This window comes from Podarcis filfolensis, assembly GCF_964270895.1.
Source record: "Podarcis filfolensis genome assembly, chromosome: 3".
NCBI classification, from domain to species: Eukaryota; Metazoa; Chordata; class Lepidosauria; order Squamata; family Lacertidae; genus Podarcis; species Podarcis filfolensis.
In genome coordinates this window covers 25368229-25944944 of record NC_139606.1, presented here as the reverse complement: position 1 = coordinate 25944944, position 576716 = coordinate 25368229, and the positions used below count along the sequence as shown (strand labels likewise).

Genomic DNA, 576716 nt, shown 5'->3' with positions numbered 1-576716 from the left:
ATGTGCTGCTGCACACTTTGCAGTGCAAAGCCAGGCCGGGGAGCCATCTTAAGTTGAGCCTGCATAGGCCTTGTGGTGCATGTGATTCAGATTCTATTCAGTTGAACCTCTGGTTACAAAGTTGGTTGGACAGTGTTCTCGGAGCTACCAGCATGAGTTTGACCAGACTGCAGGAGGACAGGAAGACTGGAGTGCCTGGAACAGGTGAGGCTGCAGGTCCCTTATTTTGGCTGCTGGTCCCTTATTTTCAAGGCTGCTGGTCCCTTATTTTCAAATCTGTAAGTTGACAGCTATGCTGCTGATATTTCAGCCTTCAAAAATGTACTGTGGCTGTATGAAAATATTTATTTGGTCCTCTAACGGTATATTTTATAGGTTTAGTCAGAACCATTAAAAATGCATTAATAGTTGGCATTTAGGACCAGCCCCAAAGACACTTAACTACCTGAAGCAAAACGCAAGATGGTGCCCCTTCCCCATTCTGCATACAGGCTGGCAGACAGGGACACGACAGCATCTTCCACAACATCTGGATGCAGCAGATGTTGCAAGACAAGCCACACCACTTTGGATCCAGGCAAATGGGTCCAAAATTGGGGACCACTTTAACAACTGTTGCCTTTTTCTTTTCACAATAAAGCGTATACTCAACAAGTTTTATGATGAATTGCAGTGCAATCCTAGCCATATCTACTGAGAAGCAAGTCCCATTGAGTTTGATGGGGCTTGTTTCCAGGTATGTGGCATTAGGCGTCTCGGGTGGTGCAGAGCCTCTTGGGCTTGCTGATCTTGGCTTGGTCAGCAGTTTGAATCCGCGTGACACAGTGAGCACCCGTTGCTCTGTCCCAGCTTCTGCCAGCCTAGCAGTTTGAAAGCATACCAGTGCAAGTAGATAAATAGGTATTCCTGAGACGGGAAGACAAATGACGTTTCCGTGCACTCTGGCACTCGTCGCGGTGTCCCATTGCACCAGAAGTGGTTTAGTCATGCTGGCCGCATGACCCGGAAAGCTGTGGGCAAGCGCCTGCTCCCTTGGCCTGAAAGCGAGATGAGCCCTGGACACCATAGTTGCCTTTGACTGGACTTAACCATCCAGGGATCATTTACCTTACCTTACCTTTATGTGGCATTAGGATTGCAACCTTCAGATGAATTTAGCTGTTTAGATTTGAGTGTTTGGGGGGAGAAAACAAACACACCTAAGGCTGCTCAAACTGAAATAGTGAGTTTACTTTTGAACTTATAACTAACTGTTGTTAACTTGTTTTTCAGCAAGTCACCAATGGACTTACACTCTGCGATCTCCCTTTACATATGCTGAACAACATCTTGTATAGATTCTCAGACTGCTGGGACATTATCACTTTGGGCCAAGTGTCTCCCACATTGTATATGCTCAGTGAAGACAGGCAGTTATGGAAAAAGCTTTGCCTGTACCATTTCGCTGAAAAACAGGTTAGAGGAACTTTGTTATTTTAGGGTTGAGAGAGGCTGTGTATACCAACAGAAAACACATGGGAGTGTTCTCATGTGTTCATTATAAGCAAATGTATTTGGAAATCAATCCCATCGGTTTCAGTGGAACTGCTTCCAATTAAGAGTGCATATGAGTGTAAATGCATGGCACAGTCTGATGTTTACTGCTCAGTAAATCTTCCTGAATTTGGACCTGCTCTGTAATAAGCATGCATAGTCCTACAACTAGCTTTGATCACATCAAATATGTAGAGTATAACCATTTGTAAATAATAACCTAATATTTTTTTAGCACAGGGACTATACCCTCCAGCCCTCCAGAATGGGCAATGGTCAAAAATGATGGGAAATAGGGGTCGACATCTGCACAGTCTCTTAAAATATTTCACATCTGACTTTCCATTACTTTTCATAGCTAAATAGTTTTTTAAAAAAATCTGAGTCAGATGCTGGTTAAAGCAGCACAATAGCCTTCAAATGTTACCTTTCTGTTCAGTTCTATAGGCACCCTATTCTGTCAGAAAAAGGTCATATTGACTGGAAGCTGATGTTCTTTGCACTTCAGAAATGTTACCCTATAAAGGAACAATATGGAGATACCTTGCATTTCTGTCGCCATTGCAGTATTCTCTTCTGGAAGGTAAGAAATGAAATACCTAGAATATTAGGTTGGAAACTATTCAGTAACTGAGGAAACAATCAGAGGGAGGAGTAGTCTTATATATAGAGTTTCTGTTTCACAAACTAGAATAGTCTGCTGGTCTGAAATATGAATAGCTTTCAAAACAAATTCAGAATGTAAAAGTTCAGCTTTGTACTATGTTTAACAATTAAATATTTGGGGAATTTATTTTTAGAGCACATTGGGGGCTTGCCAAACACAACACTGAAAGCAACTTAAATATTTGCAAATGGAAGCTTCCACTTCCTGAGCCTGTGCGTAATAGCCAAGAGGGGGATTACAGTGGGGGAACTTGACTTATAGATAGGTCTGAAAAAGTTAGTCATTCCTTAGCTCTTGTTATGCTGCCTGCTCCTGTGTTTTCCTTTTTAATGATTTGTGGTCTAAAAAGACAAATGGGCATTTGCAAAAAGTTTCCTTTCCAAGTTGCCTGGTTGTGATTCTTTCTTGTCAGATATAGAGATGGGGGGAGAGATTTTAATTCAGTTTGAAGGGAAATCTATTTAATGTTATGAAACAATACGCAAACAAAAATGTAGCTATTTTCCAAATTCATACTTTTCTGAATTTTGCAATGCAGTTCTCCAGCCAAGTAATTTATACAAAAAGTGCATAGAAATGCATATATTAGTGAAAATAACAGACAAAAAATACAGTAGAACAGGGGAAATTTCTTTGCCAAAATAAAAGTATATTAGGAGAAAATAGCACTAAAATGCAGGTGGATTGTCAAGAGAAGTTTTTAAAGAGAAAAATCACAACCTGATATGAAGAACGTAAGACTGGAAAAACGAGAAACAAAAAATGACATTTGCCTATCCTTATTCAGAGGTATCAAATAGCAAAATAGCAATTTTACAAACTCTTAGTTGTACAAGCTTCAGGACCATGTAGATTTCTCCAGTGTGAGTTTCCCTTTAATCATTACATTAGAAACTCACAAAAGCTGTATGTTCAAGGTACTCCAGTATCCCACTTACTAGCACATCTAGCAGCAACTGAAGTTGCTCCAAAGAATGTATTTACATGTGGCATATAGCAGCTCTTGCTTGAATCATGTTTGCAGTAAGAGTATGTGCTAGAATCTTATGTCTATCTGCATGGGCACTTATTGGACTTTTAACACAAATAATACAATACAAGCTCAGAGGTAGTTGAAGAACCTCATGTGGAAATGTGGTAATAAAGAAACTGAAAAGGGTAAAGATATGAGAGGCGAAGTATTCAATATAATTCATTCGCAGTCGCTGATGTTTAACTCTCATAGTGTTCTAAGGTACTTGCAATGAGATCTCGTGTCTGCTTTCTTGGACTCAAGCTCTGTTGCTTTAGCAGAACATGCTTCCAGGTACTGCTTTGAGGATATGATGTCCGCCTACGGGCATCTTATGAGAAAATCTTTGGTGTTTGAGATAATGAAGGTGGCCGAATTCTTTAAATATCTGCTGGGGTCAGAGTGGCAAAGTAAATTTTCCCTTTTTGTTTCCTGATCAAGGACACAGACATAGTGCAAAAAAAAATCTTTCACATGATTGATGCCAATTCCTGACCTTTTATTTTTTTCATTTTTCATTTCTTATAAGCAGGATAACTTTTCTAACCAGTAAAATTGTCTAGATAGGAATGCCCTGCAGAAAGCTGTTGTATATCATCTACTGAACTCTGCTGCTTGTCATTCTATCCAATAAAATCTTCCTCTCTTTTGCGTCTCTGCCCCTCTACCTGTTTCTTCCTTCATGACTTCCTCAAAAGGACTACCACCTTGCTTTGTTACTCAAGGTACTTTATGTGCATTTCATCCTGCCTTTCTTCTGTATCCATGTTACATAGCTGAAGCAAATAAGATTCTTGTTAATGTAATGTCACAGCCCTGAACATGTTATTCTCTCACTTAATTGAGATTTCTAGAATTCTTTTCTTGGCTATAAAATGCTGCTTTTTAAACCTTACATAAAAAAGATTCAGTGTCTGATGTAATCAAATGAAGTTTCCAATGAACTCCTCTCTTAAACTTTGTCACAGGAATGTAGCTAATTCTCCTGAGAAGTTGTATTATGTTTAAAGGCTGTGTTTTTTAGGTTGCTAATGACTAGGAATGCTTTCATTTATTTAGGCTGCAATCCTATATATTTCACTTATCCAGGAGAAAGAAAGTCCCATTGAACTCATTCTGGCTTACATTGAAGTAGGCATGGGAAAATTTGCATGGTTTCATTTTTATTTACAAGGTTTATATCCATGCGCATTTACAATGGTACCTCCGGTTGCGCACGGGATCCGTTCCGGAGCTCTGGTCAGATCCCAAGGTGTGCGTATCCAGAGGTGCCACTTCTGCACATGTGTGCGGCGCATAGAGCACTTTTGCGCATGCACGCACAGCAAAACCTGGAAAAATACTTCCAGGTTTGCCGTGCCATGTATCCTGAAGGATACATAACCGGAGGTGAACGTAAGTAGAGGTACCACTGTACTATATAACAGAAAGGGAATGTGCAAACAATACATGAAGAAGAAATGTTTGGCATAAGTAGTAAAAGGACGTATAAGCATTACATTGTAACACCTTATCAAACTTTTACTGGAATCCCTTTCATTTGTTCTGCATCTGTCTTAAAACAGATTGCTGCACAAAAGGGCTAATCTTGATGACCACCATCGCCACCACAGGTCTCCTGCACCTCACCCTACACTGTCAAAGCCACTGTGTGTTTCAGATGAAGAACAGGGTGTATTGCATTCCAGCAAGCAAGCTTTAGAGCAAATACATTGCCTATACTTGCACCCTTTTCCTCATCATGATACGTCAGTAAGTAAGGATGCATGATTCTTTATACTGCCTACCTAAAGAAAAATGTGTACTGTATAATGCACAAGTGCACTTTAGGAAGACCATGCACAAGTACACTTTAGGATGACCACAGTTCAGTGGAAGAGCTCGTGCTTTGCATGTAAATGTCCCAAAGGTTCAGGACCCTGCAGATCTGCTGGTCAATGTAGTCAATACAAAACTAGACAGACCTAAAGGGTCTGACTCTGTAAGAGGCAGCTTACTATGTTCTTACAGTCACAAATGCACTTCCTTCATGAGCAACTATGGGATTGGTCACTGGGTACAACTGGAGCTCCCAAGAGGCTCCAGGCCTTGCCTCATACGTGATTTAAAGATAGAAGCAGGAGACCTTGAACAAGATACACATCTTTCTCTCAAAACGGCACTGCTGTTGCAATATTTTGATATCTATAAATAGCAGCTACTATGTATAAACTGTTGGCTTTGGATACTGCTTCACAACCAGTAACAGTCTGCCTGCCTATGCAAAGAGAGAATAACTGTGCCCTTCATTTTTTTAGGATACAGGACATCCCTGCACAGCCAATGATCCCAACAGCTGCTTCATGCCAGTTTCTCCTCAGCACTTCATAGACCTCTTCAAATTTTAAGTGCAATCCATTAATTCTTGGTGATTTCTTCATATATATTTTTGTACAGTCGTGCAGTATATGTATAATGCTTTTTGTGCAATATTTCCCAGAATGTGCTTTGTAGTTATAAAGGGATGTCATAGGGTCAAAAGGAGAGAATATTGACCAGAGCATCATGTAAGATGTTCAGTTTGTAGTAGGCAAACCGAAGGAATATTTCATTTTGCAAGGGAAGATGTATGGTGGAAGCCGGAGAAGGTGTCTACAAAAGGAATCATTGGAGTTTTAGTCAAATTTTGGAACTGTTAATACATCGATGATTTACAAACATTTTTGTTAGGGTTATAGTGATTTTTAGTTGATAACTGTAGGCAGTTTCCTTTTTGGTGACCAAAAACAACCTGCTTATTTGATCTTTGTCTTCATCCCCTTCACATCCTATTTCAATTGTGCACAATTGTGCACAATTTGCACATCCTATAAATGTTAGGAGATTCTCTGTAGGCTTCTTTGTACATACCATGTCAGCTATTGAGTTCTGCACATCAGTAAAAAACATAGTTTTGTGTACCTGTTGTGCATCCTCTTGTGAAAGAAGCCAACTCCATTTTGTAAATACATTATGCAGAATATTTATTTTTCTTAAAATATATTTTATTAATTATGTCAAACCTAATTGTGTCCTAAATAATGTGAGCTGCTGATTGCTGGCTCCTGCAGTGCGATGAAGTTTTCTGATGGTAGTCCCATCCTTTTATATGGTGGTGGTTTCTCGTAACAAGTACAGCAATGCTACATGGTACTGCTGTGGAAACTTGGCTAACTCCAGAGAAACTGAAAATAGCCTAATAATAGCTAGCACTCTCTTGGATGCTACTCCCCCACCCCACCTCGATATGTAATAGTGTAGTTCAGAAAGGGCAAATTTAAAAACAACTTGCAGCGTGTTCTGAAAATCTTGAAGCAATCATTCCAATTTAATGTGAGTACATGTGAGTACAGGCCTTACATTGCATACCACAGTGTGTTTTGAATCTAGTTTTGTACGCAAATAAATCATGTTTTTTGCCTATTAATTCTTGTCTGGAATTCTTTGTCTTGGCACCCAGTGCTTCTTGAGATTTGATTTGATTGAGATCAATGTGATTTTCTTCAAGCATGAATGCTTAAAAATGCTCATATCATCATATTGGCTTATTGTGGCTATTGGATCCACAGGAAAGTGGCTGAGTTGGCCATGTGATAACAATCCTCTGCATCTTGATAATTGCATGTCACATTCACTTGTGAGATGTCGCTATTATCCCCATATGAGGAGTGGAAGAAGAGGGGCTTCCCTAAGAGCTCAAACAAGTCTTTGGCTTTTTAATAGCCAAAAGAGAAGTGGTTTTAGAATGGAGAAGCAGCAGGCAGGGGAAGATTTAACCTATTTCTCCAATACCAAAACCCTGGCTGCTTCTCTAGTTAGATTCCCCATTTTTTCACAACAATCTTTTCTTAAAATATTTGGATGCTTGCTATATGCATTTGTGTAGTTAGACCCTATGAGTGCCCCCTCTTCTCACTAATACTAACGTACAACTAGGGCTGACATACGTCTTGATTTCCCAGGACATGTCCTGGAATTTGCCTCTGAAAATGGCGTCCTGGATTATTTTTCAGAAGTGGGGCAAATGTCCTGGAAAACTGGCAGGAGGGGTTAGATCATGCCAAAAATGTCTTTAAAAGCTCCAGAGCTCAAAAATATAGCAACCCTAATACAACAATTTTTCTTGATGAATGCTGACAATCTCTCAAAGGATGAAAGAAGGGGAGTGAGTGCCCATTAGCCCCCTCTGTCTGGCTCATTCCCGTTTCCCAGCAACTACAGTCATACTTGGCTATAGCAACGTGGAAGCAGGACTGTATGGTTGAGGGAAAAGATGGTGGAAACAAGTATATATTAACCCAGGCCTTTGGGCATCTAGCATTCTGTTGTGTGACCTACCAGTGTCTAAAGATGAGAGGGAACTACTTATACTGTGAACCTGTTGCTTATCTCCAACATAAATGCTGCTTGCCTGATTTATGAGTTATTTTATTATTCCTGCAAGATACCTGGATTCAGGCTTTGTTTGCCCTCAGAAGGGAAAACATACCAAAGTTGAGGTTCTGCTGAGAGTAAAAATAGCAACCTTCAGTTATGCCTGGAAGGTGGTGTTAGGGCTTATCTTCTGAAATGTTGTCATCTGTCCTCCGTGATAATGGTCTTCCTATCCCTGGAGGCCACAAAGGGTGCTGCTGACTTGGATTGTGTTTGAGTTCAATTAGATTGTATTTTGGAGCAATCAGTTTCTAATGTTCTGGCCACAGTTATATGTATGTCTCCATCTTGTGAACTGCAAACGAAAGCCTGTAGGGAATGCTGGGAAGTGCTTGAAGCAGAGACAATAAAGAAACGAAGCACAGCTTGAGTTTCCCGTGTGACAGAAAAATGATGACAGCAATTGCCTAAGCAATTTTACCATGTGTGGATTTAACTTTCCCTTATAAGAAGTGTCTTACGTTGCAGCCTGGTCGGAAATAAAAGATGTTTCCCCACAACCCACATTGCCCTTAGATCAGGGGTCAGCAACCTTTTTCAGCTGTGGGCCAGGCCACCATCTCTCAGACCATGTGAGGGGCCGGACTATGTTTGGGGGGGGGGGAATGAATGAATTCCTATGCCCCACAAATAACCCAGAGATGCATTTTAAATAAAATCACACATTCTACTCATGTAAAAACACCAGGCAGGTTCCACAAATAACCCAGATATGCATTATAAATAAAACGACACATTCTACTCATGTAAAAACATGCTGATTCCTGGGCCGTCTGCGGGCCAGATTGAGAAGGTGATTGGGCCGCATCCGGCCCATGGGCCTTAGATTGCCTACCCCTACCTTAGATCAACAAGGTGCTATACTTTAAAGTATAAAATGCAGGTCTTGTTTTCAGGCTTAAAATATGAATAATCCAAGGTGCAAACTGATTGCAAACTGGAGCAGTCAAGGGCAGTGGAAGGAGGTGGAAGTTAAATCAAAGGTAGTCTATGTGGTGCTGTCCAGATTTTGTTGAACTCCAACTCTCATCTGTCCTAGCCAGCATTGTTCATGGTGAGGGATGATGGGAGCTGGAACCCCAACAACATCCAGAAGCCAACAGGCTTGCTACTCCTGAGATAGAGCTAGGATAGGAAGCCTGTGCACACGACCCCCAGCATGGTTTGACAGCATCTCCATAATCAGTATCTATGGGTGGTGGGAATGGCTGTCCAACAAGATCTGGAGAATACTCAAGTGAAGAAGCAAGCTTTAGCATGGTCTTAACCATAGTCTTGTTTGTTTGTTTGTTTGTTTGTTTGTTTGTTTGTTTGTTTGTTTGTTTTGGCAAGGTCCTGAAAAATGGATTTTGATTAACTCCAAGTTAAGATGTGTCTAATAATGGCTCTGAGGACCAATAGTTTCTCATATGTCTAGGAGAAACTACTTTGGAAGCCTAGAGTGTAGGTACTCTTTACAAAATAAAAGGACATTGGGGCAAAGTTTTGGCATGGCTTGAGATGACTGGAGAGAAGGCAAGCCTGGACAACAAAGTGTTCACTTGACTTGTTTTTATTTATGGCACATTCCCTCTTTTATGTGGAATGTTGAAGGTATGGGAACAAAAGCCTACATCATTGCATCTGGGTTTCTGCTGTTGAGTTGGTGGCCACATTTACAAGTCACAATCAGAAGCCTGGTTTCCTGTTACGTCCAGACCTGGGATCATAGGTTTTCCTCTGAAATGAGCCACAAATGCTAGCCACCTTTTTAAACCACGGTTGGTTTACAGAGTATGGCTTATTGGGAAGCAAGAAACAATGATCCCTAGTTTGGTTGTAACTAGAAGCAAAGCTTAACTGCGCCTTCCTGGTTTGTTTCTCTTGATTGTTCCAGGGCAGGAGCATAGTAGGAGTGATCAGGTAGCATGTATCACTCAAAAAGTAATGTGCAAGCTAAGAACCATGGTTTATCATGATGTATGCATGTGGTCATGTTGTGTTTCTGAGTCTATATAAATCTAAATCTATTTGGTGCATCTGGTGCAGTATTGTTTCTTGAGACTGGCTGTGGTTTCTATATGGCAGACGGTTTTGAACCTTACAGTATACATAATATGCATGCAAACTCTGCTAGGTCTATCACAAAGCTGTGGGCCTTCCAATAGTAGGGACGATACTCATTTTTCTAGTAAATGAAGTCAGCTAGTCTGTACTATCTGTAGAAGCAGTGGTTGAAAGACTGGGGTGGAGAAGGGTGGAAACTGGAGCGATTTCCCCCCCACAGTAAAGATATTAATGCACCCTTCTTAGGTTTTTTTTTTAAAAAAAGGTCTTCAGAGGTGTGCCCTCTGGACCTGGTACAATGAAGGCATGAGTGAACAGAGTTGGATGACTCATGTGCACATGACTTCCAGCAATTGTGCCAAAGTTCCTGCAGCAGTAATGTCCATTTCCTACCATGTTTGGTAAGAAGAGAAAGAAGGAAAGAGATGCTCTTCCAGTGGCCTTGGAATAACCAGAGAACTGTGTGGGAGTAATTAACACTTAAAAGTTGGGCTTGAACTGCTCTGGTAGGATGTTGTAGTTGCTCAGATCAGAGTCAGTTAATGTTGGAGAATTTCCACTTCCAATGGGATTTCCCTACATTGAGAAGGGAAGATGCTGAAACCTCTCTTCCAGCCCGAGTTTTTCTTTTCTTTTAAAGCCCCTCTTATTCACATGGGGATTAATTCCAGTCTTGGGACCACCCACAGGAGACAATATTTATTACATCATTTTTTATTATTTATTACATTTATTATTTACTACATTTGTATACTACCTTTATAGTCCAAGGATCTCAAGATGGCATACATGGTGTACAAGGTGGCGTAAACTACTTTAAAATAGTTTGGGTAAGGAGGGGGATTTGAGCACCTTCCTATCGGCGCCTAACACTCGTTAAATGGCAGCCCAAGCCTACCCCATCTCCTTTATAGAGATTCTCTGGCAGACCAGATTCTGATGTATGAGCCAATGGCTCCAGATTAACCTAGCTGAAATGTGTTCCACTGATTTCAGTGGGTCCCAATATATCATATCTTTGAAATCAGTGGGAGCCACTCATGTCAATTGGACTTAAGTTCAGTTGACAGGGTTGACTTTTTAAGTCATTATGTGAGTGGAATGACTTCTCCTGAACATTCTGCCCCGCAAATTTGCTCTTGGGGGTGAAGGAAACCCTGGAGCATATTTGCTGTGTGTGTGCACGCGCATGTGCAGGCACATATGCGTGGTGGCGTAGGAGAGGAAGTTCCACTGCACAAACAGAAGTCGTTCCACTTGCACAATGACTTACTTGGAGCCAACCCACTGTCTCGTTTTGGTCCTTCGGAACTAGGCTTCAGAGTCTTTTTCTGAAAACCCCCGTGCTGCAGGAGTCAAACGACTGGGGTTAGTTAAACAGGATGGCCTTAGGGGGTGAAATTTCTTGGGGGCATCTGAATGAGGTGACTTCAGTCTGAAACAGAAGGCTGAGCTCAGTTGACTGCCGCCCCCCCCTCTAGCTTGGCATTTCTTCTCTCTCCTCTGCGAAGCCAATCAAAGATCTCAAGGACAAACTCATTAAAAAAAAACCCACCAGCAAATGGAAAGGAGGCTTTTATGCTCACCTAGAATTGACCCTGGCTCAAGTCCCAATACACAGCTGGGAACAGTAAGAATAAAATAGTAACAGGGTATGTTTGACAATGCCACAACCTCGTCCCGCGGATCTGAATAGTTTTTACATTTCTTAGGAGCGGCAGCTGATTTATTTTATATGAAATCTATTTACATTAGGAATGTTAATTACTCTGCTGTTGAGGTGGGGAAATGGAAAAAAATAAATCTTCCGTAGGGCTGTTTCGAGCTGAAGAGAATCAACCCATAGATCTTTATCAAACAATAGCTTGCTTCCTAATGGGAAGCGAAGGCTGATTTGTTTTCCTTCTTGTTTACAGCTGCCATATGCTGTACTGCCAAGTCATTATCATGAGTCTGTTGTTTACCTTAAACAGAGTGTACAGCAGGCGAAAGTGAGGAGGGTCGAGGTCCTTGAGCAGCAGGGGGCGGATAAAGAAAATCCGGAGATCAGTAGAAGGTCTTTGTTTAACTTTTCTTCTTGTTGTTCACAGAAAATGGGTCACAAGGTAATGTTTTCTCTCTGGGTTTATATGGTCATTTCCCTTCCCTCTGCAAACTGCCCCTGGGTACACAATCATGTAGTGAATTTCCCCACATCTCACCAAGCTATATTCTGCTGTGGTTTTTTGTGGGGGGAAATCAGACAGCTCTAAAAAGGGCTGGTCCAATTGTTTAAACATGTTTCAAAAGGGAGTTTGCATGCAAAGGAGGGGAAAATAGGGTTGGTTATAACATACACAGTACAAAATACCATTGTGAAATCTTTCTGGAGATCATTTAAAGAGGGCTTCTTTCTCAAGAAGCATTTTTAGGGCATTCTGGTATCTTCTGAGATACACCAAATAGCCGAGGGCTGCAGTTTAATCCATAACGGTTGGTCAAAGAGCAGTTCGGTTTAGCAACACCCCAAGCAGAAACAAGTGTAGCACCTTTGTGATTGGCATCTTCCTGCAGTGCCAAGGAAATCTTCCTGCAAAGAAACCCGATGGCAAAAGGCTGTGTGCATGATATACCTTTAAAGTATGCTAGAAGGACATTTCCCACCTCAAATAATTATCTGCGTATTGTAGGTTGTTAAGGGTTGCTTGGAATTGGAATTCTGAGGGGTTAATTACAGTGCCCAGAACTCTTTGAGGGGAAAAATGTGCTTTGTGTTTATGCAGCTCTGGTTTGTAGTTTTGTGCTCATGGGTGCAGTAGTCAACATTGCTTAGTTTAAGGGAAATAATTTAATTATTAGTAAGGTTCTCAGTGGCTGCCACACCAGCTCTCTGTCTTTGATTTTCTTGTTTTTTATAGAGTCCAGGCGATGAAGAAATTGTCAAATTGTCACAGTCCTGTGTTTTTATTTGTCATCCTAGGTTTTTTCCAGGCCTGTTCATGTTCTCTTTTGGCGGGCGGGACATTACACTTTTGCAAACAATTGTAGCACCAGCTTGTCTGTTGTGGAAAAATCTCTCTTTCTTGAAAAGGAAGCAGTAAAACAGGCAGGAACTGCAACATTAAGCTTTTAATTAAGTAGTGGAATGGGCAGGGAGTCAACATTTTGGGTGGATTTCAGTGCTGCCCATGTTTGAGTTCGAGGCAATGGGACTTTTCCTTTCTCTCCTTCATCTGCAATCCCACGTGCACCCCAAATATTTGCTCTGGAAGTTTGGGAGATGCTTGCCTTGACATAATGGATCTGTCAGCCTTTAAGGTGCCACAGATCTCTATTTGCAGACATAGTCATGAAGCAACCATCAGTCTCTGGTTTATTTTCGATATTTATGCAAACCCCCATAGTGGTGACTCCAGAGCAGGTTTCAGACAAGCTGCCCAGTAGCTATTGCATTGTACAAAAGAACGAAGTAGCCAGGGATAACATCGCAGCTCCCTGGTGGGGATTTTTGACTTCTAATGCTAAGGGAAGCAAAACCCTTCACAATATGGCTGGCTGAGATAAATGGCCACTTGCTGCTATGTGCAAAGGGGAGGCATAACCACACTGCGCCTTGACCAGTATTTACATAAAGATTCCCATCAAAGCCAAACAAGAAATAAATACCACCAGCAAGGTTTTCCGCCCTTCTTGAACAGAGACAGATACCAGAGAAAGTTATGCAGGCCATCTTTCAGAACTGATAAATGTTTTAAATCATATTTTTTAAAGCTGTGAGCTATGTGACTTTTTAAAGTACCCTGCGCCGTAAGCAGAGTACAGCTATGGACCCCAGTATCTGTTGGAATTCTTGACCTGAACCTCTTCCTGTTCACATCAAAAGAGGCTGTTCTCTTATTTGTGCCAGTGCGAATGGGGAGAGAGTATTTTTCAGGGTGGCACCTTCTGCAGTGCTTTTGCTAGGGAGACTTTGTTCAGTGCTTTTCTTGATGTGATTTCAACATCGGACAAATACCTTTCCCCCCAGTCTTTTTAATCTTGTAAGCGGAAGAGGGTAGTGTATTTTATTGTGCCTTTATCTACCATGTCTTACAGCTATTTTCAAATTAGTGTGGTTTATTGTGTTTGTTATGTGTATCATTTTTTTCATGTAAGTGAAAGGCTGAAGGCAAAGAATAAATGTAGAAAATAAGCAGCAAGTGATCTGTAGTTTTCTTCCAAAATGCTCTGTTAAACTAATCCGCATTTGCCAGAGGTCATTTAAAAGCCCATGGCTTACTCAAACACTTATGCATTGTTGCAGCTGAGTATTTGAGATTGGAGTACCTAAACCTATGGTAACCACAGGGGAAGTAATACCCTGGACCTTTGTTCTTTTTGCAGAAGTGGGAACTCTAGGACCATGAAACTGACTTCTATAGCTCTATTGTGAAATCAAACAAATTGACCAATGGCACTTTGAGAAGTATGGCAGTCAGAGGGGCAGGCAGGATCTCAGTGACTAATACAGACAGGTTTTCCTGTCTTAAGAGAAACAGATTTAATTGAAATAATTCAACAGCTTGGTTTCAACTATTTTTTTTAATTCATCTGTGAAAATACTATATTTGAAGTGAAACTAATAAAATACCAGAGAAACTGTGAGCATTGTGACTTGTTACAGCCACATAAAGCGTTTTCACCTTCATGGAGTTCAAGCCAAGATTTATGCTTATGTGCAGCAAAAAGGCAATATAAACATTTAAATCATTACATATGTGCAATCTTGGAATACAATCGTAATGGTGTCTTTAAAACCAGTGGACATAAAATCAAATGTTTACAAAGCAAAGAAGGATATATGCCTTTTTTAAAAAAGGGAAGGTCCACAAACATCTACATCGTGGATATTTTAAAAGAATTGAAAGAATAAAAATTTGCCCAACACATAAAATACCACAAAAGAGTAATCTCATTTCAAACAAATAATCCTACAAAAGCACAACCATAAATTACATTAAAATTTAACCACTGCCCTTAAAATTAAAGAATGATGCTTTAGGAAAATATGAGCATGATCCAGCCAAACTGAAGGACACTTGCATCTCACTGATTTCAATGAGAGAGAAACACATTAAATAGCATGGAAATCAATGAGGTATGAAAGTACAGAACTTTTGTTGGATTGTGTCCCATTTTTACAAAAATCTCCCCTAGCTTAAAAATCAGATGATACTTTATGTATCTCAGATTCCCGCTTGAGGCCTGATCCTGTGGGCCTGCCACCCACCTCCAGAGCACACAGACCAAGAAGGAAACATCTCCCCTCACATCAGTGCTTGGGGCAGGATCAAGCTCAGCAGCAGGCTGCTAGTGCTTCCTTCAGAGCTCCTGCTGTTCATGGCAGCATAGGTTGTGGTGGGAAGGTAGAAAAGCAGGGCTAGGCACACCTTGCGGTCTGCTGGCCTTGTAGAAGCTAAAGCAAAGGCTTGCCTGTCATGTGACTGAGAGGAGCAACGGGAACTGTTTTCTGAGAAGTGCATAAGCTCACACTGCGTCAGCACAAATGAGACTATTTAACAGCTTAAGCCAACACACAGGATCTAGAGTGATGGATGTTTCTTTGTCTTCATTGGTATCTAAATGCAGCACAAATGTGTGAACATTTCTTTCACGTGGAATCAAGCCGTAGCATCACGAACATGTCATCAAGGTAAAGTACAGGCACTTGACAGTATAATGTGCAAGGCATAACCCCTACCTATCACAGTATAAGGAAGCTTCCACAGGTGGTGAACACTGAGCTTCTAACCACCTTTGCTCCATTGTTCCTGGGTTTTTTTCCCCAAGAAAGAGCTCAGTGCCAACGTCCCGCAATTCAGCTCCTGCTGTATGAAGGCCCTCCAAAGGACTGTAAACTATAGAAATCTTTGCATAAAGAAAATGGCTATATTCTGCAATTATATCTAAGACATAAAATTCAGAACATGGTCTAGCCAAAGTTAAGCAGTGTTAAGTCTTACTTATTTCTATGTGTGAAAGTTAAACATGCATTTCACTTTTCCATTCAACCGAATGAGACTTACAAGCGTCAGCTTTGACTGGTTTGCATCCTCTGCTTTTAACTTGCCTAAACAAATCTGCATTTTTCAATACAGGTTCAGTTGTGTGACAGCTGAAAATCCCAACCCTACAAAGCACAATATTGTATTGCCATAGCAAGCGGGTACAGTTTGGTGTTGGAAAGGATACTAGCTTTTTGTGGCCTCCTGCCAAAATAGCACAAATGCTAATGGCTTCAAATACATTTGGGGGGGGGGGCGGGGAGAGCAAGAAGAGTTGGAGTAATAGTGCAATTCCAAGCTGCAGGCTACTTGAACAGAACAGGAGGACCGCTCTTGTTCCACAAGCACTCTCTAGCTGTGACAGACGAGTCCACAGAATCCTGCAACCTGCACAAGAGTACTGTAAAATCTTTGGGTTGTATCCACCAGTGACAGAAACTTTACCATCAGCTGTTGTCACTGGGTGACAACTTTTTATGTGGAATGGGCTATTAAATTATGAAAACATAAAATGGATAGTCTGCATAGTTATAAAACATTTCATTTTGTTTAAAAATTGCTGATATCACTGGAAGCAAGTCTTGAATTTTTTAAAGGTGTCCATATTGCTGAATAAGGTACAAGCTGTGGTACATAGGCTTAGCATCAGTATCAAGTAAAGATTCATAATTTGGGACAAATAGTTAAGTCTAGCATCTTGGATTGATATTCGTTTTACAGAGTATTAAACAAGTGTCCACAAGGAACAAGGAAGTAATTAAAAGGTTTGAGCATTTATGGTGCAGTATTATAGAACAAGGCACTTTTAACATGTTTTTTTCATATTCAGATCAGTAATAGTGGCAGCTAGACAAACAGATGGCTCTCTGGTGACTCCTGTCTACTATTTTTCCTCTTTTACTGACAATTTGCTACTTTCATCCAAGTAGTGTCAGGGTTAAGACTTCCTTTTGCAAGAACTGAAGAATTGGGCAAAATCATTCTGAGCCAGTTAGATCTCCAGCCATTGAAAAAAGTTGTACGCAGAGCCAAGTCATAAGAAATGAAAGTTGTGGTGCTCGGTTATTCTAACCATTAACAATTTGTCTTCTATGCAGCAGATTATCTTGTATCATATAGCTAAATGTTAGAATTTGGCTATCACAGATGCAAAAATGGCACACATGTAACACATATGTGTATATCTTATGTTATGATTGAAAGGAGACGTTAAATTGATGTATTGGACTTCTTCTGTCACAGTGGTGCGAGTACACTGAATTACAGTGCCTTTATGTCACTCCTATCTCATAAATTGGACAATTTTAAATAAAATGGATAGGTGAAAGTACTCGGGGGTGTGAGATACCCTAAACTTTACCTATAGTACATTTCCAACTTCCCATGTGCACTATAATGCATAGCTCTTTGTTATTAATAAAAAAGTAGCAGCAACCAGTAAGACTAAACCTCACAACAGCAAATACACATACTTAAATAACCCTTGTACATAGCAGAGACAGAGCATTAACTACTGTCATTCTGTAAATGCCAAGAGAACATTAAACATGTCCTGCAAAAGAGCAACATGGAATCATAGTTTGAGGGAATGGGGACAGAAGGAAAAAAGCAATGATAACCCTTCAAACAGATAGTTTTCTGACAATCGGGCCTGATTCCTACATTTCCTAAATGATATAGTAGATGCTGACAGCACTCATGGTCATAAGGGTAGGCTCCCTACTGCATTGGTAATGCACACAGAGACCCATTTCAGACTGTACTAGTATAGAAAGTACCTGTGTGACCTAGGTTATTGAGGCGATGGGCCCTTTTGTATGTTGTTACTGCAATGTGAAGCCCAAGCATATAAAAGCTACTTTTGTTGCCTGCTACAGCACTTAGGGAATACATAAATCAGATCTTAGTGGTCACCTCATTCATCTGTGGTTATGTGGTTTGGGATGATTGCAAACCTGTTTTAGCCGTATTATTGATTAATCAACATAATACAAGGAAGCCTGAAATTCATCAGCGAAGATTTTGTAGGAAGAAGAAACACGTATGTGTGGGGTTCTTACAAGTCATGTGCAATTCAGGACTTTAGGGGAAATGCAGGATCTTCGACGTTCCAGCCTGAGAATCATGTGTTCATGTTCAGGACAAAGAAAGCAATGTATCAAGCTGAAACAATGCAGTGTCAAACGGCAAATCAGCACTTTTACATAACAGGGTCAGCATTCAAAATATACATCTTTGACGTCTGAAAACTAGGAAAGAGAGAACTTCAAACTAGAGAAGTTCTTATGTAAGGCAGTCAAATATTCAACCAGTGTATACATTCATTAAATTGTGGGGGTTTTGTTTTGTTTTTTAAAAAAGCAAGCCAAGGTGCTATAGAATATGTGTGAAATATAGGCACAAAGTAGGTGCTCGACTTCATTCAATATGGAAAACGGAAGAACTAAGAAACATAGGATAAGGTGAGCAGATGGTTGGACAATTTGAATACTCTTCTGTAAAGGTGCAATATTAAGCAGTTTTGATTTTGGTTTGAAGATATACATAACCATGTCGCTTATCATCACTTATAGAACATTTCACATTTTGTATGTCATTCTAGTTCTTCCCAGTTATCAGTAAGGTTGCCTTTGCTTTGTCGCCTTATGCTAACCAACCTTCCAGCTGATCTGATGCTCCATCTTGACGTATTTCCTGAGCTTGCCAGGTTGGTGTATTTTGTGGAGCCTTTGGTTTCGTCTTCCCAACCTGACCAAGATGGATAGTCACTCAGAGTACTTCCAGCGTCGCTGAGGTTATCACTGGCAGGGATCTGTGGTGGCTCCCATCCTTCAATTTCGTCTGGCTTCCTGGACTGGATGTTCTGTTTTATCACCAAACTGTCCCAAAATCCAGCTTTCTTTTCGGATTTCACATCCTCTTTTAATTTTAAGCTTGTTCTAGGGAACAATAAAAATTTGTTCTTATTGGAACACATTTTAGGGGAAGAAAGTTTGACATATTTACTTTTAAGACAGAGGAAGACCAGAACAATTTTGTTGTTATCCTTGTATAACTGATCAAGTCTCACTAGAAATGTATTTTTATTTAAACGTTTTACATTTCTACTCTAGAAAAATGGCCAAACAGAGAATAAAATAATACAGAATTTATCAGAATGGAATACATTATTATGTATTAAACTTGTATCCTACCCTTTCTCCCAAATAAGAAAGAGAAGCTGTAGATTCCTATGTGCAACCAACATAAGTCTTACAAGGAATAGTGTTGATGATCTGTGTGTGAAAGGTAAGGTAGGCAATGCACATGTGTCTGTCATTTTGGGCTTATCTGCTCCTCTATTTGATACCATAATGAGCATATTGTTTCAATTGAAACTTACAGAATTTGCATCAGATGGTTGAAAGACAAAGACTGACTTGTGCTGATGGCCCTCAAAGAAGATTATGTACTTTGCTTCCACCCAACTGTCTTTAAAAAATCCCACTGCACTTCAGTAGATTGTCTACAATAACTGCTTTTTCTGCCCCAGGTGGATCCTTAACTTAAACAGAATCTTACAAGCTGAAAAATAATATAAATGTGACGTAAGAACTCTCTTGCCTTCTAAACTTTAAATTGTTTTTTTACCTGATTATCTTGATTCTAGCCTTAACACCTCTAGCAGCCTTGGTACTTCCATAATTTACTCCATATTTATATCACTTCCCACTCCCCATTATACATACCCTTTAGATTTTGGAGATTTACATCCTGTAAGTAACTGTTGTTCATCATCCTTATTAAATATGGATGTTACTTCCTTCCAACCTCGAAAACCTGCTCCTTGAACCTAAAAATGAGAGTTTTACAAATTAATTTAATGTATGCAAAATATAAGGTAGGTAAAGGTAAAATTTAATGTATGCAAACTATAAGGTAGGTAAAGGTAAAATTTAATGTATGCAAAATATAAGGTAGGTAAAGGACCCCTGGACAGTTAAGTCCAGTCAAAGGCAACTATGGGGTGCGATGCTCATCTCGCTTCAGGCTGATGGAGCCGGCGTTTGTCTGCAGACAGCTTTCTGGGTTATGTGGCCAACATGACTTAACCGCTTCTGGCACAATGGAACACCGTGACGGAAGCCAGAGCGCATGGAAATGCCATTTACAATATACAACACCGCTGTAGAAAATGGCACATTAAACCATAGTTTAAAAAAAAATTATGGTTTAATGCATACGTACAGTATACTAGTACATGCTGCTGAAAAGTTTTTGCTTCGTTCCTCCCACAATCCGGGCAGAACAATAATGTCAGCATGTTAGATCTCTAAAGTAACTTTGCATTAAAACTGAACAACTGCCAAACATGAACCCTCATTAGGATTCCTGCTCTCAAAGGGGATTTTTGTCTACTCTCTCTGCTCCACCAATTGTGACCCAGGGAGAATGCAAGAAAGCCTTGGCTACTAACTCAAATGATGGGACTTTGAAATGTTAAATATGCGTGTTTAACTCTCCAACACTAATCAGGAATTAGCTATGAATATTTTTGATTCATTTCTTTGCCTTAAAGAATTATGTCTTTATTTTGATCCATAATGTGGATATTTAAATGCATAGTTCCAAAATCCACATTAGGTTAATACACGTATCAGACCAACCAAGATGTCACAGAATAATGTAGAAGTTTTTGAGTTATTGATAACTCTTTATCGGGACAGCTGGCAAAATAAAGCAGGGAAGGGGAGGGAGAAAACCTCTGGCGTTGAAAGCATGGAGGCTGCATTTAGTTGCAGTCTTAAAATGGAAGGTGGGAGGTAGGAGACATTTAAATTAGGCTCTTCTAGTTGGTATGTAGGTTTCAGGTTGCACCTATGACTGCTGGAATGAAGAAATTACATCAGCTGCTCCTCCATTTTTTAAAGTAAAAAAAATAAAAACCCACCTGTTAACCAAATGTTTAAAAGTTTCTTACTGAGTTAAAGCCTATTGCCACTCATTTGCTAATCTGTTCACCGATATTATCAGGTTGAAAGTGTTGTTATAAAAGAAGGCTATAGAATGCTGCCTACTGTAATGAAACCAAGGAATTCTCAATTGTCTTTAGAGCTGATCACCTTTGCTGATAAGAGAACTCGCTTGAGGTAGTGGAAATTACCAGATTATTTTACAATAAGAAAGCTTTTACAGTGGGATAGGTTCCCTTTTTGTTTGGTCTAGAAGACAGTATGACAGAGGAGCCTGAGAGAATAGCCATTCCAGATTCCCAGCTTTCTTTTTTTAAAAAAAATAGGAAGTCTCTAGCCCTTGTAGAACCCAAGGTGCAAAGCAAAATGGGCCTAACCTGTTCGTGAGTTCTGAGAGAAATCAGCTGGCTCCCACATTTCAGTCTTTATAGCCAATGAATAGTCACAGCAATCACTGATATTTGGAGAAATATTGTGGCACATTTCAAAAATGCTACCACCCTGTATGGAGCAGAGACCTTTTTGCTTGCCCTGATTATGGCTAGAGTATGAAAGCATCTTTTCACCGTACTTGGCTTACCTTGCAACATAGCCTCCTGGAGTAGGCCAGCTAGGGCTCTTGATGCATGCCTTAAATTAACTACAGAATCCATTCTAGCTGTTCTGCAATCCATTCTATGCAGTGGCATGAATTTTCTGGAGGGGAACCACTTGGTTCTGTTCACCCCTACTTGGCTGATGACATAAAACATCAAATTTGTTGCCTTTACGGCTAAGGTTACTGAATGCACACTGAAATTCACCTCAAGCTTGGTTGCCTTCTACACTGAGGCAAATGGGGCATACCAAGAGGTTCCTCTGCTGTGAACTATTAACAGGAAGCAACCAATTGGATGTTCAACCAAACCGTGTGTGTGGTATGCTGCTGTGCAGGATTTAAGTAGCTCCATTCTACCAGCATTCTTTGTCCATTAAGTACACTCAGTCTTTATTGGTCTGCTTAGCTTGGGGGAGGGGCATGCTCTAAAGATATTTTTTACTTCCGCAAACCTCAAGGTTCCCCCATGCTTGTTGATACCTTACTCTAGCATATAGGTTGTGCTGTTTTAAACATGTTGCCATGTGGAGTGCTCCTTCTACTGTTCCAAGTCAGCTATCCATACTCCCATTCCATTCTACTGTCACCTGTCCTTGCCAAAGAGTCAACATCCATGGCCACTTTTAAGAACTGCTGAGCACTGCCCCATGAGATGAGCCACGTAACTGCAGCCTCTCAAGTAGGAACTTTCCAGTTCTGGTCTGGCTCTACCTGCTCAGGTTGGCCATTGTCTCCTGCAGGCTAGAAAGGTTTATAAAGAACTAGTCCCCCCCCCCAGCTGGGCTTTGCTTAGAGCAACAAGGCGTTCATGAACTCTATCTGGTCTTGCTCCTTCATCCTGGCTCTAAGCTTGTTCTCCAGCCCTTCCTCCTAGTTGCCTTAAGATCCTGATTGCCCTTTGGTTCTGGCTCCTAGTTCTCAGCTTCTGAGTCTCTTCAGACTGCTGCTCATGGCCCATTCAAACACTGTTCACCAACCTTTGGAGGGCTAGTGGACACATTTGAAATTTCCTGAGAGTGGTGCCAATGCCAGTTGCATAATTGCTGCCATGGGATTGTGGCATAACACATAATAGCTGCACATCTAAAAGAGCAGAGAAAGAGACAGGGCCACAAAAACGGTACTTGTATGCCCTACCACCATCAATGGGAGAAAGGAACAACTGCATTTGCTCACAGAGAGAAGCTATTTGCACCTCCCCTCTGTCCAGAATGGGGAAGGAAAGGTGCACATCCAATCCTGGAATTCAATAAAATGTGGCTATGTTTCAGGAATAGGGATGCAGTGTAGGAGATTACTAAACCAGTGTAAATGGGAACTGAGTAGGAAGAGCAAATAATATCCCATGCATTGTAGATTTCTAAGGGAATACTTAAATAATATGTGGGTGCTATTTAAGGAATTAACACGCACTCTCACGGGTGCTATTCTGGTGCCCCATAGAGTACACTATGGGAGCCTTTTAAAATCCAAATGTAAAACTTAATTTAAATTGACTTATTTCCCCTGAATGTTCAAATAATTCAATGCTACACTATATAATTTCAGCCTTATGAAGCAATATCATCATTACTATTACTAGTAGTAGCAGAAGTAGTAGAAGTAGTAGATGAGCAAGTATAATACGTTATATTGTTTTCATGACTGATCTTTCACAAGTGTGCTTGAACTGATTGTGTAGTGAAAGTCTAACTGAAGATTCTTGAGAGGCCATTTTGTCTTCTTATTTTTCAACTTCACACAGCTTCTTGGAGCAGGTTTCTACACTTTCAGTAGCCAACTTCCCAGCTCCCCAAAATAATCTTCTGCCATCAAGTAATTGTAATTTAATGAGCACAGCTTGTGAAACAAGAAATATGAACAGCTATATGTCACTGTTAAAGGAAAACAGATGAGGATGACAATTTTGATTCTACTTGTATCAGCAGTGAAATCAAGAGGCCCTGAATCATAAGGTACATCAGCTAAAAAAAATAAAAATCCAAATGCGCTGCTCAGGTTATAACATGTGCATGACAAACCTTCCCTGAAAGCATTTTGTTCGAGATAGGAGAGGGAAACAGAGGTGACTGTCATTTGGAAGGAAAAGATCCCACACAAACAATGCAGTGAATCAAATAGTAAGATTGGGGAATATTGTGAAATGAAGAATATCAAATATAGGTCATTAATATTCAGAATATTACAGAAGAACATTTCAGAATAGAACTCTGGTATCTCCAAAGAAATAGGGTTGCAATGCGATCAGGGACGTCTTAAGCATATCCGGCGCCATGGTGCAAAGATCCCTCCAGTGCCCCCCCCCCCGTTTGCCAGAGTTGTCAACCTTTTTTAAGGGGGGGGACCCCAAAGTTGTTGACTTTTTTTTAGGGAGCTGACACCAAGCTTGCACATTAACTCTAACAACAAGCCCTTAGAACAAAATAAAATGAAAAGGCAAAAGAAAATCTAATGAAGTCCTCAATTCCAAAGCAAGACTCATTCAAGACTCATAAGTTCTTCTAATTCATCCTCATGATTCAGATCACCACATATCAAAAAGTTAAAGCAATCACCAGTTTGTTCTTTAAATAAATTGATGAAGACACAGAGAATGAAGTTCCCGGCCAATTTGTGTTTAAGTACAAAGCTGACGTTTTCAAATATTGTGGGGGTGGGTGTAAAGAAGTGACATCCTGAACCTAAAAAGGACCCAAAACTTGGGTCACAAAGGCTGCAGCCCTAACTGCACTTACCTGCTGAATCTAATAGGACCTTAAAGCCCACTTTTTGTTGGTGTTTTGTTTGTTTTTAATCACTAACTGCATGGAGAACACGCTCTCAAGTCCATCCTTACCTCTGAACTGAGTCCTAATGGTAGTGTGCATCAGCTTTCCCCTCCCACCACCCCAAATCTGAATGTATCCCTCCTCCACCTTTTTCCTCGACGGAAGGGGGGGTTGACGTTCTCGGCACGCCCCCTCCCTGCCCCCTGCGATGGGCAGCTCAAGGCTCGCTTGCCATGCGGGCGTCCTCAGCAGTCCCGCTACTGCCGCGAGGGGGGGGGGCAGGAGGGAGAAGGGCACCACGTAGCTTTGCGCCACCGCTGCCTCCTCTCCCAGGCAGGAAGCGAGAGAGCGCGGCGGGCTGTAGGAAGAGCCGCCGCCCAGCATGCCCTCACAGCTGTTCCCGGTCAGTCTTGGACTCCCGCTGCTGGGCACCCCTGATGGGCAGGCACCGTAGTGCAGGGTGCCATTAACCCTAATGATTAAGACATCCCTGAATGCAATTTTTGTTGTGTTGATACAAGATCATTAGCTCAGAATAATTTATAGATGTTCTGAACACCAAATGCATAATGAAATCCTAGGAAGAACAGTCTGAATTCATGATGTGAAGCAACAATGAAAAATAAACAGATTTTCAACCTGCAAGCATCTAAAGGTGCTTCCTAGACTTAAGAAACTTCTTATTTAGTAATTAATTAAAAACTGGGGAAAGGAACTGAAGATCGTAATGGAACAAAAAACTGTACTCCCTCCATAACAGCCTATGAGTTTCAAACAGAGATACAGTGGTACATCAGGTTACAAACGCTTCGGGCATACAAACACTTCAGGCTACAAACTCTGCTAGCCCGGAAGTAGTACCCCGAGTTGCAAACTTTGCCCCAGGATGATTACGAAAATTGCACAGCGGTGGCGCGGCAGCAGTGGCAGGCTCCATTAGCGAACGTGCACCTCAGGTTAAGAACAGTTTCGGGTTAAGAACGGACCTCCTGAACGAATCAAGTTTGTAACCCAAGGTACCACTGTAATAGAATCCTAGTCTATTTTTCGTAAGGTTGCCATATGTGTTTCCAAAAATAGAAAGCTTTTTTAAGATATGTTTTCTTAAAAAATTACTGTAAATATAAATCAGTTCTGTTAAGAATCATTTATCTCCATTTACATCATGTGCTCAGAATTCTATCTTTAAATTATTTATGATGGTTTAGAGACTCAAAGCCTTTTTGAAAACAGATACTCATTTTAGCTGATTAGATACAATGGAATGGAAATTTGACTAAAAATTGCTCCTGATAAGAGATCCACATACCAAAACAGGTTTCTTTTGAATGAAACTGCATGTACAGAGCAACATAAATCTGCATTACAATGGACAGCTAGAGGAAGGGGCACCATCTCACCCTCAGGATTGTGGGTGCCCGCCGCTGTATCACAGACGTTCGATGTCACACACACTAGTGCATGTGATATCACACGCACGACACGCAACACTGCATTGCGTTTTTGGAGGGGGGGCTACGTGTAGGCATGTGCATGTGACGTCACACACCTGTGTTGCAGCTGCCGGTGGCATCTCTTCTTCCTTCTCTCCACAACCAGCGAGACACCCTTTTCTTTGGAGAGGGCTCAGACTCAGAGGCAGAGAGACTCTGCCCCCACATCTGAGCCTTCCCCCAGAAAAGGGTAACTCACTGGCTGGCTGTCGAGGGCAGCGCTGAACTGCTCTCTCGGAGGGAGTGCAGCAGAGGCTGGCTGGCTGCCTCTCTGATTGACCTTGGGGGTGCCCGGGCCCTACAATTATATTATTGTGGGTGTGCCCAAGCACTCACAGCCCACTGGAGTTGACTCCTATGGCTAGAGGCAAATCGTCCAATGAGATCTCCGTTGCATCATACACCACATGTATCTCTTGATAATGGCTAGTGTGCATAAGTTGCCAATTATCATCCAGGCCCAATTCAAAACACTAATGATATCCTAAAATCTTAAGCCACAAATAGCTGTATTCACACCTTTTCCCCTATAGTCCTCATCATATATTAAGATGTGCCACTCTGAGGTGCGTCATGCTTCAAGAGTATTCTCCTTCCAGCATCAGATGAAGATACATCTCTTTGCCCAGCCTTTATGAAAGGTGAAGTATGGTTATCCCTGTAAATATGTTGTTTCTAGTTCCCACTGCCAACTAACTCTCTTTCTCTCTCTCTCTGAAATTGTATAGTGATTTGTTTATTTTGATTTCAGCTGACATACTATTTGGCTATAAATATGTGTGTGTGTATGCTTCCCTGGGACCTTTGGGTGAAATATGGTTTATAAATACTATTAATAGGTCTGACTTTGTAAATATAGTAAAATCACAGACAACACAAAAGTAACAATTCTCAAGGATTTATTATCATATACTACCAAATCTTGACTACAGTTTTAAATGAGCTAGAAAGTCTCATGGAACTAGATTTTACAAAGCCCCACCTTAAAGGGGTGGTATTAGGTTTTTGCTCAGTCCTTGGGCTGAGCATAGCCTCTGGGGAGGGATGACAAAAATACTTGGTCCAGTTCACAATTACTAGTTTCCAGGGTTACAGCTTCCAGGAGAGGGTAGAAACAAACAAAGTAGGCAATAGGCTGAACCTGTTAGATGACTGCCTTCCCAGAATATTGCTTCACACTGACATTCTTTCAAAGGTTGTCTAGCAGGGGGCTCATAATCTCTTGCAGAGTTACTCTGAGCTTGGTGGCCACTGTTGAACTAGGCATTGAAGCAGCTTAAGGAAGAGCCACCTGCTCCTGTCCTACCCTCCTCAGTTTGCAAAAGGAGAGAAGTTTTAACTGTGTTGATTTGGAAATCCTGCTCCTCCCCCCACCCTTCTGCCCTTGACACAGCTAATACACGGTATTTGTTTGTGGCAGCCATACAATAAGACAGCCACGAAAGGCTAGCACAATTACCTTACTTCAAGGTGAACTAGTACAGAGCTGTTCCAAGCCTCGCCTTTCTTCAAGAATGGGAGATGTCACCTTGCGAAACACAGGGGCAACAATGCAGCCAGTGACGCTGCAATTATTATCTTATAAAGATGGACGGTATAGCTTAATGCACCAGCTAGCACTTTCAGATTCTGTATGTTAAGAATGAACATCTTTATAACCAGTATTTGGAAGTACTTACAGATGAATTTTGTACATCATGGGCCAAAATAGGCTCCAAAGTTGTTTAAAAACTGATTACACAAGCATTAAAATATAACTATTCATAATTAAAATGCACAATAAAAATCCAATTAAAAGAACCTAGTCATTAAAACAGAAGACTCAAGTTGGGAGATCAAGGGAAGGTCTGTCTAAACAGGTGGATCTTTAACAGTTGGCGGAATGTAAATACATTTGGGGCCTCCTATATTTCAGTGGGGACTGCATTCCATAACACTGGCACCACCAGCGAACAGGTTGCCTCCACATCACCACAAGTCAGTTATCCTCAGGCCATAGCAAGACAAAAGGGGTTCTGTTTGATTATCTTAATGCTCCTATAGCGCAATGGAGGGGAACTAGTTTTTCAGGTAACCTAGTCCAGAGTTGTTTAAGGATTTATATGTAAGCAGCAAGACCTTAAAATTAGCCTGTGAAGTTCCCTTCCTATGAGTATGATCTGTGCCCCAAAAGGGATACCACCCACCACTCAGGTTGTGGCATTCTGAACCAGCTGCAACCTCCAAACTAACTTTTACGGAAGCCCTACATAGAGCATGTTATAGTAGTCTAAACATGAGGTTAATAGTGCAGGTATCATAGTGGCTTAGTTATCCCTGTCTATGAAAGGGTGCAGTTTATGTACCAGCTGAAGCTGCTGATAGGCACTCTCTGCCATGAAGAGATAATATGGTAGTTATTCCAGATTAATGAATGTGAGTACAATGTTATGAAATTGTTGTTTATTATTACAAAAACTTCTATGGCATGATTCAACCGAAGTGTTTTAAGTTGCTCTGGTGCTAATGAGAAAATTAAAGCATGCTTATGTCGCTGCTATCTAAATCAATGGGCCTCACAATCCTTAACATTTTTGAGCCCCTGCTGAGCACAGTTTTTGTTCAAAACCTCGATCAATTCTCTCTCTATTTCTAAAAAATATTATCCTCTAAGCCCGAGCAATGTCCATTGGAGCTTCACTGAAGCCACATGAATAAAAAGACCACAAAAGCTAGTGTTATCCAGGAGTGCAAAAAGAGTAATTTCTCCCTCACTACAGCCATGTTGGAGTGCCTAATGTTTAATGTTTGGTTAGCTTAGCAGAACTCCAGTGGAAACAATGGACGGATCCTGAACTGCCTCAGCAACAGACATTTGGCATGTACCGGAGCGTGCCTCCATTCTTTTATGTAACTCGAGCATAAGTTTTCAGTATTGTTCCTGGGACTTGAAAAACAAATATTAAATAAATAATTATGGAAATACTAGTAAGAATCTTGTTCTATGGAGAAAAGAAAAACCACAACTGACAAGAGACTCCCATATTATTGAACTAGGCCTGTTTTATCAAGGCTTAGTTTGGCTATAACAATGCAGAGCTGGAACTAGAGGCATTTCTTTCCCTTGATACCAAACTAAGGTAACAAAGACTTGGTAACAGTAAAGTTAAAGACTGTCAACTCTACAAATGCAATATGGACAGGCTCTGAAGTGTTATAATTGCGATGTGCTTCTGCTGTTTTAGATGTTACTTGTATGACTCTGGAACACACAGATTTATCACTTAATAGAATGGGTGCCTTTTTTGCCTAGGGTTGTAGCTCTCCCAGATATATTCTAGTAGTGATATACTCAAACATAAAATGCTTTGGCATCAAATCCTTCTTTTCAACACAACCATGCACCTGGACCAGCCTAGCAATGGCTGACTGGAAAAAGCAACTTCTACTTTTCAACTGATTCCCATCCTCTTGGGTAGTGAAGTTGTCCTTCCTCCTTTCATCACTGGATAAATACAGAATTCGTTTTTTCTGTGCCACAAAAGGAAACAGATATTTCAACTATTTCACCTCAGATTAACAATGCAATCACACATAGAGAGAAGTAAGTCTCACTGAGTTCAATGGAGCTCACTCCCAGGTAAGTGAGTATAGAATTGTAGCCCACGGATCCTTCAAAACATACATTATTTTGGTAGAATTCCAGTAAGAAAAAGAGAAAGAGACAGACAGACAGACAGACAGACAGACAGACAGAGACTCATACTTAGTCTCCAACTGAAGTTCTATTCCTAAATAAATCAATTCTTACCAGCATACTTAGGATTCAGCATTCACCGACGCCTAAGTACTGCAATGCTGCTCATTTCTCTCCTGAATACAAAACTCTACTATTGTAGGTACTTTTACCTGTTACTAACAAACTCCTCCCCTCAATTACAACACTCTTTACCTTTGGTCTAGCATATCTTCTATAGCAATCCCTACTGTGACCCCCCCCCAAAAAAATCCCTCTTCTATTGAGCAGGTATGTGGATTATCTTGTTTCCTGGGAGCATGCCAGACTAAAATCTAGATCATGTCTGAGGAAATGTTTACAAGTCCTGGGCCACAACAAGGTGTCATGTTTTTTCAGTGTCATAAGTTACAAGCTGCAAAACAAGAAGAAAGCTAGGATAATTTGATGTTGAAATGCCAGCAAAAACATTCTGTAGAAAACAACAAGGAAAAAGAAGTAATACAAAACAAGGGGACGGGCAGACTTGCATACATGCTGCTGGTGAGAAAGTTTTGCCTTCCTGGCTGGGGAAAGGGCTGTTACTAGGATAAGCCCTTCAAGCTTTCCTGACCTGGGACCTACCTCTAACCTAAACATATATTTATAGACCCAAATTTGTGGCCCCAAATGTATTTGTGGACTTTTAATATGTAATGCTTTATTATGTTTTCATATATGTTTGAAGGCATCCAAAGTGGCTGGGGCAACCCAGTCAGATAGGAAGGGTAAAATAATTTATTATTATTATTATTATTATTATTATTATTATTATTATTATTATTATTATTATTTACTGTCTATTTGGATGGTGGCAGTACAGCTGTTGTGACCCACTAACTGAAAACCATTGCTAGCTTACCTTAATTCATCTGCATCAGACAGCCAATGGGTAACATGTGGCCATATATATCCTGTTCACTCACTCTCGCAGTCTGAATCTCAGACCTCAACCTGAACTCCACCTTACAGTGAGGTGTCCTTCAGGAGGAAACTCTAGATCACTGACTGCATCCTGAAGTCTAGCACCTATGTGTCAGACATCGAGATCAGACTGATTGGCCAAAGCTCTTCATTAATATTAAACCACTTGACAGGGTTTGAACATATTGTGACACTTGATTTACAGTGCTCATGTATAGCTTTGAAGTCTGCCTTGAGATTCTGAGAAAGTTTCTTCTTAAGAAATGTTCTAGTCAGATCCAAGTCACACAAGTGCAACTTCTTACAATGAATAGGCTTCTTCTACCTACAAAAGGCAAACAACATGTGCTAGAGAAGCAAACCACGTTTCACTGAGTAAGAATGAAACTCTGATATAGCAGCTGTGCCCCATATCCTCATACACAGAACGTGAACTTACATATTCTTTTTAAAGGTCCTTGGCCACTATTTGTGACACTGCAGTTTCCACACTAACTATCATGCTTCTCACAAAATCATGTCCATAGGTCTGGCACCTAAGAAAACTGCTTCAAGGAGAAGGCTTGACAATTCGCTAGGTTTAAGGTCTCTGAAAATGACAATATGTGTCCTCAAGACATTCCCGTGAATAATGAATTGGTAAAAATCTGAGTCTTGTTTTAATCTAAGGGGGAAATTGGCAGCATTTCAGAATAATAACAGAATACAAACACCTAGAGGCCTCATTCAAACTTCAGAACAAAAGGAAAAGCACTACTTGGAGAACACCTAAGAATAACACATTTCAAAGGAATGTGTATGGAAGACAGGAAGTAGGGAAGAATGGGAGACATTCCATATCCTTTTGTGGCTTTTATTGTGAATTACTAAATGACTTTTAAAAAAAAAGGTAAGCTTAAAAGTAAAGGTTTCAGAAGTGGGAGGTGTTGTGGAAAGATACACTCTCAGTCTGACTTTGTTGGGCATGCAAATGATCTGCAGCCTAAAGTGGGCATTCAGGTGTTCAGGTGATGTGCCACTAGAACAGAGCACTTTGAAGAATCAGAAATGGAAAGCAGCAGCCATGCTCCATATAACAGCACATTATGTAAAAGTTACATTATTATACGAACCTTGTTGTGTAATCCCAGTCTCGAGTGTTAATTAATTCAGTACTTTCAGGCAGTAAATGTTATAATTAAGACTGTAAAAAAGAGACCAGTTGGTGATTCATGAATCTCATGAGTGGAGAGGAAAGAAAGTATTGCAATTCTATCATTTCTAATTTTGAAAAGAAGAAAAATTATACTTAAAATAATACTAATAATAAATATACTGTAAGAGTAATCATCTGAAAGTCAGAAAATGTCAAATTTTTACTTGCACACATTTAATTTGACCTTTCATTGTGTATTATTTAATTATACTGACACATGGACTCGAAATATTTGTACCTGCAATCTTGCAGGTCGGCTTGTCATGCCAACAAAATATTTCTCTATTATTGCCATAATAGAATGTTTTGTAAAATCATAGCTACTGTTGTGTTTCTTCCTAAATGCGAATCTGCTGGAAGTTGAAATACGGAAGTTTAAGATCAGCCTGTTAACTACATATCCATATGTAATTTTATTCACAGCAATCTTAGCTCTTTCAGTACAAAGGTTAAACATCAAAGCATTAAAATTAAGATTCAAAGGGCAAAATAAATCAGTGCTGCAACTGTTTTAATGAACTCCTATTAGGATTCTTTATTTATTCATATTTTTTTCAAATGTTAAACCATGTGATTAACATATGAAAAACCAAAGACCAAAATGCTTGTGACTCTAATACCAAAACAATTAAGTCGAGTCACTGAAGACATAATAGAGGAATGTTGTTTGTCAGCCTACCCAGAAAAAGTTGGTGCACTGTAAAATATCCAGGAAAAGGAAATACTGTGTGAAACAAGTTTGAATTCATATCTCAATATTAAGCTTATACCTTTGTTGCAATTTGTGAAACAGAGGATGTAACTTCATTATGAAAACATGGATCTTTATTCTTAAAAGAAAAAGAAAAATTAGAAACTGTAATCAGTTTTCAGTTTCAGAGAGTTCATGAAACTTTTATAATGATTAAGCACTAATTAGAACCACAGATATTTCTATAAATGCATAGATTAAATGTCCATAGTTTACTTTCTTCCTTAGAAACTCCCGTTCTTCAATTTAAATCAAATATACACTTCACTGTGCTGGGCACCTTTTCTGCATACAGAGATTCTCCGAAGTAGCAGTAGAGCTGGATAATAATTTTAGGTGGTGTACTTTCTAAAGCATGGGTAGGCAAACTAAGGCCCAGGGGCCGGATCCGGCCCAATCCCCTTCTAAATCCAGCCCACGGATGGTCTGGGAATCAGCGTATTTTTACATGAGTAGAATGTGTCCTTTTATTTAAATTGCATCTCTGGGTTATTTGTGGGACCTGGCTGGTGTTTTTACATGAACAGAATGTGTGCTTTTATTTAAAATGCATCTCTGGGTTATTTGTGGGGCACAGGAATTCACTCTGGGTTGTTGTTGTTTTTTCAAAATACAGTCCGGCCCCCCACAAGGTCTGAGGGGCAGTGGACTGGCCCCCTGCTGAAAAAGTTTGCTGACCCCTGTTCTAAAGAATCATTACAAGCCAAATTGGGTAGTGCCATCTAATGGTTAGAGGCCATTAAATGCTCAAAAGCTAAATTCTATATTTCAGTAGTAGCTTTGGTCTTCTCTTTGGTGTTCTCCAATACACACAAAAACTGTACAACTAGTTGAGTGGAAGTAGATCCAACTAACTGCTGGTCTTTACACATACAGATAGTGGAACAGCCATTGTTGCTTCTTCATCAAAATTGTCCTTGGTGCAACCTGAAATCTGTTTTGCCCCTAGGTCTTATTATGTCTCTGTGGCATCTCCTGCACTTTGTCCTAAGACTGTTACAGACTGCAGACTTAGGATCATTTACATCATGTCCAGCTGTTCTCTCCCCCCCCCCACTATTGCTGTTCTGCTTAATATCCAATTTTAAAAGTGTTGTGGGGAACTCAAAAGCTTTCTCACTAGCATCTAGGGCACCAGCTACCAGCAAAAGTCTGTGTTCACCAGTGTCCCATAGTTAAGTGATGAAGGAGTATTCCCCTTCACTTAATATGCTAAAAAGATTCCCCAGCAGAAGTTCCTCTTAAGATTCAAGAATCCAGACAGCCAGGATGTATCGCTTTCAATGGGTGGGTGGGTAGGTCACTAAGGAATATGGGGAAGGGTCAGTGAAGTAATGGCCGGTAGCCATAAGTAGTGTTGGATGCTTATGCAGCAATTGTGCTAACCACATGATGCTTGGTCTTCAAAAATGATTTTATAGCCATCACAATTTCTAACATGTAACTACTCTTCTGCGGCTTGAAACCACAGCCAATTCAGAATATCCATTAGAAAACATTCCTTTCACCTTCAAACATGTGTAAGAGCAAATAAATATAGGGAAGAGTTGGGTGCTTATACAGTATCTCAGTTCTTTCATATCTCAACTCAGTCTTAAACTGAGCAACCTTTAACTTAGAAGGTTCTGAAATGGTATACAGAGTATCTCTCATTAAAAGAGCAGTTATCAGTAACAATTTTCCCCTTTCATTGACAACCTCTTAATAGTCGCACAGATGGAGGCTCAAACAGCAGCTTACTCTCCAGATGGTGACTGAGGAGTACAAGGCAAACGGCCACTGTAAAATTGTTCTTCCAAATTTGGCATGTGAACAGGAGCCAAAGAAAAATGTTTTCTAAATATGTGGATCTATGCCCAGGTAGCAGTTTTACAAAGGTCTACTGTCAGTACAGTTTGTATGCAAGCAATAGATGCTGCCATAGCTTTTCTGAAATGTGCTTAGAATCACCTAAGGGAGTCCTAATCTGCTAAATTAAAGCACCACTATATATTACACATTGGCATTCCAGTTCTAACCATTTCTGTTTTGAAGTGCATTATAATTGATGGAAGTTGCTTCCAAACATATATGCTTCAGATCACAGCCTCCTTTGGTAAGCATTTAAGTATACTATTTGTTCCTTGTTCGTTATCTCATCCATGTTTTAAATTTGTGTGTATGTAATAAATGGGCTGCATTCAGCTACCACCTTCTCCCTACATCTATAGACTAACGAACCAAGCTTTGGAAAAGTGAGTAGTATTCTGATTTAAACAAAATGCAGACACTCCCTTGTATATGAACTTTATGCTACCATATCCAGTATCAAAGAAGAAACAGCACACCTTTCTGGCTAAACCCATTATTATAATTAATGCAGGTACCAAAGTGTGTAATTCATAGAAAATGTAGCCAGAGGCTCAGAATTGTACTGCACTGTAAAACCAACTTTTCCATTCTTTTCCTGGCTTGGCACAACATGAAATGCACTTCAAGTCCTTTTAAAACTATCTTCATATCACTATAAAAATATACCTTGATATTTTCCTGATTAGCTAAATATGAGCAGCCAAATGAACCTTCAAAACAAGCTGGATAATCCTACAGCCTTTAGATATAGTGACAGTTATAGAATATAAAATAAAACGCTTTCCACTTCACTGTATTGGTTTTTCTGATAAATGTTTTGTAATGTTCTCCAATGATATTTTTATGAGCATTTGATAGATTTTTATAATATAGTTTCAGTGTAAGTATTTTCTCTATCTAGCTGGTAATTTTTCCTGATCTCATTTAGATAAGAGGTTATTTGTAAAAACTGAAAAGGGTAGATTTCTCTAACTTTTCTGCAGCTTGTTCAAATGTTTATATCCAGTTCAGATCTGATAACAATCCATTTTCTTTTGCAATTTGGAAATTTCCTAAATCAAACTTTTCCTCTTGTTGTTGTAGATGGTATCTCAGGTGCTAACCTTCACTCATGCTTACCTCATACTGCTAAACATATACTCACTACAGAGCTTAATAATATCTCTCTTTCCTACCTCATGCTCACAACAATCCTGGAAGGCAGGTTAGGCTGAGAGAAAATGACAGGCTGAAAGTCACTCAGAAAACTTTATGCTCTGAATAACATTGGAAGAACTGCTGTTTAACAAAAAAAAGGTCACTGTACACACCCAGTTGAACTACTGAACAGCAACATTATGCCTAAGAAAAAATAAACAAAGCAAATTGCTACCACTGATCCAGATAAACCCTCCCAACCTTGCAGAAACATCTCAGGGATACTTCTGATCTACAGTGCCTTTCTATAGTCTCACTTTGGGATACACACAGGTAAAAAACTAAATGCTGTACAGGAGACATGTCTTCTGGCAGCTTTTGTTATTAATGTAAAGCAGCTATAGAGACTTGCATGTTTTAATTGTGTAAAGGTAAAGGTGAAGGGATCCCTGACAGTTAAGTCCAGTCGCCAACGACTCTGGGGTTGGGGTACTCATCTCGCTTTACAGGCCGAGGGAGCCAGCATTTGTCCACTCCGCAGACAGTTTTTCCGGGTCATGTGGCCAGCATGACTAAGCCGCTTCTGGCGCAGCGGAACACTAACATCAGAGCAGGACACGGAAACGCCATTTACCTTCCCGCCGGAGCGGTACCTTTTAATCTATTTGCACTTTCAAACTGCTAGGTTGGCAGCCGCTGGGACCAAGCAGTGGGAGCTCACACCGTTGTGGGGATTCGAACCGCCAACCTTCTGATTGGCAAGCCCAAGGCTCAGTGGTTTAGACCACAGCACTTAGGAGAATATATTTAAGCATCCCTATGTTAACTGCCAACCTAGCAGTTCAAAAGCACATCAAGTGCAAACAGATAAATAGGTACTGCTCCGGCAGAAAGGTAAATGGCGTTTCCATGCGCTGCTCTGGTTCGCCAGAAGCAGCTTAGTCATGACCCGGAAGCTGTCTCTGGACAAACGTCAGCTCCCTCAGCCAGTAAAGCAAGTTGAGTGCCGCAACACCAGAGACGTCCGTGACTGGACTTAACTGTCAGGGGTCCTTTACCTTCACTTTTATATTAAGCTTCCTATACTGCTCTTTTATGGGAAGAAAGGCTGCCTAAACCTTTTCTCCCAAATACTATTTTTCTGCAAACAACAAAAAAACCCTCTCAAAGCTACTGGCTTTTTCATGGGGTCATGGGTATCTTTCCCCTGGATAGTAGAAAGAGGAGCTTGGGGATTTTGAGTGTAAAATTACCAGGTAAGGAAAAGGTGAAGGACCACACACACAGCACTCCTGCTCCTGAGAAGTAAAACATAGTAACAGATTTTCAAAAAATTACAATAGATGTAGTTATAAATTACCTCAGGGTGGGGGACGGGGAACTATTTTGAGCACCATATTTTGCAGATTGCCTTTTCACACTGATGGGTATATTTCCTCAAGCAAAATCCATGTAGCTCTCATAAATTTAGTTGCCTGGGTCAAGCCTGCTCAACAGGCTGTGCCTGCTTCTAAGACTAAATGCATATTTCCAATAAAAACAAAGCGCTGCAGGAAGTAGTAATAACAATTCAATATGTGGCATTCTTTATCTCTGTCTGAGGTAAGCCACAGAATATGACAACAATAAAATGGCAGGGGCATTATGTTTAGGGAACAGTCTTACCACCAATTAGCAATCCTGTCCACAGCATTCAAGCCAAGTTCTCATTCAGAGTTCTTCCCTATAAGCAGTAGTAATCTATATTACTTTCCTTGAAGGAAAACCAGGGTAATGATTCTGTAGCAAATGCAATGGCTATGAGGAAATTTCAAGCACAGCTAAATATGGAATGTTTCCTGCAGGAACGTTCTGCAAATTACATCAATTCAAGAGATTCATGCATTCTCAAATACACTTTTGGGCCTCTTGCTCGGAAGCCATTCTAATCATTCCAACATAAGAAGCAGATCAGTGTTTCCAAAGAAATGGTATATTCCTCCATTATAAATTATTGCAGGCAGGGAAGGCCCAAGTATGCAACTAAGCTCCCACACACCAATGGATGTGATGGGGAGCACTCAGGCTATGCAGCTATGTTTTCAATGGCCTATTTTAAGCTAGTGCCCTAATGTTAACACATATCTTGAAATTGCCTCTTACTTTTATTTTGAACAGTGTTTTTACTACTGAACATTTTAACATTCTTTTGTTAATGAACAGGTAACTAATGGCGGCTTTCTATGCAGTAAAGAAATCCTGATTTAACACCTTGGCAACAACCTTCCACTTCTGGCAATATAGTGCCAGTACATTCAGCGTGCTTCCAGAGGAATGTGCAAATGCTCTTTTCTTGAGTATTCTGAAAACCATAAGGTGCTCGAGGGATTAATTCAACAAGCACACAGATCTCTTTTGTATACAGATTACACTCTAGATCTAATTTTCCTCTGCTTCTTTTGTGGCTAAATAATAAACCAGTCTTGTTTGATCATTCACTTTAATAGTTGGGTCTGCACTGAAAAACAAATTGTGGACCCTCATACAACAAGGTCTGGATGTTAAAATTCAAAAGTACACCATTAATCAAGATATAACTGATTTAGAAAATTGGGGGGCATCCTAAATAAAGTTTATCCTTTCCAGTACCGTATTTTTCGTCCCATAGGACGCACCTATTTTTTTTGGGGGGGGGGAATAAAGGAAAAATTTTTTTCCTTTATTTCCCCCCCAAAACCAGGTCGGGGAAACCGAACCAGGCCGAGGAACAGCAGGATGGCAGCGCTGCGCCTCCCTGCTGTCCCCCGAGCTTGTGAGGCTGGCTGATGTCTGCCCGGCGTGCAGGGTGCTCTGCTTCAGGGTGCCCCTCGCGTCGGGCGGCAGGCTGCTATCCGCAGCGTGGGGAGCCCTGCGGGGAACTCCTGCAGGGCTCCCCACGCTGCGGATGTCTCCCCGGCGCGAGGGGCGCTCTGCTTCAGGGCGCCCCTCGCGCTGGGCGGCAGGCTGCTATCCGCAGCCTAGACAGCCCTGCGGGAACTCCCGCAGGGTTGCCTAGGCTGCAGATGTGTTCCCGAAGCGCCGGGCGCTCTGCTTTCAGCGCGCCCGGCGCTCCGGGAAGCAAGCTGCTATCCGCAGCCTAGACAGCCCTGCAGGACCTCCCGCAGGGCTGCCTAGGCTGTGGATGCGTTCCCAAAGCGCCAGGCGCTCTGCTTTCAGCGCGCCCGGCGCTCCGGGAAGCAGGCTGCTATCCGCAGCCTAGACAGCCCTGCGGGAACTCCCACAGGGCTGCCTAGGCTGCGGATGTCTTCCTGAAGCCTGGAGAGCGAGAGGGGTCGAGAAATGCAGGCAAATGAAGACTCAAATACTCCTTTCCCACCATTGATTCTTCCTTTTGGATACCCCAGCCCCAATACTAGCAAATGTATTTGCTGAAGTAACATGTACTGTCACTCTATGAATCTGTAAGAAAAAGAGTAAAGCAATTCCAGCCCTTATATTATGCCATGCAAACATATAAGGATAAAGTATATTTCCTGAAAGAATACAGCATCAGTCCCCACTTTTTGCTTATGACACTTTGGAGCTCCTGTCTCCAAGGAAAGCTTTGCCCAGCCTGGAAGTACTTAAAACAAAAGGCATCTTGGAGCAACCATCACTAACTTAAAAAGCGATCTGTGGTCACATTGGTCAGTAAATGTGACCACAGTATCTTTTATTGCCTATAAAAGGGACAAGCCTCTGCCTTAGACCACACACTTCTTACAAGCAGTTTTACCACTCACAAAAGGGTGGGTAAGATGAAGGGATAGTAATTAATCCATCTTAATAAAGCGTCTCCTACCCAGATGTAGGCTTCCCTAAGATCTTAGCAGTGGGCCATTACTAGAGCACAGTGCTCAGAAATATTTGATCTTGGGCGCAATATCTCATTCTTACAGCTACACAAAACAACAAGGTCAGCAAAAATGAGTCAAGCTTACAAAAAAGTGTAGGTCTGAGAGATGAAAACAACTCTCAGGTTACATGCCTGATTGACAGGAATTAAATGAAGCAAAAAGATCAGTACATAAGTCAAGAATTTTATTTGCATAGTTAATTCTGATAGAGAATTTGGGATATGTACTTAAGAGTTAGAATTTTGGACACTAAGAAGACATAGCCTCAGGATTATGATAAACATGACAGCCTTGAGATAGGGATAATCACCAAGCACTTGTAAGGTGATGGTGGTGGTGGGTGATTTCAAACAAAAAAAACAGGCCCCCTACCCAGGCAGGCACCCCACTTCTACACTTGTGCTTGCAGGCACTCCTTCAACTCCCTTTCCCTCACTTTACAAGTGTTAGAAGTACCTGCTGGCAGAATATCACTTCTAATAGTAAACACAAAGTCTTGTGCTAGCAGGTTTGCAGCAAAAAAAAATAGGAAGTGAGAAACAAGAGCAAGGAATTAACAACATTGTAGCATCAATGTTATTGTATTGATTTTTTAAAATGTATTTGTGTCACTCTTGTTTTAGTTGGAAGTTAGACAACATATAAATTTAATAAATAATACTGTTGGGGGGATTTTTGAAACCACCAAAAAGAGCTGAGTTACCATCACCCCAAATCAGTCCACGGGGGACTAAGCATGTTCAGTAGCCTTTAGGAAGGTTGACTGTCACTTTGAAAAGAAAAATAGAGAAATGTGGGGGATAGGGAGAGTGGATTGGCAATCTTTAGTGTCCTGGAGGAAGGTGTGGCTGATTGGCTGGAACAGGAGCTCTGAATTCTTACAGGGGGGTGAAAATACATTGCAAAGGTATTTTTGTTGCATATCACACGCTACTTCTGAAGGTAAAAAGACAAATTGTGCAATCTAGGGAATATTTGGCACATCTTATCAATGAATGTAGTTCACATTTGGAATTCTCCGATTTCAAGAGAATTTATTTACTGGTAATTTCATCTGGATTTTTCCCAAAATGTTACTTTCCCAATTCAAACAATTTCTTTGTTGCGTACTGTATAAAAATCTGACTTCATTACTCTCATTTGATGTATCTTTCTAAAGTACACTTGGAAGGTACTGATCTCCTATACCCTCAGGGACTCTCTTGAAGTTCCTTTAGTTAACATAAAAGCTAGTGTCAAAATTGTATAAAAAAGACTTTTAAAGTCATTAATTAATATACAGATAAAATTGCATGGCCAACTTATGAAACATTCACTGAGCAGTCATAAGCTGCAATTAATATGAAACATGTCTCTGCACTTCTGCTGCTTAAGTACAACATAATACAAGATCAAAGGAAAACAGGTCAAAGGGAAACATCAATAAATTTCAGCTCTTTTTCTATCTTTTTCACTTTCTTTAATTTCAGGGTAGAAGAATCAAGCTGGCAGCTCATTCTCAAAGTTCAAAATTAAAGTCTTCTTTCAATACTTATCTTATTACATTAACTAAATTAAAAAACACACCCTGTCAATACAAGTATTAGAGCTTGACACATCACTGACAACTTTCACAGGCTGCAGTACATTAGCAGGGACAATCATAGCCTCCCACTCTATAATATATAAGCAGCTTTAGAAGACAGCCCCTCCACACACACAAACTATCTATACAGGAACTCCATTAATATGATTGAATATGAAGGAGCTGGGATGTTTTATTTCGGACTGGGCATAATAGTGACTGAAATCCTGCTGGCTCTCTTATTGCTGTGTCTGTAACATTAACCTTTTTGATTAAGTGAATAGCTGAAAATATGAAGGGTGCAGTCCTGCGGCCCTGAATGCATAGAAGAGTGTGCTGAGCTTCCCCATAGAAGCCAGTAGCTGCCATAATACTGGGGCATGCAATATAGCATCCAGTCCCTACACTCCAGGACAAAGTCTCATGCACCTCCCTTGGGAATATCCAGTATCTTGTTCTTCATGACTCCAGATATGGCTCTGTTCCCATTTTTCCAGGAGTAGCCTGGACAGCAAAGAAGTTCAAAATGCCCCAGAAGAAGCGATAAAGACCTTCACTTGGGGATTACAATGTGGCTACAATGCTATATGAAACAGAAATGTTAAATCAACCTGGCAATAATCCAGGAAGGCTATTTAAAAGCTTCTATGGGGTGTCTCCATATGACCATTTGTGCATCCAGGGCCAGCAGTAGTATACCCTTCACTTTTTTCTTTTATTATACCAATCAAAACAGCTTATAATGAAACAGCTTATAATAAAATGATGCATTAGGAGATCTACTGCAAATCCAAAATACAATCCACACCAATTTATCAACTATGCCTTTTAACTACACTTTTCTCTCCGCAACACACACACTTAACCATATTTAAAGAGACAGGAACTTGACTAGTTTGGCCCTTAGTCCTCATGTGTCCATTTTGGCACGGTAAATAGTTGCTTTCATCCCATCAGAATGCTTTTCTACAACATTCATTGTTGATGTTATATTAAAATGATATGGCAAAATCCCCCAGTGATTATGATTCTATGTAACAGAAGATTTGGCAACGACTTCAGGTGAAAATTGTGGAGTAACATGCAGATGCTGACTACATAAAGGAGAAATTGTGCAACCATGATATAGAGGAGACCATTAAAAAGCTGCTTGCTATCCCAAGATCCCAGATATTAGATAGGTTTATGAAATGTGTTTCCTCAAATTATTTGGCAACATGTATGATTTCACATCAAGCACCTATGAGGGGAAGCAGAGTATAATATCAGTTGATTAAACAGAAGTTAGTAATACTGTGTAAAGTTTCATTTCCCCAGTTTTTTCAGAAATAGCTCATTAATGCACAACCAGCAAAGAGGATGACCTATGGAGCTACTATGCACAGTAGGTTTCACTACATTCCTTTGTCTCACACAGCCTTGAGGATGTGTCATGTGATGGAAGACGGCAAACATGTCATGGACTGGAGGAGTAAGATTGCTACACATCAAAAAATGAAAAAGCTGAGTCTCACTAGTTGCTAGTTTGCTATTAGGAACAAATCTCCTGATTGAGTAGAGGGGAAAGGTCCACATATTTTGGCTGGGATTAGTAGTCAACCATTTCTAGTAGCCAGTTAACCATTGATTCTAGAAGCAAATGAGTCTCAAGCCACATTTGTTTTGTACCTACTATCCAATGAGGAGATTAAGGATGGCAGGTTGAGTCCTTGTTACTGTTCACAGTAGTAGCTCTCTGTTGGTCTTTGGAAACCAAGCAGACAGCTCTCCGTGTTATTGGCATTATTATAGCACTTTATTACTGGCTTGGTTACTGAATGTTTTGAACATTAATCTGCTATTCAAAAATGTACTTATTATAGAACCTAGTAATGGAAAACTTTTTTAACAAAAATGCCAAAGCAGACCAAAGCAAACAATTTTGAAAGTACAACTGTAATAGAATCCAATCCCACCCAACTCTGCCCATCTCTGAATCCAAGGAGAAGGGGAGCGACATGCACTCTCCCATTTCTACCTCCTCCACACTGCAGGCAAGCTACTGTTTATCTACAGCCCAATTTAAGATAAACTTCTGATCAACCTAAATCCAAGCACTTTACTGTAACCAAATTGTGGATTAGTCAGCAAAACAGGCAAACTGCTTCATTATCTTTTATCAACAAATCCAAATCATATTCCCCATGAACAATTACATACAACATACGTTCAGGTAATTATTGTTGTGGTCAGAACTATCTAAGACGAGAAGCTTGGAATTACAAGGAGCGAGTACTAGCTATTAGTGAACTAACTCTGCATTAGGATGCCTCGCGTACTTGATTTCACAACTTCTGTGGCACCTCAGGCTTGTAGAGCCAGGACAGCAGTTCTCTTTGCAATGTATCTGCAGGTTGATCCTCTGCATGTTTATTCAGAAATAAGTCTCACTGAGTTCAGTGAGTCTAATTCCTAAGTAAATGTGCATAGGGCTGCAGTTCTAGTAAAAGGAATTTGCTCAGCAACAAATAAGCATTCTGACACACCTCTAGTCCTATGCAGAATGTGGGTGGAGTTGTAGATACTGTATGAGGAAAAGTAAAGCATTGTGGAAGCTTGGATAGAGAATGTCCAAATTTGGATGTGCATTTAGATTCACATCCTATCTGCACCCACAGTTCCTGATCTAACAAGTGATATGTAGTAGAAGCCTACACATGATGACTCTTCTTATCTGAATTGGGGTGAGAATGTGCAGGCCACCAATTCAGTCTCCAAATTGTTCACTTGTCTTTATCCTGTTTTTCAGTGCTGATATTTCCTGATTATGAGTATTTTACAAGGATTTTGTTTTTAAAGCAGGTCAAAATATGAAGTGCTGGAACTGAGACCTAAATGGTTGGATTCAGAGTCGGATAAATATTTCTTAATTCTAAATAATCTTCATATTTTCAAACATTAACCTAAATCCAACCTTTAAAAGTTTTAAATACAAGGGGTTGTCTCCAAAGCAGTGCCTTCAGTGCAGTGGCACCTCTATTTCCAATTCTTCCATCCCCTCCCCCCAACCCAACATTCTTTAAAGGGGTCCCCAACCCTCTGGATCTGATTTTAGGGGCACACAAAGGGCTGCGGTAGAGAGAAGAGGGTGGAAAAGTTCTGCTAGTACACATCCATTGTGCTAGAAGAACAGGAGCATTGGATACTGCCCAAGTTACCTTCAACATTTTGTACTGTTCAGAATTCTTTAAACTTTACATTTAAAAAAACCCCATACATCCCAATTAAATTAGTAGCGTCTTAATACATGAACTATTTATAATTAATGGATCCAAACTTATACTCCAGGTACGCCACTTATGTTTCACTAAGTTAAATAAGTTTTGAAATCAACGTTTTGGATCAGGACATAAGTCATACATCCATCCATTTATGATATAATTCATTTTCCTCCTCTTTCACACCCTTCTGTTTAAAAAGTAAACTGTGACAATAAATTGTAATGCTTTCAGTAGACTATAGTGCTGATATGGAACTTGCATTTGTACAAAAAGATAAAAGAAGAGACTTTAAACGTAAAGGAAACTTGAGACAAAACTACTTACATATTTCAAACATAATCAACTTATGTTAAAATGCAAGGAGATTCCATCTCAAATCTTAAGCCTCTTTGCTTTAATCATAATCATAAGGATTTTCAACAGAATCATAAAAATTTTCAACAGACCAGAACGCATAGCTGTCAACTTTTCCCTTTTCTTGCGAGGAATCCTATTCGGAATAAGGGAATTTCCCTTTTAAAAAGGGGAAACGTTGACAGCTATGCCAGAACGCACTACTGTTTTTGCTGTGTTTAACTGAGCTTGTGCCTTCGCTGACTATGCCTAAGGATGAAGACAGGGAAAAAAGAGAGTGGCCTGAAGTATGAAGTCACTGGACTACAGGAGTCCTAACACATCTGAGCATGAAGTTTTAGGGAGAGACCAACACCAGCTTCCCAGAGGGTATGTACAAAACAGCAGTGGTTCATACCAGTTCCTCCTTGCCACAAGACTCATTATTAAGGCATCCAAGGGGAATGGAAAGTGATTACTCATAATGCCAGATCAGAGATAAAAATGCCAAGATTCTGGCATGGGTAAAAAGGGATGGCGGAAGGAGGAGAGAAAGAGACTGTCCTACAAAACTGAAGGAAAGGTGACAGACGCCAGGGCTGCAAATGTACTAAAAATACAAAGATGCACAGAGTCAGCAGTCTGGTGCCTTTTACCTGTGCTGAGAAGGTAGCTGCTGGTGTCGCTGGAGGTGGGGACTGGCTCTCTTCTTCCTCCGGAGAATCATCCAGGAGAACTTTGCCGCTCTTGTTGAGTTTCCACATTATTAGAGGGTGGCAAGGAGGAGAAGAGAGGGAAGTGGGGAGGGGGAGGGGAGGGGAGGAGGAAGAGGTGTAGCGGACAGGCGACTCCGGTCTTATTTATTCCTGAGAGTAGAAGAAGAAAAAGAGGGTTAATTTAAAAAAAAAAAATAAGATGACTTTGCTCTTCAGCTCAACAAACCCTTCTTGAGAGAAAACGAGTTTTCACAGAGACACATGGCCCAGGAAAGGGGATCCCAATGCAAGATAGACATGGGACAGGCGCAAGGTGTGAGAAAGGGGGGGCACAACCCCTTCCCTGTGCAGGCAATGCACCCCACTAAAAAAAAAAAAAACCTCATCAGACCTCCCCCGCCTCACAGTTCACAGCCTCCACCTTGAAAATACTGGGAGGGCCAAGTTTGAGGGCTCAAGCAAGAAGTGCAGCAACCTCCCCAATGTGGCTGTGATGTGGGTAAAGGGGGGTTGGGGTGGGATGCACTCTGTACATACTCAGGGGGAGCCGAAACAAAACGCGTTTTACGTGGTGAGGTCCGGAAGGAGCCCCGATGCCGGAATGAGGGGTTTGGAGGAGGCACCAAGTGTGGGGCTGAGTCCTGACCCCCCCCCCCACGGCCACGCCTCCCCTTCCTCCTCTCCGGTGGGGAGGAGAGGCGGTAGGAGCTCCTCAGCCTGAGAGGGCGCCGCTGTTGGAGAGTTGAGAGGAGAGGATGGGAAGGAAGGAAAAAGAAAGGAGGAGAAGGCCTGGCCGGGGCTGCCTTGCCACCTCAATTCCCCGCCCCGCTCGCCTCACCTGTGACCTTCCTTCGCGGCCGTGGCCGTCCCAGCCGCCAGCAGCACCGCAGCTGCAGCAGCAGCAGCAGCAGCGCGGAGCCTCCGAGCGGCCGCTGCCATGTCTGCGGCTGACTGGGCGGCGCGAGGGGAGCGAGAGCCGTTGGGGTGGCGGGCGCACGAGGGGAAGGAGGGAGGGCGTTCGAGCGGGCTTGCCTCGTCGCCATGGCAACCGCTGGGCCTGGTGGAAGGAGGTGAAGCCTGCCTGATAACCGGAGCTGGTCCTCCTTCCTCTGTCAACAACACGAGGCGCCCGTGTGTTTAAATATATATTTAAAGTCGACGCATCATCTCCGCCCCCCCCCCCACACACGCACCCTGGCATAGGCGCCAACCCCTAGGGCCCGAGGCCCCTTTTGGCCTCCTCAAAGTTGATAGCCATTGCTTTTCAAATGGTGCGCGTAATTGTGATCCATTATGTAGGGTGGCGTTTACCTGCCCCCCCATATTTTACTCAAGTTGGCACCCCTCTCCCCACTTTCTACCTCATACACACACGGGGTGCCCACGAATGGAATATTGGGGGGGGGGCAGGTCAGCGCCGCCCTGCCTGGGCATGACAGGGCACACACGCAATGCAATGCCCATCAAAAAAAATTGGGGAGGGAAAGGAGGTGGGACCCAGCCCCCTCAAATATTTTATTAGCCCTCCTCAGACCCTAAGAGTTGCCTCCTATGCACACACACCCCAGTTTCTCCGCCACGAGCCCCTTCCCCTTCTGACTCACAACCAGGAACACAGCGCTCACATAGCTCATTCAGCAGCACCTCCCAATTACACTCCTTTCTTTCTCCACTCCCCCCCCCAACATTGTGCATATATAGATACACACTCCCACCTACAGGTTCACACAACGCCCCCCACTCCATCCAGCTCCTCCAGAGGAGCTCGATGCGTGTCTCGAACGTGTGAGCAGGGACACATCATGGTTCTCAACCTGTGGGTCCCCAGATGGTGTTGGACTACAACTCCCATCATCCCTGAGCCCTGGCCTTGCCAGGGGTGATGGGAGTTGTAGTTCAACAACATCTGGGGACCCACAGGTTGAGAAAGGCTGGTAGGCGAAGAGAAGAGTGTGTGTGCACACATAACACATTGCACACAAACAAAAAGTCCCGTGGCATGTGAAAAGGGTGTCACACGCTTGGTGTGGCAGGAGTCGGGCTGCAGTTTTGTAGACACTGCTCATGAACAGTGCCGGATTGATGTATAAGCTAAACAAGCTATAGCTTAGGACCCCACTTTCTTGGGGTGCCCCAAAAAATTTAAAGGGAAAAAAAAGCCTGGATGTACATTTCCAAAATATAAGATAAAAAACAAATAAAATAAAACCTACATACAGCAACAGTGGCAAATGGCTTTAGATACCTATTAGGTCCATAAATTACCATATAGCATATATTCAACACCAAAAACAGCGACAATTTGTTGTTGACAAGACAGCTGGACATATAAAGGGCCCCATTACTTTCAGCAGCTCAGGGCCTCATCAAACCTAAATCCGGCCCTGCACATTATAAATGGACAAGATGTCCCGTGGCATGTGGAAAGGGCATTGCACGCTTGGTGTGGCAGGAGCCTGGCTGCAATTTTTGTAGACTCTGCTCATGAATCAAAGAGCCAGCCTACAAGGTGTGTCCCAAGGCTGCTTGGGGTTATTTGTTCTGCAAGAAACTAAAACGCAGCTCCTCCCAAAATTGTTACTCCCCCCACCCCTCCATGGACCAAAGAGACATTGAAGGTGTTTTGTCTCGTCCTTCACTGTTTATCTATCCCATGAGTTCCCATGCAAGCTAGGACAGCTCCCACGGTGATCCATTTTCCATTTGCTAGTATTTTATATATATATAAACATAAAAAACCATATAGGGAATAAAAGTAGTTTGTATTTAAGCTCATTATCAGCACTGAATCCAATTAATTTCCAGCAAATACAGAATTATCTTCTTACCTACTTAGTAAGCATCACAACAAATTAAAAAGATAAGTAATATATTTGATGACTGTGGTTTCTCTCTTCAGTAATTAGTGTATGAAGACCACTTGGGGGTAGGTGTCCTGCTGTAACTGTGTGTAGCTTAGGTCCAGTGCCGGGGGCCTTCTGGTGGTTCCCTCACTGCGAGAAGCCAAGCTACAGGGAACCAAGCAGAGGGCCTTCTTGGTAGTGGCACCCACTCTGTGGAACACCCTCCCATCAGATGTCAGAGAAATAAACAACTACCTGACATTTAGAAGACATCTGAAGGCAGCCTTGTTTAGGGAAGTTTTTAATGTGTGACATTTTAATGTATTTTTAATCTTTGTGGAAGCCACCCAGAGTGGCTGGGGAAACCCAGCCAGATGGGCGGAGTACAAATAAATAAATAAAAAAATATATAAAAAAATATTACTATTATAAATTGTTCAGCTACTGCAACGTTATAAAATTTGTTGCTCCATTCGCCTAGTGATGGTGTTGTTTTTTATGATTTCCAGTACCTAACTTTACAAAGCTGTGCAACTGTTATAATACTGAAATTAATTCCTGTTTCTATGGTAGTATGCTTTAGGTTAATAAGAACATAATTGGGTCATACAGTAACCAACTTCTAATTATCTTTTCTACAGATTGTATAATTTCTCCATTTAAAAAATCCTGTGCACAATCACTGGTTCACTCCAAATGCAAAAAATAAAATAAAGGTTTCAACTGCTTTACTAATTTTTAAAAGGGTGATTTTATGAAACAAAAAAGTTATTTTTCAACCATTTCAGCCAGATTTAAGCCCTTGTAACTACTTTGATAACTCCAGCTCTTAACTCTCTGAACTAGAAATTGCTAAAATACAATTTATTAGTATGTTTGATCAACTTTACTTAGGTCTTAATTGAGATAATGTTTTTCTTTTCTTTTGTAGCAGGTGTTCAAACAGCATGACAAAGTTAGGAACATTGTATTATTACTTGTTACTGCTGTTACGAAAAGTCATTTCTTAAAAATCCGGTATACACTTAATCTTACATCGAATTGTCACAGACTGCACATCTTGCATTTCATAACTATTTGGCCATCTTTTTAACTTTGTCTCTCTCTCTCTCTGTGTGTGTGTAAAACACTTTATGCATATCATCAGGTAAGCTCTAGTCTAGTGCACAAAGGCTTATGCTGCAACAAAGTTATAAGACTTTGCTAAAACAGACTAATAAGGTTACTCCTCAGACAGTTTGTTTTATTAATTTATTGACTGTATTTTTCCGTGTGTAAAACTATATTTCCCCCCATTTTTTTCAAATTTAAAATGGGGGGGGGGGCTCGTCTTATACACGGATAGTGCATATGATTTCTTTATTTGAAGTCCCCCAAACAGGGGGCGTGTTATACATGGCAGCATGTTATACAGGGAAAAATATGGTAGTTAGTTAATTTTCTTTATTTCTACCTCCCTATTTGATTCTGCCACCCAAGGCGGCTGCTTCAGTGTGCCTCATGGGAGGGCCAGCCCTGGGGATTGCCCTGTAATAATATTTTGGGGTATGATCATAGGAAGCTTTCTTCTATTAAATCACTCCACTGGTCCATTTAGCTCAGCACTGTCTATGCTAACTTGGCAGCAGCTCCTCGGGGTTTCAGACAAGAGTCTTTGGAAGCCCTTCCATTGAACCTGCAATCTTCTACATCCAAAATGTATGCTCTGCCACCAGGCTAGAGACTTTCCGCAGTCATTAAATTACTATGAAAATATATTGCAGCATATTTCTTATCAGATTTTGAAGCAACGTCTCTTGTTCCTCATTCAGGCTCAATGCACAAATATTAAGGAAGCAAATAGACAACATATAACATTTCCCATGTGCAGTAAGTCAATCTTAAAAGTAAACTTTCATTCTTTCTTTCTTTTTACTTTCTTTTATTTTAGTTCTTCCATAAAGCCCATGCTTTGCCTTAAGTACCAAGCCTTGTGGGTTCATCTCTCATTTCTGTTTCTAATCTTCCTTCATCTTATGTTTAATATTAGGCCTGTAAACCCCAAACTCTTAAAACATTCCCTCCTGTGGATAAACTTGTTTAAGTAGGTGCTAAAATAATAGTCTTATATCTGGTTACAGTGACATGTAAACTTACAAATTCTTTTTCTTCTGTGTGCGTAAATATTTTGCCTTGGGGAAGACATTTTGTTCTTTTAGCCTTCACATACTTCTAAGGTGATGGAACAGTATGAATCGCCAGGAAGTTTTTTTTCTTCTCTCTGATTAATATCAGTGCTTCAAGCAAAGTAGCTTCATGAGATGAGAGCATTGTGTCATGCTTAGTGCAACTATATTATCCTTTTATAAAGGATAAATGCAATAGATAAATGCAGTGTTTTCATTCTCTGAAACAGGTATAGTTCAACCACATACTTTCTAAATTACTGAAGGAAATCAGTCTTGGCTACTAATGGAACTGGAGAGACCACTTGTGATCAGGTAGGACCTGAACCCAGATCTCCATGGTCCAAGTTATCATCATAACAATTATGAACTTAGTGGCTGTTCATGACACTGGACCTTCTTTGGTGTGGATCCCCATCTGTGGAGCATTCCCTCCCATCCCAATTCAGTCTCTCCTTCCTTCTTGAGAAGGTGTGAAGACATACCTTTTAAATCAGACATCCAGGTCAGAATGGCATTACTTGACTTTCTGAGATGCAGGATTTCTGCTGTAGTTTTGTTCAGTTGATTGGACTACAGTGGTACCTCGGGTTACAGATGCTTCAGGTTACAGACTCTGCTAACCCAGAAATAATACCTCGGGTTAAGAACTTTGCTTCAGGATGAGAACAGAAATTGTGCGGTGGCAGCAACGGGAGGCCCCATTAGCTAAAGTGGTACCTCAGGTTAAAAACAGTTTCAGGTTAAGAACGGACCTCCAGAAAAAATTAAGTTCTTATCCCAAGGTACCACTGTACTTGAAATGGAATGACATTTTGCTATTTTAATTTTATTATATAATTTGTGTTTTTAATTGTCCACATGTGGATATCACTCTAAGATCTTCTTTTTAAAAACTTTATTATGAAGTTAAAATAACAATTTGCTATATATGTGTGTGTGTGTGTTTGTGTGTGTGTGTGTAGAAAATAACAAAGAAAGAAAGAAAGAAAGACCACACACAAAAAACCCCTGGGTCCACAGCCTTTCCCACATAAAATAAAGTACATTCTCAAGAGACCACACAATAAATTAGATGTTACAACAAAAACCAATCTGATATAAAGAGAATACAAAACAAGTGCTATGAATAAAAACATATTCCATTGGGACATGTCATCTCTGTGATCGATTTGTCATATAAATCCATAGGTTTAGCTGCATCACAAGATAACCTTAATTTATGAGACAATTTTTCTGAAATAAGGATAAACTTTATTTTATTGAACCAAATGTTTAAGGAAAAGCCCAATGACTCATTCCAGCCCTGTGATATGGTTATACGAGTAGCTACTAATAGAAAAAATATATGTGGTTTACATAATAAGTCCATATTCAACTCCCAGAATTGATAGAAGACACAGTTGGGGGTCTAAAAGCACTGGTACCCCTATTATTTCAGAAATTTCTAGGGTCTCTTTTGAAGAAGAGCAGTTTAGAAATTATATTAATAAATACAAGAAATAAAAATAAAGTTTCTCAGCAGAACATGAAAGTCAACTTAATGGGGTTTCCCCCCATATGTGTTGGCTATTTAGAGAAGCAACCTCTCTCAGTTTAATCATATTTATTGAAAACATTATTTTAGGACAGGAGTGATTTTCAGACTGGAACTCTGGGAAGGAGCAGAAGGGATTGATCCCTATTACAGACATTTCCTCCTCTTGTGAATAAGGATCATTGATCACATGAGGGCCTGATATGGAAGGTGAAGGAAGGAAGATGCTCCACTGAGCTTGATAGAAATGCATAGAGATGGTCTTGGTGGTGAAACTGGTTCATGCTGTAAATTTGTAGCTTTATTACAGACCTAAAGAACTAAGCTGTGACCTTAAATATCTTTCAGCATCAGACCCTCACATATAAACTGCTTTTATATGTGAAGTTCCCCTCAAGTTTAAAAGCAGTTTGCCACATGGCAGGGGGGGCCTTGCTCTAGAGAGAAACTCTTGTCCAGACCACTTTTGGTGAATGAAAGTAGTTGTGCAGTTCTTTGTTTGGATATTGGCCAGGTTTGGGGAGGAAACACTGCACTTGAATATCTCCAGTTGGGGAACATGTTATGTACTAAAGTTCTCACCCTGGGCCAGCAGGGGGATACTGTAGATAGTTATGCAAATAAGGGATCGAAAGTGACGTTCAGTGATTGGATAGTTTTAGAAAATTGTTACAGTTACGTTGTACTGGAGCTCTATATAAGCAGGCTGGCTGAACCCTTCAGTTCAGTTCTGTTCTGGCCTGTGAATAAACAAGAGCTGTTTGAAGAATCGCTGTGTCGTCTGATATGTTCACCCACAACTTAACAGAACAGATAGCAAAATATTGTAAAAGGTTTCCTGTAACTTCTTTAAAGTACAGTTATCTAAAGTATTCCCAAGGTTAGAAGGGATAAATGGGTTCTATAGAAAAACTGTCAGTTTCCTGTTCTAAGGGGGGCGGGAAAACTCGTTTTGTCGCAATACAACAGTTTGTAGCAGTGAGATGCCTGTGTTCAAAGCCCATAACAATTTTATGTACTGCAAAATAGTTGCTGCCCAAGATTCAATCTCATTCTTCCTTGGCCTCAAATCAATATACTTTTTGGAAGATATATAGAAAATATGTAAGGCTTTGATAGCTTCACTGAAGCTGTTCAGAGATTTTGAATGCTAGAATAAATCTGAGATGACTAGACACAGGTGATACAGGATAAACTTTGAATACATTTATTGGATGAGATTGGGGCAGTTCACGGTTTTGGTGACCAGTGTCGTCTGCTTGAAAATTCCCTCTGAGCACCAGGTCTGTCAATGGAAGCAGATTAATACTGAAGTTTCCAGGGAGGATATGTTTTTTTGATATATTCAAATAAATGTGCACATTACCAAAAATTCAATGTGGTAGCCTTTTTGAGACTTTCTGAGACCCTGTTGGAACAAGAAGGTCTTCACCTTCACATCTCTAGGGAGGGAATTCCAAAGTCTGGGAGCAGCCACCGAGAAGACCCTCTCCAGTATCCCTACACAATGACACCATCATGCCAAAATGGTGAAGAGAATTTCATCTCCATTTGCCACTGCAATGATCAACTGTGGAAAGCAGGATTAGTTCAAAGGTAACAAAGCCTGGGGCATTTTTTGGGAGTGATCCAGGAGCAGAACCAGTCCAAGACATTTTGACACCCAGGTTGAAGGACCTTTCCATGTACAAAATCTGACCAGATTGGCAATTGATTCTTATTTCAACACTCTGAGACAGCAGCCTCCAGGGCACCACCTTCGGGACTGCAGGGCTTTATTACATCATACACATCATTCTGTTCACTCCCCATCCCTCATGCGGCTGATCCTGCCCAGGGAACCTGAGCCCTGGGTCTTTTGTAGTGAGCCACAAATATCTTGCCCCTCCCCTCTTTTTTAAATGGCTGGTGCACTGTAAACACAGTGCTGATAAGATCTTATTAAGCCACCATCTAAATTACCCAGCGTCATCTATAGACATTAGTTAGTATACACAAAGTTCGTTGGTTGATTATTGAGCCATTATTTAATTTCTATACCACTTAATATATTAAAAATAAGCAATGTGCAAAAAACTGAAGTAGCAACAGACAACTTAAACAAAATATTACAAAAACACACAGTTACAAACAAAGTTACTAATATGTAAAAATCACTCTCAATTCATTTTGCTTCTGACATACCTAACCACTCAGCTTCTGAGTTTGGACCCTCACCCAGGGTCCAAACAAACTCTCATCTCACTCATAAAAGTCTCACAACAAGAAGAGTTCCTAGAAACAGTGGACATCACCCTAGTCTCTCATTCTAGACTTGCTTTTTATGGGCAGGCCCAAGGTAGATGCTACCTAGATGGCTGTGTCCCATTCAGCTGCATTTTCCATGCACAGTTCCAGGAATAGCAGGTTTGTTCAGTTTTCCAGGAAGGCCAAAGGATGGGGAAAGGAGCTCCCCTCCACTCACAGCTTTTCTTCCCCCTCTGTCCTCTCCTCTTCCTTCAGCTCCTCCATTCGCCTGTGCCCAGAGACTTTCAAGAACCTAGCAATGACCCTAGAACAAACCTGGCACTAAGGTATATAGGTGTTATCAAATGCTGATGCGATTCATGTCGTATCATTGCTTCTCAGTAGAAGAGATTTAGCTTGCTTAGGTTACAGGGTTTATCCAGAATAATTGTGCAAGGATATCTGAAGTGCCAATGACCTTGCAAGTTTATTTGACATCATTCCACAACAAGCCAACACTGGTAATTAAAATCAGCATGCTCCTTGGTGTCACAGTGTTTTGACCCCTTGCTGAAAATCCCTACATCTTACAAATAGCTATCATAGCTTCCAGCTACAGATACAAACACAAACTTGTGGTCAAAATCAGGAAACGGAATAGGCTTCTTGGGTGACATTTTCATTTTTCATTTTAGGAAAGTTTATTTGTTAAAATGTATAATTCAAAGCAAGGAACACATTAATATGTCCCAACGGTGTTTTCTCCTAACAAGTGAAGCTGATGTCAGAGCATGTTTTCTATACAAACATAAATAGCAGCCCTCCTAGTAATTACTAAGCCTACAAAAAGAAAGAAAGAAATCTTCTCCTAGTATGTGGCATTAACCTAATGAATGCTTTACTTGGACAACTGCTATGAAACATTTGTTAATAAAGTATAGCATAATTTCTCTTGCATATTGCAAAGAACAAACTTCAAGTTCTTCTAAGGTACTATATATGCTACTTATAATTCCAATACATATCCCTACATATATTACTATTCATAATTCCATAGTTTAGATACTATGACCAATTCTAAATAAGACAGCTGAAAATACTCATTGTGTCATGTGAACATTTTCAGTAGTGCTGAGAATCTGTATTTTAGGCAGAATCCGAGACCAAGGGAAAGAGACGGTGGAAGAAGATTGGAGGAAATTTAAAGTTTATCTTAAGAACTGTTGTAAAATTAATGAGTGCTAAAATGTCATGGGTAATGTAAAATAGAATTGCAGTGATAAATAATTGGGTAAGAGGAAAAAGATTAGAAATTGAATTATAAGTATTGAAATTAGGGGTTGCTGGAAAAGTTTAAAACAGGGATGCAGAAAAGGGAGGTATGGGGAAGTCGTTGAAATAAGGTTCAAGAAAAAGAGGTTAAGAAATTATACGTGTGTATATGTTTATTTGTTTATGTGTTGTTAGTTGTTAGTTGTATTGTGTTTTAATATATGTTGGAAAATCAATAAAAAATTTATTTTTTAAAAAAAGAGAATCTGTATTTTAATTCTCAGTAGTGATCCTCAGTCACTTGTTTGGAGGTTAGCTCCGTTTAAACCAGTGGACACAAAACCATCAGGGTATAGCCACAACAATATGATGTTTGGAAAGTTATTGGTAGTACTCTGCATAGGTACAGGCTGATGACATTACTGACTCATGTAAAACACTCTTGGATGCTCAAGTACCACACTCTGGCATCTGCACTCTGCTAAAATATGTTCTCAAAAATATAAGCTTCGGCAGCCCCCATCCCTTGTAACTAGGTCATTATGTACTGAGTTCTGAAATTCTAAAAATGTTAGCATTTGGAAAGGAAAAGTTTGTTTTATGCTCATTTTGTTTGTGTTGTTAGCTACCAGAGAGCCAGTGTGGTGTAGTGGTTAAGAGCGGTAGACTCGTAATCTGGTGAACTGGGTTCGCTTCCCCACTCCTCCACATGCAGCTGGTGAGTGACCTTGGGCCAGTCACACTTCTTCGAAGTCTCTCAGCCTCACTCACCTCACAGAGTGTTTTTTGTGGGGGAGGAAGGGAAAGGAGAATGTTAGCTGCTTTGAGACTCCTTCAGGTAGTGATAAAAAAGGATATCAAATCCAAACTCCTCCTCTTCTTCTTCTTCCCTGGGCTCCTTCTAGAGGACGGGTAGGATACCATGTCAACAATCATCAACAGCTCATGTGCTTCTTTTCTTCTTTTGCTTACTGAAGGGCATGGCAATGCTTTGACATTTTTCACTTTCCCCTTCACTGCATCTCTAAGATATCTTCAGAAAGAGCACCCTACACAATGTCAAGCGTCTAGGGGCATAACTAACTCTGATTAGATCAGAGTACTGCATCTTCTGTATTTTTCTTATCTTTTCTCTTTTTCTCTCCCAGCACAGCTTCTAGGTCCACAAAAATCCATTCATCCGTTTATGTCTTTAAGATACTACAGAACCTTTTTTTATTGCACAATAACAGGTTGGCTAATGAACAAAGATATTTTAAAACATTTGCATCATACTGATAATGGAATAGTTTAAAGATGTGATAGCAGCATTGTAATCTCACAGCCTTACGTATGACTGTGTTTAAAGGGATAACTTAGTTTCTAAACTTTGTGCCAAACCATCTCACAGAACCTCAGATTACAGTGACAGAATTAAGATGGGTTATACAGGCTGAAATGGAGATGGGTATAGTAGGTGACTGAAGGTTTACTTTGCCCTGTTGTTTGTCACTGTCGTCATCCCCAGTTTCTGGCAGAATTTGTGATATTATGGGAGGCTATGGAACAGGGATGCTGAGATCTTGCTATTCTGACTTGGTGTTGTTAATATTCCAATGTACACACAGAGCTCTCAACTGTACAAGGGCTCCCTCCTTCAGTTCAGTGGGATTCCAGGTTGAGGGAAGAGTAATTGAATTCTAATCCTTCATTGTAGATTATTCAACTAACCTAAAGTACTTTCATGTATAATACTAGTTGTTGTTGTTGATGATGATGATGATTATGATGATGAAGCATCCATTCAATATAATTTACCCAGTAAGAAAACATAATGTATATCGTGAAACCTGCATATTTTCTCGTTATCGAATACAGAGCCTAGTCTTTAAAAGTGCCATGCTGACACAACTCTTCCTTCACACACACACACACACACACACACACACACACACACAAACACACACAACATCAGGCTTTTCACATGCAATGATGAGTTCTCACAAACATAATAATTTGCCCCACTTCCAGACTGGAAAAAGCATTCTCCCCGATAATACTTTGGCACATAGATGGGAAAGCACATCACATAAATTAGCTTCTTATAATACTTTCAGAAGAGTTTGAAGAAGGTTAACCTCTTAGCTGAGAAGAGGATTAAGATGCCACCATCACATGACTATGTGGAATTAGTGAGTCTAATTCTGTGCTGGCTTTAGCTAGCAGTCAGACACTTTCACTGCAAGTCAGATCATCTGGATTCCGCTTTGTTTACTTTAGCTTGCAATAAAGACTACTTCTCCAGATGCATCTGCCCCTCTCCAATATTCAAATGGCAGTTTGGGATTAAGATAGCATCATTAATCTTGAAATAATTAAAGGGCCTTGACCTAAACATCTTTACTGAAAGAGCATCTCTCCTCACCGATGAAAAATAACACTAGCAATAAATAATAGATGGAAATTAATAAATTACTAAAGTGCTTTGAGCTATAATTTACCAAACAAGTAGGAGCTGCCATGAAGGAAAGAATAACAAAAGTCAAACTGGGGGCAAAGTTCTCTAGGTTTTGGAATGTTACTCTTTGCTACTCTTTGATATTGTTAGTTAGTTACTTACATTGCAACAAAGGAGGCAACGCACTGTGTCTCAACAGTGTTATTTTATTTATTTATAGATTCATTTATATCCCAAATCTTTGACCCTCAGGCCCGCAAAGCAGTTAATAAAACATACGTTAAAATGTCAAACCACAAAACAGCAATCAAACAATAACATTTCAGCGACAAAGCCTTGATGCAATGGGTGACAGGTATACATTGTGTCTCAAATAAGGTGTGGAATGGGTGGGTTCACAGAGAATTTGGTCATTGCCTTCTGTCATTCTCTGCTTTCCATGTGAAGTCACTCTCAGTGAGTGTCATTGTGATTGATAGGTTGTAGGAGAGTTTCCAGGAGCAATCTGGGAGGGTACATAGGTCCCCATATGTTAGCTTTTGTTTCTCCTCCAGTAAATGTGCTTCCGATCAGTGTGTTCCCAATCTGTGTGCTGCAACCCACAAGTGGGTCACTGACTTTATAAAAATCAATGTGACAACAAACTTGTGAGTCATCATACCAAAATGGTTAGGAAGCAATGCTTTAGAATTTGTAGCTGGTGCTGCTTGAGACCACAAGAAAAGAGCCTATTCCTTGCGCCGGACAGAATGGCCAACTCTTGTTTCAGTACATTCTGGCTCTGCAAAACTGTGCTGAACGAAGACAACTGCACTGCCGTTTCTCTTAACTTAGATATTTTGACCTGGCAACCCTGGAGCTTGGAAATCTGTCAAGCTTCCTTCCAGCTGCGCCCTTCTCTAACTGCATTAAGAAAGATGACAGAATGTACTGCAACAGTATTTTGTTTTTAACCACATTTACTCTCATACGTATTATTGAGAACACACGGCACTGTGTACAAAACAGAACATTCCTGGAGTTGCTGGAAGGTCTCAGAACTGAATGGTCACACATTGTTTGTGCGATGAAACCTCTGTTCACCTCTGCAGATCTGAATGCAGGTGTCCTCTCCAAATTGCCTGATATTTTGATGGATAGCTAAGGATGCTGAACTTCAGGGGCAATGTCAGAGGGTAGCCCATGGTGCCTGAGCCCTGGGTCTTTTGTGCTGGGCCCTGCATCTATCACAGTGCTATTGACATCCAGACACTTACCATCTTAATCTGCTCAGAGGCAGATATAGCATATGCTGCAAGTGTCCTGGAAAAACTGGGACATCTTGTTTTTTATCACAAGAGAATGGCCATTTGGGTTGCTATGATCGCGTGCAATTTTGCACTTTAAAAAAAGTGTTTTGGGGGGCTGCGATCTCACGTAGTGCTGCAAAGTGTGCACTTTTGGGGTGCCTGAAAAAACACTTTGGGGGGGCTGCAGTGCAAAATCATGTGAGATCACACCAACCCAAATGGCCACTGTCCTCTCATAATAAAAAACAGGAAGGTGATGTCCTGGATTTTGTCTTCAAGGGGTTGGAGGGTGTGATATAGTACAGTGGTACCTCGGTTTACAAACTTAATCCATTCCGGAAGTCTGTTCTTAAACCGAATCCGTTCTTAAACTGAGGCGTGCTTTCCCTAATGAGGCCTCCCACCGCTGGTGCCCTTCCACCATTAGGTTTCCGTTTGTGGACCGAGGTAAAGTTCGCAGACCGGGACACTACTTCCGGTTTTGCAGAGTTCGTAAACCGAATTGTTCATAAACAGGACTGTTCTTAAACCGAGGTACCACTGTAGTTGAATAGGCTGGAGGATGAGGGATATGTGTGTGTGTCCTAGAGAGGCATAGGGGTTAAGGTAAATGGTACATAAGCAGCAGGTCTTGCCAATTTATTATAAGTGAAACAGAAGGCCCAGTGGGTCCAGAGAATAATGTTGGCATCACTCCATACCTCAAGCCCTAACAGAAAGAGCCAGAATTCATTTTGTCTCCTTTGAATGTCGGCCTGAAGATGCATTTATCTGCTATAAATTTTTGAAAGTTTCAGTTTGGACACCTCTTAAGATTCCTCATGATGGTTCCTGAGATTAAGGAGCTGGTTTTTGCCTATGTTTGGATACAACTGGATGCCATTTTGAATCAGCATGAGGCTGCAGTTCTAAACACATTTTCCTTGGGGGAAGGCCTATTGAACTCAATGGGGCATACTTCTATGTATAATTGCACTGTAAGCAGGCCCATCACAAGGTTTGAGGAGGCCATGGCAAGTTGCCCTCCAGGACTTCCCCCCAGCACCACCCTGGGACCACTCTGGGAAATGATGATTGCAATGGCTGCAGCTGCTTCTCTTGGTGTTTCTGTGATGAATGTTACTTCCCAACCTACAGCCTGCCCTTAATAAGCTAACCAGAACAGTGAGTGCATTCATTTTGGCCATTAGGGGTAGTGAGAAAAAGAACATAGGTTTCAGTCAAAGCTGAACTGTAGCAGAACGAAATCAGCACTTATTGCAATGAACACAGAATGAGATGGAACTCATATATCCCTACCTGTGAGAGAGCTCATTGATCTGCTAGACTCTATTAAATAAATATGGTGTTCCTACTTTTACTCCCATATAAGTATCTCAGTTGTTGTAGGTGATTTAAAAAATAAATAAATCTGTGATGATAAATCTCTCTATTTTAACAGAACTGCATATATAATTCACCTGCCATAGTGTGTGGGTTTTTTGCTTTGTTTTTTGAGTTGATATGAGGCTACTAGACTCTCATTTTCATAAAACTGCATCCTCCCTCTAAAATCTCTAGTATGATTTATGATAAATTGATGTGTAACATGCTGTTATTGAAGTAATAAAAGGATATGACAGAATATAAAATTTCAGTTTCCTTTAATGACATACTTCTGTGAATCACTGACTCTGACATTTTTGTTTCACTGTTTATCTCTTTCTTTGGCAAATGCATTAATTTCTCAGGCAATAACACAGAGATTAAATACCAGGCATAATTATTCTATGATGGCTCTTTTACAGAGAATGCATTATGCTATTTTCTAGGAACTGATAATATTTGGAGTCTAAAAGAAACAGCCAACACTATTCAGATTTTTCTAGAAGAGCAGTTCAAAACCATCAATAGCATTTATATCATAACCATCAATAACAACACTGTGGTCCTCGTTGGCCAGCAGCTGCTATGCATAACACCATTGTTATGCCAGAACTGAATAGTTGTGCAGCAAAGCAGAAAGCAAGCAAAATGGCCTCTCTTGATTCAGATGTTATGGAGAAATAGAGCTGAGTGTCATCAGCATATGGATATTGCCTTGCACCTGCAAGTTACCAACAATCAATGGATTCCTCATCACTTGGAATTATGCAATTAAATCTGAAAGTGTTTCTAAAATAGGCCTGCAACAGCTGATGGTAAAGACCCCTGTCTGAAACCCAGAATAGCCACTGCCTGTTAGAGTGGGCTAGAACGCCCTCCCATCAGATGTCAAGGAGATTGGTAACTATATAACCTTTAGAAGACATCTGAAGGCAGCCCTGCATAGGGAAGCTTTTTAATGTGTAATGTTTTATTATGTCTTTATATATGTTGGAAGATGCCAAGAGTGGTTGGGGCAACCACAATAATAATAAACCTCAATAATAATAAAAATAAGTAATTATTTGTACCCCACCCATCTAGCCACTCTGGGCGGCTTCCAATAAAGACCAAAAATACATTAAAATGTCACACATTAAAAACTTCCCTGAACAGGGCTGCCTTCAGATGTCTTCTAAATGTCAGGTAGTTGTTTATCTCTTTGATATCGGGTGGGAGGGTGTTCCACAGGGCAGGTGCCACTACCAAGAAAGACCTCTTCCTGGTTCCCTGTAACTTTGCTTCTCGCAGTGAGGGAACTGCCAGAAGGCCCTCGGCGCTGGACCTCACTGTCAAGGCAGAACAATGGGGGTGGAGACGCTCCTTCAGGTATACTGAGCCGAGGCCGTTTAGGGCTTTAAAAGTCAACGCCAACACTTTGAATTGTGCTCGGAAACATTATGGGAGCCAATGTAGGTCTTTCAAGACCGGTGTTATGTGGTCTTGGCAGCCGCCCCCAGTCACCATGAATACTCCTCTATCATCCTGTCTCATTTCAAACAATGAAACTGAGAGTGTGAGTCCTCCAAAGAAAGCACATAGATGACAAATAGTTCAAAGTGTGTCAAGGAAACAGACGAAGCCACGCAGTGCAAGGAGAGGCCAAACCTTAGGGTTGCTGCCATATTCCTGCCCCATCCCACTGGCTACAATGCAGTGCCCTCAAAATATCATTGGACTCCAACTCCTATCAGCCCCAGCTAGCAGGGCCAATGGTCAAGAATTATGAGAGTTGGAATCCAACAGTATTTGGAGAGTAGCACATTGGCTATACCCTGTCATATATGGTGATCATCTAAGCTATGAGCTATGAGCATGAGCATGAGCAAAACCCTGAGGACCATTTAACTGAGTGTATCACACTTTTTGAAATAAGAAATCAACCAGACTGCTAAATCCTACTCGCTGGTTTATTTTATGTGCATGGGTTGCTTACTCTTTCTCTCACTTGCTTCCTTTGTCATGTAAACACACATGGAAGGAATTCACTGAGTAAGAGCCCTGTCTTTCGTTTGCAACTGCAACTTCTGATAGTCACCACAAATGCAAAGTGTGATTCATAACAAAATCTGCCTGTTTACGGAACAGCAAGAATTTGAACAGGCGGACAAGTATGTGAACACATTTCTAATATTTCAGTGGAACTATTATTAAATTACAGATGAACATCCCCTCATATTCTGGAGTTTGATGAGGAGATTAATTAATAGTGTCAGATCCTTGCAGGAAGGTAATTATGTGTGATAAGGTCACGCTGGGAAATAATTTGGTCATTTTGCACACATTCTGTTCCTCACACCTATTTCCACAATCATGAGATCTTGGGGGGAAATCATTTTAGAGAGAGTTTTCTCTAAAATGTACTGACTCCTCCTTGACTGGGAAGTCAAGAAGGAGGAGGTAAAATCAGTAATGGTTAAATGGGCTCAGGATTTTGGTTACAACATCCCTATGGATGCCTGGGGAAAAGCTATGGAAGGTAGATATCAAGTTCACCGCATGTTATGCCTTGAAAGAAAATTTTATGAAGATGCAATTCCTCTGGTACCTGATGCCATTAAAATTATCTAAAATGTATAAAAACACTTCAAGTAAATGTTGGAGATGTGGGGAAGAGGAAGGTTCAATCCTACATATGTGGTGGACCTGTAAGAAAATAAAGAATTTTGGTATGTAATCTGTAACGAGCTCAAAAGAATGTTTAAGATCTCCTTTATTAAAAAAAAAACATGGAAGCCTTCCTCCTGGGGATACTAGGCATAGATATACCGAAAAAAGTGAGGGAAATATTCTTGTACGCCACGGTAGCTGCAAGAATATTAATTGCTACAAATTAAAGGGGAAAGGGGGAAAAATCCTGAGTAAACTGGAGTGGCAAAGCAAACTGTTAGAATACGCTAAGTTGGCAAAATGACAGGGATACTGAGAGGTCATAGTGAACAGACATTTATTAAAGAATGTGACGTGTACAGAAAATACCTTAAGGAACATTGTAATAATAGTAAGTCAATGGCAGGCCTTGAATGACTTCTGCGATATTGTGGATACTTATAGGAGAATAAGTCTTTAATGGAAATTAATAAAGGAAAATGGATAGTGCATTAGAAAAAAAGTGACGGGAAGTCATCATAGATGTAAGAAGAATTTATTGTGATTTGATGTAACATTTATTACTGTTTTCTTTCTAGATGAATTTCTGTTCATTGTTTTTCTTTAACTTCAATAAAGCATTTTAAAAAAGCATGTTAGTGAAAGCTGGAATTTTCAGGAAGCAAATTGCTAGATGCTAAAATCAGAAGAGATTCCTATAGCCATAGACTATGGAAATTCTGTATTTTATTTTTTTTTAGTTCTCCCTTATGCATGATAGAAAGCAGAAGACTATTTTGAGTGCTTTCTCCATACGCATGTTTGGAAGCCTAAACCTATTCAGTCATAGCATCAGAGTGCTAAATAACATTAGTGTTTATCTCCATAGCAAATTAGCTGAAAGAATGCCAGTATTAGATCGAAATCCTTTGTTAAGAAATGCTTAAGAGTGGGGCACCAATATTATCTCTGCCATGTACAGGAAGCTTAAAATGGCCTCAGTGTGACATCAGGATGCCAAACTGTGATAGGTCTTTGGACTAATCCCGCAGAGCTCTTCTTATGTTCTTACTTCTTAAATTCTATGAGTTGTGGTATTTGTGAGGATGTTCTGTGTAATATCAAAAAATGTATATAGGAAGTGCAGTGTAAGCGATGGAAGTCAATCAATGAAATTTTATTATTATTTTCATATTGAGATATTTGTAGAATAAATTTGGAATAAATTCTTCCAACTTTTCTTCTTTTCTCTTTATTTCTTCTTCTTTTTTCCTTTTCTTCTTTTTTTCTCTTTTGTTCTTTTTTCATGTATATGTGCTTATTTGAAGCATAGCTGTCAACTTACAGATTTGAAAATAAGGGACCAGCAGCCTTGAAAATAAGGGACCAGCAGCCAAAATAAGGGACCTGCAGCCTCACCTGTTCCAGGCACTCCAGTCTTCCTGTCCTCCTGCAGTCTGGTCAAACTCATGCTAGTAGCTTCGAGAACACTGTCCAACCAACTTTGTAACCAGAGGTTCAACTGAATAGAATCTGAAGCACATGCACCACAAGGCCTGTGCAACCTCAACTTAAGATGGCTCCCCGGCCTGGCTTTGCACTGCAAAGTTTGCAGCAGCACGTGCAACAAAATGGCGTCCAGCATTCAAAAAACCCCTCAGCTGGCATTAACTAGCCACACACAAGGCATGCAAGCTCCACCCCCAATCGTTCTTAGACTTCTTATTGGGTGAGCAGCACAGCCAAGCAACACTAGTTGGAGCCTCCCTCCTCCCTGGCCGGCAGGGAGGGAGGGAGAGGAACTGCTTCCTTTGAAATTTAAGGGACATCATTTAAGGGACATTTAAGGGACATCCATCAATAAGGGACAGCAGCAGGACATGGCACTGGAATAAGGGACTGTCCCTTCAAATACGGGACACTTGACAGCTATGATTTGAAGTGTATATGTATTTGCTGTGTTTTGCTTATATTTTGAAACAATTATGTTAAATAAAATTTATTTTTTAAAATGTAGTGATATGTGGGATCAGCAGAGAGGAAATATGTGTATTCTGAGGAAATATATGCGCAAGGGTGGTGTTCAGTTCCATTTGGGAACAGAAGCTACTCAAAGGTCTGAGCATCCATTCTTTGCTGGCATATAGCAACATTCAGGTTTGTTTCTGAATGTCTGGGAGAACTGGAATGCAGCAGTAAGCAGCATGAAATAATGGAATGTGAAATATACTCAGAGTCGCAAAGTGATTTCATGCTCTTTATTCAGCTCATAGTGGTGAGGAGGAATGAATCAAAGTCCCCTCAAAGTATCTGCTTTATATACATTATTTACACAATGGGCTGCACATGATTGGCTAATTCCGGAATTCTACTGTAAGCCAATCAGGTTGTGGATTCACTTCTATCTGGAGCATGATTGGGTGGTTCCTGCCAACCAATCATACTGCTGCATTGTTCTAGGACCAATCAGACTGCTGCATTCTGAATCCTATTGTTCTAGGACCAATCAGACTGCTGCCTTTTGGATCCTATTGTTCTAGGACCAATCAGACTGCTGCAGTTTGGATCCTATTCAACTCAGTATATAACAGAATGCTACCATGGCGATCAGTATCCCTTCCCGACATACCTCTCCCTCAATAGCATGCAAGTCCAGCTGTCTTTAGGTCCGTTGTGCTTACAGGTTGAACACCTGAACCATTCAATTAAAATGCTCACCAGAGCGATGCATTCTGCAATATTCTAACTGTTCAGTCAATGCCCTAGGGGCCTAGCTAATAAAAATAAAAAAGAAAATAAGATTTAAAGGACTTCAGCTTGCATTTATTTCACTTTCTTCATTCTATCTGGGTGACACCCCATCCACTCCGAGTAGCAAGAGCGAACCTTTTTCTCTCTCTCCTGGAAATCTAAATGTTCTGTTCTTTATGTTGATACCTCCTTTATGTATCCACTGCCAGAGCGAGAGTCAAAAAGAGATTATGTAACTCTGGAACCTTGCTTCCTTCCAGCAGTTGACACCCACTATTTTTAAAAAATATTAATTTAAATGGCCAGCTTATAACAACTTGACATTTCAATTGGAATTTACCTTGATGTTATGACCTTCCCTGTGTCTAGATATGGAGCAATAACCTTCAGTGGTAACAAGAACGTGGTGTCAATATTGGCACTATAGTTTTAAATTATAGTCTGGATGTGTCAGTCAATATTGAGGATGGTAGCATCCCTCACCCACCCACCCTGAGGTTTAAGGAAAATGGTTATTTTATTTGTTTAAAACTATTTGAATAACCCTTACTTTGAGCTAGCCAAAGTGAAACTGAAATGGATTCTCCTTTTGGGCCAGAAGTGAAGAAGAGGAGAACCCAGACATTAATCCCTACAGCCGTTAAGTTTATTCTGCATCCTGCTTCTTATTTCTCACATACCAGACATTAAGAACGTTCTTATGCCACTTGAACAGGCATGGGAGAATTCTGGGAACTGTGGTTTGCTAAGGGTGCTGGGAATGGCGGTACTGTGAGGTCAGCACCCTTAAACTACAGTTCCCAGAATTCTCCATGACTGTTAAAGAGGTATAAGGGTGCTATGAAGGTCTGGTGTGGATGTGACCTAAGAGCCTCAGGTCCTCTGAACCCAACAAATCCAGGGAGATGCAAAGCAGATACTCTACCGCTGAATTAAAGCACACCTCCCTTCAATGGAACGGGTAGTTGTACATTTGCATCTCTTTGTGACTTTGTGCACTTGTGTCCTCTAACAAAGAGAATAGAGAAATCCTTTCAGTCAAGGAAGTTCTGTGTGTGCATTGAAAAAATAGCAGCCAGGAGGAATTGACGAGTCAGGCTGCTAAACAAGCAAAGTGGATACCACTCTGCTGATCTGTTTTCAAAGGGTAAGCCAATATTTGGCGGTGGTTGCCGTTGTCATACGATTCCCAACTGTCTTTCTTCAACATCCCTAAGGAATAGTCTAGTGAGATCCTGCTTTGAGATGTGGAAAGAAGCCATTGTGTAAAAATAGAAAATAGAAATAATAAAAAAGCATTTTTCTAGAACAGATGCCAGATGTACTGGGCACTTGCATTGATTGTTTTTATTTTTAATTGCATCCTTTGCCAGCTAAAGGGAAGTAAAGTAAGCTGAAGCCATAATTTTGTTGGAAGCAATGTTATCAAAGTTCTGAACAGAGGCCTCAAGGCTGCATCCTTCATATATTTTCTTCCAGAAAAGGAGCTGCTGGCTGCAGACACTTGATCTTCCGCTGCTTGTTTTTTCTCAAGCAGTTTTACTCGGTGTTAATTCAGAAGATCTGGGAAGATTAAAATATTTGTTTGTGTGACTCTCTTAAAGATAAAGCATCAGGTGCATCAATTACATTCACACAGAAACCCCATGCCAGAAGGCATCCTCCAAATCTCTCCGTTTAGAATATCTCGTAACCGTAAAAACGAGCGCTACAGTCACTTAGCCAAGATGTATGAAATTCCATAGAACCAGATGGTCTCCCTGAATCATTCATGATCTTGACTTGGCAGTGCACGAGGACCTTGACAAAAGCTCCAGTTCATTTTCTGATAGGCAAACCACTGAATGACTCGGAACTATGAGTCTGTGCTGATAACAGGCTGATTAACAAGTGAGCACGCTTCCGTCAGCAGCAATACTTCAGTGAAACATGTTTCTCTAGGGCCAAAAGCGGCATTACGTCTAACTGTTTTGAAAATATAAATGAAGTTAGGCATTTCCTCCTGGATGCACAAGGTCTCTTCAGAATTTACAAAATGGTGTCACCACATGAGAGGAACAGTGATGATCACTCCCATCTTGTAAAACAGGGAGCACTGTCTACTTGTCTTCTATCATTCCTTCAAACATTCCTCAGACGAAAATGGGGACATTTCTCACTCCCCCACAACTGACCCTCTTTGACACCCCGTTTTTTGTCCTCCCCCTGAGCATTTCCTATCAGAAGAAGAGCAACTGCCACCACCATCTCACCAATGGAATGCAGCGTGCACACCCTCCGCCGTCCTGAGAAAACCGCTTAATCCTGATTTTGTTTTATTTTAGTCTTTGGTAGATTTACAATAAGTAAAACACACAGCGTGCGTCCGCCATGGCGTTTGGCAGCTTTCCCAGAACATGGGAAGTCTTTTTAAAATTTATAGTTTGGAATGTATAATTGGCTTTATTATTTGCATTATGCTGTGGTAAGATTCGGTATCGTATTAATTGGAGTATTATTAATAAAAGAATTAATTAAAATTATTTATAAAGAAGCTAATAAATAAATTTTAGAAAGGGGCAAGATTAGATGTGGGTGCACAAAGCATTTTTTCCCCCCAAAAATAAAAATAAATCAAGACTCCTTGTGCTCCACTCTGCTTCCCTCCCTCCCATCAGATGTGAAGGAAATAAGCAGCTATCTCATTTTTAAAAGACATCTGAAGGCAGCCCTGTTTAGGGAAGTTTTTAATATTTAATGCTGTATTGTTTTTAACACTCGATTGGGAGCTGCCCAGAGTGGCTAAGGAAACTCAGCCAGATAGGTGGGGTATTATTATTATTATTATTATTATTATTATTATTATTATTATCATTCCCCTTTCTGCTCCCCAGGGTGGCCCTGTCTCCTGCCTGTCTCTCAGAGCTGGCACATCACGGGGGTCTGGGCCTTGGCAGTGTCTGCTTCTCTTCCTCCTCACCTGCTCTACAGCTGCCACTATGAGCTTCCCAAGGGAAGAGACCACCAGCAGCAGAGAGGCCATGGGGAGGCAACAGGATGCCCTCTCACAGCTCCTGTCACTCAGGACATGTGCCAGCTCCTCCTCCCCAAGTTCAGCTGAGGCAGCACTGGTGGAGGAAAGAGGGAGAATCTGGGATCAAATCAGAGGTCAGAATGGCTTTCGTAATTCCAGGACTGTCCCTGGAACATCGGGACACTTGGAAGGTATTTCAATGTATTTTGCAACCCTGATTCTCCAGGGGCCATAAATGGGGGGGGGGGAGAGCCTCTATGAGTACAGGATGTTCCCTTTTTCAAAAGATTGCTTTCCATGAGTCGGATGGTGACGAGAATGGTGATGACGTTTGGGCACAGTGTGCTCGCACCTTCTGCTTGCTCTCATGTTGTAACTTAACTAAGGTTACCAGATGTCCCCGTTTCCTGGAGACAGTCCCCGGATTTACAAATCAGCCCCCGTACAAAATCCTATCATTCCTGCTGAAGTTGAAAAGTGTCCCCGGATTCATTGAAAAAAATCTGGTAACCTTAAACTTAACACTTATTGTAACAAGGGCTACGATAAAAAAAAAAAAGACTAGAAAACCTGAGGACTATTCTGTGATGTTTCATTCTCCAAGCTTCGCTAGGAGGCTGTTCTATCCCTTGGTATTCTTTTCATCTCCAGGGGTGCCATTTCAGAGGCAGTAGAGAAGAAGCAAACAAATTTCTGTGTTGGAGGGGGAAAGCCAATATTTATTTGTGTCCAAAAGTTCCCTCTATTGAAAATGGACAAAGTTGCAAAGGAAAAAATGTGGGAAGCCCCACTGTGTTTTAAGATTTTGAGCAAGTGTTTGTTACGCTCACTTATAGAGGCACTCTAATATGAAGGTGCTTTCTTAGTGGAAAGAACCCCTTAGCTAGCCAGAATTATACATGGTCCTAACAAATAATAGATCATCAAACACTGGGAAGAAGGTAGAGGGGGTGCTTGCCCCCTCCCTAAGTCGCAGCCCTGAACATCTGATCCATAAAAGGCACAGTGCTTTTTTGTAATGCCATACAGAACCGGAGGCATTGCTCCTACAAATGTACTGTACCTTGAGCTACACAGAGAAGCATAAGTCAAAAAGAAATTGGGGTGGGTGGGAATAATTTTTATAGAGAGCCTTTGAGGAACTGCATTTAAGAAGCAATCACTGTAGAGCAAGTGGCTTTTGAACACCCAGAATAGAGACACAGAAAAGATTATAGATGGCAAAGCCTTAAGGGGAAAAAAGGAGGAGTGTGCCTTTTGCACCGCCATATACCTTTTAATGGAAAGGCAATCAAATACAGAAAAGAGAGACAAAACACCTCCAAGGCAAACAGATTTAAACACAGGTACTGCCATTATATGTGCTTCTCCATTCTGATAGAAAGAAAGGAAGAGGTGTGTTGTTCCCAATTTGGGAGAACATCTTGTTGGCCACTGTTAAACTGAATAAAGTCTGACGTCTCTGCTGGTATGCCGTTTCAGATTTCAGCGAATAGGTGTTGCAAGGAGAAGGTAAGACTCAGAACAAGTCCAAAAGCCAGTTCTTAAGTCATTCAAGGTCGACTTGTGAAAGAGCAGGGTATTTTTTTAAAGGCATTCTTGGTGATCGTTTCCTATACAGTGGTACCTCAGGTTACAGACGCTTCAGGTTACAGACGCTTCAGGTTACAGACGCTTCAGGTTACAGATTCCACTAACCCAGAAATAGTACCTTGGGTTAAGAACTTTCTTTCAGGATGAGAACAGAAATCGCGCAGCAGCGGCGCAGCGGCAGTGGGAGGCCCCATTAGCTAAAGTGGTACCTCAGGTTAAGAACAGTTTCAGGTTAAGAACGGACCTCCAGAATGAATTAAGTTCTTAACCCGAGGTACCACTGTATAATCATAGCAATGCTGTCTGCCCAAGCAAAGACGGGAAAAGGAAGGATTTGTGACTTTTGGTGTGTGCATTAGTACATAGGACAATTTAATTGATTATAACAATAGCTCCCTGCTATGCAGATCCAAAAGGGACGCAGGTGGCACTGTGGGTTAAACCACAGAGCCTAGGACTTGCTGATCAGAAGGTCAGCGGTTTGAATCCCCATGACGGGGTGAGCTCCTGTTGCTCGGTCCCTGCTCCTGCCAACCTTGCAGTTCGAAAGCACGTCAAAGTGCAAGTAGATAAATAGGTACCGCTCTGACGGGAAGGTACACGGTGTTTCCGTGCACTGCTCTGGTTCGCCAGAAGCGGCTTAGTCATGCTGGCCACGTGACCTGGAAGCTGTACGTCGGCTCCCTCAGCCAATAAAGCGAGATGAGCGCCGCAACCCCAGAGTCGGTCACGACTGGACCTAATGGTCTGGGGTCCCTTTACCTTTACCTTATGCAGATCCAGTGAGCCGGCCAGATACATAGGCGGTCCTAAAGTTTCTTTATAAAACATTATACTTTGGCTGTTTGGTTTTTGGTATTTGCATGCCACCTTTCTTAAGGTGGCTCGAGCATCCAGCTGGGGAACAATGTAGGGGACAGTTTAGAAGCAAACTTATTTGAGCCTCATATGTGAAAAGGCTCTCAAGAGTAGCAGCATTTAGCAAGGGTGCTAGGAGAGTCTGGGGGTTTGGGACTGGGAGAGCAGGAGAGGTACACATGTATGGAAGGCTTTTATCAATTCCTTTAGACGATCATGCATCCTGACTTTCTGTTCAGTTTTGATATTCAAGAGGGCTCAGAGCAATGGCAGTCACATAAAACAAACTTCAAAAACCAGTGAAAGATGTGTGAGGTAGGAACCAGCTCTAAATAAAAACGCATTTCACGACCAACAACAGCCAGAAGTGAGCATCAGTAGTGGCACACATCATCACTGAAATGCCCTCGTAAATAACTATATTTCCCCAATATGGAGGAAAACAAGAAGATATTTTTATTTATTTGTAAAAAAAAAAATACTTCTATACTGCAATTTCATTTTTTAAAACCATGTATATACATATGTACAGATTAAAAATCAAAATTGCAGATGACTGGCTAACTGTAACAACAACGCCCCCCAATTTAATTCTCTGCCTGAGCCTGACAACATAAACAATGTGGTTTTTTTTTTAGTAAACAATTCAAAATCAATTCTGAAGATGCCTGCTAATCACTGCTGAAAGAGCATCTGCAAGCCTGGACCAATAACACTTGAAGGCTCAGTCTGATTGTGCCAAGAAGCTTTCCTGGGAGAGGATATTAGGTTTTCACTGAGCTAACCTCCAGTATAAGTCTCCCATTATATGTGAATAATTTGTATGATCCTCAGTCCAGTAGCATGGGGACTCATTTCCTTTATGTTCACCCCTTGGCATGACAGTGCTGCCGTGCTCTTAATTCTGGGAGCTGCATCTGAGAAGGAAAAAGAGTTAATAAAGGAAAGAGGTGGCGAGAAAGGGGCCTATATGGGCACGTGAGAATTAAGTTTGGCACTGACTTCCTACAGGCAGAATTGTGATTTTAAATATGGGGGGGGGGGTGTCAGATCTGGAAGGTGCTCCTTATCACTTATCCCATTCATTCACTCAGCACCCAACCCACTGAATATTATCAAATTAAGCATCAGATTCTCAGTAAGGGAAGAACGTGGAAAAATAATCCTCTAGGCAAACTCAAGGCCTGGAGCAATGTGTTTAATCAGCGAGCAAATTAAAAGACAAGCAGGGGAGGGGGATAGAAAAACGGAGTTGCTTGATGAGAGATCTCTTGCCAGAGCCAAGCAGCAGCCCAAACTGAGACCCAAGGGAGGCCTTTGTCTTCTTCTTAAGGATTGGAAGTGCCCTTGGGTTACAGTAGTGACATTCTCCTTCTCACCTCTTCATTAGCAGTCTGTTGTAATTTGATCTTGACCTTGAATAGATGCTAGATCTAGCTGGCTGTCCTTCTTTAGATGGATATATAAGGAAGCTTCCGATACAACAAAACCAATGGGAAGCCATTTTCCGTGGTCTCAGGCACAATGAATTCACTATGCACTGTCTCTTTAAGGGCAATCCGTCCACTTCTTCCCTCCCTCCCTCCCTCTCATCCCTTGAACAAAGGCAAACCCAGCTGTTGCAGGCCTGTGTTCAGAGCCCTCTTCCGGGCACCTTTAATAAATCACAACAAGCCTTGCTCCAGCCTGACCCATATTAGGATCCTCAGCTCTTCTGCTCTGTATTCTCCTTCCAAGATAAGTGCAGCGAGTTACTGCGTCGGATAGGGTCTTTTCTGCTGTGACACCTACTCTCTGGGATGCTTTCTCCAATGCGGCAATAGTGCACGGGGTATGAGTTGTCATGTGAAAGGGTCTCACACCCAGACGATGAATAACACCAGCACATAGCCCTGCAAAAAGATAAAGAACCCCTGGATGGTTAAGTCCAGTCAAAGGTGACTATAGGGTTGCTTATCTCGCTCTCAGGCCGAGAGAGCTGGCATTTGTCCATAGACAGCTTTCCGGGTCATGTGGCCAGCATGACTAAACAACTTTTGGTGAGACAGGACACCGTAATAGAAACCAGAGCACACAGAAACACTGTTTACCTTCCCGCCACAGTGGTACATATTTACCGTATTTTTTGCACCATAACACTCGCTTTTTTCCTCCTAGAAAGTAAGGGGAAATGTCTGTGCGTGTTATGGAGGGAATGCCTACGGGTGGCGGCGGGGGGGGGGGGGATCTGCTGCAGTCGTGAGCAGAGGATCCGTGGTTCCCCTTCCTTCCCTCCTCCGTGGCTCGCTTTGAAACAGCAAAGCGGGAGAAGAGCCGCTGAGTGGGGAGGAGAGAGGGACAGAGAGCCTGCTTCTTTAAAGGAGCAAAGCGGGAGAGGAGAGGAGCCGCTTACACGAGTGTAAGCAGCTCCTGTCCGGTTGGTTCCTTTAAAGCAAGCAGGCTCTCTGTCCCTCTCTCCTCCCCACTCAGCTCGCTACATAGCAGCAAAGTTTTTCAGCTCGCTAAGCCGGGGATGAGCGGGGAGGAGGAAGAAAAGCAGAGCCTGATTGCTTTAAAGGAGCAAAGTGGGAGAGGAGAGGAGCCTTCTCCCCTTATACCCCTCTTCTTCATTATTAGCAGCATCCTTCTCCACCCACCCCACACGTGCTCCTTGTCCCTTGAGTGCTTTTCCTTCCCTCCCCACTTAAAACGTGGTTACAAAGCACGAATCCACATGGATCCTCAGGGTTTTTGCACTGGGTCACCCCAAGTTCACCATCAGATCACATAGCATGTCCATGGCCACATCTTGCACCAAAAAAATCACGCACCCACTGTTGCCTGGGGTCGCAGTGGTGCAAAATGTGGTTACAAAGCATGGATCCACATGGATCCTCAGGATTTTTGCATTGGGCTACTCCAAACTCACTGTCAGATCACATGTCTGTGGCCACAGCATGAACCACAAAAATCATACATCCATTGTTTTGTTTAGAATATTTTTTTTCTTGTTTTCCTCCTCTAAAAACTATGTGCGTGTTATGGTCGGGTGCGTGCTATAGAGCGAAAAATACGGTATCTACTTGCACTGACGTGCTTTTGAACTGCTAGGTTGGCAGGAGCAGGGACAGAGCAATGGGAGCTCACTCTGTCGTGAGGATTCGAACTGCTGACCTTCTGATTGGCAAGCCCAAGAGGCTCAGTATTTTAGACCACAGTGCCACCAGTGACGTGTATAATACAGTGACTTTGAGTCAGTGAAGTATGCATTCAGCCCTGAGTAGTGACATATTGCAGCATCTGTATACCTGATAAGCCTATTGAGAAGGATTGTGGTGGAATCTACACATATATAAAATGCTTTTTTTAAAAAACCAACAACCTTAAAACACACTTAAAACGTTTTATTTGCAGCTGTATAGCTGAGTCCTGTGAGTGGTTGAGAGTTTGGAGTTAGCTGCCTTTGTTCTTCTCTGCAGGGTCAGCGCTTGGTAGTTCTGTTAAATCTGCCTTGCCGATGAGCAGATCAAGAATGCAAGCTGGATTCCGAATTCAGTAACAGGAACTGCACGTACAGCCCTGTAGGCTGGATGCAGAAGTCCAGTGGGTGCTGTATTTGCTATGCCCTCGATTGCTTACGATTCCCAATGGGGTATGTACAACCCCAGGCCTGTGTCTCTGTGTGCATACGGAATAAATATAAAACTAATATCTTCACTATGTTGTTAATCAGTGTCTTTAGTACGCCGAGTTATTAAGCCCACCGTGGTTCAATCAAAGCATCAGACCTGTTTTGTAATTAGGAACTTTCCCCCAAAGGATTAGAACTTAAAAATAACAAAATGAAACAAGCGCATATTATCACAAGCCAGCCCACCCCACTGTGGAATGTTTATTTGATTGCATTTGCGAGACTTGAAAGCAGATGAGATGCATGATGTGTCCCAGCTAAGGAAAAATCAAATCCATTATAAATAAGGAACTGAACATGGTGACACTCTGGCAGTTTAATCGCCACCTTTGCGCTAGAGAGAAATATTACATTTGGAAAATAAGTTCCCCACAACAATTTAACTTTTTAGAATTGTTTGCATTGATGTAAAAACACTGTTGTTTTTTAAAAAACCTGTCTGATAGGACAAGTTGTAATATTCACTATTGCTAAGTATTTCCAAATACTCCTAGATGGTATGTATTATCTTTGTCTGCTTGCTTAAGAGTAGAAATGGAAGAAGGAACATTTCGTCAAATAATTCTAAGGAGCAGAAACAAAACGTACAATGAATTAGACAATTTTCCAGAGAATTAACTCTGAAAACCTAATTTTCTAATTTATTTGAATCCAATAATACTCCAAATATAAAGAAAAAGCACTGCAGCGTTTAAGGATAAGCCTTTCTGTGATTTATAAAGCCGCATTAAACAACGTTGAAGTCTATATTTTTTAAGAAAAAAAAGACATGTGTGATGCCCCACAGTGGTTGAATATAAATACTGTTTACAAAAGGAAATAATTTGTATCATTAACAAAAGAAAAAAATATTGTTTCACTGAACACCAGTGTTATAAACACAGATGAAAGCAGTCTTTGTGCAAGATGCCTGCAAAATAATGATTGCTGTCTCTGTTCCATATTGTTGTGAATATGATGCATCGAAGAGGCAAACTCAATTCCCAGTTGAATCAAGATGTATCGTCAGATCTACAGGCTACAGGAGGGAAAGTGATCAAGCATGCTGTCCTCATCTTACTGAAGCAGTACTGAAGTGCAAAACCACAAGTCAAAGCATAAGTTCAGTTTTTAAAATTCCAGAATTTTTTGGGTATTTCTATGCTTTCAGTGCCTCTCAATGTATTTTGTGTGCATAGATCACTCTTCTGAGAGTGATTTCGTTCCTGCAAAACAATGGCACCTAAGGGAAATCTGGAAGTGGTCGTGGGAGGCGACATAGTGTTCCTGCGCTGCAAAGTCACTGCCCAAACAATGGCCAGAAGTTGCCTTACAGGCAATGTGCACCTTCAAAGTTAACTGTGCCAGCCAGTAAGCACAGATCTCTTGACATGTGCAGAGTGGTTTAAGTCCATTCATTTTCTTTGCATTTTCTTAGAATTTCAGGATGTTACTTTGCACAAAACTCCCAGGTTATCTGTATTGCTGGCCAACGCCATTTGAAGTCTCACTCTCTTACTGTACTGATCTATCCCAATGTTTACAATTTAAAAAAAAAATACAAGGAAAAAAGTGACTGCAGTTATTCTTCCTCCGTCTTGCCAAGATCGTCTTAAGCATTTCCTCCCTTTCCAAGCAAGACCTTCTGTTCAAAATGACTTTCTGAAGCTAAATAATGAGATTATCCTAACTGAACATAGCAACACACAGAGAGAGAGCTGATCAGCCTGTACTTGCTTGCCTATTCATTTTTCCTGTTTGGGTATAAAGGTCTTTCTATACATATTGTGTAGAGCAAAGGAAATCCATCACATTCTGGAGGCACTCTGTCTTGCGGTAAAATCTAACGTCTCTCTCAGTCAGCGGTCATTTATTTTTCTCCTGGGAAGATCTGCAGTTCTTCTTCCATCACTTTAAGTTTAGAAAGGAGAAAGATGAGCACAAGATTGAGGGCTCACGACCTCCATAATGATAGCGGAGGACAGGGCTTCCTTTTCGCTGCCATATTTGCCTCCTTGCACTGGCTTGACGCAGTTGGTGAGAATAAATGGGTCCTTTTCAGCCTCAGTTCCCAGGACGCGGGTCAAAAGGTCAGTGGGAATCGCTTCTTTTGCGCCAGCTGAAGTGAGCTGTAGGTGGACATACTGACTCCAAACATGCCCAGGAGCACAGCTGCACGTTGCATCACTGTGTCTGTCGTGTTGATGACGATTTTCCCAGCAGCTTGGGTCTGCAAGAGAGCATGGCACATGATAGGTTGGAATCATCTGAAGGTGATGCAAAGAGAAATATATATGCTTTTGGAACTTGGAATATGCAGTGGGACCCGAAACCAAATGTGGCAAGGAATTCTCCCTCAGAATAACTGTGATGTTCAGTGTCGAGGAAGCCATTCCTTCCAGTCAGAGCCTGGCATTCCACTCCCCCAGCCCCTGTTTTCTTTTCAAGTTTGCACTCAACGTTCTGCAGCTTCTGAGCATGCTCAGTTCTCATTGAGTTGGTTTGCTTAGGGCTTGCCCCCTCACTGTTTCCCTATGCATTTTGATACACCCCTCCTCTTGTTTCTCAGTGGCCATGTGTATGCTCCATCATGTTGGCTCTCACCATCTGAGTTCCCTAATACAGGGAAAGTTGATTTCCACCACCCCATCTCCTTTCACTGGCTTGTACTCCGACCTAACACCAGCCATCAAAAACATGAAAAGTTGTATGTCCAGTTTGCTGAATACACTTCCGTCTCCTCTTTACTCAAAGAAAATGAAAAAAGTATCTAGCCTCTGCTTATTTTCCTCACTCTTTGACTTTGGCTGTATACATAATACAGGTTTAAAACCCAGCTAGGTCATTCTTCTTCTCAATTTGGATTGAAATTGGTTTGGGATGAAACCAGAACTTTTTTTCTTAAAAAAATTTTTTATGGGTACTCTCACTTTCCTACTCGTATTGAAATACTGCCCCTCAATGAGGCCAAACTTAGATTCACAAAAAGTTTAGGGGTATGCGTGCCCCCAGAAAAAAGCACTGGGTGAAACATATCAAAACACAGTATTCCATAAGGAAAGACAGGCTAGGTATAGGATATCTATGGACTGTGTGTGTACACCATGAGTACAGTGGATGTAAACAGGAGTGTGTACATTATGGAATGTCAAGTTTGCCCCGGTTTCCTAAGCAGAAACTTTGTGTGAATCACCATCGTCGCACAAACACTGCCAGTGTGTTGCTGAACTCTGTTTTAAAGAAGCAGAGTGCCAGGGAGAGCTTTTTAGTTTTTTTCGCTGCCCCCGCCCCATAGGCCTGGTTCATCATCATTCTTCGCCAGTTTAAAGAACGGGAGTTTATGGCTTTAGCCTTGGTGAATGCCCCTGATGCTTTAATGCATTATAAACAAGGATTCATAAGGACATGCAGAGCACAGACTACAGAGTGAGAGTTCTAGTTAATAAGAGACAGAGACATACAAGGTGACGAGAAAGTCATTCTATATTAATTGTTATAGGAACCCTAACTGCTGGCATAATAAATTATTCTGCCAACATTTGTGGAACATCCTGATCAATGAATACTGGGTGCTTGTAAATGCCGTGAAATTGACTGAATGGTGGGAAATGCCTCAAAGTTCTCAATTCAGATATTTGATGCTGCTACTGTATACTCAACCGCTACATTTACCTAAGGGAATTCTTCTCTCTCTCTCTCTCTCTCTCTCTCTCTCTCTCTCTCTGTGTGTGTGTGTGTGTACACTACTAAATCATTTGGTTTCCCCTAGGCTGTGATTCATCTGTATTTGTTAAAGATCAGATCATCATCAGCTAAAGACTGAAACATTTCACCGCTTGTCTGTGTTAATGGGTTTGGAGTCTTGCCATACTAACGTTATTAACATTTTCTTCACATATTAAATGCCCATTTTCTTTGCAGTTTGCCTCCAGGAAAATACAGCCCTTGCTTAAATCCAGAGAAAGTGCCAACATACACGTTCTTGCGTTGTGTGACCTAGAATGATACCAATTACCATGCATTATAGCAAATGCACTTCCCGGAAAAGGTTTAATTGGACTTTCATGAATGGATGGGAAATTTAGTTTCACCAAGTCATTCTGCTGGGTGGAGCACATATTATAAGCTGTGTGAGCAACACAGAGGCATTTCAGAAGCATAAATAAAATAGATAGTCAGAAACAGACGGATAGGGAGAGGTAGATACAACTGTCTTACCTGCAATAATCTGATATAGCCTGGTGTGATCCTCCGCAGAAGTATAACCATTTTATCCAAGTCTTTGGCGGACTTCCAGTTTCTAAGATACCAGAATTATTTTTTAGGATTAGTTGGTAGATGAAATCAAGAATTCCACATAGGTATATAATGCAGGTATATATTATTATTCCCCTGAAAACACTTCACTCAGCATTATCAGAGAGATCTGTACAGGTTGGACAAACATGTATTTCCCTCCCCAGACCTGGAAACAGGTCTTCCTCTGCATCCCAGTGTCCTACTAGTATATAAAGCCCAAGCCAATTATATAAGCTGTCACATGTCATCCATCTGCAAAGCTTAAGTATTGGCAGAAGGCCTTGACACTCCTGCCTAGAGCAAGGTATGTTGACAATATCAGAAAGTTCTTTTGGTATGTACCAAGCTCATTAGGAAAGCAAACAAAGGGTTAATGAGCTTTAGGGGCAAAAGGGCTGAAGCCTTTGACTTCTGTATAGAGAGAAAGCTTATAGATTGTGCTGCAGAAGGTAAGGAAGGGGAGAGAAGAAAGAAGGTCATTGAAGAGATGTAACAATACAAATTGGATTGCGCTGACTTATGGGCTTCGCTGTTGTCTGTGTATTATTCATGGAGCTTTTAAGAGGATGAACTAAAATTAGTGTTTGATAAACTTGTACAGGTGTGGAAAGGTAAACTGTTTCCATTTTGCTCTGTCACATTTATAGCAAATGCCAGTTCTCATTTCCGGCTAGGTCTGAGTTATTAAGCCACTCTTTTGAGGCTGAGCACTGCCCTGCTGGGCCACTTACGCAGTTCTTCTTTTTTAAAAAGGAAGCAGCTGCAACATTGCAAATTGCGCTGTCTCTTACAGCAGTGCCATGTCATTTTTTTGGTCTGGACCAGGGATGCAGGATAAATTTGATTCAGTTTGCCTCTAAAGCTGTACCTACCCTATTTTTGCTTTTTGAAACAATAAATGAAATGAAAAAGAGCCATCTTCTCTGAATTTTGCAATGCATTTCTCCAGCCATGTAAAGTGCATAAAAACACACATACTGGGGCAAAATTTGCATAAAATATGCATATAGTCAAGAAAACGCTGTACAAAAATGCATTACATTAGGAAAACATTTTGCAAAAAATGTGTAAATTAGGCAAAATTGCATGCACACAAACACAAAAATTTTATTAAAGATTTTGTGACCTGAAAAAAGAGACCATGCACATAGTTTCGTATTACAAAAATGTATATTTCAGGAGCAATTTGCTGTTGAATTTTCATGATGTCTTGTGAAAAAGAAATGGGAAAATCATGGACATGTGGAGAACTGAAGATTGGGAAAATGGCAAACAGATAGCAAAATCAACATCCCTATTGGAGGTTATTTAGAACTTCTGTTAGTGAGTGAGCCTGGGACTGGTCAGGGTGGTGGTGAAACTTGGTGGACTCTTAATATGAGCAGAGCCAATGGCAACATTTATTCCAGTGGCAAATGATAGCTGAAACAGTAGCCTAAACCTGTGCTTTGTAGTGTGGGTTGAAGACGCTGCAGAAGAATGTGGGCACAAGAAAAATCCTGATAGCAGCCATTGCCATTAGAGGGAGGCCTGCAGCTCAGGAATAGAGTTCAAGGTTTGCATGGAGAACATCTCAGAAGTGCCAGCCCCTGTAGTGTCAAGGTCTACCAGTCGGTGTAGAGAACAATACTGAACAATCTGGATCAATGGTATGGTTTGGTATAAGGCACCTTCTTGTGTTGCTATGCTACACTTGCTTGGCAACCACCGTCCTTTGACTCACAGAAAGTGGCTACAAAAGAAGGTCGCAGGTGGGCTCTCAAACTGCAACATGTGAAATGATGAGCTGGAGTTGAGCTTTTGGGGGTGGGGGTGGGGGATGCATCTGTGAGCACGTTGCTAGGTGAGAATAATGCTGGTGGCTTTCATGAAACAAAATGAAACACTTCTGCTTCATTCTAAACATCCTGGCAGCTGGCCAAGAGATTGGCAGAAGTCCATAGCCACCCCTCTTCATTACCCCAGCCCTGTGTGATAGCAGTAACACCAGGTGTGTCCATCCATAGACAGTGTGATGAACATAGCCTAGATTTAACATGATGGCTAAAACTTGGCCAGCTTTTCCGTTTTGAAGGGCAAAACTTCTTTTGGGAAACCAAAAAAGACTAGTCACTTCTACTTCCACTCTTAAGAAGCCTGTAAGTAACACACGCATTGACTCTACTCCGAAAGGTAGAGTGCAATATATAATTCTACGTATTATATTCAGCTAGTTTTGTAGACCCAATTAAATTAATGGCCATGGCTAACTAAAGTCTATTAATTGCAATGGTACTGCTCTGATTAAAAGTTAGTTGAGTACAAGATCCCGGCTCAACAGCCTAAGAATTGATTTATTTTTATTAATTCCATTCTAAAACTGCCTCTGGATTTGAATCCTCTGTGCCAACCTATATATTTAAACACCCTGTTGTATAACTACAACCTATTGGCAAGCAGCTGTTTTGATTTTATAGAGCAGGGGTCAGCAAACTTTTTCAGCAGGGGGCCGGTCCACTGTCCCTCAGACCTTGTGGGGGCCGGACTATTTTTTTTGGGGGGGGGGAATGAACGAATTCCTATGCCCCACAAATAACCCAGAGATGCATTTTAAATAAAAGGACACATTCTACTCATGTAAAAACACACTGATTCCTGGACCGTCCGAGGACCAGATTTAGAAGGCAATTGGGCCAGATCCGGCCCCCAGGCCTTAGTTTGCCTACTCATGTTACAGAGTCTCCTGCCCACGCCCGCATCATAGTGAAGATTTGTCTAAATGAAAGCCAGGCATTATACAAAAGCATTTCCCCCATTTCCTCTATTCAAAAGGTTTAATTTACAATTAATGTATTTTCTGCCATGGACCATTCTTGCATTAGCCACAGAAAAGTAGAGTTCAACCAAAAGGCAACATAATGTACCTCTTCCTGCGGATTATCTCCAAGAATAAGGATCTGATCTAGTTGTCCCCAACTGAGCTGGCACAACAATGCTGTTCCCCAAATAAGCACTGTGGTTTTAATGGATTAGGACATTAATCCCTTAAACAAGAATATTATCACAAAAGGAAGTCAGCCAACTTCAAGTGCTTAGATGCTGCTGTCCAGTGTAAGAAATGGGCAGACAGCATGTCTTCAGCAAAGTCACCCTGATGCTGAGAAGCGTATTTATTTAGGAAGCAAGTCCCGTTGATTTTTAATGGAGCTGATTCCAAAAAATTATGCTAGGGACAGCAACCTTAGGGAGGTTTGTACCAATAGTAGGGTGATTGCCAAGCTTTCTATCTTCTAAGAATGAATGCAGTGTGATCTCCAGGTTGTCTGAAATATCCTTTTATGTCAGCTTTCATAGCTGTGTAAGTATGTCTCCAGCACATGCAGGCAGCAATAGACAAAAAAAACAAAACAAAGGAGAATAAAACATTCAGAGGCAGAGGGCCTTCTTGGAAGTGGTGTCCTCACTGTGGAATGCCCTCCGATCAGATGTCATGGAGATAAAGAATTAGACAACTTCTATAAAACATCTGAAATTTTTAATGTTTGACATTTTATTATTTTTTATATTTTGTTGGAAGTCACCCAGAGTGGCTGAAGAAACCCAGCCAGATGGGTGGGGTATAAATAATAATAATAATAATAATAATAATAATAATAATAATAATAATAGTAAAAAACATAACATAAGGAGAGTTTTGCTGGGTCAAAACTAAGATCAGTCGAATTGAGGGCTTCTGCCCTTCCCAAAGCAGTAGCTTGCCAGGCGCTTCTTGAAAACTTACAAGCAGGGTGCAATGACATCTTTGAGACATTCATATACAGAATAGATGTTTTATTATAAACACTGACCAAGTTATCCATCAAAGTCCAGGGTCATTCAACACAATCATATGAAATCAGTGGCCCTGAGATGTGCTAAAGATGAACAACGAGGATTCTGCCCCCCCCAATAGTCTTGCAATGGCATAAAATCCTAGGCTTGTGGTGATGTGGAAGCAGGCGTTTTCAATGCTGGTGCTGGTGTTATGCAATGCACTTTCTGCTGAAATATGAGAGGCCCCATCAGTATTGGCATTCCACCGGCTTTTGAATATGTCCTTGCTCATAAAGGCATTCTCTTGATACCCCACCTGAGTTTCATGTTTTAATAGCGGTTTTAATGGGATTGTTTTAACCCCTCTTTTTATTACGGATGTTTATATTTTAATGTTTGTGTCATTGATTTTTGTGCTTGTAAATCTCACAGGAGCCTATTTTGCCTTAAGCTGTATATAAATTAAATGACAGAATTGTAGAACTGTAGAGTTGGACCACAAGGATCATCTAGTCTAACCCCCTGCAATGTGTGAACCTTTTGCCCAATGTAGAGCTCAAACCCACAACCTTGAGATTAAGAGACTCATGCCCTACAGAATAACAACAGTAATTATTAAGGATCCCACCATTTTTTATCGATTTATTACTGAAGAGGATTTATTACTGAAGTGGAGAGAGGGCACTGTTGGCTTCAGATTTTGGAGAGTTCTTGAGCAAGGTGCCCTCGATTAGCATCCTTCCTCCTATCCACTTCTCTGCAGCAAGTCTGTGGGGCCAGTGGTTCCCAGCTGGGGATTGGGCCCTCAGTAGACGCCCCCCATGAGTGTTTCACTCTTTAATCTTCAGTTTGAACACCTGCGTTTCCAGGCTTGTTTCCTTTCCTTTCCTGCAAGATTTAAGGTGCACAAAATTCTTCTTTCCTTAAACGCCCTTTGATATATAATGGCAATCTGGCTGCAGCCCAGACAGCTGCATTTTTTGGTACTGGGTGTGTGGATTAATGTAGGTCATTTGTTAAGTGCCTTTTGGAGTCTGAAGTCCAAGGCACCATATGAATGGAAATTAGCATTGCCAGCAATTGCAGTGGGATGGTTGGAAATTAATGAGCTGATAGTTGCACCTCTGGCCGCCTTGCTACTGCTGCTGTGCAGAGGATGGGGGTAGATTGGGCACTGTGCCTAGAACAGTGACATTTGTTCTGTATTTTAAGGTGTTCTGACCTATCTTAGGCATGCTCCAGCCAAGGCTGAACACTTTGAAGTCCCATTGATTGGGAAGAGCTAAGCATGTGTTTAAATCTCTGCTGCCGAAATCGATGAGACTCGAAATGTGCTTACCTTTGGCTGGATAGATGCCCAGTGTGAGTGCTCACGCTATGGATTAACAAATTGGGGTGGAAGCCACCTCTTCCATTGGCTGCTGCACGAAGGCGGCCACTCAGGAGCTCTGTTTGTACAAGCATTACCAAGGAGTGATTAGACTCCCAAATGCACAATTACAGCATTCTTTGCACTCAGCTGTCAGTGCCAATGTTTCGTGCATTCTAAAATACTTCTTAAAATTTTAATCTAGCCAAGAATGCTTGGACTGCATCTACGAAGTATCTGCTCAGCTTTCCAGCCTCATGCTACTAATATGAATTATGATTTCTGGTTTGGAGGGGGGCCAAATGTGCTTAAATGGACTGAATAAGGAATCATTCTTTTAGGAATGGATTTTCTTCTCCAGTGTTCGCAGTGGGATTGCTATCAACAACGCTGATGACTTATTTCTCATTTCCAGATGAATAATATTTTCTTGTTGAATGGATAAATATCCTAATCTGTTAAAACAAGGATGCCTATTTGTGGAATAGCATTGCTGGGCCAGCCCAGTTGGGGACAACTGGATCAGGCTGGTATTCTTAGACATGATCTGCAGTAAGAGGGACATTATGCTGCCCTTTGGCTGAACTCTTCTTTTCCGTGGCTAATTCAAGAATTATTTGCAGCAGAAAATGCATTAATTGTAAAGCAGAAAATGCATTCCAACAATATTTTGTTTTGATTTAGACAGATTTTAATTATGATTGACCTTTCGGGATATGGGCAGGAGGAACCGATGATGAGAGAATATAAAAAGAATAGCACGGTGGTGGTGGAGGAGAAAGGAAATAATTAAAATCTACACTTCAGATTGTGCCTGAGGAAAATGAAGATGTAGGGGGTTTTGAGAAATGGTGGGCTGTTTAGCATTTTAGCAGAAAATCTGTCGGGGGGCGGGGAGGGAAGGAGCTGCTTTATGGGGTGTGGTGGAAAAGATTTACCACTGTCACATGATTTGGACATGACTAAGAACTGTGCCACACTTCGATGCCTCTTCTGATGTTATTTTCTTGCATCCTGATTTGACAAATCAGACAAGCACATATTTTTCTTCCCTAGCCGTCACAAATCCTCTTTCTCTTTGTGTCTCTTTCTGTCTGTATTTAGCTGGCCTCTAACCCTTCTTTAACCTTTTTTTATCTGGAAGATCATAGAAAAAGGAGAGTGCGATCTTGCTTTAATCTTTGTAGGAACAGAAGTCAGAAAACAGAGGTCATGAAGAAACAAAGATACTATTTAATATATGATGATATAAGTTTCGGGGAACTGAAGCCTCCTGAAACCCAATTAATTAACGAATGTCAGGATCTAGGGGTGTTAGGGGTGATAGGGGAGGGGTAGTACCTCCAATGGGGAACATGTCATGCTCCTTCTGGGGTAGTTTCTTCACTTTTGTTCCCCACCCTGCACTCAGCTCTTAGCTGTGGCTCTAATACAGTAGTACCTCGGGTTACATACGCTTCAGGTTACAGATGCTTCAGGTTACAGACTCCACTAACCCAGAAATAGTACCTCAGGTTAAGAACTTTGCTTCAGGATGAGAACAGAAATTGTGCTCCGGCGGCGCGGCAACAGTGGGAGGCCCCATTAACTAAAGTGGTGCTTCAGGTTAAGAACATTTTCAGGTTAAGAACGGACCTCCGGAACGAATTAAGTACTTAACCCAAGGTACCACTATATCTCTTTTCCAGAACTGTTGACAGCATCCTTACAGGTGTGGGATACTTCATTGTACTCAACCTTGGTTGTATGGCCTTCCTTGCATGTCCTTTATAAGTCTCAGCTCATCGGAGACCTCTCTGGACAGACTTTCTTAGATCTCACCCACTTTTCTTTAATATTGGGATAGTTTGAAACATGGATGTGGTTCCCAGGAAGTCTCCCATACCTGCTTAGCAAAGGAGTGACCTCACATCCTTCAGATCATACCCTGGGATTTGCCCCCTTACTTTAGTTCTGCTCCTCATTCTGGTGCCTTTTCAGGAGTGCACCTGAAGGCGGGCATTGAAGATACAGCTTAAGGTTCACCATACAGCTCTCAAAGCTTTTCAAGGCCATGCTGAACCCATACGAAAAGATGAGCACTGAGATTGGCAAGGAATCTGGGCTTGTAGTCATCTCTCATTACCCTGGAAGAGCCTGTTGTTTTTTAACAAATCGCTCTCACTCCTCTGCCCTTTCAGGATATTGTGTACATATCTATTTATTTCTAACAACGTTTGAGGTGCAAAAGCCTTTGCCGTACAGATTTAACTCAGTTTGCTGAGCTGAGGCAGAAGCAATTTACAGCCCGCTTATCTAAACATTTCAGAGTTTGCTTTGTCATGCTACAGTATGCAGCACAGTAGCCAGGCAAACTGTAATTCATCTGAAAGCGATGGCTTTGTGTGTTTGCTGTGACACCCGTGCCCGCATCCCGAAGAGCTAAACAAACATGCCTAGAATAAGTTCTTCCTATATTAAACAGTGACCAATTGTCTAAAAAAAAAGGGGGAGCCATTAAAAAGTAAACCACAGTAATGGATATGTTGTTTTGTGCTTTGCTATACCTGTTAGAGAAAGATAAGTCAAAGTATTTTGGAAAAAAACAACACCTAGTTTCAGAGCTGTAATGAACTAATATGAACTGTATTCTTCAGAGAAAGTCATCTATTTTTTTCACCACAAGATATTCCCTAGGTTAGAGTTATAACTGTTGTCACTATATTACTAGGAAAATTTCTGAGAGTGGTTCATCCATTCACTCCTCCTCCTCCCCCTCCTTCTCAACTGTGTATCAAAGCTGCAAATGTAGCTGTGATAATAAAAAAATGCAGGCAAGTAAAACTTTCTTGTATTACCACCCTTTGTACTTCCATTTGCAGGGGTGCAAAGAGGTGTATAGGATTATGCAAGGTATGTGAATAGAGAAAGGTTTTTCTCCTGTCATAACACTAGAACTCAGGGAAATGCAACAGTGCTGAACGTTGGAAGATTCAGGAGAGGTTAAAAAAAAAAAGTACTTCCTTACACAGTGCATAGTTAAATGATGGCACTTGCTCCTATGGGTGGTAGTGATGGCAAACAACTCAGATAAGATTAGACAAATTAATGGAGGATAAGGTTAACAGAAGGGACGTGGGTGGCGCTGTGGGTTAAACCACAGAGCCTAGGACTTGCCGATCAGAAGGTTGCGGTTCGAATCCCCTAAACGGGGTGAGGTCCCGTTGCTCGGTCCCTGCTCCTACCAACCTAGCAGTTCGAAAGCACGTCAAAGTGCAAGTAGATAAATAGGTACCGCTCTGGCGGGAAGGTAAACGGTGTTTCCGTGCGCTGCTCTGGTTCGCCAGAAGCGGCTTAGTCCTGCTAGCCACATGACCCGGAAGCTGTACGCCAGCTCCCTCGGCCAATAAAGTGAGATGAGCACCGCAACCCCAGAGTCGGTCACGACTGGACCTAATGGTCAGGGGTCCCTTTACCTTTACCTTAAGGTTATCAGTGGCTCCTGGCCTGTCAGGTATAGTTGTTTGATTGTACACTGAAATGGTAAATAACTCTGTGTGTGTATTGCTAGAGGTGTAACATTGGAAAAATTCCATTGAAGGAACAGCAGAGAGCCTAACAGGAGGCAGTTAACTTAGAATGTATCACTACTAGCTCTCATGAGGTATTTAACTTAGATCACATGGGCCATTCTGTTGCAAATATCCATTTTGCGTGAGGTGGTATTTGTTCTCTCTCTAAAGCAGACGAAGAAAAAGGTGTGCAAATGATTCTCTCCAGGAACACAGCCTCCGGCTGTAATGGAGGCTGTGGGAGAGACCAGAGCTTTGTTTTCAGCCCTGGGTGAAGTAATTTAATATTTTTTAGATGCTTAACCTATGCTTGGACACGCATATGATATTATGCAACTATTTGGATGTAACACTATAGTCTGAAGTGTCTGTTTTGGAACAAGTTCTGCAAGTAAAGCTTTTGAACCATATTTTTGGACTAGACCATTTTTATTTCAAGAAGAGTCCATTTTTATTCAACCTATCACTTCCAAATGTGCAATATTAATAACAGCAACATAGCCATTCTGGCTATGTTTTACCTACAATGCCAAAGAGAAAGTGTCCCTGGTTATCAATTGCTGAGAATTACAAGAAGGGAGAACACACTTGTTCTTTCGTCCCACAGTTAGAATCCTACAATCATAGAGTTGGAAGGGTCTGTTTACAAACTTCCTATAGAGACCACTTTGAGAACAGAATGTTGGACCAGACGGGCTCTTCTTACAGTATGTCCTTATATCTTACTGCTTGTTCTAATAGCCTGCTGTCTCTTTTATCTTTTCCTTTGTTGAGTGGGCTAGGATGACAAAGAATGGCCAGTACTGTACATTGTTGGACTATCTATTATTATTGTGATTTATATTTTTTTGATGAAAACCCATTAAACATCTTAGCAAGAAAAAAATAATAATTTCCTGGGGTTCATCATTAATTTCTCTTTAACACATCCTTAAATTTTTTTTTCTACCTAAGCATCCCATAACATATGGTTGGCAGTAATAATAGAATTGAATCATAACCTTTAAGGGAAGAAAACGAACATGATAATTCCTTTGATGATGGGGGTGAATGAAACCTTTTAGAATAAATAGTATGCAGTAACACAAACAATCTCCCAGCAGAGCTGTAAAGTTGATAATAAACAACTGACACTTTCAGGAAATGCTGTTCAATGTAAAACACCACACCGTTACTCTGCTTTCTCTCAGATTCATTGGTGCATTAACTTAGAAGCTGGTGGATCAGCCACTTGAATTCAAATAACCATTTTTGTGGCATGTGGTTGAAAAAGCACACCACAGGGTGACTTTCCTCTTCCTTCTGAGAAGAAGTAAGTAAGAAGGTGGGGGAAAGTGACCAAGGGAGCAGTCCGGAAGGCCGGTTAGAAAGATCTGGAGGATCCAGTTTGGACCCTGGACCTGAGATTTATCATCCCTGGCATAAAGAGATTAATGTGTGTAGATCCTGGTTCTTAAAACCCCTTGGAGAAAGTTTGTTTGTCTGTTTGTTTGCTTACAAATACAAATATTTCTGTGCCACCCTCTTGCAAAATATCAGCTTGATCTGGCCATGTGACTCAAAATGGAAATGTAAGATTTCCACTCATAGAAAATATATACCGGTATATATCAATAAGTTCCAAAGAGGAGGTTCCTGATTTTACAATGTTAGATTCATTTAGAAAATAAATGATTAAATGTGCTTTATGTTACTAATTTTGCATGCCATGGTAGCGAAGTATGAAAGGGTTAAGCAAACAAGCTAATGCAACTTTTTGCAGCGTACTTAGCTTAATGTAATTGGGGAAAAAATCAATGTACTTCAGTCTGTCAGTTAGCAATCTTGCATTTAATTGAATAATATGCCAAGTGTTTTTAATCTGTTTACCAATGTAAATGGAATAGCACAGTCTTGTAATTCTCACAAACAAGAATGCTTTTCCTGACTTTTAATAGGATTCAGATATGACCTTCATTTTAAGCTCCTTCTATATATAAAATGAAAACACAATCATTGTGTCTGTTAAGTGAGTCTAGTGTGGTCTTTCCTCAATTATGTTTCCTAATCCATTCATATATATATATATATTAAAAAAACTAATTATAATTCTTTATTTCCATTGATAGTTTTGTTAGTGTGATGATTTATTTTTTAAAAACTAGATCTAAGCAGCAGAAGCAATTTAAGAATGCAGCTGTAAACAAAGCAACAAGCCACACTGACACAAGGAGACTTCTGCATAAACATGCATAATATTTCAGTATAGATAACAATTTTGTGGTTGGTTGTGTGCAGAATCTGCTTGCCCATTGCAATACTCCAAGAAGACTAAAGCAGAAAACCTCTGATATGTTTCATAGTTGAGAACTGCCCATCTAATAAAGCAATTTTCACGTTTATGTATCATATCTACTGCTGCTTTTAATTTTTTTTAAAAGACATTTTTTAAATTAAATTTCAAGAAAAAAAGAACAACTTCCACATGTAATTCCAATGCATATTTTTGTTTTGTTTTGTCAATTGCCCATCCCATTTTCCATGGCGATTTTGTTTTCTCCCCCTTTGCTACACCCTGTCTTCTAAGTCTTATGCCATAACAATATTACAGCAAATCCTAATTATTTCTGTTGCTCGTACTTCAAATCCTGCTTGTGAATTCATCAAACTGTAACATTTCTTTAAATAGTCTGAAAAAGGCTTCCATTCTCCCACAAAACTGTCATCATTGGGTTCTATTGTTTTAGGTGTTAACTTTGCCATTTCTGCATAGTCCATCACCTTACTTAACCATTCTGTGGGAATTTCTTCTTCCTTCCATTTTTGAGCCTATAAAATCCTTGCTGCTGTAATGTACATAAACAATTTAATTTAGTCCCCTATTTTTGGGGAGTTCTCTCCCCATAATTCCTATAAGGAAAGCTTCAGGTGTTTGTTTGTTTGGTATAATCACTTTAAACAGAACGCCCTACTGCAGAGCTTCTATGATGCACTTGCTGTGAGCAGGTTAACTCCTTGAAAGATTCCATGAACAGTGTCTCTGAAAAAATTTACACATCACTTGGGAAGACAGGTGAACTAATATCAGAAGCAAAGATCACCAGTGTTGAAGCAATGATTCTTCAACATCAACCTCGTTGGACTGGTCATGTTGTGTGGATGATTGTCCTCCAAAGCGACTACTCTATTCTGAACTTAAAAATGGAAAGTGTAATGCTGGTGGTCAACAAAAGAGGTTTAAAGACTGTCTCAAGGCAAATCTAAAAAAAATGTAGTATAAACACTGACAACTGGGAAACGCTGGCCTGCGAGCACTCCAGTTGGAGAACAGACTTTACCAAAGATGTCATGGGCTTTGAAGACACTCAAACTCAGGATGCAAGGGAGAAATGTGCTAAGAGGAAGGCATGCTTGGCAAATCCACACCATGATAACTCCGGCCCGGAAACCAATAACCCCACTATGGAAGAATGGATGTGTGGATCCAGAATTGGCCTCCACAGTCACTTACGGACTTATTGTTAAAACCGTGTTTATGGAAGACAATCTTACTTGGCTACAAGTGATCGCCAAAGAAGAAGAAGCAGTATCTCTCTCTCCTTGCCCTTAAGACAAGGTGACCCCAAATCACAACAGATATAGGGTTTGCAATCATGCTTTCTAAACCAGCCAGAAGGCTGCTAATCCCCATATTCTGAATTTATAGCAGGGGTGGGGAACCTGTAGCATATCCAACTGTTGCTGGACTCCCAACTCCCTTCAGACCCAGCCAGCAGAGCCAGTGGTCAACTACGATGGGAGCTGGAGTCCAAGAAAACTGGGGGGACGACAGGTGCTATAAGTTCCCTTTCTCAGAACTGTAACTAGGACATAGTACCTTAGAAATGGTTTTCAAAATGTGGCATTTAAGAACAACATTGGGGAGAGCGAGAAGCAGGGCTTCTCCCCTCAAAAAAACCCACCGTTCCCGACCTCCACAAACGCCGCAGAGGTGCTGAAATGTACCTAAAGGGTGCCAGGACTCAGTTCCAGATTTTTCACCCAATGAATTATTATATGGTGGGGTGCTGGTGGTGCAGGGACACAGCTTTGTCAGTCTTGCTAGAAACCATCATGAAAAAACACAGAAATTTGGGTCAACTGAACAATCATTTGATAGCTGGAAGTCTCAAATGGAAACCCTGAATAAAGCACAGTGACACTGATCAACCCCCTATTATATTCTTAACTAGCATTTAATTTGAATCCCATGTCCTTATGTGCCCTTTCACGGACGGCGCCTTTTCTGCATTGCTCTGCTTCCATCCATCTTGCACTGCAGCTTGGCATTGCCGCCTGTCCTCTTCAATCTCTGCATTTCCCCCCTTTTATCCCCCCCCTCTCACCAAGGCCACTCCATTTACAAAACAGCAACAACCCCCAAACAGTTAGCAATTTTCATTCTGCGCCGTGTTTTCAATTTCTTCCAGTCTAGAGGCACCAACTTTGATTAGTGAACAAGTTTATTTCATGTTACAGGTAATTTATAAAGCTTTCAAGTAATATTGACCTCAATTGGCTTTCCCCTCTTTGTTTCTAAAGTTTGTTTTTGTTTGTTTAGGAGCCCGTGGCAAACACAATTCAAACGTTTTGGGATGCTGAGCCTGTCTACAGTGACATGTTTCCTGCTGCAGAATTTTTGTACCAACCAGCAAATAGAGAAGAAGCAGGACAAAGGGCTGATTGAATCTAGCATCCCATTTCCAAAAACCTCCAGCCAGGTGTGTTTGAAATATCCCTCCTCTGTTCCTAGGATTTGGTACTCTGACGTAGACTGCTTCTGGACATGAATGTTCCGTTTATCTACCATGGCTGGTTAAGTATTGATAGATGCATTCTTTGTGAATTTATTAGGTTTCTTCCAGCCATTGACATGGGAGCCTCTGCCAGTAACCTAACAGTGTGCAATCAAGTTACAGATATGGTTTCATCACCTGTTATCTGGAATGCATCACATTTTATGTCACATACTTCCAGCGCTAGGGGGTGACACAGCAGCTCATAGGACTGAGCAACAGAGTATCTAGCTACAGCCAGGGATGAGCGGATCTGTCAATTTCAGTTTCTCTCTGTTTCTCATTTTTCCAATCTTAAATTCAGGTCTCCAAATCAGTTCATGCTCTAAAAAAAATCTCATGAAAATTTTGCATTTTAGTGCAAATTTAAAAAATACACATTTTTCATATGCAATTTTTCCCAAAATACACATTTTACAAGCAAATACCCCTAATACGATGCATTCTTGCAAGGGTTTTATTTTTTTGGAAAATATTGGAACATACATTTTTGTACACATTGGTTGGAGAGCTGCATTGCAAAACTCATAGTGGTGTGAATTAGGATGGCTGTATTTTGCTTTGCATATTGTTATCAGGAAATGCAAACAATCTGGCTTTAAATGCAAACACAGCTGAATTTCTTGCTCATCTCTCGCTACACCGCCTTAGGGTGACACTGACCAATAGGAGATTTTTTAGTTGGATTAGATTTGGGTTTGACAAAGGATATTGACAAACTGGAAGTGTGCAGAGGAGGGTCTGGAAACCAAGCTTTATGAGGAATGGTTGAGGGAGCTGGTTATGTTTAGCCTGGAAAAGAGGAGACTAAGAGTAGATATGATCTCCCCATCTTCTCCACCTTACCTTCAGATCTCTACCCGATGTATTGGAGCTACACACGTCTATGCATATTATGATCATGGAATCGTTTGCAAATGCAACCGGCAAACTCTGACTCATTGGTGGGGTAGTGGAATATAGATTTAGCGCACGGGTGCCCCCTTTTCTACTCACTGCCCACCTGATTAATTTTAACACTTTTTCAAAGTTTGACGGGCGGAAATGAAATATTCTCTTTGTCTGAGTTTCTGTGAAGGTAACGATGCCTGCAAAAGACAACTGCAATGCACTGAGTGACAGTGCAGGAAATGGATTTTCTTTCACAGTTCCATGATGCAGTTAGGACACCCAAACAGTCATGCTTACACCACAAGCCAATTTCTTCTTCCAGTTGCAGTTCTGACTTGAGGCTATAAAGTTGTGTTTGGGCTAAACCACTTCAGTTTCCAACTTGGGGGCTCACAAGAGTTTTAATGCCTCTGTATACATGCCTTTCTGTTGCTGGAGGTGGTGGTGTCTAGAGTTTCCTCCCTAACATACAAACCTCAGAATAAGGCTTGTAAAGGTAAAGGGACCCCTGACCATTAGGTCCAGTCGTGGCCGACTCTGGGGTTCGGCGCTCATCTCGCTTTATTGGCCGAGGGAGCCGGCGTACAGCTTCCGGGTCATGTGGCCAGCATGACTAAGCCGCTTCTGGGGAACCAGAGCAGCACATGGAAACGCCGTTTACCTTCCCGCCGGAGTGGTACCTATTTATCTACTTGCACTTTGACGTGCTTCCGAACTGCTAGGTTGGCAGGAGCGGGGACTGAGCAATGGGAGCTCACCCTGTCGCAGGGATTCGAACCGCCGACCTTCTGATCGGCAAGCCCTAGGCTCAGTGGTTTAACGTACAGCGCCACCCGCGTCCCAATAAGGCTTGAGTCACCCTTAATTATAGTTATGCATGAAACTTTTCCCTCATAGAAGCTACTGTCTTATTCAACAACTGGTGCAATGTTAGCTGAATGTGAGGTACAGGAAACACAGATGCCACAGTTTTTGTTTTGTTTCAGCCTTTTCATATAGTACAAATGAGGCCCCACAACAAAATGTTACAGAGCATTCCTGAAGTGCACGATCTGAACCTGTGGCTGAAAAAAAACACCACTTCTTGATGTGCAATAATTGATTTTTGTTTGTTTGTTTGTTTCTGCAATCAGGGCTTTCATAAACTCCCTCAGCCACAGCCCCTTCCAACCTGCAATATTGGGACAATGAACATTGGTATCAGCTTTGGAAGTGGTATTACCAGGGCTATTTTTTTTTATATGCTCCACACTAAATAAGAACAAAGTTAGAAATAACAGGAATGCTCCTCTTTGTTGCTGTTTTACTGCCTTTTTCAAAAAAAGCAACTAATAAGTGCAATTAATAATAATAATAAATCATGAACTCACAGCACTATAACTTTGGAACAATGATTATGTTTACTCTGTTATGGCTTTTCTGTCTCCCCTACTCTGATACACCTAAGAAATACTACTTGTAACTTGTTTCACAAAAGATGGACATGCTTTAATACCTCGGCTCTTTCACAGAGCAATTGATCAACACAGCAGCTGACATTTGTTCAAGGAGCATGAGGGTAAGGGCAGAACACTGGACTTCTCTCTCCTTCCCATAGCTTGCAAAGGCTAAGTATCCTAGTCAGCATCTTGCTGGCCTACAATGTGATAGCTCCAAGTTTCCTGGTAGAAAGGGGAGTGAATAGCGTTGTGAAATGCACTGAAGCCTATATTGTCCTAATATATGAAAGTGATGGATCTGCTTGAGGAGCGACATGCAAGATACAAAACCTCTCTTTTTCCTCTTTATTTTATATATAAAAATATGGATTCTGACATTCTCTAAACAACAATATCATATAAAAACAATGATAGCACTGTACATTTTCACTTGGCTTTGGCCACCAAGTTATTCTGGTAGTTATGAAGCAGCTCGTGAAAGAGTCTTCCTTGCATGAATCAATTCAGTTGCAATAAAATCTCAAGAAGGACCTACAATAAGGGGGAAACTGGTGCTTATATATTCACAAACTAGAATATATAAAATAAAAGAAGTTTGCAGTATTGTATATTAACTTGGGGCTAGAGACAAAAGTTAAAAACCAAAAACAAAACCCAACATCTTTGTGAAGTTGCAATCTTCTTCAATGGCATTGCCATTTCTGAATATTCTCAGACACAGTTCAGAGTCTTATGTATTACATTTTAACCCTGTACAGATGGATGTGCACATTTAGCTTATTTCCTGTTCTTTCCAGGAAGGATATCTGTAATCCAGTAGAGAAACAGAGAAGAGATTGCCTTGGCATGATCTGCAAAGGAGAAAGCAAATTCTTCATGAAATGTCAATAAGATAGTGTTCAGTAAACAAATTCTGAATGATAAAAAAAACCCCAAGTAGACATCTGTTTCCATTTTGGAGAAATATGAAGGGAGAGGGGGAGACACCTATGCCTGGGAGCTACAAACATGCAAAAACTTCAAGATTTCAAACTCCTAAAATAAACAGTTGCAGCTGTGGCATCAGTTGCTTTGAGCAGGGATAAGTCCAGACTTGAATGGTTAAGCGTAATTACTTTATATAAGGCAAATAGGAACGTAATGAAATGAGCAGCTTTGGATAAGACTTTTATTACAATTTTAGGGTTGTATCCAACAAAATAGTTCCAATAGCACGAGGATCTCCATTTGTACAACATAACTTCCCTTCACTTTCATCTTCCTGTGTGCCTCCTACACCCTCCCCAGACCTGCTCTGGAGAGCTGGGGATTTCTCTTTCATGAGCTTCCCCATTCTGTATGCCCTGCTCAATCCAAGCTTGTGGCCAGGTCCTCAGCACTCCTTAAACTTACGCCTGGAAATCTCTGTCTCCTAACAACAGTCTCTCCTGTTCTCTTTTCACTAGCTCTGTGTACTTGGACTTCCAAAAACGTCTTAACAAAGTACCTGCCAAACCCAAGACACTTGAGTCAAGGAATAAGAAGAGAGGGCTTCCTTGTGGATCAGGAATTGATTAAGTTGTAGGAAGCAAAGAGCAGGAATTTATGGACAGTTCTCCCATTGGATGGATGTAGGAAGTCCTCTAAGGATTAGTACAGGGACCTGTGCTTTTTAACTTGTTCATAATCTAGAGTTCAGGACGCGGGTGGCGCTGTGGGTTAAACCACAGAGCCTAGGATTTGACGATCAGAAGGTCGGCGGTTCGAATCCCCGCAACGGGGTGAGCTCCTGTTGCTCGGTCCCTGCTCCTGCCAACCTAGCAGTTCGAAAGCACGTCAAAGTGCAAGTAGATAAATAGGTACCACTCTGGCGGGAAGGTAAACGGCGTTTCTGTGCGCTGCTCTGGTTCGCCAGAAGCGGCTTAGTCATGCTGGCCACATGACCCGGAAGCTGTATGCCGGCTCCCTCGGCCAGTAAAGCAAGATGAGGGCCGCAACCCCAGAGTCGGTCATGACTGGACCTAATGGTCAGGGGTCCCTTTACCTTTACAAGCCTTATTCTGAGGTTTGTATGTTAGGGAGGAAACTCTAGACACCATCACCTCTAGCAACACAAAGGCATGTATACAGAGGCATTAAAACTATTATGAGCCCCAAAGTTGGAAACTGAAGTGGTATAGCCCAAACACAACTTTATAGCCTCAAGTCAGAACTGCAGCTGGAAGAAGAAATTGGCTTGTGGTGTAAGCATGACTGTTTGGGTGTCCTAACTGCATCATGGAACTGTGAAAGAAAATCCATTTCCTGCACTGTCACTCAGTGTCTTTTGCAGGCATCGTTACCTTCACAGAAACTCAGACAAGCGGCTTAGTCATGCTGGCCACATGACCTGGAAGCTGTACGCCGGCTCCCTCGGCCAATAAAGCGAGATTAGCGCCGCAACCCCAGAGTCGGTCACGACTGGACCTAATGATCAGAGGTCCCTTTACCTTAATCTAGAGTTTGGGTTGAGGAGTGAGGTGCCAAGTTTGCTGATGGTGCTAAATTGTTCAGGGTCATCAAAGCAAAACAAAAGGTTTGCAAAGAGTTCCAAAAGGGCCCTCCAAACCGAGTGAATGGATTATAAAATGGCAAATGCAATTTAATGTAAACAAGTGTAAAGTGACGCATGGTGTGGCAAATGTTCTCAATTTCACATGTGGATGGAGAAAAATTTTTCTCCTTCTCCCCTAACATTAGAACTCATAGTCATCCAATGAAAATGAATGTTCAGGACAGGTAAAATAAAGTACTTATTCACACAGCACATAGCTAAACTATGGAACTCATTTCCATAGGTGACAGTGATGGCCACCAACCTGGATGGCTTTCAAAACTGGACAAATTCATGAAAGTAAAGCCTATCAGTGGCTACTAGCTATGCACTTGAGCACCAGTTGCTGCCTTCCGCAGGATGGGTGGGTGCTGTTGAGCTCAGGTCTTGCTTGAGGGCTTCTCATAGCCTTCTGGTTGCCACTGTGAGAAAAAGATGGTAAACTTATATGGACCACTGGCCTGATTCAGCAGGCTCTTCTTATATTCTTACGGTATTTGCCCATCTTGGACAAATATTTAACAAGAGTATAGCCACATTGTGTCTAGGAGTTTTCCACAGTGCTAATTACTGCAGTATAATTATTTTAAAGCTGCCTCCTCTTTGATTTCTTCATCTTTGCATACTGCTTTATTTTCTTGATTGCAGCGCATGCGAAGAATCTAGATTGCGCATCACAGGTGGAAGGTAGGAATACTGCATGCTGACCGAGAGAAAGAATAGGTACATGGAGGGGAAAGAATTAGAGGACAGTTCTGCAGTTGTTGCTCTTTAAAAAAAGATCTTGACAGAAGACATTTTTAGCTCTTTAGTGGGTAATTTCCTAGGCAACAAGAGAGAAAGCTATTTTTTACTTGATGTTTGCCAACAACAACAACACAAAAAAACCCCAAAACGTTAACAGGCAGACTTTAGCGAAGAGGGTACCCGAAGATGGTGGTGGCTGAAGGAGTCCATAGACTAGAAAAAGGAATGTCTTTGCAACAAAACAAAACAAAACCCTCTTTGCTCTTGAGACTATGGATATCTAGTGTTTGGAATGAACTACTTTAGTTTATCGAAGTTCAATGAATCGAATGAATCGAAGTTCAATTACTTAAAAAATCTCCAAACTTCATCTAAAAGTAGTTCCCATAATTGCTGGACAAACTGGTTGGGAATTCAGTTCATTTTGGAGTAGAACCTCGAACAATTTCTAGTTCATCTTCAAGTTCATTCGATTACATGGGTTGTTGCTGTTGTTTTTAAAATCTTTAGATTCTTTGGGCCTTTAAGCTTTGAGACCACAATTATTGGGAAAAATAAATAAAAGAATTCACATTCCACTGTGTGTACGTTTTAAAGTTGTCTTATTCTGAAGTATATTTTATACTTCAGCACAGCAGCTTGTGACATTCTGAATGCATAAAAAAATGGCTGAGGATCACTGGATGCACCTGCGCTGAGGAATGAACTGAGCAGGAACTAAAGGTATGAATTTTGTAAAGGTATGAATGTGGAATGGGATTACGTAGCTCCTTTTTGGACATGTTAAATTGAATTAGTTGCTTTTTTAAAATAAACTTTCAAAAGCTCTGTTGATATCCAGTTCCAAGAGTTCCTATTGCTCCTCAGTATATGTGATTCTACTGCTTTTCTGCTTTTGTTGTTGTTGTTTAGTCGTTTGGTCGTATCCGACTCTTTGTGACCCCATGGACCAGAGCACGCCAGGCACTTCTGTCTTCTACTGCCTCCCACAGTTTCGTCAAACTCATGCTGGTAGCTTTAAGAACACTGTCCATCCATCTTGTCCTCTATCGTCCCCCTTCTCCTTGTGCCCTCAATCTTTCCTAACATCAGGGTCTTTTCCAGGGAGTCTTCTCTTCTCATGAGGTGGCCAAAGTATTGGAGCCTCAGCTTCACGATCTGTCCTTCCAGTGAGCACTCAGGGCTGATTTCCTTCAGAATGGATAGGTTTGATCTTCTTGCAGTCCATGGGACTCTCAAGAGTCTCCTCCAGCACCCTAATTCAAAAGCATCAATCTTCGGTGATCAGCCTTCTTTATGGTCCAGCTTTCACTTCCATACATCACTACTGGGAAAACCATAGCTTTTAGTATACGGTCCTTTGTTGGCAAGCTTTTCTGCTTAGTTCCCCACAAAGCGCCATGGGATATTCTGTTCTCCACAGCAGCATTGCATCTCCCAGATGTTCTGAAATACATGAAGTAGCTGCCAGAAGGGACTCCTTTTCAGTTGGCCCATAACCCCTGAGTCCAGGCTAGTCTGCTTCGGTTTATTAGAATATGAATGGAAGCAGCTGTTTGAAATATTGTTTTAATCATCAACAAGAAGAAAACCCTTCGACAATGAAAGCAAGGAAAATCCGATTTCCTTTTTGAAAAGGGATCATTTCCCAATATGAATATATTTGTGATGGAAGGTTTCGCTTTATTCAGCTTTTGTATTAATGCAGTGCCACGGCTGCCCTCCCTGCTCCTAGGCCTTTAACGTGGTTTGAATTGAAGCGGTAGCTGTTACACTTTCGAGCCTTTATATTTATGACGATTCCAAAAAGCAACTCAAGTTCTCTTTGACATCAGCTCTAGTGAAATATTGAACCTTCGTAAGTATATAACATGTGGCTGACTTTCATACCTCTGGCCAGTACATTTGTTATTAGCCTATCATAGGGACATAGGAGTCAGACCACAGGTCCACTGAGTTCAGTATTATCTGCACCAGGGCGGTCCAACTTTTCATACCAAGTGGGCCACAAGAGTACTTCAAAAAGGAACCTGCAGGCCACACACTGCCTTGTTGCATGGGGGGGAGGGAGTGAGGCCAAAATTTGATGATGATGATGATGATGATAATAATAATAATAATAATAATAATTTTTATTTATACCCCGCCCTCCCCAGCCAAGGCCGGACTCAGAGCAGCTTACAAGCAATAATAAAAACAAGTTGAATGATTACAACTTAAAAACAAAATTAAAACACAACATTAAAATATAGAAACATTAAAATATTAAAATGTAGCCTCATCGCAGGAGGAGAAGGAAAAGAAAAAAGAAAGAGAGGGAGGGAATCAAATTGGCTCCAAGCCAAAGGCCAGGCGGAACAACTCTGTCTTACGGGCCCTGCGGAAAGAAATCAGATCCTGCAGGGCCCTGGTCTCATGAGACAGAGCGTTCCACTAGGCTGGAGCCAGTGTCGAAAAGGCCCTGGCTCTGGTTGAAGCTAATCTAACTTCCTTAGGGCCCGGGACCTCTAGGGTGTTGCTATTTATGGACCTTGAGGCTCTCCGTGGGGCATACCGGGAGAGGCGGCCCCGTAGGTACGAGGGTCCTAGGTCGTGAAGGGCTTTAAAGGTCAAAAGCAGGACCTTAAATCTGACCCTGTACTCTACTGGGAGCCAGTGCAGCTTGAAAAGCACTGGGTGAATATGCTCCCATGGCAGAGACCCCGTGAGGAGCCTCGCTGCAGCATTCTGCACCCGCTGGAGTTTCTGGGACAGCCAGCTTCAAGGGCAGCCCAGCGTAGAGCGAATTACAGTAGTCAAGCCTGGAGGTGACCATCGCATGGATCACTGTGGCCATTTATTGTTTATACCCCACCCATCTGGCTGAGTTTCCCCAGCCACTCTGGGCAGCTCCCAATCGAGTGTTAAAAACAATACAGCATTAAATACTAAAAACCTCCCTAAACAGGGCTGCCTTCAGATGTCTTTTAAAAACAGGATAGCTGCTTATCTCCTTGACATGTGATGGGAGGGCGTTCCACACGGCGGGCACCACTACTGAGAAGGCCCCCTGTAACCAGACAGCCCCTCCATGCCCCTCCAACTGCCTTCCCAAAGTCAGCTCAGCAAGGTGTGAGGCTGTGGCAGGGTCCTAGAGCCCTCCCACCCCCTTCCTAAAGCCGGGGAAGAGCTAACTAGGCTTTGGGAAGGAGAGAGGAGGACTCTAGGACCTTGTCAGAGCCCTCATGCTTCATTCCCAAAGCCCAGAGCCTTGCTTAGCCAGCTTTGAGAAGGCAGCGTGAGGGCATCAAATGTTGCCAAGGGCTGGCAAAAATGGCCTCAAGGGCTGCATGCAGCCTTTGGGCTATGTGCTGGACCACCCTGATCTACAGTGTCTCCAGAGTTTGAGGCAGGGGGTGTCTCTCAGATATACAGTGGTACCTCGGGTTACAGACACTTCAGGTTACAGACGCTTCAGGTTACAGACTCCACTAACCCAGAAATATTGCCTTGGGTTAAAAGAACTTTGCTTCAGGATGAGAACAGAAATCGTGCAGTGGCGGTGCAACGGCAGCAGGAGGCCCTATTAGCTAAAGTGGTGCTTCAGGTTAAGAACAGTTTCAGGTTAAGAACGAATTAAGTTCTTAACCCGAGGTACCACTGTACCTGAAGATGGAGGGGACTGAACCTGAGCCCTACTGAATGCAAGACAGATGCTTTACCATAGCTATTAAGCAATCATTTTATTTGTGGCTTGTCCCAGATTCCCCTTCTACAAGGGTAGGTGCCCCTTCAGCTAAGCAGGAGGAGAAATGGAAGGGGCTCCGTTTCTCCTGCCGCTTCGATGAAAGGGCGCTGCACAGAGAGGGGGAGATTTATTTTTTTCTTGTCCCCCCCCTCTAAAACAAGGTGCGTCTATGGTCGGGTGCGTCCTATAGAGCGAAAAATACGGTAGTTCTTACTTACGGTGGTTAAACAATGACTTCCTCTTCCAAGGAAACTCTGGAAGTGTAGTTTGATGAAGGAAATAGTGGGTCTCCTAAGAACTCTCAAAACCCTCAACAAACTATTGTCCCCAGGTGTCTTTCTGGGAAACCATGGTTGTTTAAAGCAGCATAATGATGCTTTAAATATATATTACAGGCAGGGCCACAGTCTAAAAACAGGTCTGCCATATTAATGCGGAAGGCTGTTAATTTGATGTGAACAAACCCAAGTCAGTTTCGGAGTGCAGGACACCATATGCAGTACTTTGGATCCTGACCAAAGTTTTTTCATGCTTCTCTTTTACTGGAGACTTCCTAAATAGTATTTAAAAATCTGGAATTCGGGGCTGAAGGAGTCTCATTTTCTCATTCTATCTGCTTCTCTCCCTCACACGTACTGCACACACACCAGTAAACCATTTTCAGAGTGAGGTAAAGTGAGGTGTGAAGAGAATTCTAAACGGATGCTTTAAACCACTGTAAGGAGTGAGGAGTGTTTATGCCACAGTCGGATTTATGGAGAACAGTGCCCCTTATGAGAACGAGAAAGAACGGGGGTTGTGAACCATGCCTTGCAGCTCTTCTCTTCTGTTTTCTTAATTGAAAATAAAACGCACAGATTGCTATCTCGTAAGTCCTAGTCTTCCCCTCCACCAAAAGGTAACTAACTTGCATGAAGTTAGAAGACAGCAAATGTACAACTAGAAAAGAAAATTATTTGGCAGAGTAAAATGTTTTGCTGCAAAACATCCAGATCACGAGTGAAAGGCTCAGGCTACAACCCTATACTACCTTGGAGCAAGTCCCACTAAACTCAACAGGCCTCACCTCTGAGTATGCTTACATTTGCACAGCCAGTGATATTTAGTTTTCTAATTGGAACTGTGTATTACTGTGTCATGGGCAGAGGAAAGGGTAACAGCCAAAACAGGGCCACCACTGAGCCCTCTATATTGGACACCCTTGAGACTACCTTTACACACAGACTGAGAAACAAAAAAGTAGACTGCCTTTGAAATATATATTTTCCCAGCGCATGGAAAAGTGCCTGGAGGCGGTTGGAGGATGGATGGCGGCTAACAGATTGAGGTTGAATCCTGACAAGACTGAAGTACTGTTTTTGGGGGACAGGGGGCAGGCAGGTGTGGGGGACTCCCTGGTCCTGAATGGGGTAACTGTGCCCCTGAAGGACCAGGTGCGCAGCCTGGGAGTCATTTTGGACTCACAGCTGTCCATGGAGGCGCAGGTTAATGCTGTGTCCAGGGTGGCTGTTTACCAGCTCCATCTGGTATGCAGGCTGAGACCCTACCTGCCTGTGGACTGTCTCGCCAGAGTGGTGCATGCTCAAGTTATCTCCCGCTTGGACTACTGCAATGCGCTCTACGTGGGGCTACCTTTGAAGGTGACCTGGAAACTGCAATTAATCCAGAATGCAGCAGCTAGACTGGTGACTGGGAATGGCTGCCGGGAACACGTAACATCGGTCCTGAGAGATTTGCATTGGCTCCCAGTACGTTTCCGAGCACAATTCCAAGTGTTGGTGCTGACCTTTAAAGCACTAAACGGCCTCGGTCCTGTATACCTGAAGGAGCGTCTCCACCCCCATCGTTCAGCCCGAACACCGAGGTCCAGCACCGAGGGCCTTCTGGCGGTTCCCTCATTGCGAGAAGTGAGGTTACAGGGAACCAGACAGAGGGCCTTCTCGGTAGTGGTGCCCACCCTGTGGAATGCCCTCCCTTCAGATGAGAAGGAAATAAGCAGCTATCTTCTTTTTAAAAGACATCTGAAGGCAGCCCTGTTTAGGGAAGTTTTTAATATTTAATGCTGTATTGTTTTTAACACTTGATTGGAAGCCGCCCAGAGTGGCTGGGGAAACTCAGCCAGATGGGCGGGGTATAAATAACAATAACAATAACAATAACAATAACAATAACAACAACAATAATAATAATTATTATTATTATTATTATTATTATTAAATTCTGCATCCTAGTTTTCAAGGGAAGGAACAATAACAGCACCTTTGTGTGCACTGAACTTACCGGGAGGCATCACTGACTTAGTGTGGAACTCTTCCACGGCCCCCTTGAGTTTCTCTACATCCTGCAGAAACACAGGAGATGTCATCTCACGCAAAAGAGTGATGTCTGACAAAGGCATGCTGCGAGATTCAAGACTCTGTAAAATCTCCTGAACGCTTTCTGAATTCACAGCTGACTCTGCACATTTAGATCGTTCTGGGGGGTGGGGGGTGGGGGGGTGGAAGAAAAAAAAGCAGAGCAAGAGAGAAAAGTTCATTTACAAAGTCTCCTCTTTGTTTATATAGTTATTGATTAACTACCCTTACTTTTCAACATCGCTTGATTATTTTGATTTGCAACTCTTAAAACAGATGCATTATAATGCATGTCACATCCACAGCAGGTACTTAAAAGCACACTTAACAAACATGGCTCCCCCCCGCCAAGAATCCTGGGAACTGTAGTTTGCAGCAGCTTTAACAAAGTTCTAAGGATTCTTTGGATAATAATAAGAATAATATAATAATAATTTTTTATTTATACCCTGCCCTCCCCAGCCAAGGCCGGGCTCAGAGCGGCTTACAAGCAATAATAAAAACAAGATGAATGATTACAACTTAAAAACAAAAATAAAAAACAACATTAAAATAATGGAACATTAAAATATTAAAATGTAGCCTCATCGCAGGAGGAGAAGGAAAAGAAAAAAGAAAGAGAGGGAGAGAGGGAATCAAATTGGCTCCAAGCCAAAGGCCAGGCGGAACAACTCTGTCTTACAGGCCCTGCGGAAAGAAATCAGATCCTGCAGGGCCCTGGTCTCATGAGGCAGACCGTTCCACCAGACCGGAGTCAGAGTTGAAAAGGCCCTGGCTCTGGTTGAAGCTAATCTAACTTCCTTAGGGCCTGGGACCACAAGGGTGTTGTTATTTATGGACCTTGAGGCTCTCCGTGGGGCATACCAGGAGAGGCGGTCCCGTAGGTACAAGGGTCCTAGGCCGTGAAGGGCTTTAAAGGTCAAAAGCAGCACCTTAAATCTGACCCTGTACTCTACTGGGAGCCAGTGCAGCTTGAAAAGCACTGGGTGAATATGCTCCCATGGCAGAGACCCTGTGAGGAGCCTCGCTGCAGCATTCTGTACCCGCTGGAGTTTCTGGGACAGCTTCAAGGGCAGCCCCGCGTAGAGCGAATTACAGTAGTCAAGCCTGGAGATGACCGTTGCATGGATCACTGTCGCCAGGTCGGGGCGGGAAAGGTAAGGGACCAACTGCTTGATGCGGCGAAGGTGGAAAAATGTCGCCTTGGCTGTTGCTGTAACTTGCGCCTCCATGGAAAGGGAGGCATCAAGGATTACACCCAAACTCTTAACGGAAGGCAATGGCACTAATTGGGCCCCCGCAAGAGAAGGGAGTTGGTCTCTCATCCCCATGCCATCCCGACCTAGCCATAGGACCTCTGTCTTAGAAGGATTTAGTTTCAATCGGCTCCCACAAAACCATCCAGCCACAGCTTACAAGCATCTGGTCAGTGTGTCCGGGGCCGAGTCGGTGTGGCCATCCATGAGCAGATAGAGCTGAGTGTCATCAGCATATTGGTGAGAGCCCAGCCCAAAGCTCCGGATAATCTGGGCAAGGGGGCGCATAAAGATGTTAAAAAGCATCGAGGAGAGAATTGCGCCCTGCGGCACTCCACACACTCTCCGACCAGAGATAAAAGAGCACAACCAGTTACGGGCTATGCCCTGTATCCCCACGTCTGCGAGGCGGTGGTCCAGAAGATCATGATCGACCATGTCAAAGGCTGCTGACAAATCTAAAAGGATCAGCAGTCCTGACCCGCCTCGATCCAGTTGTCTACAGAGATCATCTGTTAGGGCAACCAGAGCCGTCTCCGTCCCAAAACCAGGATGGAAACCGGACTGAAATGGATCTAATGCCGATGTTTCCTCCAGAAACCTACCAAGCTGTTCAGCTACCGCTCTCTCAATTACCTTACCCAGGTATGGAAGATTTGAAACTGGGCGGTAATTGGATAGGTCTAAGGGATCTGATGAAGTTTTCTTTAAGAGTGGACCCACCACTGCTTCCTTCAGTTCCCCTGGGAATGTCCCCGTGTCAAGGGACAAATTGATAATTTCAACCAGGGGGGTCCGCGCAACATCTGGACACTCCCTAATCAGCCAAGACGGGCATGGATCAAGGAGGCAGGTGGTGGGCCTACCAACTTGGAGGAATCTATCCGCATCAGTAGGGAGTATCCGATCGAAATGGTCCAACACTTGACCTGAAGTCAGTCGAGGGGCCTCCAGTTCAGTCACTGTATCTAAATTGGCAGGGAGGTCACGGCGGAGCAATAGGACTTTCTCCGCAAAAAAGCTCGCAAATGCCTCACAGCTGTGGGTCGAATTTGTGCTTAAATTTGGTTGTCCTCCTAAGGACGTTATTGACCTAATTATTCTAAAAAGTTGTGCCGGGCGAGAGCTAGCGGATGCACTGGAAGCTGCAAAGTAAGATTTCTTAGCAGCTTTCATAGCCATCTCATAGGCTTTCATAAGCGTCCTATAAGATGTTCTTGAGGCTCCGTCACGAGTCCGTCGCCATACTCGCTCTAGCCGTCTGAGATCCCGCTTCATTTTCCGGAGCTCCTCAGTAAACCAAGGTGCCCGGTTTCGACGGGGTCGCAGAGGGCACTTAGGCGCGATCTCATCAATGGCTGCCAAGAGCCGGTTATTCCAGTCCTCAACAAGATCTTCTAATGAGTCGCCAGGAGGAGCAGGGTTCCGCAAGGCTTGTCGGAATCTATCAGGATCCATCAGTTTTCGCGGACGGGCCCAAATAGGTTCGCCACCCGAGCCGGGGAGGAGCGGGAAGTCAATCTTGGCTTTCAGAGTGTAGTGATCAGACCATGGCACTTCCACAGCGGGGAGCATGATCACATCTATGCCAGCCCCAAAGATCAGATCCAGCGTGTGGCCTGCTTGATGAGTGGGGCCCAAAACAAACTGGGAGAGCCCTAGTGTTGCCATGGAAGTCACTAGGTCCAGAGCCTGTGAGGAGGGAGCGGCATCGGCATGGACGTTGAAGTCTCCCAAAACCAGTAGGTTTGGGAACTCCAAGGCCCAGCCCGCCACCACCTCCAGCAGGTCTGACAGGGTGGCTGCAGGTGTGCTGGGTGGTCGGTACACCAGCCAGACAGCCAAGCTCTCCTTGGTGCCCCACATGAGACCAACACATTCATTCGCCGGTGATGCCAGAGCTCTGAAAGAGCAATCCTCCTGGAATAACAACGCTACTCCTCCCCCCCGACCCACAGTCCGCGATTGATGGAGGACAGAGAAACCTGGGGGTGTTATCTCATGTAGGGAGACTACTTCGCCTTCCCGTACCCAGGTCTCCGTCACGCAAGCCAGGTCAATCCCCTGCGAGACGAAAAGTCACGCATGGTGGCGGTTTTGTTGCCTATGGACCTGGCATTGCACAGCACCAATGACGGAGGTGTGTAATCCTTGCTCTCCCTACCCTCATCCCTTGGGATGGGGCGTAGATTGGAAGGGGTTCGAGGATCACTGCATCTCGAAACCCTTCGCCGATAGAGATATCTAGCCCCACCGCCATTCCTCCCTAGCCCTTCAATTGTGGAAATCCCAGATCCCATACTAGCCTCCCCAATAGATGGGTAACATCCCCTCAATAGCAAGTCATCCTTGGGCCAGGACTCCTGGGTCAAAATGGTATGGGAAAGAGGTGGAGGTCTGATAGGGTAAGTATCCCTAGAAGATAAAACCCAACCAACCGCACCCCAAGTGGGGCGGACAGTCCCATGGTGTTTCATTAACTGTCAATCCCCCTCTCCCTCCTGGGTTAACTGGAGGATTGTTGGTTCTATCTGTGGCTGTGGAAGTATTAATGAGGTATGTGTTATAAAATGTGGATCACTGGCCAACAAAGAGCCAGATTCGAATTCGAAAGATCTGTCCATCCTGTCTCGCCAGGAGTACAGTAGAGAAGGCTGATCATTCTGATAAGTTTTGGAACATTAGGCAAAGGTCCAGATGTAGATTTGGTGCTGGATATCTCCAGATTGTCAGCAACATAGAATTCTTTAGGTGTTGTTGCCATAGAAATGTCAGAGGCGCCAAATTCCTCATCTAATTTGATGTCGTTTGAAAAGGGAACAGGGAGTTGCACTGATGTCTTTCTATGGGATAAAGAGCTGTTGGACGTCTTTAAATATTGTGCTCTAGGCTCTACTGTCCTTATATTTTGGGTAGAAATCTCAGTCTTTATACTCATTAGCCTCTTCTTCAGGTCTTGTAATTCTAGGCTTAGAATTGTCTTCTTAGGATGAAGACAAGTGCCTTAAATATTTGTTAAATGTGCAAGTGACCACTGTGACAAGCCATTTACCACTTGTTAAAACGAATGAGATAGTAGCTATGCTAATGTTGGCAATATGGCAAGCTAAAAATTTCTGGTGGCATTGTATGGTGGCATTTACCGAAGCAAAACCAGAGGGGAGACTGACCATGACTTAGGAACAAGATAACCTACTACACCTATTTGTAGCTTTAGAGTTATCTATTGTAGCAGGGATGAAAGGCGAATGTAAAAGCAAATTCCTTCCAGCATTACGTCCTGTCACTTTTTGCTCTCTTTCACCCCAGTCTTTCAATCATCTACCGTTACCACCCTTAGTCGTTCAAGCTGTGCCGTTTTAAACTTGTAGTTTGCAATGGTGCAGGAAAATATGTAGATCTGTCTGCAGAACCACTAAGTCATAAACAGTTTGCCATGAGGGGTGGCCTCTATGTAGTTTGGAGTTGAAGTGGTCACTGTATCACAGGTTCTGAGCACAGGGCCTTGGAAGTTTGTCAACATGTCTGTCTGAAATCATATTCTGTGACATTGCCCAGTTGCTTCAAGTTTCAAGTCAAACATTTCTTGCCACTGGGTTATACAGAAAAATGAGCAATGTCACTGTTTAATTCATGCCCGTAGAAATAAATTCCACTGACATCAATGAAACTTATTTTAAGTATGCTTAGCCAACACGATGGCCTTCAAATATTGTTAGGAGTTTAACTCCTATCATCTCTTGCCAGCATGGCCCAATGGTCAAGAAAGATGGACGTTTTAGTTCAGTAACAGCTGGATGGCACCACATTGGCTACCCAGACTTTGGATATAATTCTGGTTGTGTGATCCACTCGCAGTGCAATCCTAGCCATCTCTACTCAGAAATATGTTATACTGAATTCAATGGGGTTTACTCCCAGGGTAAGTGGGGTTAGGACTGCAGACTAAGATTGCAATCCTATGCATACTCACCTGGGAACAAGAACCACTGAAACCAGTGGGTTTACTTCAGAGTAAACATGCACTGGGTTGTAAAGACAGGGTTTTTTGTAGAGAAAATGCTTTGAAAATAGTTGCCCTTCCACCGAAACACTTTTTGCTCCAACAGAAGCAAAAGTGCTGTAGAGATCTTTTTCCATTTGCTATTATGAAGACATTATTACCAATAGTTATAAATAATAATAATAATAATAATAATAATAATAATAATTTATTATTTATACCCCGCCCATCTGGCTGGGTACCCCCAGCCACTCTGGGCAGCTTCCAGCAAAACACTAAAATACAATAACCTATTAAACAATTAAAAGCTTCCCTAAACAGGGCTGCCTTTAGATATCTTCTAAAAGTTTGGTAGTTATTTTTCTCTTTGACATCTAGTGGGAGGGCGTTCCACAGGGCGGGTGCCACTACCGAGAAGGCCCTCTGCCTGGTTCCCTGTTGGGCAGCATTATTGGCTATTATGATGAGGGTTCTGTATAACGGGCTGTCACCGTGCCCACATTTTTTTCATATTCCTGTTGCCTCAGGACAGCGAGTTGCCTCAGGACAGCAAGTTAAAAATTCATTCCACAGAAGAGATCTACACTTTGGGGTTTGGGGCACAAGACAGAGAAAGAGTCAACATACATTTATTTCTCCAACTCAAAGTTACTGGTGATATGGAGGAAATGTACCTACTGTCAGAGAAATAGATTTCTTGTGCTGCTTGCAAAAAATCCAAAATGTCATCTACATTGCTATCTGCCTCATCAAAGTCGGTTCTTTCCTCCCTCTCGGGCTTATATGTGAAATCTATACCAGTTGGCTTTGTCAGCAAACCAGCTGCTCTCATCTTTTCCTTTTGCCGCTTCTTTTTAATTTTCCTCTTTTTGTTTCGACTTAGATTTGCGCCGTCTGTGTGCCGCAGCTGTAAATTATCCTCAGTCAGATTTTCATGCTTCCCACAGTTTGTTTGGCTTCCGTGTAAATTATCCGGGTTTTGCAAAACATTCTTCCGTTTCCTCCTTCGGGTGTGCTTTCTCCGGGGCTGTCCTTGATCATTCTCTTCTGCAGGTTCAAAAGAAACATTACAAATAAAAGTGAGAGGCAGGAAGCGACTCTTGGCCGTGATTCATATGGATGCCCCCTTTCTCCTGTTTCTGCAATGTTTCCACATCTCTGATACGTTGCAGAGGATTTGGTTCGGCTACAATGGCTGTGATGATTCATTCAGCACATTCAAATATACATGGTGCTTTACAGGGCAATGTAAGAGAAAGAAAAAAAAAGGGCATGCACCAGTAACAAGGAGCTGAAAGCCTGTATTTCAACAGTAAAGGTAAAGGTAAAGGGACCCCTGACCATTAGGTCCAGTTGTGGACGACTCTGGGGTTGCGGTGCTCATCTCGCTTTATTGGCCAAGGGAGCCTGCATACAGCTCCTGGGTCATGTGGCCAGCATGACTAAGCCGCTTCTGGTGAACCAGAGCAGCGCACAGAAATGCCGTTTACCTTCTCGCCGGAGCGGTACCTATTTATCTACTTGCCCTTTGACGTGCTTCCGAACTGCTAGGTTGGCAGGAGCTGGGACCGAGCAACGGGAGCTCACCCCGTCGCAGGGATTCAAACCGCCAACCTTCTGATCGGCAAGTCCTAGGCTCTGTGGTTTAACCCACAGCGCCATCTGCGTCCCGTATTTCAACAGTAGGGAGACACAAACACAAAAAGAGGGGAGAAAGGACGGCAGAGGAAATGAGAGGTGTGAACCAGTGCCAGTTCACATACTTAGGATTTAGTTTAGTCAGGGATAAGTTATAGACTACAGCTACAAGACTTCACAGGAGAAGGATTTAAAGGGAGGAAGGTGGCATCATAGAGGACCAACATTGTTATGCGCACCTACATCTTAATAAACCAGCAGAGGGGACTCCCAGGTTCAGGGGAAGGACCGTCACGCAGCACATGATCCCCATGCAGAAGTCCCAGCACAACCTGTGCTACCTCCAGTTCAAAAGGTGATGGGAAAGACCCCTGCCAGAGACCCTTGATAGCCATTGCCAGGTGGACAATATGGAGCTAGATGGGCCAATGGTTTGATCTTGTATATGGCATCTTCCTATGTCCGTACACCTCAGTCATTTTTGGTGGCTTACTCTTGCACGCTATTATACACCAAATTTCAGAGCTGCACAGGATTCAACTCTACACGCTGCAAGACAAAAGCAGGGCGCCTTGTGTCTGCCTCATCACTAATGAAGAAAAGAAGTGAGAAGAAGTGAGTGGTGTTGAAATCGTCCTCACTGGCAAGTTTTCTAGTATAGGTGCCTCCTCCCAGCTCTTCTGAACCCAATTATTCTCCATTGTAGGTGCCATAGTCATTCACATACCCTAACCTTGGTATTTATCCATAAAACTAAACTGCTGCAGTAAGCCCCTAACTTACATGGGGGTTATGTTCCAGGGATCTTTTTTTTTTTTTTTGGATGCTCATTCATTCATTCATTCATTGTGCAGAAATAAATGTGTGTAAGTTGTGGGCTTCCTATACTTGCATTTTCTTTAAAAACAAACAAAATGGCATCTGGCTGCTCATTTCGACTCTCACTATCCTCCTCTCTCTATCATAGCTTTCTTATCTGCCTAATTATCCGGATAGATCCGAGACCACGTAGTGCAGCCCTGACTCAGGGTTCAGTCAGTTTGGCTCAGAACCACTCTTTGCTCCCAAAGCCTGAAGTAATCCCCGACCCTTAACTCTGCCTCAGATACACTGCCCCAGAGAGCACATCTGCCTGTCAAAGCCATTGAACTTCTGCCAGATGCCTTGAACTACCTTCTGTCCCAGCTAATAACAATCCTTTATGTGGCCTAACTAAAATACTACCTCTCATAAATCTCATGAAGTAGATTTTAAAAGTAGAGTAAAGAAAACACAACCCCACTACCATTTAGGAACTTTTCTTCTTAACCGCTTTAAATAGTAAACTGGCACCCAGCATTCTTGGCGAATGAAGGCAAGGACACTGGAATCATTGGCAGGCAGATGAAGCAATGCATTTCCCAGGGACATGGCCTGAAGTTGCAGGATTCAGCAAACCTTGCAGAAACTAAGCTGGTCTGGGTCAGTGTGGCGATCACACAGGGGTTTTTGTTTAAAGCCGATTTGCATTATTTGTCTTCACTTGCAAAGCTTGGAAGGGAGACCCACCAAGAATTAGAACAGCCTCTACCACCTATTTGACAAAACCACATGATACTAGACTAAAGACAGTATAGTGCTTACAGTGGAGAGATAGGACTAGTAGAGCCTGGGTTCAAATCCCCACTTAGTCATGAAACTCACTGGGTGGACCTTGGGCTAATTGTTATCTCCCACTCTACATGATAGGTTGTAAGGATAAAAAAGGAGAGAGAGAGCTAAAATGCCTTCCACCCTGAATTCATTGAAGAGCAGGAAATAAACTGTAATGAGAACAAACGCGCTTAGGACATCATTCTATAATCCTCTCTCCCTCTCCATATATGATCACATAATGGAACCTTATTTGTAGCCATGCCAATGGCTCTGATAAGGCTGTCCCAGGAACCTGCCAAGGCAACCCTGACGAAAGAGAGTAATGTATGAGAGTTGACTGCCTTTAAAATGCTTTATTTCCACTAGCATGGCCTTTAGCGTCCAATATTTGTCTGGCAGCTTCCCCGTAACTCATCTCCAGTCTTTGTAATAATAAATTTACTCTAAAGATGAGGAGCTGCGGTTTTATTTTTGCTGCCTCTCCTTTCTTGAGCTTTGTTATCTATGATACGCTTCCTGTCTTTCAATACCAGGCATCAGACCGTCAGTTTCTTCTGAGCTGACGAATGTGTGACTCACTACAGAGTAGTCTGTGGTACTTTCTACAAAGGAGGCAGCAGCTGGGAATAAAAATACATTTGCCATTCAACATCCTGGCAGAGCAAAGACCAAAATGATTTGCACTGGGTGCCTACATTTAAGAGTGCTTCACCTGCATGACATTTGAAATAGCCATCTTTTGCAGGCAGATGAGAAGTAGAACAAATTCCTGTAAAATATCAGCAATGTAAACGGCAACAAAATAAGTAGAAAATAAAATAAAATAAAAATAATACTGAAAATGATGGAAAGAAGAAAGAGTCCCCACCAGAGAAGGGTGGCAAATCAAGCTGTTGGACTATGCCAACATGGCAAAACTGACCAGAAAGCTCAGAAACCAAGAAGACAAAAACTTTAAGAATGGGGGGAAATTATAATTTACTTAGGAGACCACTGTAAGCAGATGAAAACATTAGCAGGATTCTAATATCACTTGTAATGTATCAAACACTATTGACAATATGGAAAGATACAAAATATAGATTATGAAATAATATGCAGTTGAAAATGTTGACAATAGGACCATTGGAGGGGATGGTGGGAAGTCTCGAGATTCAGAGAAATTTCTATATACGGATATGTACTTGGTATTGTTACAACGTTACACTTGTAATATCAAAAATTATTTTAAATAATTTTTCACTTCACAATTATAACACAATGGAGAACTAGCATGGAGCCTCTGACAGGCCGTTGGACATGTATCAGGAAGATATTGGATTAGAAATTTGGTAACTACGGTTACCTTGGACTAGTTACCTACATCACAGAGATGCTGATAAAATGGCCCAGCTCACCATGATATTCTTTGGACAGAGGATGATAAATGCAACCATTCACAAATACAGCTAACTGAAATTTGCACACCACAGCATTCACTATTATGCATGTACTCAGCGTAAGGAAGGCAGAGGAGGCAAAATATAACTTAGACTGTTTCTTGGGTGGGTGGGGAGGAAGTGTGCAACTCAATAGGCTCAGAGGTTCTTCAGTTTAGCACCTGCAACAACTAATTGCTATTAAGAAAACAGCTCCGTGGTTAGTAAGATTATCCTCTTTACCTTGCAACTCAAAGAACTGCCAGGTGGGTTTACTGAAACAGTTATATTCATAACCTGAGGATATTTTAAAAAAAAATCAAAAAACTTTTTGATGTACCATAACAGTAGCCTTCTCTTTTTCATTCAACTTTTGCAGGTTTCAGAATTGCACTTCGAAGTAGAAAAAAACTGTTTAATTCCAGAAGGCTTCAAAGAATTCGGGGTGGGAACATACAACTCCAGCTGCCGCAGAGACAAAAGCTCCGCAGACAATAAAATTGTGTTTATTAAACAATGTAAGAGTCATTAACATCTGCGGTTTCAGTGGACATAAATTTTGATGGACCAAAGGAATCTCGTTATTACAGATATTAGATGGAGAAGGAATCTTGGGTGTCTCTTAGTGCAGACCCAGGTCACTGAGCCTGAATTTCTTAATTGGTTTTTTTGGGGAACAGGATGGCTGGGATAGAAGCAGGCCTGCATGCCCAACAATCCAATTCCACTAATACCCAGCTCTCACAACCATAACTTACATAATTATGACCAGTGTGCAAAACATCGCTACTTATTTGCATCAACATGCTTCCCCACAAAGCACTGTGATTGGAGTGGCTTTGGAAAACCACCCACTGGGATTAAAAGCTAGAATTGTCCATCAAAATGAAAGAACTCCCACCAGCCTCTCTACCTCCCCTTCTCTCAAGTTGTGGGGGTTTCCCCAGAGAAATGGTTTCAATTCATGGGGGGGGGGGGAGATATGGGGAAGGTAGCACATTTAACTTTTTGGGGGGAAACAGAGGCAACAGACCTACTTGGATGTACATAACGGGCATCATGGTTAACAGCACAACCTGACTTGCAAATCTGAGAGTCTGCCTCAAATCACCTTGATTTGCTTCATTTGGGGTACAAACAGAATGAATGCATACGCCGAGTATTTTTTTCCTTCCATAAGAGGCAATTTGATGCATTCACCCCAGAACTGGAGCCTGCACACACACACACACACACACACACGGAGAAAACTGAACTAGCTTTCTAACATAATCTGATATTCAACATGTATATGAATGTATGAAAAGGACTGGTCTGCCAGAAAAGAAACTTAGTAGAACAAAGAGGAGTTATTGGAGGGAAAATATGTTATAAAATTACCACCCTGTATTGTAAAGCGTTACTCACAGTTCAAACTGTCAGCTACTGAAAACAATTAGTGTTTCGGCTCACTTCTGTGTGACAGCCAATTTACAGCCGAGAATTTCTACCCCAAGCCAATACCGCTATTGGCAATCTAAACCCCACGAGAAAAAGTAGTTTCCAGATGATGGGAACAAAATTCACTTTCTGAGCACATTTTTCCAATTCCTCCAGTGAGCTAATAGTGGATAGATTCCTATCTTTGCTGAATTCTGTCTGCCAATTATTTTCAATAAAACAAAACAATCTCCCTTGCCTGCCTTTCAGTAGAAAAAGACTGTTTTTCAACACCCATGATAGTGAAATCAGGATAGAAAAAAAGACACCAAAAGTTCTGTAAATCCAGTATTTTTCCCCTCAGTATTACCATCCGATTAACCTTCTCTAAAGGTAAAAGGTAAAGGGACTCCTGACCATTAGGTCCTGTCATGACCAACTCTGGGGTTGCGGCGCTCATCTCGCTTTATTGGCCGAGGGAGCCAGCATACAGCTTCCGGTCATGTGGCCAGCATGACTAAGCCGCTGCTGGCGAACCAGAGCAGCGCATGGAAACGCTGTTTACCGTATTTTTTCGCCCTATAGGGCACACTGGCCGATAGAAAGCACCTTGTTTTTTTTTGGGGGGGGGAAATGAATAAAAAAAATTTATTCCCCCCCAGCTGCGGGGCTGGGGCGGAGAAAGCCCGAGCTTCCCCCGACCCCAGCCCCCAGAACAGGATGCTGCCTGCAAGCCCTACGAGCCCAGCAGCAACTCTCGCCGGGCTTGCAAGGCTTGCGGATAGCTTCCAAGCTATCCTGCGCACCGACCCCTCTCGCTCTCCAGGCTTCAGTGAAAGCCTGCATTTGCCCCATAGGAAGCACACACATTTCCCCTTCATTTTTGGAGGGGAAAAAGTGCCTCCTATAGGGCGAAAAATACGGTACCTTCCCGCGAAGCAGTACCTATTTATCTACTTGCACTTTTGACGTGCTTTCGAACTGCTAGGTTGGCAGGAAACCTTCTCTAAAGGAAATGGCTAATTGAAAGCCACCCCAAAGCTTTAGCATGCAATGGACCGTAGGAACACGGGCAGGTTTTCCTAGTTATGTCTTCTGCTCTCTCTTTACTAAAGGCAAGGATTTCCCTCTAGATGGCAAACAGCCGTCCTTAAGAAAGCTGCAGCAAGCAACAGTGTTTTGATCTTTCCTTCTGTGCTGGTGGGGGCCTGGCATGACAGGCTGTAACTGCTGCCCACCCCAATATTGGGGAAGCAGCCATTCACTGTCACCACTTCTCTAGAATGTCAGGTTCAGTGGCAAAGCACACAGCTGTGCCCTGGAGAAGCGGCAACTCTTCTCACACAACCACCTGCCAAGTGATCTTTCCTGTTGCCAGGGCAGATGCAGAGCTAGCGACCTGTAATGTTGTAAGAACATTTTGGTCACCGGAGTTTTCATACGTGGACAGCCTGGAAATGATATGCTTTGGAAGCCAGGCTACGGCTTGGCAAAGGGCACCTTGAGCCAAATCAGATTTTGTCGTCCTGTGTGCCACTCACTTCCTGTGTGCACTTAGTGAAACTGACATTGGTTAAAGAAGAAGCAAGCAGGGGGAGCGTGATGGGAGAAGAGAGAACACCAATTCTGTTTTATTTTTAGGTCGGCTTTTTAAAAAACTCTTAAAAAGAAAAAGGAAGAAACGGTCAGCGATAGCTTCGAACATATATAATTGAATGATGATGATCTTGATCTGTTAAGACAGCAGGCTGGAGTGTTTCTTCAAGTAGTTACACCCATCAATCCTTTCGGATTACGGTGGTGGATTAGAGAGTCTCATTGGCCAGCAACAAGATTGCCAAAGTCCATTATTTTGAACAAATAAAGCTTTTGTTTCCAGTATCCAGTGGAAAACCTGTTTATACAGTACAAGGTCATACCGAAAAAGAAGGAAGCCAGAAAGCAAAATACGGACACACTTTCCCAGGGTATTAACTGTACAGCGGTACCTCGGGTTAAGTACTTAATTCGTTCAGGAGGTCTGTTCTTAACCTGAAACTGTTCTTAACCGGAGGCACCACTTTAGCTAATGGGGCCTCCTGCTGCTGCCGCACTGCCGTAGCACGATTTCTGTTCTCATCCTGAAGCAAAGTTCTTAACCCGGGGTACTATTTCTGGGTTAGCGGAGTCTGTAACCTGAAGCGTCTGTAACCTGAAGCGTATGTAACCCGAGGTACCACTGTACGTCTAGAACTAGGCAATCCATGCCTTCCACCAATATGCATTTAAAATTTCACCTAGACTTCTATATTATAGACTGTAGAAGTCTATCAAGTATATCATTCACTCAAGAGAGTATATATTAACAAAACAACATTGTACAACTTGGGACCCCCAACACCTAAATGACCACCTTTCTGATGATGATGATCCTCTTGCCTTTTCCTCAGAAAAGGGACTCAAGGTAGCTCACAAAAATTAAAACAAGCATGGATAAAACACATAAAGCTGGAAACATGTAAAAGATAGTAGTTAAAAAGTAATTAAGCTATAATAGAATTAACAAGATCTAAAACAACTTTATAAAATCTAATGTGTCTAGAAAAAACAGCAACAACATAACACAATGAAAAGACCTTTCCTTAAAAACAGTCAGATCTCAGAAGCCTGCTGGAATAAAACAGTCTTCATCTGCTAGCAGAAGGAGAACAAGAGGCAAAGTGGGCGAGACCACAGAGGCGGGTGCCCTGGGCGCAAGGTTCTTTGGGTTTGCAAAATTTCAAAAGAAAAAAAAAAGTAGTAGTAATAATAAAAGTAATAAATATAAAAGGATGCTACTAAACCAGAAGTGGTTTTTTGTGGGTTCTCCTACGGAAAAACAACAACAGTGCTGTAGATGGTATAGTACACATTCCACTTAAATCTTGCTACTTAAAGAGCTTTCATTTATTTCATTTATTTAAATCATTTATATTCCAGTATTTAACCATTTTGCCTATGGCACATCAACAGTCAGTTGCAATCCCACTTTCAAAGCTCACAAAAAAACAAGTATAAAAGCAGAGGAAGCCATATCGCTTCATCAATACTTTTATTAGCACCCACCAAAATGGGAGTGGGAAAATTCTCTCTCTCTTCATCTCCTCCACCCTTCACTTCCTCTGATGCAGGGTTCTGTGAACTCAACAACTTGCTCACTATTTTTTGGCATCTTGGTTGGTCCTATTAACGACACTGCCAGACGGCGAATAACAGGAACAACCGAAAAAATATTATACGCCATGGCGAGAGAACATGGTTAGGTTCGAGATTCCAGATCACCCGTCAAATAGGCACAATTGAGGAAGGAAGGCAGTACCTCACACACAGTCTGAGGTGGTTCAGTCGCTACAAGAGGAGATTTTTAATCTCAGGGTCGTGGGTTCCTGCATTGCAGGGGGTTGGAATAGATGACCCCTGGGGACCTTACAACATGGATGATTCATTCATATCGGTGGCGACAATTTTACATGGGGGTTCCGTTCCTGGCCCTCAACACGCCCACTCTGCCCTGTTACATCACCATTACAGCCTCTTCCAGGAAGTCCAAAAGAACCTGTGCATCAACTGGATTCTCACAAAATGGTCACCATGTGTGTCTGTATGTCTCCCCCCCTTCCCACAGTGAAGTGCTTTGCAAGCTACACACACACACACACACACACTCTCACTCTTAAAGGTTGATAGTCCAGCATTGGCACTTGAACACTGGAACTAAAATAAAATAAACGTATTCTTCAGACCTCAGCTCCCCTCCCCTCCAGGGAAGCAACATCACAAGGTGTGTATGTCAGGGCTTCATTACAGATGAGCAAGTCTCCTCTTAACTTAATTCTCAAGTGAAGTTGCACATGTTCCGACCGGTGCTGGGGTTACAAATCGCCTTATTGATGTACGGTGCTATCTGGGCTGGATTGCTGCCAGGCTATTAATCTAAAAGCCTCCAGAGCAGGGGCTCCCATACTTCTCTGCCCTGAGTCTCATCTGCACCCTTATCACTTTTCTGATGCGGGCGGCACCTGTTGCTGAGGCTCCCTTTTATCCGCATGGCGTTTCAAGATGCAAGTTCACTTTTGACATCTCACGCAGATGTTTGTTTGTTCTGAAAGCCAGGCAGCAAATAAGAAACTCCCTTTAAATACAATAGTCCAAACACACAATGCTAGTCTTGGCGTGCGGTCAGTGGGCTGGGGCGACGAGGCTAGTCCTCTAAATGTTCCCCTGGCACCTGCTTCCCAAAGCCCAGGAAGCTTCTGTTTGGCTTAGGGAGAGAGGAGCTCTGCTCTGATGGGTCCAAGAACCCTTCCGCAGCCTTCTTTGTTTCCTCATTTCCCCTCCCCTCTTGTGTTTCTCTCCATTTTATTTCTTTGTTAAATATATTTTTAAAAATCATTTTTAAAAAATCTAATTTGTTTTCCGGGTTCCACTTGTTGCACCTGAGTGGTGTTCTTGTAGGTACAGTGGTACCTCGGGTTACATACGCTTCAGGTTACATACGCTTCAGGTTACACACTCCGCTAACCTAGAAATAGTGCTTCAGGTTAAGAACTTTGCTTCAGGATAAGAACAGAAATCAGGCTCCGGCGGTGCGGCGGCAGCAGGAGGCCCCCATTAGCTAAAGTGGTGTTTCAGGTTAAGAACAGTTTCAGGTTAAGTACGGACCTCCGGAACGAATTATGTACTTAACCTGAGGTACCACTGTACTTGGAAGTATGATCTTCCACGAAGAGTAGCTTTAGCAAAATTCACTTGATTTTATAACAAGCTTTTAAAAACTGGCACCAGACGAATGGTGCATCCAGTTCCTCAGATTGCATTTGGAAAGCACCAGTGTGGAACCAGGATGAAAGCTTAAATGCGTTCTGCTTATTCACAGATTAATAGAAACTCAACTCAACAATCAAACAAAACTACAAATCGGAGGGAACGGGGACATCGTGTTGGAACTATGCAGTTTTTGAGGTCATTTGAAAAACACACCACAAATTCAGAGGGCGATACTTTAGATAGCTAAATCTGAAGTAAGGTAAGATCTACTGGTAATGTGAATAAAAGCATGAGCAGGTATTAAAATGTTCAGTTTTCTATCTCCCCCCATTTATTTCAAATTCTAGAACTGGCTGAGATTGACAGGCTTGAGTAGTGAAGGGGACACTTATCTCAAAATAGCAATGGGAAGCTTTTAGTAGCAATAACACACACAGAATCTGGAACGGCAACACAAATGCATTGCAAGGTGAAACAAACTGAAGGGGGTGTCAAATCAGTAAAAAGCTAATACAGACATTTATGGTGAACGTCCCTAAATGTCTTATTTTGTGAATGTTTCACGATCACCCTAAAAAGCGAATGAAATACAGTAGAAAATTACCTTTCCCCCTGGAATTAAACAAGGCAGGAGGAATATCCCCTTAAAAACCAACACTCTCAGAACTGCTTAAGGTTTTTCTTCTCGAAGAACAACTTCTTTTTGTAAATGTTATCTGCCGTAGGCTTCCAGCTAGCTTCTACCCCAGGGTTTTCACACTGCCACAAGATCACACACATCAGAGTCAGCCTGGCTTCTGCAGAACCTTCAGCCTAAATCAGTACATTCCACAGGCTGCCAATGTGATCCCTGTCTCTGAGGAGAAGATCACGCATTCGCAGCGTAGAACAGTTTAACACTGATGACAACAGTGAGATGGCTGTGGGCAGTGTGAGCCTGCACCTGCCAGCACTGCCCTCTGCAGGAACAAAATTGAAGATTACTGCCATCTTGTGGATAAGGGAAATAGGTGCACTTTAGTGTACCTTTAGTGTACATTATTCACTTCCCCAACTTACTATGGGGGGGGGGGGGCGGGATACAGATACCTTACAGGTAAACTACAAACTCTTTTGCCTCCTTTTGCCCACCAGGCACCACACATCCAGTACTGTGGGCTCCCAATCTAAACTTCTGGTGCCTTATAGAATCATAGATTTGGAAGTGACCCTGGGGGTCATTTAGTCCAACCCCCTACAATGCAGGGATCTTTTTGCCCAATGTGGGGCTCAAACCCACAGTCCTGAGGTTAGAGAGTCTCACGCTCTACCGACTGAGCTATACTATTGAAGACTTTCTTTCTTTTTTAAGCAGGCATTTTAGCTATGTTTTCTGATTACATGGCTTGCTTTAGCTGATTTTATTTTATGTTTTTAACCTTACCGAATACCATTTAGGGACTGAGTTGTGAGGCATGCACGTATTTGAAATAAATAAAATTATTTGATGGCTGCAAAAGTGCTTATGGGAACAACGGGAACAATTCAAACAGGAGGCTGCTTTGTGGTATACAAACTGAGGAAAACACACTGCTCTGTTTCCCTACAGTAACACTCAATGAACAAGACTATACTGTAGTAAAGCTTTGATTAAATAAACGTTATTTTCATATAGCTGCTGCACTAAAGCATAAATGCTTGAAGTCTAGCTGTGCAAATGTCCTGGAGGCAATAAACAAACAGCAGCATGATTTAAGGTGTCTCGTTCCCCAAAATGAAGAAAGAGGGGGAAAGGAAGGAACAAGACTGTCCTCTGCTGAATCATCTACTAGATTACAGGTTTTCCTCATTTCATAGCAGAGCAAACAGGAGAAAGAGTGAATGAGAATCCGAATATTATATGCCCCTCTCTGGGGAATGGTGTTTTAAAATAGTTCTCTGAGCAAACAAGATCCATGCAATATACATTTTTCAGACTCCCTCAGGCTGTAGGAAAGAGGGCTGCAGGGACAGTTCCAAGCCTGACCACAAAAGGTAGCTTTGCCTGGGCTGTTGTGGACATCCAAGCATCATCACCAATTGACAGCAGCAAGGTCGCTACAAGATCATCATCCATGGCTCCAGAAGCCTTGAATGTCCTGTGAGAGACTAAGGAGTCTCGGTGTACCTGTGTAGGTTGCCATGCTCCTCTGTTAAGGGAGAACCAAAACGGCCAGTGAAGAGGCCCCAAAGGGGATGACCTCTGCCTCCAACTGACAACCGCATATGAAAAAGGTATGAAATTGCATTTGTTTGTCCAAGTCTGGTTTCTTCCCTCTGGGAGTACACCGCACGTTCTTGAAGGGTAAAGTTTCTATTTTATGGGCCAATTTCAATTCAGATGGATCCTTGCAAGTGCATGGATGAGGGTGGACAGGGTGCCAGGAGTCCACACATGCACAAAGTGACCATGGAAACTGGCAAAATAAGGACAAAAAGCCCAGTCATGTTTGAGGTAAGGTGGGTGGCAACCAGGGATAGGGCCTTCTTAGCAGTAGCTCCTTCGTCATAGGTCTCTCTCACCTGGCCACTCCATCAGCATCTACTTTGTGATATTTAAAACACCAAGCAAAAACTTTGCTATTTTAGGGGACTTCAATGGGACTGACTGATTCTGTTGCTAATTTCAATTTATCTTAATTGTCTGATGGCTCTCTGCTTAGCTGTATTTTAGAATCGGTTGTTAAGTGTTTATGTTTCATTGTTTCATAATACATTGCAGCCACAAAATACGTACTGAATTTGTCTGAACAACAAAATGATCAATATTTAAAATAATTAAAAAGAGTAGCTGGATAACTTTTAATTTAATTTAATGAAAGATAATTTTCACAGACAGGTGTTAAGGAATACCTGTTATTTAATTTAATTTAATTTAATTTAATTTAATTTAATTTAATTTAATGAAAGATAATTTTCACAGACAGGTATTAAGGAAAAGCATAACTACAACTTTACTTCCGATAGCTTTAACAGTAAGCTTCCTAAAAATCTTTCCTTCCTGTTTGTTGAAAAGGCTTTCAAGATCTTCCCCCCAACATTCAATAAAATTCTTTTTCTTTTTCTTTTTTGGCAGATCCCACAGACAGGATCTTATAAAACATTTTATATACAGCATTAGCATTCTGTGCCACATAACTTTGCCAGTGCTCTACGAATGAGAGTAGTTTCTTCCAGTTTGCAGCGCAGCCACTCTTTCTGTGCAATCCAAACCCTGACCAGTAGGGGCTTAACTGAGCCACCACCCCATCCACAGCCCCATTGCTTACACCATGGTGGAATGCTGGGTGGAAGGCAGGCAAATCCTAGATCAGGCTTGGACTGAGCCAGTGTGGTGTAGTGGTTAAGAGCGGTAGTCTCGTAATCTGGGGAACTGGGTTCGCTTCCTGGCTCCTCCACATGCAGCTGCTGGGTGACCTTGGGCCAGTCCCACTTCTTTGAAGTCTCTCAGCCCCACTCACCTCACAGAGTGTTTGTTGTGGGGGAGGAAGGGAAAGGAGATTGTTAGCCGCTTTGAGACTCCTTAGGGTAGTGATAAAGTGGGATATCATATCCAAATTCCAAACTCCTCCTCTTTGTGGGCTTTCTATGGGATGCTGCTGGCGAGGTTCCTATTGACGTCAGTTCTGCCCACCCACATAGTCATGACGTGGAATGGAGAACTGGTAGAGCGAAGTTGGAAGAGGTTGGCAGGGTCAGGTAGAAAGAACCTCTCCCCAATCCAACCATCTATTCCCCCACCCCACCAGTCCAGTGCAAAGGGGATTTAAATCACACTGCCATATGCTAAAATTTTAAAGGCTCAGGAAGGAATGTGCAGTCCCAGGGCTTTGACAAATCTAAAGTTTCAAGGGGGTGGTTGAAAGCACACAGAAAAACAGAAGGGCCTTTTTGACAACAAAAGCAAAAAAATTAAACGCAAGATTGTTTTGGTTTGGCTCTAATTGGCTCCCCAGCGTCCCATTTTTAAAGAAACTCAGCATTAACAAAGTGAGCTAATAACCTAGTCTTCACTGTATCATATTAAACTGCAAGCCTTCAGAATAAGCAAGTATCTGCTACTTGCTCTTTTTAAGTCCCTGGGACAAGGTGGGCTAGAATCAGGTAAAGGGAAATAACTGCAGTTCTAAGCATATAGCTTACTTGAAAGCACACACAAAAATCAATCCGACTAGCTTCCAAATAAAAATGGATATGATTGGGCTGCAGGTCATTAACTCTCACCGCACTCCAAAATAATTTCGTAAGGTTTCCCATTTAAAAAGGTATTCTGAGCACATCGGGATGTTAAAGGGCCCAATATTTATTTATCATTCACTTGCCTTTCTGGAAGTCAGCCAAGGTGATGTACAATTTCTGGACTTGAAGGCAATAAGACATCCTATATCACTCACATTTATCTCAATGTGTTTTAAAACCATCAAAGGATAATTTGTAGGAAGAACCTGAAAGTCTTCAGAAAGGCAAGGCAGTTCCTGTTTCAAGTGCAGCTATGACATTGATACGAGCTAATAAAAGAAAATTACTGGTGCCTGGTGAATTTAATTCCTTTAAAACACACACAGCTCTTGTGGTAATAAATTAAAGTTTTAGAAATATTTCTGTGTGTTATATTGTATACATTAATATTCTACATCTTGACATACAGCAAGACTTCTGCCATAGTAGAAGTAGCATGCATATTTCATCCTTGGGGAGTTAGCAGTGTTGAATAAAATTAAGGGGGCAATGGAAGCATAAAGAAGAAAATTTTGAAACACCGTTCATACATGTTTCATCTGTTGTGTAACAAAGCTTACCAATGCAACAGAGTTAAAGTTGTAGTGATTAATTCCCCCCCCCCAAAAAAATTGATAGCAGTGCACCTCATTAGGGTTATTTTTTAAAAGTTATTCATATTTTTTATTTTCATATTATCCTTCGTCATCTTAATTTCCTGCCTGTAATGTGAATGTTACTATGGTTGATTTTAATAAATGATTTTATAATTTCCAAGCTTCAAGGTGTCTTATTGACAGCAGCATATTTCTTTCCTGTGTTGTTGGACATAGGTTAGAAACACAGATACATAAAAGAACACAAATTTGTCATTGCAGCTTTCTGTTTGCTTGTTTAAAGAATGTAGATTTTTTCCAGGGGCACCAAATAATTTTTTTTTATTTTTTGGAAAAGGGGTTGATAGGCCAAATAAGTTTGGGAACTTTTGCTCTATGGCTCTGCTGCAATGAAAGAAGCAGAAACGGGTGCAAAAACTCAGCATGAGGCCTTGGAAGCAGATCAACTGGTAGAGAAGAGCTAGTCAGTGTGGCTTCAAACTGGTTGCCTCTTCCCCAGAACTGCAGATCTAAGCTTACTAGCCAATGAGAGGGCTTACCAAACACTTTCGATGATTGCATTCCTCCAGTCCTCTTAACACATCCAAATTAATCTCGTCGACACCAATGCATTTGCAAATAGAAGTTAATAAATTGCTGTTAAGCAGTGTACAATTTCATTTGATAAAGATGAATAGTGTCATCCTATTCGATACCAGTGGGCGTGGGGCAGTTAATCAAGTTGTTTACCAGCTGGAGAATGGGAGAGAGAGACAGATGCAAAAGAAATACTTATTGCTCTTTGTAATATGCTTTGGGGAGCGCAATCGCATTATCTTGGCAAGAATGTGCAATTGGATAAAGACACACTGCTGAAGACAAGTCGGCCCAAGGGGTCAAATGTACAAATCTTTGCCGCATCCCGAAGATGAAAGTCAAGTCTAATACACACATCCACAAAATGTCCACAACAAACTAATGCTTTGTCTTTCTAATGTGACTAATGCAGCAAGATGAATTAAATGAGATGGCAGAAGCCTAAAGTGGCAAAATAGACAGCACCATTGTGCTTTCATCCCCACCAAAATATGAAAATAATAATAATCTGCAAGTGAAAAAAAGACCCGGAGAGAATGTGCTAGACTTCTGGTGGGGTTTTCTATTGCTCTTTTTGTGGAGTTTTTGACAGAACGTTCAAAAATTGTCCCACACGCATCCTCCTTTCCACAGCCCCAGGATTCTACCTACTCATTCTTCTGTGTATACATATCAAGGTAAAGTTTGTGGCTGCCTTCCAGTTAATTATAAATTCATGCTTTTTTTAAAAAAAAATTATATACAGGGATTTCACAATATAGGATTAGTCGGGTGTGGCAATTCGCTGCCTTGCAATCTTTCCATTCAGGCAGTACTTTGTAATTTTTGCCTCTGATGTGTGGAAATTGAGAACACCACAAAATTAAAACAGTTCATCTGCCTAGTAATTTTGCTAAGCTTGATAGGTTTGTAGCCTTCTTGTCAAAGTCTTTCAGGTTACCAGAATGCGATTTGAGATTATCTACATGTTGGTGATGTCTATGCATACTGCCTCCTACTGGGTTGGCAAAAACAAAATTTAAAAACATTCTAGAATAGCACACTTTTACATGTTTTTATACAGTTGTGTTATTGATTTGGCTAATCTTAACGAATATTGCTTTTATGGTGCAGACTGCTTGGATATTTTTTTTTTGAAATATTAAGTGGTTTGGAAATGCTTCCAAGTAAATAAATAAATGAAAAATATAGTTTGCTTCCAGCCAAGCTTTCCGACTTAAACAGTACGGGCAGAAAACAAAGGTAATTGTTCACCTCTTTCAACATTTTACTAGAGTACCATATTTTTCGCTCCATAGGGCGCACCGGACCATAGGGCGCACCTGGCTGTCTTGGCTTCCTCTTTAGCCACACGCAACCTCTCCAGTCGGGATTTCCCCTTCATTTTTGGAGGGGAAAAAGTGCGTCCTATAGAGCGAAAAATACGGTAAATAAGTATCCTTGCTTCAATTCTGTGGCATGGAAGGAATTGTCAAAACTACCGGTAATCTGATTTCTTGACTTCCATTCACTCCATTGCCTTAAGCATTTTACAACACAGGCTCAAGCAAGGCAGTTTTTGAATCATTCTATAATAAAAGTAGAATTTCTCGTGCACCTTTTTTTTTTTAAAGGTCTGAAGTCAACAACACCAATAAAAACGAAGCAAAATACAGAAATAGTATAAGCTTTCATAGGTAATCAACTACTGTGGGGCTCAGCAGGCACCTCCTTCCTGACCCAAGTCTACAGTATATGTAGGAGAAGGATCCAAGACCATATGGAACAGAGAGTCTGAGAAGAGAAGAAGAAGAAGAGTTTGGATTTGATATCCCGCTTTATCACTACCCGAAGGAGTCTCAAAGCGGCCACCATTCTCCTTTCCTTTCCTCCCCCACAACAAACACTCTGTGAGGTGAGTGGGGCTGAGAGACTTCAGAGAGAAGTGTGACTAGCCCAAGGTCACCCAGTAGTTGCATGTGGAGGAGCAGAGACGCGAACCCAGTTCACCAGATTATGAGACAACTGCTCTTAACCACTACACCACACTGGCTCTACATATAGTATATGTAGGAGAAGGATCCAAGACCATATGGAATAGAGAGAGTCTGAGAGGAGAAGGGAGATGCTCTGCTGAGGTGACAGTGGAAAGTCACTAACTTCTGTCAGCTGGTTCCCTTGAGAAAAGGCCTATCTTCAGCTCAAGTAATAACCTCTATCTCCATCAGTTATTGTCTAGGAAGAAGAGTAGCCGCCTTCTCTCACCAGATGAGCCCAAGGCTTGTCCAAAAACCTTGGATTCCACTGGATAATGTAAATGAAAGACCTTCAGGAGTGACATTCAAGCATCTAACAGCACAAGGCTGGATAAAAATCAACGATTTAAAAAATAAATAAAAATCAGTTTGTTTTTTTTTACTTAAATCGGATTTTTAAAATTTAAATTAGATTTTTAAAATAAAATGCTTTTGGAGGAAAAATCTTTCTAAGGATAGTTTTCCATTTAAGTTACATTATAGTCCAAAGGAAATAAGGAAATAAGGATTTGTTTTAAGTTTTTCATGTGTGCTAAAACTCAGTCTAAGGTTTTTTTTTAATTGTTTAACCACATCAGTTAACAAACATGGATACATACGCTATAATGTTATTGTTTTAGTTAAATAATTTGTTATTAAGGAAATGATTATTTTTCTCTTTCCAATAAAGTACAGCAGAAAAGTTGTCCAAATATAAACAGTTAACTTATTAAACCTCACAATAATTTCATAATTATCTGTCTATGTATTTATAATAGTATAACCAAATCAATAATTTTTGATATAACTGTAAAAACTACTCTGAAAATTTATTACAAGTATTCCAAAAATTAAACCTTTACCTGGTTGTAAATATTAAGATTATACCAGCAAGAATCAATCTTTCTATAAAGATAAAATAAAAAAATGTTTCAAATCAAGTCTTACTGACTTGTGATTTAAATTATGATTTAAATAAATTTGATTTAAATCAAATCCACCCTGAACAGCACTAGAGCCCGACTTGGGCATCAGCAAACAAATGTTCTTTTGTCTGATAAAGAATATGGGACAGAATGGAGGAAGATGGCGACTGAGTGGGAAATCACAGAAGGGCTGAAGAGGAAAGGGTGAGGAGGGGACAAGAAAGTCAAAAAACACACAACCACAACAAAATCCTTAAATTCCTGTACCTATAATCACATTAAATACTACTAAAGAATTCATCAACGGACAAACGTACTGGAGTTAATTTCAAAACATGGAACATAATCTGTTAGGAATTATAAAACAATTGTATGCAGAAAATGGTAAAAATAGGAATGTCTATTGATGATAAAAAGGCACACAGACAAAATATGCTTCCTACCATAGCGGGTGTAGCAGGTGGCCAAACCAGAAACCAAACGCACAACAATCAGGAATCTTGCACTAAGCTAAGAAACCCAGAGTGGAAGTAATTTGTGTTGAAACTTTCAGGCAGTAATATTGATTAGCTGTTAGGAATGAATTTATTGCACGGCTTCCAGTGGGCTTTTTTCTTTTATGTGAAGGACGAAAAAAAAAAATGCCTACTATTTTAGCAGAGCTATACAGAAGGAAGCAGCCAATGAATTTCCTCCCTAGATAAACCTTTAGGTTTATGGTACAGCTAGGAGAAATATACTGCGGATTCCACAGTGCTACTGCTCACTTGTTCCTAAGAGGAGTTTTTTTGGGGGGAGAGGGGTTGCATTCAGGTAACTTTTATTCAAGAAGAGACTCGGTGAAAGGAGTGGCTATGATTAACATAGTCCCATTAATTTTAATGGGTTTATTCTAGGTAAACGTTAGTTCAGGCTTCCTTAACCTCAGTCCTCCAGATGCTTTTGGCCGACAACTCCCATGATCCCTAGCTAGCAGGACCAGTGGTCAGGGATGATGGGAACTGTAGTCTCAAAACATCTGGAGGGCTGAGGTTGAGGAAGCCTGAGTTAGTTGAATACAACCCAACATTTTAACTGATTGAAACTTGATGAGGGGTGAGGACTGTTACTCATGTTGTTGTTGTTGTTTAGTCATTTAGTCGTGTCCGACTCTTCGTGACCCCCTGGACCAGAGCACGCCAGGCACTCCTGTCTTCCACTGCCTCCCGCAGTTTGGTCAAACTCATGCTGATAGCTTCGAGAACACTATCCAACCATCTCGTCCTCTGTCGTCCCCTTCTCCTTGTGCCCTCCATCTTTCCCAACATCAGGGTCTTTTCCAGGGAGTCCTCTCTTCTCATGAGGTGGCCAAAGTATTGGAGCCTCAGCTTCATGATCTGTCCTTCCAGTGAGCACTCAGGGCTGATTTCCTTCAGAATGGATAGGTTTGATCTTCTTGCAGTCCATGGGACTCTCAAGAGTCTCCTCCAGCACCATAATTCAAAAGCATCAATTACTCATAGATTCCTTTAAAAATAACATTCCCAATAAATATTGTGCATTTCCCTATCCTTCTGCATAGAACAGACCTGAGGTGGCATATGTCTTAATAATGGGAAATCAGGTTTTTTTATGGTAAAAAATGCCTTAAATAAACAAAATGTGTGTCACCTTGTTCATACACAACTCCCAGATATGCTAGCCTGCTGGCAACTTCATGAGGCAGGTATACTGGGCTTCTCTTAATTCTGTGAAGCTCTACAATGGATTCTGTTTCTTTGGCATCCATGCAGGATGGTTTTGGTTTTTTTTAATAATGGCACTGAGCCAGTCATGCCTCTCCCACACAGGACCAGATTTAGGTTTGATGAGGCCCTAAGCTCCTGAAGGTAATGGGGCCCTTTATATGTCCAGCTGTCCTTTGTCAACGACAAATTGCCGCTGTTTTTTGTGTTGAATATATGGTAATTTATGGACCTAATAGGTATCTAAAGCCATTTGCACATAACAAAATATGTATTTTATCAAAGTAATTGTTGAACTGAAATCCAATTAAGAAGAAAAATATTAATAATGAAAATTTGCGGGGGGGGGGGGAGAGTGGGGCCCTAAACTATAGCTTGTTTAGCTTATACGTAAATCTGGCGCTGCTCCCACAGTTCCTCTCTGCCTTTGTAGCCATCTTCACACACCCCATCCCAGGTACAAGGTCAATCTGTGTCTCAGGCAATGAGTATCAGGAGTGGTACTTTGCAACACTCATCACAAGAATAGTATTATTTGAAAAGACAAAGAATTTTTGTAAAGAGGAGACACAGGCAAGCATCTTAAACCATTGCAAAAGGTTGTTTAAAGCACAGGGGTGGGGAGAATCTCAGAAATATTCCCCTCCACTCCTCCCTCAAGATGAAGTAGCTGATGTTGGATTCTTCTTGGACACTTATAGGCTATTTCAGCACAGTAGCTCAAAAATGCCAGGCACACTTCTCGCGAAACAAAGAGCTAGGTGCGCAGGTGTTAGGGATGGAAGAGTATTTCTGGTCTCTTCTCATTTTTGCAGGTGTTCATTCATATGTCAGTTGTGTGCATTTGTATACATTATATGAAAAAAATATATTTAAAATATATATTGAATTGTATATTCTATCATATTTTTTATTTTATTTTTACATACTTTATCGGAATTTTTTGAAGAAGCACAAAAGATAATTACATTCTGATCCATGTATTGGTCTGGGAGTTGTGAATTAGGTCAGTTCTCTTACAAATGCAGCAAAAAACCCCTGAAACTCCTGTATCTCTGAGAGTTTTAAACCAGGGTCTATCAACAACACCAAGGTAAGGTCTGTATCAGTGGCATATTTGTTGCTGCCTCATCCTGCACAACACATAAATATGTTATGATGATCTAGCAACCAAATGGTCAAAGGCCTGGAAACGATGCCTTATGAGGAACGGCTAAGGGAGCTGGGCATGTTTAGCCTGGAGAAGAGGAGGTTAAGGGGTGATATGATAGCCATGTTCAAATATATAAAAGGATGTCACATAGAGGAGGGAGAAAGGTTGTTTTCTGCTGCTCCAGAGAAGCGGACACGGAGCAATGGATCCAAACTACAAGAAAGAAGATTCCACCTAAGCATTAGGAAGAACTTCCTGACAGTAAGAGCTGTTCGACAGTGGAATTTGCTGCCAAGGAGTGTGGTGGAGTCTCCTTCTTTGGAGGTCTTTAAGCAGAGGCTTGACAACCATATGTCAGGAGTGCTCTGATGGTGTTCTTGCTTGGCAGGGGGGTTGGACTCGATGGCCCTTGTGGTCTCTTCCAACTCTATGATTTTATGATTCTATCACCAGTCATGACCATCCTACTGGAAATACAGAGCAAAAACTTATTTCTGCAGGAATTGCTCTGAAGCACAGGAAGGATTTGATGGAAACTAACCGAGTTTTACTCTGAGAAGACCCACGCTGTAACTATTGGACCTAACTTAAATCATGTGCATTAACTTCAGTGTGTCTATTCTGAGCAAATCTGAAAACCAGTCTCAGTCATCTAAGGATGTTTAACAGTGGAAGTTTTCATGCCCAGCTAATAGGCAAAGGTATTGACAAGAGATGCTAGATATGTGGTTACCATGGTTACTCTGTGGTACATGAAAAGGTATTCCAAGTTCAGAAGCATTTTATTTTCCCTTACTTTGTATGATTCAGCTAAACCCTAGTGTGCTGGGGGGAAAAACACAACACACGCAACCAACCACCACACATGCAAGCTCTTCCATGTTTGGGTTGGAAGTGCTTGTATGCATTGCCCCAAAATGATCTTAGGTATGACAGTGTTATAAACTGCAAGTGAAAATAGAAGCAAATCTGCAGTGAAGTCCACCTTGTATGAGGCTAGAGGTGACATTCCAGAAATATGGAGGCTGCAGCAACAATACCACCCCCCTTGCCTGGGAGGGAGGGGAGAAAAACCCATAAATTGCGAAAAAAGAAAAATATATGCAATGACTTTATCATTGTCAAACCTAGATGTGGATTAAGAACATGAAATAGATTTAAGTACAGTGGTGCCTCGCAAGACGAAAAGAATCCGTTCCGTGAGTCTCTTCGTCTTGCGGTTTTTTCATCTTGTGAAGCAAGCCCGTTAGCGGCTTAGCGGATCAGCTGTTAAGCGGCTTAGCGGCTTAGCGGATCAGCTGATAAGCGGCTTAGCGGCTTGGGAAAAAGGGGGGGAAAAGGAAAAAAAACCCGCAGGAACTCGCAAGACATTTTCGTCCTGGGAAGCAAGCCCATAGGAAATTTGTTTTGCGAAGCACCTCCAAAACGGAAAACCCTTTCGTCTAGCGGGTTTTCCGTCTTGCGAGGCATTCATCTTGCGGGGCACCACTGTATCTTGGTGCATAAATATGCAGAGTTATGAAATATCAAGAAGTGAGCCAACATGGCCTTGCCCTCATATTGCAACATGCGGAAGTCACTCTTGCATCAAATACCTGAGGGTTTTCTGGTCTCTGCAAGAGAGATTCAAGTTTGTTGATTTTTTAAAAAAAACCTAGTTTAAGAATGTAAGCGTCACTTCAATACACAACCAATTATCACCATCACCTGTTGGGAGGTACCCAACGTATCCCTGTACAACTCCTGCAGCCAAGCTGGTGCCAAACATCGTTCTGCTTTCCTTTGGACCACATCAGCGAGGCCAAGTGGGTGTGTCTTGCCATCTGGGCAGTCCAGGACCTCCATACACATTGCCCAGGCTTGCAACCCAGGGAGGTCACTTTGGGGCTGCAATGCAGAGGTTTGACTTCACCTCCAGAGATGCACTCCTTTGTATTTCAAGACAGATGGATGCCAACTAACTCCAAGTATGACTTAGCTGGACTATCACCCATTGTCTTTGCATGTTATGGATTTAGGTTCAGAGGCCTTTGTCCTGCAGAATAAAGAATCTAGCAAATCAATGTGGCTACTGAAGGCATCAGTTAGACACAAGAACATAAGAGCCTGCTTGATCTGACCAGTGGCCCATCTAGTCCAGCATCATGTTCTCATAGTAGCCAATCAGATATCAACGGGGAACCTGCAAGCAAGACCCAAGAACAAGAACACTCTCCCCTCCTGTGGTTTTCAGCAACCGGTATTCAGAAATATTACTGTCTCTGACTGTGAAGGAGCAGCATTAAGAGATAGCACAAACACCAACGTTTTGCAATAGGGAAACAAGGTTAAAATCCAAGTAAGCCTTCCCCCCCCATCATACAGTAGTGATAATTATATATTAGTCTAACAATTAAGCACAAATGCAGCTTCAGATTACAACTTGCAGCATGAATTCTTAGTCTCAAAAGTGTTATTATTACTAATAAGAAGTGCTGTGTTGTGACATCACAACAAAGAACAAACATGATTAATGCTAGTTCCCTGTCAAAAGCTTTCACTCTTTGTTCCTTTATAAGCCAGATGGTGTGCCTTAAGGAGCTTATCCTACAGAAGTGTTCTTAAGTAAATAGATAACCACAAAAATACTTTGGGAACAGCCAGAGTTCAAGTTTAAACAGCTTGAAGCAACCACATTATTGATTTAGGTACCGGCATTTGATGGATGATAGCTTATCTGTGGCTCAAAATTAGCACTACATTAATGTCCTTGTCAAAACCATCAACTTACTTATTCAAAATGTTTGGGGTGGGGGATGGGGAAGGATGCTTTCAAAGCAAATAATTCATTGAAAAAGTTCTTACAAGGTTTCTTCCAACTTCATGCTTGTTGAATCCATGTCATTTAGAAACCTCTATTTTTTCAAAAAAAAAACCCCTAACATCATGGCCACTGGGCCCATCACATCCTGGCAAATAGAAGGGGAAGAAATGGAAGCAGTGAGAGATTTTACTTTCTTGGGCTCCATGATCACTGCAGATGGTGACAGCAGTCACGAAATTAAAACACGCCTGCTTCTTGGGAGAAAAGCGATGACAAACCTAGACAGCATCTTAAAAAGCAGAGACATCACCGTGCCAACAAAGGTCCTATAGTTAAAGCTATGGTTTTCCCAATAGTGATGTATGGAAGTGAGAGCTGGACCATAAAGAAGGCTGATCGCCGAAGAATTGATGCTATTGATGCTTTTGAATTAGGGTGCTGGAGGAGACTCTTGAGAGTCCCATGGACCGCAAGAAGATCAAACGTATCCATTCTTAAGGAAATCAGCCCTGAGTGCTCACTGGAAGCACACATCCTGAAGCTGAGGCTCCAATACTTTGGCCACCTCATGAGAAGAGAGGACTCCCTGGAAAAGACCCTGATGTTGGGAAAGATGGAGGGCACAAGGAGAAGGGGACGACAGAGGACGAGATGGTTGGACAGTGTTCTCAAAGCTACCAACATGAGTTTGACCAAACTGCGGAAGGCAGTGGAAGACAGGAGTGCCTGGCATGCTCTGGTCCATGGGGTCACGAAGAGTCGGACATGACTAAACAAAAATTTTTCCAAGTTCCTTAAATGGTAAGATCATTTCCCGCAGTCTAGCCGAGCACTTTTCAAGGTTTCTTTTTTAAGAAGCTATTGCCAAATTTTTCAGTTTAGTGTCTGAAAATTTAGCGAAAGGCAGCTTTCACAAATAAATATTCTAGCTTCATAGTAGCCCATTTTGCAAGTCACACTGAAGCCTAAAACATTGTTTTTAATGAACATTGGTTTCATGTGAGAGCAGCAGGAAGTTGCTCAAAAGTATGCCACACTCCTACCTTGGTGGACTAAGCAAGCAAGAGTTGTTGTGTCATCCAGACCTGGGCTTGGTTCTCCCACCCCACCCCCCACCCCGCCCCCAGGAGATAAGCCAAGAAAAAACCTTGGTTACTGCTTGTGGCTTGTTTGGAAGAAACAAATGAGCCCAGGTCTTGATGACATAGCAAGCCAGACTGTGGCTTCTTTTGTCTGCAAGCAAGGGAGGAACACTGCGGGAAACTTTGAAGAACGTGCAAGAGCACTCTGCTTGTTTGCATTAAACCACCATCTGCTTCAAACAATGGTTCAAAAGTGACCTGCCAATAAGGTCAACCTAACATCTTGTGCATGGTGCCCCTAATTATACTGATCAAATTGTGTAATCCTGCTGTAATAAATGACATTCTGCAAAATGTACGATGCAACGGAGGAGTGCCTTTGGACAAACTGATGATGGGAAACAGAGAAGAGGAACAGGAGATGAAGTGCAAACACCTCATGCTTCTGTCAACCATGCAAATTAGAACCCAGGTGCAACAACACTAGTCAGAAATATACCACCCAGTTAAGAGCAATAAACCTGATAAATGACAGCTGCATGTCACTGACAGGAAATTTCACCTGGATCATGGATACTAAGGTAAAGGTACCCCCTGACAGATAGGTCCAGTTGTGGACGACTCTGGGGTTGCACGCTCATCTCGCTCTATAGGCCGAGGGAGCCGGCGTTTGTCCACAGACAGCTTCCAGGTCATGTGGCCAGCATGACTAAGCCACTTCTGGCGAACCAGAGCAGCGCACGGAAACGCCGTTTACCTTCCTGCCGGAGCGGTACCTATTTATCTACTTGCACTTTGACATGCTTTTGAACTGCTAGGTGGGCAGGAGCAGGGACCAAACAATGGGAGCTCACCCCGTCGCGGGGATTCGAACCGCCGACCTTCTGATTGGCAAGTCCTAGGCACTGTGGTTTAACCCACAGCGCCACCTGTGGCCCATCATGGATACTATGCAGGGCCAAAAGGGGGCAGATCATGGATAGCTTGCAATGGCAAAAGTGGAACAGAGAAGAACAGTTTTGGGACGCTAGACTTCAGCTTGGCAGAAAAAGAAAGACCACAGAAAGAGGAGCAGCTATAGGTTATGAATTAAAAGCTGTACCAAACACAGGCTCCATGCCAAAACTGAAATAGAAATAAATAAAACCAAGGCTTTTTAGCTCTAAGTACCCTTAATTATAACCTTGTCCACTCACAAGGATGCATGGCTAATAAAGCTAGAGCCAAACGGAGTAGAGAAGTGCAATATTTATCCTAAAAAAAGCGGGGAAGCTTGAAAGCATATAGAAAAAATGCACAGACGAATGAAGATCTATACTGAAATACAGTCACCTAGCTATACTTTATTGGTCCTTTTCTTCTTCCGTCTCCGGCTAGACAAGCTTGCCATGAATCACTTTTCATTCTGCCTAGGCTATAAAACACCTGCCCAAGTAACAGGGGAAAGGAATAATGGGATACAGAAATGTTTGGCATCCTCAGCCTGATCCTGCCATATTTTGCTACTGATAAATTTGTCTGTATCTGTAATTCTTAAATACGCCAAAAAAAATTTGGACGCCACACTTTTGCCAACGCAGCTTAGATTTACGGACTGAAAATGCACTTGCCTCAAACGTGCGTCACTTATGATCTTCCCCATGTGGCAGTCCCAATGCCATGTTACATTTCCCCAGCTCCACTGTTGCTTGGTGTACTGAAGTATTGGCAGCCCCAGTTCATTTCAACTGACAGGCCTCGCCAATGCATGCAATCTCATGCTGTTTCCCTTCCTTTCAATAAACAAAGCTATTCTTATGGATAGAAGAACTCCATGCAAATTCACTTGCCGTCCACAAACAATTCCTGAATTGGAGGAAGTGGCTGCTATGCACATTTTAAAATATATATATAAAATATAAAATTCATTGGTTTCAATGGAAAATAAGTGGGTGTTCCGAGTGCATCCAGCTGTTCTTTGATGCAAGCTATTCGTTTTATGAATTTCTCATGCACCGAGAAATTCATAAAATGAACAACAATCTGACAAGGAGTGGGAAACAACCTATTGCATTCTCCTATTGCTGCTCTTTAAATCAGCCCACTTAATACAAATGCCCACAACTTAAACTGCTTAGTATTACTAGGAAATCCTTTCTATGTGACAGCAGCATAGTTCACATAAAGATATGACATATGTCACTCCAAAGTATCTGTGCTGCGTGTAGTAGGTCTAAGGTTCAATCCCCTTAATGTTCAAGCCCCCTGGCTCAGCAGAAGGCACCTATGGAGTTAAATCATATACCATATTCATGCTCTCTAGTACTTTGGAGCAGAGGAGGAGCCTAGGGGATTGCCGCATGTGACATAGAGAATTGAGCAGGATGGAAGGTAGGTAAAGGTAAAGGGACCCCTGACCATTAGGTCCAGTCATGGCCGACTCTGGGCTTGCGGCGCTCATCTCGCTTTATTGGCCAAGGGAGCCGGCATACAGCTTCTGGGTCATGTGGCCAGCATGACTAACACCGTTTACCTTCCTGCCGGAGTGGTACCTATTTATCTACTTGCACTTTGACGTGCTTTTGAACTGCTAGGTTGGCAGGAGCAGGGACCGAGCAACGGGAGCTCACCCCGTCGCGGGGATTCGAACCGCCGACCTTCTGATCAGCAAGTCCTAGGCTCTGTGGTTTAACCCACAGGGCCAAGGTGTGGGACGCCAAATTTTGGCCTTGTGCAGGGCACTGCTGAAATCTGAAATACCAAAGTGTGCCCCATTCATAGACCCTGAAACCCCGTTCCTCCATATATAAATATATATTTGAAGCCTGATCCACAGTTTAGTAACGTCAATGGTAGGTATGCTTCCCACCTTAGTTAACATCAGGGCATTTTTTCCCCAGCCGGAACTCAGTTCTGGTACCTTTCAGGTGGGCGCCATTGCCATTATAAGAGAACAAAAGAGGCGTTCGTGGTGAGTCATCCAGCACCTCTTTTTCTAGAAAAACAGCACCGATTAACATGAATAAAGATTCTAGGTATAACATTAATAATGGGATTTACTCAACTGAAGCATTAGGACTGGAGAAGAATTAAGGCAGCACCACCTTATTATGCCTAAGAGCAACAAAGAAATGCATAAAACAAGGTAAAGGGACTTTTGGGAATAAATTTACCATTCACCTGTAACTTTCAGCTTTAAACAATGACCTCGGGGGTGGGGAGGGGCGCACCGGTCAAGAAAAATGTCTCACCTGGAGTACTGGCATCACTGTCATCACTCTCAGAGCTGCCATTGCTGGGTTCGCTATTAGCAGCTGGTACATAATCTCCGGGGGGTGGATTCACTGTGTACATTTTCCTTGGAGGCAGACTCACACGCTTTTCACCTAGAAGATAACAACAAAACTGTTTATTCAAGTTGGCTGCACTGCTCTTGCAGAGACAAAAATAAGGGAAAATTGGTTTGGCTGCCCTCATCCGCAGGAAGAAGCTACACAGACTGAAGCAGGTGGACTGACAAATTGTTCCATGTGAATAAAAACAACAAATCTGCTTCACCAGTGGTGCCAGTGGGGCCCAGTTAAAAGAATCCTGGGGGCAGGGTGGGGGCGACTCACGGTATCAGTTTATCGTTTATCATCTTTAAGAAACGTTGAGGTACCTGACTAATGAAATGTACACCAACTGATTATGGCTGTGCTTTTTCATGTGAACAATTTCGCAGAACTGTCATGAACTTTCCCACTTACCTTGTCAGAACTACACAAACAGGGTTCGAAGACTGTGAAAAAGGTTGGCTTATGCTAAGTAGAAAAGTTGGATGTTATTATGAAGTAAGAATTTTACATCAGTTTTTTTAAGCTGATAGATGAATTTTTATCTTCCCTTTTTCTTCTTCTCTTCTTTACGTATTGTTTTTTAAAACATGTTTTAAAATGCTTGAATTTTTATGTTTATTTCTGTATATGCTTTTTCTCTGTTCTTTCAAGCTGGAATAAAAATTAAAAGAAAGGAAAAAGGAGGAGGGGACCTACATGAACACATGGATATGGTCACTAAGGCTGCATCAGTGCGGATACAGCCAAAAGCTACATCTTATCAACTGCAGCACCTGATCTGCAGCCCAGTGTGTCTCTGGTTTTCCATGAAATTTGATAAACGTTGCTGGGAATGCTACTGCAAAAAATAATTACGCTTAAATGCTGCTCTGATCTATGGTGCGCATTAATAAAGACAGCAATTCTCTCACAAATCACCTTGCAGAGTGGATGAAAGGAACATAAGGAACCCCACTCCAAAGAAGTTACAGTACACTTCTGAAAAGCATCTTAATGAGACAGCTTTAATAGAATTTGGCCACACTCACCAAAATTCAGTTGTGCCATTAAATCTATAGCTATTGAGAAACCGAACAGAGCTGAGGGAACAGCTGCTCCCACAACGATTGCTTTCATGAGGTCATGTCAGCTTTCTGTGAACATTGCAGACTTCACGGAGCAGGGCCTCCCATAGATCTTGACGAGACATCTTAATTTCTTTTGTTCAGCAGAAGAAATTAGGACATTTCACAGGGTTCAGGAGACTGAATTCCTTGTGCTCATCTCATCACCGCTGCCTATTTGTTTCTGACAGCATCAAAATACCAGCTCCGCCCTGCGCCTCGCATTGTCTAAACCCAACTCTTTTAGAGGTCGTGAATGGAAAACAGAAATAAATGCAGCCCAAGATATACAAACTGATTAATCATGCAGTCTGAAAAAGACAAGACATCAAGGCAAAATTAATTGAAACTATTCAAGTAAATTCATTTCCCTAAATTCATGCTAAATCCCTCAAACTGCCAAGCCTTGGATCCAATTTCTCCTATCACTGTTGATTAATAATGAGGTGTTAAATCAAGCGCTGGAATTAATGAGAAGCAAACGCGAAAGTTAAAGGGTGTTAGACTCCGCTGGAGGCGTTTTTTTAAGGCAGGCTCCTTTCCCTGCAGAAAGTTCGTTCAAAAACAGAACTGCAAAAGGTTTTGGGGAGATACAAGTTCTGCATTTGCAAGATTTCTAGTAGCCTAGGTATACCCTTACTGAAGCTCTTGTACAAGAAAATGTTGATGTATAAACATTCCCCGCTCTCAAAGGGTCCCGTTCTCCATGTTTCCGTAGGGTTCACTGTTCTGGACGGACCTTTCCAGAGGGAAGGCATTATCGCTGTGTCTCTTGCTAGGTGGGTTGTTAGAAGCTGGATCTTTGCCATGCCAACCTGTCTGTGAAGCCATCCCTGATAAGGCTGTGGCCTGCTACATTTCAATCCACTCTCTGCGTTGGTTCCTCCTCTCTTTGGCCTGAGGCTACAAGACAAAAGTCACCTGACCAGATGCCTGTTCTGGCCCTGTTAGAAACAGCCAGAGCAATGAAACATGCAGAGAAACAGTGGGCAGCCTCTAGAAGGATGAGAAGATACTCGCAGTAACTCCTTCTGAATAGAAAGACTTGCTTCCAAGTAAAACATGCAAAGGATTCCACTTTTTTAACTTGTTTCTCATGGGCACGCATTTAATAATTACTCTCCTAAACTATTAATGAAGGCTTAAGGTGGCTCTTGCTTCCCTCATGATATCCAAGGGGCTTCTGCTTTGAAATCAGAGAAAGCCATTTACTTATTTTCAGAAACAAGGTTTCTAGCACATATATTAGGGTTGCCATACGTCCGTAATTTCCCAGACATATCCGGAATACTGCATTCGGAAGCAGTCTCTGGACGGAAATCGCTAAAATGGTGATTTGGCTTAAAAGTAGCTCAAAAACTTCATTTTGTGTGTGTGTGAATTTGACAAAAAAAGGTCAGCAACTGTGGGCAGGATTCCTGCACTGCATGAGGTTGGACTAGATGACCCTCGGAGGTATCTTCCAACTCTAAACTTCTAATGATTATATGTTAAGCTTAAGTTGAACAGGCTGTCAAAGAAGTTATTGCAGGCAAGCCCTCTCTCCTCTCCACATTTTTGTGAAATGTGGTTTTATTCACCTGTCTACACTTACATTCACAGACTGTTAGTATCGCCTTATCCCAGTAAGTAAGGGCATGCTGACTTTATCTGAACTTCTTTGGATACGTCACAAGCCAAACACACCTTCATAGGAACAATTTGATATGGGTCTTCAGAATACAAAAACAAAACAAAACCCAGAACACTGTATTGTTGTTATCTAGTTTCAGAAGATTTGAGGGTGTGTGTGTGTGTGTGTGTGTTGGGCAACAATTTATTCCACTCCATTGTAGATGCCAAATGAAGAGAAAGCCCAACTGTAATGGTCATTTTGGGTTTCTAGAGAAAACCTTCTGAAGGCATTGGGGAAGAGATAAGATGTCGAAACAGAGACAAAATTAAAAAGAACAGTTTGTGGATCCAGATGAAAAAACATAATGGCCTCAGAACATTATGAATAATCAACAATCACATTGATAGTTATCATAAAATCAGTCACCAGTAAACAAATTCTTGATTGAAAGGTATTTAAAATGTCATAGTCTGCTCTGCAATGTAGTAATTACAGTCCGTTGCTCTTTCTTGCCACAGTAATTAACCGCTAAAACGAATTGTTTTAATCAGTCTGAAAAGTTGTTTATTCCATTATTGTGCTGCCAAAATTCCTTATGAATATGTATAGAGGAGGTTTGCCTTGTATGCCAATATATCACTGATACTCAAGTCTTTGGAATCAGGGAAACTTTGGACGCTTCTAGTAGAGGCGTGCTAAAATGCATGCAAACATTATCCAGGTCTAAGACAACAGTACTGCTGAAGTAGTAAAAAGAAAAAGGTATTTATGCACTTACATAATCAATTCATGTAAACGTAACTTAGGAAGATGCGCCTACATTGAATCAGAAAGGTCATGCTAAAATCAAGATTTATTGCGGCATTGGGTTATTGGTTCCAGCAATAAATATGCCACTCTTGCGAGACATATACCATTTCTTATTATTTGTGTAACAAGAGATTTCTGTTTCCTGGTAATTTTGAATGACAGGATATCCAATAATAAAAAATTACAGTTCTCCCTCCTAGAGATTTATCATGAAAAATACTCCCAAGTTGTATGGAAAAGGAGAGTACCGCCTTCACTACCAATGTGACATATACATTTATAAGTCTTTGTATATGTTTACAGTCTTGTGCTTTGAAATTGGAATTTGCGCGGCCACATGAATGAAGGAGCAGAGACCATTTGTGGGGGAGAATCAGTTGACATGGGGGGGGGGAATCAAAAGCTTCCCTAGTTTGCTGACTGGATTCTTCCCTACAATTGTCAAATGTACAGGTGAAACTCGAAAAATTAGAATATTGTGGAAAAGTTCATTTATTTCAGTAATTCAACTTAAAAGGTGAAACTAATATATGAGATAGACTCATGACATGCAAAGCAAGATATGTCAAGCCTTTATTTGTTATAATTGTGATGATCATGGCGTACAACTGATGAAAACCCCAAATTAACAATCTCAGAAAATTAGAATATTAAATGAAATCAGCAAAACAAGGATGCAAATAGAGAAATATTGGACCTTGTAGAAGTAGAAGCACGCATATGTACTCAGTACTTGGTTTGGGCCCATTTTGTATCAATTACTGCCTCAATGCAGCATGGCATGGATGCTATCAGCCTGTGGCATTGCTGAGGTGTTATGGAAAACCAGGAAGCTTCAAAAGCATCCTTCAGCTCTTCTGAATTGCTTGGTCTCATGTCTCTCATCTTTTTCTTAGCAATGACCCATAGATTCTCTATGGGGTTCAGGTCAGGCGAGTTTGCTGGCCAATCAATCAAAGTACCGTATTTTTCGCCCTATAGGACGCACCGTCCCATAAGGCGCACCTAGTTTTTTTGGAGGGAAATAAAGGGGGAAAATTTATTTCCCCCCCCCCCCCAGGCGCGGGGCTGGGGCAGGGGAAGCCCGAGCCTCCCCCGACCCCAGCCCCCAGAACAGGCAACTCTCCGCAAGCCGCGGGAGCCCGCCGCGGGCTCCCACGGCTTGCAGAGATCTGTGCAAAGCCTGGAGCGCGAGAGGGGTTGGTGCGCACCGACCCCTCTCGCTCTCCAGGCTTCAGCAAATGCCTGCATTCGCCCCATAGGACGCACACACATTTCCCTGCTGGAAAATGAAGTCAGCATCCCCATAAAGCACAGTGGACCAACAGCAGCTGATGACATGGCTACCCAAATCAACACAGACTGTGGAAACTTCACACTGGACTTCAAGCATCAGGCATTGTGTGCCTCCCCATTCTTCCTCCAGACTCTGGGTCCTTGGTTTCCAAATGGGATGCAAAAGCTGCTCTCATCAGAAAAGAGATTTGGGGAGCCATGTCATCAGCTGCTGTTGGTCCACTGTGCTTCATTAAGTCCAGGGTCAACGCAGCCGTCTACCAGGAGATTTTGGAGCACTTCATATTTCCTTCCACAGATGAGCTTTATGGAGATGCTGACTGGTTGGCTGGCAAACTCGCCTGACCTGAACCCCATAGAGAATCTATTTGCAGTCCTTGTTTTGCTGATTTCATTTAATATTCTAATTTTCTGAGATTGTTAATTTGGGGGTTTGCATGTCTTGCTTTGCATGGGTTTATTTATTTATTTATTTTTAAGTGCTTTAAAGTACCCTCTTTCCCAAGCTTCTAAGAGGATGTTGCTAGGACCTTTTCAGTCAAGACCAGCATCCTCCTATCCAAATGTGCATCTTCTGCCATGAGCTTTTGGAAATATGAACAGAATTCATGCTAAGCTACTGCAACATTAACATGGATCACGAGTCCACATTAAAGCTAAAAATTTAGCTGAAACTAAGTTAATCGGAAATTTAACTCTGCACTGGATGAGTCAAGGGGTTAAATGTGGTGCAACCCATTGAACTCAGGGGTGTCTGCGTTCAGCTTACTTGATGTACAACTCTAATAAAGTGTTAAGTAAAAAGCCACTAAACGGTATTCTGTTTCATAAAGAGTTCACCAAGAATGCAATTAGAGAGAATAGGAAGTATGTTCTCTCTTTATTAAAAACTACATTCTTAGATATTGGAGATGCTCAGGAAGCACATGAATTCTGTGGTTTCATCTCCTTGGGAAGGGTTAGTGAACAGAAAGTACGTATATATAAAATATCACTGTATTTAAAATACACATTTGAATGGCTTGTGTTAATGAGTTCAAATGGTTGTACCAATGACTACCACATTGGCTTAGCTCATATGTAATATTAAGCTATGTTGTGTTTAGCCAGAGTTTGGTTTGGAGTAATGCCTGACCTGAGCCTAGCAGGCCAACTATGGTTTATTTTCCAGCAGCAACCATGATGTGAACCCTTCATTTGCTGTTGGATTACTAGTAGTGGCTTTTTAAATTATGTTTTGGCATTATGTCTGAACCCAACAGCCGTGCTTAAACATGGTCTGTATGACCCCACCTCAGATAATAATAACAACAACAACAATAATAAATTTTATTTATACCCTGCCCTCCCCAGCCAAGACCGGGCTCAGGGCGGCTAACAACCAATCTGTGAGATTATTCCTGGAACACTGAACTATGGTTAACACCCAAGGGTTACAACCTGAAAACCTTGAAACATCAAACAAATTTGACACAATGCTTCCAGCAGTTCATGGGCCATACCATGGAGTGTAGCCTATACTCCAAGAAGCAGCTGTGCTCGGAGAATGGCCAACCTGGATGTGAAATCAACATTCATGTGCCAGTTTTTCTTAGCTGAATTCTAGAGAGAGCAATTCCTGAGTGGCTCTTTACCAGCACTTTGAGACTGTGACAAGTCATCAAAGGTGACATTTGTTTTGCAATTAGGCAGATTGTGGTTGAACTTTTAAGACTTAGGGAGGAATTCAATTTTATTTTTTTATATTACCTTTACATACCAGGGACGCGGGTGGCGCTGTGGGTTAAACCACAGAGCCTAGGACTTGCTGATTAGAAGGTCGGCAGTTCGAATCCCCGCAACAGGGTTAGCTCCCATTGCTCGGTCCCTGCTCCTGCCAACCTAGCAGTTCGAAAGCACCTCAAAGTGCAAGTAGATAAATAGGTACCGCTCCGGCTGGAAGGTAAACGGCGTTTCCGTGCGCTGCTCTGGTTTGCCAGAAGCGGCTTAAGCATGCTGGCCACATGACCTGGAAGCTGTACGCCGGCTCCCTCAGCCAATAAAGTGAGATGAGCGCCACAACCCCAGTTGGCCACGACTGGACCTAATGGTCAGGGGTCCCTTTACCTTTATATACCACCTTTTATCTTCCATCTCAAGGTGGTGTATGTGGTTCTCCTCCTACCCATTTCATCCCCAAAACAACCCTATAAGGTAGATTAGGCTAAGAGATGGTGACTGGTCCAAGGACACCCAGTGAGCTTCACGGCCAAGTGGGGATTCTAATCCTGCTCTCCCAAGTCCTAGTCTAACACTCCAACCATTATGCCACACTGGTTCTCTTCTGATCCTTCCCAACAGCACAAACATTTCAGCTGGCCAGATGAAAGGCTCTTCCCTCTCCTCTCTACCACAAACTGTTCTGGGGGGTTCTCCTGGCCCTCCGGAGCAGATTTGGGAAGGGGGTGGGTTGCAGTGGGAGGCGGGGGAAAACCCATTGTGCTAGCTTCCGCTAACATGCCAGGTTACTTTAACCCAGGGCAATACACTTCCATCTTTCTGAACAGTGTATGTACCTGTTAACGCTTTCCTTGTAACGCCTCTGGAAAGAAATGGCCTTTGTAGCGGCGTCTCTTTATTGCAAGAATGCAGAGGGCCTTCTCGGTAGTGGCGCCCGCCCTGTGGAACGCCCTCCCATCAGATGTCAAGGAAATAAGCAACTACCTGAGCTTTAGAAAACATCTGAAGGCAGCCCTGTTTAGGGAAGTTGTTAATGTTTGATGCTTTATAGTATTCTTAATATTTTGTTGGAAACTGCCCTGAGTGGCTGGGGAAACCCAACCAGTTGGGCAGGGTATAAATAAATAAATAAATAAATAAATAAATAAATAAATAAAATAATATGTTGTTGTTGTTGTTGTTGTTGTTGTTATGCAACTAAGTACAATACACATCACTGGATTTCACTTTGTGCAACACCTCCCTGTTGGACAGTTGTCCAACAGATTTCCCAATGTTAAGTTCACAGGTTCTCCCGATCTGCAAGCTATATTATACCTGGTACACTGGAGTGTCGCTGCAAAATTGTGGTACTCTCAGGACCTCCTTGCTCCGAAACTGGACTTCTGGGAGCAGTGCCGCTCTCTGCACTTGAAGAAACCACACCAGATGCAACAGGAGTAGGAAAAAGCCTCTCCAATACCTTCTTTCTGAACACTAAAAGAAATAAGAAATAAAGTTTATCCATTACAGTTGGTATTTCAGATAGAAGGCCTGAACTTCTTGCACTACAACCATGTCACAAACTTCAATAAAAATTAATAATGGGGGTGGGGAGATAGCATGGCAAAAATTGAGGTTACGCTTTGAGGTGAAATTGGAGCGCTGTTGCCCGATGCTCCAGCCAAAGCTATCACCGGAATCTGTTCCCAAACAATATGACATGATCGTAGTGCAGAACGCATATGGAGAAAATTAGACCCCTGCTTTTCCATTTCCACAAGAAGCAATTACATAAGTGCATTAAATTGCAGACTAAGTGAAGAATGAAGCCACATCTGTTTGCTTCTTTCCACTCTCTATTCAAGAAGCTCTGGCTAGGGAGAAAATTTAGGGATGACCTTTACAGTGCTCAATAAATAGTTCGTGCTCTGCTCATTTAAAGTGCTTCATTGATTTCGGCTGGACTTTACCTTATTTTATCTTATTAAAAAAACCAACCCTGAAGTATGGAAATAGAAAGCCACTGAGCAACTACCTCCAACCATGGTAGCACTTAGCTCATCCCATGATTGGAGTCTACATACATGTTGCTCACAAAGTTCCAGGTGTCCTTCAGGATATTTTTTTTTAAAGTCACTACATCTCAGTTTTTGTTTCAACCTAAATGCAGGTTATTGTATTTTAATATTTTGTTGGAAGCTGCCCAGAGTGGCTGGGGAAACCCAGCCAGATGGGCGGGGTATAAATAATAAATTTTATTATTATTATTATTATTATTATTATTATTATTATTATTATTAAAGTACAGCTGTTCCTGCAAAATTCCTGTGCACTTAGTACTAAATCATATTTGTGCTGGAAGCTGATACGCCTTTGTGGGTCATTTTGGTTTCATTAAATGTCAAGGTATGATCATTTGCGGCTTGAAGTTCATCCCAGCTGAAATCCAATGTCTAATAAAAAGGTAGGAGGCGACACAACAGAATCAGAGTCTAAATCTGTCCAGTGCATATTCACTAGAGTCTTGGTTCTCAACAACTATTAAAGCAAAACAATTTTACTCTTACAAGAAACAATGTAAAGAAGACCCAATTTATGTTGTTAGAAAGAGGAAACATTGAAAGAAATTAGTTTTGGTGGTTACAGGAAAAGCAGTGTTTACCCTCCAAACTCCTTTGTGATCTAATAGCAAGGTGGAAAAGTGGCACATCTACGTTTACATAAAATGTATACGAAATCATTGTTGACAACCAGGGTGGATTTGATTTAAATCAAAACAATTTAAATAACAATTTAAATCACTTGTCAGTAAGACTTGATTTAAATCTTTTTTTTTTTTTTTACAGAAAGACTCATTCTTGCTGGTATACTCTTAATATTTACAACCAGATGAAAGTTTTAATTTTGGAATAATAAATTTTCAGAGTAGGTTTTTTACAGTCATATAAAAATTACTGATTTGGCTATACTATTAGATATACATAGACCGATAATTATGAAATTATTGTGAGGATTAATAAGTTATATTTGGACAACTTTTCTGCTGTACTTTATTGGACAATTTAACAATTTAAACAATTTATTTAACTAAAACAATAACATTACAGCATATGTATCCATGTTTGTTAACTGGTGTGGTTAAACAATTTATTTTTTTTAAAAAAACTCAGACTGAGTTTTAGCACACATGAAAAACTTAAAACAAATCCTTATTTCCTGATGAATAGCCTTTGGACTCTAAAGTAACTTAAATAGAAAACCATATTTAGAATGATTTTTCGTCCAAAAGCATTTTATTTTAAAAAATCCAATTTAAATTTTAAAAATCCGATTTAAATTTTTAAAAATCACTTTTTTTATCATTGATTTTTATCCACCCTGTTGACAACTGATCTTCAGTTACTTCTCTTACATGCTATGAAGTTGACATACTATCTCATGTTTGGAGGCTGCAGCAGGGAACCACAAGGTGGAAATGAAAATTACTTCATTTGGAAATTCCCTATTAGAACAGTTTTTATGGGATCAGTTGTGCTTGTGTTTCATGGGCACTCTTGCAGAGTCAAGGAAACCCATTTTCACCAATGCATACACTTACGACTGCTTGTGCAGAGTTGTGACCCGAGTATCAAACCACTTGATAGCTTGCGAATGTTCATTGCATTAATCAAATCAGATGGCAAAGAAATCAATGGCCTTTTAATGACCATGGAAAAACTATCCCTGCTCGCACACCCATACCCAAAGGGCAGCTTCAGAATCAGATGTCAGCTTATAAGAAACAAGGAACCCCCCCAGTCTGCTTTTCAGCGGTGTATTATTCTTCAGCACACTGCCAGGAGGAGCTAGAAATGCATACACTCTGGGTGTGCATTTGCAAGCATGGAAAGGAACAAAATGCCAGCAATGAAAGCAGACTTGGCCATTCTGAACACATAGTTACACCTACCCTGGGACACGCAGGGTTGAAAGGAGAGAAGATTACATTTCAATTGGAAACTCAAGTCAGCTTGCATTCTCTGAACTGATATCCTGATGAATGCCACTGCAACCTTTCTCAAATTGGAATTTTGTAAAATAAAAATAAATGGGGCAGAGACTTCTCCATATTAAAAGCAAGATGGGCAAATGAGAGAGAACGTGCCCATTTTCTTTGGAAGGTCAGCAGAAGTATTGTACTATGGAAATTAAAAACTGCTGAGGAATTCTGGACTTTTTACATTGAACCACCTGAAGGCTACTCTTACAGCCTGCATCATGGCCAACATCAGTGTAATGTAGGCTGGATTAAGACAGCATTGATAACGTTTTCTGCTGTACTTTATTGGAAAGAGAAAAATAATCATTTCCTTAATAACAATTTAAACAATTTATTCATCTAAAACAATAACATTATAGCATACAAGGTAAAAAATCCACTTTTGGAAATCTTGTGGAATCTAATGGAAGTTTAGCACTCATTTGTGTGCTATATGCTTCCAGTAAAAATCCATTAACCCACAAATTCACAGGAGTTTTATGCTGTAATTTTCCCTTGGTTTTCATTGATCACCCCCCCCCCCACTTCCCAAGTCACTCCCATGATGAAATTTAGAGCAGTAAAGTTCTGTTTTCATGAGTGAATCATGACGGAAACGGAATTGTTCATTAGTAAAACAACAACAACAAGGATGACATGCCTGCTGTTGTGTCACACCACACCTAGGGCTGATGTGGATGCAATTTAACATGACATGGTGGGGTGCCGATGAAAAAGCTGCAGTTCCCTAATGCAGCTGGTAATGCAGTATATAAAAGGGACCTTAGAAACTGGGGAAACAGAGGAACTAGCATTATAAACAGCAAAACTAACGCAGCATTCCCCGCATCTGAATGTACATTTAGTTGCAATCCTATGGACTCTCAGCAGCAATCTGGAATGCAAAACAATAGCTGTGAAAACAAGTCACACCACAAGTTACTGCACCCCTGGCAACTACACCATCATTTCTATGTCTTATGCTAATAACCCATACAAACCACACACCAAATGTGCTAATCAGCACGCAGCTGACAGCAGGAACACTGCAATGACATCACCCTACCATTCACCCAAGCAACACGCAAGCAAGGTCCCAGTCGGATAAGGAGGCAGCCAAATTTATAAAGCCAGAAACTGCAGGGCTCCCCTCACACAGAGAAGTTTGAACCCCAAGCAGCAGCAGCAACCCACAGAAAGCCACTCTTATGCCAGGTCAAGACACAGAGGTAAGGCTTGCTGTTCTATTCACAGTCCGCCAACTACATAGGCAATGGAACGGAGGAAGCCTGCATATAGTGCCAACACCTCCCCTAGGCAAAGGTTCAAGGCCTTTCCCTGGGAACAATGCCTCGCCAACGCACAACGTACCCGATGTATGAGCAACAGTGGTGCCCTGGTGAGGGCAACAAGCATTTCGCAAGGGGAAAGAAAGGGAGCCATTTGGGCAAGGAAGAACGCACACGAAACAGGAGGCTCGCAGGAAACGAGGCCAAGTTTTCCAACAGCTTGGTGGAAGCTGTGCAACATGGGTTTTGTTTTTACAAGGATGGAAATGCAAGTTCTACAACACAAAGCCTACAGTGGGGTGTGGGGAGGCCCCTGGTAAGAAGCAGCAATATTGTAAGGAAGAAGGAAGGACACATCAACAGAGCAACAGGTTATGCAAGACTCTAGACCTCAAAAACTCTAGATCTCAAAAAAACCAAGTTGTGTCAACATCTAATCTCCAAAGTAAAGGTTTTCCTAGCATTAATAAAGTTGTCTTACATTCATTGAGCAAGATGTGCAACCACATAAATTATAGGAGCTGCAACGCAAGATAGGATAGCTTATTTACTATTATGCAGGACAAGGTTTTCCTCCCTCAAAGTGCTTTTACATGAGACATACAAATATTAGTACTGAACTTCCTGTAAGCATCACTCAAATATTTGTCCATTGCCTGTTCATATGCAAACAGAAAGCAACATCAACAATGCTCTACAAAATTAGGTAAAGGTAAAGGGACCCCTGACCATTAGGTCCAGTTGCAGACGACTCTGGGGTTGTGGCTCTCATCTCGCTTTATTGGCTGAGGGAGCCGGCGTACAGCTTCCAGGTCATGTGGCCAGCATGACTAAACCGCTTCTGGCGAACCAGAGCAGCGCACGGAAACGCCGTTTACCTTCCCGCTGGAGAAGTACCTATTTATCTACTTGCACTTTGTGCTTTCGAACTGCTAGGGTGGCAGGAGCTCACCCCATCACGGGGATTCGAACTGCCAACCTTCTGATCGGCAAGTCCTAGGCTCTATGGTTTAACCCACAGCGCCACCCGCATCCCTCTACAAAATTACATGGTGCTTAAAAGAAAAGCCGTGCGAGGAAAACAACATCAACCTATCAAGCTTTCTTCTCTTACAGACACAAAAGGCACTGGAATCTTTTTTCAGATAAAGGGACAGCAGGGGGAGAGAACAAGACAACAATTCTGACATTCTGACAATATGCAGCATCAAGGATGTAATTTAATTGAAAGCAATCAAGATATAGGAAGGTTCTGCAAAGAAAAGGATTTGGAAAAAAGTGATGATGATGATGATGAGGAGTGTTGTTGACTGCAAGACAAGTTTGAAGGCTGTGCAAAATATGGAAAGCAACATTGTAGGCAGAAAAGGAGCAATGGCAAAAGGAGACCAACAGCAGGCGCCAGTATTTATTCTCCTGCCAACCTAGCAGTTTTAAAGCACGTCAAAGTGCAAGTAGATAAATAGGTACCACTCCAGCGGGAAGGTAAACGGCGTTTCCGTGCACTGCTCTGGTTTGCCAGAAGCGGCTTAGTCATGCTGGCCACATGACCCGGAAGCTGTACGCTGGCTCCCTTGGCCAATAAAGCGAAATGAGTGCTGCAACCCCAGAGTCGTCCGCAACTGGACCTAATGGTCAGGGTTCCCTTTACCTTTTATACATAGAAAGGTGATGGACGGAAGATGAAGGGCCATGTCTGAGGGACAGGAGAGAGGGAATCTCCCAGGGTGGGAGGCTGGGGGAAGAAGGGGAAGCTGCCAGGTGATTGCTGGGAGGGTTCACTTTGTGTGTGTGTGTGTGTGTGTGTGTGTGTGTGTGTGTGGAATAAGGGTTAAGACATAATTGTGACAGAGGGCACTGTATTTACATTCTGTTCTTTTCTCTCTCTTTCCTCTTCTTTATTTTCTTCCTTTTCTTATTCTTGCTCCCCACCCCCCAACTAGGTTGGTTTGGCTTTTATTGTTTTTTACATTGAAAACTTTTAATAAAAAATGATTATTTTTATTTTTAAAGAGAGATACTTCAAACCAGGCCCGGAATTAGCCCCTGGCATAGGTGGGCAACTGTCAAGGTCCACACGCCAGGATTTTCTTTTTAAATATGTTGTTGTTGTTTAGTCGTTTAGTTGTGTTCGACTCTTCATGACCCCATGGACCAGAGCACGACAGGCACTCCTGTCTTCCACTGCCTCCCGCAGTTTGGTCAAACCCATGCTGGTAGCTTCGAGAACACTGTCCAACCATCTCGTCCTCTGTCATCCCCTTCTCCTTGTGCCCTCCATCTTTCCCAACATCAGGATCTTTTTCAGGGAGTCTTCTCTTCTCATGAGGAGTCCAAAGTATTGGAGCCTCAGCTTCAGGATCTGTCCTTCCAGTGAGCACTCAGGGCTGATTTCCTTAAGAATGGATAGGTTTGATCTTCTTGCAGTCCATGGGACTCTCAAGAGTCTCCTCCAGCACCATAATTCAAAAGCAGCAATTCTTCGGCGATCAGCCTTCTTTATGGTCCAGCTCTCACTTCCAGCTTCTCACTTCACTTTAAATATATACAAACTCAAATGTAAGACCAGTGCTAAAAAGAAAGCATCAGTCCAACAGGCTGTCATCTTTTTTCTTACCCAAGTACCTCTGAGCCTTACGCACAGTGCAGCTATACTATATTGGGGTCAGAAGCATTTGTGGCAGAGATGCTGGCAGCTGCTAAGGAGTCACAACAGCCCATCTCCTTTCAGTTCTAGATACTGAAAGCAGTCAGAGGATTTGGGCAAGCCTGGGTGGGGTTCATCTGGGGCCAGGTCTGCATTTTTATTTTACTGGTGCACCATTGAAAGGAGACCCTATAGTCAGGTCAGTCTTCCGCACCACCCAGCTCATTTGGGGTGGGATACTGGACTGCAGCATTGGTGGCCTAGGAAAGAATCTGACCGTCAGAAAGACACAATGAAGGTTAGGACTGCCCCAGGTGTGATGGGACGTGTTGATATGGAAGTACTTGGACACTGCAGGAAACCTAGCCTTGTAATCTACCAGAATTGGTTTATTTTCAATGCCTACAAAAGATAATAATTTCAGATATATGTAAATACATTACGAACAGCTTCTTTTGCACACAGCCATCACAAGCACACACTTCTGTGTAGCCAAAATGTATCTCCCCTCCCAGCCAAAAAGCTATGGGCAATAGCCACCTAAGTCCTACTCATGTCCAGTCTATTGATTTCAATGGGTCTACTCCAGCTATGATTAACCATTGAGTTTCATCCATTTGTAATGCCACCATGAGATCTGATTAACCATTGAGTTTCATCCATTTGTAATGCCACCATGAGATCTTTGATCTCACATCGTGCAGTGTTTTTCTTCTGAGTTTCATCTCCACACAATTGGGAGAAACTTCCCCAGCCTTGTTTTAAAATGCAGACCCTGATCCAAGCCACACATTATTCTAAATGCACAGCATGCAATTATGTGTGTGGGTTCTTCCCTCGCTTATTTAATTACAGGTATGGGAGGATGACTTTTGTTCTCTGGAACTGCAGTATGAGGGGAAGGGAATTTCAACCTTAGTGCCCTCAGCTGTGAGTTTAATGACACCCCCCCCAAAAAAACCCTATGATGCTCAACAACAACAACCAAAGCTCCTACTGGCACCAATGTTCCCATCTCCCCCAATGCCTTATAGATGTATGTGTTTAGAAGCTGGACTCTATTTGTGATGGAAGTGAGTTTGTTTTGTTTTTTGCTGTTGTTGTTGTTATTATTGTTGTTGTTGTAGCTGTGTTCTGCATAAAATTTAAAATAAATATATATCTTTTTCAAACAAACGTGTGTATTTGCACCAGGATTGTAGTGTGTGTGTGTGTGTGTGTGTGTGTGTGTGTGTTAGATCTCCCTTCCCCTCATACTATGATCCCAAAGAACAGTCTGCTACCTGTACAGTACCTGTAATTAAATAATAATAATAATAATAAATAATAATTAAAAATAATAATAAATTTTTATTTATACCCCGTCCTTCCTGGTTCAGAAAACTGGGCTCAGGGCGGCTAACAACAAATTTAAAACACTTAATTGTAATACAACATAGAAGCAGCATAAAATACAGTATAAAAGCATGAATAACAATAAAATTCAAAGTTCAAACGTCAATTTGGGGGAAATCCATCCAATAAACATTAGATAATCACCAGGGCTAGCTGGCTGAATTAGTCCTACTTGGCCCAGCAAGGAGGCCAGGGGAGAATTAGCTGTGGGGTCTCAGAGTGCGTAATCTTCATAAAAGGGGAGGGGGAGGGAAGAGAAGGGGGGGGAGATCAGGCTGAATTCAAATTAAAGGCCAGGCGGAATAGCTCTGTCTTACAGGCCCCGTGGAAGGAGGTTAAATCCTGAAGGGCCCTAGTCTCATGGGACAGAGCATTCCACCAGGTCGGAAGCATCATTGAAAAGGCCCTGGCCCTGGTGGAGGATAGTCTGATTTCCTTAGGGCCCGGGACCTCTAAACTATGGTTATTCATGGACCTTAAGGTCCTCTGCAGGGCAGAGCAGGAGTAAATAAAAGACATTGGGAGTTGCATGCTGCACATTTAACATAATACATAGTGTGGCCCTAAGTAGGCCATCCTTAGCAATCACAATGGTTCAGACAACCATAACACCATAATGGCCAAGCACTCACATATGCACACAGTTCTATGATGCTCTGCGTTTTGCTTCTCTCCCATACCTGCCTGGAAATAAATACCTCCACCAAGAAAAAATGGTTACACTTCATGCTGCAATGCCCTCATATTCATTACTGATGCTCCAATTTTGTCAAATTATAGGAATGCATTTCCCAAATATATAACTACTTCAATTTGTGCTCCTGAGTCCATTACATCTGGAGCGCTCCCAGTCTCCCCAGGCTGTCCACAGGTTGTCTTCCTGGACCACAACTCTTTATATACTTCCATATTATGAATCCAGAAGTTAGAACAACAGTACTCTGGGAACGGTCCTCTCAGTTTAGTAAACAGACTTTTATTAATGGAATCCTGGTTTGCTGCCATTTCCAGGAGATGCAGGCCAGTTCATCCCAAGGTGCTTCCCACCTGCGGCTGGAATGCCAGTTCCACCTTGACAGGTACTTTTACAGATCTCTGAAAACATTTGATGCATTATTTGGAAAATGAGGAAACAACAGACAGACTTCCCCATACGGGACCCTGGCTGCACATTCCTGCATTCCAGGGAGCTGGACTAGATGATCCTCAGGGTCCCATCCAACTTGATTCTATGTGACTTCCATCCAAGACCACCAACGCACAGCATTTTCTCAGCACTCAACGTCCACCTTTTGCTTAAAGGCTTCCCAGAACTCTTTCAGGTTCTTTCCCTCGAACAACTGCACAAACCATTTTCCTTTTTTTTTAAAAAAAATGTTTTTTTATTAAGTTTTCATTTCAAATACACCAACAAACAAATATTTCAAGTCTTTTTACATCTGTCTTTATGCTCCGTAGAGCCGTTGACTTCCCTCCTTCCCTTCCGCAGGTTTTCTTACTCCAATCCTTAATTCACAGTTCCTTAATAAAAAATTAAACCATGACATAAGATTTATTTCAGTCCTGCCTACATTGAAAGACCTACATTGGCTCCCAGTACGTTTCCGAGCACAATTCAAAGTGTTGGTGCTGACCTTTAAAGCCCTAAACGGCCTCGGTCCAGTATATCTGAAGGAGCGTCTCCTCCCCCGTCGTTCAGCCCGGACACTGAGGTCCAGCTCCGAGGGCCGTCTGGCGGTTCCCTCACTACGAGAGGCCAAGTTACAGGGAACCAGGCAGAGGGCCTTCTCGGTAGTGGCGCCCGCCCTGTGGAACGCCCTCCCATCAGATGTCAAAGCGAAACAACTACCTGACATTCAGAAGACATCTGAAGGCAGCCCTGTTCAGGGAAGTTTTTAACATGTGACATTTTAGTGTATTTTTCATCTTTGTTGGAAGCCGCCCAGAGTGGCTGGGGAAACCCAGCCAGATGGGCGGGGTACAAATAAATTATTATTATTATTATTATTATTATTATTATTACTGCCAACGTCTTCAAATTTCTACATTTCTCACATATATAGACCATAAATTTACTCCATTCTTTTTGGTACTTTGTTTCCTCCTGACTGCGAATCCTATGTGTCAGTTTTGCTAATTCCACGAACTCGACCAACTTTGTCTGCCGCTCCTTTACAGTTGGTATCTCCTGTGTTTTCCACTTTGAGGCTATCAAAACTCTGGCAGCCGTCGTAGCATACATATATAATCTTTGGTCCGTCTTCTTAATATCCTCTCCTATCAAACCTAGCAATAGTTCTTCAGGCTTTTTTTGGGAAAGTATATTTAAACATCTTTTTAAATTCATTATAGATCAATTCCCAAAACTCTTTCATTTTATCGCATGTCCACCACATATGGTAAAAACCACCATCCTTTTCTTTACATTTCCAACAGATTTTACCAGTGGCGTAGCGTGGGGGGTGCAGGGGGGGCCGGCCGCACCGGGCGCAACATCTGGGGGTTAGGGGGCGCAAATCCACGGGTTAGGGGGCGCAAATCCACGGGTTAGGGGTGCAAATTACTTGCCTTGCCCCGGGTTCTGACAACCCACGCTACGCCACTGGATTTTACTACTCGTCCTATACATTTTTGCTAGTTTGACAGGTGTTAGATACCAGCATCTAATATCTATCTGCACGAGCCATTTTCCAACTAATTCCTCAAGTCCAACATCGACAGAGACGGGTGGGTGGTGGGCCTCGGGACTGCCTGGGAATCCCAGCAGCTTCGCAAAAATTCACGGAAGTCCGGTTTTCACCTGTCAGCCCCCGGCCGGTTTCCTTTGCCAGCCGATCGCAGGTTGGGAGTCCCTGCAAGCCGCTTGAATTCTCTCTCACTCACTCGCGCGCACTATCGCTTCTTGGAGACTTCCTGGGACTCCCCCCCCCCCCCAAACGTCCTTAGTCCCTGGCAAGCTTTTAGAAGCCCATGCCTGCCGGCAGCTCTAACCACCATCACCCCCCACTCCTGGAATCGCACCCAAAGGTGGCCCCACTTAAAACTAGACACGGCGAGGGCTCCACCGCCCTCCTCGGAGCAATAACCCAGCCAGAGACCTCCCTTGCCTAGGAGCCGAGGCCACAACCTGTTCCCCATCTTGCATGCACATGCAGCCATTTCACCTCCCGTGCTCTGGCCCTCACCTTCCGTCCTCCTGCTGAGAGCCATCCTGCACGGACAGCGCGCGCGGAGAATCCCGTGCAAAACCCTCGCCTTGCAAGAAGAAGCAGCAGCAGCAGCAGCTGCTCAGCGCGCTCCGCTTCCTTGAACAACCCGTCCCCGCCCTCCGGCTTCCTCCTTCTTTGGCTGAGGGGCGTGGCCACTATCGGGGAGCCGGCTCCCTATTGGTCCGGGGCGCATGGAGCGGGGCGGTCTACACGCAGCCGGCGTTCGAATCGCGGAACAGGCCACCCCCCGCTCCGTCTGACCCGCCCGCGCCTGGGACGGAGCCATGCCGCGCCTTCTGGGAGGGGCGGGAGAGAGCGCGCGCGCGCCTGCGCGGAGCGTGAGAATTCCGCCTCGAGGGCGGCTTGGACAGCGGCGGCGGCGGCGAGCGAAGCTCAGCGCACCAGTCGCTTCAAGCAGCACCACCGCATGGACAGCGGGAGAGAGAGCGAGGGAGGGAAAGGAAAGGGAATGACAGTATTAAGCAAGCCGCTGCAGCAGCTACTTTAGCGCGCGCGGGTTTGTGTGCCTGAGGGTAACAAGCCCAGAGCCAACGCGGGAGATATAATGTCCTACCTCACGCCGCCGCCTCTCTCCCGCCAACATCTCCCGGCCACCTCGTCCCGCTGCTGCCCCGGCTTCTCCTCCGCCCGGCTCGCCGAGCCCAGCATGCACCCCGCGCTCTGCTAAGCGAATAGTGCCCTAGAATGTCAGCGCTGAAAAAGGTAAGGGCGTCGAGGGTCGGTCGGTGGGGCGCGCGGGCGCGGGGGCGGGGGAGAGACAGCAGGTGATGGTGGAGTCCCGGGAGAAAACGGGGTGGCGGGGGGGGGTATGGGAAAAGTGGAGGTGCGGGAAAGGGGGCAGCCCCCCGAGCGCCCAACCTGGGCTGAGGGTGCTCGGGGGGCCAACCTGGGCTGAGGGTGCGAGCGAGCCGGCAACCATCCCGGACGGCGCTGCAAAACTCCGTGGGAGCGGGAGGCGAGGGAAACAGCTGGTGGGGTTCCAGCTGCGGGGGGTGCGAGGATTGAGTCACGCGGGGGGGGGGGAGTGCGGAGCTGTGAGAGGAACCGGCGCTGTGCCGTCGCTGCCGCTGGGCTTTGGCTCGGCGTGCGTTCCCTCGGTGCTGTCCGCTTGGGGTGGTTTCAGTGAAACGGTGTATTGGTGCGGGGTGGGGGAGAGGGGAGAGAGGTTGCCCCGGCTTTGCCTCGCTTTTCTCCCCTCCACGCGGCAGCCTGCCGTGCGAGGGTTGCCGTGGGCTGGAGACGCAGCTGCTGCGGGGGCTGCTCCTCTCCCGGTTTGGGGTGGGGGGGGGAGAGGAGGAGGAGGCGGCGGCAGCGGGGACGGTCGCTTTAGCGGGGGCTGCGGTTATTTCGGGTCTGGGAGGGGGGGGAAGAGCAACTCCTGGGTTTTTTTGCTGGGGGTGGGAGTCGCCCCGGGAGTGCTGGGTTGTGTGAGCACAACTCCTGCAAGCGGCTTTTTTTGGGGGGGGAGGTGAGGGGTGCACATTTTAGGGATATTCTGGTGTAACCCATCTGTGGTTGTGGAAGGAGCAGCTTTCGTTTTTGTGGGGGGGGCTGTTGGGGGGTAACTACAAAAGAGGCAGCAGCAGTGGATGGAATAAGACAGTTCGAGGGTTTTGGGGGTGAAAGTAATAATGAATTGGGGGGGGAGAGAGGCCCCGAAATTAATGCCGAGGGACGGTTTTTTTGGGGGGGGGGCTGTTGAGGCAACTTGGGTGATGGGTCGGAAGCGAGGCCCCTCCAAGCACAACCAGACTTAACAGTGACTGAAAACGCTGGTGTAACATTTTGTGAGTTGGGGGTATCTCTCGTCACCCAAAACTGATTCGTTTCTTGGGGGGTGGATTCGTGTTGCAGTGACAGTCTGGGTACACGGGGTGTGTGTATGTGACCTCCAAGAAATAACGTGGTGGGCTTTTAAGCTGCTGCTAAGGTGTATGTGGAGTTTCTTAAACGAGGGAAAGATGGAGGATGCGGAGGTAACTTCTGGGGGGGGTTTGCAGAGGTACCTGGAAGGGTGGAAATGAGGTATCTCGCCCCCCAGGATCAATTGGGGGGAAATGAGGGCCTTGATGCAACATTGTGGGCCCCTGATCAGGGTGTGTGTCTCTATCCAAAATAATCGAGGGGGGGGGCTGGCTGAGGATGTGGAGATGCTTCTGGGGTGGTGGTTATAAACGAGGGAGGGGGAATTATTGGGACCGAGGTGCCTGTGCGTCTGTGGAGTGTTCTCTAAGTAGGGAGAAATAAATAAGAGGGGTGGGGGTGCTGGGGCGGAGAAGGTCGAGTTCATGTGTGAGGCTGCTGGCCCCCAAGCGCAAAACCGGGGATCGCACCAGGAAGGTGTCGGGCCGAGAGGGACGTGTGCGCGGGCGCGCGCGCTCTGTGTTCCTCCTGCTGCTGCGGTCCAATGCGCCCTTGCTGGAAGAAGCTGTGCGCCTCGTTGCTCCAGGCAGCGCCGAGCGCCGTCCTCTACTGCTGCTGGCGCGAGCTCTCTCCGCTTGCCTCGCTTTTCCTTGGGCGGGGGGCTCTGGTTGTGGAAGCGGAGGGGTCTGCCTGACCAGCTTCAATGCAGAAGAAAGAACTCGAGAAACTCCGTGCTTCGCAAGGCATGACAGGGTGCTTTTTTTTTTTTTTGCTTTTTTTTGGACGCGCTTAAGTACAAATTGAGAACGGTGCAGCTCGGTGCCACCAAGCTGAAGCTCAGCGAAAGGAGCGCTACCTCGTGAGAAACCCAGGGCAATGGGGACACACGTACATGCACGTGTGTGTCAGCGAGATTCGTGGTGCCTTGAGGCAGCAGGGGCGCCCGGACAAATTGCACCCTCACCTCCCGCAGGCAGAAGAGGCAACCAGCGACTCCTCTCTTTTTTAATTTTTTTTTTTTAAGGCTGATTTCGGAGGGCGTTGGAAGGGTTGCTTTGCCAGAAAAAAGCTGGCAAACTATTGTGGAGCGGGGGGGGGGGAGAGTGTGTGCTATTAACCGCCTCCTCCCTCCACCTTCACTGCTCTCTCTATCTCTCTACACACAAAATGCATCGTCTTCTGCTCCTGTTGTTCCCTTAGCAATGCAAGCAAGCATGAATCCTTCAGGAGGGCTTGACATGGGGTGAGGGATGTCAGAGCCTGGGCTTGAAGGGTTTCCAGATAGAGATCCCTTCATCTCGGCTTGCAGCCTTCAAACCCGGGCTCGGTCTCCAAGGCAAGGAGCCAATCCCACGCGCGTCCTTTCCCCGAGGCATTGCCCAAGAACCGCGCCGCTTGGTCCCCCCCACCCACCCTCACGCTTTGCGGTAGCCGAGCTGCGGGGAAGAGTTTCGCGGTGGCGAGGAGTTCCTTTGATTCCTGCGCGGGCGGCTGCGTCCTGTGTGCTCCGCGCCAAGGCAAGCGGGTTCACACGGCGCGCACGTCTGTGATTCAGGGCGAAGGTGAGGCCCCGGCGCCTCCATCCTTGGCAGAGCAAGGCTCGCAATCCCGCCGCGAACTTTGCGCGGCTCTTCCCCCAAAGCGAAAGAGCAGGACCAAAAACTCTCGCTTGTTGTCGGTGTCTTTACGGAGTTCGGAGACAGAAATAATCAAGCGCTTGTGATTCTACCCGCACGTGGGAATCAAATCACTTGCAGTAAAGTGGCGTGGCTAACTTGGTCTGCAAGTTATAAGACAATATTGTAATACATCTTTCTCTCCCAGCAGGGACAGCCCTCTTCCCCCTTTGCTCCATGGGGGAAAGTCAGAACAATGAGGAGCCTCTCTTTTCTCACACTACTTATTGGAGGAGTACTTTTTTCCATATAGGACTTCTTGGGATTGAGTGGGTCACATAGCACGTGTTTAGAAGAACCAAGAGTGCTGGCAGTTCAGGAAGAAGTTGTTAATGGGGTAGGGGGAGTTGCTGATGCAGCATTGAAATTGTCCTTTGGTGATTTCAGGTGACGCACAGTCCGGCATTGTTAGGAGTCAGAGTAGCATTCTACACCATGTAGCATTTTCAGTGTTAAGAGATACAAAACTGGCAAAATTGGCTTGATGAACAAAGCATTGGTTGCATCTCAAATTTCAAAATGCCCATAGAAAGAGAGAGTGCAGACATTTTTTGATCGTGAAACAGTGAGGTTTTAGCTTCACTATGATGGCTACTCATGGAAGACTGCATGGTTTTTCATAGCATCGTGACACTCCAAAGTTCAGAGTTTAAACTGGCTCTGAATGGAATGCTTTTAATATATTAAGGTCTAGACGCCAATTGTTAGACCAGCTTCCTGTTTCCTGCCTGAGAGTGGCAGGTTAATCATGGTCCTAGAGGGCCACCGTACGTAGCAGCTGGGTTGTGTTCACCTTGATAGGTCACAAGTTGTGAAATGCCTACTTCATACTAAGGGGGCGTTACAATTTTCATCAGATTTATATTTTTTTGCTGTTGATTTTTTTAAAAAAAACATTTTCATGCCTATGTTCCCTGGCTTTGTTATGACTTCCTCAACTAACCACAAACACCTCCATAAGTACAGTAGACTCCATAAGTCACATTCTGAGACAGATGGAGTTAATGTAACCTAGATAGAAGAAAGGGACGCGGGTGGCGCTGTGGGTAAAACCTCAGCGCCTAGGACTTGCCGATCGTCAGGTCGGCGGTTCGAATCCCCGCGGCGGGGTGCGCTCCCATTGCTCGGTCCCAGCGCCTGTCAACCTAGCAGTTCAAAAGCACCCCCGGGTGCAAGCAGATAAATAGGGACCGCTTACTAGCGGGAAGGTAAATGGCGTTTCCGTGTGCTGCGCTGGCTCGCCAGATGCAGCTTGTCACGCTGGCCACGTGACCTGGAAGTGTCTTTGGACAGCGCTGGCCCCCGGCCTCTTAAGCGAGTTGGGCGCGCAACCCCAGAGTCGGACACGACTGGCCCGTACGGGCAGGGGTACCTTTACCTTTACCTTAGATAGAAGAAATGGAACTAAATGTGTGTAACCCCATTTCTGACATTCTCCATTATCTACCTCTGATTCTCACATTATTCTCATTCCAGCTATAGAATTCTAAACTGTAAGAAATTCCTTAGTTCTTCATTGTTCAGGGCCCTAGTTACTTGATGCATGATAGATGTGCAGACAAATACTATGCATTTTCACTGAGAAGTCCCACAGAATTCACTTTTTTCACTCAGCAGTTGTCTGTTTCACTCCCCATGTGAGCTGTTACTTCCTGACTAAAGCAATTTCAACGGGAACAACCATCTTCTATTGGATTGCAAGTGAATGTATAGCTCTTGTGTTCAGGAAAGATCATAACTGGTGTGTTTTCAATAGTCCTGTAGCTGCTGCTATATGTAACAAATGTTATAATGACATTTGAATTGCACTAAATATTCATCTTGGGAAAGAAGTCTCCCACTCACATTCAGCAACATTTTAAGACTTCCAGATTTCTCTGTCTTTAAGGTTGGAGTTTGCAAGTATATCATGATTTATGACTCATTTATTCCAATGCATTGTTCAGCATTGAACTAGCTCGTATGTAGTGATTTGGAGACATATACAGTTATTTATCAAAGATCTAATTCTGGCACTAATTTACTTAGCACTACTTTTGCTTTCTAGAAGCTCAGCTCATAAAGGTATGCATACATATGATCAGTGCTTGCATTAGTTTTACAGTGCAATGCTAACCATTGCTGTGTACGCATTACCAGTTTAAAATGCAGCGAGGTCACTAACACGGAAATGGGTGAGCATTGATAAATGAGCAATCTGCTTTCCTTTATAGTCTACTCTATGGTACCTCGGTTGTTAAATGTAATCCGTTCCAGAAGACCGTTCAGCTTCCAAAACGTTGGACAACTGAGGCGCAAAGGGTGGTTGGCAAAGTCAATGGAGAAAAAAGAAACAAACGCAGCGGAAGTCTTTCAACTTACGAGGCACATTTGAAAATGGAAGCAATTACTTTGGGTTTTAGGTGTTCTGGTTCCAAAACGTTCAGCTTCCAAGATGCTCAAAAACTGAGGTACCATTGTACAGTGGTACCTCGGGTTACATACACTTCAGGTTACAGACTCCGCTAACCTAGAAATAGTACCTCGGGTTAAGAACTTTGTTTCAGGATGAGAACAGAAATTGTGCTCCGGAGGCCCCACTAGCTAAAGTGGTGCTTCAGGTTAAGAACAGTTTCAGGTTAAGAACGGACCTCCAAAATGAATTAAGTACTTAACCTGAGGTACCACTGTATTTGGAAGTAAGTCCCAATAAGTTCACTGTGGTTGTCTACGCACTACACATTTAAAGTACATTTGAAGCACATTCTTCCTCTCAGTGAATTTTGGGCACTGTAGTTTCTGCCTCACAGGGTTACAATTCCCAGAAACCCTTAACAAACAATAATGCCCAGAATTATTTGGGGTGGGGTGGGGAAATATGCTTTGGATGTGCCTTAAATGTATAGTTTGCATGCAGTCTGTGACTTAGTTCATGGTATGCGAGCTTAGGACTGACACCTGTGGAGCTCAACATGACTTTTTGTGAAGTGAGTTAGCATGGATTACTACAGTTTGAGAACCACCATCTGAGTTGATGTATTGTCTATGTAAGTAAGGAACCTCAGCCGCAGGAGCTGACTGTGATTCTCTAAGGCTTCTCTACCAGGACATACCCATCAAAAATCTCTTGAATACTTTTGGCTAGCTTAAGTGCGACCTTGGACTTTGCATTAATTTGCATTAATTGCTTGGACAACATTAGCCTCTTGCATGTGGCCCTCAAGTCTGCAAAAGTCTCCCCACTCCTGGTGTAAGTTGTGAGGGACACTAATTATGGTGGTGGAAGTGAAGGAATATGCCTTCAATTTCAAGACCCATATGCGATCATTCTTAAGGACCAGGACACCTGAAAGATCACCTCATCCCTTACATACCCAGTTGATCACTGTGCTCTGCAAGCAATACCATCTTATCAGGAGATATGTTCTGCACAATACAGGAATCGGGCATTTAGTACTGCGGCATACATTCCTTTTGAATTTCCTTCCTGCTAAATATTATGACATGCATAGTCTCCTCTGTCTTTTCAGCACCTGCTGAGGACCTGGTTTCAATAAGCCTTTTAAATTGAGTCTTCTCCCAACCTACAACCATGTTATACTTATTTCTAAATGTTTTTTAGAAGTTTAGAAGTTTTAAGATGTCAAATAAATAATATATGTTTGGGTATATATTTGGTTATAAGGCCTTTCTCTCTCTCTCTCTCTCTCTCTCTCTCTCTCTCTCTCTCTCTGTGTGTGTGTGTGTGTAGATGTTGTTCCCAAGTTCAAATCTCACCATAACTGTGACATCACTTGGTGACTTAGGCAAACCTCTGTATCTCCACCTGACTTTCAATAGTGAGATAAGAATACTGACCCACCATCCTGAACGGTTTTAAGAATTATTAGGGACACGGGTGGCACTGTGCGTTAAACCACAGAGCCTAGGGCTTGCCGATCAGAAGGTCGGTGGTTCGAATCCCCGCGGCGGGGTGAGCTCCTGTTGTTCGGTCCCAGCTCCTGCCAACCTAGCAGTTTGAAAGCACGTCAAAGTGCAAGTTGATAAATAGGTACCACTCCGGCGGGAAGGTAAACAGCATTTCCGTGCACTGCTCTGGTTCAGCAGAAGTGGCTTAGTCATGCTGGCCACATGACCCGGAAGCTGTACGCCGGCTCCCTCGGCCAGTAAAGCGAGATGAGCGCCACAACCCCAGAGTCGTCTGCGACTGGACCTAATGGTCTGGGATCCCTTTACCTTTAGCTTTACCTTTAAGTTTGTGGAAAATGCAAGGGATACTCTAAACCGCTAAATAAGTGCACATCACCATTGTAATCTGCTTTATTTAAATCTCGAAGAAACCCTTTTTCACCACGTAAAAGTTGTCCCAATACAATTAGTGAGCATATGAATTAGGCTGAAATCAGTGTGATTTACTTCCACGTAAAAGCTTTAGATTGGGGCAAATAATTTTGTAACTATTTGCAGTAATCAAAACAATTAAATCAGCTTTCACTCCTCCTGGTATGGAAATTTCTATTATTATTTCCCGTGGAGGGAATTGTGTATACATGTGACATATAAGGACCACTCACCTAGAAGGTATTCCTTCTGTTTTGCCGATGGTCCTCACCCACCTCCTTTTCCACTTTGAATATTTTCTTTTGGCAATTGATGTGTGTGTTATGTGTATAACGGAATGATAAACAAACTTTACATTTACAAAGCTTTAAATTTGGGTAACTTTATTGGACAATTACATAACTTGAAGAATCAATGCAATAATTTTGCAAATTTAAAGTGAGGGATAAAACTGATGGTACGCCTATTTTTAATAGCCAGGAACAATTAAAAATGCAGTTACATCAAGTAAAATCAATTTTCTTTTACAACTCTTATAATCCTCTAGACAGTGTTGGCAGTAGAATACTGAAATGGCTTTTTTGATCTTAGTATATGTCATTGGGGGCTTTTCCAACTACATGAGTCAAAGGAGAACAGCTGCTGCAATTCAATCTTATTAACAGGACAGACCTTGCTAGCTTGTCGGGTGATCAACAGTGAACTTATTTTATTTCAACAGGCATGTTGAAACAGAGGCCACTAGACCCTATTGCTAACTCCACCTTGTCAAATAGCATTGTCCTTGAAGTTATAATTTAAATTGGCTATCATGTAGTCAAGGCATGGCCAAACTTGGCCTTCCAGATGTTTTGGGACTACAATTCCCATCATCCCTTACCACTGGTCCTGTTAGCTATGGATGATGAGAGGTTGTAGTCCCAAAACATCTGGAGGGCCAAGTTTGGCCATGCCTGATATAGTCTATCAGCATTGGGTAGATCTGTTTGTACTCCTTTGTTTCCCCCTTAGTTTTTCAGGGCAGATTATATTAGAAGCTTCTTTCTTACAGAGAATGCATTTTTGCCCAGTATAATCAAATCTTTCTTGTCAGCATGAGTAATATAATCGATGTGTACTGTTTTAGGAATCTTTTGGGGTGGTGTTGGCAGGGAGAGACACTCTCCCTTGAATGTTTAGATTTTTGTTGCTTAAGATAATTTTCTCCCCTATGAAACAACTTTGTTGAAACCCTCTTGGCTTGTACCATCTATATGTGCATCATGGTTTTATGGATGATTCAATACATATTCACACTTTAGAACAACCCAGAATTTGGCAGACAGAATTCAATTTTAAAGCTAGTCATAGCAGACCCCTGGTTTTCATTCCACAATACTGTATGGATATTTGTTGAACCAGATAACTGTATAAGGAGCTGCCTTTATACTATTGGACCACCTGTTTACTCTGGCAGCAGTTCTTCCTAGGTCTCAGGCAGGTCGTTCTATAACCTGTTACTTCCAAACCTTCAAAAGGAGCCTGTGGCCTTATGGAAGCCACAAAGCCTGCAGAACATGGGTTCCACCATCACTTCATGAGATGCAGGTGAACAACAACACCAGACCACATCTGTGAAGCACATTCCATATTGATGCAACCCGTTGGTGGAAGCGCTAATATATTTTCCTTTTGCCGTTAGAAAAAAAATAATATATGTGCAACGCAGAACAGCTGGGACAGAATCTAAGTGGAATGAAACATAGGCATGTCCCAATCTCTTTTTATATCTAACCTAGCTTTTATTTCAGATCTGCATGGGATGAAGAGTTTTCATGCTATAAATGATACAGCAACAGAAGTGTGTTCTTGTTGTCGTCCCCCCTTCCCCCCCCAGGGAAGTAGATTGGTACTGCACACTCAAACATAATAGAGTTTAATTTCACTTACTATCCATTGGGTTTATTAATTTGATTGCATGCTGTTTCTATCGCTAGTACTGTAAGTCTATGATTCTAGGCATGCAGTCAGCATTCCTTCTGCTACAAAGCAGAATGGGACGCATCCTAATTATTTCTAACCAAAGCGAGAAAATAAAAACACTGTTTTTGCATCGCAGGGGAAAAAAATATTGGTAAAACTTAGCAAGCAATGTAATGATAGAATTCTCGTTTCCCTAAAACAAGATGCTCATTTCTCCTACAGATAACGGTCCCTGAGCCTACACTGGCTGAGGGACCATAAAATTTGTTGGAAGCACTGCAATTCCTGCAGAACTCAATTATGTGCTGCTGCCGTTAAAGACATCCCAGTAGAACTCTCCAGATCAGTTGTTAGAACATTCCACTGGTGCAGCCATTCTGTCAGTGTGTCTATGGCGGTGGAGAGTCTGGAATGAGGCAGAGTCAAGGTGAGGATATGGGTGGCACTTCAGTGCTCTTGCTATATTCCTGTTAGTGGCACAAATTGCCCCAGACGTAACACAAGAAATTAGTTTCCTATCGACTCCTTCTATGACCGCCACTGTCACAGTCTCTGTGTGGTGCTCCACAGGAATGCCATTTTTTGTTTTCCCCCCAGGTTGTATTTGTCATCCCCCCTTCCAAACTGAGCAGGTGTAGGATAACATTCCCTGTTCTACTAGCATAGTTGTGATCCATCTCCCATTTCGGTATGAGTATAGAATTGCTGCGCCCATCGCCTAATGATTGCAGCCCCTTCATGGAAATCAATGGGGAAATGACCAAAATCACACTCAACAAATTTATTTTGTATGCATTTTCTAATAGGCTACCCTGTTCTAAAAGGACTTCTTGGAAATGCTGACAAACGTAAAGGTTTGTTTATAAAGGGGACATGTTTTATAAATAAATAAAAACCCCATTTATGTGTTAAACAGTTCTGGAAATGTATCAGTCTTTCAGACCAGGTATTTGTAAAGGCTAATCTGACATGACTTTTTCTATTACAGATTTTTGAGATTTACTTCAAAGGTGTTGTCATGAAAGCCTGAACTCGTCTTCTCCTGCATTACAACGCTATATTGTATACTAGTTTGACCAGGATGACTAATATCTGTTCTTACCCACTTTTGGATGAGGAATTCTGCTGGAAAATGCTGTAACGTTATTTGAGATTCAGGGCAATTTTCTCTTCCGCCCACCCCTCTATATTTACAATATAAGTATTCAATTAAATAAATTGGTTTCCTTTGATGATCCATTCCACATTGCCAAATAATTCTGTTTTGTCCTCCTTTCTTTTGCAACAGAATTAATAGTATTTATGTCCATGTGATCCCACTGAATGAAGCAAGAGCCATAAAATAACTCCTTTGGGACTAACTACTGTGCAAATTTGAAGAGAGAATTTTCCCTCATTAATCTGGTAAAAAAGAAGGTTTCCCATAGAGGAAGCTGCTAAGACTGGAACAAGTACTCTGTCACCGCCCGCCCCCCCCCATTTCTTTTTTTGCAGCAATACCCTCTGGCAAAAGCTCTATCTGGGCATTCAGATGGGTTCTATCTGTTAGATATCTTGACGTTAGTCATTAAGTTAGGCAGTAAAACACAGTCTTGCAATCTGGATTTCTGTCAGCCTTTTGTTCTAATGCTATGGAACAGCACGATTTTGGAGAAGGTTCTGAAGTTTTGCGTCCTGTGCATTTATGCATTTTGTGTAACATATTGAAGGTACAGCCATGTAAAACATTTTAAACATCTCAGATCTCCGCTGGGTTAAGAAGATGTATTAATTCATGGTCCCCTTTAGTCAATGGATTGAAGACATGACGGCACTCACAGCTTGTGAACAGATTGCTTACACATGCACACTATGTTTGGATAAATATATTGATATTTGGAATGAGTTTATACAGAATATAGTAGGCTATTAATGATCATATATGTGTTAGCATATATAAGAATCTCTCTCTCTCTCTCTCTCTCTCTCTCTCTCTCTCTCTCTCTCACACACACACACACACATACACACACACACACACACACACCCCTTATGTTCCTAATTGGTGTACCCTTCTTCCAGCAGCTGCTTGTCAGTGGTAAACATCATGGGGAAATAAGCTGGTGCCCTGTAGGATCCCATAAACCAATTGCCAAGGAATAGTAATGCTGAGCACCATCTGCTGGGAATTGCTCCATGCTGGAACTAGCACTAAATAATGCCATCTCAACCTATCCTGATATTGTTGTTGATAGCACCAGAAGTTGTCAGGAGATCAAGCAAAGTCAAAAGGGATACAATCTTCAGTATAAACTGGCTTCTGGAGCAACCAAGGCTGCCTCGGTTACAAAATCAGATTTGAAGCCAGATTGAATAGCAATACCTAGAGCAGGACCACCATATGCTTGAGCATCTTGTCCCCAAAATGAACATTCAAAACAAGGTGTTAAGTGTCTAAAGAAGACATCTTCTACAGTCTTACCTCTGCTTTGCATAAATGGTTGGGATGCTTTGCTGTTGAAGCATTTATAATACCTTGCTCCCACTTGTCCAGAACATTTGACCTGCTTTTATCAGCAAGGATTGAGAAAGCTGCGAGTGCAAGTGGTCAGCCTCTTGCCTCCATTAATACCATTTACGTCCTCAGGCTGAACAAGCTGAAGTCTCAGACACTGTAATCAGAGTGGAGTCCAAGTTGGAACAGATGTACAGTATATATAAAACTATATATAAAAATACCTGTTTGGTGCAAAATTGTTGGGGGAAGGATTTAAACGCTCATGTTAGCACAGCAAAATTTATCTGGAACAATAATTCTGGGAAATATCCTTGCATTCCTCATTGTAAGCATGATGAATTATCTAAGTTTTTAATAAAACATTGCCTTCCACAATAGTCCTAACTATTGCCAGTTCTTTATGCAGTGACCAAATTTCTGTACTTAAGCCGGTCTGCGTTGTCAATGCCTGGTTGGGGTGACTGCCTGAGAACATACCCTCTAACACCTCATTGGCAAAATCTGGGACACCATCTTCCCAGATACCATTTTCCTGTTTTTGTGTGTGCAAGAGAACAGCGGCCATTTGGGACACTGTGATTTCACATGTTTTCATGCCGTACCTCCCCAATGCTTTTTGGAGCATGGTACCCTAAAGCACATGTTTTGGGGCACCACATGAGATCACAGCCCCCCCAACACCTTTTTAAAGGAGAAATTGTGGCACAAGATCACGGTGTCCAAAATGGCCGCCATTCTCTCGCAAGAAAAAATGGGATATCTCACACACTTGTGGGGTGTGTGAGAACCACATCTTATATACTCTTGAGTTCCATGATGGAGGAAAGACATGATATAAATGAAACCATGATTTCAGAGCAGCCTTCCCAAATCTGATCTGATCACCAGATGTTTTGGATGACAGCTCCCATCATCCTGACTCACTGGTCAGGCTGGCTTGAGCTGATGGAAATTATAGTCCAAAACATCTAGAGGTTGGAGAAAAACATCTTAGGCCATGGTGTTCCAAAGAAGGCACACTTGATGCCAGCACCAGGTTCTTACAGACACCAGGCAAAAACTATTTTTAGTTTGCTCAGGTTTTAGCCAGCTTAAAATTTTGCTGATGGTTCTCTTTCATCTGCCAGATGTTTGATTTATATTTTATTGTCCTGACATTGGCATTGGGACTAATTTTGGTAAATGGGGGTAGAAATATTTTAAACAAACAATAAAACAAAGCACAATTCCCAGCACAACCCTGCCTTGAAATTAATGGGGTTTCTGCAAGAGGGCATGCTTATATAGATCCCACACATCTCATTGTGGCCTGCTAAGTGTAATTCCTTGGTGGATTGTGCTATTAAAATCATGACTGACTTGATTTCAAAACGAACCCTTTCAGATTTCATCTGGAATGTGTTTTTGGATAAAACACTCAAAAACTGATCGCCACGGTAATATTAGCACAAAGAGGTGGATTCTATTCTGTTCATCCACCCACGGCATTCTTAACAAATATATATATATTTTCCTTTGGCCAGAGATATATGAGAATATTTAGCTCAAAAGGTGGCCTGGTTAGGAGAATTCTGAGAAGTGGTTGTCAAACAAGTGTTTCTGTGGTATTTAATGCTAGACAGTGTATGTTTATTGTTCAGTACTAGCATCATGGAAAAAAAGGATAAATGGCGATTTCCTGTTGGAGAATGGAAGAGGTTAAAGTGAAAATGTTCCTTTCTTATATCGTCTGAAAGGGGCATATCTATTAGTGCAGGAAACTCTAAATGCAGGTGTTTCATTTCAGCAAAGTCTTGGTATAGCAGACTCCCTTAACAGCTGATTCTAGCACCAAATTTACGGGGTGGTTGAACATAACTGCTGGGCATTGCTTAACAACAGGTGACTTTCTAAAACCGAAGGCTTTGGTAACATGAGAGGTCCTTTATGAATATTCACCCATTGGTTCAATTCTGCCTTGGTTGTCCCTCCCAAAAGCAGGGAAGTAATTCCTTTTTCAGGCCCAATTTAAAGTGTGGGTGGCTACTTTTAAAGTGCCAAACCAGGGCTTTCCAAATTTTCATGTTGGGGTGATAAGCTTTTCAGACATGCATCATTTCGTGACACAGTTATTTAGCTTTACTAGCAAACCAGAGGTTAAATGGACCCTTTTCCAGCCCCAGAAGGCGCGTGGGGACTGAAAGAGTTTGCGTGACACAGCTACACACTGCAGCCGACACAGTAATGTGTCGCGACACAGTTTGGAAAGCTCTGTGCTGAACAATGTGGGACCAAGCAATCTGAAGGATTGTCTGCTGTCCTTTTGTAGCACCCTGCTTGTGGTTAACACTTAGCTGGAATGAAATATTCAACGCAGCAATAGAGAAATTAAAATAATAATTTATTTGTCAGACAAATAAATGTGAGGCACAGTGGTATAAGGTTACCAAGCTCTGGCCTGGCCTCCTGCCATTATGGCCAGCACTTATATTCCCTCAGCTCAGCCCCCTTGCTCCTCCTTTGGCTGCCTCTGTCCAATCAGCCTGGTTAAAATTCCTATTGGCTGTTCGCTAGAACCAATCATAAAAGATACACCCATTTCCTATTGCCTTTTATGGGAGACAAAGAGCTATATTTCCTTCTATTTATAATTGGCAAACAGCCATTAACCTCTACAAGGCACCTTAATTACCAGATAACCTTTTGCCCTAGACTAGGCGCCTTAACTAACATTTCATCTTTCCACACATTATCAATGAAAGATCTCCTTCTTTGGAGGTCATTAAGCAGAGGCTTGACAACCATATGTCAGGAGTGCTCCGATGGCGTCTCTCTGTCTGGCAGGGGTCCGGACCCAATGGCCCTCGTGGTCTATTCCAACTCTTCTATGATTCTATAATTTCTTACTTTCTAAATCCTTTGCATAATTACATTTAAGCCAATATATTTACATACATAACATATATAGATTTTTAGAAGCAAAGATCTTGTCTTAAGTAAAAAAAAAGGAACTTAGTAAAAGCTAAGTTCTATAAGTTTTCTAAATTCTCTGAAGCTTCAAAGCAGCTTCAGAGAGAGAGAGGCCTCTTCCCTAGCCAGCTGCTGTTTGTATTAGCTCTTGCCTTTTTAACCTTAGGAAGATGTGGCTCAAGTTTAATGGGAGGCAGAATAATTATTACTATTTTTGCAACCTTGATTGATTGTATTCTATAATTTGTATGGTCAGTGTGACCTTTTGCTCCCAGCCTGTTTTATGACCGCAATAAACCAAAGGGGCCTCTGACAAAGACCTTGCCTGCGACAAAGACCTTGCCTGCTGGTTTCCCATCTCGAAAGAAACATGTGAATTTAAGCTCATTTTTAGAATACAAGAATCTGATCAAAATATAAGCCTTGATAAAAATGCAGGCTATGATCAGATGCCTCACTTTTTGCTCCTAAGACCAGTTTTTAAAAAATCCTTCTGACAAGCCTTCCACTATTAGGTTGTTAGGAAGGAGGCCTTTTCGAGGTTGGCCCCATGACTATGGAGCTACCTCCATAAATTGATACTTATTACCCATTTCATGAATAGCTGTAAACCGCTCCTTGAAGACTATTAAAGAAAATGTTGGTACTTTTTTTTTTGCTGATGGCCTTTTAATATGGTATTTTTGCTATCTGCTTTTACACTTATATTATTTTGGCCTGCTGATACTGTTTTTATCTGCTGCTATGACAATTTTTAGATGTGTTGCGCTTTTATTTTATGACTGTAATGCTATAGATAGTTAACGTGCTGGGAGGCGACCCTGAAAGGCAGAAAATAAAATTAATAACAGAGATGTTTCTGAACCTATTTCGCTTAGCCTCTGATATTTTGTACAGCTATATCCGACTCCACTTTCTCTATCATAGTCCTCCTGGGGGATAACGTGGACCAATTGCTTCTCAGTTGTTAAGTAGGGACTGGATTCTTCTTCTTCCTCTTAGACTGCAGAGCTTGCAGAAATAAAGCCCACCTCTTCATTAACAAGTAGTAGCCTGGTTTTGGTTCTTCAGATTGATAGCCGTTGGTTGTCGTATAGGCATATCTTTCTCATCAGGAAAACAATTTCAAAGTTTATGTCTCAATCGAAATGTCACACTGTGTGTGTGTGTGTGTGTGTGTGTGAGAGAGAGAGAGAGAGAGAGAGAGAGAGAGAGAGTTTGAATTCTGCAGCATGGAATGCAGGGAATTCAACACTGAGCTTGGAGTTATGTGTAAACTCTGCAGCAAGCTTAATGTACAACACTGCACAGACCTAGAAATTAAACAAGCACCTCATAATCTCAGGACTGCAATACCTCACATACTGCCTCCCCGCACATGAATCGACCCGTACCGTTCAATCATCATCCGAGGCCCTTTGTGTGCTTCTTCATAGGAGGTCTGGAAGGCAGCAACAAAGCAACGGGCCTTTGCTGTAGTGGCTCCCTCCTTGTGGGGGAATTCTCTACACAGGGAGGCTTGCATGGTGCCTTGGTTCCATATCTTTAGGCACCAGGCAAGAACATCCCTCTTCTCCAGTTCTTTGGTTAATTAAGCAGTCTATGACCTTTAAAATTATCTTTGTGTTTTTTTTGGGAAAGGAATTTTGTTTGCTTGTTACTACGTTATGTATCTGTGTATAGCCCCACAGAACTGAGTCAGGGGCGGAGGAAGGGGGGTGTAGTGGGGGTGGATGCCCCGGGTGTCTTTGCTGAGGGGGTGGTGACATTTGGCGGGTGGGCGGCATGCCGAATGTCCACCATTGGTGGCTCGCTCCACCCCCGGCTGTGGGGTGCGCACACTGCTCCACACATCCGAGCGGTTATCCCACATCTGGGAGGGCACCCTCTGACCCGCCCCCCTTGGGAGCGTGGCCGCCCTGAGCAGCGCGGGCATATGCTCCACCGCTGAACAGAGTGTGGCTTACTTCCAAGTAAACATGCATAGGATTGTGTTACACACATGAAGGAGAGAGTTTTACTGTGCTCAGAACTTATTCACATGAGTACTTGAAACGAAAACAAAAAACCATGCATATCCTAGACATGGTAGCTGAAAAATCACACAACCTCATACCTGACTGCATATACAGAAAGATTATTGTCGGTTGCCACTCTCCAGGTGTGCACCAAGTGGGACACAGAGGGTGGTGTTAAGGGATGGAGAGTTCTCTATGGTGGTGCCCTACCTATAGAAGGAAAGTTTACTTGGCTTTTACAATGTTATTTTTTTTAAGAGCTGGATGAATACTTTTATTTTTTCTAGGTGGTTTCTTTCTCTCTTTTAAACCCTTTAATCCTGAATTTGAATCGGCTTTGTGCTTCGTTATACACTGCTTTTGTTTCTGTGTAGTTTTAGCAGTATTTTATTTTACATTATATTATCTCAGTAGAATGTAATGATATTATCTCAGCATATGCAGTCTGGATTCTTCTTCTTTTTTAAACTGAAGAGCAGGATATAAATAAAAATGTACTGTGGGTGTGGTGAGAAGGTCATTCGAACTGCTTGTCAGGCACAATGATTTGGCAGGATGCTGCGATTCACAAACTACAGTATGTGCTTGTAACGAACCACTGTTTCCTATGTGCAGAATGCAGTGTGGGCTTTTAATTTATTTCTTATATGTAGCTAATTGTCAGCTGCATGCAGAGCGCTCCCAGGAACCAGCCTTTATGGGGTAAACGAGGGGCACGAAACAACAACGCCCTGTTCTTGCCACGATTGCCCTTTTGCTTTTTAAGATTCGGAGTGGGAAAAGTACCAATTAGAAAGAGTATCAAAGGCTCATTTCACATATGACATGTTGCGGTGAGATCATACAAAATGCAGCGTTCTTACTTTTAATTTGCTCATGTGCCAAAGCAATCCAAATTGGCAGCCATGCAGGGCAGGGAACTTTGGGTGATGCCCACACATGGAGTATGTTTTAAAGTGAGAACAAGCAAATCCCATCCCTACAAGTTTTCAGATGGCGCACCTGTACTCTGATTTTAAGTGGGCTGCGGAGGTGGTTATGTTGCTTATTCTGCTTATTTTTTTGTTTTTAAGACTCTGCTGGGTGGACTGTTTTTATGAACCAGCTCCTTTTAAGGATTTGGGATGTTTTAGATTGTGTGTGTGTGTGTGTGTGTTTGTTTTTACTGCTGTGTTTGCTGCTTTCAGAGGAAATTCTCCCGAGAAGCGGTGTAGAAATCGATTACACAAACAAACCCTTCCTTTAAAAAAAAAAAAGCTTTCTCACAATGTGATCCTAAAGGTAAAGGGACCCCTGACCCCTGACAGTGTGATCCTACTCAGAAGTCAATCCCAATATATTTCATAACCCCTTGCTGTCAGGTAACTGTGTGTAGGATCATAGCTTTGAGCCAGTGTAGCTGTGGTGAAAATGTCGGACTTATTTTGGTTCAGCTTTGACCTTGAGCCGGCCACTGCCTCTTAGCCTCAGCTACCTCACAGGGTTGTTGAGCTCCTTGGAGAAAAGTTGAGATATAAATGGAATAAGTAAGTAGGCAATGAGAACCTTGCTTCCAAGGGTTTTAGAGAGAATTCTTCGTCCTAGCTCTGCTTTACTGTGTAGAGGAATTCCGAGTAATGTTTATCATTATCATGGCTCCTGGCTGTATGTAAGTGGTCATGCATTTTCCTATTAAGTCCTGCAAAACTGTGCCTGTGGTGTTTTGCAGGAGACCCTACTTCCACATTTAAGTAAGGATGTTCAAGAACGAAAGGCCTTTGGTGCCCTCTGCTGTCTACTGTTGACTATTTTGAAGATAATGTTTACTGTTGTTGGCTACTACATTTCTTAAAAATTAATCTCCTGTCTTTCCATAAAGCTTTTCTTTGGTCTAGGAAAAACTACAAATAGCAGATTCTGCCGGTGTTGCTGACTATGGTGTTTTTCTGTTAGTGTCAAAACATCTACAAAAGGAAATGTGATTTCAACAGTAAATTTTGGGGACAGAAAGTTCTGTTTTTAATTCTGGATGGGAGTTCTGAAGATAAAAAAAAATCAATAAATCCAAATGCTTTCATGAGGCTTCTAAGATGTTGGTTATATATACTATTTAATAAATATTTGCACCAGGGGTAGCCCTCCAGATGTTGCGGAACTACAATTTCTATCATTCCTAACCATTGCTGGCTGCAGCTGATGGGAGATGGAGCCTAACAGCATCTGGAGGGCTATTTATACCCCACCATTACCTGCCATCCATATAGTTGTAAGTGCAAATATAGAATGCTGTTCCTTTTCCAACATCCCACAATACCTGTTATTATTTAGTTGCCTTTCAAAAAATGACTCTAAATGGCTTACAATGGCAAAAGAAATACTAAAACCAGTTACAATAAACAGAGTTAATAGCAACTTCAAAAACAGACAAACATATCTAGATAAATAAAGGTTCTTCTGCTCCACCAAAAGGGGCCACATATACATAGAAATCCTTCAAACTAGTAGCCAAAAGCCGGTATAAAAGGGAAACGTTTTTGCCTGGTGTCTAAAGCTAGACAAAGAGGGTGTCAGGAGAGCCTCCCTGGAGAGAGCATTCCACAGGTAGGGAGCCCCCACTAAAAAACTCTGTTTGCTTGTTGCTGCCCACCAGAAGTCCTGTGGAGGAGGCGCATTGAAAAGGACCGCAGATGACAAATGTAAGGTTTGGTTTGTTCATATCTGGAGAGGCAGTCCTTGCGGTATTGGGGCCCTGATGTGTCAAGCCTTTATGGCAGGCATAGGCAAACTCAGCCCTCCAGACGTTTTGGGACTACAACTCCCACCATCCCTGACCACTGGTCCTGTTAGCTAGGGGTGATGGGAGTTGTAGTCCCAAAACATCTGGAGGGCCGAGTTTGCCTATGCCTGCTTTATGGTTAAAACCAGCGCTTTGAATTGAGCCTGGAAACTAATTGGTAGCCAGGATTGGTGCTATATGCTCATACTGTCGTGCCTGCAGCGAGCAATCTAGCCACCAAATTCTTCACCGTCTGCAGTTTCTGAACCGTCTTCAAAGGCAGCCCAATGATACAGTTCATTGCAAGGAGTCTAGCCTAGGTGTTACCAGAGTGTAGACAACAGAAGTTTAGGCTACCCCTGCCCAGATAGGGGCATAGCTGGACCAACAGCTGAAGCGGATGGAAGGCACTTGGCATCACCAAGGCCACTTAAGCCTCAAGCAGCAATGATGAACCCAGAAGGTCCTCCTTGTGCTCATTTGGAGGGAATGTAGCCCCATTAAGAGCAGACAACCTCCCATCCCTCCGGTCTAGGAAACCATCCTCTAAAAATGGCTCAGTTTTGTCCGGATTAAGGCTTCGGTTTATCCAGTCCATTTCATCTGGCTTTCATCCAGTCCATTATTGAGACAAGACATTACTGAGACATTTTGCCCATCTTTTAATTTTTTTTTATGACTATCTATTTAATTCCATAGAACATAATAATCCCTTTCAAAGTATAAAATGTTGAAGACGGGTGTATTTTTTATAACTAGTAAGACCTGCAGAAGCGCTTTGTGTGGCACCTTCTGTATTATTATTATTATCATTATATATAATCATTACACAACTGTTTCTAAATTGTACAGCAACTTTGCTCACAAGGAGAGCTGCTAAAGCTGGACAGAATAGTTTGAATTATCCCTGTGTAATATCTGCAGTGGATGTCTGGCGTTTTAGCCAAAGTCAAGTCTACTGAGGAATTGTAGACTCATTCTGTCAAGGCTTATTCTTTTCCATCAAGGCTCTCCAATTCCCATCCCCTACCCACCCCGCTTCTCAATCTCCTCCTTTTCTTTTTTTTTTAAATGATATTTTATTAAAGTTTCAAAAAAAGATTACAAAGGTAATAAGAAAATAGAAAAAAGAAAGCGAGTAATACAAAATACAGAATATAAAAAAAGAAAAAAAACGGTTAAAAATAAGTCCATCTTTCAATGTCTTGCCTTTCATTTACTTGTTTCCCTGACCTCCTCACACCTCCTTTTTTTGTATTCCATTTCAAATGGTTAATTCAGCAAATCCTTTCCCTCTTTGTTTTTATCTTAGTTCTTTATCTTAACATATTATAACCTTATATTTTCATCTATTAACAAGTCATTTTTACATACTCCTTTTTAACATTGTTGCTAAAACCGCTTCATTTCATTCCGACATCATTTTAACATTCATTAATTTTGCAGTGTTTCTGTAAATAGTCCTTAAATTTCTTCCAATCTTCTTCCACTGACTCTTCTCCCTGGTCTCGGATTCTGCCAGTCATTTCCGCCAATTCCATATAGTCCATCACTTTCATCTGCCATTCTTCCAGAGTGGGTAAATCTTGTGTCTTCCAATACTTTGCAATAAGTATTCTTGCTGCTGTTGTGGCGTACATAAAAAAAGTTCTATCCTTCTTTAACACCAATTGGCCGACCGTGCCCAGGAGAAAGGCCTCTGGTTTCTTCAAGAAGGTATATTTAAATACCTTTTTCATTTCATTATATATCATCTCCCAGAAAGCCTTAATCCTTGGGCACGTCCACCAAAGGTGAAAGAATGTACCTTCATTATCTTTACATTTCCAATATTTATTATCGGGCAAATGGTAGATTTTTGCAAGCTTGACTGGTGTCATGTACCACCTGTATATCATTTTCATAATATTCTCTCTTAAGGCATTACATGCCGTGAATTTCATACCTGTGGTCCACAACTGTTCCCAGTCAGCAAACATAATGTTATGTCCAACATCTTGTGCCCATTTAATCATAGCAGATTTAACCGTTTCATCCTGAGTATTCCATTTCAACAGCAAGTTATACATTCTTGATAGTATCTTAGTTTTGGGGTCTAACAGTTCTGTCTCAATCTCCTCCTTTTCAGTGCTCACATCCTGCTGCTTTTGGAGTTTTTTTGCTCCCTTTCCCCTGGCGTTTCTTTGGTAGTCCAAATGTTTACAGTGGTACCTCAGGTTAAGTACTTAATTCGTTCTGGAGGTCCGTTCTTAACCTGAAACTGTTCTTAACATGAAGCACTACTTTAGCTAATGGGGCCTCCTGCTGCCACCGCGCCGCCGGAGCACAATTTCTGTTCTCATCCTGAAGCAAAGTTCTTAACCTGAGGTACTATTTCTGGGTTAGCGGAGTCTGTAACCTGAAGCCTATGTAACCTGAAGCGTATGTAACCCGAGGTACCACTGTATTTGTCAGAGGCAGCTGATGGGCAGAGCCATAGTCACACACCTGCTGCTTAACAGCAGGGGGAGGGCAGAGGCAGCAGGGATGTTGGAGCTGTGTGTTAGAGCTGGCAAAGCCAATCAAATTCTTGAACAATTGTGTCTTGCTCCTCCTCTACTTCCTGGCAATGCCACTTCTGGGAGAACAGGGACTCAGTTGTACAGCTGCAAATAAAATGTTTTAAGAGTGTTGTAAAGTGTGTTATACAAATGTGACACTAGATGGCGATGGTGAGCTATGGCAAATTCAAAATATTTTTTCGAAACTTTTTTTTTTTTAAAAAAAACAGTTTCACAGTGTGTGTGTGTTTTAAAAAAACATGTTTCTACATTCCACCAAGGTATGCAGTGCTAGTTGCTTCCACTCTCAGTAGACCCCAGTCTACTTTCTGCTCACCCCTAATATATGCTTTGCTGATCCTTTCCCTCTTCTGTCCATTCACACCATACCTGCCATTTTCCTGTCGAAACACCAAAGTGGCTTACAAAGACAGAAGCCCACTCAATGTCTTTCTTGGGACACTCCTCTGAACCCAGTGTCATTTTCCCCTGCCTGCCAGGGTGTGACACTACTGTGGTCACCAACCTCACCCTGCACCTTTGAAACTATGGGAGCTTGCATAAAGTCACCTGGCCAGTTCACAACTGCTGAGACAGTTAAACCCAGGGTCTATTATTGACAAACATTCTGATGGTTTAAGTATAAATGTCATAAATAAAGTCACGCAGAGACCTACTTTGCATGCTTGCAGCAACAGCATCTGCCCATAGAGAAATCCCCCCACCCACCCCCCATAAATACTGTTGCTACATTTTGGATAGCAGAGGCAGATGCATGGCATGAGAATTAGCTAGCGGAATATGCCCCCATAGAGATTGCTAAGCAACACTTGACAGCAGTATATATAGGAACTCCGGCATTGTCTGCCGAGGTAAATTGCATTCATTTTCACACTGAAGCCGTTCAGTAGATAAAGATGGATGACCTATAGCTCCAGGCTTTTATAATGTCAAAGGAGAAGAGAGCGGGGGGCTGGGGGCCAGGGGCCGGGATACAAAAGAACTAGTGAAACTTATCTCATTCAGTTTGGTACCATGAGAAGGTAATAAAAGGTCGCATGCACATGAGAGTCCACATGGTTGTCAAGGCTGGACCTTGAAGCACAACAGAATGAATTTGCAATCTGCCAAATGTGAATACTGCTTGGTGGAATTGCAGGTGGAGGCTGAGGGGTGAGCTGGGTTCCATGATTCTATTATTATTATTAATTAAATTTGTATACCACCCTTCACCTGAAGATCACAGGGGAGTGGGCAAACAACAACAACAACAACAACAACAACAACAACAACAACAACAACAACAAAAAATTATTTATACCCCACCCATCTGGCTGGGTTTCCCCAGCCACTCTGGGCGGCTTCCAACAAAGTATTAAAATACAGTAGTCTGTTAAACATTAAAAACGTCCCTAAAGAGGGCTACCTTCAGATGTCTTCTAAAAGTCTGGTAGCTGTTCTTCTCTTTGACATCTGGACACAAAATACATAAAAACAACACACCCAGAAACAAACCAATAACCTCTCCCACAAACACATATAGATACCGTACTTATGGACCCCCCCCACAAGGTATTGTAGAATTCAGTTTTACAAAAACTGGTAGTGTCAATCTCAACCTAAACAGGACTGAATTCCTAGAATTTTGTGTCAGTGATCTACTTGAACTATTCTGCTTCAGCTAGGAACATCTGTTGACTGTGGAGCCGACAGTGCATGACCCGCAAGCACTGTGTCAGAAGGATTAGATATATATGATTACATTTCTTCTTCTTCTTCTTTTTCTTCTTCTTCTTCTTTGGCGATCACTTGTAACCGAGTAAGATGGTCTTCCATGAACACGTTTTTAACAGTGAGTCCGTAAGTCACTGAGAAGGCCAATTCTGGATCGACACGTCCTTCCACAGTGGGGACATAGGTTTCCAAGTGGGAGTTGACACGGTGATGGTTTGCCTTCCTCTTAGCTCGCTTCTCCATTTCACCCTGAGTATAGCATAGAGTAGTTGCTTTGGCAGACGATAATCAGGCATACGTACAACATGACCAGTCCCAATGAAGTTGATGTTGAAAAATCTTTGCTTCTTCCAGTACACTGGCATTTGTTTACCTGTCTTCCCAAGTGATGTGTACAATTTTTTGATACACCATTGATGGAATCTTTCAAGGAGTTGGAGATGGCATTTATAAATGGCCCATGTTTTACATTTATATTCCTTCCTATAAGGATCTCAGCATGCATGGGCTACAGTCATACAGCAGTTTATTCTGTTTCCTTAACTCTTAATTTCTGCATTATATTTCAGCTTCCACATGATGTAAAAGTCACTTTGGAAATATAGCAGAGTATAGCATAGGTTTCCCGCTCATTTACATGACATTTGCTTCCAGAAAAGCACCTGTTTGAAAATAGCACAGAAATGAAGGCTATGTTTCTGGAAGTGGCTTTCTCATTGTGTGAAAGCCGAAATGAAATGCAGAAATTAACTGTTAGGGAAGCATCTGTGTAAAATGCTCCCTCACATTTTATTCTTACAAAAGTTTAGACTGAGAGACTGTGAGTGTCCCAAGGTGGCCACTGAGCTTTGTGCCTGAATGGGGTTGGAACTTAGGTATCCTCAGTCCAAATCTAAACATGTAAGCATCCCAAGTTATTATGCCCACAAGCAGGACTAGGGGCCTACTCATAAGAGGTTCTGTTCACTCCAGCCAACACAGGATTGGCGCTTTTATTTATCTACTTTTAAATTTTATTTTTACATTTCTACCCAACCTTTCATCTAAGGAGTGTAAGGTCACATGCACACTTTTCCTCTTCATAGCAACCCTGTGAGGTACGCCTGGCTGGGACACTGCAATTGGCCCAAGGTCACACTGTGAGCTACATGGCTCACTGGGGATTTGAACTCTGGTCTCCCAGATCCTAGTCACTACAGCACACTGCATGCTACTTATTAACCAGAGACAAACCAAAAGCGGCTCACAGATTCAACTCAATAAAAACACAATAGAAGGAACATACATTACAGCCATAGCAATAAAAGCAATAGATGTCCAAAATATGTTCCATGGAAGCAAAGGTTACTACAGATTGGCAGGTTAAAATATAAATACTGGGAATGTAAATAAAAACAGAAAATGCACATGAAATAGAGCCAGTACTTTAGGTATTGTTTGTTGAGAAAAACAGCTTCAGAAGAGGTGCCTAACTTTCCTGCTTCAACTTCCCTGATCCTGCCTTGTATTATCTCATACCCAATGCAGGATCATAAGTAAGTTACCTTGTACTGATTTGGGCCATTGTTCAAATTGCTCAGGATTGCCTACAGTGAGTGACAACACCCCTCTTCTTGTGTCCCTCTTCTTGTGGGTAACTATAAATAATATTTTTATAATATATTTTTAGAATAGATATTTAGAATATATTTTTAGAAGTAGATAGATAGTAGGGGAACATCATTCACTTAAATGGCATGAATGCATACAAGTGAAATGGATAAATGACGGTGATGCAAATAATAGATTGCTTGCAGTATCTCATTTTTATCCACTCTATTACGTAAAATCATGTATACCGTTGTAAGGAAGGCACCCAATGAGTCTAACACATATGCCAATATTGTAATTTGGGTGGCTGGTAGTAGGTTTAGAGAGGAAGTGGTGCATAGTTCTGGAGACTTGGAATGGTTTTTGTTTGTTTGCTTGTTTGTTTGTTTTGGCCAATAAAGAGCACTGAAAATTCTATGTGATACATTACTTGGAGGACTGGATGGACCATATTGTTTATTACTGGGGAACAGGTTGATGTGTCTTGCAGAGCAGTGTTAAGGCTCTACAGCAGGCTTTGCCAACCTGGTGCCTGCCAGATGTTTTGGGCTACAAGCTCCAACCACCACAGTTCTCTGAAGAATATCTGTACTCCATTCTATGGTCAAATTTGGAAAATGTCCCATATGTACCATCTAGGTGTCCCCCCCCCCCAAATTCCATCAAGTCTGTGCAATGAATTCTCCTGGGTGGTTTTCAAGCTTCCATAAACATCCAATATCTCCATGCAATATAGGCAGGTTGGTAACTGAAAATGAACTATTTTTTTGCTTTAAGCTCCCACAGTAATTTCACTGTTGGTCTCTAGCACTGAAAACAAGTTCTGCCAGGGAACAAATCCTGGCTTGAGTTCAGGCCTTTGTGGACTCAAGCAGAGGACGGTTTGTGATGACACATCCTTCGATATTCAATCATGTTCCCAAGTATGTTTAAATTGTTCAAAATGTCAGCATTTTGAAAGGTTCAGTATAGCCCAAGCCTCTGAAGCATCTTAAATCTACCCCTATTCATTCCATTCTACTGCACAAGAGAAGCTGCCAATTCCTCACCGGTTTAGAATAACTCTACTGGATGCTGAAGCAATGGCAGTAGGAAGTATTCACCCTTCGCCACAATCACTTTCATAGCATAGCACCTAAAATGAGCTTTGTCCTGTGTAGAGATGGGAAGGCCTGGGGAAAACCTGAAAAAATTGGAAAACCCCCCAGGTTTTCCCTCGTTTTATCCCCAAGCTGATTTTTTTTTTACTGAAAAATTGGGGGGGGGGCAATATTCAAACTATATCAAACTGGTTTTCTTCTTTTTTCAGAAAAAAACGGCTTTGGAGAAAAGGGGGGCGGGGAAAAACCTGCCCCCAATTTTTCTGGTTCCCCCCCAGACCTTCCCATCTCTCGTCCTGTGAGAGGTTGTACTTATTCTTCTTTCACTTGCATTCAAGCTGCTGTTCCACCTGCTAAGTTGCTTTTAATTCCCCATTATGCCAAGAAAGTGAATGAGCTTGGGAGCTATCATGATAGCCACCCGGGTCATTTCCAGATACCAAAGGTCCACCAGGGTGGGGGAATAAATCACATGAAGCAAGTGGAGTTAACTCTTTATTAGAAAAAACAGGATCTGCACAGGAGTGTCGGACCTAATGAGCACAGCAAATCTTCTTTGGTAGGTCATGCCCTTATGAAGAGGTTATGTAGGCTGAAGCTCCTCGCCTCCCCATACCTAAGCCCCTTCCTCCCCAGAGTTTTAACCCAAGCAATCTGAGACCGCGCCTGCATGCTTCTCTTTGCTCTTCCCTCTTCATGCCTCTCCTGGTTCTGGGAGACCAGGGGGGAGGGGAGCTTGTCAGAACAGGAGAAGGAGATACCTGGGCCAACTTGACTCATCTCTGACTCTTGGCCTCCTTCATCCCAGTCTCTTGCTTCACCTTCTAGCTCTGATTCTGGACTGCTCTCTGCCACAGGCTGCCCCCGCTCACTAAGCCCTGTTACCTCTTCAGCTTCTGACATCTCCTCTTCCCAGTCTTCTCCCTCTGACCACTCATCATCGTCCCACCAATCTCCTGACTCTGAGCCTTCTTCCCTTGGGGGATCCCTAGCTGGTTCCTCCCACCATTCCTCTGCATCTAACCAGTCCATGACAACTATTGTTTCCTAATTATATTTTCAAAACCATTATCATTATTTTACAACCTCTCCTCCTCCTACTCAGAACACATTCTATCTTGAGCTGGAAGATTAGGACTCATTCTTTTTGTCCACAGATTTGTGTTCCTATGTTGCTGTTTGGTATACATCCTGTATCAGTTTCTGTTCTTTCTCAGTGCTTCATCGTGAGGCCCAGAGGTTTATCTCTTTTCTCAGGAGCCTCCTAGAAATCGATTCCACAATTTGTAGCGCACATTACACTCCTAGCTCCCCAGTGTATTCTGGAATAAAACTTTATTTTGTGTCTTTATGAAATAAACCCCAGGGTCATCTGCCCTTTCTATGTCCCGTTTAGATTTACGGGTGTAATTACACTTTGATATATATTATGGAACATGGCACGTCTGTGTTAAAGAAGAACCCGCACTCCACATTTAAGGAGGAATCCTGAGAGATCTAAAATTTATGCACATGTTTGTGCATTTGAAAACATAAACAAAAACCCTGGCAGGTTTCTGATAAGTAATTAGCCACACACAATATTTTGTTGCACGAAAAGCAATTGTGCTTCTAGTTGGGAAAGAAGAGCAGTCTTTCCTGCCATTCTTTTGTTGCTCCAGGAAGTTGCTGGACTGGACTTGTGTAGGTGGTTTTTGCTTTGTGCTATATTTATTTATTAACCAATTTAATTTCTCTGCCCTCTGCATTTCAGCTAATGCTCACACAGTGGCCACAGCAATGTGCCGTGTTTTCCTGCAGTTAGCTCAGGTTGGTGTTCTCAAATGGCTACTCTCATTGACACCAGGCACTAACACTGGCTGTAGAATCTTGGGTTTTTTTAGGGACTTGCATGCAACTCTGTTTTCTGGTGAGACTTTGTTCCTGGGCACTAAAACTGAGTCCCTGCTCATTCTGGGTATCTACAAAGACCTTTATTGATGCACCTTCATTGACATAAAGCTCAAGTGTTAAGTTTGTACCTGAAAGGAACACAAGAGTTGCACTAAAGACGACTGGTTGGCCTGCCCTCCTCCACGCTTATGGTTCCACCATCGGCCATAACAGCTGATAACAGTGCAGGGACAAAAAGGACCAACTTTGCCATTATACGGGGCCTAGTGTCCTACTAAGATATATGCTCAGAGGATTGGGGAGTTGAGAGAGGGAGAGAAAGTTAGGCCTAAGCATACTTTCTTATATGAACAATGGTTTGCCCGTGATTTACATACTTTGGTGTAACTCCAGCATCCTCAATGAAAGATGAGATTGGGTTGTTCTGCTTCAGACCTTGGAGAGCTCCTTCTGCTCCTAGTATATTCCGCTGGAACACAGGAAACTGCCTTTTATAGAATTAGACCATTGGTCCATCTTTGCATTGTCATCTCTTGCTGATAGTGGCTCTCCAGGGATTCAGACAGGGAATCTTATTTAGCCCTACTTGGAAATGCTGGAGAATGAACTCGGCTGTTCCCCTAAATAAACCCATGATTTGACTTGGTATAAGGAAGGAAGGAAAGAAGGCAGCAAGCAAGGAAGGTGCTTTTATCCTGAACCTTTAGGGAACGCTGACATGTTGGTTGTGCATTCTGTAGCTAGTTTAGCTCACTGTACTTTGCATTGAATTTGCATTGGATGTTTACAAAATTATGGCAATTGCTAGGATGGCTATGTGCCCTGTTTTACAGAGGACAGCCATCTGATTGAATGGCTGCCCAGTCTAAATGTTGCTTAAAGATTAGAAAATCAGAGCAGGTGCCTTGAAATTGCCTATCAACTGTTAGTAGAACCTGCACATCAGGAGTAGCAGCTCCTGCACAGCATACGCGGCAAGCATACAGGTCACCTCTTCACAGTCTTCCTCACTATGGTGAGATTTAATGTGTTTCTTTTTAAATTATTGCATCTGTACACATAAATCCTTCTCTTCCTTCACATAAATAACATAAATAACAGTATCTGAAGAAGTGTGCATGCACACAAAAGCTCATACCAATAACAAACTTAGTTGGTCTCTAAGGTGCTACTAGAAGGATTTTTTTTTATAAATAACAGCAGCCACTGGATTGTTCAGTTCAGTTGTTTATCAGGCACGGAGTATGACACTGTGTTCTGTTTCCCCACTGAATACAATCTGGCACTTCCTTGTTGGAGCATCAATTTGGTGTGGTCTGAGGCCTTGCCCTGTAGCCAGCCGGCCCCTTGGACTCCCCCGCCCCCTAGCACCTTCTCCCTGCTAGGCCTGGACTTGGCTGGGACTCCAGTCAGGCCCTATTTACCCTTCCCCTCCTCCTCAGTTATAAGGACAGCCATGTCTCTCCCCAGCTGTTCCTCATCTGTTTTAGCGTGTTCTACTGCAGGGAGGAGAAATGATGTGTCTTATCCAGCTGCAGGGTTGCCTCCCAGACATCTTCTGCCAACATGCCCTGTTGACTGGGACCTTGCTGCTGCATCCATGTGGGAGGAAATCCTTGGGGCAGTTGGGTGGTCATTCACAAACGCATTTCCCCTGTTTTGATACCTAGGCTTCTTTGCACCATTGGCAGGGAACTGTATCTGTGCCCTCCCTTCCCTTGCACCCCTGATAAGGAGAGTGTGCAGACGGGCTCCTAGCCACTCTCGTCCCTCCCTGTGCTGTGCTCTTGGTGATAGGCAACCTTGACAACCCCTAGGTATGCCCTTGTTGGTGTGCATCCTAAGTGGCTACCCTAGAATCAAGCAAGGGGTACAGAAGTGTTGGGAGACAGTAATCAAGCTGTTTGCTTCCAAATTACTGAATCTATGAGGGAAACACTTTTAGATCATAGAGAAAAGCCACAACGTTGAAACAGAGAAGTTTATTCTGTTCATATCACTTACTTCAACAAGCTCTGGCTGTGCACAGATTTGGGGGGTATGGGTGGTTGGAGCTATCCAGCTTTGTCCTCATGATGGACCTATGAAGTGAATTAGGCTGAAAGATAATTAATTGCTTAAGGCAACCTGGCAGGCATCATGCCTGAGCAGGAACTGGAACCCAGACTAAACCCAGCACTCCATCCACTAAATCACACAGGCTCTACAAGAAATCCTGTTCTTATTTTAAAGACCGCTCAGAATGAGTAACGCATTATATGCTACCACACAGTCACTTAAGCATTTAATATCCTTCTGAGTATTTTCTTGCTCTCTTTTATGTGTGTGTGTATAGCCACACTCCGTCTTCATGTCAGATTATTTGGCAAAGCTGCGTTACCAGGACAAGGTCTTTATGAGTCATTCAATATGTGCTTTGGCTGAGCTGGTTAATTCATAAATATTTATAGTTCTAGCCCTGCAGTGTAGTTCATAAAGTTGGGTGAGAAGCATTTAAACTAAAATAATGCTACTAGTGATTACTTCAGTTAAAAATGAAATAAAAACCCTCTGCACTTGTATTTCTCTGTTTTAATCCTCTAAGTTGCAGCTTCACAAGAAATATAAGCCACTGGAAGTCCTTTAAGTTATCGTGCTGTTTTTGCTTAACTCGTTTGTTTCCTTTGGAGTTAGGTTTGCTGAATCATTAGGAATTGATTTTCAGATGCTTGGAATACTCTCCAAAATGCTCACTCTGTGTGCTGCACAAAATATTCCTGACTGGTATTTTATGGAATAAAAGCAGGAGTCAAGAATCTTTAAATAGCACACAAAGTCCCGTTCCCCACTCCCACCAAATCTAAACAAACAAAAACTATCCAGCCGAGTGGATATTGGAGGTTTATCATTTTAATTATAATATCAAACTTTAAGGCGAAATCCAATCTTACCTCAAATCTAACTTTTATCTAATTTAGTTAGACAAAGAGCGATTTTAAAGTTAAAATTCTACATTTCCAGCATCCTTGTTACATTGCTAAGTAGATGAGGCTGAAATAATTGCGCTGCTCTAGGGGATAATAATTGAACATGTATGTCTGTTAACACTTGCCTTTGGAAAACCAGCTGGCTCATTATTGGGTACAGTCAGCTTCCACGTCAGATATTCGCTCAGTGTGTGGAGGTTGGTGGGGCAGAGCTGGAAAGATGAGCGTTAGGCCAGGTTCAGGGAGCCCAGCCTCTTTAATCACCTGCATGGACTGATGCAACAATTAATGCATGGAGGAGACTTGTGAGTTCCAGTCCAAAGCTATTCATCCTGATCCAGAGGGAAAGGAGAGGCACTACCAGAAAATAGTGAGAAGTAAGGGAAGCTTCAAGCTGACACTAGAAAAGCAGCGCGCACACACACACACACACACACACACACACACACACACACAAGCTACAGAAAACATGCACCTAAAGAGAAGCAAACTGATACTGAATTGCTAAGGTATTTTTTATTTTGCAGAATAAAAATAGATTAACACCCCCACCCACACAATTATAAGATGTTTGACTAAACATGCTTCCTTAAAATGCTAACATACATAGGTATAAAATACCAAAGCTATAAAATAGACATTTTCCTTACCAAAGATATTCATAATGGCATTTATAATTATTTATTTTCAAAACTAACACCTTAAAATTGCCAGAGGGCAGGAGGAGTGGTGTCAGAAGAGTTAAAGCAAACAAACAAAAATCCTATCTTTATATTGCCAAAAAAAAAAAAAAAAAGGTTTAGAAATTCAGTTCCAGTTTGCTTGTGTGTGTGGTTTTTTTCCTGCAGTCAAGCATTCATCCTTTACCAGACAGTATATTTTCTTCACTGTGTAACAATCTTCTGAGTGCCTGCAAATAGGTGGTCTGTATGGGGAAACCTGATTTTTTGCATGCAGATTGCTATTGTTGTTATCACAGCAAAAGAAATAAGGAAAATAATGTTCCAGTGAGTCTTCAATCAGATACCGCCCGAGAGTTATGCGTAGGACCCAGCTGAAGCGCTGCCTTCTCGGCCTCCCATCATTCACAGCACACTTACTGCAAAAGCTGTGCTTTCATACAAACAGCAACAACCCATGCTTCGGTCTCATGTATATGCAATGTGCCTTTAAAATATTGCTTTCCCCCAGTTTAATAGGCTTCTGTGTCAATCTCATTAGCCTATGTGGAGCCATAGCAGTGCTGTTCTGTTGAGCGAAGCAAAAGGACAAATCCATCTCTCCATATGTTTAAAGGCTTGATAAAGGCAAGGTTATTTGCTTAATGGGTACCGATCCTTTGCTGATGTTCCCACAACCTGGTAGGCAAGTCTTTTTTTTTTTTAATGATATTTTATTCAAGTTTCAAAAAAAGAGTTTACAAAAATAATAAGATAATAAAGAAAGAAAACAAACAATAAAAATACAGAGTAGAAAAAAAGAAAATAGAAAAAAAACAGTAAAATAATGAGTCCATCTTTCAATGTCTTATTTTTCCTTCACTTGTTTCCCTGACCTCCTCTCACCTCCCTTTTTTGTATTCCATTTCGAATGGTTAATTCAGCAAATCCTTTCCCTCTTTGTTTTTATCTTAGTTCTTTATCTTAACATATTACAACCTTATAATTTCATCTATTTAATAAATCAATTTTTCATACTCCTTTTTAATATTATTACTAAAACCGCTTCATTTCATTCCAGCATCATTTTAACATTCATTAATTTTGCAGTGTTTCTGTAAATAGTCCTTAAATTTCTTCCAATCTTCTTCCACCGACTCCTCTCCCTGGTCTTGGATTCTGCCAGTCATTTCCGCCAATTCCATATAGTCCATCACTTTCATCTGCCATTCTTCCAGAGTGGGTAAATCTTGTGTCTTCCAATACCTTGCAATAAGTATTCTTGCTGCTGTTGTGGCGTACATAAAAAAAGTTCTATCCTTCTTTAACACCAATTGGCCGACCATGCCCAGGAGAAAGGCTTCTGGTTTCGTCAAGAAGGTATATTTAAATACCTTTTCATTTCATTATATATCATCTCCCAGAAAGCCTTAATCCTTGGGCACGTCCACCAAAGGTGAAAGAATGTACCTTCATTATCTTTACATTTCCAACATTTATTATCGGGCAAATGGTAGATTTTTGCCAGCTTGACTGGTGTCATGTGCCACCTATATATCATTTTCATAATATTCTCTCTTAAGGCATTACATGCCGTAAATTTCATACCTGTGGTCCATAACTGTTCCCAGTCAGCAAACATAATGTTATGTCCAACATCTTGTGCCCATTTAATCATAGCAGATTTAACTGTTTCATCCTGGGTGTTCCATTTCAGCAGCAAGTTATACATTCTCGAAAGTATCTTAGTTTTGGGGTCTAACAGTTCTGTTTCCAATTTTGATTTTTCCACCTGGAAGCCAATTTTTTTGTCCAAATTGCAGGCCTCCCTTAATTGATAATAATGAAGCCAATCTCGCACTTTATCTTTTAAATTCTCAAAACTCTGCAAGTTCAATTTATCTCCTTCTTGTTCCAAAATTTCCCAATATTTCGGCCATTTGGCCTCCATATTGAGCTTTTTCTGAGCCTTTGCTTCCATCGGTGACAACCACCTTGGGGTTTTATTTTCAAGTAGGTCCTTATATCTTATCCAGACATTAAACAATGCTTTCCTGACAATATGGTTTTTAAATGCTTTATGTGCTTTAACCTTGTCATACCACAAATATGCATGCCACCCAAAAACGTTATTAAAACCTTCTAAATCCAAAATGTCTGTGTTCTCAAGAAGCAGCCATTCTTTCAACCAGCAGAATGCTGCTGATTCGTAGTAAAGTTTAAGGTCTGGCAGGGCGAATCCACCTCTTTCCTTTACATCAGTTAATATTTTAAATTTTATTCTGGGCTTCTTGCCCTGCCAGACATATCTAGAAATATCTCTCTGCCACTTCTTGAAACAGTCCATTTTGTCCAAAATTTGCAATGATTGAAACAGAAATAACATTCTTGGCAATACATTCATCTTTATAACAGCAATTCGACCTAACAAGGACAGTTTCAAATTTGACCATATTTCTAGATCCTTTTTCACTTCTGACCAACATTTCTCATAATTATCTTTAAATAAATTTAAGTTCTTAGCGGTCATGTTAACCCCCAGATATTTCACTTTCTTAACCAATGTTAAACCTGTCTCCTTCTGAAACCTCTCTTTCTCAATCGGTGTTAAATTTTTCTCAAGAACCTTAGTTTTTAACTTGTTCAGCTTAAATCCTGCTACATGACCAAATTCTTGAATCAATTCCAATACTCTTTTAGTACTAGATTCTGGCTCCTGTAACGTCAGTACTAAATCATCTGCAAAAGCTTTCAATTTGTACTGTTTAGCTCTGACCTGTATACCTTTAATCAAACGGTCCCTTCTGATCATATTTAGCAAAACCTCCAGGACCGAAATAAAGAGCAATGGGGAAATTGAGCAGCCTTGTCGTGTCCCTTTCTCTATCTTAAATTCCTCTGTCACCACATTGTTAACAATTAGTTTAGCCTTTTGTTCTGAGTAAATTGCACCTATACCATTTTCAAAACCTTGACCAACCCCCATCCCCTGAAGATTTTTCTTCATAAAACTCCAAGAAATATTGTCAAAAGCTTTCTCCGCATCTACGAATATTAAGACCGCTTTAGTGTTAATATTCACTTGCAGTTTCTCCAAAATATTAATTATATTTCTCGTGTTGTCAGACAAGTGTCTACCCGGGAGAAAGCCAGCTTGGTCTTTATGTATCTCCTCCACTAATACTTTTTTTAGTCTTTTAGCCAAAATGTCTGCAAAAATTTTGTAATCCACGTTAAGCAGGGATATGGGGCGGTACTTCTTAAGTTGTGTCTTTTCAGACTCAGTTTTCGGTATAAGTGTAATATAAGCTTCCTTCCACGACTCTGGCGCTTTTTCCCCCTCCAAAATTTCATTACAAACCTCCTTTAGTGGTTGAATTATCGAATCTTTCAGGGATCTATAGTATTTTGAGGTTAAGCCGTCCGGCCCTGGGGATTTGCCCAACTGCATATTCTGGATGGCACCTTCCACCTCCTGTTCTGTGATTTTATAGTTCAACATTGACTTGTTTTCTTGAGAGATTTTTTGTAGTCCATTTGTTTTTAAGAATTGGTCTATATCGAATTCTTTCTGTGGCCCTTGTGTATATAACTGTTTAAAGTACCTCTGGAAACATTTTCTAATTTCCACTGGATTCTGAATGTTCTTTCCTTCCAAGTTGGTAATGGTGTTAAGTTTTTGTCTTTTTTTCATTTGCCAAGCTAACAGTTTTCCACATTTATTAGCGGATTCAAATGTCCTTTGCCTCATCTGTTTAATTTTCCATTCTATTTCCTGATTCATCATCTTCATATATTGAACTTGATATAACTTTATTTCTCTCAGAATCTCTTGTGACTTTGGTTTCACTCTCAGTTTCTTCTCACCCTCTTTTATTTTTTCCAAAATTTTGTCTTTTTTCTCATTTTGAGTTCTCTTCTTTATTGCATTCTGTTGAATTAGAAACCCCCTCATAACTGCTTTGCTTGCGTCCCAGACTACTCTTTTTTCAGTGGTAGTGTTCAAATTTATCTCAAAATAGTCTCTCAAGGTTTTTTGGGCCTTCTTAGTAACCTCTTCGTCTCTAAACAGGGTGTCATTCATCCTCCATCTGAAGGAACCAGTTGGTGTTAGTTTCATCTCCATTTTCACAGCATTATGGTCGGAGCAAGTTTTAGGGCAAATTTCCACTTTTCGAGTCTTAGGAGCCAGTCCTCTAGTTATCCAAATTTGGTCAATTCTTGTCCATGTCATTTTGGCTTCAGAGAAGAAAGTTCCCTCTCTACCCAAGGGATTATTTGTTCTCCAAATGTCAATTAAGTCCATATTGTCAGTCATCTCAAAAAAGGTTTTTGGTAGTCTGCCATCTTTAGTAACTACCTGTCTCTGTGCCTTGTCCATGTTTGTGGATACCACTCCATTCATGTCTCCCATCATAACGATGTTATAATCCATGTAGTCCAGCAATGTCTCATGCAACTTTTTAAAAAATTCCGATTTCCCCTCATTTGGTGCGTAAACTCCTACTATCAGAAATTTCTCTCCTTGTACTTGAATTTCAATTGCCACAAATCTTCCTTGTTCATCTTTAAATATAAATTTCGGTGATAGGCTCTCTTTTGCATAAATCACGACTCCCCTTTTTTTAACCTTATCCGATGAAATAAACTCTTGACCCAATCTTTTATTGATCAATACTTTCCTGTGCAGCCTTATCACATGTGTTTCCTGTAAACAAATCAAGTCCAATTGTTCCTTTTTCAATAAATGAAAGACTTTTTTCCTTGTCTCCGGGGAGTTAAAATCATTAATATTCCAGCTTAATAGTTGCAGAGCTATGGCGTGGTTACTTTGCTTTTCCTCCAACTGCACCCAGCAATTGTTCTTGATCTGTCGGTGGTATCACTTTCTCTAAGTTTTCCAATCCAAAGGATAGTGATGATATGTCTAATATTCCTGGTTTTAGTGCTCTTAGCTCTTCTTAGAATTCTTTCTGCAAATCTTCTCCGTGATCTTTCAAAAATCTTTCTTTATCTTCCACTGATCTTATTTTTAACTTTCTTCCTTTGAAAGTAAAAGATAGGCCCTGAGGGAATTCCCACCTGAAGACAATACTGTTACTTCTCAACAGGTTCACCAAGTCTCCGTAGTTAGACCTGAGATCCAGAAGGTATTTCGGAATGTCTTTGAATATCTCCACTCTTGACTGATGTATTTCCAAGGTCTTCTGAAAATGCAGACTCAATATTTTGTCTCTCTCCTCTTTTGTTCGGAGAGTAATCAAACAGTCTCTCACCCTGTTCTTTCTCCCCCCTCTTCTGAGCCTGAAGGCACTTACTATCTTAATATCTTGCTTCTCTAAATCTAAGTTCCAGAAGTCTGCAAATTCATGCATAAGAAAGTCACTTAGGTTATCTTTCTCAAGTTCAGGTACCGCCCTGATCCTTAAATTTGTCTGTCTTTCCTTCAGTTCAATCATAGATAACATTGACTTGTGATCCTCGAGTTGCCTACATATCGGTGGTATCTTTTCCTCAACGGCCAGTGCTTTTTCCTTTGCTTCTTCGGCTGTCTTTCGGGTCAAAGTTGATTCCTGCAACAATTTCTCAATAGATTCTGTGTTAGAATTCACCTTCTGTCCCAAATTATTGATGCTTGTAGTATTCTGATCAATTTTGGTTGATGCTTCAGCTACTTGTTTACTCAGTTTTTCCAAAGATTCACTAATTTTGCCTAATGCCACTGCTAAAACATCTTCAGATGCCATTCCTTTTGGATCAGTTTGAACAGGTGCTGCCCCTAATGGTGCAGAAGGGCCAGATGCTGATGCTCTTCGCTGCTGCCGAATTTTCCCAGATCTTGTTGTTTTTTCCTGCAGCAAGTTTGCCATAACACTTTATCTGAAGCTCAAGGTCAGTCCCACGGCCGGAGTTTATTTTACTGTGGAAAATTCCCCTGGCCAATTTGAAGTGGAAAATTCCCTGGCCTGTTGTAGCAATTACCAAGTTCCTCTAGGGGGACACAGTAACAGTCAATTCTTGTTGCATTAAAGTAGCTTTTCCAAATCCCCCATTTAACAAAGTAAACAACCGTTTCAATTTCAATTTCAGTTACTTTACAGTTCCTTAAAGACCTTAAAATCCGGAGAAGCCAGGCAAAATCAAAAGTATCTCTCTTGCAGAGTTAACTGTCAAAAAGTTACAATGTCTATAAACAGCGCGATTCATGGTACGGCAATCTTGTTAGCACTTGACAGCCCGTCCCAGGCATTGAGCGGTGGTCTTTGTTTCTTTTTCCTCTCTTTTTGCAGGCAAAAATACTTCTCACTCTTCCCTCCCCTCTCCTGCAATTCAGGGAGGGAGATCTTTTGTCTTGATGTTAGGATTTAAATCCTTTTGAAGTAATTTTCCAAGTCTTAGTTTAAATAGTCTTTGCTTTGATCTGTTTACAAGAAACGGAAGGTGGACTTCCTGTTTACACCTTCCCGTTTTCGGTGCCAAATTAATGCTCTTTCTTCCCTTATTTTCAAATCTTTAAATTCAACCTACTCACGGTAGTTGTTTTGATAGCCGAATTGTCACAGGAAAAAAGTCAGTGCTCTCCGACAACAGCTGTGCGGCTTCACTCCACGGAAGAAGCAATTGACTCACAGCACCGCGCCACTCGCCCCGTTTCGCTCCGGAGCCCGTAGCCGGGTTCCTCTGCGAATTGGGGGGGCGGCGCTGAAGGTGCCCGCCGAGCCCCATGGTCACAGGCTTCACCCACCTGTGGTTTTTTGGAGGGTCCCCGCCTCGCCATAGCGGCAAGACCTGATTTCCGTGAAGCTCACTCCCTCCGGGTTAGAGGGAATCCGCCATTGCCGATGGCGCCGACTCCGGAAGTCGCGCCGACTCCGGAAGTCTGTAGGCAAGTCATGGTATATACCTTCCTGCCAGGGTGGAAGCTAAACAGTGTGAAAAACGCTGTAAGCTGGATTGGGTGAGAGAGATGGGGGAAAGAGAGCTTGAGCTCTTGGAGCTGACTGACAAGGAGCAACTATGTGGAGCTGCAAGGATATTGCTTTGGGGCAGAGGGGGATGTTGATGCTGCATTAATGCTAGCATTGCCTCTTTGCTTGCCTGATCCCCTTTCCCCTTCCTCCTTTGACTTACCTGATGCATTGGCAGCAACGGCACAAAGTGGCTATAGCTGAAAGGGCAGCTGCTGAATAGCGGGCAGGAGAGTTTTCTTAACCTGGCCCCTCAGAACACGCCTGGTACTTATTTGCACACCAGAGTTTATTTTGGTGCTTCCGGGACATCTAAATAAATACATAAATAACATGGTTGGGTTTCATCTGGTTCTTTGTACTTAATGGATGGGGGACCTTTTCCTGGCAGAGGACTGCATTCACTTGCAGGCAACTTTCTGGGGCCTGCATGCAAGTGGTGCGTGGGGCCAGGGGCTGAAAAGTGGGTGGAGCAACTAACATTGAACTGTGGCTTGTTCCCCTGTTCCAGCCCCATAAAAGTCAGAGCCCTGTTCTCCACCCACAAGATGGAGCAAAAAGGCATTGCCATAGTTCAAGCCATGCAAAAGTACTTGAGGGAGAACACAGGTGGTCCAAGGAGAGTCTCAAGGGCTTGGAGAAGTTCATTTGTCCCTTGGGCCTAAAGTCTCCCTCCCTGCTGTGCATCCTTAGCCCTTTTCAGATGACGTGCAAACATGCGGCAGAAGGCCTCACCCTCACCTGTTTATGTTCATTTGAAAACCTTTTTGTGAGCCACATACGTAAAACTGTATTTAGGTTGGGGGTGGTCTCCCATGAGATCTGGAACTCTGCTTTTTCAGGCTGCCTTCGGGCTCGTCAGTGAACATAAGTAGGTTTGGAGTGTTGCTTCCCAACACAAATCTCCTCGCCTCCGCCTGAGATCATTTCATGGCATCTGAAAATATTCTTAATCTGATACTATCCAGTCCAAGCAAAATTTGGACCACCCCGTTCTACCAAATGGGGAGAAAAACAACAACAACCAAGCATGCTTTCCGTTTCTTTTGCATAAAAGCGGCCTTAAACAATAAATAATGTTTCCACACATTCAGAGTCAAATCCTATAAATCCTGTACAGGACATTTGTTTGACTTTTGGCTCTGCTTGCTTCTTTCATGCTCCATTGCTGCATTCGGCTGAAATAAGTGCTATGTGGGACCTTCATTTTTTTACTCTCTTGTTTTATGTGAACACCACATGCACTTACGCTTTTCTCTCTCTTTCTCCTTTTTTTGCATAGGGGTATGGGTGGGTGGCTGGGGCGTCTTGCCTTTTGCTATGAAATCGTTTTCCCCCATTTCTATTCATTCCTCATCTTAGGGTTTCTCATCCTCTGACGTGCGAATGTAACTGCCACAAGTTCACCCACTGCATCTTCTTGTGAATGCCTGCAACGCACACAAGGCTCAGACATTATGGGGACAACTCAGGTACTGTTAACCTCCCGGGACAAATGCTTCTTTTTGCACTGAAGTCGTGCAGTTGCCCAGAAAATATGCCGTAACAAGTACTTGGGGAATGGTCACTTGCACTGGTTTAACTTGGTTGCTCTTGGTTTATGTCGAGTAGCCTAAAAATGGATGGGCTGAGGCTGGTGAAAAGGTAGTTAAAATCGAATGTGTATACTGGTGAGACTACTGGTTCAGAACTATGCTAGCATGTCTCCAGTGACTGTGGGGTGGTAAGTCCATGTGCAAATAGCATGTGCAGTTGTTCTCAAGATTGCTCATGTAGCACAACTGCTGCTGCTGGGCAAATGTGCTCAACGCAGCTCAACACCTATAGAACAGTAAGCGAGACCTGTCCCCTGTTCATTAGAGCAGGGTTGGGCAACCTTGGGCTCTTCCTTATGATGCTGGACTCTCATCTGCCCCAGCTAGCATGGGATGATGGGAGTTCTGGTCCAGCAACATTTGGAGGGGCTATAGGTTCCCTACTGCTGCACTGGTGGGATGGTGAGAAAGGAAAGGGAGAAGTGCCATATGGGAGCTGCAGTGGGTGAGAGGAATAATAATAATAATAATAATAATAATAATAATAATAATAATAATAATAATAATAATAATATATTATATAGTCGTGTTTCAAACCCATCTGGCTGGGTTTCCCCAGACACTCTGGGCAGCTTCCAACCGAACACTAAAATACAATAACCTATTAAACATTAAAAGCTTCCCTAAACAGGGCTGCCTTCAGATGTCTTCGAAAAGTCTGGTAGTTGTTTTTCTCTTTGACATCTGGTGCGAGAGCGTTCCACAGGGCGGGTGCCGCTACCGAGAAGGCCCTCTGCCTGGCTCCCTGTAACTTGGCTTCTCGCAGCGAGGGAACTGCCAGAAGGCCCTTGGCACTGGACCTCAGTGTCTGGGCAGAACGATGGGGGTGGAGACGCTCCTTCAGGTATACTGGACCGAGGCCATCCAGTATCTCCTGGCAACTCAAGCACCTTTAGTTAGGGTTGCCATATCTTCGTAATTCCCTGGATATACATGGAATACTGCGGTCGGAAGCAGTGTCCAGGAAGAAATCAGGAATTGTCTGGGAAAATCCAGACGTATGCAAATCATGTTGGCAGTCTCATTTTTCTCCAATTTTCATGAAAAATAGCTCAAAAATATAAACAAAAGATATATAAAAAAGCATTTATACTTAATCTGGGACATATTATTACAGACCTCCCACCTCACCCAACGATCTCCCAAGTGGCATTGCAGCAGTACATACAGCAGTGTGAGGCAGGCTGGGTCAAGATTTGACTAAGGTTAACCAGTGAGCTTCAAAGCCAAGTGGGAATTTGAACCTGTATTCAATTTCCAGTACTGTCTAGCCACTGCTCTGCCATGACTCCCCAGAGCTAAATCCACCAGCAAGCCAAGAATCATGGCTTTTAAAGCAAAGCAAGGGGTGGGAGTGGGGAGAAGCGTCTTAAGGAACTCATGCAGGGTAACAAAGTCCGCCTGAAAAGGTCAGCCAGTAAAGGTCAAATAAGACTTATGTGATTCCTCCTCCCTTGGGCTAATAATACCTTATAAAGAGGGGAAATTTATATCAGTGAAAAGCCATAAGAGGAAAGGGTTATGTGCCCTCTTTCCTCCCTTCTCCGATCTTCAGAGCAACCCAACGTAGCTGCTAGTTATCAAACCAACAATTTTGGGTGTTCCTGGTACCTGATCTCCATTGTCATGTCTGGCTTGGTCCCGCATGTGGAGGATGGAGAAGTCATTATTCAGGTCCCCAACTTCGGCTGACGTAGTCCAGGGGAAAGTTATCTAATGATACAGAGAGATGTGTTCCAAGTGCAGTGGGTCTGTGTTAGACTAGACCTGGGAGACCAAGGTTCAAATACTTTGTCAGCCATGAAGCTCACTAGGTGACCTTGGGCCAGTACTACTCCTTAGCCCAAGCTATCTCACAGGGTTATTTGTTGTAAGGATAAAATGGGGTGAGCAGGGAAGAACCATGTATGCAACTTTGAGTTCCTTGGAGGATATAAATGTAGTAGTGAATAAACTAAACAAGTGCACCAGAATGCAGGGAGCTTATCCCCACACACTTGAGAGCAGCCAGTATCCCAGTATCGTGGGTGCAATTAGTGCCAGCACCGTCCGTTAAGAGTTTGGGTGTAATCTTTGACACCTCCCCTTCCATGGAGGCACAGATTGCAGCTATAACAAAGGCGGCATTTTTTCATCTCCGCCAAGCTAAGCAGTTGGCTCCTTACCTCTCTCGCCGTGACCTAGCCACTGTGATCCACGCAACGGTTACCTCCAGACTGGATTATTGTAACTCGCGCTACGTGGGGCTGCCCTTGAGACTGACCCAGAAACTCCAGCGGGTGCAGAATGCTGCGGCGAGACTCCTTACGGGGTCCTTGCTGCGAGATCACATTCACCCGGTGCTATACCAGCTGCACTGGCTCCTGGTGGAGTACAGGATCAGGTTTAAGGTGCTGGTTTTGACCTTCAAAGCCCTATATGGCCGAGGACCCTCGTACCTACGGGACCAGCTCTCCTGGTATGTCCCACAGAGGAACTTACCATCTTCAAACAAAAACATCTTGGCAGTCCCAGGCCACAGAGAGGTTAGGCTGGCCTCAACCAGAGCCAGGGCTTTTTCGGGTGTGGCTCCGATCTGGTGGAACGCTCTGTCACAAGAGACTAGGGCCCTGCGGGACTTGACATCTTTCCGCAGGGCCTGCAAGACAGAGCTGTTCCACCATGTCTTTGGCCAGGGCAAAGCCTGACTCCCTCCTTTGGCAATCCTCACAGAACTCTAGCCCAATGGTTGCCATTAATCTGATTTGAATTAATTTTATAATGAAATGATTTTAGAATGTTTTATCACTTTATATCACTTTACTGTTGTTAGCAGCTCTGAGCCCGGCTTCAGCTGGGGAGGCTGGGATATAAATAAAATATATTATTATTATTATTATTATTATTATTATTATTATTATTATTATCATTGAGCTTCAATTTTCAACCGCCCCATCCAACGTAGCCTATGGCCAGCGTTGATGAGAGCTATAGTCTACAACATTTGGAGGACATCAGGTTGGGAAAGGCTACCGTAAAATACCTGTCTGCATCTCCACTGGTCCAAACTTTGAGTTGCACCATAGAACCATAGAATTGTAGAATTGGAAGGGACCCTGAGGGGGATCATCTATTCTAGTCCTACCCCCTGCAATGCAGGAATATGCAGCTGTCCCATATGGGGATTGAACCTGCAACCTTGGTGTTATCAACACCACGCTCCAACCAACTGAGCTATCCCATGGCACCCCTTCTAAGCAGACTGCCAGGTCCCAGGACGTCCCAAAACAACATTTATCCTGACTGCCCTATCTCTCTTCCCAACACAGTTCAACATTTATGGGGAAAAGATTGTTCTCAAATTAGCTGGCTGATGGTGCGTTACTTTAATTTAGTTGGGCTGATTGTTTCTGATGTAGTAATGACTTAAGTAATTAATCTATCTCACGCTTTTATCATAATTCCCTCACCCTTAACATTTTTGGTGCTGCTGAAGACTTTAATGCATTGCAAATACTCAGAAACAAGTGCTCTGAAGCTCACGTTTTTAAAAAATCATATAAATAATACTACAGCAGCACCCCCTAGTGTGTGCTTAACAAAAATGATCATGATATTGTTAATAAATTCCTTTTTGCAAAGCATGTGTGTGTTCATAAGGCGCAACATCATTCATTCACGTGAGCAAATGAGCAGCCTAGCCTGATTACAGGGTTTGCTTTGTTTTAGGCTTTTAGCTTAAGAATGTTTTCAAAGCTGATTTCTTTTATGCTTGTGTTTTATCTACACAAAACTTCTTGCAAAACAAAAATCAGATTTGTAAAAAAAAAAAAAGCTCTTGGAGACAGCATATTATGTGTTTTTTTTTTAAGATATTTATTAAGGTTTTACAAAGAACAGAGATTTACAGAATAAAAAAAAGACAGAAAAAAAAATACAAAATACAAAAAATACAAAGATACATAAAAGAAAGAAAAAAAAGAAAATACAAAATACAAAAAGCGAATCCATTTTTGATATCTTTAAGCTCATTTGCTTATTTCTTTGACCTCCTCACACCTCCCCTTTTTGTATTTCCATTTACATAATCAATTCAGCAAGTCCTTACCCTCTTTCATTTATCTTAACTCTATGTCATAACATATTATAACTCTATATTTTCATCCATTTATCAGTTCGTTTTTGCATATTCTTATTAACTTTTGTTGCTAAATACCACTTTTTGCCAATCCTAACATAATTTTAACATTCATTAATTTTACAATTTTTCTGAAGATAGTCTTTAAATTTCTTCCAGTCTTCCTCCACCACCTCTTCTCCCAAGTCTCGGATTCTGCCAGTCATTTCCGCCAATTCCATATAGTCCATCATCTTCATATGCCACTCTTCCAGGGTGGGTAGATCTTGTGTCTTCCAATACTTTGCAATAAGTATTCTTGCTGCTGTTGTTGCATACATAAATAAAGTTCTATCCTTCTTTGGCACCAACTGGCCGACAATGCCCAGAAGGAAGGCCTCTGGTTTCTTCATGGAGACAGCATATTATGAGGGGTAATTGATTAGCAGGATTTTGATTCTTGTTACGGTGGTGGTTGAACTCATTGTATTTCTGTTACTAGCTTTCTTTCATTAGAATGATGTCAACGTAGTGTTGCACACCACCCGCAATCTCCCAGCGGTGCCAGATTCCAAGAGTTCTGGGTGCTTACCCTAGGTTCAGTTTCCTTGGAATGAGGGACAGTGGACACTGTGCTGTCTCTAGGATATATGGTTTATTGACACATGTATACAAGCTAAGTCTTAAGATGGAGGGGCTCATGGCATTAGCACCCTAGGAGGTCATGCTTCTCCCATAGCCACAGCCTTGGGTTCAAGAAGAATACTCTCAGGCTTCTGGCTTCTTCTAGCTCAGTTCTCTCTCAGCACCTGATGAAGGAGGGACCCCTCATTTGCCCTTTTGTCACAGAGCAACTTCCATTCTGGCCCTTGCTTGGCTCATTCAGCAAATGATTTCGGCCCTTGCGGATCCAGGAACCAGAAGGGACTCAGACATCATGCAACCTACCCGCCGCTCTCCAAACTCACAAAAACAATATAGCAGTTCACACAAAAATCTTTGCACTGTGCACACAAATGCAATGAAGTGTCTTACACATTTCAGAGGAACTGACCGTGAATGTAGCTTTATACTTTGAATATACAATGTCATCTTGAAAGACAGAGTCTGTATGCTAACGGATAACAATTCATCATAGGGCTGGATTCAAGTAATGTGTTCCGCTAGTGGAAGCCTGTGCAAGGACTTATGCAAATCTAACAGAGGTCCCACCCCCCCTTATCCTCCCATGTGCCCCAGTTTGGTTTTTTTGTTGGGAGAACCAGAGAAGAGCACACGGCGGGGGGGTCCCCTTCCATCTGCCTGGCTGAAATGCTTGCAGGGACAGAATGATTGCCACAGCGCTACGTTGAATTCCTCCCATCACCTGCAATTAAAGTTCATTGCTGCTAAGGATTCATTTACAGGAAGAGCCCCTAAATTTTATTAGCAGAATAAGTCTTGATTTTACTCCCCATTGCATGTTATGCTGTTGATTCAGGGTGGGGAAAAGTTCGCCCCCCCCCATGAACACGTACTGTTACTATATACAGTGGAACCTCGGTTTTCGAATGTAATCCATCCCGGAAGACCGTTTGACTTCCGAAACATTCAAAAACTGAGGTGCAAAGGGCAGCCTGCAAATTTACAGAGAAAATCGAGAAAAATACAGTAGTACCTCAGCGGAAGCCATTCGACTTCCGAGGCACGTTCGAAAACGGAAGCGTTTACTTCCGGGTTTTCGGCGTTCGAGTTCTGAAACGTTTGTCAACGGAGACGTTCGAAACTCGAGGTACCACTGCATTTTTTATTCCTGATCTTCTTCCAAGGAGCTCAGGTGTTACATGCCTCTTCCTCCTTCCTTTTATCCTCGCAACAACCCTGTGAGGTAGATTAGGCCTAGAAAGTGGCTAGCCTATGGTGACACAATGAGTTCCACCTCTGAGTGTGGTTTTGAATCCATGTCTCCCCCAGTTCCAGCCCAACATTCCAACCACTACTCTGTTCTGTTAGATATTGTGGTTTAGTTACCCGACTAATTTGCAATTTATTTATGCAACAATTATGTTACCATTTCCCACCAGCTGGAACTTTCAATGGAGTCCATCACATTTGACCAGATAGATTAGCTTCAGGGAGTTGCCACATGACCTGGTTTTGAAATTCCCTTTATAATAATAATCATAATAATAATTTATTATTTATACCCCGCCCATCTGGCTGGGCTTCCCCAGCCCCTCTGGGCAGCTTCCAACAAAATATTAAAATACAGTAATGCATCAAACATTAAAAGCTTCCCTGAACATGGCTGCCTTCAGATGTCTTCTAAAAGTCTGGTAGTTGTTGATCTCTTTGACATCTGGTGGGAGTGCGTTTCACAGGGCGGGTGCCACTAACGAGAAGGCCTTCTGCCTGGTTCCCTGTAGCTTTGCTTTTCGCAGTGAGGGATCCGCCAGAAGGCCCTCGGTGCTGGACCTCAGTGTCCGCGTAGATCGATGGGGGTGGAGACGCTCCTTCAGATTTGCCCAACACTCCCCTGCAACAGTTCTAAACAGGTGTAAACCAAAATATATATTTCAGCACTGTTTTAGACTGCCATTCCATGGGGTAGTATGTGTTGTCGTCCTGCTTATCGCTGAACTAAGCCCCCCCAAAATCCATTTGCACCATATTTCAGTTCTCAACACCAAACAAGTTCTAAACCATTTTGGTTTTCTTTGCTTTTCCTAACCAGTGATGGTTCTTTCCTCTAGTGAAGGTGTCAATGTGCCAGGCTAACATGCGGCAGTGTGCTCGCCCTGTCCCTGTCGTGTGGATCCTTCCCATCTGATTGTTACCTTCTAAGGAGAGGAGCCCAGGACCAGGCGAGAAAATCCTTGCAGCCATTTCTCCACCCATGCAGTTGTATGCTTCCCAATGTTACCATAGCGAAGGAATAGGGAGCGCTTTTTTTGCAGCCTGAGGGCCTCATTCCATTCCAGGCAACCTTCTAGGGGCCGCATTCTAGTGATGAGTGCTGGCAAAGGCAAAAGTAGGCAGAGCAACATGTGCGGGTTTTACCTTTGTGCAACAAAGGTTAGTTTATTCTCAGACCTGTCTATCCACCTTCGAGACAAATAAGGACAATTATCAAAGCAGAAACATGCAAGGAGGGTGGAAAGCAGGACTGGTGATGGGTGTGTCTTGGGGGAAATAACATGTGTGTGACCAGAGAGAGAGAGAGAGAGAGAGAGAGAGAGACACTTCCTGGAGGGCTTACCGCAAGGAGGAAGTTATTCCCATATCTGATTTAAACAAACACATTTCTATTCCCTCCCGCAGTTGTTTATCAGTTACCCATTTATAAAGCCTTTAATGCTACGTTACTATGTATTTTTCTCTGTCGGGAGACTGACCGTATTCTAAAGCTACCGCAGAGATTGTAATCAGCAGTAAACGAGTGTGTCAGTTTAATCTTCAGCATTAAATGCCCTTAGAAGATTATAGAAATATTCACGAAGACCGAACAACAAGAACCACAGGATCGCAATGGCTCCCGATCAAAATATACTTCCCTAGAAGAGCTGAGAAATACCTTCTTCCAAAGTTTTTGCTCCTCTCATGAATAGACCCCCCACAAAAGAACCCCACATTTCCCAGTCTAGTAATGATAATTGCTGCTGACTCCATTCCCATAGTTGATCAGGACTGCTTGTATGGACTAAAAAGAGAGTCCTGTGTTAAATAGCTCTAAAGATGGCTTTGGAGTTGATTAATATGTGTGAAAATGTAGGTATAATGGAATGTACTCCATTAAGTTATCTATCAGCTGGCAAAGAGTGTAAAACTGTTTCAACCTTTTTAAATAAGATAATAACTGGCACTAACCAATGGTTCTGAATTGCTCATTTCCACTTATGAATAAGAAGAGCCAAAGGCCTTTCTCATCCAACATCCTCTTTCCCACAGTGACCATTCAGATGCCTTTGGGAGGCCCAAAAGCAGGACACAAGCACAATAGCCCGCTTGCTGTTGCTGAGCAACTGGCTGAGGCCATACTTCCTCCCGCACTGGCGGTAACATATAGGCCTCTTGCCTAGTAGCCATGGGTAGCCTTTATTCTCCAGGAATTCATCTAATCCCCTTCTATAGCTGTCCATTACTATGCCTTGCAATAGCAGATTGCATATTTTGAATACGTGTTGTGTGAATACTTGCTCTTGCCTGTCCTGAACCTCCCTCTGTTTGGTTTCCTTTGGGAGGAAGAGCAGGATATAAGTGCAGCAAAGTAAAGAAAATCACCGGATGACCCCAGATTCTAGTATTAAGAGAGAGGAAGAAAAATTGGATGCATCTCTTATCATGTCCCCAACTTTGTAATCTTTCCTCCAGCCACTCCCCACTAATTGCCAATAATAATAATAATAATAATTTATACCCCGCCCATCTGGCTGGATTTCCCCAGCCACTCTGGGCAGCTTCCAACAGAAGATTAAAATGCAATAGTCTATTAAACATTAAAAGCTTCCCTAAACAGGGCTGCCTTCAGATGTCTTTGAAAAGTCTGGTAGTTGTTTTTCTCTTTGACATTTGGTGGGAGGGCGTTCCACAGGGCGGGTGCCACTACCAAGAAGGCCCTCTGCCTGGTTCCCTGTAGCTTTGCTTCTCGCAGCGAGGGAACCGCCAGAAGGCCCTCGGCACTGGACTTCAGTGTCTGGGCAGAATGATGGGGGTGGAGACGCTCTAACGTTTCTCTAACTTTTCCTTCTCTACAATGTCCTTTTTGAAGTGCAGTGAGCAGAATGGTGCACAATATTCCCAGTTGCATTGTGTGGTATTGTCAGTTTTGTGGAGGTTTTTGAATTATTCCCAACATGGAATTTGCCTTTTTCCCAGCCTCCACAGACCAGGTCAGCAGCTGCATTGAGTTGTCCACCACAATGTCAAGATCCTTCTACTAATTAGTCACTCAGTCATCTCAGACCCCATCAGCGCAAACTCCTGCTCTCCTAGAATGTGTAACTTTCAAAGGCCCCAAAACTGTTTCTTGACAGTCACCTGCATTACAGGAACATGCAACTACTGAGATTCCAAGCAGATCACAGCCTCTTGGCCATTTATTGTGGTGTGTCAGAGATTTGGCAAGCCCTTTGTCTTTGTGGCCTCAGGCAACCAGCAAACCTAGGAAGAATATTGAGCCTCTGGTGGGTTGTCATACATGCTGGTTGAGTTAAAAGTTGCCAAGGTCTTCTAAAATGTGTAGCCAATTAGATACTGGAAATAATAATTTTTGGGGGCAGGCAGTCCCAAGTGCTTTAGCATGCTTACTATTGTAACTGAAGTTGTGGCTGTCAAAACATGGAATTTTAGAACATTTCCCAAGTTGTTTTTGTGAGACTGGCGGTGGTTAAAGTCTGCCTTTCCTAATAATGGGCTGGAGGACTTTTGTTCAACCCTTTTTGTTTAACTCTGACAGGCTAGCAGAGACAAGCATATCTGACATTATCTATTGCCAAGTCCAATTGCTTTCTATACTAACGTCGCACAGGTCAAATTTTGCTGATTGTAAGCAACAGTGTGATCATAAACTATTTTGTATGCTAAGCAAACACCGAATCTACTCTTTGTTAAGTTTTATAAGATAGGATCAATAATAATTCTAATCTAAAGATTTTGATTTAGGCATGCTTGTATTTTGTCCAGTTATCTAAAACAATTCTTGAATTGCTTTGTGGAAGGGACTTGGCTCTTCTTCCTCTTCAAAACTGGGTGGTTGATGTAGTTATAGCAGTATACCCAGGGCTTTATAAACAGGGCATGTCTCTACCCCAATAGGCTTGCAATTTCTAATTCAGCCCGAGGGACCCAACAGTGGAAGGGAAGGAAAATGGAGCCAGGGTAAACATAAACAAAATACGTGGAGGCACACTCCATTGTCTTTTGACACAGATGGATGCCAGCAACATTAGTATACTTGGATTTACTTACAGCAGGCAAGTTTTATATCAAACAATTAAATATGTATGGCATAAAAGTCCACCAAGTTGCACTTGCATTTTATTTTAAAAAACAAAACCAAGCTGACCAGCAAAACATGCTGTGGGGAGGCGGTGGAATGGGGGAGAATATTTCACTTTTGATGCTCATGAGGAAAAGAAAGCAACCAATACTTCATTCTGATACAGCAGGGGTGGCCAACTCCCAAGAGACTGTGACCTACTTTCAGAATTAAAAACTGGCAGTGATCTACCCCCATTTTGGGGTGCTTCAGGTCAGAGTTGTTGAGCTTTTTTTAGGGAGAAGGAAGGCACCAATTTTTAAGGGTTTTTGGGGGAGAAGAGGAACAGCCACTGACCAACAAATAGCTGGGCAAACAAACTGTTCTGCAGAATCGCTAAGGAAAGGGACCCAGTGATCAACCGCAATCTACCTATGCCTCACCATAGATCTACCAGTAGATCGCGGTTGACCTGTTGGACATCCCTGTGATACAGGATTAAATGTTAAATGTAGCTTTTCTTTCTTTCTTTCTTCCTTTCTTCCTTCCTTCCTTCCTTCCTTCCTTCCTTCCTTCCTTCCTTCCTTCTCAAGTGGGCAACAATTCCTGGGGGCTTACAAGTAGTCTATGCATATCTTTGGGATACAGGTCAACCAGGATACAGGTTACCAGCCTGTTGTATATCATGAGCAGCATATTTTCAAGTGTCTGGAGGCTTTATGAGAATGTAAGAGCTTCTGAATATTCCAGGAACAAATTAAGAGTCTGTTAAAACACTGGTAAGGGTCATGTAGGAAAAGCAGAACATGAATCCAGGCCTATAAAGAAATAAAATAAAATAACATTCCAAAAAAGTACACATGATCCTAACTCCTGTGTAAAATGCTCAACATCTGTCCAAAATTGGCGTGTTGTATATACAGTAGGTCCATAATTATACCATGAACATTTCTTAGAGACAGAACATCTAACCTACCATTTAGCTGCAATGTATAGTAAAATGTTTGGCAAGGCAAGTAGGAACTAGCTTAGACAGATTTATTAGTGGGGAAAGCTCTCTTTCCCTTTGTGGGGTAGGAGAACAAAACTCTGTGATCTAGAACGTTGTCATTACGTAACAAGGATTTGTTTGATATTTTCCTATCAACACTCACCGTTATGTAGCTAAGATGGTAAGCTGACAATAACAGTAAATAACTTGAAGCTCTTGCCTTGTGGAGAGGGTGAGATGTCAAAAAGGGAGCCATCTTGTAGCCTGCACGGTCCATTAAAGAAATGATTTGACAGGGGCCACCAGGTGGCACATTGGAAGATGGCCAACAATAACATCTCTCCGACCCACACAAGGTAATTAAGAGGCTGCTATGGGAAGTATGCAGCCTTCTCGACCCCCCAAGGAGATGGGGGGACTGCCTTGCCAGCGGTGTCCACAATGCACCCCCGGATTCGAAAGAAGGGGGTGCCCGGTCACTTGGCACAAGCCCTCGGTGAAGTCGGCTCTTCCTGACGCTGTCTCCAATCAGTGCGTGCTGGTTTGCTTTAGCTTGAAAATATAATTGGAAATATATAATTGGAAAGAAGCTAAAGCACATACATCAAGCAAGGTTCGGGAGTTAAGACTGCTGATTAATGGATCTCTGTGACTGGAGCAGCGGGCGGGACAAATAAATCAAGTGATGAATCACCATTAAGAGACTGGTATGTTTGGAGTGAAACGGAAGGGGGGTGGAGGAGACAACTTTTCTTTTCTTTGCTTTATGTGAGTATTAATAACCCTCCACCCCAAAGAAAGAAGAATCGTTGCATTTTATTGATCACAAGCAGGAATTCAAGAACTGTGTGGAGTGAATTATTGATCGGAGAGAGGACTAGTAAACATTGGAGAACGGAGGAAAGTTTTATGACGCAGTTTTAAATGGCGTCTTGCTAAGACAGGCTTGTCTAAGAAAGACGGGGGGAGGAGGACCAGGATCATCGGAATGTGAATGAATGATTGGAATGTGATCTAAACCTGGCGGAGCCCTCTGTGATATACTTAACAAGCCTGGGAAAATTAAAGGACAGACCGAGGATAAATTTCTTTAAGGAGGTGTGGAATGGCGTCTGTCCCTATGTGATATGAACTTTGGAGAGTGTAAAACCCACACAGAGGATGTTTGTTTTCAACCCACTTGTGAAGATTATCAGAGATCACAAAGAAAGGAATATATGATAACAACAAGAAGATGAAGAAAGTAATAAAGAGACTATCTGGACAGAACTGGATAGAACTGTCTAATTAAAGCAGCAATAGAAGTGATGCTTGGACCCCCGTTCGGAACTTGAAGTAAGGGTACCTCCAACAAAATTTTAAAATCTGGCTGTATAATTTGGAACTAATGTGATTTGGAAATAATGTGATTTGTTTGGCCTGTTAATAAAAATTATGTTTTAAAAAAAGAAAGAAATGATTTGAGGCCAAATGCTCTCTTTTATTTCAGCTGGGAAAATGTAATTGGAAGCTAAGTAGCAAGTTGAAATATTACTAGCCACATCTACCAGAATATTTAGAGACGGGTCAAGTGGATAGACCAGAGCATGATCAAAAAGAGAAGGAGGCAAGCATGCTACTAGTTGTGTTTCGAAGCCATCCCTGAACAAAGAATAGCTTAGGTTTTACTCTACTGCGTACCTGGGAACATGTGATATATGTATATATTCCACTTACAAATCCCTCCTGTTAAGTTGTGGGTGAACATTTCAGACGCCACAGCAATTCTTCAAACAGCTCTTTTTTATTCACAGGCCGGAATAGAACTGGGCTGAAGGGTTCAGCCAACCTGCTTATATAGAGCTCAACTACAAAGCAACAGTAACAACTTTCTGTAACTATCCAATCACTGAACGTCACTTTCAATTCCTTATTTGCATATGTGGACCTGAGTGAAAACTATCTATAGTATCCCCCTGCTGGCCCAGGGTGAGAACTTCGGTACATAACACCTCCCCCAAAGGAAATTATTTTTAAGTTTGTATCTACACATATGAATTAGCATATCACACAACCTTTATACAAAACTGTGTCCTATTTTGTCCTCTCTTTTGTTGGTGAGCGAAAGAGAGGACAAAATAGGACACTGTTTTGTATAAGGTTGCATAAAGTGCTAATTCATATGTGTAGATACAAACTTAGAAATAATTACTATAATTTGAATAGAAATACAATATAGCTCACTATAGTGGGGGAAATGGTGACCAGGTGAGCTGTGAGCTTGCAAACTCAGCTGTTCAGATGCTCGCTGTTAATGGGAAACTGCAGAGCCCCTTTTCTCCCTTCTGGTGGCTCTTTATCTTTAACCTGGCTGCCTTTCAAATAGAGGGCTACCCTCTGAGAACATCTCAAATCGAGGTTTGCAAAATAGGACACATGGCCCCCCTACGTATTTATAACTGTACAGTCTGTCTGCAGTCTTAAACACATAAGGAAGGTAGCATCACTGGAAAAAGCAGGACAACTCCTGAGTAAAGATGCATGGAATTGCACCGTTAGTCTCCAATTTGTAATCTTTTGCAGGTGCAGCAGACCTTTGAACTCAGATGCATTTATTCTCCCCATGGAATGATCCTGAGAGGGTGCATGCACACCACGTATGTTTGAATCATGTGGCGTTCCCCCAAAGATTCCTAGGAACTGTTGCTGGAAATTGTAGCTCTGTGAGGGGTAAACTGCAGTCCACAGTATTCTCTGGAGGAAGTCATGGGTTTTAAATGTAGTCTAAATGTACACAGTGTGCATGGAAGCCATAGTGGGCTGGAATGAGTCGAGTGGCACTTCACAGACTTCTATAGTTTCTAAACTCTACCGCATTCTAAACTCAGAATAGAACAAATCTGTGGTAGGCAGGGATATTTGTCATGGCTCAACTTCGCTTACTCATTCTTTAAAATATATGAAAAGGGAAAAAGGAGCGACTGAGGACTGACCTGCCTCAGTAGCTTCTGTAAGTGACAGCAATACTGAGTCAAGCACACTTGGTTGTACTTTTAGATTTCTCAAGCATCGAAAGTTGCATTCTTCCCACATAAGCAAGGTTACCTATCTGTTTCCTGACCATAAAGCTAACTTTAGCCGCAAGCACATTAATAAAGATAGAACCAGATACTTTATTGACCTTGGGGAAACACCTGAGTAGTTTAAATATGCCAGACATCAAGGTATCTTAATTTAATTTTTCTGTTGAGGCTTATCTAAATTGTGTGTGAGTAAAACAAATGAGCTATAGCTGGGATTTCTCTCTCTTTGCAATTGTAGTAGCCTTGGTTTTTGTAACCCTATCCTTTCCCAAAGAGTGTTTTTAAAAATAATAAATAGGGAGGTATTTTTATATATACAACGGCTGCAGCTCGGACCTTTGTGGCAAAGGGGTGGCAGGAAGAAGAAGTCCTGACAATAAAGGATTGGCATAACAAGCTACAAGAATTTGCTGAAATGGTGCAGTTGACAAATAGCCTGAGAGACAATTCAAAACAAAAATTTATGGAAAAGTGGGATAGATATAAGATATATGTTCAAAAATACAGTAAAGGTTCGCTATCTATGCTAGCATTCGATTGACATTGGAGAGAGACTGAGTTGAGAAATAAGACCAAGGGTACATATTGATATAGGAATGTATTAGATAAAATGTAAAGAAATATACAATAATAAGAGTACATTCATTTGTAAAAAAAAGGAATATACAACGGGATTGACAGGAAGTCCAAAGTGTTGGTACATATATGATCTTGGAATAGTTTTTTGCCCTTGTTTTTTTTCCCTTTAGGTGTATAAACTTTGTATATAAACTTTGTATACATGCTGAAAATTATATTATAATAAGCCTTGTGATGTAATATGATAATGTTTACTGATGTAACATAAGAATGTTAATAAATGAATAAAACTCAAAAAAATAATAATAAATATTGATAGTAACAAAAATATGTGTGTTCTGTACATTGGACTGGGAAGTGCAGAAAACTGTAGCTCCCATACACTTCAGCAGGAAATGATGGGGATTGGCTGCTACCTTCCTTCCTTTCTGAAATTTTGCCGGAGTTTTAGCTATATTTCCCTCCCTCTTATGATTATGATTTCCAATCACTTATTCCCCTTCCCACATTCTAACCTTGGCAGGCCCCTGTTGTGTATATTACTTTAACTATCCCTTATATTCGCAGTTAATTAGCAGATAAGGTCAAAGGAAAAGAAAGCTGTCACTAGAGTGCTTTCTCTCTCGCCTCTCACCATCCTTATGCTGAGACATTTATTGGAAAGCAAACATCTAAGTGAAGAGGTTTGTTTCCAAGCCTGGGGCATTTATTTGTCTACAACATTCAGCAGCCAGTGACCTTATGCTTGCTATTTCAAATGTTTAATTATGCAGTTGTTGTGGGGCTGCAAACAGAGAAAGTGTTCCCCTTGCTACACCAGGGGTGAAAGGTTGCTTTGAGTGAATGGTTTATGGATTAATGCACACTTTATTGTAGTCCTCTCAATCATGGGCTGAACGTCTGGGTTGCTTTAGCTCATAATCAGCAATGATAGGCTTTAAACTCTCTCTCTCTCTCTCTGTGTGTCTATTTGTCTACCTACCTACCTACCTATGAAACCATTTTGTGTATCCATCATTTCTGCTACATCCTTTAAATTATTTGAATTCTAGCATGGGAGTTGCTTTTATGGTAGAATAAGACTTACCATGGCCAATCCCAGCACAGAGCATTCTTGTTGGGATGGAGATGAATGCTCAGAAACCCAGAGGAACACACACTTAAATCAATGGACTTAGGTCCTGGTCTGGAATGTGTCCCCTGAGGCCACCATTCTGCAGAACTGATGTACCAAAAATAATCTGTAGAGCACCTTTCCTGTTGCTAAGTTACTGCAAGGGGCACGCTCCAAAGTAACCAGTCAAACTGCATCTATACCAGACAGGGCTTCTTGCACTTCATCATAAGACTTACCTTGCTATTTTACCCAGCTCCTCCTGTGTTATTCCACTTCTCCTGAGAGATGTTTGCATGCTGAGGGCATGGGAAAAAATAGGCTGACTCCTCCTAGATGAAGCATGGGAAAGCTTCACCTCTCTTCCCATAGCTACATCACAGCACACATAATATACTATGCCTGATATAGCAGTGCACTGAGAAGGTTTAATTCCAGTTACTGAATCCTAGATTGTATTGCATGCCTGATTCTGTCTGGAAACCTTACATTGGAATACTGGAAGCCTCCTTCTGCTGAATCAGACCTTTGGTCCATCAAGCTAAGTGCTGTCGGCAGTGAATGATGCAACAATTTATAGGGGTTCAGGCAGGAATCCCTCCTAGCCCTACCTGCAGATGCCAGGGATTGAAGCTAGCACCTTCTGCATGCACCCTGTAGGTGGAGAAGAGGATAATCTCTTAAGGCTTCCACATGACATAAACTATAATCCATTAGGTAAAGGTAAAGGGACCCCTGACCATTAGGTCCAGTCGTGACCGACTCTGGGGTTGCGGCGCTCATCTCAATTTATTGGCCGAGGGAGCCGTCGTACAGCTTCCGGGACATGTGGCCAGCATGACTAAGCCGCTTCTGGCGAACCAGAGCAGCGCACAGAAACACCATTTACCTTCCCGCTGGAACGGTACCTATTTATCTACTTGCACTTTGACATGCTTTTGAACTGCTAGGTTGGCAGGAGCAGGGACCGAGCAATGGGAGCTCACCCCATCGCAGGGATTCGAACCGCTGACCTTCTGATCGGCAAGTCCTAGGCGCTGTGGTTTAACCCACAGCGCCACCCGCGTCCCTATAATCCATTACATAAACATAAAACATAGCTGAAATTTCTCTCTTTTTAAAAAGACAAAACATCTTAACAATGCCATCTCTTGACTCTTTTCTGCTGCCACCTCTGCACTCCCATCAATCCTGTGTTTCTATATCAACCACTTTTTGTCCCGTCCCCCCACATCTCTCCTCCAATCTGCCACCTGCGTGTCTTGCATAAGCTGCTTCTGCAGTTCATTCAGCAATGCTCTTGATAAATATTAGCAAAAGCCATAGTTGCTTCTATCCAGTAACTGAAATAGAAAGGAGGAAATAAAAAGGACATTAAATATCTGGTAGTACAAAATGAAACAAAAATGTGATAAATTGCCAGCTTTGTAGAGCAGAGTTTGGCAGATTTCCTATGAAAATTGTGGGGAGATGTTTGTGCTCAGGAACTGCAAGGTCTGACAGAAGCGAGGGTTAAAAAAAGAATCAAGATGTAGGATTTAATTGATTTCAGTGAAGCTTCTCTAAGCATGGCTAAATCTGGTTCTAACCCATAATATATGCATTATAGGATATATCTAGTATATATGCTGAGATTAAGGTGAGTTGACCATACTAAGTACCAGCAATTGTATATTCACATGAAGGCATGGAGAACATTATACCATAGCTGTCAACTTACAGATTTGAAAATAAGGAACCAGCAGCCTCGAAAATAAGGGATTTCTTCCCCCCCCCCATGTGCCCCCGCTCCAGACAGACCTTTTCCCCCTGCAAGGTGAGTGGGCGGTTGATGACGTATCCATCTGATTCCGAGCACAGGTATGTTCAACTTCTGAGCCCCTCCAAGCCAAAGGCAGAAAGCCCAGCCAGCAGCCAAATGAAGCTTCAAGCGGTGGTTCCCACAGCGCAGCAACCCGGCAAAGGAGGTGCAGCAAGGAAAACCACCGTCACCTCTCCGCTGGGAAGCGCTGAGCAAAGGCGAGTCCCCAGGCAATGCGGCCGATTTGATCGGCACAAGGCATGCAAGCTCCACCACACAGTCATTCTTAGACTCCTTATTGGGCGAGCAACGCAGCCAAGCAACACAGTTGGAGCCTCCCTTCTCCCTGGCCAGCAAGGAGGGAGGGAGAGAAGCTGCTTCCTTTGAAACCCGGGAAATTTACAGGATATCATCCCCCCCCAGGATGGCTTTGCCATTCAGTTGGGTGAAGTGACTTGATTTCCAAACTTTTCATGTTGGCGACATACTTTTTAGACGTGCATCATTTCACCACACAGCAATTCAATTTTTACTAGCACACCGGAAGTTAAACTAACCCCTTTCCAGCCCTGGGAGGAGCATTCGCGCAACACGCCTACACACTGCAGCTGACACACTAACGTGTCACGACACACAGTTTGGAAAGCTCTGTTTTAGGTGGTAGTATGGGAGAGGACGGTGGAATAGATGAAGGCAGATATTGTCTAGCTGCCCCATTTCAAGTGTTGGTATGAGCTATGTGTCTGTGCCTCTTTTTAAGCTCCATACAACAAAATGTCTTCAACCAGCACTTCCCATCTCATGCTCACTTTTCCTTAGCACTATGCTTGTGTAACAGGGCCTGTATGGGCACCCATTTAAAACATATTGGGATATCACTGCATATTAGGTTTGGGCAACCTGCGCCCCTAGAACCTCATGTGGCTTTCATCCTAATTTCAAAAGCCCTCTATAAGCTATCAGTTCAAGTCTCTGGCAAGAGGGAGTTGCTCTTTTCCTTGACAGTCCTCTCTCTCTCCTCCTTAATCAGCAAAGTAAATAAGGGGGATTGGTGAAAACTTGACGCCCTGACTTGCATAACCACTTTCCACTAGGACAAAGCCTCCACTGGATGCAGCCCTTTGTCTTTTAATTTATGTTTCTATTTCAGGTGTTTATCATTAACAGCACTGAGCATTTTTGAATTGGGTAGGAACACTGCAATTATGCAAGATGTTGGCAAGAATAGGAAGCCTATTGATAGCTAGTGCTATAATTAAGCACTAACCTCTGAGATCCCAACTTGTTTGCAAAATGACAGCTGCGGTTTCTATTTGTCGTTTCCATAGTCACCTTTTAAATGGAAAAATGGCAACCGTAAAGAGTCTTCTGTCACTGAAGTGCATCAATACGTTTCTAGAATAGGCAGACAAGAAATGGTGGTGGTGGTGGGGATATTGATGTGATTTAAAAATAAAGCATGTCGCCATTATGTAATGTAATGATTCATAGTGACAGATAACTTCTGTGCTAGTCTGATGGCAGCTGTCAACTTGACTCCACTGACTAGCTGAACCAAATTGGTGGCCCCCTTTTTAAACTTCAGGTCTGCTAAACACTTTAGTTTGCTAAACATTTTAAGTTATGGCATTGTACATTTTAGCAGCTGGCTTTCCCAGCAAGTAGAACAAGGCAGTTTAGTTCTGAACACGCACATTTATTACAGGACATCTGATGAAATGAATTCAAAACTTGTTCTCTGAACATGCGCCATCTACTAAAAATGGCTCATCAGTGCTAAAAATATTGCGATGAATAAAGAAGACTCTTAAAGTAATATGCCAAAAACTCAATGTTCCTTTCTTTTTCCTCACTGCACAATAGTAACTGGCTAGGCTGCAGTGATAGCATGGAATGCTTGTGATAATTGTAACTGATGCAGAGAGAAGCTCAGTGATAAGAGCATTGATAAACTTCTGTGAGAGAAATGAAAAGACAGTGTGGCTGTCACAAAATGCTTAGATACAAGGAAGGCTGTTTAATAAGAAGGCGGCAAGAAAGACAGGCAGGTACGTGAGGATATGGGAAGGCTGGAATGGGACTTGGGAAATGGCCATACTGATGGAGAAGCTCAAAGACAAGTGTCCAGGTGAAATAGTGGGCAAAGAGTTGTGTTGGATAATAAGTTTGGTTAGTAAATGGTCTGGTACATTCTGGAGTAGTTCTCTTTATACTGCCTGGAATGGGTAACTTGGACCAAAGGGATTCTTCACTGTGGCTAATTTCACAGAGTTTTGGAAACACTGGTTTTCCTTTTGAAAGCTGGCATCTTGGGCCTTATATAGCTGTATAGCTCTTTCAGAACTAGTATGACCACAAAGGCAAAAAAGGCAAGTGGAAGATTTTTATGCCACTCACAGCTTTGCTTAAAAGGCTACCCTGTGATCAATCTACTTTAGTGCAAGTTAAATGCCAACAATTATCTGGTAATCTATTCAGAGTTCCAACATATGAAATAATAATAATAATAGTAATAATAATAAAACATTAAATATTTAAAAACTTCCCTATACAGGGAAACAGAAGGAGGGGAATCAAACCCTGATGAACCCCACATAATAATAATAATAATAATAATAATAATAATAATAATAATAATAATTTATTTATACCCCGCCCATCTGGCGGGCTTTCCCCAGCCACTCTGGGCGGCTTCCAACAGAACACTAAAATACAATAACCTATTAAACATTAAAAGCTTCCCTAAACAGGGCTGCCTTCAGATGCCTTCTAAAAGTTTGGTAGTTATTTTTCTCTTTGACATCTGGTGGGAGGGCGTTCCACAGGGCGGGTGCCACTACCGAGAAGGCCCTCTGCCTGGTTCCCTGTAACATTGAATGTTCCATGGGGCTGAACAGCACTGCTTACGCATCACCCTCTGGAAATGACAATCTGAGTAGGACCAGAACCACCACAAAGCAGTGTCACTGACCCCTATCTCAGACAACCTCTCCAGAAGTATAACATGGTTGATTGTATCAAAAGCCACAGAGAAGTCAAGGAGAATTAACAGGGACACATTTCTCCTGTCTCCCAATGGAGGTCATCATACAGGGTGACCAAAGCGGTTTCTATGTCCAAACTGGGCCTAAACCTTGATTGAAATGGATCTAGAAAACCAGTTTCCTCCATGAATGCCTGGATCTGGTCTGTGACCACCCACTCAGGAACCTTGCAGGGACCACCCCATCTCGTAAGGAGGTTTTTATCACCTCCCTGGCCTAGCCAGCTGTCCCCACCCTGCTAATTTTAACAGCCAAGATGGACTAGTATCCAGAACACAAGTGGTCACTCTAACTGATCCGAAAACCTTGTCCACGTCTTTGAGCTCTACTAACTGAAACTCATCCAACATAACAGGACCAGACAGTGCTCTGGTCACCTCTCAAGATTCATCTGCTCTAACAGTGGAGTAAAAATCCTGGCAGATGCAAGCGGGAACTTGCAAATCCATGGGGTTCTGTAAAACATGCCAAAAGAATGGAGGTGGGTTTTTTTTGGCAATGACAAAAGTGAAAAATGAAGCTAAATAGACCATATTCATTGGTTCACCTCCTACTCAATATATTAGATTTGGGCACTATTTTTATCCAGCTAGATATTTAATCTCTTGTCAGAATTGCTAGAGATCTTGGCTGAGATGTCTTTATTGCACTGCTTTTCCTGCTCCCCTGCCCAGTCTCATTACACAGCAGTAGAAGGGGAATGCAGCTTTCGAAATTGCCTTGTACGTTGGCAGATGAGATGTCCTTCAATTGCTGTTTCATTCAGAACGTCTGCATGTCTGGAGACCTTGTCCTGGGGGAAAACCACATCCCTCCAGTTTTCAGGTGCTTTGAAATGTCCCATCTGGAAGAGCTGGAGCCTGGGAGAGGCAACCCAAGCACTATTTGTGGACCCAATCCTGTTTAGAGGCCCCATGTTGCTGATGTTCTTAAATGCAAAACAGATACATTTTACTACTCTCTTGGAAAAACCTATACTTTTTTTATTTAAAAATACTTGTTGATTCACTACTAAATAAAGGATACCTCATTTTCAGCAAGAAATCCCTTGGCCATTCAAAGCAGAGAGGCTTTGAGCTTATTGCATTTGCAGGTATTTAAAGTCCACCTGCATGTGACACATGTGAACTTCCTGATCAAGATATGTTGCAACAGGACAGGAATCATAGCTGGTATTTTCCCTTCCCACCACCCCTTAGTCCTCCCCTGCTTTGCGACAGCTGCGGAAGCTCTGATCCTTTAGAAACGGGTTCTGTATCTGTCATAACGGAACTAGTAGCGCTCATCATATTGAGGGCTGAAGCAACAGATTATTCGCTGAGTGACACATTACACGTTTCCTGTCTTGATTAATTGTGGGAATCATCCTGTGATAGGAGAACTGTGTCATAAAAATGCAACCGTAATTTGCAAAGGTGTGCGTCACGCCGTTACTCATGAACAGTGAACATATATTTTGGTATTTCTGAGTTTGATGTTATATCTTTGGTGTCTGATTGACTCTCAGAGTTTGTTGAATCATCAAGGAAAAATTTCCTGCTACATTTTTTTTTGTTTTGTTATCAGAGGAAATACTTTTAAATTCAGAAATCACTTAGCTGAGGAATTATGCCTGCTTGAAACTCCAATGAAATGAAATATTTCTGAAATGATGTTCGCTAAGTTGAATATAAATCAACTAAGTTGATTATAAATCAACACCATTTGTTTTCATTTTAAGTAAGTGATTCTCTACTCATGAGTAGAGGGATCAGGTACTTGAAGTGCTACTGGTCAGCCTTTGCCAATCTGGTGCTGATGTAAACGCTAGACCAAAACATTTAAAGAACACAAGGTAGATGAAGGCTACCCTAGTCTTGTGTCATTGCTTTACTTGGAAATACAGAAATATATGAAAAATTCAAACTGAAACATTATATCCAAGTGCCCTGTTTGTTAAACGTTTAAGTTTTGACACAAGATCACAGGGAATGTCGTCTCTGAAGAAAACAAACTCAAAAATGGATTTGGAAGTCCCTCGCCTATACTTCATTGTGACCATTGCATTAAAGCTAAACCTGAGATCCGGAGCCAGCCCTGCCATTGGGCAATGTCAGATGGCTGCTTCAAGTGGCAGATACTGGAGGGCAATGGCAGACCCCCAGCTCCCCTTGCCCTGCCCATTCCCATCCTCCCGAGCAGGTGGCCGTGCCAGCTGTTTGTGGCCTGGGCTGGTCACTCATTTGCCAGTTTACTTTCCCTCAGCACATCACAAAGAGTGGTTGGGGGAGAAACCCCATAACAAAATCAGGCAGGAAGTCAAGAACACCAGCAGGGATTGTGCAAATATTGCTCTGCTGAAGAAACACCTAGTGCTGCTGCTGCTGCTGAAACACTGCAGCATTTATTTGAACAGATAGAGAGCAAGCACTAAGCAGAGTGATGAGTGGATGATGGTTGTGTGGTGTTGGCCATGCCACACAGCCTGCTCTGTACCCTTTGTGTGAGGCTACTGCCCTCAAATGCCACAGCTGAAGTAAAATTTGATGGCCAGTCTGTTCAGTTTCTTGTACGTGGATTGAGATGTGTTTACCTCTCAACCTTTACCTCAGGAAGCGACAGTGTCATGGCCCAACTCTGCCTCTAACTCCATCGCCATTTCTTAATTTGGAGGACTGAATGGGTTATCATTGATTTGTCTAGGACTGATTGGAATGACTGCAAGGCTTAATATTGCTCCTCAAAAAAATCTCCCAATGTTTTTTCACAGTAGTTTTCTAAGTGGACTCTAAGCTCTTGCTGAGTTGATCATTATCTAATTGTTGTTTTCTGCTAGCTAACATGTGAGTGTTGTAACCTTAGATCAGGTGACAAAAGATATTTGGTTGCAAATCTCCATTTGGAAGGGAGTTGCCTTTGAGTTTTTGTCTCCGAAACTTCATGGAGGGAGTGAGGATATAAATGAAGCTCTCCTGAAGGGAGAGCAAACAGCCTAAGGCCAATGGAGGCTGGGAAGCAGGCTGTGGGGAGAGACAGACCTCTGATTCTAGATCTGTTTGGATTATTTCGTATTTTGTAAAATGCGGAGCCTGTGCTGCATAGCACAAGATACTGTGTGGAGATTTTTGGATGTGTCTTCAATGCTTATGTTCTGTTTTTGAAGAGTTCTGCAAGTAAAAGTTTAAACAATATTTTTATGGGTCTGGGCATTGATTTATTCCAAAAGGAGTCAGTTGTTATGTATCCAGTTGCTTCAAACTGCACAATATTAATATCTGCAATGTGTTTTGCCTGTTAACAAGTAAGGCTTCTACTAGGTTAGTTAGGGCAGCCAGTGACCTAACACCTATCAGCTCCAGCCAGCATAGGGATAATGAGTAGTCAGGGATAAGATAACAAGAAGTAATAATGATGTGACGTGCTTGCTATTATGCACAAAAAGGGGGTGCCAGCCATTTAATTTAATTACACTGTCCTTTTGCTCTCAAACACTAACGGAAATTATTTTTGTTTTGTTCTCCCTATAACAGGTTTTGCCTGGCATTCTGCAGAAGCATTGCTGTATTTTACCAGACAGGAACACAGGTAACCACTGAGATTTTCCTATTGTTTTCTGTTAATATATCCCTTTGTTTTGGGGGAAAGAAGTTATGAAAATTGTATAAAAGCCAGAGGATTCCCCTGGTGCTCCTCATGAGGGACTTCAAAATAAATGAAGTAGTGAGAAATGGGTTACTTAATATAAACTGATCCTTGAATTTAAATTACCTGTTCTCTGTGGAAAAGCATGCTTACAAAATATGCCATTCGGGGCCATTACATTTCTAGGAAATTGCTTTTAGCTTCTACTTGAAGTTGCACATATGCATTCCTGAACTATTTTTTGTTTTTTAATTTCATAAAATATATTCATAGTTATTAGTTTCAGAATATCTACAAAATTAGCATAGATAGGCAGTGTAGATCATGTGGCTTTATATTCTCATTAGCCTTAATCTCCATTTCTCGTTGAGGGAGGAGTTGAAGATGAAAAGGAGGTATTTCCTATTGGTGTATGGAAAGGAGTCACTTTAATTGGCAGGATTTTGAAAGTTTAGTTTTCAGAATATTAAATGGCTGAAGTTGCGCATTAATAATAATGTAGGTCCCCCCCCAAGTCTTTTATGTATTGATAGCCTATCAAGGCATGTGCCTGAATTTACTTTGAATCTTTACTTAATATGTAGATCTAAGTGGGTTATGTAATGTGTTTACCGCTGCTTGTTCACTGAAAAGAAGTGATCTTTCCACTCCTGCGTTTGAGGAAGGAATGTTAAACTTGGGGAAATTAGAGTTTGAAGGTGGAGTTCACTTATATCCAAGATATGAAAAAGGGGAAAACTCTGTAATAGAGGTCCCACTTTCAATGCCCGGCGTTTCCAGGTATAGGAAGAAATGCTCCATAACATACTGCTATGTTTAAGTCTAAGATCATAACCAGTACATTGAACTAAGCCCAGAAGCCAACAGATACCCATTGCACCTATATATCCTAGTTTCAACCAAGAATAAGTGAGCTGGTACTTGTCTGCATTGATTAGCTGACAGTTGCTTATGAGTACATGTTATACAATGACAGATAATTAACTCAGCATGTTATTTCTACTTGATAATTTATAAGCAGACTAATATTATTTGTCAGTATGTGTATTTACTGTTTTCTTGCACAATCAGGAAGCTGTGGAATGCAGCGAGTTCTTAAATTGCCCCAATGCCTACTGTGTTATCTGTTACATAACTTAAAGGTTAATTGACCTGTTTTTCCCCGTTTCCTTTTGTCTGCTCTTACCTATAAATTAAGCACCCAGCACCGCTTTTGTAAATAAAAATGTTATTGGCCATGTTCTGGGAGAGAAAATCCTTAGATATTTATTGCTTTTTAAAAAAAAAAAAACTGCTGACTAGGAAGCGTTGCTCATGTGTTCAATCTACTGTGTGGTGGGCGGCAAATAATGGTGATGGGGCTGCAGAGGGTTGTGGATGCAGCTCATCTTGTGGAAAAAGGATTGGATCTGAAAATTTTATGGGCTAAATTTGTACAGAGTTGAGATTAACCCAAGCATCACGTTTGTCAAGTCTTGGAAAAGTGCACCTGATCCCATAGACTTTGTTGTTGTTGTTGTTTAGTCATTTAGTCGTCTCTGACTCTTCATCACCCCATGGACCAGAGCACGCCAGGCACTCCTGTCTTCCACTGCCTCCTGCAGTTTGGTCAAACTCATGTTGGTAGCTTTGAGAACACTGTCCAACCATCTCGTCCTCTGTTGTCCCCTTCTCCTTGTGCCCTCAATCTTTCCTAACATCAATGTCTTTTCCAGGGAGTCTTCTCTTCTCATGAATAGGGATGTTCTATGCTACCAGTTACAGGAAAAACTTAAAGAGTGAACCTCAGCCTGAATGTGAAGTGGGCTTTTCACAAAGGTCCAACCTGGACTTGAATGTCATTAAATGTCACAAAAGATGCAGGTGGGGTCATTCCACCTCTACCCCACTGCATTTCATATTGCAGTTGCACATCTTTGTACATATCAACTCAGTGGGTATGTTTCTAGGCAGTTTGTTCACAGCAGAGAGTGGAGAGTGGGCATGGATGTCGTCATATGGCTTCCATTTTCAAATTGGATGGAAGCTGGTTAAGGAGAAAAGCATCAAATCACAGTATTTCTCAAGAAACCATAGGAGAAATGTGGACAAACCAGTGGTAGGAATACCCTGAGTGCAGAGTGATCAGGAGTGGGTACACAGCCTTAGTAGGTTGGTTTTTTTTACCTTGCAGAAAGGGACAAGCTTGCACCTGTTCAGAAAATGCAAAACTAATGCTTGGTCTACTCAAAGCAGGACATGCTTTTTGAGTGGCATCTAGTCACTCTCAAGGGACGATTAATGATTCAAGTCTATGTGTTGCTTGCATTAGATATGGCAGGTGTGGTCAGCTCCCAAGAGACTGCGATCTACTCACAGAGTTTAAAACTGGCAGTGATCTACCCCCTTTTGGGGGGTTCATGTCAAGGTTGTTGAGCATTTTGTAGGAAGGAAAGCCCTGTTTTTTGGGGTTCAGGTCACAGTTGCTGAGCTTTTTTTAGGGAGGAGGGAAGTCCCATTTTTGGGGGATGCAGGGCAATTACATTGAGCTTCTTTTAGGGGAGCCAAAGTTGTTCAGCTTCTTTGGGGAGAGCCATTGATCTACTAGTGATCTACCACGGACGTCCAGTGATCTACCGGTAGATCACGATCTACCTGTTATACGTGCCTGAGATATGGCAATAGGTGCTGGGGATCAATTGGGCAACTACAACCTCCTGCTTCCGATTTGCTTAGACCTACATGGCATTGCTCTATAGGCAGTGGCGTAGCATGGGTTGTCAGCACCCGGGGCAAGGCAAGTAATTTGCGCCCCCTAACCCGTGGATTTGCCCTAACCCCCAGATGTTGTGCCCGGTGCGGCTGGCCCCCCCTGCACCCCCCACGCTACGCCACTGTCTGTAGGGGCATTCCCTCTCTTACTACAATCACTCTCATTGCACAGAGCAAAGCCAAATTTCTGGGGCATGTACAAAGGTTCAGCTAAAGCAAGCTGCTTAAGTAACGATTATACACATCTCTGTCTGAAGCTGCCTGAAAAGGAAAAGGAAACACGTCTTAGAAAATGGTGGTGATTTTATTGTGCTTCTGGACTATTTCTATGTGCAGGGGGTGAGTTTTGTGCCCGAGCATCCAAATACATATCTTCTAGCATTATGAGATGGTAGTGTCTCAGGATGCCTTTTCTCCTATAACTAGCTCTTTGAAGGGATACGCTTTAGTTATAGGGGTGGGGATGGGAAGTGGGAATCCCAATCTAATAAATATAATTCCCTACTAATAAATAAGAAGTTTTAAGAAAAGTTTAGGGGCAGCACCAGTATTTATATTCCAGCCATTTATTTTAGCAATACAGCTCTCTTGCAATGCCGATTTTGTAGTCTTCAGCTGCTGCTTGCTCAGACCTTACAGAATGTTACCATGAAGATGCATAGCCATTCATGGCTTTCAGCCCTGTTTCTATGGAAATGGGACCAGGAGGTTTTTTTGCTGACAGAAGTGATGGCAAGTAGTATCTTAATCTCCATCTAATCCACAGTTGACTAATTTACCCGGTGTTATATTTCTTATCTAGTCTTCTCTCCTCCTGAAAATTATAACAACATTTTCATCTTCATCACCCATGGCCTTACAGACTCTCACAGGATCTTCCTCCCAGGGTAAAAGGAAGAGGCAGAGGTAGGGAGAGAGGAAGAATGTGGGTGAATGGTTTTACATGCAAAGGTTGGTTAAGAATGAGGATGCAAAAGGTAAGCTGGGGCAAAGGGCTTTGAAGGAGGTGTTTTGCAGAAGGAAAATTGTATCTTGAGTCACAGGACTGAAACAGCTCATAAAATGTACACCCTGCAAACAACTTCTGGCAGCAATGTTACATATATCCCATTGGCATATACTAAACGTGAACTCAAGTCTCTGAGCGAGGATCCTTATGTAGCCAAAACCAGTGCCGCCTACACACAAGGAGGAAGATATCAGCAGGCTTGGGAGAACCCTGAGATTTGCAGAAGTACAAAACATCTCAAGAGAAAGAGAAAGACCAAAACATCCCACCAAAAACTGAGCGCTCTCCATGGCCACAGAAGACCAACTGTTTACTTTCGTTTTTGTGTGTGAAGTGTATGGAACTGATTATCCTGCAAGAGGGCATGGCTGCCTGGCTGAAACTCTGAATTCCCCATTGCAGCATTTTGTTGCAGCTCCCATTTGCTCCTTCTGTTATTATTATTTATTATTATCTTTATATCTCGCCATTCATCTGAAGATCACAGGGCAGTTTGTGACATGCCTGACCTGATCCTATTTTAGGCCAAGGAAGTCTGAGTGACCTTGGGCCATTTACTGTACCATCTGTTACTCTTTGCTCAGAATAATTGGAGCCAACCATTGTTTAGATTGTACAGAAAGGTTTTAGATAACCTGTACATATTGCCCCCCAAATCCTACAATTCCTTGACCCAATACTGACTCTCATTAGTTTAACCACAGAGAAGGTTTAAGGTGAAGCAACTCATTAGTTCCTGGCTTTGTAAGGGGTAAATAAGAGACTTTTTGGACAGCTGGTTAAGAAAGACATATGCCACAATATCACTTTGCTATATGCTTTGCCTTGTTTCCGTTGTACAAAGTGTCCACTTTAGGGCATCTTATCTAGTATTCAAAGTCTTCCACGTTACTGACCCTGCTTGTCTTGGTCATCTTTTGGGACCATGACCTCCCAGAATATCCATGCTTCGTTGGAACTCTGAAAATGTTTGACATTGATTCGTTACCATATGGGGATGGCTTTTCAACATAGGCCTTGCAACCTCGAGCAACTGATGCCCAACTGTGGAATTTGCTCAAGCAAGAAGTACATGTGTCACATACATCGGTTAAGCGCCTTATCTTGGGATTTCAATGTAAGAAAAGAGTTTTTGGCACTGTTTCCCCGCAGTAATCTCTCATTGAATCACCAAGCCCTTTCAATCGTATTAGCCACTGTCAATCTTGCAGGAAGTTATGGTAGGATTTTTATTTTTGTATGTGCTTGTTTCACATTTCCCAGAAGGAAAGGATATTAAAAGAGATGTGATATTATGACTTACTTGGAGAAATCTGTTTAGATATAACTTTTGGCAGACCTCCAGGTAGTTGTAAGAGGAAGCACAAAATGCTCCTTAAAGTCTTCTCCATCTACTGTTTTGTGTGCATGTCTACCTGGATTAGGCACGAAAATGTCAGATGTGTGAATTGTATGTCTCTTTCATTTATTGGCTTCATTGCTAGTTTTTGAAGCCAACCCACTATTTTCTCAGGCTATTTATTGGGGCAGGGCTCTTAGATTATGATGAAAACTTTGAGCTATACGCCCTAATATAAAGAGGAACAGACCTGGTTGTTTACAAAAACACTTCCCAGTCCTTGGTGTTCTTTCAATTTCTTCAAAACAATCTATCAATGATATTAACCAAAATGTATAAAACAAATTTGCCATGCATCCCGAAGGCTGCTCTTCTTTGTTATTTGAAGCCTGAGGTGAGGCCAATAGACTTAGAATGGATTGCAACTCTCCTAGCAACTATGAGAATCTGCATTGCTAAATGCTGGAAGACTGTAGCAACTTCTCAACTAAAACACTGGTTGGAGAAGACATGACAAGTTCATTAAAATGACACATGTAGGACGAGAACTTAGATACCAACAAGAGGATCAGTCCATAGAATTCTGGATTTTCTTCATTAGTTATTGGAACAATATTTAACCCTACAATCAATTCACTTTTAAGCTTTCCTGCTCTCTCTCTCTCTTTTCTCGCTGTCCCATTTATCCGTGTCATCTGCTTATGTTACTACTGTATCTTATTAGATTGTCACTCTACCCCTCCAGAACCACCATGATGAGATGGAAGCCTTTTTTAAGCTTTAAGCTTTTTATTTTATTTTAAGAAAACAGGAGGAAGGATATGTAAGTCCCTGCCCCAGTGACATGCATTCAGGGTTAATTACAGCAGAGTTTAGGTAAAGGTAAAGGGACCCCTGACCATTAGGTCCAGTTGTGGCCGACTCTGGGGTTGTGGCGCTCATCTTGCTTTACTGGCCGAGGGAGCCGGCATACAGCTTCCGGGTCATGTGGCCAACATGACTAAGTGCTTCTGGTGAAGCAGAGCAGCGCACGGAAACGCTGTTTACCTTCCCGCCAGAGCGGTACCTATTTATCTACTTGCATTTTGACGTGCTTTCAAACTGCTAGATTGGCAGGAGCAGGGACCGAGCAACGGGAGCTCACCCCGTGGCGGGGATTCGAACCGCCGACCTTCTGATTGGCAAGTCCCAGGTTCTGTGGTTTAACACACAGCGCCACCCGCGGAGTTTAGGATGTTCTAAAAGCTCCGCCAAAAACCTGCATCCCCCTTGGCATGAGAACAGGAAGGGCAAATTCAGTGTTCTTCCATGCCACATCATTTTACTCCTATTTTGGCTTTTGATGCTAAATGCCCCCAAAATGGATCATTTTACTGTGCAGATTATGCTTTCCTCACAACCATCTCTGCTTGTAGCAGATGTAGATTTCCAGCTGTGGCAACTCATAATAAGGAGCAACATCTGTAGTGATGGCATATACCCAGGATAATTCCTGCGCTTGCTTATGATACAAGCAGAAGTCAGCATGGGCTAATTATAGTGACACCCTTTGCTGAAATGGTCATATTTGCCTGTTCTCAGAACTGGGATGATAGGAAGCTCTGTGTCATCTTATTTTCTTTTGAACCTCAAGGTTAATGAAGGCAATTTTGTCTTAACTTGCATTAGATCACTTTGGAAAGACCGAGAATGCCCTGAAACAGATTAATCTGTAGCTCTACGCCTCTGAAGTATTACTGGTGGGGTTTTTATGTGTGTGTGTGTGTTTTTAAAAGAAAACTAATATACACTGTCAGCAACACAAGTTGCATCAATTAAAGTTTTATAGCCTGTGTTGATGCTGATTAACTACGAAGCGAAATGAAGATGGGAAATGGCAGGAATGATTGATGTTTTATTTAAAAGGCACAGTTTGTTTATTTAGTGGTTCAATTTAATTCGCAAATAGGTGCTAAGGCAGTATATAAATCATACTGAAGCATCTACTTTGTATGGATGGGCTTTTTGACAGCCAGTTGTGAGGAACATAGCGTCGAAGTGCTTAGCTTAAAACACAATGTGCCAAGTTCAGTAATAATAGACTTTGGGTGTGTGAAAGTGAGAAAGTGCTAGCTGCAAAACCAGGCCCAGTATGACATCTCTGATGTCCTTGAGAGAGGGTTTACTTCTCCCCTTACCCTAACACCCCAGGAGATTACCGATAAACCTGACGCAATGTTCAAATTCACACTATAACACAGTATAAATAAGTAGGAATACTAGAACAAAAAAAGGGAAGGAAAACAAAAAAGAGAAAGAGAATAAGAAAGAGAAATAAAATACCAACATCAATCATAATGAGCCTAATAAAATTCAGAATTACATAGTTATATATATAGCCCTTTATCACCATTTTATCTCAATCTTCAATTCACATACAGAGAATTGAGTCCTTCCAGCTCCCACCTGGAATGGCTTTCCCTTCCTCAGCCTCACATGCTAAGGAAAACCACTCTAGCCTGCCTCTCACAAATGTCCCTCCCTCTTCTGTCCATCACCTTTCTGTACGTATCTTCATTTATCCCGAATATAAGTCTTCAGATATTAAAAATATACATATAGATGATATTTATAGAGAACTATCAAGAATTAGGTTCATGAAAAAGGCCATATGTGAATGTTTAGAGGGGTGTACATTGTTCATTTTCACAGCCTGGCAATACATTCAGTGGCAAATGCATCTTTTGAAAACCCTTTTCTTGGTAGAATAACTCCATAGTGGTAGATACTTAAATGGTGGAATACTTAAATGGCGGTAGAATACGAATCCTAAGTTGGTGGAAGAAGAAGAAAAGCTATACGGGAGAAAACATGGAAACCCTAATATCCTCCAGAAATACTCAATTAAAATAAATCAAAATCAGGTAGCCATGATAGACAATTACAGCAAAATTCACAGTAAAATAATACCAACAGATATATACACAATGCAGCTGATTAGCTTACCAATCACTCAGAATTATTCTTTAGGCTCGATTCCAAGCAAACTACATATGGTAGAAAGAGCTGCTAATAGCTAAAGCCTAGGAAACAAAAGAGTTGGAATAATGGTCACATCTGAATGGGATAGTGATAAATTACTCTCCTTGACATGTGGGCTGTTTAAAATGTATTATGGTGAAAATGAGATGGGGTTCCCTGCCTGTGCTTGAGAATTATTCAGGTTATTACAAAAAAGATAAAAGGAGCAGGGGCAGACTAGTTTGAAATTTAATATGACCAAAGTATACAGACTCGGACTAGGTATTTATATAAGTCAAGTTCAAAAACTCAAGGTGTTTTACATTATCTCAGTGATTTTTTTACAACAGCAGTTTAGGGCAGTATAATCTTTTTAATTTAGGATGTGGGGGTTTAAGACTGAATGATGGGACATTGCCTAAACTGTCATGCTACAGCAATGGTGGATACTAAAGTAAAACCCTATAGAGTTGCTGATATTTTATCTGGTAAGAAGTTCCAAACTAGGTTCCAGGTGAGAGAACTGGCAGAGACATTGTTGCTTCAGCAGGCAGGTAAGGAAGTTAGGAGAGGGGCTGGGGGAGGAATAGGGCAGACAGGTGGATTAGGGGAAGGGATAGGTTATCATTGGGGAATGGAGAAGGGATCTGGACGCTCTGTTGTGCTTGTGATGGTGCCAGGAAAATGTAGCCAAACCCAAGAAAGGCTCAGAAACAACTAGGCTGCTTTCAGACTTTTAAGGAAAATAACTTGGTTAACTAACTGCAGTTCCGAAGCAAGTCCTGAAACTGATTTTTTTGAAATCGGAAAGATATAGTTTGCAGTGGTATAAATGGTGAAAAAGAAAGTATACATGAGAGTATCGGTGCGTGACTCAGATGCATATTGATTGTAGCAATGGTACGAAAAGCAGAGGTTCATATATGCATCCACATAAATATGGAGCACTTTGATATACAGTATTAACAGTTGAGTCCATCTTGGCAGACATTTTTAAATCGTATATCCTACTTTAAAATATGCCTCCATTAGAACTTCATATGGAATTCTGCAATCTCCTGTGTCCAAGCAATTAGAACAGTTTGGAACACTCTATTGAATTGTATTTGGTGACTTCATCTTCGTTTATGTGCTTGGAATTTGTGACTCACTGGAATTAAGTTACAGTGCACAAGAAAATGTATTGAAGTTGCACTGTAGGTGACAAACATAAGAAGGATGCTTCTAACAAAGAGACAGATTTGGAAAATTGGCCATTGTGTCTTGATGCCAGTTTCTTATTCGTCTTATATAACTTTCTAGAAATGGCAGTGACATTTCTAACTGCTATAAAGAATTTCTCTCAAAACACAAGCTTCGAAAACAAATCAAGAATAATTCTGTGCTTGGAATAAAGTGTTAACTGTTGATGCCTTTTTATTTTTTATTTTTTTTATTTTACATATACACCTTGATTTTATTCCATCTTTTTCCAGCCCCAAAATGATGATGAGCAAATCACTTTTATTTCAGGAATAAATATATAGCACAATTTTAATGGTATGGTGACACACGATTGTGTGTGTGTGTGTGTGTGTGTGTGTGTGTGTGTCTGCTGAGTTTATAATAGGTCTTGGGGGAAGGGAAAATCTTTTCAATTTGTTTCCCAGTGGTAAAATTTTATAACATTCCAACTTGTTGCTATAGAAACTACAATAGCAAGAAGATACATTAATCGGATGCACTGTATTTTATGTGCCTCTATCTGCTGGGTTATGCATTTTATTAATCTCCAAAGTACGTTGATACTAAGTGTCATATGTAGCCATTTGAGCACCGTTTTGAAACTTCCCCTTCCCCCTCCCCCCCCCAAATTATGGACATTGAAATATTTTAATAGCTTATACTGTGCCATTGCAGGTATCACCCTTGCAAACCATTAGTAGATAACAGCCACAGCGATCTACTGGGGTATGTTATGCTAATGCTTCTCTGTTTCACAGGAGAGCACTAAAGATTTATATTTGTTCAGCTATTTCAAAAGATGAAAAGCATCCAAAAAGCATTAGAGGTTGTTATTAGCAATGTCCCACAAAAAATCCCTTTCTTTAATGTTTCCAGTGTGTTGCCATGACCATCCAGCCACTTAACCACTTTCTACACTCATTTATTGGTGAGTCAGGTAGGATAATGAAGCTGTATTAGCATGGATTAGTTGCTCACTCATTAAGCTTCTTTGACTATTCTTAATCAGTGTAGTTGGTGAGGTGGTGTCCTCATGGTTCTGGCAGTGTGTGCAGCATCTGGGGGTAAGAGGTGGTAGCCCTCACCGTAATTTCCTCCTACACTAGGAAATGCTTCTGAACAGTGTTCAGATTGTGATTACATAAGTAAAGGGCGGTTATTATTCCACATTCATCTGGAATAATTTTGCTTATTTTAATAAATTAACATTTTTACAAAGCTTTCTCAGAGATTGCGCAAACTGAGCTGCGGCACCTCTCAGGTTGGCAATCCAGGAGAACGAGGGAGGTGTTCATGGTGAGTTCCAGCACCTCTTTTTCTAGCGCTGCCTATATACTGTTTAGATTTCTGGATTCCCCCACCCTTTAAACTCCACATTTCTAAAAAGTTTTTGATTTGTTCTATCATTGAATAATTTTTCCTATGTATATGCTACTGTTTTCACTGATGGTTCCCTTATTAAACACCCAAAGTGTGGATGGCATACATCAGTATATGTGCATCTTTGAACACCTGTGCAGGTATATGTATTCACCTTACGCTTTGCTGTAAGGAAACATGTTTCCCCCATTTGCTGTAGTAGTGGATTTCCTACATTTGCAAGGGAAAGACTTTTGCTGTATTGTCAAACCTCTATGATACTAAGTATGGAAAAAGCCAGAGAGAGGAGCTCCTTTTAATCAGACGTGCACAATATGAGACCTAATAAGCCAGGTGCAGCCCAATAGCCATGTATTCTAGCTTGATGCAGTCCAGTTTCTACTGTTTCAGGAAGGCAGGTACCCGAGGAGTATGTTTTCACAAACCTTTTGATGCAGTTCTTGCATTAAAGCTTCCCATCACCTTTGATAACGGTTTCATAGTTGATGTTTTAACTGTGTTATATGAGATGTATTGATATTTTTAGACCTTGAAAACAGACCTAGTAAAGAGAGCACTGCTGTAACTTCCTATTGCTCAGGTCACTCAGGTGAAAAACGGTAGGGGATGACCAACCGAGCCAAAGGCAGCATCCCCAACCTGCCAAGTATCTACTGGGCAAGCATACATGGTTGGACTTGTTAGGCTATTATCTTATTACCTTGGGCATGGTCTGAGTCAAGTGCCTGGGTGGAAGATTGCTTGGGGAAACTTGGATATGTTCTGCCTGGGATTCCATCGTGTTAGCTAGGTGAAATATGGACCTTGAGGTTGTAGTGGATAGCTTGATGAAGACGTTGACTCAGTGTACAGTAGCTATGAAAAAGGCAAATCCCATTCTACCTACACAGTATGCTGCTAAACACCAGTTGCTTGAAGCCTCAGGGATGAAGAGTGTTGCTGAGCTCAGGTCCTGCTTGTATTCACCCTACAGACACCTGTTTGGTCACTGTGGGAACAGGATGCTGGACTTGGATGGACCATTGGCCTAACCCAGCCGGCTCTTCATATGTTCTTATGGAATAAGATGATTCAAAGTTAGCAGTAGGAATTCCTCAGCTACGGATCACATTGTACGTTTGCATGCTGGTGACTGTGTTTCATCTTATAGCAGAAGCTTGAGTCTTGTCTGAGCATTTATCATGATGCCTAACACTGCGCTTAAAGCGTGACTCATTCATTTTGCACATTAAAAATGAAACGGAACATGATATGCCCCCAAGCAACATCTTATTGAATCAAATGTGAAATTAAGAAATGTGTAAAAGCATGTCAATTTCTATCCTTTAAATACGTGAAATTGGTCTTTAGACAGTGCTTAAATCTGACTTGGTATGTATGCTCTTTCTCGTGAGGTCTTAAAAAAAACATTTCTATTAAAGTTGTGTTTAAATTTATCAGCTATAAAAAGCACTCTTCAGGGCTGTGTTGAAATTTCTCGGGAAAGAATTATCTGATAAAGTTTTGAGAATTTTCTTTTTCGAGCTCCTCCAAAGCTGTTTGAGAATTACAGTCCTCTTCTGAAGAATATTCGATGACATTCACTATCTGTGAATAGGAGGTGAATTATAAGTGCAATTGTGGATCCAATTCTAATATTATTTAATATTGTTTTAATGCTGTTGAAAGTTGCAATGGGCTTGACTTCCAGTTCTGATTTCTTTCTTTCTTGCCCCTGTCAATGACTGAAGAATATTTGGCAGCATAGCCTCCATCCAAATTTTGCATCCCACAATTTTGAGAGGTGATTTTGGGTTCATAGTTTCACCCTATAGTCTTCATGGTGATATGTTGCCATTCTGGCTCATTTGACTACAGCCATGTAGTTAGAAAGAAACAGCTGTCAGTTAGGCAGAAAACAAATTATAAAAACAGCTGCTGCAGCAGCAACAACAAAAAAGTAATAAATGAAAAGTCTGGTGCTATATTTCAGCCCCCCCCAACTATTTTCACACCAAAAAATTCAATAATATCTATTTATTTCATTTGGTTTATAAAAAAATATGCAGGTACCTCTCTTCATAAAAAGCAGGGTGGTTTACAACAGTCATACATAAAACCATATCAAAAATTTAAAATTAGAGATCAGCTAACTATTACAGAAGGATATTTTCTTAATTGCCAGCATCAGCTTGGCAGCATAGAAATCTTTTCAAATATCGAATGAAAATATTGATTGTCTTTGACTTTTTAAGCACTGTAGTAATTACATTCTAATTTGGATTTATGAAACCCATTGAAGTTGCTGATGCTGTAATGATCAATAGGAAAATCCATTTTGGGAAAAGTGAGTAAGCGTGTTCTGAAATGATTTTGGGGGTCCAGTGACATCCTACACAACATCAGGACTATTTGTAAATTTGAGTTAAACCGTTGAAGTCTGTAAATTTGAAGCAGTGGCAGCGGAGAGGCATAAAAACTGAGACTTGGGGAGCTCACATAATATAATTCTATGAAATATGCTCAGGCCCAAGAATGGGTGAGTACCTTGAGCAGGAAGAGAGCAGGCTGACTGGGTGAAAACCAAAGAATACAGCAGCTGAAGGCTACTAGTGTGGTGCAAAGGGAAGACCTGGTGGATTTATATGGGCCAATGGCTTCTTACTGGTCCTCATGTGTCACCTGACTTCCCAGGCCAGGAGAATAATGAATTGTGGTGCTAATGCACCTGCTGAAATTCCCTTGAGTGTCCTGATGAGGCAAGGAGCTCATGGAAACCAGCAGAAGATGAATGACACTGAGGAAATGCTTTTTGGTGCCTTTCTGATAAAATTACAAACTTCATAGTTTTATAAAGGCACAGCAGTGCATATTGCATGGAAGAGATGCTTTTTGCTTGAGGCAACAGACTAGTAAAGAACAACATTCATTGGGAAGCAAATGGGTGAGCTGTATATCGGTATTACACTAATGGTCACTCTGTATGAATGACTGCTATGAGTTTGACTGCTAGAGAGTTGTTGTTTTTAATTAAATAACAGAAACAAAGTAGAGGCAGGCAAGAATCAAGCAATGAATGTTAATGGCTGCCATCATCACCTCAATGGCATAGAAGTAAAAGGGGATGCACATTTCAGACTGTACTTTTCCTTCTGTTAGGCGCCCCCGTGTATAAGATCCCCCCTATTTTGGGGGACTAAATTTTAATAAAATGAGGGGAGATGGCCCAAAGTGGTTGAGCCTCTCCCCCCATGCAGCCGTGGGACGGAAACACTCCCTAGACCTTTTCCCGCGCACAGGTAGGGAGTGTTTCCCTTGCGCAGCAACATTGAGGGAAGTTGTGCTCCAGCCAGCCAGCTGATTGGCTGGAGGGCACCTTCCCCATGCCACTGCACATGGGAAACGGTCCAGGGAGTGCTTCCTGCGTGCAGTGGCATCCGGGGAAGTTGCATGCTGTCAGCCAGCACCCCCAGATCGCTCCCCACTCACTGCAGTGTCGAGAGAAGCTGTGCGCCACTAGCCAGCACCCCCAGATCGCTCCCTGCATGCAGCGGCACCCCCCATGCCACTATCCGTGTATTGGATGACCCCAGTTTTTTGACATGATTTTTGTGTCAAAAAAACCTCGTCCAATACTTTAGACAGTTGTCATTGGAAACCAGGACCAGCTCAACCATGAGGCAGAGTGAAGCAGCCGCTTTGGGCAGCATAAGCCTCAAAGGCGCCCTGCCTGTCCCGCCACCTCCACCACTGTTGGAAAAGCTGCACCAACATTGGTGCTGATTTACAGCACCGTCTCACCAAAATCTTACAAGATCTTACCTTCCATGCCTTGGTAAGGGATGCTTTGGAGGCTGTGCAGCAGCAACAGGGCAGGGCAGCACTTCTGTTTCATCTCAAGCAATGAAATGGGGAATGCCACCCCAGTTGCAAACATGCCTTTGTACTGATTTCAGTGGGGCATCCTGGATTGCACCCCTTTCTTTCCTCAAATGCTTTTAAGCAAAGTAGCAGTTTCATTTTTTATTTCTTGCCATCTAAGATAAATACTCAAGTCAGCTTTGACCATGGTTGTGATTGGTGACAAGTAAAATCCCTAATCCCCCCACCTTTCAGCTAACCAAAAGTTTGGAGGTGTGAGCAAGCCTTCTCATGATTTCATGAGAAGAAGTGCTTGAAGCATATTATTGAAGGCAGCTGTTCAGTAGGAGGAAGTGGAGGTGTCTTAAGTAGAAACACAGCAGTTTCACATGCACAAACTACTATTTTTGTTGCACATTAATATGCAGATTCTGAAAAGTTAGATTGAATCCCAAAGGGGGGAAAAGTGGAGTGGAATGATCTCTTGCCAAATAACAATAGTATTTTTGTAACCAAATGTTTTTGCATTGTTGGAAAAACTGGCACCAATATGTGCATCCCAGGCTAATCTCAGTATGATCAGGTTGTATTTTTATTCTGATACATTCACAAGCTTATTTATAGATATTCTCTTGGACACAGGACTGATTTCTCATTCTGTACCTTAGGATGTATCAAGTAGGTGGAAATTCCCACACGTTAACAGCCCTTTCTGTCAGCAGAATTATATGCGAAGAGCTCTTTTGTAGGCGAGAAACTGGTTTCAGGAAGTACTTTACACAATGAAGTCCAGCATTTTAGCAGTGATATATGTGGTGAATTGCCATTCATGTTTGCAAAAGATGGCTGTGAAGAATATGCCTTGCTTTTCCTGTGAACATTCAGAAGGTTAGGATCTGACACAAGGGGAAAGACAAATATATACCTGCTTTGTGTAGTAAGGGACAGAGCCACATCGCAGTAATGCCAGCCTTCTAGGAGAAATGGGCTGTCATGCCGTATCCAGAAACAGATCTGCTTAAGTTTAGTGATGCAGAATTGGAAGAGGACCTACCAAATTTAGAGTATTGTGTGGCAGAAGACCAAAGAACGAAATGGTCTTCCCTATTGACAGATACAAAAAGGTCACCCAATCCTATATAGCTCATGTTTTGTTGCTGCTTCTGCTGTTTTATTACCTGTCCTTCAATAGCAGGGCAATTTAAATTGTTTTAATATTAACAATTTAAAATTCTGTGTTAAAAACAGTTAAAACAAGTCACAGTCCTGAAAACACACACCTCGGATGCCAAAGTCAAGAGCAGAGAGAGGTGCTGTGTAAGTATGCGATAAGGGAGACATTTTTTAACTGGCTTTTCCTGGACAGATGTACACCTGTGGCTTTTCTTATGCTTTGTTTTGTTATTGGCATCCATCTTTTTCGGGAGACAATGAAGGAGTGCCCCTTTGGGTGTGAAGTCAAACAGTTGGAGAGTTACAGCGCCTGCTGTGGCAGGATAGACACGTTTTGTGTGGCAGCTGGGGCAGATGAAGGCATCTCTCTGCACTCCTCCCAGTGGTCATTCTTCCTCTACTCACTGTTATGGATACATGACCAGACTCTATGTCTCCAGGCACTGTGGTTGTCTGCAAGGGATTCCCATACAGCGGGGTTGATGTTGCTAGCCTTCATGTTTTGTTTGCAGACATCTTTGTAACACAACGTTACAAAGGGTGAGACTACAGCCCTGTTTCACACCGCTCTTTATAGGGAAGACATCTAAGGATAGACCATCATACTGGATGATGCCACGCATGTTCTCTTGGAAGGACATGGTCATCATGTGAACATTAGGTGGGCATCCTATCTTGTTGAGCAGTGTAAAGAGTCCTTGTTGGCTGACAAGGTCAAAGACCATTTTCAGGTCTATGAAGGCGACATACAATAAGTTCAGAGCTCATAACGTAGTAGAAGAAAAATGTGCTGATCAACTGTTTTGCTTTTCCAACAAACCATTTCTGGTTGAATTCCAAAAAACACGGAATCCCAATCTGATTTTGTTGCAGGGGACAGGCAGACAATAATCTATTTTGGCTAGTCATGGAGCACCACAATCTTTGTTGCAGCTACTAACAATAACTTGCTGAGATTTCTTTAAGCTTGCTGTTGACTTGAAGGTTATGTGCAAATTCCTATATGGCAGTCAGTATAATTCCTTCTGCAAATGTGCTCCATTTACCACTCAGGATATCGGCCTCAAAGGACATAGATGGACCGAGGAGCACACCCCGACTATATACCTGCTCTTTCAGGGGAGTTGCAATCCCAAGCAGAGCAGACTGCCTATACAATTCCAGGACTTGAAAACTACCCACCCATTGCACCTCTGTCTTGTTGGGATTCAACTTAAGTTTGTTTGCTCTCATCCAGCCCATTAAAATAAATAAACTGAGTTTAAATCTTGGTAAGATGGATGCACAGTGGGTGAGCACTTCCCATGTCTGGGAGATAGGCCAGTTGCAGTTATGCAGTATGGAGGCACTCTTGGATTCAGCCGTGTGACTTGAGGGTCAGGTTATCTCAGGGGCTAGGAGTACCATTTGCCATCTGCAACTGTTTCTGGATCAGAATGGCTTGTCTCCGATAGCTGAAGCAATGGTAGCATTGAGGATAGACTGCTGTATTATGCTCTATGTGAGACTACTCCCACGGTTGGTTCAGAAGCTGCAGCTGGTGCAGAATCCTGTGGTTCAGTTGTTTTCAGGCATTGCCTATGAACAACTTATAACACCTGCATTGAGAGAGTTCCTCTGGCTGCTGGTACATTACAGAACTTTCTTCAATATCTTACTAATATTATATAAAGCCCTAAACAACCTGGGGCTGATGTACTTAAGAAAATATCATCTTATTTCTAATACCATTGTCCAGTCTTTGCAATCTGACACATAGGTGTATCTGACAGTGCCTGAGAGTGTCACACTGCCCTCACAAGAAATTGTGCATTAGTGTGGTGTTACTAGGGTTATGGAAATCCTTGCCTAGCAAAAATCAAGTTGGCATCATTCACAATGAGTTTCAGATGTCAACTTAACACTTGGTTATTTCAGCAACCCTTCTCATGAAAATAAGTTATTAGTTTTTATAACTTTATAGTCAGATAACCATTATTATTATTATTTATTATTATTATTATTATTATTATTATTATTATTATTATTTTACTTCTGTTTCTTTAATGTGTTGGTGTTATATGTTATGTCCTCTTTTGGCTTTAATTGAGGTTCTGTATGCTGCATAGATATATTTATATATAAATCATGGCCAGCCACAGGCATTCTGGCACCTGAGGCAGATCCTAAAATGGTGCCCCCTCCCCAGGAATGAGAGGGCAAATAAAGGTCTGCATTGGGATTGGCTTCCCCTGTGGGTTCCACCACCTGAAGCAGTCACCTCACCTTGATGGGGGGCCAACCCTGATATAAATTTGTGGTAGAGAAATGGAAAACAAAAACAAAAAATTTCCAGAACAACTTAGAGCACCTCTCTCTGTATTATCTTGCTTATGATTTAATCTACTGGTTAGAATTTTCTTTTCATTCCATCATGGAGTGAAACCTGAGGTGATGGGACTCGAAATCAGACATTCTCAGTGATGACAATCTGTCTGTTGAGCATCCTTTTTTCTTAGGTGTGCCTGGCACTAACATTCATTAGTTTTTGGCACTGACGAATACTTTCTTCTTCCTCCAGGCCTTTGGGGATGGTTGGTAATGTAGATATAGGTAGCCATCTGGATTTGTCTAGCGAAGGAACAGATGAAGTAAACTGTATGTTGTCATACTGGTTCGGGGCTTTTTTGATTGATTTCGTGAGGCATTTTATGGTGTATATTTTTTATTGTTGTGACCTCCCATGTGATCACTTGTTGATGAAGGGCAAGATTTAAATTTTATTAACTGCATAAATAAAGAAATATCTCCTTGTTTATTTTCCATCTGACAAGTTGATTTGTGTGCTGCTAAGCTAGTATTGAACTAAATGTCAGGTTCTTTGCAAGCTTTGCAATTAAGTGTACACCACTGAGAATTTCATTTTTTAAATAAAAAAAATCCCTGCTGAAATGTTTGTTTATTTTTGTTGCAGCTCTCATAGCTCAATAGAACGGTTGGTGTTATGTCTTTAAACTGAAGTACTTTTATCAGGGTCTGAAAAGTTGTTGAGGGTACTTAACATCTTGTACCTCTCCATTTTTTCCTCATACGCATATAGGAAATGGCCTTATACCATCCTCTTGCACAAGCCCTAGGATTCAATTCAGTGTGCTTATAACATGTTTTTCACTAGGTTTTACAGTGCAGAGTTGAACAGAACTGTGGCTATCTTTGAAGGGCAAATCTGCCAAGAGGAGATTAAAATTGGTGTGTAGGTGGGGAAGGGAGAAGATTGGCAACCCCTCTACACAAGCAGTGGCTTCTAGTGTTTTAACTATATTTATTAATCAATATTTCAGATTATTGTTTTGTAAGCTGCTTGGACTGTTTTAAAATAGGAAAGTGGTGGTTGTGGTGATGCTGCTGTAGACTGGCGTTCCTGGTGAGACTTCCTTCCTCTCTGCCTCCCTGTGTGTATCACTTTGTACAACTTGCTATGGCAGTCTGAACCATCGCAGTGAGTTTCCCTGCCTTGACTGGCAAACACCATTAACATGGATTCCTACAGGTGGGTTGTGGATTCAGTTCAGAATATCCCCCGCTCACACTACACAAGACAGCAATATTTTGGATATTCATATCATACAGAGAGCTAACAACAGAACAGAAGAAAATAAACTGAAAGCTTGGCAAAAAAAGAGGGTAAAAAAAAAAGTTTCATAACCACTCTTAAATCACAGCTAAGCTGTAGAATTTTTGTTGTGTCTCCTCAGCTAGAAGGTTACAGAGTTTAGGAGCCACTGCCATAAAGGTCTTGATTTTAGCTGCTGTTGCCCTTATGTATTGCAAAGATGGAGCACCCAAATGATATCACCTGACAAGTTCTCAAATGGCACATGGGGTGATATGAGGAATAGACAGGAGGGTGAGATGAAGGACTCATCCTAACAGTTCTGATTTCATATATACAACTTCAAGACCAGCTCATAAAAGCAGAAGGCAGTAAAAACTTGAGTGTGGATTTGTGCATCCTACTTCTTTTTGTTGTTTTTACTGTTTCCAAAGTATCAGGTGTTTAGCTTTCATTTGATGGGAAGGAAATGAAGGGGATAATAGTATATACCAGCCAGTAGCTGATAAATAGTTGAGGATAATGTATTTAGAATGAACAGAACAGGTTCATTCTGCTTGAATATGTTTTATTTATATTTTTCATGAATCGCCTTCCACGTGAGTCTCAGGGTGATTTATGTAAAAACAACTAAAAACAGCATTAAAAACAGTTTGAAGGAAGATACATATGTTCAAAACTAATGCTAAGGCAGAAAGCTTTCTACCCAAGTGGAAAAGCTTGCCAAAACAAAAACAAAAAATATTCAGTTGTTTCCGGAAAGTACAAATATGCTGTTGAACAGGGGCAACCACATTGAAGGCCCTGTTTCAAATTGCCATGAAGCTGATATATGAGGAACTTGAAGGAGAAACTCTCTTGTGGAACGCAGTGACCTACTGAGTTTTTAGGGGACAGGCGTTTTCTCAAGTTAACTGGCCTCAAGCTGTATCGTGCTTTTGTATGTTAGTAGCAAAACCCTTTCTACCAAATGTTGACATTGCATGCTTGTATTTTATTGGTCAGTGCTGAGGGCTATGTTGATTTTATTTATGGGTCTAACTGCAGAGTTGCTGTAATTTGTCAAGTATGGCAAAAAATATTATAGTGAAGCCAGAATTTAATAGCTAGAAAACACAGTAACTACACCGTTCTTGATGGATAAAAACCAATGCTGGGTGGCAGGGGCAGGGAAGAGCCCATAATTGTTGCTTGTATTATCATGGCTTTACTTGAGGGTTCTAGAGGGGTCTGATAACTCGTCCCAATGCACACAGCCTTCTCATCTGATGGATCACCTTAAGAGATGGTGAAACTAGTCCAGGTATTTTTATGTTGAGATGGCCAAGCCAGTATCCCAAGTGCAGAACCACTGTTCTGTGCACTTCTCACATCTCTCTAGTCTTACTAACCCTTTACCTACTGGCTGGCAGGTATGGATTTTCTCTAGGATTCCTCTGAACTTTAGAGTATAATTGTTTGGTTTTACATTGCTGAAAGCTGATTCATCTACGTATGGGGTCTGAGAGGAGGCTGGCCTTTCAAGAGGGTGTAGCCTATTCACCAGTGAGGTCCTTTTCGAATTTGTGAGTGCTAATGCTCTATCCAGACTGGCAGTAAGGTTTGCCCTGCAAAGACAAACACTTCTCTCTAGCATGCAGAAAGGTTGGGACCAGGAAGGGTGAAGACTGAAACTCTCCTCATTGTTTGCAATGGGAGTAGATTTGCTAGTGGAGAAGGGCACCAGCTGCTATCTAAAGTGATAAACTTGAAAGGGAAAATGTTCCTTAAGACGTTTGGACAGACATTCTTGGAAATGACTAACTCTTTAACGATGAACTGGTAATGACACCTCTAATAACAGCCTTTAATGGTAGGGATAAATCGCTAGAATTTTCTTCCTATTTTACTTAATGGGCTGGCTAAAACTCATTACCATAATGGACTTGTGTGGATATTACTATCAAAATGAATAATATTAATAACTGATATGGCACTCTTCCACACACATATGCCCAGTGCAGATCACAATGAAAGAAATAAGAATGCAGCAGCAGCAGCTATAACAGTAACCAGTAACAGGTTGTTTTACAGCAATTTCAGGCTATAAACTAATAGCAGGTTATATTACAACAATTCTTAAAGACAAGAATGAATACATATCAAATTGCTTTAAGAACCATCTACTATCAATTCATTTAGTTGTATTGTATTGTATTAATTGTATTGTAATAACAGTTAAGCAGCATCAGTCACTAAATTAATACTAATCAAACTCCATAACATTGTTTCATATTTATCATGAAGTATACCATGCCAGTAGGGACGCGGGTGGTGCTGTGGGTTAAACCACAGAGCCTAGGACTTGCCGATCAGAAGGTCGGAGGTTCGAATCCCCGTGACGGGGTGAGATCCCATTGCTCGTTCCCTGCTCCTGCCAACCTAGCAGTTTGAAAGCACGTCAAAGTGCAAGTAGATAAATAGGTACTGCTTCGGCGGGAAGGTAACCGGCGTTTCCGTGCACTGCTCTGGTTCACCAGAAGCGGCTTAGTCATGCTGGCCACATGACCCGGAAGGTGTACGCCGGCTCCCTCAGCCAATAAAGCGAGATGAGTGCCGCAACCCCAGAATCGGTCACAACTGGACCTAATGGTCAGGGGTCCCTTTACCTTTACCTTTATACCATGCCAGTAACTAAAACTGACCCAATATATGTCAATATTTATGGCAATCTTTATCAACAGTACAGGTTACACATTTACTCCATGATTTCATCTTATACATGAGGGGTAGACAAAGTTGACAAATATGACAGTGAATGTTTGGGAGAACTATTATCATTATCATTATTATTTATTATAAAATTTATATCCCATCATTCCTGTCAAAGGAGTCCAGGTTTATGCATATGTTCAGTTGTACGTCTGTGAGAGAGCCTGGTGTGTTATTCCCATGGACTAAGAGGACTCAAGGTCTCTGAACACTTGTAGCTGGCACATAGCTTTTACTGTGCAAATGCACTCCCAGCCCACACGGGTTCAGCGCTGAATCCAGGAACACACCCAAATTCTGAACCTGCTTCTTTAGGGTGAATGTTGTCCCATCCAATACAGTCTGAATCCCATTTTTTCTTTCTTTTTTTCTACTTTTCAGCTGACCAGGAGCGCCTGTGTCTTGTCTGGGTTAAATTTCAATTTTCAGTACTGATCAGAGTTTAAAAGCTCTGCAGAACCATCTTGCTTTTCTGGTCCTCACCTGCAGGATTGCTGCTTATGGTCCTGAACCTCTTCCTCGTGCATTCAACAGAGCCACCTTGTACCTGTCCAGGGTCCTGAACTGGCTCAGGCAGCCCTGCATTGGTCTCCTACCTTCTCTATCTCATTGCCGAATGGGAAAATTATAAGACGGGGAGCCTGTTCTATGCACAGAGGCGGCTTGCATAACTATGAAACCCAATCAGACAGGGGTGGAAAGTGACAGAAGGGAAATGATGGAGGCCAGAAAGCACAGCCCTACTTTCCTGCTTCATGCAGTTGAGATGCATGCCTGAATATGACTAAGGGCAATACATAATTGCAACAGACTACCCTTGTTCAGGCATTTGATTGAAAAAATATGGGCTTAAATTAGGGAGAAAGGGAGGGGAAGACACTCAAGATTTTGTTTTTTTTTTAATGAATATTTATTAAGTTTTCCAATTTTATATAAACACAAAAAGAAAAAGAAAAAGAAAAATATTAAAAACAATTCAGTTTCAATAACAGTCTTTCAATCACATGTTTCTTTGACTTCCTCATACCTCCCCTTCTTGTTCTCTAGTTCAATTTGTTAATTCAGCAAATCCTAATCTCTTAACATTCCTTTTAGAATATCACCTTATTTTCCACTCAACTTTTTTAAATTTAATAACAAAAACAATTATAATCCCCATTATCTTTATCATAACAGCTAGAGACCACCAAAGTTCAAACCAACATCTTTTCAGAGTTCATTAATTTTATAGTATTTCTGTAGATATACTACTATTCTGAGAGAATATTATGAAAATGACCCCAGTCAAGCTCGCAAAAATATATCATTTGCCCGATAATAAATGCTGGAAATGTAAGGAGGTTGAAGGTACATTCTTTCACCTTTGGTGGATGTGCCCAAAGATTAAGGCCTTCTGGGAAATGATTTATAATGAAATGAAAAAGATATTTAAGTATACTTTTCTGAAAAAACCAGAGGCTTTTCTCTTGGGTATAGTCGGCCATTTGGTGCCAAAGAAGGACAGAACGTTTTTTATGTATGCTACAACGGCAGCAAGAGTACTCATAGCAAAGCACTGGAAGACTCAAGATCTACCCACTCTGGAAGAATGGCAGATGAAGTTGATTGACTGTATGGGGCTGGCAGAAATGACCGGCAGAATCCGCGACCAGGGAGAAAAGTCAGCAGAAGAAGATTGGAAGAAATTTAAGACACTCAAGATTTTGCTCCCATATCTCCAAACATGCAATCTCCTCTTTAGGAGAAAGTTTAGCATGAATGCCTGCAGCAGGTACGCATGTTTGATTGAACACGTTTAGAAGCATTCCTGTTACTGAAACACATGATTTAATCAGCATTTCTTACCTCAGGGAGGTTTCTAAGCACACTCAATGGCATATGCTTAGAAACTATCCACAGACCTTTGTGTTAAACACACAAAAGAACAAAATAGGAGCCCATACTCTTTTCATGCTCACCCCCTGTTCCCCATTCCTTGTTTAATACTACACCTGAATAGGACGTATTTTGATGTGTTTATGGCCATTTAAAAAAATTATACAGTGGAGCTGCTTTTTCATTTTCTATGAACTGTGCTATTTTTCCCCCTGGCTAAATCATGTTAGGAACCTTTCTGTATTATTCTTTGATCTATTCTCTGTGCACAAATGTCATAGAATACAGAAGAGGACGGAAATTAAAGTGTTAGACTGTAGCTCAGTGGCTTAGTACATGCACATAAAATATTGCTGATTCAGTCCCTGAACGTTTCTAAAGATGCCTGAGAAACACTTCTACTTGGAATGACTGTTTCCCTGTTTATATGCATTTATTCTTAAATTTGGTTAGAGGGAAATTTGCCCTCTAGGTGGAGCTATCCACTTGAGTTATAACAAAATCATGCTGAGAGATGCTTTGTTGAATGAAAAATGTAGTGGTCTTCAGGGAATTGCCACAAAATAGGACTCCAAGTCACTTCAATGCCCTATGTTGCCAAGACTCCAAAAGGCCCCTTTTCTCTTTTCCTCGATTTCTGATGGTTGTGCCAAAGCAAAACAATGAGGTGCTGTTTATCTTTTCAGTGCAATGTTAGTATTAAACTGTAAACTTAGGGTGTTCTATTTTTCCCCTCTGTATTGTTGCCAAGTCTGTGGCTGAAAGGTATAAAAGCTATTTATTTTATTCTTTCTTTTTCCATCAAAGTGTAGGGCATTAGAGCTTACAGTTTGCCCTTAATTTCTTTCCATCCTTATAGCCAGCCTGGAGGCCAGCCTAGCATTTTAGCTGCCACTGGAAACAGAAAGCTGAACTAGAAGAACCTTTGCTCTGATACAGCATGTCAGGTGTAATGTTCTTTGGGGTGGGGATGGGTTTAGCCATTGGGAAAGTACAGACTTGGCGACTGGCATAGAAAGGAAGCTCCTTTCTGGGCTCTGCAGGCAGAGTCAGTTGTGGGTATAAAAGGTAAAGGGACCCCTGACCATTAGGTCCAGTCGTGACCGACTCTGGGGTTGCGGCGCTCATCTCGCTTTATTGGCCGAGGGAGCCGGCACACAGCTTCCGGGTCATGTGGCCAGCATGACTAAGCCGCTTCTGGAGAACCAGAGCAGCGCACAGAAACGCCGTTTACCTTCCCACCGGAGCAGTATCTATTTATCTACTTGCACTTTGACGTGCTTTCAAACTGCTAGGTTGGCAGGAGCAGGGAACGAGCAACGGGATCTCACCCTGTCACGGGGATTCGAACCTCCGACCTTCTGATCGGCAAGTCCTAGGCTCTGTGGTTTAACCCACAGCACCACCCGCGTCCCTACTGGCATGGTATACTTCATGATAAATATGAAACAATGTTATGGAGCTTTGATTAACCCACAGCGCCTCCCACTAATACTTTCCTTTGAGTAAAAGGGAATTCTTGGCATGGATACCGCACTTGAGACAAGTGTAGTATTTTGTTTACACATCCTAAACTGAACTCTTCCTAAACTGAATTCCGAAAGACACCCATGTTTGCTTTAGGATTCAAACTCTGTGCAACATGTTGCATGGTCAGCAAATCCCTTAGAGAGACCATCGTTCTCCCTAGATCCATGCATTTCATTTATCCTTTCAAACGTGAAGCATGGCTGGAGTTTTCTAACCAATCACATACTGTCCTTTTGTTTTGGTTCTTCCCCCCTTCCCTTCCCTTCCCTTCCCTTCCCTTGCACTTTCCTTCTTGCTTACTTTGCTGTTCAATATATATTTTTTGGAAAGCATACTTTTCATTTTACAAATGCAGCTGATGGCACTGCAGTTTGAAGGGGAGCAGGCTATAGCATGTGGGAAGACTGATTCACCCTCTTCTTCACACTGTTTTCCTGCCAAATATCACCTCCTATCTGCTGAAGAAAATACAATGGTACCTTTATTCCCTGTCCCCTTCCTGTAGGTACAGTCTCTCCCCCCCATGGTCTTATGCCTTACAAACCCACCAGTTTCTTCATCAGATCTGCTGTTTCTTCAGATCTGCTGATGACTGAGTCAAGTGCTATGTTCATTACCAAACTCCCGCATCCTTAAAAAAACAAACAAAACATAGACAGCAGCTTCAGCCTTGTGTGGTATTGCACCTTCATGTAAATGGAGTACAATCTGATGTGTCTAACAAGCTCTAACATGTCACAAGATGCTTGATCAGATGTATCATCTTTGCTGTCTGTAACATCCTGGTTTAATAACTGCCATTTTCCCCTGCAAAGATGAAAGTCATGGGAACACATTGCCAAGAACATAGCAAACCACAATGAAGCCCCGGCTTCATTTTTTTCCCTCCATTTTACACAGGAACCTCTTAGAGAAGGCACACAATAATTCATTCAGTTTCATTTGAACAGAAAGACCACTCCAGGGTAAGGTTACCAGATTTTTTTCAATGCATCCGGGGACACTTTAAATAAATATAAATACTACACGTTCGGGACGTTGATGCTGCAGTGATGCCTCCCCATCACAACCCTACTTGCGTGCAAGTAGGAGGGGGCGGGGAATCTCTCAGCTGGTAAGGGAGGCTTCCCGTTGGCTAACTGAGAGATCCCTTCCCCCTTCTGCTTGCACGCAAGCTCTGATAGACAGCATGAAGCCTCCCTTCACAGCTGAGACATCCCTGCCCCACTCCTGCTTGCACACAAGTAGGAGTTGGGAGGCTGCTCCGATAGGCAGCATGAAGCCTCCCTTCATGGCTTAGTTGCTGGGGTCAGGGAAGGTGGAGGCAGCCCAGAAGCTGCATCTTAGAGCCCCTGCACAACCATCATATGGGGACTTCCAAACAGCTCCTGAAGCCAGCCAGAGCCAACTGCTCCGGGCTGCTGAGACTGCCACTGCTTCGTTTCCCGGGGACATTAGATGAAATCCGGGGACATTCCAGGGATGGAATTTGTCTGGGGACTTATTCACAAATCCGGGAACTGTCCCTGGGAAACAGGGACATCTGGTAACCCTACTCCAGGGTATTTTAGCCAGGTTCACTCGCATCTCCTTTTGTGGATCTAGTCCACAAAAGCTTATGGCACAATGAATCTGCTAATCTACAATGTGCCCCAAGATTCCTTTCTATGTGTTTATTTCTCATCTCTCTGTATGTTTCTAATGTGCATTATATTGAGCTCCTCGTACCAGAAGAAAAGCTGGGAACCACCATACACACCTCTGCCCTTTCGCATGAGTGGAAATGTGTGAGTGAATAAGTGGATAGGATAGTGCTTCTGTGCATGCATTTATTTTATTTTATTGTTTATTTATATACCACCCTTTGTCCAAAAGGTGTCCAAGATGGTGCACAGCAGCCAAACAGAAAATGAGATCAGAGGATGAACTAGGAGGCAGTGCCAGTAGAACAAGGCAGGAGTCAGGATGAAAGAGCAAGAGTAGAGAGAGCTCAAGCAAAGCACAGCTGAAACAGCAAGGCTCCTATGCTGCCCAGTGCCCAGCCTGGCATGTGGAGCCAGTGCACAGCCTGGAAGATTCTTCACTGAGAGGCTGCAGATATGCAAATGAGCAGCAGCCCACAATTTGTTGCATTTTGCTGAGAGTCTACAGTTAATGCGCTTAACTGCATGGTCAGCAGTTCTTGCCAGAGAATTAGGTCCAGTTCAGACTGGCCTGGACCTGACTGAAAATGCAGCAGAGTTTTTAAGCAGGATGAAGTTTGCTTTTCAAGCTTTCCACCCTTCAGTCAAAGTCATGTCCCGTCTCTGAAGGCCAAGTTGTTATAATAAATGGATTTTGGCGTAGGTTCCCTAGTTTTAGTAGCTGTCATGTGCACAATGCTCTTGAATTCTCACCTGACTCAAGTCTTCAATTTAAAATATTGATTGAATATTTAAAATACTGAGATGCAACCTACATTTTTTTTTAAGTGCTGGGTTGAAGTTTTTAACATTGTTCCCAGGGCATCTTGTCCCAGGAAAACAACCAGGCTGTTGAGAGCAGTCAAACTGCTGTTCAAAGTAGTGGCAAGGCATTGTTATTATTTAAAAGAAAGAAAGAAAGAATAAATATATTTTTACAATGCAGCCAACCCTGGAAGTCATCAAGTATTTTCTCCCTTCACAAGGGATGATTGAATGCAGGAGGGGACCTAGATGGTCCAGCTTTAATCCTCACTGAAAGAATTTTCCTGATAGGTGTGCAAAGCCAGCTGGTATGGTCTATTACAATATTTTTACCACCAAGAGGAGGTGACAGTCCAAGCAAGCTGGAGAAAGGAATACTTGGGATTCCAGAACCAATTTGGTTCTCTGACAAGGTCTAAACCCTGAGCAAGTTCAGAGGTGCCAGTTCAGGTTCAAGAGGCTGGAGCCCAGGACTGTGGGCAGCCATCTTGCAGCTGTGAGAAAGGGAAGAAGTTGCTGCATCATTGGCTGGGAGCAACTGCCAAAGCATCATAGTCTGTTTTATAGAGTGAAGACTAAAGCGACACCTTCTGAGTACTGAACGTGGCCAGTTAAAAGTCCAGTGTCCTTTTATGCAGCCACTGGCTTCTTCTAGGCAGTGAAGTTTTGAGATCTGGGCATGTGCGCAGGGAATGCCCCTCAGGACTTCTCTGATCCTCTGTGGAATCTGAGCATCCACTCGTCTATGTTCAGTGGCAGATATAACCCCTTGGGGTTCAGAGTACAGAATCTGGTGCTGGAGGATCTAGTTCAACAGGACCAGAGAATAAAACCACCTCTTTCTCAGAGCTGCTATTGCTTGAGGACTCTGCAGCCACAGATTACTGGTCCATGACAGCAGTTTTAATGTATTGGACAGTTGTATGGGAGTGACAGAAGAGCTGTTAACATAATCGCACAGCCTTTGCTAGATAACCCCGCATAGTTTCCTTTGCAGACTTTACCTTTCCTTCCATTTGCTACTCAGCTGCATTGTATGCATCTGAATTGCTGATCTGCTTCCTGTGACATCAGTAATGCTCTCAGTATGCCAGATATTCTCCTGTTGTCTCCTTCATCCACCTACTGCTCTTATTCCCCATCACCCCAGAGCATCCGAGTTAAACAGCGTGCTTACATTCCAACATATCCCCTTGCCAAATTGTTGCTAGGATTCCCCCTTCCCCCTTTTCCCATTTCATCACCACTTGTCCATATTAATACATTTCAGATGAAACTTTGGAGCCCGATTTCCCTTTGTCTCAGCACTTTCTGATGAGCCAGATATTGACTTGCCACTTCAACTGTAATATTAAATCTGGACTTGGAGGAAGCTTAGGGAAATATTGGCAGCAGGAGAATGAATTATGTGCTACTGACCTTATTTAAAACCTGGCAACTTAAAATATTAAGTGTTTTATTTGAGGAATGAGGGCAAACACACAGGAGATGATTGTGCTCTACCACGGTACTGGTGCAGCATCCATGGTACTGCAGGTTCTCACAGATGGCGCCTCTTCATTCATGATGTCTGACAGAAAGTTTCATAGGAGCCCCTATGTGCTCCTAAGGTGCTTATGAAGAGACATCTTTGGATGGCCAAATGAGATACATAAATAACCCTTACTCTTCCCCCAAGTTCTTACTGGAATTCCAACCCCACTGCTACTACAGTGGTACCTTGTGTTATGTACTGTCCCCCTTACGAATGCTACGGGTTCCGCTAACCTGGAAGTAGATGCCCTTTGTTGCGACCTTTGCCCCGGGATGCGAGCGGAAGTTGCACTCCGGTGGCACGGCAGGAGCAGGAGGCGCCATTAGAGAAAGTGTGCCTCATGTTTTGAGCGTTTTCTTGTTACGAACGGACCTCTGGAATGGATTAAGTACTGCACACGAGGTACCACTGTACTAATAGTAGCCTTAGGGTAGTTTGATAGCTGAATTTTGGATATTTCCACTTTTCACGTCCATTTGATGCTCTCCTACATCTTTGGTTCTATAGACCTGTTGTTTTACATTCTCTGCTCATGCAGAGCTCCCACTGCAATGGTATATCTGTATCCTACCTCGCTTGCTACTAGCTAAACTCACATCCTTTGAAGTCCTCAGGCAATAATAATCTTAATGTGCTTTGCTTCACTTTTTCACTGTTTAAAATTGAGCCAGTAATGTGCTGCTTCTTTTTATATAAACTACACAAACCTATGGCTCTTCATAGATGGACTACAACTCCCATCTTCCCTGCCTATTGGGGATGCTTGCTGGGGATAATGGGAGGCAGAGTTGAACAAGATTTGGAGGGCCATAGCTTCCACCATGCTTAAGATGCTTTGAAAACTGTGCGTGAAAGCCACAATAGCAGAGTGGGGAAAACAAACAGGAATATAAAAGATATGTATTTAAATCTGTTTTAAAATGCTTAATTTTAGTGATTCCATACTGAACCTACTCTTTTATAGAATTGTTAAAAAAATAACTATTTGGATAAGGAGGAGAGGATCAGGCACTGAGGAAGGGATGTGGATATTGTTGCTTGAGCTGGCTAGGATTAAGTGAGGATGCTGGTGGGCTGAAGAAAAAATAGCACAGCTGAGAAAATATTGGTAATGAGAGGAAGCGAAAGGAACAGGCATTTGACTGGATCTTTTATTGTGGCTTTTAAAAGTGGTTATTTAAAGCCTTGCTAATTGAACTGACACTGGGCACTCCTCTGGGTAGCCAAATTGACATATTTGATGGTTATGGAAAATATTGGGGAAAATACTTCCAAGCTTGATTATTATTGATTATTGAACTTTATTACGGCCATTGGCCCATCACACAACAGTTTCCCATACCAACATAATGTACTTAAAAACTCCAATTTTAAAACCGCCAAAACTTACAAAAAACAGACAAGAACCAAAGCAAAATAAAACAAAAGACCAACATCATACATTACACTAAATTTGTAACATAAACATCGCCCTCTACTCATAAATTAGTAGAAGACATCAATGGTGATATCACCTAATTACATCCTAAAACATAGATCATAGTTTAGAGGGATTATCCGAGCCGCACAGGAGTCCGTTTCTCTTCTTTATCCAAGCTTGCATTTTAACGTTTACAGGTGATGGTTGTTTTTTGCAATGACTATGATCTTTTGCTCCCATTGACATGTGTGAAAGCATTTCAGGACTGCTGCAAGCTTTTGGCATTCATACTCACAAACAGCGAATGTTTCCTGTTTGACGTTAAGTATGATTCCCCGCCCCTCCTGGATTCCAGATCCTACCTTTGACTGTAACTGGTAGCTGTTCATCCTTTGAGTGCTGAAATTTGCATCTAATGAGGTGTTTATACGGCAAGTTTTCTAATGCTAGTCTTTTGGCTTTAAATAGGCTTGTAGAATATATTTACAGATAGCTGGTCTCTCTCTTTCCCCTCCCTTTCTCTCTCTTTCGGCTTAATTCAAAAATAAGTGACTTAAATCAGAGGGCTTACCTCGCATTTAAAATTTAGTGCCTGTGTTTGAACATTTTGAGGCATTTGGTGAATTGCAATGCTTTTCAAACTGAAGTGTTTCATTTTAAGCTTAGTGAGTGTAGGCCGTAACCATAGTGATTTCTGCATATATAAGCTTTTCCGATGCACTTCAGTCCTTGTGTGCAACATACTGTACTTTCCTATAAGCAGGAGTTGGCTTCCACGATAAGAGCGTTTGGCAATCTTGACAAAATCTGTTGTGAGTTTGTCTGGAGGAATATCCTTTGCATAAGGCACTGGAATCATAGGCATGGGAATGAATCCCTCTTTGTGCGGAATGTTGGCCTATTCACTACCATTGCCCAGTCAAAGGTGTCAAAGGCTGGAACCAGCATGGCTGCAGCTGTGTACAGAGAGTTTCTCAATGGATGCAAGGGATTCTCATTAGCACACTGAGGCCACACTGAAAGGGATGCCATTTATAACATAATAGCCTTTGTGTGAATATGCTATGTGTTCTGTATCTGAAGAGTCTGGCTTCTATTATAGAACCTATACATAGGATTAAGCTAAGGTAAGACTATAACATGAACTTTCTCATGATGTTCTCTTTGTTGTGGTAGTTGTGCTCAGGCTGTCCTTACTATTCGCATTAGCCCCTGTATTGCAAAACTAATCCCCGTAGTCTTTGTGAGAAGAGAATAACCAGAAGCCATTTCATTTATAGAAATCAGATATAGAATGTAATTTAAAGAGGTTGCTAGGGGGGAAGTCTCCAAAGAGTAATAACATGCACACAGTATTCCCCTCCAGAGTGGTGCTTTTTCGCAGGTGTATTCTGCAATATGCCAATGATGCAATAATAGTTTATTAGTGGTGGATATATACAGTATTTATATCTGTTTTCTGTTTTGTTAGTTGTTCTGTTATGCTTTCCCAATGTTACCACATTGCCCAGAGAGTTGTTCTTGCACTAAAGCACAACAGATGTTGGCTACTTTCTCCCCCCCCAAAAAAACCCCCTCCCTGAACATTTCTGGTATAAAAAGTTTTAGGATTTCAGCAGGGGGCTACATGACAGGCACCAATTGCAATCAATGCAGTGTGTCCACTCTGAAACGTCTTACAGGTGCAAACAGTATTAAAAGCTGTAGTATGTATAACTATGCCCCAATATTGTTGTGAACATAAATAATCACAATAAAAAAAAATGCCTGGAGGAGCCTGGAATGCGTTACAACCTCTTTAAAAAGGGCATTTCATTGTCAGATGTTTTCATTAGCATGTTATGTATTTTTATTTCAAGACAACAACAATGGGACAAATTAATCACAACCTTCTCAGCTTTTGGGTTGGAAAAAGTTGGCGGTTGCTTCCAGAAAGCATGGAAATAACACACAGGGCATCTAAAAATAGTTCTGGTTGGTTCCTAGGACAACAAAAGGCAAGGCCGTGTGATGAATTAACTTGTCTCTTCAGATACTGTGCTATTATTGTTATTGTTACTGCCTTTACCAGCAGGTCCAATGGGGGGCAATTTAAAATTCAGTAGTAAAAACAGTTAAAACAAGTTATAGTTACAGGAATAGGGTGAGTCTCGAAAACACACATCTGAGGCCACGGCAACAAGATGCATCTTCAGCATTTGCCAAAAGTTGTATAGTAAAGGTTCCAGACACACCTGTGGGGAAGGAATGCCACAGCTTGGTGACAGTTGGTTCTCTTGTGACCTAACTCTGTTCAAGTGTTCACTTGAGTAAATTCAGCATTAGGTTTCCAAATAAGATGGCTGTTTAATAACATGAAATATGCTTTAAATACTTGGTTTCATAACATGCTATAATTATTATGCTGTACTGATGAACATAGCAAATATACACAGCAGTCCAGAAATTTTTTTGGCTTGCTTTATTCTGTGTACTTTCATGTAGCATTGGGTTTTGCCAGATTACGGAAGAAGTGAATTGTATAGTGTTTAACATAAGCCAAAATCTTCCCTACCATGGGCCAGGGAACTCCCACTGCTAAAGAAGCAGTCTTCATATAGTTTTCTCGTTTGGACAGAGCTTTGTGAAAGCAGCTCACAGATTGAATATCTGCCTGAAACCTCTGGAGCTACAAGATCTAGTCATGAGTTATTTCAGTTGCAACTGTAAAAAACAACAATAAAAAAACCAACCTGATAAATCGTTGTGCATTGTGTAGGACCGAAGTCCTATGATTGCACATTCATCATTCACATGACACATTTTGCAGTGCTGTGTGTTGTCCCTGAGGAAGACAGAAGATGGCATTAAGAATCTTCAGATAGCCATACGTCCTTTAGTCCAACTCATGTGAACAGTTCTGGTTACAAATAATGCATTGCTTCAGCCCTCTCTCTATATATTGTTCAGACCACTAATATAGGTCTTGGCCTTCACTGGGCAAAGCCCAATCAAATTTATCCGAGAGGCTATCACTTCATTGCTGTTATAGCCATTAGGAATTTATTAGGAGGCTGATATGTCCACTGCATTATTCTTTCTGTGAGCCTATTCGGTGGGGTTGTAAATAACAAAGCAAACAGTTATGAAGCAGTGTGAGGTTTTCACCAGACATTTAATAGGTTGATGCATCTTCATTTTGAATGGTGGGTTAATCCCATGCCCAGAGTTTAGATTTTGTGTGAGTGCGCCCAGATTTATGGCTTTATCCTTAGATGCCACACAAACGGACAGCAGACTAACTGGGAAAATTGCAAAAGAAAGTCTATTTCCCTTCTTGGATTTGTTTCTTCCCTTGCTGCAGGGTCCAGTTTGGGAGCAATTTGCATGATCTGCAGAAGTTAAAGAATGAAAGTGTTTTGTTTTATTGATCTGGCATAATTAGTTGCAGCTCCTTATAGGAAAGTGGAGAAGATATAGCAATGTCCTACATTTAGGTAACCTCCTTGTTTACAGAATATTGAATCGCTTGTTATATTTCCATCCAGGGTTTCAGTTAAATCACGAATAAATATTTGGTTGCTTAATTAATAGCTGTGTCTCAAACTACTCCTGCCTATGACATGTGCACTGCTAACAATTAATTGTGCAACATATAACCTTTGATTCTATAAGGCAATAAGTCTAGCATAGGCTGGGCAGGGCAATGATATATTTAGTTTCCTGTATGAAGGCTGTCCTTCTACCAGAATCCAAATGTTTGCCACCCTGACCGTGTTTCAGCATTTTCATCTCTCCGCAGACCTATAAGGTAAGAGTGCATAAACATAAAAGGTTATATGTTGCACAACCTCAGAACTGGGAACTGAATGTAGCCCTCTCTCTCTGACTCTCAGGGCTCACTGTCATGAATCACTGGTCTACCTAGCAGCAAGTCACTGCCCACTGTCAAATCCCCTGTCTGGGAACAATCCATGAGTTCAAAGTCCAGTCTGAAGCACAGTCCCACAGAGACTTAGCAGGGGGTTGGACTCGATGGCCCTTGTGGTCTCTTCCAACTCTATGATTCTATGATTCTATGATCCTGGAGCATCCAAGCTGAGGCCCATCAACATGGGTAGTTGAGTAGGCACAGCGCTTCAGCTCTGCTGTCCTTTTGTACTTTGCATGCTGATTGCAGCATCTGGGCTTGATGAGCCAAGTGACCCTCACCTGTCCTGAGCCTACTCCAGCTGAGGAATCACACCCTCCTCCCAGAGCTAGTGAGCCCCACCTGGCCAGCTAGTGGGCCCATGCTTTCCTCTGCTTCCTGGAGCACCCTGCCCACTGCTCCCTACAGCTTAGAGCCCGCCATGTTCATGGAGACAGGGGGCTTTCTGGCTCTGGGTCCAACTGCTCTGGTTCCTGTGCATTGACCCCCATCCCTTTGCCATCCCCTATCACTCCGTGAGAGCTTCCTATACCAACCTTTCCTTCCCCATCCCCAGCTTACCCCAGTGTGTCCCAGTCCCAGCTATACCCCTCGCTGGGATCCTCCTCTTCCTTTTCCTCCTCCTCGTTGTCCTGCCAGTTCATGATACTCATGCCTGGCTACACCTCTTTCCCCAGGCCAGACACTGCCCTTGATTTGTAACCTCATTGAATGTAATTGCCTGGCTGGGATGTGTCCTTGAACACTGACAATAGTCAATTACCCAATTCCGGGTGGGCAGAAGTCACAGTGCTCAGTCCCAGATGGCTGTTGAGATTCATCTGGTTGGAGGCATTGCAAGGTGGGATTGCCCACCAAACTCCCCATTTGAACAGGCCAATTACCCACCACTACCATGTGTCACCTAGAAGGTTACCCATAAGGGAATGTAGCTGTTGGATGTCAAGGCTCTGTCAAGGCTTCAGGAAAGCTATTCCTTCCCCGATTGCAGCAAGAGCAGAGAAAACAAGGTAGAGTCCTTTTTCATGAGTTTTATTCAATTCTAATAGCAAGAGGGACGCAGGTGGCGCTGTGGGTTAAACCACAGAGCCTAGGACTTGCCGATCAGAAGGTTGGCAGTTCGAATCCCCAAAACGGGGTGAGCTCCCATTGCTCGGTCCCTGCTCCTGCCAACCTAGCAGTTCAAAAGCATGTCAAAGTGCAAGTAGATAAATAGGTGCCACTCTGGCGGGAAGGTAAACGGCGTTTCCGTGCACTGCTTTGGTTCGCCAGAAGTGGCTTAGTCATGCTGGCCACATGACCCGGAAGCTGTACACCGGCTTCCTCAGCCAATAAAGCGAGATGAGCGCCGCAACCCCCGAGTTGGTCACGACTGCACCTAATGGTCAGGGGTCCCTTTACCTTTAGCTTTAATAGCAAGAGACAAAAAAACTCAACAAGCCTGAACAATGATGTTGCTCCAAACTGGGCTCCTCCTTCCTTCCTTCCTTCCTTCCTTCCTTCCTTCCTTCCTAGCAACATCATTTCCCTTTACAGTGGCTGCCTGAGGCCAAATGTCTCTGACTCCATTGTTCCTGCACCCTTAATGAATGCTGAGTTCTGGGAGAAGGAGATCAGAAATACTCTCCAGTGACAATGTGTCAGCTGGCTGCCCTGTGGCAATTCCCCCCTTCTTCTAACACTTCCCAACACTTTTGTTTGTCTGTCTCTGAGCTGTGACCTTCCTCAGCCCCCTCAACCCCCTGCTGTAAATCAATGCTGCATTATTCTTCTCCTGCAGCGTCAGGAGAAGGGGGGAGGATGATCTCCACCATTCCTCATCTGTCTCGCCCTCTTGAGTCCAATCCCTGACATTGGGCTAAAAAATAATACTAAAGGTTTCTCACCCCTGGTTTAGGGTGAATTAGGGGTGAATCTGGGCTTATGTCTGAGACACTGGAATGAAGCACAGTGAACCCAAATTTGCCTGTGTTTTGTAGAAACTTTCATTTATAATTACCTGACTGTGGGGATGCCCTCCCTGTCAAGGTGTGTCTGTCTCCAACGTTATCAACTTTGGGGAGCCGTTTGAAAAGATTCCTGTTTACCCAGGCATTTGGTGGCTGAAGGATACTGTTTCTGGCAAGGACTCTCCTCTTTCGAGAGGGGAGTGGTTGTGGGCGGGATTCGATCCCAACCCCAAGCAGGGGGCGTTAGCCCCCTGCCATCCACTCACCTGGCTGGCGCCCCACACCCACGGGCAGACAGCCAACCAAGCAGCTAGTAGGGGGCGTGGACAGCGACTCAACCAGTCGCTGCGCCAGCCTCGTGGCCTCACTTTTTCTTCATCCCGGCGCAAGTCACCCACCCTCCACTCCCTTAGAGCTCAGGGTCTCAGTTTTCTTTTGGCCTTGCTATGGACCTTAGGTTGGTCACCCTGGTTGTCTAGGGGGCCTGGTAGGAATTTTTCCATTTGGCATTAGGCTTTGTGGTTTTTTCGCCTACCTCGTAGCAATCATCACAACTTTTTGTGGTATTGGTGGGTAGGTTAGGCATTGGAATATGTTGCGGTGTGTGGAAGGGCTAGGTGTGGCCATCGCCTACGCCTTCAATTTTTGGGTATTCCATTAAAGGAATCCGGCAGTTGTGGATCCTGTCCGATGCCTGTGTGGCGGGTGGCCCATGGCACGACCCTCGGTGACATCAGGGGAGAGCTTATAGTTGGATTAGCATCAACGGGCTCCACCTACTGGTGAATAACCCCCCCCCCCTTTTACAGACTCACCCCTCTCCGAGTGGGTGGAGTCAAGTCACGTGATCCAATGCCTAAGCCAATACCTTTTCACTTGCTGTAATCAATAAAGTTGTGGCCTTTTCTTGCCCATTAACCTTACATCACTTGTCCATGTGTCTTCATTTCACTATGCGGGGATCGGGACCTCGAACCACAACCATGAAATTACTAGATGAGATGCTTTTAACTGTAGAATGCTTTAACTATTTTAGAATGCTTTCTTTTTAAAAAAAAAAATAATTAAAAATTGTGGGTGTGTTTGCTGTCCTGAGCCCCTTGTGGAGGAAGTATGGGACATAAATTCAATAATTATATTTAAATATTTATATTTAGTTATTCCATTCCTATAGGCAGTGTTGAGCCTTAGGTGTTAAGTAGTTTCTTGAGAATGAAGGGAATTTTCAGGTGACTGAATGATTTTTAAGAACGACACTAACTGGAAGATTTGGGCTACAATCCTGGCATGAGTAACACAGCAGTCAGCACCTTTAAAACACAGTGAGGCTTACTTCTGAGCAAACATGCATGGAATTGCACTGTCAGAGCTAAGACTGAAGTCCAAATAATTTCCATTATTTTCTGTGAAGTAAGTAAAAAAGTTTTAAAATGCTAATCGCTCCGCTGCAGAAGATACTTTCCTTGCAGAGGAATTTTAGTAGTCAAGCAAAAGTTGAAAAAAGAAGAAGTTTTGCCATCAAGTGTAGTCCCTTTCTTTTCTATGAACACTAATTCTTTCTTTATTTTTGCCCACTGGTACTTATGGAGCATGAAATTGAAATGAGCATTCCCATCCCCCCCCATCCTTTTGTGTTCAGTATTGCTGCTTATATGAGAATAGTAGCTTTCTTTTTTGTTTCAAGCTGTTCTGTGTTCTGTTGACTTCACAACTCAGCAAGTGTATTTATGTTCTGAATAAAACACCAGTTTTTGCGGTTTGCTGAAATTGGTGGTGGTGGGATTTGGCAGCGACGGGGAGAATGTATAAAAAGCAGAATGTAGGTTTCAGGCAGCTCTTGTGCATAATGGTAAACTCTATACGCAAAGGCCCTGACATGGGCATTTAAGAGTCAATGGAGCAATGCAGCAACAGAAATAGTGGAGCCCACATATATGAAAATAGTCATTGAAACCTGTTTATTTTGTGTAGGATATAGTACAGAATCCATCCTCAAGAACATCAGAGCTTTCATCATCATCATCATTTATTATTATTCAGAGCTTCTGCATCCACTAAAGTTGACAAGGGACCTTGACAGAACCTGGCTCCCTCAAGTTATATTTCTTTGCACAGTTAGAAAGCTCTCAGACATGTCTGCCAGAGGGATGTTGTTAGTAGTAACTGCACAAAACTCAGCATGGAAAGTATCAAAAGTATCAATCTGTCTGACTTTTAACAAAGCACGGGTTTCTGGTCCTGTTCCAACAAGAAAAACCCTGAGAGAAGTCAGTGGATCATAGAATCATGGACCTTGAACATCTTTTTGTCCGACCTCCTGTTAAAACCAGGATTGACAGGATGTGGCATCTGGGGACATTGTACAAAGTATATGCAGCACTGCATATATTATTCTTTCATAAACCCATTTGTCTGTGGCCATCCCCCCCATTCATTCAGTATATACCTAAAGTACATACTGATTAGTGTACCTAGATGTTTGCCTGGAAGATACACTTGGAGATCTAGTTTCATGATTTATAGATGCACCCTATATCCAGCTAAAACTAGATTAGATTAATCCAGCTGCCACATAAACAAAGACACTTGGGCTAGGTAATACTGCTTCCAAACAAAGAACATTTAAGTTGAAATGCATGTCAGCAATCCCAAATACTCTAAGTGAACTCAACAGAGCTTGGTAAACTTGCATAGGATTGCACTGCAAAACATTAACCATAATGTACATTCATAGACGTATTATTTACTCTTATCATTCCATGGGCTCAAAATAAAATAAAATGTTCTTCTTGACACTCTACCAGCCTGGAGTCCAGGAGCTCCCCAAGACTACAGAACTGAATAATTAGGGCAAGCTAATTCTGTATCATTGATGGAAATGTCGTTCTCCAAGATATGAGGCCAACCATCATAACTTTTGACCCCAGCTGGGTTTTATCCACACATTCCAGTTCCCAACCATGACTAGACACTTAGCACCATGTCTGCAAGTGATAAAGGGAAGGGAAGGAAGAGTCAGGTGTGACTGCCACATTGATGGGGAGATTAAATATTCCTGTGAATGCCTGCCAGGCTCTTACAGTCCTATGATCACACCTCTCAATCAGCTATAGCAAATGTATCAACATTGGCTCATAGATAATATGGCACAGTGTCCCTATATAGTTGTATTTCAAATGTCCACATGCAAACCCAGTACCGTACCCATTTTAATACAAGCTGGTGGCATTATCAAAAATATTCGTAGCGTGATCCAATTTAGCACTAGTTAATGGGCACCATGCAGCGGACTCACATAGTCTTAATAAAGATCCTCCCCCTTTTATTAAATAAAGCAAAGACAGCCGGGGGGGGTGCTATTGAGTGAATGGAGGCATTCTGTGGACTTCCCACATCATCTCCCAGCCTCTCATTAATATGTTAACCCAGCTGTGGAACACAAATCAATTTATTTTGAACCATTAGGAAGAGCTGGATGGGGATATGGGAAGCACCCAGGCATAGGTTGGAGGAAGTGAAAACAGGGTACTTTTGAACCTAGGTGCAGGTGGTATGTCTGCAGAGTACTGGATCATGCCAACGCTGTCCAGGATGCAACTGTGACCGCTCATTTGGAACCCTTCCCCAGATTAACATTTTTAAAACAAAGCTTCCAATACCTTGAGTCTCTATCAAGATGATTTTGAGGAAGGGCTGAATTAGAGCTGATGGAGCCGTTGATTCCACCAGCCAGTCAAAGCAAATAGCTTTGGACCACATGGAAAGCATCTATATATATGGCAGAAAACAAGACTGAACCTCCCACCGTTTAAACCCTGACTCAGACATGTAGTAATGAATTAGAACCCAAGGTAGGAATGATGAGCAAATGTTTCATAGGGAAGACAATACTTCATAGGCAAAGACAATCTGGATTTATGAATCCAGCCACTCCCTAGACCTTTTACTAGATGACCCCATGCAGATGAAGGAACTGAAGATTTTGTGAACATGCTCATATATTCATGTGCACTTATATTTTTGTTAGCTTTGTTATGTAAAGTTTGTTCTTTTAGTGGCTTTGTTTGGGATGATCATCTCGCTTTCCATTTAATGAAGCATTCGCTTCCCTTTGTCCAAGTGAGCTAAAAGCACTTAGATATTGAAATCAAAAATAAAAGCTAAACAATTAATTGGCTGCTTGTTCATTGCAGCCAGATTGACATTGCCCAAACACTGGAGAGATGTGTGCTATTGAACTACAGGTGTGATATTTAGCCTTCATGGAAATAGTGACTCAAAATGATATTTCTTCATGGTATTAAAAAAAAATCAAATAAATTTGCTTTGACTTAGCACTCACTTAATTTTTTTATATTAGCAATAAGGGCCACAGTAAAAATCCACCATCCTATCATGCTAGGATTTGGAATGCATGACACTGTATTTTTTAAAATTTACACACACACACACACACACACACACACACAACTTTATTGCAGTCCATGGACCCAAAATACACAATACATTTTTTAAAATTTACATTGTCACTGTTGTTTTAATTTCATTTTTGTATTTTTCCCTTGTATTCCCATGAATGCATATTTGTACTTCACACTGATTTGAAGCCACTTTGTGTCCCTTCCTGGGAGGCCGGAGGGACATTGCTGGAACAACTCTTGGGTTGGGGCAACTGGCTAAAAGGTTTTATAATGTTTTAAGCGGTTCTGATTTTGGTTCCTCTGCTTTGCTTATGTAGGCTTGACGCTGGTTAAATGCTTAGTTGGGGTTGGCAGTTATTTTAATTTGGGTATAACTGTAAACTGTTTATTATTGATATTATTGTTATTGTTGTTGTTGGTTTCTATTGATTCATTGGTTGGTTTGTTGCTCGTATAGGATATTTTGTTTTTTAATGTTTGATGCTTTGTTGTGTTTTTATGTATGTTGTAAGTTGCCCAGTGTGGCTGGGCAAACCCAGTAAAATGGGCAGAATATAAATTTATTATTATTATTATTATTATTATTATTATTACTGTGTAAAGTAATCAGTTCAAAAAAAATTATGAATGAAGATCATAGTATTATGGAATTATAGAGTTGGGAGAGGCCCTGAGGAACATCCAATCCACCCCTCTAGAATGCAGGAGTATGCAGTTGTCTTATACAGGGATCAAACTTGCAACCATGACGTTATACTCTAACCAACTGAGCTATCCAGGATGAAAATGAGAACATAAGAGCCTGCTAGATCAGGCCATCAACACATCTAGTTAGTCCTGTCAGCCAGCCCTCAAGTCTGCGGCTGCTGTTGCTGAATGCCAGGTTGGCTCTTGAGTAAGACCCCTCTCATCCATGATCCATGATTTTGGATGAGGAGGCCGATCTGGTCTGTATCACTGAGACTTGGGTGGGTGAGCAGGGTGGAGTTGGCCTTACCCAGTTGTGCCCGTCTGGGTATTCGGTGCAGCATCAGAGCAGGCTTGAGGATTGGGGAGGTGGAGTTCCTGCGGTCTATAGAGATTCCACCACTCTCTCCAGGCTCTCTTTCCAGGTGGGGGGAACTCCTACTTGGGGACTTCCCTGGCTTTTTTTTCTGGCCCACGTAGGACCAGTCTGGATAGTTTAGCCTTGGTGAAGACTTGATGTTTTCATCCCCCAAAAAGTTTTTGAGTTTCTGCTGAAACGAGGCTGCATTTTAATGTTGTATTTTAATCTTGTTTTTAAGTTGTACAGTGGTACCTCGGGTTAAGTACTTAATTCGTTCTGGAGGCCCGTACTTAACCTGAAACTGTTCTTAACCTGAAGCACCACTTTAGCTAATGGGGTCTCCTGCTGCCATCGCACTGCCAAAGCCCGGTTTCTGTTCTCATCCTGAAGCAAAGTTCTTAACCTGAAGCACTATTTCTGGGTTAGTGGAGTCTGTAATCTGAAGCGTATGTAACCCGAGGTACCACTGTATTTCAATCAACTTGTTTTATATTTGGTGTTAGCCGCCCTGAGCCCGGTATTGGCTGGGAAGGGCGGGGTATAAATAAAATTATTATTATTATTATTATTATTATTATTATTATTATTATTATTAAGAGTGTGTTTTCCTGGCATTGGACAATTGGGACAGATTAGGGATTCTGCTGATTTACCACCCACCATCTCCCTGCCTGAGCTGACAGAGCTGTTCTCAAAGGCAGTGTTGAGGACTCCCAGAATTCAAGATCCATGCCAAAGCAACTGGCTCTGGGGTGCTTTGTGGCTGTCATGATGACCGTGGAGCTGTCCCAACATGTAACTAACACTTTGTTTTCTGAACAGGGCAGGAAGAGGGTGATCTGATATCAGTTCCCTGTCCTGGTCAGATCACTTCCTGTTGAGATTTAGCCTTTCAGAACCTTTTCCCATCTACAGAGGTGGGGGACCTCCTCCTCCTGTTGCTGCTGCTGTTGTTTATATACCACCGCTCATCAAAAAGAACTCAGGATGGACTTTCCTTAAAGGCTGATGGAGGTTCTGGGGGATTTTCCAGCTGATATGACTGGCGCTCCTGTCAAAGTCCTGGCCAACTTCTGGAGCAGCCAAATGGCTCAGGCCTTTGACACTATTGCCCCTGAACACCTTCTTTCATTTCATGGAGCCCACTTGGCTCCCTGATAAACTCCAGAGCTTAGGGCAAGGAAACAAGCTAGGAAGCAACTCAAACATAGGTGGAGGAAAACTCCAAACAAATGCAATAAAACACTGGTGAGGGCTCATCATGGAGCCTGCCTCGTGGCACTGGAGGCAGCAAAGAAGGCTGACTTTGCTGCCTCTATTGCATCCTCATTGTGCTGTCCAACAGAGCTTTTCTGAGTAGTGCATTATGTAGTGTCCTTATGTGGGGCTCCTCAGGGTGCAATATTACCCCTTACACTGTTTAACATTTACCTGAAACTGCTGAGTGGGGTTATCTGGACTGAGGCCCTGCTCGTGAATGGTTCTTGAGACTTGGATAGATGGCATGTTGCCTGCTCTTGATGGAGTTACGCTCCCTCCAAAAGACTGTGTATGTAGCTTGGGAGGACACCTGGGTCCTTTGTTGTGGCACAAAGTGCCTTCCATCAGCTTCAGCAAGTGGCCTGCAAATCCTTTTGGGTGTGATGGTTGTCAGAGAGGTCCATCTTGGTATGCCTTAGATGTTTGACTAGCTGAAGGCCCAGGAGAGGGCATTCTCTGTGATATCTCCTAAAGTTGTAGCAAACAGAAGCTCATCAATGCAGTTGTTCCAGAATTGGTGTTATATTTGAGTTCCCTCAGGCACCTGCTAGTAGCGTGGGCACTGCATATTGCAGAAGCTGCAACTTCTGGACCATTTTCAAGGACAGCCCCATGTAAAATGCATTGCAGTAATCCAACCTGGAAGAGACCAGAGCGTGGATAACTGTAGCCAAGCTATCTCAGTCCAGGAATGGCCATGGCTGGCATAGCAGTGAAACCTGGCAGTCCTAGCCACTGAAGCTACCTGGACTTCAAGTCATAAACATAGCTTTCTAGCCTTTTGAATTTAACAGAAAGGCTGAAGCAAAGTTTATTGAAAACTCAGAAGTGCTTTGGGTACCAAAGCAGCAGCAAATGAGGGGGATAATGGCCAAGAACAGGCACAAAAGGAGACAAATATTCTCAACAGTAGAGGGGTTGGGAAGTGGGTGTTTTGCCCTCCCCAATCCTACTTCTGTTTCTAAAGCAGGCACTGAACACCCAGTGTGGCATGAATTTGAACCCAGTTCTTTTGTAGTGGACTAGATTCACTTTAAATATTGGAGGTGCTTACAGTTTCAAGCACATTTTTCAAGGCCAGAATGGAAAGGTGGCATTCATGCAGCATGGTACCTGTCACAATTAAGGGCAGCTAGTTTGCACAAGCAGAATACTTTGGAAATTGCATTTCTTTTGGCACTGGAGATGTGATAAAATCACCCAGCCAATATGGGACTTTCACCTGTATTTTTCAGCCAGCCTCACAACATTCTGGAATGTCCAGGCCAGCAAATTCTCACAATTACTCTATGCTGTTAGTGTGGCCCACTGTATACCTGAGCCTGGCTTTGGCTGGGGAAGGTGGGATATAAATAAATTATATTATTATTATTATTATTATTATTATTATTATTAGGACTGCACTGTGAAATATTGACCTAGCTGAAATAAGAATTTAAAGCCATTGGTAATTGCAATGTAAATGACTTTGATACCCCCTTTTTTAAAAACAACCACAACACCACATTTATTCAGTAGTTACAATACAGCTTTGTCCGCTGCCATAATATCACAGAATGATCACTCCCAAATGGCAGTGATGTGGGATTGAGGATTGGAGTGAATGGCTTTGATACCTTTGAGTATTTTTTTTTAAAAAAACTAATAAATGGCAACACAACGGCCGCATAATATTTCTGCAGGTGGCTGCATTGTGTGTCAACATGTTGCAGTGGCAAGGCACAAGAAACAGAGTCCTGCTCATTTGCTCATAAGAACACAGCCACTGTCCATAACATTTCCTGTGCGGCTTTCATTCAGCCTGCATGTTGCCCCCAGTGCTTCCTGAAATGCCCAATGACTGCAGAAAGGGCAGGTTTCTCTTGGGTGCCTTCTTACCAATCTCTAGGCAGGACAACTTTTGTTTCTGTCCTGTTCTTTTCAGTGGGAGCTGTCTCAGGCAGTTTTTCAGTGCTCGTTCTCCTTGCACTGCTCTTCTGATAACGATGTAGGATCCGTAGTGGTATCACAGTAACTAGAAGAAGCTGCAGCTGTAAGTGGATGGACCCCATCCACCACCTCTGCCCACTCAGATATTCTAAAGATTTTGTTTCGTCAGTGGCCGTGACGTTTAGTAGGAAGTTGCCCATTTATGGAGACTAGAGCAAATGATATCATCACAATAGGTGGCTCCTCTCTACATAGGGATCATTTGTGAAATGAGATTACAGGCATTTATCTGGGAAACAGGAGGCAGAGGCACCTGCTTTATGTAATTGATATCCTGGAGAATAATGCTGTACAATAATCAAGACAGATCTTCTATTCCCCCCACCTCCTGTGATTTGATTAGGTGGGGAGAAATAGCCCTTCTTTTCCTGCTTGAGCAATAAAGCCCCTTATCCACATGGAATAAGCTCCAGACCATGTTTTCTGTTATGCTTGAATATATGGGACATGCATTGCAATCCTATGCTTGCCACAATGCTGCAGTATAGTTGTTTTGCAGAGCTGTGTAGCAGGCTAGTCAAAGCTGTGACTAACGAGGTCCTTCCTTGGATACATAGTTCAGTCTCTGGCCTTCCTTTTTTAAAAACAATGCATTTGAATCATTCACCGATTGCATATTTTTCCTGATCTGTGTGAGGCTTCACGCTCTCTGCCTGGATGCTGCCTGCAGTACAGCAAGACCCTCGGATACGGTAAGTCAGAGATGACTCAATTCTCACTCTTTTGCTTTCTGTGTATACTTTCATTCTATACTATGCTGTGATGCACATAAGTATGATGTGTGTTTGTGTGTTAGGGGTGAGGAATACTGTCTTAATTAGTCTGTCAGCTCATTAATTTTCAGCAGAGGCTCGCTCTCTTTCTCTTTCTCATTCTCCCCCTCCCCCAGTACTTTGCACCATGTCCCCCCCCCTCCACCACCTGCCTCTTCCATGCAAGCAATGAAGCTGTACTGTCTTCAAGTAAAATGATCAGGCTTTCTTTTTTCCCCTTTTTCCTTTTATTTCAACCTTGCTGCATTGCACGGTATGTTTTAGCTGCAGGAACAGATTGGAAAAGAACATATATTAAGGGAAAGTGTTGAACTTAACAGGTGATGCCATGGGAAGGGGAGGATAAGTTCAGCCTCCAGTTTAACCTTTGCAATATGTAATTTCTAAGACAGGGCTCCTGTTAGGTTTCGTATTTCTCTTTGCAATAAGCATGTGCCATATGCCTTTCTGCTTTCCATATTCTTCCAGCAAAACTATGGACCTTCAGCTGCATTAGCCTCCATTTGAAGTGAAGGCAGTAATATTAAAAGCCCCACCATAAAAAAGCCAGTTCTTTGTAATGCAGGGTGCAGAAGATGATTCAGTAGTACCTCTTATCAACTGCATTAAATGTGATAAATCGAGGTGTGGGGGGGGGATAAAGGCTGTGGGTTGCTGTTGTACGAATATGATACCACTGCTTAAAATATATATTCTTTAATATACTAGCCCTATCATTAGAGAAGACTTGAAAAGAATTTCCAATAATGATGAGGTTGGTACTTTATGAATTATAGAGAGAGGGGATTTCATGCTGGGTAAGAATTGCTTGAGAAGGAGTAGAATGAAGGGGTCTGTTGTAACAGTAGGTTACTAGGTCCTCTTTACTAAGGTTCACCTATGATCGTCTTTACTGGAATGGGCAACTTTGCAACAACTCTCTGTTGGTGCCTGGAAGGCTTGAAATGCACATTGTATGTGGGGCCAGTTTAGATGCCTGCATTTTCCGTGCAATGTGATTTTCAAGGGTAAGTGAGTCTAGGCAATGACACACAAATAAATAAAGGTTTGTCAAACAGTTCTTGTAGACTCTCGGTGAACTACTATTATAGTTGTAAAACCATCCAATTCATTTTTTTTTTTTTTTACCTCTCTCATTTCTCCAGGATGGCACAATCACTGAATGGCTACCCCCTTGCACTTTGTTGTTAACATGCCTTTCAATAAATAAGTTTATGCTAAGTTTTAAGGGAAGGTCTAGGACCGGCATTTTGTAACCATACCTTTAATCCACAAAAACATCCTATTTTATCTTCATGTGATGCAGCCTGTATGTTCTTTGTTCAGCAACAAGTGATCAGATAAGATCATCTAGCATGCAGAAGAATACAGGCAAAATGGTTAATCTGTGAATAGCTGACTGTAAGTAGTTTGCAGTGCATCTACATATGTGCGCAGTTAACACCTGCAAGCACCTCATTTTGCAGTGTATTCTTTCTTGAAATACTGGAAGGCGAAGGAAATTACTTTTGCTCATCAGTACATTAAGCTGACATGTGCTGTGGGGCATTGCATCTTTTACTTTCCAAGCAAAACTGGTTTGAAATATTTATTTAAGGAACATACATGCAGCAAGTCTCCCTAATATACTTGGACAAGTTATTTCTGAACATAAAAGAAACTGGGAAGTTTGTTCCTGTGTATTGAAGCTTATTTCTAGAGATAATTCATCGGTACAAAGGGTACAATTTCAGCCAGCCATTTAGTTCCTTACATGTTACTCCGCACTAATTGTGACATGCAGCTTTTTATGTACTCTGGCTGATTGAATTTTAACTATAACCTGATTTGCATAATTTAGATTTCAGAGAAAAATTTCAGACATTCCCCCTGTCAGACAACTGCCAACAATTAAATGGTCTATTCCAATTAAAGTCAAACACTTTAGGAAGGCTGTTGATTTAACATTGCAGGGAGTACAAACTTAATATAGGAGACATCAGAATACAAGAATGCTAACTCTATAGACATTTTTATTTCACTTTTTTGAAACCATTATAAAACACTGATTATTTCATTCATGTGCCAATATAGGCTTATTTAATTGGAATAATCTACAAATAAAAGCTGGTAACATATCAATAAATTTTCAGGCTGTTTTAGAACAGGAAGGAACTTGAAGGAAAATACCTTTGAAGATTTAATACTTTTTCATATTAAATGTTTCACAATTTCACCAAATGCAATTTTCAGTGACAATTTCAGATTTAAAAATTAGTTTATGAATTGGGACTTGTGAAATTAGGTTTGACTCCAGTTTGATTAAGCTGGAGACAAATTGGGATAATAATTGGTTCTGGCCAGAATAATTACTCTTGGTGTCTTGAGAATGAAGAAGCCACTGGGAGAGTTAAGATTTCACCGAACAATCAAAACCATGTTCTTTGGTAGCCTGCTCTCATATAGGTTAGGTGTGCTTAAGACCACTGACTTCAGTGAGCTTAGGTGTGCTTGTGTCTGCATATTTTAAGGCTGTTGTTCTATTCTTCCCATCTATGCAACCTACTAATGGCAGCAACCATGTTAGTAGCATGGTGCTGGAAACGGAGTACTTTGCCTTCTGTTCAACAGTGGCGAAACAGATGCTGGTATTTAATATGCACTTTAAAAAGGGAAAGGGCCATAGCTCAGTAGCAGAGCATCAGTCTCAATTCATGGCCTCTCTAGGTAGGGCTAGGAAAGTCTGCAGCCCTGGAGAGTCACTGCAAGTCAGTGTAGACAGTACTAAGGCGAATAGACTCACATGATATATAAGGCAGCTTCCTATGCACCTCAAATAACATTTTATGCTTGATGCAGAGTGGAAATAATATAGCCTATTCAAATAATGCAAGTGACACAGAAGTTAATATAACACTGGGAAATTTATTGCAGGAAATAGAGGTTCAGACAGATAAATTGTGTTTTTAAAAGGAAGTATGATAGATTTTTTTTGAAATGTTATTATTTCTCAGTGGTTAATTTTGAAGGCATATAGATAATTGTATCTTCGCTGTTTAATAAAATTATAGCTTCGTGCACCCATGCATTCTCTTGGATATGGTTGGTGAAAGAGAGATAATAAAATGGCATGAGATACCCATGCACGGTGCAAATCTGTTTCGTAATTTACATTTTGTGCTTGAGAATGTACAAGTTGGTGCACAGAAACTGAGTTGTAGGAAGATTTGGGTCCTCGTATGAGGAGTGTAGCTATGCATCATGCAGCTGAAGCTTTTGCGTGCTCATCCAGAGGTCCCACTGATGCCCCAGTGAAGTCGCCTTGAGTTTATTAGGATTTATTATCAAGTAAGCATGCATGGAAATGCAGACTTCAGCGAACTGTATTTACTTCGCCAGTGTGAAATATTAAAGAGGTGCAGCTTGAGGCTCCTGCCCAGTGGTGTGGTAGGGCTTTGCACTGGTTCCTCCTGAAGGGAAAGGATCCAGAAAGGATTTTCCCCACCCCACCCCACTGGCAGTGTGGCAGGGCTTTGTACAGGCTTCTCCTGAAGAAAAGAGCCGATGCAAAGACACCCCTTACAGAGTTTGAGCCCCCATTGTGGGGGGCAGGTAGCATCAGAGCATAACATCTCAGGTGCCAAAATGCATTAGGCTACCCCTGAGAGCCAGCGTGGTGTACTGGTTAAGAGCAGTGGACTCGTAATCTGGAGAACCGGGTTCGCTTCCTCACTCCTCCCCATGCAGCTGCTGGGTGACCTTGGGCTAGTCAGACTTCTTTGAAGTCTCTCAGCCTCACTCACCTCACAGAGTGTTTGTTGTGGGGGAGGAAGGGAAAGGAGATTGTTAGCCACTTTGAGACTCCTTAAGGGGAGTGAAAGGCGGGATATCAAGTCCAAACTCTCCTCCTCCTTCTCAGTTACATATACTTTAGATTCTGTCCTAGATGTTACTATTTCCGCTAAACATGCAGGAAACATGAATGTAAGTTATGAAAGTTGCATGAATACATATCCAGGTTATGTGACTTGCATTAAATATCAAAGAGCAAAACAGATAGTGTAGTATTTGATGGAAACCAAACTGCAGTGGAACAGAAACAGCGCTGATGTGGCAAACAGTTGCCTTCTTACATGTGGGTATGTTGAAGGGTAGGTTAAAAGAAAAAATCTAATAAAATAAATAAATATGGGAGAATCACTGCAGCTCATCTCTGCCTCTATCTACAGACTGGAAAGGCCACTGTATTCCAGCATCCCTAACTGCAAGGTCCCAAAGGGTGGGCAGTGGAAAGTTGCAATGTGGTTGCTGTGTGGGCAGTAAGAGCAAAAAGGAGCATTCTGGAGCTTTGGTTTTTAAAGTGGTAAGGGAAAATGGGGAAGAAATGTAAAAAGCCACCAAGTGAGAGGCCAGCAGGGCTTACAAAGTGGCAGCTCTCTCTTCCTTGACCTCAGTATGATTGTGCTGCCTATATAACATTAGATTTATTGGGGGGTAAGCTAATGTTCAATGTTTTTTATTATTATTTTAAAAATCTTCTAATTGCATAATAGTTACAGAGCATTCTGGGAATGTCCATCAAAATACTAAAACATTCATATTCAAATTATTCCTAGTTGGCTTTTGTTAAGCAATTATTGCAGGGGAGGGAGAGGTGTCTGAAGTGGAGTTCCTCCAAGGATTGGTACTGGAACCTGTGTTTTTTAAACTTGCTCATAAATGATACAGAGCTAGGGGTGAGTAGTGAGGTCTCTAAATTTGCTAATGATACCCAATTGTTCAGGGTGATTAAAGCAAAAAAAAAAAAAAAAGGAATTATCCAAAGCTTCAAAATGGTTCCTCCAAACTTGGGTAAAAGCTGTAAAATGGCAAATGCAGTTTCAGTGTGAGCAAGTGCAAAGTGATGAGCACTGGAGCAAAAAATAAATAAATCCCAGTTTCACATCAACTTTAATAGGCTCTGAACTGGCAGTGACTGACTAGGAGCAAGACCTTAGGATCATGGTGGATAACTCAGTGAGGATGTCAACACACTGCGGTAGTTGTTGTTTTTAAGTGAATTCCTTGATAGGAATTATAGGCAAAGGGACTAAAAATAAAACTGCCAATATCATAATGCTGTTATGCAAATCTATGTTGTAGGCATGATTGCAATACTGTGTTTAGTTCTAGTCGCCTCAACCCCTCCCTGCCCAAGATGATCAAGGGCTTGAAATAAATCCCCTATGAGGTGAAATTACAACATTCAGGCCTTTTTGGCTTGGAAGAAAACTGAGTAAGAGGAAACCTGATAAGAGCTGTGTAAGATTATGCTTGGTATAGCGAAGGGTGCCAGAGAGTTCTCTCTCTCTCTCTCTCTCTCTCTCTCTCTCTCTCTCTCTCTCTCAAAATACTAGAACACAGGGCCATCCAGAGAAGCTGGAAGCTAGAAGATTTAGGACAGACAAAAGAAGGTACTTGTTTACACAGTGCATAGTTAAAACTATGAAATTCACTGCCACGAGAGGCATTGATGGCTGCCAACTTGGATGTCTTTAAAAATGAAAAGGCAAACTCATGGAGGATAAAGGTATCAGTGACCACAAGCCACTACGAGCCTTCACTGTCAGAGGCAAGACACCTCTTACTATCAGTTACTGGGATTCACAAATGGGGAGAATGCTGCTGCATTCACATCTGTCCATGGAGGCGCAGGTCAGTTCTGTGTCCAGGGCAGCTGTCTACCAGCTCCATCTGGTACTCAGGCTGAGACCCCACCTGCCCGCAGACTGTCTCATCAGAGTAGTACATGCTCTAGTTATCTCCCGCTTGGACTAATGCCGTGCGCTCTACGTGGGGCTACCTTTGGAGGTGACCTGCAAACTACAGCTAATCCAGAATGCGGCAGCTAGACTTGTGACTGGCAGTGGCTGCCAAGACCATACAAGACCTACATTGGCTCCCAGTATGTTTACAAACACAATTCAAAGTGTTAGTACTGACCTTTAAAGCCCTAAACAGCCTCAGCCCAGTATACCTGAAGGAGCGTCTCCACCCTCATTGTTCAGCCCAGACACTGAGTTCCAGCTCCAAGGGCCTTCTGGCAGTTCCCTCACTGCAAGAAGTGAGGCTTCAGGGAACAAGGCAGAGGGCCTTCTCGGTAGTGGCGCCCGCCCCATGGAACACCCTCCCATCAGATGTCAAGGAAATAAACAACTGTCTGACTTTTAGAAGACATCTGAAGGCAACCCTGTAGCAGGAAATTTTTAACGTCTAATGTTTTACAATTTTTTTATGTGTTGTAAGCCACACAGAGTTGCTGGGGAAACCCAGCCAGATGGGTGGGGTATAAATAAAATTATTATTATTATTATTATTATTATTATTATTATTATTATTATTCAGGTCTTGCTTGTTGGCTGTCTAGAGGATTCTGGTTGGCCACTGTGAGAACAGGATGCTGGACTAAATAGGCCTTGCGTCGGATCCAGCAAACCCTTCTTATGCTCTTATAAGCTGGAGACATGAAGTCTATGATATTCATATATAGAGTAAGCAAGGTGCACACATGTGCTTTATCAGGTGCATTCCAGGAATCCTGCCACTCACCTTGAAAGGGATTGAGCCTTTGGGAAGGTTCCAATATAAGGCTTCAAAAACTCAAGAACTTTGTGAGTGTTTGCATAGAAAGCCACAAAAGCTCAAAGGCACACACAAGTGGTTATCTCCACCTATTGCCACTCCCCTGCCCCAAGGCCCAGAAACTTACCTTAGGGACAGGGGGGAGATGGCAGAGGCATGAATTCCCAGCCCCCCAGCAGAGCATCTTTTCCTGCTGGGAAATGATTCTGAAACTATATGCCCCAGAATGTCCCATTGACAGCTGACATCACAAGGGCAAAGATGCCATGCTATGTGCCTGAGAGACGCACCACCTTTCTGTTACTGAAAAGGAAATTTCTGGGCTTTGAAAGAGAGGCAAAGGGAAACAATGGCAGTTCACCTAACTGAGAAAAGCCTTGATCCTGCTTGCAAGCATTTGAGCAAGGGTGCTTGCTTATGTGAGTGCCCAAATGCTCTCAATGTCCCTTGTAAATACCGCCTCTCCCAAGCTCTGCTGAGCCAACTTGATAGGGAGTGTTATAGCCATTGCTATTATGCCCAGCTCCCTGGATACCTCTTTCACTACACTTTACAAAACGAGCATGGACTCAAATCTACCCATGCTCACCAGTCCCAGGAACAAACAAAATGAGTTTTGCAAAATGTGTTCTGCTGTTTGCTAAGCTCTTTCTAACTGCTTCTTGACCTGACTCTGGTTCTGTGCCTCCTAGTCCCAGCTACCCATTTTTATTTTATTTTTATCTTTTTAAAGACAAAATCAAAATCTGGTAACCCTATCCCCTTCTGTAAATAACAGCAGATTGCGTTTACTTCATGTGAAAAGCCGGACATTAACTACTACAGGCCATAGGTTTGTACTCTGCTTTTTACTTTTCTAGTGCGCTGTCCTTATGAAGACACAACACACAGTGAACTTCAGATGCATTTGAACTAATGCAAATGGTCACCAGAAATGCATAGTTCTTGGGCTTTTTAAAGGAACCATGGTCATTTTCAATACCCCTCTCTACAAAACAGATACTGCAGGGCAATGTTTTATTAATTCTTCGTTTTTCCAGTGCATTTCAATAGCTTGCAGTCAGTAACATTCCAGAATAAATATTCTGTAGCATGAATAGTCAGAATGATGGGTTTTTATTTTTATTTTTTGAGGCAAAACAAATAACTAGAATGATAATATTCTTCCATTCTGGCAGACAGTGCAGGGAACAATATTCAGCAGATCTCCAGTGTCAAGAAATGCAGATTTTTAGGATCATTGCACACATTCAGCATTTCTGTGACTCAGTAAGTCTAGGTCTCTGGCCTATTGTGGGATAACTGATCAGAGAAAGAGTTGTCTTTTTGCATAGCCCCTTCGCCGAATCTGTGCATTTGGTTGCATAAACCAGATCAGGCACTAATGCTGCATGAAACAGCATTGCTTCCCACTGGGTAGCCTCTGTGGATTCTGCTGTACAGCTGGAGGAGAGCTCAAGCAAAATCTGTGGTTCTCAAAGGAGCCATACTGTGAGTAGGGGAATTGACACAGCAGTCCCTGGGAAGCTTCCTTTAACGGGGTGTACTCAGATACCTTTAGAAAGAGGAGAGTCATATCTCACTGGCACAGCACAGTATTGACATGCACAAGATCCCAAGATCTAATCCTGGCAGTTTCAGCTAAAGGATCTCAGGTGTCAAGGCTGGGAAAGGCATCTGAAGAGTACATGGACCAGTGACCTGGCTCAGTTTTCTACGTATGATGAGAGATTTATGCTTGTCCATTTATGCTGCTAGGCTTTCTGCTTTAGAACACAAGTTGGTTGAAAGTTTTTGAGAGCCAATCAATCTAACAAATTGTGGCAGACATGTTATTTCCATTTTCATGGGGTCCTTAGCAAGAGCAAAGAGGAGCATATATAGCAGGAAAGCATCAAAAGTGGCCATGTTTGGTTACTTGCAAAGCATAGGGTTGTACAGCAACATTCCTACAAGCATTTTGGGTATGTTAGGGTTAGGTTTTTTGGCCATGTTTATTTGTGGTTTATTTGTTGGTTCTGTGACATTAAGAACATTTATGTCTGATTTATGTTGCACACTGATGACAGAAATGGCATCTAAAATGAGAATGAGAATATTAAAGAATCTATTTTTCTCTACTTTTCCCCATCTATTTTTCTGCCTCTGACAGCAGTATATATCCTTTAAAGTCAATTTTGCCATTTCCTCTTGAATCCCTTCGCATTTGTTCAGAACATCCATACGGCAGCTGAAGTGAACATTTCATGACTAAATGCCATTAAAAATAGGAAGGAGGGGATCAGTTGGTTGCTAATTGGGTAGGCTAATTAGACAATAGCTCCCTTAATCATTTCAGCTGAAATATTTCACAAGTGACACTCATGTGGAAGGCCTTCCAGGAACCACAAATCTTGCTTCCGATTGAGAACTGTTAGAGATTTCAGTGTTTTGCGCTGCTATTGTTCCACTTCACATCTGAGAAAAGGATCATGTGGACCAGTTAAGAACTGCTGGATCAGGCTAATGGCCCATCTAATCCAGCATTGTGTTCTCACAGTGGCCAACCAGATGCCTGTGGGAAACCAGCAATCAGGATTGGAACACAAGAGCACTCTCTCCTCCAATCGCTTCCAGCAGCTGGTATGAGAGGTACAGTTTTAGAGGTACACTAGACACTTAACGAAGCGGGACGCGGGTAGCGCTGTGGGTTAAACCACAGAGCCTAGGGCTCAGAAGGTTGGTGGTTCAAATCCCCACGATGGGTGAGCTCCTATTGCTCGGTCCCTGCTCCTGCCATCCTAGCAGTTCGAAAGTACATCAAAGCGCAAGTAGATAAATAAGTACCGCTCCGGTGGGAAGGTAAACGGCGTTTCTGTGCGCTGCTCTGGTTCGCCAGAAGCGGCTTAGTCATGCTGGCCACATGACCCGGAAGCTGTACGCTGGCTCCCTCGGCCAATAAAGTGAGATGAGCGCCGCAACCCCAGAGTCGGTCATGACTGGACCTAATGGTCAGGGGTCCCTTTACCTTTACTTTAGACACTTGACGAAGGACTTGAGGAATACATACATGGGATGTATGACTCCCCCCCCCCCTCATTTTGAGCAGGAGACCACCATTTGAAACTGTTCTCCTTTTCAAAAGTGGTTCAAAAGATGTTTTTTGGACTACAGTTCCCATCATTCCTGACCACTGGTCCTGCTAGCTAGGGATGATGGGAGTTGTAGTCCCAAAACAGCAGGTGACCCAAGTTTGGGAAACTCTGCTGTACCGAATGGGGGGAAGGGCTGCTCTCTGAAAACCCAAAGCCTCCATAGGCTTGCAGAACTGTTTGTGGTGTTCCACGAGTCCTAACTGCTTCCAGGGGCTATGAAGCAGCTGTCTATTAAACATGGAGTTAAAATATATATATTAAAACTTCGGTTTAAATATTTACAGCTGTGTTTGCTGTCATGAGATTAGTTGTCTCATGAAGATGATGTACCCATTTTTAAAGAAAGGAGGGATGCATCATGGGGGCAGCCCACTACCCATATTATTCCTTAATCTGTGCAGAAGCAATTACATCTGAAGAGCAGATTTCTGAGCTTGGTGGCACAAGCATCTGGCTGTGCTGCTAGCATTTTAGCAGTGCATTTTACCAGGTACGTTCTTCAGGAATGCTCAGTTGGTAGCTTCCTGTAGTCTTCACTAGTCATTGCAACATATAAACACAAGCGTGGGAAATGTCCCAGGAAAGGACAGGTGAGCTTGGCCTCTGGCATGCCATTTTCTCCATGATGTAAATCATTGAGGAGTGGTGTGGCCTGAGGTACTTTGCAGGGCTTGGAAATGCTGAAACTGCACTTGTGGACCTGGCAGAAGCTCCCTTGAGATGGTTTTTGTATCATATGCAGAAAAATAGAAGGAGCAATTGGATACAGTATACTGTTTATCATTAAGTATAACAAGCAAATTGCTTAAGGTAGCAATAATGCGTATGTTAGAATTGTGCTCCAGCAAATGAATAAGGACGCGGGTGGTGCTGTGGTCTAAACCACTGAGCCTCTTGGGCTTGCCGATCAGAAGGTTGGCGGTTCGAATCCCCGCGACAGGGTGAGCTCCCGTTGCTCAGTTCCAGCTCCTGCCAACCTAGCTGTTCAAAAGCACACCAAAAAGTACAAATAGATAAATAGGTACCGCTGTGACAGGAAGGTAAACGGCGTTTCCATGCGCTTTTCTGGTTTTGGTGTTCCATTGCGCAAGAGGGAGCGGCTTAGTCATGCTGGCCACATGACCCGGAAAAAACTGTCTGCAGACAAACACCGGCTCCCTCGGCCTGTAAAGCGAGATGAGCGGTGCAACCCCAGAGTCATCTGCGACTTGGACTTAACTGTCAGGGGTCCTTTACCTTTAAATGAATAGGACATAGCAGAGTCTAGCCTAATTGTTTACATTTTGAAAGCAAAGTACTTTGCACATCTATTAAATAGAATATCTGTCTTTGGAAAGTGTATGCATAGATTCTTTAGCCTATTTCTGTCTATTATTTTCTTGTCCAAGTTTTCTATGAATCATGCACTCCTGGGAGAAGAGAGGATCATCTGAGAAATGTAAAGGTCCTCACAGCCTATCAAGGGCAAGTAGAACTCTCTTGAAGCCTGAAAGTTGTGATTTAGGAGATAAGCATGGTGATTGTTTGTCACCCTGAAAAAGTGCTGGAGCCAGCACTCAATCCTTCCTGCTTTGGACACCAAACATCTACTTTTTGACTGCTGCTGCTTTTCCCTGTAGCTGAGCAAAGGCAGTGGAAACCTTGGTTGGACTGGACAGCTACTACAGTACTTGCTAAGAGACCTTAGGCAATGATAGGAGACAGAAATCCAAAGGAGGAATACATGGTGGGAAGCAGGGGCTTTGAAAGGGGAGACAGTTTCAAGCCAGGAGTGTTCAGGAATAGCCCAATACATTTTGCTACCTGAGGTGAAGGACAAAATGTCCCCCTCTCCCCAGATTGCAAGTACAGAAGGTAACTGGACTGGCCATTAAATCATACTCAACATTGTTGGTTGGGCATCATGAGGGTATCAGGCCAGCTTAGTGAGTTCAGGGCTAGCCATGTGGAATGGAGAGGTATCCAACACAGGGTAATGCCTGGGGGTTGGGGTGTTCAGAACTGCTTGAGTGCTGCCATCACTACCACCACCAGATCCATGCCTGGGGTGATTGACACACTCTGCTTCATGCTATGACCAGCCCTGTGAGTGTCCCTGGCAATGAAGGGCAGCTAAGAAACACACCAGAATCAACATGTCTCCTAGAAGTCATTAAGGGGCTACATATACAGATTGCTAGTTCCTTGTTATCCACCACTGAAAGCTTCCTGTTATATTCTGTGGAAGCAATCTGGCCGTATTTCTCATAACAGTTTTATTTGATATAGGTATTTGGTCCAATTAAGGCAGTACAATTGCTCACCCTTTCCCTTCCTGGTTTTAGCTATGTGGTGGACAGTGGTCTTGGAAGGATAATAGAAAAGGCCAGTCTAGTTGTGAGATTACTTCCCCAAGAGGGACCCAGCTGTCCAACAGGTACTCCACAACGCCTTAAATGTTGGCCAGCGGTGCATCCAGATGGATAATGCACTTTCGGAAAACCACTCAAAAACATGATTAAAAAGGAGAAGGTCATCAGGTGCCATTCATTTTGCATTTAGTGCGTCAGTCTCAGATGTTTGTGCGTGCATTTAAGTTAAAAGTTTGTGATTGTTTTATATGACATCCTAATCTCACCGAAATGTTGTGATATGTGTTTGCATGAGCCACACTCCACGTGCTGTTTCTCTTCCGGTGTGTAAGTGCAGCAGAAGTTCTCTTGATGTACCTGGAAGTAGCAGGTAGCCTCAGAAAGACCCCAGTTAGATAGCTGGGCTCCCCTTAAGGTTAGTTCTGAAGTTGCAGCTAGGGGAAAATGCAGCAGTAGGCAACAGGTGTTGAGAGAATTGTGCTTGCTGCTTATGTTCTACTGAGTCGACTTTAAGGTATTACTTTTTCATTTATAAAGCCATAAACTACTCAAGACCAGGTAGAGACCACCTTGTCCCTTATATATCCCTAGCTGGACCCTGTGTTCAGCTGATGAGGCCTGGTTGGTGGTGCCACCCAATCTGGGCCTTCAGTATGGGTGAACCAGCATTATGGTGCCCTCTTGATGATTAGACAGGAATCTCCAATTCTGTGCTTTAGATGCCAGTTAAAAGCTCAGGCCATCCCCAGCTGAATTGCTGGCTTTAATTTGCAGCTGATACCAACGACAATGAATGATTTTTATTATGCTTTGTATTTTTGTTTTATCTTATGTCTGTGTGTATAGACTTCTGCCCACTGCCTAGATATTATATATTAAGAGGTTTATAGATTCTTTTTTAAAAAAATGAAAGAAAAACATTAAATCCTCCTGAGTCAATATTTTGCCAAATTCTCCAGACCAGCCAGCCCCAGAACCAAGCATCCTATAGCACATTTTAACCTGGGACACATACAAAAAGAGAAGTGCATTTCATTTATTAACATTAATTTCACATTTGCAGATGTGGATTTATTGTTTTTCTAGAATTTGCAAGAAGCAGTTTTATTGGTTTTTCGTTTTGTTTTAGTTTTGTAGAAATGATTGTGTTACTTTTACGAGTTGGGTTTTGTGCATTTTCCTGCTTTGATCTTGTAACCTGCTTTGATTGGCTTCTTGCTGTGAAGTGATCTATAAATCTGTTAAAAAAACAAATAAGATCCCTGACACTTTGATCACCAAAATTGGGAGAGGAGACTTGGACAGTGCTCCAACAAGCGTATTTACTTTCTCCCACGTCAGTGAAACACTGTCTTTAATTCCTTTGGGATAAGAAGTACTGGGATATTGTTTGAGGACAATGCTGTTTATAGTGTCTCTCCCATTTTCTTGGCCATATTGGCTAAGAATCATATGCTCCCTGGGAGAATATGATTTGAGAAAAAATATATATATATATATATATATATATATATATATATATATATATATACACACACACACTCCCTTATTTAAGCAGTGTAAAACAATATTTTAAAAACCTTCCTTTATTTAAACAATGTGAGTGGCCATTGAGGAGTCCGTATTTGGGAAAGGGAATGCTGTACAAGTCAAGGTCAGCGCTGCTAGCTTTGATCTCAGTGCACATCTGGGGAGGGGGAAGAGAAAGGGTTGCATCCAGATGTTTCTTCTTTCCCCAACAGGGGGCAGGCAGAGCTGACACTGCTGACCTTCTCAATCGACTGGTAGATGTATGCAGCCACACACAAAGCTGCACTGAGAGCCCTATGTGTAGTACCAATGAAGTGCTGTTGCTTTCACTAGTTTTCCACGAGAGTGGTGCAGAATGACAGCCTCAATCTTTGGTACCATCTGCGGTTTGAATTATGCCCCTGCTTCTTTGGATTTGGCTGTGCTTGTTGGTTTTATTGCTTGCTTTCAGGCCAATCCCATGTAGTTGAAAGTGGCTTTATTGTGACATGAATTTCATTCCAGCGCTGTTAGCGTTTCCATAATGAAAACAACTTTGAAGCAATAATACAAACAGTTAAATGGTTTCGATAGAAATACCTTTGCCGTGACAGATCCCGGATGTGAAAAGGGCATCTTTAGTGTAGGTGTTTTAAACCACAGCTAGTCCATGGCCCCAAATTGTTGATAACGTTAGTAAATAAGGAGAAAACCTCTTTAAAAATAAATAAGTAAAATCCTGTGGCATCTCACAGACAAACAGATTTACTGTGGCTTAAGGTTTTATGGAAGGAGGCCATCGGCTGAACGAAGCTATCTTCAACTGACAGCTGCATGCATACACACAAGAAATTGTAAACAGAGGGGACAAAAGGCAGTGAAATTCAAGGGGTACCGTCTCTGGAAACAATTCATTAAACATATAAATCTGAAGTTAGAGAATCCTATAAGGATTCATTTTATGTATCCATGGGAACAGACCGAGCTTAACATGAAAAATTACACCATGCTACAAATATAACACAGTGGCTTCCTACCACCACCACCTCATTGACTGAGTAAATAATATAAACAACGTTTTGAAATCTTAAACAGTGCCCCGATAAAAGCATGTGAGAATCTGAAGAACATGCCCTTTCACCGCAACTGTCTGCAGTACAGGTATACCATCCAGCTATAGCTGGTTTGTGTTCAAATGTGGAACAAAAAGCAGGGTATATTTGGGAAGGGAAGGCGTTCTTTCTTGAATTTTAAGAAATGTGAAAAGATTGTAGTCTTCTCCACGCATTGCTCATATGTAGAGGATAATCATGCTGATAGCAGCTGTGAGTTTAGCTCCTCCCCTGCCATTCTGATTGCCATAACTTTTGGCAGTGCTTTTTTTCTGGGAGGACGCAGAGGTACGCACACCCCAAAACATTTTGTGAATCTAACGGGAGAAGAAACTAAACATTTAACATTTTTTGGTTTCTTTTCTAGCACGGTGAATCGTTAGTTCTGTTGAATGGCACGGTGAATCATCAGTTCCGCTGCTACCCCCGATGGTGGCCTTTTGTCCATTTACTGTATTTATTTTTCCCCATTTGAACTATAAAATGGTGATTTTCTTGAGCCAAAATGAGAGTACCCCTAAACATTTTTTTTAGAAAAAAAGCACTGACTTTTGGGGTGGGGAACCAGCTCTTTTTCTGGAGTTCTACATTGCACAAGGAACCTCCGTACAGAGAGAAGACTCCTTGCTGATGAAATTATGAGAGGCAGGTCACCAACGTGGTGCCCTGGGGCACCCATGCGCCCACAGAGGCCTTCACAGCATCCACAGTGCTGAAAATATGTTTGAAAGAAGCATCCTATTGTACCCAGTAAGATAGCTTGTGGTGTGTGCTTGGCTGCAGGGTGTGGGGTGCCTGTGACAATGTATTCAGTTTGCAAATGTGTCAATGGGTGCAAAAAGACTGGTGTTTTCTGAGTTGTGGCAGGGGTTGGAGGAGCTGCATGACTTTGTGGAGGCGGGCAAATGATGTGCAACCCTACAGTCCCTTTCGCCATGCACAGCCTCTTCAGATGACAAATGTGTGAAGGTTTATTTGTTCGTTGGTTTGTAAAAATTCATTGTGTACTGACAGTTCTGATAGTATCACCTAATTTTCTTCAGGGACTGCTCTAGTGTTTCTTTAGTGCAGGAACTGTGTTTGGGAATGCAGAGCCTTTGCAAACAGACCTGAAGAATTCTCATCCCATCACTTCCTTGCTATCGCTCTGCTTAAGAAGCGAGGTGATCAACTGGAAAGACTTTCTTTCTTTCCTTTCCTTTTGCTGAAAAGTTAAAATGAAATGACAAGACATAAATGGAAATATACTGAATGGAGAAGAACCTAGATGAATGCAGTGAAGCAGATTATGGAAAACAAGACAATAGAAATTCAGTTGGTGTATAATGAATATGTAAAATCACAACTAAATTCACAGTCTAACCCCATTCTAGCATGTGGCTGGATCCTGGAAACAAAAGTTAATTAATCTGAGATTGCTAGCTAATTGCTGAGAGGGCTATAGAATGAGATAAGTTTCGGACATAGAGCAGGTATCTGTTGTTCAGTAGCGCTAAAAGTACACATTTGACAGCAGGCTTCAAGTTATATTAGGTAAGATTGCTTGCAAAAAATGTCTACATTAGTCAAAACTGTATGTGAAAAATGTTTATTAGGATAAATTCAAGCTGAAATGATAAATAATTTTTATGACATTAAAAAAATAAGTGAAATCGACCCACATGCACACCACAAATAGCTGCAGACATGTAGAGAACTCAATTTAAGACTAGGAAAAAGGGGAAACTGGGAAATCCGAAACAGATTCTTCCATCCCTAGAGACTAGTGATGTTGTTGACATGTGACATTAGTCTGCATGGAAGTCAAATCCTATCACGAGCAGCCAGTGCCCTGGGGCAGTGCCACATAGCAACCCGTCCGACACCTGATTCATTGCCACTTCCCTGGATGGTATGAGGCAGGGCCGGATGGGACCGTGCAGGCACACCAGCAGGGCCAAGCTGGCAGTCCCCACCAGTGCACCTTGCATCCCTATCCCCACTACTGTTCTGGACCATTGGAGCCTCAGTGACGCTGGTGTTGGGAAGGCAGTTCTGTAACACCAACCCACTGTGCTAGCCACTCCTGATTTCAGTAGGTTTGCAGTTCTGAAATGAGTTATGAGCCCTGAATTGGATACCAAGAGCTTTAATATTTTCATAATTCAAGCCGAGATTGATTACAAGTTAACTTACATTTCCTGTGCCTGCAGGGCCTGCACCAGTGGCATATTTTACTGAACTGCAAAAGTGGTTCTCTTGATCTGCGTAACCAAAGTGATTTATAATGTCCTGATTGCAGGCTTCCCCTGCGCATCTGGTTGGCCTTGGTGAGAAATGGATGCTAGGCTAGATGGGTCATTGGTCTGATCCAGCAGGCTAGTCTTATGTTCATAGGTCATAAAGCAAAAAACAAGTTCTACCGATGAGAAAGTGTGGAGGTGGCAAGCCCCAAATAACTGTGAGCCCATTCCTCTTTTGCTGATAATTGTCGATGGTGCTCCATATCTTGCTTGTGGTTGTTTGAGGGTGCGTTCTATGCTCCTCTGCCAATGGCATGAGAGCTTTAGCAATTGGCAGACATCTCAGAGATACAGCACTACTGGGGACCCAAGCCAGCATAACATCAGGGACATACCGGCATAAGCTGGCCACCGGCTTAATGTGAATGTAGCTTTGCCCAGTACCAGTTTTTATCTTGTATGCTTAATCGGGCAATAGGAAATAACATTGACCTCAATTTGATGACCACATAGGATGCAATTCTTTTGTGGGCAGCAGTTACTGGCTTTCTGAAGATTTTTCATGTGAGGCAACCAGCTCCTTATCTCGAAGGCCAATCTCAAAGGTGGGTTAATGGGAAGCATACAAACAATTAAATTTAAGAGGAGAACATATGCTTGCATTTTTTACTTGCCAAGATTTGACTAGCAAGCATTACCAGAACGTGGGCATAATGGTTGTACCAAGCTGTGTCAATCTGCTCGTTTTCACAGTCTGCCTGACTCTTTGATTCATATATCCTTATTCTTTTTTTAAAAAAAGTCCCTCCTCCCTTGCACTATCCATTGTGTTCTTTTAACTAGTGTAAAATGCTTTTCAGTAATCGATAGAACTAGCACTTGCCTTGAAGTTATTGTTTCTGCGGTAAACTTACCAACTTGATTTGCTTTATAACTCATTAAAAATTGGGATCAAGAAGCCTTAATCAATGTCAGAACGTTTGTTTCCAGAAAGGCTTTGTTACCACAAAAGTCTTGGAAGAACATTATAATAAGTATTTGAGCTCATCCAAATTGATTGTGTATTGATTCTTTCTGAAGAGAGTTGGCGGTGACTTTTCTGTTAATGCTATTCTTGGTAGTTTGATAACTGTACAGCTGTAATTGGGGAGGTTGGCTGCAGGGGTGGGAACGCATGCAGATTCCTTCATTAATTCCTGATTGCGGCTTCTGTCCATCCTCGACTTGAAGTCAACGGAGTAACTAAATTCACATACAGCCTCTGGTCTGGTTGAATTTCACTGTTATGAGGAAGGAAGGAAGGAAGGAAGGAAGGAAGGAAGGAAGGAAGGAAGGAAGGATATTCTTGAACCATGGCAAGGTGTTCATCGGGGAAAAGGTAGTTTTACACCACCATCATCTAGACCCCATCTAGGCAGCTCAGCTTTTGGAGAAGTAATAGGATATCAATGGAACAAGTCGCAAAAAGAATAAGGGAGTGGGCGGGAACAAAAACTTGCACAAAGAAGTCAAATCCTAAGAAAGTTTCAAGCCACTCAACATTTTGAATTTGCAAAAGCTCTGTGGGGGAGGGAGGTGACTCCATACTTGCTGGATGGCTGCAGGTGTATGATGGGCTGGTTCTCCCACTGAGTACAGTGCAGGTCTGTGAAGCACGATGCTGTTGCATAGATAACTAATCCAAAACTTCAAATGGATGCGTGCAAGTTCTGTGTGAATTTTCTCAATATGCAAAAGCAGGAGCAGAATGAGAATGTGATCAATAATAATAAGTAATAATAGTATGAATATGAATATATTTTTAAAAGAAAGACACACATCTCTCTCACTGGGTTGCTTTCATGTGTTTGTACGTATGAATGCATGCATAAGTGTATGATCCACCTATTTCTTCTTCTATCTGCAAACAGCAACTCTGGGAGGGCAACTTTGATTGAGAAGACGCTGCACTATAAGGGATAAATTCTCGTTCTGTGGAATCACTGCCCAGCTCAAACTGACACACACACACACTTGTTCTTCACGTTTGTGAACATTGTAATGGAACAGGAATAACCTGCCCCTTTTGTAGAGGAGTGCAACACCATCCACAACACGCCATCTTGTCAATTGCCAGATGCAGGAATCACCTACCAGCAACACATTGTGGTTCCTCCGTCTCAGTTTGATGGCCCTTATCTACCCCATTACTTGCACTGCTGGAGAACTTCTGTGCACTGCTGACATTGTGCACACCACGAGAGACAAGATCGCATCCTGAGGTCCCCCACAGCGCTAGTTCTGTGGGGCCATGCATAAGTGCTGCTTAGTAGGAGCAGTCTTGCAGATAGAAGCAGAAACACCAGGTTTCTTAACTTCAACTGCTCAAGAGTTGCTCCAGAAGGATACTACAGACTATTCCATCAAAAGCCACCGAAAGGTCTAGGAAAGCCAACAACCAGGCAGCCCTCCACCTACCAACCTTCCAGTAAATCAAGCTGCATAGCCATTGCTGTGCCAATATGTAGCCACTTGAAAATTACCAGTTCTTCTAAATCATTCCCTAGTTCTTAAGTACATTTCTGTTAAGCATACAACCCAATAAAGTGGGAATCTCATTGCTAGTTATGGCTAGCAGAACTCTCCAGATGCCCTTTTGCATTTGAAGACTCGCTCAGTTACCATGTGCCCATCCGTTGAAGTGCTAACCAAAGTTGATCGAAAGGTTGCCATTGGATTCCATTGACTTTCTGAGTCGGTGTTTTTCCATGTCAATGAACATTCTAATAGCTCAGCTTTCGTTTCATCTTCCAGCAGAAAACAATTTATTTGCATTCAGTATGTGTGCGTTTCCAAAGAAAATGTTTACTGCTGTTGTCTGCACCAGCAGGCGTATTTTGATTTTTGGAAATGTACTCTTATGTTCTCCCCCCACCTAACATCTATGGCATACAATACTGCGAGCCAGTATTTGAGAGTGGGGAGGAGATGCTGCTGGGCTGCTAACTGTCTTCTGCTTTTGTGCACAGATTGGTATTGGTGGCTTCTGGGGCACATTTACTGTGTGCTTTCAAATATAAATAATGAGACTCACCATTCATAGCATGCTTTACAGCAGTTTTCCCCCAACTCTTCCCACACACACATTAAAAATGGTTGAGGGTCTTGGTGTCTCACTTAATAATGTTTCTGCCTGTTGTAGCAGTTGTAATGTGCTGTACTAGATACTGCACAATGTTTAATTGTCTTGTAATTGCTTCTTTTTTTTTCTCACGTACATCATATTACAATTTGAGTTCTATAGGATTGAAGCAAAAGAGCCAATAAAGATAAAAGTCAACATGAATATTTACTATGATGGATGCGCTATATCCCATCTTCAACCATGAAGCCACAGGCTTCCTGAAGACCACCTGAATGAAGCTGCAGACCACAGTTTGGGAAACTTTGCTTTACGGCATTCAGATGCACCAAATATATTGTAGTTTTTATAACCACCCTATAAATTAGATCAGCATTATTATTTCCCAGACTGCTGATACAGGGCTGTTGCTGTACTGATTGCCACCAACGACCTCATGAGTTCATGGCATAGACAACATTTAAACTGGGGATGTCTTGATTTGTGGTTCAGTTTTTTGAGGGGCCAAACTACACATTATGTTGAAGATATGGTTTCCCCTTAGGTGTGGGAATCTTTCACAAACATTCTGCCCAGGGCCCCCAATTTGAATCAGGACCTCAGTTTAGGGAGCAGGGTGACTTTAACCCTTTGCTTCCTATTGTGATGGGACTGTCTCTGCTATTTGTGTGGGAGAGGGAAGCTTCTACTTAATCAAATGAGAGTTCTTCTCCCCAGCCCAGGAAAATATCAAGCATTTTGAATTTCCTCTGGACTGGGACTGGGAAGCAAAATAGATGCAGATTCTTAATTATCTTGGAATCATGTTTGCTGTTAAGGCATTATTTTGTCCTGTAGTTGAAGGACACTGCTTTTGTTTCCGAAAGCGTAACCATGTTAACCTCTTGCAGCAAAAACAACAAAGAGCTTTGTGGTACCTTAAAGGCAATTATTATGGCCCAAGTTTATGTGGACTATAGTCCACTTCATCTTATGCCTTACATGGTATCCTGAGTTGCAGATATCTGGTTGGGGAAGGGAGGGAATTCTAAACAAAGTGGTCAGAAGGTAAGGAAATGTATAAAAGTACAGATGGTGACAATTGCATTGTTAACAGCGGACATTCACAAGAACAGTTGTGTTGATAACACAGACAACCTGGTATCGATAAGCTGATATACACATGTAGCATGATTTTTAAAAAATCAATTGTGCCAAATCAATCCACAAGTGATAGCGTTGAACCTGTTAATGAATTGTGTTTGCCACAAAGACTCCTTAACAGAGAAAGCTAGTAGAAATTAGAGAAATGGGATAGCTAGCTAAGCATACTCTTCTCTGCTAACTGTTAAATCATCTCGACCATAGTTAACAACCATGGTTGACACTGTGAGAGGAGGGAGGGCAATAGTCTGAAAAACACAGGCCATTGCTTGAGAGCAGGGGTGGGGTGGGATGCGGCTGCCGATTCAAGACTGGCAAAAGTCTGCAAGCCAAGGAAAAATAAGTAGTTGCTTAGAGAAATAGGTAAAGAGAGCAAAATTATAAAAGTTATAAATAGGAGAATGTTACACAGCTAAGAAAAGAAGAACTGTAAGAAAATAAGACACTGTCAAATAAGCCACATGCAGGATTTGCAAATGTGCAGGCCAGCAATAGTTTTAAATTGTTTGGAAATTAAGGAAAAGTACAGAAAGACACAGATAAAACTCCTGCGAGAGAGAGAAAGCTGTTGAGAGCAGTGTCTAAAACGAAGAAAAGCAAGAGCTAACAACTTAGAAAATGAAAAAAGAAAGAAAGAGAAATATTCAATTTAAATTTACTTTTCTGGCACTAAAAATCATTCAATAAAGATTGACAGTGTTATCAGTATAAAAGAGAATTTGTGGGGGTGGAAATTTTGAGCATTTTTTTAAAAAGGCTTTGGAGATGTAAGGAAAGTATACGGACATCAACAGCAATAGGAATTTGGCTTGAAACAGAAATAAGTATTTTATAAATCACATTGAAATGAAAAAGAGGTGAGGGAAAAGCCTGTAACTGCAGTCAAGCAAAACATAAGCAAAGTTATTCTCATAAGCACAAAAAGGGGGTGGGATCACTGCTTTTCTTCCTCTAGGGGTACTCAAGGGTACACAGTACTGGCACCCCCACCCTAAAAAAGGTTAAAAGTTTGGCACTTGCTGTAACAACTTCATGGTGAGTACTGGCACCTTTTTTCTTAAAACAACAACATCAACAATGATAAAGAGGGAGGGGTGACTTCATGGCACTAGGTACTAATAACAGTCTTCAGCAAAATGTCATAAAGGCCGGGCTTTTTTTCAGCTGGAACTCACTGGAACTCAGTCCTGGCACCTGTCAGGTGGGCACCACTGCCTTTATAAGAGTATTTCATTCTCCACTGCTGGATCATATGATCCTGTGTTTACTTTTCTGTCCTGTTGTATGGGAATGGAAGTAAGTCTGTGAGAACTTCCGCTCTTTGTTCTCTCACTCTCTTCTGAGAGACTGTCTGTGTGAGAAGACGCAGCTTACAGCTCGCCGTGATGCTTTTGTTTATTTTGCTGTAAATAAAGACTCTGATGCTACGTTTACGACACAGCCGCGTGTTTCGCTGAACTCTGCTAAGCCTGCTCTCCTCTACGGATGTGGGACGCAGTGTTTGACAGGACTTTGGCTGAGGAATGTCCTGTGATCTGTTGTGGAGCCAAGAATGTGCTCTTAGCGTTTGTGGTGGGTTCTGACTCTATTTTTCTTTCTAGAAAAATAGCACTGCATAAAGGTGTGTGCGAAACTAAGTGGGATGTGTGGAGGATCATTTCTACAATGGACTGAAGAAAATGTTGAAACTGTGTTGCGTGGCGAGTTCCCCCCCCTCCCCAGGGGAAATAAAGACACGTGACACAATTATTTAAGGTTAATGGGCTAAATATGGCCACAACTTTATTGGTTACAGGTGATGAGCGGTATTGGCTTAGGCATTGGTCCTAACTGACTATCCGGCTTCAGCCCTTCTGCTTGAAGTCTGGGAAGGGTTAACCACCGGTAGGGGAAGTTCTGCTGGTGCACATCAACTAGGATCTCCCCCGGGGTCATCGCTTAGGGGCATGCCTTAGTCCCATACCTCCATAGGCTTCGGACAGGGCCATGCCCCCCAGAATCCTTTATCGGACTACCCTTCAATAGGCGGGGGAGGTGATGGCGCTTCCTCCCCCCTTCATCTACATAACAATACCAATACCAATGCCTAACTGCCACTTGAGCAAAAGCTTGCTGCCAATACCCTCAGACCTGCAGCCAATCCCTCACCCCAGAAGATATGTCAGCCAACCAAACATCATTTCCCACATCGGAAAGATGCACGCCGTCCTCTTGGTAGAGGGCCACCTTGCTGAACTGGATATTGGGGTGGTCAATGACCCGGCCCCCCAGTGCTGCCACTCTATGCGCCACTGAAAACTCTGTTGTCATACAGACAGTAATGATAGGTAACCGTATTGAAACGATACAATGGGCAGAGGGTAGCCAAGGGAGATAAGGAGCCTTACATCTAGCAAGTAGAACCTTCTCTTCTTTTTTAATGTCAGGGCAGGGGTTGTTTTGACAGTAGGCAGACTGAGCCCCCAAGGTGTCAGCTCTGTTGGCAACCCACTGCCTCCACGTGCGAAATGTGTGCAAGATCTCATGCAAGTTGGGCAAGATCTCACCCAGTGCGGGCAAGATCTTGCCTGGAATTGGCACCCATGCCAGTGGCGGAGGCAGCAGGGCGGGCAGAGAAGTGACTCTGATGGCAGCAGTGGCAGCGGAGGACAAGACAGCACTCCCCATTTTGCCTCAGGTGGCGAAACAGGATACGCCGCCCCTTTGGCAGGGAATTACTAAGAGTGAGAAGAGAAGCTATCCAAGGCATGCATATGTACATTAAGAGAGTAGGAAAGGGGGAGCAAATGCAGCACAATCTGATTTATTACAGTAAAAAGAACAATAACAAGAAGTGCTAACAGATGCACGTTCATCAAGCAGAAGTAAGAAACAAAAATGTAGAAAACATTAGTCACAAGAGTTTATTTAAAATGCTCCCGAAGCACGCAATATGTCTTTACGTGTTAAAATTCCAGCATCTTTCAGAGTGCCAATTTTGATATGGGCGATTTGATACATGCATTTTAGCACTGCTCAGCCGAACGTCTGAGGCTTGAGGAAATGGGGGGTGAGGGTGGGAATCGTTTTGCAACATGCTGTTACAAAGAAAAGGTCACTGTGGCTTTGCTACAGTGTCTAAGATTGTTGCAAAAATGCTTAACTGGCCAGCAGCCCCCTTCAACAGCATTTCCTACAACCTTTCTTTTTGCCAGCATCAACAGTATTTGTGGAATTCGGTTTTGAAAAGTCCATCTGGATATAGGGTGCATTGCTGTAACCTTAGCAACAGAAGGGGAGTTGACACAGTTAACACAACTCTCCAATCTAGTCTCAGAGAGTGCTTCACTGGCAGAAGGCTTTGTTGGAGCCAAGTCAGGTGGTTCTACCACAGCATTTGGGGCATCCCGTCAAACTAAGGTGCGACTCTCTCCTGACAACCGATTTACCTTCTGTCAAGGATCCATTTTGCACCTCCCAGAAGAAGAAGAAGAAGAAGAAGAAGAAGAAGAAGAAGAAGAAGAGGAGGAGGAGGAGTTTGGATTTGATATCCCGCTTTATCACTACCTTTAGGAGTCTCAAAGCAGCTAACATTCTCTTTTCCCTTCCTCCCCACAACAAACACTCTGTGAGGTGAGTGAGGCTGAGAGACTTCAGAGAAGTATGACTAGCCCAAGGTCCCCCAGCAGCTGCATGTGGAAGAGCAGGGACGCGAACCCAGTTCACCAGATTACGAGTCCACCGCTCTTAACCACTACACCACACTGGCTCTCAGTCTGCTTTGCCCCTCCCCAGGATCCAATTGTGCACTCTTGCCCCATTCCTCCCCACCCAGCCTCTGACCAGCCCTGTCAAAATGCCTCCATGGGGTGCATGCAATAAAAAAATTAAACTACACAAAAACTCCCACAGAGATTTACGTTGAGCACATTAAGACAGTTCGGGGTCTCGAAGCCACCAGTATTGTTAGGAGACTGCAGCTCAGAACACCTAAGCTTTTAAAGACAACTCTGTAAGGACCATGTGTAGGTCAGTTGTAAGGGAGCCATAGGGCCACTATCAAGAAGGCTCTGTTTCTCATGCCTGTCAGCCATAATTAGTCTTACCAGCGTGGGTGAATGAGCAGGGCCTCTGAAGAGACAAGAGCAGGTAACTTGGACTTCCAAAATCTGTGGAGGAGGGGAGAGAATTTGGTTCAAGGAGAATTTTGGAGGCATTTTTTTTGCAAAGGCATAAATTGTCCTTGTCATGCACTCATTGCAAAATATTGGGTAACCTGGACTTCTCCCCTCCCTCATCCCGCTGCCAACTGATCCAAACAAAGAACTTTCAAGTTCATTGAAGCTGATGCTTGAAGAACAGCATGGGTATATTCTATTGATCTAGCATCTCCCTCTCTGTCAGTCTTACCAAAGATTGTTATTGACTAGATTTGCTTGATAGGATTTTCTCTCCTATCAAGAAAGAGTAGTAGTAATTGGGGGGGGGGTTGGGGGGAGAGAGCACCATGGAGTGAAGAGGCAGCAAGAACCTCTCGTCACAAAACAACATTTGCTGATATCTTGCCTTTGAAGATTTCACAGCACAGACCTCTTCATATAGATAGTTTTTGGCGCCAGAAATGCTCTTTTGAAATATTTGGGCTCTAATAAGTGTGGATGTTGTAACTTTCAACAGTCAGCTGAAATGTGTTGGAGACACAAACCAATAGTGCAAGATTTGGAAGAAATAATTGGTTAAACAAAGGACATTGTACTATGCTTTTGTCTGCTTAGGGTTTTTTTAATGCTTGTTTCTATGAATGAAACACTAATGTATTCTAAACACTAAGGGTACACAACAACAACAAAATTCACTTTGTATCTTTTAGTAGCAGTCCTATCTCTTTCAGATCTGCTCTGTGTCATTAGAGTTTGATTCGTTATTCAGGTACAACTCCGATCTGTTAAATCGAAAGCCTGCAAATTACACACACACACACACACACACACACACACACACACACACACAATGGTTTACCCACAAGAATGAAGCCAACCATTTTGGAGAGAGTAAGGATAGAAGCTGCTCCCCTCCCCATTTTTTTGTGGGCTGTCAATTTAAAAACTGAAAAGGTTCCTTTATCTATGAAGCATGTGAAATTTCAGACAAATTAGTCCAGGGGTCATCATTATAAAAAGCTGAAAATGTTACAAAACTGAGTTTTTTCTTGCTCCCATCCCCATTCTGGGGATGGGTGGCTGTGGAGTGGGGGGGGGGGAGAGAGTGACAGGGTGAGCTAGGAAAAAGAATAATTGGGAAAGAAGCAGGCATCCCAGTAGTCTAAATTTTCTGCTTTCACTGCCAAAACTCGGAAGAAAATGACATCTCACATGTCTCCTTCACCATCTTTCCCCCAAATCACTGTGATTGGAATGCCCCAGGAAAATAATTCATTGTGAGTGAAAGCTAGACCTGTCTGTCAAAGCAAAGATCCACCCACTCCCTTCTCATCTATACCAGGCATAGGCAAACTCGGTTCTCCAGATGTTTTGGGACTACAACTCCCATCATTCCTAGCTAACAGACCAGCAGTCAGGGTTGATGGGAATTGTAGTCTCAAAACATCTGGAGGGCTGAGTTTGCCTATGCCTGATCTACACCCACTCCCCTTTTGAGCTCTGGGCATTTCCATAGTCAGACTTGTTTTATTTCTCAGAACAGCAAAGGGAAAGGTAGGTGAGAGAAGCTCTGTATCCTGAAAAAAGCAGTGATCTGACCACTCCTGAAAAAGCTCGCTTTGGCCCAATTGCTTTCTTATGACTACAGACCACTTGCAAATACCTCTGTTTTAGAGATTACAATTGAGAGGGTTGTGGTGCAACAATTGCAAGCCCTTTTGTGAGGCTTTTTGTCAGGGTGTGGTCACAGAACCTGTTTATCTTCGACGCAATTGGTCAGTTAGTTAAATATTTTTATTTATTTGCTTGATTGGGGGTGTATCTGCCCCGCTGAGCCCCCCTGGCTAGGCCCATGGAGTCACCCCAGTTCTCCTTGTTATTCAGAATACTGTACAACACAAGAGAGTCATTGCACACCCCTGTTAAATACTTTAAGCCTCTTTGAGCCCTGTTTGGGCAGTTCTTGCATCATATATGTTAAATAAGTAAATACAAATAAATTGAAAGAACCCTTTTTGCTCAAACTACACTTTGTTTGCCCCAGTAGGATGCACAGCATCTTGAGTAAATTATTGAAATTTTGATTTTCGGGGTTTAAGGCTCCGGTTCCAAAAGCTGGTTCATGATAGCACATTTTATTTTGCAGTCTTGAACACCAAATTGAAAGATTGTATGAAAAGCTGGTGATAAATGTCAGTTGCCAAGTAAACGATGATAGTGATGGGTTATAATATCAGCACTGAATAATCTCATCAGAAAAATTATCAAAAAAAGAACATGAAAAAGCTTGAATTAAGTTTGTGGGTGTTATGGTAAATTGCTTGATAGATGTATTGTTCCAGCCCAGTGGCTCTGTCAATTATGCTTCATGTATTATTTATTTTCATACTTATTACACACCAGGATCCCATTTGTTCTTAGATACGAATCGTATGCCAAAATCATAGGAATAAAATTAAATGCAAAGTTCAAACACTAGAAAATTTAACTTTTAAAACTCCAAAACAAAAACAAACAAACAAAACATACCCCAAGAGTTGACTGTGATGATGTGTTGAAGTGGATCTTTGCAGTTTGATGACAATGATACAAATTAGATTCTCACTCTATTTGTGTATCTGTCACCTGCAAATTTGATGAGCATCCCCTTCATCAAATTCCTTCATCAAAGTCATTTATAAAGACGTTGGACAACAACGGGCCCAGGACAGAACACTGTGGCACCCAACTCGTCACTTTTCTCCAAGCTGGGTTGCAGACGGAGTTACAGCATGGAAAATAGGATTTGAGTCAAAGGCTTTGTGGAAAGGGTGGGTTTTGATGAGGATTTCAGTGCGGTAAAAAAAGTAGAATTATACAGTTGTTTTGGAGTTAGTCCCAAGTGTATGGGGAAGCAAGAGAAAGGGGCAGAGTCTTTTGAGAGAGCAGGAGATCTTTGAGTACTACCTGCAGTGGATTAGAACAAGTATCTTAAACCTTTTCAGACCTAGGGCCCACTTTAAACCCAAATATATGTATTTGGAAACCCATTTCTTAACATTTTACCATATATTTGCACAGTGGTAGTGCTCCTCTTGTGACCCACCTTGGATCAAGCCATATCCCGTTGGTTGAAGACCAGTGGGTAGTGGTGTACCATGGAGGGGCACAGGTGGTTGCCCTGGGCACAAAATCTGAACACCCGGTACTGTGTGCTTCCATCACTGGGCTCTGTTGAAAATGGCTTCTCCATGTGAACCAGGAAGTGACCTCTCCAGGCAATGGAATGACTCTTCTTTTCTTATCTCTGTGGCTTCAATTTCTTGGATGAAGTGGATGCTGTTAGGCAGTTGAATTCACATCCATGCTGTGTCCATTTCCCTCCCTTCCCAATCACCACATTGCACGGCCCTGGGAATTGGCAACCCACACTGTGCCACTGCCAGTGGATTAGAGTATCTGTGTCTATCATTGTTGCCTAGGCATGTTGCCTCCCATAATGCATAGAGATGTATAAAGGTAAAGGGACCCCTGACCATTAGGTCCAGTCGTGGCAGACTCTGGGGTTGCGGCGCTCATCTCGCTTTATTGGCCGAGGGAGCCAGCGTACACCTTCCGGGTCATGTGGCCAGGATGACTAAGCCGCTTCTGGCGAACCAGAAGAGCGCATGGAACCGCCGTTTACCTTCCCACCAGAGCGGTACCTATTTACTTGCACTTTGACGTGCTTTCCAACTGCTAGGTTGGCAGGAGCAGGGACCGAGCAACGGGAGCTCACTCTGTCACGGGGATTCGAACCACTGACCTTCTGATTGGCAAGTCCTAGGCTCTAGACCCACAGCACCACCCGCGTCCCCATAGAGATCTATACAGAAGTGTTAATTTCCAATAATTTCCAGGGATATGCGTAGATATGCAGGAAGACTGCCAAAGAGTCTTGCGGCTGATTTTTACACGGGGTCTGTATGCATCTTACTGGAAATGATTTGGTACGCATAGATACATGATGTGGGATAAGATGTCCAGGAGAAGCTTGGGACATCAGCAGAAGAAATGAACATGAGTCTTTACTTTCAATTTCAGGAATTTCTTGGTAAATTATAGCTGAAAAAGACATTAAAACTGATATCACAGAGCTTAAGGCTAAGCATTGTAAGATATGTGCAGCTAGCCGAGTACAGTGGCTGCAGTTTAACATACCAGTTGGCCGTCAATGTCTTTCTTCTAGGCAGAGTGTGCTGCTCCTGTCTGCTTTTCAGCTTCATTGAAAGGTAAAATGCAGAAACCATATTTTCTGTTTGCCTAGCACCCCTCCCTTTCCCTCCCTCCTTCCCTCCCACCAGTCACAACCCGCTGTCTCTATCTGTTTGCCTTTCCTCTCTTCCTATTCGTGGAATAATTGAAAGACCACAATATAAAGCCACTTGGCCAGTTCCTAACTCAAACAAGCAATCTTGTTGTAAAAGGAATTTGAGGACTTTTGAAATGACACAGTAAACTGAGTGAGAGAGAGAGAGATAACTGAATCTCAGCTCTTCTTTACCATTGCTGAGGGCCAGTCCCAGCGTTGACATTTGTGCTCCAAGCCCAGCTCTTGCACAACTTGCCAAAGATGAAACTATTTATGGTGTCAGTTTTGCAGAGAAGGGAAGAAATCAGTGCTGAAAGGCTAATCTGTAGACCCATAGTATATTTCTGGCTCAAAATGTTTTGGTGGATTTCCCAGACATGTTCCAATCATAATAAGGAACCTCTGTTTTCTCATTGCAAAAAAAAGAGAGAGAGAGAGAGAGAGAGAGAGAGATTTTTCCGCCACCAACTTTCAATAGTTAAAAGTGTAAATATCTCCCTAGAAAGAAAGGGTAACAGAGCAGGCAAGGGAGAAAGTCATTTTATTCAGAAGAAGCGCGCACGCGCGCACGCACACACACACACACACACACACACACACACGAGGAAGTCACTATATAATAAGAGCACCCAAAGAGCATTTGGGTGGTTAGATGTGACATTTTCCATAAATGGCATCACAACTGAGTTTTCTAGATACATAGCAGTTTATGGCATAGGCAAAGCCAGACTTAATAATCTGCTGATTCTCCCTGATCTTTCCGTGACTTTTGATACCATCAACCACACTAGACTTTTGGATAAATTGTTTCATCAAGAATTTTGGGAGGACTATTGCACAGTCTCATGGCTGTTATGCAAGAGGGTCTCCACAGAGTCCCATCATGTCACCTCTGCTACTTAACATTTACATGAAACCACCAAGGGAGGTCTTCTGGGGAATCTGAAGTGAGATGAGATGAGCTCAGCGTGTTGATGAAAGTCCTCTCTACTTTCCTTTTAATCGGATTAGGATGAGGCTAAATCGGTACCTGGGATTTGATATTAGGACTGGATAAACTGGAGCTCAGTCTGGACATGGTGCAGGTTCTGTGGGTAGGGTAAATAATCTTTTGGGGAAGTGATTATTGTTGGTTTTGGATAGAACTAGCCACTACCACCATATCATAAAGACAGCACAGTCTCTGCTGGGCCTCATTCCGAAGGAAACATGAACCCTGGAACTCCTGGAATCTGGCACTGCTCTGAGATTGGGGTGGTGTGCAACAGTTTGTTTATTTATCGAGCTCTTTTACAACGTCAGTGGTTTTATTCTGCAGCTTGGAAATATCTGCTGTTTTATACTTAGCTGCTTTTATTAGGTATGCATGTGTTGTATTTGTTTTACTGAGCCATAACATTGGTACATTTTCCTAAAACTGAAACCAGCACTTTGCCTTTTGTTACATTTTTGTTGTTACTAAAGAAAATACCCATTATTCAACAGGCACAAGTGTCTCAAAAACAAGCAAACAAGCAAAAATCCTTACCCAGCACCACAAGGATTCAAAATCTGGCTTACTACAGCCATTTGGCCTACCTCAGGGTAGGAATAGAAAACTCCATCAATTTCTGTTTCTCTTTTTATGATTTTCAGTTCACATTCCCACATTAGTTTGCTACTTTTAAAAAAAGTCATCGTGAAAATTCATCACTCTTTTTGTTTTCATTCCTCCTAATATACACATTTCTGCAAACTTTCATCTAATATAATGCATGTTAATGGTTTTGTTAAAAAGCCTCTCCTCCTCCCGGAGGGGAGGGGTTGTGATCTGGAGCCATTCCCGCGCTTCGCAGGGGGCGTTTCGGCCCCTGCTTGCCGTCATTGCTGCTGCGCCACGCTCCCCAGTCAGTCTTCCGATCGGAGGGAAGCTCAGGGGCAGGGTTTAGTCACTCAAATGCGGCTGCGGCTGCGGCAGCTCTTTCCCCTCATTGCGCTGCTGGGTTTCAACGGGTTGTTGGTGTGTGGAAGGGCAGGGTGTGGCCATCGCCTACCCCTTCACTTTATGGGTATTCCGTTAAAGGAATCTGGCGGTCATGGATCCTGTCCGATGCCCTGCTGGTGGCTGGGGGCCATGGCACGACCCCCGGTGACATCAGAGAAGAGCTTACAGTTGTATTTGCATCAACAGGCTCCCCCTACTGGTGGTTAAGCCTTAGGGGGTGGAGTCAAGCTCTGCTGTTTATCCAATGCCTAAGCCAATACCTCTCACATGCTGTAATCAACAAAGTTGTGGCCTTTTCTAGCCCATTAACCTAATATACTGTGTCCTTGTGTCTTTCTTATCCCCAAGCGGGGGTGGGGGGGGTCCTTGAATCACAACTAATATATGCACATTTTTGCCCAATATACACATTTTTGTACACTTTTTTTTCCGGTTGGAGAACTACATTGTGAACTCTGGAGAAACGTGGATTTCAAATGATCATTGCATTTTGGTTTGGGTAGTGTTTCAAAAAGCGTGAAATTGGTAGGCTTGCATTAACATGCAGACTGAACCAAATTCCTCTCCCATCCCTACCTCAGGGACTGCACAGCTTCCTAGAACTTCCCAAAGAAAAAGGACCTGCTTGAGCAGTTCTTTGTGAGCAGAGCTTTCCATCTAAGACTTGGATGCAAACTAGAGAGTTTTCCTTTTGATATGATTTGCATACCTGTTTGATGAAATCGTCTCCCTTGTTGACTATGTAAATTTCAGCTAAAAAATTGAAACGTTTAAGAAATTGGCTCAGCCCTGTGTATTCCCCTCTCCCCTCAAGTCAAACCTTCTATCTCAATCGTGCTTCCCCACAGTAAATTCCCACTTGCGTTCGTTCTGCATTATCACAGTCTGGTAGAGTAGCTTCAGTATTACCAAGCTATATAATAAGCACTGAAGCAAGTCTCTCATTGTACACACAATCAATACCTTTTTAACGGATCAGCCCCCATCACCAGATTATAGTGTGCAGCAATCAGCAAACTGGAAGCAGGCAATGGCAGAATTACCTTTGGGACCCGTATGGCTAGGGCTCATATGATCCATGACTCAAAAATACCAATGCAATGCAATTCATATTTGCCTAAATTTTTTTAGGAGTGACATTATTTTCAAAACTCCGTTACCATATTCTCCATCACTGGGCTTTGTTTGACTGGGGGTGCAATCCTGTTCATCATTAGGTTGCTTAGATTCCAATGAAATAAAGTCTATCTGTGTGAAGGGCTGCAGCCAACTTCTTTCTTTCATGGTTTACTTTTTTCATGGAAGTATTCTGCAATGATTAGGATGAAAACAAAAGATATTTTAGGATACTGCAGTGTGATATATGCTGCAAGACTAACAATTGTTATTGGGAGAAGAGTAATGAACTGGGAGATGCCTCCTTGAGTTCTGGTTGGGCCATTATCATCAAAGTCCCCTCCCATTTGTAGCACAATTTCTGACCAGCAAAAGTGGAGGATGGAGGGCATTTTTGGCCACTTTTGTAGTGAGGGGGCAAACCCTACATATTTTTGAGTTCAATGGTCTTATCATTGTGATCTGTCTTTCCTTGAAGTGGCCACAGAACTGTAACCAGCAGCCCATCAGACATTCTGTTTCAGAGCCATAGCTTTAGTGTCATTAAATGGAACAGAGTTGCTGGCAGGTTGTTGAGTGTAGCCGTGACCCTATAATCACCGAAAAGGAGGTGGTTTTGTGCAGCCACAAGGAGGCCTTGGTGTGCACTACAGCCATGCTGACGGTGGGGTAGGGAACCTATTGCTGCAGCCAATAAAGGGTGAACTACTTGGGGCAGACCCCAGTTCATCCCTGTTGAGAAGAAGTCTTAATGTGGTAGCTGCATCCAACAAGTGTTAGCAAAATGTCTTTCTACTGGTCCAGTTTTGAACTCACAACAATTCCTAGATTTTTTCTAATCCTCTTGTATAGTAAGCTGAGCACCTTTGGGCTTCTGCTGATTGTTCTGTTGGTCAAAGGACTGCGAACCACAGGAATCAGGTTGGTGGTCTTCTGTAATATCTGAATCCTGTAATCCTTGGTTAGGACATTGCATGTGAGAGGTTTTACTTTCTTGGGCTCCATGATCACTGCAGATGGTGAAAGCCGCCACGAAATTGAAAGACGTCTGCTTCTTGGGAGAAAAGCAATGACAAACCTAGACAGGATCTTAAAAAGCAGAGACATCACCTTGCCAACAAAGGTCCGTATAGTTAAAGCTATGGTTTTCCCAATAGTGATGTATGGAAGTGAGAGCTGGACCATAAAGAAGGCTGATTGCCGAAGAATTGATGCTTTTGAATTATGGTGCTGGAGGAGACTCTTGAGAGTCCCATGGACTGCAAGAAGATCAAACCTCTCCATTCTTAAGGAAATCAGCCCTGAGTGCTCACTGGAAGGACAGGTCCTGAAGCTGAGACGCCAATACTTTGGCCACCTCATGAGAAGATAAGACTCCCTGGAAAAGATCCTGATGTTGGGAAAGATGGAGGGCACAAGGAGAAGGGGGCAACAGAGGACGAGATGGTTGGATTGTGTTCTCGAAGCTACCAGCATGAGTTTGACCAAACTGCGGGAGGAAGTGGAAGACAAGAGTGCCTGGCGTGCTCTGGTCCATGGGGTCACGAAGAGTCGGACACAACTAAACGACTAAACAACAGCAACGGGGGGGGGGTGAATGTTCCTTTAGGAGTTGTGTGTCAGAAGGAATTTGACACGTGCAGCTTGTGATGCAGGGTGAGTAAAGCTGCACCTCATGCAAGTCTTCTCTTTGACAAACCTATCAAAGGAGGAAGAGCCCTGTCCACCTTTTCAGTGTTCTCTTATTCCAAGCATACTTACTTGGAAGCAAGTGCCACTAAAGGTCCCCTTTGCTTGCAGCTGTATCAGCCATTTACCCATAGTGTGATCCCACATGGCTACAGGCTGTGGGTGAATGATATATTCACACAGGCCAGGCACTGATTGAGTGCCAATTAGCCACAAAATTGTGATTGCATCATTCTTAAGAAGCCCACGGCTGCATGCGGTCACACCATGGAAAAGTGACTCCTCTGCCACACTCTGTCTGTGTTTAAGGAACCCTTATTTTCCGGTCGGCGTGGTTCATACATATTTGCATGATAAATAGCCTTGTGGTCAAGGCTTTCATAGTAGGGTTGTTAATTGTTTTCCTTGCCCCTATGCCAATGGCTCTGAGAGCAACTGCAGAAATTAAGGAGACGTAATAAAATGGAAACTATATACTTGGATGTTAGGCTGCTATTAAATGGTTTTGAAAGCTGTCAAATCCAGGTAGAAGGTTGTGCTGGAATATGACAGGGTACTGTCTGGCTGAGGTGGGGCATGTTGGGTAGGCTTTATAGTAATATAAATGGATTCCCATTGTATAAAATTTGGTAACTGTTTTGATAGTTTCTGTAATGAGCAGGTGTTTGGATCCACTGCTATGGTTACCAGCTGTGGGAAGCTCCAGTTGGCTTTATGAAAAGATATAGAACCAATGTTTTTTTTCTGGGGGTACACAGGGGTACGCATACCCCTAAACATTTTGTGAATCTTTGTACTTTTGTCCATTTACTGTATTTATTTTTCCCGATTTGAACTATAAAATGGTGATATTTTTAAGTCAAAATGAGAATACCCCTAAACATTTTTTTTTGGGGGGGGACCACTGTATTTAATAAGTCTATTTAGTAAGTCTACCATTTTTAAAAACAAACAAACTCTGAAGATAAATTTTACTGGCTAAAACACACACACACAATTTGTGAGCTGTTAATGAATTTTCCTCTACGTGTTTTGTAAAATGGGTTGTGATAGAAAGTTGCTCATGCTTTGTGACATTAGAAGCATTTTCCCAGACCCCATACGAAAACCGTTTCTGAAAGTGATGCTAAGAGGCTGAGTCTTTCTACATTTATTTAATGGAAAATGGAAACAAAATAGATGTCACTCTCCATAAACATTTAAGTACATGTCTGTAGTTTCAGTGGAATTGTGTAAAATAACCTTGGTGCATTAATTGCGGCTGTCAGCATAAGTGTTCTATTGAGGAAAGCACAATCAATTTCAATAAAGCGTATAAAACAACTTGCTTAAGATGTATACAAAATAAATAATGCATCAAGAATTTCAAAAAATGCATGCAGCTTCCAGCAAAAGGTAAACAGAATATGCAGAAATATTTTTTGTTTCCCACTTTAATTCCTTGCAACCATTTCAAAATACGGTGGGCTGGTTCAGATGTAGTGAGAAATCATGGCAGAAGCTTTTATGCGTACACTGCAGTGACCTTGGGTTTGCATATCTCGCTCCCCTGTCCTCACCATAGAACACTGGAACAAGAGATTGAAAGCTTCTGAATCCAGCTGTAATGTCACCTCTGTTCTCTGTTACGTCTTCAGGGAACCATGGTTTGTTTAAATTCAAGATCAAGTTGTAAACCATGATTTGATTTGGCTTGGTTGAACTAAAGAGTATTATACCATGGGTAGGCAAACTAAGGCCTGGGGGCTGGATCCGGCCCAATCGCCTTCTAAATCCGGCCCACGGACAGTCCATGTTTTTACATGAGTAGAATGTGTCCTTTTATTTAAATAGCATCTCTGGGTTATTTGTGGGGCATAGGAATTCGCTCATTTTTTCTTCTTCAAAATATAGTCTGGCCTCCCACAAGTTTTAAGGGACAATGGACCGACCCCCTGCTATAGTGTATACAAACCATGGTTCCCCAAGTAATGTGTTGGGGAGCTATGGCTTGTTTAAAAGGGAAGCTTTCAATCTCCTCCTAGCTTGCAGCAGGGAGTGGGAGGACCACAAAAGACTTATACTCACATCATGGGTACCATTATATCTCAACTGGCTTAATTGTCTTGAACAAATCCAAATTCAGGTAGGTCTGTTCGGATTTTTCTGTTGAGAATCCTTTTTAAATAGGTTTAACCCACAGCGCCACCCGCGTCCCCATTCTAGTTGAGAGAGGACTAAAGATGACAACTGGAATGAGGAGAAATGGTTGATAGTGTTCTTCCACTGCCAACCCTCCCCTCCCCACCAAACTCCTACCTAGGTGATATAGAGCTGACTCCACAAAACTGAGAACTGCAAAACACTGTTAGATGAAAGTACGAGATTTTACAACATTGAAAGCTGCTGGAGTGAATAACGTTTTCATGAAATAAATACAAAAAAAGATAGAAGAAGTGAAAGCATGCAGTGAAGAAGCTGATTGAAGCGGCAATTCAACTTTTTCTTCTTCCTGAGAGTCAGGAAAAGGGAGGAAGATATTTTTCACTTATAATGGCAGGGTGAGCATGTGTCTTTATCTGTATAGAGGTGCAGGGAGAGAGGAACACAAATGGATAAGATCAGTCTTCCAAGCTTTTTGTGAACCTCTGAATGGGTTAGAGAAGAATGCTAAGTCCTTTGACTGAAAAAATTATGTAATGTAATGAATTTCTTGAAGTTAAATGTGAGGATATTATTATTTTTTTGCGATGGTTGTTTATTCCCTTTGTTTAAAGAGATTGAGGAAGGGAATATGATGAACCTACTACCTTTTATGTTAAAGGCACTCAATTCCTCCATCATGTAGAAATTGGAGGCATTTCAAGCCGCAGGCACAAAATATAGCAAGTTTGTTCAGTGCTAGTGCATGCAAATTGGAAAGAAAGCTTTTTAAAAAATACATGGGATGAATGGGAACAAATCACCAATATGTCTGTCTCTGTGTGTGTGTGAATAAATTTTAGGAGGAGAATTTCATGAGCAATTTCAGGATGCAAGCCAGCCTCCATAAGTTTTGATGCATTCTAGAAAATGATTTCTATTTTAAGGTTAGACTTGAACATCTGTCAGGTTACACTGAGTAAATAATAACCAATAACTTGACATATAGTTCCTTCACTTCACAAATATATCAGGTAACTTTTTTGTATGAATAATAAACCTTGGCACTAGAGAATATGTAAAAATATACATGGTGTTTCCTGAATATCAAGCCAAGTGGCAATTGTTTTCTGTTGTATTCTTGATTGGATAACAACTTTGATATCTGCTAATCTGGAACACAAGTTATTTAAATGGAAATTATTATTATTATTTCTGATGAAATGGAAAGTTTTAACATTGTTGTTACATATTAGGTAGATAATATGATAAGACTGTCATACTCATAATAGACCCATTAAGCTCACAAAAATCAATGGATTTCAGTTTTTAAATGATCCCATATTATTTCTGGTTTCATCCTAAGACTTGCATAAGAAATGGGACAAAGGTTGCTATTGCCTTGATGTAAAGATAAGTCGCCTTCCTTAATCTTTAATTATAGGTGATTTTGTAATTGTTGGAAATCAACGAGCATAACTTCGACATGGTCTGCTTTTAAAAGGATTTGGAATTGTGTGGACCCGATAGGATGTCGGTCTATGTCTGTTCTCGGATTGCCTGAGGAGATTGCATTTCTCAAGCAGACATTTCTCGAGTTGTCATGTAAGGTGTGGAGAGCACAGGAGACGAGAGCAATCCTAACCCCAGCAAGGCAGAACCAAGGCGTGAAAGAGCCAGGGTAGCTTATCTCTGCAGCTCCTGCCAGTCATAGTAGAAGGCAAGACAAGGAAAACCATGTCCGACAGTATGGCAGTTTGGAGGTAGCCATCAGGCCTGAATTATTATCATTAATACTTGAAAGAGCTCCTAACCACACAGCACAGGGGTAGCAAAGTGAACACAATTCAATTTGACTATGTAACAGAATCAGTGAAGGAACTTGAAGGACCTCCCATTGTCCTTACTTCACATGAGAGGTTGAGACCATATCTTCATCCCCGAGGCAATCAAAATGCTCCCCTCTCTATTGCTATGTTACACTGTTACACTTGCTTTTCCAGCACTGTACAACTAAATCTGGTCCAGCTCTAGTCAAGCATAATCATTCGTGGCTAGTTGAGAGTAGAATGGAGATATTCATCCAAATTCTGCACCAGTTAGTGAATTGCATGTGACTAGAACTGGATCAAGGAAGGACAGCCAAATTGGCAGAGCAGTTAGGGATTTATTTCCTCTTTCCTCCTAACACTGTCCACAGTTTCACATCGTTTGCAGAGACATGTCGAAAAATCGGTGCAGAGCAGAGCGAAAATATTCGCAAAACACATTTTTTCATTGTGGCTTGGCTCTTGTTTGGGCTAACACCAGGTTACTTTCCCCTCCTCTATTCAAGCAAATGTTATATTTTAAGTATTCCCTTTCTGCCAGTTGCTTTAGGTGGTTCACAGGCAAGGCAAATCACCTCAGATTTTTGTCAATTAATATTGATTAAAGCAGATCAAAACAGTCACCTCGTGTTGAGATTCATTATTTCTTCTCTGCCTGTGTAAAGGATGACAATTTAAATGAGGGACATTCTGAAAAAGGTCCTTGGTTTCAGAAGGGTTAGCAAACTGCTTGTTTTAAAATGAGAACCTTGCTGTAGCCAATCTTATTCTCAGATTCTGCCTCAGGCAAAAAAGAAAAAAAACCTTTACTATAAAACTCATCAGATTTTAATGGTACCATGGAAAAGTATTTAATTCCACGCTGAAGTCCAGTAACTCAGTGTGTTATGAGACCCAAAATTTTGTGGGGTTTTTTTGTCCATTTCATCCTTTATTATTTTATTCACATAATATACATTCTTTACAACAAACAACTTCAAAATAAACAGACAACTCCAGAATAAAATCATATGTAACAAAACGATAAGTCTCATGTTTTCATGAGACCCAAAATTTTATGCCGAGTTTAGAAGAGAATTGGCATATGGATTTGCACTTCAACTAAAGTGCAACTAAATTCTTTGCAAAGTACACAGTTCAGTAATAATTTAACCCTTGTAAAGAGTTGGGGTTTGAACTGACCCCAAAGGGGTACAACAAAGGTATAGAACTACGGATTTAACCCATAGTCCCCTGAAATATGTTGCAACCATGCTGATTAGATGTTTCCTCTCTGGGATCGGTGCAGGTGTGGAATCGAAACAATTCATCCTTTCTTTTCTCGCATACAGTGCACAGTTATGATTTCTGGGTCAGGCTAGGAATCACCCATGCAGCACTAGTCTTTACACACACTCACCTGCTGTCTCTCCTCCCCTGCTCCCCCCTTGAAATAAATGCTGGCATGGAATGTTCCACGATCTAGGTTAACCAGGGGGGATGTAGTGTTCAGAGACTACCTAAGAGCTACACAGTTCACATCGCAGGGTTCAAGGTGCCCAGTAAGCTACCACGTTAGCATTCCAGGCACCAGGAGGAAGGAGAAGAGATATGAGAGAGAGAGAGAGAGAGAGAGAGAGAGAGAGAGGCCTCTGCATCTCTCTGCTGCTTCTGCTGTTGCCATCACTACAGCAGCCATGTGAGTAGGTGGGAGTGAGAAGGAGCAGTTATTTCCCAGCTCAGATTAAAATCTGAATTAGAGCAGAACTCAGTGGCCATAATGCTTGCCTCAGTCATTACTGATAGTGGAGGTTCATATTACAAACTACACAACATTGCTAATTGTATTACTTCTGGGGAAAGTGTTAAGAAGGTCCCATAGATTCCAGAGGGTGTGGATATGTGTACAGTGGTACCTCGGGTTACATACGCTTCAGGTTACATACGCTTCAGGTTACAGACTCCACTAACCCAGAAATAGTGCTTCAGGTTAAGAACTTTGCTTCAGGATGAGAACAGAAATCGTGCTGCGGCGGCAGCGGGAGGCCCCATTAGCTAAAGTGGTGCTTCAGGCTAAGAACAGTTTCAGGTTAAGAACGGACCTCCGGAACAAATCAAGTACTTAACCCGAGGTACCACTGCATTTAACTTTAAATCTGGGACAGTCCAAGCTGTGTTCCCTCTTGAATCTCTGTCTCTCTGTGTGTCCCGCACTTTCTCTGTTTGATTCACTTGGCCCGCCGGCTGTTTTGAGACTTGGACAAAAGTTATAGTTGCCTAATACTGGTGAGGTGCTTTCCTTCCTCCTCCAGAGCTAGCTGGTTGATTGCACAGTGACTATAAGGGCAGGTAGCATCCCTTCACATGAGCTTTGGTTTTAAGTCTTAAGATTAGTGCCTATAAAAACAATTTTGGAGCCCAAGAAGGCATGGGATTGGCTTGAGTAGCCTGCAAAGTGTGACTGCAAGCTGGAGAGTCTTAGTTCAAATCTCACCACAGCCATGCATGCAGTCTCTCTTATTTCAGCTCCCTGCCCCCCCCACCTAGTGGTATGGGAATAATACTGCCCCACTGTCTTACATAATTGTTTGAAGGGTGAGTTATATAAAGTACTTGGGGAAAGTGCCTTATTCTATATTAGTACTTAATCTGTTTTTTTTTCCTGTGCGAACAATTACATTTTTCTCCTCAAAGTCAGCATGAATTTAAAAAAAGATGCTAAGAGAAACATTTGGCTGGAAAAGAAAAATAAACCATTTGGTTTATTTAGTCTCGTGTATTTTAACCTTTGGATTTTTGTACACTTTGCATTTGTGTACACCCCTTTTGATTTTTAAATGTCCATGAAAAGCAATATATATATATATATGTATTTTTTTTAAAAAATAAACACATGTGGTTTATTACTTGAAATAGAAATCAGTAGAAATTATGGAATCCGTTGTGTGATCTTCTATGGACGCTAATATCAGTTTTGAAATGTGAAACTCCAATCAATCTGTATGTGTGGGATTGTTCTTGTGTGTGTGTGAACTATGTGAGATATATAATATTTTTGATCTAAGGGAACAGATGTAGTGTAAACTTTGTAGTATTGAGGCACTGAAGGCAGATGCTGAGACAGGGCCCATTTGATAGTAGCATCCTCGGGAGAAAATGCATTAATAGATGTTCCAATAAGAAAAGAAAGCTGGTCAGCCATGAAGGAGGCCGTAAATAACAAAGTATTTCTTTTCTGTCTTCCACACAACCTTCTAGTAAATTACTTCAATATCTTCTGCACAAATCCAGAACATATTTTTTCCGTTGGTTGTTCATGATCAGCTAATGGAAGTTAACACTGTGGGAGAACATAAATATTCCAAGACCATCAAGATTCGTGGTGAAGGGGAAATGCTTTATGATTTCACGGAATGGGTGAGATTGCATTTTTGCAAGCATTGTCAATGCAAGAGAAACATTTATTTGCTTAATAGTTCTGCTGCTCTAGATTAAGCATTTCTTCTCCCCAGTCCCTCTTTAGCGGGTTTATATTTATATATATTGTATATATTGTACATGGGAACAAAATGAATGTTGAAAAGGGGTTTAGTTTGCTTGCTTTTTGTTTGTTTTTAAGCTGGCAAATGTCTCAAACTTCATATTCTGATGTGCCTGCTAGGCAAATGTCATTGTCTGGGCATTCTGCAAAAGCTTTGTTCTACTTATTAACAAGAGGGGGAAGGTTTTTTCTGGAGGTGTGTTGAGTAATATGACTCTTGGGATATGCCATTGCAATGAAGAAACAGCAGGACGTGCTCTGCATGCCTAGAACAGCACCCTCAACTATTGAAATACTTATCTATTAACATGCAGGTTCAACGTTTCTCCCGATGTTTCAGTGTAGAAAGTGTGTTTGTTTAGATCTGAATGAAAGTTATTTCAAAAGATGCTCTGGACCAGAGTACTTTAGCTGGGTGAGGAGGCAGGATATAAATTATTATATAAATGAAAATGGTAGCTTTGTTTAAAGTAAAGGTAAAGGGACCCCTGACCATTAGGTCCAGTCGTGGCCGACTCTGGGGTTGCGGCGCTCATCTCGCTTTATTGGCCAAGGGAGCCGGCATACAGCTTCCGGGTCATGTGGCCAGCATGACTAAGCTGCTTCTGGCGAACCAGAGCAGTGCACGGAAACGCCGTTTACCTTCCCGCCGGAGCGGTACCTATTTATCTACTTGCACTTTTGATATGCTTTCGAACTGCTAGGTTGGCAGGAGCAGGGACCGAGCAACGGGAACTCACCCCGTCGTGGAGATTCGAACCGCCGACCTTCTGATTGCCAAGTCCTAGGCTCTGTGGTTTAACCCACAGCGCCACCCGCGTCCCTTAGCTTGGTTTAAAGGGGACATCTAAATCCAGCAAATCTTCCTTTCCACAGGCGATGTGTATATAACTTCTTCTTTTTCTAAAACATTTTGTGTTATTCCGCACACATCGTGGCAGCCATTCCCTCAAAATTCTAAATGTGCTCACTGTCCCTAAAAGGTTAGTGACCCTGTTATATTTTCATCCTTCACTGTTCTGCAAATCTACTCAAAAGTCCAGTTTATGGGCGGTCGAAGTCAGCTGAGGACGTCAGGACCGGGGGCAAGATGGTGGGGTGGGGTGGGAGCAGGAACAGGAGTCCGGAAGCCAAGGGTCTGAGGGTCAGAGAGCCGGGAGTCAAGGAGCAAAGGGTCTAAGGAACCAGAAACAAGGAGTCAAGAAGCCAAGGGTCCAAGGAACTGGAAGCAAGGAATCAAGAAGCCAAACGCAGCAAGGCAGGAAGCGTGTTGCTGTGGCAAAGAGCCAAAGGGAAATGCTGACCTTATATCCCTTCCCGGCTCTTGCCACCAGGTGCTGTGAGTTACCAATTGGCCTCACCTGTGCGGCCGCACCTTGCCTCTTCAGAACAAACTTAGGAAAGCCCCAGTCCTGTAAAGCCCTACCGGTCACAGAGTCTGGCTCCTGTACGCACTCCTGACAAGTAAGTCCAGTTGAATTCAGTGGCATTTATTTCTAGGTAACTCTTTAGAATTGCACTTGTAATGTTAGAATGACCGCTGGAATGACGAAGGAAATTTCTTTTCTCTCTCACACATATTAAACGATATTCCTTGTTTGTGACAAGCTGGATAGTACAGGGTCACCTTTATCAGTCCACTGAGCCTAAGCCAACCAGGAAGTCTGCATAATCTCTTCTTCATCAGGTTCCGTTTAGAGCAGCCAAATTACTACTTTGAATTATATTGAGAGCATTTTGTCAGCAGAGGACTGGCAAGGTACAAAATACACTAGCCTTCCTTAGCTTCCATTTTTGTTACACTTGTATGATTTCAATTCCAGATGGTCACGAGGAGCCGGTAATGCATCTAATAATGTTAAGAAGCATTCATCCACTTAAAGCAGCATCAGAGTTATTCTTCTACACTTTCTCAACTTTAGTAGGCATTAATATCTGACCCATGCCCTTAATTACCTGCTTCCACCAGTGTGGTGTGGTGGTTAAGAGTGGCAGACTCGTAATCTGGTGAACTGGGTTCGCGTCTCCGCTCCTCTACATGCAGCTGCTGGGTGACCTTGGGCTTGGCACACTTCTCTGAAGTCTCTCAACCTCACTCACAGAGTGGTTGTTGTGGGGGAGGAAGGGAAAGAGGATTGTTAGCCGCTTTGAGACTCCTTTGGGTAGTGATAAAGCGGGATATCAAATCCAAACTCTTCTCCTTCTCCTTCTTCTCCTTCTTCTTCTTCTTCTTCCTTTTATGTTCACTCATTTTAACCAAAGCTGAGTAGTGTGGCCGACCTGGGCTCCTGGCAGTGACATCAATGTCATGTATAGCAGGATGGGGCAGGCTTGGGGGAAAGTTGGGGTGGCTTGGGCATACTCAGAAATGACCCCAATGGTGGGGGGCCAGGCTTCGTGGCACCGCATGTCCCCACTGGCTACCCCTGCAATTTGGGCAAAGTCTTACAAAAACAAATTTTGAACCATTTCACCAGTTCTGACAGTTTCCTAGGAAATCTTTCAAAATAAGCCACAGGTGCCCATGTGCCTGCTTAGATAGTAATCTGATTGAGGAAGCTTTAGGACAACTTTGTGGAAATTGATTCCCTCCAAATGTCATTGACTCCAGCTCTCACCTTCTCTGACCACTGGGCATAGTGTCTGGGGCTGATTGGACATGGAGTCCAACCTCACCTGGAGGGCCACAGGTCCCCCCCCCCATGCTTTTGGGTGTTTCCATGTTGTATTGACCATGTGATACATATTCCACCTCAAAAATCTCTGTATTGTAAATATGGGCTGGTTGTTCATGTAGAACAGAAAGCAGAAGGGGGACAATTGTAATTCAACTGGCTGTTCTGGTCAACATAAATTTTATATTTGCATTACAAAGAGACTCAAGCATAGAATAAGCTTTTATCCTAATGCATGGATAGGCAATCTAAGGACCAGTGGCTAGATGAGGCTCAATCGCCTTCTCAATCCGGCCCGCAGACGGTCCAGGAATCAGCATGTTTTTATATGAGTAGAATGTGTGCTTTTATTTAAAATGAATCTCTGGGTTATTTGTGGGGCATAAGAATTTGTTCATTCCCACCCCCAAATATGCTGACCCCTGTTCTAATGTGTGTGAATGCCCTTATTTGTTTCACTTTTCAATAGAAACCTAGGTTGGGAATAGCAGAATGTTTTTTAAAAATATATACATCAACCATAGACCTGATTTTCTCAGCGGTTTGACATGTCATGAAATTGCAGGTTTAAGTGCTGACTTGGCATTGGAGAGTTTCATGATATCCTAAGACAGAAATATCTTTTATAAGCTGAGGTGCTTGGCTTATGGGATTTACCCTCCTCTTCCTCCCAGGTACCTGCAAACTGATTTTATATGAATGCTTTTCTGATGCTAGCAGGATTTGGATCATTCCTAGGAAGCGATTGGGAGATAAGAGATGTTGGCCAAAATGTACTTGTAATAATTAAATTGCCAGCTGGCAGCATGTCAATAGTTGGATGTTCTTGCTGACAGAGCCAAGAGAACCTTTTAGCTTGCTGTAAGTTGATAGAGGTCTGAAAGACCTGTCAGTCACCAAGATGTGCTCTGCCTATAATAATAGCTCACATTCCAGGATATATGAAGTGTTATTCACTCGTAAGAGGAATGCATAAATCCACTAGTATTGCGGATCATATCTCAGAAAAGCTAGGTATATGAAGGAGGAGCCTTTTCCGCTGAGCAATTTAGATCAGGATGTTCTCTTATAGATTTGTAGAGGTGGAAGGGACTCTGAGGATCAACTAGTCCAAGCCCCAGCAATGCAGGAATCTGAGCTAGATTGTGCATGACAGATGGCCATCCAACCTCTGCTTAAAAGCCTTCAAGGAAGGAGAGTTCACTACCCCTCATGGGAGTCTGCTCCATTGTCAAACAGCCTTCTCTCATTTTAAGAGTTAAACCATTGGTTCCTAATTTTATATATATATATGTGCTTGTGTTAGTAGGCATGCAGAATAATGTCCCACATATCTACAACCTTGTCTCCTCTTAGGTTCTCCACCTGAACAAGATACTGTATGTGTAATGTTGTAACAGTCAGCAACATTATTGTTGTTGTTGTTTAGTCGTTTAGTTGTGTCCAACTCTTCGTGACCCCATGGACCAGAGCACGCCAGGCACTCCTGTCTTCCACTGCCTCCCGCAGTTTGGTCAAACTCATGCTGCTAGCTTCAAGAACACTATCCTACCATCTTGTCCTCTGTCGTCCCCTTCTCCTTGTGCCCTCCATCTTTCCCAACATCAGGGTCTTTTCCAGGGAGTCTTCTCTTCTCATGAGGTGGCCAAAGTAATGGAGCCTCAGCTTCAGGATCTGTCCTTCCAGTGAGCACTCATGGCTGATTTCGTTAAGAATGGATAGGTTTGATCTTCTTGCAGTCCATGGGACTCTCAAGAGTCTCCTCCAGCACCATAGCAACATTATTATTTCTGCAACATTATTATTTCTGCTTATTTAACTGACAAAGGTTGGTCACATTATGACACCTGGAGCCAAATCAGAAATGGTGACGATACTTGTTTGAAGCTAACTTCTTCGCCTTTGCGTCTTGCAGCCATTGAGGAAAAGTAGTAATAGCATAACTTCACAGCATCACTGAACACCTGTAGTCACATGATACCACAAAGCCAATTCAAAGTGAAGGCAGTAAACATTGCCTTCATTCTGAATGGGTATCTGTGAGAGACCTATACTATCAACATTCTGATCCTGTTTGTAGCCCTCTCCCTGTTCCCAAATGGGTTTGCTTTTTGCAGGAATGAAAATGTTTGTGAGAATTGACCCATGTATCAGGTCAGCTCAAGCATTTTGCAAGTAAGAGAAGCGAGGGGGGCGGAGAGAGAGAGGATAGTGGTGTATTAACAGAGCCAGGAAAGAAAACCTATCCTTCTGTTGTCATAGAAAATTATATTTCAATGTTTAATGTTTATCTTATGCTAAAAGCAGGAGGAAGGTTAAAGGGGCTTGTCTCAGTATGTTGTCAAGCTTAATTATTAAATGATTTTCAAAGTGCTATGAAGTTTTAGATTAAAGGATCCTCATATTGCAAGACTGAAGTGATCTCATTTATTATTCATTTATTATCAGATGCTGTAGGGTTGATGCAGAGCTGGTATTTTAATTAAAAAACAATAAATTGAAATGTTGGTGCCCAAATTAGCTTCGCTTTAATGCATATAGCTTAAAATGATAACTACTGGCTATAAAAGTTTGGTTCTGAAAAATTGCAATGAATAGTTTTCAATAGTGAGCAACAGTGAGCACATGTCTGCCTTAAGCGCCTGCAGTTTTAGAACCAGTGGGATATAGTGGTGAATATCTTTGCACGTGGAAGATTCAGCTTGCATGCCTATACAAACTTTGGACTTAATGATAGTTATTTCCAAGTTATTAAATGATACTTATTTCCAAGTTAGTATGCGTTGGGCCTAGGTGTGAATAACACCCTCTGTTTGAAGGGCTGCCTAGTCCTAATCCAGTTTAAAGCAAAATAACCATAAGAAGAGAGAACAAGAGGGGCCTTGAAGTTGCCTGTCTACAGTTAGCGTCTGGAGAGCAGACTGAGCAGGCACCAAGGTCGCCATAGGAAACCATTTTGTGAGTCAAAATGTTTTTAACACTATAATTGCTGCTTCTTGAGCTGATATGCTTAAGGGGTGTCCTCATTCCACTTTTAATATTATCAGTCTCCCCCTTTTTTGCATTCATGAAATAAGGTATATCATATCTACACCAGTGAGGTGTGGTGGCACCTTGCAGTGTTCAGTGGAGGTCTCTGATGGGTACAAGTTTCATGCTCATTTCTTGTGGAAAGAATAAACAGTATCCTATTTAGGGTACTCCCAGGTGGATATCGAAGCCCTGCTACAGTCCTATGACTCAGAGGGTGAGTCCCTTGCAATGTCTCTGTCTCCCAAGTCTTTAGAAGCCAAAGACTACAAAATAACCCGAGGCAGCTGTAATTGGCCAAGCAGCCTCTCCAAGGAGGTGGAGCCTACATAATACCTAAGTTGGCTTTGCCTTCCTGCAGACATCTTCTGTAGCTACCTTAGCAAGACCCAGTGCTTTTTTTCTTAAAAAAAAAGTTTAGGGGTACTCTCATTTTGACTCAAGATAATCACCATTTTATAGTTCAAATCGGGAAAAATAATTACAGTAAGTGGACAAAAGTACGAAGATTCACAAGATGTTTAGGGATATGTGTACCCTTGTGTACCCCCCCCCCCAAGAAAAAAAGTACTGGCAAGACCCACTGGAGGTATCCAAAGTTCTGCCTGCTCTTGATGGAACACTGTCACCTTGTGAGCCTCGGTTTCCCATGAAATTTGGACACTGAATTGTTCCCATGCAATTGGACATGTATTAGCTAGTATTATGGGCTTATACTAGGAGGACCTGAGTTTATATCTTCACCCAACCATCAAGTTCACTGGGTGACATTGGCCCCGCCATTGTCTCTTTGACTTACCCCCCATTCTTGTTGAAGACAAGATGACCCTGGAGGGACAACAACATACATCTGATAAATTAAATTAAATTCTTCTTTGCCCAGTTAGCACACAGTATTGTTGAAAGTTTGGTTGACAAATTAGTTTCTCTCATTGGTGAAACTCAAGAGACAACTGAGCAACACCATACAGAGTCCTTTTCTAATATTTAAGGTGGTATTTTATTTTATTAAAGAGGAAGGAACCCAAGTGATTCTATGGAAGCTTTATTTAGGGGCAGTTTAATATTAACTGTAGAATACTTAGACAAACTGTTGAGAACACTTCCCTCCTGGCTTCTATATACATATGCTATTGACACCGAACCCTTGTTGCAAAATTAGTTAGTTATTTCAGGCACAGGGTGCCATCAGCTCTGCAATGATTCATGACTGCTACATTTAAACCACGATGCCTAATTTTTATAAAATTCTCCATCTGGACTTTTTTATTCCACAGAATGGACTTCCTGTGCTATGTTCAGACACTGGTACATGCTAATAAGATTTTGTGGTGCAATAATCACAAATGCTCTGGTTCCCACCTCCTCCATATATTTTAAGGTATAGCAGACAAAGCTCACTTTCCTATTTGCAACATTTCACATTAGTTTAGTTCCAAAAAACAACCACATTTAAATAGGGGTTCTGATAGAAGCAGCATGACCTTAAAACGGCAATGTACTTGGAGACTATGTGGGAGAAAAAGAGACAGAAATAAGAATTCGTGCATTATGCTGATGGCAAGGTTGCCACCAAGAATGCAACCCCATGGGTGCTACTCCACATAACAGGCTATTTGTCAAACATTTGTCAGTCTTTTGTCTAAGTCCCAGATGGTTTGGACCAATGTTATCATACCCCACTCCAGTAAAGAAAGGTTTCGCTAGCATGGTTAACATACCTGACCAATATAAGGAGTGCTTCAAAACAAGAAACTTAACACAGATAGTGACACCTGTCTTTTCAGTGGCAAAGCATGATACTTTACTATACGGGATGGCAAATATGACCTATTAGACATTACTGAACCCTAGTGGGTTGAGACCCATAAATGGAATGTAGAAATTGAGGGGTATAATCCATTCAAAAGGAATAAACCAAACAGGAAGGGAGGAGGAGTAGCATTATATGTAAAGTATGTGTACATTTGTGAAGAGATCTATGGCCTGGAGCATGGAATGCAGAAGGGAGTCCAATATGGATGGGAGTTTCTTAAAGGTGAACTATTGGAGGCACAAATGCAGACAATTCCAACAAGAAAAAAAGTGAGAGGCATCTAAAGATTGTGGCTGCATAAGGAGCTTACAGATGACCTGAAATTTGAGGAGGGCATGTATAAGAAAGGGGAGAAAGGGGAAATTATGAAGGAAGAATACACATGAGTATTCAACAGTTGCAGGGAGAAAGTTAGGCAGCCCAAAGCTCAGAATGAGATTGTGAGAGAGGTTAAAATAATGAAATAAGGTATCTTTGGCTATGTTTGAAGCAAGAGGAAGAACAAACAAATAGTAGGTCCTCTGTGTGGAGAAGATGGAGAAATGCTATTGTGTGACAGAGAGAAGGCAGAACTGCCCAACACCTGCTTTGTCTCTGTCTTCACCCAAAAGGAAAGCAGTGTCCAACCTGGTGATAGGAGGATAAATGATGCAAGGAGGGAGCTGCAGCTTAAAGAGGTGGCAAGGGAACATGTAGCTACTTCAGTTGATGGGGGCCTGATGAGCTCTGCCCAAGGGTAATGAGAGTGTTCATCATTTGAGTTTCACTATGAAATATATTTCTTAATGATTTGTGGAGTTCTGTAAGAATTGGGGGTACTAGGCCAGTAGGCTGATAATGTCTGTCCCTGCATATTTGATCACTGTTCCGGGCAACATTTAGTCCCAAATACTGAAATGAGAACTATAAATGTCTAGAATGTGGAACAAGATAAAAGCAGCACTCACTCCTTCACTTTCAAATATTTTGCAGTCAAGACAACTGCATTAAATGCAGTTTTACCAGAACACATTCTTGGTGTTGCAGTGTCAAGAAATGTGGTCATCATTCTCTATGCATCAGTAGTGAGCCAAGGAGTCAACAGACTGCACAAATTTTACTTGATGTTGATTGGTATTGTATTGTGTTATTTGGCAGCAAATTCTTGTCAAATTGAAATGAAACTTATTGAAACTATGCAGTATTTAATTTTGGTTTTTGGAGTTTTCGCCGCCTTTCCTAAAAGCAAAATTTGAGAAAGGAAGTTAGGAGCCAGCTGCTGTGTGCTATGACCTGTTAAACATTTGTTTCTCAAGTCTCTTCAATGATTTCTCCCGTAAGTGACAAGAATGGTGTGACTTACTTCATGATAGCTCCTAGGAAAGAGCCGGGTCAATAGTTTCCCCACCAAGTTAAATACAGGTCTGCTTCAGACCAATAATCATGCCAGCAGAGGGGAATGTTCCTAAGACTAATCTATTAAGCCAGAGAGCTTGGTTCGAGTGATCTCTGTGAATATTCACTTGTTTACAATAGCAGGTAGCTTTGTGTTGTTGTTCTTTCTCTGAAAGGTCAGAAAGCAAGTTAAATGTATGAGAATTTCTTTGGAAAAGCTGAGGTCAAATAATGGGATGTTTATCTAGCTAGAAACCCCATGCCACCATAGCTTTATACAAAACGATGACAAAAGGGCAAACTATAATAATGTGGGGCTGCCCATGTTCTGTGGGACTGTCCCTAAGGATGCTTCAGAATCTGGAAGAATGTCACCACCTGATTTCATGTGGGTCAGCATTATTATATGACACCAATGCCTTCAAAGCTGCACAATATAATGCTCTCCAATGTGTTTCTGGGCCTAATTCAAGCTTTAGTCATTTATATTTTAGACTTCACAAGGCATGGAACAGAACAAAGCAAAAGTGATAATCAGTTTAAAACACCATTAAAACACTACATCAAACCATTGGAGCCATTAACTAATCCACTAATTATGCAAAAAAAGAAAAAGAAATAAAAGAAACCATTACCAGACATGCAGTCATTCCTCACATCCCTGGGTGAAAAGATGTGTTTTCAGTTGTCTCCTGGAAATCACGACACATATTTTGGGAATTACTTGACCTGGGAGAAAGATGTGCAGCTGCCAGCAAATCAGTTCAAATGGCTCATGGTCAGCAGAGGCAAGAAGCAGATTTTGCCCTCAAATTGCAACCTTAGCACATACAAGTCCATGCCTTCTATTTAGTTACTTGTTGGCCATGACACTGAGTTGTCTGGCCTTTGCTTGGTAGAGATTCTGAAGGGGCGTGCAGCCTCTGTGTGCAAAGGGCGAAGACGCACTCTGGATCCTTGCGGTATAGATGTGCCCCCACACCCACCCACCATGAGAGGCATCTACCATAACTAACAGATGAGAGGGGGGGAAAGGTAAAGGTGCGTTTGATTTCCTATACTGCTTCTTCCCACCCCCCTTTTCTTTGCTCTGCCAGCTTGACTTCTCTGTGTTGAAAGAAGGCATGCAGTTGCGAATTGAACTAAATTGCAACTAGAGGTGCAAATGTTCATCTGACATGTAGATAAACATAAACATTCATTTTCTGAAATGCTTCATCGTGAGACACTTTCTCATTTCTTTTCCTTATTTTTTTTTCTGGCAAAGATAAAGCTGCTCAAATCACCAATTTGTTTTTTGTATTTAAAGTGTTTTGCATTGCTGTGATTATTCTCAAGGAGTGTGAGGGCCTGAAGTGGTGAGGAGATGAGGGACATACTGCATGTTGCTTATGCATTGGGTATAGTCCTATATGGCTGACACAGCCTTCTCTCTGGTAAAAGATTCTCTGCTTTTCAGCAAGAGAAAGGGCCAGGATGAGAAAGTTCCCCTTGATAACCATTTCTTCTATGAAACTCCCTGCTCGCTGCAGAATTGCACAGCCATGCTTTTAAAATAAACATGGCTCTGTAGCAGTAGCACCAAGGGTAAAACAGACAAAGAGAAAAAATTAGGGTGGGCAGAGGAGCCAAGTGGCAAGTTGTGTTAGCTTTGTAAACCACTTCTTTTATTGAAGAATGCAATATTTTAATGCCATCATCATCGTGGAGGTGTCTGTGGAGGGGATATGTTGATTGAAAAAGTCTAGCCAACCAGATGATTAGTTGGGTTCCTACTGAAGGTATTTGGCAAGCCAACATGACATTGATGTGGGATTGAGGATTGGTGTGGTCGTTCTTTGGTTTTATGGCAGGGGACAAAGCTGAAGTGCAACTTTTGAATAAATGTGTTTTTAATAATAATAAAGCACTAAAAGAAAAAGGGAAAAGAAAGGATGTTAGCCTAAGAAGAAGAAGAAGAAGAGTTTGGATTTGATATCCCACCTTTCACTCCCTTTAAGGAGTCTCAAAGCGGCTAACATTCTCCTTTCCCTTCCTCCCCCACAACAAACACTCTGTGAGGTGAGTGGGGCTGAGAGACTTCAAAGAAGTGTGACTAGCCCAAGGTCACCCAGCAGCTGCGTGTGGAGGAGCAGGGAATCGAATTCACCAGATTACGAGACTACCGCTCCTAACCACTACACCACACTGGCACTAAGGGCTGCTTGGAAACCTTTTAAATAAATAAAAGTACCCCCTCCCCACAATGTACACCAAACACACACATTGGTACATACATCAATGCCAGTTCAATTTCTGTGGTGCTCTTTATCTCGCTGTCCACTTATTTAACATACAAATTTAACATACTTAATGATGTACCTCTTTCCACACTATACATTTCAAGGTAAATGAATGATCAAAACAACATTCTAAAAAGTATCTCTCTATCTCCACAAAGACACACACACACACACACACACACACAACACCATTCCAGAAATAAAAATGGGATGAGAATGCAAACAACTGCAATTTTCACTTCTGTTTCCACTGGAATTCTCTGACATCCCTAGCATAAGTTTGCAGCCTTATTCATCCTGACAGTGTCAGTCTCCTTGACTGCCTCTAGCACTGCTGTCTGTTCCTCTACTCCTTTTCTGCCAACCATCGCTTCCTTTGTCCTTGTGACCTGTGTGAGACGCCTTCTTCTTTCTCTTTCTTCTTTTTCCTCTTGCCTCAGTCTCTTCCACCTACACTTCCCTCAAGGTTTGTGTATCTCACTCCAACCCTTGTTGAACTGGAAACTTGTCAGGAAGACTTCCTTTGTAGTGAAGCTGAATTGAAGGTGATAGTTTTTGTTGTGATGAACTGAGCCTTGAGGAATCCCACTAAACAGCAGAATTTCTTTCCCCCAACAGATCTGCCACATTTATTTTTCAACACGAGGTCTAAGCAAGGAGAGTGCCAGGTTTAACAAAAATATAGGCACAAGGGAAGGGGAAATGCAGAGAGACATGAAAAGGAGGAATGGAAATTAAACATAATTCATAATGTAGTCAGGTTTTATGGCCATGACACATAGTTGTATTTAGATACAAATATTGAAGCAAAATCCTGAAAATGACTAATAGCCGTTGAGCTTTGCTTTAAATTATACCTTGGCTCCCAGCTGCACTCAATCTCATGATAATATATACATATTTTATTTCTCTTTAAATGGCAGAAAATGAACTGTAAATTCCATTTCCCTGACATCAGAGAAGCATTATGCAGACAAACAATGACAGAGAAATATTCTGTAGTAATCTTTCATTGACATAAACGAGTAGAAAATGTGCAACATTAAATGCAGTCTTTAGGATGAATTTTCAAAGCACATTCTATCTCCAGCTAGATTTGCCAGCTTCATTTTAGACTTATCATTGATCTCTAAAACTTATAGGACTTATCCCAGAGAAAGTGTGGTTTCATGGCCTAACCGCAGTGTACTGAATGTTTTCTGAGCCATAAGGCCGCTTGCTAAAGAGGGAAAAAACAACCCACCAAGCACATTCTGTGGTCTGAGTGGTAGGGAAAGGTGACTTCCTTTGGCAACAGACCATACAACCAATGGGTTGGATCCAGACTTAGGTCATCTTAAGAACAGACCATAATGCATGACTGAATCTGGGTCCGCAAGCTGTGGTTCATAAGCATATGTCTTCATGTGTATGTATGTATGTTGGTGTGTAATGTTTTATGCAATTGTGATTCTGGTTGGGAGGATGTGGGTCATTGTGGAGGGTGCTCACTCAGCATCAGATCAGCTTTTGAACAAGAGGGAGGGTGTTTAGGATAACAATGATCAGGAATTGCAGAAGCATAACATTTTGGATAGCCACCAACTTTCTAGGGCACAGCAAAGACTATTGTTTTCTTTGTTTCCAGAAATCTCACAAACAAGATCTATCTTGTCGCTGACTCCTGCATGGTGCCATCAATCAATGGTCTTAAACAAGTGGAAGAGAGGAAATCACAGCAATTCTCCACTCTCTCTTTTCCCATAAGTAGTCCAGACCAAGCCAAACCAAGTTCCCTTTGCATAAGGAGAGGGAAAAGAAGATTTTAGTTAAACAGAGATGTAACTTCTGGCGCTAGCGCTGAAAGGTGTTTGTCAGGTTAGGCAAAACATTAATTTAAAAGAGACATATTCATGGGCCCTAGAAGTTTGTAGAAAAAGAGAATACTAGGCATCGAGCAGATAGCAAGTTGAAGACTAAGCACACTTTTAGAACGAACAGCATTAATTAAAACTGTTAGTGCAACAGTTGTTGACACAGACTCTCCTATCTGGGTCAAAATGTATCTACTGTAAATGTACATTTAGTCTGTCATCTTTAACTCATGCAATTTATTTTCTGAGACAGGAAAGGAAAACAACTTAATTAATAGATTAACTGAGTTGACTTATTGAAAAAGTTCAGCTCCACTGTGTGGCTGGGTGACTTTGCTAATCAGCAGTAGCAGCATTGGAAATATAGAATGAAGGCTTACGATTAGAGATATGTTTTTATTTAGCCCTCAGGTGTGTAATATTTGTCTAGATATGTTGGATGCTGTGTAGCCACAACTGCTATGTTCTACCTCTACTGTGGGAGGTAATATGCCTCTGAGTACCAGTTGCTAGCATTCACATGTGGAGAGAGTACTGTTGTGCTCAAGTTCTGATAGCTAGCTTCTCATGGGCATCTGTTTAGCAACTGTGAGGACAGAGTGTTGTGCAGGATAGCCATCCACATATAACGAGCACCCCTAAGTCTAATTAATACATGAAGGGGTTAAGAACATAGAGCACGGTGTCCTGCCAGGCTCAGCTAGGACACTGTTCGACCGTGGAAAAGACTTCTTTGGAAGGTTGTTGGCTCTCTTTCATTGTAGGTTTTTAAGCAAAGGTTGTATGACCATCTGCTTAAAGTTGAGATTCCTGCATTGCAGGGAGTTGGGCTAGATGATCCTTGAGGTCCCTTCCAACTCTACAGTTCTATGATTCTATGAACTGAACTGCCTCACAGAAGCTTTCCCAAACTCCAGAAGCACAGACAAATGAGTGGCGAGATTTGTACCCATTTGTCTGCCAGCAGCTGCCTTATTTCCTGGCTTTTACAAAGGAGCGCAAATCTCTGCTGCTGATAGTCATTCCTTAGGAATGTAAGACATAGGGCAGGCATAGGCAAACTCCGGCCCTCCAGATGTTTTAAGACTACAATTCCCATCACCCCTGACCACTGGTCCTGTTAGCTAGGGATGATGGGAATTGTAGTCCCAAAACATCTGGAGGACTGGAGTTGGCCTATGCCTATAGGCGCATAGGAAGCTGCCTACACTGAGTGAGACACGTGGCTCATTCACATAAGCATTGACTTTGTGCAGACTGACAGTGGCTTCCCTGTGTTTGAAGCCCAGGTTATCTCTCCAAACCCTACCTGGGATTGAACCTGGGACATCTCTGTATGGAAAGTATGTGTTCTACCCACTGAGCTATTTTTTAAAAAAAAATTTAAAAAATGGCCCTTCTCTTGCACAAAGCGGACCAAGAGTTTGAAGTGCCGTTTGGGGGGAAAAACCCTTTGCAGAATGTAAGCTGTTGTAGCGCGGAGGGCTTATTTAAAAACTGCTGCTTACAGAAAAGAATTTCACAGTATCTTTTAATTACTGTGAATGATCAGTGCCTTTGTTTTACTTCTCAGCTGAAAGATGGCACTTCCCGACAGCAGGCAGGCTTCTGAAATCATGCTGAGACGATGCTGACTCAAAGGATACATCGCCATATTTCGAATTACCAACACAGAAACATTTTTTCCAAGAGATATTCTGTTCCTCGTGAGATTTATAACTCTATTCCCAAGTGCTGTGATTAAACAGTTATATCCTTCCCCTCACATGCTCTTCTGGTCGCTTTGCAGCGCTGTGCCCATTTTTCTTCACAAAACAACTTTTATCTCGCATCTCTGTTCTCAGCTGACGTGATAGTAAAGCAGACAAATTTACAGGCAAAATATGCAGACTTTGAATTGCCGTGTAAACGTTGCTTTAGATTGCATTTTAGCCCACCTTAGGTTGGTCTGAGCGGGCTGAAGCATTTTAAACAAATGACAAGAACGAGACGAGTTGCTTGTTACGGTATGTGCGCGCAAGTCAGACGCCCCTTTCTCTAATAACATTACTTGGAATAAAAGCCACATCTCCTCAAGACTTACACAGGAAAGAAATGAAATAAAAATGGTTCCCCGAGAATGCAAAATAAAGATGAGTTTCCCTGTAAACTTTAAATAACAACAACAACGCATGTTCAGTGGAACCATTAGCAGAAATAAAAATGGAAGCTTTTGGTGCAAAGTGGTTAGCACTTTCTGACATAATATTAGTTTGAAAGATTGTAGGCAATGCAAATGGGAAATGTTTTTGTTATGTACTGAGTTGAAAAGGATCCAAACTGCAGCAGTCTGATTGGTCCTAGAACAATAGGATCCAAAAGGCAGCAGTCTGATTGGTCCTAGAACAATAGGATTCAGAATGCAGCAGTCTGATTGGTCCTAGAACAATGCAGCAGTATGATTGGTTGGCAGGAACCACCCAATCATGCTCCAGATAAAAGTGAATCCACAACCTGATTGGCTTACAGTAGAATTCCGGAATTAGCCAATCATGTGCAGCCCATTGTGTAAATAATGTATATAAAGCAGATACTTTGAGGGGACATTCATTCATTCCTCCTCACCACTATGAGCTGAATAAAGAGCATGAAATCACTTTGCGACTCTGAGTATATTTCAGTTTTGAAAGGCCCATGCTTCCACCAATTATACTGAAGCATACAGTCCAAGTGTTGAAGCAGACCATACAATGATGGTCCATGGGAAGCCTTCTGCGGTGCTACCTCTTTTAACCAGGGCACCATGTGTGGCAGTCTTTCATCAGAGTGCTGCCTTTTCCTTCTTGGAGTACAACTTCAAGAGCTGCTTCTATAGAAAAGCCTTCCTGAACCACTCCAGCATCTGTTTCTGTAACCTAGTCTTGCCTCCTGACATTCCCTTATTCATTTCTCAGTACAGTGGTACCTCAGGTTAAGTACTTAATTCGTTCCGGAGGTCTGTTCTTAACCTGAAACTGTTCTTAACCTGAAGCACCACTTTAGCTAATGGGGCCTCCTGCTGCTGCCACGCTGCCGGAGCACAATTTCTGTTCTCATCCTGAAGCAAAGTTCTTAACCCGAGGTAATATTTCTGGGTTAGCAGAGTCTGTAACCTGAAGCGTATGTAACCTGAAGCGTATGTAACCTGAGGTACCACTGTACTTTTTTTATTAAAAAACACACACGCCTGATTCTACCTCATCTCCATTTCGCCCCTTGTTCTATCTCTCTAAAGTGGACCGTAAATTCCCCTGGCAAGGACTTGTTCTATATTCTGTAGCAGTGTCTAGCTTTCTGTATACACTAAAAAAATAGGATTGTTAGGAAATGTTATGCTTGGAGTGATTTTCCTGCAACCTGCCTTGAGAGCACATTGGGAACAGAAATGTGAAACAAACTTTTTAACATTACGTTTAACGGCTGTAGGGTTCCTGACTTACATCAGAGGCATCTTGTAGTCTGTTAAGAGACGGCCAGGTTTTTCACATTGTGCCTTAAATAGTTATATGGATGAAGGGATTTTGGCAGCTGCATGTAGGTTTCAGAACTCCATCCTCCTGCAGCACTGTGGAATGTGGGGGGGAAAGACCTTTTAAAATCCCAAATTTCTCAAGCTGTTAAAGACACAGAAGTCCTTTATGTTGAAAGGTTGGACCATTTATTATTTCCTGGTTCATCCTTGTGTGCAGACATCATTTTGGTTCGTTTTGTATGCATGTAGGTGGAGGAGTGGCATCTGCAAAAGCAGTCTCAGCTCACTGGGGCATCAAACCTAGCATGTTTGCTGAATGGTAGAGATGGGGAACTTGTGGCCTTCCAATGTGGTTGGGCATCAACTTGGATCAGCTGCAGCCAGTCATGGTCAATGGTCAAGGGTGTGATGGGAGTTATAATCTATCAACCTTTGGAACCCCTGATCTCAGGGACCATGTGTATAGATGTGGATCATGTAACCTGTGTTAAGGATAACGGTTTAATTTTCTGAAATGGGAATGGTTACTTATGTTAAATTACTGTTTATTTTTAACGTGGAGTTTTTCCTTTGGTGGTAGCTCTCATGTGATTGGCTGACTGTGAGTCACATGAGACAGGCATTCCGTTCTGTTGTGACTGTTATTCCAATAACTGTCGTTTTTAACTGTCTTTCTGCTTTCCCCCTCTCTCTCTGTGAGGGAGAATGGCGGCTGAGAGAGGCTTCTCAGGATACTGCTGAGGACATTGTGTGTCAGTGTGATGTATCTGAAGTGAAACAGACAGAGGATGATCCCTAAAGGTTATTAGGGAGAAACCCGTGCACAAAAGCTCTCTGTAAGGACCAGAAAAAATACTGCAGAGGTGAAAGTAAAAAAAATAAAAATAAAAATCCAAAAGAAACTGTAAGACCTGAGTGAGCTTTACAGTTCAAGTGAGAATGTGCCCATGTTTGAATAAGCATGAGATTGTAAATATATTTTTCTCAGTTGAATATAAAGAGTCTGAACATTGTATAGTCTTTACAAAGAAGCTATCAACAACCTAGAGGAGCTATTTAGCTTCCTAGCTGTAAGCTACTCAGTTACTTTGTGTATCATCAAAATTTATACACACAACAACAACAACCTGTATGCATCACCTGTGGGTGTTTGTATGCATGGGACCATGTATGCAAAAGCAATGTTTATATAGGCACCACTCTCACTCTCCTTAGTTCAGATTGGCTGGGGCAACCCAGTCAGATGGGCCGGTTCCAATTATTATTATTACTATTATTATTATCATTATCTACTATGAGTACTGGGTATTGGAGTTAGAGAAAGAGAGAAACATAAAGTGGGAAGAGATCTGCCCTTCGCTGCTGATTGTCCAAGATATAATGTATCAAACAAATACAGCATCAAGGATATAATGAGGCAATCCTAGTTTAAAAGTGATAATCTCTGTAAAGGCTACTGTATTGACTACTTTCTGTATTTCTTTCTTTCTTTTTCCTTGCAGAGTCACAGTGTACACTCTGTGGTGAACCTGAAGGTGAGTTGCGCATCAACATCCTTAATAATTTTCAAAGTCAATAGTGGTGATGCTTGACTTGCATGTTTTGTTTATTCTGTTAGTACTTTTTCTACTGTGGCAGTAGATGGAACATGTCATTAGATGTGATGCTAAGGGGGGGGAGCCGGGGAGGGGGGAGAGTGGAGAAGAGACGTACTGCTGTGTTAGATGCCAGAAAATGAATTGAATTAGTGCTGAGTAAAGCACAATACATCCTTTGGGCAGCAGGAGACCAATATTCTCTTGTAATAAAAATGGAAATACCTTTTACCCAGGTATTGTGCAATGGTCAGTATAACATAATAAGAAAAAAGAAAAGAAAGGGAGAGTGTGAGTATTCATTTTAGGGCATATAGAAACATATCACAGTTAGAATTTATCTCGAGCAATTGACATTCTGCTGTTGAATTAATAGCATTTTGCTATTATTTTGCAATGATTCTGTCAGTGCAAAGATTTCTCTTTGTGCCATGGAACATTCTCCTCCCTATGGGTGCCCCCTAAATATGTTCTGTATGTTCTGGGATTTTCCCCATTTGTCCAGAGCAGATTTGAGAGCAGAGCATGCCCAAGGGCCCTAATCCTTGAGCTAGCAGAAATGTTTCATTGAATACTGCCTTTATTCTCAAACTATAATCCACCCTTTCATACACTGTCCTACAATAAGTCTTCCACTAGGTTTTGCGCAAGAGCTCATCCTACCGGTGCCATTTCTTCTTATTTTTTGGTGGCAGAGGGAGAATTTGTTTCTTGCACGTAATGTTTAGGATGTTTAATTCAACTGGATTTTAAAATGATCTTCTGTCATGCTCTCCTGTTCTGTTATTATTTTATTACTATAATATCATTTCTGTATTTTGTAAATAACTTTCAAGTTCATATTGCTGAAAAGTAGGGTATAAATACCAACAGAAGATAAATAACCCACCCAACATTGTGCAAGCGCTTTTAATTTCCAGTTAGCTCAGTAGAAGCGAGTTCAGTTAACTTAGATGGATTTTGTTGTCTGTTTTTAATGTCTGTTTGCAATAATGTGGACAGAAAATTGAACTGGAAGTATTATTCAGAGAAGCCAATAAATTATTCAAATATAGGGAGTTCAGGATGTGCTTAATTCATCTCAGTGAAATCAGTGGACTTACAAATTCTTAACTTTACCTGGATTGTGCCCTTACGTTGTAAATTTGAAATATCATTTTCATCGCGTGTATGATTTACATTTTGATTGTATCAACCGTGAGCTGCACTTGATCTCAAGACACTGCAAACAGCCTTTGGGGATAAATAGTAGCTGCTGGTAGATTTTTAATTTAGCTGAAATGAGACAACTTCATTCTGTGGAATGTCTTAACATCTTAAAAATAAAACTGCAAGATGTTTGTGATAATTAAAGGCTATAGGTAGTATCCAGTAATAACCAGGGTAGACCCATTGAAATCAATAGTTAAGTAACATAAGGCCATTGATTTCTGTGGGTCCAGCCTGAGTATAATTTAGTTACTACTCTATAAAGTTATTCAGCATTGTTAGCAGTAGCATTGTTTTAAAATTAAACCAGTGATCCTGTGGTTGTAGATATGGCATTTGGAAGACATGTAATAAAGCATAGTTTTCTTAATATTTTGCTGGGCAACAGGAGAGATCAGAAGTCTAAAAAAATTATATTACATTGGGGCTCCTATTTTAGTCTTAAAATAATTGAGTAGGGAGAAACACTATAGTATTTCAGTTAACACCTCCTTTCTTGCCATCTGTGCCTAGTGTAACCTTTTCCCCCTTCTTCTTCTTCTTCTTCTTCTTCTTCTTCTTCTTCTTCTTCTTCTATTTAAGAACTAGATGATCTGGTTTTATTTTTTTCAGATTAGGAATCTGGGCATTGGTTCAAGAATAATATCTTAAACATGCAATAGATTGCTCTCGGTAGGGTTTAATTTCCACCTGAGTGACTCTGCAGTGTGCTGGTTCCGTGGTGTTACCTCCAAGTCTAAAAGAAACCAAGCAAAGACTTGTAAGTGGCCCCAGAGAACCTTTACAAACACTACTGAAGCATGGATTAATGCTTCATAATTCTTGGTGCCCTGCGATCTCTCAGCAATTTGTTCAGTAATTTGCTTGACTGCTTCAATGCAGTGCAATATTATAAGACTCCATACTTTTTTTTTTTTACACAAAAAAATGCTGTTTAATTTATTATTATTATTTTATCTAGTTTTCTGAAAGGACTTCAGTGTGCCATTATGATAACGAATTCTATTTTGGCTTGAGGCAGGGCCTGACAGGCTCCATAAAGGACTGCTGCTGCTGCTGCTGCTGCTGCTGGATAGAGAGGGCTCCGTTTTTGTTTTTTAAATTGCTTTTATTTTTTATCTATGTCATTTTAAATTGTGATTGATATTAATGCTGTATTCTTCGTTTTAGATTTTATGATTTATGTGGAAATTGTTTTCCATTTGGTTGTGTACTTTCTGATGTGTTTTATTTATTGCTTATGACTTTCGTTATGTTGGTAATTATGTAAATCTTGTCATGTTGTTTTAACTATGGAAAGGTGGCATACAAATAAAATGATGATGATGATGCTTTTTGTGTGAAACATGACCTCATTGTTTGTGCGTATTTGATGTTAAAATTAATTCTTTGTGATTTTGAGACACAGTCCAGAAATATAAAGACTGTGCCCTCCAGTGAGGGCCAAGTTCTTTTATTACATTAGGGTGCTCAAATACAAAATGTATTCCACTTCCACTTCTCCTGCCACTTTCCTCCGGGAAAACCCACTCTTTACTGCTGAATCGTAGCAAACCTCAATCAGGTTTCCTCCAGATGGATGCTTGCTCTGATTTAGCACTAAAGAGTGGCTTTTCCAGGGGAAAGTGGCAGTGCAAAGGCAAAACCACTTGGGCATGTGCCTAGAAAGCATGGGATAAGCAGAAAACTGTGTACCCCTTCATGTATTAAAAGTGTGGAAGAGCCCTAAGCCACTTGAGCCACTATTATTATTATATTAATAACATAATCACTGCCAGTTGCAAACAAATTCTACTGTTATCAAATTTTAGCTTATTTTCTTGGTTTCTTCTCTGGCATTAAACTAGAGTTTTACAGTTCAGATGTAATAGGGAACTCTAGGTGGATAAACCAGGTTCTTTGCTCCAAAGCCAGAAGAGAAGGGCAAGGGAAGAACACTAAACCAGGGGTGTGGAACCTACTGACTGCCGGTCAGCTGTGAACTGCAGCATCATTTCATCTAGACCTTGGCACTCTCCCCAAGCCATTCTGTTCACACTTAGACCACATTCCCTCTACCTGTCCCATGGGAGAGAAGCCAGGAGAGGGATGTACTGGGTGTGGGAGTGGGGACTGCACTTTAGCAGCTTATTCCATCCCTTTGGCTTCATTGACTGTCTCTTCTTTGGCTACAGCATGGAAAGAAACTAAAAGGCAGGCAGGCAGTTGCGTTAGATTGGAAGCATGAGTGCAGAGGCCATAGAGAGATGCTCTAGCCGACTTGCTCTGTGGCCAGGAATGCCAGTCAGCCTGCGTGTCTATGTCTTCTCCTCTTAGCTTTGCATCAGATAGGGAGAGTGAAGGGAGAGGAAGGATGTTATTGTTTCTGTGCATGGCCATGTGTGTTTATGGATCTGTGAATACGCCCTGCTCATGCCATGCCCACTTTGGGTTCTGGCATGGCACACTTTGCTGGAAAGTACCGTATTTTTTGCACCATAACACTCACTTTTTTCCTCCTAGAAAGTAAGGGGAAATGTCTGTGCGTGTTATGGAGCGAATGCCTATGGGTGGCGGGGGGGGGGGGATCTGCTGCAGTTGTGAGCAGAGGATCCATGGTTCCCCTTCCTTCCCTCCTCCGTGGCTTGCTTTGAAACAGCAAAGTGGGAGAAGAGCCGCTGAGTGGGGAGGAGAGAGGGACAGAGAGCCTGCTTGCTTTAAAGGAGCAAAGCGGGAGAGGAGAGGAGCCGCTTACACGAGTGTAAGCTGCTCCTGTCCGGTTGGCTCCTTTAAAGCAAGCAGGCTCTCTGTCCCTCTCTCCTCCCCACTCAGCTCGCTAAATAGCATTATTAGCAGCATCCTTCTCCACACACCCCATGCGTGCTCCTTGTCCCTTGAGTGCTTTTCCTTCCCTCCCCACTTAAAACATGGTTACAAAGCACGGATCCACATGGATCCTCAGGATTTTTGCACTGGGTCACCCCAAATTCACCATCAGATCACATAGCATGTCCATGGCTACATCTTGCACCAAAAAAATCACTCACCCACTGTTGCCTGGGGTCGCAGTGGTGCAAAAACGTGGTTACAAAGCATGGATCCACATGGATCCTCAGGATTTTTGCATTGGGCTACTCCAAACTCACTGTCAGATCACATGTCTGTGGCCACAGCATGAACCACAAAAATCATACATCCACTGTTTTGTTCAGAATATTTTTTTTTTTTTGTTTTCCTCCTCTAAAAACTACATGTGTGTCATGGTCTGGTGCGTGTTATAGAGCGAAAAATACGGTAGATACCTGACAGATTCCAGCCTAGGTAAAGCAACCTTGGTAGGATTTTTCTCCCTGCTCCCTTGCTAAATTATAATGAGGAGCACTAAACCATAGTTTATTAAGCCATGAATGAGCCAAGCCAATGAGTGCTAGTTTTTATTGACTGCTTTGTAAGTTATCTGAAGATTTCTCTTTCACTATCTCTGTCACATGTTGACAATAAGAATGTGCAAATTTAAACTTAATAGGTTGATTCATTAATTACCCATATATCAAAACAAAATGACCGCCTCGGTTTCTCTCTCTCTTTTGTGGTTGGCTGTCTTAACTTTATTTTGTTCTGAAATTGTTCTACGGGTCTTTGGACCGCAATAAAGATTATATATTTAATTACCCATTTAAAAGACACATGAGTGAAGCAGAGACCTAGTGTGTGAGAAGTCTCAGTTATGCCCTTCCAAGTCCCTGGTTCGGCATCAGTGTAGACTCCATGATTAGGAAAGTGACCTTGCAGTGCAAATGAAACTCCATTTCCCCCATCAGTTTTGATTGTAGGTATCCAGAATTGTAGGATAGAATTCACACTCTTTTATTGTCTGAGCTGGTCCAAGTTCTTTTGATCTGGAAAGTCCAATATCTTATGAGGAGAAGCTAAGGAGTTCATTGCTGCATTAGATTGAGTGATGGTCGAGCTTGTGACAGGCTTGTCACAAATTGGCTTGGACATAAGCTGTAATAATTCCCAAAATATTGTGAAGTAGCTTTGCTTATTTCTGAACCAACACCAACCCCTATTTGCCTCAAAAGCTGCCCATAAATCCTCTCAACTTCCACTTAACTGACTTACCTGTTCAGTGGCAACAGTAAACCATGAAAAACGAGAGAAGGGAAGAGTTGGGTATATTTTATCTTCCACTCTCCTTTACCAGTCTCTGCCCACTTTTCTCTTGTGGAAAAGTGTCTGCGCTCTCGCAGTGGCGGCAAACACAGAGAGGGAGAGAAGGAAGGAATGCATCTCCCATGTGCCTCTCCAGTGCCTGGCATGTTTCCATGCACTATTCCAGGTCACAGATCGCAAGTAGACCCTGGGAAATATAATCTCCTCAAGGGCTACTGTACCGCAGTGTCATGCTCCAGAGAGAGAATATGGGAGAGAACTTTTCTCACCCCATTTGTTCCAGAAGAATTATTCTGCAGCTTGGATTAAATTCCAAGTTGGAGAAGAAACTGGGGTTGTAAGGCTTGAGTAGTATTTGAGAAGACAGTGTGGGAGAAATGTTCAGTGAACTCAGTCCAATAATTTCTGCAGGGAAAAGTCTAAGAACCTCCAAGAGAAGATGAAAGGTAAGCATAATTTGTAATTGACAAAAAGAAAATACACTGCAAAAGAAAACCCTTTAAAAGCCATTATTTATTCCATCCATCGCCATGCCTCTGTGCTCTTCATTAAACATGCACTGCATCAGATTCCTCCTATGCAACAAGTTCACCTGGGCTTCAAAATCTCTGAGGTGCACAAAACAAAAACCCAGCCCATAAATTCCTGAGTGCAACAGAATTGAAATGATTTGGCCAGTCTATGCAGATGATATGTCTGTGTTACTATTAGACCACAGAAATCGCCCTGAAACTCAGACAAGTCTGATTGGACAAAGTTTTCAGCACTAAAAGGTAATATTTGTTTCACAGGAAGTGGATGCATGAGATTAGTTACGTATTCCTTTTCATGGTTTACTAAACTTATAGACAAGGCACAACAGGATTTTCTTACTCTGTCCAGACTGCCTTTTTATTTCTGCTATGTACAACATCTTTCTTTTTTAATTAAAAAAAATGCACTTGCTATTTTTTTATTTTATATTTTGCCTTCAGAATTTCGATTCATTTATTAGCAAGCTGGGCCCAACAGAAGACATGTCCCTCATTTTATTGCTTTACTGCTGGCATAAAAGATGCCCTGGAGAGATTACAGCATTCAGAGATTATTCATTCCCAGCAGCCCTTCCTTTGATCATGCTTCAAGGAAACAACTCAAATCTACAGTGACCAAGTCTATAGTTTTGAGGTGAAATATTAATTACGTTCTGAATTCAAGCCTGTGAGCTCCCTCGATTCATCCGTCAAGGAGACCCAGAGCACTATTCTCCCGCCCTTCAAAATCTTTGGCTCATCATAGTGTCACAAAGACACTAAGTAAAATGGTTGTGGCTGTTGCGTTATGAATTACTTGCCCCCCAAAAATCTTAGAGGGCTTCAGTTGCTAGTATACTGTGCCATTTTGTTCTTTCCTGTCTACGCAAAGCGGCTGTAAACCAGGCATAACTGCTTCGGTAAACCAGGTTAATGGCCGCTTTGCATCAGTGCAGAAGCACAGAGCAGCTGGAGGGTAATAGCCAGTAAAAGGCCAAAATGCTTTTCTTGTTATACTTATGCAGACAATATTTGACATTTGGAGAGTAGAAATAGGTCTTCCAGTTCAGTCCCTCTCCTTCTGTTTGTTTTGTTTTTATAGAGTTATTTTCCCAGCCACAGTTGCTTTCCACTGACAAATGTGGAAAGGAATATGACAATCAACAGATGCCTTTTGTGCATTTAGCTCAGCCTAGTATATCATTAGATCTCTAGCCAGGACATCTTCTGTAAAATGATAGTAATGCTCTAATCCTAGGGAGATGCTGTTTCTTAGGAAGCCTTATTTATTTGTTTGAAAATTTCCAGCCTAGGCCTTCCCAATCACATGGTCCCAGGGTGAGTTGCAATACAATAAAACAGTGGAAGAAAAATTAGTTCAGCACAGCTTCTTTATTTATTTTATTTAAAAAACTGATAAAAGTACTACATATTCTTTAAAACACTCAGGCAGCCAAACCCTGGGCTCCTCCCTTGCAGAAATTACAAATCCTCTCCTTTTGCTTTTTCTAGCAATAGATCGTTTACATGCACTATATAAGCATACTTTTGCAACCTTTTAAAATGCTTTAGGAGGTTGACCAAGCAGTTCTTTGTAGATTGCTGTACACAGAGTCCTTCACTGATCGCTTTGGCTGTGGCATCAGCCGTGCAAAACTGCCAGAATTGAAGAGGAACACGTGGGTTCATCTGGTAAAGGTTGTGAAGATAAGTCCACACTGGTCATGGATTTTTGCTACTAAAGCCACGTGCAATGGTCTTGATGTACATTCCTTCCTTGGAACAATTCCCCAAAACACTTTCCCAAAGGAAGATCTTGCTGGAAGAAAACTCTCAGATTACCTTAGTGTCCTGAAAAAAGTAACCAAGTGTTTTGATTACATCTGCATCAAGATAAAATATTCCATCAAGTCTTATAGAAGCGACTGTCATATGAAACTGGGACCTGCTGCCTGTTGGAGTAGCAGCAATGTGGTAATTGGGAAAGTGTTGGTTTTGGAGTGCTTCTTCGACATGACCAAAGTTATTCTCCTTCTCCATGACTAACTTAGCAAAATACTAAATGGACGACAGAGTGAAAGATGTTTCAGCCTGAAAACCAGTGTCAAAACATACAGTGTGACATCTCAGTAAATACAATTAACTTGTCTTCACTCACCAATTATGGAAGAAAACCATTAGGAGACACCATTTAATGAAACACACGCTGAGAAATCGTAAGATGTTTTCAGAATGTGTTTATTTACACCTGTCAAACATTATGGATCTTAACAGTTGCTTTTGGTCATATTTCCAAACCATGATGGATACAAAGTAAAAGGAACCAGTTATTTGCTAGAAAACTTTCAGAGGACAACAATCCCAGCCGACAACAGAAATCGACAAGAATTCTTAGTTTTATTGAATTAACCAGCACTCTAAAGACAATACAGACTTATTCAGGTGAATTCAGGTTCATTCTGCTATGAAATAAATTGTCTTTTCCCAGCCAAATAAGAATTCTTAAGGTAAATCCTTACTCCATTTATCCATATAACCATGTTTTTCTGTAATGCGCTCTTTTAAGAATATTAAAAGACCCTGCTGCATGTTGCCAGTGACCCATCCAGTCCAGCATCCTGTTCCTATAGTGGCCAGCCAGATGATGCTTTGACTTGAATGCAACAAGACTCTCACCATAAGCAATTTCAAGCAACCAGTATGGAAAGACTGCCTCCAATAGTGGAGGAAGAACATAACCTTCACTGTCAGTAGCCTTTCTAACGTATCGCAGACCTTCTCGGCATCCCTTTTTAAAAAACAACACAGTGCCTATGTTTTATTTATACAGTCAATAATATTAAGCATTCTTCTGTTATTTATTGTTAAGGTCCTTGCTTTAATACAGTCTGTTAGATCACCATTATCTGGGGATAATCTTATTTTGGTTTATTTGCCAATGTTTTAGTTAAAATCTTATACTCACAATTTAATAAAGTTCTAGATCGATATGCATTTATGTCTTCCTTATCTTTTCACTTCTTATGTACTGAAACTATTTTCTCTCAGTGTCCATTACTGTGGCATAATCCATCTTCAATGTATTTCATTCAGTCTATTTGTTAAAGGTTGTTCCAAAATTTCTTGAAAAGCCTTCAAATGGTTCACAACAAATCCATTGTGACCTAGTTTTTCCATGTTTTGAATTGTGTTGTGGCTGAATATATCTTATTACAGCTTATTTCTTCTAATCATTATCTTTTTTTCTCAGTCAAACACTGCAAATACATTTGCGGCAAATAATTTTTATATAAATTATTTTAGGAAGCTGTGATTGATCTCATGCAATTTTTAAAAAATCATAAACCTTCTAATTATGTCTTTGTCATCTATAGTTATGTGACATTTATATTTTCAATATTGGCTATTAATGTGTTTCCCCCTTTCCTCTTAATTCCGTTAGTGAATAATTTGCTTATCCTATCTCTAAAATACTTCTGTGGCTGTTATTTCTTAGTAAGCATGCACTGGATTATTTTTTTTTAATTTTTTTAAAAAGTAAATGTGACAAATGAAATAGATATATGTATGCTAAGTTATACATTATGCATTTTATTTTGTTAAAGCTGTAAAATGAATTTAGATCTAAAAAGAAAATAACTGTTACACATAATTCATTTCTCCCCACCCCCTACAAAAAGTCTGCTTTCCCTTAGATTTTCTTTTTAAACTGCCCAATTATTTTTCAGTGGCTTCATATATATTCAGATATTTTACATTACTAGCCATATGTGTTTCTCAAACACTTCTGGTAGCTCCAAGTATTTGTGTAAGGACATTACGATATTGAAAACTTTTTTCAGTCCCTTTCCTAATTATTCCTTTCTCACAGACACTGCATCAACATTTTCATCATGCTGGGCACTATGATCCCAAAGTCTCCTTCCTGGTCAGTCACCACCAGTTCAGACTTCATTAGCGTATAAGTAAAATTAGGGGGAGGAATGGTCTCAATATGCATCACACACACTTGCTTAACAGTGAATTTCATTCGCTATTTTACTGCCCATTCACCCAGGTTGGAGAGATCCTTCTGAATCACTTTTTGGTTTCACCACCTCTCAACCACTCGGTGCCATCAGCAAATCTGGCCACCTCACTGTTTAACCCTAACTCCAGGTCATTTATAGGGACGCGAGTGGCGCTGTGGGTTAAACCACAGAGCCTAGGACTTGCCATTCAGAAAGTCGGCAGTTTGAATCCCCGCGACGGGGTGAGCTCCCATTGCTCGGTCCCTGCTCCTGCCAACCTAGCAGTTCGAAAGCACGTCAAAGTGCAAGTAGATAAATAGGTACCGCTCCGGTGGGAAGGTAAATTTCCGTGTGCTGCTCTGGTTCGCCAGAAGCGGCTTCGTCATGCTGGCCGCATGACCTGGAAGCTGTATGCCGGTTCCCTCGCCCAATAAAGCGAGATGAGCGCCGCAACCCTAGAATCGGCCACGACTGGACCTAATGGTCAGGGGTCCCTTTACCTTTACCTTTACCAGGTCATTTATAAACAATTTCAAAAGTACAGGTAACAATGTTGATCCTCGGGGGACCCCGCTTCTTCTGTTCCTCAAATGTGAAAACTCTCAATTTATTCTTATCTTTGTTTTTTTTACTGAAATATTTATTATAATTTTTCACATTCAATACAAAAAAGTCAAAAAAGAAAAAAAGGGAAAAAAAATAAAAACACATGAAATTTACAATTCCATATTTTCAGTACCATATTTCCCTGACTTCCCCACACCTCCCCTTCTTGTATTCCAATTCAAATTGTTAGTTCAACAAGTTCCTACCCCCAATTTTTAACCTTTTTATATTTAATTCATTTTTTTTAAAAAAACCAATTTTAACTTATAGACATCAATATTTGTACCTCAATACACAAACCTTTTTCTAAAGTCGACCCAAATTCCCTTCCACGAATTTCCCAATTTTCATATTAATAACCAAACAAAAAATAAAACAGATCATAATTGTACACCCTTTGGATTCTCAAACCCCACCACCCCCTTTCCCGGTTTCAATCCCCAACAAATATCCATCAGTCTTAATCTTCTATCAGCCTGGAGATCTCACGTCCGAGGCTCTTAATTCTCTCTCAGTTCCTCTCTGCCGGTTTTTTTGATAATCCTTAGTGTTAAACACCAGATCTCGGAGCAGCTCTGTCCCGATAAGGTCCATGTTTCTTCCAGCCAGACTTCCATACTTAAAAGTAGGGTCCAAAAGTCCAATTATCACAAAAACTCCAGCTTCCACTTTAATCAGATTTGTAATCCATGGGTCTTCAGATCTCCAGATAAGGAGATCTCTCCATTCTTCAGTCGCCAATTCAAACCAGATTTTCATCATCCAATACTTATTTTCCCTTGTGATCATCCTGTCAGGCCTCTGGTTTGATTTCTTGTTTTCCTTTGTAAGTGTGATATCAGGCCTCTGGCTCTCCTTTGTCATTTGCAAAATTACAGCTCCTCCTTCCTTCTCCTCAGAAACAACATATGTCTCTTTCTCCACACTTTCAAGATTCTCAAAATTCTCTTTTTGTCCAGCTGCATGGGCTTCCTGAGTCAAATCCTTATCAAATTCCGTAATGTTATTTACTGTTAAGTTCAAAGTTGTTACATTTGTAGCCAAAACATCAATTTGGCCTTGTAACTTTCCCAAGAGAACAAAGACTCTGTCCAGCCCAGCCTGAATTTTCCCTCCTCCAGCCATTCTTGTAGTGTCCCAAATCCCCCTCTAGAGGGATTTTGGTAACTTAATATTCTTTCCAGTTAAAATCCAAAAGTCAAGTTAATTTGTATCAGTTCTTACTTATTTTCAACAAAATATAGCCAAGTTGCAACAAATATATCCAGCAGAGACAGCAGAAACAAAGTTCTCTTTTTCCTTTTTGACAGCTAATTTTGACAGCTGTCAAACTCTTCTATATCTCCTCAGCAGGCTCTCTCGCGAATCACTCCCGGGTCTGGGGGGGGGGGTGGCACTTCAACTCTCAAAATTAGCTCTTATCCTCCAGTAAAATTACTTATACTTGTATTGCCAAATCATGAAATTAATATATTTTGTCCAATAAAGAAGAAGAAATTCTCTCGACCTTAGTTAACTAGTCCTTGCTTTAGATTTTTTACAAGACGGGGAGGCGGACTTCCTGTTTGCGCCTTCCCCGATCGTGCCAAATTCAAAAGAAAATTTCCTTAAAAAGTCCAATTTCCGTACTACTCACGGGTTGTTACTTTTAGAGTCCGATTGTTCACAAGAAAAAGTCAGCGCTCTCCGACCATGGCTCGCGGCTTCACTCCACAGGAGGAGCAGTCGACTCTCGGCACCGCGCCGCTCACCTCACCCCCCGTTCCGAAGCCTTTAAAAAGGCTCCTTCGCAGGTCGGGGGGGCGCAAATGGTGCCCGCCGAGTCACCAAGTTCACAGGCTTCCGCGCCTGTGATTTCTAAGGGTCCCTGCGTCGCCGCAGCGGCAAGACCCAACTCCTGTAGAGCCGATTCCCTCCAGAGCTCGGAGGGAATCCGCCATTAGCCTTTCGCGCTAACCCGGAACTCCAATTTATTCTTATCTTTGTTTCCTGCTATTTAATCAGGATCTGACCCTCAAGAGGGCCTGTTCTCTTATTCCATGACTGTTCAGGGTTACTCAGGAGTCTTTGATGAGGGGTTTTATCAAATCTTTTTGAAAGTACACAGTATCTGTTGGATCCCCACTATCTACCCTGATCTTCAAGCAGACATCATTTGTACCTACATCGCTCCTCCCTCGGTCGGAAAAACTAAACAATCTAGTTCTGACTGTGCTCCAGTTTTTGAGAAAGGGGTTGTCAGGAAATTATTTCTCTTTCCACTCCCAAACCCCATCAAATTAATGGGGGCATCTGACTAATACAGCTGGATTTGGACTTTAAACGTTTGTTCCTTTTTTGGAGTTGCGGTCAGTTATGTTTCTATTTCTATCACATCTGCACTAGGCTACCTTTTTGATCCGAGGCCCTTTTATTTAACACACCAGTTAAACAAATAAGAGAGAAGATTGGAAGGACCAGTGTAATAGATGTTGTGTTGAGAAACTGGCACTGGCAACAGCAGAGCCGCTATGGAATAATCCAACCACCGTGTATTTTTCAAAGAGATGTCACTGCTATCCACTTTTAATTATGGATTGGAAGATCGGGGGAGAAATTAGGTGGTGACACTCTACACCCACATTGTAGAGCTATCTCATGCTTCAGCATAGTTAAATAGGCAGTACTGGTTTCCAGTTCAGTTGCTAACATAAATTCGCTGAAGTCTGAAAGTGGAAGACAACAGGCTGCTTACATTTTGCCAGTAGCTGCCTTCATATGTACCTAATGGCTCTGGGCTGGCTCCTAAGCCTGAGTACCAGTGCAGGTACAGCAGAATTGCTGGTGTGGTGTCTGCCTTTCTAGTGGCTGCCATCTTTGGCAGCTGTTCATAAATTCTGGGTTGCCTCTATTCCTGTGGAGACCTACGCATTTGTATCTATTTATACTTGTATCTAGCTATTGTTTATTGTTGTGTTAAAAATCTGAGTAAATTTGATACTAAAAACAAACCAGAAATAGGAGCCTTGTGTCTCCCGTCCCTTCCCCCCCTTGTTGTGTCTCCTTTTTCAGTAACATCTAATAAAGCAGGCATAGGCAAACTCGGGTCTCCAGATGCTTTGGGACTACAACTCCCATCATCCCTAGCTAACAGGACCAGTAGTCAGGGATGATGGGAACTGTAGTCTCAAAACACCTGGAGGGCCGAGTTTGCCTATGCCTGTAATAAAGCAAGACTTGTCATTTCATCCAGACTCCCAAGTTCCTCTGCCCAGCAAGTGGTTGCTGATGAAGTACAATGGAGATAGGAAACTTGGAGCATGATGATGTAATGGTAGGGCTGGCCAAAGGTGTCTTGTAGCCAAAGGTGAAGGACAAGATGACACCCTCTTCCAGTTCCACATAAAGAAGCCAGCTAAACTGGCAGCTGAAATGTACTTCAACATTGGCAACAGGGTGGCATCCTCTACCACACCTCAGCTCAGCAGGTTGGCTGAGGTGTTGCAAGGCACTACCACTGCCTCACCCCCCAACATCTGCTGCCTGAGGCAGCCACCTCATTGTGCCTAATGGTAAGGCTGTCTCTCTGTAATGTCACGGGATTTATAGAAATATAGAATATATAGGTAGAAGAGGCCCCAGGGATTATCTAGTCCAAAGTTTCTCAGACATGGGTCTCCAGCTGTTTTTGGACTACAGTTCCCATCATCCCTGACCACTGGTCCTGTTTGCAAAGGATGATGGGAGTTGTAGTCCAAATAAACAGCTAGAGACCCACCTTTGGGTCCAACCCGCTGCAGTGCAGGACGATGCAGCTGAATTACTAGATATTGAAGAGAAACGAGGATAAAGAGATTTGGGGCTGCTCTTTTTGGTAGCAGCCACATATCCTCCACAGCTTTAATATCAGCCAAAGTTACTTACTTTATAATGCAGATAGGCATCACCATGTGTTACTGGGACAATGACAATCTGCAGTGGATGGAAACAACTTACTTAAGAAGGATGTCTGGATTACAGAATCAAATTAAAATGTTCCCTCTGAATTCATGATCAAAACTTGTCCATCATTACTGTAACTTTTCTTTTGGTGCACAGCTTTTTGGACTTCTTTGTGCATCGATGCATCTTGCGACTGATTAGCACTTTGTTTTTAAATGAGCAAATAAAGGTTGTGGTTCGAGGACCTGACCCCCGCGATGTGAAATGAATACACAAGGACACGAGATATAAGGTTAATGGGCAAGAAAAGGCCACAACTTTATTGATTACAGCAGTGAAAAGGTATTGGCTTAGGCATTGGATGTCTAAAACAAGGGGGTTTATTCACCAGTAGGTGGAGCCTGTTGATGCTCATCCAACTATAGGCTCTCCCCTGATGTCACCGAGGGTCGTGCCATGGCCTCCCGCCAAGCAGGCATCGGACAGAATACACGACCGCCAGATTCCTTTAACGGAATACCCAAAATATTGAAGGCATAGGCGATGGCCACACCTAGCTCTTCGACACCACAACACATTTTTTCCAATGCCTAACCTACCCACCAATACCACGAAAGTTGTGACGATTGCTACGAGGTAGGCGAAAAAACCAAAAAGCCTAATGCCAAATGGAAAAATTCCTACCAGGTCCCCCGGACAACCAGGGCGACCAACCTAAGGTCCATAGCAAGGCCAAGGAGAGTTTAAGACCCTGAGCTCGAGGGAGTGGAGGGTGGGTGACTCGCGACGGGACGAAGATGAATGAGGCCGAGGAGGGGCTGGCGCCGCAGCATATAGGCTGCAGAAGAAACGCCCCCTCGGTGGCACCTGGTTGGGTGCCCACCGGCCGGGGGCGGGCGCCAGCCAGGTGAGAGAGGGAGGCGGGGCTCGGGCTCCCGCCCACAACCACTCACCTCCCTTCCAGGGAGGAGAGTCTATAACGAGTAGCGATTTAGAGCTGCTGTATATAGAGAGCGTAACTGACTTGGCAAACTGTTCTGTTTTGCCATGACAGGTTAACCTTGAGTCTTTTCTTTATAGTTGCCTATGAATAATGGCATTGATAGTATAAGCTGAAATGTACATTTAGCTATAAATCCCAGATTTATAGTGTTTTAGACATGCATGCCATAGCATTTGGGCAAAGCATGTATTAAAAGCCTAATGACTTAACGTTAGTGTTCGAAATATTTATAGAAAATATTGTTCTGGATGCCAAATTTCTGGGCAAATATTCCAGCATCCTCTTCAAATAGATAAAACCCTTTCAGTTAAAGTCCAGAAGTCACTGTGGTGTAAACAGTCATATTGTGTGTGTATTGTTACATATATACTCCTGTGCCCAAGCAGTGAGATTTTCAGGAGTGGCAGCACATAGTTCAAGTTTGTCCAGGGATTTTAACTTCTCACTTTCAGCAGACAGCTACTGGAAATTAATGGTTTAATCACTCTTTCATCCCAAGTGTGGTACTTTAATGTTGCTCTACTGCTATTTAAGATATGGATATTATAAATTGTGTGTTTGTTTGTTTGTGTGTGTGTGTTTTACAGTTTTAGCCACTTTGAGAATTTGGCATGGACGTAAAAGCAAGTTAAAAGAAATACCTGAAACAAAGAATGCAAATAAAAATTAGAGTTGTAACATTTCAGAGTTCCTCCTTTTCTTTGGAGAACATGCTCAAAACACAGTAACCTTCATCTACCTTCCAGCAAATCTACCTTGCATCCATGGCATTGTAGTCATGACGACGCCACAAGTCTCCTGTTCCTTCAAGTATGACAGTTGACAGTGTTGCCCTTGAGCTCTTAATGGCTTGGGCACTGTGGTGATGAATGAAACGTGCAGCACATGGCTCTCGGAGGAATCTAGCAGTTGTTTGATCAACTGTGTCATCCTTATTACAGAGTGGGTGCTGCCCTCCAGGGCTTGTTTGCCCTCAGAGCTCAGCTTTCTTGTTGGGCATGAGTGAGAAAGAGGAATCCGGCCTATTTGCATGTGGTGTTTTGAGCTGCAGCACTGATACAGACATCATAATTGCATGATGTATCCAATGCTGAAATCATTTTAGCCCGTTGCTCTTAATTTTAAAGTTAAGTTTAAACTCTCTCCTGTTGAACTCAATCAGGCACGAGAAAATGTTTCATTGCGAATTACTTTGACTGTCATGGGAGCCATGCATGGTGTAGTGGTTAAGAGCAGTGGACTCGTAATCTGGTGAACCGGGTTCGCTTTCCCACTCCTCCACATGCAGCTGCTGGGTGCCCTTGGGCTAGTTACACTTCCCTGAAGACTCTCAGACCACAGAGTGTTTGTTGTGGGGGAGGAAGGGAAAGGAGATTGTTAGCCGCTTCGAGACTCCTTAAGGGGAGTGAAAGGCAGGATATCAAATCCAAACTACTACTACTACTACTACTACTACTCTTCTTCTTCTTCTTCTTCTTCTTCTTCTTCTTCTTCTTCTTCTAAGGCTACCCCTCAGCTTCCAGGAGAGAGGAAGCCAAATGCTGGCTCATGGTGGCTGGCAGTTCGGGGATTCCCTCCTAAGAATTTTGAATTGCCCAATCAAGGGCAGCTTGGTGGCAGGGTTTGGGCAGCAGATCAGAGTGGAGAAGTCTTCATTACGGTCTGCCACCTGGATATATAGGCCAACTGTGCCCGAGTTTGGCAAAGAGCAACCTGCCCTTCCTCCCTTTCTGCCGTGGTTTATTGTGCATGCCAATCTCATTTGCTTCCTTTGAGCACCGTGTTATCTGACCTTGACATGGCTTAATATGGTTCCCATATTTGGAGCTGGGAAGGAATTTATAAGTTTATAGTTAAAAGTCTGCATGTGGAAGGCAAGATGCTGAAGAAACCTAGGGGACAAGCTGAGCCAGCTCCACTCCTTTCTCCCAGTGCCACTTCTTCACGTCTCACTGAACAACAGCAGTCTGTGTATGAGGCAGGCTTTCATTGCCCAACTCCTATTGCGGCTGAGTGGCAGATGTCAGGTCAGACTATTTCCCCCCTCCCCCAGCTTTCATGTCATTCAAAGCCTAGTGAGCCTCTGTATCTCCACTTGATCCGGTGTGCAGCAAATGCCCACATAGGTGGTATCTACTCCTGCTGGGGTCTTCATATATGCATCACCAACAAAGAGGACAGTGCATCAACATCATACTACCAAAGAAAGCAGGTGCAGATTTGCATACAATTTGCATGTGCTAATATTTCCCAGCAGATCCCGATTTAGAAATTACTATAGTTTAAATAGAAATACTGCATCTCTCCTCATACTGGGGAAGACAATAACCAGCTGCCTTGTGTTCCTCTCCAGGTGCTACTTGTTTATAGGCACCTTCAACACCCTTTCTCTCCCTTATGTGGCTATTATTTGTTTTTGAACAGCCTGGATCCTCTGACAATTCTTCAGATTGAGGATTGCCCAGTGTAGAGTACGATACATGGCCACCCTATGCATGTAGCAGCAGAGATATCTCATGCCTCAGTGGGTGGGGTGGAAGACAGCCTTTGGTTTTCATGTTGTGACTTTGTGCATGGCAAGGGTCTCCATAACCAGTCCTGCACACACATGCGCACGCACACACAAAGGGGGAGAGCAATTGTTATATCTCCATTGCCAAATTTCCAGAATCTCATTCTGGATAACAACCTGTCTAACCCTTCATGAGGTCTGTCTAACCCTGCATGAGTTGCTGTGTGTGGTTCAAAGAAACTTGGGGGGGAGCACAAAAGAAATATATTTGGAAAGAAGACATATTTGTTGTGAAAAGGGGGAGTGATCAAAACGTAGTTTTATAGGAAGTAATCAGCATCGCGGTTAGGAAAACATTGCTTCTTTTTTTGCCTTTTTTTTTTTTACATTGGGCAAGCCTGTGAGTTAATCAGAAGATCATTATCATAAAACACTTTTAACAGTACACTGCTGACTGACAGAGTCATGAGGAGAATGAAAGAGAAAATGAAAGAAATCTTTCAACAAGACCTCTGGAGACATTCTGAAGTACCTGGCTGTCAGCATTCCTGGATCAAAAGGAGTAGCTGCTCTACTGAAATGAAAGGACACATTGGCAAATTCATATCTATTATTTTCAAAAGATTGGCAGATTATTTTGCAACACAATTTAGCAACATTTAAGTCTAGTACTGAATAAATGGAGTTGCTTTTAAACCCGTCTGTATTGTGATACTTTACAAGCATTACAGCACCTGTTGGGATCACATGGAGTGGTTGTGTTCTTGTTTCTATTTTCAGCAGGACCACACACACACCCCAGGCTTCCCAAAAACCTTTGTTTTTCAGACTCTGTCAGCTAGCTTTGATTTCTGAGACATTTCCGCTTCTGAAAATAAATGTGATTCAGAGGCAGAGCAATTTCAAATCTCCCTTCTGCCAGGCTGGGAGTTGGGTTGGGTTGCATTGAGTGGAAATGTCCTTCTGTCCAGCTCTCCCACCTAAGCCAGCCTCCTGCTTGCTGCCTGCCAGAGTCATGCAAGCCTCATTCTGTAGGTGTGGTCCTCTCCCTTCCACCTGCCAAACATGCAGGCAGGTGGGAAGGCCACTAGCATTATGCCAGCAGCAAAGTCCCTGAAACAGGACATCCCAGAACCAGGAAGGCCTAAGCCAGCTTAAGATCCATCAGATCCTCAGCCGGTCTCATTGCCTTTATGCTATAGCACTGGATTTGATTGCTGTGCAATAATAATAATAATAATAATAATAATAATAATAATAATAATAATAATTTATTATTTATACCCTACGGCTTCCAAAAAAATATTAAAATACTGTAATACATCAAACATTAAAAGCTTCCCTAAACAGGGCTGCCTTCAGATGTTTTCTAAAAGTCTGGTAGTTGTTGTTCTCTTTGACATCTGGTGGGAGGGCGTTCCACAGGGCGGGTGCCACTACCGAGAAGGCCCTCTGCCTGGTTCCCTGTAACTTGGCTTCTCGCAGTGAGGGAATTGCCAGAAGGCCCTCGGTGCTGGACCTCAGTGTCCGGGTTGAACGATGGGGGTGGAGACGCTCCTTCAGATATACTGGGCCGAGGCCGTTTAGGGCTTTAAAGGTCAGCACCAACACTTTGAATTGTCTTTCAAGACCGGTGTTATGTGGTCTCAGCGGCCGCTCCCAGTCACCAGTCTAGCTGCCGCGTTCTGGATTAGTTGTAGTTTCTGGGTCACCTTCAAAGGTAGCCCCACGTAGAGCACATTGCAGTAGTCCAAGTGGGAGATAACCAGAGCATGCACCACTCTGGTGAGGCAGTCCGCAGGCTGATAGGGTCTCAGCCTGCGTACCAGATGGAGTAGGTGAACAGCTGCCCTGGACACAGATTTGACCTGCTCCTCCATGGACAGCTGTGAGTCCAAAATGACTCCCAGGCTGCGCACCTGGTCCTTCAGGGGCACAGTTACCTCATTCAGGACCAGGGAGTCTTCCACAAATGCCCGCCCCCTGTCCCCCAAAAACAGTACTTCTGTCTTGTCAGGATTCAACCTCAATCTGTTAGCTGCCATCCATCCTCCAACCGCCTCCAGACATTCATACAGGACCTTCACCGCCTTCACTGGTTCTGATTTGAAAGAGAGGTAGAGCTGGGTATCATCCGCATACTGATGAACACCCAGCCCAAACTGTGCAAGCCACAGCCCCTGCTGCGCCATAAAAGCTGGGTGGAAGTTTGGATTGCAACCTAAGATGTTGTAAGCAATTTTTGATTCTTGGGATGAAGACACCAGGAGGCTGGCATGACTGGTACTGCAGAACCCCATATTGCTTCATAAATATATTCTTGTTCAGCATATAGAACTGTGTTGGTGGTTTTGGAGTTTTACTACACCTACCTCAGCAAAGATCATGTCATTTTTCATGGTTGCTAAGCAACAATTCCATCATCATCTGTCCCTTCCTTAGCTGACTTACTGGTAACAGAATTAACACTTCCATTTCAAACTGAATGATGCCTGCTGCTGCTCTTACAACATACTTTAAAGTGGGTGGTCAGGTGGCTGGAAGGAGTCCTTGGAGAAAACATAGCAGCTTCAGAATAAAAGTAGAATTACTGTAAATATCTGCAGTAGTTATGGATACCCAATTATGAATAGTTATGTTGGTGATATTTTTGGTACAGCCCCCAAGCTGAACACCTGTAGGATTTGTGAAACATATACTACTTAGAGGGTACAGCCAAGACAAGTACATTTTAAAATATTAAGCCCCAAAGGGCTGGGTAATTTTGAAATCATTGGCGTCTTCATACAAAAAAAACCACAAAACAGTTCCTATGGGGAAATCACTAATCAGAATTTCTGTAATTCTATGCACACTCTTTCAGATAAGTTTTGGGCAGCACTGTTACTCCTGGATAGCATTCATATTGTCACTGAAAAACACTATCAAGCCCCATACCAAAAGTACTCCAGAGTACTTTTTCAAACCAAACCAATAAAAATAAAAATGCAGCTTTGTATTCTTAAAAAGTCACTTCGCTTTTTCACTATTCATTTATGTATTTATTGTATTTAGTTTTTCCATCTTTCTTCCAATGAGCCCAAAGCGGTGTACCTGGTTTTCTCCCTCTCCATATTATCCTGACAACAACCCTGGGAGGTATGTTATAACAAGCCAACAAGCTTCAAGGCTGAATGGGGATTTGAATTCTGGTCTCCTAGGCCCTAGTACAATCATCTAACCACTACATCGCATGGGCACTCTTATTGCTCATCAACTTGTAATCATATCTCTCCACTGGCTCCTTTCCTGTTTCTTTCTCTGTAAAATCAAGTACCTAATTATCACCTTCTATACTCTTATGCAGTGGCACATGCCAACACTATGGCTGTCTTCTCCCACGTTGTATTCAGAATTTGTTATTGTGAAGTAATTAAGCTGCCCACATAGGGATTTGGGCACATTCTTCTCTGCACATTTCTGACTAGTTTCTACCATATTTTCACTGCTTCCCTGCCATTTAACCTCATGCATCTTCAGATTAAACGTTACCTTGTTCTTAGCATCGCTCAGGCTCCGCTTGTTATTCATTATGTAATACTTAATGTGGGGAAAAGTTTGGAATGTGGTATGAAGCCAGCCTCTCTACACAAGTGGCTTGTTATATTGTTCCCTCCCACCACTATGATAGCTCTTAGCTCTGTCTGTCGTAATGGTGAAATGAAACAATTGATTAATTGTTGGAAATGTTTGCTTTTAAAAACATTCATAAAAACACAATCGTGTCTTAAGGAATTTTCAACACCTCCACAGTTAGTATAGGTTCTTTATTTCTTGTTCTCTTCTGATGAAAATATGGAAATTTGCAGTACTTGTAATAGGGAAGTTAGGGAAGTTTTTAATGACTGATGTTTTAATGTATGTTTAATCTTTTGCTAGAAGCCACCCAGAGTGGCTGGGGAAACCCAGCCAGATGGGCGGGGTATAAATAATAAATTATTATTAGTATTAGTATTAGTATTAAGCAAAGAAATTTTGCTAATGGATTGAAACGCTCTAACAAGAGAAAGAGTGAGCTAATGCTGATTTAGTTTTGTAGCCCTGCCTCTTGGGTATCTACTGTCCCCAGACAGGTAACTTTCTGGAATGAAGAAACTACCACAGTCACTGGCAGGCTGAGAAAACCATCTCTCTGCAGAAACCAGAGAATTAATGGTCATCTCTGGTATCTCAAGCCTTCCCACTGTCACTCCTATAGCAGCAATGCCAAGGGCAGCAAAAAGTTTGATGTGACGTAATCATATTGTTGGTCTCTCAATGATACAACATCACACATTTGTACTATATGTTCCGGGGGGGGGGGGTGAGGACCAGAAGATGCAGAGCTCATGATTTCTGTGGCAGCCACCTTTGTTGTGTAATGCTCAGTCCCAGCATGAACTGCTAATTGCTGATTTAAGAAATGTTTGATTGCTCATAGCGCTGCCTGTTATTGTCACCCTAACTCTCTATAGTACTTTGACAATCCTGGAATGGCATTCTCCATTCCAAATCTTTTTTATCATCTTACTTAGTCCTCTTGCCTGATATTACTCCACTCTTGGCAACCCTCTGGTACACAATGGGATAAGGGATGGTGCATGGAGCAATGGCAGTAGGTAGAAAATCCAGTTTGCCAACCTACAGGAGTCAAATGACTTGGTTGAGACAAAACCGACACTGGATACATACAGCCTCCTCTTTGCCTGATAGTGCTGCTAGCATTTTGTTTGTTAAAAATGTATCGAGACTGTGCACTTTGTACATTGTGCCAGAAGAAAGGGAGTTGCAAAGAACATGTGTTGTTTCTGAGGTCTGAAGTTGATATTTTAAAAAAATACAAGTAAACCGTCTTGAGTTTCTGCTTAGGAATTGTGGAGATACACTGTGCCAGCAGGGGTCTGAGCGACTGTTAGTCATCAGTGTTTGCAGTGAATCAAACCAGGGGCAGTTCTGTGAGTGAAGTGTCTGTGTGAAAGCATCAGAAGCCGGTAAATTCTAACTGGTCAGCTCCATCCTGATGCTTATGGGCCAGGGTTGGGGACCCTTTTTGACTCCACAAGCCAGATCTTTGTCAAGGTAGGCCTTGCGGACCACAATTGACAGTTGGTGGTCCTCTCAATCATGTGACCTCACTGTGGCATCATGTGATTGATGGGTGGGCACTGCCCACCTCTTGAAATCCCTTGCGGATTGAAGCAGAGAAAAAATTCTACACGTTGAACCACTTATTCCTTCAGCAACTCCTTACCATTTAGTTCTTTTCTATCTCCCCTTCTTCAGCCCTTCTGGGATGTGTTTTTAAAACAGCTGAAGCAAGGCTACCACTAGCACCACTTTCGTGTATAGTGTTCAGTGCATTTCTAAAGAAAAAAAATCCAGATTTTTCTTTCTTGTTAAACAGCCTTTTGAGGGTGCCTAGGTCACAGAGCTGCCATTTTCTGATGGTGAGTCTCACTTCCTTATCCCTTGTGGTGGGTATGAAACACTTCGTTTTCCCCCAACCCATTCTCTCTTTATGCTGCAAGGCAGCAACACCATCCATCCATGTTTTCTTTTCTTTTAGTTTTTCGTGGTTATTTTTGGTACTCGCGTAATAAATTTTGCCCAAGCAGTTCTAGACAAGGAATTGGCTGGCATACGTGTTCTATTTTCGAAGCAGGCAAATTCATATTGCTTTGCTGTCTCGCCACCGTGGAAATCCATGGGCTCAAATTATGCTGCAGAGTCGCAGTGTCCCTGGCATCTCCAGCTAAATAACAAAACAGCAGATGATCGGGGAGATTCTCTGCCCAAGACCCTAGGGGGCTGCCTACCAGACCAGGTGGAGAAGTAGTCTGACCTGGTACATGGCAAACAGAAGAAAGAATAAAAGTGAAGATTTGCTACATCTTCTGAATGGAAAAAAGAAGATCTCATGCAATGATTTATTGATAGTTGCTTGAATCTTTTCCAGAGAGGGAACTTGTGTTTAGTGTTTTGCAGCAGACAGAAGAGTCTTTAGAAGACTGAACAAATTTATTATGGCATAATATTTAGTGGGTTACGATCCACTCTGTCAGATGCATGACATGTTATTGTGAATTACAGGTCTATATACACATTACTGGGGTGGGGTGGGGATTGTAAACAGCGACTTCAGACAGAAATTAAATGTATAAAAGTACAGCCACTGATAATAATTAATGGTGGCAATTTGTAAATTCTTATGATTTCTAAGGGATTTCTACTCTGAGCCTGGAAGCCTAAATACCCACCGTCCATTACAAAGGGGTTGAAGACCTCATGGACCTAACTATATTTCATATAGTTGTCAGTTTTCTGTGGAAACCTTTCTATGGAAGTCTTATATTAACTAATATGTTTAAGACATTATGTACTTACGGTTATTGTATCTATTAGTATTATTTATATAATTTCTTCATTTTCTTTCATTGTATTTAATTCTTTTTCTTACCCTTTAATTTTCTTTGTTGATTTTTTCAAATAATATTTTTGTGGTAATTCACAATGCAGTTCTTGATAACACCTTTGTCTTAGTTCATTCCACAAGTGATAGGAGTTTCGGTAACTCCTCCCTTGAAGATTTATATTTATATTTTATTAAAAGTTTTCTGTGAAAAAAGAATGTGAAATAAAAGAAACATGAATATGAAAGGAAAGAAAGAGAAAAACTAACCAACACAATACAGTACACTAGAGTATTCAAGAGTATATTACATAAGTGATACAGTTAATAAATGTAAAAATTATTAACAAGACATTATACTTTTAATGAACAAGGATTCCGAATATTGCTGTATTTATCCATACACAATCTGCATCTGAAAGCAATCTATTCATATGTTGCTAGAGTTGTCATATCTTTTATCCAGTGATCAAAGATAATCCATGGTATTATATTTCCAATGAATTAATATCAGACATTTAGCAGAAGTAAGGGTGTGGAGAGTCCCTTTACGTTGACTTTGTCAAACCCCATATAGTTGCTATATAATTTAAAATAATACCATTATAAATACATAGTATTTATGTATCTTGATACTTTTCTCCCCCCAAAATTTGTAAGTGTCGGAAATTGCCTAAACATACGTTTCAGCGAAGCATTTTCTTTATTCGATCTCCAGCAGCATGTTATTGCAGATAGTCCCTTTCTAAGCAAGCGTAGCAGGGTCCAATAGAATCTCAATATTATTGCTTGTTGTATAAGACGTAAATATGATAACAGATTGTATCTCACCTGCAAACCACAGGTTAGGTTATTAAGTACCTTGAAATATTCTCAGTTGGGAGCAGTTAGTGGGCCTTTCGTCTGGCTTCAGCAAATTTAAAGGTGAAGGGACCCGTGACTGTTAGGTCCAGTTGTGCCCGACTCTGGGGTTGCAGCACTCATCTCTCCTTACTGGCCGAGGGAGCCACGTACAGCTTCCAGGTCATGTGGCCAGCATAACTAAGCCGCTTCTGACGAACCAGAGCAGTGCACCGAAACACCGTTTACCTTCCCGCCAGAGCGCTACCTATTTATCTACTTGCACTTTGTGCTTCCGAACTTCTAGGTTGTCAGGAGCAGTGACCAAACTACGGGAACTCACCCCATCGCGGGGATTCAAACCGCTGACCTTCTGATCCTTCTGATCAGCAAGCCCAAGAGGCTCAGTGCTTTAGACCACAGCACCACCCGCGTCCCTTTGACTTTTAGGAAAACACTAAAAACATTCCTGTTTACCCAATCATTTGATGACTGATAGTGGCCATGGCTACCATGAGATTAGAAACTGTGATGATATGCTATTGCTTTTAAACATTCTTAGGTGTTCCAGATGTTTTTAGATAGTTTAAAGTTGTTTTTAAATGTTTTTAAAAGGTTTTTTTATTTTAAATTGGACTTTTTTTTACAGTTCAAAGTTTGCCACCCTGGGCTTCTTTGGGAAGAAGGATGGGATACCTAGTGGTACAGTAATAAAACTGATAGCACCAGTTGCAGAGCTAAGCAGGGTCTGGTATGGCTTCAAATTGGATGGGAGACCATGTGTTGAGATTCTTGAATTTTGTGGCATTGGACTAGATAACCCTCAGGGTCCCTTTCTACTGTGCAATTCTAAGATTCTATGAAATTTAATAATCAAACAAATAACTACCCTAAGGAGCAGATAGGCTCGTATGGAAGCGTTGAGACTTTTTTCAAGCATTCTGCTGCATGGTTTGGAGCCTTACTGCTTATTTTCAGTTATGTGCTTTTAGGCACTGCCAGAGGAGAGGATTGGGAACTGGTTCATTTGCCATTCCCACTGTCTTTGAGAGGAAGAAGTGCCCCAGTCCCATATCCAGTCCTCTTTAGCAGCTTGTTTAAAGCAGCCGTTGCAAAATTTGTTCTGGAAGCTACTTATATGAACACACTGGGCAGTGGCTGCTACTGGAGCAGACTATTTCTTTAAAAAGCTAACTTGAACTAACAAAGTTGAGAGGTCAGTGTAGGGCAGTGGCTGCAGCCCTCCTTGGGAATTCAGGACTTGTGGAATCTTGCTGCATCAGGTGTTAATAATAATAATAATAATAATAATAATAATAATAATAATAATAATAATTTATTTATATCCCACCCTCCCCAGCCGAAGCCGGGCTCAGAGCGGCTAACAACAGTAAAATAATACAGCATTCTAAAATTATTTAATTATAAAATCAGTTCAAATCAACTTGATGGCAACCATTGTTACAAGGGATCTCTGAGAAATCTGTCCAAAATGGATCATCAGTATTATCTTCTCTCTGTCCATTCAACCCATACTGCAGTACAGGTTCTTGCTGTGAAAGTTCTCTACAGTGAATGCTTTTTATTTAAAAATGTACACATCATACGTAAATAGATATGTGAATTGCTTAGCAAAATACCGTACGTTATTCATTTATGTATATAGGTGCCTCTTTGATTTACTTGTTTCTCAAGTGTTGTTCGTTGCCAAAGGAAACTGATATTAACTAAGGATGCAGTTCTAACTATGTCTACTCAGAAATAAATCCCACTGAATTCAGTGAGGCTTTCTGCCAAATAAGAAGTGGGGTGGGCCTTAATCTGCTTCCTGTTGTGAGTTAAAAAAAATAAAAACTAGAACTGATAAGATTGCTTTTGAGGTAGGTTTCTGTTTTACAATCAAGTGGTATATAATTTTTTAATGAAATAAAATAAATAAATTATACTGAACTGTGAAATCAAGGTAGGGAGAGTGGCTGAAATTCTAACCTCGCAAGCCTGGGAGCAAGCCCTATTGAATTCAGTGGGACTTACTTCTGAGTAGACATGGTTAGGTTTACAGCCAAAGATGAACTTGTGATGGGCCATTAGTCAATTCTGGAACACTCCAGGAAGGCACTTGATTCACAAAAATCTGTTGATGGATGAGATGTGCATATCTGTGTAATACATTTTTTTTTTAAAAAAAATAAATCATTATACTTTGTATATTTCAACATCAGAAGACAACTAAATGGAGTACTTGTATAAAATAAACCAACTGCAGTCACACAGAAAATGCCATATGAAAGTGCAAAAAAATACTGGAATGGATTGAGGCATGTTTGTGCATCCACAGGTGTTACTACCAGATCTTAAACCTGTAGAGTAGGGATAGTCCTGGCATATATTCCCCATCTTAGAAAATAATTCATGGAATATTCCCTTTGAAGTTGATGAAAATATGCTGGGCTAAGCAGTCTATCACGTATTCCTAGGACATAAAGCCAATTTTACACTGATTTTACAGTATTTGTAATTATTTAATAGCTAAGCACTCACATACTCAGAGCAAATGAATTTTTGAATCATGAATGCTTAAACAGCAGTATAATAAATATTTCTACTAAGTGCAGCTAATTAGTAATAAGATTGTTTCTTACCTAATCCTCTGGAGAGAGAGAACATTACCATGTTTTTTCTTTCTTATTTCTCATAAAGTTTATTAGCACAAAAGCAATCAATTAACAATGAGATGCTAGCAGAGAAGGAAACAAAATGGATACAGAAACAGTACCTAACATAATGTGGAGTGGAAAAAAATGCAAGTATGCAAGCAGCAGATTAAAATTTATGTTGCTTTAAATAGATGAAAATGCTAAAATGTATGTTGCACGGATGTCCTGTAGCATGTGAATCTATGTAGGATTTGGGTTATTCCAGTCTGCTGTGATTAAATTCCAAATTCAAGTAGCAACGTTAAAGTATTCTTCTCTGAAATCTCCAGGCATTTTTGTAAATTAGTTTTCTATGCTAAATTATCTTCCCAGTCTGCAAACTGTTTAATGGTGCATGAGCTGAGCAGATTTTATTCTAGAACATGCTTTGTTTCCTAGCCTCCATGCATTAGATGAAGGTTTGGGAAGTACTGGTACCATTATGCTTGGCATTGCTGAAGCCATATTTGGAATGCTGCACGCAATTTTATCAGCTACGTGATACATTCATGGAGGATGAAATCAAGCCAGCTGGAGAACGAAGAGGGTTAAAAGCATGTGTTGGGATGACATTGTTTTCTTTAAAGCCTAAAACGCTTGTTCCATTGATTTCAGTGGGTCTAAGTACGACTAAGTCAGGGTCCAACCCAGTGTTTCCAATGTTCATGTTCAGTTGTGCAGATTTCTTCTCTAAACTGAGAAATTACCTCTGGAGGAATTCCTTATATTATATATTCTTAATATGCCTAATCTGCATAAGGGTTACATAGTTTGTTTGTATAAGGCCTCACCATTTTCTACCTTTTGCAAATACAAGTGTTGTCATTTTTACTCCCTAGCGGTGGTTGTTTCCTGTTGGCTTTTTATTACTAAGATGTTTCTATTGTTATCAGAAGTTTTATTATCATAGCTGTCAACTTACAGATTTGAAAATAAGGGACCAGCAGCCTTGAAAATAAGGGACCAGCAGCCAAAATAAGGGACCTGCAGCCTCACCTGTTCCAGGCACTCCAGTCTTCCTGTCCTCCTGCAGTCTGGTCAAACTCATGCTGGTAGCTCCGAGAACACTGTCTAACCAACTTTGTAACCAGAGGTTCAACTGAATAGAATCTGAATCACATGCACCACAAGACCTATGTAGGCTGAACTTAAGATGGCTCCCCGGCCTGGCTTTGCACTGCAAAGTTTGCAGCAGCACGTGCAACAAAATGGCGTCCAGCATTCAAAACCCCCCTCAGCTTCCATTAACTAGCCACACACAAGGCATGCAAGCTCCACCCCCCAGTCGTTCTTAGACTTCTTATTGGGTGAGCAACACAGCCAAGCAACATAGTTAGAGCCTCCCTCCTCCCTGGCCAGCAGGGAGGGAGGGAGAGGAGCTGCTTCCTTTGAAATTTAAGGGACATCATTTAAGGGACATTTAAGGGACATCCAGCGGGACATGGCGCTGGAATAAGGGACTGTCCCTTCAAATAAGGGACACTTGACAGCTATGTTTATTATACGTTGCACACCATCCTGTAAGAAGGATGATTTGGAAGGAAATAATCAGGGCTTTTTTTCGGATGGAACTCACCGGGACTCAGTTCCCGCACCTCTCAGGTGGGCGCCATTCTAAGAGAATGAGGGAGGTGTTCATGGTGAGTTCGGGCACCACTTTTCTGGAAAAATAGCACTGGATGATAAATATGATACAGTACTAGTGATTTGCTCACCACATTGTACACTTTTTCAGTTCAAGCTCACAAACGCTCTTGCATTATTAACGTTGCATTGAGAAAGACTTTTTGTTTCCTGTTTCAGATTGGATTTTGGGAGCTTGCTTAATGTGAAATGTCAAAGGTTCCCAAAACTCATGTCTATCACTCAGGGAAGTGGTAAACTCTGAGAAGTACCACTTAAGACTGCAGAGGGTTCGAATGAGTGAATGTGCCTCTATACAATGAAAAAAGAAAAGAAAAAAGAAAAAGAAAGCCTCTCTTCCCCACTTTGGTAAAATTGTTCAGCTGGAAAACACTTGTAGGCACCTGGAACATTAATACAATGAGATTTTGTTATTTTTATTGAAGTTTTGTATTGATTGGCTGTAATTTATACAGCCTTGAGCAAATTGGATGAAGTGGAATAAAAAAGGTATAAATTGGATGAGGTGGAATAAAAAAAAAGTATAAATAAAGCAACACCATCTAAATAAATGGGTGTTAAAAATCTGGGGCATCCAGTTCACCAACAGCAAGACTTGCCTTGTTTGCTAGTAGCCCTCTCTACAAATGAAGTTGCCTTCAGTGTAGGCATGGAGAAAGAAGAGGGGGTAGGCTCACTGGATTCCAGAGTGGCCTTTCAGGACTTTCTTTCACTATGGCCAGATACTGCAAAGCAGAGGTCACCATTTATTTTTTTTACTGGTCACGACATTTTGAATTTTGAGAGTTTGCCTGTCACAAAAGAGGGGGTACCCATCACAAAATGGCTGCCGTGGGCTGGGTGCGGCATGACACAAAATGGCTGGCATGGTGAGCATAGCATTACACAAAATTAGAGAGATAACCACCTCCGACAAACTTATGGAATCAGAAATGCCATGCTGATCCTGATTGTAGAGGTCTTATACATTAACCAATGCCGTTTCTGTCTAAAAAACAACAACAAGGTAGCCACACCACTTAAATCTGATAGAAATTATTTAGAAGGTACTTTCACCTTTCCCCCCATAACCGTTTCCCCCCTATAAGGCTAGAGATTTGCTTTTTAAAAAGAAATGAAAGCTCAGGTTTGTAATGAAATTTTGGAGGGGGGAAAAGCGCCTGAGTCGTGGAAGGAAGCTTATATTACGTTTATACAGAAAACTGAGTCTGAAAAGACACAACTTAAGAACTACCGCCCCATATCCCTGCTCAACGCGGATTATAAAATATTTGCTGATATTTTGGCTAAAAGATTTAAAAAAGTATTAGTGGAAGAGATACATACCGTATTTTTCGCACCATAGGACGCACTTTTTCCCCTCCAAAAATGAAGGGGAAATGTGTGTGCGTCCTATGGTGCGAATGCAGGCTTTCGCTGAAGCCTGGAGAGTGAGAGAGGTCGGTGCGCACCGACCCCTCACGCTCTCCAGGCTTGGCACACCTCTCTGCAAGCAGCGGGAGCCCAGCGCTGGGCTCCCGCTGCTTGCGGAGACTTGCCTGCATGCCGAAGCCTGCGCGCGCTGAACTCAGCGCGTCCAGGCTTCGCGGACCTCTCCGCAAACAGCGGGAGCGCTCCCGCTGCTTGCGGAGAGTTGCCAGCATACCGAAGCCTGCGCGTGCTGAAATCAGCGCGCCCAGGCTTCGCGAACCTCTCCGCAAACAGCGGGAGCGCTCCCGCTGCTTGCGGAGAGTTGCCAGCATGCCGAAGCCTGCGCGCGCTGAGATCAGCGCGCCCAGGCTTCGCGGACCTCTCCGCAAACAGCGGGAGCGCTCCCGCTGCTTGCGGAGAGTTGCCAGCATGCCGAAGCCTGCGCGCGCTGAGATCAGCGCGCCCAGGCTTCGCGGACCTCTCCGCAAACAGCGGGAGCGCTCCCGCTGCTTGCGGAGAGTTGCCAGCATGCCGAAGCCTGCCCGCGCTGAGATCAGCGCGCCCAGGCTTCGCGGACCTCTCCGCAAACAGCGGGAGCGGTCCCGCTGCTTTCGGAGAGTTGCCAGCATGCAGAAGCCTGCGCGCGCTGAGATCAGCGCGCCCAGGCTTCGCGGACCTCTCCGCAAACAGCGGGAGCGGTCCCGCTGCTTGCGGAGAGTTGCCAGCATGCCGAAGCCTGCGCGCGCTGAGATCAGCGCGCCCAGGCTTCGCGGACCTCTCAGCAAACAGCGGGAGCGGTCCCGCTGCTTGCGGAGAGTTGCCAGCATGCCGAAGCCTGCGCGCGCTGAGATCAGCGCGCCCAGGCTTCGCGGACCTCTCCGCAAACAGCGGGAGCGGTCCCGCTGCTTGCGGAGAGTTGCCAGCATGCCGAAGCCTGCGCGCGCTGAGATCAGCGCGCCCAGGCTTCGCGGACCTCTCCGCAAACAGCGGGAGCGGTCCCGCTGCTTTCGGAGAGTTGCCAGCATGCCGAAGCCTGCGCGCGCTGAGATCAGCGCGCCCAGGCTTCGCGGACCTCTCCGCAACCAGCGGGAGCGGTCCCGCTGCTTGCGGAGAGTTGCCAGCATGCCGAAGCCTGCGCGCGCTGAGATCAGCGCGCCCAGGCTTCGCGGACCTCTCCGCAAACAGCGGGAGCGCTCCCGCTGCTTGCGGAGAGTTGCCAGCATGCCGAAGCCTGCGCGCGCTGAGATCAGCGCGCCCAGGCTTCGCGGACCTCTCCGCAAACAGCGGGAGCGGTCCCGCTGCTTTCGGAGAGTTGCCAGCATGCAGAAGCCTGCGCGCGCTGAGATCAGCGCGCCCAGGCTTCGCGGACCTCTCCGCAAACAGCGGGAGCGGTCCCGCTGCTTGCGGAGAGTTGCCAGCATGCCGAAGCCTGCGCGCGCTGAGATCAGCGCGCCCAGGCTTCGCGGACCTCTCAGCAAACAGCGGGAGCGGTCCCGCTGCTTGCGGAGAGTTGCCAGCATGCCGAAGCCTGCGCGCGCTGAAATCAGCGCGCCCAGGCTTCGCGGACCTCTCAGCAAACAGCGGGAGCGGTCCCGCTGCTTGCAGAGAGTTGCCAGCATGCCGAAGCCTGCGCGCGCTGAGATCAGCGCGCCCAGGCTTCGCGGACCTCTCCGCAAGCAGTGGGAGCGCTCCCACGGCTTGCAGAGAGCTGCCTGTTTGGGGGCTGGGGTTGGGGGAAGCTCGAGCTTCCCCCGCCCCAGCCCCGCGCCTGGGGGGGAAATAATTTTTCCCCTTTATTTCCCCCCAAAAAAACTGGGTGCGCCCTATGGTCCGGTGCGCCCTATGGTGCGAAAAATACGGTAATGACCAAGCTGGCTTTCTCCCAGGTAGACACTTGTCTGACAACACGAGGAATATAATCAACATTTTGGAGAAGTTGCAAGTGAACATTAATACTAAAGCAGTTTTAATCTTTGTAGATGCGGAGAAAGCCTTTGATAACATTTCTTGGAGTTTCATGAAGAAAAATCTTCAGGGGATGGGGGTTGGTCAAGGGTTTGAAAATGGTATAAGTGCAATTTACTCAGAACAAAAGGCCAGATTAATAGTTAATAACGTGGTGACAGAGGAATTTAAGATAGAGAAAGGGACACGACAAGGCTGCCCAATTTCCCCATTGCTTTTTATTTCGGTCCTGGAGGTTTTGCTAAATATGATCAGAAGGGAACGTCTGATTAAAGGTATACAGGTCGGAGCCAAACAGTACAAATTGAAAGCTTTCGCAGATGATTTAGTACTGACGTTACAGGAGCCAGAATCTAGTACTAAAAGAGTATTAGAACTGATTCAAGAATTTGGTCATGTGGCAGGATTTAAGTTGAACAAGTTAAAAACTAAAGTTCTTGAGAAAAACTTAACACCGATAGAGAAAGAGAGGTTTCAGAAGGAGACAGGTTTAACATTGGTTAAGAAAGTAAAATACCTGGGGGTTAATATGACTGCTAAGAACTTAAACCTATTTAAAGACAATTATGAGAAATGTTGGTCAGAAGTGAAAAAGGATCTAGAAATATGGTCAAACTTGAAGCTTTCCTTGTTAGGTCGAATTGCTGTTATAAAGATGAATGTATTGCCAAGAATGTTATTTTTGTTTCAATCATTGCAAATTTTGGACAAAATGGACTGTTTCAAGAAGTGGCAGAGAGATATCTCTAGATTTGTCTGGCAGGGCAAGAAGCCCAGAATAAAATTTAAAATACTAACTGATATAAAGGAAAGAGGTGGATTTGCCCTGCCAGACCTTAAACTCTATTATGAATCAGCAGCATTCTGCTGGTTGAAAGAATGGCTGCTTCTTGAGAATACAGACATTTTGGATTTAGAAGGTTTTAATAATGTTTTTGGGTGGCATGCATATTTGTGGTATGACAAGGTTAAAGCACATAAAGCATTTAAAAACCATATTGTTAGAAAAGCATTGTTTAATGTCTGGATAAGATATAAAGACTTACTTGAAAATAAAACCCCAAGGTGGTTGTCACCGATGGAAGCAAAGGCTCAGAAAAAGCTCAATATGGAGGCCAAATGGCCGAAATATTGGGAAATTTTGGAACAAGAAGGAGACAAATTGAAATTGCAGAGTTTTGAGAAATTAAAAGATAAAGTGCGAGACTGGCTTCACTATTATCAAATAAGGGAGGTTTATAATTTGGACAAAAAAATTGGCTTCCAGGTGGAAAAATCAAAATTGGAAACAGAACTGTTAGATCCCAAAACAAAGATACTTTCAAGAATGTATAATTTGCTGTTAAAATGGAACACACAGGATGAAACGGTTAAGTCTGTTATGATTAAATGGGCACAAGATGTTGGACATAACATTATGTTTGCTGACTGGGAACAGTTGTGGACCACAGGTATGAAATTTACAGCATGTAATGCCCTAAGAGAGAATATTATGAAAATGATATACAGGTGGTACATGACACCAGTCAAGCTTGCAAAAATCTATCATCTGCCCGATAATAAATGTTGGAAATGTAAAGAAAATGAGGGTACATTCTTTCACCTTTGGTGGACGTGCCCAAAGATTAAGGCTTTCTGGGAGATGATCTATAATGAAATGAAAAAGGTATTTAAATATACCTTCCTGAAGAAACCAGAGGCCTTCCTCTTGGGCATAGTCGGCCAATTGGTGCCAAAGAAGGATAGAACTTTTTTTATGTATGCTACAACAGCAGCAAGAATACTTATTGCAAAGTATTGGAAGACACAAGATTTACCCACCCTGGAAGAGTGGCAGATGAAGGTGATGGACTATATGGAACTGGCGGAAATGACTGGCAGAATCCGAGACCAGGGAGAAGAGTTGGTGGAAGAAGACTGGAAGAAATTTAAAGACTATTTACAGAAACATTGTAAAATTAATGTTGAAAACAATTTGTGTCAAACTGCAGACCATTAAACAATGCAATTGTGTGCATGTTTTCTAAGGAATATGCCCCACTGTGTTAGAATCATAGAATTGTAGATTTGAAAGGGAACCTTCTCGTCCAGCCCTTTGTAATGCAGGAATCTCAACTAAAGCGTCTATAACAGATAGATTCAACCTCTGCTCCAGAGATGGAGAGTCCACAACCTCCCAAGGGAGTCCATTCCACTGTCAAACAGCTCTACTGTCAGAAAGTTTTTTTCTGATGTTTAGTCAGAATCTCCTTTCTTGTAATTTGAATGCACTGGATCAAGGCCTACCCTCCAGAGCAGGAGAAAACAAGCTTGCTCCATCTTGCATGCGACAGCCCTTTCTATATTTGAAGATGACTATCATACCTTCGCTCAGTCTCCTCATATCTCCTGTTGAATGGGGCTTACTTCCTGGCCCATTTTGTTTAGGGTTGCAGCCTTTTTTTTCTAATCTGATTGGGGCAGGGGCGCAAGGGGAATTTCTTTCGTCCAGTAATATTTTTGATCTTGCATTCTGCATGGTGTTTGTTAACTGTATTGCATGGTGAGCTTGAAGCATAATGTGACCAATTTCATATTTAATACCATTGGGTTTAGGTTCTGTCAGATGGCGATGGTGGTTGCTCATGAGTAACCAGTCAGGACTCCAACCTGTCTTTTACAGGTTCTGTTTTGGTGCAAAACTATTTACAGTGCAGAACCACAAGTTCATGTCTGCCTCAATCGCTAGCAGACTCCGGGAGTGGTCATTTCCGGGTCCTCCCACAAGATAAGAGTTTAATCACCCCCAGCCATTTTCTTCCTTCTTTACGTTTTACACCTCTGCGCAAGGTGAGCGATGGAAGAGGCATGCTTCCCTCCTGGCCAGCTTGGCAAGGAGCTCCCGGCAGCATCCTCTAGTCCTTTCCCCTCCTTTACCCAGGAGGTGTGGCATTCCCCACCCTCAGACTGATGCGGTGTGGCGCTGGGGCTCCCAGCAGCATCCTCTGGTCCCTTCCCTTCTTCCCCACTGGAGGTGTGGCTTTCCCCACTGCAAGAAGAGGAACTGCTTCTCAAGATTTTCGGAGGTTCCCTGTATCCCAACTGCCCCTCTGCCTCTCTTCCCTGTTCCGACGGCAGTCCCCTGACAGGTTCCTTTTATGCAGCCTGGATTCAACTTGACCAAACTGGCTGTATGCAAACAGAAGGCTTCAAAATGTATTGGCGGCTTTATTAAAAGCCTAAACTTTGTCCTTTATCCCATCTGCTTTCAGCTCTTGTGGTCACAAAAATGAATGAATATCGAAAGCATTTGTATCTTACCTTTCCGTTGCAGAACGATGCATGAAAAAGGGTGATTCAGCTGAGTTCAAAGCTCGTTGAAGCAAAAGGTTTTTAAAGCGGTGATGAAAAGCCATCAGAAAGGTGGCAAACCGGATCTCCCAGGAGATGGAGTTCAAAAGTTTGGGTGCCAGTATGGAAAGTCCCCCTTCCCCATGTCAAATGACAGCAGTAAAATACATGTAAGACCTTTCGTTGCTGACCTGAGTGGGCCAGAAGGCTTATGTGGGAGAAACCTGTTCAGCTGGTATTCTGGTCCCAAACTGTTTAGAGATTTCGTGGTAATGACTAGCACTTTGAATTGGGCTTGGAAATTGACTGGAAGCCAGTGCAAGCAAAAAGAAAGATAGATAGGTGATTCTTGCAAATGAATGCTCGATATATATATATATATATATATATATATATATGTTTAAAAAAAGAAATCATCATGGTGTATTTTTATGCATAAGAATTTCTGTCTTAAGGCATCTAAGGCAAGGTACATCAGTTAAAAACAAAACACAAAATAAAATCCATTAAAAAAAATCAAAAACTAGCATGCAACAATAAAATGCAGACACAGATAAAAGCCACAGTCTAGCCCAAGTTTTGTGGAATTTAAGTTAAGCAGAGGTTGGATGGTCATCTGTCATGGAAGCTTTCGTTCAGATTCCTGAATCGCAAGGGGTTCTACTAGAACCTCAGGTTCCCTTCCAATGCCACAATTCTACTATTCTACAATTCTGTCTCATTTAAACAGTCCAAATCTCCAAACTTTGGTGTTTATTTTGGTGTTTTTTATATAATAAAGCACCCTGTGATCTTTGGCTGAAGGGTGGTATAGAAACTTAAGTAATAATAGCTTCTGATATGTCCTCCACCCCAAATTAGTCAATGGTGGTTTAGATCAAGAGCTGCCTTTCTACAAGCAGATTACCTTTTCACGTGCCAAAGAGCTTTTTTTCTGATTTCGGATCAGAGCCTTTTGCAATAAAGGAAAACTGAATTCCAAGATGTGATTCCATCTTGTACAAGGTGATGCACGTCCTCCTTGCACAAGCTGCGCATCCAGCTGGGTGTTGCCCATTTTCATATCAATTTGTGTGCTTGCCATAGGTATTGCACAAACTATTTCACAAGGTCACCCAACGATTTCTGCTAGCTCTTGCACAGAAGTTCCCAAACAGCATCACTGCTAACATTTCTTCCACTAGCCCATCTCTGGATAAACGATGTTGCCCTGCGTTTTACACAAGGCCCTAAGTGTCACCTTAGCTGTAAAGCTTAGACAATGTTAACAGGTGCTTACTGACTTACGTTCCTTCATTGTCAGATGTTATGGTTTGCTGTGTTAGTGGCTGCCAAGGGGCTATTATTGATCTGTCGAGACATCTGTTCTACTTACATTCATTTGACTATTCCTTCCTGACGGATGGGCTTCTTATCCCATAGCACGGTCTTGCTAACCAGGCCTCGGCAGACCAGAAATAAATGCTATTAGAAAAGGCATTTCATAGGGGTTTTTTGTTTCCAGAAGCGAACAGCACTTGAACCAGTACTTGTGTATAAAAGTTTGGAAGGGGGAAAAGTAGCAAACCTGTTCCCCTCCCTATGTTATAGGACCTCAGCTCACATCAGCCTCAGCCAGCATGACCGGTGACCATAGATGATGTAAGTCCAACAGCATTGTGAAAGCCACAGGTCAGTAGTGGTGGGGATGTGCTGCAGAGTCACCCTCTTGGTGTTCAAAGGGTCCAGTTGTTTGGGGGAGCAAGCACCAGGCTGCTCACACATCTCCAATACAAGCTGCCCTGCTGGATCAGATGAGAGTGCCCATTTAGTATAGGCACCTGTTTACAATAACCATCCTCTAGATCTCACCAGGTGGACCTGAGGATGACGGTATTTCCATTACTTAATCTCAACAGCTGGTATTCAGAGATACTCTGCCTCTGAACATAGATTTTCCATTCCACTGCCATACATAATAGTCATTCATCAACAAAGTACATCAAATATGTGACTATGTCAGATATTATTTTAGTTTCAGCATCTATAATTGCCTTATAATATATATTCATTAAAGGTGTGCACTATTGGGCCTTATTTTGTTAAATGTCTGGAGGTTAACAGTTCCCACAAAACTGGTCCCAAAGCATTTTCTAACTGTAGCAGTGACATTTCCACATTAATTAGTAATAAATCCAGTTTGCCATAGCTGCTGTGGACTGAACAAATGTGATAAAAAATTGATGCAATAATAGCTTGCCATTTTTCACTCCTTCAAATCAAATGCTTGAAAGTAATGTACTGTGTAATATTCTCCGTTAACAAATTGCCTATTGATGGTAATAAACTACCCTTGTATAACAATGAAGCGTTTTCAAAGATTCTTTCTAATAATCTCCAAAATGGCTCTCACAGAAATCTGATTCTAAAGCAATTTTAATGTTCAATGTCAAGTTGAGGTAGAATTTACTGATGCTACTTGACTGGATCTGCTCTGGAATTTATTATTTGATCTTTTACTCATAACCCACTCAATCGAAGTATTTGCAAACATAAACACATTATAATTAGCACTGTGCTTTAAGGCTGGAATTTATAGAACTACTTGAGTTGTGTTCAAGTGCTTCAATCTTGCCCACAAAAAAAAGACTTTCAAAATGGCGGGTGCCTATTCCGTATCACATACTGTTCTGGAACTCCCACTTCAGAAGAAGTTTTGTCATAGAGAGAGGGGCTATTCTAAAAACAGAAGTCTGAAGTGCCCTTAGTCTATCAATTTTTTCCTGAGGTCCTTAGGGTGCAAGCCAAAATGCATAGATCTAAAAGCCTCACTCATGGCAAAAACTGCTTTGAAAGCTCCCCTTATTTGCTGCATGGCATGGAAAGCTGCTGTTGTTTTTGTCCATGGAGTTTTCTTAGCAGGCATAATGGAGTGGCTTGCCGGTTCCTGCTCCAGGTGGATCACCTTTAGTCAAAACTCTCCACTATGACCTGTCCGTCTTGGGTGGCCCTGTACGGCATAGCTCATACCTTCTCTGAGTTATTCAAGCCCCTTCACCACGACAAGGCAGTGATCCATGAAGGAACCTAGACAGCATCTTAAAAAGCAGAGACATCACCTTGCCGACAAAGGTCCGTATAGTGAAAGCTATGGTTTTCCCAGTAGTGATGTGTGGAAGTAAGAGATGGACCATAAAGAAGGCTGATTGCTGAAGAATTGATGCTTTTGAATTATGGTGCTGGAGGAGACTCTTGAGAGTCCCATGAACTGCAAGAAGAACAAACCTATCCATTCTTAAGGAAATCAACCCTGAGTGCTCACTAGAAGGACAGATCCTGAAGCTGAGGCTCCAATACTTTGGCCACTTCAAGAGAAGAGAAGACTCCCTGGGAAAGACCCTGATGTTGGGAAAGATTGAGGGCACAAGGAGAAGGGGACGACAGAGGATGAGATGGTTGGACAGTGTTCTTGAAGCTACTAACATGAGTTTGAAGAAACTGCGGGAGGCAGTGGAAGACAAGAGTGCCTGGCGTGCTCTGGTCCATGGGGTCACGAAGAGTCGGACATGACTAAACAGCAACAACAATGGAAAGCTGCTGTTTGAGAAATACAACCCCCAGTCAATGAGTGAAACAAGCCACATGTCTCCCCCCCAGGTCCTGTGCAAAATAGCATTCAGTATGACAAGGTAAAGAAGGCATAACACCAAACTGCTGATGAGAACCGAGGGCCTCACATTGTTTTGTACAAATTTACAGAAAGATTTACAAAACGAGAACATTTTACCTAGATCGGGATTTAATGGTGAACAAATAACATTGCAGCAGTTTATTTTTAGAAGAGAGTATGTTTCGGTTCTTAACTGCTGTTTTATGAAATGTCAAATATTTTTTAATGATTCGAAGTTTTGATGGGTAGGACATGAGATACTTAAAATAAACTGTCACAGTGGGAAACATTATGGTAGGCAGAATGGAGTTGCGCTTGGGGGAAAATGTGTTCTCACAGGCAAACCTGTTGGGTGGGTACCATTCTCAAATGTGGTAAAATTAATTTCAGGACAAGAAATCAGAAACTGGAGAATTTGGCTGACTTTCTGAAGGAATCTGGATTGTTTTGTTAAAGTACATTTTCATATAATAATTTGGATCCGTCCACCAAGCCAAATCAAACACATGGAGTTTGCTAAAAGGCTGTTGTTTCTGATCCTCCTTCTGATGTATATACACATACACATACACATCAGGGTGATAATAATGAAAATAACATCCCTCTGGCAACTTTTGCTCCTCCTTCCACATTCCAAAACGTTCACCATGCAATGCACCATCTTCATGCTACAAACTTCACACCAGTGACGTAGAACCAGAAGGGGGGGGGGGAGATAATGTTACTACATGTTTGGCATGTTCTTAAATGCTGAGGGAGTAAGGGGAATATTTAGGAGAAAAGAAAGCCTTTACTTGAAAATATTCCCATGAAATCATCTTGCATTCACTCTTCAAGAAGCAGCACTTGATAATCTAGGTGAGGAATATTAATTTGTAATGGGTTTGTGAGTGTACTTCATGCTTAATACATATGTATGTGGGAGGCTGTTCATATGTTAATATATGTGGTTTATTGTGTGGCCTTACTAGAAGATGTTCTGCTACATGCTGCTTGGGTCACTTGCAGCAATGTGGTTCTATTAAATGTTAAGAGACATTTTCGGGGAGGAAAAATATGTCTATTAAAATGGCTGAGCAAAACTATAACAACCCAAACCATAGCTACAATATTCAGGTTAAAATGCTTTTTTATGCATTGAATTTTAGTGATGAGAAAAGAAAAAGGGTAGCTCTATTAGTGTGCCATGTTTCAAACAATATTTTTTAATAACCTCATTGCATTGTAATTTGTATCACAACACCAATTTCTTTGGGGAAGATTGTGTGAGAAGTAATTATTGTCTCATTAAGCTTGCTCGTCATGCTCTTTCCTGCAACAAAGACACATTTTGAGAGAGAATGGAAATCAGAAATGAATTTCTGTGAATTTCTGAAAAGTAATTTCTCAATACAGATCACTAATGAAGAAAATGAGTAGTTGCCATAATAACAAATGTGCTGGGCTTTAATCTGATGCTTTAGCTTCCGTAATTCGTATCCTGGTCCCTGATAGAGGCTGATTATTATGACCTTCAAGTTGTACTTGTTAAGCAAGACTTGTTTATTTTGTGGGCTGTCTCCTTTGAATGCAAGACTCTCCCACTTACCCATTATTATGAGGCCAGGTGCTCCACTTACTAACCTTGTGGATATGTAGCATTTGCTGGGTATCTCCACCTGTTTCGTGTTTCTTCACATAGACCACACAATTCTAGCAAGACTTGGCAGTAAAGCACATGGTGTTTGCAACTAGCTGTAACAAGGGTCAATTAACATCCTATTCAGAAGGTTCTAAATGCTAGGGATTAAGTGCCAATTACACCTGAGCAGCTGTTCCCGGACGACAGATAAAACTGGGTGGTGGAGTTGGGCACTAGCCAAAAGCGTGAATATGATCTTCTCAGGTTTAATTTTATCTTTTATTTCCATCTCCTTTCATCTGTCTAGGTTCAGGGGTAGCCAATGATGTTTTGGACCACCAGTCTGATCAGTCCTGACCATTAGTGGTGCTGGCTGGGGCTGATGGAAGTTGCAGTCCAACTGGCAGGGCTCTGAGGAGGGGGTAGAAGAAGTAGCATGGCCAGGGGCAGTGATTTGTGGGGGTTTGTGCCTCCTGCAAGGTAGAAGCCAAAGCTGGAGGATGGGGAAGAGTTCTGAGCTGTTGAAGGGAGGATGTGCAGGATGTGGGGAAGGTGCTGGAGCTGGGGCAGGATGTGCCAGGAGTTGAAGGGAAGACAATGTCTGAAGAGAGGGGGCTGGTAGAATCCCCTCTGCCCTCTCCCTCCCCTCCCCCTCCCCTGCTATTCCCAGGACCAGGAGGGGCTTGAAGAGACAGGCATGGTGACAACTTCTATGTAAGAGAAGTCACACGTTGCTTGCACTTACACTGTCAGATGAGAAGACGTAAGTTTGGGTGTAGGCCACACCAGTCCAGCTTGAATCACAAACCCGGGGAAAGGCGCCAGCCACCAGAAGTGTGTGTGTGCATGTTTGAGTGCATCTCAGGAGCTACTGTAAATTCATGCTTTGTCAATAAAGAATTAAACTGCCAGCTGTTTGTCCTCCTTGGTTTGATGTGCTCAGGACAACAACTAGAGGACACCACGGAGGCTAGCACTGACCTAGGTTATTGCCCTTGTGCCCTACTTGTCGACTTTTGTTCTCATGAGAAGACCAGTGTCGCCACTTAAGGCTTCATGCCTGGATTCAGATTCTGAACAGGCCCTATAATTAAATAACCAATGCACAAGACTTTCTAGGTGCACTTGACCCATTGCCATAAATGGTGTTAATTATGGACTGATTCACAACACTTTTCCTTGGTTGCTCCCCACCTCAAACTACTCAAGGTGAACAATATGTGGACTGAATTGTTTCTCGGGAAGCATTTGAATTGCTCGCCAGCAGCAAAAGTTGTCATTTTGCCTGCCGCCATAAGCCTTCCAAATGTGATTTGTGTGGTGGTATCAAAAATGGTACCTTGTGCTGGTGACAGATGACCTATTTACTATGAGCAGAGGGAAACAATATGCTCATTGTGAGATAAGTAGTTGTGTGAATTGTTTTCCGTGCCACTAGAACAGAGGTTCCCAAACCTATTTGGCCTACTGCCCCCTTTTTAGAAAAAAACACCTCAGCACCCTCTGGAAACCTTCAATCCCTAGGAGCAAGACCAGGGCCACAGCCCGCCTGCCAGAGGTCAAACAGGCAGGCAAGCTGCGATCCACTTCCCAGGCCTGGGTGAAGCCAAAAAGGGTTTACCCAACAGATGAAGCATGTACAAAATATTTTTCAAATATTCACTTTATGCTTCTTCTTCCCCCTTATTTTTATTCAGCGGCCTCCCAATTGTACCCAAAGCTACTAATGCCCCCCTAGATTGTTCCAGCGCCCCCCCCCCAGGGGGGCGGTATCACCCACTTTCGGAAGCACTCTACTAAAAGATGCACAAAAGTAGATTTAAGTTATAATAGTAATCATACTACTACAGTACTAACATTTATAATTAATAACACTATCAATTAAAGTTTGGAAATTAAGTCCAAAATAAAAGTCAAATAGGGAGGAGGGACCTGCGCATTAATTCTTCTTCCTTTAATGCATGTATACTTTTTACACTCATGATTCTAAACAACTTCTGATAGCAGCCCCTAAGCCTGTCACTGATATTCTTCTGACAACTGCTTTATCACTTTGTGTTGTTGAAGGTGGCATTTAACCAAACTGTCATATATTGCTGATTCTCTGCGTACAGATGGATATGTTACCTTTGATCACTTTAAACCTTGCCTTGTTCTGCAGCTGACATTTATTTCAGAATAGCATTCAGTGCTGTCTGTGATATGGACACATGTTGGGACGTGTTTAGATTTATAGAAAGTGAACTGCTGTCTTGGGTTTAAGGGGGCTGGGTCTTGAGCCATTCTTAAACTCCTATCTTCCAGCTTTTGATTATAGTGACATGTCATGTATCCTCCTATTAAAGTGGATGTGTGGGTGTGTTAAAAACAGTTGTGGCACTGAATATGGCATTTTAATATGTAATCTGTACTCTGATAGTGTAATCTGATAGTGTACATGGGATTCTGATTTAGATATTATTATTTTGATTTAGATAGTATATTCAAAGTTCCAAACTTGCAAAGTTCTGGAGAGATGTTTGCCAATATACATATTATGCCTGCATGCACATAGCAGACCACTGTGTACCAAAGTATCATCTATGTCATCAATTCTCTGGAGGCTTTATAGTCACTATAGACACACAAGACAGAAAGACTCATTGGGCCAAACTCTTCACAAAACTACACAGGCTGGGAAAGGTTTACACATACAAACAACTCTGCCTGAACTCATTTTGTGGAGCTCCTCAAAGTTGGTTGGACAATCATAGGAACTGCATGAATCCCTTGCTTTTCAGTTTCAGGAGTTTCCTTGACTCATGTCAATACTGCAGGATACTACATATGGATCCTTAAAACCAGCCTTTGGGGACTTTGGAACAGCTCTGTCTGAATTGTGACTTCTGTCAGGTACTGAATGAAAAACAGATGACATTTTTAGATGCAGTTGAGAACTCACTAGTCGTGCGTTGCAGAATCTTATTTTATATTTTGAGCTGGAAAAGGACATCCTGTGGGAATGATGCTCAAGTCATAATTCAGCCGAACATTATCAGCTGGACAGTTCATATTCTGAACAAATTTTAGAAACATCACTAAGATTGAGGAGCCAGGTGTAAATGTCAGGACAGCCTTCTAGCCATGCAAACAGACAGGAATCTGTGTGACCCATATGCACTGTTTTGTACTGTACTGTGGGATCCATACTAGCTGCCTTCATCAGGGCGAGGCTGAATATTTATCCTGTAGTCTACTGATTGGCTTTTTGTGACCTTAGCATTAGTTCACATCATCAGATGCTGTGTTTTTGACACTTGCTCATTGTGATATGTTCTTGTGTGTGGGTGTTTCAGCTTTACAGCTGCATAACACATCTAGTAGGATCCCTTATGGCAGGCCTGGCCAAACTTGGCCCTCTGGCTGTTTTGGGACTACAATTCCCATCATCGCTGACCACTGGTCCTGTTAGCTAGGGATGATGGGAGTTGTAGTCCCAAAACATCTGAAGGGCCAAGTTTGACCATGCCTGCCTTATGGGGAGAACTAATGGGAGTGAAATTAAAGACAGTGGAGCCATTTTAAAAGCAGTTTGGGGGTTGAGCATGAGAGGAAATTGAAAAGAAATTTCTACCATTCCTTTCACGTGGTGGTATTTTTCTCATGACTTTTGAAGCATGTGGCATCCTGATCTAGAGAAAAGTTTTGTTAAGATCCACTGAAACCAATTCAAGAAATGTGTTGTAACTAGCATTGTTTGAGTTGGGCCAAAAGAAGTTTAAGAAGCAATTTAAGAATTATTGACTCTGAGATGAGCTACTGAGAGTGTATGTGTGGCTTCTATGCACATCCATTATATCACAGCCAAAGTTTCAATGAGATAAGTATTGCATTTGATCTGCACTCCTGTATTTATATCAGGTTTCTTATACTCAGCAGATAGCATGAAAAAATTGTTTCTGTAATTTCAGTGGTTATGAGCAGAAGCAGTGCATGCTTTAGAGCAATGACACAACAGCTGCATCCTCAAGGCATGATGTACCATGAACTAAAAGTCTCCACTGTTATGTAATAAAGTATCCAGGAGAGGAACACTGAAGCACCCCTTCACACATTACTCACACAGATAAGAGCATACACAGAAGTTGTGGGACCATACCTGTGACCCTCCCTCTCTCTAGACAAAAGACATCTCCTTCCAGTTCCACCCTTCTGTCCACATGTTTGCATGGATGTCTGAGGTGACATATTTTGCAAAATATGGTCTGAAGCTCAACATCAAAAAAACTAAGATCATGGCCACTGATCCCATCACATCCTGACAAATAGAAGGGGAAAGAAATGGAGGCCGTGAGAGATTTTACTTTCTTGGGCTCCATGATCACTGCAGATGGTGACAGCAGCCACGAAATTAAAAGACGCCTGCTTCTTGGGAGAAAAGCAATGACAAACCTAGACAGCATCTTAAAAAGTAGAGACATCACCTTGCCGACAAAGGTCCATATAGTGAAAGCTATGATTTTCCCAGTAGTGAGGTATGGAAGTGAGAGCTGGACCATAAAGAAGGCTGATCGCTGAAGAATTGATGCTTTTGAATTATGGTGCTGGAGGAAACTCTTGAGAGTCCCATGGACTGCAAGAAGATCAAACCTCTCCATTCTGAAGGAAATCAGCCCTGAGTGCTCAATGGAAGGACAGATCCTGAAGTTGAGGCTCCAATACTTTGGCCACCTCATGAGAAGAGAAGACTCCCTGGAAAAGACCCTGATGCTGGGAAAGATTGAGGGCACAAGGAGAAGGGGACGACAGAGGACAAGATGGTTGGACAATGTTCTCGAAGCTACCAACATAAGATTGACCAAACTGCGGGAGGCAGTGGAAGACAGGAGTGCCTTGCATGCTCTGGTCCATGGGGTCACGAAGAGTCAGACATGACTAAACAACAATTGAGGTGAAAGAGTCTGTTGGAATTCTGTGCAGTCAGGTTTCCAAACTGGGGGAATCCTCAGTGATGTGTGAAGGCGTCTCCAGTTCAGATATCCATGTGAATGGTAGGTCTAGGAGAGGCTTTTTGTGGCCATGGGCAACCTCTATGTGCAACCCCCACAGTTCTTTTTTACAAGCTTTTCCCTTTCATGCAAGTTAAACCTGAAGGGAACATGTATGTCTGATTACCAAACACTGAACATAAGAAAAAACATTTACAACTATTTATTTCACAAATGAAAATATATCAGCAGTAGTTTCCACTTTCCGTTAGGAATCACTTAAACCTAATGAACTTTTCTTTTAAATATGAGAGTATTATATTATTTACCAGCACAATTTAATAGATGTGTGTTGCACCAAAAACTTTTAAATAAATGAATGGTTATGTTTATGGTTTTAAAAAAGCAAAACATCCATCCCTCATGGAAACCTAAGTGAGCCTTTTTCTGCTGCAGAGAGTGATTCACATGCAGGCTGCTTTTTGTGGGGGTGGTTGGATCTGACAGTCTGCATACATAACATCTTGGAGCCATAAAACACATCTTTAAGACCCTACAAAAGGCAACTGCTCTGTCCTTTGAATCCGAATCTACCTATTACTGCATGGGGGAGGAATGCAGAAATGAATGAGTTTCTAAAATTGCATATAGATTTAAAAATATGGATTGGAATCTGAATCTCAATAGGTAACCATCTCAATAGCAGGTGAATTGGAAGTTGGAAAACTGAATCTACATAGATAAATTCTCACATATGCATTATTACAATTTAAGGGGATTCTTCTTTATATCCATACAGAATACTCTGGCAGGTCTCTGCTAAACTGACCACCATTGCTTATGAGCAAAGTGCCTGTATATTCTGACAGCAGAGCAAATAGCAGCTTGGTGTAACTGGTGATAAACGGCATGAGGTGTTGGAATGGTTAAACCCTCAGCATGATAACTCCCATCTGAATTTTCACTTTCCACAGTTATTAAGCCTTTAAAAACAGTAGTAGAGGTTGACATACATCAAGCTCTTGCTTCACATATACTGCGCCTGTTCATTGGGAGAGATAGGAAGCCCAGAGCACTTGTTCTTTAGATGTCCCTTTTCTGAAGAGGCACGTAGTAAGACCATTGATCCCCTACTGGTGAGGCTCACCGACCTCCCGGAAAAGCAAAAACTTGACCTTTTCCTGTTAGGCAAAGATCAGAAGATGACCTGGAAGGTTGCCAGATTCTGTGTATAGATCTATAGGCGCAGACCATCTCCCAACTCAAACGAGTTGGCTATAAAAATCCCCAAACTCGGTTCCTTGGGTGACTCTGGGTCAACTCCCTGCAGCAGTTTATTGTTGTACACTGTTTTAAATTTATTGTTGTACATTGTTTTAATTGTTTGTTTTTCTTCTGTGACTGTACCGCCCAAGTACGTTTTATAAGCTGGTCTCCGACCGTAATAAATTATCTATCTATCTATCTATACTGTAGTTTGATCCTAAGCTACCCTGTGTACTCAACTGGCAAACACCAGGCATCTATTGACACATATTACGGACATCTTTAAAAACTATGTAATGAAGCACTGTAGTTTCTTAAATTAGAAAATTGAGGAGCATCCCCTGTCCCCCAAAATTTCACTGTCCCAGATTATATGAAAACTCTGAGGTCTAGTCTCTATGAAGCTTGATTCATAATGCATTAGTTCAGGCTCAACTTAAGAAAGTATTTATAGCCCATTCAAAATTTATCAAAAGCCATTAAAATAATATCTAAAGCAGCTGCATCTGATTACATCAGAAAATAATGTTATATTCTTGCTATGCTGCAATTTTTTAAAAAACAAGAATCGGACCCATATGTTTGATCTTAGCTTAGACTCAAATGGTCCATATTTCACTCATTTCATTAAAATTCCATGATGTATCTCTAAATTATTTTGTCCTCAGATCATTCTTACCATAGTGTTAAAACATCTTGTTTAAGCATGCATGGAAAATAATTTCAGACTTTGTGATAGAGAATTTTGAGGCGAAGAGAAATAAGATGGTGATGTTCATTTCTATAAACAGATGAAAAAGTTGTCTTCACATTTTTGAAATACAAGCATTTGTCCCTTCTTCTCCTTCAACATGGGAACCTGCAATTTTGGCAACTGTTTGACAGTGTGACATATATACTACAAATTCTTTAAACTACAGTGGAACCTTGGGTTACGTACCGTCCTCCTTACGAACACTTCAGGTTACGAGCTCCGCTAACCTGGAAGTTAGGTGTTCCAGGTAGCGAACTTTGCCCCGGAAGTCGCGTGGCAGCAGTGGGAGGCCCCATTAGTGAAAGCGCGCCTCAGGTTAAGAATGGTTTTGGGTTAAGAAGGGACCTCCGGAAGAATTAAGTTCATAAACGGAGGTACCACTGTGCTATGTTTCATTGTCATAGTTAGCAAGATCTTGAAATATGTCAGGCAGAGTTGATATAAGGATAAATAAATGCATGCTTGCAATGTCTAAGTTGCCCTGTTAGCCATGGTAAGATGGTAAAAAAAGATGCATCAGTTTGGATTTAGCAGAAGAAAGAGCAGGGGTGAACACTCAGGTATGCAAATCACTGAAAACATCACTTTTCAGTTACAGAACTGTATTTATTCAGTATTGCTTTGTCATCTATATTTTAATAATAATTGAGGCCAAAGAGACCCTTGGCATGTTGAAAGGAGAGGCAAGCTGAAGAAGCTCTTGAGTTTGAGAGCTTACACAATTTTCAGTGTCTATTATTAAGCAATTTCATTTTGCTCACCCAAATCCATTACGGTTTAAGCAGCACACCTTCCACACATATTGACATTCACATGAATACAAGTTCAGTAAGATAAAAGAATAATGCCAATGAAAACTAATTAAAATGGTTCTCAATTTGTTTTTTGAAAACAAATCCAATTTTATTCTTAGTTCTTTGACCATGTTACGGTCAGCCTTGGAAACTTAATTCTTTTTCGTTTAAGTGATACTTGACCTAGCCATGTTTCCCAATAAAACATGGAAATGAAGATGTTGAAATGTTGTTTAAGTTTATTTATACAAAATAATCCTTAAAACATGACTGCTACCTTCAATTCCTCTCATGGTATCTTTGAAAAGATCCTGATCTGGCTACATTGCCACCATATCTGGGTGAAAGTACCAGAGTTGGGCAACCTGTGGCCTATTGGCTACCAAAGGAAAAAGCTTGCTGGTAGAGGCTTTTTTCCCTTCTAGCTTGGTGACTCCATGACCTTCATAAGGAACTAAAACTAAAACCAAAACCAAAACAAAACAAAATGTTTTAAATTTCCTCTTTTCTCAAAATATCTCATATTTATGGCAGGGTTGAGGCTACTTCATTCAAACATGTAACACTTGTAAGGCCAATACAAGAAGAAGAAGAAGAAGAAGAAGAAGAAGAAGAAGAAGAAGAAGAAGAAGAGTTTGGATTTGATATCCCGCCTTTCACTCCCTTTAAGGAGCCTCAAAGTGGCTAACATTCTCCTTTCCCTTCCTCCCCCACAACCAACACTCTGTGGGGTGAGTGGGGCTGAGAGACTTCAAAGAAGTGTGACTGGCCCAAGGTCACCCAGCAGCTGCATGTGGAGGAGCGGAGACGCGGACCCGGTTCCCCAGATTACGAGACTACCGCTCTTAACCACTACACCACACTGGCTACAATACACAACTGAAAGTTCTAATTACTTAGTCAAGTATTCACAAAATAGCAAAATCCTTATAGAAGGATGTAAAGATTCATGAAGCGTGCTTTGAGTGAAGCAAATTTTGCAGTCCTTCCGCTTGGAAATGCTCACTCTTATCCTTTATATTTGCACTTAGATGCATACATAAGTGCAGATGAGTGTTTGCATCTAAGCAATTGCTTTTATGTCACAGGTGTTAAATCATCTGAAGTACCAGTTGACAATTGCACCACGGGAATTGAAAATGGAAAGTATAGTACAACAATATGCATTCAAATACAATTAAGCACCGTGATCCCCAGGGCCAGCCCAGAACCTTTTGTCACCTAGGCAAAACTGTTGCCATCTGCAGAACACCGCTACATACACAACCACATACACACTGCCTGAGATGCCTCAGGGAGTAAAAGGAGGTGGCGGCAGCATGTGTGCAGTATTGGCTGGTGTGCAGATCTACTTCCTGAAGCAATTGCCTCACCCCATTCATGGGTCGGCCAGCTCTTAATACCCCTCATTCATTCATATGCTTGTTGAAACATATGCCAAGTATACTGTATAAAATCAAGCTGTACACATTCCTTTTTTAAGAAAACAGAAGCGTATCTTCAACTGGATATTGCACATAACAGAGTGTTTCCTGTGCTTCCAGTATTCAGAAGTTGCAGCCTTGTTCGCTGTTTGTTGTTGTTTTTTCAAAATATTTGGACAACTGCATAAAGATACCACATTCTCTTTTATATGCTGTGAATTGAATTTGCTGTTGGATGACCAGCAGCTGCCAAACATTTTCTAGCTGAGTAAGCTGATAAACCTATTTACTCTTTCTGGAGGCTCAAGCATAGGACCATTAGTTTCAGATGCCTTCAGCAATTTAGTTTGACATATAGAAGGTCATCCTTTCACTGTCTTGGTATATTTGCACTTTAATGATCACCAAAAAATAACAGCTGCATTAGCACATGTTGCAGTGTGGAGCTAATTAGTAATACAAGACCGCATTTGCAGCTGCTGTAACCACTGCCTTCCCGTTCCCTCACTTTTATTCTGATGAATTGGAATTTCCTGTTCCATTTATTTTGAAAATCTTTAAATTAAAGTGAAACCACCTGCAGTAATTTAAATTGCAAGATAAAATATTGCCGTAAAATATCCTACACATACCCCCCCTCAAAAAAAAATCATTCTTCAAGCCTCATTTTCTTTTTAGTGCTGGCTTGCAAGAACTCTTCCAGGTAATTCATTAGGCATGGAGCAACGGATGATTTATTATCCTATAGTCAGGATTGCCAACTTCCAATACTTTAAAGACAATATTCTAGCATCAAAAATCATAAGGGTGGCTTAGAAAAACACACCATGTGATCTTGTAGATAGAGTAAAAGGACTGCCAATCAAAAAAAAAAGATTTTAGTTGATTTAATTTTTGGCTTTTAAATCAATCAGCTGATTAAATTTGAATAAAAATCCATATTAATATACCGTAGGTGCCTTTTGAAGGAAATGATATAGTTTATCATTGTTATTATTTTTGCTTACAAATAAATTTTATAAGACTTTGGAAAAAGGAATGCAAAGGGTATTATCTATTTTCTTTTTTATTAAAACTAAAGCATTAATCTAAATAAAAACACAAACCAAAAAAGAAGAGAGAGAGAAAAATAGAAAAGGATAGAGAGATAGAGAAGGGATAAAGGAGAGGAGGAAGGAAGGAAGGAAGGAAGGAAGGAAGTAGGGAATTTATGAAAGAAAGAAAGAAAGAAAGAAAGAAAGAAAGAAAGAAAGAAAGAAAGAAAGAAAAAGAAAAGGAACTTCCGATTCTTGGTCTGTCTGCTATATATAAACATTATTCAACAGCTACTCCAGTATAATATCCAATAGAACCACTTTCTATAAACCAACATTATCTTCAATCTTCAAACCCAAATGTCATTAGTTCATCTTCTTTTTCACTCAAAAAGTCTATGATAGGTTTCCAATCTTTAATAAATGTTAGCAATGACTTTTCTCTGATTAAACATGTCAATTTCACCATCTCAGCTAAGCCCATTAATTTTAGCAACCATTCCTCCACAGTTGGTAATTATGAGTCTTTCCATCTTCGTGCATATAAAAGTCTCACTGCCGTAATCATATATTGAAACAAAGTTCCATAATCTTTTCTAAATTTTAATTAAAAAGATTCACTTTCATTTTTATAATAGAAGATCAGCTATGATCAAAGTCACTCTTGTCCTTTTGGAATACAGAATATTTCACACTGCAGTAACATATTGGAACCACAAGGGATTAAAGAATGAACAACTTCAGAATCCATCCAAATTGTGGGTGATTGTGATTTAAAAGATATGCATTGAACAATAAGCTGCTGATTAGACAACCTTTATTTTACTTACCTGAAAACGTATACCCCACATCATTTTTCAGAGAAACTCAAGAAGACTTAAAATCAAAATAAAAAAGAACAATCTGGTCAATGACTTTTTGCAGCCATGATTTTAACAGTTGCTTAAAACAATACAATGATAGGACCTGGCAAACTTCGTTGGGCAAGTTCTTCCACGTGGTGTGTTCCATAAAAGTCCTGGCTATTCCCAAGTTCGAGGGAACTGGATTAGGGCTTCAGTTGATGATTGGGACATATGGGGATTGACATATGGAAGTAAGCATTGTGTGAGTTCCTCAGCTATTCGGGGCTTTAAAGGTCAATACCAGCTCCCTGAATTAGTGTCAGGGACTGGACTAAAGGAGACGAGCTTGAGGAGGAATGGTGGATGTCGCCCCCCCTTCTCCTGAATCTTCCAGAGAAGAGGAAGGCAGTATTGAATTACAGCAGTAGTTTGAGGAAGGTCACAGCTCAGAGACAGGCGAACAGAAGAGTTGTGCCCGGACACAGAGGTCCAGCGCCGAGGGCCTTCTGGCGGTTCCCTCACTGCAAGAAGCAAAGCTACAGGGAACCAGGCAGAGGGCCTTCTCGGTAGTGGCACCCGCCCTGCGGAACGCCCTCCCATCAGATGTCAAAGAGATAAACAACTACCTGACATTTAGAAGACATCTGAAGGCAGCCCTGTTTTTAATGTGTGACATTTTAATGTATTTTTAATTTTTGCTGGAAGCTGCCCAGAGTAGCTGGGGAAACTCAGCTAGATGGGTGGGGTACAAATAATATATTATTATTATTATTATTATTATTATTATTATTATTATTATTAGAGAAGGGGGAAACAGAGACAGAGAGCCAGCTGACACATTATCACTGGAGAGTATTTCTGACCCCCCTTCTCCCAGAACATTGCGTTAATTGAGGGTGCAAAAGCAAATGACTCAAAGACAATCAGCCCTCGGCGGCCACCGTAAAGTAAAGTGCTGTTGCTATGGGGGGCGTGTAACAGGAAGCAGACTGCATTCCTTTGTCCCTTGCTGTGATGATTAGTAAGATCTCTTCCTTGTTTTGTTCTGCTCCTTGTTGCCACAGGTGGAGGGATAGAATTCCCCAAAGCCTGACAGTTAGACCCAGAAGCAAACCAATAACTAGTGTACATCATACAAAACTGGTGTAATAGAATCAAAATGCCTGCTAACCTGTCAGCAGCCTAATTGATACGTTTTAAATCATTATTATTATTACTAATAATTGTATTGTTATATACCCCTCCCATCTGGCTGGGTTGCCCCAGCCACTTGGGGTGGCTTCCAGCACATATTAAAAACATAATAAAATATCAAACATTAAATACTTCTAACTTAAAAACTACTAGTTGCAGTTTCCGAACACCTTTCAAGGTCCACCGCTGCTGCTGAAGCCTGCCATATCTGTGTTGTGTGGTGGCACACACAAAGTGCCAGAAGTGATACCGGCTTCCAGTGAGATCTTGCGAGATTTTGAGAGCTTGCCGGAAACCAGTTGCCCACAGGGGTTTCCGCTGCTTGAGACGGTCACCTCACCTTGCCTCATGGTCAGGTCTGCCCTGTCACCAGGGAACGAATGACTGTCATGGCCTAACTTCATTATAAATGTTGTAGTTGGCCAACCAGCTGAAGCTAGAAAAGGGCATCCCTCATAGACAACAACTGCCTGTGCCTCTAGTAGGCCTGTCGTGGCCAACAAAGTATGCTTATACTGTTAAGTTTATCAACCTTGTCCAGAACAGACTGCAAACCCAAGTCACATGGGTCCACCCACTACCTATATTTCTGTTTTGTTCGGATTAAAAGCTTCAACTTTCCCCACCCCATCTGTGGTTCAGCCTTTCAGCTTCAACTTTTCAACCATCTGAGATGACCCAGAAGGTATCGTAAGCTTCTGAGAGATCAGGAGAACCAACAGGGTTGTATGACCCATAAATCTCTTGGCAGAGATCGTCTGCTAGAATAACCAAGGCAGCTTCTATGCTGAAGCCAGGCCAAAGGATGATGAATTTCATCCAAAAAACACTTGTTCCAATCCAAATATTGCACAACTCAAGAAATATAGCATTGTGATAGCTACCAAAAGCTTCATCAACTCTCCTTTCCACATTATTTTACTTTGTATTGTGGCTTGTTGAAATGTCGAATGTACATTTGTGTTTTTCTTACATACATGTGTGCAAAATGTCCTAAAATAACTGATCCAAACAGGAAAATTTTCATTTTTTCATTTCTTGTTCCTTAGTTTGGCATAGTTGAGGTTATCTCTGTTGTTCATTGTTGTTCATTCTCATTCCCACTGCTTAATCCAGAGGGGGCACATTTTAATCTGTGATTAAAGCTTAGTTGATTAATGAACTGATTAAATCAATTAAAGGTTGTTGCACTTTGGAATACAAAATCACATAATCATATATCGTAGTTTCCCCTTGCTGCCACATAAAAGGAATTAATCATTATAAATACCTTATAGGTTTCAGAAGTGTCCTTTCCCCTGCCCTCAAAGTCCTGTTGTGAAATTCAGGATACAGTGATAACAATGGAACATGCTGTCCATTTTTAAGCAGAATGGGGCTTTTTTTAAAGACACATATTCATTTTGTTGATAGGTTTACTGCCGGGAGGAGAAGAGACTTGTACATCATATTTGCATTCAGAGGGTTCTGATGACACCTTTGTATAAAGGCACCTGTTTACCCATATAGTTCCCATAGGCACAGCAAAGCAGTAAACTATATTCAATTCTTTATTTTTATGACTGTGATAAACCCCTGATAGTTGGAGGAATGCTTCATGTCATGTGTAAAGAGAGTGCTTTAGATGCATAAACAGCCTCCTATTTAATCTTCTGCTCACCAAGAGCCAGGCTGTATCTGGTGCTTAGTTTTTCAGCAGCCCACTGCAAGTAACTCCCATTAAACCCAGCCAGCATGGCCAGTGCTCAGTGATGATGGGAGTTGTAGTGTAGCAACAACTGGAAGGCCCCCAGTTCCCCCATACAACATACAGGATACTATACAGCATGGAGTCCTTGCTGCTTACTGGGAGATAGGAAAAGGCAAGGCAGTGATGATGTCAGTGTTGTGCAGGTGCCCTAACAGGTGTATTAGATTTGTCCTTCCAATGTACCTGTACAGCATCAGTGTCCCCACCAGTAAGCTGCTGCTGCTTTCTATGAGAGCTCAAGCTTTCTGATTGTTGCTTCTATAGCACTATCAGTGTGCAGGGTGCTTTTCAGTGTACAGTCATACCTTGGGTTACAAATGCTGTGGGTTGTGCGTTTTTGGGTTGCGGACCGTGCAGAACCTGGAAGTACCGGAACGGGTTACTTCCGGGTTTCAGCGCTTGCACATGTGCAGAAGCACAAAATGGCATCACGCGTGTGCGCAGAAGCGCCGAATCGCATCACACGTGTGCGCAGGCACGGCGCTGCGGGTTGCAAATGTGCCTCCCGCATGGATCACGTTCGCAACCCGAGGTATGAGTGTACAAAAGGGCAGGGAACTTACAATTCCAGGCCTTCCAACATGCCGCAGAGACAAATCAGGATGCATGTCTTTCAGGGCTGAGCTCCTGCGTGAGTCACATGCTCCCCAAAACATGCATCTTTTGGGCGCTGTGTGGTATAGTGGTTAAGAGCGGTAGACTCGTAATCTGGTGAACCGGGTTCGCCTCTCCGCTCCTCCACATGCAGCTGCTGGGTGACCTTGGGCTAGTCATACTTCTTTGAAGTCTCTCAGCCTCACTCATCTCACAGAGTGTTTGTTGTGGGGGAGGAAGGGAAAGGAGAATGTTAGACGCTTTGAGACTCCTTTGGGTAGTGATAAAGTGGGATATCAAATCCAAACTCCTCCTCCTCCTCCTCCTCCTCCTCCTCCTCCTCCTCTTCTTCTTCTGGAAGTCAAGCGACTTGCATGACAGCACAGTCCCTCCAAATGGGTGTCTTTCGGGGCCACACTCTCACAGGAGCCAGGTAACTCCTTGAGAACACAGCCCCTGAAAACGGGTGTCTTCTGGAGCTGCGATTTTGTAGGAGCCCAAACAGGACATCCTGGGATCCAGTCAGAGGCAGGGATGGCTTCTGTAATACTGGTATGTTAAAGCAGGACAGTTGAAGGGTACACAGAGGAAGAAAAGCAAAGGCAGGTGGAAGCAAGGAAAAAGTATATGGTAGCTTCATACTGTGTGTTTGTGTCTAAGCAAACATGTTAATTAATTCCTGTCCACCTATATGCTACTCCTGCTTTTTTTTTTTATTGAGCAGCTTGCATCACAAGCATTAAGTTCTATTGAATTATGCCAACTCTATTAGGTTAAATTCTATTGAATTATACTAGCTGTATGAGCTTGCCTAGCAGGGTGTCCATTAAAGCAAACAGGACTTGGGGCCCATTTGCTGTGTACTTCCTTCCCATCATCAATCCACTCCTGATTCAGAAATCATTAGGGATGCAGAAGACAATGGATATAGTGTTGAGCTTCTGCTAATAAAGGTGAACATAGACAAAGAGCAAGGGCTTTCATCACCCCTTCAAGGCAAAAAGGCTCAGTTTGGCTGCCCCTTTCACACTCCTTAATCCTAAACAGTTTCAGATTTGTCTGTCTGTCTGTCTATCTATCTATCTATCTGCATGTTGTTGTTACACTATCAAAAACTACAAGCTGAACAAACAAGAGGACTACATATATGTCTAAAAGTAACAGAGGTTTTCATATTAAATATATTCAAACTCAAGTAAAATTATATAAAAAGAACCTATCTAATCCTCAATCTCTGTGGCAAGGCACAGCATTCTCCATAAAATAAAATAAATGTCTCTAATATGAACACAAGTTAAAATAAATGCAGTTTACCCAAACCTGAATAAAAACTAAGCAATGTTTTTATCATCTTTATTTAGGTGGCTGTTAATGTTGCTTTCCTTTATCCTGAAATATATATATATTTAAGAGTATTCCAGTTTTGTGAAAGTCATGGGAGTTTGTATTATTAGCATTAATCACTCAAAACCCTAATGGAGAGTTTTTGAGAGAAAGCCTTCAGAATTCATTAACAAGGAACTGTCACAATTATACCATCACAACTGACCTCAAACTCTTGTATTTGTATTTGTGTGAACATATTTATAGAACACATTTGTAGTGGTTTATATAAACTCTCAGTCCACAAGCAAAACTAAGACTTCCTCTTTAGAAACTCGGTTGCTAAGTAACTAGCGTGGCCACGATCACATAACACAGCTGACGAAACCTGCAAGGAAATTAGTACTCTTTAGTCACAAGTTATATTTTGCTCCCATATTTAAAGTTATTTTAGTCAAATGAAAATGGAACCACCTACATTAGAAAGTGCACAGATACATTTCCCCAAATTGTTGGGATTTCATATTGAAGTTCGCTTCAAGTACTAAATACATTTTCCTTTCAGGTTTAAGGAATAGTGTTCAAACCATGTCGAGTTAGACAGCTGAGATTTTTCCATACTGGTTTCTGGCCTCAGGATGATCTAGTCACATGACTACCACTCAGCATGGCTATATGACTGAACTCAGTGTGGATTTGGCTTGGGAAACTGGGTTTTGGCACCCAAGTAGCAACTGCTGGGGGGAGGGGGAGAAAACCAGCAATCTGTGCTTGAGTTAAAGACACAAGGCATCAAAAGTCACGCAGCCAGTTCAGCCCATGGCGTCACAGATGAAAGGCATCACAGCATGGCCCATCAAACAAGCCCACAGCTGCTACTGACCCAAAGGGGTTTTGAATGCCTTTATTTACTCCCTCTTTTCAGAGTAGCCTGTTGGTTGAAAAAGAACAATCACATAATCACAGGGCTGGAACAGATTGCAAGATCATATCATGCAGTTGTAATGCATGGCCTTCTGCATTAAAAAAGGAAAAGAAAAGAAAAGAAAAGAAAAGAAAAGAAAAGAAAGCCAGACCACAACAGCCAGGCTTTTCGCTTGTCACCACCAGAATGGACAAATTATGCTGACTTAGAGGTACTACTTGCAAGCATCAATAACTGGGTCAAGTAATTCAGCCAACCTTACACTAGGGCAAGCAATATATATATATATATATATATATAGAGAGAGAGAGAGAGAGAGAGAGAGAGAGAGAGAGAGAGAGAGAGAGACCTGCTGGCAAATCTGACTTGAGGGGAAATTTCCTTCCAAAACAGAAATATGCCTACAACTGTAAATCAGAGATTCTGCTACTAAGACCTAAAAGCCTTTTTTAAGGCAGGAAAATGCACTTTATCAGCTTTGTTTGTGCTAGTGGTGGGTGAGCCTTCCAAGGTTGTGAGGATCAGCAGTTTTCTAAGCATCCCCCCCATCCCACCCCGCCCAAAATGGAAAAACTGGAAGCAGAAACAATTTGGAAGGTTTCACCCCAACTCCTGCCTACCTCCCTGCGCTCCAGTTATCCCAATGCAATCCACCACTCTCCATGGGGGTGGGTGATGCTAACACAAAACACAGAAAGAGGAAATAGGCTAGTTTTTCACACACACAAATGAGAAGACTTGTGCCTCTACATTTTGCCTCCTAACTTGGGTTCTACAAGTGCTGGAAACTTACTTTTTGGGGGGAGGAAGGGGGGAGCAATCAAGCCAAGGATCTGGAGATTGTCCCCCCCTCAAATTCCCATGGCATCCTCCCTCTGTCCCCAAATATATTCCCTCACTTCCCTTTCTCCCTTGTTATATTTAAAAGAAGCAGAAGTGGTGAGGGCTTTATGCTTCCCCCCTCCCCATTCCCAAAAAATCATGGTCTATCATTAGACTAACTGAGTGTAGCGGATTTGGGGAGAATAGCTGGTTCCAAGGACTCTTGCTATCATGTCCTGTTCTGATCCACTAAAGTTCAAGTCTGAATTAGGCTCAGAGGAACACACATCACACCATCCCTGGCTTAAAGCCATGTAAGCCAAACTTTTATATGCCTATTGTTTTGTCCATGGAGTTTTCTTGGCAAGGATCCTGGAGTGGCTTGCCAATTCCTGCTGCAGGTGGATCACGTTTGGTCAAAACTCTCCACTATGACCTCTCCATCTTGGGTGGCCCTGTACAGCATAGCTCATAGCTTCTCTGAGTTATTCAAGCCCCTTCGCCACGGCAAGGCAGTGATCCATGAAGGGGTAGAGACATCACCTTGCCAACAAAGGTCCGTATAGTTAAAGCTATGGTTTTCCCAGTAGTGATGTATGGAAGTGAGAGCTGGACCATAAAGAAGGCTGATCGCTGAAGAATTGATGCTTTTGAATTATGGTGCTGGAGGAGACTCTTGAGAGTCCCATGGACTGCAAGAAGATCAAACCGATCCATTCTTAAGGAAATCAGTCCTGAGTGCTCACTGGAAGGACAGATCGTGAAGCTGAGGCTCCAATACTTTGGCCACCTCATGAGAAGAGAAGACTCCCTGGAAAAGACCCTGATACTGGGAAGGATGGAGGGCACAAGGAGAAGGGGATGACAGAGAACGAGATAGTTGGGCAGTGTTCTCGAAGCTACCAGCATGAGTTTGACCAAACTGCGGGAGGCAGTGGAAGACAGGAGTGCCTGGCATGCTCTGGTCCATGGGGTCACGAAGAGTCAGACACGACTAAACGACTAAACAACAACAAGCCAAACTTCTTAATACTCCATTTATTCATTGATTCCGGCAACTGCTGGATCCAAACTGGTGCCAAATGTATTGCCCTGCTTTCCTTTGGACGACATCGGTGAGGGGTCTTGTTGTCTGGGCAACCCATACACACTGACGAGGCTTGCGGTGCTGCAAATGCAGCAGTTTGACTTCACCTCTGGAGTTGCACTCCATTGTCTCTTGAGACAGAGAGATTCCAGTAACAACTTTGAACTGAACTGAAGCTAGATTTGCAGCAAGGACAGGAATAACAACAGCATGTATCACAGTAGCAAAAGCGAGTTGTTGTTGTTTTAAGGAATTGTGTCTGGCTAATCCCTGCAAGGTTCCACACTGAACCACTTTCATACTGACTGTTTGATGAGAATGAATTTAGATGTATTCAATATTTCAAAAAATGAAATGAAAATCATTTAATTTAATTTTAAAAAAACAAACTGCCATGCTTCCTCCAAAAATATGCCACAGCCAAATACTAAAAATGGATGGGTTTGTGGTTAGCCTAGATGTTTTTTTCTTCGACATCATTCACTGGCTAATGTTCACATTATGTGGCTTAATTCAATTAGGCAGATCAATGCATATTTTCTCTGACTTTCTATTTCAATCACGGAATTAATTAACCTGAGCCATTCTTTTCTTTTTTTAATAATTCAAAACTTTCCATGTGATCAAGTTCAAATTTGACAGCTCTGTAAGATCAAATGGGTTTTTTCCCCCTTCCCACACACAATCAGGAAGGTTGTCCCCAGTATTGAAAATATATCTTCACTGATGGTCAGCAGTCTAACAGAGAATGGGACTGCAGGAAAATTCTTGCAGCTAGATCTTAAAGAACAGGAAGGTGCTGTGTCAAGGATCCTACTTGTGGTGCCCTGCTTATTTTTTTATGGTATTCTGTTCTAAAGCTTGTCATTTTAATATGGATATCTGGCAATCTTACTCTACCGCTTCCTTCTTCTGGCTCCTGTTCCTCTGAGTTAGCAGTAGCCATTTTTCATTCATTCAGTGCGTAGTGGGTGATCTGAACATACATTTGGATAGGATGTGGCAAGATAAATGTTTAGATTTCATTTATCCATTGCTGTTTTCCTGGGCGGGGTAAATTACTGTGTAAACTAGCAGAGGGTGTTTTTGTACTTAACACCTTGCAAGTGACTGTATGCTCTCACCTCAGTAAAAAAGAACATTAGAAGATGCCTGCTGGAACAGCCCAAAGGCCCATCACATTCCAACATTCTTTTCCACTTTGGCCAGCCGAATGCCATTGAGAGGCCCTCAAGCAGGGACTTGAGTCAAACAGCACTCAGGTGGTAGTTTGTCTCCACAATGAACCTAGCCACTATGCCCTGCGCTCAGTACAGTCTCCTGACCAACCTCAAGGGTGGCTCCAAATGAAATAACATTTCCTTCCTTGCATTTCACACATGTACTTTGTGATACAGTATAGCACGAGCATTTTTTGTTAGCAAAAACATGATCTCCACAGACTTGACTGAGTGCTAGGCCTAATGAGCACAGCTGCTCATTCAGATGCCGAAACTGAAAGTTCCCACCCCCCTTACAGCTTTCCCCAAGCAATCAGAGACTGTGTCTGTCGGCAGCCAACCTCCCCTCCACCCATTTCAGCCCTCTTCTGGTTCTGGGAGACAAATGGGGAGGGGAGCTTGTTGAGGCAGGAGGGGGAGGCACCCAGGTCTCTTCACAAGCCTGAGCCATCTCTGCCTCTTAGCTTCCCTCCCCTCCTGCATCAGCTTCTGCCTCTGATTCTACACTGCCACAATCTTCCAGATCACTAAGCTTGATTACCCCTCCAGCTTCCAACACCTCGTCTTCCCAGTCTTCTTGCTCCAACCACTCACCGTTGTCCCACCACCACTCTCTCGGCTCTAAGCCTTCTTCCTTGAGGGTTTCCCAGCTGGTTCCTCCCACCATTCCTCTACATCCAACCAGTATATGATATACAGCAGTTCTTTGTCATATAGATGTTCTTTGTGATATAGACGGATGTGATATAGGATGGATGGCGGCTAACAGATTGAGGTTGAATCCTGACAAGACAGAAATACTGTTTTGGGGGGATAGGAGGCGGGCAGGTGTGGAGGACTCTGTGGTCCTAAATGGGGTAACTGTGCCCTGAAGGACCAGGTGCGCAGCCTGGGAGTCATTCTGGACTCACAGCTGTTCATGGAGGCGCAGGTCAATTCTGTGTCCAGGGCAGCTGTTTATCAGCTCCATCTGGTACGTAGGCTGAGACCCTATCTGCCTGCGGACTGTCTCGCCAGAGTGGTGCATGCTCTGGTTATCCCTCGCTTAGACTACTGCAATGCGCTCTGTGCGGGGCTGCCTTTGAAAGTGACCTGGAATCTACAACTAATCCAGAATGCGGCAGCTAGACTGGTGACTGGGAGCAGCCGCCGAGACCACATAACACCGGTCTTGAAAGACCTACACTCGCTCCTAGTACGTTTCTGAGCACAATTCAAAGTGTTGGTGCTGACCTTTAAAGCCCTAAATGGCCTCGGTCCAGTATACCTGAAGGAGCGTCTCCATCCCCATCGTTCTGCCCAGACACTGAGGTCCAGTGCCGAGGGCCTTCTGGTGGTTCCCTCACTGCAAGAAGCCAAGTTACAGGGAACCAGGCAGAGGGCCTTCTTGGTAGTGGCACCCGCCCTGTGGAACACCCTCCCACCAGATGTCAAAGAGAAAAACAACTACCAGACTTTTTGAAGACATCTGAAGGCAGCCCTTTTTAGGGAAGCTTTTAATGTTTAATAGACAATTGTATTTTAATATTCTGTTGGAAACTGCCCAGACTGGCTGAGGAAACCCAGCCAGATGGGTGGGGTATAAAGAAATTATTATTATTATTATTATTATTATTATTATTATTATTATTATTATTGACATTGCCATTGTTACAGGCAACTCACTTAAACGTGGTCTGCCCTGACCCCATTTCCCATTGATAATGTCTGTAAACAGGAATTGCTCAAGCTACTGTTACAATTATTTTCCACGTCAGGTACATGGAAAGTGTTATGTGATCTAGCCTGTGATTACAAACAAGATACTAGATTTTTAATAGGGAAAATCCAGTGCTAAGGTATGTGATTAATAGTGTACTATACAGCTTGGTTCTTTCTTCCTTATAACACTAAATACCTCAAATAATAATACTAATTAAGCATTTTATTCCAAACTTTATGCATCGTGTTCTTGGCTTGAACTGAATAAGGAAGGCTTTAGGTAATTTATAAGAAGGATGTTTCCAAGAATAGTTAGGCAATGGAGCAAATTATCGTAGGCTCCCCATCATTAAAAGCTTTAAAAATAGGTTAGAATGACTTAAATCAGGAACAGAACAGATTAATTGGCTGTGCTTAAATAAAAAGCAAAGTCCATTAGCTAACTGCTAATGATAACATTCCTAAGTTACTCAGTGTGCCATATCTTCAGTGTGGCAACTCTCCCTTGGATTTCAGTTCTATTGTATTTTGTTTACCAATACATTCTGCCATAAAGGTAAAGGTAAAGGTACCCCTGACTGTTAGGTCCATTCGCAGACGACTCTGGGGTTGCTCGCTCATCTTGCTCTATAGGCCAAGGGAGCTGGCGTTTCTCCGCAGACAGCTTCTGAGTCATGTGGCCAGCATGACTAAGCCGCTTCTGATGAACCAGAGCTGTGCACAGAAACGCCGTTTACCTTCCCGCCGGAGCGGTACCTACTTATCTACTTGCACTTGACATGCTTTTGAACTGTTAGGTGGGCAGGAGCTGGGACCGAACAACGGGAGCTCACCCCGTCGCGGATGTGGTTTAGACCACAACGCCACCCACGTCCCACATTCTGCCATATTTCCCCCCAAATTATTTCCTTTTAAGAGCCATACATCTCATCCTCTGAAGGATCCTGAAATATCTGTTACCTGTAAACCCACCTCACCTCTCATGTAGTTCTGTTGGGTCATTTGCATCATTACTTTGACAGCAGAGGTCTTGCTTTTACCAAAATTTGGGTTGACCCTTCCATTTAAGGAACTGGTAGGGTTAGTTGCTAAATTGCAATCCAGAAACCTATATGGCAGTGGCATTTTAAAATGTCTTTATGTAGAAGGAAATGTGGATGCCGTTACTTCTCTCGCCTCTGTTCCACCCCACCTCAGTCCTTTTGTGTACTAACTCCTACTTATGGCAGCAAGGAGGATCTCAGATCTTTACAATGTAGTGGGAAGTGCTTGGCAAATGACAAAATAAGAGCATACAGCACAAGGCATGGCATCTTATCTCTTACTGCAATGGAAAACCACTATCTAAATGCATAGTGCAAATCACTGGGCTGTAATCTGGCAAGCCTAGGTGACTGAGCAGTGTGTGTGTGTGTGTGTGTGTGTGTCTGCCTTGCTTGATTTCCCTTCCATAAGTGATGCCACGTAAATTTTCACAACCACAGACCATCACCAAGCATATCATGTACAATATCATTTACAATTCTAACTACGGAAATAACTTGTCTCATTGTAGTGGTTTCAAAATTAATATGTGAGGATTGACTATTAGGCATCTGTTTGACAAGTATATCTGGGTACTTCATAGATCTTTAATGATTCTCAATGACCAAAAAGAACAAAAAGTTCTTAGCAATTCTGCCATCCCTCTGCCTTTTATCATGTGTTAAAATAGCGCCAGAAATTTCCTAAAGCCCCATTTACTTTTCAAGGTGATGTGAACACAGGGAAACTTCAAAGGTTTTTTTAGCTTGATGTTTCCCCCATCCACCATCAGCCAAAAGGGGCATTGATAAAATAATTACTCTGGTTTGGAAAAAGCAGAGCTTTGATTAAGACGATGACAAAATGTAATATTCAATAACTGTGATGGCATTCATATTTTTCAGATTTGCAAACATTCTGCTCAGAAAGGTGCTGCTTGGAGATCAAATGTAGCCATTAGTATTAGTTACAGGATCATAGTACTAAAAGGGACCTTAAGAGTAATTTAATCCACCCTTCTGCAGGAGCATGTCTCGCTACAGTGGTACCTCGGGTTACATACGCTTCAGGTTACATACGCTTCAGGTTACAGACTCCGCTAACCCAGAAATATTACCTCAGGTTAAGAACTTTGCTTCAGGATGAGAACAGAAATCATGTAGCGGCGACGCAGCGGCAGCAGGAGGCCCCATTAGCTAAAGTGGTGCTTCAGGTTAAGAACAGTTTCAGGTGAAGTACGGACCTCTGGAACGAATTAAGTACTTAAGCTGAGGTACCACTGTATATTGAAGACATTCCTAGTAGGGGTAGAGGGATAAGTCTATTTCTAGTCTGTGTCAGTTTCAAATGTGCTCATCCATAAGTCCCTTCCTTTGCATTTCTACATCAATCTTTCTGCTTTTTTAATGTAAAACTTTGGCAATATTTTGAATTCACATCTTTAAATAGAAAATGCGCCTTTTAAAACACATTTTACCCAAAATACATATTCTAATGTGCATCTTGATACAGTACTGTACAAATTTGTTTGTTTGTTTGTTTTTAAAAGAGAAGTGCAAAAACTGAAGCATAACTCCATTTTAACTCATATTATTACAGGATGCGTGAATCAGTTTGGTTTGCTTAAAAATGTAGATGAAATTAAACAGAATAGTTTTGCCCGTCTCCAGCAAAAATGTGTGTAGAAATATAAATACAGGGTTAAGCATGTATAGGGATGTGGGTGGCGCTGTAGTTTAAACCACTGTGCTGCTTGGGCTTGCCAATCGGTAGGTCGGCGGTTCGAATTCCGGCAACGGGGTGATCTCCCGTTGCTCGGTCCCAGACCCTGCCAACCTAGCAGTTAAAATGCATTTAGTGCAAGTAGATAAATAGGTACCACTCCGGTGGGAAGGTAAGCGGCATTTCCATGAGCTGCTTTGGCTTCGCCAGAAGCTGTTTAGTCATTCTGGCCACATGACCCGGAAAAACTGTCTGCAGAAGCAGACAAACGCCGGCTCCCTCGGCCTGTAAAGCAAGATGAGCACCGCAATGCCAGAGTCTTTCGCGACTGGACTTAAATGGACATTTTTAAAAGTATGTATAAAATGCATATACTGTATAAATGAAAATAGTATACAAAAATGCAGTATATGTGTTATATTGTGGAAAATTGTTTTGCAAAATGTGCAAAAAAAATGCAAAAGGCAAAGGCAAAAAATGCAAAGGAAAATATACATTTTTTTGGAGAAATTTGCATTAAATTTTGCATTAAAATTTTCACAAGGACTTCAAAAAAAAGCTGATGTGGAACTGTAGAAAACTGAACTGATTGATAGAAACTGAGAAAAACCAAACCTGGGAGATTCAGCCTTCCCTACCTCAAAGTTAGCAGGACTGCAAAAACTTTAGGAAGGAAGAACTTAAGAAGAAAGCCTAAAAGATGGAGAGATCCAGATTTGGGATTTGGGAGCAAGCATGCCCACTCCATTCTGTCAGATGAAAAGAAATAAGAGGGAAACCAGAAGAGAATGAAATGGATTGTCTAAAAGTCATTTGCCTGGTGTGGCAGAGATTCAGTTGCTGGCAGCTGGGTCACTGCTGCTTACCTGAAGGGAAGAGGAGACAGTGACATGAAAATTGTGGGGTGTGGTTGTTGCATAAAGTGGGGTCACCGGATCAGCTCTGCCAGCAGTGATGCCACTGCCAGGAAACTAACACCACCAGCTACTTCTGCCAGGAATATTGCACAGAAGCACTCTACACCATTGCAGGGTCCTTACTTTTAGTGCTTCGTAATCTGCCCTCCACAAATTAGTCATTTTATACATAGCCTTTTATTTTATATAGCATTGGTTTTCATTACCGGTACTTTAAACAAAATTAATCCACATGAAGATTGTAAACCACCCTTTAAAAAGAAAAAGAGTTGCAAATGGCTGGGTCAGTGTGGTGAACATCCCCAAACTACTAAATGTGGCAGGAGCCTTTGGGGACCCAAGAGTAGAATTGTGATGAATAGGAGCAGCTATACTGCTGATTAGAACTTGGTTTGGGAATTGCCTTGACAGCAAGAAGTGCTCTTGCTTGCTGCTTCAGAAATGCTCCTTTAATGAATAATGCACAGGCGTTTCTGCAAGCCGTAGCAAAGCTTTCACGCTAGCTGTAGCATGCAAAAACTTCAGTATCCGTTTGGTTTTTTTCAGAAGTGGGGCTGCTATTGCTTCATGTTGGGTTCCAAAGACTTGCTATACTTTTCGGAAATTATAGCCAGGCATTGCAGAGCTGGTTTCATTCAAAATTATAATACTTTCCCACTTTTATGCGATACAGAAAGCCGCTATCTCTTTTCGCACATCTGTCCAGTCGTTTTTCTAGAGGCTGTCGTTAAGCTGCATCTTGGGAGCTACCAGCAGTTATCAATGCCACTCCACTTGCATAGAAAACTAGAGATGTTATTGCATAGAAACAACTAGTGGGCAAGGTGTTAGAATTATGTATCCTTACATGTTGGAAGGTAAACCCATAGGGAAGGGATACCACGCACAAAGCAAACCAGTGTTCCAGTTGTATGTAACTTGACTGGTGGTAGTAGTAGTAGTAGTAGTAGTAGTAGTAGTAATAATAATAATAATAATAATAATAATTTTTATTTAAACCCCGCCCTCCCTGGCCAGAGCTGGGCTCAGGGTGGCTAACACCAGTAAAATTACAGTAAAAACATAATGGGGGGGGAACCAATTTAAAATACAGGTTAAAATGCAATTTAAAATGCAGCCTCATTTTAAAAGTAGCCCATTTTAAAAGATGTCACTGGTTCACCCAGAGATCTTTGCTATCGAGAGGCACTGAATCTGAGACTCCAAACATGCTAAATATATGCTCTCGTGTTGAGCTAGACTTCAATATTGTCTAAAAATCCTTGCCCTAAAGTAGGATATCTTTTACTTAGAACATGCGCACAAGGTGCCTATATAGCCTTTCCTAGAAAATTTCCAAGGAAGGAGAGTCTTCAAGTTCGCTTTTCAAATTATTACATTGCTGAGAGCACCTCAAAATAGGAAGCTTTTCTTAATGTTTAAAATACGCATCGTCTGTATGGATTCCACACCCCCACCCACCGCTCTAGAGGACACTGTGAACAAACTTCCCTTCACTTTTCTTCAAGTGCCTTTTAAATATCTGAACATTATAGTGACATATACCCAACCCCATTGTCTTCTATATGCTAAATTTGTCGATACTTCTTTAGTCTTTTGTCATGCGATACACCTTCTTACGTCATCTTATCTATAGCTATCTTCCAAATCCTTTCTTCAAAGACAGCATGGCACAGTGGTTACAGCATTGGATTAGAATCCCTGGGAATTTCAGTGTTCAGATCCACAACAACCATGAAGCTGATAAAAAATTAAGTTAAACTGACATATCAATTATGAAAAGAAAGAAAGAAAGAAAAGGAATGAAGGCATGCCGTGTTTAAAGATTAGCACTTCTGGGCATATGAGATTTTTACACCACAGTAAGAGACTTCAGCAGATACAACTGATGCTTTCAAGCTACCACCCATGTACAATAAATATACTAATTATTACATTTTAATATATATAAATAATTATGACCTGGGCATTACAGGGGTGATTTATGTCAACTGCTGAAATAGTGGGTATTGTAACAGCTTGCACATGGCAAGTATAGTGGTACCTCGGGTTACATTCACTTCAGGTTACAGACGCTTCAGGTTACAGACTCCGCTAACCCAGAAATAGTACCTTGGGTTAAGAACTTTGCTTCAGGATGAGAACAGAAATCGTGCTCTGGTGGCGCGGCGGCGGCGGGAGGCCCCATTAGCTAAAGCGGTGCTTCAGGTTAAGAACAGTTTCAGGTTAAGAACGGACCTCTGGAACGAATTAAGTTCTTAACCCGAGGTACCACTGTATGTATCATCCTCATTATGCCGAAATTATGCCGAAATTGCATTGCCTTTTATGTTCCAGAAAGCAACGTAAGATGGTCTCTGTGAGGAAACTTTGCACAGCTATGTAAGGTGACTTTTAAAAACTACTGTGTAAAGTTTAGAAAGCCCTGCAGCAGTTTTTGCTGTTGGTTATGATGTTGTTGTAATATGAACTTCTTACAACTGGTGGCTAATTACATCCACGGCCATAACATCCATGCTGTGAAGGGATGGGTTGTTTGCTGAAACAGGAAGCCCTCTTACTGTTTGCAACTTTATTCTTCTCTCTTCCCTCTCCTCCCGCCCCCAACTATCAAATTTTGCATGCAAGGAACGTAGTGGCTGGTGTTTAACTACAGTCATGTATTAGCCAAAATGAAATGCGGGGGCATGTATTGCACCTGATGATGTTTGCTTAATTGAGCAGCAGCTAAACAAATTCAGAGATTTTGCTTAATAACAAGTAATATTGCTGGTTCTCCTGGTCCTTGGCTCTCAAGGGAAGCTGCTAGAATCCCCAAAGCAAACACTTAATATATAGTCACACAGCAGAGATTTCATTCCGTTGTTAACTGCGGTAATTGTATATACTGACGTCTAGCTGGGAACTGCAGCAAGCTGTATTTATCTTTATTTAAGGAAAAACTTTCCACTGCCCTCCTCACGCGGTGTCAAATGGCATCCTTTTGTGCTTGTGAAAGTAATAAGAGGAAGTAGCCTCATTTGTGGGCCCTATAGGCTCAGCTGCTTTGAACGAACTAAGGCCAATTAATTCTTTGCATCGGAGATTTGCAGTAAAAGTGACCACCAACCTATCCACACACACACACTCCAGCCCAACATTAGACTTGGCTACAAGGAGAAAGAGAAATGCAGGTGTTCACATTAACTATGCATGTAGTAAAACAAACTAGAGCTACTTTATCTTGACACTCACCTTATTAGTAGTCATAAAATCAAGTGCTTCGGCTACATTGCTCTTCAGAACCTGCACATACCAGTCTCTCTTTTTTTGCTCCCCCTCCCCACTGCATTTGTATTTATTTCGTCATTATAGCTGGTAGGCAGGTGCTGCAAGTCTTGTTTAAAATGTTCCAGCAGGTGTAAACACATAAACAAACAAACTTTACTCATGTGGGATTCTAGGCAGCCAGCATCAAATTTAAACCAGATCCCTGGTGCACGTACCATATGTAGAGTTTGCATGTTGGCACACTATACACAAAGGCAAATGGATCGTGGGATGCTAACACTACATGCTTGTGTGCTGACAACAACCCTTGCATTTTCCCTTCTGCATGACACCATGCACAATATTTCCTGCTCTCTTAGGTAGCTGCTGTCCAAATATTGGTCTTTCCTAGCCCTTCCGATGTAGGAACTTCAATTAGAGAGGTTAGGGATGGAGCCTGGGAGGTCATAAACACGGAGCTATGGGCCCTCATATTATTTAGCTACTAGTAGTGTGATTCCTTTTTGAATTATGGTGCTGATGGAGACTCTTGAGAGTCCCATGGACTGCAAGAAGATCAAACCTCTCCATTCTTAAGGAAATCAGCCCTGAGTACTCACTGGAAGGACAGATCCTGAAGCTGAGGCTCCAATACTTTGGCCACCTCATGAGAAGAGAAGACTCCCTGGAAAAGACCCTGATGTTGGGAAATATTGAGGGCACAAGGAGAAGGGGACGACAGAGGACGAGATGGTTGGACAGTGTTCTCGAAGCTACCAGCATGAGTTTGACCAAACGGCAGGAGGCAGTAGAAGACAGGAGTGCCTGGCATGCTCTGGTCCATGGGGTCACGAAGAATCGGACACGACTAAACAACTAAACAACAACAACAAGTGTGATTCCTCCTTGTTGGGATTTCATTCTCTCTGCTGCTGATGTGTGATTGTTTTCATCATATTTCTGTGTTGACATTCCATACTATTGGAGTCATGAGAACAGAAGTTCATTTACACTGTTCCATTATGTTGTACTTTTGCTTTTTCTGTTCTCTCCCGGAGAAGAAGGAGAGAGGAGCCATGTTTCCTTTGTTCTGTAACGCTTGATCTTGTACATAATAAATTAGCTTAGGTTCCACACCACTATGCCTAGTTTCTGCTTGGACTCTGCTACAGTATTGTGTGCACATATCTTCGGATAAATGTTGCAGAAGCTAATCGGGACAGAGAAGTGATGGATCATCCCGAGGGGCACTTGAGGGGGAAGAATGCAGCTGCCTGGCATTTTCCCAAGTTGGCTACAAAGCCCAGCATGGTACACCAACACTCCTCTGGTCGCTGCTCTGGATACACGACTTGACTGCCTGTCTCCAGGCACTGAGGTCGTCGGGTTTTCCACATGGCAGGGTTGATATTGCCAGCCTTCATGTCATGTTTGCAGACATATTTGTAACATAGAGTTGGTCTGCCAGTGGGCCTGGTGCTGGAAGCCAGCTCCCCATAGAGCACATCCTTGGGGACCCAACCATCTCCCCTTTTGTGGACATGACCAAGCCAGCGTAGATGTCGCTGAGACAGGAGTGTGGATATGCTGGGAATGTGGGCTTCTGATGACTTCTTATGAGGAAGTTGTGGAAGTCTGGTTAAAGTTACCTTATAGGGTGATATTACATACAGGCATTATGCAATTTGACAACCCAGCAGGAGTCCTCCATTCTTGCCAGGGTTGGACTTTACTTCGGCAAGCATGCCTTCATGGACATGACTGAGATAACAGACTGGTCTTCTATTCCTCTTGCCACGTGAAATAAGAAACATTCCAGTTTCCACCTAAATAGCCTTGCAGAACTGTGATATCTGAAGATAGGAAGGTTCAGGGTGCCTCCAGACTAACAGAATTTTTCAGAAGGGATTCAAGCACATACAAGGAAGTTTAGGTTTGCACAATGAAAATGCACTAAAAGCGTTGTCTCCCTAATGCAACAAATCCACTTTGAAAAAGAAATAGCTTTCTGCAATAAGGAAAGTGACATGGAAATGCACTGAAAAGCATTGAAGTGATCAAATGATCAACAAGAATGATGTATAAACACGCCACAGTCAAATCGGGGTGAATGAAGAGGAATGTTCATTGTCATAGAATCTCCCCACAGAATCACTGGATCTACTATCCACCTGGCTGATATGGTAACTCCTTCAATCAGGAGCACAACCCAACTGCTTTCTCTTACTCCATATGTGAGGCAGGAACTTGATCCCTATTCAACACTTAAGCTCCTTCCTCGCTGATGCCCAGCTGTTGTCATGGATTGAGGTGCCATGTGTGGTGTGCCTTGCCATCTGGCATTGTCCACAAGTTTGCCAGGCTCATCAGTTCCTCCCAGCACAAATAATATGGACACAATCTTTTCCCAGGCTTCTGCTGATTAAGAAATTCCTGTTTACTGGTTTTGTTTGTTTTAAGGTATTCATACCTTTCCCTTTAAAGTAAAAGCTTTCTTAAGGCACGATTTACAAGGGAAGTAAAAACAACCCCCAACCCAAATCTTTATTTGCAGTTCTATAACACAACTGGCAACTGCTGTTGAGGGTTTGTATTGAGACAGCTGGTAACTTTTTCCTGAATCTGATTATTGTACAAACCAGCAACAAATTAGTCTTTCAAGGCATCATTTAACATTTGACCAAATTGACATCTTCCTGAGTGCCACAAATAGTACAGTTGATTCTCCACTTCTCTGACACCGCTGATGGAACTAATAGCAGTCTGCAGTCACTGATGGGGTAGGAGGGAAATGATCTTGCATAACTCCTGTACTATCCAAATATGCAGCACTGCCCCTCAATATGTAATCACCTTTGGTTCATCTATTTTACATAATTTTGGCTGCAGTCATACCCACTTACCTGGGTATAAGCCCCATTCCACTCGGTAGAAGACATCAGAGTGGGTAGAGGAAACTCTACCCCTCTGCATAACTTTAAGGTGTGTGAGTAGTGAAGAGTAAGGAACATGTTGGGTCAAACTTCTGGGTCAAGACCTCTTTTGCTGGTAAGTCATGAGTGATTGGTTTGGCTAAGTTTCCTCTACCCGCTCTGAGGTCTCAGAATACACAGCACTGAACCTGCCAGTTTTGGCCTGTTTAATGTGGAAAAACATTATGTTCAGTATAACATAAGGTGGGCGAGGTAGGATATGAATATTTCAACAACAACAACTGAATCCATGCAACAGAGCAGAACAGAGTTGGGGGTTAATATGAATACCCTCACAATTTAGGAATGAAAAATATATATTTATGCCGGCAGGAAAAAAAACATTTGTATTCTATTTGGCATTTATTGGTTTTTAATCTTCGACTGATTGCTTTAACGCTGCTCTTCTTGTTTTTTAATGTTTTGTTTTGATCCTGTTATCCTTTTGTGGTGTTTTGTTTTCTGTATACTGGCTTGAGGGTCTTGTTACAGTTGACTGTAAATTTATTTTTACAAATGCAAACCAAATAACCTTCATCTACTACATGCAATGCTTTTCTAAAAGAAACTGTATGAACCACTGCCTGGCTGTTACATTGGACTTGCACCGGGAAGAATTGGGTTCAAATACAGCAACTGGACAGAGTTGAACAGTTTTACTTCTTCATCTGTAGTCCGAGAATAACTGTGACCTATCTCAAAAAGTTGGCCAGGATAATGACTGAGGAAACCATTGCAAGGCTTCTTTAAATACCTATTGTGAAAGTGATTCTATTGACTTCTTTAAAAATTCACTTTTTTTTTTTTTTTGCTGAATGTATAACTTACAGTGTATTGATCCAGATAACTGCAGTTCAGTTTCTTATCCATTTCACACGCTGATTATAATTTGCCATGACAGAAGTTCTTATTGGATTCAAACTAGTGCTAAAGGTTTTTTTTGTGTTCTTTTCCTTTTCCTTTGCTGCTTTAATTTTTAGGTTTGGATTCTCTAACAGGGAATGCATTTTCAGGTAAAGTTGCCATTAGAGTGGAATATATGTTGCACATGTGTGTTACACTGTGCTTGTGAGTTTGTGTGTGTATGTATACTTGTGTTAACATCCTGCATGTCTTATTACCTGCAACATGCCTGAGTTTTTCTAGAAAAAGAGGCGTTGGAACTCACCATGAATGCCTCCCTTGTTCTCTTAGAATGGCAATGACGTCCACCTGAGAGGTGCTGGAACTGAGTTCCTGTGAGTTATCCCTGTAAAAAAGGCCTGCCTGAGAGCAAGAAAATGACAACATTCTATATAGTGTCTATCAAAATACAGATGTAAAGCTTTATACTACACAAACCAAATTCCTTCTGGAATTAACTGCATGCAGGTTTCAATAATATTTGCCTGCTGCCTAGTAAAAGATATGTGGGTGGGTGAACGCACCCACAACCACCCACCCACCCCTGTATACACATACACACATATGGACACATACATGAATATTCAAGATAGTCGTTTTAATATTAATTCCACAAGAACCAAAATAAAATATTTAAAAGGGCCGGAACACCTAAACACATTATATTAATCGCCCTGTTGTTTGTGGCAATTCTATAAAAACCAAAACAATGGTTCCTATATAAGTGATCAGTGGGAAATGGCCTAACATGCAAAGAGGTCAAAACAGAATACCTCTTTCGTTACAACTGGCTGCCCTGCCTATTACTAACTGTAATTGTGCTGATTTCGGATTCAGCGCAGATTAGAGGCAAGTTTTGTATGTCTTAAGAATAGATTTGGGGGGGGGGAATGAGAATGGGGAAAGCCCCACAGAGCCCCAAACCTATTTTACTGAAAAGCATGGGGAACCCTCCTTATATCATTTAATAGAGTTCAGGTGCAAAGCTCATCACATGGAGGGGCACTCTAAAGCAGCTACAGCAGTACCTTGGTTTACGAACTTAATCCATTCTGGAAGTCCGTTCTTAAACTGAAAGCAAAAGCTTAAACCGAAAGTGTTCTTAAACCGAGGCGCGCTTTCCCCAATGAGGCCTCCCACCGCCAGTGCCCTTCCACCGTTCGGATTCCGTTCTTAGACCAAGGTAAAGTTCTCAAACCAAATTCACTATTTCCGGTTTTGCGGAGTTTGTAAACCAAATCGTTCTTAAACCAGACTGTTCTTAAACCGAGGTACCACAGTATTGATTTTGTTCTGAAATTGTTTGTTAAATTTGTATGCCCCCTTATAGCTGTAGATCTCAGGGTTGTTTACAACCCAAAATGTCAATATAAAAAAAACACAAAATACATAATAAAGACAAATTCAACCCAATAATCCCCGCTTCCACAACATTAAGGGAGACACTGCATTGTGCTCACAGATAACACTAAACTGTGGCTTAGTGTTACGAGAACAAGCCACAGTAACCCTTGAGCCGCAGCATACCCCACCCCCAACATCTGACTCTTTCCCTTCCATTTTTGACTAACCACAGCTCTGAAAAATAGCTGAACCCAGACAAACCAGTGTTAGTCTTAAATATAGTTAGTGGAAACAAGCCAACTTCAAACTGAGTTAGCAGCTACCTTGTTTCGCTCACCATAATTAAGGTTCTCCACAGTTAAGGCTTTGGGTGTGATGCTAAACTGTTGTTAATCTAAAATTGAAACAGAAGTTTCTGGTCTCTGTTGTTGCATGTGAACTGGGCCTGTGTGTGGTTACATCTGTGTAAGGAGATCTGATTCCTGTTATATGCACCTTTAAAATACCCTTTCAGCTCAGAAAACGACAACTGTTTATCAAATGCCACACATGCACTGGCAGGGAAACGTATAAACTCACATTAAGTGGAGAAGGAAAGGGGAGATGGGGAGGGAGAGAGTATTCCAGGGAAACCAGAGAACCAGCACAGGGAGAAAACGGGATGGCCTCATCAGAGTGAAAATTTTAACAGATGGCTTGAGGAGACAATCACAAGGTAAGGTTGTAGCAAGATTGTTGGGAGAGAGAATCACAGCACTAGTGATGATGATTTAGACATGAAGGATATGGCAGTTTGTGGATATGCTGAAGAGGCAGGGGCCTAGATACCTAGATATGTGGAGAGGAAGAATGTGAGAAACCAAAGGTGAGTAAGGCTCACCTGTAAGGCTCTGTGCAAATCCCTGAAAATGTCAGGCTGCAGAAAGAGAATTTGGGTGGAAAGCCTTAAGAATTTTGTCTTTGCCACTTCACTTAGGGGGAGATACTAAACTTGGAAGCTCTGAACGAGATCTGAGAGTAGTCAGTATGTATGTACATATAAACTGAAATCAATGATAGCAGATTAAAGTCCCAAGACAGCATATTAGGAAAGGCAGGCCAATGCGGAGAGTAGAGTCACAAAACATTTAGGAGAGAGCAATCAAGAAATCAGGGAAAGACCCATGAAGATAGTGATACCATGGAGGTGAGTGGAAACAAAAATTCTTAATGTTCACTTAAAAGAAAATCTGTTCAGGTTTTGTATGCTAATTACATGTCACATTTTATGGAATTGGGTTTTATAGCCAAGAGCAAATCCTTACAGAAGGTAATTTATACAAAAGCTTGTAGATGTAGCCAGCTACTTTCACAAAAGGCAGAATATTGTCATTAATCAGAGAACATCAGATTTAAAAAAAAAAAAATGCCCCTGACATCTTCATGAAAATTTAAGTACAATGGATGTATTTCCTGAGTAGTATTTCTGTTATGACCAATGTCCTTCACAGCATAGCTCTATGATTCTTTGCTTCTATAATATGTAAGGTCAACCAAGAGAACCTGACTTATATAATCAATGCACAGAAGCTCACTGTTCATGCAGCACTGAAAAATTCTTTTCCTTCCCACGAATGACCTGCTGAAGCTCTAGTATTTCAAAAGCGTGCTAAAAATAAAAATAAACAGTACTTGCAGTTACAGTTAAATTTATTGGTGGATCCATTTGGGAGGGTGCGAGAAACACGCCTGTTTATTTCAAAAGGTCTTGGGGTTTGTCACTTGTGTAATGCTATATATAATGGGAAACCATGGTTCTCCATTATGTGAATGAGCTATGAGAAATCTTGGGGCTGCACACTTCTTTTCCCTTCATCTACATGGAAGAAATCTGTGGTGTGATCAAAACAGCAGGTGGATGCTTCTAATCTCCTCTTCTGATGCTCAAAAGTGCTGGAAAGGAAAGAAGCAAAGCTAATGTTGGTTATAGCTCTCTTGTATCTGAACCAGGTCGTGGCTTAAAAACATTCCCTGCAATTAGTTCAGTAATTCTAATGTTACACTGAAGTCCATATTTGGGGCAAGTATCTTAGTATAACATAATCTATCAATTTATTTATTAAATTTATATCCCACTCTTCCTCCCAAAGGAGCCCAGAGAAGCATACTGGTGTAACAATGATTAGGTGAAATTATTTAAGACCCTGGTTCCATTCTGCGATCATTTTGTTCTATATTGTATATTGAAAACATTTGAAACCTTATTCCAGTGTTGGCACCCTTTCCAGTTAATATTTCTAACATGCAATATAAACTTTGTTCTTCATGACAATAACTCAGCAGTTCAGTAGAGCTACAGACATTTACATCAACTGAAGAACAACCCTACTTAGAAATGTGTTTGATGTACTAGTTTATTGACTATATTTTATGGCTACAACCGCCCCCAACCCCAGCACACAGAAGCAGAAGTTTTCCTCTGCTGATTATGGAGATTTCATGAAGTTGCACAGATCCATCTTCAGGACCGACAGTGGGAGCCCTGCAGATCTATATTACTCATTCATTTGCACACAGCATAATTTTCCCACCAGGGACCCTGGGACAAGTGCACGTGTGCTTTAGTGAAATGCCCAACAGAAATAATTTTGATGTAATCATACTTCGCAATCATGCCAAATCTGATTCCCACTTTTTTCCCCATGCATCAGCAGCGCAGAAGAGGGAAATGTCACAAATGAAAGAAGGCGCCAAAAATTATGAAAAGCTAGGCATGTGCAAGATTTGTAAAAAGTTTTTTAAAATGAGTTTTAAAAAGTTGGGGGTTCCTGATGCATTGAATCTACTTTGAAAATCAGACCAAATCATTTGGAATGCTTAAATTAGACCAGAAAAACAGACGAGAATTTCAGAAGCATCGCTGTCAATAAGTACATTTTCCCCTGCAATGTTGCACGATGGCTGGTTTCTGGCCACATCCTCAAACTATAAAATGTGGGAAATTGCTAACACAAAATTGCAAGAGATACTGATATTGCACTGCCTATAATTGTTAAACTGCTTGTTACAAAGATTTAAGACCATATGGCATCATTTCGCTTTTATTATAATAACCCATATTTAAACCACAAATGTGTTCCATTTGTTATATTGTCAGAGGATTAGCTTGACAGATAGGGAGGTCTGAATATAATTCTTGAATACTTGCCTCTGTCGTTTTTCTTTAGTTAGGACAGTAAAACGCAACAACTTGCTCATCTTCTGGTTGTCTCTAGTAGAGTCAGTGGTACTGATTGCAACCAATGTAAAAAAGGGCAAAAATACACTATGCCATTATTTAAAGCATCAATAAAGGACTTACAAATACTGCCCCAGCTAATCACGACATTTTTGTAATCCCATCAGCTCTTGTAAAAAGCCCTTTCCTAATCAGATACTGGGATCCAGTAGACCTCTGTTTAGGATGCAATGCTATAGTCTTACCTGGGAGGAAGTCACTGGTACTTACTTTGAATAGACATGCCTAGGATTTTCCTGTTAGAAGAAGAAGAAGAGTTTGGATTTGATATCCCGCTTTATCACTACCCTAGGGAGTCTCGAAGCGGCTAACATTCTCCTTTCCCTTCCTCCCCCACAACAAACACTCTGTGAGGTGAGTGGGGCTGAGAGACTTCAGAGAAGTGTGACTAGCCCAAGGTCACCCAGCAGCTGCATGGGGAGGAGCGGAGATGCGAACCCGGTTCCCCAGATTACGAGACTACCGCTCTTAACCACTACACCACACTGTTAGTTATAATTGTGCTGTTGGTCAGGGTTTTAAAGGTAATGGATAATATCTAAGTGTGTGCTCACCTTTTGGGGCAGAGTGATGCTTCTGCAGGGATGAGCAAAGGGAAAGTCCTACTCTGGTTGCACAATGTTGGGTGTTATTCAGTATCTTTTGACAATGACTCCAAAAGAATATTAAACATACAATATTTATAGTTCAGTTGTCCAAGTATACATGGATGGTATCCAGAGTCTGCAATGATTCCCAGTGTTAATTCCTATGAAATTTAATTAGACCCCCTGATACCTTACTCATGCATTTTGTTTTCCTTCAGTAAAAAGCTTATGAAGGTATGGGTTTTGGTGTGTGTGTGTTTAAATGAATAGCTAACATCTGGTTATCTTAACTGCAGCATCAACATAAAGTAGCTAATTGTTCTTTTAGGTAAGGTTTTTTTTGTCCTGTTGTGGACATTTACAACATGTGTTCATGTCGTTTAATTCCTTAGATGTGAAGCATTTTATATGGAGCTCTAACTGACCAAAAACAGAGAAATAAAGACGTACCGGCAGATGTTTACTAGAAAAAAATCACAGTCCCGACACATTTTGAGAAAAAGCTATTCTTTGTAGGAATGGCTAGAAAAACACCCCAAAACTGTGTATCAAACAGTCACATTAAAAATGTACAAAGAGTGAAAATGGATAAAACTCTCAGCACATAAATTAATGCTGCATTGCAGCATATAATGCATGCATTGTAGTCTGCTTGACGGCAAAACATTCATAAAGACTTTGCGGAAGCCTGTTATCGTGCCCCTTTTTGAAAAGAACAGTTATATCCCTTTAACCCATCCTCTTTCCACTGGATCTAGCATAGTAATTAGTTTGCAGCAAATAACACAAAACGACGCCCACTTTAATGCAAAGATTCAAACATACGTGGCTTTTAACATGCAAGGCTTTTCGTATGTCATGCATGTACTTGTACTCATATTTTTCTAGCAAAAAAACCCAAACCAGCTCTAGAAGAATCTAGGGGAACTGAAGCTGACTTAGTGCCCTATGAAGCATGGGAAACAGCCTTCAAAAGCAAATATCATAGCTGCATTATATTAAAAAATGAAGTCACTTCAGAGATTTTGATTAAAAGGGATTGGATTGGGATGCTAACTGACATCCCTCTGGATTTCCCCCTTCTTTCGGGAAATACTTATAGCAGGCATAGGCAAACTCGGCCCTTCATATGTTTTGGGACTACAATTCTCATCATCATCAAATAGGTCTTTGCAGCTGACTGATATAATTTGTATTATTTTTAAAGGTGTTTTATGTCCTATTGTTGTGCACCACCCTAATACATTATGATATGGCGTAACAGAAATGCTTTTGTTCATTTATTTGTAAATAAACTGCATCCTACCAGGATGCAGAGCAAACTTGTCTGAAGTGCTGCATGCTGTTTAAAAAACACAGTAGTCTCTCCTCCAATATAATGATTTCCCGCCTATTTTTGACAGATCATGCTCCATATATCTTTCTACAGTAAACCCCCACAATGCTGTTAAATTGATGATTTCTTTGCAGTGGCACTGGAGTCACTGAGAGATGAGCCAATGTAGTAGGATAACATTAATGAAACAAGCATTTCAAAGGCTTGGACTAGATGACTCTGAGGGTCCCTTCCAATTCTACATTTCCATGATTCTACAAATCACGCATAGGCAAACTCTGCCCTCCAGATGTTTTGGGACTACAACTCCCATCATCCCTAGCTAATAGGACCTATTGGCAAAAGAGATTTTCACGAGAAGCCTGAAATGCATTTGGAAATGTATATTTTAGGGTACAATGCACACAAATAGTGAACAAATACATACAAAAATAATTTGACTTTTTTGCAGAGGTTTTTTAAAATTGAAGATTGGTGTGGGAAATGAATGCAGAAAGGGGGAAAATGCAAAACTGATCTCAGAAATAGCCATCACTTAAATGTAGAAAAGTTAAATGGTAATATGGGTTCAGGCCATATTGATTCCATTGACCATAGGATCCTTCTGAGGTGACTGAGTGGGATAGTTACTGGAGGCAATGTTTTACAGCGGTTCCAGTCCTGTCTCCAAGATCTGTTTCAGAGAAAAGCAGTGAGTGATCGTCTTTCCGCCCCTTTGCAGTTGTGCTGTGGTGTGCTGCTGGTACCACCTTGTCCCCAATTATGTGAGACGCCAGTGAACTTTATAAAGCCCTGCCCATCAAATTCAGTGCCTTGAACTTAGTAGCTAATTGGCAGCCAGTGCAATTATTTCCAAAGTAGGGTAGCGTGTTGGGAATATCCCTTCCCTAATGAGCAGCTGAGCTGCCACTTTTTTGCACCAGCTGCATCTTCCAGTCCCACTTTGGGGGCTGCCCAACGGGGAACACATTGCAGTAAGCCAGAGCATGGACAACAGGTTACCAGCACATGGACGAGAAATGGTCATAGCTGTCTCAGCATTCGGAGCACGGACTCCTAACCGCCTGTGCCTCTAGAGACAAAAATGGATCTATGATTGCCTCCAGATTATGAACCTCCCTTTTTGGGAAGAGCTTGATCACACCTAAATCAGGCAATTGACCATTTCTGCCCTGATTCAGATGTTACAGAGAAGTAGAGCTAGGTATTACCAGCGTACTATACTGATGACACCTTAAATCTCTGAGTGGCCGCTTCCAGTGGCTTCAACTGACCAAGCTATCTCAGAGTCTCACCCCTTATATACCTGATTAACCACTGCACTGTGCAGGTGAGGGCCTCTTATCATTCTGCACAAAGTAGGAGGTCCAATTGCTCCTTTCCTTTGGAATGCTCTCTCCTTGAATATAATAATAATAATAAAATTGTATTTATATCCCGCCCTCCCCAGCTGAAGCTGGGCTCAGAGCGGCTAACAACAGTAAATTGATACAACATTCTAAAATCATTTCATTATAAAATCAATTCAAATCAGATTAATGGCAACCATTGGGCTAGAGTTCTGTGAGGATTGCCAAAGGAGGGAGTCAGGCTGTGCCCTGGCCAAAGGCCTGGTGGAACAGCTCTGTCTTGCAGGCCCTGCGGAAAGATGTCAAGTCCCGCAGGGCCCTAGTCTCTTGTGACAGAGCGTTCCACCAGATCGGAGCCACAGCCAAAAAAGCCCTGGCTCTGGTTGAGGCCAGTCCAACCTCTCTGTGGCCCGGGACCTCCAAGATGTTTTTGTTTGAAGACCATAAGGTTCTCCGTGGGACATACCAGGAGAGGTGGTCCCGTAGGTACGAGGGTCCTAGGCCGCATAGGGCTTTAAAGGTTAAAACCAGCACCTTAAACCTGATCCTGTACTCCACCGGGAGCCAGTGCAGCTGGTATAGCACCGGGTGAATGTGATCCTGCAGTGGGGACCCCATATTAGATGGGTATCCTCTCTGTTGCCTTTTGGGCACCTATTAGAAAATGGTCGTCATTCAACAAGCCTTTTACGTTGAGATGTTTCCCAGCCTACTTCTGTATGGGAATAGGATTTAAATTTTTAAAAGATACTTTTCATATGTTTTTATTTCTTTACCACTTTTTTGTAAAAAAAAAAGAAGAAAACTGCAGTCTTTGCAGTGTTCCTCAAATCTGAATGTGACTTCGCGCCCCCCCCCACAAAAAAAATAGATAATAGTTCTTTCCCAGGCAAGCATTATCTTCTCTGAAACTAACCTGCGAGAATAAAGAAGTCGGGAGAGGCAAATTACCAGCTCTCTGAAGCTGTTAGAAGAGGTGATGAGAAAACATTGAAGCCTAGTCTTCCCTTGCTGTAAAGGTGGGAAAGTGAAGGTATCAAAAGGGCAGTGCTGTGGGAAAAATATAAGGCGGCACATGCCGCGCAGATGAACAGCAGAGGAGGTGGCTGTGGATGTGCTGCGCATTGCTTACTGATACCAATTACATGCATTGTTATGCACACAATAGAGGTATACTGCAATGGACTACTGCAATGCGCTCTACGTGGGGCTACCTTTGAAGGTGACCCGGAAACTACAACTAATCCAGAATGCGGCAGCTAGACTGGTGACTGGGGGCAGCCGCCGAAACCATATAACACTGGTCTTAAAAGACCTACACTGGCTCCCGGTACATTTCCAAGCACAATTCAAAGTGTTGGTGTTGACCTTTAAAGCCCTAAACGGCCTCAGCCCAGTATACCCGAAGGAGCGTCTCCATCCCCATCGTTCTGCCTGGACACTGAGGTCCAGCACCGAGGGCCTTCTGGCGGTTCCCTCATGGTGAGAAGCAAAGCTACAGGGAACCAGGCAGAGGGCCTTCTCAGTAGTGGTGCCCACCCTCCCATCAGATGTCAAAGAGATAAACAACTACCTGACATTCAGAAGACATCTTAAGGCAGCCCTGTTCAGGGAAGTTTTCAATGTGTGACATTTTAGTGTATTTTTGGTCTTTGTTGGAAGCTGCCCAGAGTGGCTGGGGAAATCCAGCCAGATGGGCGGGGCACGAATAAATTGTTGTTGTTGTTGTCATACACCCCAGGTTTCCTAAAGGAACCAGCACATGGACAAATGCATGTAACCATATTTATAACTGCTGTCAGAGCTGCCCGAGGTCCCAGCTCACAAAGGACCAACGCCACTTCGTTGTTAAGTACGAAAGTCTTTATTGAAGTTCAGTTTCACTTCCAGAGCCGCAGCGTGCAGCTCTACGTCTCAACCTTTAGACCGCTGATGCTCCGTCTGAGTCTCCTCCCCCCAGACACCAGTTTAAGACTCTAGCCTTACTCCACCTCTTCCTCTGTTCTTTCCGCCTCTGGTTCCGCCTGTCCGTTGGGGTCTCGCCCTTTCTAGACTCTTCTGACGCTGAATCCCCTGAGCCTTCCCCCTCCCTCCGGCGGGCTTTAGGAGCTGGTTCCCAATCCGGGTCTCCTGCTGTCCCCCGCGCCTGTACATTTGAACTTGGCGCGCGCGCCCAGCCAGCAACTTTCCTCCTGACCGTTTCACTGCTGCTGTCACTGCTTCCCCCTTCGGGGAGGCTAGCTGCAACTGACCTCCCCTCCGTTCCCCCACTCTCCGATGGAGGCGTGGTCAGCCCTGACTCACCTTCTCTCCCCGCTGGGGGAGACGCTGGCCCTGACACATGTGACTCTTCCCCCCCACTACGCTCTGGTGGGGAAACTGGTCCCGATCCCCCGCTGCTCCTTTGGGGTTCCCCTCTGTCTCCTTGTTTCTGGTGCGTCCCCCCTGGGACCCCCCTTGCCCTGACCATCGGCGCCCCCTTCTGGGAATCTTCTGATTCGCTGGAGAAGCTCATGGAATCTCTCGGGTCACTGTCATACTCCCCTACGCTGCCCTCGGATTCTTCCCCTTCGCTCTCCATTTCCTCTCTCCCCTGTGCTCCTGCTCCTGAGCCCCTGACAACTGCATTAAAAAAAACACACCATATGTATTAATACTTAAATGTAGAGCTTTGTGGTGGTACTGTGTTTCATAGAATTGTCAAGTTGGAAGGGACCTTGCGGGTCATCTAGTCCAACCCCCTGCAATGTAGGTTCCTGCCACACACTGCATGTGTATAATGTACACATTTTTTGTGTATAATTCTGCGTATCATTTGGTTGGGCAAAGCCTGATCCGGGTTCAAAGCACCAAATTCCATGTTTGAAATGGATTCCTCCTCCATATTTTAGGATTGTTAGAATGGGTGTGGATTAAGATGATGTGCTAATGTTGCACAGCCAGATAAGCCGAAGCGGGAAAGAAAGAGAGCAATAATTTAAGCTAAGCAGTCAAAGCCACAGGTCCATGTGGGCAACAAACTCTGTTGAGGCCCAGCAAGGCATAAGGCATCATCAGACATTGTGGGCAAAGAAAGATGAGCAGCCAGGCTAGAGAATCTAGAGCTGGAGGTTGGGGGAATCAATATTTGCCTAAGATGTTGAATTTTCTATCAGCCTCACTTTTTAGGGCAGTCTTCCGTAGGTCAACGTCCGATTACTTTTACATTCCACAAAGTTTTCTTAGACTTTGGACCAAATGACACAGGATATTAAATGCATCTTTACATCTAATATGCAGGGTTTTTTGAAAATTCAGATTGCATCACCTCAGGCGGGACTTAGAATTAATGGAATCAGAACAAAAGGCAAGGGGCAATTTAACCCTTTTTTCACCTAGTAAAGTTTAGAGGAGAAATCCTGTTTGGTGTCAAAAAGCCTGCAGTCCCACTTCACTGGAAGTAAACCCCCACTGAGCTAAATCAGAGTTACTTCTGAGCAGGCATGCATTGCAGTTATTTTAGTGCAGGTACATGGGATAAATTCCCGTGGTAATTTATTGTGCTTTTTGTTGATGAACTGTGGCTGCACTTGCATTCAGGAATGAGTTCTGTCACACAAAATCCATGTGATGAACTACCTGGGATTTTTCTAGGCTTGCTCCTCAGATTTAATAAGTGAAGCAGAGCCAGGGAAACTTTTTTTTTTTTTTTAATGTGGATCACTGCCGATCCTGTTTAAGACTGACATGTGTTACTTAAAATGAAAGCAAGTTCCCCCCTGTATCTTGCTGACTTCCAGAATGTTTCATGAGACCTACTGTTGAATTAATTTTATAATGAATGATTTTAGAGTGTTGTGTTGTACTGTTGTACTGTTTTATTGTTGTTAGCCGCCCTGAGCCTGGCTTCGGCTGGGGAGGGCGGGATATAGATACAATTTATTATTATTATTATTATTTATTAATCACAACAGTGGTTTTTCTAAGGGACTTTTTGCTGCTAGCGGCTAAAACAATTAGACCACTGAAGGAATGGGTTTCTGTGCAGTCAGTCTGAAACGGGACCCAAAATGTGTAAGATTTTTCCTCCTCCAAGGGAGCATTTCTAAAATGCATTAACTTGAGCACTTGAGTCAGTGTATAAACAGAAACCCAGCTGTATAAACAAGTGCTCAAAGCCCTCTCCTTTATCAGTCCGTGATGGCAATGGATGGCCTTGCCAGTTCCGAGTGGAGCAGGGATGGCACATCTAGGTCTTATCTTACACACTGATGCACAGACCTTGTCAGGTCTGACAAGAGACCCGGGAACGGTGCCAGGAGTGCTCTTAGAGTTGGTGACCTTCCTGCCCCAAGATAAGTCTTTAGCTCAGTGGTTCCTAATCTTTATGTGTCTGGTTACCTCTTTTTAACCTCTGTTTGTTTGTTTTTTAGAAAATTGGTGTAATTTTAGGCACCGTTAATTGAGAAACTACACAGTGACCAAAAAATCCCCAACACACCCCCTATTATGACCTCAGTAATGCTTCTGAATGAATTCACTTTTTATTTGTCACAACAGCAAACACATACATTAACCAATGCAAATGCATGGGTAATAATGCTATCAATGGCATACTTTCCAACATTTCTCCATTGAAAACAAATAAGTCCTATTACAAAAAAATAACAATAATAATTTTATTATTTACACCCTGCACATCTGACTGGGTTACCACAGCCACTCTAGGTGCCTTCCAGTATATATGAAAATGTAATAAAACATTAAACATTAAAAAAACCAAACCTTCCCTATCCAGGGCTGCCTTCAGCAGCAAAGCCTCTCCTCTTAACAGAGGGGAGAGGTTGTGAGTGGAGGCCGGTTCCCGCATCTGTGTCAGCGTACCTGGCTGCCACGCCATGCCCATGGGCCAGCCAATAGGGCCGGCTTGGGGGCAGGGTTTAGCCACATTCAAGCAGCCACAGCAGCTCCCAGCCCTCATTGTGCACCCGGAAGACGACGGATCACCCACCCACCCTCCCTTACGTCATACCTATGCTTCTGACCTTGCTATGGACTTTGGTTGGTTGCCCTGGTTGCCCAGGGAGCTTGGTAGGAATTTTTACCCATTTGGCAAATTAGCACCAGCCTCATGGTTTTTCACCTACCTCATAGCAATTCGTCACAACTTTGGGGTATTGGCAGTTGGGCATTGGAATATGTGTCATGTGTTGGAGCGTAGGTCATGGCCATCATCTACCCCCCCCTTGTTTGGGTATTCCGTTAAAGGAATCCGGTGGTTGTGGATCCTGTCCGATGCCCTGCTGGTGGCTAGGGCCATGGCATGACCCCCGGTGACATCCGGGGAAGCTTCCAGTTGTATTTGCATCAACAAGCTCCTCCCACTGGTTATTAACCTTAGGATGACTCCCTGCTGCACAGGGTGGAGTCATGTATCGATTGTTTGATCCAATGCCTAAGCCAATACCACTCGCATGCTGTAACCAATAAAGTTGTGGCCTTCTTTAGCCCATTAACCTTAAATACATGTGTCCCTGTGTCTTATTTATCTCAAGCGGGTGGCGGGTCCTCGACATCTCCCTGAAAGGAATACAAGGAGGGTTGGAAAGAGGTGATGGGGAAGGTGGAGGGGAGTCTGTGCCACTTGATTGGCAGACCCCCAAAGGGAAAGAAAATCATTTCACTACAGCAAACTTTTCTGTGATGTTTCCTTCCCTTCCCTCTCCCCCACATCTGCATATTTAGCCAGCAGAGGAAGCCTTTTTAAGAGTGGTGGGAGCTGCTGCCAGCATCACCACTTCCACCATTGCCAAGCTGTGACACATGGTCTCTTTGTGTGTGAAGACCCCTTGAGATATGTCCATAGCACCTCTGGGTTCCCTACCTGTTACTGCTCTAGTTCAGTATCTGATCTGGGATACTTGCATTTTGGGACTGTAGTCCAAACTTCCAGGAGTACTGCTTTTTTCTTCTTCTTTCCCCATCCCTTTCCCTTTGGTTTATCTATGCAATGGCAAAAGTTTTAGTATTAAAACTAGTGTCAAGTGTTCCTGCTTCCGCTCCAAAATTAAAAAAAAATGAAGGCTGTGAAGATGGCATGTCACCGGTATAAAAGAATAGGAATTGTCTGCCACACAGTCTTATGTAACTGGAGTGGCAATCCTAAACATCCTTATTGGGATGAAGGTTTAGCTGAGATCTCCAGAACTTTACATCTCCACAAACAGGTTTAGGATCTTGCCTTGGAAAACAGTCAGTCACTGATATTTAACATTCTGTTTAGAACAATTCTCCCTGAAGCATTAAGAAATACTTTTTAATAATCTTGAAGACATGAGAGTGATTTTTTTTTTAAAAAAAAAACCCTTCACATTAGACTGTTCACTTTTATTTCAGTCTCCATAGAAACTGTTCAGATGTTAAGTTATTTTTGCCTTTGGAATCTTTATATATTTCAGAATTTGGACATGTGTTCAGAGAAAGAAAGTCTGTGAAATCCCAATTAAATGATGTTGCCATATGTACAGCTGTCAGGATATGAGGATGGTTTGGACGGACAAAACTTCTCAAAAGGAAGAAATGTTTCCTTCCTTCCTCTTCCTCTTCCTCTTCCTCTCCCCCCCCCCCCCGCACTCCACCCCATGCAGTGAAGCAAGGAAACTTATTTTTCCCAGTCTAACTTCTGGCTGGAGAATGATACAATGATCTGTGATGAACAACTTGTGTCGCAGTAGCAAAAACTCTACAACGGACACAATGATCAGTAATCTGGTTTGAAAATTCCCTTTCAGCTAGGTATGAGAGTATTACTTCTGGCCATCTGTCATGGATACTTTAGCTGAGATTCCTGCATTGTAGGAGGTTGGACAAGATCAGTGTTTCCCAAACTCCAGCTGTTTTTGGACTACAACTCCCATCATCCCCACCTGGCAGAACCAGTGGTCCAGGATGATGAGAATTGTAGTTCAAAAACTGCTAGATATCCATGTTTGGGAAACACTAGACTATAGATAACCCTTGGGGTTCCTTCCAACTCTACAATTATATGTTTCTATTGTCTCTCTGAGTTTCTCATTTCCCCCAATATTAAATTTAGTCCTTCTCTACATTTACACATCCATTTGTGATTTTTTTAAGTCCTTACGAAAATTTGGCAGCATTTGCGTGAACATTTCTCCCAAAACACACTTTTATTGGTATGCCGTTTTACCTAATATACACTTTTTGCAAAGCAATTTCCCTTAATGCAATACATTTTGGTTAGTTATTTCCACAAATACAGTACACCGTACCCTAATATATGCACACTACCCAGATGGAGAACTGCACTGGAAAATTCAGAGAAGTGAAAATGTTGGAAGATGACTGTGTTTCAGTTCAAGCACTGTTTGGGAAATTGAATCGAATGTTTCCTCAATCCCTACTTTCTCTCCCACCTGAGGCAAAAAATAAATAAATGCTCCATTCCCAACCAAAAAAACACTACATCTGATACCAAATTTGTTTCGTTTTTGTTTTTGGAGTTGAGAGATTAATTTATTCAAGAAAAATGCAAAGCATTGTATGTATGTCTACAGTTCTCCCAACTTTCACAACACTTTTCTACTAATAGAACCGCAAGAAGTGAAGCCGTCACTTTGTCCTTACAAGAAGAAAAAAAGAGCAAGTTCGCTGTTCTAGTATTATTTAACTGGAATGTGATTGAACAGTGCTCTTTTGTTGTATTTCTCTCTACTTGCCAACCTTCACAATAATGTCACTAATATAGATGAATGAGGCCCTTCTGGCTATGCAGCAACCTGAAGAAGCTTGCTTAGCAGGAATCAGACAGAGGGTCTTTTCAGGAATGGTGCCCTTTTTGAGGAACCATCTCCCCTCTGAACTAAGGAATCAATGCCGGTTTGCAGCTTGCCGAAAGCTTATTTCTAAAATGCTTCGCTGGCTGTTGTTTTTGTTAACTCTGCTGTTGACCTAACAGCAGCCGTTTTACTCTGAATTTTGTAATAGTGTGGTTCTTTTCTCCCTCCCCCCCTTTTGTGTACAGCACCTTGTAGTTGTGTGCAAAAGGCAAAAGACATAAATATTTCAGTTTCTCGTGAAATGCTCCAGCTGCTCTAGATGGATACTCATTTTGTAAAGGTCAAGATTACTCCAGAGCTACTGCCTCGAATGGAGACTAGCTAACCCAGGTCAACATCCATGCCCATGCTATGTAAGGCCGCATTTTCTAGCGGGCATCTTTCCAGCGGCCTCATGCCAGTGGTGGGTGAAGCAATGGATATGACACTTATCTTTGTAGAGTAAGCTACAGTCCAGCCACACAAAGGTTGGAGGTTTCTACACATACAGCTCTCCACCTAACCAAACAAGAACATAATTACGGTTCAAAGAGTCCTTCCAACCAGGCAAATGGACTGGAGGGGGATGTGTAGCAAGGTGTCAGGGAGCCAGTCAACAATAAGTCACACAAGGCCGGCAATGTAAGGATAAGAGGAGATATGGTACAAAAAGTGAATAAGGAGTGGGCTATCTATATCTATCTATCTATCATCTATCTATCTATCTATCTATCTATCTATCTATCATCTATCTATCTATCTATCTATCTATCTATCATCATCTATCTATCTATATCTATCACCTATATCTATCTATCTATAAGGAATACATCAAAATTTATGTGGAAAAAGTAGAATTTCTGACAGATACTGCGTGAATCCAGAAAATGATTAGAGTGAAAGGAGAGTAAAGTTAAGATAAAAGAAGAGATTAAAGAAATAATGAAATGCGTTTAAGCCAGTTGGAAAAATAAAGTAGCGTAACAAGAACGGCTGGAAGTCAAGTCACTTGGTGGGTGTCCGTGTGGGGTAGGTGTGTAGGTATGTTGATATGTATAGTATAGGTAGGTATTATATAGAGTAATGTAGGTATGTTTTATGTTATGAAAATTAGGTAGTGTGTTGTGTACGTGTATTGTGTAAATGTATATGCATGTGTTTTATATGTTAATAAAATAAAATAAATCACACAAGGCCTGCTTAGGGGTACCAGGCCTAATGAGCGCAGCAACTCTTCTCCATAGGTGTTGCCCCAGTGAAGCAATTGTGAAGGCTGAAGGTCCCTGCCTTCCCACAGCCACCTAACTCTCCTCCCCCACCCCTCCAGGTCCTTCTCAAGCAATCTGAGACTCTGCCAAGGCGCCTATTATTCTGCTCCGCCCTCTTCATCCCTCTTCTGGTCCTGGGAGACAAGTGGGGAGGGGAGCTTGTTGCAGCAGGAGGGGGAGACCCCCTGGCTTCTTCACCAGCCTGGCTCATCTCTGCCTCTTGAGCCCATTCCCCTTGAGCCTCTGACTCTGGACTGCTCTCTGTCACAGACTCTTCCTGCTCTCTAAACCCTGTTACCCCTTCAGCTTCTGACAACTCCTTGTCCCAGTCTTCTTCCTCTGACCAATCATCATTATCCCAGGCCCAGGCCCCAGGCTTTGAACCTTTGTCCCATGTTGGTTCTCCGGCTGGTGCCTCCCACCATTCTTCTATTTAGCATGTTCTCCTTCATAGAGAGCACGTGTTGTGGTGGGGTCTGACAGGCCACCCCTCTGTTGCTGGGCCATCTGCAGTGATTGGGCGGTTGGGTTACTGGGCAAATTTTGGTGTTGCCATTTAGGGGGACGGACCAAAGGTTATCAAATCAAATCACGCAGCACTGACTTTGCTGCGTGCATCGGATCACCCGCCCACCCTCCCTAATCTAGGGCTGTTGCGTTTGGCATTGCTGTGCCTGTCGTGGGGTCGTCTGCTTTTGGGGCAGGGGCCTGGTAGGAATTTTGTCCATTTGGCTGATTGGCTGGTGCCATTTGGTTTTTGCCTAATGCGTAGCAAATCGTCACAACTTGTAAGGTTGCGGTTAGGCATTGGTTAAAAAATTGGTTGGTGGAGGGGTAAGGACTGGCGGTGCCTGCCCCTCCAATGCTGCTGCGGAAAGGGAATTCCGTTAAAGGAATCCAGGGGCTTGCCATTCTTTCGTCCATAATCCTGAATGGAGCTTACGGCCGCGCAAGCCCCCGGGAGCATGCGGAGGGCGGATGAGGGTCTGGTGCCCGGCTCCATGCTCTCCCCAATATTGTTTTCCCTTACTGGCTTTCACTGGAATCCAGAAGTCAGTTCTGTCCCTGGGCGTGGGGACAGATGGTCATAACCAATGCCTAAGCAACCACTCACATTTATGTATTTTAATAAAGTTGTGGCCAAAATTATGCCAATAACCTTAAACAAAAATTATGTGTGAATTGTATATTATTTAGGGGTGGCTTGGGGGACCTTGACACGCAACCAGCCAGCCCACAACATTGGCCAGCAAAGAGCATGGCCAGGGTGGGGGGAGGTTTGGCCGCAACGGCCAGGTTCCTGGGCTTGGAGCTGCATTTAACCTCTGGACTTGAGATTCCCCCACCGCTGTCATAGGTGAAAACATACAGCATTTGCACTGGGCAGTTTTTGTAGTACACAAAACACTAAAATAATTGGAATAAATAAGGGGAGGAAACCTTGCTAGATTAAGCTGTTCTTTGAATCTGCCCCCCATTTTGGGGAACAAGAGGTGCATGACACTATCCCAGGCATAAAGATGACTCTGCTGAAGCAGAAAACAATCTCCTTTCTTGCTATTTCATATAGGTACTCTTGCAAGAGCAGAATCACGTATAACATCTTTATAGAAAGGGACAATGCTGCTTCCTGGCTACCACATAAAAGAGCATCTAATTTCTCTTTACACATCAGCTTGCTGCTAACTAAAAACCAGCAACGTGTTTAGTCTGTGGGTAGTAAAAATCCATAGGGTTCTTTAACAGTACCTCTTCGAGGAAAGCCAGTTAAATAATGTTTAGTCATGGAGAATGACAGCATAAGAAAATAGCTTGCTTTTTTTAAAAAAGGGAGAAGTGAATGCTTCAGCAGGGTGTGCCGTACAGCCCAAGATAATGGCTTTGATTTAACATTCTTCTCTCGCCAGGGATAAATCTGATAGGTAAAAGTCCATAGCTCTGCACTGGGAGCCAGGATGCTTAGGGTTATTTACAGTGTGGACCCTAAGTAGGTCTATGCAGAAGTAGGTCTTATTGACTCAATGGGATTTACTTCCAAAGAGATGGATCACAGCCCAAGAGTGGAATCCAATGTCGCTCTAAGTCTCTCATTCTGTCAGCGCAATAATTTTTCTTTGCACTTCCAGCACCCCACTAAATCTGTTCCCCCACCAATCAGGAGCAGATTCGGCGAGGGAGCAAGGCACTCGCAGAGAAGTAGGAGGGAAAGTCCCATTGCACAAGTGGTTCTGTATCGCCCCAAACCACCCTTTTTGATGCTATTTCCTACTTTCCAGAAAAGAAGTGCTTCTCATTTATTTATCAGGCACAAAACACAGTACACACTGTAAATACTTTTTTTTGGAGTGAAACTCATTAAGCGGTAGGCAATAGATTTTAGCAAATGATGTGTTAAGACAGAAAATGGATGGCTTGTGAGTAGGATGTGCTTGCATTCCTTTTAGTCTTTGATTTGTAAGATGCCACTTAGTTCTGCTGACCTAAGCCTTATAAGCAGGGCACTCTACCAAAGAAAACTGGTTACCAGTTAATTTATTAGTACTGTGAAGGTGCATGTGAGGCATGCAATGGAAATACAGTGCAATTGTTATTTACACAGAGAGAAGTCAGATCATTGATGTCTTTTTCTCAAGCTCCTGCTTTGTACCAGGGGTGCGAAACAGTTTCCTCCCTGCCAGAATCTTATTCAGGACCTCTGAATCAGTAACATCTGGCAGTGGGGTGAGCGGATGGAATTCCCTCCCCCTCCTGTATGATAGCAAGGTGGTACACATGGCCATGGCTTGGAGAAAACGAACTCGAGGGCCAAATTGAGACCTATGCCAGGCCTATGGGATAGACGTTCCCCACCCCTGCTGTAAGACTATGTCCAAACCAGCTACTTTTCCAGTACTTAACAAGATTGACAAGTGGAGCATACATTTACATGCATATTTATTCCAAAGCAAGCCCCACTGTGTTCAGTTGGACTTGCTCCCTTGCAAATGAGTATACAGTCATATGTAAGGTTACAGACGCTTCAAGTTGCATTTTTTCAGGTTACGGATCCCCAAAACCCAGAAGTACCAGAATGGGTTACTTCTGGGTTTTGGCAGTCACACATGCACAGAAGCGCTAAATCGCACTTTGCACATGCACAGAAGTGCTAAATGGCAACCTGCACATGCACAGACACGCCGTAGCCGGTTGAGAGCTCTGCCTGCATCCCACACATATCACATTCGCAACCCGAGCGTCCACCGTATAGGATTGTAGCAATCTCTGAAGTTTCCCCCACAAACCCTGTCCAAAACAGGTGTTTGTGGACTAAACTACAGCCTATTTTTTAAAAAAATGGGTGTGGGCAGGGCTTCTTTTCAGCCAGAACTCACCGAAACTGAGTTTCACTGTCTCTTTGGTGCGTTCTGGCACCTCTTTGTAGCATACCAGCAGCTGTAGAGCGGCACAGCACCCAGAGCTGTGTGTCAAGAGGCTTTGGGCTGCATGCTGCTCATTTCCTACCCCCCTCCCCGCCCAAAAAAAGAAATTGTCCATCAATTGTCCATTAGGGTTGTCCATCAAAAAGAAGAGGGAGTTCCTGGGTGAGGGAAACCGTAAATGTTATAGGTGATCCAGGTCGACACAAAGCTTGTATTTCCTAGTCAGCATACAAGAAGTATCAAATAACACTAGCTGAATGAAAACCTTTATGTAGACAAGGATTGTTGTTGTTGTTTTAGGTGGGCAGACGGGCAGGGTGGGGGTGGGGAGCTGCTGTCTCTTTAAGAAACAGTGGTGGCTCAGCTACGCCTGTAGCAAAGAGCTCCCTCACAGCTGTCGGTGATTAAATAGAGAATTCTAGCAGAGTAGAATTGCAGCGATATGGCTGAGCCAGCAGCTTGCTTGAGTGCTGACTGTTGGAGAAGGGAGACAGCATATAAATTGAAAAGGGAAGAGGGAAGGGTGAAGCCAACGTGTAGCTTTGGGAAGAAAAGAGGCTACTTTAGGATCTGTGACCCTGAGAGAATGTGCCTTTCCTGAAAAGAACCAGATGCACACTTTATACAGGGGGGAAAACCCAAAAAACACAATAGCCCATTCAGATTTACAAGCTGGAAAGTGTTGTTCTGTAGCCAGACACACGCACACACTGATATTGATTCATCTGTGAATTTCTTTTGGCTCACTTTCCCTAAGCACAATGTGGTCCACCTTCACCCCGTTTTCAGTTTTGTCCCATAGTTAGTAGGTGGATGTAAGGGGAAGTAAGCAATTTCTGTCCCAACCCATGTTCCTCACAGTCACGGTCAGATTTGCTTCCTTTCTAACACCGTTTGATTTCTGCTTCTACTGATGCTATACATCTCTCTGCTCGTGATGGCCTGAAAAGGTAAAGGGACCCCTGACCATTAGGTCCAGTGGCTTTATTGGCCAAGGGAGCCAGTGTACAGCTTCCGGGTCATGTGGCCAGCATGACTAAGCCACTTCTGGCGAACCAGAGCAGTGCACGGAAACACCGTTTACCTTCCTGCCATAGCGGTACCTATTTATCTACTTGCACTTTGACGTGCTTTCGAACTGCTAGGTTGGCAAGAGCAGGGACTGAGCAATGGGAGCTCACCCCGTCACAGGGATTCGAACCGCCGACCTTCCGATCGGCAAGCCCTAGACTCAGTGGTTTAGACCACAGCACCACCCGCGTCCGACTGATGGCCTGGAACTCACCCAATTAATTATATAATTAATTTCATCCCCTTTCCAAGGAAGGGAAACGTCAAAAACAGGGCAGAAAATCACTTTGTTATTTATGTAACGTTTCATGACGTTAAAAATAACTTAAAATGATCGCAAATATCACTCATATCCAGTTGTGTGATCTCTGTACCTGGCTTACGATGGATGCGTGAATTATGGCAACTACCTCTCCCCATTTCCATTTTCCAATGGGATTCTCTGACATGTCTGGTGGGTAGGGAAGCAACCAGAGGGAGGAAAGCTGAAGGTTATTGTGTTTCAAAGAGAAAGGCAGGATCTCAGAAATGTGATCATGCAGCCCTCTTGAAAACAAGCTTATGATAATAACTTAGCTAATAATAATGAACCTTGAAACAAGGGTAGATGTATGAGTGCAATTGCCAAGAACTGTAGAAAGCAAATGGAGGCAAGGAAACCCTCCCTGCTCTTTTGCCAGTGATTTCATAACTGGATATGCAGCAGGTGTACTTGGGAGCGTTTTATTTTGACCCTTTAATATGTTTTTTTTAAAGAAATAACTGGTACGTTTTATATATACTACAGTGCCACAATTTCCCCCTCTCCACTGCTATTCTGCATTGATAAATTCTTTTGTATTATTTATTTAATTTATTTTATACATACATACTGCCTTACACCTGACGATCACTTCACTGTATATATATAAAAGACAAAAATACATAATAATAAATTTTATTTATACCAATTTTTTTATTTATACCCCGCCCTTCCCGGTTAAAAAACCGGGCTCAGGGCGGCTAACAACAAATTTAAAACACTTAATTGTAAAAGTAGCATAAAATGCAGTATAAAAACAATGAATAACAATAAAATTCAAAGTTCAGAAATCAATTTAGGGGAAATCCATCTAATAAGCATTAGATCATCACCAGGGCTAGCTGGCTGAATTAGTCCTACTTGGGCCAGCGAGGAGGCCAGGGGAGAATTAGCTGTGGGGTCTCAGAGTGGGTAATCTTCATAAAAGGGGAGAGGGAGGGAAGAGAAGGGAAATAAAAGATCAGGCTAAGTTCAAATTGAAAGCCAGGCGGAATAGCTTTGTCTTACAGGCCCGGTGGAAGGAGGTTAAATCCTGAAGCATAATAACAAACAAAGCAGTAACAATGTTTTACATTATGACAACCTAAAATATGAAAAGGAGTGCCCGTAAAACAAATGGTCTGTGCTATCTAGTTCAATATTCTACTTTGTTGTTATTGTTTAGTCGTTTGGTCATGTCTGACTCTTCGTGACCTCATGGACCAGAGCACGCCAGGCACTCCTGTCTTCCACTGCCTCCCGCAGTTTGGTCAAACTCATGCTGGTAGCTTCGAGAACACTATCCAACCATCTCGTCCTCTGTCGTCCCCTTCTCCTTGTGCCCTCCATCTTTCCCAGTATCAGGGTCTTTTCCAGGGAGTCTTCTCTTCTCATGAGATGGCTGAAGTATTAGAGCCTCAGCTTCAGGATCTGTCCTTCCAGTGAGCACTCAGGGCTGATTTCCTTCAGAATGGATAGGTTTGATCTTCTTGCAGCCCATGGGACTCTCAAGAGTCTCTTCCAGCACCATAATTCAAAAGCATCAATTCTTCGGTGATCGGCCTTCTTTATGGTCCAGCTCTCACTGCCATTCATCACTACTGGGAAAACCATATACAGACCTTTGTTGGCAAGGTGATGTCTCTGCTTTTTAAGATGCTGTCTAGGTTTGTCATTGCTTTTCTCCCAAGAAGCAGGCATCTTTTAATTTCATGACTGCTGTCACCATCTGCAGTGATCATGGAGCCCAAGAAAGAAGAAGAAGAAAAAGAGTTTGGATTTGATATCCCGCCTTTCACTCCCTTTAAGGAGTCTCAAAGCGGCTAACATTCTCCTTTCCCTTCCTCCCCCACAACAAACACTCTGTGAGGTGAGTGGGGCTGAGAGACTTCAAAGAAGTGTGACTAGCCCAAGGTCACCCAGCAGCTGCATGTGGAGGAGCGGAGACACGAACCTGGTTCCCCAGATTATGAGACTACCACTCTTAACCACTACACCACACTGGCTCTAAAAAGCACAGGACACAATATAGGGGGGGGACCTTTTTCGCTGGGTGGGCAGGTGGTGGATGAGGTAGAGCTGCCCCGCTGATGTCTGCCTGCAGAATTACGCCAACATCATTTTGTCAGTGCAGAGTTCCGCTTCTGTTGCCATTTAGGCAAGTGGAATGTCTGCCAGTGGGACCCCGTCAATGGAAGCCAGCAGAGAGTCCCCAGTTGGTGCATCCCATGGGCAGAGAGAGGCTGAGCTCACCCACAATATGTTGTGTCCCAAGTTGCCTCCACTGCTGTCATGTGGGCCTTTCACCCTGACTGCCATGCACAGAGAGGCTGCAAGCGCACCAGGGGCCCCTTTTGCTCCATTAAGGCTCACCTGGCTGAAGGTGAGCTTAGAGCTGCAGCCTTCGTTCCAATTGTGGATGTTTCCGCTATATTTGCTTCCTCTCTGCCTGGCAGATCAGCTGTGTGCAGCACATTTTAAAAAAACATTTGATGTCTTTGTTCAGTGGGACTTCTCTGAAGCCACTTTCCTGCGACTGAATCCTGTGTCATCAGAAACGCTCCGCTCTGCTTTTCACCTGTCAGTTTGTGGCGAAAAGCTTTTGTTCACTCTATAGCCCTTCGCTTTGGTAGAAGAGACGGAACTGCAGCAATGATAGTAGTTAAGGTACCATTTCCTTGCCTTCTGGGACCCTTAAGAACCATTGTGCTGTGAACTGTGAAACTGACCATCTCTGCCTCAGAGACCTTGTTACACAGATAAATGAGGCAGTTAGGGGGGGCATGTATCCTACTATACAAGTGGCAGCCCTCTGTTTTGAAGGGCTGTTGGAGGGCAGTCCTCTGTTTGAAGGTGCCCTCTAATTGAAGGGCTGCCTGGTCAAGAAAAAGAAAAAGGGGGAACGGGAGGGGCCTTGTGGTTATTCATCCACAATGAACACCTGGACAGGAGACTGTGCAGGTATCCAGGCTGCCTAGTCAGCTTCCCCCACTCTGGAGATACTTGGTGTATTTTTATTTAAATATTAGTAATTATTCCTAAATTTGTACCCACACCTAGAAATGTTTCTGTGGTGTAGATTACTGTGGCTAGCAAGGCTCTTCCTGTCCAAATGCAATTGCAACTGCCCAACCAAAAATTAGGCACTCCTAGACCCTGATGCTACCCAAATATAAATTTTGTGGCGTGTAACTGAAAAGAGGACTAAGTGGACTAAGACAATGACTGTTTGAATAATCTGCAAATAATACTGAGTGATCTATTAATTTGGTCAGAGATTTGGTGCCTGGCTATAAACTTGATTTGGTCTATGCCATGTGGGGTATTATTTTGCTGTTTTGCTGCATATAAGTTGGAATGGATGGGCCAGTCTATTTACAGTCAGTAGCATTTTGAGTCATTTGTAAATCTGTTCCATCCCATTTCCCCATTAATCTGTGGTGTGTGGGGGTGGGGGTGTGAGACACACACCATATACAGTATATACATATAGTCTGCAAAAATTCCAGTTAATTATAGATTTTCTCACAATGCATATTTCAATATCTATTTTATCTCAATGTGTACATTTCTACATGTATAATCTCCCTTTAATACATTTTGTTACTTTTTTGTGTTGGGACCTGTATTGTAAAATTCAGAGAAGTGTGGAATCCGTTGGATAATTACATCCTGGTCCTCACCTCAGCCCAGGAAGCGTGGACCAGATCACTGTGCCTCAGAATTCAAAGAAATTAAATTCCACAAGCATCCCTAGATGTGAGCCTGTGATCTGATAAGTGTCTTTTACACAGGCTGTACTGCTGCATGATGTACTCTTTCCAATAAGAGGTACATTCAAAATATGACTGAGTTTTTCTCATGGACCTGTGGAGGCTTTGATCCAAATTGATTTTCAGCTGGGAGCCAATGTGCACCAGGTTTCTAAAAGAAGAGCCTGAAGCACACCCAAAAGCAGCTGCAAAAAAACACACAGGACCTCCATCAGGAAGTGGCATTGGTCCTGCTGTTCATGCCTGAGAAGGGCAGGGAAGCTGTCAGAGCTGGGTTTTAGCAAAAGATGGGACTATACTTAGTTGCTTCATTGTTGTGGTATAGGGGTTATTTGGCTAATGTTTCTGCCACCGCGGCAGACAGAGAGCACTGATATAAGGTTATTGTGTGATCCATGCTGAGTGCTCTGTTAAACTTGTTAATGTTGAAAGGCCTCTATTTTGGCTTTTAAAATTAGGTTTTTATGAATTATAAACAAAGCAGCACCAGCAGAGTTCTACTGGCACTTCCATTTCCTCTCCTTCCAAAATCTTCTCCAGAGGGTTGCCAACCCTCGGGGTGGGGGGTGGCTGACTGCAGGTGAGAGAAGAGGAGAGGAGAAATGTCTGTTCTGCCCATGCAAGTCCCTTGTCCTAGTGGAACAGCAGTGCCTTGTTTTCAGTAACATAACTCAATGTGGCAGGAGTTTCCCATGTATGTTTTATACAGCTCAGGGAGTTACCCAGCGACATTTTACGGAGCTTGGGGCGGGGCAAGGTGGAGCTGGTCTTCCACAATGATGATTGGAGGAGGAGCGGAAATGGCCGTGTTGCTTCGTTCCTGCCACTCCACTGCCAGCTACGTTGGCACAAACCCGCCAGGTAATAAAACGGAATGGCAGTGCAATGGAATTGAACTGGCATGCTATTTCCACTGCTTGCACACCCTTGTTTTTATAATTGTAGCTTGTGTGGGTTTTACAGAAATCGGGTCCTCCCTTAAAGAGGGCACACATTGCGGTGAGACCTGGAAAACCGACACCCTGTGTTGTGGGTGGGTACGATTTGTCAGCCACAATACCCGATCGGTAGGTCCCTTGAAGCTGGGTGCAATCTGGCCAATGGGACGCAGTCCAAACGGTTCAAGGAACCTATTTATGCCCATGCACGTGACCCAGAGCTTCCTCTTTCGGCACGTGCATTCGGAACACCCTCCCACCTCTCCCTACTTTTAGGGCTTTGCGCTTGACCTTGCTATGCTGTTGTGTGTCGTCTGTCATTGAGACAGGGGCATGGCAGGAATTTTCCCCACTTGGCTGATTTGCTGTTGCCATATGGGTTTCGCCTGCCATGTAGCAAAGCGTCACAACTTGTAAGGTTGCGGATAGGCTGTGGTTCAGGTGATAGGGATGGGAGAACGGTCTCGCCATCCCTATGTGAAGGGTATTCTGTTAAAGGAATCCAGGGACTTGATGGTTTGGTAAACCCCTAAGAGGGGGTTGTGCCTGCGCCTGAGTCCAGGGGGACATTTGGGTGGTGGAGTTAGCCCGCTCCCGGCTTTCTGTTTATCCAGGTGTCCACCCTTGGCTGACCTATGCTGGAACCCTGGGTCGAACCAGAGCATATGCAACCAGTTACTTTCTGTAATCAATAAAGTTGTGGTCTAAATTCTGCCAAAAACCAAAACCAAAATTTTGAGTCAAGTGTGAATTTATTTAGGGGGGAGGTTTCTGGGTCTGAACACGCAAACAGGTGACTCTGTAACAAATCTTGTTGTCTTAATTTTGTCCCTCAGATGTTCCTGGAGCCTGTTTATTCTTACAGTTTGGGCCAGATTTGCACACATGTGCTGTCTTAAAATGCATGACAGTGAAGTGATGGAAAAGGAGGTAGAAGGTTCCTCCAAGCCAGGGGCAGGGAACCTAATGCTTGGAGGCTTCTGTGCTCTGCCCTCGGGACTCTGCCTGGGCCACACCCTTGTCTAGGCTACACCCATCACCAACCCTGCTGCACATGCTCCTCAAGTTCTTTCTCCTGGCTGGGATATGTCCTTGAGCTGTGACAATGTCTCTTGCTTGCCGGAATGGAGAAATGGGGAGTATGTAGAACCTCTTAGCCTTTGGATGGTTGAAATTTAGCCTCCTGTGCAAAGGTAAGAGTCCCATCCATTGCTCTGCTCATCATCACTGGCATGTGGTTCCCCAGAATGTTATTCATGTGGGAATGTGGCCCTTAGGCTGTAACAGATTTCCCAGCCCTGCTCTAAGCTGTCCTTGATAGTATGAGCAAATGAAGCTGGGTTGCTTCCGTCCATCTCCCATTCAGACTCTGCCAGTCAGCGGCAGCAGACTTTAGCCAGACCAAAGAACATGCCATAAAGCTGGGAGGAAGCATCAGTGTATTCCCCAGCAAGTCATCCTCTTCTTGTCTCCCTAATGCTATGCAGGGGAACAGCAACGCCATGCAAAAACCTGCAACTAGCACATGGAATGAAAAAGACCACACAGATCCCTTCAAAAAGTGTGCAGCTTGGAATACTTTGATAGATAGGCTCTGTGATCATGGTGCTGGTCTGTAATTAAAGGAATAGAAAGTAGCAATTTTTATGATGCAATTGCAGATTTCACTATTTAACAATTAACATTAGATGCTTTATACGTATCCTCCTTGAATCTTACCTCTGCCATGTAGTCTTAAAATTACTGTAATTTGGCAAGTGATTAGCAGTGAACTGATTCCTGTTATTGCTCTACATACATGACTTTTATTTCTATTCCTTAACCCTGACCAATCTGTTAATATCCAACTTGTTTGGGTGTTAAGTAGAGTGAACACTTCATGCTTCCTCTTTGACACATCCTTAATGTGGGTCATACTACTCTTTGTTAGCATGTGAGTTCAGATTTTGCAACTTTTTAAGGCGGTGGATGGCAGCAAAAACTTTTGGATTTTGAAATGTGATTTGGAAGTATATGCTTTTCACATCTGTATCCACGATGAATGCATTCTGATAAGGCCACACTGATTTCAATTTTCTGAAGGCGCTTAGTTCCCTATGAAGTTTACTGGTAACTATTGCAATTTGCTGGCATTTCTACCTGCGCTTGTTTAAAATCATGAGACTTCCTGCTAAATCTGAACATTTCATGTGCTGGAACACTGCAGATTAGCTACTTCCCCACCTCACCTTCCAACACAACGTCCTGTGAATGAATCTCTGCTCATGGAATATCTACATGCAACCCATATGTGTGTGTGTGTGTGTGTGTGTGTGTGTGTGTGTGTAAGAGAGAGAGAGAGAGAGCCTGTAGAAATCTGGAGAGATGCTGCATGATCTTGAAATCCCAAATTGCAATAAACGAAGCCTGTGCCTTTAAAATATCAGACATGGAGCAAATTTAGGGGTGGCCTTATATTGCGTTAAAAATATTGGGTAAATTTAATGTAGGAGGAGCTTTTATTATACTGCGTTGGACATTTTAGTCATAACCCTCCCAAGTCAGTATCTTCTTCACAAAGAATTAGAAGGAACAGAGCTGGGCGGAAGAAGGAAAAAGATGTGGTTTCTTTCTCTCTCTCCCCTTCTCTTTAAGTTACCAATTATTGTAGTCCCTGATTGGCAGTTGCTTATTTCCTACCAAGTTGTACAGCTGCTGTGTTTTTGCAGTTCTCTGCCATTCAACTCAAAATAAAGAAAACTTCGCAGTTTCTCCATGGCAACCATTCCATCACTTGATTCTTGTTCTATTTCCAAGGTGCCTGAAAGGCTCCTCACAAGGGGGAGGAAACAAGCTCTAAGCAGGGTTTGAGAAAGTGAGGGTGGTGAAAGGTACGATGGAATTTAGAAAATATTTCCGGTCTGCTACTTGGACTGGTCCTGACCTTTCCTCTCTTCAGGAACACCTTCTGGTAGATGGGGTTTGTCTGAGGTTGGCATTCATGTAGGGATGATTCAGCCCGCCCACCCAGGAGCAGATAGACAGACAGTTAATTGTGGAAAGTATTTTTTAAAAGAATATATACAGAAGTGGGGGTAGGGGGCGGCATTTGAGTGTGGTTTGCGTGGGTAGCAGAGAAAAGGAGGGCTGAGTGGCTACTTCTGTAATACACAAATTTGCAGGAAAGCTTTTTGCAGTGGTTTTTCCAGCAGAGCTTGTAAAGATCTTATAGTTAATATTGGCAAACATTGAGTGATCGGGGACACTCTTACGTTGGAGATATGTGTATGTATGCGTGTGAGAATATGTGTACATGGGATTTCAAACAGAGGACAGGCTTGTAGTCTTTTCAGTAATTTTGTTTTGCATTCTCTGTTGACTTTAGGGTGCTTCCCTTTCGTGTACTGTAGTTTTCCATCTATAGGACGCCCCCATGTATAAGACTCCCCCTATTTTTGGGGACTCCAGTTTAAGAAATGGGGGGGGAGAGATGGCACAGAGTTGTTGAGCTTTTATGGGGGCTGGACTGGCTGAAAATCGCTCAACCGCTGCTGGCGATAGCATGCATCGCCGAAGACCCGCAGCCACCAATCAACCGTGCGATTGCCACAGAGGCAGCCAATCGCAAACAGCCCTTCACACAGCCACCAATCACCAGCCCTGTCACCACAGAAAATCTCCTGCTCGTGGCTGCAACCAATTGCCCAACCCCCCTCTGCACTACCCATGTATAAGACAAGGGCAAATTTTAAAGTTAATTTTTAATACAGTATTTACCCTGCATTATTTCCATCAGGTTGCCTGCACACAATAACCTTTAAAGCACATTCAGAGCTCACCTCAAAGAATTCAGGGCATTGTAGCTTGCTCCTCACTGAGTTCCCAGCAAGCCTTAACAAACCACAGTTCCCAGAATGCATTGAAGGGGGGGGGGAGTGCTTTGAATGTGCTTTGAAGGTATAGAGTGTATAGACACAGCGTCAGTTAAAAAATATTCTCTGTTCTTAGGGAAGGACTGAGCAACTACTTCCATCCTGTTCCACTTTCACTGGCATGCAGTCACTGATTGGTTCTGTGCCATTGTGTGCATGCTGTTCACTTTTTGTGTAAAATCTCTTAAGTTCTGTATGTTGTTTAGTCGTCTTAGTCGTGTCTGACTCTCTGTGACCCCATGAACCAGAGAATGCCTTGGAAACTCTCACTTTCTTCTCAAAGCTTCTCCTTTTTTTTATGTCCATGGAGTTTTCTTGGCAAAATACTGGAGTGGTTTGCCAGTTCCTTCTCCAGGTGGATCACATTTAGTCTAAACTCTCGGCTATGACCTGTCCGTCTTGGGTGGTCCTGCACGGCATAGCTCATAGCTTCTCTGAGTTATTCAAGCCCCTTCGCCACGACAAGGCGGTGATCCATGAAGGGGAAGTTCTGTATATATCCCAGAAAAAGGAATAGATAGATAGATGATAGATAGATGATAGATAGATAGATAGATAGATAGATAGATAGATAGATAGATGGTAGATAGATAGGAAATGTGTGTGTGTGTAGGAAACTTTTTTATTTCCAATAAATTGTCTGATTTCCATTTAAATTCATCCAAGTTGGTGGCCATCACTGCCTCCTCTGGGAGCAAGTTCCATTGTTGGCCTATGCACTGTGTAAATATGTGCTTTCTTTTCTCTCCTGAATCTCCCAGCGTTCATCTTCATTGAATGTCACTGAGTTCTAGTATTATGAGACAATGAGAAAAACCTTTCTTTGCCCACTTTCTCTACAATTTCATACACCTCTGTCATGTTTGCTCTTACTCACCTTTTATCAAACATCCCAAGCATTGTAACCTTTCTGCATAGAGGAGCCACTCTAGCCAATCGATCGTTGTTTTTTTCCCTTTCCTGAACCTTTTCCAGCTCTATAATATCCTTGCTGAGGTGAGCCAACCAGAAGTGAACACAGTACTCCATGTGGGGACACTCCATAGATTTGTATAATGACATTATATTGCCAGTTTTATCTTCAACCAGTTTCCTAATTATCCTTAACATGAAATTCACCTTATAAAAAACACAGTGGCAACATATTCATTAAATTATCCACCAATGGCATGCAGTCAATGGACTAGGGGGACTAGGCTATTCCCCTAAATATTCCCTTGGTGCCTCCTTCCCCAACCATGGAAGATTCTGCCTGGCTTAGGGAGGGAGGCGTGACAGTGGCGTAGCGTGGGTTGTCAGCACCTGGGGCAAGGCAAGTAATTTGCGCCCCCTAACCCATGGATTTGCGCCCCCTAACCTGTGGATTTGCACCCCCTAACCCTAACCCCCAGATGTTGCGCCCGGTGCGGCCGGCCCCCCTGCACCCCCCACGCTATGCCACTGAGGCGTGATGCTCACACGTATGACGTCAGGACGTCACACACACATCCCCTTACAATTGCCCTCTCAAACTGGCACCTCTGGGTCTAACTGTTCCTCTATGAAAAAAATCACCATGTTATCCGCTATGATCACAAAGTCTTGTTCCTAACCAGTCACTGCCAGTTCATACATACAGTTCATATATGTGCGCCTTGATGTACATCCATTTACATTAGTGTACATTGAATCACATTTGCCATTTTACATCCTTTTCACTCAGTTTGGAGAGATCCTTTCGGAGCTTTCCGCAATCCCTTTTTGTTTTGACTGCCCTGAACAACTTGGTTTCATCTGCAAACTTGGATACTTAACTCTATATCAGTTATGAACAAGTTAAGAAGCACAGATCTTAGTACCAATCCTTTCTATATCCCTCCATTGGGAGAACTGTCCATTTATTTCTACTCTCGGCTTCCTCTTTCTCAACTACTTACTAACTCAAGAGAGGACCTCTCCTTCATGACTGCTAAGCTTATTCAGGAATCTTTGGAAGGTACTTCGTCAAAAGCTTTTTGAAAGTCTAACTACGCATTCCAAACAGGATCACCTCTATCTATGTACTTTGCTTGTGCTGTTAAGCCAGCTGTGAAGTTTGGTATGTTCCTCAGGTATATAATGCAGCTTGCATGATTCTGGATAAGCCAGTTACAGAATGACAGATTTTGAAGGACATAAACTCATAGATCATCTAATCCAAGCAGCTCTTTTTAAGGCCCTGTGACTAATTATCCACACATTTTGCTGAAGACTAAGCAAAAGGCTCCCATAATTTGAGAACGATGTGTGATAGGAATCTCTTTTTTCCATGGTTTCAGTTTCAGAGCCTAGCAATGTTATCTATCTACCAGATCAAAATCTATCATTCAAAATGTATGTATAGCCACACAAGCTGAGGAATGAAGAAATAAACTGAATATGCTGGAAGACCTGAATTGGTTTATGCGCTGACTGAATGTTTTTGCAGCGCACTGTCGATCTGATGTACACAATATGCTAGAAATATGTTACAGCATTTAGGCTGGATCTAGACACATCAAAGAAGCTTTTCAGTGTTGCAAACTTTGTATGAGAAATCGGGTAAGCAGAAACAGAAACTCAACAGCACCATCTGATGCCACGGTGTTAGAATGCATAAACAACACATATAAAGCGTTTTTTCTTTGCCGATGTAGCTGAGTCCTTAGGTGCCTATAATAGAATTGGTTGTACAATCAATTCCTTCTTCCTGCCAGCCTCCACCACACAAACAACAATCACCCAGTTCTACTTAATTGGATAGACTTTTTCATATGTTTAAAAATATTTTAACTACAAGTGTGTTTGTGTGTTGCACACAAGTTGAAATGACAGAGGGTTCCTACATCGGTACAAGATGAGGAGGAGGAAGTCTGCAGTCTTTCCTTAATTATAGCTTTGTGCGTTTCAAAATATAAAGTAAGACTGCAATACAAAGCAAGCTTTAAAAGGGAACAAGTCAGAAAAGATTGTTTGGCCGAAGAAAACAATCACTTGGGTGATGATGTTTTTCTGGGACCCCACTATCCCCATAAGATATTAAAATGAAATCCCTATTAAAGACCCTTCCCTTTTAACACATTCCTCTGCAGATTCATTTCTCCCCTCCCCCCTCACTACTTATTTACATTGCTTGGTTTTTTTCCTTAGCAACAGTTTAGTATCAGCTGTACCACAGCTGAGAGCTTGTAAACATGGTGGGAAGAAGCAGCTTCATTAGTAGCAGAATATTTATCTTCTTGTTGCTTTTCCAGCCTGTGAATAATATCTGAGTATGTTGTGCCAAGTTGAATGGTTCTAATTCACTACAACATAAATTGCTGAAGGCAAATATATTGTTAGCGAAGCCGTTGATGTGCTAATCACGTTCCTGTGTCTCCAAGTTACATAAAAATGGATGCATTTATGCAGTTAGGAACCTTGAGAAATATTAACAGATGACTCTGCGAAATCTACAAGGTATATTTTTTCCCCTCCACTGTCATTTGATAGCCCATGGAAACAAACCAACTCATTTTATATTCTTATATATATGAAGATCAGGATTTCATGGTTATGACTGTCAGTGTTGATTTTTAGGTATTGAAATATCATCAAATGCATTTAAAAAAACAGCTTTATTTTTTTTAAAAGATATTTATTAAAGTTTTACAAAGAAAAAAGTTACAGAGTAAAAAAGAAGAAAAAGGAAAAATACAAAAAATACAAAAATACATAGAAAAAAAAGCGAAATACAGAAAAAATAAATAGAAAATAGTTAAAAACAAATCAATATTTTCATATCTTAGATTTCATTTACTTATTTCCCTGACCTCCTCACACCTCCCTTTTTTGTATTCCCGTTCACATGGTTAATTCAGCAAATCCTTACCCTCTTTATTTTTATCTTAATTCTATATCTTAACATATTATAACTTTATATTTTCATCCGTTATCAATCCATTTTTACATATTCTTATTAACCTTGTTGCTAAGGCCGCTTCATTTCAATCCAACATCATTTTAACATTCATTAATTTTACAATGTTTCTGCAAATAGTCTTTGAATTTCTTCCAATCTTCTTCCACCGACTCTTCTCCCTGGTCTCGGATTCTGCCAGTCATTTCCGCCAGTTCCATATAGTCTGTCACTTTCATCTGCCATTCTTCCAGGGTGGGTAAATCTTGTGTCTTCCAATACTTTGCGATGAGTATTCTTGTTGCTGTTATAGCGTACATAAAGAAAGTTCTATCCTTCTTTGGCACCAATTGGCCGACCATGCCCAGGAGAAAGGCCTCTGGTTTCTTCAGGAAGGTATATTTAAATACCTTTTTCATTTCATTATAGATCATCTCCCAGAAAGCCTTAATCCTTGGGCACGTCCACCAAAGGTGAAAGAATGTACCTTCAGTCTCTTTACATTTCCAACATTTATTATCAGAGAAATGATAAATTTTTGCAAGCTTGACTGGTGTCATGTACCACCTGTATATCATTTTCATAATATTCTCTCTTAAGGCATTACATGCCGTGAATTTCATACCTGTGGTCCACAACTGTTCCCAGTCAGCAAACATTATGTCATGTCCAACATCTTGTGCCCATTTAATCATAGCAGATTTAACCGTTTCATCCTGCGTATTCCATTTCAACAGCAAGTTATACATTGTTGATAGTATCTTAGTTTTGGGATCTAACAGTTCTGTTTCCAATTTTGATTTTCCACCTGGAAGCCAATTTTTTTATCCATATTGTAAGCCTCCCTTATTTGATAATAATGAAGCCAGTCTCTCACTTTATCTTTTAATTTCTCAAAACTCTGCAATCTCAATTTGTCACCTTCTTGTTCCAAAATCTCCCAATATTTCGGCCATTTGGCCTCCATATTGAGTTTTTTCTGAGCCTTCGCTTCCATCGGTGATAACCACCTTGGGGTTTTATTTTCAAGTAAATCTTTGTATCTTATCCAGACATTAAACAATGCTTTCCTGACAATATGATTTTTAAATGCTTTGTGAGCTTTAACCTTGTCATACCACAAATATGCATGCCACCCAAAAACATTATTAAAACCTTCTAAATCCAAAATGTCTGTGTTCTCAAGAAGCAGCCATTCTTTCAGCCAGCAAAATGCTGCTGATTCATAATAGAGTTTAAGATCTGGCAGGGCAAATCCACCTCTTTCCTTTACATCAGTTAATATTTTAAATTTTATTCTGGGCTTCTTGCCCTGCCAGATAAATCTAGAAATATCTCTCTGCCACTTCTTGAAACAATCCATTTTGTCCAAAATTTGCAACGATTGAAACAAAAATAACATTCTTGGCAATACATTCATCTTTATAATAGCAATTCGACCAAGCAAGGAAAGCTTCAGGTTTGACCATATTTCTAGATCCTTTTTCACTTCTGACCAACATTTCTCATAGTTGTCTTTAAATAAGTTTAAGTTCTTTGCGGTCATGTTCACCCCCAGGTATTTAACTTTCTTAACCAATGTTAATCCTGTCTCCTTCTGAAACCTCTCTTTCTCAATTGGTGTTAAATTTTTCTCAAGAACCTTAGTTTTTAACTTGTTCAACTTAAATCCTGCCACTTGACCAAATTCTTGAATCAGATCCAATACTCTTTTAGTACTAGATTCTGGCTCCTGTACTGTCAATACTAGGTCATCTGCGAAAGCTTTCAATTTGTACTGTTTGGCTCCGACCTGAATACCTTTGATCAGATGGTCCCTTCTGATCATATTTAGCAAAACCTCCAGAACCGAAATAAAGAGCAATGGGGAAATTGGGCAGCCTTGTCGTGTCCCTTTCTCTATCTTAAATTCCTCTGTCATCACATTATTAACTATTAGTTTAGCCTTTTGTTCTGAGTAAATTGCACCTATACCATTTTCAAACCCTTGACCAACCCCCATCCCCTAAAGATTTTTCTTCATGAAACTCCAAGAAATATTATCAAAGGCTTTCTCCGCATCTACAAAGATTAAGACTGCTTTAGTGTTAATGTTCACTTGCAACTTCTCCAAAATGTTAATTATATTTCTCGTGTTGTCAGACAAGTGTCTACCCGGGAGAAAGCCAGCTTGGTCTTTATGTATCTCCTCCACTAATATTTTTTTTAGCCTTTTAGCCAAAATATCTGCAAAAAATTTGTAATCCACATTAAGCAGGGATATGGGGCGGTAGTTCTTAAGTTGTGTCTTTTCAGACTCAGTTTTCGGTATAAGTGTAATATAAGCTTCCTTCCACGACTCTGGCGCTTTTTCCCCCTCCAAAATTTCATTGCAGACCTCCTTTAGTGGTTGAATTATCCAATCTTTCAAAGATCTATAATATTTTGAGGTTAGGCCATCCGGCCCTGGAGATTTGCCCAACTGCATATTCTGGATGGCACCTTCCACCTCCTGTTCTGTTATTTTATAGTTCAACATTAACTTATTTTCTTGAGAGATTTTTTGTAGTCCATTTGTTTTTAGAAATTGATTTATGTCAGTTTCTTTCTGTGGCCCTTGTGTATATAACTGTTTAAAATACCTCTGGAAACATTTTCTGATTTCCACTGGATTGTGTATATTCTTTCCTTCCACTTCCAAATTAGTAATAGTGTTGAGTTTTTGTCTTTTTTTCAATTGCCAAGCTATTTGTTAGCCGATTCAAATGTCCTTTGTCTCATCTGTTTGATTTTCCATTCTATTTCCTGGTTCATCATTTTCATATATTGAACTTGGTATAACTTTTTTTCTCTCAGAATCTCTTGTGACTTTGGTTTCGCTCTCAATTTCCTCTCTCCCTCTTTTATTTTCTCCAAAATTTTATCTTTTTTCTCATTTTGAGTTTTCTTCTTTATTGCATTCTGTTGAATTAGAAACCCCCTCATAACCGCTTTGCTTGCGTCCCAGATTACTCTTTTTTCCATGGTAGAGTTCATATTTATCTCAAAATAGTCTCTCAAGGTTTTTTGGGCCTTCTTGGTAACCTCTGCATCTCTAAACAAGGTGTCATTCATCCTCCATCTAAAGGAACCAGTTGGTGTTAATTTCATCTCCATTCTCACAGCATTATGATTGGAGCAAGTTTTAGGACAAATTTCCGCTTTTCGAATCTTGGGAGCCAGTCCTCTAGTTATCCAGATTTGGTCAATTCTTGTCCATGTCATTTTGGCTTCAGAGAAGAAAGTTCCCTCTCTACCCAAGGGATTCTTTGTTCTCCAAATGTCAATCAAGTCCATATTGTCAGTCATCTCAAAAAAAGTTTTTGGTAGTCTGCCATCTTTGGTGACTACCTGTCTCTGTGACTTATCCATATTTGTAGATACCACTCCATTCACATCTCCCATCATAATAATGTTGTAATCCATATAGTCCAACAATGTCTCGTGCAACTTCTTAAAAAATTCAGATTTCCCCTCATTTGGTGCATATACTCCTACTATCAAAAATTTCTCTCCTTGTGTTTGGATTTCAATTGCCACAAATCTTCCATGGTCATCTTTAAAGATGAATTTTGGTGATAGGCTCTCTTTTGCATAAATTACTACTCCTCTCTTTTTGACCTTGTGCGATGAAATAAACTCTTGACCCAATCTTTTATTAATCAATACTTTCCTATGTAGCCTTATCACGTGTGTTTCCTGTAAGCAAATCAAGTCCAATTGTTCCTTTTTCAATAAATGAAAGACTTTTTTCCTTTTCTCCGGGGAGTTAAAGCCATGAATATTCCAACTTAATAATTGCAGAGACATGGTGTATTTATTTTGCTTTTCCTCCAACTGCACCCAGTAGTTGTTCTTGTTCTATCGGTGGTGTCACTTTCTCTAGCTTGTCCAACCCCAAAGGTAGTGGTACTATGTCTAGTATTCCTGGTTTTAATGCTCTTGGCTCTTCTTCAGCTTCTTTTTGCAGGTCTTCTCCGTGCTCTCTCAAAAAAATTTCTTTATCTTCCACTGATCTTATTTTAAACTTTCTCCCTTTGAAGGTAAAAGATAGGCCTTGGGGGGATTCCCACCTGAAAACAGTTCTATTTCCTCTCAACAGGGCCACCAGATCTCCATAATTAGACCTAAGATCCAAAGGGTATTTTGGGATGTCCTTAAATATCTCCACTCTTGATTCATGTATTTCCAAAGTCTTCTGGAAGTGCAGACTCAATATTTTGTCTCTCTCCTCTTTTGTTCGGAGGGTAATCAGTCTCTCACCCTGTTCTTTCTCCCCCCCCCCCTTCCAAGTCTAAAAGCGCTTACTATCTTGAAATCTTGCTTATCTAAGTCTAAGTTCCAAAAGTCTGCAAATTCCTGCGTAAGAAAATCACTCAAGCTATCTTTCTCAAGTTCAGGTACAGCCCTGATCCTTAAATTTGTCTGTTTTTCTTTCAATTCAATCATAGACAGCATCGACCTGTGATCCTCGAGTTGCCTACATATCGGTGGTATCTTTTCCTCTACAGCCAATGCTTTTTCCTTTGCTTCTTCAGCTGTCTTTTGATTCAAAGTGGATTCCTGCAGCAGTTTCTCAATAGATTCTGTATTTGAGTTCACCTTCTGCCCCAAGTTATTGATGCTTATAGTGTTTTGGTCAATTTTAGTTGTTGCTTCAGCAACTTGTTTGCTTAATTTTTCCAAAGATTCATAAATTTTTCCTAATGCTGAAGCTAGACCCTCTTCAGATGCCATTCCTTTTAGCCCAACTTGAGCAGAATCTTCCCCTAGTGGAGCAGAAGGGCCAGATGCTGATGCTCTTCGCTGCTGCAGTCTAATTTTTCCTGATCTTGTTGTTTTTTCCTGAGGCAAGTTTGCCATAACACTTTATCTAGGGATCAAGGTCAATCCGACGGCCAAAGCTTGTTTTGTATTGGAAAATTCCCCTGGCCAGTTTAGAGTGGAAAATTCCCTGGCCAGTTGTAGCAATTTCAAAGTTCCTCTAGGGGGACACAGTAACAGTCAAAGCTTGTTACAATAAAGTAACTTTTCCAACTTTCCCAAATCCCCCCATTAACGAAATAAGCAACAGTTTCAAGTCCGGAGAAACCCTTCAGAATCAAAGTATCTCTCTTACAGAGTTAGCTGTCAAAAAGTTGCATTATCCATAAACAGCACGATTCACAGTACGGCAGTTCTATTGTCCCTTGACAGTCCGTTTCCAGGCATTAAGTGGTGGTCTTTGTTCCCTTTTCTCTCTTTTTTTTGCAGGCAAAAAATACTTCCCCCTTTTCCCTCCCCTCTCCTGCAACTCAGGGAGGGAGTTCTCTTATATTGATGTTAGGATTTAAGTCTTTTTAAAGCGATTTTTGAGGTCTTGGCTTAGACAGTCTTTGCTTTGATCTGTTTACAAGAAACGGAAGGCGGACTTCCTGTTTACACCTTCCCGCTTCGGTGCCAAATTAGTACTTTTTTTTCCTTATTCCCCGATCTTTAAACTTGACCTACTCACGGGTAGTTGTTTGATAGCCGAATTGTCACAGGAAAAAGGTCAGCGCTCTCCAGCAACAGCTGTGCAGCTTCACTCCACGGAAGAAGCAATTGACTCTCAGCACCGCGCCAGACACCCCGTTTCGCTCCGGAGCCCGTAACCGGGCTCCTTTGCAGATTGGGGGGGCGCTGAAGGTGCCCGCCGAGTCCCACAGTCACAGGCTTCACCCGCCTGTGGTTTCAAAAGCGTCCCTGCTTCGCCGTAGCGGCAAGACCCGATTTCCACGGAGCTAAATCCCTCGGAGCTAGAGGGAATCCGCCATTGCCGATGGCGCCGCCTCCGGAAGTGGGGTCTTAAAAAAACAGCTTTAAAACTGAAATGATATTCAAATAGAGGTCACTTGGTTCTCTACAATGAGATCTCATCATAAAATTATCCAAAATTCTCAGAATTCCATTAACTGTATATCAGAACTACAGCTTCTGATAGCTTAAGAACTATATAGTATAGGTGTAGGTGTTTCGCATTCCAGTGGTATTGATTCATTTAATATGTTTTGTCACACATTGTGAAAAAATATACAGGTAAAAAGCACACATCTATTTAGGTGCCTGAAATAACTCTATTGACATACATACATACATACATACATACATAATTTTATTTGTATGCTGCCTTTCCATAGTTAAAACCATGCTGAAGGCCACTTACAACATGTAAAAAACTTGTTGTTGTTGTTTAGTCGTGTCTGACTCTTCGTGACCCCATGGACCAGAGCACGCCAGGCACTCCTGTTTTCCACTGCCTCCCGCAGTTTGGTCAAACTCATGCTGGTAGCTTCGAGAACACTGTCCAACCATCTCGTCCTCTCTCGTCCCCTTCTCCTTGTGCCCTCCATCTTTCCCAGCCTCAGGGTCTTTTCCAGGGAGTCTTCTCTTCTCATGAGGTGGCCAAAGTACTGGAGCCTCAGCTTCATGATCTGTCCTTCCAGTGAGCACTCAGGGCTGATTTCCTTAATAACAAACATAAAAAAGTAATCATAAATAAATAAAACATCAAAAAGTACACAATTTGGAGGGGGAAATCCACATCAATCGTATTAAGATCTAAAATAAAGATACAAAAAATAGTATCAGTAACAGCAGTCCCCCCAAGAAATCTCCTCTGAGCAATTCCCTAACACTTCTTGGTAAATATACCGTTCACAAAACTGGATTTCTGTTAAAACACAACCGTCCATAAACTATTGTAGTGTATCAGAAACACTATGCAACGAGCTGAATTCCACTTCGAAAGTTTGACAAATATTTAGGAAAACCACTGTTGTTGGAAGTGCTGCCAAGCTTGCTACCAGTGAGCTGGGTTAAATGCAAGTGTTGCGGGCGACTGGTGTTCCTAAAAGGTGCTCATCGCAACTCCAGACTGTGCCATTGTAAGCCTATGACACAACATTTCCCACGAGGCAGGAAATATGTTCCTGCTGTATGAGAATGAGAAATGCTTAAAGTAATGATTTCTCGGTGTCAGGGAAGGGAGGGTTGTTGCGCCGCATCTTCCCCAAATAATACATCAGTATATGCAAAAGCTAGGACAAGTTGTTCTTCCTTCATAGCTAGGATCTTAGACAATATGACAGTGTGCTTGCTCTTTTGCATGCTGCAAGAGGGATTGTGTGAAGTGGTTAGTGAAGGACCTTTGACTCTTTCCAGGTTTCTCTTTCACCAGGTTTCTCGTACGCACAGCAACCCAATTCATATGGGCAGGGAAAGGGGAGGTTACAGTGGTTTTTAGGAAGTCATTAGCTTGCACTAGGTGGCCTGTTGGGAAGAACCAGTTTCCATGTTCTGGAAGCTGGGAAATAGGGGCAGTACAGGATTCCTTTTGGTGTACCGACCTCCCTGCTGCACCAAGGATTCCCTGTCAGAGCTGTTCCAGGTCATGGTGGATGTTCTCCTGGAGACACCTAGTTTGGTTGCCCTAGGGGATTTTAACATCCATGCCGACACAACCTTACAAGGGGCCGCTCGGGACTTCGTGAAAGGCATGGCCTCCATGGGGCTGTCCCTGAATATGTTTCACCTAACTCACAGTTGCAGACATGCCTTAGATCTGGTATCAGGAAATTTTTATTTCCTGAATCGGGAATTTTTTAATGTCTAATGTTTTACCATTTGTTATGTGCTGTAAGCTGCCCAGAGTGGCTGGGGAAACCCGGCAAGATGGGCGGGGTGTAAATGATTAAATTAATATTATTATTATTATTAGACTCCATGAGAATCAAATTATTATTGTGCCATTGGTATATATTTAAATGTAACAGGAGTGTAGTGAAAACAACTAAAGTACAACTGTTGTTGTTGTTTAGTCACTTAGTCGTGTCCGACTCTTCGTGACTCCATGGACCAGAGCACGCCAGGCACTTCTGTCCTCCACTGCTTCCTGCAGTTTGGTCAGACACATGTTTGTAGCCTCGTGAACACCATCCAACCATCTCGTCCTCTGTCGTCCCCTTCTCCTTGTGCCCTCAATCTTTCCCAACATCAGGGTCTTTTCCAGGGAGTCTTCTCTTCTCATGAGGTGGCCAAAGTATTGGAGCCTCAGCTTCACGATCTGTCCTTCCAGTGAGCACTCAGGGCTGATTTCCTTCAGAATGGATAGGTTTGATCTTCTTGCAGTCCATGGGACTCTCAAGAGTCTCCTCCAGCACCATAATTCAAAAGCATCAATTCTTCAATTGTACAACTGGAGTGTACTAAATGCAACATTGTTCCAGTAAATGAGTGTATGTAGTAGTTGCCAGCACATACATACATGCATTCCCAGTTTTGGGTTTCTAGTTACTCTTGAATTCAGGCATCAAGTGTTTTTAGTACATGATCTGTTTTCCCTGCCCATGGCAAGATAAGAAAGATGTTCAATTAATGAGTCATTTCTGCTCTATCAGGACAATGGCAGTGATTAGCTGTAATGTCTGACTTTCAGTTCCGCTAGGAGCACAGCTGTGCATCCAAGGCTCCTCTCAACTCCCACTCTCGACTGCAAATAGGATTTCCTCAGCAATAAAACTGCCATATATGCATCCGGATTTCTGAATAAATTGCTGGTGGACTTTGTCAGAGACACAGCATATATGCCTTGCCCAGTCAAAGGTGTATTCAGTTGAATTTAAGGGGAAGTTCTAGGGTTGCAAACTAGCAACACACGCAAAGTAGAATAAAATTAGACAGCAGCTAGTGACCACTATTTTGATTGTGTGATTTTTTAGTGCTCTAACCAACCCTAGATCCATTATTTTCCGATCTCAAGGGCTCTGCCAGGTTAAAACAAGTTCACATCTACTGAAATCTTTTACATGCCAAGCTATGAAATCATTTTCAGAATGAAGTTGAGCATTTTCAAAAAGAAATGTAAGCCGAAACAAGCTGAATTCCCTGCAGATGTGCACAGGACAACACAATAGTAAAGAGGAAAACCAACTGTGGTTAAGAAACCCAGCAGCATGGTTTCTGTTTGAATAGTGTAAAAAGATTTAAAGTGAAATATAATATTAATTTTTCAGTTCAAAATAAATCTGGTGCTATGAAAGGTAGACAGCCTTTCTACCTGTACGTAGCAAGAAGACCACATGCCACCGGGATAATAAAACCAATGTTTGCTTCTGCTAAGCAAATTTAAATAAGAGTCCCTCCTGAATACGAACCTCAGATCTCCACTGCCTTTTTTTATTCTTTTCTTTGTCTTTTTGCATTTGTCTCTGTGTTTACATTTTTTTTTTTTATCAGCTAAAGTGCTTGTCTCAGGTGCACATAGCGTCCAGATGGCAACATGCTGGCTTTTATCAATGCCAACAGTGGGAATAAGGGCTTTTCATTCAGTTCTGGGAGAAACCAAGCAGAGCTATTTCAAAAGTCTGAAAACGGTGTAGTGCTTGGATTCAGGAGAAGCGGGTAATGCAAGGAATAGAGTATCCTGATGCAACAGGTAATCTTATATAGCATACCCTCCAACATTTCTCCGATGAAAATAGGGACGTTCCATTCCGTAATGATAATTTTACTATTTATGCACCACACATCTTACTGAGTTGCCCCAGACACTCTGGGCAGCTTCCAACATAATAAAACATTAAACATTAAAAAACTTCCCTATACAGGATTGCCTTCAGACAGCTTGGGGGTCAGATAACTCCATACCTTCCAACATTTCTCCAGTGAAAATAGGGACATCCTAAGGATAAGTGTGACATTCCAGGATCAAATCAGAAAGCCATTTCCGAGCTTGGGGAGGAGAGGGGGTTGCGGGCTACCCCCTCCCACACACGCGGGGGCTGGCCTTTTGCCCCCCGCGAGAATAGGGAATCCCCGGGCGTGCCTTCGACCCTGCCCGCCAATCGGCAGGCTGGGGAGGCGGGGCCTAGCCTATTTAACCTAGGGAGGTAAGGGCCTCCGGCACGCCCCCGAGCGGTGACACCCGTGGGATCCTAGTTGGCGTACTTCAACGGGACTCCCACGGCTTGTGGATAACCCTTCCCGGTCTCCATGCCGGGTAGTCGATAGGAGCCAATGCCTAAGGCCAATACCTTTCAATTCTGTAATCAATAAAAGTTGTGGCCTTTTTATGCCCATTAACCTTAAATAATGTGTCCAGTGTCTTCATTTCACATGGGGGAGGGGACTTGCCACGAAAACTGGGATGGCTTCTCTAAATGGAAAATTGGGACACTTGGAGGGTCTGATATAGAGTTCACATAGCAACACATTCATTCAAAACTTAGACCCTTTAGCATAGCAAACAATGACTAATTGTTCAACGTTAGCCAAATGCAGAGTAGATCCGTTGAAATCAGTGGACTTAAGTATGACTGATATTGCCCCAAAGGATTAAATTGGCTTCAGTGCAGCGCTGGCGCGCTTTAAACTCTGCCGTAAAAGCAAATTCTCAATCATTTCAGAAAACATTCTCCAGAATGTTAAACAGCTGCTTTCAGGGATGCTATAGATCGCGTGTCATGCGGCTCAATAAGCTAGGTTTGAAGCTCTGAGTGTATGACTGCAATATGAGTAATCTAGTATGTGCCATGGCGTTCTCTATTTCTAATCGCTGGGTTGGAGTCAATCTTCTACTTACATGCTCCATAAGTTTAGAAGCTGTTTTCATATCTGGATGGCACACTCACAAGAACTTGCTTACGCAAATATTTTCGCATGCAGCTGCTGCACTTTACAGACTGCCCATATTGACTTCTAGCCACACTGTCATACACAGACCAAGTTGTGTGAAGGCTGGATTTAGCATGTTGACTTTTCACGTGCCCCCAAACTGCAGTTTGTCAGTTGCATAGAGCAGACATCTGAGCCATGCTAGTTTCGGCATGTTACTGGCATTCACAAATATTCTTTGTGCATGGCACTGTGGGGCTCAGAGCCAGTAAGAGCTCACAAAAAAATAAAATAAAATAGGTGTTTCAGGCAGGAAAGGTAATATGATGAGGCTTTCTTTTTCCCTAGAATAGTGTCCTATTTCTCCTTAATGTTGGCCAAGTGCCTACATTATGCCAGCAATGGAGCAAACCAATTGGGCGCCTTGGGCGGCGTGCATGCCCTGCGCCCAGGGCGAGGCCAACTGCCCGTGGGGGCCGGGCCAGCCACCCATGGGGCGGGGCAAGCCAGGGCAGGAGGCAGAGCCTCCAAGGAGTCTGCCTGCCTCCTCCCACTCAGCCGCCCTACAGCTGAGGGGGAGGCAGCGGGCAGACTGTTTGGGGCAGTGCAGAGCCTGCGGGCGCCCAAGCCACCACGTCACTCCCAGGAGAGACATGTGGCTCGGGCGTGCTGCAGGCCCCACGGTGAGTGCCGCCTGGCATTTTGTCACCCCCCTCAGTGGTGACACTTGGGGCGGGCTGCCCCCACTGCACCCCCTTCCTCCGCCCCTGCATTATGCCCATTCCTTCAAGCCTGATGAAGATAATGAAGAGACTCCCCCCCCCCCACATACACCCCTAGAATTCTTCAGATTGCAACTTTCCTGGTGACAGGGATCTTTATTTTCAGTTGAATCACCCTGAAAAGTGCCCTTTCTTTGAACATTCTGGACTGGCTTTTGTCTGAAATTCCACAGCAGCACCAATAGGATGCAATATCATGTAATGTTGATTTGTCATAATGTGAAACAACTACATCAGAAGGCAAGTTCATAGGAAGTTAAGGCTGAGCTGTTACCTTTCCAAGAACAGCAGGCACAAACTACAGCAATGTTTATAAATGCACCACGTTGCTACGTTTTCTTGAGTACCTCTCTTTCCTGGCCTTGCTGAAAGAGGGGCTATTTCAATCTAGATATAATGTTACAAAACTCCTTTGCTTGTACACACAGTGCATTAAGAGGAGTGTGTTTTGCCTCGAGAGTTGCACCACTGCATCCTCTCAGTTGAGCATCTTCACCTAGACCTCACAAGTGGAATAAGGATTTCTAGCTGCCAACACCAAGAAAATCCTGGCAGTTGTAAGCTCAGCATTGTTCAGATTTCAGAAGAGATGGTGCCATAAAGAACAGATAAATCACACTTGTTTTTCTTTCAAGTCATTTTACTTTTCTCAGAAGACTCAAAGGGTCTTGTTTAATTGTTTAATTTAGCACTGGCTTATCTGTTTTGTCGGTCTCTTGCAGTGGTGACAAAAATTTGTATTAACTTTTGCAGGGGTTTAATAATTCATCATACAATATATGTTTTTCTTGGAGAGAGAAAAATCTCCAGAATCCCATTGGTTTACTGTGAATAAGCAATGAAAATAATTGGTGTAATGAGCAGATGTGAATCAAAGCATGAAGTCCTGGAGGGCAAAGTTCTATAAAAAGCACAGTATTGAAAAGTTCAGTATCACAAAATCATTTTATCTAAATCTTCACATTTAACCAAAGTGAACAAACATCCATAGATTTCATTTCAGACTGGTCTCTATCTCTCTTTCTCTCTTTAACCTGGCACCAGCTCCTGGTGGCATGAATGAGAGCCTGAGGCACGTTTTTGGAATTTGACTTGTACTAATTGAGTGATCATTAAGTGAGAAGAGAACGTGATTTGGTATCTGCACAAGAAAGCTAAGCAATGTTTTTAACGATAAAATAAAAATGCTTTTAAATGATCTCATTTTGTCATGGGATTTTGCATCTTAAAAAAGAAAGAAAAAAAAGCTAAAATCAATTGGAATTCATTAGTTGGAAAGAATTTATTTCCAGTATGGTCAATGCTTATTATGTGAAGCCAGATCTTCATACATCTGCCTATCTACTCTAACCCTTTATGCAGGGTTCAGATGTTCCAGATGTTACTGTGCTTCATTGCCCACGCCAGCAGGGGCTGATGCGAGTTGGAGTCCAGCAACATCTGGCAGTCCAAAGGTTTCTCCAGCTGTGCTTTTGCAAGTCACAGCTTGTAAGCTGATAGAACCACATTTTTTTTTTAAAAAAAAGCATCAGAAAAGCCCTCTAGATTGAGGTGGTGGTGGATGCATAGCCATTCTTGAGTCCTTATGGCGGCTGTGAGAAATGAAAGGCAGCAAACAGCTCAGAAAATTTAATGTGGGGCCTGCCAGAAGAAGACATAATTCATGCTGTGTAAGGGCAAAAGGAAGGGACGCGGGTGGTGCTGTGGGTTAAACCACAGAACCTAGGACTTGCCGATTAGAAGGTTGGCAGTTCAAATCTCCGCGACGGGGTGAGCTCCCGTTGCTCGGTCCCTGCTCCTGCCAACCTAGCAGTTCGAAAGCAGGTCAAAGTGCAAATGGATAAATAGGTACCACTCTGGCGGGAAGGTAAACGGCATTTCCATGCGCTGCTCTGGTTCGCCAGAAGCGGCTTAGTCATGCTGGCCACACGACCAGCAGTACGCCAGCAGCCTCGGCCAATAAAGCGAGATGAGTGCTGCAACCCCAGAGTCAGTCACGACTGGACCTAATGGTCAGGGGTCCCTTCACCTTTACTTAAGGGCAAAAGGAATCTATTCAACGCTTGGCCAGACTGGCAGTGGGCTTTCATGGGATTCTGTATGTTCTGTTCTATTTCACCTTATTTCTTTGTACATTGTTTTAAACTGTTTGTAACACTATGCTTTCATTGTTGTAACTTGCCCTTGGACCTTCTAGTAAAGGGTGGGCAATTAATATTGATACTAGTAGTAGTGATGATGATGTTCCACGCACAGAACCCACAGGATCTCCTATTAATTTCTGTGGTTGGAATAACTCAGTGGCATGGCCAATAGTGATGTACATGAAGAACTTTCTCCAGCATGAGAGAGAATGGTGACGGTTCTGTGAGCATGGAAATTCCTTGCTCAAGAATCCTTCAGATTGCAGCACCTTTGTGCTTTGAAATGCACCACTAAAGAGCCATTTCACCACATGTTCCTATTTGTTTTGAAATTCATGTGGAACTTTAAAATCTTGGTTACATTTGCCCACAGAATACCCGTTTGGTTGGCCGCTATTTTCATTTATAGAAGGAGGCTTAACTCCTTTCCATGGTAATGGACATTTTTGGCTCTTCTTACCTCTGTTTTTCGTTTTGTTTTTTTAAATAAAGCTACATTTTTTGTTAAATTCCTTGATACATTTTCTAGTTGGCTCCAGCAAAAGTTCCTCCTATTGTTCGCCTTTTTTATTGTGAAGCCAGATTTGAGGCTCCACTTCTGAGTTTTAACTTGTAGACAGATCACATGAGCCATCTCCATGGTAACTCTGCCTGATTTATGTTTGTATTTAATTAGAGTTGTCCATTACCTCTCCAAATAGAATTTAATTTGAATACATGGGCCTGTCACATTTTAAAAGATTCATTATACCTAATCTGCAAGTTGATTGACGAGATTTGCGGGAGATTGCATATTATATGCACGGCGTATTTAACAGTTTCAAATAGAAAAGGTAAATGTTCCTTTTCTCCAAAAGATTTGTGAATTTGGCTAGTCCCCGCCTCCCCCCCCTTCCGCAAAGGTCTGTGCAATCTTTCCCATTGTTATAATTTTAAATCATATTAGCTGACCTTCAGGGTATGTCACAGCCAGAAGCAAAACTGTATGAATTAGCATTTGCAACCGTGTCATTTAAAACTGGTTAACTTCAGCTAGAAAGCAGAAGTTACCATTTACAGACACGCTGGGGCATATTGTTTATTGATATAAAATATAGGCACCGTGCACAGACCTTTGTGGAGGTTATTTATATTTAGCTAAGGGGTTTGTATCTTCCCTTTAGACAGGCTCTCGGGACTAAATTTCATGAGAAGTTAAAATGGCAATACAACCATTAAAAATAAATAAATAAAACAAAAATTGGGGGGTGGGGGGAGAGACCACTCTAATACAATTCAGGATTATCTATGCTGACTTGTAGCAGCTTTCCATAGGTTTAGAAAAGGTTCTCTTCTAGCCCTACCTGAAAATGCTGAGAATTGCATTTAAGGGATATGCATTTGGCATATAGTGGGCCATGGCACTCTGGTCCAGACATGGTATTCTGACAGCGGCAGACTGGTAACAGAATATTTATGCTTCCTTGTGGAATAGAGGGATTTTTCCTAGGAGCTAAGGCAGCATTTAAAAGGTTTCACACAATGGAATCTTAGGTAAAGTGACTCCTGACCATTAGGTCCAGTTGTGACCGACTCAGGGGTTGCAGCGCTCATCTCGCTTTATTGGCCGAGGGAGCCGGCGTACAGCTTCCAGGTCATGTGGCCAGCATGACGAAGCCGCTTCTGGCAAACCAGAGCAACGCACGGAAACACAGTTTACCTTCCCGCTGGAGTGGTACCTATTTATCTACTTGCACTTTGACGAGCTTTCGAACTGCTAGGTTGGCAGGAGCAGGGACCGAGCAATGGGAGCTCACCCCGTCACGGGGATTCGAACCTCCGACCTTCTGATCAGCAAGTCCTAGACTCTGTGGTTTAACCTATAGCGCCGCCCACGTCCCTAATGGAATCTTAGGCCTCTCCTAGATGACCTGCATATTAAGCACTCATCCTGGTTTGTTTACAGGGAGGTTCTGTGGTGCTGACTCAAACAATTATTAATCTCATACTTTTCCAGTGCATTTTACCCATCAATTTCCTTACTGCAATTTTTTTTAAAAAATACCGTATGTATATGTGTGTGTTTGTTGTGTAAGAACACCATATCCAGTTTAATTGTGCGCCTGGAATTTGTCAGGATGCAGTTGAGTCTCATTGCGAAAAGTCAGCTGTATGGAAGCTGCTTCTGTGTGCTTATTTACACCTCCATACAGAGAAATAAAGCTCTCCTTGTAGTCCAATCTTTATTTGATCAGTGGTCATGCTGGCTGTTCGAGGTAGGAGTAGGCGATATTGTGAACATTTTCAGATCATAAAGAGTCATAAACATGCTTTACGAATTGAGAAGTGGTCTGCAGGTCACTTCCTGGGAAGGGTTATGCCTTGGACTAATTGAGGGCATTGAGGTGGCAGCAGCCTATGAAAGCCACTGCTTATACGCTCCCCCTTTTTATGTTTGCATTTCTCCTCCTACTTCCAGAGTTTTTTGGAATTCTGAACATAGTATTACGATGGGTGTTCCTTAGTTCAACATTAAAAAAAAAACTACTAATAGACAATTGTATGTCAACATGGGGAGGGGGGAATTGTATACTATTGGCACAAAAATGGAAGCAAGAAGAATTACTGACAAAAGAAGAATAGCAAATGAAATTAATGGACTATGCAGAATTAGATAAATTAACAGGAAGGATTCGAAACCTGCGGAACCAGAGATTCTTAGAAGACTGGAGTAAATATTTGAACTATTTGAAAAGCAATTGTAATAAGCAGATTATGCTAGTAGGACTGCAAGAAGTTCTGTAAGGAGGATTATATGAAATATTGCAAAGAATATTATGAAGAGAAATGTTAGTTAATGATAATTAAAAGTAATAGAGAAATTAAGAAATGCAGAATAAGTGATAAAGAAAATCTTCAGAGGTTGTTGACAGAAGTCTAAAACATTGCATAAGATAAGAAGTTATGTTAAATGACTATTGGAAATGACATGTTAAATTTTTTTAAAAAAATGTGTGTGTGTGTATAAATATACAATATATATATATATTGTACTGCACTGTGCTCCTTTAAGGGACATTGAGTTTTGTGAAAGTTAAACGAATAGTAAACATCTGTGCTCCTGATAACATCTATGTGGTTTACTTTGTTTCTGTCTTTCTAGAGGAAGACGGTGGTGACCTCCTCAAGACGGGGATCAGTTTTCCAGGAACGCCAGAGGAAGAACTAGGTACAGATCTCAATTCTTTTCTGAACAAAACTCATTGTCAACCAAAGCTAGGTGTCACCCACTCCTGAAACCGCTTAAAACAAAGTGTGTGTTTGCACGTACCTTTTTTTTTATTGTAATCCGGAATCAGCTTGTGCAAGGAGTTAATTACAAACTTAGTAGTTAGCTTTTGCAGTCTCCACACTTTACAAAAGTTATTCAGCTGACTCCCTCTCCAGATGTCCGCTCTGTACTGAAGAGAGAAAAGCTGAACCATAAATATCAAGCCAAAATAAGAGAGTTATTCTGCCTAGGTAGATTGAATTAATGTGGCCTATACTACAAGACTGTTCAGTACTGAATCATTTGTGGGATACTAACTAAATAGTGTCATTTCCTAACTACATTTACTAAGAACACATTTAGAATGTTTGGAGTACTTATTCAGCTCAGGATTCTGGGCCTCTTGATGAATTTCCCACATGGGCTTAAGGAAAATGGTCGAAACTCCATGTGTATACCATCACTTGTGATATACTTCTTGAATGTCCACTGTATCAAATGTTCATAACATGCTAGCAGTCAGAGGTTACTAATGTGATTTATAACCGATGATTTTGTGCAGGCATAGTATAGTATCCAGTTTTCCCTCCATGGAAATTTCAGAGGTATGAAGTAGCCCTTTGCCAAACTTGGTTCAGTCAGTGGAGCAGAGTGAACCTTAGTAGACAAAGCATTCTTTTTTATTTATTTTAAAAGAACCATTAAATGTATGTAATATTCACTGAAGTATAACGAAGACATACACTGTTTGTCAGTCATATGCATGTACATGTCGCTACATAATATTTCTGTCAGTTGGCTATTGTCACTTAAAATGTGATGAAGGGGAGCACCATAGAATTTCTACAGATTTTAAGTACACAGCATTTTTCACTCAAGTCGCTATTCCCTTCATTAAGTATATTCAAATAGCTTATAAGTCAGTTGCATATTTGCAGATGGGACGAATAAACGATTAGTTCATGATTTGGGGCATTTCATGCAAGATGAATATCCCACATGGGCACAAGGGAAGTTGTCTAGATTACTGACTGTGACATCATTAAATTGTGATTAAATTGTGATTCAGGGGTGGCCAAAATAATGTCCTCCTTTCATCCCTTACCACCATAGTTTAATATGCTCAGGAATGAGTTTTAGCCTGACAACATTGGCGGGGAAAGGGTTTACCACATTGGCTACCTCTGTCTTTGTTATCAATTATTTTCTTGCACATTGTGTTTAGAGCAAAATCTGTAAGGGCACAATTAAGGCAAAGTTAAACATTTTTAGTCAGTAGTGTAGTGATGGTGACCATGATAAAATCTCTGGCAGCGATTATCTCTGTTGACTGTGTGTCCACGACTGAACAGGGGCTGTGGCTGCAGTTGATTGACTGACTTTGACTCCGGTTGATGTTAGCTAAGCTGCTCTGCTTCTTAGAGTTTCTGGTTCAGGCATAGGCAAACTCAGCCCTCCAGATGTTTTGGGACTACAACTCCCACCATCCCTGACCACTGGTCCTGTTAGCTAGGGCTGGTGGGAGTTGTAGTCCCAAAACATCTGGAGGGCTGAGTTTGCCTATGCTTGTTCTAGTTCTTATTGACTGCAGTAGGAAGGGGAAGGTTGGCAGAAGGGCCTAGGAAAGTAGGAGTAGAAAAGCCCTGGTTGGAGCTGGTATTGACCCAGAAGAATAGGAGAACAGAGGTCTAGGTGGCTCCAAGACTGCCTGTACCATTAGGTATTATGCAGCAGATGCCCCAGGCAGCAGATCCAGGGAGATGGGGAGCACTCAAGAGGAAAAAGTGGCCTGCCTTCAGGTGCAGTGAAAGATGCTCTCCTTCGGCCAGGGTTGAAGCAAGATCCATCTACCAGTCTGATTGCCTTCTGTATGTGGAATTCTGGAGGGGCATGTTGTTTCTTTGGTCAGCCAAGTGGGAGGGTTAAAAAAAAAGTGGGAGAGAGGCTGGGCAAAGATGAGAAGTCACAGATTGGCATTAATGTGAGAGAGTTAAGCAGTAAGTGCATACTCCACTTTAAAAAAAAAATGAAATCTTTGAAATGTAAAAGTGCTTAACCTTGGCTGAATAATTCTTACAGTAGTTTAAGTTTTGTTTGAAATAATGTCACTCTTTGAACACAATGCTCACAGAGTGCTCACTTATTGTAGCTTCCAGGAAATGCTCTCCCCCTTCCTTCTTACCTTTCAGAAAGGTACGCCATGTGCATTTGCAGCATTGGGCGAGCACAGAATACTCTTCCTTATCTATTTGGTCAGCCTGTGTACAAGAAGGGCAAAATACAAGGATTTTTCCTTTGGTCCCCTTTTACTTTGACTTTTGGTGTTGTCCACAGAAAATAGAACGGGGTGGAGTTTTGTTTTTTTTTAGTTTTCAACAAAGAAATAAATGTTATAAAAGAAATAGTCTAATTGGCAGCAGAGATATCAATACAACATTATATGAATATATACTGTAAGAATTATTAGTTTTGAAATGTGCCTCTCTTTTTTACAAATATGCAACTCTTCTATTTTTCTTGTTTTATATACCTGGCTTTTCCCCTTTAGTTATAACTGATGGTCAAAATAATAGTCTTTCATACTGGAGATAACATAGGCTACAGTAGAGCAGAGCAGAGCGTGTCTTTGGAAAATTGAGAGGGCAACTATATGGCTTCATCTGCTCTTCTGAATTCAATAGGATTTTTGAAAACAAAGCTAACTATACTTCTTGTTTAAAACAAACAAATGATAAGCAGATGTGCCTCTTATATGAGAAGAAAAACCAAGGGTGATGCATAATCATTCAAAACACAAACTATAATCCAACCAGGCATTTTTAGTGTTTCTTGTTTTCAGTAGGAGAAATGTTATTCCCACTGAAATAAATAACATTTAAAAGAGTTTAACTTGGACTGCCCAAAATAGCATTCCTATTTTTAGAGAGAAATCAAACTGGAACTTGGTTCAAAAACTATCCCTTGACCCCTGAAATTGCTGTGGGAAATTTTAATTTCAAGAGGTTTTGAATTTTTGCAAATAAAGTCAAGATGTATGTCTTTTCCTTTAGTGGCCCACTAAGTATTTGGTGACAATATCATGTCTCTGTAAGCTATGTTTCTGTTTCGTTCCTGTTATCCCTTACTCTTTTCCAGTGTGAAACTGTAAGAAATCGGTGTGGGGATCATCTGCATTTCTCCACCCGTACTCTAAATATCATAGTTTGATATAATTATAATGGAGCAATCTTGCACACTATTCTTTGTATACTTGAGCCCCACTGAAATTACCATGATTCATGGATTTTGTCACATCGCACAGGATTCTGCACTTGATTTTTCCCTACACTTTCTCCAAAACATATTGTTAGAAAACATTGTGCAATTGTATGAAATTGCCATAATTATTATGGCAAATACTGTCATTTTATCTGCATGTTACAAATAGGCAAAAATATATTTAAAACAAAATATTTGTTGAATTTCTCCTATTAAGTAGCATGGTGATTAAATCCGCACATGAATGCATTGATTTAAAGCATTTGTATATTTCCCTTCTTAAATATTAACTCCAGAGATATATTTTGTTTTACAGCAAATTAAAATTATACATATCTTTGCCTTTCTCCTTTCTGTTCCTACAAGCTCTGCATAGCTGATTTTCATTTTTCTAAAAATTAGATGCTCCATGTAGTTTTAGGGGAAATTACAGTTTGGAAATTGTGTTGAATAGATCAAAACTACAGCATTCTAATGTTGATTTTTGAACATTTGTAGGATTATTTTGTAAACATTTCATTAAAGCCAAACACAAATGCTTATAGGTGTTTTGTTCCTAGCTGACAGCAAGGCAATTACTGAACGAAAGCTTTTGAAGTTAACATCCTAGGAAGATTATCAACACTTTCCACTGTGTGAATTAACATAGATCATATCTCTTCCATATGGTCACAATTATCAAGTAATGAGCCCAGTTTAAACAATGGGTGAAAGTGATAGAACACCATACAAATGTGTTACCGAACCAAGAACAGCAACCAGGGGAAAGAATTATAAAAGGAGATCAACTTTTTGTTGCGGAATTGATTCCACCAAATAGCTTATTAGTTTAGACAGCAGAGACTGTATTGGATTTCTTTAAAGGAGCTTACAAAAAGCTTTCACATTGACTTTATTCTCCAGAGTACCTTTTCCCTATAGATATTGTTTATACATTGGGTAGCAATATGGAATGCACTTTTGGGAATTCATCTTGGCCCAGCATTTCTTACACAGGCATATGAATTTGCAACTAAGGAAGCAAGTGGAATATTTTCCCCACAATGAGCTACACACACACACACACACACACACACACCAGGGAAGGGCTGCTTTTCTGAGTAAAAGCAACCGTGTCTACTGTATTCATTTCATAGCTGCAGTTGTTAAAAAATATGGGTTCAATTCTACACTTGCGAAGATGTCCTCTCCTGACCAAAAGCTGGAGTCTAAGGGGCATGAAGAACATCTGGTGGTGACTTAGGCTGCAATCCTAACCCCACATAACTAGGAGTGTGGATTCAATAGTACTTACTTCTGAAATGATTTAGATATGGTTACACTATCAGTCTTGCAGATGGCAAGCCAGGCTTCAGGACCTTGGACAGCTCATCTCACACAGCTTTCTCTGAGGGAAGTCCTATTAGAAAGAGCAGGCATCCCCAAACCCAGCCTTCCAGATGTTTTGAGACTACAACTCCCATCATCCCTAGCTAACAGGACCAGTGGTCAGGGATGATGGGAGGGGGAGGAAGCAGAAAGCAGCTGCAAGCCGGTGGCAGCAACCATTGGAAGGAACCACAGCCATTGGAACTGAGCTGCCACTGCACTCAGCTCTGTCCCCAGCTCCTCTGACATCCTGACACATGGCACATGGCATCACATGCCGCCGGTCCCTCATTCTTCTTCGGAAGGTGGCGCCTCTGTATGAATATGACCAATCCTGGGTATCACCCAGACAGCTCGTTTCTAATTAGTAAATGCAGAACTGACTTATGTTGGCAGATTCTATCAATTTAGATGAGGAATCTTATTTTTTTACACATTGAAAATGCCCTTGGGTTGAAAGCTGCTGTTTAATTTTTTTTAATGCATTGTTGTGTTCTGTGCTTCAGTGCTTAGGCCATAAGCCAACAAGTCCATTTACATATCCACAAAAGGATTGTGCAGTAGACCTTGTTTCCATTCCATTGTGGAACAGTTTTGAAGAACTGTGTGTGGGCTGCTGTCATGGTAGAAATAAAGAAGATGAAGAAACTACTTTCATAGGAATCTAACCCACATATTATCTGGGATAATCTGTAAGCTGTTGCCTTCCATAGATTTTTACTGGGAGAGTCCCAATAGTCTCAGCATCCATAACAGTTTTTCAGAATATACTATAACTTGGATTTAAAATTGTTTTGTGTAATGTAATTCTTCCTTTACAATAGCAAGGCAGTAATAGTATTATTTTAAAAACAAATTACCAGGTGGAAAGGCTCACCAATTTAACTAAAGCAACAACTTGCGAGCATGAAGTTCATTCTCAAACTGAACCCAATACCTCCAAATGAATAATCTTCAAGATTAGCAGTATCTGGCTATTAATGAAACCGTTTCTGCTGTCATTCTCCTGACACTCACACATTGTGCTACTGAAAGGATTTCTTAAAAGGAAAATCATTATAATTACACTCTTAACTTTTGTTTGTTCCTTTTCAGAACAATAGGGATGTGTTAACTGCAGTGATAACACTTTTGCAACAGATTTTATAAAGGGTCCTGTGCTCGTTTCATCTGATTTTTGCAAAGTTTTGAGAAGAACAAGCTTTTGAGTGCTGTATTTCTGGGCTCCCATCCAATCTGCTTGTATAAACTTCTGAATAATCAGTTCAGAAGCTGCGTATTGCCCCTCCTACCTCTAAGGTTTCAGACACCAGTGAGATTTTTTTGAAGACACTGAAGTTATTTTCAATGAGAATGGTGGTGTTCTAAAAGAAATTTAAATGATAACTAGGTGTTTTCCTTCTTCCAACTGCATAGCCGGATTTGTGGTATGAAACCACAACAAGTCATGAGAAAACTGAAACCAATGAGGGCTCAGCACTGTATCCCACCACCAACTCCCCTGGGTCTGAACCTTTCTGCTCTGTGGCTTTGCTAGGGAGTTCCTTGTCTGAAGCCTCCCACAATTCCTTGTCATGCAGCCCGTCCCTTACACCCTCATTACAGTCCCCACCCACAAATCAACAGATCTCTGGACTGCGTGGGATAGGGCGTAGGGGTTGCAGTAGGAAGCAGAATTGCTTTGTGCAAGTGGAAGTGCTTTTCTATTAGCGCAAGGCATCCTTGGATCCAAGCCATAGAACTGGAAGTTTTCTGCCAGAAAGTGCTACTGAATGCAGAAAGGGATCTTGCATCCCTACTAGAAGGAATCACAAGGTGTTGCTGGAGGTACTACATACTTAACAGATAGCAGACCTTGGACCACCTCATTAAAAGGAGTGAGTTTGAGTGAACCATGCATGGAAAGATTCATAGACACATGACCTGATCTGTATATCTGCATTCCAATCCAAACATGATCCAGTTTTTGGAGTGAACAAAAAATAAATTCCCCATCCTTAGTTTCACTGCTTACTGCAATTCCTTTTCAGAAGATGCTCAAAGGACTGCAGACTTTTGATCAATCTATTTGACTAGTTTTGCTGCAGTGGAAATAGGAGCAATACTAGGCCAGGCACATATATACATACCCCATACTCAGTAGCAGCCTGCTTTAAATGACTTTTATTTATTGTTCCTTTGCTATCACAAAAGCTCTCAACGTGCAGCTGTGATGTAATCTGATCACCAGTCTAGCTAATCTTAAAAATGTAGTAATTAAATAATAGGTATTTATTTGAGGATTTGTTGGGATTGGCTTTACGGTAATTTTTAGAAGTTTTGAATGGATCTCATAAACATATAATGCTTATCTGAATGAAGTTTTGAATTATTTGGGTCTGTAAAGAACCATGCATTGAGGAGAAATATATATATAGTGTGGGGGAGGTTAATTTTGACCTTCTATAAATAAGCTATGTTCGTGCAACCTTCTGACCAGACTCAGAGAAAATTCAGTGGGTATGGAGTCTGCTCTCATGACACACTATTTGTGTGCATGTCCAGCCATGTACAGGACTCAACTTCTGCCTAACCCAGGGCTAGCCATACCTTTAGGTAAAGTGAAGCAACTGCCTCGGGTAGCATATGCTGAGATATGGCAGCTCTCAGTTCTGTTGGAGAAATGTTGGCATACCTTGTCCATCATGAGCAACTACCCTGCTGACCTCCCTCAGGGACAGGGCTGTAACTTACTACTTGTTGTGAAATAGGTTTCAGCATCCAGTCCTACTATATGTGAATGGGTGTGCTTGGGTGTGCCGTTTTATCCTTTGTCTCAGGCAACCTGGCTTCTAGCATCTCTGAGGGTGAAGGGGAGGAGCAGAGGGGGCTTTGTCCATCCCTTACCCTGCTGCTGACCTTGCAACAGCCATTTCCCGGAAGGGGGTCTTTTGAGAAACTATTAGCTGCCATGCATGTTACTTTGCAAGCTCCGTTGCAAGAGGGCTCTGTGGCAGATGCAGTGGGAGGCTATGCCAGCCGCCTCAAATTTGCCCTCAGAGCAATTTTGTAGCTGCAAATGAACAAAAGAGAAGGGGCGCAGAGGTCCCTGATTTCCATCATCAAAGCCCTGCACTGTCTTTAGGTAGGGCTGGGATAAACTCCCTTTCTGAAACCCCAAAGAGCTGATGCAAGTTAATGTAGACAAGGTTGAGTTAGATGGACCAATGATGGCTGCCAATGATGTCCATGTTGCCACCACTGTTGGCTGCAAAACTTGCCCCATAAGTATCTTTTGAAATCATAGCCTTCAAAACCAAAAGGGCAGGAAGGACAATTGATCTAATTGTATACAGCACCATTCATTAATATGGCGCTTTATTCAGTGGCCTGTGCAACACAGACAGATTCCAGCCTCAAGGATCACACAGCTTGATTGGGTGTGAGAGGGCAGGATATGTGGTGTGAACTGCATGAGCACAATTAGTGTATGCAATAACGTGCTTACTGACTATAGCGCCTTCTCTGCATTTGAAGGAAAATCTCCATTGGAACCAATGGCATTTCCCCATGGGTTCTCTTTGCATAACCCAAATAAACCGCATGCTAAGGGCATTTACGCGATTAAAGTAACATCTAATTTGACCATCGAGAGCTACAAGTGGAAGGCAGCATCTGTCTTGACCGAGGGCTCATCCGCACTGAATCAGAACAAATATCAAGCAGGTTTTCTGCAGATTGGCTTTTGCTCTGATTCAGCAGTTAAACAGTGAGTTTTCCCAGGGAAAGTGATGGGGCAAACGGAAGACCACTCTGACTCATGCCTAGAAAAGCACAGGGCAAGCTGAAATGTGGACAAAGCCAAACACCCACAGTGATTCTGTGGAGGAGTGTGCTCTGTGCAATAGGGTCTAGGGCAGCTTCAGTGGGAGGGGAGACATGCCGGAAAACAGACTGAAGCATCCAGGGAAGCTCCACTCACACTGAGTGCCTCCACCAGATTTTGGCCTGGGTACCCCATACCATGGGACATGAGTGGCGCTGTGGGTTAAACCACAGAGCCTAGGACTTGCCGATCAGAAGGTCGGCAGTACGAATCCCCATGACGGGGTGAGCTCCCATTGCTCGGTCCCTGCTCCTGCCAACCTAGCAGTTCGAAAGCACGTCAAAGTGTAAGTAGATAAATAGGTACCGCTCCGGCGGTAAGGTAAACGGTGTTTCTGTGTGCTGCTCTGGTTTGCCAGAAGCGGCTTAGTCATGCTGGCCACATGACCCGGAAGCTGTACGCCGGCTCCCTCGGCCAATAAAGCCAGATGAGCGCCGCAACCCCAGAGTCGGTCACGACTGGACCTAATGGTCAGGGGTCCCTTTACCCTTTACCTTTACTCCATACCATACCATCACTGTCTGGTTTGTATCAATGAGTTTCACTCATGCCATTTTAGATCCTTCTTCACATCTACTCTTGCTCATAGTACCATGCCACTAATATGAGCCTCTGTTCATGCTGTTAAATGTGCGGTTTATCAACAAAAACACCAACGTTTTCTTATCCATTCATCCAGCTACATGGGGCACAACTCATTCATGCTAAAATCCCAGTGCAGAGAAATCCCGTGGCCATAGCCACTCAGAGAAATTAGTACATAAGCAGGGAGGACCATATGACTTATCGGCGGTAATAAGCATGTGTGCAACAGGTCAAAAATGCGCTGTCACATCTTTGCAAATTCCTTTTGGGAAGTTGCAGGGCCCTGCCAGTTCATTCATTACTTCCTCCGTGCAGCAACAGCAGTGGAATAACTATTGGAGTGGGGCTGGGGATCATATGGCACAAGAAAAAACATGTTTTCGTCACAATCCAACACGAAGTTAAGTGTGCTTTAGCCTGTTCATTTATTTCAACTTAAGCATATTTACCGTATTTTTTGCTCTATAAGACTCCTAAAAAGTAAGGGGAAATGTGTGTGCATCTTATGGAGTGAATTTTAGGCTTTGCAGCTATCCCAGAAGCCAGAACAGCAAGAGGGATTGCTGCTTTCACTGCGCAGCGATCCCTCTTGCTGTTCTGGCTTCTGAGATTCAGAATATATTTTTTCTTGTTTTCCTCCTCCAAAAACTAGGTGCGTCTTGTGGTCTGGTGCGTCTTATAGAGCGAAAAATACGGTAAACGTTGAGCTGGGTGGTGCGCATTATGCACACATGTAAGGTAAGCATGTCAGGGAGGAGGCTGCAGCCCAGGGTTAGCCAGTGTGCTGCCCTCCAGAGGTTTTGGGCTGCAACTCCCATCAAAAGGAATCTGTATGTGCAGTGGTCAGGGAAAATGGAAGTTGCAGTTCAGACCACCACATTGGCTGCTCCAGTTCTAGCCTAACCTTTCACCAGGCATGCTAGTTTTGAATGTGGAGAAACTGTTCTTTGTTGTTTTATTTACAGGAAGGAATATCCATGTATTTATTTTTTTTTGCATCTGGAAGAGACCGTCACAATTTTCCTAACATGATTATTGTGCTTTTTTGTGGAGCATGAATGCCATATATGACTACTTTCAGACAAAATATCTAAATATTCTGTCACCATCTAAAACATACTCATCTAAGTTGGCCATTGATTGACCCGTGTAATTGTCTGGTTTGTTGCAATGTATGTCCATCACACCATTTGACCTGTCGGCTATCATACGTCTTTCGATCAAGAGCACATGGTAGTTTATGTGCATTCAATCCTTACCTAGAGTGGGTTGTTTTGTTATCATAATTAGGTTCTTCAAGGAAGGCAGCTGACATTCTCCTTGGTGAATATTTAGAGTCCTACATTTTGTTACAATTCACTTGCTTCTTTCTTATTTTTGCATAGATTCACGGTGAAAATAATAAGCCAAATAGTTCGAATTCGTCATGTAAAGTTGCAGGTGATTATTTCAGGGTTCTGCTTGGTCACTTAATATAACTCCAAAAGAGTGAGACTCATGTAAGCTACATAATGCGAGCTTCTCTGTCTCTGCATTTGGACAGAGCATCCCATGATGCGTGTGGTTTGCAGAAATCAAATTATTTATATATTCCATGAAGATGATTCTCAACCTTTCAGCATAAGGCAGGCATAGGCAAACTGGGCCCTTCCGATGTTTTGGGACTACAACTCCCATCATCCCTAGCTAACAGCACCAGTGGTCAGGGATGATGGGAATTTTAGTCCCAAAACATCGGGAGGGCCAAGTTTGCTTATGCCTGGCATAAGGGCTATACTTTTATTTTTCCACACTATACTTCTCACCTTTGCGGGATCAAGCAAAGCAAAAAGTTTCATCTGATCACATTTGCAACTGTTTGATAGAGGAGCCCTAATGTGAAACTCTGAATGTCTTTAGCAGCTCCAAACTATCTCAAAAAAACAAACCCCACCCTTGGGCAAATATATCCCTTAAACAGCTTCACTTTTTCTTTCTTGCATTCAGAAATGCAAAAAAATAGAACATTGAAGTTACTTTAGGATGCAGTTGCAGAATGATGTATATTTTGTCATTATATTTTTATTTTCCCATTATTAGGACAGTAAAGTAGTTCAGATACATAAGATTATAGGAACACTTGCATAGGATGATTAAGTGTACAAAAGCAAATTATTTATTATAAAAATCACCCAAAACCTTGTACAATATTGCTACTGAAACTAATATCACCATTTTGATCTGTTGGTGCAGACATAATGCTAAACCATAACTGTGCAATGCTTGGACATGTGAGCCTCTTCCTTCCTGGCTTTTTCTCCTCTGACACAAGCCAGAGGAGGACAGGAGAAGCTTTCATATTTGGATTTAAGCTAACCAGATTTCCATGTTACATTCGAAGTTCGGGAACTTTGGTTAGTTTAAACTCCAGTTAGTAAACAAGGCAGGATTATAAGCAACAGTTGATATTGGCTTCTTTGAACTAACCATACTTCAGACTTCAGGTTTGGGAACTCTGGTTAGTTTAAAAGCAAAAGTATCTGATTTCCTCCCCTGGTGGAGCCTGGGGCTTGCCATAGCTCAGGTATGAAACATGAAATTATGGTTTTAGCATTCTATCCAAACCAGGCCATGATATGGAATGTCAATAGTATTTATGGGTTTGCTTTTCTGCCTCTTTGCAGTGTTGAAATATAGGTTGACAAAATGTTTACATTTAGCGTGTTGAAAATTGTTAGTCACTATCCAAAGCGCTAAGCATTAAGTATTATTATTACTTTCACAGATTTTGTTGTATTCTATGGAATCCAATTTTTCATATAAAAATGGAGTTTGGGGGCCACCTCTTTGAAAAGGTAACATTTCTTCTGTAGTTAAATGTACCGTAGCCTTAAGTGCAGTTAGCTTTGCAGACAAATGTATTTTAAATTTGCAAGCAGTAGGCATTATCTTGCATTCTTCCATGTGCCTTTCTTCCTGTAGTTTGCAGTGCAAATTCATAAACTTCACACCAGGAGTCCTGCTGGGTTGGTTGATAGTTTAGGTGCTTCGACAGTCGCATGTGCATAAAATATGTAAAGGATTAGGAATATTCATTGAAGCTCTCAATCGGCAGGGCCATGGAGGACCAACAAAAAATGTGAATTCCAATTTCTTGTCTGGTAACTCGTTCACATTTGAATGCCTACACTGCAATCTTTGTGGGCTGATTCTTATGTTAACTAAACAGCATAGCTGACCCTCTGCTCTCTACATCACTGTAGTAACATAGACATTAGGGCAGGCATAGGCAAACTCGGCCCTCCAGATGTTTTGGGACTACAACTCCCATCATCCCTAGCTAACAGGACCAGTGGTCAGGGATGATGGGAGTTGCAGTCCCAAAAACATCTGGAGGGCTGAGTTTGCCTATGCCTGTATTAGGGAAACCACATGGGTGGGACATTTGGCACGGCTACATTCCACACCATTGCCACTAAGCCAAGGGGAAGAGCAGTGATGTGCAAGAAATATCATTATATCACACACCCCTCCCATTGCATGCGTTACTGGAGGGGAGCAGGAAATAGACATGTAAAATAGATAATCATACAGCTTGGGTAACATAGGAATCTGCACACAGTATGCTTTCTTCTCAAGTGTCTTGACTGCTGTCTGTTTGTGAAGACTCTGTTTAATTGCTTTGGGATTCCTTTGATACTGGAAACCACAATTTTGATTTATTCCCCCCGCCCCCCGGAAGGCCATTATTTATGCAAGTGTTTACAGGCAATGCAACAATGCAAGAAATGCTCTTGTTAAATAACTAGCATCTTCATAAACAAAAGGCATACTGCATCACTACAACATCTCAGTGAAAGCTGACTTTTGTAATAATGTGAAGACATCTGCAGGAATTTCCATCTCTTGCCATAATTCCTCTGCAGCTCACAGAAAATAATAGCTTGACACACAAATCCTTTAAACCCTGTGCTGTCCATGTGAAGGACTGTTGCTCCACACTTAGCAAAGTTAGATTATTTCTAGGTGTTACAAAGTTGGCATTTATTTCTTTATTTCATGAAATATATACACAGCTTGTTGTGGGATAGGGAACATATCTCAACATGCATTATTTGCAACACTTCCCATTTGTTTTGCTCTTCCTCCCCCACCCCCAGTTCTGAAATTGTGCCTGGCAGGTATACAAACAAATAAAAAGTGTTTTGTTTACTTTTGTTTAGGACTGGCACTCACTGATGAGATGGTGCTGTGGCATGCTACATAAACCGTATGAGTCATACGGTCATACAGCACCAGTACTGAATCCCATTGATAAAGTTTATTTCTTGGGGTAGGTTGTAAGGACATGGGTAGGAACAGAATATATGGGTGGGGTATAATATATATATATATATATATATATATATATATATATATATATATACCCCACCCATCTGGCTGGGTCTTCCCAGCCACTCTGGGCAGCTCCCTACCGAATATTAAAAACATAATATAGCATTAAACATTAAAAGCCTTACTTCCAAAAGTAAGATAGTTGCTATTGCCTTGACTTCTGAAGGGAGGGCATTCCACAGGGCGGGCGCCACTACCGAGAAGGTCCTCTGCCTGGTTCCCTGTAATCTCACTTCTCTTAGTGAGGGAACCACCAGAAGGCCCTTGGCGCTGGACCTCAGTGTCCGGGCTGAACGATGGGGGTGGAGACGCTCCCTCAGTTGTTGTTGTTAGATAAAGGCTCTGTGTATATAGAAAAGGAGAACTTCACAAGGGTTAGGGTGTCCTAAACTCTACATGGATGGTACATGAAGATCATGTAATTCATTTCAGATCCACACACAGAAAAGGGACAGCAGTACAGAAGTCTCAGGCCAAGCCTCCTAAGAACATCCAGAGACTCTGTCTGGGTGGTTCCTAGGGTGGGGCCTTGTCTATGGTGTGACCAACACACAATTCAGTTCAGTATTCTGGTGAGCATGTGAGGAGGAAGATGCCCTCAGAGCTCTCATGATGGGTGCAAAAAGAGGTCATGATAAGCAGGGAACCAGAGTTATGTGAGGGGTGGTGAAGAATGGGAACAGAATACAAGATAAAAAGGCCCAGTGACTGTGTATGTATTTTTTATTTTACTAACTACACATATATCTTGCCTTTCCCCACAAGGAGCTTAAGGCAGCAGCATACACGGTTCTCCCCTTTTCTCCATTTTATCCTCCTAACAAGCCTGTGAGACAGATTAGGCTGAGAGATCTCTCTGGTCCGAAGTTACCCAGTGAGTTCATGGCCAAGCAGGGGTGTAAACTAGGGATGTGGGAGGGATTTGTTGGGCCCTCTCTCCTCTCCCCACGTGCTCCCTAATTATATTCTGGGTTCCCCTTTCCTCAATCTTCCAAAACAGATTTAAGGGGGGATGCAGGTAGAGGAAGTTCTATTGTGCAGCCTAAAGTGTTTGTGCTACTGGGACCATTTAGTTGTATGGTCTGCCATTATATCTCAAGCGTCAAAGGCCAGGGCAAATAGGTGTCTCTTCATTTTGCCTAAAACAGGCATCTCCAACCTTTGGCCCTCCAGATGTTTTGGACTACAATTCCCATCATCCCTGACCACTGGTCCTGTTAGCTAGGAATCATGGGAGTTGTAGGCCAAAACATCTGGAGGGCCGCAGGTTGGGGATGCCCGGCCTAAAACATATCTACGGAACACATTTTGCAGATAAAAGCACTGAAAAGTCTATTTTGCATCAAAAAGTGCATATTTTAATTGTATGCTGACTTCTCATACATTCTTTCAAAAAGATCTGCAAAAATGTGATGGTACTGAACACCAGAAATACTGAAGGGGGGCAGGATTAGGCTGCTCAGCCCATATCTAATCTGAACCCAGGTCTCCCTGGTCCTAGTCAAACATTCTCACTGCTATTACAAATTTCTCAAGGTCCACAGTGGCTTCAGTAACCAAACAATGATCTATGAAAGTCATGAATTACATTGCAGATCCAAAAAGAGCTGAAAATAGTAAGAACTATACTAAAAAGGAAGAGTTTTGATGTTTCCACCTTGTAGGTTACACCGGCATCCAATAAGTTTTGTAATCAAGATTAGAATTGTTCTGAAAATATGTCATGTAAGAATGGTTTATTCATACCTAGATGCTACAATTGGCTTATGAAATTGGTTTTTCATTCAGTAGGAAAGAGGCTGATTTTAGCATTCAGTGTGCTTGTTTTGAATGTCTTCAACATTTTCACTTGCTTTCACAATATTTCAGTTAGCTGCAAGATAGGCTCCATGACTTTGTTGCTAAGAATAAAAAACACAGTTTTGAAGTCCTCCATAGTATTGAAATTATTTCTGTGCTGTTAGTTGAATTATATCACCATTTTCAAATCATGCTTTCAGTGTGTTTAAAGCTCATCTTAACATCCCTTCCTATCGACACTGCATAAGAAATGTTCTCCAGAGGAAGACAAGAGTAACTGAAAAAAACAATGAAAGACATATGTTAATTGAACTTTTGTGAGTTGTTGGGGTGAGGATATAAAGGAAGTAAGAGGGACACAGGACAGGTAACTCTCTGGGGAAGGTATAACATGTGGGAAGAGGTGGTATTCTGACCATTCATTTGAAAAAGAAACAGACATAAGCAGTCAATTGTTGTACTCTAATTCCCATCAACTCAAGCCAGCACAGACATTGGTCAGGGATGATAGGAGCTGTAATCCAACAACATCTTTAAGGCTGCAAATTCCCCACCCCTGCAATAGATGAACTTTTTACTAGGCTGGTAAATTACCTTTGAAATATCACACAGAACAGTAACAAGAGTCAGCCAAATTTTAATGGATTGGAAATAACCCCTGTATGTATTGTAGCTTTCTCTTTCCTGGGGAAAGGAAGGAGCAAAAATACTTATCCAGATCCTAAAAGAAACCATTGAGTGTTAAGGTATTGGTATTTGATGAGATATCTCAAGGTGATGAGAGAAGGCAGCAGCTGCCCTTCTGAAAACATTTCCTGCTGCTCCAAACATGGCACCAGAAGCATAGCATTGCTTCATGAATTTCAACAATGTAATGAGCAAATAGAGTAGTGTAATAAATTTAAAATTTAAAGCCAGCAGATGAATTTGATTTCTTTCTTTTTTTAAGAACCTCAGTCCCCTAACCTAGCAAGAAGGAGCCAATGAAGCTAAGATGGAAAATAGGCAAGTTCCCAGACACCAGGCTGAAGGCCCTAAGACGCTCCAAGCATAGACCTTGAATGGGAGGAAGGTGCAAGGATCCTTTTCCCAATCTCTACACCTGCAATCGAACTTTCCCCTCCGCCATGTTGTCCCCAGATCTGCTCCAGAGGATTGGAGTAACTCCTAGAACAGATATAGAGTGTGTACATGGGGAGCAGAGAGGGAGAAGGTTGTACAGGCAGAAATACTTGCACTGATAGAATAAGTGATTTGGAGGTATATTGGACTCCACCCTTCGTTTCATTATGTGTGTGTACATACAACTAGTTATTTGACAGGGCTCAGTGAAGCTGGCTTAAGTAATTGGTTTCTGGCCTGCATGAAAATGTTGTCACAGAAATGGCCACTGTAAACCTGTGATTTGTGGTGAAGCTACATGCCTTTACATGAAGACACTTGTAAAAGGTTTGCGATGGAGGCAGAGCCACACTTTTCAAACTGTTGCTTTATCCAATATCTTCACATGAATTTTCAGCTGTGCCTCAGAAGTGAATTCTAAACGCAGCTGCGCCTGTGAAACATTTGTTCCCTCTTTCCGTCGTGGCAAGGAGGTGACTAATGTGGAGAGATCACAGATTCAGAGGACAATTTTGAACCTGAGGCATTTGTGCAGCGCAAAACAGCTGGGTGATGGAGGACAGTTAATGCCCTTTCTTTGCTGTAAAGGGTTGATTGGGCTAATGAGGACCTCTGCCTCAGGGGCTTAATAAGCCTAGCTTATAATGTGGTGTTAAAAAAGACTAGACAAATTCATAGAGGATATGCCTTCCAATAGCTACTTAGCCATGATAGCAAAGTGTAAGTCAGAGTTAGAGAACCTGAGGTCCTCTAAATGTTGGGCTACAGCTCCTATCATTTCTGACTGTTGACTGTTCTGGATGGGACTGTTGGGAAGGCCACAAGTCTTTGCTGTAACTCCAGTAGAACAAGCAGCTCTCTAAATACCAGCTGGTGGGGACAAACTTCAGTTCCTTCTGGGGGCATCTCGCAGGCATTTACTCCAGCAGAGCTCTTCTTCTGTTCTTAACCTTTAAGCAGTCATGGCTGGGGATAGGAGCAAATTTGGTTTGGATAGAAAGGTGTCACGCTTTTTAGCAGCTCCAAGCAGCTTGGAAGCTGTTCAGGGTTTAAAAGAAAAACTACTTCATTCACGTTTTGCAGTACTGTGTATTCTGGGGGGTAAAGGTAAAGGGACCCCTGACCATTAGGTCCAGTCGTGGCCGACTCTAGGGTTGCGACGCTCATCTGGCTTTATTGGCCGAGGGAGCTGGCATACAGCTTCCGGGTCATGTGGCCAGCATGACTAAGCCACTTCTGGCAAACCAGAGCAGCGCACGGAAACGCCGTTTACCTTCCTGTCATTTAATCTACTTGCATTTGACGTGCTTTCGGACTGCTAGATTGGCAGGAGCAGGGACCGAGCAACAGGAACTCACCCCGTCGCGGGGATTTGAACTGCCAACCTTCTGTTCGGCAAGTCCTAGGCTCTGTGGTTTAACCCACAGCGCCACCCGCATCCCTATTCTGGAGTGTACTGAATTCCAACCCGCACATTTCTTTGGGAGCAGCGGAAGAGGTGGGTTTGCTCCAGAATGTGTATCAGCCTGAAATCCTTCACCATCCGAATTAGATGCTGCAGAGAATACCTTTGTGTCTCCTCAGGTGGTGAACAGCAGATTATAATAGGTCTTTGCCAAACTTGTGATGCTAAGTAAAGGCAGACAGGGCTTCTTTAATAGTATTCACCAGCAGGTCACAGAAACACGAGAAGGGTCTGTGTGTGTGTGTGTGTGTGTGTGTGTGTGTGTAGGGGGTGTATTCATTCTGTAATGCTTTCTGTCTCCAAGTATAGCCATTTTTAAATGCACAAAACAAAGTATAATGATTTCTTTATAATTGGAGTTAACTATTCTTAATTCAAGTACTTATTACCTGGCTAATTCCAGAGTGTTTCTTTCATGTGCAGTTTTCATTGATGAAAATTATGTCACTAAGGCTCAGCAATTATTTATTTTATGCAGCTGTATATTCATGGGTGTTTCAGGGCTCTAAGAAAAGGAAATAAGTTTTAGAGGGTAAAGTGTTTGAATGGGGAAGCCCTAATGTTTTGAATTAACCTAGTACAGTTAAAGTAATTCAGTGTCATGCAGATATTCACAAATGTTAGTAGGCAACTCACTCTCATCTAGGTTAGTCATTGTGAATTGGCGAGTGGACATTTATTTCTATATATCTTATCAGTATAATATATGAGATGAAGAAGGTTCATACTCCCAGTAGAGAGGGATGAACTTCTGCGTGCATCCGGACACAGACATACTCATATACACCTGCCTGCCTTGGTTTAGCATGGCTTGGGTCTCTCTTGACCTTTGGAGAAGAGCTCTTCATAAAACTCCACTCCTTGCAGCAAAGTCTTCTGAGCACATTTAGATTACCAGTTTTGGGAGCTGTAGTTTCTTATTCTCCCTGCTCAATATACAGGAGGAACACTTCCCAGCCTTCATGTTAGCAATGCATTGGGAGTTCAGAAGAGCCCAAAGTTTCAGCCTCGCCTACCATTTCCCCCCTTTCCCCATATATACTCTACTCTGACTAAACCCACAACTTGACATCTTTAGGAAGTTTTGGAAAGGGTCCAAGGCTGTCTCCAACAGCCAAGTTATAGTGATTCAGATTACTCTTAGGTCAAAGAGGGTGCCTTAGCAACACATGAGGCCAGGTCGGCTGGGGTCGGGAAGAAGGGGGCAATTACAGTAAGTACAGCCTTAGAGCTCACTTCCCTCCTACAATACCTTTGTTTGCCTTCCGCCTTGGAGAACAGAGATACATCCACCACTATCACAGCAAGTGAAGTCACTTGACAGCCACAGTGGCCACTCAAGTCTCTTTCTTCCTGCCTGCTGGAAGCTGTAAACAGAGACATCTGAAGCAGCAACCAAATGGATCAGCAGCAAGTGGTGACCAGAAAAGGTCAGAGCAGTGGGATGAGTGGACAGAAAAAAGGATAATATTATTCATTCATTCCTATATACCATTTAAAGCCGAAAATGGGCTTCTAAGTTGTTTGCTACACACACAAACACACACACCAGTTACACAAACATTAAAATACATTTATATTTCCTTGAGCGCGCCAGCACAGACACAGATGCCATTGCTTCAGCTCCTCGGCTAACAAGTCCTTTCTCATCTCTAATCCCACTATCCCTGTCCCATTTAGGTACCTTTGTGCATTGGGGACTTGGCAGGGGATGCAACTTGGAGGGCAAAGAAGGGGAATAGGCTCTTCATTTTATCCAGCTGCTCTGCTGCTTAAGAAATGTGGGAAAGAATAAAAGGGCATTGAGAGATTTATTTTTCAGGGTTGGTACTGGTGCTTTATTATTATTATTATTATTATTATTATTATTATTATTATTATTACTACAGGGAAATCTAGATGTACTTTTTTCTTTTAAAAACCTATTGGGATGTCAGTTCCTTTATTTTGTGTAGCACGCAAGGCTGCACTTTTGTTTTGCTCAGGAAAAAGAGGTCCAATTACACTTTCAATGAATCCTCTAGAGTCTGAATGGCACCCTAGATTAGAGACGGTTGCCATTCACACGATAGCCAAGAAACTGACGTCATCATCCATTAGATCAGATCCTGTGAGTCCCATCAAATGATACTTCAGTGTCAATCCACTGAAGCTATAGTGTGGCAAGACTGTATTCTCTGGCTTCTATTTCTTTCAGAATCCACTACTTATTTGTATTGCACATTTGCAATAGTTTTCAGTAACTATGTTTTCTCAAGGAAATATGTCAAAAGGCTGCGAAGAAGCCAACATAAAGTATAATCACTGAAATGTATGGCTGCTCTTGTGAAGATTGCTCTCCCAGCTCAGATGCTAATTTCCTTTTGAAAAGTTTAATAAACTGAAATTTTGAGAATTTTAGAATATTTCAATCATTCTGATTTGTTTGCAGAATTTCACAGCTGCAAGATCTTGTATAACACTGAGCAAAAGAATTAATCAAACTCTGAACACAATAGAAACACACTTAATTAGAAGTCATTTTTTTGGTGTTTATTGGGCATTAGATTTCCCTGAAAACTAATGAGGAAAGTTATTAAATGTAGAAGAATCAAATGCTTCTGTAGCATATGTCAACTTTTGCTGGTGAGAAGGCAGGAATTTTATATTTTGCACTTTAACTTTTGAGTCATGTTGATTTCTATGAAAGAGAGTTAAGCACATGTTGAACTCAATCATACCTGTACAGCTTAGTTCTCATAATTTACTCATGCATTCTTTAGTAGGATTTAGTTACTGAGAATGACTTAAATTTGCAGTGCAAACTGTGTCACATTAGCGAGACTGAGCCCTAAAAATTATATCTGTGACACAATCAAGTAGCCTGCTAAACATTTGGATAACCTTATTGGTCAAAATGCTGGCATCCATATGTTTCAACAGACAATCTCTGGGGGTGAAGTCAAACTGCTGAAGAATGTCAGCATCTGCTCACCAGAAACTTGTAACTGCTACCACCCATACCGTTTTTGGTGCTATAGCATCACCAAAGTGATCTCTCTGGGGCACAAGCAGTGTGCAGTGTCTATGGAAGTCCTGGGCTGCCCAAAAGACAAGATCCCCCTCGCTGATTTGAACCAAATGAAAGTAAAGTAATACATTTGGCACCAGCTTGGTGGCAAGAGTTGCTGGAATGAGGCATACAAGATATCTTAGGGTTATATCTGTATTTGTGTAGAGTTTACTCCTTAGCCATTTCTTCTCCTGAAGATCTCCCCACCAAGGCCGTGGGTATGGATTTTTCCTCAGAGTTTACTCCCAAAGCCTTTCTCACAAATAAGTATAACTGCAAGCCAGCAGAGGTTTAGGATCAGAGTTTTCCTTCTCCTAGATAGGCTACCTTCTTAGGTTGATGAGGCCCATCTGTCCCTCATTTCCCTCTAAAGCACATGCAGAAACTGCCTTCTTGACAGTTGGACCCACTGTTAGTCTCGTCTGCTCCATCTGCCAGAGTCTGTCTTTACATGCAAGTCCCTAACTCACTGGGGGTTTGAGACCCATTTACTGCCCTCCCCTGGTTTAGCTAGCCAGGTGGGAACTGAGTGGAGGGTGGGGACCAAAGGTGGACCAACTAACCCAGAAGTAGCATGATGTGTCCCTCAGCAAAGGTACTACCTTGCCCCTAATAATTAGTTCAGTACAGGGTGAAATGTAAAGATACAGGCCAGTGGTGAGAAACCTCCAGCCCACAGGCCTAATTACCGTATTTTTCGTCCCATAGGACGCTCTGTCCCATAGGACGCACCTAGTTTCTTGGGGGGGAAATAAAGGAAAAAAATTGTTCCTTTATTTCCCCCAAAAAAACCAGGTCGGGGAACAGCGGTATGGCGGCGCTGCGCCTCCCCGCTGTCCCCCGAGCTTGTGGGGCTGGCCGATGTCTGCCCGGCACGCGGGGCGCTCTGCTTAAGGGCTCCCAACACTGCGGATGTCTGCCCAGCGCGAGGGGTGCTCTGCTTAAGGGTGTCCCGCACACCGGGCGGCAGGCTGGTATCCGCAGCCTGCCGGAACGCCCGCAGGGCTCCCCACGCTGCGGATGTCTGCCCGGCGTGCTGGGCGGTCGGCTTCAGGGCGCCCCACACGCCGGGTCGACAGGCTGCTATCCGCAGCCTAGGGAGCCCTGCAGGAACTCCCGCGGGCTCCCCAGGCTTGCTGATAGCTTCCTGAAGCCTGGAGAGCGAGAGGGGTCGGTGCGCACCGACCCCTCTCGCTCTCCAAGCTTCAGTGAAAGCCTGTATTTGCCCCATAGGATGCACACAGATTTCCGCTTCATTTTTGGAGGGGAAAAAGTGCGTCCTATAGGGCGAAAAATACGGTAGATCTGCCAGGCCTCCCCATTGCGCCCACGACAGCATTTTGGCCAAGCCATGCTCACCTGCACTGTAGTTGATGTCGTATATCATATAGATTCTTTGTAAACTGTTTGCTAAGTGACTGTAATTTAAGTAATTAAGTAATAGTTGCAGCGCCATTTTTTCTTTGTAGTACACCTTTAAGACTGTTGTTGCATTTCTCCTATCTGACTGATACGTGTTCTTTGTGTTCTGTCAACAGACCAGCCATACTCATGGTCTCCTCAGCACTTCGATGAGGAATCATATTCTCCTGTTTCAAGGAACATGAAAGGATTATCTGGCAGTCACAACCAGCCACAGCTATGTTCTGCTCATACTTGTGGTTTAGCATCCCCTGAAGATTGTGAACACCCCCACGACCATCTTCACCATGGCCAGGAGTCAAGGCAATCATATCTTCTCAGCCCCACGGAGAGCTGCCCGATGGACCACCATCGCTGCTCGCCGCGAAGCTCCATCCATTCAGAATGCATGATGATGCCCATGGTTATGGGCGATCATATGTCCAGTAGCACTTTCCCCAGAATGCACTACACCTCACATTACGATACCAGGGACGATTGCACCATGTCTCATGCTAACACTAAGATTAACCGGATCCCTGCCAATCTGCTGGATCAGTTTGAGAAGCAGCTTCCTCTCCACAGGGATGGCTTTCATACTCTGCAGTACCAGAGGACCTCAACGGCCGCCGAACAACGCAGTGAAAGCCCAGGGAGAATACGTCACCTTGTTCATTCAGTCCAAAAACTTTTCACGAAATCTCATTCTTTGGAAGGATCTTCCAAGAGCAATGTCAACGGGACAAAGGGAGATGGCCGAGGAGATGACCACCACCACGGACATCATTCTAAACATAGCAAAAGAAGTAAAAGCAAAGAGCGGAAACCTGAGGGCAAGCATAAAACTGGGATGAGCAGTTGGTGGAGCTCCGATGACAATTTGGATAGTGATAGCACTTACCGAACACCTAGTGTTGTAAACAGGCATCACCCGGACCATATTTCTCATTGCTACCCTGAAGCTCTTCAGGGACATTTTGGGGACCTCTCATTAAAGACTTCTAAAAGTAACAACGATGTGAAGTGCTCGGCCTGTGAAGGGCTTGCGATGGCCCCTGATGGCAAATACATGAAAAGGAGTTCTTGGTCTACGCTTACAGTAAGCCAGGCTAAAGAAGCTTATCGCAAGTCATCTCTTAACCTAGATAAGCCTCTAGTTCATCAGGAAATCAAACCTTCCCTGAGGCCATGCCATTACCTTCAGGTAGGAGCTAAATGTCATATATATATATATATATATATATATATATATATATATATATGGGAACTCACTGTTATAAGACCACTGGAGGGTTGTTGTTGTTGTTTATGTGCCTGCCTTACATGAGTTATTTGCTGTCAAGTTCTCTAGTTTTGCACCTTGGAATAAAACATAAGAACAAGATGTTCAGAATAATCAAAAAGGAAAGAGTAATCAAACTGGGCATGTAATAGATCATCATTTAAACCTAATCCTATTATCATATCACCGCTTTAGTAATTTCGCAAAAAAGCTTCTTCTTTTCTATTTCTATTTTCTATTCTATTTCTTATTTCTTTAAGTTCATGGTATCTTCAGCTGATATCTTGTTGTATTTATTTATTTTTACAAACCCACAAGCATAGACTAGTGATGAGGAGTACCACAAGTCCACTTCCTGCCCTTTCACGAGCTGCTAATCACCAAGCTCCTCCTCAATGGCTTCCCTGAGTGGAGTCTGTGGGGTCTGGGATCTTCCATTGCTGCTGTCTTTGAACAGTGTACATGCTGCATGCATCTAAATTCTGCCTTGCTCAATAAGGGATAAGTACAAACAATGCCTACTGCGTTCAGCTCACCGTGTACAGAATCCCAATACCATCTCTTAAAGCCAGCTGGAAGTGGGTAGGTGGCTTGGGGAGCTCAGAGCAGAGAAAGGGTGCTTAACCTTTTCCCCACATGCCTCTCCTTTGCTACAAACGGCCCCTGCAGGATTATCTGAATGCCCCGGTCCTCCTGCGTTGATTCTTCAACTAATTTCACCTTTCCTAAAGCTGCTTTTAAAGATGCCATTCAGGCTTTGTTACACACACTTGAGTGCAATGCGTAGTCAAGCCCTTCGTTACATCTATTTTGTTCTGATATCAGACGTTTCTGAGGAAAAGGAAATTATAGGAGCAATTCTATGCATACTTAATTGCAAGTCCCGTGGACATGTCTGCCCCCACTTCCCAATATAGTCCTGAGGGATAAACTGACATGACTCAAGTGATTCATAATCAGGAGGATCTCCTATCTGAAGAAGTGTGCATGTATATGAAAGCTTATACCCAGAACAAACTTAGTTGGTCTCTAAGGTACTACTGGACAATTTTTTAATTTATTTATTTTGACTGCGTCAGACCAACACAACTACCTACCTGAATCTAGATCAGGGTTCGGCAACCTAAGGCCCATGGGCTGCAAGTGGCCTATGGGGGTTGTTTAACCGTCCCATGGACCCCCTGCCCGCTCGATCAGCTCCCATGCACCGCGCTAAACCGGCACGGAGCCGATCGAGTGGGGACCACCTTCCATGATGCTGGCCGGCTTCCCATTGGCTGCAGGAAGCTCCTGCAGCCAATGGGAAGCTGCACACACCTCCTCTGCGCCGGAAGGAGCGCCAGAAATAGAGTTTGCGACCCCTGATCTAGATGGATTTCCTGTTGTTGTTTTTCAGTAATTAGCAACTCCATGCTCTTATTTCAAGAAAGTAGCATAGTGTGGGTTGCCAGTACCTAGGGACACGTAGAGCAGGGCAGGAGCGAGGGAAACGGACAGGGTATGCGTGCACATTCAACTGCCCAACAGCATCCGTGTCACCCAGGAAATGGCAGCTGCAGAGATAAGAAAAGAAGAGCTGTTCTGTTATTGGGAGAGGTCCCTGGTTTGCATGGAGAAGCTGTTTTCAACAGAGTCCAGAGATGAAAACACACAGCTATATTGAGGCAGCACCGGGTGTTGAAATTTGCGCCCCTAACAATTTTGTTCCTGGGCCAACTGCCCCACGCTACGCCACTGCTTGAAGATCAGAAAGAGACACTGGAGAGTGAAACTTTAGCCGTCCCACCAGCTTACACATACTATTGTTCTATTTCAGTTGCTGCCTAAATCTGTTATGGGCTTTGTGGGACAAAACGTATGAGCGCCTCTATATCTTTCACTGAGGAGGTAATAGAAGCTTTGAGGAGGGCATTCAGATTAGGGAAATAATGAGGTCTGAAAACCTTTTCCCTGTACTACTTTATTTCAACACAGTTGTGTTGTGCTGCTAATTAGTATTCTTTTTTTTTTTAAAAAAAGCATTTATTATACAATATAGTTACCGCAAAGAAAAGGAAAGAAGATAGCATCAAGCCCATATGGTATCCTGGCCATGGATCTCCCATAGTATATTGAGTGTGGCCCTGCATAAACATGCATATGATTTGGTTGTTAGATCTTATGTTAGAGATGTTAGAGAGTTATGTTGCTCAGTTGTTATCATTCATCATTGTGTTCACACTGCTTAGATTAACCTATCACTGTTTGAGTCATTTGGTCTGCAATGATATTTGCCAATAATGTTTGTCTAATTTATTCAGAAAATGTATAAGGCTTGAATAAATAATCGGATGCAGAGAACTTCTAAGGCTGCTGGATGAACGATGGGAGCTCAGGGTTCCAAAATAATAGGAACAGCAACATTTGCCAGGCTGCTACCAAGAAATACTTGGAAAAGTTTCCTGGCTAGCTAAAAATAATTCACAGAATTTTGAACGTATATTTTAAATAATAATATTAATAAGTTTATTATTTATACCCTGCCCATCTGGCTGGGTTTCCCCAGCTACTCTGGGTAGCTTTCAGCACATAAAAAATTGTAAAACATTAGACATAAAAAAATTCCTGAAACAGGGCTGCCTTCAGGTGTCTTCTAAAAGTCATATACCGTATTTTTCACTCTATAGGACACACCGGACCATAGGACACACCTTGTTTTAGAGGGGGAGAACAAGGAAAAAAAATCTCCCCCTCTCTGCTCAGCGCCCCTTCAGTGAAGCTGCAGGAGAAACAGAGCCTCTTCCATTTCTCCTCCCGCTTGGCTGAAGGGCCGCTGTGCAGCTCTCCCACTCTGCTGAAGCCAGGAGAGTCTTGCTCTCCCAGCTTCAGCAAAAGGAACCCAAAGCCTGTGGAGCGCAGCAGGAACTCGCAGACTTCAGGTTCCTTTTGCTGAAGCCGGGAGAGCAAGACTCTCCCGGCTTCAGCGAAAGGAACCTGAAGCCTCCGGAGCGCAGCGGGAACTCACACTGCTCTCCAAAGGCTTCAGACAGCTATCCCTGAAGCCTGGAGAGCGAGAGGGGTCGGTGTGCACTGACCCCTCTCGCTCTCCAAGCTTCAGCGAAAGCAACGCGAAGCCTCCAGAGCATGGAGGGAGCGCTCCCTCTGCGCTTCGGAGGCTTTGCTTTGCTATCACTGAAGCCAAGGAGCCTGCATTTGCTTCATAGGACACACACACATTTCCCCTTAATTTTTGGAGGGGGGAAAGTGTATCCTATAGAGCGAAAAATACGGTAGTTGTTCATTTCCTTGATATCTGATGGAAAGGTGTTCCACAGGGCAGGCGCCACTACCAAGAAGGCCCTCTGCCTGGTTTAAATGTTAGTTTTGAAAACAACAGTGCACCATCCTCTTAATAGTAAATTTGAACCCAAAAGAAACCAACACTTCAATTTGTGATATTTGAATGCTCATCACTGGGACAAACAATGTACTCAAAGGCACCGTGCACAACAGAAGATTACAAAGTAGCTGCTGGAATGCTAAATCATGCATATGGTATATATTCAGTATTATTCTGATGTCATGATTCAGAATGAAAAAACTGTCAATTTAGAAAATAAAAAAATGGAAGGTGGAGTAAATGGGCTGAATCTATCAGAATTATAGGTGTCCACAGAAATAGTTCAGGGAGTAGGGGCAAGCTCTTTGATGTGCAGCTGCAGATTGCTGGCTTGAGTATTGGCAGTCTTTCTACAACTCAACTCCATGTACCATTACATGTTGCTGAAGAGAAACAACAAGGAACAATGTTGGGTTGTGCCTGCTGGTGATTTATTGTATTGCATGAGATTATACATTTCAGAACGAATTTCCAACAAATTTCTCTGTTTGTCCATTTAACAGTAACAGTGTGAGGCACTTAAAAGATGTACAGCTTCAATTTGTCCACTGAACAGCATTACTGTGTGAATCTAAACCAAATTAAAAATTCTTAAGGCTGAAATTCAGACCCTTTACACCGAATCTGCCTTAGTTGTGGTGAATGCCTGACGTAAGGCCTGAAACCAATGCTTGTCTGTCCATACAGTAAAGGAAATTATAATGCAAAATGGATTGGAATCTTTGAGGGTCTGGGGTGAAATGCTCCATAACTTTAATTTGTAAATTTCCCCTTGGGAGATGTATTCAACTTTTCCTCTATGGACACTCAACAACACTCGACCAAAAGCCAGAATTCATTGTTCACTCATTGTTGAACATATACATGTCTTCCATCCTGCCCAAAGTGCTAAGGGATCATTTACCAGTGCATGGTGTAACCGAGAAGGAACGTGCCATAAGGATAGCCATAACAGGAAACAGTTTGGCATGGTCCAGTCATTCAGTAAGGCTCATGTTGCCTATGGCACACAATAATAGATGTATTTCTTTGGTAAGCAGGTTGGTAATGAGTCCTCAGCAAGGTTATAAGCAAATACAGGCAGCCATGTAGATGGACTGCTCATAGAACTATTCTGTGGATTGGTTGGGATGAGGGACAGCATTTTTTCTGTTGCATGGATTGTCTGGGTGCTTTAAGTTCTACATGCACTGACATATCTCTATAATTATGCTAAAGGTCTCCTCATTAGCTTCCCGTGGATGTTTCATTATTTCCAGAAACACTTGTATATGTGCTCTCCTTCCCATTATATCCAACTTCACAGATTGCACAGCTTGGGTGACAGATTCCAGGATCAAATAATATTTGCTTATAATCACAAGACAATTGATGAAAGTTGATGTTTGTGATGTGCACAACATGAAAGTTGTCTTGTCTTCATGTCGCTTAATCTAGTGCTAATTGCTTGAATTGCAACACAGTGCTTATGTAAGTTTCTGTCAACACACAGATACTCTTGTATTTTTGAGTGCACTGTGTTTTACATAGCTATGGTATGTTGGATATTAGATGCCATCACTGGATGTTCTCACGGGAAAATTTAAGATGGCTTTAGTTGGGCCAACTGTAGTACAAACATCAGTTACACAGCTAGGATAATCTATTGTGTGATTAATTCTGTGAGATGAGGAGTGGACAAAGGTTGCCTGAGTATACAGTAGATTGCCCTGATTTGTGCTTGAACCCCATATTCCTTTCTTACCATGGTTGAACAACCATTGTATTCTTGTCCAATTAACATTGAGATCCAGTCCAAAGTCAGAACTAGTATTGAGACTGAAAGGAACTCAATAAATTCCTCATGTACAGATGTATTTCCATCACTTCTTCCACAAATCGTACACCTAGAGACAGTTGTTCCACACCAGAAAGACCTGCTGTTTCATCTTCTAAAACTGAGTACCTCATGCAAGCATTAGCCTTCATAACAGTATCTTCCATCAAAAGTTGGCCACACCCTGCAGATGTCTAATTAACATTGCTTGCTCCAGTATCCAAAAGTTCATGCTTTTTTAAAAAAACAAAAACATCCCCTGCCTCATCATGAAGACTGTAAAAGGTCCACCATGTTAGCTGTGGAACTGGTCTTACCATGAAGAGCAAGGTCCTGTAACACACAATACATATGTGTTGATATACAATGGTTGATATTTTAGAGTGCTTGTTTTATTTTATATCACTTGCATATGGCTTATTAAGTTGTTGTTCAGTTGACATCTTTTTCCTGTTCGTGACAGAAAGGAAGTTAGAAGCATCTTCATGTGAACCACTATGCCATCCATTTGTGAGTGCTCTCTTGTAGCTTTATTGAAGTCTTCGTACTTGGTACAAACTTTGGTGATCAGTGTGCCCCGTACTGCTCATAAATTGCAATGATGGCATATAAAACAGCAGAGAATTCTAGCCAGTGATAATATTTAGAAACCCTTGGACCCGTATTATCATGCCTGAATTGATTACTTTCTGTAGGAATTCAGCGTTGTGTAAACAACTAAAACTTTTGCAAATCTGATGGAGGATTTGTTTTTTTACATGTAGTTCCCTATATCCAGCTTTTCTGTTGCAGTGTTCTCATGCCCTGACCTTGCCTGTACCTAGATATTTTCTGCTTCTTTTGTGGCAGACACAATGTGTGCTATTTACATGATTACACTGGTACCTTGGTTCTCAAACACCTTGGTACTCAAACAACTTGGAACCCAAACACTGCAAGCCTGGAATTAAGTGTTAAATTTTGTAAACTTTTTTTGGAAGCTGAACATGCTCCGTTTTGAGTGTTACACTTCCGATTTGAGTGTTACACTGAGGTCTGTCTGTTTTTGCTATTTATTTTGCGTTTTTGTGGCTTTTTTGTTTTTGTGACTGTGTGGAACCCGGTTCAGCTACTGATTGATTGGTTTTGTGACTGCAGTGCATTGTTTACTGTTTTCATTTTATGGATCATTGTTCTCGTTAGATAGCAAAATTCATGTTAAATTGCTATTTTAGGGGTTGTTTTTAAAAGTCTGGAACGGATTAATCCGTTTTGCATTACTTTCTATGGGAAAGCGCGCCTTGGTTTTGGACCACTTTGGTTTTGGAATAGACTTCCGGAATGGATTAAGTTTGAGAACCAAGGTACCACTGTACTGATGAAGTAGTACTATACAATTCTATGATTCTATGTCAGCTTGGATAGTATGTTCAGTATGTTTCTGGGGCTCCCTGGCTGTTGTCTGCTTTTTGGAATAGAGCACACCTGGAGGAAGTTTAAAAAACACTTCAAAGAAACGTACAAACAGAAAGGAAGTAGTAAACTTCCTCCCACCATCACTACTCCCGCTAACATTTGGGAAATGCAATGCTAATACACTATTGACTTTCATTTTAAAGTAATCTTGCCTATATATGAATGAATGACTCAGCCTGAAAATAAGCACATCCACTAAAAAGAAATACTGTTTTCTTAGCTCCCACTTCCAAATAATAACTCTGAGTTTCTCCTCATACAGATACTAATCCAACGATCACATTGAGAGCACATTTCCTAACATAAAGTCAATGAACGTATTTTTAAAGTAATGATCACTCAATAATCCGACAGATAGTGATTGTCTTGAACCTTTCCAAATATAAGACATTTTATACCAGGCAGAAATCTCTGGGTTCAATGTACATGCATATGGCATAGGACATGAAGGGTTAAAAAACACACACTATAGAATAAAACTGATGTTCAGCCTTAAGTTTGTATGTGTTTTGAAGTGGTTTGTAACTATTATGATGCAGACATTGCTTCTGTCATGAGTTTCGCATGCTGGACGTCAAGCACTATAATGTCATACAGAGTCCTTTGTGTGTTAAACTGTATTTATATAAAGATTTAATATCTGGGACAGGAAATGGCTTTTTAAAGAAATCATAGATATCAACACTTGTTACAAGTAGGTAATCAGAGTAATTATTCCCAGTTAGCAGATGCAAACTCTTCAGAGGGGAATTTTAGGCACCAATAACTATTTACACAAGCTAAAAGGCACTTTGATGATTTTCAGTGCAAGTAGACAGATATTTGCTGCTGATCTGGAAGAGAGAGAGAGAGAGAGAGAGAGAGAGAGAGAGAGAGAGAGAGAGAGAGAGAGAGATGTGGTATAATAGTCCTTTGAAGTATATTGCATTATACTTCAAAGAGTATAATAAGAGTATAGTAAGAGAAGAATTGCCATACTGAAGGGGCTGAATTCTTAAGTAACATTTCAGATATAAAAATGACCATGATCTAACTGTGGGACAAGCATATGAATTTAATTTCTGTAGGTGTGTTGACATATGTTTGTAGCTTGTTTCTAATGTGTGTCCCTGGTGGGAGCATCATACAGAAAGCCAAATAGGAAAGATAGCATAGGGATGATTCATGTAAAGGTCTATTCATACTATATTAATACAGTGGTACCTCAGGTTAAGAACTTAATTTGTTCCGGAGGTCCGTTCTTAACCTGAAACTGCTCTTAACCTGAGGTACCACTTTAGCTAATGGGGCCTCCCGCTGCCGCCACACGATTTCTGTTCTCAAACTGAAGCAAAATTCTTAACCCGAGGTACTATTTCTGGGTTAGCAGAGTCTGTAACCTGAAGCATCTGTAACCCGAGGTACCACTATATAGAAAACGCAAACTTTATTGCAGATGTGGCTAACATGGTGCCCTCTAAATATTTTGGACTCCAATTCCCATTATCCCTCACCATTGGCCACACTAGCTGGGCTGATGGGAATTGTAATCTACAATGTCCAGAGGGCAACCCCTGCTTTATCAGATGCCCAAAGCAAGCAAACCTGCTCCCTTGCATTAGGACACAATTCATGCCAATTAAAAGCAGCGGAAGCTGTAGCTGAATCGGATGTGGGTTCCCATAAAGCATGTACAGTATCAAGCAATATACAGGCAGCTCCTCATTTATGTGGGGGTTAGGTTCTGGGCCTCCGCATGTGTAACTAAAACTGTGTATATTGGGAGCACCCTGGAGAGTCCTCCTGGCTCACAAGGTGACCTTCCCCAGAGCCCAAAGTGGACATCTGGTGCTGAAGAAGGCAGGGAGTGTCTCCCTCCTGCTGCAACCAGCTCCCCTCTCCGCTGTTCTCCCAGAACACAGAGAGAAATGAAAATGGCAGAACAAAGAGAGACAAGACGAAGGAGTCTTAGGCTGCTGGGGAAGGAACCAGGGAAGGAACCTTAGAGACGCTTGGGAAGGCAGGGACCTTTGGTCCTCACAACTGGCTCACTGGGGCAAGACCTACTGGCAAGAGTTGCTGTGATCACTAGACTTGCACTCTTTGGGTTTCTTTGAATAAAGTGTTAACTGACACTGGGTGTTTTATTGCTGACTTGCCCCTGACTCCGGCCCTTGACAGGAAGCTGTTCCACAGCAAGCAAGTTGAGATGACATGGATTTGCACAAAGGCCATTTCGATAAAGGCCATACAAATTACCTGCGTTCTAGAGAGGACTACTGGTAGATTAGCTGAGGCACAGCAGAATACTTGACTAAAGTAGCTCTTCCTAACACGAACCATGCCTGTTGTTCTTTTCCAAATTCAGTTCAACAGTTCTGTTCACTTAAAGTGAAAGAGACTTAAAACTTCCTTGCTGCACTTGTGAAAAAGTTTGCAGTCCTATATCAGCCTAGATATTCTCTATTGCCTGCCAGCTGAGAAACAGCATAGATGCAAGTGCTTTATAAATCGGAGATTAATTAAGTGTGAATGCGATTATGAGTGAATCTGAGTGTATATGTGTTACATTAAGTGTGGGTGAGTGGCGACTCCTACCTCGCTGTGGCCAACAGCCACCTACTGCCACATGTAGCCCACAGGCACAAAATAGTTGCTTGCCCCTGATTAGGGTCAAATAATAAAAACCTATGATGATAAAGAACCATTTATGTAAAGAATCATTTATGTATATCTACAATGAGCACTGGACGTGTGCAAATGCAGGTCTAGATGCAGCACAGTGCCATTTCCAATCTTACCTGGATCTTAGTTCATTCTGAATTATGTGACAGTCCTTTGAATTATATGACCACCATGTAATTACTCAGTCATAACTGCTCGATAGCTAGCAAAGTTCATCACCACTCTCATGTTCTCTTCAGTACTGAGCTGACATCCACTGATTCCAAATATAATGCAAGGGAATTAATTGAGATTCTACTAATCAGGCAGGTATTTCAAAAATGAAACATAAAAGTGTTAAACTCTCTATGGGGTAGTTTTAGAATTGGTACTTTTTTTGCAGCAAAATAGATTCCTAGGTAGCATGAATATATCTTCCCTTATTAAGAAAAGTCATTATTCATGGTATCCTTGCCTTTTATGAATTGCGGTGTCCTAGCCTTTTGGGAGAAGATTTCAGACCACCAGCAACTCTGTTTCAAGATGCTAACTTATTTTCTGTATTTATATAACTACCCATAACACAAAACCTATCCTCAATTAACATTAAGTGACTTGGTTCCAGTGCTCTCCGTGTACAAGTGAGACAGACATGCACTTTTTTTGCCTAGTAACTGCAACCATTGATCAGGGTCAGGGCTTTTACCCAGAATGGATAAGGTATCAGTCAGGTTCTGTAGTTCCTTTTAGCTCAAGGAGGGCTTCACGTGTGACACCTTCAAGGTATCCAGAAACATCAGTATGCACCTGGATGCATATCTTATTGAAAGTAATACAAGGCTGGGAGGTGCTATCAGAGGCGGAGCTAGCTGCTCCGGTACCCAGGGGCAGGGGCATGGGACCAGGGCAAGCATCCCATGGGGGCGGAGCGAGCCACCGGGGGCATGGAGCGAGCCGCCCATGGCAGGCTACTTTCTGGGTGGGGGTGGCAGCCGCACCACTTTGCCAGCAGCCTTACTACCTTCCCACTTCCCTTTTACAGCTCGGGGGAGGCTTCCCCCGAGAGAGCCAGTGTGGTGTAGTGGTTAAGAGCGGTATAATCTCATAATTCTGGGGAACCGGGTTCGCGTCTCCGCTCCTCCACATGCAGCTGCTGGGTGACCTTGGGCTAGTCACACTTCTTTGAAGTCTCTCAGCCCCACTCACCTCACAGAGTGTTTGTTGTGGGGGAGGAAGGGAAAGGAGAATGTTAGCCGCTTTGAGACTTCTGAAGGGGAGTGAAAGGCGGGATATCAAATCCAAACTCTTCTTCTTCTTCTTCCCCCCCAGGAGCAGGGGACAATGGTGTGTCACCTGCCCACAACTCCCAAGCCTCCCCCGAGCCGTCAAAATGAAGGGGGAAGGGGAGGAAGGCCGCCGACAAGGTGGTGCAGCTCTGCCCCTTCCCCCAACAGCTCAGGGTAGGCTTGGGAGTCGCAGGTGGGTGGTGCACCGAATGCCACTCCCCTCAGTGATGACACCCAGGGCGAACCACGCCCTTCCTCCGCCCTGGGTACTATTTACTCTTGGGTGTGTATCTGTTTCATGTGCACAGTCCAAGAAGTGCTACAAGCATGGAAGACTGCTTCTGTTCCAGTGTATCTCCTTAGTTGGTTCAGGGCAAAGAAGAAAGGGATGGAGAGAAGAAGGTTTAAGGGACGAGAAACAAACCCTTCTTTGCCCCACCCTTCATCTGAATTTATTCCAAACAAAACTCTAGGGGGGGAAGCTAAGGTGTAAGCAAACTTTATTTCTTTCCTATGATTCCATTAATGTTATTCCATATTTCAGAAAGTGAAAATTTGGACTGAAAAGTTGTTGAGCTTTTTTACCCACGGAAATCACCACTTCTGATATGAGTTGCCATATGTCCAGATTTTCCCGGACATTAAAGGGACTCCCACCTGAACACAATTCCCAATGGCCAAATCCTGGACATGTCCGGGATAATCCGGACATATGGCAACCCTATTTATCAAAAACTTGGTCACTCATTAATTGACAATCGCACACCACTGCAATTCATTCACCAAGGCATCATGAAGTGTAGTTCCCAGATGTTTGAGCCTTCACTCTAGTTTCTGACTTTTTATACATTACGGACATATCAGAATGCAGGTTTCCTGGGTCTTAGCGTTCATTGGTTTCTCTGAAAGCTGCTAAAAGGCAAATCAAGATTTCCAGTTACCAAATAAAAACTTAACATGGTTGACAATGTACAGAGCAAGTTGTCGCAGCAAACTGATGTGACGAGGAGAACTTTACGACACATCTGCATCTTTTGTGACACTGGGTGGTAGAGTCTCCCCATTCTGTGCCACTACGGCATAGGTTGCCACTTGTTAAATACTTCTTGTCTGCATTCACCTCACGTCAAATGCAACAGAATGGTAACGGCTTCATACCTTAACGGCCCGATTAAACTGTCTCTTTTATGTAATGACGAATGCTTATTCCTTCTTCATCATAAATGTTTGTTCTTAAAAGGGTTCCATGGCAAGATGAGATTTATTTCTCTTTTGTGCTTGTTGTAATATACTGTACCAGGTGCCTCAAGATGAATGGGGAGGGTACCCTGCTGGTGGTAAAGATGAGGAGATTCCCTGCAGAAGGATGAGAAGTGGAAGTTATATTAAAGCCATGGGAGATGAGGAGAGTGGAGATTCCGACACTAGCCCCAAAACATCACCAAAGGTAGCAGTCCATCCGGAGTCATTGTTAAAATCTATCGGACAAAGAGCTCTTGGAGACCACCAAAAGTAAGCCTCTCAAAGCTTTTTCCTACGTTTCATTAATGTGAGTTTCATTGACTCGAACTACATTTCCTTCTGCAGTTTCTTCATATTCTGCCACAACTGAAAGAAAATGTTAGCTGTACTTATTCTGACTTTCCCCATTTAAGTGGGTGGTTCTATTTCTAGCAGAAGGGGGGGGGACCCAATTCCTGTGCCCTATAATAAATAGCAAACATCTTATATAGTTTACTATATTTCTAACAGAAAAGATCTATGTGCTGTGAAATAAAACTGACAGTAATTGGAAAGACAATGGCATTTTTAGTAAAGTGGAAAAACAGAGTAGCCTTCTATTTAATGTGCATCCCTTAAATATATCCTGAAGAACATATGAATATATACAAATTAATTTTTCAAGCTAGGAAGAACAAGATGTGATGGGGAGGGGGCAAGCCCACAGGAAACTAATTTTTCATTTATATATTTAGCATTGTGTTGTGTGGGATGGATTCAACTTTCCTATCAGCTCTTCCTGTTTCAGTATCTATAAATTGACTGTGAACATGGTAACACATAAATGTGACCTCTCCAGGGCTCAAGCCTGGGCATTGTGTATGGAGGTCATAGGCTGCCCAGACCACAAGTGCCCCTACTCTGCCTCACTGATGTGGTCCAAAGGAAAGCAGAGTAATACGTTTGGCACCAGCTTTGCTGCAGGTGTTGACAGAGTATAGGCTTACAAGGTGCCATCCAACCATCTCAGGGACTCCGGATTTGTGTCTGCTTGCATCTTAGCTTTTTCTTCTCCTGAAGATGTCCCCTGCAAAGCAGTGGAGGTTTAGGATCAGAGTTTTCCTTTTTCTAGATGGGCTACCTTCCCTCACATGCAGAAATTGCCTTCTTCACCATTGGACCCACTATTGGTCTTTTTCTCTCAATCCACTGGAGCCTGTCTTTGCATTGCAGGGGATAGACTAATTGAACAAGAGGGGGATGTAGCAAAGCAGAGTACATGTAAAGTTTAAGGGGGAAAGTATGCCCAGAACTTCTACATTCTCAAGCAGCAGTCTGTTTTCAGATACAGAGGGAGGGGAGCTGGCTGAGTCGATCTTTCTCTCATCCCCATCAGAGGAGATTCCCCAGGAGTGGAGAGTCAGTCTTTGAGCTCAAGCCTGAGACTGGTAGCATGGAACCTGAAGCCCTGAAAGATGCTAAGCTTTAGGCCTGATGGCTGTCTATTTTAAAAATCTTGACTCCTCATTCATGGGTATGGAATCAAGGCACAGAAAGTTATTAGGAATTGTTTGGAGTTTGGTCTTTGTTGGGGCAAGTTCCTTGGATACAGTCAGCTGTCCATAGTCCTGCAAGGTGTACATTATACCATCTTACTTATCCTGAAGCCCAGGGAACCCAATAAAGAGTATCTTGATTTCCACCTTTCAAAGTCTCTGTCCTGTGCTATATTTCTGCCCAATTCCACAGCACTTTAAAAAGCCCTATTATACCAACAGAAAGGTTATTGTGTAGGAGGCTAGGATTTTGAGAAGCTAATGACACAACCATTTTTATTTCAGTTTCAGGGCCTAGTGTTTATTTTTCTTTCAGATGGTCATCTCAAATGAACTAAATGTTAGTGACAGAAGAGATGGGGGAGAGGGTTTTTTTGTTTGGTTTGGTTTCTTGGAAAAGACAAATTCTGCCCTTTATGAATAGCTCTGCTTGGAAAGAAAGTGAACTACTATCTTTCTCTGAGTTTCATTTGGAGACTTAAATCACTGAGAGGCCAATTCCACCAGATACTTTATATACGGTGGAATTCAACGCCACGCTAATACAACCATCAAAGCAAGCACTCACCCAACAAAACAATCTCCCTTTTCCTTCCCCACATGTGCTGTTCTGGGTGTTCTTCTGACCCTCTGGAACCTAATTGGGGGTTGCAATGGGATGAAAGGGAGAAAAGTCCTGTTGTGCCAACAGGACTTGTGCTGGTTCCTGCTCTCAGGAATATTTAGTTGAATCCAGTCCTTAATAAAGTTAATAATTATTACAAAAGTCCAAAATAATAGTCAAGAAAAGGAGAGATTGCTAAGCACAAATGATACATCACATGGGCTTTATACGCTAGAATGTCTTTTTAGAATAGCATCTGAGATTGCAGCGCTGGGATCATTGTTCACATTGCAGAGAAAGACCATTCTATATTTCATACTCTACTTAATGTATCATACTGTGTTTTATGTATTTTGTTTTCTTTCCTCCTTCTCAACTGGTTATTGACTGAAATAAATACTAGCCCATGTCAGAGGTAGAGTTCATTGGTAAGTGGTTACTCCTGGAAAGAAGTTGTCTTCTAGAATTTAAGAAGAGCAAACCCTCCTCTGTTTATCTGAGAGAGCAGCATTTAGGGATTCACAACATAATCCCTGTATGCAGAATGAATAAGGCAAAGGCTTTTAAATAGAATTATTGAATAAACTAACACATGTAGTTGTGTTAATGACAATCTGTACACTGTAATAATACACAAAATACAATATAGATTATGTTGATTGCTTAATGTGTCATTTGATGCAAAAGAAAAGCTAATTCTTCCTAAATTAATTTTCACAATTACCAGCCCTGTGTTTTATCCTAATAGAATCTTTCTTGAGTGTTTGCTTCTGTAAGGATAGCATTATAACAGGAAGAATGGTAAATGTCTTTGAAGGAGAAAAACTTAAAGAAAAAGGTCTACCATGGTTCAGTGATTAGTTTCATAGAATGAGGTGGAAAAAACAAGCTGCTCTTCTCCTACAGCAATCTCATTTTATTAACTTAATTTTCTATTACCCAGCTTTTTTTATAGAAGAGGGAAACATGCAGCTGCCTTCCTAGGTACAAAACACTTTCATTTAATTTGACACAAAGCCTGATCTCATCTAGTCAGACCAAAAGCGATAGTTGCAGGATTAGCCAAAGTTTGGGCTGCATATAAATTACCTTGAATTGCAGGTACTTCTAAATGAAATACTGTATGGAGTTTCTTTCATTGCTCCTGATTTCTCTTTGCCATACACCCTAATATGGATTATATGTATATTTTCTGTCCTCTGCTATGTAGAATATATTCAAATATTATCAAATTCATTTTACAAAAGTTTGTTTATATTTATTTATTTATTTTACTCTATTTATAACCCATCCTTCATATAGATTCCAGGGCAGGTAACAGTAGTGTTGGGACGTGGGTAGCGCTGTGGGATAAACCACAGAGCCTACGGCTTGCCAATCAGAAGGTCGGTGGTTCGAATCCCTACGACGGGGTGAGCTCCCGTTGCTCGGTCCCTGCTCCTGCCCACTTAGCAGTTCAAAAGCACGCCAAAGTGCAAGTAGATAAATAGGTACCGCTCTGGCGGGAAGGTAAACGGCGTTTCTGTGTACGGCTCTGGTTTGCCTAAGTGAGCTAAGTGGCTTAGTCATGCTGGCCACATGACCTGGAAGCTGTACGCCGGCTCCCTCGGCCAGTAAAGTGAGATGAGCGCCGCAACCCCAGAGTCGTCCGTGACTGGACCTAACGGTCAGGGGTCCCTTTACCTTTTAACAGTAGTGTTAAAGCAACCAACCACAGTAAAATGCAGTTCAGATAATCTAATAAAACCAACTCTATGATGATATGATTTCTAATGAAATCCAATAACAGCAGCAGAAAATGATGGGGAGAGGGCAGCTATCATTATGGAGTTCATTATATGAGCACCAGCCTGTTCTGGCATGTAGGTTTAGACTTGGGAACGCAAGTTAGAGCCCAGGCTGCAGTAGTAGCTAGGAGCTGGTTTTGCCAATTTCATGTGGTGTGCAGACTGTGGACCTTTCTGTCAAACTTAACTGGAACGTTTCGTTTTCTTGAGGCGATCATAGTGTACCATACTCTGCCCTTGATGATGGTTCAGAAGCTTCAGAAGTAGGATAATGCAACACCTTCTCTCCCCATGGGAAGTACCTTTAGCTGGGAGTATATTACAGCAGCGCTCCAGGGTTGACATCTGCTCCCCAGTTGGTTGGGTGCAATTCAAAGTACAGGTTATGATACCCTAAATAGGTTATACATAGAATTCAGAGGTTCTGACTCAATTAAACTTTACTCACGGCCTACCTCTTTTACCTGAGCACCCGCTTATCACGCATTGTCAGTTTCTTTAAAAGCCCAACATGCCGTACTCTATTTCCGCAGCATAATTTTATAAATCTATTAACACACATATATTTTTATACCGTTATATGCATTGTTTTATGTATCCATTTATGTGCTGGTTACTTTAGGAAACCTGGAGTGCATATGCTATAATAGTGCTTATAATCGGCAATAATTGTTCAGATTTTTAGTGGGACTAGGGTGCGGGAACCAAATGAGATTATTATTGCGCAGGGGAAATCCATGTGGGTAAGCTTGACATCTAAAATTTGGAAAATTCCATCCCAAGTTCTAAACGCCTTGGGGCCTTCATACTTAAATACCACCTTCTTTTGTGAAGCGAAGGCCATCTGTAATATTGAGGTTCTCATTCATGTACCGAGTAAGGACTGAAAAGGCTTCTAGGCAAAATAAAGAAGGAGAAACCGAAGTACAAAAACTGGAAAGTGACAAGCCTCCCCTTACTTTGCTCTTAAAGATGGGACATTTCATTGTTGTATTACCGTATTTTTCGCCCCATAGGACTCACCGGCCCATAGGACGCACCAAGTTTTTTTGGGGGGGAAATAAAGGGGAAAAAAATTATTTTCCCCCCAGGCGCTTGTGGGGCCGGCTGTCCCCGGAGATTGCGGGGCTGGCAGCGGGGAGAAGCGCTCTTCTCCCCACCGCCCGCCTGCAGAATAGGTCCGGGGACAGCGGGAAGACGCGCTGCACCTCCCAGCTGTCCCCAGAGCTTGCGGGGCAGGCAGCGGGGAGAAGCGCTCTTCTCCCCACTGCCCGCCTGCAGACAAGGTCCAGGGACAGCGGGAAGACATGCTGCGGCTCCCAGCTGTCCCCAGAGCTTGCGGGGCAGGCAGCAGGGAGAAGTACTCTTCTCCCCGCCGCCCGCCTGCAGAACAGGTCCGGGGATAGCGGGAAGACTTGCTGCGCCTCCCAGCTGTCCCCAGAGCTTGCGGGGCAGGCAGCGGGGAGAAGCGCTCTTCTCCCCGCCGCCCGCCTGCAGAACAGGTCCGGGGACAGCGGGAAGACGCGCTGCACCTCCCAGCTGTCCCCGGAGCTTGTGGGGCTGGCGGCGGGGAGAAGCACGCGTCTCCCCGCCGTCAGCCTCCAAACCACATCGGGAGGCAGCGCGATGGCGGCGTTCCGCCTCCCCGCTGTCCCCCGACCATGTGGGGCTGGCGCTGCGGCTCTCCTGAAGCCTGGAGAGCGAGAGGGGTCGGTGCACACCGACCCCTCTCGCTCTCCAGGCTTCAGCAAAAGCCTGCATTCGCCCCGTAGGATGCACACACATTTCCCCTTCATTTTTGGAGGGGAAAAAGTGCGTCCTATAGGGCGAAAAATACGGTAAATTGAAACAAACCTTTGATAAATTCTTATTTATTAAATCTAGGTTTCACAATGATCAAGGTTTTAGTAGTTTTTTAAAAAAATTATCTGTTGCAATAAAATATAGTTCCAGTAAGTGTTCCACCCTCAGACTTTGTTGATCTGAAGGGCATGATAATAAGAAAATTAAGCTAAAGGGAATTTGAGTGCCTTAGTTCACAATCTGTGGTTTTAGAGTTTGGGTCAATTATCCATCTCAGCAAGCACTCGCTTTGATACTTATATGACCGGTGGGAGCAATAGGAGGTGAAAAGAATTTTCTAAGCAATATGGGTTATTTTCCTTAGAAGAGGGCTCCACTGAGAATTAAGTCTGTCTTTGGAGACTAACCTTGAGGAATGAGCAGGCAAGTGTGCATTCTGTCAGTGTTTCCTTCTGGTTGGTGTGGTACACGAATGGCATTTATGTTTTGAAACTCTGGTAATCATCACCCTTGTACTTACAGGATCGCCTCTCCTGGTATGTCCAACAGAGGACCCTAAGGTCCATGAATAATAATAGCTTAAAGGTCCCGGGCCCTAAGGAAGCCAGACTATCCTCCACCGGGGCCAGGGTTTTTCCAGTGATGGCTCTGACCTGGTGGAATGCTCTGTCCCACGAGACTAGGGCCCTGCAGGACTTGATCTCCTTCCACAGGGTCTGTAAGACAGAGCTATTCCTCCTGGCCTTCAATTTGAATTAGCCTGATCTTCTATTCCCTTTTCCACTTTCCTCTTCTATGAAGAAACCCTTTCTGGGACCCCACATTTAAATTCTTGCTGGTCTCCTCGCTGGCCCTAGTAGGACCAACTTGGCCAGTTAGCCCTGGTGATCATTTGATGTCTACTGACTGGGGTTGTTTTTTTCCGGGGGTTTTTCCCCTCCCAAAATGACCCCTGAATTTTTGAATTTTATTGATATTGATGCTGCATTTTATGTTGTACTTTGTGCTGTTTTATGCTGTTTTTAAACATTCTAATCAATGTTTTATATTTGCTGTTAGCCGCCCTGAGCCTGGTTTTTAAACCGGGATGGGTGGGGTATAAATAAAAAGTATTATTATTATTATTATTATTATCATCATCATCATCATCATCATCATCAACTCAGCGGTGGCTGATGCTCCTTGGGGCTGGTAGGCCAGAAGGCAGGGAGGCCAACAGTAGGGGGTGCCACAGCCAATGATAGGCAGAGTTTTAAGTTAGAATGTGGGCAAGTGGAGGCTTGCTAAGGGCAACTGAGGTTGGTGCACCAATCACTCTGATATATTAGACAACACTGTCATAGCAAAAGAGATGGTGCAGAATTCTGCTTTGATTCGAATGTGGGCTGAAATCCCAATATCATTTTGAAGTCCTAACCAGATTGCAGATTCTACTCCAAGTTCACCAATCTATTCTAGAATTTTGGTAGGCAACAATTATTTTTAGGTTTGTTTTTAATATTTACTGTGTGTGTGTGTGCGCACGCGCATGTGCGTGTATGTATATATGTATGTATACACACACCCAAATGTATACCACCTTGATTTTTTAATGGTAATAAATAAATGCCCCAACAAATAAACATGTAGTTTATATTCTGGCATCTGTAGAAACTTTCCAGATTCCAGCTATCGCTGTACAAAGTGTTTTAAATGACAAATTTTGCTAAACTGTGCTAGAAAGTTTACTGATTGTCCATACAAAACTCCTGTAGAATTGAAGCTTTACCTGAGCTACCAAAACAATTTGTATGATGAGAGCGTTATTAGAACTGACCTTAATAATGCTAAGCCATTTTTGTGGGTAAACTGAATAAATTTAATCTGATTCAGAGAATTTATAGTAACTGTTAGTTTCAGCATGCTGTGATGGAGTTAAGAACAGACCAGAGTTGTGCTCATTTCTTGTGTGCCGCCTTCACACAAGCAGCTCTTGCTGAGTTCAGCAGAAGCAGTTAGTTATGCAGCGCTAAAAATGAATATAACCCGATGCAGCCTCAATTAAGAAATTATGTGTTGATAAAACAATTGAAGCCTTCAGCTTACAGAGTGAGTATGTGATATGTTTTTAGTGCAGGCAATGGAAGCTTTGTTCACAGGAAATTGTATTTTTAGAGGTATTCACAGTTCCTTTTGTAATATGCCTCTTTGGGATATGAGCTTGCCAGTTTTCTCAACCGTATTATGTTCATTGGAATTCACCTGCTTTACCTCCATTTGGTCTCCTTTGTCCCCCTTTGAAGCACAAGAAACTGTGCAAGTATAATGCTATTTGTTACTGCTTCTGCATCAACTGGATAAAGCTGCAAAGACATGGCATGTTCTAAAAGTGGCCTTAAGGACAGACTCCATTTGGGCTGAACGTTGGAGATACTGTTCATACGCTTACAAGGCAGCATTTGCTGAAGTCACAAATGGAATCAGGGGAATGTTAGGATAAAATAAAAGGCACTTGGTGTCATTTTCTCACTTTAAGAATTTGAGTTGAGGCTAAAGCAGATAACAGTTTTTAGTCACGCTAGTTATTTAGTGAGTCTTGTTAACCTGGTTTCCACTTTCCATACGCTCATCACTATTTACTAACCATTTCTGAAATGCAACAGTTTTTGTGGTGCATTTTGAAAGACTCTTTTGCATTGCTTGAGCAAAACTAAAGGCCTTTCCCTTACAGTAGCTGAAAACACAGTATTCAGTAATGTGGTAGAAATTCCAGACCCACTGTATTTTATCATTTCAATTGTACAGGGACAATCCTATACAAGTTTGGCAATTTTAGTCAATGGAAGAAAAGTCCTCCCTTTGACCATTGTGGAATTTAAATGTGGATTATGGTTTCTCATTGGCTAAATGTTTCCCCCAAATGGAATGTCTTTTCTTTGATTGGCCTTTCACCATCAATGTGATTATGTGCCATCTTAATCCTAAGCGTTTATACTTGGAAATAAGGTGTGCTAAGTTCAGTGGTTGTTATTTCTAAGTATGTCTAGGACTTCAGCATTCCTATCTGTATTATGGTAAATCTGAATGAGGAAGGTCCTTAGGCAATATTTTAGTTTGGTAAGGAACAATTCGCAGTTTTAAAGTGTCAGTAAATCATTCACCACATGCTATGCAGCAGGACAATAAAGAGGTTTATTAATTAAACTGAGTGGCTGGATTGCCACCAATGACAAGTCAATGCCAAACTTTTAAAAGTTCACCTAAGATATATCTCACTTAATATATGCATGCAGTTTAGATTAGTTTGCAATGAGATGTCCTCTGGGGTTGCACAAGGATCAGCCCCGGGTCTGATGCTGTTTAACATCTTCATTAATGACTTGGAAGAAGAAGTGGGCAGCACACATCTCGGGGGAAGCATTGTGAATGATTTATATGATAGGCTACAAATTAAAAAATGAGCTCAGCATACTAGAGAGCCTTACTGGGGGGAAAAAAAGAAATGTTGGACAGATTCAAATGCAAAGTATTATACAACGGAGAGAGAGAGAAAGATCCACACTGGAAAAAAATTGAAGCAGGAGGGTAACGGCTTGCAGATAGCATTGCTGGGAGAAACGTTAATAGTATAGGAAATGGCGAGCAAGCGGGGGGGGGAACCATAGTGGCATAACAAATGGATATATAGGTTGCCGTAACGATCATTGTTCACTTAACGGTTTAATTTGTTTAGCACCAACATAATGTGAAGTGAGATGTTCATGGGGCTGGTTGTAAGCATTGGGAAAGGCTTGAGAAGCACTCGGCACCAGCCTCAAGTACACCCCGAAGTAGGATGCCAGCGAGTTTGAAAGGAGTCTGGTCGATCCGAGTGCTTCAAATCTCCCAAGTGTCATACATGCTGTTAGAGGCTGCAGCAATGATGGCAAAGTCCAGGGACTCATCTTGAGCACTTCCCACTTGGACCAGACAATTAGAGCTCTTAAGTGCTGACAGCGCCAACCATATGCTTAGGAGAAGGAGAGCCTAAATCTAGTCCAAGCTCTTCTCCATATAGGAGACTGGGTCTGTTAAGAGCTGAGAGGAGATGTGTGCAGCTGAGGCCTTTCCAGCTGGGTCAGAGCCTGTGCCTGTAGTAGGAATAAGAAACCAGAGGCCAATTTTTCTGTGGTGTTCTCCTAACTTCGATGGAATCCTAGGGGGAAGCTTTTGGGGGAATGGGCGCTGGCCTCCTGTATCACGGGGTGTTCTTTCCACCCCTCGCTTCTTTCTAGCCTTAGTTTTTCATCCTTTGTTTCCCTCTCTATCTTTCCTTAATAGTCAGAGCTACCTGCAAGCGGCAAGTGATGTGCCCGGTGGACACAACTTGGATCCGTCAGCAAACTACAATTCCCCCAAGTTCCGATCAAGGAATCAGAGCTATATGAGAGCAGTGAGCACGCTCAGTCAGGCCAGCTGCATCAGCCAGGTTGGAAACATTTTTTATTTTATTTTCAGCCTGATTTTCTAAGCGACATCAGCAACAGGAGTTTATTGTATCACCCAAGCTAGCTACCAGCTGTTCAGCAGTTTTTGTCAGCAGTTCCATGCCAGAGAATTGAAAACATGTCCAGTTCTGAAGAGCTTAAACTATTTGAGATGGCCTAATGAAAAATATTTAGCCGAAACCATTTGCCTAAGTGTGGAACTTTTCTCATGTGCAAGTGAATCACATCTTGTAGCTGGAACCACCAGTCTCGAGCCTCTTTGACCTGTTTCACACACTACAGTTTTTCAGGCAGGGATGAGGAACTTGTGGCCCGCAAGATGTTCTGCACTCCAGTTCATTTCAGGCCCAGCCAGCATGGCCAATGGGAGGGACAGTTGTAGTTCAGCAAGACCTGGTTCTAAGGTGTGCATTTGAAATGTTCTGTATATGAACTTAAAACATATAACAGTAACAACAGGTGGTTTGTCTGGAGCGAGACACACCAGTAGCCTGAGTTCAGACAACGCAACGAAACAACAGTGCGACAGCAGGACCAAAGGAGAGGCAAAGTGATCTCTTCTCTGGGGGCACTCATGTATTCACATGCTAAACCGTGGTTTGGTTTAGCATTATGTACAAACCAGGCCACAGTATGGAAGTGGTAAACAATGGTTTGCAAATGTAAGAGTTACTTACCAAGGAGCACAAATTGGCCGCTCTGTGATGAGTATACACTTGGTGGCAAACACTGGTTTGATGTGCACTCTCTGTGAAACTGCCCATTCAATAAGTGCCAGTGTTGTGTCTTAGTTATGAAATTTAATTGGGAGTAGCTAGCTTGCACAGTTTACATCCCACCTTTTTGAGGGTGTGAGATAGGAGGAAGTAGAATAACAGTAAGCTGTGTTTTTGTTACACTGAATTTTTTAAGGGGGGAAGCTGTGTGTGTTGTATAGGGCGAACCTTTGGCGTATAAAGCTAATGAGTGTTAATTTGTGTGCTTCTTGTTTTTGAATGTCTGAACACTGCCCACATTCTAGGGTAAGAAATGCAGGAAAGTCATTTAAATTGGAGCAAGGACTTCTTGGTCTATTTCATTCAATGAGCCTTCTTATGTCGCATAATCTTCTACTGATTATGATTCAGTTCTAAGGGGAAATCAGATGGCCTGTTAGCATGCATGGATTGTCATCTCAGAGATTCACGGCTTGAAAAAGGCTAAGAACAGCTGTGAAATGTTCTGATTGCCTTGTGGCAGGCCTCTACAGCTCCTATACAACAAGAGAACCAGGACAAAATTGAGGCTAGCTGACAGCAGGCATAGACATTCCAGGACTGCACTTGTTCACAAGTTCATCTCTGCCAGAACTTGAAGTTACTAAAGACAAGTAACTGCTTCCCAGTGCACTTTTTCCTCTCCTTCCTCTCCCTGGTAGCGTAAACATCCAAAGAAAATGTGGGTGGTGCTGTGGTCTAAACCACTGAGCCTCTTGGGCTTGCTGATCGGAAGGTTGGCTATTCAAATTCCCTCGACAGGGTGAGCTCCCATTGCTCGGTACCAGCTCCTGCCAACCTAGCAGTTTGAAAGCATGCCAGTGCAAGTAGATAAATAGGTACCACTGTGACGGGAAGGTAAACGGCGTTTCTGTGTGCTCTGGCTTCCGTCATGGTCCTCTGTGCACCAGAAGCGGTTTAGTCATGCTGGCTACATGACCCGAAAAGCTGTCTGTGGACAAACACCAGCTCCCTCGGCCTGAAAGTGAGATGAGTGCTACAACCCCAGAGTTGTCTGCGACTGGACCCAACCGTCCTTAAACATCCAAAATGAGATTGCCATACTCTGAAATTCCTTGACCGAAAGCATTTTCTTCTGCAAGGAGCCGCCAACGGAAGCATCTCACCATACATTTCATATTATAAACCATGCCAGAGAGACTGGAAGAGGAGACACGAGCTGCTGTTTATCTTCAGCAAAGTCCAGTCCAGTAGAGGAGTGTCCCACTTCTGTACTTTGTCTTAGCACTAGGCAGTGTTGTCCCTCTAGGACAGCTTTCCCCCAACCTAAGTAAGTGAGCTGCCGATGTTTAGTGCTACAGCTCCTGTCTGCTCCAGACTATTTGGACAGCATCATGTTGGTCAAGGAAATTAAGTGTGTTAAGAGAATGCTATGTCCTCGTTGCTCCTGGTTCCTGCTGCATATTCTCTTCCCCCACTTAAGCCAGTGCAGAAGAACAAAGGAGAATGTGAGCCCAGAGCCATGCAAGTTTTTCAGGTGGACATCAGATACAGGTGGACCTCAGCAAACCATGCCACATATACTTTTAATGCCCATCAAATAGCCATTTATTCTGCAGAGGGAGATTCGTATACATAAAAAAGGGGCTATGCTCCTTGCCAGCAAGTTGAATTTACAAGTAGGAAATAAGACAATCATAAGTATGAAGTGCATTATCCCATCTTTCTTTCCTAATATTGTTTGCACAAGGCAATTCAGAATGAGAATGTTTGTCTTTCCAGAGAACATTAGTTAATGTAATTTGATTAAAAATGAAATAATTATTACAAGGGCCAGAACTAATTGTTTTCAGAACAACTTAATTCTGGAAGTGTATTTATGGGAAATGGTACTATCAGACTTTTGGTGCAATCAGAGGCTATTCGCCACAAATTATTTGTTTAATCTAAAAATGCATACTTCGTCAACTGGACTTTTGCCCCCTTTAGCCACTTCACAGGGTATGGGGGATGGTATGTGGGGATGGAGGCAGTACAGCCACAAGTGTCATGGGCACACACTCTGGAGAGCAAATGCAGTTTCTGTCAACTGCCAATCTCTTTCGGCAAATTAGCACTTTGGAATTTTGATAGAAGGCCAGGACAGCATGCCTTCTGTCCACCCTGCTGTGGGTCAGCCTACTCCCACCCACAGACAGAAAGAGGGAAAGCACAAGGAACAAACACATTTAGCTTTTCTGAGGTGTCAGTTCCAGTGAAATTAAAATGGATTCCCTTGAATTTGCTTGATTTTCCAGGGGGGCGGGGGAGGGCGGGAATCAGCAAACTGAAACTTGCAGTGGTTTCAGGAAATGTCACAGATTCAGTGCTTGGTAGCACCACAAAAACTTTGATCCAAATCATGGGTAATCGTGGTTTTTACACAGGATGCCAAAATCAACAACAAATCACAAAATGCATCTGGGTGCACAGATTCGGCGGTGGTTTGGGAAGGGATCCCTTGTGAGGGAATTATGAGGATCCATAAGGATTAAGTTCACCATGGATCAAGTGCACTTCAAAGCACACTGGATCCTTGATTTAATCAGTGGTGATGGATGTGTTCTGTGATGTGATTATGATTGGCAGGGCAGGGAACCCAAGGAAACATTGCGCGGTTTCAAGAGCATCTATTTTATTGGATCCAACTTGTGGATCCAACCTCCTCTCTCTCTCTCTCTCTCTCTCTCTCTCTCTCTCTCTCTCTCTCTGGCATGCCATTCTCTCTTGCTCTGTCTCTTGACTCCAGTGCACCCTACTCCACCCCCCAACCCCAACTCCTTTGCTCCATTTTTGTCCTTCTGCCTCCAGCTATCCCACATCAGTCCCATTTAACTCAGTAAACTTCCTTATCTTACAATCCTAGCCACAAGAACTTCCCATCAAGCCAGGATCATATTGTTTACTAGCATCATTAGTTTCACTAGTATTTTCAGTCTGTCTCCAATTATAAAATGAACACTATATTATTATTATTAGTAGTAGTAGTAGTAGTATTAGGAGCAATTTGTGATAGATGTTTGGAACAAAATAGTTTCCTTTTACACTCAAATATAGAAAAAAACCTGGTTTGTTCAGCTGCTTTTAGCTGTAAGAAACCTTGATCAAACTAGTTTCAGATCCTGGTTTGTTCAGTAACTGTGTGTCTGTTCCTTATTATTATTATTGTTGTTGTTATTATTATTATTATTATTTTCTATACCACCATTCATTCAAAGATTACAGGGTGGTTTGCAATATAAAAACACAAAGAAACTCCATAACATAGTAGCAAAGAAAAACAATATTGCCCCTACACAGTTATTTTATTATTTATTAAATTTCATTGCTAAACGAGTTGAAACTAAAAAGCTGTCCTAAGCTGTCATCCAAAAATAACATCAGAACTGGACAGTCTACTTAGCACACAGATAGCAAACATGCTTAGTTCAGTGATGTTGAAGCATTTTGCTGCATGATAAAAGTGTCAAGAGGTGATGTGGGGGGTGAGGAGGGGGGACTCTATTAATGTTCAGGTCGTGCCTGCTTTTGAAGTGCTACAGCAGAGTCCATTCCTGACAGAGCAAGCCAACCAAAAAAAAAAAACCCAATGCAATGTTGTTGTTTATCTAGATGAGTGAAGCAGAGGTCAATGGACAATTTGAATCTGTTTGTGAATCAGTGTTTAGTGAAGTTGAAGCTCAGGCCATGGATGCCCTTGATCTGCCGGGTTGTTTCCGAACCAGAAGCCACAGTTACTTGCGTGCCATTCAGGCGGGCTACTCACAAGACGACGAATGTATCCCTGCAATGGCATCTTCCAATATCACCTCAACAATCAGGTCAACAACAGGTAAGATTATCTACGTTCTTCCATTTTGCATATGAAAAGTTGGGAAATGTGAAATCTCTTGTGTGAACGGAAGGCAATGTACGCTCTGCGGCCATGACTCATTCTGTGGGAAAGCACTCGACTGAATAACACCTTTTATTTAGCTCCAACATTGGCTTACATTTTGCATCATCTCATAATTAGGAGCCTCAGCTGTCTATGAACCCTGCTCTGCTTTCTGAGCTCGATGGTATAACCAGTGAGAGCTATAGCAAACATTATCCAGAGTTCAGCGCATGCTGCTCCAACATATATTTCTTGTAAAAAAGAAAAAGAAAAAGGCAACCATAAATTTCAAAACTTTGATTCCTACATGCATGTGTAGGTTTGCAGCTTTCCGTCCTTTAGCCCCAAAACACAGTTGACTGAAGCCTTCCCCAATTGCTTTATTTTCCTTGGATTCCCAAAATGGCTTGGATTGAGAGAGGGCAGGGAGAGAGAGGAGAGTTTTAAAAGCACCATCCCTGCTCTAAGCAGCACACAGAAAGTCTTAGGATTCTGCCTAAGATGCACCATCTGCATAATTTTCCCATTATTTGTCATAAATCATCAGCTATCATTATTATGCCACTCATTTGGCATCCACCTGTTGCCTGAGTTGTTCTTTACCAGCTTCTAGAAGCCGGGCAAATTCCTGTTCTTGTCTTTAACTTGTAATACTCTGTAAATGTCTTGAGTTGTCTCTGCTATGCTGCTGCAGCTTTGGTTTTTGTCTGATATGTGAGTTTATTGTAACTATTGTGGATAAATGACGTGATCACAATTTGTTTTGTAAGGCACATTTAAAATAAATCCATTTGTGTACATGGTGGACAGTCAGGTATTTTTCGTTACCTCACCTCAGACCTGGGCTTGCTGATCTGACTGCTTGACACTTAGGTGGGCTTTATTGCTCTAGCACAGACTGTATGTCTGGTCTTCATTCCATTCCTGATAGTATAAGGTGCCACACTTAAAGGGAGGGGAGAATGATACCATGGAGTGGAAGGAAGAGAAAGTTGCCCTGTGCCATATATACATATGGTCTCTCTCCCTCTCCCTCTCCCTCTCCCTCTCCCTCTCCCTCTCCCTCTCTCTCTCTCTCTCTCTCTCTGTGTGTGTGTGTGTGTGTGCACCTGCTCTTCCACAACACATTTAAGAGGGCATTGGATGTCAGTCTACCTAAAACCTGGTTAAAGGGGAACATTTTCTTCTGGGACCTAAAGGTGTATGTCTCTGAGCACAAATCAAAGTGTTGGTGCTGACCTTGAAAGCCCTAAATGGCCTCGGCCCAGTATACCTGAAGGAGCATCTCCACCCCCACCATTCAGCCCAGACACTGAGGTCCAGTTCCGAGGGCTTTCTGGTGGTTCCCTCACTGCGAGAAGCCAAGTTACAGGGAACTAGGCAGAGGGCCTTCTTGGTAGTGGCGCCTGCCCTGTGGAACGCCCTCCCATCCGATGTCAAGGAAATAAACAACTATCTGATTTTTAGAAGCCATTTGAAGGCAACCCTGTATCCAGAAGTTTTTAATGCTTGGTGTTTTTATTATGTTGTAAGCCGCCCAGAGTGGCTGGGGAAACCCAGCCAGATGGGCGAGGTATAAATAATAAAATTATTATTATATTAATGAAGACGTCAGATGAACCTTCCTGAGGAAAGCATTCCACAAACAGGGAGCCACTGCAGAAAAGGCCCGTTCTCATGTTGCCAGCTTCTGGACCTCTCATGGAGGAGGCACTCAAAGAAGGGCCTCAGATGATGAATTCAGGATCTGGGCAGGTTCATATGGAGACAGGCAGTCCTTGAGGTATTCTGAGCAAAAAAACCAACAACCTGTCAGTCACTCGCAGGAGCTCTGCTGCTTGTCACCAATGGCAGAAACACTGAAAACAAACTTCAGAAAAGAAGAAAAGGATTGCCACTATGTGTGAGGCAGTGGTAAGATGCACAGACCCATATCCCTAAGGTTGCTACCTGCAAATATCACTCAGTCCCAAGTATAGCCCTTGAATATTTGGGTTGGACTGTGGGATAGGAGACGCACTGTAAGTCTATATAAGGCACCACCATGCCAAAATCTCATTTATTTGAATCCCATTTATTTCTCTGTCTTGATGCTTCAGCTTTATGCCTTGTATAAAATTGTATCCCTTGGTTAGCTGTCTTCTGCTTAAACAAAGTGGCTCTGACTTTGGGAAAATGCCTAACTCTCATTATACGCATTCCCCCCCCCCCCCGTTTCCTGAACGTATCAGGTAATTTCTTGCTCAAATACTTCATCTTTCTGTCTTATTAAGCTAAGTAAAATGACTCGGGGTGGGGGGGTGGAGTGGGACCATCATTCCAAACATCACCAGATTTAGAAGGCTGAAAATCAGGATTGGCTTGCAGGCACTGTAACTTGTAACTACAGTACTTGAATTATCTGTAACGTTGCACAAATCAGCTCTTGGTTTCTGGGAGAATGCTAGAATGAGTAAAATATTCAAATGGAATATATATCAAATGTCAAAAGAAGTGTAACTATTATGCACTACAGTGTTAAATGAAACTTTCAATTTCCAAAACAAGTTATTAGCTTCTAAATGATGGAGTAACCATTTAATATTTCTGCATTTGAAATGCAGTGGACAGCAGTTTCTTTGCATATTATTTTCACACTTCAAATGACCATTTACTTATTAATCTGAAGCAAACCAAATTAAATATAGTGCAGCGTGTTAGAAATAATTTGATATATAGAGTGTCTTTTGTGTAAAAGGCAGAAAGGTCAGAAACTAATTTTTAAAAAAATTGTAGCAAATGGGCTCCTTTGAATATTTAGGAAATTTAATAATGTATCAGATTTAATTGTATTTTTATTTCATTTTTTGCTAATATGGCAAATCATAGAAGTGGTTTCGTAGAACTGTAAAATTGTTGCTTGGTGAAACAGGATAACACTTGCCGATTCTGAAGTTGTAACCCATGTGACTGCACTAATATTTTAATATATAATCTACCCAGAAATAGCAAACATGCTGCATTTGTAGGGAGTCACACAGATAGTTCAAGCAGAATGCATGTTGTCTCATCTCATGTTTCTGTACACAGAAACCAGATTGTGCATAAACAAGTCCCCAGAGGCAGGGGAGTGTTTTGCCATCACTGCTGATCTCTACCCATGCAAAAATGCTACAGATTCATGCCTGAGAAGGTCACATAACCTCCCAGGTGTCATAAGTGCAGGCCAATCAAGATACACATGTTGCTTTCAGGAGCAAGTGATGGAGGACGTGAGATCCAGCTGGAATCTCAAACCAGCTATGGGATATACTGGTGCTCAAGGAGCCAAATGTGTCCTGGATATCTTCATCAACTGCTGTCATTACATTTTTGACGTCTGAAACATCTGATTGCCTGCCACTGCCTTACACTTATCCATTTCTCACAGTGGCACTGGTTTCTATTTGACCATGTGGCGTTTGCCCTCCTGGGTGGGTGATATCATGCTGGGTCATAAGGAAAGGGTTAAATGAGTGTGAAGTGATTGGCCAGTGGGAACCCAAGGGGAGGAGTTAGAGTTAGAGTTAGTGTTGTTGGGATGTCAGTCGGGTGTTAGAGAAGAGAGAGGGAGGATAAGTCTGTGGGTTGGGATAGTTTGATGTGAGAGAGCGAGAGAATCTGTTAAGAGGAGTCAGATAGACAGTGGGGATAATCAGTTATAAGTTATTAGGAAGGTATAGGCCGGTAAAGAAACTAAGATTAAGAAACTGACAAGAAAAATTATCTGAAACCATAAACTTGTTAATGCTTATAAAATAACCTTGTTTATTTGGTTTAATGTTAACAACTGTCTGGACTCCGTGTGTACCCGAGAGAAACGGGTTGGTGGCAGCGGGGAAGCAATCACAGTGGTGGCACAGGGATCAATACACCGTCAAACGTCCGGGGACCCTGTGTGATCGTCACAGACCATGTTAGGCAAATATCTGCCTATCAGTATTGGAAGGTTTTCGTGATAGGAATTATTATTTCTAAATCATTTTCACTGTGGCACCATGGGAATAAGTGGAAAAACATTACGTTCCAAAGGGACTTTCTAATGTTAGTGAGTCCTAGAGAGCTGAAACTATCTTCTTTGGGTTGAAAAGACAAGGTTTCCTGGAGTTGCAGCCATTTGGACCAGCTGCCTTAATATGTCCCCCACCCTGGCTTTTTTAGTTGACCTAAGTTTCTAAGCAGGGGGAAAAATTCAGAAATATTACAGACCTCACTGGACTGCACGATTCCTTTGTTTTTTTAATCCCACCTTTCAAGATAAAGACAAACCCCACAAGGCAGTTTGCAAGTAACCTCAACATTCCTTAATAAAATCACAATGAACTAAATCATAGAGAGGGGGGAGGTTGATTGTAGAGGATCCAGAAAAAACTAATTTGGGGGAGCAAAGGTCTGGCAGAGATCACCATTTAGGGGGCAAGAATTTAATACATGTGATACAGTCTCAATGTGTTGTTATTGAAAACCGGAGGAGCAACTGGTATAGCTGGAAAGAGCTATCTCTGTTAATCAGAATGGTTCTTAATTCCTGGTAAACTTACATGGGATTTCAGCCATCGTAAAAAGCGAAAGCAACAAGAAATCTAAGGAGAACTCTTTGGTACTATAGGAAATAAATGAGTTTTGTAGTGCATCTTGAAAACTGTCAAAGAGGTCCTGACAAACTATCAAGAAGAATGAGTCCCGAAGGAAAAACCCCAAATGAAAAAGCTCAGCTTCTGGCCTCTTCAATTTTGATCCTAGGACCGATAGCAGGAGTGTTGCAGCTGATTTCAGCTGCATTAGTGGGATACGACTTGAAAGGCTGTTTGTAAAACAAACACCCTCGACCATTCTTGGCTTGCAGTTAAAAGGTTATTGAGAAAGAGCTGGGAACTTTTGCTCTTGGGGTTGATAAAGTGAACAGTAGCTAGATAGCCTCCTGGAAACTGCATAAGGTTATGCCCCATGGAATTATGCAGATCAATTTCAGTCAGTCATCTCGCTGACCCCATAAAACCAGCTGTTATGAGGTCAGCCCTGTGGGGGCATCAGACTCTTCTAACTGTAGGTGAATAGAAGGGAACATTTTTTTTTCCTAAATGCCTTGATTCACACAGACAGCTACCAAATACTTTTATGAATGTAATTATATATCTGCCTGTATTTCTAAATCCAGTTGAGTCGAAGCATGATCACACAGCAGGAGGGAACATGACACTGCTGGAATCGCAAGGCCCTCAAATATTTCGTTCAAGGTCGCTCGAAATCCACAGTGCTGGATATGGCTTTGTCACAAGTGACACTTATTCTAACAATACCTTAAGGATATCTTTACAGGAGGTGCAATTAATCACTGGAACATTATGAGTGCCTAAGAGAATATATTCTGTATACATTCATAGAGCTTTTCCTCTTCTTCTGTTGAGAAAAACGATGCTGCCTTCCTAGATTTTACCTCAAAATCCAACATTTGAATGCCTTAGACTTGTTGGCACTTCTTTTGGCAGTCGTCAAATGTAGGATCTCACTGTCATCCGACTGTCAAATGTTTTTCAGTGGTTCCTTGTGGACAGGTTTCCCACAAAGACAGCTTGCCTGCTGCTGCTGCTGCTGCTGCTGATGATGATGATGATCTTCTGCCATGTGCAGCCATAAGGTGTCAGGGCTGGTTCAGCTGCTGGTCAGCACAGAGGCTCAGGAATGAGCAGTAAAACTGATTCTTTATTCAAGGAAACAGAATACAAATAGAGAAAACTGCAACGAGACTGGCCCCAGTAAAGCAGTTGCCAGAACTGATGATCTTGGGGTCTCACACCTCCTCCCCTTCTGGCTGTTTTCCCTTCAGTCTTAAACTCCACTGGGGAAGGGCCTCCTGTGAGCTATGGGCTTGTTGTCCTGCTACATGCAAAAGTCTGAGTCCTTGGAAACCAGGAGGGATGGGAGCTGAATACAATAGGACTGGCAGGCTCCTGTGAATCTGTTGCAGCCTCAGCCCCCTCCTCTTCCTCCTCAGCTGCCTGTCCTACATCTGCAGTGTTTTCTGCCTCTTCTTCTCTCTCACTCAAGCCCATTGCTTGTTCAGCATCCAACTATTCTGCGTCCGTTCCTCCTCCTCATCTGACCTGTCTCAACACCTGGCTTGGAGCCTTCCCCTTCTGAGGCTTCCTTAGGGGTTCTCCTGCTGGAACCATTCCTCATCATCCAGCCAGACATAAGGGAAGATGGAGTGAGCGGACTCCTTGAATGTGCTCCAGAATCCTTTGTGATGTACAATGACACATGACAGACAAGTAGTGATTTCTTGGCAGAGAAATCCAAGTGACAAGTGTTCAGGAGGGCTGGTCGCAGCCCCCAAGTCCTTGCCTCTTATTGACTTAGCAGGCGCTGCCCTCCCTAGCCGGGGAGCCTGACACGGCTAGAGGTGGACGCAGCACCAAGTGACCATCACACACACACACCGGCCACACCAGAAGATGCCAGCCTCCCCGAACCCGCCGCAGCTTTGCCATTCAGCAAGGGCCACCCACCCAGAGTCCCAGGTGAGCGGATATTCTCAAAGGAGAATTTTGTGGATTTGGGCGAGCAATTTCATTACAGCTTTCGTTTTGCAAAAACATGAAATTTGGTGTTAAAATTCCTGACATCCTTGTGATCACTGCATGTGTGCATTTAAGGGAATAATAAAAAAGAACAATAAAATGAATACATACCACCAGGGTCTCCACTGCTATGATTCACTCTGCGACTCTGCTTAATTAGTGCTGCTGGAACTCTAAGGAATTAGGTTGACACTTTATCCTCTGCAAAAAGTATAGAAAGCCTGTGTGACACAGTGTTTATAGATTTTGAGGTTGTGCCAGCTTTTGCTGCACAGAACGTTAAATTCTGTTTCCTATCAGATAGAAATATGGATTGTCTAGAGGGAGAAAGGGGTAGGGGGACACAAAGAAGCTGCTGTCAATAATTCGCTTCAGGATGCTAACTGCTTGCTGCACTATAATTTATTGTTAATTATCAGAACTAAAATAGAAGCCTTTTTTGTCATCCGTTGAACATACCTTGAGTCTAGTGTTGCCCACATCTCTCTCTCTCTCTCTCTCTCTCTCTCTCTCTCTCTCTCTCTCTCTCATATAAGTATCCAGGTGGGTGACCTTGAGATCTTATTTGATTTACAACTTTTGAAAAGCAGCATTAACTACACAGCCTACACAAATATTACCCTTTACGCTAAGTGTTCCTGTGTTGGCAAATGGAGTTTATTTTTGTGCAATGCGCGGCACAGCTTTTCGATGGACTTCCAGGTTTTACAAATTTGTAGAATCGTAACGCCCTTTGAAGAAGAAACAAACAATGCTAGTTTAACCTATTTAACCAGTGTTAAGATACGTGCACCAAGATCTGGCTGGTGAGCATATGAATATGTGAATTTTATCCTATCCTCTGAACATCTTTGACTTTCCTCCTTCTTTGGCTTCCTCTTTGTGCCTCACCTGGCTATCCCATTCCTGTTAAGAATACCCAACATTAGGGTTGCCATACGTCTGGGGAAACCACTTTTGAGGGGCCAACATGCCCATCCAGACATATTTTTACATTTTAAAGGAAATGTCCGGGTTGGGGGGGGGGAGTTGGGCTCCGGTGGTTTGGGCTGCTTGGGCTCAGGCTGCTCTGCACTCCTTGGCCGCTGCCAGTCCGAGCTGGGGAAAGGGGTGCATGGGCGTGGCATTGGCCGCCACCCACTCACCTCTTTCCAAGGCCCAGGCTGTTGGGTAGGGTTGTTCTTCAAGGTATGGCAACCCTACCAAGGTATGGCAACATTACCGTGGTACCTCGGGTTAAGAACTTAATTCGTTCTGGAGGTCTGTACTTAACCTGAAACTGTTCTTAACCTGAAGCACCACTTTAGCTAATGGGGCCTCCTGCTGCTGCCGCGCTGCCGGAGCACGATTTCTGTTCTCATCCTGAAGGAAAGTTCTTAACCTGAAGCACTATTTCTGGGTTACCGGAGTCTGTAAGCCAGATAGGAAAGACAGCATATGGATGATTCATGTAAAGGTCTATTCATACTATATTAATACAGTGGTATCTCAGGTTAAGAACTTAATTCGTTCTGGAGGTCCGTTCTTAACCTGAAATCGTTCTTAACCTGAGGTACCACTTTAGCTAATGGGGCCTCCTGCTGCCACCGGGCTGCTGCCTTGCAATTTCTGTTCTCATCCTGAGGTGAAGTTCTTAACCCAAGGTACTATTTCTGGGTTAGCGGAGTCTGTAACCTGAAGTATATGTAACCTGAAGAGTATGTAACCCGAGGTACCACTGTATTTCCCTTTTCCTCCCAAAGGCCTACAGCTCTCACAATCTCTTGCAGCCCCACTATTTTTCTTCCATACAAATGCTGCCAAGATACAGATTTCTCTCTCACACACACATATGAATGGGTGAAGTTAGATTTCTTAGTATTAATACGTCACTAACAATTAACTTAATTATTAAATTTGTAGGGAAATGGTAATAGCGCATAGTTTACGCCATCGTATTGTTCTGTTATGAATCACCTTCCATAGAAATTTCAAGGTAATTGTCGTTCGTACAATGAGAACAACTTAATATAGGTTTAAAAGCAAGACTGAAAAAAAATAGCTGAAGATAGGTTTGAAACAATACCAAGGCATACCCAAGGCACGCACGCATACAAAACAATCCAGCCAGCTGGTGAAAATGGAAAGTTCAAATAGTGGGTGCTTGCCATATCTTAGCAGAATTGCTGTTTCACAAAACAGGGGAAGCCACGCTGAAAGCCCTGCTCTGAGTCATGTGTTCTAGAGGCCTGTTATGCAAATAACAAAGCTAAATGAGAACAAAATTAACATACCCCTTCCCACCTCTGCTTTTAAAAAAGGCTGGCGTGTGGAAGGAACAAAATTCTTCTCAGTTAGCCAGACAAAACAGGGGAAGAAGAACATCAGGATCCCACTGTGGTGAAGCTGGGTCATCTGTTTGGACCCTGTGGGTCATTTCCATTTGGAATAAATATCTGAGCTTTTCTTCGAACATGTTATCATTTCTTAAACCATTATTTAATGTAGCAGCAGAATCAGAAGGTACGTGAATGAATGGTGAGTTAACCACTGAGAGCAAAAGAATAACGTAAAAGTCATGAAAGATATGTAAGCACAAGAATGGGAAGCAATGGATTACAATTAGGAGTTTTATTCGACTGAGTAATCCTAAACTTGTGATAAATTTATGAATAACTAATTATGGGGTGTTAAATCTCTGTTACTGTTCAAATCTGTGCTCAGGAAACAAAACACTACGCTAATTTATAATATATACATAGTATAAAATTAAATTTGTATATATTTATATATTATATTATATTAATTTAATCCTCTGGTATAAGCATCTGGTATCTATCTGGTAACACAAACATCTACATAAACAGGAACGTTTTTGCCATATAGCAAAAACACCGTAAGAGAGGAGGCCAACTGCATCTGCTGTTCCAAAGTGTTCCACAAGTTAGGTTGCAGAATTTCATTGTGGACATTTCAAAACAGAGGACAGAAATGTCTTAAGTACAGCTTTTGAGTGACTGTCTGTGAGATGAATAATTCATGTTGTAGTCTTCCTGTCATTTATATGGGTTTGAGCCAGGCTCCTCAATTTATGGAAAGAGCCAAGGTCCAGCAGAGGGTCCCACTGGAGGAAATGGGGGAGGTGATATTTGTTGATTCCCTCTTCCTTCTGCAGTCATATCCCACACTGTTCTAGACAGTCCCACAGGAGAACACAAGAGGAAGACAGAGTTCCACTTACAAGTACACTTAAGCAAACCTTATCTGTGTTTTTCCTGCTTCCCTTTTCCTTAAAAAGGAAAGAAAAGGCAAGCAGATTGTGAAAGAAGATGTCTCTGACTTCCTTTTTTAAAAAAAAAACCACAAAAACCCAACAACCCACATGTCTCTGTGGAGTATAAGAATATTTTCCCTAAAATGAGACAGGACGTCATAGAAGAATCTTAAAAGGGGTCATAATTTAATTAGAAAATGACATATTTACAGCTAAAACTGTCATAACTAAAAAAAAAATTGAATTTGCTTTCTAAAGTACAGCCATAAATCAGAGTGAGTGAGTTCCATGTCTGTACTGAACATGAGACATTTATAAATCAGTGAGGTAAATCCTATTTACCTCCCATTTGTTGGGAAATGTCTGAAAATCTCCCCGCTTTTCACCTTGGAGCACGCCAAATTATAAACTTGCTTAAATAGTTTCCCCAACTATTAAGGTCAGATCTTTGCTGAGGTATGAATGGTTCTGTTTGGTTCCATGCTTTTTGTGCAGATGGATATAATCCAGGAAATGTAGCTCTTTGTACTCAGAGAAACTACGTGTAAGATCTAAGGTACGATTAACCTCTTCCAGGGACTCATCTCACCTTTTGTTCACACTTGCCAAGAAAATGGAGATTTAATTGAAAATTCTGATTGCTGCAACTTAATCTTGGGCGAAGGGGAAGTTCTCTCTGACTGAAACGCAAGCCCTCCTGGCTGTCTCGTAAGTGATGCTTGCTATATATTGCCGCCCCCACCTCCCTGCCACCTTGCATGGCGACAACAATTTGAAGGCAAGGCACAAATGAGCCTTTGATGAATGAGGCTTGTTACATAGAAAATGCAATACGTTCCTCGTGCCTTTTTAGCAAGAGGTAGTAAGTGAAATCCAAGTGAAATTTTATCTCTGTCAGCCCAGATAGTTTCCACTTAGGCTTGTGTTTGTATTGATTCATAGGAAGAAAGGTGATTACTGCTTCCAAGTAAGAGGGGATTTATGAGGAGATTAGAACGCTGCATGTCTTTGAGGGCTTTCATGAATGTGACCTCCACTTGGCTAAAACTCCAGTTAAAACTGCCGCCATGGTGCTTTCCTGTCTAGTATGTGGATATTTTGGTGCGTTTGGATAAACCTGAACAGAGCTACAACATATACAGTGGTACCTCGGGTTAAGTACTTAATTCGTTCTGGAGGTCCGTATTTAACCTGAAACTGTTCTTAACCTGAAGCACCACTTTAGCTAATGGGGCCTCCTGCTGCTGCCGCGCCGTCGGAGCACGATTTCTGTTCTCATCCTGAAGCAAAGTTCTTAACCTGAGGTAATATTTCTGGGTTAGCGGAGTCTGTAACCTGAAGCGTATGTAACCCGAGGTACCACTGTAAACCGGTTTAAAGTGCAGGACATGTATAACACCAGTTTGGGCAGAGCCATCTGATTTCTTTCTGATCCACTTCCACCAAACAGAAGAGCGAACACGGGATGAGAGTCGGCTGCATGTTATACAAGCCCAAGAACATGAGCGACCTTGTATATCCCACCACACCTTTACAGCAATCTCTCGTTGCCAATTCTCTTGACATGGTGTGAAATATCCACAAGAACTCCTTTTTGTGAGTGATTCCTATGCCGGAATACAAGCAAATGCAGTTCTGCAAACTGCAGCTCGTTGAAACGCCAACAATCGAGGATTGTTGCAGAACTGAAAAACAAAACAGGAAAACTCATCCATGGGACTGTTAGAAAGCAAACTGATCCCATCTTACATTGCTTTGCTACCAGTTAGAACTCAACATCTTCCTTTAATCATCACTAAGGGGCTAAGCAGAGTCTGTTTAAATCTAAGCAACCGTTTACATAGGGAGGGTGTTCTGTGTTTTATTCTTAAATCTTCCTGTATCCCAACTTTTTTGTGTTCTTCATCAGCTGCAAATGATTATATCCCCCCTCCCCGATATAAATCTTCCTATTTTAATTATCAAGCCACACAATGAGTTCACACACATTTCAAAGTATTCAGTTCAGAATTGCTTGCATGCTAAGCCAAGGGTTGCAAGGCAACTCCACCTTGTCCATTCTTCTAGATCAGAGCCAATGTAACATAGCTAAAATGTTAACTCTTTCCCAGTATGATTCAAGGATTATCTGAGATTCCAGTATTGCAGAGCATTGGACTAGATGAAATTTGGGAGTCCCTTCAAATTCAATGGTACTATGATTGTTATGCTAACACAGTCCCAGTGATATCCATGAGGCTGCACCATAAACAGAGACTGTGCTTTGCCATCTTCTCTGTACAAACCAAAACCATTGCACAGATGAATTATTCTTCTGGGTACTTTGTTCTTTTTGTCGGCGAACAATTCGCTTATATAATTCTAGCCCACCATGGACTTCCATGGACTGCAAGTGTTGTATCTGAGGTAAACAATCCAATTCTGATCTAGAGTTTTGAGGAAATTGTTTTGCAGTTTCTTTTATGAATGTATAATCTGTATATATTGCGGTTGGTGAGTGCGAAAGCATTGCATAACCTTTAGCTTTGCTATGGTAAGGTTCAAACAGTGTAAAGCAGGACAGAAAAGTTGTTGAGCCAAAAACTGACACTGCTGACATGGGTTTTCCTGGACATTCTAGCAATTTCCACCCGGACACTGCTTCTGACTGCAGTATTCCAGAGATGTCTGGGAACTTCTGGACGTATGGCAACCAGTAACGGTTATGGTTATGATTACTACCAAGACAGATCAACTTTAACTGAACCAAATGCACATACTTTGTATGTGCCACCGAATTATTTCATATATGACATTTCATCTATGGGAGAAGCCGGGGGAAGGAGAGACATAGATGCCCCGTTACACCATTATGTGTAGGAAATGTGCAAATGTCACTTGTTTAAGTTTTTGGAAGCCATTGTATACTTATAGGCAGAATTGTCAGCAATAGTATGGAGCTGAAAATAGGCTACTGTGTTACATGAAAATGTGTACCCACTTACCAAAAAAAAGCCCTCCCTGCTTTGCTCAGGGTGGGGGCTGAAAATAGACGGATTCTCTGTCACTTCCAGGATGCCTTCCGGCAACAATGCAAAGAATAACATTATACCTCACAGCATGACATTACATGTCGCAGAAGCCACGGTGCCTGCAGCCATGACAGAGGGCTCATCTGATAGCGGCAAGAGTGGCAAGATTGGCAGCGTGGCAGCAGCAGTGTGGGCAGAGGCAGCAGCCCTGCAGGATGCATCCAGAGGTGGGTTGGAATGAATGGGTCTGGGAGGGCAGGGATATGGGGTGAGTGGGCCATTGAGAGTACAGTAGTTGGTTGGATTAAGAGAAGGTTGAGTTTAGGGGACGGGGTGACCTTTAGTGGTTAGAGAAGCCTGGGGTGGGTGGAATTGAGGCAGTGTTTTTGCAGCCTTTCTGAGCTTGTGTCCATCCTAAGACCACGTGCATCCTAAACACTATTAGAACAAAGGAGCAGCTGTTTCCAAATCAGATTGGGGTGATGGACTGAATCGGAGAGCAGACCTTCCAGCAGAGTCCAAGCCACTCTGAATCACAATAGTCTGCTATCAAACTATTCATGTCTTGGCCAGTGATGATGATGCAGCGTCACCCATTCCAGATCCCTGCCTTTTCATGGAATGATGTGTCCCCTTCCAAGTCTGCCACCCCCACATGGGCACATATGTCCACAATGGGGGCCTACCCCACTCTCATGGTAGCCTCTAAAGCAGGCTTCCTCAAACTTGGCCCTCCAGATGTTTTTGGCCTACAACTCCCATGATCCCTAGCTAGCAGTACCAGTGGTCAGGGATGATGGGACTTGTAGCCTCAAAACATTTGGAGGGCCGGGTTTGAGGAAGCCTGCTCTAAAGTAAGGGATGGGGTGATCCAGGAGAAGTGGAATGATCCTGATAACATGAAGGAGTCGAGATCATGGAGGTTCTGGCTGCAGATATCTTTGCCACATCACCAGGTTGTAGAGAATGTAAGAGTCAAAAACCTGGTTCTCGTTTTTGAAGGTATCTGGTGTGTGTTCTCAGAAGAAGAAGAATTACTTGGAGGCCTCCTGAACTTCTCCAGCCCAGCCCAGGACATTTATAAATTTTGAGTGGAAAGGATACGATGCACAAATGTTCTGGTGCACATGCATGTGTGTCACTCTCTCTCCTGAAGGAAGAGATCAGTGAGCACACACCTGGCCACCTGGCTGTGGATGACTAGCAGGAGAAGCAGGAGAAGCTAAGACTCAGTATCCTGTCCTTGAGAGAGCCCCATCTATAGCAAGGTAGCATTGGCGGCAACAACAGATTCTAGAGGGAGGCTGCGGAGGACAGCCCACAGACATCTAGAAAGCTATAGGACCTTGGGCAATTGCCAGGACTGGGGCTGTGCCACTAAACTCCCATGTATTGTTGGACTCCCATCAGCTCCAGCAAACATACCCAATGGTCTGGCATGATGAGAGCTGTAGGCCCACAATATATGGGTGACCACAGATTTCCCCCAACTCTGCTCCACTTCATACCTTATCATGTAAGCCAAAGCTGTTCTGCAGTACAGTTTATTATACTGTAAGCAGTATAATGCTATGCAGTTGGTGTTTTTGAGGCTATTGGGCTTATATCTGCCTACTTCTGCTTATCAGATCTTTCTGATATTCTTGCATTTTAAATTGTGCAGATTTTTCTACTTAAAATTCATTTCAGTCATCCTTTCCTTTCTGCAGTAACGTCTTGGTGAAGCAAAAAGATTTCCCTCAACACCAGTGTGAGTATTTTTACGTTTAATCTACACAATTGCTTTCTTTATCACATGTACTTAACTATGGGGAACACATAGTGAACACAACTTGGCTTAGAACAGATTTAATTTTACTGACTGACCTGTAACAGAACTTTGAACAATAACTAACTTAGCATAGGAAAAGCATTGCTTGTTAACTTTTTTTTTTTAAAGTGTGCCTTTAACTTTTAGCAACTTTAAGTTCAGCTTGAAAAGTTCTTGTCTGAGCAGTTTTAAGTTATCCACATCCTTAATTTTTCATCTCATTTTTTTCCAAACAGGACTCACACAAATGGCTCAAGGAAGCCATTTGTGAAAGCAGCACAGAAGACCTGCACATTGTTCCTGTGGTGGAAAGACAAGAGAGATTATTTAAAACCAAAAATTAAAAGTGGATCAATGTTTAATTTTGTATATAAAAATAAAATAAAATTACATTTTCTGCTACTTGTTTTATTGATAAGAAATAGTATTTTTTTAAAATGGCTGACTAATTCAAGTCATAGATAGGCCATTAAATTAACATAATAAATTAACCCACTATCATACTTCAGTGAATATACATTTCAATTTATGTTGTGATTATGATTTATGATGCAATTAAAAGCAATTATTATTAACCATCAGTAGTTCTTGATAAATAAATATACCCATTTTTAAAATGTGTGTGTTAATGATGTGGCCATTTCGGATGCAAGTTTTGAAAATAATTACTTCATTATTTATATTTAATGATGCTAATATTTTACTGCCATTTCTTTCAAGAGAAATAAATGACATTACTGCACAATCGATACATTGTCTAGTATTTGTTAGGGGTTGGACTTGGTTGGATTCTGAAGCAACACACACCACTTTGAAGGGATTGGGGATTTGTCTGAGGTGAAGAAAGTACATGTGAGGTGCCGTGAACCGAAGGTGGAAAATCTGGAACACCTTGCAGTACCTTACTGATCTGAACACGGAAAACGCTTCACAGAAGTATCTGCTGAAAGCAAAATTATGTCTCTAAGAGTGGAGGGAAAGTTGCTTTGCGCTTGACAGGTCTAACCTGTAATCAAAGGAAATTATTATACCATGGCTCCGCTGACCCGGTGCTTTGGGATACTGATGTCAAAGTAATAGTTTTGCTCTCTGGTGATTATTGCCATTTGTTAGTTCGGTCTCCTAAGACCAGTAGCATTTAATAAGGCCGCAGCACTTTCCTGGCCACCCTTAACTTCTGTCTCCGCTGTTTACAAGAGTCAAAGGGGTGGGGAAAGGACGGCATGATGGAACCAATTCAGCATTCCTGCCGGTGTGTTTGCATCACACCAATTTGGCTGCCAATTTACCACATTCCCCCAGTAAACAATATTGCAGGCAAGCACCGCCATCGCACCCGGCCAACCGCTACTGCTTCAGCGTTGTAACATTGAGCGAGTTCTCATAGAGTGAATCGGAGGCTTGTAGAAATGATTTTATGTTTCGCCAGTACAAGTTTACCTCATTCCAAAACTTATACTGCCAGTCTCTTATTTACTCACCCTTTCCTCGCCCCCTCCAATCCTTATTGCCTTTTTCAAATCTACCTCTTGATTTTGTTTTGGAGTTGCCTGCTTTCTTTTGCTTTTTTTTTTTTTTTTTGGCCTATGGATGGGTTGATTGTTCTAATTAGTTGTAGTCAGTGTTGTTCCCCCTCCCTCTTTGCCTTAGAAGAGCTCCATCTCTGAGCCTGTATCACTTGATTCATTTTACTTATCTGTCATAATATGTATCTCCTGCTTTTGTGGTGAGGGAAGTTACACACATGCCAATATCACTTAGTCCTGTAGCATATATTGTTGGAAGTGTGCAGTGCACAAGCACTCACCCTGAGTTCTGCTTCATCCCTTTGTCCGTCTCAAGCGATTTGTTTTATTTATCAGTCACAAACTGCCTTCTTTATTTGTGCGGTATTTCTCACACACTATAAGTCTGCACAGTGTTGTCGGGCTGTATGCAAGTAGTCACAGTTGTGAGCAGATAAGCAGAATACAATACAGTGGTACCTCGGGTTAAGTACTTAATTCGTTCCGGAGGTCCGTACTTAACCTGAAACTGTTCTTAACCCGAAGCACCACTTTAGCTAATGGGGCCTCCTGCTGCTGCCGCGCTGCCGGAGCACGATTTCTGTTCTTATCCTGAAGCAAAGTTCTTAACCCGAAGCACTATTTCTGGGTTAGCGGAGTCTGTAACCTGAAGCGTATGTAACCTGAAGCGTATGTAACCCGAGGTACCACTGTACATATTTTAATTTCCTTTTAGGATTCAGCTACATTAGTAAATAAACAACAATTTGAATGCGCTATAAACATGCAACACCAGATGGCGCCAGAAAGCAGAGATTTTTGTGCATGTTTTTCCATAGTTGTTGTTTTTTACATTTCGTTATAACAATCTATTTTTTTCTGGTTTGTCAGCAGTGCTGCTTTAGCCATTTGAGTTCTACCTCTCACAAAACTCAAACGCACTACCTTCACTGCTACAAGCAGGTGCACCAAGCAGGACTTTGAGGAGAAGTCAGCTTGCTAAATAGAGAAACTGAAGAGGAGAGCTTTCCGATGTGCTTTTGGACAATTTGGTTGGGGAGGAAGATTGCCTCACCAGCCCTCAAAGCGCCTACCACCACCACCAAGATGCAGCAATATTCCAGTAGTGGGCACGGGACCTCCATTGCCAAGGGCTTGTGTCTCCAATGCCATTCCTATGGCAGAAGCCCACAACAATGACAAATTCTGGGTTGTCACAGAAGTGGCAGAGCATGGGTCTTTTTGAGTCGGCAGCAAATCCCACCTCCGCCAGCTGCCTGCATTGTAGGGGCAGCTAAGCAGGAAGAAGGTTTCATGAGCAACACACCAGCCACAGCCTTAGAAGGCACCTGCATAGAAACATCACTGGTATCTCTTGCTCAGGGAAGAGTCAGAGGAGGCGCACAGCAAGAGCAGGATGAGTGCAGGGCACAGCACAATTGAGAAACACACATCCCCCCACTCTCAAAAAACTTCACATGCATAAATGCAAAGCAAGTTGCTATGAAAGATAGGGGGCGAAGAAAATATGGGTCCAGAAGACGAATATTTCCTCTGTGTGGCAGCACAGTGAGACAGTCTTATGGCACAGTGCCCCCCACCTCACAAAAGGCTGTTTCTGTGCAAAAAAAGGAGAAAAAGAAGCCAGCCTCCTTCTCATACCAAAATCATTTGCTTGATCTGTTTGCAATACCATCCTTAGGAGCACTACCACTGAACTTCTGAGTGCAAAACCGCAGGGTGGAAAGCAAATCCCTTTCAGTTCTCCCCAGTGAAACTTTGAATGTGCCTAGCAGAAAAGACAATGAACCTATTTGCCTGCAGTTTGGCGGGTTTCTTATCTAGCGGCACTTCTCTCGCACGCATGCTGCTTTCGTCCAAATTGAGTATAAAACAATAGGCAAGGTTAAGCACGTCGTTTTATGACCATACCGAGCCTATAAAGGCTGCCTGTGCAAGGAAATCATGGCAGCTGTTCTTCTGAAATTTCGCAGAAGGGGCTTCCAGTTCTGCAAATTTCATCCAATTATGCCAAAAAAACTCGCAAAGCTGTAGATTATTCCTTTTGACTCTATTACTTCTTCTTCCTGAGGGGGTGGCATGTCTCTCTTTCCCCCCCACCCCATAGAATCTTTGGGGGTCTCCTCTTTATCTATAGCAACAGAGACGATGGGGGGGGGACTGTGTCAGCAACTCTTTACACAAGCACCAAGTCGTCTGAATTCCTCTTCCTGTTGCTCCTGATAAATGACAGCATCTCCACATTAGTTGTGGCAAAGCGGTTCTCTTTCTGTGTACTGTACTAACTGTGCTGAAGAGTAGTTTGTGAACGGACAAGCTATTTGCAAGATGGCCACCTTCCAAGGTCCTGTTCAGTGAGCCTCTGTTCCCTCATTCTTCTCTTTTTGAGATTTCTGTACATTTGGGTCCTACAAAGAGGTCAGGCACCTTGCTTGCAGTGGGACTCTGTGTTGGTTTCTTTTCCATTCTGCTTGTTGCATTCTATTAAGACAATACTGAGACTAAGGAAGAGAAAGGTGATATAGCGAATGCCACTTCCTTGACCAGTTGTAAACAATAAGACAGGCAAGAGGGGGCTGGCTGAGGGCAGATGAGATTGTTGGGGCAATGCCCCCATTTGACCTAGTGGACCAGCCTCCAGGAACCTGACCAAAACACAGAAATTGGGAAGAACAATGTGGTTATACCCACCTGACTGGAAAGTTCTTATCTGAGGACATTCAGGATTGATTGAAACATGTGGAAGGCTATCCATTGCTGTGTACAACCTCCAGCACCAGAGGCAGGAATGCTGGACTAGGTGGGGGTTTTTGGCTCTGATGCAGCAGAGCTCCTTTTAAATGGTACCTGCCAATTTCCATCCTTTATTTCAAAAAGCTGCCTACCTGGGAACCCGAGGAAGGAACAAAGTAGCTCCAGGTTAATGCTGGAAAAGGCTGAAAAGGAGTTACAGAAAAAGGGAACTACTGTACACTACATATCATATTTCAACAAGTGGATCCTCAGCAGAATACAGTCTGCTTTCCTATCAGAAAGATGGGGAGGGGGAAAACTAGGGAAGAAGTTCATCTGTCAATAATCTTTTTAGACAAATCTTACTCTTGCAGGTTTGCATATGAGTAATGAACTACACAGGATTTGTTTATTTTTGTCCGCTGCCCAACAAAACAAGTCTGTGCTCCAGTGGGCACTCTTTTAAAAATACATGCTTAAGTTAGCCACTTTTATTCTGAAGGAAAAAATTAAGAGCTCTCAATCTCACATTCGTTTCCTGCCAACCACCTCGCTGCCCCAGTGAGCCTTGTTGGGAGACAATGAGTAGCTGAGGGTGGTTTTTGGCAGGAAGCTGACACAGAGGACCGCTCCAGAGCAGGTTACTTTAATTGATTGATTGATTAAATTAAATTTCTATACAGCCCTTAATCCAAAGACCACAGGCAATGTGTTTAAGGCAATGGTTTGTTTAGTTGTGTGCTCACCCATGTGTAGGACTAAAGACCAGTAAATAAAATTTGAGGAAGAAGAAAACACAACCATTTAAAACCATTTTCCAAAGTTCTGGGTCCAAGTCAACAGTTCCAAAATACTAGCTGTATCTTTCAAAACTTCAGTCCAGTTTGTTTCTAGGCTGCCATTTTGTCTTCTGCTTGGTGTCTTTTGTGGCAAGTCCGAGCGAGTGGGAGAATCTTCACCAGCTATGCTGTGCCTGGCATAGACCAGTTTCGGTCCAACTTTCTGTACAAATAAAACGTGGAGTACTTTTCCGCATGGAGATTATACTATGAATTGTTCTAACATAACTATGCATGCTTTGCTGGGCGAGATAGCATTATTATGTGGGTTGGGCAAATAAATCAGACCTGCTTCATGTGAATAACAGTAACAGTAGATATTTGTTTTCAAGGCTTTCTTCTGTGCTCCGTACTCTGCACTTCTGTATAATCAACCTCAGTGCCCTTTGCAAGGTGCCTATGTAGTAGTAGGGGTGCCACCAACTGTCTTCCCAGGCATTCCTCGTCTTATCTCTGGGTCTTATTAGTCACCAAATAGGTAGTTTAAACTGGGTGGGATAAAACCATCCTCATTAGTGGGCATCCCATTTCCTAGTCCAGTAGCAAAAACAGTTTCAAGTAGTATGTTTCATCTTTTGACTATTTCCCCATCTCATAAAACACAAGGAAGCTTTTAATTCACTGCCCTCTCTCTTCCCTCTTTTTGCCACCCCTCCTTCCATTTCCTCCATAGTTGAAAATTAGAAGGGTTCTGGGTGTTGGGAAGCTGGGTTTGTTACAGGATCGTTGCAACCTGTCGTTAATCCACTTGGTCATTGCATAATCCATTCCAGCACTGAATGGAGGGGAGGGAAAGAATTATACCTTCCTTCTCGGGCCATTTGTGGGAGCATCAACAAGCGCATGTGTTTCATTCCTTGTTTCTGGCCTCCCATCTTTGCTTAAACTTAGATGCAGGCATTCTCTCCTAGCTGCTTTTCCCCTTCACTGGGGCTGAGGGTTCTCATTTGTGCAAGAGGAACATTCGCAGTCATTGTTTCCTGTTTGAAATGAAATGAACCTGTTGCTATGGCTACCCATTCTGTATGTGAGAGGGAATTTGTGCTGATTGTGAGGTTCACAGATGAGCATATTTCATAATTGCCTCCTGTTTTTTTAAGCAGCATAATCGTCCTCTGACAGTTCCCACCCACCCTATAAATCACAACAGTGTTTATTATTATTATTATTATTATTATTATTATTATTATTATTATTAATTGTGTTTTCTTTCTCTTAATTTCTTCCGTAGCTGTAACTTACACAAGTTACAAAAAAACGCCACCGCCTGTACCCCCTCGTACAACCTCAAAGCCACTCATCTCAGTTACAGCACAGAGCAGCACAGAATCCACCCAGGATGCCTATCACGATAGCCGGACTCAGAGGATTTCACCGTGGCCTCAGGACGGTCGAGGGATGTACAATTCCACGGACAGCTTGGATAGTAACAAGGCCATGAACCTGGCTATGGAAACGGCCGCGGCGCAACGCCACGGGCCTGAGAGCCACGGCCCCTCAGTGCGAACCAGCGACAAGGCCATCCTCGTGTCGAAAGCGGAGGAGTTCCTTAAGAGTCGGCGCTCTTCGATAGGGATTCAGGTAGCCTGTCATTAACATCTGTTCTGCGGCAAGCTGTTCACTTCCTCGGCTCCGTAAATAGTACCAAAATGAGTCATTCAGCTTCAGTGGCTTCTAATAACTTGAGCAACATTCCCTGGCTGCTTAGCGTTAATTGTCATTCACATCACAGCTATGTGGCCATGCAGAAAATGGTTCAGCCAATGTGCAGTGCCTGGAAAGAAAAAAAATGAATGAATATATCTCTAGGCAAGTTGCCTGTCATTAATGCTTGATATGAAAATTATACTGCTTAGCCACACAGGTGAGCAACATGTTCCTCTCTCTCCCTCTCCCTCCTCTCTGTAAATTCAGAGTCCTTTATATAGAATCCTGCCACTAGTAGAAACATGGACCCTCTTTCGACCTTGAAGAAGTCCTGACATAGGCTGCTTGGTCTTCCATGTTTCGCTAGAAAAGGAAGAGCACTGCATTGCATGGTACAGGCACCAGTAACTGAAAGCACTTCTCCTCTGCTAGTATTTTAAATACTTGTCCATATAGGCTTATACTTAAGGATGTCCATGGCAGCTCTGTCCCATGTATGAAACTGTGGTAGAAACTGAATGTTACTAGTGACTTTTCTTCTTCTTTTTCACTCGTTGGTGAGGGGTACCTTGAAGAAACAGAGGGCAGATGTGGAAGTAAACCATGAGGTGGTATAGTCCCTGCTTTCAGATTATTCATCTGAAAACATCTTCATATGGAAACAGACCCTCATCAGCTTGTATATATTCAGTTGTTGACATGGTGACAGTCTTCACATAAGGAGGCTTTCAAATGAATGCTTTTCGCTGCTTGAAACTTACTTTAAAATTGTAAGGACTGTACTACCTCGTTTTGCAATCTGAATCGGGCCTTAAAATACTCTACCACAAAACTGTGAGGTTACTGCTGGTCATATGCTGAGGGAGAAATACAGAGTGAGCAGCTGTGAGCAAACATCCCCCCAAGAATTATTACCAAAAGTTGGATTACACTAGTAATACTTGGCTGTGTATATGGTGTTACAATTGGGAGTATATTCCTTTACAACTGGTGATTACTAAGCACCATTGGTCACAAGAATGATGCTCCATAAGCAATAATAGTTACAGTTAGCCCTAGTGCTAATGCCTACTTGTATATATTCTTGAAATGAGTAGGTAACTGCTGGTAAAAAAAAATACCAGTATACCTTGGGATTATTCAATGGACTAAATAAAATATTTACCAATCTAAAGTTCAAAATAATATTTTTCAGTAGCTGTCAGGTTTCGAGGTCAGTGGTCACTGAAAGCCTCTTGAACACAACTGTCCATTTAAGTAAAGGTCATAAGGGTGACCTCTGTAAGGATCTCAGGAGTTCTGTAACATGCACCCCAATAATTCGATTCATTTTATTAGGTTCAGCTCATTTGTTACCAAAGGATGGGAGGGAGAGCACTCTTGCATTTTTTTTTTTACCTTGTTCCTTATGGTAAAATGCTGAATGCTGAGATTGCTGTCGGCTCCGAAGGTAGCACAACTGTCTCTACTCCATCTCAAATATAATGGAATATGGTGGTTGCCTTGTGAGAAACCATCCTCATTAAATAGAATTACTGCCCCTTTTAGACAAAAGCCATTCCAGTGACAATAATTATTGCCGGGTTTAAAGAGATGTCGTGAAAAGCTTCCTGATTAGATATGTCTCATTTAAAAGAGATCTTCTAAAAGCACTTCTTCCAGGAGTTTGGTAATGTGCAGCTTTAGCCAAGGTCCTAGGCATATAAAATACCACTGGGCTTTGATAGAAATCCATATATCTCCCTCTGTGACTTTGCTACGGGCCTACAGCTAATGTATAGAATTCAATTTAGCGTCAACATAAAATGTTCAGGTCAGCTCTTTTTCTGTATGCTTAGGCAGTAATTAAGCGTGGAGCTCTTAACGATTCACGCTGCAGTACTGCAATGAAGTCACTTATTTATTTATTTAAAAAAGAGAAGGGGTGAGGCTTAGATAGATGATAATAAAGAAAGCTTTGAAGAGTCTTTGATAGTTTGGGTTTCAAGGGATTCCTTTCCTGATCAGGCTTCTCTGCTCAAACAGGGGAGGTGCTGGCAGATGTTGTCATCTGTCCTGTACAGTCGTCCCGCCTTTAAAGGTGATGTCTTTTATAAGAGCTTTTCCTATTAGCTAGTTTTGTTTTGTGTACTTCACAGATTTGCCCAGCAATTTGCACAGAAAGCGTTGAATCTCTATAGCAACGAGGCATCTCATGTTCGGTGTCTATTGCTTCCTTTCAAGTACAGCAAATGACAAACATTATTTATGGTTGTGCCATTTGTGAAAGAAGATTTGTTTTGTCGTATACCTATTGCCAGGGTTGCAATAAATAAAAGCATCCTGACTTTTAATGTTTACAGTGCAGGAAATCATGTGCTTCATAAACCTTGTGGGTTTTCCCAGTGAAGCCTGTATTTAAGGCACCTGAGAAATTGGTTTTATTTACATACTTATTTGATTAACGGCAGCCCGAGTTTTCTCATTAGATGGCTGTGCAGTGACACTGCCTTGCACCTGCATGTCTTTCCATTCATAGCAGGCTCATTAATTACTGAATTTTTAAGCTCACACTCTGTTTTAACAAGGTTTGTACGCCAACGGTAGCAGTGCGGAGGACTGCAGCTTAACTTAAGGCAGTGAGCTACTCTTGACACTCTTCATTTTAACCTTTTTGCCTCTGCAGATGGAAATCAGCTACTGACTCTAGTAGGAATTTCATACAGAGCTGTTACAAAACTCAGATTTTCAGAGGAATAAAAGCAATCATGCGTACAGTATTTAAGCCAGCGGGAGTTATGCCATCAACACTATTCCACGCTATAGCCTCTCTGCTGACAAGGGAAATTTGGAACTAAAATATTGTCTCTGTTTTAAATATCCCTCCAGATTACTTGGAACACTGCAAGTGAGCTTCCCCTACTCTTGTTTTCTTTTATAATTCAGCCTTGTCTTAGATCCACCCCACACTTTACGGGAATTCCACGGGAATTCGGCTGCCATTTCCCCTCTTAGAGCATGCATAATACTTATTTTATTTTTATTTATATCCCAAGTGTTCTCTGATCGCATTCAAATAAATACAATAAAATCCATCAATAAAACCAACTGGGGAGACACACATATCTAAACCTTTAGGGGAACGCAACAGAATGTTGCAGTCAGTTTTGGCTCCCCAGTATACACACCCAATGGATGCGTGTTTCCCCTTCACAGGTCATGTAATCACTGCAGGAAACACTGGTAATGGTGTAACCCAGATGCCATGATTCTGCTGCAGGCTAGGCCTATGGTTGTAGGGCAGGATCCAACCAAGTAGTTCTATTTGTGCCATGGGATTTCCTCTCTTTCTCCTCCATCCGTTCGTCCCATCCCCCCACAAACTCCTCAAGTCTGCTCCAGAGGGTTAAAGGGAAACCCAGAACAGATTTTGGGAGCACATGAGGAGAGAAGAGGGCAAAAAAGTTACTTTACACAGCCAAACATTCTTGCCCTAACAGAGCTACTTTGTTGGGTATGCCTAAGGTATTTCAGAGCCAGTGTGGTGTAGTGGTTAAGAGTGGTAGACTCATAATCTGGTGAACGGGGTTCACTTCCTCGCTCCTCCCCATGCAGCTGCTGGGTGACCTTGGGCTAGTCACACTTCTCTGAAGTCTCTCAGCCTCACTCACCTCACAGAGTGTTTGTTGTGGGGGAGGAAGGGAAAGGAGAATGTTAGCCGCTTTGAGACTCCTTTGGGTAGTGATAAAGCAGGATATCAAATCCAAACTCTTCTTCTTCATATGTAGAATATATTCCATGGCTTGTATCCAACCGAGTCATGACTAACTTGTCCATTGATTTCAATGGGCTTTGCTCCGAGTATGTCTTAGTAAGGTACCACCCCACCATATAATAAAGCAGAACATCCATGGCCTTGTACAAGAAAAGATATTTGCAGGAGTATCGACACAGTTCAAACCTCCCTGCCCTCCCTGCTCCTGGTAAGCCACAGCAACACTGGTGCCGGAAAACACCACCACCACTCTTGGTCGGCCTCTCTTGAATCTTTACATATGTTAATTTGCTTTACACTGACCAAAAGAGCCACATTGAATGCTTCCTTGTTGTGACCTTCACTAATAGGAGGAGATAAGCAGCAAGTACACAAGACCACACTCGTGGATTCATGCCACCACTTCGGCATTTGAATCCAGACCGCTGCCAGGTTCATAAAGCTCCTATGACATAGGATTTTGAACCTTGTGGGGTTGGGTTTTTTAATTAAAACAACAACAACCCCACAAGGTTCTAGGCGTTCTTATTCTAAGGCTGGTGTAATGGCTTTAGGGGTTGCTTGTGCATAAGTTACCGCCGCTCTGGGCTAGGTTGCCTGGGTTAAACCGTTTCTCTCTGGACAGCCATCCACTCCGTGGCTGTTCAGTCGCTGGCAGAATCCGTCAGTGGGCGTTTCTTGAACCTCTTCCAGCAAAGAAGTTTTTTGATGCCAAGTCGCCGCCTACTTTCCCTGCGCGGAAGTCTTCTGCGCAGGGTGGGTGTGGGCAGCGGAGGACCTGTGCTCTCCTCGCTGGTCTCCTGCGAAGAGTCCTGGAGCCTCCTCTCTGCTTCCCCCATCGGCCCCCCTCTATCCCTGGTGTTGCGCTGATTTTCTTCCCCAGCCGGAGACCTGCCTCTCTCCCTGCTTGGCCCCTCTCCAGCATCGCTGTGGAGCCTCGCCTCCTCCTCTTGTTCCGATGGCAGTTCCCTGACAGCTGGGTAGCAGAAAGATCAATGAAAAGGGCTATGCTGGTCTAAATTTAGTTAAGAAGATACCAAGGTTCTGTTTTCAACATTACTGTCTAACCCAGATCACTGCCGGAACTTTGCAGGTTGAGAGGTCTCACTATTATTCTCACATCTACAAGGTGTTGGCTATCAAATGAATATCTAAAACATACACTTTCATGTTCTTTTTAATCATCTCATTGCCAGTAAAATATAGGCTTAAGTAATAATATGGACAGTGGCGTAGCGTGGGGGGTGCAGGGGGGCCGGCCGCACCGGGCGCAACATCTGGGGTTAGGGCAAATCCATGGGTTAGGGGGCGCAAATCCACGGGTTAGGGGGCGCAAATTACTTGCCTTGCCCCGGGTGCTGACAACCCACGCTACGCCACTGAATATGGATAACACGTTAACTTTGGAGAGGATAAATGTTTGCCCCCAAAGACCCATTCTAATAGTATACAGTCAGTTTTCTTAAGAAGATTGAGAAAATATTGCCATCCTTTACATCTTCTTGTAGGTTTTTTTTAAATGTTAACTAATTAGTGAATTTGTTACCGTATATACTCAAGTATAAGCCGACCCAAATATAAGCCGAGGCACCTAATTTTACCTCAAAAAATTCGGGAAACTTATTGACCCGAGTATAAGCTGGTTCACCACACCACAAACCTCCTGGTGGGCTGGAGTGAGTGAGTGTGTGTGTGCGCGCGCATGCACACACAGCAGAGGGGGCTTCTCTCTCCCCCCAGCTCCTCCCTTCCTCCTGCCTACCTAGGGTGGTGCCGAGAGGCAGAGGCTGGTGGCAGTAGTGGCAGAAGAAGAACAAGCAGTCTGAAAGGGCTGCTTTCGGGCTGCTCGTTCCTCCTCCGCCACTGCCGACAGGGACCCTCACTCGAGTATAAGCTGGGGGGGGCTTTTTCAGCATTAAAAATGTGCTGAAAAAGTCAGCTTATACTCGAGCATATACGGTCATTAATTTGGTTGCCTTTCACACTCTAAAAGGTCAAGGAATACTGGTTTAGATGGCAAAAACGTGAGGTCTTCAGTATGAAACTCAAGTTACAGTCATACCTCGGGATGACTACGCTTCAGGTTGAGCATTTTTGGGTTGTGCTCCACCGTGACCCGGAACTAACGGAGCACGGAAGCGGCGAATCGTGGGTTGCATTCACTTCAGGATGCGAATGGGGCTCCAGAACGGATCCCATTCTCATCCAGAGGTACCACTGTATTTGTAAGGATCAAATATTTGCTGGACATCGTTTCTTAAGGAAGGTGTTACAAAACAAATAAATATATATGCTATCATTTTTTTGTTTTAGTTGTTGTTGTGGTCAACCATACTTTCAGGATATTTTTCTAGGAAGCAAGCAAAATTTCCAGAGGTTTCAGTGATGAATTACACACTGTCATTTAATGAACTCCTTTTAATAATATTCACAGTGAACAGATATAGTATTATAACTCCACCAACAATGCACAGAAGCTGTTTTTATGGCACCCTCACCTTTCTAAAAACAGTCTGACAATTCATAGCATATTTTCCCTGCCTTCATGGTGTTAAATAACTCTGTTGATAATCTTCAGTGCTAATAGTAATAGACAGCAGCAAACTGTGTTGGGGGGGGAAATGTGTTGTTACTTCCTTTATCACTGCCATTTTCCCATTTTCCCTTGAACTTCAAATCCTTGTGATCTGTTTTCAGTAAGAGATTACAAAAAAAGAATCTAATAAACCTTCGGCTCCTATAGCTACCACCGATAGATTTATCAAATAATTAGCATTCGTTCTATAGCTCGGATTATGCTACTGATGTCGATTTCCTGTTCCTAAATATTAGAAATCATAAAATGGCACTGTGGGATGTGGCATTAAACAATTAACAAATGCAATGACACCATAACACACATGGCGTATGTGTGGAAACAGCATGGAACCAGCAGGGTTAGGGAGACAAGAATCTGCTCTGCACTGTCAGCAGTGACTATCACATCCAGCCCTGCATTTACTAGCAGATCTCTTAACCTTGGTAGGTCTGTGTGGCCTGGAAAATGTGCATATAAAGCAAAGGAAGTGGAAGTCTGACATGCTTCTCCCCTGGATGCCTTACAATTCAGCTACCTATCCCTCCTCCTTTGTAAAGTTCATGTGCAGAGGATACATTCCATCCCTGCAACTAACAAGTTATTTCCTGGCAAGAAATCAAGGCCTCAGCCTTGAAAGGACCAGTCTACTCTACTGCAGATCACTGGCTTGTCTTTCCATACTTACAACACATTCCAGAGTGCAAAGATGTTTCTCTGTACATAACATTTGGAGGCTTAAAGACAGCCTTTGATGCAATGATAGAGAGTGTAAGGGGTGGGGGTGGGTTGGGAACGAAATCCAATTTAGACAGCAGCCTCTCAAATTACTAGGGCACCCTGCGTCCAGGGAAATATCTAGGAAGCGTGCTTACATAAGCCCTGGGTATTATTATGACAAAGGGCAGTATATTACTACTAATAATCATAATAATGAGGTGAAGCATTCCAGTGCTATATCTATTAGTAGTAGCAGAAATATTTGTTTTATTGCAAGCTTAATTATGTAAAGTGCCCATTACTGTCCATTTCCTGAATTTTACAGGCATACAGGTAAACTTCTCCCCACCTGAACACTAAAAGCTCACCATATATATATATATATATATATATATGTATATGTATATATATGGGGAGAGGGTCCCTTCCACTGCCCAGATTTATTTTTGTGCACTTAGCACTAAAATGTTTAGCTTGCCAAATTGCATAGAAAATCCTCATTTGGCAATGGTTTCTGCTTCTAGGCATGGCAAGAAAATGAAAGGTATTAAAACATGGAAGTAATCGCTGGGGTATTTAGAGAGTGTCAGCACTGGCAAGCTGCATAGAACGATAACTTGGAGCAAGATATATGCCTCTTGTATTGATTTTTCTGGCACTGAGAATGTAACATTCAGAACTTTTAAAATCTAACTTAACTAAAGTATGCTTGAAGAATTCAGTTTCTGAGAATTTCATTACTAACTGCTCTGATCTGCCCCTCCCTGTCCAATGTGCAGACTGAAAGGTTTACTCTCCTTCAGATTTTGTGAAGTTTTGCAGTACAATTCTCAGTTCCAAAAATGTTTAAATTGGATGTTTTAACATAAAATCCATTTAGAAATGTGCACATTCAGATAAAATATACGTGCAAGTGAATGATGTGTGATGAAATACATATCTAATTGCATAGTTTTAAACACGAATTTTCATGCGGATTTTGATTAATGCACAAACAGGACAGACCTATGAATAACCACATACAAAATTGGCATAGACTGGAAATAAACTAATCCATCCACCCTGAATTAAAAGTTCAGTTTTGATCACGTACTACAAGACTACACATAAGGAGCCTTTGAATCTCTGGTGGTCGAGAAGAGGGATGTCAAGCACAATGCGACTCCATGTGTTCATTCAACATGGTTTCCAAAGTATGCGGGAAGAATGACAAAACAGAGCCATAGTTGTTCCTCGCAGTTTTGCAATATACAACAGCACACTATTTGAAATATTTCACTCCATGAGATTCCCCCCCCCCATCCTGTGATCTCAAATACACCTCCTTGCAGATAACCTGTGCTGCAATCAGTGTGTATGATCCATTCGTAGACATGTTTGGGCCTGGATTGCTACTCGTAAAGAGAGAAATGTAATGTTAGTTTAAATCCACGAGGTAGTAATAATTCCAGGTTTTCAATGTTCACTTCTGCAGATTTATCTTTTGTGTTGAACTAGGTGGAAACAGCAACTGATTCAGATACCGAGAGCAGAGGCCTACGGGAATACCACTCAGTAGGAGTGCAAGTGGAAGATGATAAACGGTATGTCAAGTAAAGGCACAATGTGTGTGTGTGTGTGTGTGTGTGTGTGCATGATATAATGTGGTGTGAGTCTTCAAGAAAACATGTGCCATGTATGTGCATGTATTTGGTGTGTTTACATGTGAACATTTTACCATTATTAGAAATCATTTAATAATAGCTATGAGCAACCTTGCCCCACAATTAATATCTATTCTATTTATTTATTTCTCCCAAAGCAGCTTACTGTTTTAAAAAGTCACATTAAAAAACACACCAAAGTATTACTACCTACACAATGAAAATCAATACAAATTTGTTTAATAAAACCAAACAAGCAGCATGTTATACAACCACATAGAACATCACTGCTAGCCGTCTCATTGGATGATAGCTACTCCAGTTTGGCTTATCCAAAAGCCGATTGGCAAAGAAATACCTTTAAGCCTTGCCTTAAAAATAAAAATAAAAAATCAAGCCAAACAGGGAATATTTACATATTTTAGACCAGAGGTCGGCAACTTAAGGCCCATGGGCCGGTTCTAGCCCATGAGCCCATGGCCTGTTCCATGGATCGGCGTGGGGATTCCGTAGTGGTTCCTTTTCGTGGCGCGGGCGCCATTTTTTTCCCGCCGACATTTTTCCCCCTCTTCCTCACCGAGGTGGAACCTCCTCCCTCCCTCCTCCTGGTGCAGCAAATTTTCGGCCAATCGCCTGCTAAGGTTTGAGGCCCTGGCCAATGGGCAAGCAACGGCTGTGCGTGGCCGAGAGGAGGAAGGGGCTGAGTTGAGCTGGCCAAGTGCATTTCCAGCAGCCCCTCATCGGAGCAAGCTGTTTGCCACCACTGCTCATGCTGCCACCGCTCTGCCAAGCGTGGCTCCTGTGCCTGCCCTTGCAAGCGGTAGAGGCTGTCGTCATCAGCAGAGGAGGAACAAGCAGCCCGAAAGCAGCACTTTTGGGCTGCTCGTTCCGCCACCGCCGCCAGCCTCTGCCTCTTGGAAGCTCCCTAGGTGAGCAGTGAGACAAAAGGGGCTGGGGAAGAGAGAAGCCCCCTCTGCCATATGCGCATGTGTGCATGCGCGCACGCACACACACACACTCCAGCCCAACAGGAGGTTTGTGGTGTGGTGAACCGGCCCACCCCCAAAAAAGCTTGCCGACCCCTGTTTTAGACCTTAAGATTGGTCATTCATCTATTTGCTGTTATTTGGTTTAGTGATAATCTGAGTCACTGCGGCATTTGCAGACCGTTCTCTCCAGTTCACTTACAAATGAGGTGCTTTGTTTTCTACTGTGGGAACAAATCAATGTTTGCTTCCAAAGGTGGCTTGAATGATTTTCATTAGTATCGTTCTTCTGATCAATAGTCCCATTGTGTCCTATGTAGAGTATGCTTCATTCACTTGCTTCATTCAAATAACCATGTTTGTTTTCTATTAATATTTCTGAACAGTAATGATAAAAGATTCTGAATGGCTGCAGAGTTGAGATATTGTGATTTTATCGGGGGGAAACGTATTTTGGGCAATATGTGGATCCATGTGCTGTTTTCCATTCCTCTCCAGGCATGGGCGGTTTAAGCGCTCAAATAGTGTAACAACAGCGGTTCAGGCTGACCTGGAACTCGAAGGCTTTCCAGGACACATAACAATGGAGGACAAGGGACTTCAGTTTGGTGGCTCTTTCCAGCGGCATTCAGAACCCAGCACCCCTACTCAATATGGTGCGGTAAGAACTGTACGGACACAGGGGCTGTTTAGTTACAGAGAAGATTATAGGACCCAAGTAGACACCTCCAACCTCCCACCACCTGAACCTTGGTTGGAACCAGCCATTGAGACAGTTGAAACAGGGCGCATGTCTCCATGTCGACGAGATGGATCTTGGTTTATGAAGTTGCTACATACTGAGACCAAGAGGATGGAAGGGTGGTGTAAAGAGATGGAGAGAGAAGCAGAAGAAAACGATCTTTCTGAAGAAAGTAAGACCATAGCCATATTTTGTATTTTCTTTTAGGGTACTTCTGAAACTGTCTAGTGCTTCTTTAATGTTTATATTATTGCTGTGATCACTCGGGTAAATCTGATAAAACCCAACCCTTCTTATTAAATCAGAGACCTATAACTTTATTTTGTAGTAGTAGTAGTAAAAGGAAGAAGTTTCTAAGGAAAGTTGTTGTTTGATAGCATGCTGACCTCTTGATTATTTGCACTGCGTATGATGCACCTTTGGGATTTTGCTTCTATATGTTATATGTCTCCTGGGACTATAGAAGTTAAAACCTATTGAGTTATCTACATAGAAAAGCTCACACACATATATTCCCCGTAGTCTGTGATTTCCAAATATGAAGGAGAATTCACATTTGATCCCACAGAAACATAAAATACAATTTATTGAAATTTGAAGGAAAGGAAGAAACAGAACATGGCCCATGAATTCTCAGAATTTTCTATAACTTTACAGCTAACTTTTTAAAAGTTATATTATACTATTATTATGTTATGTTATGTTATGTTGTTATGTTGTTATGTTATGTTATGTTATGTTATGTTATGTTATGTTATGTTATGTTATGTTATGTTCAGATACAGGGAAGATAAAAGAAAGAAATCCCAACTGCATTGCATTTTTAAATTCCCACGTCCAAAGTTCAGAATCTTTTGAGGGCTTATTCCGTGTTTCCACTTTGGATGGTAATCAGGATTCAGTATAAATATTGTCCACCCAGTGTGATTTGTTCCATATTTTCACAAGCATCATTGGTGCCACACTATGCTTGCTTGAACCCCATAGCAGTGCAACTGGTGGGACCGAGCCACCCTCCTGACACTGGTGTCACTGCTGCTTACCTGGATGTGTCTAGGGTGGGGCAGGGTGGCGGCAATGTGGGGGCCACATAGGCATATTGGTGCAGCCAATCCCGTGACCCTGCCAGTGTGCCTGTGCACCCCCCTTCCACTGCTAGGCCCTATCCCATCCCCACCCAGGTAAGCAACAGGGATGCTGGTGTTGGGAAGGTGGCTGTTGCATTGCTATGGGCTTAAGCAATCTTAGTGTGGCACTGATTCTGTTCATGAAAAATATGAAACAAATCACATTATATAAGCATAGATGCCGTGCTTGGGTTTACGGGGCATTTCCAGTGCTGATCAAGGCAATGCGCTCTACGTGGGGCTACCTTTGAAGGTGACTCGGAAACTACAACTAATCCAGAATGCGGCAGCTAGACTGGTTACTGGGGGCGGCCGCCGAGACCACATAACACCGGTCTTGAAAGACCTACATTGGCTCCCAGTACGTTTCCGAGCACAATTCAAAGTGCTGGTGTTGACCTTTAAAGCCCTAAACGGCCTCGGCCCAGTATACCTGAAGGAGCATCTCCACCCCCATCGTTCTGCCCGGATGCTGAGGTCCAGCGCCGAGGGCCTTCTGGCGGTTCCCTCATTGCGAGAAGCAAAGCTACAGGGAACCAGGCAGAGGGCCTTCTCGGTAGTGGCGCCTGCCCTGTGGAACGCCCTCCCATCAGATGTCAAAGCGATAAATAACTACCTGACATTCAGAAGACATCTTAAGACAGCCCTGTTCAGGGAAGTTTTTAATCTGTGATATTTTAGTGTATTTTTGGTTTCTATGGAAGCCGCCCAGAGTGGCTGGGGAAACCCAGCCAGATGGGCGGGGTACAAATAATAAATTATTATTATATTATCCATCCTCAATAGGAAGAAGGGGAATTGCTTTGCAGACTGCATTATATTACCAAGCTCAGCCTCTTTGTTTACAGTCTATTACCACCTATTGTCTTTTATTCGGTTGACAACAGGGGTCCACAGAATATTGCCACCAATGGTAAAAAGCATTTTATTCTGGAAACAGCAAGGAAACGCTTCATGACGCTGTATAACAAGAGTAACACTTTATTATTATTATTATTATTTTAAAAACAACCAACTGGGAGGGGGAAGGGGTGCCTCTTTCGAAATGAAGCCAGGTTGTGTCCTGTGTTGGGACACAGCATCAGTGTGGGGAAGGATGGAGGGGTTACTTCAAACAGACTTGTTCACCGCCACTCATCCCCTGTAAAATGACACCAGGAATCATATAATGTACGTAAGGTAAAGGACCCCTGGACGGTTAAGTCCAGTCAAAGGCAACTATGGGGTTGCTGCACTCATCTCACTTCAGGCTGAGGGAGCCAGTGTTTGTCCACAGACCGCTTTCCGAGTCATGTGGCCAGCAGGACTAAACCACTTCTGGCTCAACAGGACACTGTGACAAGTACCAGAGCGCATGGAAATGCCGTTTGCCTTCCCACTGCAACGTAGGTTGGTTTCCCTGCCTTTAGCCCCAATGGTCACCAACAGCCATGGCATGTAACAATATAACCAAATAATTCCCTTTTGCAGTTCAAGCTTCTGCATACCTACTTATTTCCCACGGGGCTTCCTCAGAAGGAAGCCTTCTTAAAAGAAATGGAGGACAGATATGTGTGGAGAAAGAGTTACGCTTGCTTTGGGGCTTGTTTGAATCTTCCCGATGAAAAGCTCTATTCTCCTGGTTTTTCATCACATACCATCTGGCACTTTTGCGCCTTCATGGGTTGATAAGCGCACACTCAAGAGGGCGTCGTGATATCGCAGCCTGAAATAACAAAGGGTCCTGTGGCACCTTAAAGGCTAACAGATTTATCGTGGTCTCTTTATTGTCCTTTGCTGTGACAGACTCTGGGATTTGTCACAGCTTGAAATGCATCTTGATCGACATACATGACATGAACACTCCTTGATGAGCGCAAGTCGTTTTGGCTCAAGGCAACCATTCAGGTGCTACTACTTTCTATGGTGAAATACTGCTTCCAGTAGGCTTTACAGGAAAGTCTGTATATTTAACGTGTGAGTGCTTGTCCATCTCTGTATATTAATGTAGCCTGAGTAGATCTTCTCCAAGATACAACCAGACAATATTGATGGCATAATACGTTTATGCTGTTTATCTTCTGTGATTTATGCCTACCAATAAAGGTTTAGCCAAAGTAGACATGCGGTTTGAAAGGCAAGGCTGCTTCCTGTGAATGCAGATTTGAGCAAACACGATGGCAGTGAGATTCTAAAGCTCCACTCGTGTCCAAGTATCACCAGATATTATACACCCGCAGCATAGTCAGTCCTCTTTTGATTGTGAATGTGCTGTTTCAAGGAGTTTGCAAAGCTATTGAAAACAGACCCTAGGAGTTTGCCTCGCAGGTATACTGTGTCATGATCTAACTCATTTGGGCTGTAGTTTTTGCTTCTGATTCCCTGGGTAGCTGGACATGCAAGGCAGCTTTTGCTGTGGACAGAATAATCAACCTGATAGAAGCGAGGAGGACAAAACAGTCTTCCCAGTTCCCCCGCTCCCAAGACACTGCCTCTGGAGAGCCAGTGTGGTGTAGTGGTTAAGAGCGGTAGACTCGTAATCTGGGGAACCGGGTTCGCGTCTCCGCTCCTCCACATGCAGCTGCTGGGTGACCTTGGGCTAGTCACACCTCTTTGAAGTCTCTCAACCTCACTCGCCTCATAGAGTGTTTGTTGTGGGGGAGGAAGGGAAAGGAGAATGTGAGCCGCTTTGAGACTCCTTTCGGTAGTGATAAAGTGGGATATCAAATCCAAACTCCTCCTCCTCCTCCTCCTCTTCTTCTTCTTCTTCTTATTCTTCTTCTTATTCTTATTCTCTGATCACCCCACCATAAATGCCTGCAGGAGACAGCAAAGGGAGGTATCAAGTTTGACTGGCAGGTTGGAGGATAAATCTTATGGGTTTTGCTGAGAATGTGTGGGTTCCAAATGGGATGTGCCAAGCAGAGCCAGTGGCCACCTCAGAGCAGAAACAATTCATATGTATAAGCCAGCAATCTCAGGTCATACTTTGCTAGATCAGACCAAAGAACACATTTGGCCCTAGTACACTTTTTGCACCTGGTAATGAGCTGTCAGGTGCCTCTGATAAATTTACAGGCCACCATTTGCTCTTTGTCCCTGGGTGGCTGAAAACCAGGGGCATACTGCTTAGAGAACTTTCAATGGCTAGCATGGATAATAGGGACAGATAACTTCATGACTATTTTTAACAGTCATTTTGGCCCTGTTCTCATGATGTATACTGCAAGCACAGGTAGAAAGGGCAAAGGTTGTGATTCTAGCTTGGTTCTTGAAGGCCTGAATGGAGCCCTTGTGTGACTGGGAAGTCTGGGTGTACAGTTGTATGTACGCCTAACTCCACAGGTTGGGAGTGGAACCAGTGGGCACAATCCTGCCTGCCTTTCTTGTGCCTACCTTTCTTTTGGTCTATAGCAATAGCATGGTGGAATATAGATTACCTTAATTTCCCCCTATAAACAAACAGACAAAACAGGCTCCGGGGAATATGGCCTTCTTAAGCAGCTTAGTGACAGCAGCATCAAGAAGCAGGAGTGTGGTTGGGTCAGGAATAAGGCACCCACTGGCCCCAACTATAGGAGGCCCTGGGGGCTCGAGCACCCACACCGTGGAGGCTTCCAATGCCCCCCAATGGTGTCCAAGGCCTTGCAAGGCCTCAGAAATGGTGTCTGAGGCCTCCGGTGTGACTTCCAGTGCCTCACATAGCACCAGAATTCACGTCTGAGGCCTTTTGGGGCCTCAGGTGTGACTTCCGGGGTCCCCAGACACCGCTAGGGCACACACAATGTGGCATCATGTCATTACGACACAACGTGACATCATGACATCACATCATGTCGCACACCTCTGGGGACCCATAATCTGGGGCCCAAGTCGGCGCCTCTGAAGGCACCTGATGCTCTTCTGTGATAGAAAGGGTAGAAGCACACTGCACACTTTGCAAAGTGCACTTTATAAGTTGTTTGGCCATTCATTTTCTAATTTAGCTAGACTGAAAATGTGTGGTCTGGAATTGAAAAACCTGACCAATACATATATTTATGATAGCTATCAATAAAACTGAGGCAGGATTTTCAGTGTGTGTGTGTGTGTGTGTGTGTGTGCGTGATTTTACTTTACTAAAGGAGATTTATTTAATAAATTCTCTTTTTAAATTAGTCAGATCCATCAGTGAATTTAAATCAAATATATCTTAAGAACCCACTTCTACAACGGAGATACTTTAGAAAACAATAACAGAAAATCAATTAGAACATAAAGCTAAAATGTCAGAATTCTGTTTAGCATCATAGTTTATCTCACTATACAAATTTCTACATGCATTTTATCCTAAAATACACATTTTAATGCATTTTGGTACTTTTGTTTTTATAGTTGAGAACTGTATCGCGAAATCTGGAGAAATACAAAATTTGAAGAATGATTACATTGTGTGATATCCAATACGGTTAAACTCAGATTAAACCCATTGAAATAAACGGGCTTGAGTTACTAAAGTTCATTGATTTAAATGGATCTACTCTGAATATGACTAACATTGGATACCATCCATTTCAATCTGCACATTTTACAGCAGGTCAGTTCTATCAGAATTCAGAAAAATCCAATTCCTCAAGCATCCTAGGCATAAAGCGAGATTCATTCTGTGAGCCGTTTGTTACCCAGGTAGTGTCTCAATTGCTTGAACAGACAAGGAATCACTCAAAGTGAAATTTAAAAAGCGGCCTGCAAGACTTAGATATAGATTTCAGTCTGTTCCCTCCCCTGCCCTGTCACTTTAACCAGTCTCTGAAATGTGAAGAGCTAACATCAGTGCCATCAGCTAACATCAGTGCTTAGCTCATTTTAAAATGGGCATTCTCAGCTGGTCTCAGTGTGCTCTACTTCTGCCAATATGGCCCTCCCATGCAACAAGATCCGCAATCAATTTATACCTTGATTGGAACTTGCTCCCATCCAACTGAAGTCACTGAGGTTCTCATTACTCTCGAGATGCAGCAACAAGATGGATGGCTGACTGAAACTGGCCACTCAGGGCATATCTGACCAGTTTTCAAGCAGCTCCACTCCCCGCCCCCGAACTCCAGGTACAGTTCAAAATGCCTGCTGCAACAAAAGCTGGCATGGACTATTCATCCCAGACTTTCATTGTTGATTTATGAGGGCAGATTGAAAAGGCACCCCAAAGACTGGGGCATTCTTTAGCAGTCGTCTAGCATCCATTATCTTTTTAGGTGGAAACTCATCATTATTTAATATGAGGTAGCAGAAGGTTTACGAGGGATGCGGGTGGAGCTGTGGGTTAAACCACAGAGCCTAGGGCTTGCCGATCAGAAGATCAGCGGTTTGAATCCCCGCGACGGGGTGAGGTCCCTGCTCCTGCCAACCTAGCAGTTTGAAAGCACATCAAAGTGCAAGTAGATAAATAGGTACCGCTTCGGTGGGAAGGTAAACAGCGTTTCTGTGCGCTGCTCTGGATCGCCAGAAGTGGCTTAGTCATGCTGGCCACATGACCCGGAAGCTGTACACCGGCTCCCTCAGCCAATAAAGCGAGATGAGTGCCACAACCCCAGAGTCATCCGCAACTGCACCTAATGGTCAGGGGTCCCTTCACCTTTACTTTTAGCAGAGGGTTTGAGCCTTTCCCCACTCCCCATTTTTTTAAAGAAAAAAGAAGTTTGCTGGCATGTGAAACAGTGTCAGAGTTGCAGTCAAGGCGGCCCTCAGGTGTTTCCCTTGGAACATCCTAATGGAAACAACACTTCAGGGTGGCCTAAAAGTTGGTCTACTGCTTGAGAATCCACTTTCTTTGTTCTTGAGTCAAGTTCTCTTCATTCATAATACCAGTAAAGAAAAATAATCCTTTGATTTGACTCCACTATCCTTTCCGACTGCTGCACCATTCTTTAAAGCTGCCAGCCTAAAGTTTGACTGCCACTTTGCGGTGTGTCCAGTTATGTGTACCCATGTAATCTGTTGTGATGAATTTCATTGGTTCAACTTTGGGGCCTACTTTGTATGGTCTGGTTCATAGTGTACAGTTTGCTCTTGGCTTGAGTTTGTGGTTTGCAAGGAGAGAGCTTAGCCACAAGCCTGGGGTCAGACAACCTGCAAAGTGTGGCACAGGAGTAAAAGTAGACCAGGGAGGAGTGTAGCTGCTGCACAGTCACAGTGAACAGTAGTTCATTTTTTGTGTTCTGCTAAGGCATCCTATGCCATGACGTTCAATTGTTCCCAGGGAGAGAGATAGCTGCCCTCACTGGCTCGTAGGCATGTCCAAATTAATCAATGTCATTTTCCTTCCATTTTTTTCACTCCTACATTCAGTTGCTCACATTTCCAAATCTATGTGTGATTTAAAACAAAATTGCCAAAGCCTTCTGATAATTCAGCAGCATTTTAGCATGCAGGTCTGCTAACATACATACCTTTGTTTGCAATTTTGATGCATGTGCACCTTTTACAAATCAATTCCCCCTAACAAAATGCATTTTGTGCACTTATTTTCACCAACATATGAATTATTGTGCACAGTTCTCCTGTGCACATTACTTGGATGTAGAACCACATTGCAAAATTCAGAACAAGGGATGACTGTATTTTGATTCTCGAATTGTCTCGGAAAGTGAGAATTCAGTAGATTTGCCCATAAATGTGAACTGGACTGATTTCCTTCCCTACTGGCCAGTGGGGGCAGGCATCATTTGCCCCCCAGAATCATGCTATAGACTCATTCCTATTGGATTGTTCTGTGGCTAATCGAAATGCCACTGGGCTCCTTTGACTGCAGCTCCACCACTGCTTGAAGCATTAGCAAAAGAAGAAGCAGCAGCAGCAAATAATAGCTTGAAAAATCAGGGTTCTGTGTCACACTTGGAGCCTACTCAAGTAGAGGAGAACCCCCATTACAGACATTCAACCCCCAATACATGGGGAGATGGCTGCAGGGTCAGCCAAAGGGATGTACTGGGAATATGGATAATGGGCTTCTCCCCACTTGGTGCCATAGTAATTGCGTAGAGGGGAGAGAATCAATGAAATGGACTATTTGCGGCAGATTGTCATGACCCAGGCATGATAATTCCTGATAGTAAAGTTCCTAGTGTACTTGAAGGGACCTATGTCTGTGTTTTATTCAAAACACACAGAGAGAGAGATACCTCTGTTGACTGGATTAACTCTCCTTAAACTTTCAATGCGACTGACATGTTTATAATGCTTGCTTTAAGCTCGTCCTGTGTTTTCAGGACGAGGCTGCTTGGAAACCAGAATAAACTATGTTTACGCACAAGAAAGCAGAAATCAATGTCCATTAATGAATCCCCACTTGGGGATATTTATTTAACTCAACAGCATTAAGTAACTAAAAAAAAAAAAAAGCAATAGCAATAGCAATATGTGTTATAATAATCCATCTGCTATTTTAGCACCTTCCCTTCCGTCCTCTTCTTCCATTTCCTTCCTCTTCAGCTAATTTCTCCTCATTCTGTTCATTAAGCTGGGTCAAATGCTAACACATTTCACCGAGCAATATTTTAATTAAAAAACAACAACATTGGTGACTATGGCTGCAATCCTACACCTTTCAAGTTAATGAAATTAAGCAAGGGTAAATGGCTGAGCCTGTAAGTCCTCACAAATGAAGCAGCCTTTCCCTGTGTCAACATTGTTGAGTTGAAATAAGCAATGAACCAACCCAAATTCAGAGTGTTCGGATTCAGCAAGCTTGTCTATCAGCCACTTTTTAAATACATGTATTTATTTGTTCACATATCTGAGACCTGTATGTATTCTGCCGTTTCCATAAGGAAACTCACACCATGTAGGCAAAATCCAGCAAACGTTAGTCATGGCTTAAAAATCTTACACACACTTACTTGGGAGTAAGCTCTACTGAAAACAGTGGAATTCACATTCCAAGTAATGTTAAGAACAATGTAATGGGAGCTATTCATACTTTATAAGTCTCATTTATTTCAAGGGCACTTAGCAACAACTGACTTGCACATGCAAAAACATGTGCTGAGTTTTCAAAATTCACCTTGGATCCTAGAACAGAGTGTAACCATTTCTTAAAAAGACCCCAAAAATGAAGCTTATTTGCTTTGCTGAGCATGTTGTAAGACCTCTGTGACTTCTCATTCGCCATGCCTCTGTGACCTCCTAGCAGTCCCACCAAGTCCATTGGGCATCAGCTGCCACTGCCTGCAGATCCTCTGTAAACAGATGAGTGAGCAAAGGATAGCAATTCACCTAGTGCAGAAATCAAACCAATATCTAGCAAAAAAAACCACAACCCTACCCAACCTTGCAAGTGTGATTTCACTCTATTTTTTACCAATGGAGAAAATAATTTCATTTCCTTCCCCCCACCCCACCATCCCCAGGGCAATTCCTCTTTAAGATTTTGACAAAATAAATGCAAGTTACAATAGGATCTCTGGGTTTCTATCTTCCTTGAACAGGGTTTAAGAAGAAAAGTTCTCAATGACAGGATTTCCCAGCTTAACATTTTTGTTAACACAAAAGAATTGGTGCCTTGTTTTGTTTTGTTTTTGCTTCAAACCCATACTAAAGATAACCACCTTGCCTGTTCAGTTCTAGGTAAGATCCGGAGCGCCGTGGGAAGTGCTCAGCTCCTCATGTCTCAGAAATTCCAGCAATTCTATTGGCTATGTCAACAGAATCTGGTAAGTCGACATTCTTAAACATTGCTCAGCAGATATGACTCTACTTCCTCTTCTATCTTGTCTGTTATCATTTTCTTAAGCCATAGGTGGAGTATCTCCCCAAGTTAATATTTCACAGTGCGCTTTTGAAAGTTTCATTCCTCCAAGGACACCTGGCTTGTCACTTGAGAGACATACACACAAAATCCTGGAAGAAAGAGTTGTATGCAATTAAATCATGGTGCATTTGAAACAAGTGCTTCAAGCATAGACACTCCAAGTGTCCCTATTTTCCAGGGACAGTCCCGGATTTACCGAAACCGTCCCAGTTTCTGATTTGATCCTGGAATGCTTTTCTTAAAGGTAAAGGTAAAGGGACCACTGACCATTAGGTCCAGTCATGGGCAACTCTGGGGTTGCGGCGCTCATCTCACTTTATTGGCCGAGAGAGCCGGCGTACAGCTTCTGGGTCATGTGGCCAGCATGACTAAGCTGCTTCTGGCAAACCAGAGCAGCGCACGGAAACACCGTTTACCTTCCCGCCGGAGCGGTACCTATTTATCTACTTGCACTTTGACGTGCTTTCGAACTGCTAGGTTGGCAGGAGCAGGGACCAAGCAACGGGAGCTCACCCCGTCGCGGGGATTCGAACCGCCAACCTTCTGATCAGCAAGTCCTAGGCTCTGTGGTTTAACCCAGAGAGCCACCCGCGTCTCGCTTTTCCTTAGGATGTCCCTATTTTCATGGGAGAAATGTTGAAGGGAATGGAGTTATGTGACCCCCCCCCCAATACCAAGGAGATAAGTAACTATATAACCTTTAGAAGACACCTGAAGGCAGATGTGTAAGGAAGTTTTTAAATGTTAAATGTTTTGTTGTGTTTTTATATATGTTGGAAGCTGCCCAGAGTCCCCCAAGAACCTCCACCCCCAAAAAAAAATCTGCTCTGGAGAAGATTTTGTAGAAGTGCAGAGAGCACAGAGGGGAGGGAGGTAAAGTTCCACTGTGCTTGCAGAAGTTGTTTTCTTCTCCTGGCAGGGTGGCTCACTTGCAAGTCACATGAGCTGTTTTGCTACTAGTCCTAAAGGTAAAAGTAAAGGATCCCTGACAGTTAAGTCCAGTCACGAAAGACTCTGGGGTTGCGGCGCTCATCTCGCTTTACTGACCGAGGGAGCCGACGTTTGTCCATAGACAGTTTTTCCAGGTCATGTGGTCAGCATGACTAAGCCACTTCTGGTGAAACCAGAGCAGCACATGGAAACGCCGTTTACCTTCCTGCCAGAGTGGTACCTATTTATCTACTTGCACTTTGATGTGCTTTCGAACTGCTAGGTTGGCAGGAGCTGCTAGTCTTAGCGGCAGGCGAAAGGCTAGCAGAATCAACCTGGGCAGCATAGTTCAAAGCAAGGACTGCGGCACAAAACCTGCCCGGATAGCTGGCGCTTCTTCCTTGAGGTACCTTTTCCTGTCACTCCTGTTTCTCTGCTACAGACCTAAATTAGCTGTGAAGGAAACTTCTGCCAGGATGCATTGCTGGTAAAGGACAGGGCTTCCTGTTACATATCCTTACCCTATTACGAGAGAATTAAATGAATGCTTCTGTTGCCATTAGAGGATGTGACCTATAAATCTGTCTTACTTTAATCAATCATTCTGCAATATTTGCAGCATAACCTTTTCTGACATGACAAGGCATTCATTCTGTTTGAGACTTGGTTAAAACAACCAGTGTTTTGAAAAACATCCTGGCTGGAAGAGCTCTGAGCTGCAGTTTCTCACCCTTGGTTTGTGAGCTGATTAAGGACCATCCTGGTCCTTTTTTTCACTGCCCACATTCCCCTAAAGTCTTGAATGAGCAGCTTTACTCTTTCAGTTCTCTGAAGGTCACATTATGTATATTGGGGGGTGGGGGCAGAACCCCAATTCCATGCAACACTACAGACTGCATCTAATGGCAGCTTTGCCTTAGGAGAAAGTGTATCTGTTCAACAGGTTTTAGTTGATGCTGCCTACCTTACCTATTCAAGCTCTGAGGCATAGCTCAGTTAGTAGAGTATGAGACTCTTAATCTCAGGGCCGTGGGTTCAAGCCCCACATTGGGCGAAAGATTCATGCTCTTTTGTTGACCATTCCGGGTCGCCCAACCACTGCCATAGTGTCGTTTCTCCTGGCAGATCAAGAGCAGCAGATGACTGCAAAGGTTGCAAGGCTTCTAGCTAGGGCAATCAGAATAAGGTCCACTATTTGATTCCTGAGTCAGGACTGTGTTTTATATAACTGACTTTTGTTTTGTTCTGTGTATATCGCAATGCTTTTTTTTGCTATGGCCGACGGCTGATGCAAATAAAGTTTTATTCATTCACTCACTCATGCATGCATGCATTGCAGGGGCTTCATAGAATCATCGAATTGTAGAGTTGGGAGGGACCACTAGGTGACTCTCATGGTCCCTTCCGATTCTACAATTCTATGATTCTATGTCCTTACCTGCTGCTCCTACTCCCTACCTAGGGCTGTCTTGTTCTTGTTCCACCTCCTTTTTTCCTTAGCCTCTACCAATCCAAGGCCACCCTTGTCACAATCTGCAGAAAGGTCATTTCCTCATTGCAACTGAGATGGCCTCCAGGAACCCCCCATGCCGCTGCCACGTCATAGCAGCGGTGTCGAATACTGTTAAGTTATCTGTTTAGCAAAGGTTTTGAAATGTTTGTCACTGTCTGCCACTGCCACGGCAAAGCTGCAGCAACACAAGCGCTCTCCTTGGTCACCTCAACCACAGTGCCTCGCTCTGAGGTAGGACTCTGTCCTCTGAGCAAGGAGACGTGGGCTCTGCTGCCATGCCAGTGAAGACATTGGTCCATGCCCAGTCAATGAGTTGGTGAGTGTGCAGCAGCAGCAGCTATGGTGGACGCCCTTGCTTTCATAGCAGCCACAGTCAGCTGAATGCTGAACATGGCGGTGGCTATAGCAGCAGCACCAGATTTTGGATGGTGCGGGCAGTTCCCCCCGCACAGGGCACAGAGCCGAAGGGACACAACATTGAGGAGATCCATATTTGAGAAGAGCCATTTGGGGGCACCAATTTGTGGCCTCGCACCGGGCGCCTGATGACTTGCCTGGTGGCAGCAGTCAGGGGTAGGAAACACAGTCTGCTGCCCTTTGTGATCCACCAGACTTGAAGCCTGCGCCTCACCGTGCCACATTAGAGCACCAGCCCTGCTCATATTTATTCCAAGGCTTTCGCTTCTCAGGCAGCGTCCTTGTAATCGACGCCTCCATTAACACTTTCAGAAAAGTCGCTGCTTTTGATCACTGCCGACGGAAACATTACTATAATGCTGTCTATTACACATTTCCTCGATGCATGTGGAGCCCTGGAATTTCCTGAAAGTACTTATTGATGATCAAAACGCCATCCGCTTTTCAAGTACGTTGTGATCCTTAATTTGTAACAGTGAGATCACCTGGGAGTCGCACCTACCCATCCTTCAGAACTGTCATTGGAGAAGCTTGGATCTACATTTTAGCATCCCATCGCTACTTGTCCTCCAGTCCCATTTATTTGCTTTAACCATTCCTTTTCAGCTAGGTGGGCTTTGCTATGGTCTATTGACAGTTGTCGTATTCGGGGCTGGGAAGGAATTTCCCCCGCTCTGTAGGTTTCGCCTTCCCCATAGCACTAGTAGCAACTTTGGCGTTTAAGGCCTTGGGCGGAATCCTATAGTCTTTCATCCAATTGGGGTGTCATGAAATGGTGACTCCCCCACCCCCATTCCCTGTGGCGGCGTTAACAAGATACCCAGTGAGAGGGGTCTGGAGGAAAGTCTCAATCCAAAGAGCCAAGTGCGTAGGGCTAGTGGGCCATAGAGCTTCCCTCAGCGTTAGGCAGCCATTTGCGTACACCTGCATTTTGCAATGGTTCCTCCCCCAAATAGACCCTGTCATGCCTCAGTCCCCCAGGGACTGAGGGGATACATGCCCAGTGCATATGCCAAGGCTTTCTACATCTGAAATCAATAAAGTTGTGGCCATTTTAAATCCCAGACTGTTGTCATGACCATTCATTTACCATTCAGTGGTTAGGTTGTGGGGCTCTGCGGCTGGGCGTGCAACCACATTTTAGCATTCTGTAGCTACTTGTCCTCCAGTTCCATTTATTTGTTTTACAGTGGTACCTCAGGTTACATACGCTTCAGGTTACATACGCTTCAGGTTACAGACTCCGCTAACCCAGAAATAGTGCTTCAGGTTAAGAACTTTGCTTCAGGATGAGAACAGAAATCGCGCTCCCGCAGCACGGTGGCAGCAGGAGGCCCCATTAGCTAAAGTGGTGCTTCAGGTTAAGAACAGTTTCAGGTTAAGTACGGACCTCTGGAACGAATTAAGTACTTAACCTGAGGTACCACTGTATTTTGCTTGTAAGGCCTTTCAGAGACAGGGCCTTGTCTGTTTCATCCACCGCTCTTTTTCTTTCCTTTTTTCTGCTGGTCTGAAGCTTAACACCAAGGTGAGGAAGCTGGGTCTCTCCAGATATTATTAGACTCTGACCTCCATCCAGGTGTGTCCAGGTGTGATGGAAACTGAAGTCCAGCAGCATCTCTTCAGATGGTGCAGGACAGAAATAAAAATAAACATTTTCTTTAAAAAAAAAAAAAAGCCAGCAGTTTCTAGATTGGGAAAAGAAGAGCCAAGGAGAAGGCAGACTTGGTGTTAATTGAGTGAGTGCATTTCATGTGCACTTTTTTAAAAAAAAATGTAAATAGGGGGCTATGATTGTTGATTTACATCTTAACTACATCAAATACATTCCTTAAGGGTTCCTCTCATGCAATTAACATCACATGAAGTTCGGCCCTCAGAAACACACCGTAGCAACCAAGCTTGCCAGAATGTGGCAGGTTCTTCCAAATCTTTTTTTTTTTCCCCCCACAGGAAGGTATGTGGTGAGTGGCTGTGAGAGGGAGGGAGGACTGTTTTATGAATGGAGCACAAATCAATTGCAGACTTGGCAGGTTTCGTATTTCCTGGCTTCAGAAATGCCATACAGAATCAGAGCAGCTGGGATGAGTCTCACTAGGAGGGCAGCTGAACATCACTACAGTGGTACCTCAGGTTAAGAACTTAATTCTTTCTGGAGGTCTGTTCTTAACCTGAAACAGTTCTTAACCTGAGGTACCACTTTAGCTAATGGGGCCTCCCACTGCCGCGCGATTTCTGTTGTCATCCTGAAGTGCTTAACCCAAGGTACTATTTCTGGATTAGCAGAGTCTGTAACCTGAAGCGTCTGTAACCTGAAGCGTCTGTAACCCGAGGTACCACTGTAATGCTTTTGTAACAGCACCACGAGCATGAGATGAAGTAAGGGCAAAGCAATTGGCCAATGGATTTCAGTTTCCAAGTTGAACACTTCCACAAATTGACCTATCGGCCCTGTAATCTTGGGGCTGAGTCTCAACAGCGAGCAGCTGCCCCACTTCCTGTTCTATCTCCAGGCTTGACTCAAAATGTTGACACTTCCCTTCAGAGCTGTGGGCAACGGTACCAGAATTAGCTTCCCCCACATCAGCCAGTCTTCTTTGGTAGGCCCTCCTACCAAAGGTGCTGCCTGAGATGAGGTGGGTCATTTTTAATGGTGGCATCCTACTTGTGGAATGCTCTCCTCAGTGGTGTCTGCCTGGCTCCTTCCTTGCAGCAGGGGCCATGGGATGGAGCTGCAGAATGGCCCTTCCATTGCCGCCATTGCTGTATCTTGCGTGGAATGAGCAGTGGGGACAGAGGCACCCATGGGAGTACCAAATTGGCTTGGGCAGTACTTCTATGGAGCCTCCACCTTTCCAACACCCTGCCCAACCACAGCTCCATCCAGGTGTGCACTGTAGTGGCACAGGTGAGAGGAAGAGGGGTTGTCACCTGCCATTACCAGCCGCATTGTTGTTTATTTTTTGCACCCAACAAGAAAACATTTCACAGATTTTCCCATGGTGTTTTTTTTTTTTAAATAGTTTTAGTCTCTCAGAACTTGACTTTTTAACACAGCTGGGCCCATGGGTAAAAAATTTACAACTGAAAATTACGGCAATGGGAATCTCCCCATCCAAATTACTAGAGCAGGATATAGTCCCAGCTAAAAGAACAGTAACCTGTAAACTAGAGGAGATGGACTTGCAGCAGAAAATGATCTTGGGCAATGGTACCTGCTCACCTCTAAACCTTGGTTTATTACCCCTCTTAAGGCTCCCAAACTATTTGAATTCCTTGACTTCTTCGGCTCATAGATATGCCTTTGTAAAGGCAAGATTCAACACCTTCCCATCGAACGTGCTGAGAAATAGATTCTCCAATGGACAGATATCGCTCTTATGTGATTGTAATTGTGGGGTACCGGAATCGTTGCATCACATAATTCTTGACTGTGCTCTTCACTCATCGGCCAGGAGCAAGTTTCTCGCTCAATATCTAAAGGGAATTGCCGATGATACGAATGAAGCCAAACTGAGATATCTATTAAATGATGATGACCCCCTAAGATCACTCATGGTTGCCAGATTCTTGATCAGCGTCCTATCCCTAAAGAAGAGAAACGGACTCCTGTGCGGCTCGGATAATCCCTTTAAACTATGATCTATGTTTTAGGTTGTAATTAGGTGATATCACCATGGATGTCTTTTACTAATTTATAAGCAGAGGGTGATATTTATGTTACAAATTTTATGTAATGTATGATGTTGGTCCTTTGTTTTTTGTTTTGCTTTGGTTCTTGTCTGTTGTTTGTAAGTTTTTGGCAGTTTTAAATTTGGAGGTTTAAGTACATTATGTTGGTATGGGAAACTGTTGTGTGATGGGCCAATGGCCGTAATAAAGATCAATACAATACAATAAATTAACACAGCTGGGATCAGGGGGTTGTTAATGTTACTTATTTATTTTTAATGTCATACTTTTTTAAAAAAATGGATAATGATAATTGTAAGCTACCCCGGGAATAAAACCCTTTTTTGAAGTTCAAAGTAGATATTGAATGAATGAATGAATGAATGAATGAACGAGCCTGAATGCAGTAAAAAAAAGTTAAACACTGCATATGAGCAATGTTTTACCGATATAGCAGCATAAAACGATAAAAAATTAAGCGATAAAAAGACAAGGTGATAACGCATTATGAACGTAAAAAGTAGGACGTAGTGTGTCTATCGGCGTTATCGTTCCTTAATCCTTCCGTAACATTGAAAAACATGGGTGCAGATCCGCCCTAAGACTTTTATGCTTCTGCAAGCCAGATTTTTTAAAAACTTCCCAAAAGAGGGATAGCTTTGGAGTCAATTGCAGACATAGTGCCTTGATATGATCTTGTCGTCTGTGGATTCCATTGCATTGCATTTCTAAAATTGCTGCACGGTGGCAAAATCATTCATCTTAACCCACCTAACTGCAAGATAGGCGATATTCTCATTTGATTTATGTTTAGGCCAGGAGTGCCGCCTTAAGTAATTTCAAAAGTGAATTTGGTGCATTATTCTTAATAGTGTAGTCAGATATACACAAACAAAGGGTGTGTGTGTGTGTGTGTGCAGTTACATATTAGATTCTCCTTTGCAGAAACCAGGGTTTTTCTTCATGTTGGTACCTACCAGAGATGGATGTTACTAGCCTTCTGAATTCTAATGAGATCACAGCTGAAGGCAATGCAGTTATACAGAAGTGCAAACATCATCCATGCCCTTTTTGTTAGCTGTTTTCCCTCTGGACGTAGATCAATTTATTTCAAGCTGCATTTCTGTGTTGTTGTTTTCGGAAAGACGAGTTTCTGGATAAGATCAAATTTAAGGGTGCCTCAAGATGAAGTATCTCCAGCGTTATGCATTTTGGGCAGATGTTATTAGTGTGGAGCATTGCACATTATCAATTTATATATACATTTCGGTGGCAGGAGGCAGCCCTCTTGTGGCTCAAAGAATGTAAAGCAAGAGCTGTTCAACGAAAGAGCAACATTGGCAATTATGCAGAACGCAAACTCACTGTTTCCAGCGGAATCACTTGCTCTTGTTGTTGCTTAGTCGTTTAGTCGTGTCTGACTCTTCGTGACCCCATGGACCAGAGCACGCCAGGCACTCCTGTCTTCCACTGCCTCCCGCAGTTTGGTCAGACTCATGTTTGTAGCTTCGAGAACACTGTCCAACCATCTCATCCTCTGTCGTCCCCTTCTCCTTGTGCCCTCCATCTTTCCCAACATCAGGGTCTTTTCCAGGGAGTCTTCTCTTCTCATGAGGTGGCCAAAGTACTGGAGCCTCAGCTTCAGGATCTGTCCTTCCAGTGAGCACTCAGGGCTGATTTCCTTCAGAATGGATAGGTTTGATCTTCTTGCAGTCCATGAGACTCTCAAGAGTCTCCTCCAGCACCATAATTCAAAAGCATCAATTCTTCGGCGATCAGCCTTCTTTATGGTCCAGCTCTCACTTCCATACATCACTACTGGGAAAACCATAGCTTTAACTATACGGACCTTTGTTGGCAAGGTGATGTCTCTGCTTTTTAAGATGCTGTCTAGGAAGTAAAAAATCACCCCCTTAAATTAGGGTGGAATGGAAAACCACAGTGGGCTATTTCTAATAGTCATGGTGTTATATATATTATATAAAGCATAAGCCTGGATAAAGTGAAGAATATCTGCAATGCAAATATCAATTCTATTAAATACCACCCATTGCCAGGTAGACTGTGCCACAAGCAGCCAGACTTCTGTTAAATGCTGCAAGTGGATTAACTCTCATTTGCAGTAACCAAAACGGTATTAACCTCCATCTAATTTCTAATGGTCTGGCACATACTATGCATTTGACGCATGCTGCACTGAGATATAAAAATAACAAATTATTGGTTGAATTACATGTAAAATGAAAAAACAAATTAGCATTAGCCACTCCCATCTCCTCCACTAAGGATTTCCTAAGGAGCAAAGTTAATTCTGAAAAACACAAAAAGTCTCCTCAAAACATGCTTGGCTTTTGACAGGAAACCCCTAAGGCACAGTCTGATAAATGGTAGAGTGAGGGCCCTGTGTGTGGCTCACAGGAGACCTTTGGAAAGGAGAAGGGATATGTGAATGGGATCATTAATAGCAAGAAGGGTCTACTGAAAAATGTTTAAAGTGTCTCCTCCTGGTCAATGGAAGCTCTTTCTAGAACTTCTATGGCGTCAGGGCTATTAGAAGACACCTCCTTCCTTTTCTTAGATTGTTTGTTTCTGGAAAATATAATCATTTGTGTGTGTGTGTGTGTGTGTGTGTGTGTGTGTATTTCATACCAATAAACACACTTAACCAGAAAATGATGTACGATTCATCAGAATAATTGCACATTTTGTGATAAATTCATCTATTCTCAATTCTCTTCTATGTTCTTGTATTGCCGCCATCAAGACAACAGTTGTAGCCCAAGGCCCCCAAGCCCTTCCCCAGTAAATAACTTCAAACAGACACATAATTTTAGTTTAAGTTTTTGGGCAAAATTCAGGCCACAACTTTATTGATTACAAAACAAATTGAGCGGTATTGGCCTAGGCATTGGTCAGGGACTATAACTGACTCCTGCCTCTCTGCCAGGCAGTCTGAAAGGGTAAACACCAAACGAGGGAGCAACATTGGTGAAGATCGATGGAAGCTCACCCCGGGGTTCCTGTGGTCTTGGCATGGCCCCAGCCCAAGTGGGCTTCGGACGAGATCCAGGACCTCCAGATTCCTTTACCGGAATACCCTATTCTGGAGGGGCAAGTGATGGCCACACCTCCCCTCCCACACATTTCTATAAACCAATGCCTAACCGCCAAACCTTACAAGTTGTGACGATTGCTAAAGGGGTAGGTGAAAACCAAGTGGCTAAAGCCAATCTGCCAAACGGAAAAATTCCTACCCAGCCCCTGCTCCAAAGCAGGTGACCCAATCCAAAGCAAGGCCAAAGCAGCAGCACCTAAAATAGGGAGGGAGGGAGGGTGTTCAGCAGCGCGAAGCAAGTGCCCCACCCCCGTCGTGCTGCCGTATTTATAGGACCCCGGGATCATGCCACCTGCCTCAATTGGCCCAAACAGCCAAGCACATTCCCAGGGCCCAACAGACAAGGCTTGGGCCATTCCTAGCAACAACACACCCCATGGGGGTGGCTTAAGGGTCCCGAGCGCAACCAGGACCCTCAATTTAGGAGGATCCCATATTCCTCCAAGGTGGCATTTGGCCTGCCAGAAGCCTGACTCTGCACCCACTCTATTGTTTACATAAAGGTAAAATGAGGAACCTGATTTCTAGGAATTGATTATTGTTTGACTAATCCCCTTGTTGGCCAACGGTTTTGTGTTTTAGATAGCCACGCAGAAATGTTTTCGATTCCAAGGTTACTAACATAGAAGAGATATTAGCCTGATTTCCAGAATGTTTCTGTTTGAGAACAATTTCAAAAGATATGCACGTAATCTGCTTTGTTCAATCCACATCTCCAACGTTTATCCAACCCTAACTTGTATATTAAGTTCCATTTATAAGGCGTTAAATACCATCGATAGAGGGTTTTTTAATAGTTCTGCCTAAGGTCTCCTGAAATTATATTAGAATGGAAGTTGTCCCCAATCCAGTTCCATGGTTTCCTGGTTATTCTTTGATCCATATCTTGCACCCATTTTCTCATATATGTACCCTGGTTCTGATCCAAATTCAGCCAAACCATGGTTAAGTTTGGGGAAAGAGTATTCATATCTTTTGCACTATGTAGGAAAGACCTGTTTTGTGTGAAAAGCTTTGCATCATTCCAAAAATATTTTACATCCTGGCTCCCAAGTGAATTACACCTCTTTTCTTGTATCTATGTCAGGATCCCAGTGCGATGCCACGGCCGACTTCGCAGGATCTAGCAGGATTCTGGGACTTGTTACAGCTTTCAATTGAAGATGTCAGTATGAAGTTTGATGAACTGCACCAGCTGAAACTGAATGAATGGAAAATAATAGAATCACCTGAAAGGAAGGTAAGCAAAATATGTGCAGACAAGCTCCTTTTCAATTGGCACTGACATGTGCAACCTTCTTGTGTTACTAACATCCCATTGATCTTTCAAGTCTGAATTTATTTCCAGTTCAGCCAGTTATTTCACATTGTACTTTAGTGGGTGTGGGGGGGGGGGGAGTTCCAGCGGCAAATAAATAAATAAATTACCGTATTTACTGGAATCACCTTTTTTTGGCCAAATTACGTTTGAAAAAATTAAGGTGCGCATTAGATTCGATGGCACATTTACATTCACCAGCAAATACTGGTTTCAAGGTTCTGAAAATTGAGCTGCCCATTAGATTCGATGGCGCATTAGACTCGAATAAATACAGTAAAATATGGATCAGCAATGCTTGCCCACTCTCCATTAATGGGAAATTCCTAATGTTGACAAAACTGTAGTTTATTTGGTCTAATTGATGCTTTGAGTCTTTGATTCTGCAAGATTAATTCTGAGGGATGGCTGCACAGGAGGAAGCGCACATGACATCTACTGCCCACGTTTGTTGCTCCTAATCCTATCCTCGACTATACTGTAGATAGGTGCCGCATTCTTCTTAGACCCAGTAATCCTATGGCTCACAGGAAGCATCAGGTCTTCCTTTCTGAGGCTGGAATCTGGTGTTCCTATCCCTGGAAAAAATGTCAGTAGCACTATGGGTAGTTTGGAGGCATATCAGGGTATTCCCCAAACCTGGAGAAGGGGAAAAACTATGTCAGCTCAAGAACTGACAATGAGAGGAAACTTTAATTCTACACACACACACACACAGAGAGAGAGAGAGAGAGAGAGAGAGAGAGAGAGAGAAGCAGAACACAAAGGGCTTTAGAAGGATTGTTCAGCTTCCCTTGGTTTCTGTGCCTGCACATTTCATCCACTTTGGCCAGGAGGGGGGAAAGTTATGCTAGGTTTTTGGTTCCCCATTCTAGTAAATGGGGAAACACAAAGCTGACTTTTTATACAGAGGGGCTCAAGACACAAAAAAACCCGGTGAGAGTATAGAGCAACAGATCAGATTTTTTAAAAAATACACAGATACTGATGCAAGGTGACTCATGGGGCCCATCCAAACTCCCAATAACCAAAGCAAACTCCTCATCCTCTTAGGTAGTTGGTCATCGACTACTAGTCATGCTGGCTATATATTGGAAAATCATGGAGGCAATTTACCTCTGAATACTAATTGCTAGAAACAACAGTGGGAGAGTGATCCTACCCTCATGTCTTGCTTGAGAAGCCCATGGTGAGAAGCCCATGATGTTTGGTCACTGTGACAAACAGGAAGTTGGACCAGACAGGCATTCATCTGGTCCAGCAGGCTTCTTCTTATATTCTTATATATAGCTGGTAGAAAAACTTGGGAGCTTTCCATTGTTTGCTGATGAAACTCAAAGGCATTGAACATTACACAGGTAGTAGTGCGAGTAAGAGTAATCTAACAGAGATGAACAGAGCTGCAGAAAAGTTGGGCTGCACTTGCAGCCAAATGCAATGGGGAAATCCTGACATGGGATGGAATATTTAGATAAGGCAAGGACTTCATCTGGAATTGCTACGAGCTACTAATCATGATGACTATGTTCTACATCTACTGCTGGAGGCAGTATGTTTCTGAATACCACTTGCTGGGAATCAGTGGTATAGCATGGGTTGCCAGTGCCCAGGGCTGTGCAGAGGAAGGGAGGGAAACAGACCAGGTATGCATGTGCATTGAACTGCCTAAGGCATCCACGTCAGCTAGGAGATTGCAGCCACAGAAATAAGAAAAGAAGAGTTGTTCTGTTGTCTGAAGAGGTCACATGGAGAAGCCATTTTCAATGGAGACCAACGACGGAAGTGCACAGCTGTATTGAGGCAGCACTGGGTGTTGAAATTTTGCGCCCCTAACAATTTTGCACCTGAGGCAACCGCCCCTGTGCACCCCTTCCCATGCTACACCACTGCTGGGAATTGCAGGTGTGCAGACTGTACTTGCACTCTAGTCCTGCTTGCTGGTTTCCCACAGGCATCTGGTTGGCCACTGTGGAAACAGGATGCAAGACTAGATGGGCCATTTTCCTGGTCACAGGCTCACATTATGTTCTTATGCTAGGGTGTGCCTGACAATAACTAATGTTAAGGGTCTTAATGTAGAGAAGAGAATAGAGATGAGCGCACAGCGACAATCTCATATTTATCAGAAGCCAAACAAAGTATAATGGGTCAAATTAAAAAGCAAGTCTTTTAGATAGTCTTTCCACCACTCCCTCAATTTGAGAATATGTAATTCTGTGTAGGGAAGAAGACTGGGTGCCATCCAGTCAAAAGGAGGCACTTCTGAGTCCTATTGATTTCAGTGGGAGAGTTAAAATGTGCTTAACACACACTCTCTCTGATTGAAATCAATAGCACCCTCTGTTTCCAAAAGACTGAACAAGCTTCAGCAATTTTTAATAGGGTTGCAAGTGGACCTTGTGGAAAATAAGTATTCCACTCTGCTTCCAAGTAAAGTAAACACAAATTGATCTGGCAAGGTAATTCCTCAGGGTTGCCAGCATTAATGAAATCTCTTTGGGGGTTTCCATGGGTTTAATAATGGATGCCATTTTTGGATTTACTTGCGACGAGCATGTTCACAAATAGAAAAGAAAACATTCTGCAGCTTATATTTATGTAGGGCTGGGGGGTGACAAGAAGGGAAACATCGGTGTGTGCTTTGATCATACACGATTCAGCTGCCATGCTCCCAACGGCTATTCTCCACAGGGAAACAGCACTTATGACCCAGAATGGAGCTCATCAGATGTTACTTCTGTTAAGGATAGTGGTGTAATTTCCTGAAATGGGAATGTTTGCTTATGTTGAATTGTTGTTTATTTTTAGCATGAGGTTTGGCAGTAGCTCTCATGTGATTGGCTGACTGCGAGTCACCAGAGAGAGGCATTCCATTCTGTTGTGACTGTTATTCCAGTAACTATCGTTTTTAACTTTTTGCTGCTTCTGCTCTCTCTCTCTCTCTCTCTCTCTCTCTCTCTCTCTCTGTGTGTGTGTGTGTGTGTGGAAAATGGCTGCTGAGAGAGGTTTCTCAGGATACAGCTGACGACAGTGTGTGTTAGTGTGATCTGTCTGAAGTGAAACAGAGGAGTTCCCTAAACGTTAATAGGGAGAAACCTGAGCATGAGATTGTAAATATATTCTTCTAAATTATATGTTTATGCAGTGCTTTTTTCTGGGGTATGCAGGGGGTACCCCTAAGTATTTTGTGGATCTTTGTACTTTTGTCCATTTACTGTATTTATTTTTCCCGATTTGAACTATAAAATGGTGATTTTCTTGAGTCAAAATGAGAGTACCCCTAAATATTTTCTTAGGAAAAAAAGCACTGTGTTTATGAAAGTAAAAGGTTTTTTAAATATAGAGTCTGGACATTGCATATCTCATTCATAGATAAATAGATAGATAGATAGATAGATAGATAGATAGATAGATGATAGATAGATGATAGATAAATAAATAAATGTAAAGGGACCCCTGACCATTAGCTTCAGTTGCGGACAACTCTGGGGTTGCGGCGCTCATCTCGCTTTATTAGCCGAGGGAGCAGGCGTACAGCTTCCGGGTCATGTGGCCAGCATGACTAAATCACTTCTGGCGAACCAGAGCAGTGCATGGAAACACCATTTACCTTCCCGCTGGAGCGGTACCTATTTATCTACTTGAACTGTGACGTGCTTTTGAACTGCTAGGTTGGCAGGAGCAGGGACTGAGCAACAGGAGTTCACCCCGTCATGGGGATTCAAACCGCTGACCTTCTGATCGACAAGCCCTAGGCTCTGTGGTTTAACCCACAGCGCCACCCGCGTCCCATAGATAGATAGATAGATAGGTAGATAGACAGATAGACAGATAGATATAGACAACAACAAGAAGAAGAACAACAACAACTTCCTCCATGCAATCACATGGACATGTAACATTTCACACAAAAGCATTAGCAAATGTCGGAACTTGCCCTACAGTAGCGCTTGATCTTCTTTGGCTTCTTTGTTCAATTCCTTTTATTCTTATTCTTATTCTTTTATTCTTTATTCTTATTCTTCTTTTTCAATACTAGGAAGAAAGAAAGGTTCCTCCTCCAGTACCAAAGAAGCCCCTCAAAGGAAAATTCCCTATCACGCGAGAGAAGTCTCTAGACCTGCCTGACAGACAGCGCCAAGAAGCCCGGAGGCGCCTCATGGCTGCGAAACGAGCGGCATCTTTCCGGCAGAATTCAGCCACAGAGCGTGCAGACAGCATCGAGATCTATATCCCAGAGGCCCAAACAAGGCTTTGAGGACTAGAACACTGCATAGTTTCTCCATCTTTTTTTAAAAAGACAAAATGAAAGCAAAACGCTTGTACAGTTTGTCTCTTCCCTGCTCATTTCCCCCCTGCCTTTGGTCACAATTTCCCCTACTGAATGATCCTTAGTGTCGTGTCCTTTGTGCCACGAGCGCAGCGGAATGCTTTCGGTTTCCTCAGAATTTGCTGAGCCTCTTGCAAGAACTGCTGTTCTTTTCTCTCCATTTCTCTCTCCTTTCCTTTCCTTTCCTTTCCTTTCGATATTTATTATCAGACTGAACAATCAGCTCCAAAGGATAGGGCTTGTTGAGACCTTACTTATCCAATATGTTCTCAGAGGACAACAAGAAACACCTCTTGAGATGGAACCCAGCTCACCCTTTTTGTTTGTTATTTATATTTTTATAAATTATGTGATATCTAGGGATAAGAATAACAGACTTTCAATTGGGTGCATCTCACCGTTCACCAGAGGCATTAGCTATTCCAAGTAGAAGGTGCTACAAATGTCAAGAGAGAGAAAGAAAGAAAGAAAGAAAGAAAGAAAGAAAGAAAGAAAGAACCCATCTCTTTCTCCTCTCCTAGTCCCTTGCCTTGTATCTGGCTAAAGATTCTGCCCATGTGTTCTCCCATTCGGCTCATCTTTGTTACTGCAAAATAACAGTAGCCTATCATCTCATATTGAGTTGAGTTTTTTTGGAGATGAACAGGGATATCCAGCCATTAACCTCCAACATTCATCAGGAACAAAGAAGCATGGAAATATTTTCATATTGGGGAAGTCCAGCGCAGAGAGAAATACCCACTTGGAGAAGTCAGAAGGAGAAATGCAAAAAGAGTGGGACTTGAGTAATTAAAAAGAGGGAAGAGGGAAGCCTTAAGAGTTTAGATCTTCTGCAGCAAGATGTGAAAAGTTCGATTCTAACTCCTTTGGAACATTCACTACATTTTAAACAGGTTTTTTTTTTAATAAAAATGTTGTATCTATTTTGCTTGCAAACATGATTGCAAAATTCAAAAGCGATGCTACATGACGTGTAATATTTGAGGTCTCAAAATGCTATATCAATTGAGTTTTCAGGGTATCCTTTAAAACAAAATACAAAAAAAAAACCTTTGCTTGTTTAAAATGCCAGTTGTGATGTTGTAACCAGTTTAAGAAAATATGAATGTGAGTGGTAAGTATATCTCAGTTTAAATGGTAATCTTAAGGTGAAAAGGTGAACTGTGGCTTACGTTTGTATTTTTTTCCAGAATTCTTTTTCCCCCTATGCAGTATTAGTTTTTTTTAAAAAAAATAAACATAAGGAAAAGTGTCTTGATTGTTTCAGACTTAAAGAATGCCATTTCAGGAATGGAATGACTTCTAGATATGGAATGTAAGAAAAGAAGTTTGTTCTCCAAGCCCTTGATAAACACCAAGGCACAAGCTAGGAAAAAAATATATTCTGGAATGAAATAAACACTATAATAGATTTACTCTAATGTAATTACCTTCTCAAAGGTTATGATCCTAGGTGTGTGGTTTTTAAAAAAAAAATGTTTTCAGGTGAAGACGCAAGAAAACATATCCCACAGATCCTGAAATAAGGATTATGTAATATATAAAAAAAATATCAAAACTGAATGAAATCCATGAGACAAAATTCTGTTATCAGTTTTATTTGAACAATATGTATTTATTAGCCATAGGCAGAACAGCTACTTAAACTATACTACAGCACTTTGGTTTTTCACTTTGATGAGCACTTTAAATATGTAACTTTGCAAAGCCCTTCAGCTTGAAAATGCTAGAAGTTATAGGAGGTTAAAGCAGATCTGAAAATGGGTTTTCTCATCCCCCCTCCATCCCTTTTCCTCCAACGTGTTTTGTTACGCATGCGTTCTTATTTTAGGGCAAAGCTGATATAAGCATGTTTAGCTTCGAGATATGAATCTTTAGAGTTGAATGTTTGAGAAAGGAGAGAACACTGTTAATTGAGCCTGATCTCTTATGTAGATTTTACCAAATAGCCTTAAAACTGAATTTGGAAGCAAAAAACCAAGAGGAATGTATATCACTAAAAATGCAAAAAAATAAAATAAATAAAAAATATTAATAACAATAACAATCCTAAACTATTCTTCTGTAAAGATTAGGATATCCCCTTCCCTAGAGCATTCAAAGAGTTTCTGTACATCAATTTATAGGTAGTGTACAATATTAATGCTGCTTATTGTTCTGTTTCCAATGCAAGCATATTTGCAGGTCTAGGCAAATTAAAAAATGATGTTTTGTTTCAAGTGGAACTGCTAATTAGAAGTATTTACATGAAAGTAAAGGAACGGAGTATGAATTTCCTAGAGACAGCAGATTTGGAAAATATCTTGCTTGTTTCTTCCTTGTCCCACCACTTCCCTATTATGGCTATGGATATGTTTTTATCTCATTTTTTGAACAGATGTTGCCAAATCACATGTGCTTTTCTCCTTTGAGCAATCCTATGTAAATCAGGGCCTGGTGGTAATAAGGTAATCTGCATTTGATTCCCCCTACCGTATATACTACATGCAAAGCTAAACAGTTTTTAAAGAGTCCACACTTATTAAGTGTACCGTCTAATTCATCAAATATTATTTGCACATAAAACCTCATTCACTCTGAACTCATTTTGCAGGAGCTGTGCTCAGGGGATTTGCGCTGCAAGGTTGAATCTGCACTGGAGTGTTTCCGTGGCTTGTACATTATCAGCCAGGCATTTTTCCTCTGCCTCCAAAAAGTGCCCAGCAATGCACAGAACTCTGAATAAACACACGAGCAGAAAAGAAACACAAATGCACATGCAAGATCACACTCAATTAACATGAAATGCATTTTGGCCCTATCTCTTATTTATTTATGGAGACCTCTTTAAAGGGAAGCTAACTTCCAGTGCAGGCGAGACCTTTGATTTGAAGCATTCTTATTTATTTCCTTATTTATTTTACTGCCATGTTTTTAAATATATATATATATATATACTTTTATTAGTAAGGAAGGCACAACTCATAAAAGGTAAAGGAGGCCATTGTTAAGTGAGACGCTAATTTTGCATCTTGTTCATGCAATGATGTTGAACAGGATCCTTTGCCTCTGTGTGTGCTCCCATGTCCCCTGTTTGTTCCACTTCTGTTCCAAAGAATAATTTTTCAAATGTAAACCAGATGCCTTCTGCTGATTCTGATAAAATGTTACCTGTTCACAAGTAAAGTTTTTAAGTGCAATATATATCCGTTTTCATTTTGTACAGGAAAGATGAAATGAATAATGGCAGGTCATAAGCCATGCTTTCTCATGTGTTGTACTTTTAATTTGTTGGGTGGTAGGAAACTGAAATGGATGTTTGTCGTAGTGTTGCAAGTCAAGCAGCCCCAGTCTAGAAGAAATGGCAAAGGTTACATAGAGAACATTACTAGAGCTGAAGTCTGTTGTATGAATAGAGATGTGATATGTAATTGTGTACTACAGCAGAGTTGAAAATGTACAATTTTCAGTTCCTTCTTCAAGACAGGGTGAGGTTCCCATTTTGAGAATGAGGGTTTACAAAATAATATTAGGCAGACAGGCTAACAGCTCAGTCCTGTGCATGTCTACTCAGAAGCAAATCACCTTGAGTTCAAGGGGATTTACTCCCAGGCAAGTGGGTGTAGGACTACAGCCTAGTTGCTCTTTCATAGTCTGTGAGGTTACATTTGACTAATAGCACAAACTTATGTATGTGTCCAGTGCAGCTTCCTCCAAAGCATGCAAAGGATTACAGTGCCTAAATACACAACATGGAAATGAGTCCTATTGATACAATGAGACTTACTTCTGAGTAATAGGAATTACACTATAAAGCTGTGGTCTGAGCACACACACCTGTGAATAAGTCGCATGGGGAAAACCAGGACTTACCTCTGAGTAAACATGCATAGCATCAGGCGCTATGGAACAAATTATTTTGGGCTAAGCTAGAAAATATTCTAGACTTGCTTTTTACAGTGTTATGGCTTGCAATCTGTATCATTTGCATTCCATTGTATGTCAGCCATATGTAGTCATCTTTATTTATTTCTTTTATCATTGAGAGAGCTATGCCCACCCTTCAGATACACGTGTTTTGGTAGTTTGCTACTTGATTGATCAGAATGGCCTTTATTGAATAAACGTGCAAGGATAGAGATGTCGCTGAGTGTAAAACCAAAAACTGTGTCTTGCAACTTCCAAGCTGGGTCCTCAGAAATGAAGCGCGTGATGGTTCTCGTGGACTGAATTCTCGAGAATCGGCTAAAGTAATTCAGAGGAAAGGTGGGGCTTTCATGTAGAAGATGCTACCCCGGGAAAAGCTTTGGCTTGTGGAAGTTGCTGTTTTATCATTCAAAGTGCTATATGTGCCCATTGAAGGTGCCCCAGGCAAGCCATGATGCATGGGCTTGCTCATTCTAGTCAAAGGGTGAGGAAACATCCCCTCTTTTCTCACTCCATCCAACCTGCCATATGAACCTTATAGCTCAGGCCTCAGGGAGACAGGGATTTACAGGAAAGTGGAAGGGAACGAGGATCACTGTCCCCCCCCCCAAAAAAAATTTCTATATAGCACTAGAGGCTTAGGTTTGGGGATGCCATGAATCTGAGAGTTTAAAGCTATAGGGAGGGCAGGAATGTGGAGAACAGGAAAAGGTGTTCTTTTCCCGCTGTCCTGAAACATCACACAGTGCCAGGACACGAGTCGCTTGTGGCACACATTCCCACACAACACTACGTCATCCCCCAGGATCTTGAGCAGTTATAGACTTGAGCAGGTCGATTCTTTGTTCTCCGCTTCTCCCACACTCCCATCAGTTGACACCTCTGCACTCCATATGTCCTAGATGCTCACAGGTCCTTCTCTCTCTCTCTCTCTCTCTCTCTCTCTTAATCTGAAAACTTCTGGGTGTCTTAGGAGTCCCTCTAGTACGTAGAAGCCTCTATGTTATTTTGGGGTGGCCCTGTTGCCAAACGGATATGCACTTCGCCACATGAGTTTGTTTATTAGAGGGTAATGGTCATACAGACCCTGGTAATGTTATGCTACCCTCACTCTGCACATGTTCCAGAGGCAGTAGAGCCACAAATGGTCAAAGAAGACCTTGGAACCTCTGGACCCAAAGACCTCTCCTTCCCTTGCCACACCTCCAGAAAGGGCGTCCTCCTTTCCCCCTTCCATTGGTGTCAAAAGGAAGGGAAATTTGTGGGATAAGGAGCAGGGGGAAATGTGGGGGGAAATCCACCCTCTTCACCTTCCGCTCTGGGCAGAGTGAGGAGGGCAATAGATGCAGCAAATGCCCTGCTGTGAATCCCCCCCCCCACACTCCTGGGTACATAGGATTGCTCAGTTAGAGATTTTCTATTGCGTTTGTAGCCTTCAGTTCTCTGTTTGTGATCAGATAGGGCTATCACTAACATTATTATTAGTGTTGGAGTTATATAATAGTTTTGCACACACGCACAAAAAGTGCATGAGTCGGAATGATCTACAGCTCAGTGGCAGAACAGATCCCTTGCATGCAGAAAGTACCAGGATCAATCCTTGACATATCCAGGTCACAGGACTGGGGAAGCAACTTTGCCTGAAACCTTGGATTGCTACCATCAGTCAGAGTAGTTAGCGCTGGGCTGGAGAGACCAATGGTTTGACCAGGGCAAGAAACCTTCATGTGCTCAGAGAATGTTATTTGCACCTAAAGCTCCCAGTGAAAGCAACTTCAGCCTGCCCTTAAATTCAACCCCGCTGCTTTCGACGGGATTTAGGTATGATTGCATTGTGCTGGAATGAGTTCAAAGTGCCTGAGCCTTCAGAAAGGCTCTTTTACTGTCTTTCCCCATTTTCTTTTCTTCCTCGCGCTCATCCAGCCAGAGACCTCTATCTGCTCATGGCAGCAAGCACCTGCATGTTTATCCCGGCGACGAGAAGATTGGCATGCACACAGAGTTAGTTCTTAGGCTTCGAATCCAATTCAGTGGTCCAAGTCAGAGTTCTGTGATGGGCAGGAAGAGAAATCAGAGGGCTGCATTTGCCCTTTGCTTCCTCCCCCTGTACAAATGATTGGCAGCATGGCTGACAAATTGTAGCCCCAGGCAGGATCTGTACCGAGCCTCAGTGGGACCTGGGCCACCCAAGGCACTACATCTGTGGTGCCCTCTAGAGCCCTCTGCACACCCACCCACCCACCATGTGTTCACCTCGCCTGGTGGCAGTGCTTTTGTGCGGCTCTCAGCTCCAACTGGTGCCAGATAGCCGCCATCTTGCATTTGAGGCAAAGTGAGATGGCAGCTGCCCAGAGCATATCAGAGCACAAACAGCTGTCTCCCAAAAGTGTCACAGTGCTGCCAGGCAGTTATAGTGTTGGGGCAACTGTGCAGGGAGATAGTTATAGGGTAGGTGGCAGCCCTGGTAGGCCTTGCCTAAGCACGTGGGCCCAACAATTGCCCCAGCTGGTTCCTGGCACCAGACCTAGTGCCTGGTGTTGGATGCTTATTCTGAGCCTAATAAATGGTTTGGGCAGTAGTCTGCATGCTTGTCGTCTCTCACGCAGCTAGGGATATATTGAGTTTTGGTAGATGGAGGGGGTATTGATACCATAGTGTTTTACCCACCGTCCTCTTCTCTCTTTTCTTGCCTTTATTGTTTGTTTTTTCATTTCTTGAACTTTTGCTAATATTTCTTTTCCTTCTTGCATTCATTTCTTTATAGCGCATATTCCTCTCTACCACCAACTAGAGACGGGCTCCTGCCTCGGGCAGCTGATTTTTGTGTGTCCTGAAATTGTTGGTTATTTGTTTCATGTTTACTGCCAGGGAGGGTGGGCACATGCACAGGCGCTTGTGGGGTTTTCTGCCACAGATGCCAAAATATCTTGACTTGCTTTGTGTACTCTGGAGAGGGAACCAATTGAACTTTGCCTCAGGCAGCAAAATGTATTGGTTCACCCCTAGGAACCAGCTGCTGCTTCTCAGAAAGCCCTCTGTGACAAAAGGGCTCTCTAAAGGATAAAGAGGCTGATTTCAAACAGAGTACCAGCGAGAAAACTATGTTAGGGAGATTGTTTTCACAGATAAATCTCCCTTTGGGGACTGAGGTACTCGGCAAGGTATATTATAAGTCAGTTGAAAATTTAATAAGTAGCAAACATTTCCCTGGCTTGAAGGCCAAATGGAGGAACTTTTTTTATTATTGTCTATAGAAAGTAGGTTACATTAGATAATAAGATGAATGGCAAAGTGGGAGCTTGCACATGGAAAAGTGATTAATTTAAAAATCGTGGGAGGGGTGATATTCACAGATGCAGCAAAGATGAATGTAGTTCCCTCTCTTTTATTTCTGTCACAACCTGTCCCTGCTACTGAATCATTTAATGCCGATGTAAGGCAAATTATTTAGGAGTTTGCCCCCTTTCCAATGGCAGCTATAGTAGATGCCCAATTGCCACTTTTGCCACTGACATCCCATACCCTCTAACATTTCTCTGATGAAAGTAGGGACGTCCCAGTCCGTGATGATAATTTTAGTGTTTATACCCCACACATCTAACTGGGTTGCCCCAGCTACTCTGGGAAGCTTCCAATATATATATTTAAACACACTAAAACATTAAAATATATACAGTCATACCTCAGGTTAAAGTTGCTTCAGGTTGAGCGTTTTCGGGTTGCGCTCGCGCATGCGCAGACGCTCAAAATGACGTCACACACATGCGCAGAAGCGGCTAATTGCGACCTGCGCAGACGCGGGTTGCATTCTCTTCAGGATGCGAACGGAGCTCCGGAACAGATCCCGTTCGCATCCAGAGGTACCACTGTATATATAAAAGTTCTCTATACAGGCTTGCCTTCAGATGGCTCACGGGTCGGATAACTCCATACCTTCCAATATTTCTCCAATGAAAACAGGAGCATCATCAGGAAAAGCAGGATATTCTGGGGTCAAATCAGAAACCAGGATGGCGTCTCTGAATCAGGGATGTCCCTGGAAAATAGGGACACTTTGAGGGGTCTGACATACACAGATGTTCAACCTTAAGTCTATTTGTCCTGGTGTAAAAGCTGGGAGGTTTCATAGGTTCAACACAAAGCACTGAGGCACCTGACTAAACGCTCTTTGGCTGCCACCACCAGCGCATTCTCTCCCTTGTGATTTTTTTCTCATCAACGGTGACAGCTGCACCAGCAGTTTCTCATCTGGGGTGCTCCCTTCCTCTCTACCTTGCCCTGAGCGAGGTATATTGGGCAGGATGCCTGCACAGTTACTGCTTTGCCTCTGTGGCAAATGCTCTTTTAGATTTAACTGAAAGCGGAGAAATTCCAACTCTAACGAAAGCAGAATTTGTAGCCACCATGCCAAATGGAGAAAGGGAGGTGACGGCTGGGAGAAGGCCGCAGGAGCCTCAAAAGGAGGGAGGGTAGGTAGCAGTGGCAGTAGAAAGTCAAGCAGTCAGAGGCATGAGTGTCTGAGGTGGCGGCCAGGGAGTATTAAAGATGGTATTTAGCTAAGTTTTGGCTAGAGCAAACCCACTGAAATTAATGGCCCTATCTCAGTTATGTTCATTAATTTCAGAGGATCTACTTGAAGTCAAACAGGGTTGAATGCCACCCTAATCCTCTACCCCACACCTTCCACCCAAGGCGATTGCTTGCCTCAGGATAGCACTGGCCCTAATACTAGCCAAAAGCTAGCAGACTTGACATGAGACAAAGAATGGAAGCCAGACAAGTCTTTGTCACGGGAATATTGTCTAAAGTAGCCATTTGCTCTTTCTGAATAGGCCATGCTCGATACCAAATGGGGTCTCCGTTTGTTTGTTTCTTTTCAGTTTAGATAGATAAAAAAGCACCTGTTTTCATAATCAAATGCAGCCTTACTTCCAGTGACGAAATTGGATTGTGCATTCTGCAAAACTCCCTTGATTTGGCAAAACTCTTAATTCTAAGAATGTCTACTCAGATGTAAGCCCCCACAGAGTTCAGTGGGTATGGGATTGCAGCCTTACAGTGCAATTGTCTACTGAGGGGTACGTCCTGTTGTGTTTGATGTGTCTTACTCCTAGATAAGTGTGCATAGGATTGCAGCCATAATGTATTCTACACTTCGGCTGCAACCCTATGCGCCCTTAAGTGAGAGCAGACCCCACTGGACATAGTGGGACTTATCCTAGAATTGTTGAATTGCAGATGAGCTTCTTGTCCAACCCCCTGCAATGCAGGAATATGCAGCTGTCCCATACGGGGATCAAACCTGCAACCTTGGTGTTATCAGCACCATGCCCTAGCCAACTGAGCTACCTGTGTCTGAGTATACATGGGCTTGAGCTGTTGCTAACAAATGTGGGTGGAGCTTTCCTGATTTATCATAATTTCACAGGTGCTCTGTACCTGTGTATTCCTTTCCCTGCCACCGCCTCTTAGCTCATAACTACTTGTGCAATCTCCATTCGTATTTCTGCATTGATTTACCTCTGAGGTTTAATCTTGGTCTTCATTTCACTTTCAAAGGGCTCGGCATGTACACATTATTCCATCCATTTCATCCATTGATTTTCTTCTTCTTCCAGGAATCCCTTTGAAACAGTGCAAATAATACTACTCTAGAATGGTTCTTTCCTGTAAAAACAAAACAAAAACAAAAAAGCCACTATTGCTGTACAGTCTTCTTCTGTACCGAAATAAACTCATAGGTTCACCTAGTATGTAAACGTGCCAAAATATTCAAGTGTGGCCTGAGGACTAAATTAAATGCCTCCTATAGAATTCAAGGAATGTTAGGAACAGGAAACTAGCTCTTTAGTTTATCGTTAAGGAATTATATATATATATATATATGATTATATATAAAAGATATAAATATATATATAGATACATAAGAAATCATATCAACAATGAGGATGAACTGAGTGCCAAATATTTGCCATCTGTATAAATCTACACTTCACTAGAGTTAAAAACTATTTTATGTAATTCTCTTTCTCATGCTTTTATGGTTCTTTTGAGAAGTTCTGTTAAGTAGCATGCAGGATACCTAAACTGAATGTACAGTATGATGTTTCATTGCTCCAATAATTTCTTGCTTCTCAGTAATACCTTATTTACCAAAAATGTTGGGTTGTTTGTTTGTTTGGGACATCTTTGCCAAATTGTTTTATTCTTGAGTTACTCCTTTTCATGATCCTCTATTTGCCTTCAGCTAATTGTAAGGAGAAAAACAAAATGTGCGTCACTCTTTTCCCACCCCCCCACCCCACCCCACCCCACCCCCACCCCCACCCCCGGCTCTTTTCTGAAGCTGCCTCTATCAAATGGTTCCTGTATTGTTTATGATCATCTCCTGTAAATAATTCTGCAATTAAATTTTTTGAGAAAACTGGCTCTGCTCTTTATTAACACAGCGTCTGTCCATGGAGAACAATGCAATAACCAGAAATTAGAAGCTACTCTGACAGCTCGTGAATCAGATATAAAGTCTCACGTACGTATCTAGGGTGAACTCCAATTTTGCATAGGCAGATTTCTGCTCCCATAGCAAGACTTTCCCATATTCTCCCTATCTCCTCCCCTCAATTGCCACCCCCCCACACAAACAGCCTGCAACCAATCGAAGCTCCTACAGCCAATCAGAAGCCACAGCTTGGTTTTCAAATGGTTTCGGGAGTCGAATGGACTCCTGGAACGGATTACGTTGAAGAACCAAGGTGCCACTGTATATAAAAACATAATAATACATTAAACATTTTTTTTAAAAAACCCATCCCTATACAGGATTGCCTTCAGACAGCTTGGGGGTCAGATAACTGCATACCCTCCAACATTTCTCCAGTGAAAATAGGGACATCATAAGGGAAAGCGAGACATTTCGGGATCAAATCAGAAACTGGGATGGCTTCTCTAAATCAGAGACATCCTTTGAAAACTGGGACACTTGGAAGGTCTGTGCTTCCCCAAGCTGAATTCAGTTCTAATGTAAGGAGCCAGCAGTCTGAATGCCCCACCACAGGGACATTTAGAGCTGGGAAACCACGATAGGTTGCCAGGAATGGATAAGACAAGGAAAGTTCTTACCAATGTTGTGTATTCAATATTTACAGAGAAAGGCTTAGAAATGCAGCCTCTTGGAGTAATGGTGTTGCTCTGAGTAAATCTCCACACACTCCTTCTCTCCTCCTTCCTCATTTGTCAACAGCACCACCCACCTTACGGTGGCTGCTTAGGGCCATCTGTCTCTGAGCCCTTTGCTATCCTACTTTCAACGCTCGCCGAGTTCTGCGGGGGGGGTGGGGAGGTCTGGGATGCTTTCTAGTGATAATGTGTCAGCTAGCTGCTCCAGCTCTGCCTCCTCCTCCTCTCCCATTACATCCCAACTTTGCCCCTCATCTACCCCTGAGCTGTGACCTCCCACAAACAACTGTTGTACATCTATACTGTCTTCCCCGTCTCTGGAAGGTTCAGGTTGGGGAGGCGGTCTCCACCATTCCTCCTCTGTCCAGTCCCTGACAACACCCCAGTAAATGTTTTTAACTTCTGTGCCATGTAAGCAGTAAATATCCATGCCCAAGACTGGCAAGCCGCTGACAAGTGGGCAGCCAGGGCAGGGGGGCTGGAGTCTGACAGTAGTCTATTGGGGGGTGGGGTCAGTGGCATCGCAAGGGGGGACAGGGCGGTGCGCCCTGGGTGCCATGCCTTGGGGGTGAGAGGAAAGCACCCCGCGGGGTGCTCGCCCCGCTGCCCCCAGGCGTGGCAGCACGAGCAGCCATTGTGCCGCCGCAGCCGCAAGTGGAGGATCCCACCACTGTCCGTACGGCACTCAGCGCTGGTGGCAAACCGCTACATACAACTCATGCGCTGTACGTAGCAATGCCACACATGCGCTGTACATAGTAGTTTGCCGCCGGCACCGCTCAAGCGCTGTACGGACGGTGGTGAGATCCCTCCTTCACCACTACAGCTGCAAGCAGAGGATCCCACCAATGTCCGTAGGGCGCTTGGGCGGCGCCGGTGGCAAACCGCTACGTACAACACATGCACGGTGTCACACGCATTTGCTGTACATAGCGACGCCACACATGCGTCGTATATAGCAATGCCATGCATGCGTCGTACGTAGTGACGCAACGCGTGCGCAGCTGGCGGTTTGCCCCGCCCCGGGTGTCGGTTAGCCTTCGTTCGTCTCTGGGTGGAGTACCAGCCAGGAAGCAAGAATCAGAAACAGGAAGCTTCAGAGCTGGAGGGTGGAGCACAAGATGGGTCAGAAGAGGAGGAGGAAGAGGCAGGTCAGGCAAGTGAAGGGCAACCCAGTCAGATGGGAGTGGTAGAGTTGTTGTTGTTGTTGTTGTTGTTTTTTTTGTTGTTGTTGTTGTTAGATGCTTCACCACCCTCTCCTGCACCACTGTCCCTAAGAACATGGGCATTTATCAGGGTGAACTCACAGGAACTCTCAGCACCTCTCAGCTGGGTGCCTTGCCATTCTAAGAGACTGAGGGAGGTGTTCATGGTGCGTTCCGGCACCTCCTTTTTTCTAGAAAAATAGCACTGCCCAGAACTAGGAAGGAATGGAAAAGGGATGCACAGAGAAAGTTTCCACACAGGAGCAGTCTCTGGCACACAGCCCGTCAGGAAAGGTATGTAGACTGTTGTTTATGTACTGTTGCTGCAAATGCTCCATAGAGCAGGGGAATAGCTGCCTAGTCGCTAGATTGCAGTGCATAGTATCCAAAGCTGTATGTGTTAATTTTGACAATAAATGCTTAACTATCTGCCATGTGCCTTCTTTGGCTGGGAAACAGCCTTGAAGGTCCGTGCTTTTTTTCCTTCTATGAATGAATTTGGAAGTGCTCTGACTCTTCCACCAAACAGAAGGGTTTTTTTAATAACTAAATAAATAAATCCTAGAAAAAAATAGTAACATCGCTAGTTCCCTGCCACAGGAAATGGAAGAAGTAGTAAAAATACAACGAAAAGTCAATGTGAATATTTAATGTAGACTGCCTGGATGAAGATCTCCCAGTCTGGGAACCGCTTCTCTATGCAAAAGTGTTCACACCTCGGCTGAAGACCAGTTTGGAATGGCTAAGGGCTTTGATCAGTGTCAAGCTGGTTTGGAGAAGCAGTGCCTCAAGCTATAGTCTCTTACAACAAAGCACAGGATAGATATGCATTTTGGATAATGCCAAGTAAACATGGATTAAAAACATAACACTGGAAGCACAGTAAATGGGAGCATGAACACAGCCTTTTTTTAACAACTGGAATGCCAATTGTAAGAAATATTTGTTTAAGTAGTAAAATCAGAAGGGTGTGCTTCCTGTATTTAAAAATTATTTTTGCTATTTATTTATGATCATTTTGGCCCCTTTAAAAAAAAATTAACTAAGCTTATATACTGCTTGCACAATGGAATAAGTCAGCAGGCAAAGACCTTTTTATTTAAATGGGTCATTGGTCACTAAATAGCTATTGCAGCACAGATTTTGACTGGTGGGTGTTGTATTTCTTCTCTTCTTGTTGTGCTTTTAAATAGTTACAAGTTGTTTTGATTCCGTGCTGTTTTTAACCTGCTAACTTATTAGTTCCTTTTAAATATTTATAACTGATTTGTGTGTTTTTAGCTTGCTCGGTTTTTAGCTCATGTTCTGACCCCCTGCCCTTGGGCCCTGTGCTTGGAGAAAGGCAGGGTATAATAAAATAAATAAGTAATTTACAAAGGAATATGAACCAGAAATATGAACTAACCAAATAACCCCCTCTTTTATTTTTAACAAGGCAACTTACGCAAGCCAGGAAGGGAGTGAAACTGCTGAAATCTCAGTGTTGCAATTCAAGCAATAGCTTATGATAGTATCTGTGATTTCAAAACACATAAGCAACAAAAGGAGCACTCTTCTTTATCATAACCTGAAGGAGGTTCTGTAAGTTAACAGTTCACCCAAGGATATTCCTTTCCTAAAATCCTTCTAAATGGATTTTATTAAAAGAGTACTAGCTTGAAATAACAATATTGCTACGGTAGCAAGTTAGAGAATACATATCCAGAAGTCCTCTGTTTCCCCATCCACTACAACGGAGAGAAAGAAGTGTGTGCATAAACCAGCTCATTGCACTGAAATGAATGGGTAGGCCTTTAAAAAGCCAATGAAGTAAGGTAATTGGAGACCTTGCAATGCTGCCTTCAAATTCACCCAGGTTACTCAATTAGCTGCTGTGAATACCAGTCACCAGCAGAGGGAGCCTCTGAAATACTAACACATGCTATAACTTCATAATTGTTTCACCTGCCTGTGTCCAAACACATAAATTGGATCCGCCTAAGCCAGATGACATTGACAGACAATGCAAACCCTCCTGACCCTCCCACCCGAAATAACTGAAGTAATATCTGCATGTTGTTAGAGCATTTGCCATTGGGGATGTTCCTAGTTTTTTGCAGATAAAATCGCTCAGATTCGGGAAGAAGTAGACTCCACCGTGGGAGCAGGGCCGGGGCGGGAGAGTGCTAGAGTTCTGTCTAGTCAAGTTGAGTGGGATCAATTCCAATCTGTTACCTCCGAGGATGTGGACAGGCTGCTTGGACGAGTGAAACCAACCACCTGTCTCCTGGATCCTTGCCCATCCTGGCTTATAAAAGCTAGCCGGGAAGGACTGGGCGATGGGCTTCGTGGGGTGGTGAATGCTTCCCTCCATGAGGGAGCCTTCCCAGACCCGCTGAAAGAGGCGGTTATTAAACCGCTTCTTAAAAAACCATCTTTAGATGCGGCCACGATGGCCAACTATCGCCCAGTCTCAAATCTTCCATTCTTGGGCAAGGTGATTGAGCGAGCGGTTGCCGAACAACTCCAGGCACGCCTGGAAGAAGCGGACCATTTGGATCCCTTCCAGTCGGGATTCAGGCCTCATCATGGGACTGAAACTGCCTTGGTCGCACTGGTTGATGATCTCCGGCGGGCTAGGGACAAAGGTGAGAGCTGTTTCCTAGTTCTGCTGGATCTCTCAGCGGCGTTTGATACCATCGACCATAACATCCTTCTGGACCGTCTTCAGGGGCTGGGAGCTGGA

General features: G+C 42.4%; 4 protein-coding genes and 2 long non-coding RNA genes across 21 annotated transcripts in view; 3 read left to right on the top strand and 3 right to left on the bottom strand.

The window, feature by feature from the left end:
* FBXO25 (F-box protein 25) overlaps nt 1-6657 on the top strand; it is a 20019-nt gene extending 13362 nt beyond the window's left edge. For 2 of the 4 annotated variants that reach the window (XM_083607382.1, XM_083607381.1), the window contains exons 8-11: nt 1273-1455; nt 1973-2116; nt 3911-3937; nt 5510-6657. In XM_083607382.1, the coding sequence (XP_083463508.1) occupies nt 1273-1455; nt 1973-2116; nt 3911-3937; nt 5510-5599 (444 nt within the window). In that variant the 3' untranslated portion in view covers nt 5600-6657. The remainder of the gene's footprint in view (nt 1-1272; nt 1456-1972; nt 2117-3910; nt 3938-5509) is intronic. The other 2 variants (XM_083607384.1, XM_083607383.1) reach the window with 1 other exon arrangement.
* A 7594-nt stretch (nt 6658-14251) lies between these two features.
* Nucleotides 14252-46645, bottom strand: TDRP (testis development related protein). 2 transcript variants are annotated; one of them, XM_083607482.1, is made up of 4 exons: nt 46624-46645; nt 44845-45054; nt 19462-19565; nt 14252-18672 (listed from the first exon to the last, which is right to left on the bottom strand). In XM_083607482.1, the coding sequence occupies exons 2-4, from the start codon at nt 44950-44952 to the stop codon at nt 18327-18329; spliced, it is 558 nt and encodes a 185-aa protein (XP_083463608.1). In that variant the 5' UTR covers nt 44953-45054; nt 46624-46645; the 3' UTR covers nt 14252-18326. The 2 variants fall into 2 exon arrangements, with proteins under 2 accessions (XP_083463608.1, XP_083463607.1); XM_083607481.1 differs by lacking the exon at nt 46624-46645 and adding an exon at nt 45743-45937.
* Nucleotides 46646-94627: 47982 nt separating this feature from the next.
* Nucleotides 94628-157867, bottom strand: ERICH1 (glutamate rich 1). The gene is made up of 6 exons (XM_083607410.1): nt 157727-157867; nt 146528-146686; nt 138581-138715; nt 110023-110391; nt 104012-104206; nt 94628-95536 (listed from the first exon to the last, which is right to left on the bottom strand). Exons 1-6 carry the CDS (start codon nt 157749-157751, stop codon nt 95463-95465), a joined length of 957 nt encoding a protein of 318 aa, XP_083463536.1. The 5' UTR covers nt 157752-157867; the 3' UTR covers nt 94628-95462.
* Nucleotides 157868-158169: 302 nt separating this feature from the next.
* Nucleotides 158170-564940, top strand: DLGAP2 (DLG associated protein 2). 12 transcript variants are annotated; one of them, XM_083607162.1, is made up of 16 exons: nt 158170-158473; nt 198624-198733; nt 223009-223063; nt 329278-329310; nt 403444-403476; nt 454350-454415; nt 476885-477951; nt 489909-490120; nt 499879-500026; nt 504413-504632; nt 525680-526029; nt 534642-534727; nt 536272-536687; nt 546220-546311; nt 557144-557296; nt 561414-564940. In XM_083607162.1, exons 2-16 carry the CDS (start codon nt 198719-198721, stop codon nt 561630-561632), a joined length of 3165 nt encoding a protein of 1054 aa, XP_083463288.1. In that variant the 5' UTR covers nt 158170-158473; nt 198624-198718; the 3' UTR covers nt 561633-564940. The 12 variants fall into 12 exon arrangements, with proteins under 12 accessions (XP_083463288.1, XP_083463284.1, XP_083463289.1 ...); XM_083607158.1 differs by lacking the exon at nt 198624-198733; XM_083607163.1 differs by lacking the exons at nt 198624-198733; nt 403444-403476.
* On the bottom strand, nt 510340-525321 carry LOC310759899. The gene is made up of 3 exons (XR_014546624.1): nt 525253-525321; nt 519594-519650; nt 510340-511477 (listed from the first exon to the last, which is right to left on the bottom strand). It is a non-coding gene; the product is annotated as an uncharacterized lncRNA (long non-coding RNA).
* LOC310759842 lies at nt 514454-519747 on the top strand. Its single transcript, XR_014546559.1, has 4 exons — nt 514454-515237; nt 517583-517767; nt 519250-519290; nt 519587-519747. It is a non-coding gene; the product is annotated as an uncharacterized lncRNA (long non-coding RNA).
* Nucleotides 564941-576716: the final 11776 nt, after the last annotated feature.

Excerpts from the sequence above, each read along its gene's own strand:
- TDRP (XM_083607482.1), bottom strand. The coding sequence starts at position 44,952 with ATGTGGAAACTCAACAAGAGCGGCAAAGTTCTCCTGGATGATTCTCCG. Across the intron at positions 19,566-44,844 it reads CAGCTACCTTCTCAGCACAG|GTTCAAGGAGCAGGTTTTCG; the intron begins GTAAAAGGCACC and ends TCTCATTTTTAG. Across the intron at positions 18,673-19,461 it reads AAATCTCCAAAATCTAAAGG|AACAAGCTTAAAATTAAAAG; the intron begins GTATGTATAATG and ends ATTGTTCCCTAG.
- ERICH1 (XM_083607410.1), bottom strand. The coding sequence starts at position 157,751 with ATGGCTCTCAGCAGGAGGACGGAAG. Across the intron at positions 146,687-157,726 it reads TCTCAGCAGGAGGACGGAAG|TGTTCAGAAAGAAGGTATTG; the intron begins GTGAGGGCCAGA and ends TATTTCTTTTAG. Across the intron at positions 110,392-138,580 it reads CAGTGATGCCAGTACTCCAG|AAGAGAATGATCAAGGACAG; the intron begins GTGAGACATTTT and ends TTGAACCTGCAG.
- DLGAP2 (XM_083607158.1), top strand. Across the intron at positions 534,728-536,271 it reads CAAGTGGAAGATGATAAACG|GCATGGGCGGTTTAAGCGCT; the intron begins GTATGTCAAGTA and ends ATTCCTCTCCAG. Across the intron at positions 536,688-546,219 it reads AAACGATCTTTCTGAAGAAA|TTCTAGGTAAGATCCGGAGC; the intron begins GTAAGACCATAG and ends TTGCCTGTTCAG.